Source organism: Arvicanthis niloticus, chromosome 10 (assembly GCF_011762505.2).
Source record: "Arvicanthis niloticus isolate mArvNil1 chromosome 10, mArvNil1.pat.X, whole genome shotgun sequence".
In the NCBI taxonomy this organism is placed as follows: domain Eukaryota; kingdom Metazoa; phylum Chordata; class Mammalia; order Rodentia; family Muridae; genus Arvicanthis; species Arvicanthis niloticus.
In genome coordinates this window covers 20,282,522-20,806,746 of record NC_047667.1, presented here as the reverse complement: position 1 = coordinate 20,806,746, position 524,225 = coordinate 20,282,522, and the positions used below count along the sequence as shown (strand labels likewise).

General features: G+C 44.0%; 7 protein-coding genes, 1 long non-coding RNA gene and 1 pseudogene across 28 annotated transcripts; 6 read left to right on the top strand and 3 right to left on the bottom strand.

Moving 5' to 3' along the window:
* Nucleotides 1–22,139: 22,139 nt before the first annotated feature.
* Avpr1b (arginine vasopressin receptor 1B) lies at nucleotides 22,140–32,538 on the bottom strand. Its single transcript, XM_034513627.2, has 2 exons — nucleotides 31,446–32,538; nucleotides 22,140–23,245 (listed from the first exon to the last, which is right to left on the bottom strand). Exons 1-2 carry the CDS (start codon nucleotides 32,383–32,385, stop codon nucleotides 22,911–22,913), a joined length of 1,275 nt encoding a protein of 424 aa, XP_034369518.1. The 5' UTR covers nucleotides 32,386–32,538; the 3' UTR covers nucleotides 22,140–22,910.
* Nucleotides 32,539–85,220: 52,682 nt separating this feature from the next.
* On the top strand, nucleotides 85,221–96,175 carry LOC143443652 (uncharacterized). Its single transcript, XR_013112804.1, has 4 exons — nucleotides 85,221–85,299; nucleotides 90,132–90,196; nucleotides 90,894–91,024; nucleotides 95,388–96,175. It is a non-coding gene; the product is annotated as an uncharacterized LOC143443652 (long non-coding RNA).
* On the bottom strand, nucleotides 91,466–104,760 carry Fam72a (family with sequence similarity 72 member A). 2 transcript variants are annotated; one of them, XM_034513587.3, is made up of 5 exons: nucleotides 104,240–104,760; nucleotides 101,685–101,962; nucleotides 99,785–99,862; nucleotides 96,551–96,675; nucleotides 91,466–91,664 (listed from the first exon to the last, which is right to left on the bottom strand). In XM_034513587.3, exons 2-5 carry the CDS (start codon nucleotides 101,834–101,836, stop codon nucleotides 91,570–91,572), a joined length of 450 nt encoding a protein of 149 aa, XP_034369478.1. In that variant the 5' UTR covers nucleotides 101,837–101,962; nucleotides 104,240–104,760; the 3' UTR covers nucleotides 91,466–91,569. The 2 variants fall into 2 exon arrangements, with proteins under 2 accessions (XP_034369478.1, XP_034369479.1); XM_034513588.2 differs by lacking the exons at nucleotides 96,551–96,675; nucleotides 104,240–104,760 and having other exon boundaries at nucleotides 101,685–103,007.
* On the top strand, nucleotides 103,142–324,246 carry Srgap2 (SLIT-ROBO Rho GTPase activating protein 2). 9 transcript variants are annotated; one of them, XM_076941132.1, is made up of 24 exons: nucleotides 103,142–103,284; nucleotides 104,900–105,555; nucleotides 192,446–192,638; nucleotides 216,859–217,021; nucleotides 251,942–252,004; nucleotides 258,686–258,901; nucleotides 259,687–259,815; nucleotides 267,995–268,219; nucleotides 270,959–271,060; nucleotides 272,319–272,516; nucleotides 280,205–280,289; nucleotides 283,189–283,216; nucleotides 284,981–285,005; nucleotides 291,747–291,807; nucleotides 296,903–296,980; nucleotides 297,754–297,888; nucleotides 300,137–300,242; nucleotides 307,042–307,266; nucleotides 310,305–310,384; nucleotides 312,255–312,435; nucleotides 314,239–314,385; nucleotides 317,871–318,195; nucleotides 319,024–319,115; nucleotides 320,950–321,081. In XM_076941132.1, exons 2-23 carry the CDS (start codon nucleotides 105,489–105,491, stop codon nucleotides 319,108–319,110), a joined length of 2,919 nt encoding a protein of 972 aa, XP_076797247.1. In that variant the 5' UTR covers nucleotides 103,142–103,284; nucleotides 104,900–105,488; the 3' UTR covers nucleotides 319,111–319,115; nucleotides 320,950–321,081. The 9 variants fall into 9 exon arrangements, with proteins under 9 accessions (XP_076797247.1, XP_034369475.1, XP_034369473.1 ...); XM_034513584.2 differs by lacking the exon at nucleotides 319,024–319,115 and having other exon boundaries at nucleotides 267,998–268,219; nucleotides 320,950–324,246; XM_034513582.2 differs by lacking the exon at nucleotides 319,024–319,115 and having other exon boundaries at nucleotides 320,950–324,246.
* On the top strand, nucleotides 182,645–182,885 carry LOC117716528 (NADH dehydrogenase [ubiquinone] 1 alpha subcomplex subunit 3 pseudogene; annotated as a pseudogene).
* A 7,209-nt stretch (nucleotides 324,247–331,455) lies between the features above and the next one.
* On the top strand, nucleotides 331,456–356,671 carry Ikbke (inhibitor of nuclear factor kappa B kinase subunit epsilon). 5 transcript variants are annotated; one of them, XM_034513339.2, is made up of 23 exons: nucleotides 331,458–332,048; nucleotides 332,564–332,652; nucleotides 332,855–333,052; nucleotides 334,223–334,330; nucleotides 334,945–335,085; nucleotides 335,449–335,578; nucleotides 337,132–337,313; nucleotides 337,437–337,597; nucleotides 338,793–338,903; nucleotides 339,088–339,267; nucleotides 339,984–340,180; nucleotides 340,882–340,946; nucleotides 341,021–341,112; nucleotides 341,247–341,333; nucleotides 345,179–345,254; nucleotides 345,348–345,463; nucleotides 347,766–347,842; nucleotides 350,882–350,921; nucleotides 351,668–351,769; nucleotides 352,896–352,992; nucleotides 353,666–353,772; nucleotides 353,931–354,002; nucleotides 355,923–356,671. In XM_034513339.2, exons 4-23 carry the CDS (start codon nucleotides 334,244–334,246, stop codon nucleotides 355,954–355,956), a joined length of 2,154 nt encoding a protein of 717 aa, XP_034369230.1. In that variant the 5' UTR covers nucleotides 331,458–332,048; nucleotides 332,564–332,652; nucleotides 332,855–333,052; nucleotides 334,223–334,243; the 3' UTR covers nucleotides 355,957–356,671. The 5 variants fall into 5 exon arrangements, with proteins under 5 accessions (XP_076797241.1, XP_076797240.1, XP_034369230.1 ...); XM_076941125.1 differs by lacking the exon at nucleotides 332,855–333,052 and having other exon boundaries at nucleotides 331,457–332,048; nucleotides 345,378–345,463; XM_034513338.2 differs by lacking the exon at nucleotides 332,855–333,052.
* Nucleotides 356,672–365,584: 8,913 nt separating this feature from the next.
* Rassf5 (Ras association domain family member 5) lies at nucleotides 365,585–426,011 on the top strand. Of its 2 annotated transcripts, XM_076941123.1 has the most exons (6): nucleotides 365,585–366,090; nucleotides 393,705–393,826; nucleotides 421,685–421,795; nucleotides 422,651–422,948; nucleotides 423,449–423,564; nucleotides 424,790–426,011. In XM_076941123.1, exons 1-6 carry the CDS (start codon nucleotides 365,649–365,651, stop codon nucleotides 424,940–424,942), a joined length of 1,242 nt encoding a protein of 413 aa, XP_076797238.1. In that variant the 5' UTR covers nucleotides 365,585–365,648; the 3' UTR covers nucleotides 424,943–426,011. The 2 variants fall into 2 exon arrangements, with proteins under 2 accessions (XP_076797238.1, XP_076797239.1); XM_076941124.1 differs by lacking the exons at nucleotides 365,585–366,090; nucleotides 393,705–393,826 and adding an exon at nucleotides 405,156–405,461.
* On the bottom strand, nucleotides 417,665–449,568 carry Eif2d (eukaryotic translation initiation factor 2D). 2 transcript variants are annotated; one of them, XR_013112803.1, is made up of 17 exons: nucleotides 449,308–449,568; nucleotides 448,307–448,497; nucleotides 446,992–447,075; nucleotides 446,472–446,562; nucleotides 445,475–445,582; nucleotides 442,654–442,868; nucleotides 441,953–442,070; nucleotides 439,843–439,888; nucleotides 439,146–439,249; nucleotides 438,882–439,031; nucleotides 438,446–438,535; nucleotides 437,474–437,569; nucleotides 435,764–435,884; nucleotides 432,918–433,092; nucleotides 428,100–428,195; nucleotides 419,373–425,253; nucleotides 417,665–419,272 (listed from the first exon to the last, which is right to left on the bottom strand). XR_013112803.1 is itself a non-coding variant. In XM_034513480.2 (15 exons), exons 1-15 carry the CDS (start codon nucleotides 449,361–449,363, stop codon nucleotides 430,640–430,642), a joined length of 1,713 nt encoding a protein of 570 aa, XP_034369371.1. In that variant the 5' UTR covers nucleotides 449,364–449,568; the 3' UTR covers nucleotides 430,533–430,639. The 2 variants fall into 2 exon arrangements, 1 of the variants encoding a protein (XP_034369371.1); XM_034513480.2 differs by lacking the exons at nucleotides 417,665–419,272; nucleotides 419,373–425,253; nucleotides 428,100–428,195 and adding an exon at nucleotides 430,533–430,707.
* Nucleotides 449,569–481,712: 32,144 nt separating this feature from the next.
* Nucleotides 481,713–489,715, top strand: Dyrk3 (dual specificity tyrosine phosphorylation regulated kinase 3). 6 transcript variants are annotated; one of them, XM_076941120.1, is made up of 4 exons: nucleotides 481,809–481,949; nucleotides 482,292–482,389; nucleotides 483,722–483,833; nucleotides 487,917–489,715. In XM_076941120.1, the coding sequence occupies exons 3-4, from the start codon at nucleotides 483,750–483,752 to the stop codon at nucleotides 489,486–489,488; spliced, it is 1,656 nt and encodes a 551-aa protein (XP_076797235.1). In that variant the 5' UTR covers nucleotides 481,809–481,949; nucleotides 482,292–482,389; nucleotides 483,722–483,749; the 3' UTR covers nucleotides 489,489–489,715. The 6 variants fall into 6 exon arrangements, with proteins under 6 accessions (XP_034369606.1, XP_034369610.1, XP_076797235.1 ...); XM_076941119.1 differs by lacking the exon at nucleotides 482,292–482,389 and adding an exon at nucleotides 483,404–483,452 and having other exon boundaries at nucleotides 481,812–481,949; XM_034513715.2 differs by lacking the exon at nucleotides 482,292–482,389 and having other exon boundaries at nucleotides 481,713–481,949.
* The last annotated feature ends 34,510 nt before the right edge of the window (nucleotides 489,716–524,225 follow it).

The following is a 524,225-nucleotide window of genomic DNA, read 5'->3' as shown; positions in this document are numbered from 1 at the left end:
CCACCGAAAAATTACAAGCTGCCCAGTTGCTAGTGCAGGAGCAATTACAGGCAGGGCATTTAGAAGAGAGTAACTCTCCCTGGAACACCCCAATATTTGTCATTAGGAAAAAGTCAGGAAAGTGGAGATTGTTGCAAGACTTGAGGGCTGTTAACGCAACCATGATTAAAATGGGAGCCTTACAACCTGGGCTGCCCACACCGGTGGCCATACCTTTAGGTTATTATAAAATAGTTATAGATTTAAAAGACTGTTTTTTTACTATCCCCTTGCACCCTAATGATAGAAAACGTTTTGCTTTCAGTGTTCCCTCTATAAACTTTAGGGAACCTATGAAAAGATATCAATGGAAGGTCTTGCCTCAGGGTATGGCTAACAGTCCTACCTTGTACCAAAAGTTTGTGGCTTCTGCCATAGAGGGTGTTAGAACTATGTGGAAGCAAATCTACATGATTCATTTCATGGATGATATTTTGATAGCTGGAAAAGATGGAAAACAGGTACTCCAGTGCTTTGATGATCTTAGAACAGCTTTACAGACTGCAGGGTTACAAATAGCACCAGAAAAGGTGCAATTACAAGACCCATATACCTATTTAGGATTTCAGATTAATGGTCCACGTATTATTAATAGTAAAGCCACACTGAGGACTGATTCCCTTAAGATACTTAATGATTTTCAAAAACTATTGGGAGATATTAATTGGCTACGACCATATTTGAAATTTACAACAGGAGAACTGAAGCCTCTGTTTGATATTCTCAAGGGAGATCCTGACCCTAAATCTGGCAGGGCTCTAACAGAGGAGGGTAGAAAAGCCTTACAGAAGGTAGAGAATGCTATTTCATCTCAATTTGTAACTCATATTAATTATTCTAAGCCTTTATATTTTCTTATTTTTAACACAAAATTAACTCCTACTGCAGTTTTTTGGCAAACTGCATCCATATTATGGGTTCATCTTCCCTCATCCCCCAAGAAAGTTCTTAATCCATACTATGCAGCTATAGCAGATATAATTATGTTAGGCAGAGATAACAGTCAAAAATATTTTGGAAAAGATCCTGATATCATAGTACAACCCTATACAAGGCATCAGGTTGATTGGCTTATGCAGAATTCTGAAGTCTGGCCTATTGCATGTGCTTCATTTGCTGGTCAGATAGATAATCATTATCCACCAGATAAATTGGTTCAGTTTTGTAATCATCATGAATTTCTTTTTCCATCTCGTACTGCACATGAACCTATCAAGGAAGCATTGCTAGTTTTCACTGATGATGCCTCATCAGGAACAGCTGCTTATGCCTTTAAGGATCAAGTAATCTCTTTTGCTACATCATCTGTATCAGCTCAATTGGTTCAATTACATGCTGTTGTTGCGGTGTTTCAAGCATTTCCAAATCAAACTATTAATATTTATACAGATAGCTCACATATAGCTCAGTCTATCCCTCTGCTAGAAACTGCTGCACAAATAAAGCATTCCTCAGAAGCAGCTGATTTGTTTTTACAGTGCCAACAATTAATTTTGAGGAGAAAGTATAAATTCTTTATAGGACACCTGAGAGCCCACACTGGGCTACCAGGTCCTCTCTCTGAAGGAAATACCAAGGCAGACCTAGCTACTCGAATAGCTGCAGTTACTTTATCAGATTCGCAATCTAACTTGGATAAGGCCATAAAAGGCTCATGAGTTACATCACCTTAATTCTAAAACTTTAAAAGGTATGTTTAAAATTACCAGAGAACAAGCTAGACAAATTGTCAAACAATGTCAATCATGTGTTAAACTTTTACTAGTTCCTCATTTGGGTGTAAATCCAAAGGGACTGATACCAAACAGTATCTGGCAAATGGATGTTACTCATTATAATGAATTTGGCAAGCAAAAATATATACATGTATGTGTAGACACATACAGTGGTTTCATTTATGCAACATTACAAACTGGAGAAGCAAGCAAGCATGTGATTGCTCATATGCTTGCTACAATCGCTGTATTGGGTGTGCCTAAACAGATAAAAACTGACAATGGCCTAGGTTATACAAGCTCCAGTTTCCACCAATTTTGTGAAAGATTGGGAATACTACATAAAACGGGTATTCCATATAATCCACAGGGCCAAGGTATAGTAGAAAGGGCACATCAAACCATTAAATGTCAATTTGAAAAAATTAAAAAGGGGGAATGGTACCCTACCAAGGGATCCCCCAGAAATATCCTTCATCATGCACTCTTCATTTTAAATTTTTTAAATTTGGATTCTGAAGGAAAATCTGCTGCAGATAGATTCTGGCATCCTGATACCAAAAAGAATTTTGCAACAGTCCTCTGGAAAGATCCATTAACTGGAACCTGGAATGGGCCAGATCCAGTGCTTATCTGGGGAAGAGGTTCTGTTTGCATATATTCCCAAACTGCAGATGCTGCATGTTGGCTGCCAGAGAGACTGATTAAACAAATAGACAACAATAACAAATCCAGGGAGGAGAAACCCCCTGAGAAGCGTATTTTTTCCTTCACAGGAAACATGAAGATGCTTCACAATTGCCTTCAAACTGGAACAGATCAACGAGTAAACCTGACCTGAGAAGTTATCAGTGCTGAAGAAGACATCACCACCCATATCTCCAGGGTGGCTCTATTGGACTCTTGATTCCCTGACTTATGATTTAGTGGGGAACTAGATTGTTTTAGATTTAGTGGGAATTTAGATTGTTTAGACCCAGGAGAAAACCCACTACCACAGTTACTATAGTTTTTTTTTTGGGGGGGGGGTTGAGATTGACTAGAGCAGGAACAGGGATTTCCTTAGTTTTCTTTAGATCAAAGCTATGATCAGTTTTGTATTTATATAGATTTAGATTCTGATATAAGACATTTATAAACAGAATAGAAGAGGCTTACACTTTTTACTCCTCTGATAGAGGGAGTTATATGTTGCCCTTTAAAAAGAGTGTTGCTGTCATACTAACTATTTAGGCGTTGTTAAGTCTCTTGTCTTTTGGGTCCATGCGGTTCAACAAACTGATGGCTTTTGTATGAGATGCTATTCAAATGAAACCCACACAGGCCCATTATTACAGGCTGGAAGTAAAGGATTGTAAAACCTCTGTCATCAAGACTAATGAGGTGTATCCCCTAACTTACGCGCTAAGCTGGATAGTTAGTGACGGGTAAGAGAGCATACCGAGACCCTTGCCCCTAAAAGAAGGGAGGCCTCACCATCCTAAGACAGGAGCTCAACCAATGGCTGTTGAGTATCCAAGGACGGGAAAGGGAGGCTTTTTTTTTTGCTCCAACCTAGGACAGGCACGGTTTCCGTAAGTTTTCCCAGCCTTCCCTTTTGAAAAAAAAAAATTTAAAAAGGGGGACCTGTTGGGGGCTGACTTTTAGCAGAAAGAGGCTATCAGCTTTGCAGCCATCTTGAGCCATATACCCTGACATGAGACTTGAATTACAATAGCCTACAACAGCTGAGAACACTCCGATAATCTTGGTTTAGATACCTTGAGATTAAAGGCGCGTGAGATTAAAGGTGTGTGAGATTAAAGGTGTGTAACTTAAGAGTATGACTTAGAAGTATAGAGATCAGAGTTAGAGACAAGACCTAAGGGCATGATTAAAGGTGTAACTTAGAGGCGTGGCTTAGAATCAGACTATAGAAGACAAAACCAGACATTAGACAGACTATAGAGGGAGAATCAGACAGGAGACAGAGGAAGAGAGACTGAAGAATAAACGGGATTGAATCACACCCTGTCTGGTCTCCATTCTTGAGTCTGCCCTCACCCTCGCTCTTGCTGAACCCCGACCCGCAGACCGGAGCAGCAGCTTGGGCCGGGATACAGTGGCTGCCCAAACATGGGTCGGTCTGGGCCTCAACATTTTGCCTGGGCTGCAACATTTATTTTGGCCGCCCCAACGTGGGGCTAGTGTGGACCCCAACATTATTTTGGCGCCCGAACATGGACTCCTCGAGCTTGGGCCTCAACATTATTTTGGCGCCTAATGTGGGGCTAGTGTGGACCCCAACATATAACTGGGCAGATTCTGAACTATTCTAACTGGACAGTGCTAGTCTGGCCTATTTCCCAGCCAAGTGGGCTATCACCTGCCATTTTAGTCTCACCTTGGTCTTCTTCATCTGTGGCCTGATGGCGACTCTCCTGTGCCTACCTGACACACCCCCACCCCTCACCCCTCCACCCCTCCACCCCTGTCCAAAAGTTCAACCTTTTCTTTTCCTGCTCAGCTATTGGCTGTTCAGCTCTTTATTGACCAATCAGAAGATTGATGGAGAACAATGTTTTACAAAATACTGAGTCAGGAAGTGCTTCCTAATAATGACAATACCAAAGTCTGACTGCATCCAGATCTCTGGGTACAGAAATCATCATTTGGATATACAGCGCACAAAAACAACCTCCAATAGTTCTGATGGGAAGTAGAATTAAACTTTTTTTGAGACATTGTCTTTTCCCTTTGTGTGTGTGATGTAGCTGAGCATGGTTGTGTGCACACCACAGCACATGCAGCTGCTGCTATGTACCAGGCTAGCTGACCTCTGTCTTTGATTCCCGTCTTCCATGGGAACTCTAGGAGTCTAGAAGATGGCTTTATGCTGGTTTGGGGACTTTAACTTCAGGCCTTTCATACTCGAATGACTAACAGTGTATGACTGAGTCATCTCCTCAGCCTGAAACAGGGTCTTTGTGTATAACCCATGCTGATCTTGAACTCACAGCAATTCTGCCTCACTCAGCCTCACAGATATTGAGATTGTAGGTGTGTATCACTAGGCCTGGCTGAAAATTGTGAAGATGTAAAAATATGTCCACCAGCGCAGACTGTGGGAAAGCCAGCAAACACAAACACCCTTTGGGCTGTTTTGGGGAAGGGAAATGATGAAAGGAGACTGACGTCCACAGCTTGCTCAACAGTGCACCGAGAACAAGGGGGCAGTCAGAAGTCGCCATGGAAACACGGCCCCTCTGGAAATTGGCAGAAGTCTTGGAGAGTGCACTGGGGCTTCCAAAGAACCTACAGTTCAGAGAACTGAACCAGTTGCTTTCCGATCTTTCTGAACACCTTGACCTCAGCAAAAATCTGTGATGTGGAATAAAAGCGAGTTTTCCTTATTGCAAGATGCCCCGTCGTATAACATAGCTTGTTAAGTTAGTTCTGATAAGTTAGTTCTTTGCTGGTGAAATGAATCAATTCAAGCAAGATTAGATTATATTAAATGTAGGTTTGGAAGTTGCTCTGGAGTGAGTTCACTGGCCCCAAGGATGGAGGCCAGGAAAGTCACCAGGGGAAAAGAGAAGAGAGGAAGGGGAAAGAGAAAGAGAGAAAGGGTGCATGCAGAGAGAGAGAGAAAGTGGGAGGGAGAGAGAGAGACAGAGAGACACACAGAGAGACACACAAAGAGACAGAGACAGACAGACAGACAGACAGACAGACAGACCCAAATGTCTGAATTATATAGGGAAGAGCTTCCAGGGGAAGGGCAGCCCAGTCCCTGGGCTGGAAAGTTCAAGGTTGCTGGTAGGGTATGTCAGGTAGGGACTGAGGGATCCTGGGAGAACCTGGAGACCAGATCTGCTGTGGTATAAAAAAATATGCACCCCAGGCCCTTGTCCCAGAGTCTGAAACCAAACAATATCTGTATAGTATTTCTCAGTTTCCTTCTTGTTTCTCTCACGCCATGCCCTATGAGCTTTTCTTAGGACCAGAAGTGGTTTTTGTACCCATAGGAAGAGGTAGCTCCAGGAGGTAACAACTCAGAAGGATTCCAAATATCAGAGCAACTCTAACTTAAAAAGGTACAGAGTGGTCATTGGTTTGCTTGTGAGTGGGCAAGATGGTTATACCCAATCTAAAACCAGTTGTCTTTTGTTTCTGCTTTATTTACTTATTTAATCACCTATCTCTCTATCTCTCTATCTCTATCTATCTATCTATCTATCTATCTACCTATCTACTACCTACCTACCTACCTACCTACCTACCTATCATCTGTATCTATCCATCTATCCATCTATTTATCTGTCTGTCTATCTATCTATCTATTGAGACAGGATCTCTCTATGTAGCCCTGGCTGTCCTGGAACTCAGAACTTGTTATGTAGGTCAGGCTGACCTCAAATCCCCAGAGATTCTCAGCTCTCTGCCTCCTTTAATCCCTCTCCTGGATTAAAGGGCTACCATACCTGCCTTCAGCATATCGTTTGACCTGTCTTGATTTGAGTACTGTTGCGCCAGAAAGAGCAGATCTCAACCAGGGTTGTTTTTCCCACCATCATCTCTTATCCCAGCTGACACTTGCACTGCCTGGAGATTCTTGGCTGTCATACCTGGGTGGGGCCTTGTCCCTGGTGAGTAGTAAGCAGAATGCCTCGAATGCATTGTTTATTAGAGCCAGTGGGCCATGGGGATGGGGAGCTGGGGGAGGTGGGTGTCTACAGTCCTGCTGCTGAGACGTGTTGTTCAAGACCCAGGCTCTTGAGAAAGCTTTCCTCTGTGTTGGCTCTGTAGACAGCTAGAGGTCCTCAGGCCCCAGGGTTCTAGGTCAGTGGTTCTCAACCTTCCTAATGCTGCGACCCTTGACCACAGTTTCTTACGTTGTGGTGACCCACAACCCATACAATTATTTCATTGCTACTTCATAACTATAATTTTGCTACTGTTATGAATCATAATGTAAATATCAGATATACGGGATATCTCTATACAACTCCAAGTGGGTTGAGAGTCACAGGTTGAGAACTTGCTAACAATAGGTAAGGCTTAATAACGATTGGAACTCTGAGCAAGTAGATGGTTGACCAGTTATCCCGATGTGCCTGGAATTGTCCTGGGTGACTAAATTCTGTCAGAGAGACTCTCCAATACAGAATTAATCTCTGACTTTAGGGTAAGCAACTACCCTTTTCAGGATGGGAGAATTCTGGATTTTTCTAACTAGATCCTAGAGGACAAGCTTCTTAATATTACAATAACTTCTGTTATCTGGTCTACAGGGTCTACTACCCCACCTGTCAAGGGAAGGTCCCGAGTCTCCTTGACTCCACTGGCAACCACCACTGTTCTTTCAGAGGAGAGAGTCAGTACATTTTTTGCTGAATAAATGACTGTGCTGTTTTTAAGTGCTGGAAGGTTCTTGGAAAATTCTGTTCTATAGGCCACAGGCATGTGGCAGGTGCTATTTCCCTTGGGAAATCATAATTCTGCAAGACTCTGGACACCCCCAGGGGTAAATTACAGATGTAATTTAGCAAGAACTTAGAATGTAAGATGATTTTCAAAGCCCTAAGAGAAGAGAAATCTCTGTGTGTCCAGAAATGAGACCACTTCTTTTATGACTAGAAGTCAGGGCTGAGCATCTATTGCTCTCCACCTTGTTTTGGGGACAGGCTCTCTCACTGAGCCCAGGCTAGCTAATGAATTTCAAGCATCTGACTGATTCTCCACCCTGCTCCAAGCCAGGGCTGGCAGTACAGATGCACTTTTTATATGGGCTGGTGGTGGAGCTTAGTAGTAAAGTGTTGCTTAATATTTGTGAGGTATGTGTGTGTGTTTTCTATGAGAGAGTAGAAAAGGCCAGCTGTTTGTGTTCAGTAGAGAGAAATATTTTATCACTTTCATTATCTATAATACCATATACAGATGATCATATTTGAAATGTCGAATGGGTCTCCCCCTTTTTAAAAAAATCCTTTAGTTTTGTCAAATATAAAATTGCCATTTAGGAAATAAAGAGGACCCTCCTGAAGAGAATAGCTTTGCTATCCCACAAACTTTGGGGACCCTGTGCCTGGGGCTGAGAAGAGGGGCTGCTATCTTTTGAGCCAAGTGCTGAGATGAGTGGGAAGAGGTCAGGAAACCCCTCCACAAGATGATAAACTGTCAAAACTAGCTTACCGTTGATGTCACAGAATTGATATCTCATTTCTGCCTCCTAGCCTGGAGCTGGAGTTTGTCAGTTTAAAGCATAACACACACAGGGTTAGACAGGGGGAATGCAGAAGGACCCCAGTGGCCTCCAAGCAGGAGCTGGCAAAAAACCTTTTTTGAGAGGTAATTGCCTTCTCTTCATCTCGGACCATTGCTTGCATTCAAGTAAGGGGTTAAGTAAGAGAGGTGTGCTTATGTCATGAATATGTAACTAGGCAGTTTAAATTGTGTGTGTGTGTGTGTGTGTGTGTGTGTGTGTGTGTGTGTGTGTGTACACACCACAACTTGATTGTGGAGGTCAAAGGGCATCTTGCAAGCAGGAGTCCATTTTTTCCTTTTATCATATAAATCCAAAGGACTGAGCTCAGACTGTCAGTCTTGGTCGAGGCTACCTCACCAACCTGGGTCCTTGAGTTTATTCACTTACTGATCCAGGCCACACATATGTCTGTCCTGAGCCTACTGAGAATAAACTGGACTATGGAGAAGGATGAGTCCCAGTGCCTCAGTGAATCTCATTTTGTATTTAGAGTGAGGTCATAGATGTTTCTACAAGATGTGACCTGAGTCTTGGGTCAAAGGCCCAGCTGGGGAGGTGGGTTTCAACTTGCAGGATTCAGTCACCGGACCCCAAAGAAAGCAAAGCAAAGCTATCAAACAGAAAGACGAAAGGCAGAAATGGGTTTTAATCAAAATGATCATTTTTGGGTAATTGCAAAGTAAACATTTCAGGTCACTTTCAGGGCCCAGACAGAGCAGGTTTAACTAGAGGAAGAACTGGGGCATGGGTGAGAGGTCTGTATGATTAGCAGTCAAAGGGTGGCTATTGACTGTTATCTCAGGCCTGGCTTTGGAAGGTAGCCTGCAAGAATCCTTTCCGCTTGAGGGACCAAGCTGGCCCGCACAAGATGACTGTTTCTTCTGTTTGGGGTGACCTGTCTCCCAGGTTTTTTTTTCCTGGAACCCAAGGTAATTGCATTTGGGTGATCTAAACAACACATGCAGCAGCCCTGGATAAGATGCCTCAGATTTCCTTATCTCTTGCCTTCAGCCCTGAAGGAGCACAAGATAGTTAATTATAACCAGTTTCTAGACACTTACGTGATTCCCAGGCCTACGTGCCCAGGTTAACAACACCTGACTCAAGGTTTAAACAGAGGACAGATTCAGAGTAAGGCCAGGGGCCAGGCTCTTGTCTTGCTTTCTTCAGGCTGCAGCTAAGAGTTGGGACATTTTAGAAAATGATTCCAGAAACCATAAACATTCCTTATAGGGGCTGAGGTTTACCTCAGTGGCAGAGCATGCACTGGGGTATAGCCCCAATTTAATCCCCAAAAGAAACCCCTTGTAATGTCATGTGAAGAAGACATGGTTCAGAAAGGACACAAAGTCTCGATTCTCCCACCACCGATGTTCAAGTCAAGGACAGTTTCTTCTAAGCTCTGGGCCTGCAGGCAGATGACTGTACTTCAACACTGGGTGAGCCAGTACCTAAAGGAGTGTCCATTATAAAAGAAGACATTCAATCATGCCCATCTCAGTCACCAATCAAATGAACAGCTCTAAAGTCCTGTGCAGAAGACATGACATGTGACCAAAGATCCTCAACATTCAGCATATGATACTGTGAGCCTGGCATTGCATCATGGAAGGTTCTGGTCCCAGAGTGATCATAGAAAACTAGGGCAGCAGAATGTTACCCTGTCCATGAACATAGATGACAGAAGCAGCAAACCAAGAATGATGGATGGAGAGATGACTCAGAGGTTAAGAGCACTGGTCGCTCTTCCTGAGAACCAGAGTTTTGTTCCCAGCATACACACACACATGGTCGCACACAACTGCCTGTGTGACTCCAGTTCCAGGGGACCCAGGGTCCTTTCCTGGCTTCTGCAGGTACCATGCACGCATGTTGGTGCACTGACATACTCAAAGGTGAAACCCACACACACGTAAAAATAAAATGAAGAGTAATGACAGTTCTTAAGAAAAAATGCCCTCCCTTCCTCTCTCTCTCCACGTGATCATGGCCGGCCTCTACTTTTCTACTCCTCTGCTTCTCTACTTCTCTCTCTCTCTCTCTCTCTCTCTCTCTCTCTCTCTCTCTCTCTCTCTCTCTCTCTCTGTGTGTGTGTGTGTCTCTCTCTCTCTCTCTTTCTTTCTCTCTCTCTCTTTCTCTCTGTGCCTCTACTACTCTCCTGGCTCCCCTCCCCATGCCCTCAATAAACTCTATTCTATACTTAAAAAAAAAAAAAAGAAAAGAAAAAAAAATGGTGGCTTATTCCCACCAGGTAATTGCAGCTCAGTGGATTGCTCACAGCCCATGTTTCCTTTTGAAAATTAGCGAGTCATTGCTAACTCTTATAGACAAAACCTCAAGATCAGAGATGCCAAGTGATTGTTCTCAGGTCACTTAGATACTAAGTGGTATGGTCTGGAGTCGGACATCTGATCTATCATTGTTCTTCGCTGACTAACTTGTCCTGGGTCAGGAATGAGACCACAGGGACCATATAATGATGCCTTTTCTGTTTTACAGCTGGGGCTATCTTGTGCTTATGTTTCTTCATTGCCAAGTGTAGGCCTTAGGGATTTAGCCTAAGATAAACCTTCCTTCCTTTCCTGTCTGTCAAACAAAGCCAAAAGTCACCTTATCTTGGTGACACTTGGTGCTTAATGGCCTTTCTTCCTGTCCACACACTCTTGCTCTTTAGTGGCATCATAGAGAGATCAGAGAAGAGCTATATAGACAAGGAGGCTTTGCTGGAAGTTTCTTCTTTCTTCTTTCTTTCTTTTGTAACTTTTATTTGATTCTTTTATCGATGTGAATTTCATATCAAGCTGCAGAATCTCCATGACACAGGGCAACAACAGGATATCTGAGAGGAGTCTCAGGGAGGATCCAGTAATGATGGCGTGGCAGAAGCCAGGGGCCTGGAACCAGAACAATGACTCATCGTGATGAACATTTGCAAGTAAAGCTGTTTGAGCAAAGAGGTATGCTGTATGACACACCGTGACACACTGCAGCTTCCACGGTTAGAAGATGTTTTTGTTGTTGTTGCTGTGTTGTTTATTTGATTTCTTTTTTGTTTGTTTGTTTGTTTGTTTGTCTTGGTGAGGGGGTTTTGAGGACAGAGGGCAGATGTGCAGGGATGGGAGACACCCAGAGTTCCTTCTTTATTCTAGAGGAAGAACCAGCGCTTGGGGAAGTGAGCTGTTGGATCCTGCTCAGCCATTAGCAGTGGTGTGCTTAGACCGCCCATGCCAACCTCCAGGCATATGCTGCTGCTGCGTCTCATACTGTGTGGCCCAGGTATTGGATGGTTCTGGAGGCTGGCCTGTTTCCTCCCTGCTACCCATGGAATCTTTCTTCATGGTCTGAGGTCTGCATAGGTGTGTGGGCACTTGGAAGGATGTGAATATCGGGAATGGTTCCATTTGCATTCTCTGCTACAAATGAGCTAACAGAAACAACATCCTCTAGTTTTTACACTCTGGGTTTGGTTTGGTTTTGTTCTTTCACCAGCCTTACCTTCCTTCACTCTCTCTTTCTCCCAGAGCTGGGGACAAAAGCCTGGGCTTGTGAGAACTGTGTAAGTGCTCTCTACAACTGAGTAACACCCTTATCCTGGACTTCTTGATTTTTAATCTCAAGGGTTGGAGACTCAATGGGTCACTCTCCACACAGTAGAAGCTGTTGCTTTGGTGGGGAGACAACCTTCAGGGCCATTACCCCTTACCTTCACCTGTCATTGCAGGTGGCATGGTTTATCTCTGGATTGCTTTTAAAGGCTACAATTTGCTTTTGTATTCTGATTTGCCTTGGGATGGGCCTGTGGAAACTGGGGTGCCTCTCACAGGTTCTTTGTGTGTCAGCAGGGTACAGGAAGTCTAGCCCCCTAACCTCTGGCCCAGAGCTCCCCAGAGCCTGACTAGAATCAGAGACTGGATAGCAGACAGCTCAGAAACCCCTGCTCAACCAGCCTGTTTAACTTACAACAGACAAAAACAAGGTTAAAATAAATAAATATATGTGGCCTGCCCAGAGACACATCCTTAGCCTGGAACCTGAGTGAGGTTTGCAAGCCTGCACTATTTGTTTTGGGGCTTGCTGTCTCCCATGTATCTGCTGGCTCTGATGACTCTCCTGTCCCCAACATCTATCCAACATAAACTCTGATGTGCCTCTGCTCCTTTTCCCTTCCCCCTCCTCTTCCTTCTCTCCCTCCCTCTCCTTCTCCTCCTTTAGACAAGGTCTCATTGTATAGGCCAAGTTGGTCTCCAACCTCAAATTCAGATCTTCCTGGCTCAGCCTCTTTAGTGCTGGGATACCAGGAATGTGCCACCATGCCTGGCTCCTGTGTGCTTTTTACTAGTTTGGGGTGTCTCCGAATGAAGATTGTGCCTGGACCCTTGGACGGGTTCCTCCCGTTGTTGGAAGCCCTGCAAACCACCACTTTCTCTCCACCTCTTTTGGGGGTTCTGGATCTATCTAAATAAGCTCTATTTTTGTCTCAGTTTCTGCTCTCTCTCAATACCTCTGCTTTCTTTGGAAGTGAAACTATTTCCAGCTCTCACTAGATGACAGCAACACATACTCAGTAGCTTGGACAGCTCCAGCGGCTTGGACAACTCATCCCCAACCTGCCAGGGAGCTCCATCTTACTGGTGATCTCACTCTCCATTTGACTATTAGGGTCCCTGATGTAAGACATGGAAGTCAAGCCACCGCGGTGATGGGAGAGAGGGGGGGAGGACACGTATTTTTTCTCTTGTCTCATGCAATCCATCCTGACTGCAGCTCCCCTCTCTCTACTGCTCTCAGTCTTCCCCCACCTCCCCTCTCCCCAAGATCCACTGTTCTTCCATCTCCCATAAGAAAATAGCACGGTTCCCAGGGATATCAACTGAACAAGACAAGAAAAGATGCAATAAGAATAGGCACAAACCCTCATATCAAGGCTGGAGGAGGCAACCCAGTAGAAAAAGGTCCCAAGAGCAGGCAAAAGAGGCAGAAACACTCCCCCTCTCACTGTTGGGAGTCTCACAAACACCCTAAGCCAAGCAACCACAGTGTGTATGCAAAGGACCTCGCACAGACCCATGCAGATTCTGTGATTGCTGCTTCAGTCTCTGTGAGTCCCTGTGGACCCAACACAGAGCATTTTAGTGCCACCCTTATGTAAGGCCACCTGCAGCCTCTACACATGTCATCGTGTATCATCCAAAGCATATGCATCTGAGCCACACACTTAAAACAGGAGGGAAACTCCCTTCTTCCCAAACTGCAGGCACTGAGCCAAAACCTGCTCTGGGAGCTGACCTCACTCAGTTGGAGTCTGATCTGTCCATCATCACCTCTCACCTGCTCACCCTTGAGCCAAGTCCCTGCTGATAAACAGAATAAAGCTCCCGGTTGGTTGCTGTCCTCACCGCCCTGTTCTCAGGCTTAATCACCTGGCCGTAAGCCTCTCAGAGCAACAATTCAGCCCTGGGTTCTTGTCTACCCCGAATAGGACAGAAATCCCCACACATCTGCTTTTTCCTTAGGCCACCAAGGATGTGAAATATACACAAGTGGTCTGTCCAATCACCAGACACCAGAACAATGATTTTGTCTTAAACTATGAAAATATGAGGAAAGTCACAATTAAGCCAATGTCAACCCAAAGGCCACAGTCCAATTTCTGGATTGTGGGGCCCCTATTGTCTCTGAGCCAACAGAAGACACTCAAGAGGCTGTACGATAAAGTGTAGATGTCTTATTTGTTGGGTGTGCATGTAGGGTGTATGTGTGTGTGTGTGTGTGTGTGTGAGAGAGAGAGAGAGAGAGAGAGAGAGAGAGAGAGAAAGAGTTTATGTGTGTATGTACACGTGTGCGCGCATGTGTGTATGTACACGTGTGCGCGCATGTGTGTGTGTGTGTGTGTGTGTGTGTGTGAGTGTGTGAACAACTTCAAGAGTCTATTCTCTCTTCTACTATGTGGGTCTCAGGATTGAACTCAGGTCATCAAGCTTGGTAGCAAACACCTTTATATGTTAAGCCATCTAACTAAATTTTAAATTCCAGATTTTTTTAAATGCATTTTTTAAAAATTTTATGTGAAGGTGTTTTGCCTGTGTATATGTGTCTGCACCATGTGGGTGTCTGGTGCCCGAGCAGGCCAGAAGGGGGCGCTGCATTCCCTGGGATTGGAGTTATAAATGGTTGTGAGCAGCAGCCATGTAGGTGTTGGTCTCCTGGAAAAGCAGTCAGTGCTCGCAACTGCTGTGCTTCTAGGTTGTTTTTAAATGGTGTAAAATCCCTTGTGGGTTCTTGTATTTGTTTTGTAGGGTAATTATTTAAAAAGAAAAAGGAAAAAGGAGGAGAGAGGAGGAGAAAAAGATAAACATGAAGCCGGCTCATACATCAGCAAGAAGCACCCAAATCGGATGTGAGGGAAAGCTTCTCCACAGTGTGAAAACACTGAGGTGCAGCAGTGAACAGAATGATGAGATTTTAAAAACCATTTTAAACACATTGTGCTTGACTTAATCTCAGCGTTCAAGAGCTGAGGCAGGAGGAGTGAGCTCAAGGCCACTCCTTGGGTTTCAGGCTTGGGGCAGGAGGTGGTAATTAAAAGCTTTATTTGCCAGGCATGGTGACACACACACACACACCTTTAGTCCCGGCACTCGGGAAGCAGAGGCAGGTGGATTTTTGTGAGTTTGAGGCCAGCCTGGTCTACAGAGTGAGTTCCAGGACAGCCAGGACTGTTATACAGAGAAATACTGCTTCAAAAGTCAAAACAAATAAAAAAAAAAAAAAAAGATTTAGTTTTTAAAATGTATGTATTTGTGCTCATGGGTGCCCTCAGAGGCTAAGGGGGACTGGGATTTCCTGGAGCTGGAATTACAGGCAATTGTGAGCAACCTGACATGGGTGCTGATGCCTAGGCCTTCTGGGAGAACAGCAAGTGTTCGTAACCTCTGAGCCATCTCTCCAATTCTCTCTCTCTCTCCAATTCTCTCTCTCTCTTTCTCTCTCTCTCTCTCTTTCTCTCTCTCTCTTTCTCTCTCTCTCACACACACACACAAACACACACACACACACACACACACACGGTGCAAAAAGTGTTAAAACGACAGTTTCATTTCCTCTTGTGTAACCCTGTGCGTTGAGAGTTGTGTCTTCATCAGTTGTGTATTTTATTGAGTAAGCTGGACCTGCACCTGGATTTTCAGATAATTCTTTTAGAAAGCCACCAGGCCCCACTTCAATAGTTCATAGGGGGGAAAAATCTTTACAAAATTTAATTCAATAAAATTTAATATTCATCTATTTTTTTATTTGAACCAATTACAAGGTAAAATATACTTTTCTTGACTTAAGTAAAAACAGCTAGTCTGAGATGGGTGCTTATATGATATTTAACTGAGGTCCTAGATGAGGTCCCACTTAACTAGGAACAAAGGGAGCAGACTCTTTACAGCCTCCTGGTTCCTTCATTGTCTATTAGTGGCTTAAGACAGTGGTTCTCAACCCATGGGTTGTGACCCTCTAGGAGTTGTCAAATGACCCTATTATAGGGGTCACATATCAGATGTCCTGCATATCAGATATTTCATTACGATTCATGATAGTAGCAAAATTACAGTTATGAAGTAGCAACAAAAAATAATTTTATGGTTGAGAGTCACCCCACCATGAGGAACTGTATTAGAGGGTGGCAGCATCAGGAAGGTTCAGAATCACTGTCTTAAAATTTTTTATCAGTGCAAGCCATGTGTTACTTCAGAGGCTGAGGTGAGATGAGTGGGAGTCTATCATAGGCAAACAGCAAGACCCTTGTGTTAACGTTAAAAAATGAATAATACATAAATAAATGTTATAACTACTGGGAAGGCCAACTGCCCTAAAACATCTAAGGACTTAAAATTTTTTAAGGTTGATAACCTGGGTCCATAGGGGCTCCCAGAGACTGAACGGCCAACCTGGGAGCCTGCATGGGACTGACCTAGGCCCTCTGCACATAGGTAACAGTTGTGCAACTGGGTCTTCATGTGGGACTCCTTACAGCGGGAGCAGGGGCTGTCTCTGACTCTGTTGTCTGCCTTTGGGATCCTTTTCCCTAACTGGTCTCCCTTGTCTGTTCCCAACAGGAGAAGACGTGCCTATCATTACTGCAAGTTGATGTGCCAAGGCTGGTTGGCACCCATGGGAGCCCTTCCTGTTTCTGAAGAGAAAGGGAGGAGGAGTGGATTGTGGGGGGATGGAGGACTGAAAGGAGAGGAGGGAGGGAAACTACATTAGGGAAATTAAGTAAGTTAATTAATTTTTAAAATTCTTTACACTTGAGTTGGAACTATAGCTCAGCAGCTGGGTGCTGGTCTAACAGGTGTGAAGTACTGGGCTAGACCCCACGTTTACCAGTATTTTGAAAAAATGGAAAATGGGGTTGGGGAGTTGGCTCAGTTGATAAGAACCTACAATGAAGGTGCAGCATGGGGGTGAACACTTGTGACCCCAGAACCCTGGGAAGGATCCTGGGACTTACTGGCCAAAGTCTAGCCAATCAATGAGCTCCAGGTTCAGAAAGAAGTCCCGTGTCAATAATAATAATAATAATAATAATAATAATAATAATAATAATAATAATAGATGAAGAAGTTGTTGGAAATGGCTCAATTAGTAACATGCCTGCTACACAAATATAAGGACCTGAGTAGAGATGCCCAGCTGAGGTCGGCATGTAAGAGCTGGCCAGGTAGGTGTCTGCAGCCCTCGGGTTTGGGCTGAGTGGGATGCTCAGGGAGATCCCTGACAGACACTGGCCAATCATCCTAGCCGACTCCAGGATCAATGAGAGACCCAGTCCCAAAGAGTAAGGCGGAGAGTGACTGAAAGACACCCAACTTCAACCTCTGGTGTACATATATGTGCACCTACGTTTGTGCACATGCCACATAGACATACACTCACATAGGCATGAACTCACATAGACATACACAAAAATCTAAGTGGAGGGCAATCAAGAAAAAACACCTGGTATTAGCCTCTAGCCTCCACATGCACATGTGCACACACATAACATACCCATAAGACCACACACATATGAACATGTATACACATACATATTGGGGTTCAGGAATCGCCACTCAAACCAAACAAACACTGATCTCAGTTAAGCAAGAATAGTTTATTGAACACACACCATAATACTGGACATCCAGGATTGCAAAAAGGACTGTGGTAGACTCATTGCAGTACTGGTCTCCTCCCAGTGTAGACTTTTTATAGGGGGAAAAAAAAACAGGTTGAAAAGCTTAAAGGGCAAGGAGGGGAGCAGTAGGCTTACTAGGCAGAGTATTATCAGCTCACCTTTAAGCTGACTGATCTTGGATAAGGTAAGAGGGGGTGGTACATGGGTGGTGAACAGGGGAATTTCAGGACACTGAGATAACAGATCTTGAGTATTATAATCATAATGTTTGACTTATTAGTAGCATTCTTCAATGTCAGCCGCAAAAACCATAGCGAGCTCATACGTTGGTGCAGAAAGGGCTACCCGGTGGTCAGCTCTGACTCAAGATATTTTAGACATAACAGTTCATATTGACCTTTGATTTGATGGGTCCTACGTAAAGCTTTGTGGAATTTCCTGGTTAGCAAACCTCAGACACAACGTTCAGAACACACAGAACAAAACGGGATGTGACCAGCGTGTCCTTGAGCCAAGCCACTTCTCTGTGTCAGTGACTGGCAGGCCTGTTACAGCTACAATATGAAGTAGCTGGCAGGCATGGGACAGCATGGCTGCAGCTATGCTGGTGGAGGTTAGACCATAACAATGTACTCACACCCCCACAAAAATAATAAAAAGACAAAATAGGACAGGCAAGACGGCTGCACAGGCTAAAGGTGCCAATGATAAATGATAGCAATGATAAAATAAAGCAAGACTAATAAAGTCGATATCTCTTCTTTGGTGCACATCGCCTGTCACAATCAGTCCTATCATCAGTGTAGCTAATTGACTGGTGGCTGGGTAGCACCTGTGCCAGGGCTTTGCTGGACAGTGAGATGATTCATGTCCGAGGCAGGAGGGAGTGGGATGGGACGAGATTTCATCACAACGTTGAGCATGGTGCACATATTTTTGTTAGTGTTCTCAGCTCTAGTTGACTGTAACTGAAACCAAGGAAAGTGAGTCTGTAGACCATAGAGAATGACTGTAACCTTCAGTGGCCAGACACCACTCCACCAGCAATCAAAGAGCTTTTGTTTGTGATAGTCCCATGAATTTAGAGGATTGGCTGCAGAAATAATCACCCTTGGAGGCTCTAGGTATGTCATTCCCTTGGGGAACGATCATGCTGTTCCCTTTGGGCTCCTCCATTGGGGGAAGCACTGGATAAAAAAATGTTCCCAGTCTGGTTATAATAACATGCAGAAAAATTGATATGCTTTAGCAGCCAGTAGATGAATGTGTGCCTGGAAAGACAGGCCACAGCAAACAAGGCCACCTCTGCATTCTTGTTCTGAAGGAGCAAGCATGCAGAAGCCACCTCAGAGCTACAGCAGAATCCCACAGCCATGCCATCAGTGAGCGGGACCCAGGGTGAGCGGTGTTTACTGGAGTTCTGCTCCTCCGATGAAGGTGGATTTCCAAGCTCAACAAGATCCCCCACCCTGCCCTCCCTCAAACAGTCCTGCATATGTCTCCAGTTTTTCCAGGGCATCCCCACGCTTAATCTTCCCACAGCGGCAGAAGCCTCTTAGACAGTTGTTCTTGTCAGATGCATCTCCGCGACCTAAGGTAGAAGTCAATGAGGAACCAGCACTCTTAACGCTGGCTTTCCCAGTTCCCCCACCCAGCTGGGATTTATAGTTGCCTCAGGATATCCAAGGCAGGGGTGGGGTAGTGGGTAGGTGTCAATATACTGGAGCTTTAATCTGATTTATTCATTATTATTTATTTGCTTTTTTATGGTGGTTTAGGACAGGGTTTCTCTGTGTAGCCCTGGCTGTAGACCAGACTGGTCTCAAACTCAGAGATCCGTCTGCCTCTGCATCCCGAGTACAGGATTAGGCGCTCATTTCACCATTGCCCGGTTTCAACCAGATTCTTTTAATTTTTTTTCATATATATACTCTTCTCTCGGGCATTACATCCGGACCGCAGTTTCCCCTCCCTCTACTCCTCCCAGTTCCCCAAACACACACACCCGTTCTCCCTCCGATCTACTTCTCCGGTTCCCTTCAGAAAAGAACAGACCTCCCAGGGATATCAATCGAACACAGTGTATATAGCAAGTTACAGTAAGACCAGGCACTCAGCCCAGCCCTGCCCAGTTTGGGTGTCGGGGTGGGGAGGGGACACACACAGGACCTGCTCCTCCAGCTCCACACTGCCATCTTGTGGTTGCAGACGAGATACCTTCACTACCTCTTTTTCTTTTTTCTTTTTCTTTTTTCTTTTTTTTTTTTTCTGAGACAGGGTTTCTCTATGTAGCCCGGGTGTTCTGGAACTTGCTCTGTAGACCAAGATGGCCTCGAACTCACAGAGATCTGCTTACTTCTGCCTCCCAAGTTTTGGGATTAAAGGGTTGGGCCACCACTGCAGGGCTACTTTCACTACTTTGCCAGTGAGCTGCTTGCTTAAAAAAATCATGCTTTAATTTCATATTGTGAAGCCGATTATCATTGCTCATAAGAAGTAAATATGGCCGGAATGACCCTAGATATTAAAGAGTCATTGGTTAATTTCAACCAGGACCTTGAAGTTCTGCATCTAGAAGGGAACTGTGGCAGCCTGGGCATCATTAATAGCCACCTGATAGACCAAAGACATATTTACATACAAAATACAAGACAGCCACCTGGAAAATTAGCTGGTTTTAATAACTTAAAAATCTATCCCAAGGAATCCCCACAATTCCCTGCTCAGTCTCCCACACACTGATATCCACACTGACCTGCCTGGACCTGGTGTTTTATTCCTTCCTGGGTGTTTCTGGTTTCATTTTTTATAAGCTAGGTTTTCACTATATAGGTAAGCTAGTTTGGCCTTGAACTCTCAATCCTGGCTCCTACTCTCTGTCTTCAGTAATCCCCGTCCGCCTTCTCCTGTACTTTCTCTTGTGACTTACACAAGGAGAATTTACTTGTGTACGGATCTGGGCCCCAACTGTTCCTTCCATGGAAAGAAAGCACTGAATGTTTTCCAGAAACATTTAGTTTCTACCACTACACCCATTTGGGTTTTGTTTACTTTTGCACTACTAGAGTCAGGGGCTTAAACCTAGGATTTGGTTCGCTTGATAAGGGATTGCTCTGACACTGAGCTGTGCCTCCAGCTCTTTTCTGTTTATTTTTTTTTTCTTTCTTTTTTTTTTTTTTTAAGACAGGGTCTTGCTAAAATATCCAATCTGGTCTTGAATTTGCCCTGTAGCACGGGAGGTAGTTCTTGCATTTACAAGCCTCTAACCTTTGTCTCCTGCGGACCTGAGCCTGTAGACTCAGGCTCAGACTTCCTGTGTAGATTTTAAGATGGTGGAGTAATGAACTTACAATACACTCCAACACAGAGCGGCATGATTCTGTTTATCCTGGGGTTGGGGCTCAGAAATGCTTTTGGTTCCCTTCCCACAGATCCCACCTGCTTGTACCCCATCCAAGGCAGAGGAGAGGTGGTTAGATGCATGGGATTGCCTTGGCAACAGAAGTCATAGGACAGAGAAAGAGGAGGTGACCAGCCGCCTCCTGCCTTGCACCTTTAGCACTGGCCGCCCCGCCCACCCGTGTCTGTTTGCTGCTCTCCAGTTCTCTAGTACTCAAGAGCTATGTTCTGCTCAGTCATAGCATATACAACTCGGGTTCTTTTCTTTTAAGGAACCCTAAGTAGGCTTCCTATGGCAGACTGGCTTTTAAAGAAGTGCCCTAGTTTGTTTTCTGTTGCTCTGATAAACACCATGACAACAACAACATCAACTTGAGGAGGAAAGTATTTATTTCATCTTATAATTCCCAGGTCACACTCCATCACTGAGGAAGTCGGAGCAGGAACTCAAGTCAGGAACCTGGAGGCAGGAACTGAAGCAGAGGCCATGAAGGAGCGCTGCTTACTGGCTTGCTCTCCATAGCTTGATCAACCTGCCTGCTTCCTCCCTCCCTCCCTCCCTCCCTCCCTCCCTCCCTCTCTCCCTCCCTCCCTTCCTTCCTTCTTTCCTTCCTTCCTTCCTTTCTTTCTCTCTCTCTTCCCTTCCTTCCTTTCTTCTTCCCTTCTTTGTAAATTTTTAAGTAATTTCTTTTATTTTTTGAAGTTATAGTGCCATTACACCATTTATTTCCCCTTTCCCTTTCCCCCCTGTAAGCTCTCCTCTATACCTTACCTTCTCCTCTTCAAAGCCATTGCCTTCTCTCATGAGCTGTTGTTCCATACATTTATGTACATGTGCATTCCTAAATACAAACCGCTCGGTCTGAATGGTGTCACTTGTATGTATGTTTTCATGTCAGCCTTCTTTTTTGTACAATCTATGGCCACTGCCCACAGTGGGCCGGGCCCTCCCACATCAATCACCAATTTAAAAACCGCCCACAGACCAGTCTGCTGGAAGTGATTCCTCTACCGATGTTCCCTCCAAAAGATGACTATACTCTGTGTCAAGGTGACAAAAATACTAGGCACATGGGAATTATTTCTGCAAAGCCACAGCCACTTTTTAAAGCGTCCCTAAGAATGGGCAGAGCGAGCCTGTTTCCGAGAATTTTGCTCAAAAGCTTGTAGATCTGCAGTGATTGCAAACCACGTGTATGCCCACTTTGACTCTACTACCTGAGACAGCCAGGCGCAGCATTTTACTGACTGTGGTCACAGCTGGGGCAGAGTCAGGACCCAGCCCTCCTAACCTGCTGCTAGCCGGTGCTTTTTGTATAGTTCTGGCTGTCCCTCAGAACCAGAACTGAGGTGGAGAAGTTCTCCTAAGATTTTAGTTCCCCTGGAGATATTAGGAAGAAGGGGTAAGGCCTAGCTTTCACCTTTCCTCAATATCTCTTCCTACCTTGGAAGAGGACTCAACAATACAGAACTGAGGTCAGCGTGATCCACATGACAGTGACCAGACCTACCAGAGCTGAGGCCAGGTGTATATGGAATTGTTATGGAAATGGAACAATTCTAAGAGCCTGTTGGTTAGAACACCTTTGTTGTTTGGGGACTAGTACCTGGTTCCAGTCTTGCAAAGCCATAGAAAGCTAGAGCCGAGAAAGACCTTCAAGAAACTATCTCACTGCAGGTGAGGCTGAGACCCCAAAAGTGGAGATGGCTTCCCAGGACAGAGCAAAGATTTAAAACCTTGATTCTAACTTTCCCTAGAACTTCAAGGACTTCTAGAACCATTACCATGTCATCTTTTTTTCAAAAAGGAAGTCTGTCCTACACTGCCCCAGAGGAAGGAAGTCTGGGTCCCCGGAGGAGATAGGGAGGAACATGCTAGCCCTATGGCCTTGGCTGAAAGTCCCACATACCCATCTTCTTTTCTAATAATCTATCCTCACCTCTCCTTGTTCCACTGTGATGCACCAGTCAGGTTAGAATTGTGACAGTAGCCAGGCAATAAGATGAGCCTCTGCGTTGACAGTGCTGTCAATACTGCTAGCAACGCTGTTAGCAACAGTGCTAGGCTGTTCCAGATCTAGGACACTATATCTACCAGTTGGGTATGTCTACAGGTGCTCTGTGAATGTGGTGGGAACAGGCGAGTTGAGTTTCCTGATTTCCAGCTATCTAAAATTAAGAGAGAATGCCCCATACCCACACTAAGCACTGCCTTCAGTAGTGGCAGCCATTCTGGCCTCTTCACCCTGCCTCAAACTAAACTCCACTTCCTACCATCCCTGAGCTATCTAGTCCATATTCCCAGTGCCTGAGATACACAGAGCCAGAGTCCGGGGAGCCTTCCCTAAAAGATGCTCGTCTCCATAGTGGCTTCTCCATCCGTCTGTTCTAAATCCTTCAGTGAGCCTGCAGGCCTGGGCTTTGCATGGAGACTGAGGTTAAGGCTGAGACGGAGAGTAGATGGACCACAGGTGTGGGTCAGCAGTGTTGTGCGGCGGCTAGCAAGGCTGCTGTTGGAGAGCTGCCTGTGTACTCGGGGCTTGGAACCCCTGCAGCAGGCACGGTGGCTCAGGGAACGTGGCAACAGGTGGCTGTTGAAGCCCATATAGATCCAGGGGTTACAGCAGCTGCTGAGGTTGCCCAAAAGCATCGAGATGGTGAAAGCCACATTGGTAGAATCTGCCAAGACAGAAGCACGAAAGGCATTAGAATCACAGCTCAAGAGGGGTCAGCAGGGGTGCGGGTGAGAGGCTAAATCACCGCTGAGCAGATGAAGACACTTCCCAGAAGGGGAAAGAGATTTACTTGGGGTTCTATAATCAGATAGGCATATCCCAGACTTTACCTGTAATTCCCAAGTCTAGGTCCACTACCCTAGTTCTGGTTGATTTTTAGCTTTAGGAATAGTTTGCTTCAAGTTCAGGTTCAAGTAAATGCTCCTGTGTAACACTGGTCCAAATAAAAGAAAAAAAAATCTGACCATGAATGTGAGGGTTCGCTCCCTCCTCTTCCTTTGATCTGGTCTCACTGTGTAACCCAGTCCAGCCTCAAGTTTAAAGCAGGCCTTCTAAACTTTCTCTCCACATGACCCATCTTCACCCAAGAAAATGAACGTTTCTTAGGGTGTCTATATAGGTGGACAAATGGAACATTTACTGGTAACAAATCATAAAGAAGTTAATTTCCTTCTTTCCCAGGGGGCCTCATGGATATGTGTGTTTTTCTCTTTGCTGTGAAGAATTTCTTCCAGTGTCTAATGTAGAGCCTGGTGGTCCTGGGTTCCTGTAGTCTGTTTTCATCCTGGAGAGTTTCCTTTCTGTTTCAGTTATGGTGGACTGAAGGCTGAGCAGATACATATCCCTCTAAGCCCCCTTGCTTTTAAAGCCTGCTGAGGAATCAGTTGTTCCTCTGATGGGCTTGTCTTTCTGTGTGACTTGGTGTTTCTCTCTTGTTGCTTCCAATGTTCCTTAACTATAATAGGATGAGAGCAAGTTCTTTTCTGGTGGTATCCATTTGGTATTTTAAATCCCTTACCTGGATGTATTTCCCTATGATAGATGATTTTTGCAGGTATGGTTTTATTGGAAATGTTTTCTATGCCTTTAGCATGAGATTTCTCTCTTTCTCCTATCTCCATGATTTGTGGGTCATGTCTTCTCAGGGTGACCCTTAGATCTCAAACGTTTTGTGTGTGCCTTCCTATTAATTTACATTTTTCATGGACTGACTCGGTTTCTCTATTCTGTCTTCAAGCACTGATCGATCCTTTTGGTGAAGTCTTCCGTGGATCTTTCTATTGACTTACTAATTTTAAATTTCCGATATTCAGTTTGCTTTCCCTCAACATTTTGGTCTCTCTCACATCTTGTTTTTATTTCAGCTCTTCATATCCTCTTGGAACTCATGAGGGTTTTATTTCTGTCCTCTATGATTTCATTGAACATACTTATAATCATTCCCTTAAATCCTTTGTATGGGATTTTTGTCTACTTCAGTCTCGTTGGAGGTCATTACTGTTGGACTAGAAACTTTTGAAGGAGTTGTTTTTCTTTGGCTTTTCATTTTCCTTATGGTTTTGGGTTAGGACTTGTGCATTTGGGGTTGTTAGGTCACTGGTTAGATTGTTTAAAAATCACTCTTATTATTTCAATAAAAATATTTACAGTGTTCAAGAGACACTACGCTACATTATGATAGGGTTGAGGTGTCATTCTTCTTTATTAGACTGGTGTTCAGGGCACCACGATTGATCTACCCTGAGAGCGGAATAGTAGCTGCAAAAACAGTCACCATGAAAGAGTAAGCCCACTATGGTAATATAATAGTAGTCAACTAAAACACAGTTACTTCCTAAGCACCAAGCATGTTAGACAACAAAGATGAGCTGATAGTACTATAAGCATGAATTTATTAGTCAGGTGAGTATAGGAAATAAAACATAGTAATCATATACTATATGTATAGTAATCACTTCATCAGACACAGCATTGGTTGGTGAAGAAAGAGTAGAGGAGGGAAATGTAAATTGGAGGAAGAGTAGAAGAGACACTCGTGAGTGCGTGGGTGGTGAGAGGTAGTTTTGATTAAAGGTAGAATAGGCAGAGAAAGGAGAGGAAATGTGGATAATTTAGAACCACCCCAGCTCAGAAGGCTGAGACGCAGAAGCCATACCCAGGCCAGTCAGTGAGCTTAAAGAAAGGGAAATAGGAAAAGAGGAGGGAGGGAGCAGAGAATAAGACAGAACTGGGTGCTGCTGGCCTAATAACCCAGCATTGGGTGTCAACTAAGGGAAAACAGAAGTGAAGGGGAGAAAGCTGGATCGGGGCACAGAGTACAAATACAGTCTGGTCCATTTGCTCGTTCCTGGCATTCTTTCCCTTGCCCATTCTTGCCCAGAAGCCTGTTTCTGCCTTACAGGTTGTGTCGGGTCATGGATGCTGCAGTATTCTTCAGGGATACTTCTGAGTCCAGTTTCCTGTTGTGCATGCTGTTCTCACCTTTGGAGATCATTGGATGATCAGGTTACAGACTCTTGTCCACTCCATATGTGGCCCTTCGCTGGTCGTATCTCAGATTCTGTCATTTCTAGGGAAGTCTTTCAGGAGTCCAGTTACAAACACTAGTCCTGAACCACGGTGCAGTTCAAGATGCTTGAAGCTCTGCTTGGAGCCCACATTTAAGTCCCCCACAGACTGTAGCTTTGGCTCAGTTTCCACATCACTGAACACTGTGTGGCTCTGATTCAGTTTCACCACTGTCTGGCGGTATTCTGCTGGTCAGGGCCAGCATAGAAACCCACAGTGCCCACTCTGATTTTCATTTATTTATTTATTTATTTAGTTAGTTAGTTAGTTAGTTAGTTTCCGCTCTGAGTTTCTTAAGAACAAAGTTCACAGAGGGTCTCAGGTCACCAAGCCACTGAAACAGCAGGGGTCTCTTTAAAATGTCAATTTATGGCTACCAAGAAGAGGGGATCTTCCAAGTATCTTTTTTCTCTCTGTTGCTGCTATGGAATTGGGGGGTGAGGGTGGGATGGAGGGCCTTATTCCCTCACATTTTTACTCTTTAAAATATCTGTCACTGAAATTACAGTCCAGATTTTCTGGGTTTCTCTGTCATAAGATTTAGCTACAGATCTCTGTAGTTCAAGACATTTATTTTGAAATGGTTTTTTTTTTTTGGTACATATTTATTAAAGACTAAAACAAGTTTTCATGATAATGATATGGATGTGCTTGTTTGTGGGCATATCTTAGCCAAATATTTGATATTATAAGACACAGAGCATTTTCAATGTTTCTTAGAGTTGACTAGTATTTTGAATGTATAATAGTCAATGCTGGGAATGTCACTTTCTATGACTATGTAATATAAAATGACAGAAGAGTCTATAAAGACATTTCAGATATTATTGGAAATTTGATCCCAATCCGAGATCAAACTTCATTCAATGACATTTTCTCCTAGTGTTTGTATGCATTTGTGTAGTGTATATGCATGTGCACATGTGTATACATACATGCTTGTATGTATGGAGGTCAGAGGTTCATGTCAAGCGTCTTCCTCTGTCACCCCCACATTACTACTTTTTTGACACAGGACATCTCACTGAACCTGGAGCCCACTAATTGGCTAGACTTGGCCAGACAGCAATCATCCATTATCTTCCTGTCCCAGCATGGATCCCACCACCCCACCCAGGCTTTTTCCATGGATGCTGGCAATTCAAGTTCAAGTCCTCATGTTTTTATGCAAATACTTTACCCACTGAACTTCCTCTCCTGGTTATTTTTTTTAATATGAAACTCAAGTCAGTAACTCAAACAAAAATTTTAAAGCTCAAAAATTCCAACCCATTCCAACCCAGTGCAATCCAGAGAGAAGCTAACTCCGTGTGTGCTGAGCATCGACGTTAGAAATGTAGTAAGAGTGATTTCGGATTTTTCTACTTTCTACAGAGCATTCTTGCCATATGCTCTGCTCGCCATATTCTCCTTTGCCTCAGGCCCAAAGCAATAGGTCAGTAGACCTTGGCATGAAACTTGTAAAATTCCTTCACTATGGGAGAAGCCAACTGTCATGCTGCAAGGAGGCCAGTGGAGAGGCCTTCATGGCAAGGAATCAGCGCATGTGCCCAGCCTATGCACAGAGGCCCGCCTGCCAACTCATACACAAGTGCACTTGAAAGCAGATTCCCCCCCCCCCCCAAGATGAGCCTCCAGATGATTGTAGTCCTGGCTGATAATAACATGACTGCTTACCTGTGAGACACTCTGAGCCATAGGACCCAACACAATGGCGTGTGAATTCCTGACCCTCAGAAATGGTGAGGTGAAACGTATCACTCCAAAGACAGTCAGCTCTCAGCTGGATAACTTCAGCCATCTTTATCTGCCTTCTCACGCACGCCTTCGCCTCATTCAGTTGTCTCAGCCTTCCTGATGCTGCGACCCTTTAATACAGTCCCTCATGTTGTGGTGACCCTCAACCATAAAATTATTTTTGTTGCCACTTCATAACTGTAATCTTGCTACTGTTATGAATCGTAATGTAAATACCTGTGTTCTCTGGTGGTCTTAGGCGACCCCTGTGAAAGGGTGGCTGGGCTTTGTTTTCACTTTAAAACGTTCTATTTCTAACAAGAGCTAACAGGTGTACATGCGGTAAAAACATTGCCGTTTGTAACACGTTTGGATCTGAGCTGAGGTGCTTCACACAGCATTCTTTGGCTTACCGGGCACAGCAGCACACACAGTACAAGAGTGTGCATGCTGTACATTCAGAACCAAGGCTGCAGTGGACCTGCAGGGCGCAACACAGGTGAGCATTGCCAGAAACACCTCAGACTCATTACGCATTCGCTTTTGAATAAATCATCCATCACTGCACATTCAAAAATGCTTTGCTCTCACCAAGAGTTTTTTTTCAATCCCCAAATCCACCTATGTGACTCTATATGGGGTCCCAACACACGGTTGAAGGACCTTGGCCCTAATAGATATAGACTTAAGATGGGACACGGTCTATACCTTACCCAGGGAAAATAACCAAGTTCAGGGCCCTCTACTTTCCCTCACTTGTGTTATAATGGCTTCTTGGGGCCCTATGGACTGCCTCCTCCTTCTTCTCTCTAGTCTCAGTCTCTCTGTCATTTGGTCACTGAACATGTGATCACAGACTTGTGCAGGTTCCTGTGCTAGGGACCTGGGAGGGTAATGAATGAAGCATGGCTGCTCAGCAAGTCTGCCACCATCCCCAAGTATGACAGGGGCAGGCAGGTTGTCTGCACAGGGCATCAGCTTGGGTTCCAATCTTGTTCTCAGATTGTAGCTAGGAATGTGTTCTCATGGGAGAAACACAAACAACCAAAAAAAAAAAAAAAAAAAAAAAAAAAAAAAAGATTCATCTTAGGCAGACAGAATGTCCAGGTGAAAAAGTCCAATAAGATCCCTTTCAGATACAGTTTTCTTCCTAGAGTTTAATGGAAACACTTCTCACAGCACAGGAAAGCTGCTAGTATGGCCCTGGCCTCCTGCTGCACACATCTGTGCAATGCTGCAGCTGGTATGCTAGCTTCTTCACAGAAGAAGGATTTTTTAAAACAATGGCAGACCTAGTAAGAAACTCACAAGCTGACCTTCCAGTTCTTTTAGCACAGTCAACAAGGATTGCCACTCCTTGCCTTCTGTCTCTAAAGGAGAGATGCTGGACCCCACCAGAGCTACCGCCACTAACATCAAAGGTCCAGCAGTAGTAGTAGTACATGCAAGAGCTTCAAGACAACCCTGAATGACTCCCTTGGGTATGCTCTGCATAAGGCCACCTCTGGGACAAAAAAAAAGGACACGGGGTGGGAACATTTAATAAAAGGTACAAGTCATAGGGGAAGAAGCCAAAGCTTCTTCAGTGGACAAATTCCATGCCTTAGGAAGCATGTTTTGGTTCAATCCCTGTGAGCCAGGCACAGTGTAAGGACTGAGGGTGTGCCATGAGGAAGCATCAGATTCCATGGAAGCTCTGCTTCTCAGCCCTTGTAGGAATATTTACCACACCCAGTCCAGGAACACTAATTCAGCTAACAAGGGCAAGGAGAAAGGTTTGACCAAAACCCATGGGAGAATGGGGTGTACAGAACAAATAATTCTAAAGCTTTTATTTTGTCAAGTTGCCTTTATTTTTCTGAGAGCACACTGTAGGACAGTGTTTTGTCTCTGCACTGCTAGGTCAGAGAGGCCCTCGGACACGGGAAATCAATGTCTACGTAGGCAATGTCTTGGGGACACTCTAATAATAAAGATGGATGCTTCAGGCAGGCAGGGCTAAACCACACCAATAACGGAGAAAATAGAATTCATTTTCCCACACATCCTTCAATAAAGGGCAAAAGCTACCTCATCCTTAGCATCATTGGCCAGGCTGCAATTGTTGGGAGAAAAGTACTGGCTCTATCACCGACTAGCAATGGCATCTTGGGCCAGCAGCTTTAAGGCCACTCTGAGCTCCAAGTTACTCAAAGGCACTGTAGAGAAAGCCACTCCATAACACCATGCAGATGCACATGCTTGGTGCCAAGAAGCCCTTCCTACTAGTCTAGCCTTGGCTCGTATGCTTAATAGTAAGTTGGATTTAATATGCTCGTTGCTTACAGAAAAACTTGCAAACGCCTTCATGTTCAGACTAATGTCAAAAAGACAGAGCCAAGTGGGGTGTTACATAACTGTATTCCCAACAGTTGGAAGGTAGAGGCAAGAGGATCAAAAGTTGGACATCAGTCTGGGCTTCACAGTAGTTACAAGGTCAGCTTGAGTCGCCTGCAGCATCTGAAGCTCAAGAGGCTGCTGACTACTCCATCCTCTGATACCATCTAGAGCTATTTTTTTGGGGGGGGAAGAATCTCATTTTGTTTTTCAGATAAGGGGAAAGCCTCTCTCCTTGTAGATCCACATTAAGAACCAGGGTTGTAGCAAGGCATGGGTTGAAAGAAAGAGCCTACTCTTGCAGAGGACCTGGGTTCTATTCCCACTACCCACACAGAGACTCATGACCATCTATAATCCCAGTTCCAGATGAGCCAATGCCCTTTTCTGTCTTTTTGTGAACCGAGTACACACATTGTCCACAGACATTCAGGCAAAATATCTGTACTCATAAAATAAAATAGCTAGAAAGAAAAGAAAGGGAAAGACTGGGAAAATCTGAAAGATTGGGCTCTCTGCTCCTTACTCTGTCACCCCATGGATGAGAGGCGTTGGGCTAGTCATAGATCCCTATGTGCCTCCCTGTCCTCAGTGACAGAATGATGGAGTTGAATTTGAGGTCTAAGGGCTGTCGTATGCCAGCCCTAACTAATTAGAAGTAGTTGTTGAGAAAGAGACATGGAGCTATGTCCAGACACAGAAGGGAAGGGCACTCAGAGAGAAGACAGTCCCCATACCCAATATTGCCACCCTGGACCAGATTATTTGAAACCCCTTTCAGATCTGTTAGTCTATGATCCTCAGGTTCACATAGCATGCTAGAAATTGTCTAAGCAAATGCACCAAGCCCTCTTTCCCACAGGAGCCGTTCTAATCTCTGCATTATTCCAGAACAAGCGTTGTCTTTCACTAGCAGCACATGGTTATTTTAAAATTGTTAGGTAAATAATCAAAATTTTAAAATCAAGAATTTTTTTTTTTTTTTTTTTTTTTTTTTTTTTGCTGGAGAGATGGCTCAGAGGTTAAGGCTGTCCTTCCAGTGATCATGAATTCAATTCCCAACCACCACATGGTGGCTCAGGAGATCTGGCGCCCCCTTCTGGCTGGGCAGACAGAAATATCATATAATATACCTAATAAATAAATTAATTCTAAATCAAGAAAATCCACATAACTGACAGTCACTCGACAGAGCCTCAGTTGGGCAAGACGGTGGTCTGAATGTCTGTTCCCAGAATTCTTGTATTAGAATTAGAATTAACCCTCAAAGTCCTATGCCAATGGTACTTTTAGGTAAGACCTTTGGAAACTGATTAGACTTTAGGAGCTTAAGAATTAATAAGTTTATGAGTTAGCAAGAAAAAGTATGCATACTATAAAAACCAATTTGGTCACTTTCAGGGGTGCCCTTCACCACCCTGGAAATCTTCAGAGAGTCCCCACTTTCAAAGAGAACCTTCCCAGACTTCCCATCTTCTAGGAAAGTGAGAGATAAACTTCTGTGCTTCAAGTGTTAAGTGGGTATTTGTTACAACAGCAGACGATGCTCTAAGACAAGCAAGCACCGACTCTCTTAGTTATTCTGTTCATTTGTGTCCTGCCTGGCTCTGGGAGGCACTGTGATCCTTATCCTGACCCTATTGTCTGTCCCCACCACCTCACCCCGCACCCCACATACTCACCTTCATTGGGGGCATTCTCGTCCCACACAGACCACATCTGGACACTGAAGAAGGGTGCCCAGCAAGCAATGTAGGCCAGCACAATGACAAAGGTCATCTTCACTGTTCGGATCTTTGCCCTGGAGATGGTACTGATGCTGCTGACCCGGGACGGCAGCCCCCTAGTGGCGGCTGCAGCGGCAGAAGATGAGGACTTGTCCCAAGTCCGCCAGCCCCTTCTTTTCTCCCTGCCAGCCTGGGTCTTGACTTTCAGATTCTTGCAGATCTCCTGGCAGATGAGGCTATAGCAAGCTGTGAGCACCACCACGGGCAGCACAAAGATGGCCATGGTGGTCCAGGTGATGTAGGCCCGCGGGCCCCAAGAAAAGTAGAAATCTGCCCAGCAGTCCAGCACCCCTGAGCCCTGGATCACCTCTCGCAATGAAAAAATGAAAACTTGAGGGAGGCTGAGGATGGCAGCCAGCAGCCAGGGAGCAGCAATGAGAGGGTAGGTGGAGAGACTGGGCTGCTGGAGGCTCCGAAGAGGATGACAGACAGCCAGATACCGGTCCAGCGTCATGGCCAGCAGCATGTAAGTGGAAGCAAACATGCTGAGCACCTGTAGATATTTGACAGCCCGGCAGAGGAGGTCAGAGCCCTGGAAGCGGTAGGTGATGTCCCAGAGCAGCTGAGGCAGTACCTGAAAAAGCGCCACGCCCAGGTCGGTCAGGGCCAAGTGCAGCACGAACAGATGCATGCGGGAGCGCTTGTGGCCCTGGCGGCCCAGGGTCAGTAGCACAGCCAGGTTGCCTCCTGTGGCCAGAACCAGGACAGTAGCTAGGATACCAATCTCCACTTTGGCTAGCTCTTCATCCCTACCCAGCCAGGGTGTGGTGGCATTGGGGACAAGCAGGGTGCCCCCAGGGTAGGGGGTGGCAGTCCAAGAAGGCTCAAAATCCATGGTTAAGATTTGAGGGAGAGAAGGAAGGGAAGGTGGATGGAGGGACGGTGTGGGTGAAAGTTAGGAGTTGGATAGATGAGTGAGTGAGTGAGAAAGGTTTAGAGGTGTCGGATGGAGAGGAGGGAGATGAGGGGTGACGATGGGCTGAAGGCTTAAAAAAAAGGTGTGGTAGCTCAGCAGACAGAGATAGAGAGAACGAAAGAAGAAGGGAACAGAACCAACATCCCTGACCACACAGAGGCTCGGGAATCAGAGAAAGAAAAGGAGGGTCTGGGAGCTTGGTGTCAGCATGGGAAGGTTGGAGGGGATTGGAGGTGGGGGCTTCTGAGAGGTGACACAGAGGAAGCAGAGGGAGCAGCTGCCATCCACCCCAAAATCACTTTGTCCAAACTTTCTTTTGAAAGTGGAGAGAGAAGACGTCCCTAAGTCGTCTTGAAGGTGCGGTCCAGGACCATGGGCGTTGCCAGCAGGAACTGGAAACCGCAGCTAAGCTGCGTGCTCTTGCTGCTCTCACCGGAGGGTGAGCACAACCAGGAGATGCGGCAGCTCAGAGCGTTTTATGCTCGTGAATTCCTAGTCCAGAGGCTGCCGCTTGTCGGTTGGCTCCTGCAAAGGAGGGTGGAGTGAGACTCAGTGGCACTCTTCAGACAGGGGGTTCTGAAGGGAGGCGCTGAGGAGCTGTGTTGGGACTGAGGAGAGCATCGGGAAACAGCGAGAAGCTAGCCCTTACCAGCTGCCAGGATCCGCTGAGCACCAAACTCCTCACTTACACTGCCATCCTGGTCCCTCGATTTTCTTCAGACAGGAGAGAGAGAGAGAGAGAGAGAGAGAGAGAGAGAGAGAGAGAGAGAGAGAGAGAGAGAGAGAGAGAGAGAGAGAGAGAGAGAGAGAGAATATTTCCCAAACACAGCGCTGCTGCCGGGAGTCCTAGGCATGTGTGAAAGATCTCAAATGGCTGAGAAGCACGCCCTAAAGAAACAGACTTCGGAGAACTAAATGTGACAGCCATTTTTTATTAGGATAGGCACTTGGAGCTTCGGAGGCAGAAGAAATGTGAGGACTTTGTTTGTGACTTGGAGGATGGGGGATGGGGATTCGGGAGATGATGGAAGGAGCTAGACTCGGGAGTCTGGTGTGATTAGAGCACATGGCAGGAGAAATTCCAAATAGAGTTTGCATCTCCAGGCTAAATCTGAACTTCTAGCCTCTCTGGGGATACATTTCATGAGCTAGGGGTGTCGTTAACCACTCTGTAGAAATTATGTCAATTACTTAGAAGGTTACAGAGCTAGTCAGTCACCAGCAGTACAGAACCAGAACAGACCAGTGTGCAGGCGTTCTGTGCCACAACAGAAGCTAAGATAAACTAAGATGATTACATTAGCTTCAACAACACTGATGTGATGGGAGCTATCTGAATGGGAGCTGTCTGAAAGGCGGCAGCCGATCACAAACAAGTAAATACCACCTGGCCCTGAGAAAGTCTACAGTTCGATGGAGCAGGCTCCACATGGTGTTGGTTGGGAAATTCACTTTATCTTCCGGGATTTCACATTGTTAAGACTCCCTAGGTAGGTTAGAATTCATCAGGAGCTGCAATAGTACGACCAAGCCTCTCAGGGAGGGCAGGGTCTGTGACACAGGTCCCTTTAGCTTGCTTTTTAAATCAAAGCTGATTCGAACCCCTTGACAAAGCACGCACATACATAACCGACTAGCATCTTTTCTAGACTGTTCTACCTGCTGTTACAAATTCTTCATCTTTTGTGCTTTGCTCCCTGGGCTTCCACTTTTTCCAGAATGCTGTTGTCTGTGAGCCAATTATTTTCATTCTCTGTGCTGGGTCACTCCTGTCTCTATGCAAATTCACTCTAGAGCTGTCCGATAGGGGAAAATATTAGACCCTTCCCCAGAGACCATAAATATTCAGATTTTCATATTGTAGTATCTTCTTGCACCCAGCATGCCTTCTTGCTTCCAGTCAATCACCTTTTGTTGTGTTTTGTTTTGTTTTGTTTTTCAAGACAGGTTTGTGTGTGTGTGTGTGTGTGTGTGTGTATGTGTGTGTGTGTGTGTGTAGTGCTGGTTATCTTAGAACTCACTCTGTAGACCAGACTGGGCTCAAAATCAGAGATCCATCTGCCTCTGACTCCAGAGTGCTGGGATTAAAGGTGTGTGCCACAGCAGCCAGCTATGGATGCGTTTTAAAAGAGATAGGCCATATCCCAATTTTTTAGCTCTAAACTAGTAGTCCCACTAGGTGCATTTTAGTTTTCCTGTCTCCTCGTGGCCAGACTTGATAGTTTTAGTCAACCTGATCTGTATGGATGGCATCTCGGTCCATCTTTGTAGCTCCTTGATTACGATTGGCTTGGAGAATCCCCACTCCTTTTCCTTGTTTTGATTTCTTCTTTATGAATAATTTGCATCCTCCATACAACTTCTGATTTGATTTTGTCACTTCAGGTCTTTTTTGCATGCTCTGATATGGGCCATTTATGCATTACCACATGTTGCAAATGTGAGCTATGGCCTTTGACTCAGCCAAATAGAAGGAATCATTGATGTTTCCAATGAATCTAAATTTATCTTGAAGCACTAGGTTCACTGTAGCTCTTCTTCAGTTAAAAATTTTAAAGATTTTTTTTACCTACATATACTAGTCAAATGATTCTATAGACATTGTTACTAATAAAAGTAAACTTCTCAGTTACCTCTACTTTTGTTATTCGCCAGAGACAATTCTTTTCTTCTATCTTATATTGTTTTATTAAAGAATATTGAATCATATTCAAAACTAGAGAGAACAGCATAAGGAAACCTTGTTTCCATCTCTCAGCAGTTGCAGTAATCCATAGATAAACAGTTTGATTTTATCTAAATCTCTTCCCATTCTTCACCCCAGTATTATTTGAAAGCAAGCGTCAGACATTGTTTTATTTGTTAATATCTCAAGGTTTTCATTAGGGTTTCTATTGCTGCAATGAAACACCATGTCCAGAAAGCAAGTTGGGGAGGAAAGGGTTTATTTGGCATGCACTTCCAGATCATAGTCTTTTGTTGGAAAAAGTCAGGACAGGAACTCAAGCAGGGCTGGAACCTGGAGGCAGGAGCTGATGCAGAAGCCATGGAAGGGTGCTGCTTCCAGGCCTGCTTCCTTTGGTTAACTTAGCCTGCTTTCGTATAGAACCCAGGACCACCAGCCCAGGGATGTCACCACCCACAATGGGCCGAGTACCACCATCCCTTCCATCAATAAGTAATTGAGAAAATGCTCTACAGCCTCATCTTATGAAGGCATTTTCTCAACGTTCTCTTCTTCTAGATACCTCTGGTTTGTGGGTCAAGTTGACACAAGACTAGCCAGCACACTGAGATATGTGTTTCTAAATATAATGGTGACTGACATATTACCACACCTGTATTAGTCAAGGCTCTTTGGAAAACATAAAGTGTGGTATAGGTGTGAGTACAGAGATGGGAAAAGAAGAGACAGGAAAGGGCTGGAAGGCAGATTGGAAAGGGTCCTGGGGGTTTATAACAAGGACTTAGCTGTATGATAATGGATACTGGGAATCAGACACTACAGATGTAGGTTAGTGTGTCTAAGAGTGTGCCTCAATGCAGGGGGTGGGGGAGGTGGAGGCACTTATTTAGCATGCATGAGGCACTAGGTAGGATTTCCAGAACTGAAAAACAAAAGCAAAACACAACATTGCAACCAAATGCATACCAAGCTAGAGATCCAGAACTGTTGTATGCTTCTAGTCCGAGTCTGAAAGTGGCAGAAGACATTCTAGTCTGAAAGCCTGGCTTGAACTACAAGAGCTATTTTTTTTTTCAGTGGGGGTCTAACAGTAGGAAAGGTCCTTTTATGACTCTGTGCCAGCACAATCCAAAATATCCTAACCCATGCTAAGCTGTTAAAGCTAAATAGTATCCCCAGGAGATTATTCTCATTTCTAAAACATCCCTCTAATAAAACAGTCTGTAACCAAAAGGACTGACTCTAATTCTAGATTCAGCACTAACAGGGGAAGCCATAAAATGGATTATTTTCTTGGTCAGATTCTGGTCCCCATGCCAGTCAGCAGCCAGGATCAACCACCATCCTGATGGAAGATTTCTGGATGCTCTCTGCAACAAACTCCAGCTGCAGAGTGACAGTGAGGTTTCCCCTGTTAGTGCTGAATCTAGAATTAGCTACTACAAATAAATGTGGCAAAGACCCCACACTGCATGACGTAGCTGCATAGCTGTTCCAGGGCAAATAAGGGTTGGTGTACTAGAAGTTGTGTTGGTCTCAAGCTTTTCCGAGTACTAATGACTAGATCCAATTACGGTTGTTTTCCCAGGCCCAGAACCCAAGATTCTGGGTATCAGTGGCCTCCTTTCAAATTCCCAGAATTTCAGAAGGAAAAGAAGCCCATCGAGGAAGGAAAGGTTGAGGTCACTGTGTGCATCTCAAAGTGGCATAGTTTGCTAATACCCAGATTCTCTTCCAGCACAGACCCAGGGCCAAGTGGGCCAGGTTCTTTAGGAGGGTAGCAACAGTAAGCTGGAATAAGCTGCCACCAGAAGTGTGGGAGGGCACAGATCAGATGCCACCGTGACGGGAGACCTCATAATGGATCCTATCATGAGTGTTAGTGAGCAGGGTAGATTTAAGAGCCCAACAGAGATATGAGCATCTTCTGGGGAGGCAGGGGCAGCTTCCCTGCTGCATAACAAGCAAAAAATTTCTCTGACAGGAGAAACTTCCAGGAGGAAGAACACCACACCAAATTTGGGAGCTACTTGGTGATCATGGGGAACCACAAAAAAAGTAATCTCAGAAGATGTCCAGAAGGACTCAATAACACGGGTCCACAAGTGTGTCACTCTGAATGAGAAGAGATATCAATTCCTGTTGGTAAATAGTCTGAGCTAGAGAGGGCCCAGTCCCCACTTCCTCTGTGAGTGTGTGTGTGTGTGTGTGTGTGTGTGTGCGCGCGCGCGCGCGTGTGCGTGCGTGTGCGTGTGTTTGGTTTTTAGAGACAAAGTTTCATATAGCTCAGACTGGCCTCAAACTCACTATGGGTCAAAATATGACCTTTAATGTCTGATCTTCCCATCTCTACTTCTGAAATGGCAGGTTTGCAGACAAGCATCATGATCTGTGGCTTGAGAGTGGGAGAGGATATATATGCAACTGGTTGATTCAATGCAATTAGTGTCCAAGAAAATGTCAGTTGCTTGTAGCACCTCATCTTAGGCAGAGATGTGCCAAACAGACTACAGAGCCTCTAGAGCACTATGGAAGGTATTGTTTTATATGTAACGTCTCCCACAAGCACTTGGCTATAGAAGAATAAGTCCTACTCACTCAGGGAGATCCTCCATTTATGTTTCCCTGTATCTCTTTAGGTATTTTCATCTGGAGTTGTCCAGACCCAAGTGCCCAGGTCTTGGCTTCTGGTTAACTTTTTAATGCCCTGCCTCATTCTCTTGCTTGAGTCATTGTGATGTAATGGAAAGCGTGTAGACAGTTTCCTTATCTATAAAATGGGGACATTTAATAGCTACTTTCAGGTCACTGAAGAGGTTATGTGTACATGGCACCTAACTGAACATAGCACATAGTAGGTGCTCAGTGAGATGCAGAACAGAACACGCTGCCACAGCTCGTCTCGGCTGTGCCTCCTGTCCCTGGCTCCCCCTTTCTGTTTAAAAAGTATCACATAGGAAATTAGTACCTAAAATTATTTTTGACTTTTGTACTATCTTCTGGGCGTTCTCTTCTGGACAGTAAATGAGAGAGGTGGAACAGACTTGTCTTCAGTGGTCTAAGCCGTTTGATTAGGCTCAAACTTCTCTGACCATAAATTCACCTTCAAATCTTCTCCTTGATACCCACCCCCCGTGATTAGTGATATCCATTTAGAAGAGCCCTCCTCGTATCGCCTTTGAATTCTGTGCTGATTAGTTTCTATGTTAACTTCACACAAGCTAGAGTCTTCTAAGAAGTGGGAACCTCAACTGACAAAATGCTCCACCAGATTGATCTGTAGACAAGACTGTGGAGGCATTTTTTTTTTTATTAATCATTTTATTTGTTTGCATTTTAAATGATATCCCCGTTCCCAGTTTTCCCTCCACAACCCCCTCATCCCATCCCTCCTCCCCTTTGCCTCTAAGAGGGTGCTCCTCCACCCACTCACCTACTCCCACTTCACCGGTCTAGCATTTCCCTACGCTGGAGCATCAAGCCTCCTCAGGACCAAGGGCCTCCCCTCCCAGTGATGCCAGATAAGGCCACCCTCTGCTACATATGCAGCTGGAGCCATGGATCCCTCCATGTGTACTCTTTGGTTGGTGGTTTAGTCCCTGGGAGCTATGGGTGGTCCAGTTAGTTGATATTATTGTCTTCCTATGGAGTTGCAATCCCCTTTAGCTCATTCAGTCCTTCCCCTATCTCTTCCATTGGGGTCCCCAGGCTCAGTCCAATGGTTGGCTGTATTAGTCAAGTGCCAGTAGAACTTCTCAGAAGACAACCATATCAGGCTTTTGTCAGCAAGCACTTCTTGTTGTCAGCAATAGTGTCAGGGTTTGGTGTCTTCATATGGGATGGATCTCTAGGTGGGGCAACCTCTGGATGGCCTTTCCTTCAGCCTCTGCTCCACTTTTTGTCCTTGCATTTTCTGTGATTCTGGGTGTGTCAAAACTCCTCGGGGTCAAACTGCCTCTGGGTGTAGGTTGGGTGAGGAGAGCTGGAGCACAGGATCCACTCCTGGGCACAGGTCTGTGGAGGTTTTTTTGGTTTTGTTTTTGTTTTGTTTTTTGATATTTTATTTATTTACATTTCAATTGTTTTCCCCTTTCCAGTTCTCCCCTTCCGAAACCCCCATCCCTTCTCCCTTCTCCTTGCCTCTATGATGGTGCTCCCCCACGTACCCACCCACTCCAGTCTTCCCGCTCTGGAATTCCCCTACACTAGAGCAGCGAACACACACAGGCCGCTCCTGTGGAGGCGTTTTTAATTAACTTTTTTTTTTTTTTTAACATAGGAGGGCCCAGCTCACTGTGGGTGGTGTCCACCAGGCAGGTGGTTCTGGGTGCTATAAGAAAGCAGGCTGAGCAAGCCATGGAGAGCAAGTCAGTAAGCAACATTCCTCCATGGTCTCTACTCCAGCACTTACCTTCAGGTTCCTGCTTTGAGTTCCTCCCTCCATGGTGTTCTATGATCAACTGGGATATGTAAGTCAAACAAACCCTTCCTGTTGAAATAATTATTTAAAACAGCCGCTAGTCAAGCCGACTACCTAAGCTGCAGCGGCTCTGCCTAGCTCAGCTGCCATGTTCTGTGGCCAGAGGCCACATGTGTGCTGCAGCTAGAAACGACCAGCCAGAAACACCAGCCCTGCCACCTATGAGACACCAGTGTGGGAGATGGCTCTTCCAATCTTCCACGCTGTCTCCGCAAGGCTGGGCATTGCCCAGACCATTTGGCCATCCACACGGGCCAGTAGAAAAATGAGACTCTAATGCTTAAATATTAATCAAAGGCTTTATATATTTAGTAATGCTCAATAACAAGATGCCTATACAATCAGAGGTGTAATCCAATACCCAACCTAGATGTACCAACTACCTTTGACTGCCAGAGACATGAACATCTGTCTCCATGTTCTCCACTCCCCCCACTCTCTCTCCCGTCTTACTAGCTCCTCCTCTTCCTTTCTTCCTCTCCTTACTCATCCTCTTTCTCTTCTTACTCCTCCCACCTTAGCTCCTCCTACACCTTCCCACTCCTAGTTGCTTTTGGTCATGGCCTTTATCATCACACTAGAAATGAAACCAAGACAAATGAATTCATTTCAGCACAAAATTCCCTACCAGATGCTTGTGAGAAGAAACGGGAGTAAAGACTCCTCAGAGAAGATGGATGACAGATGAACACAATGAGCACATGAACATGGTGTAAGAACAACTCAACTCTCATTTATCAAGTCCCGATCACATTAAAACAGTCATTTTTTTTTCATGCCAACAGTCCTGGCTCCTACCTGTGATCCCATCACCTAGGAGACAGAGGCAGGATGATCAAAAGTTCCATGTCAGCCATAGTCACACTAGACCCTGTAGCCTTTATCTTACTCCAGGCCTACAAGCTAGATAGAGCTGTCTCCTGTGTCTTTCACAAGTCTGTCTTCCTGCAGTGTGTCTCCAGAACCATCTCTACAGCCATCATAGTAGATTTGTCTTTTGTTTTGTTGGTTTTTGGGGTTTTTGTTGTTGTTGTTGTTGTTGTTGTTGTTGTTGTTGTTGTTTGACCAGATGCCACTATGAGACTAGGCTGGCCTTCCTCCTGGGTTGGTTCCTGAGTACTGCAATTAAAGGTGTGCACCCCCATGCTGGGACTTTCCTGTCTTTTTCTTTTTTTGATTGTCTCTACTGACATTTTCAGCTCCCCAGAGATATAAACTAGATGTTTTTATATTCCCTCAATCTCAATGATTCTCAAACTTTGGTAGAAATATTTGAAAAGTTAACTTCTAGGTTTTCACCTCAAAGACACCCCAGAGACTGTGGGACTGGATAGGCTCAGGAACTTGCCTTGTATGTCCAAACAGATACAGGAAAAGGTGGTGGTGGTGGTCTATAGACCACAGATTAAGACATTGTACACACACATTTTAGTTTATACCTGTGAGTAAACTAAAAAGACTCCAGGCCTGCCTGTAAGTCATGTAGTCCAGCTTGGCCTTACACTCATGGTAGGTCTCCTGCCTCAGCTTCCCAAACACTGGCATTACAGTTAGAAGGCAGGATTTCTGCTTTCCCAACATGTTTGTTTTGGTCTCATTTAAAGAGGCATTTTTAAAGTGTGTTTTTTTTTTTAAGTTAGTGATCAGCATTCAAACATCAGGTGATTTAACCTAAAAGGTTCTAAAAATTATTAACTTTTCTTGAATAATAACAATAAAACCCAAATCTAACAATTTCAGATTAGTAAATCCATCCCCCAAAGACACAATCTGAAGCTTCATGCTGAAGCTGACCAGTCATCACTTTGTAAAGGATGTGACCTACCAAGCACCTCAAAATTCCTGGAACTTGCTCTCATTTCCTTGCCCCAGTGAGCATTCATTATTATCCTCAGGTTGCTACGGGGATTATTCCTTTATCCAGCCCGCTTCACTCATTAATGCTATGTACATGGCCCCTGTTGTACTGGAGTTTGTAAGCCCTATGACAACACTTTTAGCATCACATAGAGCCAGGTAAGGAGCTGCCAAACAATGTTCCCCACTACCTCCACCCTTTACCTTGGCATATAAATATTTGAATACCCTGAGGCACTATAAGTCACCCAACTTCCCCAAGAACATGACAGTCACCTCTGGAGAGTGGAAAATGGCTAATACAAAGGAAATTATATTCTATTGAAATGATGATAAATGGCTGTCAGAAGAAGGCTTGTCAAGAAGAGTTCACTCAAGAGTCACCAGTGGACAGTGTCCTAGTGTCTGAACGTCTGCGTCTAGCCTTTCCTCTGCCTGTTCTGACCACACACACCCCTGCTTTTGGCTGATTACATACTCACCAAACAACCTCCTGGTTATACATGCCATTCTAGGAGGTGGGTGTCTTGGAAAGCAATAATGACTATTTTGGTTGCTGGACAGTTGTGACCATTTATTGCTCACTCTACAGTGGCTTCCTGCCATGCATGTTTCTTATGAGGTTACATTGGTGCAGGCCCCACAGAGACTGAACTAATAATGACATGGAGCTCCTGACCTTGCTGCACTGAAGACTTGAGGAGGAACATCCTCACCAAGAGACCATTTTCTGCTGGCCAGGGAGCTTTCAAGGAATTGGGCGTGTCCCAGTCCTGATGCTGTAGCCTCCAAATCCAGCCATGGTCTGCATACAGTCTTGGCTCTACTTCGAGTCTAGCTGTCCCTGAGAGATGTCACTGTACTTTGTGTTCTGCCTGACACATGGGCCGTCCGGAAACGTGAATCGGAAACACTGAAGCAGGAGCCAGGTGACCTCCCATCACCCCTACCCTGCTTGAGAGTCTTTTCACTTCAGCCATCCCTTCCCTTCCCATATGCCATGTGTCTAGGTTCCTGGGATCAGTGGGGAGAACTGGCATTAGCAAGAATAGAACAGAGCTGGCATTCAGCCCATGAACAATCGCTGAAGCGAGACCCAATCATTACCCATCATGCAACTGTCAGCTTCCTGGTGGCTCAGAGGCACTCTTCTCAGATCCCTGGATACCAGGAGAGAGGAAGCTCTGGGAGAAGAGAGAACAACAAGGTTATCTGCTCTGAGGCAGCAGGACCAGAGTAGCACTGGGCATAGAGAGGCTGGTGGCCACATAGGAAGAGGAGATTTTGTGGACTCAGAGACATGCAGGAAAGGTCAACCCTGTCCTTAATGTTAAAATGGGTTACACAGGGCTGGAGAGATGACTCAGGGGTTAAGAACACTGGCTGTTCTTTCAGAGGACCTGGATTCAATTCCCAGTATCCACATGAGATCTCACAATTATCTGTAACACCCATTCCAGGGGATCTAACATCCTCACACAGACATGTATGCAGGCAAAACACCAATGTATATAAAATACAAATGAATAAAGTATTTTTAAAAAAAAAAAAATGAGTTACACAACTGTTATCTAACTGGGTCAAGTAAATGAGTCCCACTATGGGGAAAGGTTTTTGGTTCTTGGCTAACAGCCATGGATGCCGAGGGAGCAGACCCCTCCCTGTTACTTCTGTGCTCCACTTTCATCAGAAACCAAGCTCCCAGATCTACCTAGTCCTCTTTTCCCTATACTAATTCTGCTTTATGCTAACTAATCTCAGCCACCATGAAATACAAAGTCTAAAACAACGAGGAAATTTTGTCATCTTACCTGATGCCATTTTTTCCTAAACAAACAAACCAACCCCAAACTATAATCACACCTGAGAAGATGGACAGCTGTTCCTTAATGTCATCTAAGACTCAATCTATGTTCTGTTTCCCCCAATGTTCTCAAAATGAGTTTGTAGGCTGGCCAGGGCACTGCAAAGCTTTTTATTTTTATATTTTCTCCCTTGAGATAGCAGCTCTTTGTGTAGTGCTGGCTGGCTCCAAACTCTTAATCCTCCTGCCTCTGCCTTTCACGGGCCAGGGTTGCAGGTGTTCAGTACCACACCTGACTTTCTGCAGAAGCCTGTGGCCGAGGGGAGGGTCAGGGCCTTAGGTCTCGCTGGATTTGTTCATTGGTTCATTCTCTTCCTTTTCTTTCTTTCTTTCTTTCTTTCTTTCTTTCTTTCTTTCTTTCTTTCTTTCTTTCTTTCTCTTTCTTCCTTCCTTCCTTCCTTCCTTCCTTCCTTCCTTCCCTTTCTTCCTTCCTTCCTTCCTTCCTTCCTTCCTTCCTTCCTTCCTTCCTTCTTTATTCCTTTCTTTCTTTCCCCCCAAGCATAATATTTTTATTAATTACTTGAGAATTTCATACAATGAACCCTGATCACACTCTCCATTCCTCCCGGGTCCACCCTCCCACCATTGTGCCCCCCCCCCAGGAAACCCAAAAATTAGCAAGTCTAATTTGTGTTACCCATATACTCACTGGAGCATGGTCAAACTCCCAGTGACCAGCCCCCTGAAGAAAACTGAGTCAAGTCCCACCCGGCCCCTGATCCACCTCCTCACCAGAAGCAGTTTACTCTGAAGAGCTACACTTCAGCATCTTGTCACAGTTTTTAATGAGTTTCTTCAATGGCTCCTGTCTGGACTCTTTCTCCCCCCCCCCTTTTTTGGGTGGTGGGGTGGGTGGATGGAGGGTGTTGTCTAAGAAGCCTTCAAGGTCTCTCATTCTCAGTTATGAGTCTGCAGTAAGCTGGAGAGATGGCTCAGCCATTAAAGGCTAGGTTCACAGCCAAAAAATATAAAGGCTTAGAACTGTTTTCATTCATAGATACAGAAAATTGTTTTCAATTTGTTTGAAACTTATTTACATGGCATACAATATCTCTTGTATTTTCAAAGGGAATATCTGCATAGGCCCCTAAATCTAAATGATAAATCTGTTAGTGATGAGGGGGGTGGGAGTCTCTCCATCGGTGTTAGTGGAGGACTTCAGAGAGAATGAGAGAGCAGTAACAGATGTTATTCTTGAATGGCATGAGCCTAGACTCACAAAGCAGACTCTCCCAAGCACTTTGCACCTGGCAATTTCTGCCCCCAATTCTGACACAGCCTTATGTGTTGCTTTTCCCCCTTGTGGACCCTTGGATCCCAGTCTGTAGAGCCCCTCATAGTTCTTGCTCAGTCATAGGACAATTGGCACACTGTGAGACCAATGATTTGAAACCCCTCCCCTGCTGGGTTTTTCAATCCTTTTTCTCAAAGTCTGCTCTCTGACAGGAGGGAGGTCTGAGATCCTATTCATTACAGGGTTGTTTTTTTTTTTTTTTTAATTAGATATTATATTTACATTTCAGATTTTATCCCCTTACCCCATTCTCACCACCACCCAGGAACTCCCATCCCATCCCCCCTTCTCCTGCTTCTATGAGAATGTGCCCCCACCTACCCCCCCACTCACACCTCCCTACCCTTGAATTCCTCCCCCCCACCCCCACTCAGTGTTCAGCCTTCATGGGACCAAGGATCTCCTCTTCCACCTATGCCCGACAAGGCCATCCTCCCCTAGATATACAGATAGAGTCATGGGTCCCTTCCTATGTGTTCCCAGGCTGGTGGTTTAGACCCTGGGGAGCTCTAGTTGGTTGGTATTGTTGCTCTCCTCAAAGGGCTCCTTCAGTCTTCTCTCTAATTCCTCCATTGGGAACTCCTTGATCAGATCAATGGTTAGCTGTGAGCATCTGCCTCTGAATATGTCAGACTCTGGTAGACCTCTAAGGAGACAGCTATGTCAGGCTCCTGTCAGCATGATCTTCCTGACATCCACATCTACCTTTGGTGACGGCACATGGGATGGATACCCAGGTGGAATGGTCTCCAGACGGCCCCTCCTTCAGTTTCTGTCCCACACTTTGTCTCCATATTTGCTCCCTTGAGTATTTTGTTACTCCTTCTAAGTAGGACCGAGGCATCCACACTTGGTCTTTCTTCTTCATGAGCTTCATGTGGTCTATGAGTTGAATCTTGGCTATTTCAAGCTTTTGGGCTAATATCCGCTTATCAGTGAGTAAATACCATGTGTGTTCTTTTGTGATTGGGTTACCTCACTCAGGATGGATGATATTTTCTAGTTCCATCCATTTACATAAGAATTTCTTGAATTCATTGTTTTTAATAGCTGAGTAATGCTCCATTATGTAAATGTACCACATTTTTTTTGCATCCATTCCTCTGTTGAAGGACATCTGGGTTTTTTCCAGATTCTAGCTATTATAAATAAGGCTGCTATGAACATAGTGGAGCATATGTCCTTGTTATATGTTGGGGCATCTTCTGGGTATATGCCCAGGAATAGTATAGCTGGGTCCTGAGGTAATGCTATGTCCAATTTTCTGAGGAACCATCAGACTGATTTCCAGAGTGGTTGTACCAGCTTACAATCCCACCAACCCTGGAAGTCCTAGCCAGAGCAATTAGACAACAAAAGGAAGTCAAAGGGATACAAATAGAAAAAGGAAGAAGTCAAAATTTCACTATTTGCAGATGATATGATTCTTTAAGGGATTTTTGTGTTTCCTCTTCAAGAGCTTCTACCTGTTGACCTGTGTTCTCCTCAAATTCTTTGAGAGTGTTATTTACGTCCTTCTTAAAGTCCTCTATCATCATCATTAGAAGTGATTTTAAATCTGAATCTTGCTTTCCTGATGATATGATAATATACTTAAGTGACCCTAAAACTTCCACCAGAGAACTCCTAAACCTGATAAACAGAAACACAAAAATCCCTTAAAGAATTAGAAGAGAACATAACCAAACAGGTGAAGAAATTGAACAAAACCATCCAAGACATAAAAATGAAAGTAAAAACAATAAAGAAATCTCAAAGGGAAACTACCCTGGATATAGAAAACCTAGGAAAAGATTAGGAGTCACAGATGCAAGCATCACCAACAGAATACAAGAGATAGAAGAGAGAATCTCGGGTGCAGAAGATACCATTGAAAATATTGACATAACTGTCAAAGAAAACACAAAATGCAAAAAGTTCTTAATACAAAACATCCAGGAAATCCAGGACACAATGAGAAGACCAAACCTAAGGATAATAGGTATAGATGAGAGTGAAGATTCCTAACTTAAAGGACCAATAAATATCTTTCTTTAATATGGACTTACATCTAAGAAATTATATAACCTAACAAAATACACGAGCACACACACAAACATGTGCATACTACACACAGAGAGACAAACTCATAAACATACACAAATGAGATTATTTCAGGAAGATTAAAAACTCTGGATCAGAGTTGATGATTCCATATCTAGTGGATTCCATATGCATTCCAATACTTTTTTTAAAAAAAAATTTAAAAAAAGATTTATTTATTTAAATTACTATACTGTAGCTATCTTCAGACACACCAGAAGAGGCCATCAGATGGTTGTGAGCCACTATGTGGTTGCTGGGAAATGAACTCAGGACCTCTGGAAGAGCAGTCAGTGCTATCAATTACCATAGATGGAGAAACCAAGATACTCCATGACAAAACCAAATTTACACAATATCTTCCCACAAACCCAACATTACAAAAAAATAATAGCGGGAAAGCTCCAATACAAGAAGGAAAGTTATACCCTAGAAAGAGCAAGAAAGTAATCCTCTTCCAAAAAAATCCAAAAGAAGATAGCCATACAGAGATAATTCCACCTCTAATAACAAAAATAACAGGAAGCAACAATCATTGTTCCTTAATATCTCTTAACATCAATGGACTCAATTCCCCAATAAAAAGACATAGGCTAGTGAACTGGATACTTTAGACAGGACCCAGCATTTTGCTGCATACAGGAAATCCACCTCAGTGACAAAGACAGACTCTACCTTAGAGTAAAAGGCTGGAAAACAATTTTTCAAGCAAATGGTCCTAAGACACAAGCTGGACTAGCCATTCTAAAACCTCCAGCCCAAGAACACAAAGGGAAGGACTCTTGGCTCCACCTGTATAGGTAGTTGATGGTGGCCTTGCCAGGTATCAGAGGAAGTGGAGGGCCTTAGTGCCTGAAAGTTTGGATTCCCTAGTGTTGGGGAATTTCGAGAGCAGGGAGGCAGGAATGAGAGGATGGTGGGAGCACACCCTCATAGAAACTCCCAGAATTATATGGATTAGACATGACAGAGGCAGGCCACCAGAAGACTAGATTCCAGAATTCAAACAAAAAATTATCTTGATACTAAAATCTGTTTTTGAGAATTGTATATTGCAGAATACACAGCCTTGATGTATCTACTAAACAAGCAAGCTGAGCAGACCTGCTCGAACCTCTGATGTCCTGGAATTCCAGTTGGATGCAGTGAAGACACAGCATCAGAGGCTTATCAATTTTCTCTTCCCCCTGCCCCTCTTCTAATATCTCAACATCCATAATCAGCTTGAAGAAGTTAATGAAGAGTCGGCGCCCCTATTCCCTGGGCTTTGGGACTGAGGTGGTTAATATTGGGCAGTCTTTCTAGGGAAAAATAGAGGTTTTGTTGAAACAGGAAGGAATAGCTAAGATTTATTGCATAGCCATAACCTATTGGTAGAAATATGTATAATTGTTATTAAGATAAAGTTATAATTTCTTAAATGGTACAAAATTTACTTTGATTTCAAATTTAAGGTTTTCATTGGTACGAGTTTCCTATTGATATAAAAGTGAGATGAATATTGTTACTCTCATAGGCATTGTGCCTGTATAACACATTTAGAAATACAAGGCTTAAACCCAGTCCTTCTTTAACTTTTTTGACTAATTTGAGATGGTTAGCCTGTGAGTTAAGGGCCTATAGCAAATTCATGGCTCTGAGTTTATTATTAGGGTGTTTTCTATATTTTATTTAGAAATAGCTGAGAGGAGTTAACAGACAACAGTCCAGATTGCCTTAAATGGATAGTTGGTTTTCAAAACGTCAGAAGTCCACAGAATTGACGTTACAAACATTTCTGTATTAATGTTCATTTTGATTAGAGACCTGTCTGCTCCTGACAGCTTTCTGTCTTGGATTCTAAGAAGAAATTAAGCATCTTTGGAGTTACTCCAGTTGTGGTGAGACAGCCACTAGGCAAGAATTGCCTCTTTTCATCTACAGACAACTTACTGTCCAGAAAAGGACACAATTGCAGAATAGTCGACTGATTATATCTGCCAAACAGAGTAATCAGCCCTTAGTAATTCTGCATCACTAGGTCTGTCAGATGATCATGGGCCAGAAGGCGGAAGAACAGATGCTCCAACGTTTTGTAGTAGAGGGTGTCCAGGTGTTCAGAGGTCTCTATAAATTGGCTAAGGTTTAGAAGCTATGCTTTGTGCTTCCCACAATTATAGTTAACTCAGGCATTCTGGATTTCTAACGGGGTTGAAGACTTATAGTCTCATAGCCAATCCTGGCTATTTACTTTGAGAGAAAAGATTTGAGAGGATGGCTTTCAGCTGACATTCATTCTAAAGCCAAGGAAAAAGCCGGGTTCAAAACTAAGTGTTTTAGTTAGGAGAGATGACAGAGGTTCTGGTTAGTCAACAAAATGATGGACTGAGTATTAGGACTATCTTGTACTTCACCAGTACAAATTGGCATAATTATGCTCTAATTGTATTTTGAGATAAAAGTTTTATTTTAACAGGAAGGGTGATATGTAGGAGGAGCTAAGGTGGGAGGAGTAAGGAGAGGAAGAGGAGGAAAGGAGAGGAGAAGCTAGGAGACGAGAGAGAGAGAGAGAGAGAGAGAGAGAGAGAGAGAGAGAGAGAGAGAGAGAGAGAGAGAGAAAACATAAAGGCAGATGTCACGTGTCTCCGCCAGTCAAAAATAGTTGGTATATCTAGGTTAGGTATTGGGTTACACTTCTGATTGTATGGACATCTTGTTATTGAGCATTACCAAACTTATAAAGCCTTTGATTAACATTTTTTTAAAAGTTACTAATACAACTGATTATATCTGCCTAGACAGAGTAATCAGCCCTTAATAATTCTGCAGCACTAAGGTCTGTCAGATGATCATGGGCCAGAAGGCGGAAGAACAGATGCTCCAACATCTTATAGTAGAGGGAGTGTCCAGGTGTTCAGAGGTCTCTATAAATTGGCTAAGGTTTAGAAGCTATGCTTTGTGCTTCCCACAATTATAGTTAACTCAGTCATTCTGGATTTCTGAAGGGGTTGAAGACTTATAGTCTCATAGCCAATCCTGGCTATTTACCTTGAGAGAAAAGATTTGAGTGGATGGTTTTCAGCTGACATTCATTCTAAAGCCAAGGAAAAAGCCAGGTTCAAAACTAAGTGTTTTAGTTAGGAGAGATGACAGAGGTTCTGGTTAGTCAACAAAATGATGGACTGGGTATTAGGACTATCTTGTACCTCACTGGTACAAATTGGCATAATTATGCTCTAATTGTATTTTGAGATAAAAGTTTTATTTTAACAGGAAGGGTGATATGTAGAAGGAGCTAAGGTGGGAGGAGTACTGAGAGGAAGAGGAGCAAGGAGAGGAGGAGAAGAAGGAGAGGAGAAGCTAGGTGATGAGAGAGAGAAAGAGGGGGGAGACAGGGAGGCAGATGTTCACCTATCTCCACCAGTCAAAGATAGTTGATCTATCTAGGTTGGGTAGTGGGTTACACCTCTGATTGAGCATTACCAAACTTATAAAGCCTTTGATTAACATTTTTTAAAAAATGTATAAATGCAAAAAGGAAAAAGGGGGCATGGGATAGGGGTTTCCTAATGGGGGTGGAATGGGGAAAGGGGATGGCATCTGAAGTGTAAATAAAATATCCAATAAAATTTTTTTTAAAGTTACTAATAAAAAGAAAGAAAGAAAGAAAGAAATTAACACCCCCCCCCAAAAAAAAAACCCCAAAAAACAAAAAAGAATATGAAGGCCTCACTTGTATGAAATTTTCAGTGAGTGTGAAAAGCTTTAAATCAATAATAAATTTTTTTGAAGCTGGGTTTCTTGCAGTCCAGGCTAGCCTTGAACTTGCATTGAGCTCTTGATCCTCATGTTTCCACCTCCTGGGTTCTGGGATTACAGGTGTGTACCCACTGTGATCAGTTTTGTGGGGTGCTTCAGATAGAACCCAATGGCTTCATGCATGCTGGCAAACACCCTTCCACCTGATCTGTATTTCTAATGAAATATCTCATCATCATGAAAATCTAACACAGAGAAATCTTAAAGCTTTAAGAACTTTCGCTCACTCTTCACAACGTTGCTCAAACGCCGTGATGTCGCTATCATTACTCAAACGGGTTTAGTCTCTTTCTTGTTGCCAAGTCTACATCACTGGTAAAGAAAGCACAGTTACCTTAATCACCAGTTTCATCTCAGACAAGCAGTTGGATGTTTGGAGAAGGGGAGAGAGACTCTCACGGCCTATCCAGAAAGAGAGCTTCTACCTGTTTGTTGGACATAGAGAGGATAGAAAAATGTGTATGGTCAGTGGGATTTATCCTGATAGGATTACAGATATACAAAGTTTTACAGATTACATACCCATGTAAATCTATGCCTATCCTCCCTACCCTCTTTTTCTGTAGAATGTAATGATAAAGCATTCTGAGACTTTGTGAGAGGGACATGGTCTAATTGGAGACCATTGACGACTCTAAGGTCAGGGGTACCACCATAGTGAGGTGTGGAGACTTACAGGAAGCTGTCCTCCATTGGCACTACCCAAGAGGAGGATACTGGTGGCAACTGACAGATCAGCCATCAGGTGCTGGGACAGCTACACCTCTAAGGAATCCAGTAGTAAGGATTAGAGGGGCCACTAAGAAGGATCTAGGTCCCTGGGAGAAAGGATGGTAATGGGGGAGGGGGGGTATGACTATGAGCTGAGAGTTACGGGGCCGTGATCCTCCAAGCCAGAGACAGTGCAGTGTCTAGAAGGAATAAAGAAAGAGGAGGAGGCCACTCCTAGGAATGGCATTGCCAGATAAAAATCTCAGGCAAGAACCCAGTGTTGGAGATAAGGAAAAGGCTCAGACATTGCAACTGCAGAGGAGGCCATAACAGAACAGTGATTTTAAAGCCCAGCCTCTGTAGGAAAAGGGAGCAAGGCTCAGACCTCAGATAACCAGGTACACACAGACTGTCTAAAGCCTTACCATACACTCTAGAAGACAAGACTTATGGATGTGGCTGCCTACAGAAACACATGAGATTATGCACAAAAGCATTTTGGACAGAACCCAATGCATAGCAGGCTTTAAAATAGTTGTTTCCATAGTAAAGACGACTGTGGAGGGTGAACAGAATAGGCTAACACAAGCTGAGGGGAGATGCTGATAATGAGGGGGGGGGGAAGGCCTAATACCTGGAATTAAAGTGTGAGCTGGCATTAAAACTGACATCAGCATACCAGATCTGAACCTCACTTCTGATAAATGCAAGGTATACGGTCTTCTTTAAATCATTCAGATGCTTGCCTCAGTTTCTTCATCTGCCACATGCTGGTGTTCATAGTCACTGTGAACTCCTCCCAGATGGCCTGTGATAGTTTCCCCAGACCCAGGGTCTGCAACCACCCACATATACCTACCTGGTCAATACTTGATGAATGTTGATCCAGTTTAAGGGTTGAGATTTACCAATAACACCGGCCTGAAGCTGAGTGGTTTGTTCTTGGGTTTCTTTGCAAAGGAGGGTAAAGCCCAGGCTTTGGGCCAGGTTGCCAGTCTCCACTGTTTTGGTCATAAATCCTCTCCAAATGGTCTGGCTGTGACCACCAGAGAGCTGAAATTTCCTCTTAAAACCAATCCTTAGATTAAAGGAAGCTAGGTCTGTCTCTGACTTCATTGGACATTTAGGTTTCAGATCTATTTGTACTGCAGGAAGTCTGGAACAGATGATGACACAGGTTTGGGATTTTAAGAGGTCAACTCTCTGGACCTTCTTCTAGCATCCATACTCAATGAACTGGAAAACTTGAAAGTAAATACATTTTGAAGGGGCAAGAGTGGGGCTCCTGCTGCTCTCACATGACCCTTCGCTATCAAAGAATGATGTCATTATTTTGTTGCCTTTAGAGCTGAATGGAAAATTCCATCTTCACTCTCTTCCGAGCCATCTGTGTGGCAAGGATGGTGGTAGTGAAAGTCTCCAAATTATTTACTTATTTTTGGTGTTTTGAGACAGGGTCTCTCTACATAGCACTGGCTGTCCTGGAACACAAGGCTGGCCTAGAAATCACAGAGACCCATCTGTCTCTCTGTCTCCAAAGTGTAGAAATTAAAGGCATGCACCACCTTGCCCAGAATTTAAAACATCTATCTATCTATCTATCTATCTATCTATCTATTATCTATTATCTATCTAATGTGTATGAATGTGTTGCCTGCACACATAACCTCTCTTCAAATGACCTGGCTGTGACCACCAGAAAGCATGTACCACACTCATGTCTGGTCCCTGCAGAGGCTAGGATCCCCTGGAACTGAAGTTACAGGTGTGGGTACTGGGAATTGAACTGGGAGTTTCTAAAAAAATCTAGAGCTGTTAAGACTGCTGAGCCATCTCTTCAGCCCCATCTAAAATTATCTTTAAGCTACTGAGTTTTAAATAGTCCTTTGCAAAACACATTCTGGCTACCCACTTACAAAGCATTAACGAGGTGGGCCTTAGCAGGGTAACACAGTGTTTGCTTTAGGCAGATAGCTGAAGTGGGAGCCATGGTGACCAGGTACATCTGCTGGCTGACATCTCTGCCTCAGGACTTAGGCTAGCCATCACAGAGACACTGGACCAAATTAACATTTTATAACCACCAAAACACTTTTCTCACTTTAATTCAACTTGTCCGATAAAGCCGGTATTTGAGCTGAAGGGCTTTAAAGAGCAGGCACCAACTGTCGTGATAGCTGGGGATTTCCAGAGATGTGGGAGTTGGAGTTAACCTAGAACCATCTGCACAAACTGAGACAGTGCTCATCTTATTGCAGTTTCCTATTATTGGTGTCAGCAAAATGTGACCAAGTGAAGCGACAGACAGCACGTGCTCTTCTACCAACCTCAGCCTGCATAGGGGTCTCTGGGGCAGGGAGGTTCACTAAGGTGCTTTGGGTCCACCTCTGAGCTTCTAACGCAGCAGATCTGGGTAGGAGCTGGTATGTAACAAATCCCTGCATCAGATAGATACCACTGGACCAAAGGCCATTTTTAAGAACCACTGCCTTAGATTAGGAGTTCAAGGTAATTCACAAATTTAAGGCCAGCCTGGGCTATACAAGACCCTGTTTCAACAAACAGATGTGCAATTCATCTATATGTGAATGTGTAGTTTTACAAAAGCAAAAGAAGAAAAAAAAAAAAAAAAAAACCAACCACTCCTCTAAATCACCTAAATTAGAATGACCTTAGAAAATTTTTTTCAGAAAATACATATATAAGGGTGTTCAGAGAGGCTGGAGAGATGGCTCTATAATGTCTAAAATTAACCTGTAAGCCCCATCTGCCCAAGAACCAGGTAACTTCTTGAAACACTGGGAAATGTAGTTTTTGAAAAATAACAAAGTCCCATTGGAAAGTATGGTGGCCTATAGGTTTGTCCTTATGAACCACTACAACGTGTGGCTCAGGGCCAATCCAAGTGGGAAATTCCAGGGAATGGTCTTGACCAAAGTCCATCTTTTGGCCAGTATTTAATATTTAATTAGCTTGCTTTAAACTTTTTAATTCAGAAATTGTTTTGTGGTTTTTGGTTGTTGTTGTTTTTTTTTTTTTTTTTTTTTTTTTTTTTTTTTTTTTTCCAGCGAATCTCAGGGTTAACAGCTCATTAGTTAAAAGCAGTGGCTGCTCTTGCTGAGGGCCCAGGTTCAATTCCAAGCATCCACATAATAGCTCATAAAGCAAACTAGAACAGGCTGAACAGCTAGCTGTCACATGTGTGCCCTTCCCAACCTCTGAATGCTAGTCAGACCTCCGAGTTCTGTTCCAGTTGGCTCGTGAGATTTTCAGCCTCTCCCAGGTGATTCTAATGGACAGCAAAGCCTGAAACCACTGCTCTAAGTTTCTGCTACCAATGTGCTGAGAAAGAGAGCAAATTTATTTCTTAACATTAATTCATGTGACACTCAGCATGAGTTTGTTAGACTACTATACGCCAGGGACTGTGCCAAAGGCTGTGCTAGTTAGAAGACCTGAGATTTCCCCCCGCCACACACCTCTCTGAGCTTATTGAGTAAGCAGAAACAACATAACCAGTAAAAACTAAAGCAATTTGCCATTAAAAACAGTGGTGTCTTGTATGGTGGCTTAAACCTGTAATTTCAGTACCGAGGAGATGGCAGAGGCAGTCTGAGATCAGCCTGAACCGTGCAGTGTGTTGGCTATATGTCAATTAAAAAAATAATAACAAAAGTGCTGGATAAAAAGATCAAGCAGCCAGAGATCAAAGAGAACATCAAGCAGGGAAGTGTTAGGGAGTGGGGGAAGTAAAGGGGTTGGGGATTGGGGGGCAGGCACTTTAGAAAGCTATTTTTGGCAGGGAAGTCATTGAAGGTGTCTGAAGGCTGACATATAATGACAGTTGAACGATTCACAGTCAGCTGCACTGAATGGAGGGAGAAAAACACACCAAGGAATAGAGACAGTTCTAAGAACCAGAGGAAAAAAAGATGTACCTAATGGACCAAAGAGAGAGCAGGTAGCCTGAGGGAAGTCAGTAGGGGAGGACTACCAGAGCCAGGGAACTAGCTGGGCTTGGAGTTGTGTCCTAAATGCAAAGGAAACCAGGGAGAGAGTGCATTTCTGTTTATGCTCCCAGTCTTTTTAATTGACACTCATGCCCATATCTGTAGATAACAGCGTGATATTTCGATACTTGCAAGTGTGTCATGATCTTGCCAGGATAATTAGCCTTCCCTCCATCTCCGACACCTCTCATTTCTTTGTGTTAGTTGCATTGGAAATCGTCTTTTCTGGCTGCCTTGAAGTACACTGTAACTTGGCTTTAGCTGAAGTCATCCTGCCGTGCTGTGGAGACCTGGAGTTGCTCCTATTTACACTCATTGTCCACCCTCCCTCTTCCCTCCCTGGCTTCTGCTTCTGGTGGTCTTTATTCTTCTTCTAGGAGCTCCTTTTTAAATACTGAAAATATAAATATTCACCCTGCTGCAGCTGCAGCTGGGGAAAGGAGCCTGCAAGCCGGCCCAGGTTCACCAAAGACTGCCAGTGTAGGGGTGTGCTGTATGCAGTCAGAGCTGTGGGGATGTTTGTGGGAGGGGGCTTGAGTAAGAGTCACGAGGGATAGATACAGTGTCTGGGTTTGCGTCTCTTTTGTGTAACCTCACCAGATTTCAGGTTGCATACAAGAGCTTTAACACCTGTACCTCTTTGGGGCATGGACATGGGCTGGATGCTGTTCTAATGAGGAACAGGCTTTGCAGTTCTCTGCTAGATGAACTGCAAGGGCCAAGGCTAGCAGCCAAGCAGGGAAGTCCAAAGCCAGGCTCTGGGGCCCGGGACTTGGGCTTCCCAGGTGCAGAGCCATCTGCAGTGAATCTATTGCCCATATTAAAGGAGTGAGTGACAGAACCTGAGATGGGAGGACAGGGACAGTCAGTGCGAGCCTGGCCTTAGCGAACAGGTGCGAACTCCGTTAAGGCAGAAGAACTTGAACTTCGTGTGACTGAAAACACTGCAGAATACATTTGTACAGAAACTAAACCGCGCCCTCCAAAGAGCACAACCCAGGACTCTCCCCTTGCCCTGAATTGCCTGCGGGGGTGGGGGGAAGAGGAGCGGGGTGGGGGCCGGGGGGCGAGGGGACTTTGACTTACAATTTCATAGTCAGGAGTACAAAGTAGGAAGCCCAAATAGGAACAGGACTGCCTCCAATGTAGAATGAAGCTATCAGATGGGACACCGGCTTATCCGAGACACTGCCCCTTAAAGACAGTAGCCCCCAAGAAAGCTGCTAGGCCGGAGGATATGTCTCAGAACACCTTGTCTGGTACTTGAGAGGGGTGAGAGTGGGGGATCGGAAATGGGTGTTAAGAACAACAACAAAAAAACAACAACAACAAAAAAAAAAAAAACAAAAAACCAAAGATCCTGTCCCATACAACGGAAGAGCATTGGCTCTCCTGGAGCTGGGTTGTGGGCAGCCTGCTGTGTGTGGGTCCCGGGACATAAACTCGGATCCTCTGAAGAGTATCTGAACAGTACTCTTTGCCACCGACACTCCAGCCCCAAGAAGCACAAAAGTTTCTTCCAAGACGACTATGAAGGAGATCCTAGTGAGATGAAGAAAGCTTGGGGAGGAAAAACTGAGGTGAGGATCTTGGCAAGTAATACAATGTGAAAACGCAGAGCGTGGGAAGCGCGGGAAGAAGTGTGATCGCTGTGCACTCAATGTTCTGTGTCCTAATACAAGGTCATAAACAAGCCACACTCCATCAGAAAAGAGGAAAAGAGGAGCTGGGTGTGAAAGAGGCCAGTTTTCTACCTCTGCAGGAGATAAACAATGACTGGAATGGAGAATTCAATAAAAAGGACGAAGCTGTCTTTTGGGGATACAAAATCAGATGTTAACAGTTGCCCTTGGGCAAAAGAACAGAAAATACCACCCTGAAGACTTACTTCTCTCTTAGACAAGTCTGATTCCTTCTGCTTGGACCCAGCACTAGCTAAGCCTGTGTGGCCATGTGAAGTGCAGCCAATGTGTCTCTGAACTGTGGCATGCTTTCCAAGGGGAACTTGCAAAACCAGGATCTTTTAAAATGGGGTTTGATTTTCAAACAAAAACTCTCTTTGTGGGGGAGGGGACAGCTGAAACAGTGAAGGAAAAACCATGGGCAGGAAGAAGGGTCAGGGTCAGGTAAAAGCCAATCAGTGGCTGCTCCGTGCTCAAAGGAATTTGTTTGCCTGTAATAACTCAGCCTCTCCCAGCTTGAAGACAAGGGGAAGAGGCCCTTACCAGGGAGAAGTATAAAGCAAAGGCAGAGGACAGAACATCGGGGCTGAAACTGGTCCCTGTAGCCATCATGCCTGAGTCCTTCTTTCCATGCTGTGGAGATGTGGAGTTCACATGGCTGAGCAACTTGACCATGGTGCACAGGGGCTGAGCTGGCAGCCTCCAGCACAAGCTGGCACCTCTTCCCTTGGGACATCACTCAGGTAGGCAAGATCAACAGAGCAAGGCGCTGGTGCTGTCTGTGATCACTATCTGGATCCCCAGATCTGGGTTCTGGCCCAGCTCCACTGAAAACCAACTCCTTAACCTTGGAAAGGCATTTAACCTGAACCTACTACATCTTCCCATTCATGAGCTGGTGACATGTCATGAGGTTCTGATCCCAGGTTCAATGGAAGCCAATTTCCAAAGAGAGATTTATGCTCATGTCTATCTGGAATCCATACCCAGAAGGCAGAGGCCTATGTGTTAAAGTTCAGCTTCTTTGACTTGTGAACTGAAGTTTCCAGAAAAGAAAAACCACAGATACATTAAAGGTTCTACAATACCTATGGTTGTTTGAATAGGTTCGGCCCCCATAGACTTATGTGCTTGAATGCTTGACCCATAAGGAATGGCACTATTAGTAGGTGAAGCCTTGTTGGAGTACATGTGACCTTGTTGAAGTGTGTCACTATGTAGATGGGCTTTGAGGTCTCCTATGCTCAAGCTCTGCCCAGTGTGGGACAGTCTTCTTCCGGGCTGCCTTTGGATCAAGATGTAGAACTCTCCATTCTTTCTCTAGCACCATGTCTGCCTGCATGCTGTCATGTTTCCTACCATAATGGTAAATGGATGAAACTCTGAACCTGGAAGCCAGCCCCAATTAAATGTCTGCCTTTGTGAGAGTTGCCTTAGTCATGGTGTTTCTTCACAACAACAAAACCCTAACTAAGACACTACCTTTGCTGTATATAACCAACTGAAATTGATTAGAACTTCATTGTCATTTAAGCTAGCTGTAGTTGCACATACATGTAATCCTAGCCCTTGGATGGTGAAAATAGAAAATCAGAAGTTCAGATCATCCCTGGCTATATATCTATAGAAAGTTTGAGGCCAGTTTGAGACCATAAAAATAAAAAAGAAAAGCTTCATGATTTTAGACAGCTGTATGTCATAGAGCCCCAGCCAGCTTTCCTTGAGTTATCTTTACTTCCCTTAATAACCATTTGTGAACTACCGCTGTATCCTACACACTATCCTTATGACTATTAGGTAAAATTTTGTGGAATGTATTAATTACAGACCACTAGCTTCTATCCACTCAAAAGCTAAGGCTGCCAAAAGATAACATCTGATACCTACAACAGAGACTTTCCTAAATTGCTCTAACCTGCAAAGATCTATCTGGTGTTCACACCAACATATTTGAGAAAATGCTTGGATTTATGAACTTCCTTTGTTCTGTGATTATGAAAACTTCATGAAACCACCTCCACACTGGAACAGGTCAACCTGAATCTGTGTTTCTTTTTTGTTTGTTTGTTCCTTTTTTGAGACAGTGTCTCTCTCTTTATAGCCCTGACTGTCCTGGAACTCAATATGTAGACTAGGCTGACCTCAAACTCACAGAGACTCTCCTGCCTCTGCATCCGAAGTGGTGGAATTATTGGCATGCTCCACCATACCTGGCTGAATCTGTGTTCTTAACCACCAAGTCACCTCTCCAGCACCTAGAAATAAATATATATTTTTTAAATCCTAAGATATATAACCACAGGCTGGAGAGATGCCTCAGCGGTTAAGAACACTGGCTGTTCTTCCAGAGGTCCTGAGTTCAATTCCCAGCAAACACATGGTGGCTCACAACTCTCTATAATGTGATCTGATGCCCTCTTCTGGCATGCAGGTGTGTATGCAGACAGAACACTCAAATACATAAAATAAATGAATAAATAAATCTTTTTTTAAAAAGATAGTAACCATGGCTACTCAAATTTGTCTCAAGAATAAACTATTTCTTATTCCCTTGACATTAGAACTGTGTAACACAAATCACTCCCTGACATCAGATTTGAGCAGAGAATATGTATAAATAGATAAAAGTCTCCACACACCAAACAAGCAAGCACACAATTCTTTAGCAAGTAACAGCCCAGTGTGTTCTAAGCTTGTTCTGAAGTGATTTGGAAAGAGCATCATATGCTTCAGATTGGGGGCTCGGCCTTGGAGAATGTTTTCCCACTTCCAATGCCAGTCAAAGCCCTGGGTTATTGTACCTGTGCTGCTGGTTGTCCAGATGATCTTGTGGTTGCTGTTCTACAGAACGGGCTCCCTGACCCATGAGCCTTGTCTTTATGCATAAAGGTGCATATTCCGTACTTGGAAGGCAAGATTCTAGGCCTAGATGGCAAGTTCAATGTTTGGTTGATCAGATAAAACTTGGGTTCTATCAGACTGCCATAAAAAAGCAGAATATTATGAACTGGGAAAGAGATTTCATATACTTTGTCATGCATGTCATGTCTGATCACTCAAAGTCCACATGGTCTAGATGAACACATAAAAACACTAGATCTACACATGGTATGCAGAAGAGGCCATTTCTATGCACAGAGAGCCAAATTATGGCTGAAACCCTAGCCTCCATATCTGGAGTTCTAGCTTCTGTATTTGTGTGGTCATGTTTTATTTACACATGGACTCTGAGATTACATGAACAGGTGCTGTACTCTTACGTGTGTCACCAGATGATGTAATTAGTGATTTAAGAGTGTTGGGTTCCCATTGACAAACACTTATTTGAGATCTATTTTATGCAGAAAGCACCTTTTCCCATTTTAGGCCAAATTCCTAATTTTATTAAGCTAATTCCAGTTCTACAGATTAGTTTTTATAAATTCAAGGCCTTAGGTCCTGTTAAGAGTACTAGGTTCTTTACTTGGAAGGTGAGGCTTCAGGGTAGGTCCATACCTGATCAGCCAAATGGCGTGACTTGTTGTCTCTGGTTTGACACAGGAGATTATGGCTCAGTCTTGCAGGTAACAACTCGTGGTATATGAAGAAGTCCTGACTTTATGATAGAGGTTCAGGATCCACAGAAACAGCCCTTGTTACACAACCAGATGCCATAGTTTATGCCAAGGGAGGTGGGATTTACATTTGAAAAGATAGTTCCTGTCTTTTGTAAAGTCAGATTTTGTACTTGAAGGACTCATCCTTCAAGTTTCATGTTCAGAAGACAAAGTCCCAAGGCCCCAGACCTATATAGATGGTTATATGGAAGACCATATTATATGCCTACAGAGCAAGAGCAGTACTTACAAAGTTCAAACTGACCATAGGAGTATTAGGTTTCATACTTAGAGGTTGAGCTTCTTTACATGGATTGCCAATTTCCAGCCTTGGAAAACAGGTTCCATATCTTGAGTTTTTTAAGAGTAACTATTTCCAGGCAATGGAGAGATGGTTCTCTGACTAAGAACACTGCCTGCTCTTGCGTAAGAAGGCCAAAGTGTGATTCCCAGCACCCGTATGGTATCTCACCATAGTCTAACTTCAGTTCTGAGGGATCTGACATTCTCTTCTGGTCTCCACTGGCACCAGGCATGTATATGGTGCACATGCATTCATGCAATAAAATACACATAATGCAATTTAGCACACAATAATACACATAAAATAAAAAGCAATTTAAAAAAAAAAGGACTCTTATTTCTAATTTCCTAAGCCACAAAAACACACTTTCTTAAAAACAAATGTCTCATTGCTTGTTTGTAGTTAAAGAGTGATACAGTCTCATCGTCACCATGTCCCCCCACACAACTGCAATTCCTTCGATTACTAAGCATAATAGATGAATGAATTAGGTGGTGGTTTGAATGTGCTTGGTCCATAGGGGGTGGTACTTTTAGGAGATGTGGCCTTATTGAAGGAAGTGTGCCACTGTCAGGGTAGGCTTTGAGACCCTTCTCCTAGCTGTCTGAGGGTCAGTCTTCTTCTAGTAGCCTTCAGGTCAAGATGTAGAACTCTCAGCTTCTCCTGTGTTATACCTGCTTGGATGCTGCCATGCTCCCACCTTAATGATAATGGACTGAACCTCTGAACCTATAAGCCAGCCCCAATTAACTGTGCCCTTATAAGAGTTGCCTTAGTCATGGTGTCTTTTCACAGCAGTAAAACCCAAACTAAGACAAATGGCACAGGGAGTACTGGGTGGATGTAATTGTGAAGCATCACACTAGAATATAATCAGCTCCAGAATAATAACGGGACAATTCAATATGAGGTAGTTACAGAAGCCTCCTTTAAGATACTGAATCCTGCACCTGGGCTAATCTCTCTTGTCTGTCTTTTCTATATTCCTTATAAGGTTAAAACATAGATGTCCTGGGTTCATCTCTCCTGAGGAGTAAAGTGACAGACAAGTTTGGCTTAATGATCTTCCCTTGCCTAATTATCATCGAAGAGCGTATCACCGCTATGGTGGGGGCAGGGGGTCTGGAAGAGAAAGAATCAGCACGTTTAGCAGAACTCATTTCATCCAGGTGACAAAATCAATCTTTCTCTTTCTCCTTCCCTTCCTCCCTCTCTTCTTTATCTATCTATACATCTTAGAATCAAGATATTAAAAATTTGCATGTTGAAAGAAAAGGTATATTAAAGACTAGCAGTGTGCTATAATCCTTCCTCTGTGCTTACTCATGTCCTAGTTGAGTAGTTCACATTAGCTCCCAGAGAAGATGAGAAGTCCTCCATTTATCTCCAATACACTAGTACTGTATCCTCATGTTAGGAAAAACGACTGAAGATAACTGGTACTTGACAGTCCCTGAAAGGCTCCTTCAGACTTGTCGAAGGAGCATTTTCATTAAATTTAGCCAAAAGAGTCTTTATTTTTATGGTACCAGGGATGGAACCCAGGACCTTCTGCCCGCTGGAAAAGCACTCTGCCGCTCAGCCACCACCCAAGTCCTCTTAAACAATCCTGATACCATGCAATCATTTTTGTTTTCTACATGGACATACCCTCCTGCTTTTCGTAACAACTTTTTTCTCATACCATGTACTCCTTAGAGTGAGACTAGCTTTATAAAGGCATATTGTGGCTCAACTGCAAGTCGTGTGCTTAATAATTACTGTATCTTCTGTAAGCACCACCCTCACCACTGCTCAACACTTCCTGCTTTCACTCTGTTTCCGTGAGGTAGATTAAATCCCCCTATTAACAGTGGGATATTTGCTTACACAGAACGAAGTGTCCCTAAAGCTAGTCTAGTATGTAATGACTTGGACGCTTTAGAAACTCGCCTTGTTCATTTTGTTTGGGGAGTACATATATAAAAACATTATAGGTGTAGAGAGTCACACCTATAATGGCAGCACTTGGGAGGCTGAGGTAGACATTGGAAAATAGAGTTCCAAGCGAGTCTGAGCTACACAGATGTATTTTTTTGTTGTTAAAAAAGAAAACATTTTTAAAAATACAATAAAAAAAGGATATGAGGTTATTTGCATAATTGCTAAGAGAGAGAGAGAACCAGAGCACCAAGTTTGGGGAGTGCAACGTTGTTCCTGTGACTGGATGGTGGCCATAGGCACACAGGACACCATGTCACCCACTGCCTGGGCTGTCTCTGGAAGCCAGATGCCCTCTTTTGTGTTCTGACCTGAATAGGTTCTACTCGTCACTCTGTCCTCCACTCTGAAACCACATCAGAAGCACAGCTTGGTGGTGTCAAGGGATGATACACAACATATAAACTATATAAAGCATGACTTTAAATACGAATGTTTTCCTTAACTCAACATGTGATAAAAATTATATTAAGATGTTAATTTTGTTATGCTTTATTATAACTTTGAACCATTTTTTTTTAAATCTTCCTTTTAACAAATAATTTATGGCCCTTAATTTATTTTAAACCACTTTCACAAAATAGATGATCGGTTAATAAATAAGTCTTAAATAAGTGTACTCTGTAGTGTTGGGGTTTGGCATAATAATGTGCATAGGGAAATTTATGTTGCAATATGAAAGAAGATATTTCTAAAGCTTGAGATTTGATTATTGCAATGTCTGTTTGTGACACAGATAGCTGGAATGGATATTTGACAAATCCAGATTTGCCTAGCTGCCTGAGATCCAGCTATCAATCATTCTTCATCTCTGCCTGCTCACTGTTTGAATGAAATGAGGACATGACCACTCCAAGGTAAGGTTGAGGGGAAGGTCTTTAGTGTAGCAATGAAGGAGAGTACAACCAGAGGCATCTGGGAGAGTCCAGAGCAAGGGAAGAAAGAAGTACATTGAACATGGCCAGTAGACTGAACCAGGCCATGATGGAGGTGGGGGTAGGGGAGAAGAGGAGAAGAGAGAGGAGAGAGAGAGAGAGAGAGAGAGAGAGAGAGAGAGAGAGAGAGAGAGAGAGAGAGAGAGAGAGCAGAAGACCAAGGGAACACATGGTCAAAATGGCAGGGTTATATAGGACTCAGAAGCTGGGGGAAGAGAAGCAGAGCCCATGAGCTGTTGATGTTTATGGGTACTGCTCTGGGGGAGAAAAGCTGAGAGGAACCACAGGTACTGAGTGATTGTAGAGGGTCCAGCATGCACTCTGATGTGCTAATAAGTACCTCAAGTAGACATTTGACTTGAGTTTCTTTGGGATTCTGACATTGTTGAAATTGTATAACATACTTGAACTGATCAATGAATGGGTGTAGCAGTCCTTGCTTAGTATGCATGTGTAAAAGCCTGGGTTTAAACTCTAAAACCACAGGAGGAAAATGTATGAAACTGAGATAGTGACGGAGGAGAAGTATGCTTTATAATCCCAGCTCTTGGGAGAAAGAGGCAGGTGAATGTCTGTGAGTTCGAGGCCAGCCTGGTCTACAGAATGAGTTCCAGGACAGTCAGGGCTTCATAGAGAAACCATGTCTCAAAAAAAGCAACAGCAGCAGCAACAACAACAACAACAAAGAAACAAAACAACAAAAAAAGCTGATCTAAACTAGGAAACAAGAGATTTCCCCTGATTAAGGCACTCCCATTGGCTCTAGAGTTTCCAACAGGTTGAAACTGGAACCTTGGACCTGGCCTGAAAGATCAAGTACAAGAGGGCTCAAATAGACCCAATACTACCCTCTCAGAAGACTGGCTTCTCATTTCATTTACTAGCGTGGAGACTCTACATATTCACAAATGTCATTTGCTGAAAAGTGCTTATAAATAGCAGCCTGAAACCTTTTATCTTATTTGTTCATTTAGAAACAAAACAGTTGAGGCCTTATCTTAATGCATGTGCTATTCCGGTTGTAACCAGCAGAGCTTTTAATTCCAAGAAGTGACAGCAGGCTGGAAGGGCTCACTTTGCTCTCAACCAACCCATAAAATGAAGATGAGGGACTAGATTAAATACTAAAGCCAGGAGCTAATCCCTTAGCAGCCTGGTGTGAATTAGAATTGGAAGCTTCTGTTATTGAATAAACACCCTTTTGAGGCAATGAAGGATCATGACTAGACTCTTTTTCAAAAGGTCCCCAACCTAGAACAGCTGGCACTATGGCTCTGCAGATGGGGCCAGAGAAGCCCAGAGAGCATCACTGAGTCCGTTCACCAGGTCATGGACTCAGTGTGGACCACATCTGCTCTGTGTGTAGAACACCTGTGGCCTGAGTCTCCATCATTCTCTAAGATGCCCATGCCAAGTGTTGCTCAAGGCTCTATAATAGGCCCTACTGCCTCTTCCAGCCCATGTTATTCTCTTCAGCTTTCAGTTCCCACTTCTCAGCTTTTTAAACATTTACTTACATGCTGCCCTGCCCTTATTAATCACTTCATGTACATGTGTATATCTTTCTTTCCTTTGAGTGAATTATTGTATTACAGCCAAATCATGCTATGGTTGTTCTGTTAAATTTTGGTACATTGTACACCAGTAACTATTATTTCTACAAGAACGTCATAAAATGACCCAGAATAGAATAACTGCCATCTCAGACCTGGAAAGATGCCGTGATGTCTTGAAACACTGTTGTCAAAACTATTTAATTCCAACCCAGGGTTTCTACCCTGCCTTAGATCATTTGAGTTACTGGATGAAAGACACACACAACCCTTATATTTATAATAAGCCTTAAACAGCACAATAGCTGGGCATATTCTACTCTCTATGCTATTACAATCTACTTTCTTATCAATAACACTTAGTTATTACTTACTGTTTCATCTGGGCTGCTTTTAACTCCAATTGGCCAGCCCTCAGGGCATCATTCTCTTGACTCTTAACCCATGGTAGCTTCTCTCTCTTCCTCCTGCACATTCTTCTTCTTGTGGTTCCTCCCTGACCCCTAAGCCTGGGAAATCTACACCCCACTTATGTCTCTTTTGCCCAGCTATTGGCTGTTGGCACCTTTATTTACCAATCAGAAATGACTTGGGGTCAAGTTATACATGCAACTCTCTCATCTCTGGGACAACCAGGTCTTGGGGGCCCACACTTAGCATTACAATAGATAACAAAAGACCAAACTTCAACAGACAGGAGTATTAGAATCCTGTCTATTTCTTGTGGCAGAGTGTAGGGTCTTGCTAATCCTGAGATTCCCAGGGGGAAAGTCAGTTTCACAATTTTGAGCCAAATTTGAAGCAAGCTTTAGTTAAATATTGACCAGGATGGACTTGGTCAAGACCATTCTCTGGAATTTCCAGCAAATGGCCCTGAGATACGTGTTAGAGCTGCTTTTAAGGACAAAACTATACAACCATCATACATTCACATATGGCTTTGTAATTTTCCAAGAACGACACCTTCCAGCATTTGAGGAAGTTACTTGGTCCTTGGGCAAGTGGAGTTTACAGGTTAACTTTAGGTCTTACAATCTAACCTTAGACACTCTTGTAAGGACTTCAAAGGAAGAAAGCTGTACCTTTTTAAATATGAAGTTGGGAAGAGTCCTTTATCTAGAAAAATGATAGGATATCAAACAAGCTAGAAAGTCTCATGAAGGCAAGATGGCTACTAACTGTCTTCTGGCTGAGAAGCTACTGGGCATAAACCTAAACACCCCCCACCCCCACCACAATATGGATCTATGCAGATACCTTTGGAACAGAAGCTTGTTCTTTGGAAACCTGACAGTGCTTAAACTTTGCACTTCCAGTTTTGATCTCTCTTGGTATCAAATGACAACATACTGGGAACATCTAAGAGGACCCAAGGTAAGGTGCTGTGCAGACTTGAAACTCCCCTTTCATGGAGGACTGAGCATTGACTTGTCAGCATTGAATTCTTTGCAAGCATGAACTCTTATTTGCATGAAGGACCTGGGATGTGTGCCTTTGGTGAGTACTCTCCCTTTGGTGAGTTCTCACCTCCTTTTCTTTTGTTAGGGGCTGCTTGTATGACTTGCTCTTGGTCAGAGTTGCATTTGGCTTCATACTCAAACAGATGTCCCAATAAAAACCTTGCCTGTATTCATCTGGGCCCAGTCTTGTTTCTAGCATTTATGGACCCAAGAGTCTGGATCCAGTAGCCAATAGTACCTATACTGTTTCCTCATAGCAGTCTTTAGGGGTCAATGAACAATTTGTGAAAGATCTTTGAACACTACAAGGTACATTAAAATTGGAAGTGCTTGTTAGTATGGATAAAATATTTATTTTCCTTAGTATGGTAGCATTTAAATTTCGTGGTAGTAGGGATTAAATCCAGGGCCCCACACATGCAAGGCAAATGCTAATTTTACTGTATTTTATTTTTATTGCATGAATTGTTAGTTCCTTCTCTCTAGCCTCTTAGGTTCCTATCCCTCCACTACTAGGCTACAAGTATAACTGAGCATCAGCATCTCAGCCACACCCATTCTTACTCAGAGGATTCAGATGGGTCCAGGCTCATCTGGGTGTGGGCAGACTCTGGGTATAGGGGAGACGTGGGCCTTCCAGGACACTATTCATGGCAAGCAGAGAGACCTGTGGAAGGGCATAGGATTGGTACAAGTGGTGCTGCTTTACACCCCCTTATCTCCCAGAACCAAGATTAAGGGAATCCAACCAGTTAAACAACTTTCAGCTATCCATCTATAAGAAGGGACACATCTATAACACAACCCTAGAAATATATCTTAGAAGAGGAATTTTATGAGAAATTCTCTCACAGACAAAATGGGATTGGAAGAAATACTTTGCAAAATACTGCAGTACTGGGCATGGGGAAGCAGGTACTTGGAAGGCTAAGGCAGAGGATTCTCATGTTTCAGGGCATCCTGAGCTACATAGAGAGACTTAACTGAAGAAGAGGGGGGCGGGAAAGAAGAAGAGAGAAGATGGAAGAGGAGAAGGAAGAAGAAAAAAGAGAACTCATGGAGGGGTAAGGCCCTATGGAACATTCTTGATTAACAATTAATGGTTCTTCTAAGAAGCACAGTCAATTGAATGACACAGTTGCTGTCTTGGAAAAGGGCCTGGAAATTTGAGACTAGAGCTGAGTCTCCCTGTGTTTTGGAAGCTTTACATCAACAGTTCTTACTGTCCTTTTTACTGGGCAGAAGAGTGATACCCCTAAGAAGGGAGAATTAACACGTACCAGTAGGCAGTGGGAGTCCAAAGGTATATGCCCTCTGTCAATCACATTTTAAAAAAACACTGCTAAGATGGCCCTGAGCTCTTCTCATTGGACAGGCACCTTTACCAACAGAAGAATATATAAACTAGTGGCAACATCCTCTGGCCATGCTTTGTCTCCCTGGTCATCTGGAAAACTCATAGTTGCCCTCTAAGGCTCAGAATAGATTTCATTACTCCCAGAAGACTTCTTTGACCTATTAAGTCTGAGTTGGATGTCATTTGTTGGTGCTCTGACAGGTCCTGTAATTCTCTGTTACAACACTTATATGGATGCTGTCATTGCCTGGTTATATGGCCAGGGTCTTGGCTGGGCCATGAACTCCAGGAGTTAGGGACTCTGTCAGTAGTCCACTACTGTGCTCTTGGTAATGAACACCTAAACTACCAAATACAGTCAACAGCCACTTGATATTTGTTATTTTATTAAGGGAAGAAGGACAGTGCTGTCGTGTATTTATAAAAGTCAGGGGTACTTTAATTGGAGTGGAGTGTCACCTACTGCAGCCAAGCACTAAAGACAAGATAGTGACTTGTGGATCTTGAGAGCAATCATGGCATGACACAACCTGATGGTTTAGAAGTAGACAGAAACACCCTCAGAGTCAAGAGCAATGTAGATGCATGGCTGTGGATAAAGATATCAGCTATGTAATACCCAGGGGATGTTACCGTCTCTCCTAGCAATCGTTCAAGGAGGAGGAATTTCTACTCTAACTGGATCCTCAGTCTCATATTCCTGGAGAGGTGCTAGTCACACCTGGCCATACTGTGCACAGCCTTTGGCTGTGTTTGTACTGTCGCCCACATACATGATTTCAGTAATTGTATTAATAGTTACTTCCAGCTTTTATACAGAGCTAATTGAGAATCCAGTGAAAACTCTAAACCTCCTCACAGAGGGATCACAGGTGTGTACTCTAAAAAAATATCTGTAGCGGGCAGGAGTGATGGTTCAAGAAGGTGCAGAGCACTTGCTGTACAATGTTGAGGGCTGGATGTTGGAGATTGGTGCTAATGCTTTGAATCTGTGTGTCCAGACGCTGAGGTCCTTGTCCCCAATTGGTTTTTGATCTATCAGTAAAGGTGTCAGTGGCCAGTGGCTGGGTACAGGGTAGGACACTGAGAGTTGCATGGGTAGGAATCAGGAGGACTGGGAAAGAAGCAATAGTGGCAGGAGATAAAGCAACCAGCCATGTGAGTTTTCGGGTAAGTGGCCAGTGGAGTAACAGGGGAAGATTTAGGAGTGCTCAGACTTTGAAGCAGCCAAGGCATTTTAAAATTAACGTGTGTGTGTGCGTGTGTGTGTGTGTGTGTGTGTGTGTGTGTGTGTGTGTGTGTTTTATATTCACGTATCAGAGATAGCTCCTGGGCTGGTAGCATAGCCTGACCAGGAGCATAAGGTGGGGTAGCAAAAACTACCCGTAACAGCTGGAACCTGGATGCCAGCATCCATGGGAAAGCCATAAGTAGTCCCACACATACATATATGCCCTGCTATGGGAGGGGGAGCCCTCAGAGCAGAGACAGAAGAGTTGCTAGTGCTTGCAATCATCCATGTTTCCATCCATGTCAGTGTACTGTGGTGTGTGTGTGTGTGTGTGTGTGTGTGTGTGTGTGTGCTCATGCACGCGCTTCTTTCTTTCTTTCTTTTTTTTAAAGCATTCCCTTAGGTATACGAGATCAATCAGCTCTTGCTGAGATCAGAAAGAAGTAGACCTTTAGAGATCTAGCAAACCTCTGTAAAAGGTTTCTTCATGTGATAGTAATCTGGAAAACAGTAAAGATAGCAGTTAGAATTTAAATGAAGGGAGAAGTCAGTAGTAAATGTCATTAGATTGTTGGGAAAACAACAACTCAGTAGCAGAGATAGGCTACTTCCCTGTGAGTTGCTGGCTAGAAAAACACTTTAAGCCCTCCAAACTATAAAGGCTATTGCCCCTGCTATTGGCTATATGCCAGAACTAGATGGTAAAACCTGATGCTCCAGACACTACATACCTTAGCTGCATGGCCTCTTCTGCTCTTTCAAGTTACAATTTAGAGCCCCTCTTCAAGGAAAATTCCCCTTCTCCAGTGTGTGTCACTCAGTTCTCCTTTGGAGGGCAGATGTCCCATAGTCTTTTGCTTCCCTCTTCATAACACGTATGCTGTGGTTCAAATGTTCCCCACCTGTAATTCCAGCACTTGATTGATGGAGGCAGGAAGATCAAGAAATTCAAGGCAGATGGATGGACATACAGTCCTTGGCTACATAGTGAGTTTAAGATCAAGCCTGGCTACATGAGATTGTAACTCAAGAAAAAAAAAGGAAGGAAGGAAGGAAAGAAAGAAAGAAAGAAAGAAAGAAAGAAAGAAAGAAAGGGAAAAACTGCTTATTCCCCAATTTTATATTGCAAATGGAGCTTTGAGAGGTAATTAGAACTGGATGAAGGCGCCCCTACCAATGACAATAGTTATCTCCCTTCCTTTTAAATGAACTTTTAACATTGGTATATGAGTTAGTATGAGTTTTTGGTAGGGTATTTTCATGCATGGGTCATTTCTTCTTTGTTCTCATTTATTCCCTTACTGGCCTTATAAGAAGAAGAAAAGAGTCAGAACTAGCATAGCTGCTGTGTATCATACTGTGATGTCATGTGATGCTGTCTACCATGTCATGATGCAGCAAGAGTGCCCTCACATGTGTGGAGAAGATGCCCATGCCATGCTCTTGGGCATCCTTCAGAAAGATCAGCCACATAAATCTCTCTCTCTCTCTCTCTCTCTCTCTCTCTCTCTCTCTCTCTCTCTCTTAAATAAATTACCCAGTCTTGGGTATTTTGTTATAGTAAAATACCTAATAGCCAGTGGACAAAGATACTAAAGCCTACCTTTTATAGTTGTCAGAACAAGAAATTGTGTAGAGAGTACCTATTTTGCAATATACACTGGAATGACTTATGATTCACAACATATAGTTTTAGAAGTCAATGGTGTGTGTGTGTGTGTGTGTGTGTGTGTGTGTGTATTAACAATCTGGTTGGACCTATGAAATATCTCAGTAGATAAAAGTGATTACTACCAAGACAGATTACTTGAGTTTGAGCCCCAAAACCCACATGATGGAGAAAGAACCAATTCTCACAAATTGCCCCCCAACAGCCAAAAGCATGTCGTGGTATGTTGGAGATTGGTTCTAATGCTTTGATTCAATCAGGAATCTGCATGTCTAAATGCTAAAGGTCCTTGTCCCCAACTGGTTTTTGATCGATCAATAAAGATGCCAGACAGAGACCAACGGTTGGGCAAGTGATACAGGGCAGGACCCTTAGAGTTGCACAGGTTAGAGTGCAGGGGGGAGGAGAAAGGAATCTCCATGAGTCAGGGGAGAGATACAGATGGACATAGGAGCTGCAGGAGATAAAGCCAACCAGCCATGTGAGATTTCAGGTAAGTGGTCACTGGGCATTTCCCCAATTGGGCCTAGGGTAGGAGGGGAAGGCTTAGGAGTGTCCAGCCTTTGAGCCAGTCGAGGCATTTAAAAATAAGCTAATGTATGTGTGTCTTTCATTCATAGATCCAAAGATTCCCTGGGGTGTGGGTGGTGGCTGGAAGTGCAACCCACAGGGAGCACAAGCTGTATAGCCCAAACTCACGACTAAAGTGGTACACATGCAAACACACATACACAAACATATATGCACTCATAAACAAATTAATTGTAAGTAACCAATAAACATAGAAAACAGCTTAAGCACAGAAATAGTAATGAAGACACAGCGGCAGTGATGGAACTGTTATCCCTATCTCTTCCCTCTTCCACCCTCTACAATACCAACTCAAACAGAAGCAAAGGCTGCAATGTAAAACCTTTGAAAACACTATAGGGAAAACATCAAGATAATGGCAAAGGCAACACTTCCCTGAATAGGAAGACTGCCACTGTTCAAGAAATAATAGGGGAAAAAAAAAAAAAAAAAAAAAGGTTAGTGGGATTACCCAAAAAGTTTCTGCACAACAAAGGAAACAGCAGGGAGCAGAATCCTACAGAGGTCAGAGGCAGCTTCACTAGTTATTCAAGCAATTCAGGATCAGTATCCAGAGTACATAAAGAACTCAAAGAAGTTCACAGCAAAACAGCAAGCAATCCAAAGGCAAAATAGGCAAATGATCTGAAAACACCTCATAAGAAGAAATGTCATACCCGCATATGGAAAAGGCTCCCAGTATCTTTAGCTACTGGGGAAATGCAAAACAAAATTTCACAGAAGATTGCTGGCCCCCAAACTTAGAACAGTTATCATCAAGAAAACCAAAACCAGCCAGGAATGGTGACTCATGTCTGTAAATCCAGAACTTGGATAATTGAGGGGACGAGGATTGCTATGAGTCTGAGGTTAGCCTTGCCTGCTTAGTGAGATCTTGTCTCATAAAAACAAAACCAAAAACAAACAGAAAACAACAAAAAAAGTTCTGAAAAGATGGCTCAGTGGCTAAGAGCACTTGGTGTTTCTGCAAAGGACCTGGATTAGGTTTCCAGCATCCACATAGTGACTCATGACTGCCTATAACACCAGCCCCAGGAGACCCAGTGCTCTTTTCTGGCTTCCACAGGCACTTGCATGTGTGTGATGCCCCTACATGTATTCAGGAACACACGCATACACATAAAATAAATCCTTTTAAGAATAAAAATAAATAATGAAACCTACTACTTCATGAACATGCTAACTTTTTAAAAAGTAATTAAAAGAATGAACAGAGAAAGGGGAGAGAAAGAAAGAAAAATACTGGAAAGGATTAGAGGGGGGAAAACCCTTATATATTGTTAGTAAGAATGAAAATGAGTGAAATCCCTATGGAAATCAGTGGGAAGGTCTTCAAAAAGCTAAAAATAACATAAAATCTAGATGTCCTGAGCACATATACGACAGAATTGAAATCGGCCTAAGAAAGAGATTCTTGAACACTTATGTTTACTGTATCACTACTCACAATAGCTACGTATGGATTCAGCCCATGTGCCCAAGCACAGATGAATAGGTACACACACACACACACACACACACACTCACTCACACTCACACATGATAATGGTGAAAAGCGTTAATTATCTGACTCATAAACACAGAGAACTGCTATGCAAAGTAAACAGATGTGGCATGGAAGAATCTCCAAGACATATTTTTAAATTGAGTAATAAATAGAACAAAATATTGCAAAATGTTACCCAATGTCTTAGGGTTTCATTGTTGTGAAGAGACACCATGACCATGGCAAATCCTATAAAAGAAAACATTTATGTGGGATTGCTTACAGTTTTAGAGGTTCAGTTTATTATCATCCTGGAGGGAAACATGTCAGTTTGCAGGCAGACTTCGTGCTGTAACAGCTGAGAGTTCTACATCTCGATCCATAGGCAGCAGTAGGAGACTGTGCACCACACTGGGTGTAAATTGAGCATAGGAGACCTCACAACCTGCCTTCACAGTGACACAGTTCCTCCAACAAGACCACACCTATTGTAACAAGGCCACATCTTCTAATAGTGCGTGCACTGGTTTGAATATGCTTGACCCAGGGAGTGGTACTATTAGGAAGTATTGCTTTGTTGGAGTAAGAGTGGCCTTGTTGGAGTAGGAGTGGCCTTGTTGGAGTAGGTGTGGCCTTGTTGGAGTAGGTGTGGCCTTGTTGGGAATGGGCTTTGAGATTCTCTTCCTAGCTGCCTGGAATGTCAGTCTGTTCCTGGTTTCCTTTAGATGAAGATGTAGAATTCTCAGCTCCTCCAGTGCCATGTCTGCCTGGATGCTGCCATGCTTCCTTCCATGATGATAATGGACTGAACCTCAGAACCTGTAAGCCAGCTCCAACTAACTGTTGTCCTTCATAAGAGTTGCTTTGGTCATGGTGTCTCTTCACAGCAATGGAAACCTTAACTAAGATAGGTCAAGCATTCAAACACATGAGTCTATGGGGTCATACCTATTCAAACCACCACAACTAGTTTTTTTTTTTTTTTTTTTATAGAAAGATATCAATGTATACAGCTACTGAAACATCTTATGATAGCCCACTGGAATACATAATTTTATGTGTGGGTAAAAAATTAAATAAGGATTGTAAGGAATGCCTAAGGATTCACTGCTCAAGAGACTCCCTAACTATCTAGACATTACTGCCCCCACAGTAATTTCTTTCAAAGTTAATGACCTAAAGTCTCGCATTAAATACCTTTACAGTCTCACACAAAGTCTAGTGTGTGATAAATACTAAACCAAAAAGATTCTAGGCTGAGTGCAATGGAGCACACCTTTAATCCCAGCACTCAGGAGGCCGAGACAGGTGTATCTCTGTGACCTCAAGGCCAGCCTGGTCTACATAATAAGATCCTGTTTCAAAACTTTTCTTTTTCTAAAAGGCTGGTAGAATGGGAGAAGGAAAAAATTGAAGAAGTGGACTTCGTAGATTCACTTAACACCTGTAGTCTCATTAAAGCAGAAGAGAGGTGTGTGGGGAACGTTGCTGCACTCTGCCTGTTAGCAATACTTCAGCGGGGACACTCTTAGGATGTAACTTCAAGGAATCAGATGTTTAAGATAGAAAACACACAAAGAGACAGAGACAGAGACAGACAGGCCACCTACACATACACATACACACACAGAGAGAGAGAGAGAGAGAGAGAGAGAGAGAGAGAGAGAGAGAGAGAGAGAGAGAGAAGAGAGAGAGAGAGGAGAGAGAGAGGAGAGAGAGAGAGAGAGAGAGAGAGAGAGAGAGAGAGAGAGAGAGAGAGAGAGAGAGAGAGAGAGAGACTAGAACTCAGTAGGTAATTGTATCTCCTGGAACAAAACTTTCCCTGGTCGTGTTTAATATCTGTTTAAAGGACAGCAGGTGGCAGCAGAGTCCAGCCTGGGGTTGTAGGAACAGCTAGAGAGTGAGAAGCTGTTTTGAGTAAAGCCTTTCCTCTGAAAAATCTTAACACAAGAATAAAAATAGAACAATGAGGAGCTGGTGCCACAAGCTCCAATCACTGCAGATCCTGATGTCATTCACTGTCTGCCATCTGCAGAGCCTTGTCCTTCCAGGAGAAAGAAATGGTCCCAGGCTCTGTGTGGGTCCAACCCAGCTTTGCTCAGGTCACAAAATGAAGCTGGTTCACCAGGAAAGGGGCTCTGGGCAAGGAGGGGCTGGAGGAATGGTTTTTAGGAAATTTTGCAGACACACAAAAAAGAAATGCAATGCCAATGCACAAACCTCAAAAACAGCATGCTAAGTCAAAGAAGGTAGTCACAGGGGGCTTCAAAATGCAAGGTGCCATTGGAAGAAATGTTCAGAATAGGCAACTCTAGAGACAGAAAGAGATTAGTGATCGTCTAGGGCTTGAGAAGGTGGTAACGGTGGCAGAGCTTCTCATGAATACCCACTTTCTGGAGAGAATGAAAAGACCCTGAAATTTGACTATGTTAGTGGTTGTAAAATTCTCTAAGTATGCTAAAAATCATTTGAAATGGGTGAAATTTATAGCATGTACATTTACATAAAGATAGATCATAGACCTGGCTTCTTTATCTTACTAGCTATGGCCCCTCGGTTTCTTTTCTATACCTATACTTTAAAATTAAGTCAGGATAATCTAACAAAGGCTATACAAATGTCATCCCCTAGTGAACATGGAATTTGTGTCATTTTGTTTTCCTAGTAATACACATATCTTAATAAGCAAGATGACATTTTATCTCAAAGCCTAGCTGTGTCATGTTTTGCTTTTGGTACAACTGCAAATGTCTCCACTGCCTTTCATTGCCACACCAAATATTTTCAATCAACAACTTTGCTTATTACACAACATTGGGAAGTCCCCGAGAACAGAAGTCAATAGCAGTGTTGTGCTGGGAAGAGTCTGAATAGGAGGGAATCCCTCTCTTTGAGGACAAGGAAAGCAAGACAGAGTCACTACAGCATCCCTGCAGTACAGCCTGTGCAACCATTGCACAATGGGATCCCAGTCCTCACCATTGCCAAAGGTCTCAGATCAGAGGATTAATGATGTTATGATAAAAAACATTTTCAGAAACTAGAATAGTAGAAGAAAAACCAACACAATGTACAACATTGTTCCTTTAAGTTCATGTGAATTTCTGTACCACACTTGTGAACCATTAAAAGGTTTCAAAATTGGACTGGAGAGATGGCTCAGCAGTTAAGAGGACTGGCTACTTATCCACAGGACCTGGGTTCAACACCTAGTCACCACATACTGGCTCACAACCACCTGTAATTCCAGTTCCAGGGGATTTTCTTCTATGTTCCAAAAGTACCAGGTATTCAAATGGGCCACAGACACATACAGGCAAAATACCATACGCATAAAATAAAGTAAAACAAAGATTTTTTTTTAAAAAAAAAAAGACTTCAAAGTTTTCTTCAAGCAAAAGAAAAACATCTTACTGTCTTAATCCATCACTAGCTGTAACCCTATTTTGTATAAATGTCATCTTAAAAAAACATGTTCGCATAATCATGTGTACTCAGTAACTCCAACCCTGTCTCCCCTTAACTGATTCCATCACTGGGTTCTTTCTTAGGAGTGTTCTGTTTTGCCACATTTGAAGTGTATGGCCATCAGTACCTTTTTTGTTTTAACAGCTGGTCTACAAAATTGGATGATCCTTGGTATTCTGCCTTTATCTACAGAGCCACCCCTCTGGTCTAGTGGTGGAAATATTACAGTCAGTAAAACAGATTAAGTCTGTTTCCATGTCCTTCATGGTAGAATAAGTCTAATGGCAACAACAAATGTATACATATTGCTGTGGAATGAATTGTGATGTCATATGTTGGAACTCTAACTGCCAGTGTGATTGTAATTGGAGGTAAACCTTTGGAAGGTAATTAAATTTAGTGACATCATGAAGATAAAGTCCTCTTGATGAGATGTGCCCTTTTATGATGAAGAGGAAATGGCAAAAAATTCTATGCACACCACACAAAGACAAGCAGGGAAACAGCTGTCTGCAAAATAGCAAGGACTGTACTGGGACCAAAGCTATCCTTACCTTACCCTTGGGCTTGCCAATCTCTGAAACTGTGGGAAGTGAGTATCATTTAAGTCATCCAGCCTCATGTATTTTGTTATAGCGGCCTGAATACAGATTAGTATAGTAATGTACATGTATGACAGTTTGGTTTCAATATGGTTTGTTCTTACCAAAACTTGAATGGAGATTTTTGTGTCCATGGAATATATTAGGAAGGGGATCCTGAATGAGATTAATGTGTTTCTCATGAAACTGAATTCGTCCTTGGAAGAGCAGGTATTACACACAACAAGCATTCTACTTCTCTACTCATGCACATGAGCCTGTGTGCCACTCCCAGAGACACTTCTGCCATACCGTGCCATCTGCCTTGCTGTAACATGGCAGCAGGCCCTTCTCAGATGCAGGCACTGGATCTGGAGCCTCCCTACACCCAGAATAAACCTCTTTCCTTTATAAATTACTTGGTCTTCAGTGTTCTGTTATAGCAGCTAAGAGTGACCTAAGATGGCTGATCTTTCTGCTGGAAAGAGTCCTGGACAACACTGTGGCCTTGGGAAAGCCTCTTGACTCTCTGATCAGACTCCAGCATCTGCAAAATACTCATCTGTGAAAAGGTACCTGGAAAATCCACGTTCTGCCCATTGTATGGCTGGGAGAACTAGTCACCTAAGCACACATTCAAGTGTGCTAGAACTTAAGGTGTTAAGTAGGGTATCCTAATCATCCTGGTTTAATTTTCAAATTGAAGAGTGTGCCCCTAAATTAGGATCTGGCTTTCTTGGTCAACAGTGTTTCCTTTCCAAAAGAGAAGCATCAGGCAGAGTGGCTCCTTCTCAACAATTCCGCTTCCTTATTGTTAGCTCTGCTGAGTCTTTCTTTAGGGCCACTCCCCTTAGAGGTAGCAGCCCAGAGAACCAAGCAGATGACTTCCCAGGGGTCAGTCCTTTACACAGGGATGCTAGCTGACCAATGCACTATGATTTTTACCTTTCTCAGAAAAACTGCAGTGAGCATCACAGCACAAAAACATCATTTAAAAATTATGCAGACATTTTGTAAAATTAGATTTCTGCTTCTCTCATCTCTGAAAGGTTTTGTTGAGTGTTTCCGATGGGAGGAGGGGTGGGCTTTTATCCGAGCCTTTTTTTTTTTTTAAATCTTGGATTCTCCAAAACAATGATGGCATCTAGCATCTAGTGATGTGTCCATGAAAGCATCTTATTTTCAGCCTTTGTTCCCTGGGGATCCTTCATTGCTGACTGTGGAAAAAAAAAAAATGCTCTTCTCCCGATGACTCCCTGGTGTAGGACTGAGAGATAACCTCAAGGAATTCATCGTACATCATGCCATGGATGTCCCCAGCAGCTTGTGTTGGCAGACATTTCTCCTGATGGTGAGACTAAAAGGATCCTCATATAACTGGCAGGTAGATTACTTTCACTTCTGAACAGTCCATTAATGGAAGTTATTTTAAAAAGGAGACATAAATAGGATTTTAAAATAGAAAAATGAGATAAATGCAAATAAAAAAATTTCAAGAGGATACTTAGCAGACTGACAATTTTCTTTCTTTCTTCTTCCTCCTCTTCCTCCTCCTTCTACTTCTCTTGGTTTTTTTGAGACAAGGTTTCTCTGTGTAGCCCTGGCTGTTTTGGAACTCACTGTGTAGACCAGGCTGGCCTCACTTGAAGATCTGCCAGCCTGTCTCCCTAGTGCTGGGATTAGAGGTGTGGGCCACCACTGCCAGGCTGACTGACAATTTTAAAAGTGAACCCTTTGTTGGTAGTTTTACATAAAGGTGGTGGAGTTTACTTTGCTGTAGGAGGGGCAATTTGATAACATCTATCAAATTATATAGTACAAAAAGGTTTTGAGCTGGATGGCGGTGGCACATATTTTTTTTTTTTTAAAAAAAAAAACTTTTTATTGATTCTTGGTAAATTTCACATCATGTACCACAATCCCACTCATCTCCCTGTCTCTTTGTATCCTCCCTCCACCCTTGCAACCTCCCCCCTAAAAAAAAAAAGAAAATATGATAGAATGTTAAAAAATAATAATCTTGTCACGGAAGCTGTAGTGTGTCATAGTGCATTACACAGTTTACCCTTTTGTCCACACATCTTTACTTGTAGATGTTCATTGAAATGAGTCATTGGTCTGTTCTGAGCCCCTAGATTCTGCTATACTATCTATACTGGATCCTCACTGAGATTCCTCTCAGATATCTTATTGTTGCCTGGTCTCATGAAGATCCTACAGCTTTGGATCTGCAGGACCACCCCTTTTATGGGCTCCAGCAGATCATAGATGGGGTAGATGTTGGGGTGGGCCAACTCAAAGCCTGGATCTGGGCCTGGGTGGTAGTTGAGTTGTTCAGCCCGTCAGCTCTCGTGCACTCACACCAACAGGGCAAGTCCTCCAGCACTGCCCTGGCTAGCTCACCTCATGCCACATCCTGAAAGGGATGGAGCCAGCTCTCCTGTCAGCAGTAGGACAGTAGGCAATGGGGGGTGGGGGGAGGAAGGGGAAGGCATGGTGGTGCACACCTTTAATCCGAACATTTGGGAAGCAGAGACTAGTGGATCTTTGAGTTCAAGATTACCCTGCTTTACACAGAGAGTTCCAAGATAGCCAGTACTACACAGAGAAACCCTGTCTTGAAAGAAAACAGACAAACCCAAACAAAAAACCCCACAAAATAAAGAAAAATTATTTCAGTAATTCCTTTTCTTGTATTCCAAACATATTTAAAGACATAGTAGAAAAATATCCACTCCTATATTATTCATAAGGGCAATAGAGTCAAGAGAATCAAGTTCTAGGCCACCCTTAGCTACTGTTTTGCCAGAAAATGTTCATGAACCCCAAAAGACCACCAAAGAACTAAATCCAATGCACTCGCATTCGGGTCTCTTTATTCAAGCTTGAGCTTGGGCTCCCCGCCAACCCTGACACAACAGGAAGGTGAAGTCCTGAGCCTAGTTTTAGGCAACCATTTATAGATGCAAGAAAGGGGTATCTAGCCTGGTACACATGGGATTGGAGGGGCCATTATGGCCTTTAACATAATTTGGTTGTGCTGGGAGCCAAACCATAAACTTAACTTCTGCTTTCTTCCTGATTGATAATTGTTAGGAAGTGAGGTGTTGGGAGTGGTCTTGTAACCTGGAGGTGCGGATTTGTTGGAGAATAACCTAGAAACTGGTGCTAGACACAGATCTTGTTGGGGAGTAACCGGGAAACTAGTGCTAGGTAAAGGCCTGTTAGTTTACTTGAGTTCAACCTTAGGTCAGGTTTCCTAAAATGGAGTCTGAACTCAAAAGATTTGGTCTCTCACTATAAAGCGAGTTTAAATTTTAGAATCTGGTCCTAGGGTTTCCATGACACCAAAGACAAGAAGAAGTGTTCCCCTAGATGAAAACCAACCTCCTTCTCTACTTCTTGAGACACCATGCCACTATGTACCTCCAATTGACCTAGGTCTCAGTATGTAGACCAGACTAGCCTAAAACTCACAGAGATCTTCCTGCCTCTGAGTGCTGAGATTAAATCATGTACCACCACACTCAGAAATGAAAAATATCATTACTTGTTTGGAAAATTTTCTCCTTCCTGTTTCTTCTGCTTTCAAAGTCATAGATAGCACCCCCACCCCCACCCCACCCCTTAACATCAGTGAATTCAGATTTTATCCAAAGATGCATGATCATTCTCCAAGAAACACTTTAAGGTGAGAAATTACTAAAGACTTACCTAACCGGCTTAGATTAAAGAGGAAGGTAAGTAATAGTTCAAGAAATATTTCCACAACAGAGCCAGAACAATGAAGAAGAATTTTTTTTGACTTGAGAACTCCCCCTTTCACCAAAATTCCCTCTGTAAGCATTTGAACTCCTGTGTTACGGAATGTTGGTAGCCGATTTGGACTGAGACATGAGACAGTTAATATCTGCAGTTTGAATGCAGCGACCACCAGAGGTCGCTGACAGGAGGGCGGTGGGGGACGGGGGTGGGGTGGGGGAGGGGAAACACGGGTAGTCTCCCTTGGCACAACCAAAGTTCCTGGCCTCTGTTCAGCTAACCAACCCCTAAGCACAGAAAAGAACGCAAGAGCGCAACCCAAGGAAGGAAGTGTTAGAATCCAAGGGCCTGAAATCAAAGAAAACATATTTAAATGGAAACCAGGCTGCTACTCGTGCTTGGTAATGGCTAGAGCAGGCAGAGAAAGAGAAAGGGGGTGGGTGATCTAAGCATAGGATCTCTTGGCTACAGGAGCTTGGTAAGAGCTCTGCCCCTAAATTCCTTCTGTCACCAATGGAAAACAAACAAACAAAAAAAATCTGTAATAAGAGCCAAGCCTGGGGGTGGGGGGGTAGTGGGTGAATAGTGCAGGGGAGGTGGGGTTGGGGAACTAGTCCCAGATGGGTGTGCCCTCTGTATACAGTACTGTGGCCTGCTCAGCATCTTTGTGCTTCTCTATTCCTTGGGCTACTGTCTACTTTAGTGACTAGGAAACATTTGCTCTCCAGCAGTTCAGAAATGCAGTTTCCTGCTTGCGTTGGTCTAGACCCAGAGGAAAGGGATAGCCGTTTGCTGGTGGATGCTCTTGGTCAGCAATTCCTGGTACTTTGCTCCACCTAGTGGATTTCCAGGCTAGAAGAGACTGGTGGTGAGAGAAGTGTACTTTTGCTGGAAACTCTAAACTGTCCGGATTCTTCAATACCGGATTCCATCTCCAGTGTGTTCTTGTTCACATTGATTGCATCTTCACTGAAGCTAAATGTGAGCTTGTGAGTCGGCAAAATCTAATGTGCTCTTTTTTTTAAACCATAGAAATAACATTATATAATTAGGAGCCCTATGCCAGCACAGAAAAGCATATTTCATTCATAATTATATCCTCTGATGTCTAAACCCAGTCAAAGCTCCATAGGGTCATTGAATTGAATAATGGCCTGTATAGTACTTCAGAGGTTCCTTTGAACAATTGGTCAAATAGTCATAGGACTATTGTTCAAGAAGTTTCACATTTAGTTATAAAAACCGACGAAAGAACATAGAGCTGTGTAGCAATGCTGAGAATCCGGCTCTGAGGGCTTCTGAACACCTGACTCACAAATCCAAATTTGGAGATCAAAATCACTAGTAGTGTAGGCTTAGGGCATTCGTGTCCACAACATAAATTCAGCAGTCTACACCTACTTACTAGTCTACCATGTCTCTGCCACCAGTGTCACAGCTAGTCAAGCCATCTCTGTTTATGTTCAGTATGTAAATTTTATTATGAGTTGAATTTTGTTGTTGTTGTTTAGAGACAAGGCCTCATGTAGCCCAGGTTAACCTCAAAGTCACTATGTAGCCAAGGATAACTTCGAAGTCCTGATCCTTCTGCCTTTACCTTTAGTGCTCAGGTCGCTGGTGTGCATCACCATGTCTGCTTCTGGGTTTAATTTGTCCCCACTAATATATATCTGTTAAAGTCTGAACTCTCAGTATTTTAGAACAAGGACTTTTTTTTTTTTTTTGGAGATAAATGCTAATGTCCTTATAAAAAATGGAAATTGGAGACAGACACGCACAAAGGAAGAACACCATGTGAAAACAGCCATCTACAAGCCAAGGAGAGAAGCCAGGAACAGACTCTTCTGGCAAAGCTCTCAGAAAGACCCAGCTTGCCAACACCTTGATCTGGTGCTTCCAGCCCCTAGAACTGTGAGACAATACACCTCTGCTATTTAAATCCCTTAGCTTGGAGTGCTTTGTCACAGCAGCCCTTGCAAAGGAATGTCATTAATTCTGACCGATGAATAAGAAGTTCTCTGCAAAAAAAAAAAAAAAAAAAAAAAAAAAAAAAAAAAAAAAAAAAAAAAAAAGTGAAATGAATTTGTGGAAAGCTAGAGTTGGACAGCACCTCAGGGAGCATCTTGCTTAACCCCTTTGTTTTGAAATAACATCAAGGCCACACAGTGATTAGGGTAACTTAGTCTTTCTCTCAGTTCAGCTTCCAGTCTATCAGTGTTCTATTACCTTTTGCCAACTAAGTTAATGATTGGCTAAATCTGCCAACGATGGTGATTCTGTCCAGAGTGTTGGCGTCTTCTGGGGGGGCGGATAATATATAAGTCTTTGACCCTCCTAAGCATTTGCAAATAGAAATGTATGCTATATAGGGGGGATTACTTGCTAGCTGGTTTGTTGGGAGCCGACTCCTAGCATAGCAGAAAGCGGCTATCATCTTTGCAGCCATCTAGAGCCATATACCCCGACTAGAGACTTGTTTTCAACAGCCTACAACAGGTGAGCACACTCTGATAAGCATCTTGTTTATCCCACATATCTTGTTTTGCTGTTTAGTGCCCCCAGCTGCAAGGCGCATGTGGTATCCATGCCTACAAGTCACGTGGCAAAGCGTATAAATTACCCAGGCTATCCTTTCAATACAAGAGACTAGAGACTTGACCACACACTCTGTCTTGTCTCCATCCCCACTCTCTCTTGCTAGACCCTGACCTTTGGACTGGAGCAGCAGCAGGGGCTGGGACACAGTGGCCCCCAAGCCGGGCAGTGTGGACCTCAACATAGTGGCTCGGAAGCGAGGGGCAGTGCGGTCCTCAACACTGGTTGATATACAGAAGGTCAATATGTAGTGTAACAGCAAAAACAGGTAACTTGACCTTTGGCTGGGCACACGGGCTCCAGCATACGGTCATCAGGTGAAGATCCGGCTCCATCCCACTGAGGATGACTCAGTAGATGACTTATCACTTACAAGTCAGAAGCTTAGGTTCTTATGATCAGAGAGGGGGCAAAAGGATGCAGAGTCTGAGTGATGTTTCATAACGGGCGTGGACGCCTACTAGACTAGTAAGCATGCTCCTGGTTAGAGCACAGGACACAGTAATTGCTAGGGCTTCCAAACCAGCCATCATCTGGGATTACAGAGTTCTAATATCAGACCAAGAATCTCGCTCCAACTCTGCAGCATAGACCTTAAAAAAGTCACAGGGACAATTGGCACTAAACTCATGAGCTGCCAAAAGGAAAAATGTCTCGGTATGATTCGATCATCAGTTACACTTGAGTCACACTCGCAGTCTGGGTAGGAATGGAAATATCTACACATTTATATATTTAAGATACAACTTTTATGTCACCAAGAATTCAGTTTTGTCTGAATTGTACAGCCAGTGATAGTTGTTTTCCCTTTACTGAGAACTAAGCAATATTATTTTGGACAGAGAGTAAATGTTACAGCGGGCTGCTAAGTGATTGTTTTTTCTTTAACCCTCTTGTCCCTCACTGAAACACTGGCTGTTTTCTTCCTGGCATATGGAAGGTGCACTCACAGTATATAACTAAGACAAAGAAGTGCTGACCACTGTTTTACTTCAGAAAGTGTTACTGATGGTATCTCTCTGGGTATTTAAGAAGGATATGCCTCTCTTTTAAGAGTATGAACTACTTGTAAGTGTATATGCTTTTCCCAGAAGGAATGGTCTCTTGTCCCATAAGGGCAAAGGACTAAATATAGTTGTGGTAGGCAGATGCTGCAAGAATCCATCCTATATCATGTGACTTTTGGCAACATGACTTAGCCACAAGTCCCAAAAAGAGATGGAGTCTATTTTTTTCTCCCCTGAATCAAGACCTTCTTTATGATTGACTTTGACCAACAGAATGAGGCAAAAGTGTGCCTTCCAGGTTTAGCTCACATTTTTAACCTCTTAGAGGGCAGCCACTACATAAAATCAAGCCAGAACCCTCAAGCTAGATTACCAAAATGGTGGGAAGACGAACCTCAGAAAAAGGGCTTAGCATTTGGAGAATCCCATATTGTGAGTGGAATCTTCCAGAGCCTGCTAGACCAGCACACTTGCTAGCTGAATACAACCACACACACAAGACCATGTGAGATCAACAGAACCACTCCTGATTAAGTTTGGGAGGTGTTTATTACATAGTAATTGATAACTGAAAAATCAGTGGGTTTCAGGCTTACAAATTCTAAAGGGGCAAGTAAGAGGCATAGTCTCTAGAAATAAGAAGCCGTCTACCTCTTAAAAAGATATCTTTATCATTTATTTTATCTACATTATGTGTGTTTGCTTACATGAATTTAGGTATACGTTGTACATGCAGGAGCCCCTACAGGCCAGATTCCCTGGAACTAGAGTTGATGGCCATTGTGAGCCTCTAGGTAGGTAGTGGGAACCAAACTTGGTTCCTCTGCAAGAGCAGTAAGTACTCTTACTTAACCATTGACCCGTCTCTCTAACCCTATTACTGCCAGTTTATTATTACTGCTTTTTTTTTTTTTTTTTTTTTTTTTGGAGGCTGGGCCTCCAACTTTCTGTGTATCTGAGCCTGTCTTTGAATTCCTGATTTCCTTGTTTTCCACCCATGTGGCAAGATTGTAGGTGTGTACTACTTTGCCTGGCAAATCTACCTTATCACTTTAGTCATGATCTGGGCATCTGGAAGTGACTATATTTCAAGCCATATCAAGGAGTTATGTTAGATTAGCAAATAAAATGGGTAATCAGTGTGTAGTCACCATCCTTTTATCCACTGAAGTTGGTTCTGAAATCAAGACTGTACAAACGTTTGTGTGTGTGCGCGTGCGCGCGTATAGCTAGCAAAAAGTAAATTATATCCAAACTGCTAGCTGCAAGGGAGTCTGGGAAATAAAGCAGTTTTTAAAATGTGTTATCGAAAGGTCCTTAAGGGTTTTTTTTTTTTTTAATCTATAATGAGTTGTAAAAAAAAAACTGCTGTAAATAAAATATGCTTATTAAATATGGGCTAAGTGGTTTAAATAAAAGGTGTGATTTAAAGATGATGGCTTTGAGTTAGGGCAGAGTGTGACATTCTGCATGCCTAGAATCCTGTGTTTCTATCATTTCCCTTTGTGAATATACACTAGAAATGTTCAGAATTTTTTCTGATTCAACATTATTCCAGACAAATAGTTTCTACCATTGCTACCGCTATATAGTCATCTTCAACATGCTTGATCTGTTTTTTTTTTTTTTTTTCAGTAAATTTTCATTACAAGTGAATTTGGGAGGGTGGACAGAAGCTCCCAAAGGCCAAACTCATCTGTGCCTCCTATGGCTTTTGACATTATCTCTTTGCAGGCTTGTTCTTGGGGATACTGACAGCTTGGCTTCTCTGGGTAATGTTGTACAAAGGAAATTAGCTCAGTATGTCTTCTTCTGAATTCCATCTGTAGCTCAGTATTCCAAGGTATTTGTGAATGTAGTTACAGAGCCATTTTGATAAGACAAGGCAATGTTCCAATAGCTGAGAATGTTTCTCCTTAAAAAAACCACTTTAAAAAAAAAAAATCCACTGAACACCCTGGGAATCCACCCACGCACGGGCAGTCTCCTGCAATACTCAGGCTGCTTTTCAGGTGTCATAGCCATAATAACAGGTGCTTCCTCTGGGGAGAAAAAAAAATATGGCAAGGAGAGAGAAGCAGAAAGCAAACTGTTGGGATATTCTGGGTATAGCTTCCCCTAAGTGAATCGCTCGCATATGCCTGCTTGTGCCGGGGGCCCCTTGGCAGAGGAAATGATTTGTGTGAACGGAGGTGGAGAGACACATTCTGGTGACAAACTTCAGTAGAGCCCATCCGTGGCAAATCCAATGGATTGTTAGCTATTTGTCAAGGCACTCTGCCATAAATACCAAAATGCAAAGTTGAACATAGATTTGATACCTGTTTTTGCTTTTTAATACATGCATAATCTTGCATGAAGACCAAGTATATTCATTTATTGCAAGATAGCTTCTAAGATTATACATAAATACACTTCAAATATAAGCTTATAAGAAAATGGAGACTAGGGACATTTGCAAAATGTGGTCATTGGATTCAGTTTTTGAGAACTACACATATCTTAAAGCATTTATTGTACTGTGAACTTTTGTTTCTTGAAACATTAAAGTCTAAACTCATGAAAATGACTTCATTTCCAGATAGACATATAGCAAAGCTGGGAACTGGAGAAACCCCCAACCCCAATAATGTATAAGACCACTTTCTTATTGGGTGTAGTTAAACAAGGCTCTCTTGCTAAAAAGTGAGATACTGTTCTCATTTCAGTTTACAGCAGACTCATTGAAGGATAACAGGGAGACAGGCCCAGGAAGACCGCTAATGGAAAACTTGACTTACTTGAGTGGAAGTCAATGATACTGAGAACATAAGGAAACATAGTTGGAAGCTGATTAACTAGAATAACCCTTCTGTATCGTTCAGTGCTGTTTTTTAGTTGCTCTGCCAGCTTAGGAAAGGTATTTTTTCAAAACCTCTCTCTGCCTTAGTTTGTTTATTTCATATTTTTTATGGCAAGGATAATAGGAAGTATCCACTAGGGATTATGTGCAAAGAAAGCATTTGAGTGACAGCTGGCACACAATAAACACCCAGTGAATGCTCTCTTGTTTTCTTCCTTCCCCTCAAATAACATGGCTGTATTTCTAGCATCTGTTTTGTGCACAAGAAGGTCCACAATAATTGTTGAATGGATGAACTAAAGTAACTGAATTTTGAAAGTCATAAAATTTGTCTTTGGAGGGGTTTGTAGCTCAGTGGGAGAGTGTCTGTCTAGTGTGCATGAGCCCCTGAATTTGATCCCCAGGGGATGGGAAATGGAGGGGGTGGGGAACACACCTAGAAAATTTGTCCTAGGTTCCAATGCTTGGAAGAAAAATAGCTTTCAGGCTCACTTTAGAAGGTAAGAGAAACCCCTAAACAAAAATGAGAAAGTTCAAATCTAGTTTAAGAGTCTTTTACTTCTTTAAGTATTTGAATTAAGATTTTTCTTTAGCTTAGCTGGGCTTAGTGGTTCACATTTTGTGATCTGAGCACTTGATCAACTAAGGCAGGAGGATTGCTGTAAGTTCAAGGCCAACCTGTGCTAACCAGTGAGGCTTTAGGAGGCAGGGAGGAGAGATTCTTAATTTGTGAAGTGGAAATGAAATGATGACTCCAAAGGGATTCCAAGAATTACAGGACATGTGACAGCCCTCAATAAAATATAAAAAGGTGACATGATCAGTTTTTACGCCCGTGAGTTTGTACATCGAATAACAATAAAATCATTCTTTAACATTGGAAGAAAGAACCTTTCGCTAAAAATTTAAGTACTAAAAATATTCAACCCCAGAGGTACCACAGACATAGACTAATTTTTTCCATCTGTGCAGTTTAGGGTAGATTTGGCATATACTCAATACCAGGAAAGAAAGAAACTATGGTTTAGTCTGCTTATAAAGGAGAGAAGGAGAGAGAGAGAGAGAGAGAGAGAGAGAGAGAGAGAGAGAGAGAGAGAGAGGAAAAATATTTCCTTTTATGAGCATGAATGTTAAAACTATAGAGCCATCATCATGCAATTCACTACTGAAGAGCATTCAATCTGTTTCCTCCCTACCTCTGCATCCACTGTTCAGATTCTCTATAGCTAGTTGTTTTCTATATTATGGTTTATATATTATGGTCACTGCCTTCTTACCGAAGGAAAGTAAATATAGATAATTCTTAATCAGTCGCATGTGACTCAGAGGTCAAAAGATCAGTTCCTAATAGGTAACTCCTTAAAATACTAATACCTAAGGACCTGTGTTTTAGAGCCAGGGGCTATTAAAAACATTATAGTTGTAGACTGGGTTCCACCCAAGATGCCTCCACAGAGCCTGGGGTTGAGAAACCAGCTTGAGGAAAAGATAAAGTGGCAGCAAAATCCACAGCAAAGGAGCAGATGACTCACTGTCCCTTCTTTGAACTTCAGGAATGGTGAGATGGAGAGGAGAAAAAGGCAGGGTCTCTCTGAAAAATGACAGTCAGGGAGCTTCAGGAACTACACATTTAAAGGGTGGGAAATATCATCCTCACAGTCAAGTGAAGCCCTTCAAGGAAAGAACATTAGAAAACTGTAACTTGATTATGTTTTAAGAGAACCATTGTCCTGAAAATGGTTAATTGTATTTTCTTCTTAGCAACTCCAACAACTACATTGCTGCTGGGTGAAGTCTAAGCTGACACTGACAAACTGTACTTTATCCTGAATTAATCCTTAAAATTTCCTTACAAAGGATGGGGGGCATTTAAAATTCCCCAAGTAAGCAAGATAATTTCACACCCCCTCCCCCCATCCATATCCTCACATGTTCTCTGCTCTAAGCTCTCATCTCAGCTGGCAAACTCCTGGGCACAAAGCCTGCCTCAAGTATTATTTTTTTCATTAAGAATTTCTCAACTCCCACTCTTTCTTTTTACTCAGATTGTGCTTTGTCTCTGGAGGCACGGCACTTTAAGCATGCCTTTGTTAACTTACTCACTGTGGTGAATTAGATCCTCTCTCCGACCCCTGCAGTCTCCCTCAAGTCACATGTAAGCAGATTATTGTGCAGTTCTTACCACATGATAGGAGCAGGATACAAATTGTTGAGTAGATTATTAAAAGACGACAAAGGCGTAGATGGTTTTAAAACAATCAATTCTGGCAGGACCAGAAATCATATGCTGCACACGTATATGATTCTGCTTTAGTCTTCCAAGACTATGTAATTTGCTTTTATTTTAAAAGGTAGCTTAGTGGTAGAGTCCTTGTCTAACATGCCTGAGGCCCCAGGTACAATTTCTAGTACAAAAAGGAAAAAATTTAAAAAATAAGAATCACGAATGTACTTCTCAGGGTAAAAATGTATGAATGAATTCATTTGCTATCTAAAATGGGCTTTCCTATATAAAAGAATCATTTAAAAGTAGCTGAGTAGTCTGAAATACTGTCCAGCTGTAATGGAGCATTTGGGTTTATTTCAGTCAGTGTGCCTCTGTCTGGTATCACCTCTTCAAGAGCACCCAAGTCAAACTTAGCATGTGCAGACCTGAGCTGAATGGAGACCAGAAGAATTTTAGTGAATTAAACTCTGTTTCTTTAACTGGAGAATATATGTGTTCTGATCTTCATTTTTGTTGTTTTAAAGCCTACCCAAATATCTACTTTTTTTTTTTTCCAGTACAAGATTTAAGAGGACACGAGAACGAGAGAGCTGACCCTGCCCCTAGCTGGCTTTGGCATTGGGTGAGCTAACAGGGCAGTGCTCGAGAGCTCATCCTGGTGCTGGGTACAGGAAGATTGGTGGGTTGACCAGCTCAGCTACCACCCAGGCCCAGATCCAGGGTTCTGAGTTGGCCCACCCAACATCTACCCTATATGAACTGCTCAAGCATGTGAAGGGTCCAGTCCCACGGATCCAAAGCTGCAGGAGTTCCATGACACAGGGTAACAACAGAAGATCTGAGAGGAGTGTCAGTTGAGCCAGTATTGATGGTGTAGTAGAAGCCAGAGGCCTTGAAACAGACCAATGACTCATTGCAACGAATATTTGCAAGTAAAGAAGTGGGGCACACTGTGACACACTACAGCTTCCACAATGAGACATTTTTTCCTTTCGGTGAGGTGCTTGCAAGGGTGAAGATGGGTATGAAGAGACACAGGGGATGAGGGAATTGAGGTACATGATATAAAATTCAAAAAGAAGAAAAAAAGAATATAAGAGCAAGCCAGGCCTGACTATAGGTCTGTAGTGTTAGCTACTGAGGAGGCTGAGGCAAAGGATTATAAATTCAAGTACAGCCTGATCTAGACAGTGAGCTCCAGTGAGACTGGACAGCACGCAGTGAGACTTAGTCTCAAAGGCAAAAACAATGTGAAAAGAGGGAAAACTCTTTGGTAATGTGTGTTGGCTTAAGTAATCACCTCTTTATTTCTATTGTAGGCGTTGTACCTAGACTACTCATCTGAAATTTGCTATTTACAGAAAAATCCCTAGGGAATGGATAACTTCAAGATGAAGGTTGACTTTACCTGGCTCACATGGTACAACATCTATAATGACTTTAGAAGAATGTAAGTAATTAGCACTCTAGACAGCATACATTGATAATTTTCTGTCAAACTCATGTCTAACGCCATTTTCCATACTAAAGCAATCATTACCAATAAAGCATATGATAACCAGTAGCCATGGAAACCTGACAGCCTAATCCTAATTTTTAAAAAATCCTTATTATATGTAGCTGACCCTCATATTTTGTGTGGCTGATATAGGAGTGGTTATTAATGTTCTTATTCAGGAAAATAGAACCATGCTATCTGGCATCAAGTTACAGAAAAACTCTCCATTTGGAAGGTAGCTGAGTGACACGGGAAATTTCCTATTTGAAGTCAAGAATATACCGGTTGGAACAGAGAGGAAGAGGAAGCAGTAGAAATAGAAGAAAGAACTGGCTTAAGTTGAATTGAAGTAATTAATTTGAAATCGCAACTAAAACAGTCAACATTCCACTGTTATTTTAAATCACTGGCAAAGCTTTACTAGCAATGTTAAAATTGACCAATTAAATACTTTAAATAGAAAAATCATAAACTGCTTCATATATATCATAATTCTTTCATCGAATATACTCTTCTGTCGAAATCTCTAGCATTTCTTCATCTGTGTATTCTTCTGTCTCTGGCAAGTTGCCCCAAAGTAGGAAGTTTACACCTGAAAATAGAAGGCCATAAAATTCTTTAGCGTTTATTACTATGGTTCAGAACATGACATATAAAACATTATATGCCAAGCTTATCATATAAACTCTGGCATCACTAGTGAAGACAGCTGCAGAGAAAGATGTCTTACAAATAAAATTATCTATTATTATCCATCTATGACATGAGCATTTTTTACCTAATCTTTTTTTTAAAGATTTACTTATTCATATATTTTGTGTATATAAGTACTCTGTCTTCACACACAGAAGTACTCAGATCCCACTGCAGATGGCTGTGAGCCACGCTGTGGGTGCTGGAATTGAACTCGGGACTTGTGGTGCTCTTAACCGCTGAGCATCTCCAACTCCCAGCATGAACATTTTTAAGACCTTTTAAGCAAAAGCTTGAATGTTAGACTCTTAGAACTCAAAAGGAACTCTGGAGTCCCCATCTGCTCCAACCCCGTCTCCAGCTACTCTACACTGATACTTTAAAAATGTTTAGAATAGAGATTGCACAGGATTCTTTTAGATTAAGTACCTTCTTGTAGGGCTCAAGGGAAATTTCTAAATGAGTCATTTCCTTAATATATGGAGCAGGAGCTAATATAATATTTCTGATCAAGACAAGATAGGCCTGCCGGTATGGGCTTTAGTCCCAGCTGTTGGGGTAATTGCAAGTTCTGGGCCAGCTTGGACAACTTACTGAGACACTGTCTCAAAAAGTAAGATGCTTCGGGGGCGGGGAGGAAGTCGAGTGGTGGAGCCCTTTCCCAGGAAGTGTGAGGTCTGAGGCTCAATCCCCAGTACATTGGTAAGCAGTCAGTTATAATATAGTTTCTTACAGTAAGTGGGCTTTAGATTACAGGCTGTCAAAGCAGAGTGTAGACTTTAGGACTCGGTTACAGGAGTCACTCTAACAAATGATGCTCTAAAGCAGCACTGACAGAGGATAATCAGTTTCATGTCAACTAGTCCAGCACAGGTACAGGCCAAACATACTGAGGAGAATGAAATGACTCAAAGTACTAAGATAGGAGAGAATAAAAACCATCCTGAGACAATCTCACGCTGTCTAGCTGGCAGTGTGAGCAAAAGGAAGACTGACCAATTCAGGGTGTCTACACTGAGATGGGGCCACGGGGTGGCATGGAATGAGTCAGGGCTTGCAGACTGGTTTGAACTTAGCTTCTGCCACGATTAGCATTTTTTCCCCCTGCCCAGATGTTGACTCAGTTATTCTCCATATTTACCATATTGGACACACAGTGACCACACTAATCACTTGCAAGGGATAGGTTAAAATCACACAATCTAACTAGACTGATGGGAACATTTCATCTGTACACCATCAACATTTTAATACAAGTGTATACAGCTGTAGATAATAGAAATTACTACTTTGTGTTATGTAAAATTTGTTGTTGTGTTTTGTTTTTTAAGATAGTCTCATGTAGCCTAGGCTAACCTTTAACTCATTATGTAGCTGAGGGTGACCTTAGACTCCTGATTTTCTACCTCTACGTTCCAAGTGTTGAGATTACAAGCATATGCCAGTATATATGGCTAAAATTTTTAGACTGGTATTAGACTGGTATTATACTGTAAGCATTTTTCTAATTTATCTCATTCATCTTATTTCTGAGTTTTATCTGTTTGACATGTGGTGTAGATTTAACTCATTTACTTTTTTATTCTGTGGAGTACTTCATTGAAAATATTTTTTTATTTAATTAACTGGTGTGTGGAGGCATATGTGTATACGCTACAGTACAAGTAGAACACTGGAGGACAGCATTGAGTCTCTCCTTCCACCTTGCTGAGGCAGGCTCTTTCTTGTTTCTACTGCACTGTTCCAGTTATGCTGGTATGTGAACTTCCAGGCAATTCTTCTGTCTCCAACTCTCACTGGGAATGAACTCAGATCAGGCATGTACAGCAAGGTGCTTTTACCTGCTGAGCCATTTCATCTGTCTAAATTTTTTAAAATTTGTTGAAAATTCAGCCTGTCATTGCTGGGCCCAATTTGCCTTAGTACCAAAAGACATGTGTAAGATGTGTTCTTGGTTGAAGCCCTGGGAATAAACAAGTTTATCTTGTTTGACAGAGATATTGCGATCTAATCAGGCAAGAAGTTAGTCCTTATTTGAAGTGACAGAATCTAGAGATATCTATTTTGTTCTTTTCCTTAATGGTTTTGTGTCTGAACTGCTTAGTAGAAAACATTTCCTAACACCCATTCCAAGAATAAATGCTGATCTCCTTCTGGTAACATGTGCTGAAGGGCTGACCAGATTGCAAAGAACTGTTAGGCCAAAAAATATAAGTAAAAATTAGAATCCATAAAGGTAAATTGAATGCCTTAGGAGATAATCTAGGGAATCTAAGCTGATTGCCCAAGTGTATTTGGGAAAGCTCTGGGTAATTAGATTGATACATGTAGGCTAACCTAAGACATAGATAGACCTTTTAGAGAACTTTCATGCTGAACTTTCTATAATTCTATGAACTTTTCTATAATATAACTTGTATATGCATTCCTTTGGTCTACTTATTCAGATGATTCAAGGATAGTTCCAAAGCCATTAGAAATCTCCTTTTGACAAGCATCTAGGAAATCTTACTTTAAATCACAGTATTAGAATTACAAAGGACAAGTTTGATATTCTTGGAGTCTGTACTCAGGAACCATGAAGCAGCTTAGCACAATTAGTTCAAAAGGGAAAAAAATAAATGAGGAGATTGGATCTGACAGAAGAACCACCTTCCTCTCTCTGTTAGGAGGAAGGAAATCCTGTGATACATCTGTTTCTCATGGATTAGAGTCAGTGCAAATGAAAGAATACTGGTCTTTTATGTTCGAAAAATTGACCAATATTCTAAAGAAATCAAAACTGAAAAATCTCCACCCTGTGTTTTGAATCCTGTGAAGCAGGAAAAAAATCGTATCAAAGCAGAAACTTTCTTTAAAGTGTCCCATGGGCAACACAAATATAAAGTGAAAAACCTAAATTAGGAGCCTATGTTTTACTTGGGGAAGTTAGAGGGGTCCTTGCTGAAAAAATGGCCATCTTAACATATATAGTTTTAAATTAAAAGGCCGAAGCAATGGGCTAAAAGCCACTGTTGAATCCCAGGCAATCAAAGGAAAAAAAAAATCAGTCTTGAAAACACAAGCATAATTGGAGGGTTTAAAATGATCTCTTGGTCTATCAAAGTAAATTACACACACAGACACAGACAGACAACCACATAGCCACATAACACCATACATACACACACACACACACACACACACAGACAGACAGGCACACAGACACACAGACACACACATACACACAGACAGACACACACACTTAACATACTTTGAAAGAAGCATGCTGGGCTAGAAATGTAATTCAGTCAGTAAGGTACTTGTCTGGCACACAAAGCCCTGGGTTTAAACTTTAGGATCTCATAAAACCAGGCTTGTCAAGTCATCCTTGGTTGCATAGTGAGTTTGAGGCCAGCTTGGGCTACCTGAAACCTTGCCTAAAAAGACCAAGTAATAACCTTAGTTTGATGACTACACAGAACAAGGAGAGAATTGACTCCTACAGGTTGTCCTCTGATCTCCATATGCATGCATCGTGTATGCACATATACACATACACACACACCACACTCTATAAATAAAATGTAATAAAGATGTCAAAAATAATCGATAATATACTTTTTTCTTCTTCCTTCTATAGGTGTATGCAGATTGTACATGTGCTGAGGTCAGAGGAGGACATTGGGTATCTAGCTGGACTACTCTCTACTTATATGTTTGAAACTGTGTCTTTCACTGAAGTTGAAGCTTGCTACTTCGGCTAGGTTTGGTTGTCAGGGAGATCTGCTCCTGTCTCCCAGTGAAGGGGCTCACAGGTATAGGTATACTTAGTAGTGTCTGGCTTTTACATGGGTGCTGGGGGCTCAAACTCAAGTCTTCATCTTTGTGCAGCTCTCTCTTATCCACTGAGGCACCTCCTTAGCCCCTAGCATATTTTATTACTAAGATAATTTGTGTAACACATTAGAATGAAATATTTCCCTTGACTAGAATTCTACTGTAACTTATTGATATACATGTTAATATATATGTATATATAGTTTAAAATTTATTAATTTTGTTCTATGTGTATGTGTGCTTGTCTACTTGTCTGTATGTGCACCACAAGCATGGAGGTGCCTGTGGAAGTAGGAAGAGGGCACTGCATCCCTGGGAACTGGGATTACAGATAGTTGTAAGCTGCCTAATGTGGATGCTGAGAACCAAACCCTGGTCCTCAGTAAGGCCCTTAACTGCTGAGCCATCCCTTCAGCACTGGAAGTGTATTTATCTCAAAGAATTGCTGAACAGAGGCTACTCAGTTTTCTTCCTACTCCTCACTGCCATGACCCCCCCTCCTCTTTTTACACACCTTTCCACGCACACACACCTCTATCCAAGTAGTGTCTTCAAAAGCTATCTGTAATCAGAATGTGTATCAAATGTACTGTCTCACAGAAATAAAATGTTGCTTTAAAAAGACAGCTTGTGATGGTTCATACCTATAATCACTTTGGAGGCTGAGGTAGAAGACCTGAGCATTAGAAGCCAGCCTGGGCTACTTAGTGTGACTGTCAAGAAAAAAAAAAAAAAAACCAAAAGGACAACAACAAAACCCAAGAAATTTAGATAGTCTGAAGCCTTCCCTCAATTCAATGATAAGTGATGACAAGTTCTGGCTGATAGTTTTCATAACTGAATGATGTGTGGAGGGAAGTGACTCACTCTTGCTAATCCAATCTAGCTGTGAAGGTTGCAGGGGGTTCCCCTCAGATACTGACAGAGAAACATTACAAGGAAATGTATGAATCAGTTGTTTCTTACCAGTGGAGTCTAGTCTGTTTATGCCATAAACAGCCTGGCTGTGGAACATCCAGAAGTGTCCATTGTTGCAGGAAAGAAGGCAGGAACTACATGGAACAATCACATGGTAGCCTACAATGTTCCCACTTTAAAAAAAAAAAAAAAAAAAGTAACTGTTAGCAGATGGTGGTGGTAGTAGGTAACACCTGGACCACAGAAGCAATTGTCTGCTAAGGTAACCAGACCATGTAAGTTTCATGCCTCTCCTCTAAGTGGACCACAGTACCCACAGGTCTGTGAGTGAAACGGTACTAACGCATTTCTGCATTTCTTCATTCACATTATTCTTGCTCTCACTGAAGGCTAGTTTGGGGATGTGATTTTTTTCTAGAAAGTACTTAACAATAATGTGCTATACAAAGAATATGTATCAAATGAACTCAGATCTATAGGTTAAAGGATTTTGCTAACCTTGGGACAATAACAAGGTGAGTTTTTTACATGTCCAAGCTTTTAAAAAATGTTTCAACAAAGCAGAGAGATAGGTGAGGGCACGGGTCTGCTAAACTAAACGTTAAGATGGGCAACTCTCATTTAATTGCAGTGATTTTGGAGGAATTGAGAAGAGAAGCAAATCTCCAGCCCCTGGAGAAAGCTGAAAATGGCTTTACTGTCTTTCTCATTCTCATAGCTGGTTTCCACAAGCCTCATGCTAACTATAGGGAACATACAGAGAATGGCTTGTTTCCCCATGAATTGCACCATGAATTGTCTATATCCTGATGGTGAAAATTCTTACTATAGCTCAGTACTCTGTGAGATTTGGGGAACACTTACTTTCACAAGACCTTACAAAGAACACTATAAACTAAAACCAGCCTGTCTTCCAATCACTACACACTGAGCAGGCAAGTAAGTGAAAACCAAAGTTATTCTTGGACCAGAACTAAGAGCTATTTGTAAGGCTATGCTGCAAGAACATATAGACTCAGTTACCATCTACATTTGTTCATTTGTCTATCCACTCACTCATGTAACTAATATTGTTGAACTATATGCTGTCTGCTGCTAAATCTATCAGTGAACAAAACCACGCCCTTGTTTTTATGGCACAAACATTTCAGCAGGGTTATATTGGATCATTCTGCTCCCTTGCCAACCCTTTCAAAGGCTTTCCACTGGCCAAACAGTTTAACATATTCAAAGAACACGTTCAATTTCTTCCTGCCATGGATCTTTGGGTATGTTATTCCCTCTGCCAAGTACATTCTTCTTATACTTAGGACTCAACTCCAGTGTTTGCATCTTTATGGACTATCTTTTGTCATAATGATGTCTAAAATAACTCTTACTTGCTTTCTCAATTTCTGGTATTTTCTATCATATATTGTTATTTTTTCTGTAATATTCTCATTACAGTAAATACCATATTTAAATTAGTATCAGATTAGAATGATCATGTTTCCACTAGACTATTATGTCCAGAGATCAATAACTTTATCTTATGGATATCCCGGGTTTCCAGTCATGACAGCTGTAACTGGCACATGGTAGGTCCTCAATTCAAGCATAGCTTGAATTGGTAAGGTCAAACAGTCACTAAAACGTTAACAGACTGCTGACTTGTAACTCTCAAAGTCTCTGTAGTGGAATGACACACCTTCATTCATCTTTCAGAGACACTAGTAACAGATCTCATCTCCCTTTCACTTACACTTCATGCAGCTTTTAACATCCAGCCGTTCATTTCCAGGTCACAACTTCAGAGGCTAAATGCAGACCACTTCTTAATTCCTATCGTTATAAAACTAAATATTCAGACAGAATTAAAGACCTGTCCATGGTGGCACACAACTAACCCTAGTAGTTGGAAGTGGAAGCAGGATGAGTGTGAATTGAAAGCCAATGTTAACTCTATAGAAAGTTCAGACCAGGTTTAGCTTCATAGGACAGCAATGTCTCAAAAAAACGTTAGGGAGGGAGGGAGGGAGGGAGGGAGGGAGGGGAGGCAGTGAAGTGGGGAGTGTGAGGGAGGGGGCAGAAGAGAGTTGGGGAGGATAGAAATTAAATAAGGAGCTGGGTCTGGTGGTTGGTGCACACACAATCCTAGCACTCAGGTGAGTGAGTGAGGCAAAAGAGTTGCCATAAATTAGAGGCTCTCTTGGGCTATATAGTGAGTTCAAGATCAGCCTGAGTTAGAGTCCCAAAAAGAAAAGAAATTTTAGCTGGGCATTGTGTCATATGCTTTAATCCCAGCACTCCAGAGGCAGAGATAGGTAGATCTCTATGAGTATGAGGCCAGCCTGGTCTACAAATTGAGTTCCAGGACAGCCAGGACTACATAGAGAAACCTTGTTTCAAAAAACAAAAACCAACCAAACAAAATTTCTAACTCTACATTTCCTAACTTTAGAAGTTTAAGATTGTACTCAAGATCATGCAGAAAACAAGGATAAGGCAGGGTGCAGACTGATTTATAGGAGGGGTCAGGTAGTACGATTATGTGTGTGCATGTAAAAACCACAAGTTAATCTGGGGTTTAGCTCTTCAGGGGCCTTCCACCTTTTTTCTGAGAAGGGTCTTTCACTGAAGTCTGAGGCTTGTCAGTCAGGCTAGGCTGGCTGTGGAGGGAATTCTCCTGTCTCCAGATCCCCAGAGCTGGGACTGCAAGTGTGTGCTACCAAATCCAGGTCAAATTCAGAGTCTCACATTGCCACAGCAAGCACATTACCAGCCCAGCCATCTCCCTTGCTCTCCGATTTTTATGAGTGTAAATCCCATTGATTTAATTTATTAATTGATTTATTCTCTTAGATTACATAGGTTTATTGGGGAGCAGATATTTGCAAATATACTTTGAAAAACTAAAAATCCTATTTGTAAAGTATCACAAAGACTCTTTTAAAACAATAGTTCTAGGACGGGCAAGATAGCCCAATGAGTAAAAGCTCTTCCTTCTAAGACAGAGGACCCAAGTTCAATCCTTGGGTCTCCTAGAGTAGAATGAAAGAACAAATTTTCACAGGTAGTTCTCTGACCTCCACATGTGTCACGGCACACATATGTTACACACACATTCCCATGCACATAAATAGATAAATGTAATTTAAAAAATAGTTCTATAAAACACATCTTCTTTTAATGGCTCAATGTCTGAGTTTTATCAATGCTGATGCCTACAGAATCTTTCTGTGGGTTTTTATGTCAATATCTACCTTTCAAGCACAGGCTATCTACAATAGTGCCACAAATTACCATTTTAAACATGCGATGTCCTTCAGTTTACATTTGCAGATTCCTGTGAAATAGCATCTTCCAATGAAATCCACTGTGCTGGAGGATAAAAAGAAGTTTACAGACAGTCAAATATACCAATGTTTTCAATTCTAAAATAAGATAAAAATTTGCCATATGTCCTCTCTAAAAAGTGTGTGTGTGTGTGTGTATGTATGGCAGTAGGGATAGAACTCAGGACCTTATAAATGCTAGGCAAGCATGCTACCTACCACTGAGCTATATTCCAAGAGTTCCATCTTTTTAAAAAATATGTACAGTTTAAAAGTATTAAATATGGTCACATTGTTGTGGGATGACTCTCCAGACCTTTTTCATATTGCAAAACTGAAACTCTATACTTAATGTATAACAACTTCCAATTTGCCCTCTCCTTACTTCCTAGCCATCCCTGTTGTCTTTCAGATACTTCATATAAGCAGAGTCATACAGTATTTATTGTTTGGCTACTGGTTTGTTCCATTTAAAGTAATGTACTCAAGGTTCATCCCATTACAGCGTGTGACAAGATTTCTTTCCTTCGAGGCAGCCTTCTGGGTACCCACTTACTAGATGAGCCAATGGAAAGTTAGATTATTTCTATCTCTTAGACTGTGGATGCTGCTGCTATAAATACAAGATGCTGATCTAAATTCTTTGGATGTATACCTACAAGTGGAATTATATGGCTCATGTGGTAATTCTGTATTTAATGAAGAACCACCACATTGTTTCTCTATAGCAGCTTTACCACTTCACATTTCTGCAGCATGCCATGGTCCTCATTTTTCCACAGTACCCCAATGACACTTTTAGTTGTGATTTGACAGAAATTTCATAAATTCAGAGCTGAACTAGACTCTCAAATATAACCATAGGCCATTTTTGTAAGAGTTGGGTAATATTTGTGCTTAGTATAAATATTTGGCAGATTTACTCCTCTTGCAGAGGATTGTAGGTCACTTCCCAGCACCCATATCGTGAAGCCCACAGCTGCCCAATCCAGAGGACCTTATACCTCCAGCCTTGAGGGCGCCCATGCGTATATCCACCCCTCCTCAAACATACACACACATACACATAGTGACAAAATAATAAGATAAATCTTAAAAACCAATGCATTCACTGATCCACACCCATCTTGGCACATGAATCCACTGTGATTATAACTCCAACAGAGAAAAACAAGCACTACAAAAACCCTGATTCTATGCTAGACTCCAACATGTAACAACCCAACCTGAGACTTCCTTTACGACCACAGCTGTTGTAAAGATAGAATACTTCAACTTTTTGTGTGAGCATATCTAACAAAAACAACACATTAGATCATAGAGCCTTTGGGACATTTGGTTCTACGATTTTATCATCTAGGGCTTTCTTTTTCACCATACAAGTGCACATATGCAAACAAAATAGCACCTCATTTATCTCTGTAATAAATGATGACTACACTTAAGCAAATTCACAAAGGATTTCAAGGGGGCAAAGAGGCTGTATATAGCTTTACTTTTCTATATTTTAAAAAGTACAAATTTGCTATCTTTACTTATCGTGAATTTCGCTTTAAATGAATCATTACACATTTCTTTCCAAGTGACTGTTAAAGACTTATTTCAGTGAGGAAGGGTGTTTGGATGAGGCATTGAGCCTAAGAGTAAACAAGGGATGCAGACACGTGACTCTTAAGTGCCTGGAAGCGTGACCTCAGTACTGACCACGTTGGGTAAACCACAGACTTTGTCCAGACAGTCTGCCCACTTAGATAAACTCCAAGGGAATCATCAGACTGATGGGAGTGGCTGGAACACCAAATGATAACCTTGATTCCCAGGGACCATGCCATCCACTGTCCAGTTAAAAGGCCACCCGAAAGACTTACTTGGTTGGAGGGATGTCTGTAGAGTAAAGGTCTATGTCAGTATCAGCCAGCAAAACAGCCTTCATTCCCCTAGAGCTGAGAACTTGTTTACAGAATTTGCAACACAGGATGGACACGCATCGGTCCTTGAAAGTACAGTTGTTGGTAGACATAGCGTCCCACGTAGAAAGAAGCGCAGAATTTTGCAAGGGGGAAACTTTGATTTCCTCAGCCTAACAGTGAAGACGGAAGGCCTTGAGTTCCCTAAGCTCTAAAACTGGGAAGAGAGTCCTATTTTCCTGGTGGAAAGGTAAAATTAGTATTTATTGAGTAGGAAGAGCAAATTTTACTGCCTTTGGACTTGGGGAGGGAAAGGAAATGGAGTTCAAGGTGGGGAGAGACAAGTGGAACTGAAGGGAAACTTCGCAACAGGTTTTACTTTCTCTGGTCTTCAAGAATCTTCTGCGTCTCGGCTCCAACCCCGGCCCCGGAATTGGGCGATTTCCCCGTTCCCAGCGGGCTCTTCCCTTTAAAGCCTCGCCTCCCTGACCACTCCCAGCGCGAGCCCCGCCTGCGGAGCGCTCCAATTCCTGCTCTGCTCCACGCGGCTTCTCCGTAGGATTCAACGCCCCTCGGCCTTTCCACGCCGGCTCTGGCCCCTTCCAGCGCCCTCTTCTCCCAGCTCGGCCGCGGGCCCCCTCCCTTGCACCGCGGCTCTCGGCGTCCTCTCCCCCACCTAGCTCTCGCACTTGCCGCCCGTAACCCTTAAGGTCTCTCCCACAGCGGTGGCTCCGAAGTGAGCAGCGATGTTGCGAGGTGGAGGGGAGAGGCGACGGAATAGGCTCAGTCCGCGTTGGAGTCAGTCACCGAACACGCCGGGTTTCGCTCTTTCTTCCGCTTTCTCTGCTTTTTCTAACCCGCTGTCAGTTTGAATTGCCTGCGCCGAGCAGGGATTGGGAGGACTAGAATTCGCCCCAGTCCCACATTGGAAGGCCAAGGGCCTTCTCCTGACGTGAGCTCAGAGGCCGCGCCCCAGTAACGGTGCCGATGTTAGATCGGCTCTCTGATTGGTTAAGCTTAGCTCGGCCTCTAAGATCATTGGCCAGCATCTGCTCGGATTAAATCCTCCTTCCCCCTGTGAACTTGGAAGACACACCCCGGGTTTCTTATTGGTAGATACTCTACTGTCCAGGCCGGTCTCTATTACTTATTGGCTGAACTTATTGGTCCCGTCTTCTCTTGCGAGTTTGTGTTTGGTTGTCGCTTCCATTTTATCCCGCCCATCAGTTCTACTTTAGGCTTCTACAGGCCGGGGAGGAGCTCACTCTGGGACTGAACCTAGGCAGCTTGTGTTCGCCACACCTCTAAGTTTTGTCAGCCCCGCCTCTATTCCTGGCGTCCATGGATCAGTTATTTCTATTGGTTAGAGGCCCCGTCAGTCGCTAGAAGGCGGGCGGTGATTGGCAAAGGGGTGGGTTCTGCTTCCCGGCGGGGTCTTGCGGAGTTGGCGGAGTCTCCTTAGGGAACTGGGGGGCCGAACTGCGTAGAAGAGGGTGGCGGGGAGGAGAGCGCTAAGTGGGAAGCGGAACCTTGGGCCTGGGACCCGTCGCGGCAGAGCCAGGTAAAGGCTCCTTCTCCCCTTTCTTCCCCGTATGCACGGCTGCTGCTCCGACCGAACAAACCAGGACTGGGCGGGTGGACGCGTTGCGGATGCTGCTGCTCTCGGCGCCGCCTTAGCGGTGCCGCCGCCCGCGGTCCTCACACCGCCCTCCTCGGCCCTCCAAATCCCCCAGTGCAGCCCATAATACTTCTCAGGACTGCTCGTCTCTCCGCCCATCCCTGCACTGCCGAGGACTGTCCTCACGCGGCGACACCGCCCTCCTGCAGCCCCTTTGCACACGGCTGGCCGGGTCCACCTAGGGGCCTCGCCGTAACGGTCCGCTGGCCTCGTCCCTGGTCTCCCAACCTTGGCTGCCAGCCCAGGACCCGGAAAGATGGGGTGTTCCTCACGGCTTGCAGGGCGCTTTCTCCGTCCAGCCCTCCATTCTGTCTCCCAGGGCTCTTCACCCACTCTGATACCCAAACCTCATGCGGGTCCCTAAAGTTGCCAACATCCTGCACTTCACGTTGCAGTCCACCGCGGTTTCTCTCACTGCCTCGCCCCCAAAGCGGTCCTCTCGGCGCCCTCTCTGGTCGTCCAAGCTTGGGCGGCTCGAGCTGGCCCGGGCTCTCTCCCGCCTCAGGACCCCACCTCACGCCCGCCTCTCGCTTCCTGTCCTCCCGCACCGAGCGGCCTCTGCTCGCTCTTCCTGCGCGCGGCCCTTCCTCCAGCCGCCGGGAGTAGGCGACACTGCCTGGAGCCGCCTGTGCGCCGGCGGGGACAGGGCGGCCTAGGAGGCAGGGGCCCGCCGCAGCATTGGAGCTCTTCCCTCAACCTCCCTGCCGCCGCCTCTCGCGCCTCCTGGAGCGACTATCACTGATGCCTCCCACCCGACTGGGATTGGGTGCGGTATTTGTGATCCCTGGGCTTGGGGGACAAAAAATACTGGGGGTGCCATTTAGAGTCACCCTCATACCTGGCTTGGGGGAGGCGACCGCCGCCTGCCGCCTCCCATCTTCGGGTTTTCCCGGTTTAGACCCTTGCCTCTAGTCCGTTTCCTGCTTCTGCCGACCACATTGTTTTCCTGGATGTCCCGTGCGGAGCGGGCCCTTCCTGCAGCGTCCCCCCCCTTACCCCCCCTCGTTTGCTGCCAGGAGAAGCTAGTTACCCAAAACAAAACAACTGGGAGGAGGGGTGGCAGGGGAAGAAAAGTTGTGCCCGTTTGGTTTGTCCCCTCTGGTATTGATCCTGTAGATGTCTGGGAGGTGCCCCAGCCGGAGGTCAGGGGCCGCGTCGCGGGCTAGGCTGGAGGACCCCTCTTGGAGTAGCTGGGCTGGGAAAGCACCGAGGTGCCGCAGTCCCCACCCGCAGCTCTGCTTTCCCGCCGCAGTCACCGCCCGGAGCACGCGCTGCCGGCTGCTCCAAAGTGTTCTCTTTCTGCCTTAAAACAAAATCTGGAGGGAGGCTTTTTCCTTCCTACAACGCCACGCCGGGTCTTTGGGCTGAGCGGTCGTTGTTAGGCCAAGATGAATGGGCCAAAGCTGGACTTGGAGTGTCATCCCCGACCCCACCCCTGTTGCGATTAGGATCTGCCCTCGGACTGATCGCCCCCTCCCCCCTTTTCTTGCATTTACAGGCTAGTGAACCGGAGCAAAGGACTTCCGATCCACTCTGCGCTGCAGCAGCACCCTTTTGGGATTTGATTTGCAGCATCTTTGACCACCAAAAAAAAAAAAAAAAAAAAAAAAAAAAAAAAACCCGGGAAGAACGCCTAGCCCACCCCTGGTACCCCGAGACAAACCCACACCCGCCTAGGGACACAGCTGGGCGCGTCCACACCCCCGCATCCCCTACACCATGTTGTGCGGAAGGACTTCCACTCCCCGCCTGTGTCGTTGATGTCAGACCCCAGGCCAGCCTCCGGGCGCTGCAGTTCTCCTGGTTAATGCTGCGGCTGTGGTTAGGGCTTTAGTACATAAGCCAGCCGCTGCCGCCGCCGCCGCCCCCCGCTTCCCCACCCTCGGCCTCAGCGCCCACAGTCTGCATGTGTGTGCGGTAGCCGGCTGCCCATTCCGCCGCTCGTGTTCTCTTGGAGCTCTGGATACCACCGCGGGGCATTTCTCTGCCCGTGGGAGAAGTGGCCTTGGAGGAATTGATATCAGTGGTTGGATTTTTCCCGTGGATCTATCAATTCACAATTCGGATTTGGAAGAAAGAAGGAAAACATGACGTCTCCAGCCAAATTCAAAAAGGATAAGGAGATCATCGCAGAGTACGATACTCAGGTCAAAGGTAAGGATTTTGAAAATTAGCACGAAGCATATGTTCTGTAGATTGGTGAAGCATGCGTTTCCACCCCAATTTTCAAGGCGTTTGTTTCTTGGGTGGAGCAGGTGGCAAGTTGACCCCAGAGGTGGTTTCATAGGTGGATCAGAGCCTTGGAATGATCAGCAGTGTCAGGAACCACAGTCACTAGTAGTGGGCTTTAGGAATATCTTTGTGGGGTTGGCCATTAATTTGGCAGTTCTTTCCCAAAGGCTGGGCAGGGTGGGGGAGGGGCAGGAGGTTGGGGGGGGGGGGGGAAGAGAAAAAAAAAAAGCTGCAATTTGCCTTTGGGTATCTTGAGTCAAGCTTCCTTGAAGGACAGCTGAAATCTGACAGGTGTTTGGACATTTATTTCAAAGGTTGTAGAGAAGTCCAGATGGAAAGGCAACCTTGAGAAGGGTATACCATTTAGAGAGACCTGGGAGAGGTGGGGTTTTTCTGGTGTACTGCATTAAAGCGTGAGATTTGCCAAGACATTGGATTCAGGAAGTCCTTAGCCATATTGGGTGTACCTAGTACTTTCCTGGCCCGTGGTCACCCTGCATACAATTGAAGATCACAGACCAGAAAGAATAAGGCCATCCAAACTGGTTTCCACCCTCATCTAAACCTTAACAGAGTTAGGCTGTTAGGGTTTCAGCTTGGTGCTGAAACTGGAAAATAGGAAGACATAATTGTTTAACCCTTCTCTGCTGTCACCCTCTGCTCCAGAATACATGCTTTTTAAAGGTCCATTTCCTTTCAGCAAAAATGTGAAGGGGTAAGGCGGAATATAGACCCGGGAAACCAAGTGTTGCCTCCTCCTCTAGTCCACTGCTTAAATTGGCTTAACAAATCAAAACCTATACCCACATGGCTTTTCCTTCTCGAGCTGTCATGTCTGTGAAGGAGTCCTAGCCTGTGTTTGTGCAAGGCACTACCCCTTTCTGACCAGTTAGTGGGAAGAGCCATGTGGCTCCAGTTCATTGAGACCTTAGCTGGGAAGTGGGAGAGGTGGGTGGCCTTGAATGTTCCACCACATGGTTGGAGCTCTGGGTTTTTCCTTTGTTTCAGAGTAGAGAGGGAGGGGCCCCTACTCCATTCCCTGCACCAGTGCAAGGAGACCTTTTCCTATCTTACAGGATTTGGGAAAGGCCATGTCTCCCCTCTGATGATTGCCTTGAATGAGGATTAGAGGTAGAGTGTGAAACCTCTTTAATCTCTTGGAAGGTTGAAAGGCAATTTGAAGTCATCATTGTGTCTTCAGGATTGTTTTTAAAAATATATATTATCAGTTTGGTCAATGCAGGAGGTGCCCTAAGGGACCTTCAATCCACTTGACTGCAAATATTGGTCAGTTTTATTACAAGGAGGGTAGTTGAATGAGCGCTTCAGTTGGATTGGAATTGAGAGAGGTGTGGTTTTGAGTTACAACTGAGATCTTGGCGTCTTGTCATTATTCATAATCTCAGGCTGTTTTTGTAAACAAAGGCCACTGACCTCTGTGTCCTGTCCAGATGCAGCACTTTCTGCTCTTGTAATACACTCCCTATGGTCTCAGCCAGATATATCATTAAAAAAAAATATATCCTAGTCTTAACTGTTGTCATAGGGAGTGTTAATAACAACTTTGACATTCCCAGGTGATTCTCCATAAGCACACATTTGACTAAGATGAAAAGTGATTTTTATATGTTGGTGGGTTTTTTTTTTTTTTTTTTTTTGAAGGTTCAGGACTAACAGATATCAGAAATTGCTGATTTTGTAAAAATTGGTAACAGGTCTCATGAATGTCTCAAAAATTAAATACTTTGTGTATTTATAAATATTGCTAGTTGAGATGATGTAATGCAGTTAGCTATTTGGAGTTTCTCTTCAACCCTGCCACAGGCTAGAGACCATCCGTTTTTTTGTTTTGTGTCATTATTTTTCTACTGACTTTATTCAGGAGTGTAGAGTTTGGTAGGTGGCTGACCCTGAGTTCTCGATCAAGGAGGTACCCATGAATGCTTTTGGAACTGATTTGGTTTAGTCCCTCAGTTTACAGCTTAGGAGCATGTAGAGAGCTGGAGAGGTTTGTTCAAGGTCACACAGCTAGGTGGTAGCAGATCTGAAGATAGGAGTAGTTTCTCGGACTTTTGTATTTACACAGTGAAAATATCATCTGATCATGGTGAAAACAGTTCTTAGGGCAAACCTTGTGTGATTTCTAACAGTGATATATAGCAGCAATGTGCTAACAGTTTACTTCGGGTTCATTGTGCTCCATTGCATCCCAGTGAGTGGCCTGTGTAACTGTCACATCTCTCCAGGATGTATTGTCATCTGAGGAAACTGAGGCTAGGAGAGGGTAAAAACCCTTTCAAGGTCACACTGTCAAAGGTGGCACCTTTACTTCCTTGTTTTATTTAACTGTTCGTTGAGTGCTTAGTATGTGTTCTAGGCCTTTCTATATCAGTCAAGAAGACAGAATGCCAGACCCTTATGGAGCTTAAATTTCTAGAACCATAGTCATGGTGAAAGACTATATAATTTGAATTCAAAGGACCTTGAGTTGAGATTGGCACTGTGGCTTACTACCTTACCTTCTATTAGAATTAAGAGTTCCAGCTTTTCAAAAAAATGTGTTTTGTTTGTTTTGCTTCTTAGAGACAGGGTCTCAATGTGTAGGCCATGGTAGCCCAGAATTCACTCTAACTCAAGTTGACCTTGAATTTATGACAGTCTTCCTGAGTCAGCCTTGTGACTCTGGGAATACAGGTGTGAGCTCCTACCCTCTACAAGGAGAGTTTCCAAGTTTCATGCATTCTGTGGAAGTAACTCATGGTGCTGCCAGAGTTACTTCTCTTATAGATGCTAAGATTTTTTATTTTTTTTAAATGTTATTACAGCCATCCATTTGGTGTGGCAGTTAAAAGTAAAGGTGTTGGAGCCAGTAAATCCAGGTTTAAACCTTTGTTCTACTATGTTACATGTCTTGTCTGAGTTTTTAGTTCCTTAATTGGAAAATTGGCAAAAATAGTGTGCATTTTCTATTCCTGTGGGGAATGAAGGAGCTATCTAGTCTGCAGATTTCTTGTAGCTCAGTATCTGGCACCTGTGAGGACTCAATGACTGTATAGTCTCCTTGCCAATTAGTCAGGCTGCCTTGAGGGCTCACCCTTTAATCACCAGCTGTTAAATGATAGGAAACCAGAGTAAGAACGAAACAGTTCTAGGGGAAGTTTGTTGAGGAATAACAAATATGTCATGTGCCTGTCATTTAAATCCTTTGGCTAGTCATGGTGGCTCATGCCTGTAATCCTGGTACTTGAGAGGCTGAGGCAAGAGAACTATTGAAAGTTTGAGGCCAGCCTGGAGTAAAATGAGGTCCTGTTACAGCAACAAAACAAAACAAAAACAAACCAAACCTATCACCACTAAAAATATTCTTTGAACATTAATTTCCTTTTATGCATGAATAGGTAAATTGTCTGAAAATATTGTATGTATCTCTGCTTTTTTAGTCAGAATTATTTGAATCAAGTAGACTTTCAGTAGACTTTGGACTTTCTTGTATTATTTTGTTCTCTCCTATTATTATTCCTTAAAAGCACCGACATGCATGTGCTCTGAGGAGTTTCTGAGGTTTCAGCAGCAGTCGTACCTCAGTGTGGTTTTAAAAGGCAGGAGCAATGCTCCCTTTAGTCAGCCTGATATGTGGCTTTGTAAAAACCACCACTGTTTCTGCTTTGTGGGTGTTTGGATTCCTTTGAAAAGTTCATGTCTTTCAGTGTCCAACCCAAAAGCACTAATATTCTTAGTCTTCTTGCATAGTTTTTTATTATTATTATTATTTTATAAAGTGCATGTATATACAGGAAATTCTGGAAATTCTTGAAAACCTTGATGAGATTCATGATTAGAAACTGGTACATTTGACCTCTAGCCTGTTAGCATTTTTGCTGGCACTTAAGTACTAGACAGTGAAGAGTTCGATATAGAATAGAGATGATTGTTTGGGTGGGAGAGGAGAATTCATATTACTGCGCACAATACCTCTAGGTTCTTTCTTAATTAGGTGTTAAGGGTTCTCTTCCTCTCCCCCCCATTATTATTGTGCACCACAGAGCTAAAAAGAAAGATTATTGTCGTTTTTATGGTTTGAGATGGGGTCTTTTGTTTTTATTCTTTTTTTTTTTTTTTGAGACAGGGTGTCTCTATGAATTTCTGGAACTCTATATCTCTATATAGACCAGGATGGATGGCGTCAAACTCAAAGATCTGCCTAGACTGGGTCTTACTATATATAACCCAGGTTGGACAAACTCAGAGATTCTTCTCCTTTAGCCTCCCAAATGTTGGGGTTACAGTGTATATACTATGATAGTCAGAGAGAAATGAACTTTTTATAATTTGTACCTGGAGCATTTTGATAGGAAAAGAACAAATCAATTTCCTGGAACAGTTTAACTCTTTTGGTACCCTTTGGGAGCTGGTGATGAGATTTCAACTCTAGCCATATTGTGTGTGCACTCATGCTTGGGAATGCCAATTGGGGGTATTAAACAGGCTTGTTCTCTGGGGAGGGCTGAGAAGTTCCTAGCTTATGCCAACAAAGGTCTTTTCCCTGAAGTGTCTTTCCTCCCAGCCTCCACCCCCTTACTCCCCAAGGGAACTTTAAATATAATCAGTTTGTGAAAGCTGCAGTAAAACATCTCTTTGGAATCCTCAAGCAGATGCTCTCATCTTCCTGGGAGATGACTGAATGCTCTTCCCTCATTTAGGGAACATAGAGACTCAGCAATAATGTGGACTCCTAAAAGAAAAAGAATCTCTTTGGGAAAATTCAGGCACCCAGAGTTGCAGGGCGCTGAAGGAATGCAAGGAGCTAGGCCATGCCATGTGACTATGCAAGGCAGCAGCGGATGGGAGCTGCTTAGGAATACTCCTTACCTTTGCCCTGTCAGGAAGGATAGGACAGAACTTTCCTTGGGAGAAGCCCTTTGGGATCTCATTGATTTTATACCACTCAGGCTGAAAGCCAAAGATAAGCCCTTGTGAAGTTTATAGAATATGACCTGGCTTGGTATATTTTCAGCATGCGCTAGCTCCCAGATGCTGACTTTTCAAATCCCACTGTCTGCCCAGTGTGGTCCCTGCAGAGCTCCCCTTTTGCAATACAGCCTTTCTTTAGGGGAGTCATGTCTACCCCACATCCTAGACTTCTGATGGCTACATTAGGAAAATACTGCGTCATGCTAAAAGGAAAAACAGTCGGTGTATGATTTCTAGTAATAGAATTCAAGAGAACTGTTAGCTTCGGTGGGGAATCTCAGAAAGTTACTTTTGAAGAAACTTAGTTTGAAAATAAATAAGGAGAGCTTTTAAAATGATAGACAAATACCTTTGATGATAATGTGTAGAAACTCTCATTTTTTTTAACTGTGGTTGAACATAAGTTTTTTATATTAACCATTCTTAAGTATACTGTTCAGTGTCATTAACTATATTGACATTATTTTACAACCATTATCAATCATCTGTCCATACAACTCTTTTCAGTTTTGTAGACTAGAAGCTCCGTACCCACCAAATAGTAACCCTTCACTCTCCATCTCTTGCTCCAGGCACCCACCCCTCTATTTTCTGTCTCCAACTCTAGGCACCTCATCTAAGTGGAATCATACTGCATCCATTTGTGACTGGCTTATTTTGCTTAGTGTATTGTCCTTAAGGCTCATCCTTGTTGTCATGTGTTTAAGGTGGAATGGTACTCCACTGTGTGACTTTATCTGTCACATTTTGTTTTTCAGTGATTTGTTGATGGGTACTTGGTTGCTTCTATCCTTTACCTATTGGAATAATGCTGCTATGAACATAGGTGTTTTCTTATTCTATTATTTAAATTTAATATTTTTATTTTTGTATGTATGAGTGTTTTGCACGAATGTGTGTCTTTGTGCCACATGTGTGCCTGGGACCTGCAGTGGCAGGAAGTGGGTGTTGGATCCCCTGGAACTGTAGTTATAGAAGGTTGTGAGCCATCATGTAGGTATTGGGTATTAAACCCAAGCTCTCTGGAAAAGCAGCTGAGCCATCGCTCCAGCCCTTAAGATTCCCTTTCTCCTTCTTTTCTTTTCTTGTCCTTTCTTTTCTTTTATTGTTTTTCAAGACTGTGTTTCTCTGTGTAGTCTTGGAACTCACTCTGTAGACCAGGCTGGCCTCGAACTCAGAAATCCGCTGCCTCTGCCTCCCAAGTGCTGAGATTAAAGGCACGCGCCACCACCGCCCGCCAAGATTCCCTTTCTTAAAACACATTCTATACCAATATTTTATAAGCCTGGACATCCATATTTTTATAATCACTATCTCAATAACTTTTAGAGTTAAAGTTTTAATATATGCATTTATATTTTATATTATAAATATGTGACTGTGTTCTTAATATGAGCATTGTATTTTATTAACAGTAAAAATTTTATTTGTTTTAGTAATTATATTAATTGATACATTTTCTATGTTTTAAACTATTTGCTGGATTGTTTTGTTTGTATAGATCTTTTTAGATAGCCCTGGCTGATCTTGAACTTCCAGAGTATACAAGGCTAGCCTCAGACTTGCAGCAATCTTCCTACCTCTTTCTCCTGAGTGCTGGGATTACAAGTGTGTGTCACCATTGCTAGCCTGTTTTTGTTTTTAAGTTTTAAAAGACATTTAATAAGCTGTACATATTTAAAGTATACAATTTAGGGCTGAGGATGTAGTTTAGTTACAGAATAGATATGTATTAAAACTGTGGGTTTGATCCTTAGCACCCCTGAGTTTGATCTCCAACACTACATTAAGCTGGTGTGCTAGTGTACAGGCCTGTAATCCTGGTACTCTGGGAGGTAGAGGCAGGAGGATCAGGAAGCTCAAGGTCATCCGTGGCTGCATAGCCAGTCTGAGGCCAGCTTAAGCAACAAGAAACTCTTGTCATTGAAAACATTTAAAAAGTATGTAATTTATATATCTATGAAACTATTAGTGCTAAGATAGTGAATATAACCAAATGTTAGTATAATATGCCCTTATGTTTTTTCATTATAATATAAAAAGTGAGAACCATAATAACCATATATGGGAAAACAGATTAAAAAATAAGATAAGACAAAAGGGAAAAGCTAGGAATTAAATTACCAAGTTTTAAAAGTAAGAAATAGCCGGGCAGTGGTGGTGCACGCCTTTAATCCCAGCACTTCTGAGGCAGAGGCAGGCAGATTTCTGAGTTCAGGGCCAGCCAAGGCTATACAGAGAAACCCTGTCTCGAAAAAAAATAAAATAAAAGTAATAAATAATGCTGCAAGTTACTGAAACTGGTTCCTAGAAAATTGGTTTAACCTTAATGATAAAGAGCAGAAAGTAAACTGTCTCTAGAGGGTTGGGTTAATTAATAATTTTATCCCAGCCATTAATTTATTTTTTAGGAGAGCGTGTACAGCAGAGAGAGAAAAGAAGAAAGGAAAGTCTTGGCCTTGTTAGGAGCTGACAAATGACAATATCTATTTTCCTATAAGACCTTACTAGAACCATCCCCTAGGGCATTACACCTCTATAGAAGGGGTCATAAGTGAGCCAGATGCCAAGGGGTGGGGACTCCCATGGGTGATTCTCTCTGAAGGCTATGGATATGACTTTTCCCCTAATGGCCGATTACCCATTGCCTGCCAAATAGAGACCAGCTCTCTTAGGTAGACATGAACTCTGTCTTTCATCTGGTTACAACCTACCATTCCAGCCATGCTGTTCTTTTGGGGTTTCAGAGAACTGAGACCTGTCTGGACTGCTTCTTGTTCCCTTAATGTATTCACTACAATATTGTTTGGGATTACTGTGCACTCAGCATTCTCCCAAATACTTTATATTTCATAATCGTTACACAAGGAATATATTACTGCCATCACATTCAGTTAATGAGGAAACAGGTGTAGTTCATTTGGTGCCTTACCCAGAGTCTGCCCTCTGTGAATGTTCAGTCCCCCACTGCAAACAGGCATTAGAACTTTGGTTGTCACCAGAGTCTGAGTTCTGAGTGCTCTCATGGAATGTTCCTCTCTTCCTGCCCAGCCCCACATGTTCGTCTGCTGAAATCCCACCCTTCTAGTCTCGTCTTTTCTGGGATGCCTTCTGTGATCGCTATACCAGAAAGACTTTACTGTCTCACCCACATAGTACTTCTCAATAGATCCCCAGGACATTGATCTTGTACTGCCTTATGGTTTGAATATTTGTATTTCAGTCTTCTACTAGAAGTTACTGTTTTTCCTTTGTGTGTGTGTGATAAGTTTATGTATGAGTTTGTGCATGAATGGGCACATGTGATAGTGTATTGATGACAAGAATCTTCCTGATTGCTCGTCTGCTTTATTCTCTTTAGGTAGAGTCTCTTAAACCCACAGCTTGCTGATATAACTAGTCTCACTAACCAGCTAGTTCCTTGGATAGGAAGTAGTTCCTGTCTTTCAAAGCATAGTTACACACACCCCGCATTTATATGTGTTCTGGGAACCTGAACTCTGGTCCTTTTGCTTGGAAGGCAAGCTGTAACTGCTGAGCCATCTCCCCTGCCCTCTTTGCCTTTTGAGATATAGGTTCTTCAGGTTGGCCTCAGACTTAAGATTCTCTCACCTGAGCTTCCCTTGTGTGGGCATTATAAGTGTTTGCCACCTAATGCCTTGGAGGAATGTCTCAATGTTATATAATGCAAAGAATATAGGTGTTGGAATTATATAGGTGATAGAGCCTTATATCACCTTTTTGCTCATTATTGAAGTTCTATTCCAAGCATCTTCTATTGTGATATGTAGTGAAGATTTACCATCTTGTTATTGCAAATGTACTATAAAAACACTACTAATTCAATATGTGACAATTACTAAATGGTAAATAAATAGCTCTTATTATGAGTCCTATCACATAGGAAAGATGTCTAGATTATGATTACAGCCTAAATGGTGAATTTTAGTGAATATTTATTGGCTATGATGATGAATGAGTAAAAGGATGTTAGTAGATAGTAGATAGTAGAAATATACTCTTTTACAAATAGTTTTTAAGCTTGACCTTGATAAATCACTGAAGTGATTAGAAACAAACAAACACTCATTATTCTGCCTAGGTCATGGCATGTAAGGTCGTTTACAGTCGTTATTTCCCATTTATCCTCTTTACATTGCATACTGCTGCAGAACTGGACTGTCTCTGGTTTCTGTACTATCATGCTAAGGCATGCTTTGTCCATGTTCTGTTCGCTCCTAGAATTGGGCTCTCTTCCTTGGTAAGTTCATCCATCCTTTAAAGCTCAGCTTAGATACAGCCACCTTCTGGAAGCCTCTCCTGCTTCTCTGCATATCTCTGCCCACTTTATTTGCTGTGTGCAGCTTCTAGCACATGCTAAGTACTTTAAGAATATTTACAAATTAGGGCTGGAGAAAAGGCTCACCCACTAAAGGCTAGACTCACAGCCAAAAACTATGTTGTCTGAGTCGAGGTTGGATGTGATAGAATGCCATGTCACCACACTTCTGTATTTTTCCTCTCTGTTTAAAAAAAAAACAAAAAACTCAATCCCTTCCCTAATGTTACTTAAAATTCAACATAGATTAAACATCGTGAATATTGTCATTTCATAAGGACAAGAACTGATGATCCAGCATGATGGAGCTTCCCTGCAAGTGAGAAGTGAGTCTTATTTGTTATACACACCCTTTTCCTCTTTTGAATCTAATGTCCTAGAACTATTTGAGCTGTTCAGATTTCTTCAATCATATATCCTACCTTGTAGGTGGTGGGAGAGAAAAAACAGAAAATATATACATTATTATCATTATCAACAGTGTCTAGCTTTGTAGTTCTGGAACTTACTATGTAGCTCAGCCTGACCCGGAACTTGTAGTAGTAATACTTATTCCTCAATTTCCTCAGTGCTGAGATTATGAATGCAAACCGCTGTACAGGAAAAATATTTAGTGTGATATTCTCAGGAGTTAAAAAAAGTTAAGCCTTTTTGTAGTTGAAGCAAAATACATCCTGTACTTATCCAGGACTTATCATTTTAAACAGATATTCAAAAGTCCCAATTTGAGAAAATTTTGGTCTGTCTTGCCCAGGAGTTAACTTATAGAAGGAATTGTCAGGATTCTGTTTCAAAGCATGGGTTTTGCAAGAGCTGTTACCTGGCTAGAAACAGCTGCGTGGTCTGTAGCACATGGGGAGGAAAGGTCTAAGGGACAAACAGGAAAGCTCTCTTCCTTAGTTTTTCAAGTCATTTGGTACTTAGTAGCCTTGACCTTATTTGTGCATTGTGAATGGATGGTCTTAAAATTGACATATATATTCCTGAGGAAGGAAACAGCTAGGATGTGTGCCGCTTTCTTTTTTTTTTTTTTTTTTTTTAAGGATACCATCTGTTGGTAGAATTCAGAACCTCTCCCCCACCAATCTGTTTTGCTTTAAATGCATTAATCAGTAGGTAGGTAACTCAAAAGGCATTGTAGAATTGGCATTATCCATGTTGCTGTAAGCCCAGCTTGTGTAGTTAGAATCATGACATAAAAGGCAGGGTCTGAATGTTCTCCCTGGGGAAGACTTCATCAGCTATGGGTAGCTGGGATGGCCAGGACTCCACAGGATGCCAGAGCACAGAAAACAAAGGGACCAACAAAGGTGGGGAGACTTGTCAAGACTTGTCAAGACTTGTCAAGCTAGGAGTTTCTGAAGAAATCCAACAATTCTCTCTCTCTCTCTCTCTCTCTCTCTCTCTCTCTCTCTCTCTCTCTCTCTCTGTGTGTGTGTGTGTGTGTGTACCTGTGTATATTTTGGAGCTGTGTTTCTATCTGCAAAATGGGAACAACAGTTCCCGGCTTTCATGAGTAATGAAGATGATGGTTAGCATTTATTAAGGGCCTCATAGTTCTATGTGGTGTTTTGAAAGCTTTACATATATTAGTCCAAGAATTTCCCAACTGCTCTATGAGGTAACTATTATCATCCCAGTTTCACAGGTGAAGCAAAATGAGGTTAAACAACTTGCTGTAAAGCACACTTACCAGGAAGTGATGAAAACGGCACTCGCCCAGGCTGACTTAATACTGCTGTGAGGCTCAAATTAAAGTATTCATTTGGATGCTGGAGACGTTAAAACGCGCCTATAAGCCTAGCATGTGAGAAGTAGAGGCAGGAAGATCAGAAGTTAGACATCATTGGCTACATAGTGAGTTTCTGAAGGCCGTACTGGACTACATGAGACTGTCTCAGAATACTACCACTGCCGACAACAAAAGAGTTCATTTGAAAACTCTTCGATATTCTGAGATGTTATACATGTTTAGTTGACTTGTCTTATTTCTCAGTGTCTTAGCTAAAAAACAAAAAGGAGTTAATACAATGTTCTAAATGTCTTCTTGGTACATATTTAATTTGTCATGCCTTGATTTTCTCATTTGTGAAATTACGAGTTAAATTAGAACATCTTTAAGTTTTTTGTTGGTTGTTTTTTTTTAAAAAAAGCTTTTAGAGCTTATTATTCTTGCTTATTTAAAATATTAAGATATTAAGATCATAATTTAAAATTTAAGATCTAAATTTAAAATATTAAGAGATCTCTTTGGGAGACATTTCTACTTATGATTACAAAAACTATTCTCAGACAACACTCTCCCTAGCTTTTGTACCTGTGCCTGGATGGCTCGTGCACACAGAGGCTGGACTCTAGCTAGTGGGAAAGTGGCACAGACCCAGAGAGCGCTTGCAGTGGTATTTGCTTAGGCATTACAGTCTGATAGGAAGATGTGCCTCATAGGTGGACAGATTGAAGAAGGAATAGTTGAAATGTTTTCACAGTTATGTTTTCTTTCGACCCCTTGAAGAGGCTAAGCAGCAGCCTGTTGTTTTAAAGTGAGCATCATTAATAATAACTATGGCTTATATTTTCATTGTTGTAGCATTTGAGAAATACATTCATGGGAAGAGTTGTTTTAGGGTATTGTAGGATGAGCTACCTGATCCTGAACAAGCCATTCCACCCTCAGAATTTCAGTTGGCAACATAGAAAGTGAAAAGATGAAATACCATTTCTTTTTAGGATGTATGATCAAAAGAAGTATGGTTTGCATTAAGTGAGTTGCCACAGAGTCCAGGTACTGATTATTGTCTCAGGAGAAAGATAGAAGACAGATTAGACCTGTCCTGGGCTTTTCTTAGAGCTCCTACTCCTGGTTTAAGTTTCGTCTTTAACTGACATAAATAGGCCATATGTTTTAGGCATCTTTAAAGTCAATTATGCAGTATCTCTTCATCTATATTCAGTGATTGTGGTGATGTAAGTTGTCTCAGCTCTTTGCTGTCAGCAAACATTGTAGCATTTGGGGTAGATGGCGTCTGTTACTTGGATTAATGAAATTTTTGATATGAGTGTGTTAAGGCTAATAACAACACAGTTTTGAAATACCTACTTCCCCCACAAACAGCAATCGTGTTCGTGTTCTGACCACCAAAAACTGGATCTAGTTAACTGATTAGTGCCAGTTATATCTTTTAAAGAGTGTGTGTGTGTGTGTGTGTATGTGTAAGAGAAAGAGAGAAATTTCTTCTCCCTCCCTCCCTCCCTCCCTCCCTCCCTCCCTCCCTCCCTCCCTCCCTTCCTTCCTTCCTTCCTTCCTTCCTTCCTTCCTTCCTTCGTTTTCAAGACAGAGTTTCTCTGTGTAGCTCTGGTTGTCCTGGAACACTCTCTATAGATCAGGTTGGTCTCTGGGGTTAAAGGCAGGGTCCAGAAATGCCAGCTTTTCTGGATTCAGCAGCAAAAGAGTTAATCATTTATCCTGACAGAAACAGAGACTGCCTAGGTTTTTACCTTTGTGTCCCATTTGGTCTCAGAAGAAAAAGAACATGAATATATACTTCAACACATCTTACTCTTTCATTCACGACGTGATTAAATGACCTAATGCTTACGAGAGCAGGAATTACTTGGGAGGGTTACTGTGTTCTGTGGGCTTAGTAGGCATGATGTGAGAGCAGGCCTGTTTGGCCTTCGAAGATCGCAGATAAGAGTGATATGTAATTGAGTAAGAATTTGAAAAATTATCCGATAACATTAGGAGCAGCAAAGCAACTGCTTGTGCCTTTTTATGCCCAAACTATTTGGAGTAGGAGTGAGGAGTTCTCATTGTTTTCAGGGCGTGGGAACCCTCTCTCTACTCCACCAGCCAAATATGTTTGCCCAGACACAGAGTGTGAGGTTTCTGAGTGATCTTAGTGTTTAGAATAGTCTTCTGTCCCTGGGCAATTCTTGAGTTTAATTATTTCTGGAAAAAGACTGTCAGCTAGCCTTTAAAATCCTTTCTAGGGGAGCCTAGCTCAGCCCACCTTTTCCTTGTGTTCGTCTAGTGATGCACACTAGAAGTGGTTAATTCTGTTATTTGCAGAGCTTGAAATCGGGGGGGGGGGGGGGATAGGGAAGAGGCGGGGGGGGGAGAGAGAGAGAGAGAGAGAGAGAGAGAGAGAGAGAGAGAGAGAGAGAGAGAGAGAGAGAGGCAGGCTTGCTGAATGAACTGGTGTCTAAACTGCTGCCACCCTGTGCTCTACACAGACTTTTATTCATGAAACTTGCAAGGCTCCTGGCTGTTGACTACTGGGTTTTGTTCTTCCCAGTCCCCTCCCATCTTTACTTCCTCTAGTATTGGGACACTTTGTATGAACAGGAAGAATGAACTAACTTCAACCCAACACCCATTTGTATAGATCTTATTATATTCCTAGTGCTGTTAGGTTGTGGATATACACATAAAGAAAAAAGCATTTCTGTCTTTAAAGTACTTCAGCCTATTGTAGGTATAGATAGATAATACAGACACAGGGGGAGAACCCCTGTGGATAGGGGATGGTAAGTCCTGTTGATGAAGTTGGTTGATGGGGAAGGTGATGATTGCCATCTAAGTGATAGAGATAGAGATATTGTTCACATGGCTTTCTGGTGATTTATTTTATTTGTTTTCAGTTAGTACTACAACTACAACAACAACAGGCTTCTTTGTTTTTGGTTTTTTTTTTTTTGTCATTTTTGAAATGGTGTATTGTGAAATTTGTATATATTTATTTGCAGTTATAAGAATATTAGATATTAGAGATTGTATACAACTTTAGTTTTCTTCAGTACTTAATAATTCATGAAATGATTGTACAGTGTCACAACTAGGACCTTGACATTGATCTAGGTAAAATACGGACCAGTTCAATCAGCACAAAGATCCTTCATGTTGCACCTATAATCTTGTCCTCTTCCACACTTCACACTGTGCCTTCCATGCTCCATCCCTAGTCCTGTAGTTATTGACACCGCAATCTCTTTTCCTTGTCTGTAATTTTGTCATCTCAAGAATATAATAAAAGTAGATCTGTGAGCATGTAGCATATATATAATTTTTTAAAAAGTTTTTTTTGGTTTTTTTCGAGACAGGGTTTCTCTGTGTAGCCCTGGCTGTCCTGGAACTCACTCTATAGACCAGGCTGGCCTCGAACTCAGAAATCCGCCTGCCTCTGCCTCCCAAGTGCTGGGATTAAAGGCGTGCGCCACCTCTGCCCGGAAGCATGTAGCCTTTTAAGATTGACTTTTTCAGGGCTCAGTGAGTAAAGGAGCTTGTTGGCAAGCCTGGTGACCTGAGTTTGATCCTAGGACCCACGTGGTGGGAAGAGAATCGACTCCCTCAAGTTTTCCTCTGATCTCCACATGTGTGCTATGGCAACGGCTGGTATGCACCCTCCCACACATACACAACAAATAACTGTAATTTTAAAAAGGAACAAGAGAGATTGACCTTTTTCAAGAGGGCATTCCTGTAGACTGGTGAGATAGCTCAATAGGTAATGGTGCTTGTCAGGCAAGACTGGAGAGTTGAGTTCAATCTCTGGAGTCCATGAAAATGCAGAATTGTTCTCGGATTCCTACATGTGTCCTATGGTTCGTGTGCCTCTTGCCTAGTCCCAAACATATATCACATGCATCCATGAACCCACACACACACACACACACACACACACACACACACTTGCACAAATGTACTCATGCACGCACAATGACAATAATAATAAAACAGGGCTATGAAATGGCTCAGTGTTAAGTTTTGTTAAAGTCTAAAGACTTGACTTCACTCTCTGGGACCACAGGAGAAAGGAAAAGAACTAACTCCTGAAAGTTGTCCCCTGTACGTGGGCGTGGCACCCTCCTTCCAAATAAATAAATGAAACTTTAAAAACAGAGTACATTTATATTTTTTATTGCTAAATACTGTTCCATGGTGTAGCTGTTTGACTTTTTAACCATTTACTCATTGAAGGAGCCCTGGATTTTTTCCTATTTTGGACTGTTATGAGTAAAGCTACTATGAACACTCAGGTATAGATATAATAAATTTTTGAAAAAAAATAGTATTGTGGATTATTAGTAGGAATTTCAGACTTTTTGCTCATCTATAGAAGAACATAATATAAGATATTATTATTCCTACATCTCAGAGTTTTGTATATAAACTGAGATAGTATGAAGCAATAAATGTTATAATATGTAATGAAATATTAACATGTATAAGTGAGACAAGATGCTAACTCACTGTGCTCTATCCTTTAATTTTAGATATCAGAGTAGTACTTTTAAAAATTGCTCACTATTTATTTATTTTGAGGTGTGTGTATGTTCATGCAATTACATGCATGTATACTGGCCACCGTGTGTGTGTGTGTGTGTGTGTGTAAGTCAGGACAACTCTGACTTATGGGAGGTGTTTCTCTGTCTTGTGGGCTCTGCAGACTGAATTTAGGTTACCAAGCTTTGTAGGAGGTGCCTGTACTGACTGAAACATCTTAGAGGCCCATTGTGGTTAAATTATGATTCAGAGAGCTTTTAGGCTGCCTTATTTTATTACTGATATGTGGGTAGTCCTTATATTCTCTGGCTATTGATGATTATTGGTTGAAATACCTTCTGTCAGAGTTTATTTTCTTTTTATTGAATTGATCAATATGTGAGTATAATTTTTTAATACAATTAAATTGTCTAACCTCTTCATGGCATGGATTTGTTCAAAACATATGTACATGCATACTTTTCCTATTCTGAAATTATAATGTACTTGCATTTTCTTTTAGGAGTTTCATATAGTATTACTTGTCATATATCTTTGTTGAATACAGCAGGAATTAATTTTTGTAAACACTGTGAGCTAGGGATCTAACTTTATTTTATATTCAATATGAATGTTTGTCCCACTTTCATAATCCTTTCTCTCAACTGATTTGTAATAGTCACCTTTTTACTTACTTCACATTTATACAGATTTGCGGGCAAGATCAGTTCTCTATTATGCTGAAGTAGTATTGCCCCCCCCTGGATGGATATAAGGTGTCGCTGTTTGTTAAGGGACTCAAATGTTTTCTCTCCTATAGTAGACAACACTGGGCTGACACCATTGTCCCACACAGAATAGCTCTGCAATTATGGTACTGTATGTGACATACTATTTTTGTTTTAAAACGTTTTTGTTTTATGTGTATGGGTATTTTGTTTTCATGTATGGCTATGCGTCATGTATGTGCCTGGTGCCCATGGATCCTCTGGAACTGGAGATACAGTTGACTGTTAGCTGCCATGTGGGTGCTGGTGCTTAAGCCAGATCTTCTGGAACAGCAACCAGTGCTTTTAACCTCTGATCCATCTCTTCAACCCTTGTTTAGTTTTTAAAGATAGAGTCTTTATTATTCAGCCAGTTTAACCTGAAACTCACTATGTAGACCAGGCCGGCCTTGATTCATAGAGATCCAATTGACTCTGGTGGGATTGAAGATTTCCACAACCATACCTAGCCCATGATATATATTTTTTGTTTGTGTGTATGTGTATAAATAGTTGTGTGTGGGGTGTGTGTGTGTGTTATGTACATGCCTTTGGAGGCCAAAGATTGACATTGCATGTTTTTCTTGATCATTCTCCATCTTATTTATTGAGGTAGGGACTCTCACTTGAACCCAGAGCTCACTGATTTGGCTTTTCTAGCTAGTTAGCTTGCTCTGTATGGAGATCCTGTTTCTGCCTCTCAAATACTAGGAATGTAGATGCTACATTTACATAGGCACTGGGGATCCGAATTCCACTTCGAATATGTGCTTTATCTATTGAGTCTTACTTCCAGTCTACTACTTAAGAAGCTTTGAAGAACTTACACTTTTTAAAAATTGAAAACTGCCATCATTCATTCATTCATTTGTATATGTCTATGTGTCTGTGTGTGCATACACACATACCATGTGGGTATGCATGTGCATGTGTACATATACATGTGGAGGCCAGAAGTCATGTCAGGTATTGTTCCTCAGGTGCCATCTACCTTGTCTTGTTGAGACAGGATCCCTCAATGTCTAGGGCCTGACGATTAGGCTAGGTTGCAAACCTGGGTAGTCTGTGGCCAGTGAGCCTCATGTATCTGCCTATCTCTGTCTTGCTAGCCTAGCGCTGAGATTATAAATGTCAGCCATGCTTCTTTACAGCGGTTTTGGGGATCATGCTTGCATGGCAAATGCTTTACTGACTGAACAATCTTTCCAGACTCCCCTGCCTTTTGGGAGGGGGGCAAGGTTTCATGTGGTCCAGGCTGGCCTCAGACTCACTATATAGCTGAGGCTGAGCGTAACCCCTAACCATCTTGCCTTCACCTTTGAGTGCTGGGAGTACAGATGTGCAGTACCACACTTTAACATTTTTTTTGTTGTTATTTTGAGAAAGAATCTCACTAAACAATAACTCAAGTTGGCTTTTTAACTCACTGTTTAGCTCAACTTGACCTCAAACTTGTAATTCTCTTGCTCCTGTTGCCCAAGGGCTGACATTACATCATGCCCAGCTTAGACTACTATTTTAGCAGATTTTATTTTGGAATGTTTTTAGTTATTTTTACTGCTAAGGGTTTTGTCTCTCATTTTGGGTTAAATACAAAGGCTAAGAGGTCAGGATCTAGCAGTGAGGGGACAGTTTACTTTTAAAAAGTGAAATAAAAGTATTATTTTGTGTCTATATGTGACTTTATGACTGTCAGTAGTTCCATGTATATAGCCTTTGCCATAATAATTATTATATAGTTTCCATAATATTGGGTTGTCTAGAATCTTTTCTTTTCCTCCGTATTGTGTAAGTCAGGGAAGGAAAACAACTTGCATATAAGAAAAGTAATTTAAAAAATTAGCCCACAGAAATATAAGAGATGGCGTCAGCTGGGATGACTAAAAATGAGTGATGTTGATAAGCACTTGAGGAATTCTGAGATGGGAGAGGTGTTGGCCAGAGTGAATAAGACCTTGGTTTATGGAGTGGGACTTGGTTGAGCTGAGAGTAGGAGGGAAGAACAGAGGCCGTGTGTCTTCCCTTAGTGGCATTCCCACAGCCCTCTCTGTGCTCACCACTCCTGCCTCACTTCCTACACTCTGATACAATGATGGTTTTATGTACTCTCACCCCCCTCTCATTTCTCTCTCTTAGACACACATTCTGTATTAGAAAGCTTATGAGTTATATTGGATGGCGGGCAGTGGGTGCCTTTCATTTCAGCATTCCCAGCAGTCAGCACCATGTTAGCATATGGTAGGCACCCAACAAGTGTGCCTGGCTGGAGTTGAGTCATAGACAGAGTAAGATCAGGCTGGGCTCTGTACTTGGGCAGTAGAGAACAATGGAGGCAGTCAAAGCTGAGGAGTAGTGTGATGATGATGTTGCATTTCAGGTCTCCTTGATTGCTCTTCGAAGCCTGGCTGGCCAGGGAAGGGAGGGGAAGGCCTGCTCCTGTCCACACAGGGCATACTAGTTAGTCTGTGTTGGGCCCGCCCTCTGTGCTACAAGTCTGTTGCTAACAATGAGTTCCTGGAGCCACTGATGAGCAAAGTGTGCTTTCTGATTGACAGTTGATTTGCAGTGAAGTGGGTTTTGCACCTCAGGTCAACTCTGAAGCCTTGTTTGTTTTTAACCCTTGGTACTACGTTTGACTACACTGTGTGGAAAGATGGGAAAGTGAGCTGTGGGGTGGGAACTAAGGGTGAGAAAACAGTCAAGGATGCCTGAAGTTTCTGCTTGAGAGAGCAGAGACCATGGCAGAAAGAGACAGAGGAAGAACTGCTGTAGTTGCTAAGAAAATGAACACTATTTTAGACATCCTGACTTTGAGGTGACACTGTGACAGTGCCACCTTCAGTCCCTTCATTAAATCTGTCATTTTCCTTTCTTCTAAATTGGAGATGTTGCAGAGAAACCTGCAAAAGAGATGACACCTCCTGTACTTGTCAAACACCTGACCTAATTTGCAGCTTCTTTACATTTCAGTCTGAGAGGTGCTCTCTCTTGAAGAGGATTTCAGTTTGTGTTTGTGTTTGGGATTAAGTAGCATTTTCTTTTCCCAGTGCTCTCTGTGGGGGAAGAGCACAACTAACCAAGGAAAGAAAACCTTGAGTTCTGAGCTGCCTTGCCTGGAGAGTTATTTAAAAGCTTCTTCAGAAAGTCAGCTGGGAGTTTAGGAGAAGTCAAGTCAAGCCCTGTTACTACCTAAGTGCCTGTGGTCCAACTACAGATCTGGAGAAGGACCAAGTTATTTTAAAGGCACTCCAGGGAGTGTTGGGAGAGGCTGAGTTCAGCAAAACATGCCTGGGTGGTGCTAGTCTTGTTTCTGGGTGTGGAGGCAGGAGTGGCTAATCACCTTAATTTTAATAAATCTGGGATGGTGAGATGATTCTCTGATAGAGGATTTGATTAGAGATTGTAAAGTAGGATTTTTTTTTTGAAAGAGGGGATCATGCTAAAGATATTAATAGAAAAATACATTTTAGGCATTAACAGTTGAACTTAATGTATTCTGTCATCATCCCCAAAGCTTTTGAATTATTAGTGTTATTTGTTGTTGTTGTTTTGAACGAAGTGGCTTGTAGTAACTCCCATCTAGTTGTTGAGTCTGAGGAGACTAGAGAAGTTTACCCCTCTCACTCCCTTTTTGTGAGTAGCAAAGTTGGTTGGGCTGGGAATGCCAAACCAGAGTCCATAAACACAATAAACAAACAGCTAGAGGCTGGAAGGTTTGGGTACCAGCGCTAGTGCCATCAGATGCACTTACGCCCCTGGGTAAATCCCAGGAAGTCCCAAACATTACCTGGCCTCAGCTTTGCCAGTCATAGGAAGAAACATAGTATCTACAGTTAGGGGTTGTTGTGTTGATTCAGTGAGATTATGCTTATATAGGTGTATGAATTTTTATAATTCAGGCTTTGTAAATGACAAGCTCCAACAAACATGAATTAAGATTTTATTTGCTATTACAGAAGAGTGTGGATAGTCTCTTGGTGTTTGTTTTACTGGGGCTTGACCTATATAACACTGTCTCAAGGATGTTTGTTAAAGTGAATCACCTATTGCTTTCTGGGCCATACCTGAAATGGCATGCTATGTATGGTTGAACTCCTTTTGTACTGCCTCAGTTTAAGGTTGCTTTTACAAAATTTGGGTGAAATTTCTGAATATACATATTCTCCTGTCTTGGAAACAAAACAGTGACTTGGGCAGGGTACACACTGGGAGCATGACTTAGCTGGTAAATATGTGATTAATAATGTACCTTTGGCCTAAGTGTTGGTTTGGGCCTCAGTATATGATGGGCAAATGATAACTAGCCAGTCAACCAAGTCGAGCATGTTGGGGAACCTATTGGGTTCTGTTCATGCTTGAAGAGTGACTATGCCAATGCTATGCTCGTTAATTAACAAAGTGAGCACATCCCGGTAACGCTGTTTGCATTTGTTTGTTTATACCTCTTTGTCAATTGCTAAGCCCTGAGCTCCTTGAGAACAGAGACTGTTCTTGCTTATCTTTGTTTTTCTAATATTCAGTGCAGCGTTTGGCATATGGTGTTTATTGGGTGAATGAATGAAGGAATAAATAAATGAATGAATGAAACTTGGTATTTGTATTCAATTGGTGGGATAGGTGTGGGGTTATATATATCATCACCTGGTGATTTCATAGACACCTTCTCAACTGTGAGGGAGAGACCCATGCTTATGCACAGGTAGCTTGTGGCTCCTGTCCTGGCCTAATATGATAGTAGTGAGGACTGACCCAGTGTCTATTCCTTTCTTGGAACACCTGACCCCTCTATCTCTCTTCCTTCTTTGCCTTCCTATCAAGACTTGAAACTCACTTAATTTTGCTCTAGATGACATCCACTTCTTTTGTGTATGTGACATGTGTTGTGAATGCACATGTATGTATACATGTGTAGTCATGAGGTCAACCTTGGGTATTAGTCTTCAGGCAGTTTCTTGTTGGCCTGGGCCTCACTTACCAGACTAGGCTATCTGGCTTGTAAGCGCCCAGGATCCATCCATATCTGTCTCCTTAGCACCAAGATTACAAGCCCAAGCCCAGGCCACTATGCCAGACCTTTTTACTTGAGCTTTGGGGGACCAGACTCTGGTCCTTATACTTGTGCATCAGGTGCTTTACTAGCTGTACTTATATCAACCAGTCTCCCACTTCTTTATTCCAAGTGCCTTCCCTTTTCCTTACCTCAAGGAAATCTTTCCAAACCCTGTTAACTAGGTACATTTCTGTTCATGAGTTAAAGCCAAGTCAAACATCTGCTCCAGGGTACCTTTGCTGTGGCAGATGAACTTGAAAAGCCCCAGTGAGGGGCCTACAAAGGGGAAAGGTCTGACCACAAGTTCTAGAATGCAATAAAAGTAACAAAGCAGGAGTACTGTCAACCTTGAAAACACCTAAAAGTGCTCCTGATCATGAAACCTCAGTTGGCTTCATCATCTCTCTTAAATGAAATTTCTTAGACTCCATTCTTAAGAAAACAAAGCAGGGGCTGGAGAGATAGATAGCTCAGTGGATAAAAGTACTTACTTACTGTTCTTCCAAGGGACCCAAATTTGATTCCCATGTCCAGTTCAGACCCAAGTCTGGCAGCACTCAGACAACTCACAGATGCCTGTAACTCCAGCTCTGGAGATCCAACACCTCTGGTCTGATAGTACTCACAGGCACTCGCTCATCCACAGACACATATATGGTCCAATTTAAAATAAAACTATTCTTAAAAAAATGCAGATAAAGGCCTTTATATCTATTTCCTTTTTTGGTCTTTAGTAATGCAGAGAGAATGGGATTTAAAGTTAAGAAGGCCAGTGTTCTAGGCCACTTAATAGCTTTGCTACTCTGAAACTTTCCCAGGTTTTCTGTGCTTCTAGCTCTGTTGAACATATGACCATGTAGGATGAGACAGCCACCTATTCATAGTGTCCTTGTTAAGTTTATATATGAAAAATTCTTTGTGGCTAACTAAGGACCATATGTGCCATATATTTTTCATATTACATCAGTTTTCTGTGTTGTGTTTGATTTGCATGCGCTTGATGCGGTTCAGTTGCATTATGGTCTTAGGAGTTTGCCATCTTAAGAACTGAAATAACACACATAGCATGCCTTTTATGGCAAAGTGTGTTTGAACTTTATCAAATTGACAAATAATGTTGCTATGCAGTGTACCCTATTGGTAAATTAATTGAGGGTGTCTTCAAATTCAGTGCAGATGGAAAGATTTATTTCATACTTCATTTGTTCCTGTTCCTGGTGTTTAGCAGTGCTGGGCACTTAAAGGGTGGTTATGGTATACTATTGGTAGTTTTAAGAGTTGATAGTTTTAATCAGGACCTATAATCATTTGTATTTAGTAGTAAATCAAAATACTTTAAGAATATTAAACTCATTTATTTTAGAAGCGAGAATGGGAACTTGGATGTCCTTCTTACAGGCCATCCTTTGGTGTTGTACTGTATTTTTTCCCCTAACTTGGATAAATTTTGGTTTGTAAAATCAAATTTGATTTCAAAATACTATATAAAAGAAAGGCACATGTCTTCTGGGTGGCTTCCTAGCAGGGTACATTTTTTTCAGAACCCCTTCCCTACCCCCCCCTTTTTTTTTTAAGATGATATTTCTTCTAACTAAGTAAGAAAATCATTTCCAAACTTTCTTGAGAGGAGAGACCTATTTCAGAAAAATATACAAAGAGGGAGAACCAGAAAGGATAGAATGTTTATAGTCACTTTTACTTCATGGAGATGCTCCTGGTTTTGAGACAGATTGTCACAGTGGATCCCAGGCATACCTTGATACTCACTGTATAGCTTAGGATAAAAGGTAGGCTCCTCCTGCCTATGCTTCCCACTGTTAAGATTCAAATAGGTATTTGTTAGTGTTGACTGTTAAACATTTTTCTACAGGGAGCATTCACATTCCCAGAATCAAGTGTTTGTAGAGCAACAGGATACAACTCCAGAGGCAGCTTGTCACATATTCTCTTCTCAGAGTTTAAAGAAAAATGTGAACTACTTTGTTAGCTAGCAGCCAGTGGGCTTGAGTACTTTAAGATAGATTTTTTTCATTTTTATTTCTCTCTGGGCAGCTTCTTTCATTTCTGCAGGGATTATGTAATGTTGTAGTCACCCCATATCAAATGTACTCTTGGCTTGATTTGGTTTCACTGTTCTTAGGTTCCCTTTGTCTTATCTTCCAGGCATGTCACTCTGAATGCTTAAATCATTAACAATTCATTTAAAGTCTAAGCTCTTTCCATTTTCTACCACCCTACAACCTGGGTGTGGTGGGAACCTGTACAGGCCTGCCTGGCTAGGCCACACCTGAGCACCTTAGTATTTTGGTTGTCATAAGGCCTTGGACTAAGCAGATTGATTGGTGTGGAGAACAAGCTACTGAAAGAAAGCCCTTGTGCGGTTTCTTTCAGGGTACCACAGGGTAGAGAAGCACAGCCGAGAGTCAGTCTCCTGGACCTGAAGACTTGGCCCTGACCACCTCAGCCGTTTTCATGTGGCAGCCTTTGTTCTCTCTTCCTTAGCAGCTGTTTTTGTACTTGTGTTTTTCTTCTTTCAGAAAATCAAAAGCGCTCTTACTTATGTCATTACATTTATTTGTTGTAGAGACAAGAATGTAAGTCCTTTGTTCCTGTGGTGCTAGGATTGAACCCCAGGGCCTTTACTTACTAGATAGATAGCTACACTGAGCTGCAGACCTGCAGGAAGTGAAGTCTTGATAGAAGTGACACAATGTATATCACTTGCTGGGCTGTGGATTCAGTGATCTAAGGCAATAAGTTCCAATAGATGTTCTGGTGGTGTCTCTGTGCAGCAACAGGAATGCATGTAATGAGAAATGCATTCATTGGCTGATTTCTGTCCTAGTGTGAACGTGGTGGAATGTATTTAGACAAACCTAGATGTAGGTGGAGGTTAATTATTCACCTCTTTGATGCAGAGTAAGAGGCGTGGTAAATGCACAGATGTATGAATCGGCTGCCACTTGTAATTCAGTCTACTGTTTTACAGGAAGTTATTTTTACATAAATAATATATTCTAACATAAAAGTATAGCTTAGAAAATGACAAGTAACATAATTGTTTGTTGTCATTATTAAGTATTATATATGTGCATAATTATACATGCTGTACTTTTATATGGATATGATTGGTGATGCAGTAGGTGTGTTGACACAGCAACACCACAAACATGTGAGTAAAGCCTTAAGCTCTGTGGTGGTACAAAGGCCATGATATCATTAGGAGACAGAAATAGTTGAGCTCCAGTATAATCAAAAGAGACATATATAGTCTATGTTGTCCTAACTGTGGTTATAAGGCACATAACTATTAAATGTGTGTGTACATACATGTATACAAGCACAAATCCATCTATCTTCTCTTATTCCAGAGATAGTTTTAATCTGCATCTAATCTTTCTCTGCTTCTTTTTTTTCTTTTTTCAGTTTTTTGAGATAAGGTTCCCCTGGTAGCCTTGGTTGTCCTGTTACTCACTCCATAGACCAGGTTGTCCTCAAACTCAGAGAGAATCCCCCTGCCCCTGCTGGCTTAAGTGCTGGGATTAAAGCCACCACCTCCTTCCTCTTCTTTTTTGACACAGGCGCTTTCCATATAGCCCACAATGGCCTTGAAGGTGTGATCTTTACAAATACAGAGATTATAATTGATATGTGATAGTTTAGTGCCTGGGTTGCTTTGTTTTTGAGACAGGGTTTCACTCTGTAGCCCTGGCTGGCCTGAAACTTCCCATGTAAACCAAATTGGCCTTGAGCTCAGAAAGATCTATTAAGCCCTGCACTGCTTCCCAAGTGTAAGGATTAAAGGCATGCACCACACCATCTATCACTATTTTTATATATTTTTAATATCTTATTTTTTATACATCAAGAGGGAATGTTTTGGGGGATAGATTTGATTTGAACCTTTGTGAGTTGATCACTTGCAACTTGTATTGAGAAAATGGAGTTCAATCAATCACAATGTTTCTGCTGCATAAGTATATTTTAAATGAAAATGAAGCAACAGCTTTGTTTTTTGGTCAGTTTAAATGAAAATGTTTCCTTTGGTCGTTGCAAAAGTTGATAGTTATCTTAGCCTATAAGTACTGATGATTAATTATGGCAATGCCTGATGATATTTGATCTTTACTTTTGCATCTCTTAGATGTTTTTCCTGTTGAAGCATATACCAGAATTGACATTTCTTGACAGTTTTGATATTTCTTGCAAGTGCAGATATGACCTTAGACATATTCTCTGTTTATCAACCTGAGAGTCTTGCCTTGTCTTTAAATACCTTCAATTTGTTTATTCAAAATCACATTTGTTTGCCAGGCATTGGTGATGCATGCTTTTAATCCCAGGTGGATCTCTGTGAGTTCCAGGCCAGCCTAGTCTACAGAGCAAGTTTCAGAACAGCCAGGGCCACACAGAGAAACCGTGTCTCGGAAACAAATAAACAAACAAACCACATTCATTCATTCATTCACACAGGTACTCAACCCGTGGAGATGCTTGTTCCTTATATACTAGGATCTTGTTTGGTATGAGTTATTGATAAGAATGAGCATGTCTCTGCTTTTGAGGAACATAATCTTAGAGAACTATTTAACAAATATATGGATAACTTAGTAAAGTGTTATATTCTACATAGTTTTATTATGTAATTTTACTGTATGTCTTTGCTAATGACTTATTGCTTGGTATTTATTTTATACTCTGGACATGATGTTAGATAAAAAGCAAATTCAAATGGTTTCTTATTCAAGTTCATAATGGGTCATAAGCAGTGGAGACCAACTCACAACATGGACAAGGCCCTGGAACTGCTAACAAAATCAGATTCAGTTGTGGATTCCCAGCACTTGGGAGGCAGAGGCAGGCAGATTTCTGAGTTGGAGGCCAGCCTGGTCTACAGAGTGAGTTCCAGGACAGCCAGGGCTACACAGAGAAACCCTGTCTCGAAAGACCAAAAAAGAAGAAGAAGAAGTAGAAGAAGTAGAAGAAGTAGAAGAAGGAGGAGGAGGAGGAGGAGGAGGAGGAGGAGGAGGAGGAGGAGGAGGAGGAGGAGGAAGAGGAAGAGGAAGAGGAAGAAGAAGAAGAAGAAGAAGAAGAAGAAGAAGAAGAAGAAGAAGAAGAAGAAGAAGAAGCAGCAGCAGCAGCAGCAGCTTTGCCTTGAAGCAGAGTGTAGTAGCTGCCATTGGAAGTTGCCAGTGACTAATTGAGAGCAATCATCCGAAGCTGATCTTTTACAATTATGTGAGAAGTTGTTGAATAGCCTAAAAAGTGTTTACCTCAATGAGCTGACAGAAAAAAAAGATCACTATTTTGAACTGTTATTGGCCTTTCTTATTCTATACACTTAGAAACCATTTCTTGACTAGTCTATGACATGAGATGAAAGCAGATAGTATGTAACTGGCCATGGCCCGCTCAGAGGCTGGACTGAAAGGAAGCTCCAAAGCACTTTGAAAGCCAGACTTGTAACCATGAGAGGGCATAGTCACTGCTGCCGCTGTGATCTACAGCCTCTTGCATCCTGGGAAAACACATCTGAGAAGTGTGCTCGGCAAACTGATAGGCTGAACTGAAAACTGCAACACCTGAGGCTGGCATTGGTCAATAGAAAGGTCCCAGCTCCCCTCCACAATGCCTGAACAACGTTGCATAATCAAGGCTTCAAAACTGAACGAAACTGGGAGTGGTGGTGAACACCCTTAATCCCAGCACCAAGGTGGGAGAGGCAGGCAAATAAATCTATTTGAGTTCCAGGCCAGCCAAGGCTATATTACATAGTAAGACCCTATCTGAAAACAAAACACATTTAAAAAGATGAATGAGTTAGGCCCTGAAGCTTTGCTTGTCTGTCATTATCTACCTTTATCATTGACAACTGCTTCATCTTCATAGGGTTTGTTTTTTTTCCTTTTTGAGACAAGAAGATCTCACTGCATATATAGATCAAACTGGCCTGGAACTCACAGAGATCCATCCACCTGCCTCTGGCTTCTGAGTGCTGGGACTAAATGGTGTGCACCACCACATTCAGGCATTTTTTTTGCAGGAAAAAAATGCTTTCTCAAACCAGGAGGATCCTGAAGCACAGACTTTTATACTATAGGAGAATTACAGTGGTCATTAGCAAAATGTATTATTAGTTGTAATGATGTCTGTTTTGGTTGATAAATATATATTTGAATCTAGTTATAATAATTTAAAATTTTCATGGTGTGAAACTGCAATTCCTTTTGCACCAACTTAGTGTTCTGAGGGAAATAAAATGAGGTGTGGAGTGTGGCTGGAAAGGAAGAGGGAACTTCTTTAATCACTTGTGGGCAGGGAAGGCCTCGTGGAGAAGGATGCCTGAGCTAACATTGTGATGAAGAAAAGGAGCTGTACAAGGGAAGATGGGGGTGGGGCAGCAGGTCCAAGGGGTTGAAGTGGATAGAGCTATGTATGTTTGAGGAAGAGAGAAAAGATTCGGAGAAAAGAGGGATGGTAGATGTGACGAGCAATAGGCAGGGATGGCTAGACTGTACAGAGACTGGAAAACATCCTGAGGATTCTGTATTTGCTTATGCAGTGGGAAATCTAGGAAGGCAGTAAGTAGAGGAGTGACACGTCTTATTGATTTACATTTTTAAAGTTATTCTACTGGTTGTGTAGAAAGTGGGTGTTAGTGGGCGAAAAGATGGAAGAAAGAGAACCAGTTGTAAGGTTCTTGCAGTACTTGAGAATATGATGGATTAGAAACTAGGTGAGCAAATGTGAGCCTTGTTTCCTCTTTCTAGTAAAACCAGAATTAGTGGTATTCTCAACGTATGGACATAAAAGGAATATTTGCAAGGAAGAGTAAATACACAGTATATATGGAGCTCCAATTCTATTTAGGCAAGATGTGTAACATCTTTCCCTGGGATAGTATTGCTATGTACAGAACAGGCTGTGTAAGATGACAAGTCAGGTTTGCAGGTAACACCCACAGCTCTGCAGATCCACTTGAAACTTGCAGATGACCCCTGAGCAGATACTGTGAGCCTGCTTGAGTTTCTCTGGAAGAACACCCTTGTAGTTTGACTACTGCTTCATCTTGACAACTTTTTGTTTTCTTTTTGAGACAAGGTCTCATTGTATAGATCAGGGGTATGATGGCACATGTCTTTAATCCCAGCATGTGGGAGGCAGGGCCATGAGTGCAAATCTCTTTACATAGTGAGTTCCAGGCCAGCCAGAGTTACATATTGAGGCTTTTTCTCAACAAACAAACAAACAAACAAACAAACCACACCATGACCAGAAACAACTTAGGGAAGAAAAAAATTTATATGTCTTAGGCTTCCAGGTCATAAAACATCATTGAACTGAAGTAGTAACTAAAGCACAGACCACGGAGGAACGCTGATTACTGGATCTCTTGGGGAAATACATTCCTATGACTGCCCAAGGAATGTACCATTCAGAGTGGACTGGGCTCCCCTACATCAATTAACAGTCAGATAATCCACCATAGACAAGCCCACACCAACTTGATAAAGGCAGTTCTTCAACTGAGGTTTGCGGTCCAGCGAGAGACTCTGCCTCAGTTAGTAAGATGAAGAGTAATAAAGGTAGAAGGTAGCAGACAGCCTCTTTGGTGCTCAGGGTCCCACACATGTGAGCAATGCCTACACACATACATCCCAAATCATCTTACTTTTATGTAAGTGGTGTGTTTGTATGTACATGTGTGACATTCCTGTTCACTTCCCTTGGAAGAGCAGAATCCACCGTTTCAGGAATGGTATCTGTCTGGTTTCTACATTCTGATCTGATGGTTGTCCTCGGTCTCTAGGCTCCAGTGTTTTGGTGTTTATATGTTGCAGCCAGAAGGCCTGTAAAGTCACAGTTAAATTTTCATAGTAGACCAAGGAGGTAAGCAAGGAGGGAGAATACTTTGACTAAAGTCTTCCAGAGGAAATAGTTTAAAACAACCAGAAAATGGACATGGTTAAACAGAACAGAATTGTCATTCTTTAAGATCACCAGGAAATATAAAGCAGAGGAGGTTACGACTGTTTAGTTATATAGTTACCTTATATTATACTTGCTTTGTATTTGTGCTTTTAAAAATGGGATCATATGGGCTGGAAGATAACTCAGTTGGTAGAATGCTTTCTGCAGCAATCTGAGGACTGACCTGAGGGACTGAGCAGCTTGTATTTACACACTTAAGACTATATATATATATATATATATATATATATATATATATATATATATATATATGTGTGTGTGTGTGTGTGTGTGTGTGTGTGTGTGTGTGTGTGTGTGTAACAACATATATATGTATATACTCTCATATATGTGTGTGTGTGTGTGTAACAACAATTAAAGACATTAGAGGCCATGAATTTAAGAGAGAGCAAGGGGATGATATATGGGAAGGGTTGGAAAGAGGGAAGGGAAGGGCAGAAATGATGTAATTACATTTTATTTTCAAACAAGATCCCCTGTATGGTGGATTTGCATCTATAATTTCAGTGCTGGGAGGCAGAGACAAGAGGATTGCTGAGCTTCAAGGCTACTTTATGATGAGATCCAGGCCAATCGGAGACTCTGTCTTCAAAGGAAGTGGTCAGTGTTCCTGAGAATGACCCTCAGCCTTGTCCTCTGTCCTCTCTATGTTTACACAGACACACATGCACATTCACATTCATCCACACGTTCATCAATCTTAAAAATAAAATTGGGTTTATATGTATTACTTCATTACAGAAATTATTAATCTCATTTTAAACAACAAGAAAACAGAAGAATTAGGCTAAGTGACACGCGCATGTTAAATAGTAAGGGTAGAAGTAGAATGTAGGACAACTAGTTCTTTTTAAAACAACTTAATTACCAAACACTATAGCACATACCTGTAATCCCAGCACTCAGGAGGCTAAAGAGGGAGGGTTGAGAGTCCCAGGCTAGCCCGGGATACATAGGAAGCCTGTTTCTCCAAACCAAACAACCAAGCAACCTTATTGAAATGTATGTGATTTACATACTGTAAAGCATAACCTTATTTTTAATTTTTTCTTGGATATTTTTTATTTACATTTTAAATGTTATTCCCTTTCCTGGTTTCCCTCCTGTAAGCCCCCTATCCCATTCCCCCCCCCCCCGCTTCTATGATGGTGTTCCCCCACCCACCCACCCACCCTCTCACCCTCTCCAAAGCATAACCTTTTAAACGTAAAGTTCAGCAAGTTTTCACAAGGATATGCTCTAACTACATATTGAACATTTCTGTCACACACCCTACACATCCCCTAGTGCTCCCTTTCCCTTTCCTCAGTGTTTTAATGCCTCAGCCAGAGGTCTTTTCACACTCCCATACTCTGATTTAACATATTTCATCTGTATCTTTCTGGAGAGTCCTGCCTGGCAGTTTTCCAGCTTCACCATGTTGAATTATAAGACTGAATAGGAAGCTAGCGGGTTGATTATTCTATTGAGTTCTTCCTTGGAGTTTTTGCAGCTTCGGGGCATTGAAAGATAATGTGGCTTCTTTCCAGGTGAGCTTGAGAAACTGGACACCCACTCATTGTCTCCACTTGCTCTCCTGTAGCCTGCCGAGAGGTGGAGGAGAGTGGTGGGCTGGTGGAAGAGATGACCTCTAGAGGATGTTCTACTTCCATATGTCTGTTCAGCCTCCTCCTTGGAAACCTGCTCTCTGCTGCTTAGTTGCAGCTCCCTGGGGCCTTAATTAGTCTGAGTTCTGTATCAGGTGACTGAATCCCAAGGGCCTTAAAGATCCCAGCTCTGACAAATGAGCAAACCTTGGGTTTCATAGCTATGTAAAGCAGGTCCTAGAAGAGCCCTTGCTCTGTGAGGACAGGCACTTTCTAATGTGCTGTTCTCATAGTGCTGGAGTTTGCTCATAGTATCTTGAACAGAGGATCAGAGGTTTTTCTTCCCAGAAGGTTGGCCCTGGACCATAACTGCCCCTAGAGCAGTTATGTGGCTGTTTGCTGGCCTTGTTCCTAGCAAAGCGAAGATATGAATATTTTAGCTGAACCTCTACAGTGCTCACAGGAAGAAACCCAGAATGCAGTTTTTACTTTTCTAGGTGTGGTGTGCTTCCATGTCGTCACCTAGTAGGGATTGTAGATCTCTGTGCTAAGATAGTTATCACCTTCATTAGTTTTGGGGCTGTTTGAGTTTTCCGGGCCCATCTTTTCAGCCATCATTTCCTATTTGGTACCTTTTGTTAAGGTGAAGCCCCATCTCTTATGATTTGGGACAGCTGTAAGGGCATAATAGACTCAGATTGCCCCTGTAAGGACTCACTCATCTTACTCTTGGTTCCCACAGAATGGATTGTCTTCTAGTTAGCTTATGCATTTCTCTGACTCTGGGAATGGTAAAACAGCAATAAACCAGACCAATGTTTCAGCTTCAGCTTTCTCCCTCGCTGGCAACCATCAGAAATAATATTTTGTAGAGAGCTTGAGACACTGATATCATTGTACTCGCTTGAGTCTGACTGTCAACAGTTGGCCATTTCTTGCTTTCCTCTTTAGTTTGCTGGCTACATTGGCTTGGTGAATCTCTGATATTGACTCTTTGACCTCACTACCTTCTTTCCCAATGTAGGGACCTTTTGCATTATGGAGACATGAAAAAGAGTGGGTTTCCTGTGTTTTTTCTTAGTAAGAAGCTTGGTATTCAGAGGCCTGTGTGCTGACTTTTGCTTCAGGAAGACACAGTAGTGGTAAGAACAAAGACTTAGTTTAAAGCAACACATGTATGTATCTGGGATAGCTGCACAGAGATGGTGTGTGTGTGTGTGTGTGTGTGTGTGTGTGTGTGTGTAAATGGTTCATTTCTGCAGGCAAAAAGACAGTTCTACTTTTGCAGAGGTCACAGGCTATTACAATGATTTCTTCTTCATTTCCCATTGGAATTATGTTTCCAAAAGCCCAGGAACATTTCATTCCTTTCCATACTCCAAGAGGGCTTTCCATAACAATGAAAGAAATATTAAATATTTTAAAAGAAATATTAACGATGACAGGGGGCTAGGAGCACAAATAGCCAATGCAGGTAGCAGGGAGAAGAAAAGAGACCCTGGATTTCGAAGGGAAACTTTCTGGAGACACTGTAGGTGCTGCTGGTCACCCAGGGAGATTGTGGATTTGACAGTTCCTGGTTTTCATTTAGGCTTCGTGCGTATCCTTCTTTGGGAACTAGGGAAGGGAACAAGAACTCCTCAAGGAGCTATGGCTGAGTTCCTCATCCACTGGACCAGACAGAGCTCCTGTAGGTAGAAAGCAGGTTGGTTCAAATAGCCACAAAGATCTCAGAGTTAAGTTAAAGATCTCAACTTATTTATTTTGTGTCTAGTGAGAAAGTTAAATGGTGCTTGTAGAATTACCTTGCCATAAAGGTAAAAATAAAACTAACAAAGATCTCAGAGTTAAGTGTTCATTTCATGTGTTTGTTTTGTTTTTGTTTTGTCTTGTTTGTTTGTTTCCTTCATACTGTCCACCATGCAATCTGTATCTTCTCTTTCCACAGGAAGTCTCTGTCCCTTCCTTCTCTGCAGCTGTCCCTCAGTCGCTCTGGGCTTCTGCTCCTTCCTCTGTGCTGCTTAGCCCTGCCCTTTTGTCACGGACACCCTGGGTGGACAGCGGGTTCTGTTCTGGTGCCCTCTTTCTGGAACGGCTGCACCCCACCAAGACAGATGGCTGTCTAGACTATTTTTAACTGTGTCTGGGGAAGAAGATTCTACAACTTATTTTGAAATCCCTTCCACTGATTGACAGTTCTCAAGTCAAGATTTCTTGATGGTACTTGGTTTAAAATCTGACGTGTATAATCGAAAATCCTTTCCTTTTGTTCTTTTAAAATCATGTGGTTGGAGGTGGCGAGGGAGTTTGAAAGTCATTTAGGCTCACCCCTAATGAGGAAAGTGAAACCCACCAATTCTTAACTCCAAATTGAAATGGAAAATGCCTTTACATCCTCCCACTGAGAATCCCATCTGTTTTGGGAGCTGCCTCTGAAAGCACACATTTGGGTATCATTTTGTGAGAATCAATTTAATTTTCTGGAGAAGAAACAAGTGATTGTGGAGTCGAAAGTGTTGAATGCAGGCATTAACCAACTTATTTATTTTGTGTCTAGTGAGAAAGTTAAATGGTGCTTGTAGAATTACCTTGCCATAAAGGTAAAAATAAAACTAACATAACATATATGGCTTTTTCCAGTTTATTCTTCTCTTTTCCATTTTCTCAAACCTTTTTGAAAGGTTTAAAGGGAAAAGGGGGTAACAGTAGTTGTTTCCTCTCCATCAACGTGAGCCTCTGCGTGTTAAATATTTGCTGTAATCGTTTTGTTGGGTGGCGGAAACTCCTTTGAAGCCCTGTTTACACACAGGGCTTTCTGCTGGTGTACACTTCCCTTGATACAAGTCTCTGTCCTGTCTCCCTTGACTGACAGCATCTTGATAGCAGAAAGCTCTGATGAGAAGTAAGGGCGCCTCAGTTTCAGTGCAGGATTCTTGTTACGTGGTGTGGAAATCCAGCATTCCTTGTAAACCAGCACAACTATCTTAAGTGACACTAAAGGGGTCTTGGGAAGGGCTCTCACCCCTTTTTGATAATGGGTACTCACAGATTTTCTGCCTCACCTGAGATGTTTTTAACAGCAGAGGTCATTTCACATGTCAAGTTAGGGAGTCATGTGCTGAGATCAGCTGATAGACTATTCAGACTTGTGGCCAAACCTTAAGTGACACTTGGTACAGGCTACCAGGAGTTAGTATACAGATTTTTTTTTTTTTTTTCAGATATTAGCATCTCAGTTTCTGGAAATAGGGTCAAAATTCAGTATTTTTCACCTGTACTATGACTATTTGAGGTATTTAGTATGTCTCAGGTCATTTTTCTCTGCTACATAGTTGTCTTTGTTTAAGGGACATAACCTCATTTTGCTATCAACCTAATAGAAGCATGCAGGTCTACTAGAGACATTTTATCTGGAATAGTTAGGCCAGTAGTGTGTATCTATCACTCTTTTTCTGGGTTTGAACCTGCATTCTCAAATACGCTGAAAAAGAACTGTACCACTGAGAATATCCCTAGCTCTTTTTCATTTTCCTATTTTGAGTCAAGGTCTCACTAAGTAACTCAGACTCACCTTGAGCCCCTGGTCCTTCTGCATCAGCCGCCTAAGGTGTTTTTTTCTTTTTTTAAATGAGGTAAGTTATTAAATATGTTTGAACAGTGAAATGAAGAACGTGTCCAGATTTCTAAGCTTCACCGCTATCCTCTTTTACTGCTGCCTTGCTTACCTCATTCAGCAGCAGTATTTAAAAATACCTGTCTTCATTGAATCTTTGCAGAGCATTCAACTTGTTTTTTAAAAATATGTATGGTGATTTGTCTGCATGTATGCCTGTGTCCCTTGTGTAACTGGTGCCTGCAGAGGCCAGAAAAGAGGTCAGATTTTCTGGAACTAGAGTTACACACAGTTGTGCACTGCCATGTGGGTGCTAGGAATCGAACCAAGATTCTCTGAAGAGCAGCCAGTGCTTGTAACTGCTGGGCCATCTCTCTAGTCCTTCACTTTTTTTTTTTTAAATACCTTTTTTTATTCATTGCTAATTGGTTAGTATGAGTTAATATGTTAATTAATGTGTATGCTTATGAACTACTGGCATTAGCAAAGCATGTAGCCTGGTTGTTTGGAGTATATGTGAGCACATACACACAATAAAGAGGCCTATTAGCAAACATCTCAGTGTATGTATGTCTGTATACACACACATGTGTGTATGAATATATCTCAACTATATGTATATGGTTGTATTTTTGAACGTGTATCACAAACGCAGCTATATACACATACACACTTAGTACAGCGTTATACACACAGTTGGTTTAACAGCTTTTTTTGCTATGTATGTAGCACAATATATATAAGATACTGAAAATCCACGAGAGTCTTTATGGTTTAGGAGTTTTGTTGAACCACTTTCTTCTGTTTACAAGAGAAACTGAGAATTAACTGTGGGTCTTTTGTACATGGGTTAGAACCACACATTATAGGAAGATCATCTCACAGTAATTACTGCACTTCATTCTTAGAATAAATGTAATAAAAATAATATCAGTAACTGCTAATATTTGTTGAGCAGTTATGATGTTCTAGGCATTGTGCTGTGTAATATAATATCTTTGTGAACCTCTATGACCATGAAAGAAAACACAGCAAACAAGGCATGTTGTGTTTTCATTCCTGTGCATAGATGAGGAATCTTAGGAGCCAGTGAGGATGTAATAATATAAGGTCTAACCCTTGAACATTCAAATAATTGGTATTGTTTGTTTTCATAGTGGTATTGCTTCATTTTTTAAGGGTATGAGGTTCTTCTGGGAAGAGTGAAAAAGGTCCTTATGTCCTCAGAGACTGTCTAAAGGGAGAAACTGCTCTTGCTTTGGGTTTGATTTCAGAATGTGAAAAGAATCCCCAGGGCCAGACATTATGTAGAGTATTTGGATTTAGCTTCTGGTTCAAGGTAAGTAAAGCCAAAGAGGCAGTGAAAGTAAGCTGGTGTGGCACATTCGACTTTGTCACTTAACTTTCAGGGTTATCCCCTGTGACAGGGCCCATGTAAAATTCCTGTTGCTTTGGCAGCCTGGATGTGTGTGATCTAGCTATTTGATGATGCCAAGACAAACAGTAGTGTGGGGCTTAGAGCGGGCACTTGGTTGGGAATTAGGCAGAAAGTGGAAAGGCTGCATTGAGAGCCAGAGTGATAGAAGTGATTTTTCCTAATTGCTATCACGAGGTTGGATCTGAGCTGAATTTAAGAGAGTTGAGGTTTTTGTCTGTCCACACTTTTTGAAGCCTGCAGATAAGGCAAATTATCGCCAGAAGGGAACATAAGAAAGTGCTAAACTTCAGGCCTCTTGGTCTCGACAGCAATTGCAACAATACCCGAAAAATAAAAGATGGAGACTTTCCCCACCTAAGTCCAACTTAGACTGTTCCTGAGTTTATTTGTTTGTTTTTCAAAACAGAGTTTCTCTGTGTAGCCTTAACTGTCCTGGAACTCTCTGTAAGTCACAGAGATCCGCCTGCCTCTGCCTCCTGAGTGCTGGCATCAAAGGCATGTGCCACCACTGCCTGGCTTTATTCCTGTTTTTATATGTAGAAAGAAAACAGCAGCGAGGTAGACATTAGTTGGAAGCCACCTTCTCTGGTTTCCCTTCCTATAAGAAATACTTTTTGTGGTTTAAATTGATAGAAATACAGTGTGGTTCACAAGTTAAATGAAAGGGTTCCTAATGCACTTCTCACCCTGAGGGAGTTTATGTGCTTTTGCTACTTATCTGCAGTAGTTTTTGACAGTTGTCTTAGAGTATAGATTTTGATTAAAGATGCAATTACTAGCAAGTCTGATTCATTTTAGGATAGAATCTTTCTATCTGAATCTTTTTTCTCTGAGTCTTTCTTGGGTTATTTTGTATCCTTTGAAGAAAAAGACATTGATCTGACCAGAGTTCAGGTTTCATTCTGTAGTAAATACAAGTGGCTAACTTAGAAAGCCTGTGCTAGAGCAAGAACAATGGGGTGTGTTGAGTATGTCTGTGGAGGTGCTTTGTACTCATCACGTTGACACCTGCCTCAATTTGCCCTTAAATTTATGGAGCTAGCACCTGAAAACATGGGGTCACAACTCTATAAATAAATAAACTCTATCAATAAATTCAAGCAGAATTTATTGCTATGTGTTGGGCACCTCCAGAAGGCTTCTAGATTCTTGTGTCCAGGAACAAAATTTTAGACAGATGTGGATGGTACCAAGTAGAATGCGAGAGTTTCCTAAGAAACTTTCAAGGGAGGAAGGGGGTCAGAGCAGGGAGAAAGTTGAGATGCTCAAAAGGCAACTGCTAAACAAAGAACAGGTGTTCTTATGTCACACCTGGTGGGCATTCTGGCTCATTTGTATAGAGCTGGCTTTTTGGATCATCTGTATAGTAAGTGTTTGCCTTGCATGCCTTACCCATTGTGTGTGTGTGTGTGTGTGTGTGTGTGTTAACATATAACCTCATGCACTGCAAGTCTTATTAGCATCTTAATATTAACATCATATTAACATCTCCCCCTAGAGGTGTGCATTCTAGAATTATGGAGAGTCAGTGATCACCTTCAGACCCTGTGCAGCACATCTGTCACCGTGTCAGTGGCCCATTCAGATCTAGTGCACCTCACTCTTGGAGTTCCAAGCTTGCGGGTTTTTTTTGTTTTGTTTTGTTTTTTGTTTTTTTGTTTTTTTGTTTTTTTGTTTTTTTGTTTTTTTGTTTTTTGTTTTTTCTCTGCTAATTTTGTAGGCCCGTGTAAGACCTTTGGTCTGTATTCTTTTCTACTACCTCAGAATTTGTTCATACCTAGACTATATCTGAACATTCTTCAGTTTCTTATCCAGGTTTCTACTTCTCAGAGTTAGAATAGAGTCATGTAGTCTTCCCCATATCGGTGGCCTTAGAAGGCCCAAAGGTAGTTCACAAAGCTTTGTGAGGTGGTTATTTTTATTCATAATGTGGACAGGAACATAAAGCTCAGAGAAACATGTTCAGGATCACACAGGTCCTGGGAAATGAGATTCTAGGGACTATTTATGTAGTCTGTGCTTTTCTCATAGGGCTTCTGAATTTGCTTTTGACTTTTGACCATTTATTTCATCTCTTGGAGTCCTTGGAATTAAGTTGATTAAGAATGGCTTAAGAGAGAGACTAGAGAAACTGTACTATGGATGTTTACTTGCTAGAGAAGGGTTATCCACTACCACTGAGGAGTAACCAGCCCTGTCTGTTTTCCTTTATGTACACAGACCTCCTCATCCACTTCTGCTGACTTCACTGGGTAGAAACAGAGATGCTGTAATAGTGAGGAGGGAGCTGAGTGTGGTTTACTATAATTTACATAATAAAATCAGACTCTCCCTAGCGGCCTTTCCTGCTTCCTGATGGCTGTGATGAAGTGGGCCACCCTGGGGACTGTTTAACTTCAGAGCCTCCCCAGGGTTATTAGCCCCACAAAGGGTCTCAGGATCAAATGTGCAGTTAAATTGAGGAGATCAATTCATTAGGATAAAGACTTCCTTTACTTCTGAAGCAGTGTTGTGTTCTATCCCATCTGTCTTTAGAAGTTAATTTGTAATTGGTATTTGAATAGTGGCAATTTCAGAACACCTCTAATTTATTTCTCTAAGGTTTAGATTAACATACATACATTACATATTAATATATGTATAATATATACACAGTTAGTATATGGAAGCTTGTAAAATAGACTTCCATGTGGCTTTTTCAAATGGTCTTAGTGTTAGTTATCCCTACCCCAACTCCTTCTCTGTCTGACCCTCCCACTTAAACACCTCTTCTGTTATTCCTTCTGCCCCTTCATACCATGCATGCTTCTTACTGTATCTACTTCCCTTTTCTAAGTTAATTAAATGTTCTAAGGGAGGGTTTTATGCAGCCCAGGTTGGTCTTGAATGAACTTGGTAGCTGAGGATGACTTGGGGCTTCTGATTGATTTATCTCTACTGCCCAAGTGCTGGGATTACAGACATTTGCTGCAGGACCCCAGGTTTATGCAGTCCTGGCACTAAGGCTTTGTATACTATAGGCAGGCACGTTCAAAATAAATCACATCCCTAGTCCTATATTCCTCTTACTGGTACATTTCATTTTTATAAAACTACAAAGAAGTACTTGGAGCATGGTCATCTCCATAGATCTTTACCAGAGTGCAAGGGTAAACTTCACTTGGTAGCTTTTAAAAATTACTCTAGCCTGATAGGGGAGATGACCTAGTGGGTAAAGCACTTGCCTCACAAGCATGAGGACAGGAATTTGAACCCTAGAGTCCACATAATGCCAGATGAACTGGAAGCCTGTTCCTAATCCTAGTGCTTCTGTGACAAGATGAGAGGCGGATATAGGAAAATCTCCTGAAGCTCACAAGCCAGCTATGGGCCAACTAGCCTGTTTTGCACAGCAATGAACAACAGAGAGACTTATTACAAACAAGGTGGAAGGTGGGGAGGGGGAGGCTTGACACTCAAGGTTGTTGTTTGATCTCTGCATGTGTACTATGGCACACATGCACCTGAACTCTCATGTACACACACACACACACACACACACACACCATATATGGACATAAATAAAGAGACTAAATAAATAAAATGTAAGTAAGCAGATCATATGCCACATTGTTCTTTTTGTGAAAATCATTTTGATGAATATTGCATCTTATTGTCAATAAGCAGTCTTTGAGATGGAATGAGATAATAATTTATTCTAAGGGTATGTGCCCCTAAGTTTATACCTGAGAAAACATTCTTCACTGTAGTAGAGCATATAGCTTGATACCTTGAACCAGGACTCTTTTCTCTAACACTGCTTTTCCCTAATGCTCTTCAATAAAACCTCCCTAATTTCTAGATAAATGCTAAAAAGGAAGCAATTTGATTAAATTAACTTAATCTCAGAATTTATATATTATTTCTTCTGTAATATGTATACTATTTAGTCAAAAGAGTATTTTTAAAAATGGAAATGCTAATTTTTAGTCATATATAGTGTATATGTGTTCATGTAGGTGTATGAGTGTGTGTGTGTTGGTGAGAAGTTGATGCTTGCTAGTGTCTTCCTCAGTTGCTCTAATTACCCATTCTTCAAAGCAAGTTTTCCTTTAGTTTAAAGAAAAAAAAAAAAAGCATTATTGAAACAGATAGCCAAGTGAAAAGTGAAGAGGCATATTTACTGCAAGTTGATAAAGCTTATGTAATGTTTTAAGAACCATAGAAGGCCTGGAGCAGTATAAAAACATGATTATATTTTTATAAAAATTAGAAAAACTAAATGATCAAACATGAAAACCTCTGTAGGTATAACAGTTATATATTTGTCGTTACAGAGCCCTTTGTGGGCTGGCAAGATGGGTAAAACATTTACCTGACAAGCCTGACAATCTAAGTTTGATCCCTGAAACCCAGGTAAAGGTGGAAGGAGAGAATCAACTTTAAGAAGTTGTCCTTTTACTTCTATATACAGGCTATACAAATGTATAAGTGATTTACTCAGCAATAATAATAATAACCTTATAAAATAAAAAAAATCCTTTATATCTTGAAGCAAAAACGAGAAGCTAGTATATAGATAAAAACATAGCAGGATGAGATGTAGGCTGATGTTTTCTAAAACCGTAATTATTTGAAGAGTGGGAAAGGCTACATCAAAACAACAGCTCTAGAAGATGAGCTATGTGGGGGAGAGGGGCCAGTCTCCTCTAACCAGTCTGCCTTCAAACTAAGTAATGAAGATGCTTGTGAACAGGTCTTCATGCTTCTACCTCTGATAGGCCTGTGCCTTCATTCCCAGTCTGATACAGCTCCAAAGATCAAACCGAGGGCCTCTGTCATGCTAGGCAAGCACTGAACCAGCTAAGCATGCCACTGCCAACCCAAGATAAGCTCCTTTGAGGTTGATTTTCAGCCCACTTTTTTCTGTTAGAAAGCAGCTCTAATAAAGGGTTATCTGGTGACTGCTTTCCTCGTATATGTCTCTGTGTGTTCTTTATCTCTGAAGGCCTAGCAGTCATCTTGATTCTTTAACATTTAATTACCCATTTTGTTGCCTATATGTGATAATTTTTTACACCGTTTTGAATTCATAAAAGATAATCCCATTCTCTGGAGGGGAATAGTGCCAATTCATTTGTCGTGTCAATGGATACTTTTCTAAATGACCAATGAGAAGAGTGGTGTGGTGGTTTGAGTTTGTCCTCTCTTCCTTTTAAATCCTAGAACCCTTGTACTCCCTTTACTACTATTGTTCTGTACTCGCCAAGTAAAGAAAGCCAGTTTAAGAGTTACAATATGGGGCTGGAGAGATGGCTCAGTGGTTAAGAGCACCGACTGCTCTTCCAGAGGTCCTGAGTTCCATTCCCAGCAACCACATGGTGGCTCACAACCATCTATAATGGGGTCTCCCTCTTCTGGCATGCAGGTGTACACGAAGATAGAGTACTCATATCCAGAATATAAATAAATAAAATCTTTAAAAAAAAAAAAAAAAGAGTTTCAATGCTAAACTGAGAAAGATGCTGCACTCCCAGTTTGAGCAGATTTTAACATGCAATTTCAGTCTTTTAAAAATTATTATTACAATGTGTAGTGTGTTGTGCCCCAGCCCTGCCCCTTTTCTTTGTAGTTCTATAAACCAGGAGCCTTCTATTTTCTAGTGTTGTGCTATAATTCGTAGTCTAGTCTGAAGTATAAAATGAAAGTTTTTCTGGTTCCCCCCCCCCCTAGCAGAAATGCTGCTTATTCACTTTATTTTACAGAGAGCCCACTCAGCCTCTACGGGTCATTCAATAATCCAAAAACATCACTTAGAATGGACCACCGTGTAAAACAAGTGCTGGGGACAGGATAACTGGTAAAGAAAGCTCCTGCTCTTTCAGAGGGCTGGAGTTTGCTTCCTAGCACTCATATCTGGTGGCTCATAACTGCCTGTAACTTCCACTTCAGGGAATCAGACTTTTTCTTCTGGTTTCTGCAGGTGCCAGAAGAGATACTTCTCTTCTATGTGCATATACTTAGACACAACACACATATATACGTAACAGAAACAGTGTTTAAATGCTGAATTTTGAGCATTCAAGGACAAATTCATGCCCCTAACTGCATCACCTGATGAGAGGCATATATGCAAATAACCAAGTGACCAGAAGCAGGTAGAAGGTTCTGACTTGGTACTTGTCTGTTAATAATAGTTTTCATATTGCTCTATTTGCCTGTTCACTTGCCAGTTCTGTAAGTGCTCAAGGGCCAGGAAGGAATATGAATATGGATATGGAGTAAATTAATGAATGAGTAGATATCTCTTATCACTGCCAGGCCTGGCTTACAGGGTCTTCTGCAAGTTGGATCCCTTGAGTTTGAGGGAAGTCTGGACGGTCTATATGGCAGATACCAGGCCAGCCAGAGCTACACAGTGAGATCCTGTCTCAAAACCAAAAACAAACAAGAATAACAATAACCCCCCCCCCCCAAAAAAAAAAACCTGACGACAACAACAACACTAACAACAAAAAACACAAGGTGTTCTGCAAAATGATTGATCACTAAAGAGTAATAGGAAATTGTTTGGAGTTGAGATGGTTGGGAAACCATGGGTTGTACATTCTTGCTCATCAGCACAAATCGTATTTTTAGGATTGTTTTGGTTAACAGTGAGATCAGCATTTTGTAGGTGATTTCACATTGCTTGACCTGGTAATTTTTAGGCTCAGAACATGCACAGAGTTAAAGTTCTGGGTAGATATGGGCATGCTATGTTTTGCTGTCCTGTTGATGTCTGTCTGTCTGGAGTTGTAGAAAGTATGCTTATGCCCCTTTAGTTCCTATGGGTCTTAGGTCTGGAGTGGAATTCCCCCAGGCAGTGCTTTTTGATTGATTGGGTAGGAAATAAATCTGTTGCTCTGTGCCTATTTAAAAAATATTTCCATTTACCTTGGATAATATACAAGAACAGGGTTTTACACATATTTAAGAGAAAACTGCAAATAAAAAGGATGTGTACACAGTAGCATGAATGGAGTGCTATTCTTAGCCTGGGCTGTAACCCAGAGGAGAACAGGAAACAAGATGCTTCAGAATGGCTCGAGCCAAGAGTCTTCAAGTCATAGGGAAACTCATGACAGCTGGTAGCATCCTCCAGACCTTCCTGTTTGGGTAGAAATTTATCCTCCTATATTGAGATGGAGGAAGAGATGCCTCTTTTCTAGGAGATCTTGGAGAAAGTAGATCAAATCTCAAAAAACGGATCTTCCAATTGGCTCATTTCTTCTGCAGAAATCCACTTGGTAGAGGGAACTGTTTTTCTCATGTTTGGAAGGTTTAGCTTCTGATAAGAGAGACCAAGTGATCTAAACCATCAGTGATTTAAATACCATTCTTTTGTTCAGACTTTGTCATTGGGCTTGAATTCCATTGAGCTTTGAAAGTTAAAAGGCTGGACTTGAAATGCATGATGCATAATTATAGCACACAGTAGTGAGCAGGTAGAAAGTGTAGACAACTTCTGGTCACTCAGTGGCTACAGATTCATTGACATGAAAAGACTAGTGTCTGTTAATTCGTCTAATCATCTGGCTTCTCTGTCTGATGTGTGATAGAGAGTAATCTGCTTAGTTAGCATCCTCCTAGAATCCTTCAGACCTGTCACTATCCTCAGATGATCATTGGTTTGAACTTAACTTGATATAAAGAAAGTTAAATATATATCACTACTTATTATTTAATATTAACAATTATGCACCAGCAGGGTTTTAGTAAAAGGATATATCTTTAATTTGAACCTGATATAAGATGGGTGTCTTCAGAGGGCCTGCTATGGCATTTCCTCCAAGCACATTCTCTGAAAAGGACCAGGCCTTGATATAAACTATTGCACTTCCTCATTCTTTACGTATAAAAAGACAGTCTCATTTTCCCCTTTTTTCTTATTCTAAATACCACTTTTATTTGGTTACTTCGAAATATATCAACAGGATAACCCTCTTGGAAGAACAGAATTTTTATCTTAACAGTGGTACATGGAAACTTGGCATCTCTTTCACCACTAATAAAATTTTGTGCGAAAGAGGTGTAGGGAAAATGCTGCCTATATACTTGGAAACCATTTACTTAGCTAACAGAATGCTCTTAATTATATTAACTGTGTGCTTTGATTATTCAAGGTCTCCATGCTCTTAATATTTCAGACAATGTTCTGTTGATACTGTGAGTTAGCCGGTAGCTGTCTTCATTTAATGAGAAAGAGGGGAAGGTAAAATGAAGACAATGAATTGCCATCAGATTCTCCTTGGATGTGCTGACTGTGTTAGAGCCAGACCCTGGAGACCTGGCTTAGAGAGAGGCATGGAGGCACCAGGTGCGTGTGATGTTGCATGCCTGTAATCCCTGTTACTTTTTAGGATACAGTAGGAAGATCACAAGTTGGAAGCATACCTGGGCAATTTAGTGAGATGTTGTCTCAAATAAAATATAAAAATAAATAAAATAACAAAATAGGCTGCAGAGATTGCTCAGTGATGGAGAACGTACATCGCATGTCTAAGACCCTGAATTAATCACCAGTACCACAAAACAGCAACAACAAACTGTAAGCCAGAAAAATCCATGAAAGTCACTGTGAGAATCTCCTGTAGATTCCCATACCTGAGTTAAATGAAGTATATAGACCTCAAGTGAGATAATTTCCAGATGGTTACAAGAAGATATTTTGGTTTTGAGTATGTCACACTTAGGTTTTCCGGTTTACTTTTGCTACTAATTTTTTTTTTTTTTTTTTTTTTTTTTTTTGTCCTTCCCCCATCCCCAAACTGCTAGCCTTGATTTTAGAGACAGCAAAGATTCCACTGTAGATAACTTTCTATAGGAAATTTGGAAGGAGGTAGGCTAGAGAATTGATCTTGCATTAATCTGCCAAATTATGACTAGTTCTTTTGAGTATGGTGAAGCTCAGAGTTGTTATTTTGGAAGTGTTCTTAGATTGAAATTCAGAGGAAGGTATGCTGCAGAGAATCTGGGCAAGGAAGTGTCTTAACAAAACAAGACCTTCCTATTCATCTAGTCTTAAGAACTTGCCTTTGAGTTAGTGACTGCAGGGTGCCAGGCCAGTCACTGGTGGAGATTCAGATGGTCTGCTTTTCATAACCATGGATGCATATTCAACCAACCACACAGCAAAGATAGGTGGGAAAATGGAGCCTGAGAAGGCTGAGGCAGAAGGGCCACAAGTGGGAAAGCATAGGCTGCCTAGCAAGACTTATCTTTCTCCCATAAAAGACAACTATTTCCAGAAAACTCCAAAAAGCAAAACTTAAGTTTGCTGTGCACTACGTTCATATGTGCCTAGCTAATGGATAAAGTTACAGCATACCCCGCCCCTGCTATTTCACATAACCTGTCTCTGTAGCATTTATTTTGAACATTGTTCACCTTGTATTCTAAATTGTTAGATTTATGATAATTGAGTCTGTCTTAAATATATACAGACTTTTTCTTGCCATCATTCCTAAACTATACAATGTAACAATGATTTATCTGTCACTTATATTGTACTAAGTATTATAAGTAATTCAGAGATGACTGAAAACATATGGGAGGAACAGGGAGATGGCTCAGTGCGTGAGGATGCTTGTCCTGCAAGCCTGACATCCTGAGCTTGCTCCCCAGAACCCATGTAAAGATGAAAGGTGAGAGCCAAGTTCACAGTTTTCCTCCAGTCTGCACACTGTGGGATGTGTGCCCCTATGCATTCAAGCATGTGCATGCCAGAGTGCACATATGCACACATACACATGCACACATGCACACACATGATAAATAAGAACTCAAATGCAAAAAAGTTATTTGTATTTTAAAAATGTATTGCAGAGTATGGCAGGTTATGTGTAAATATGCCATTTATGTGAGGCCTGAGTATTCTTAGATTTTGGTATCTATGTATGTTTTGCATATGAAATTGTATTAAGTGTAGGGGTTTTAGGGCAGGAGAAATGATGAGATAAAGGCTCAAGGTCTTCCATCTTTTTTAGAAAGAGTACTTTGAAGTGAAATCTATCTATTTTGTCTAGCTAATTGGAATTACAGTCTGGTTTCTGTCCATAAAGACTCTGCTGATGATATTGGACTACTTAATTCTCCTTACGTGACATCATGCAATTTAATGTTTAAATTGTGAGGTTGTTGTTGTTGTTTTTGTTTTTTGTTGATCCTTGCATTTCTAGACTAGGAAAGGAACCAAGAAAGATAACATTATCTCTGAGTATAGCCAAGCCTCACCTAAGCAAGCTCTAGCAACAGAGATTTAAGCCATTTTGGCCATGCCATGTAAATTTTATTGTGAGAGTAAACTGCTTAATCTTCTAGAACCTCCATGTTCTTATTATGGATTGTGAACAAAGAAGGTAAAAAGAGCTGAGCACACGAAAGCTCATAGTGAGCTTTAGGTGTTTCTGTTACTAGGTGGAAAGTATACAACCCCGCTCTGTTCTTCCACACTTCCTACTTTTTATTCATAAAGTGAGCTTGACATTCCTTGTGCAATGGTTGATTGGAAGCCAAATGAGAGATTTGAGCTAGTGAGGATGGATGGGTATCTCAAGATCCACATTTGGTCTATACAACTCGTAGTGTGTTTATACATTGTGTAAAGTACTATATTAAAAACATACCCTAACTGCTTCTTCTTACCAGTCCTCTACTTCTGAGGGGTGCTTTCTGACCTCATGCTTTAAATAACCTTCAGATGGTACTGTGGCTAGTGGATGAACACAGTCCTTGTGAGTCCATTTGCCCTGTGCTTGAGAGTTCTATTCTTAGATTACAATGGCCGGAATAGAAAGCCTTTGACCCCACATCCCACTGGAGTCATGTGTGCCTGGCTAATGGAATTCTTTGGGAGCTTAGGACAAAGGACAATCTGCTTGTGTCATTGACTAGACTGGCATGTAGTAGACCATTAAAAACCAGTCTCTTGTTTGGGGTTTATGAGCCTGGGTTACCTGGGACATCCCATGTTACAATCCTAATTAAAATTTTGTCTGTTTAGTCTGCTCTAGTTAAGGAGTTGTAAGAAAAATAAAGGGTAAACCTTTCCTGTTTTATGTTTCCTTGGATCTGTGATTAAAGTATTAACATCATTCACTATTTGCTGAGGAGAAGGGCTCTAAGCATGCATTTTGCTTCTTTACTGAGCCTAGGGCCAGGCCACCTGTTTTTCACATATTATCTTGTTTAATCCTCAGTATTGTAAAACCAATAATTGGGGTAGAAATTGAGGTCAGAATTTGCCCAGGAGGTCATGGTTATGGGTTTTCTACTATTACTGCATACTGCACAATGCCTTATCTCATGACAGGCCATGGTGTGTCATTTCAGCAAGGATACTCATGATTTAGTAGTATTACTAAATGTTTATGAAACACCTGAGTATAATTGCTATATTTATACCTAGAACTCCTGACAGTCTCTATAAAGATGTTTTGTGAGCATATTTGATGGTCTCATTCTAAAGCCAAATGATTCTGGGGAAAGACTCTATACCACAGAGAGTATGGTGGGTGTTTCCAGGAGCATCTTGATTTTTACTTAGTCTGCTAACAACCAAATCCTCTGTTTTTGGAGTGCCTTTCTCTAGGGAACCTTTGGAACTTCCAGAGACATGATCTCAGCTTCATAACATCCTTGTTCAGATAGGAGAGGGCTGAAATACCTAGTGAGTGGGAGAGTCAAGCACAGATGGGAGACAGAGACACTTAAGTTAGATAATTAGTCCAAAGTCACATCAAATGATTTGCAGCTCTGATGATTTTTGTGTCTAGGACCTGGTCTCCTAGATGTTGCAGTTTCCCTTAATAATTTGTGCTCAGTTACTTATCTGTCATAATCATTCTTCTTCCTTATTTTACTTTGGTGAATAAGATGTTTTTACACTTTATGCCTGATTAATGTTGAGTTTTAATTTAGCCCTTACAATGGTCAATGACCTAGCTGAGAAAACTGCTTTCAGAATGTGATTTCTAACTATATCTTTACTGTTATTTCTCTCATATGGTAACTTTTCTTATCCTATACTTTGTCTGTGTTTAGCCTCCACTAGTTGAGAGCCTTGGGACTACAAAGGTTTATCTTGACAGAAGAGCTTCTGAAGCTGAGAGTTGTTGCCTCTCTAAGCAATGCTTTAGGGCAAAAATGTAGAAATTCCTGTTTTCAACTTAATACAGAAGTAGAGCACATTCTAGAATAATCATTGTTCTTCCGTCTAGAAATAGTACAGATTTGGTGTTTGTTATCGGTTGTTTAATTGTGATATTATTTACAAATGTATCTTTTTAGCTGCTCCCATTACTCAGTATTTATTGAAACACAAACTTTCTCATGAAATATTTCTTTTTGTGTTTTAGGTGGAAGGTACTGAGGTGCTGTAAAATCCAGTGACTGCCTGTGGTCTCTTCAGGAAGTAGCTGAGTTGTTTAGATTCCCAGCTATTTATTATGACATTTTCTGGAAGTTTTAATATTTAATATGATGAAATAAGTTACAAAGGATAATTTTTTACAAAAAAGATCCATTCACCTACAAGAGAGGATCACTAGTCAGTGAAGTATGATTTGGTGCTTTATAGTTTTTAGTCTGCTGATGACTACAGATCTTTTGGATTTATGATATATTCCATTTCATCTTTCTTCATTTAACACTGCCTGGATACCGTTTTTTGTGCCAGGTACCATGTTGGACATTGGGTGACAGACCCAGATAATTCCCTCATCCTTGGATCTCATAGCAGATGTTTGAATCTGGTGTCCTTTAGATGCTTTGGATTCTGCTGTAGAATTTTCTTAGATTCTGTGTGGCACTCACTGTCTTGTACTTCAGCAGCTGCTGCAGATCCTGACTCACCATTCCTCACTGCTGCTGATGTGGTCCAGAACTATCTATCACTCTTCACCGCATTGTGTTAGAAGCCTCCTAACTGGTCTTACTTCTCTTCTTGTCACCCCCATCTACTTTCAATAGAACAGCTCAAACAGTCCTTAAAGAATGGAGTTCAGGGAGCCGGAGAGATGGTTTAGTGGTTAAGAACACTTGTTCTTGTGGAGGACTTGGGTTCAAGTGGTGCCTCTCAGCCATCTGTATGTAATTCCAGGTCCAGGAGATTTGACTCCTTCTGATCTATGAGGACACCAGACACACACATGCTGTACATATATGCATGAAGGCAAAAATACTCATACATGTAAAATTAAATAAAGCTAAAAATGGAATTCAGATCCTCATTCTCTGTTCGTGTCTACTTTTTACATAACAAGATTCTTCCTCTTCTCCCTATGCAACCATGCTTTCTATTACTCTTCACCTTGCACTCTAGTGTATAACACTGGCCTCATGCTGTTTTCCTTAATATGCCAAGCATGCTTAGCAGAGTCCTGTCTTCAGGCCCTGATGCTTCTTTTTCCTAGAACACTAGCATTTTCATAGCTCATTTCTCTGTTATCTTGAATCTCTACTTGAAAGTTACCTTATTAATAACCTTCATGATAGCTCTCTGGAAAGTGCACCCTGACCTGATATTTTCTGTTTGATTCATTTCAAATCACTTCCCCCCCCCCCCGCCCCCTACTGTACTCTAATGTTTCTATGGGAAAAGGATTTTGTCTGGTTTGTTCTGCTCTGTCTCTAATGCTTACAAAGTACTTGGTAGGTATTTGTTGATTGAATGCATCAGCTATTACTGATAGTATCCTCTGTAGAAGGAGTCTCTTGGACCAAGGTTGCAGTACACGGTTTGGAGGGAATGGACAGTACTTTCTTACAGGGTTTGGAGAGGGAATGGATGGTACAGCTCTATCTGTTTAGAATAGGAATTTTCTTACCGAGTTTGGAGAGGGAATGGACGGTACAGCTCTATTTATTTGGATTAGGAATTTTCTTAATGTAAAAGGTAGTTATGAATTTAAGTCCCAGTTTTAGCTTTAGGAGTATCATTTATTAATCAAAAAGTCATAGAATAGATTAGATGGGAACTGGGAGACCATTTGATCTTTTTCTCTCTTGCTGTATACGTGAGAATAATAGACTCCTGAGAAGATAAATGAATTGTCCAAAGTCATTAAGCTGGCTGAGGGTCAGTCTGAAAGTAGGCTTCTGACATCTGCGTCCATAGTCTTTCTTACATGTGTTTCCCTAGTGGAAGAAGTTTTTGAACTTTGAGATTGGACACCTTTCCCTCCAGACTCTAAAAAGGAGGCTTTCTCTGCCGATTATAGGTCAGTATAGACGGGTAATGACTCAGTAATATGTGGAAAATCCCAGAGACTGACTGATGAGAATAGAAACTAAGATGTGCCATGAACACCAAAGCATGCTTCCTCTTTTTATTGGCAGGAGATGTGTAGGGTGTAAAGGAAATGAGCCTTCAACACCCCAGTTGTTTTGTTACAGGCCACAGTGAATGTGTCTGCCATTTAAATTCAGATTTTTTTGATGACTGGCCAAACCAGCTGCAAGCCTAGCCCTTTGGGCTAGAAGCCTTGATTTTTCCAACTGTTCATTTTCTTGATAAACTTCATTATTTCAGGCATTTGTGTATAGCTAGCTTATTGTGGGGTTGTCAGAGAGGTATAGAGCCATTTCTTAGAGACAGTCATTTCTCTTCATGTAGCATGTGTCTTTAAGCTGGCTCATCTCCATTCTTTTTGTAAGCATGTAAGGTCTTTTGTTTTAAAAGATGATGTGAGCACAGACTGTTTAAAAAGGAAAAAAAAATGCAGACATTGGTGGGAGAGTGTTTTTAAATTAACCAAAGTGTAATTGGGGTGGCATTAATGAAAAGACAAGTTTATTTAACTTCTTGCTATCTGGTTTGTGATACAGGGTATCCTGATTTGATTTAGAAGACACTTTGATCATTCATATAGGAGATGCCATCTTTAATTCTCCCTATAGCTTCTTATTAGACTTCTAATCATCATTATACCCATGCTTCTACTACATGGGTTTTATCCAAGCAAAGGTTCTGAACTTGACTAGTTTATCCACACATTTCCAGTTCAGATTTGATGTCCTCTGGGGATGCTGACTTCCAGATACGTATTTTGGAATAAGTGAAGTTCCAGTGTAGTTATGCCACCTAGAGAGCTTCATTTTGCTTTGATTACAAAGCTCATTTTAACTTACTTTTTATATATTAAATATATAAATGACCGAAAATACAGAGCAGAAAGATTTAAGGCTGTGCCTTAAGATACCCTGTGAAACAAAACTCGTAAAATTTGGAACCAGGTATTACTTTGTCTGTAGATGATTTCTTGTTTAGGTTGGGTATCTACTGATTTCTCTATTTTATAGCTCCTGACTTTGTAAGGTTATCTTTTGGGTAATTTTCACATATGAGTCTCGGTCACTTGTGGAAGCATTTGATAGAGAAAAGACAATCCTTGAGTAGCTGAGTTTTGGTTCCAATAGATTTTCTTATAGAGAAACTAGAAGAACTGTCAAGATTAGAAGTTGCCTGGTGTTTTTGGTGGTTGGAACTATGCTAGATTCTGACTTAGATTCTTTTAATACATGGTAAATTCCCTGATCCTTTTGAGGCAGAGGCAGATTACACCATAAATAGTGAGGCAGTTAAATTTCATCAATTCTTTTTTGTTTGTTTGTTTTTTGTTTTTTCGAGACAGGGTTTCTCTGTGTACTCCTAGCTGTCCTGGAACTTACTTTGTAGACCAGGCTGGCCTCGAACTCAGAAATCTGCCTGCCTCTGCCTCCCAAGTGCTGGGATTAAAGGCGTGCACCACCACTGCCCGGCCAAATTTCACCAATTCTTATTTTCTGTGTTAAAACATCTTAGATTTTAGACCTGCTTTTCTTCTTCTTCTTCTTCTTCTTCTTCTTCTTCTTCTTCTTCTTCTTCTTCTTCTTCTTCTTCGTCTCTCTCTCTCTCTCTCTCTCTCTCTCTCTCTCTCTCTCTCTCATAGTGTTTTTAATTGGCAATTTCATTTACACACAAGCAAAAGGATATTAACCCAGTTCTGGAAATAAAACCAAGCCTATAACATATTAGTTCCCTAATTATTCTTCCTGTTCCACTTTCTGCTATTTTGGAAGTGGGCTGACCTCTCTCTCTCTCTCTCTCTCTCTCTCTCTCTCTCTCTCTCCCTCCCTCCCTCCTTCCTTCCCTCCCCCTCTCTCTCCCTCTCATCTTTTTCCTTCTCTTCTTTCCCCTTTCCTGCCTCCCTGTTCCTTTCTTCTTGCCTTTTTTTTTTTTTGAAAGAGCAGATGACAAGTTCTGTTTAAGACTCTATGAGAGGGTGCAGATGGATGACAGTCTTTGCTAATGGCAACCAGAATTAGGATGAATTAAATGATCTAAACATTGTCCCCAAGTGGTAGGAGCACAAGTGACCACAAGTGTTAAATAGATCTGGAAAGGGATTCTGACCTCATCCCCAGAATCTGTAGGGAATACACACTGTATAGAGACCCATTCCCCCCTGCCCCCCCCCCCCCCCATTTTAATTTTAAAAAAAAAAAAAAAAAAAAAAAAAAAGAGTAAAGCCCTAAGTGGTTTTCTGGCCAGCTTGCTTGCTCATTTATCTTTGAGAGAAAGGAAAAAGGCAACCTGTCTTTGGAGCCTCACAACCTCCCGAGGTGTGTGGATTCTGCATTTGAAAGTACTAAGCTCCCGGTGAATACTTTTCCTCTGTTCATTGTCCCTACACAACTAACTTCCTGGGAACTAGCACTGCTAGCTCTTTTGATGGATTATTCCTTCCTACTGAAGTTGTCTGGCAGTGGTGCAAGCTTTCTGGTTTGTTACTTGAGTGGTAGTTAGGGAGAGGCCAAAGTGAGCTTTTGAGACTAGTGTCTTGGATCCTTACAGATGATCTGTTCACTCAGTAGTCACTTTGTGGTACTGTGTGTGGTTCCTGAGATGAGAATGGAGATGAATTGGAGTCTTTCTTGGTGTTTCTGGTAAAGTAGTTGTCTTAGTTAGGGTTTCTATTACTGTGATAAAACACCATGGCCAAAGCAATATGGGGAGGAAATGGTATTACATTTTACAATTCTGAGATCACACCCTATCTATCACTGGGGGATGTCAGGGCAAGGACTCAGCGCAGGAACCCGGAGGTAGAAACAAGCAGAGGCCATGGAGGAGTGGTCCTTATCAACAACTTGTTCTTCATGTTTGCTCAGCTCTACTTTCTTAAACCATCCAGGACCACCTGCCTAGGGATGGTACCACCCCCTCCCACATCAATCTCTAATTAAGAAAATGCCCACAGACCAGTTTGATGGGGGCAATTTCTCAGTTGAAGCTTCCTCTTCTCAAGTAACCCTAGCTTGTGTTGAGTTGACAAAAAAACTAACCAGGACAATAGTCTAGACCATTCATAGATGGGGTTTGTTGTTGTGTGTTTGGTTTTTTTGACTCTTTCAGCATTGTTATTATCATTATTTTATTTTTATGGTGTTTTTGCTTGCATGTATGTTTGTGTGCCTGGTACCCAAGGAAGCCCAAAGAAAGAGTTGGATTCCCTGGAGGTAGAGTTACAGATGGTTGTAAGCTGCCATGTGGGTACTGGGAATGAAATCCAGGTCTTCTGGAAGAGCAAGTGCTTTTAACTGCTGAGCCATCTCTCTAGTCCCATTCAGACCTTTTCTTTTCTTTCTTTTTCTTTTCTTTTCTTTTCTTTTCTTTTCTTTTCTTTTCTTTTCTTTTCTCCTTTTCCTTCTCCTTCTCCTTCTCCTCCTTCTCTTCCTCCTCCTCCTCCTCCTCCTCCTCTTCTTCTTCTTCCTCCTTCTCTTCCTCCTCCTTCTCCTTCTTTTTTTTGAGACAGGGTTTCTCTGTGTAGCCCTGGCTGTCCTGGAACTCACTCTGTAGACCAGGCTGGCCTCTCAGACCTTTTCTTAACCTGTGATATTTCTCCATGAGCGCTCACTGCATTTTTCTTGTCTTTGGATCTTCTACCTTCTCTTGATTGAATTTACACAATTCATCCCCATTTTTAAGATCAGGCCCTTTTGCATTTCTGAAACTAATTATTAATGAATAGTAGTTTATAAGCACTCTCTAGGAAGTCACTTGTATAGGGAATTAAAATTCCCAATCAAGTGCTAGGCAACCTAATGACTCTATAAATTTGATACCTCTTAGTTGACAGCCCAAGAGGGTTTAAATTGCCCTTCGTGTCATAGTCTCTCTCCTACTGATAGAAGCCTTACTTAAATCTTAAATCCTAAGTTACTTGGCTTAGGTTCTGTCATGGTGTGATGGTAAACTTTGTCAACTTGACACAGTCTAGAAGCACCTGGGAAAGAGAGGGATTGTCTACCCTGGACTATGGGCATGTCTGTGGAAGATTGTTTTAATTATTGATGTGGGAAGACCCAACCCACCTGGCTTTGTGTCTTGCAGTGGAGAAGATGAGTAGTAGGCACGCATGCATTTGTTTTTCCTTGCTTTTGACTGTGGCTGTGATGGGATGTCGGTGGGAACTTCCTGTACTTGCCTGCAGTAGTGGACTGTAACCTGGAATTGTGAGCTAAATAAATCCCTTTTCTCCTAAGTGGCTTTTTGTCAGGATATCTTATCACAGCAACAGAAATGAAATTAGGACACTTAGGGGTTTTGTCTGAGCTCAAAGGAGGAAAGGTTCAAATCTACATACACAGAAGAAATAGAAACTGCTGTTCCATACACCCATAGTCAGATTAAGCAGTTACTCCTGAATTCATTTGATCTTGTTGCTGGGGTCTTCTGGACCAGGTGTTTCCAGGGTTTTGTTGTTTTATTTAATGGAGGAGAAGAAGAACAACAACGACAAAGCACACACAAATTGTAAAGTAGCAAGAAGTTTTATTAAAGAGACTATAGGGTGTAGTGCAAAGGAGCAGAGTGGGTTCTTGAGCTTGAGTGCTCAGGGGCGTCACTTACTGTTTTGAACTTTCTATTATACGGTCCACCAGAAGGAATTGGTTGCTAGGGACATAATGTGGGCAGTCCTCTTTTTTGATGGACAGGCTTGGGTTTTATATGTCTTTACTGTATATGTTTTTTCTTATGCACATTTAGTCATATGTACATGCCTAGGCAAAAGGTAAATAAAAAACTTTACTTAAAAATTCACCTGGAGGACATAGTTTTCCTTATTGTGCACCAGTCATCCTAAACTGGCTCATGCTACATCACCCTAGTTCTTGGATATGTTCTGGGACGTGTTTCAGTGGAAACTAGTCATAAAGGCGGAGTAATCAAGGAGTGCTAAGGGTAGGAATGACCTATTGAATTGTTTAAAGGAGGTTGTACATGCAGCACTGTTAGAAAAGGATGTGAGCATAGCTCAAGCTAAGTGGAATTCCAGGTTACTTACGCTATCTTTATGTTTGCCTACTTCAATCTATTTTAAACTACCTTGGTAACTAGATAAATATATAATTTCCCCCACCCTGTTCCCTTTCCCGATTTTTATTAGTTTTTGGAATGACGAGTTACTGACCAAGTAACTTTCACTTTTGACCTCTGAATATCAATGAACTTACGTATCTTTTTGTTTGTTGGGATTCTAGAGGTTAAACCCAGGAAGTCCTAGATTATTTCATGGGTATTAACCCATTGTAAGCAATACTTTGTTTTAGAGTCTCACACTGCCTGAGATTAGTAGGTAACCTTTCCAGTTAACTCTATCTTTAAAACTGTATTCTTTTGGATTTATTTTATATATGAGTGTTTTACCTCCATGCATGAATATCTAGTGTCCACCAAGGCCAGAAGGAGGAACGTGCACTTAAGAGCTGAGCTACCTTTCCAGCCCCTGATTCTGTATGTTTTGGAAGTAAGTCCTGCTGTGTAGCTCTGGATAGCCTCAAACCCCTAACTCTCCTGCCTTAGTCTCCTGAGCACTGACTCCCCCATGTTGTTGACATAGTTCCACTGGGCTTTACTTTCTGTTCCCCTCATGTAAAGATTCATTCTGAGAATCTTGTGCTTTAGCCCTAGCTCTGCTCTTCTTGATTCTTATTCTTGTGCCTCAGTTATGCGGGTTTTCTTTTGAGATGAGATTGTCTTTTTTTCTCCAGTCCTTTATTCAGTTTATAGCAGACAACTCAGAGTAGAATACAGAGTGATAATTCAGACTGAGTTACCTTACGCTATATTGTAATGAACAGAAGATACAATGATTTATTGTCATTTCTGGAGTCTAGAGACGGCTTAACATATGCTTTGTTGAAACAGACTGTGTGGCATTAGAAGAGAGCTCAGCTAGCTATACCCAGCCCCCAGCCTTCAGATGCTAAGCAAGAAAGTCTTGTCAAGATGACAGGACAGCTAGGACTCAGTTTTCCAGCTGAAGGAGAGAATGGTGACTTTCTAAGTTGGCCTTTTTAAATTTCCCTTTGGTTTTGAGAAATATATTCCTTCTTCCCTAACTGGCTGGACAATCTGATAGTCCATATTTCCAAGAGAGATTATTCTTATAACATTCAAACCCAATTTGGTGAAAATCCCTTGGTCTTACAAGGGGCTAATGTAAAATTTTCTAAAAGCGGTAACTTCCATTCTGCTGGTCAGGAAGTTTTGAAAAACCCAAATCTCTTGGGTTAACAACAAAACATCCAATTTATCGTTTTTGTTGTTGTTGTTGGTTTTGTTTTCTTGCTAATAGATAACAGAGAATATGAACATTTGGAATCCTTGAAGAATCTTTAAATTGCATTTGGGACCAAGTGGTAACTCTTTTTTATAAAGCTGCTTATACGATATAAAATAGATGAATCTGCATTACTTTTCTTCTAGCTTCCTTTCATTAAAACAAAGCATGGTGTACAAAAATCCTGCATCATTGCCTTTAAATTTAGTATATGTTAAGCTATTACATCCAAAATTACCATTAAGCTGTTTGTTGTACCCTTGTCAGTTGATTTCATTATACATTCATGGAACACCAGCAGTGTTCCTAGTACTGTGATGGGTACTTGAGATAACAAAGTAAACAAAGCATGTCCTTGCTTAGTGTAGCAAGAGAGCATCAGAAGGTATAACTTGAACTGTAACATCCTTGCCACATAATTTGTAGTTTTGTTCTGCAGCCATTGGGGAGTCTTGAGGTATTTTAAGCAGAAGATCCTCATGTGTTTTAGAAAGGTTACTGCTACATGAGATGATACCCAGAGGTAATCGGGTAAGACTAGAGTCAGTGACAGTTCTGACAACAGATACTGATTGAGCTCCTTGCTGGGTGTCAGACACAGGTCTAGATGCTGGGAAGTAGGGATGAATCTGCTCTTGGGGGAGAGGTGTTGACTTAGGGTTTTTATTGCTGTGAAGAGACACCATGACCAAGGCAACTTAAGGACAACAATTAATTGGTGCTAACTTACAGGTCCAGAGGTTCAGTCCATTATCACCAAGGAAGGAACATTGGCAGTATCCAGGCAGATGTGTCTCCATCTTCATCCAAAGGCAGGCAAGAGAAGACTGGCTCTCATGTGGTTAGGAGGAAGGTCTCATTGTCTACCCAAACAGTGACACACTTCCTCCAACAAGGCTATACCTCCTAATAGTACACTCCCTGGGCCAAGCATATTCAAACCAGGTGTGTTGATTGGGAATACAAATCAAAGTAAAATACATGATATTTTTTAGTTGATGATAAATAATTTGAAGCAATTAGAGCCATGGGAGTTAGAACATTTCGGTCTTGGGGTGATCAGAAAAGGCCTCTCTGAAGAGGTGAGTTTAGGTAGCTAAGGATTCCTGAGAAAGAGGGTGGTGATGGGAAAATAGCCAGTGAGGGACCCTAACTGAATGGATGTGTCACAGTGTGTAAGCTCTGTAAAGGTCAGGGTGGCTGGAATATAGGGGACACAAAGGAGCAACTGGTGGTCAGCTGAGGTTGGAGGGTTTCCTAGGCCATGGAAGGAGTTTGGATTCCTTCCAGTGGAGTATCCAGCACTGTAATTAATTAATTAACTTGGGATCAGCAGACTGTAGTTTATTTGACCCATCTGGCCTATGGTCTATATTTCTGAAAATTACCGTATTGGGATGTCCGCACTCATTGGCTTCTGTGTTATAAGTGGTTGTCTTTACACTACTAGAGTTGAATAGTAGTGACAGAGAAAATAGGACCCAGAAGTCTACACTGTTTACCATTTGACCTTCGTAGGATAACTTTGTTCACCCCCTGCTGTAGCAATTTAATTTAAATTTTGAGGAGATAGTCTGAGTGCAATGTAACCAATGAGTGGAAGAAGGCAAAGCATATGTGAGCAGTGTGGGTGAGAAATAATGAGATGTGACACCACCAGGAGCAGGGATTGTGCAGCTTTTATTCTGTTTCAAAACACCTGAACAGCTGGGTATGGTGGGGCACATCTGTATGGCCTGCTCTTGGGAGGCGGAGACAAGAAGATTGTCTTTATTTAGGGCCAGCCTGAGCCACATAACAAAATCATATCTCAAACCTTCCCCATCACCAAAGCAGTTCCTAGCTGTGATCTGTCCTTACTAAATGTGCTGAACAAAGCAGGAAGTAACAAAATAAGGAGGTGTCATTGGAAATGCTGGGAAGGTAAGGCTTTGAGAGGTATTTGAGTTGGTGAGAAATCAGAACAATTATTTTTAGCTAGTCGACTAGAAATAGGGATGAAGCTTCAAGGGGGTAGGCTGTGGAGGGCATCTCAAGGCCCTAGAGTTTCCTCAAACTTCTTCCACTTTCCTGGTGCCTCTCTTTCTTGGATTCTAGATTCTCAGAGCCGTAACCAACTTTCTCTTTTTGTCCTTTATAAATTCATAGTGAATTTGAAATTGATGGGAGAGATGGCAAAGGTAGAAAGTAGGACGCTCTTCGCCTTCTGGTTCATTGGTTAAGACATATGGAGGAACCATTTACTGAGGAGGGGAAAGGTCAGACAGAAACTGTATGTTGCCAGGGAAAAGAAGTTCATCTTTGGCCACGGGATATCCAAGTTGAATGAAGCATCCAAAATGGAATTGGGAGATTAGGCCTGGAGTATAGTGGCTTTAGTTCAGATGACAAGAATTCCAGTCATCAGCTAATATGGGCCATACTAAAAGAGTGTATGGGACATAGAAAGCAGGGACATATAACCCAGGCTATCTATGATTACTGAATATCTTTCTGCACTCTGGTGGGCCCTGATGAGGGCTTGCTTATGCTGACATGTGCTCTGTCTCTGTCTCTGTCTCTGTCTCTGTCTCTGTATCACTCTTGCTCTTTTTATCTCTCTCTCTCCTTCTCAGTTGCTCTCAATTTATATCTTTTATTTGTGCACGCATGCCTGTGTGTGTGTGTGTGTGTGTCTGTGTGTCTGTGTGTGTGTAGTTGTGTGCGTGCACACATACACATGCATATGCCTGTGTATGCCAGTGCCATGGAGTCCAGTAGAAGATTTTAGGTGCCCTGAAGCTGGAGTTATAGCCACTAGGCATGGGCGCTGGGGACCCAACTAGTGTCCTCTGAAAGTAGCAAGCTCTCTTAACTGCTGAGCCATTTCTTCAACCTCCAGTACTTTCACTTGGCTGGGACAGCTCTGGGACTTCCTTCATCTGAGTGACAGTGTAGCTTGTGACCTTGTAACTCTGCAATTATAGTTATGTTGGAGGGTCTAGTTGTCTTTGGTGCTGAAATTCTCTGAGACTAGTCTTAGACAGATAACTATTTTATTCATTTTGTTGGCATTTCTCTTAACCCACAAGGCTAGATAAAACTTTAAACTACAGCTGCCTTTTTCCTTTTTTTCTCCTGTTTTCCGATCTGGGGAAGAGGAACCATGGATATGACTCAAAATCACACTTGTATTGAAAGTAGTCTTAAGATAGATCTAATCATAGACTATACATCTCATGTACATACACATACACATACACATACACATACATACACACATACTCTCTTTGAAGGTCCATTATGAAAACCCAGGAATAAAATGAGAACTACAAAGGCAGTAGAGAAGGACCCCTCTCTGTGCTGTTCTCCCAACCCCCTTAGTTTCCTTTTGTATTGGATTGAATCAGGGCTTTATACTAGGCAATGTTTCCCCACTGAGCTGTACTTGCAGAACTGCTCTGCTCCTCTTCAGCTCTGTGGTAGAGGACCAGTGTGTTTTATTGTAAACAACCAAGTCATAGTCTGGCTAATCTGATAAAAATCATCCCTGTCCTAAAGTTGGTGGCTTCTGACAGGCATAGATGTGCTGCATCATCTGGTTTCAGGGTTGTAGAGACTATCTGCACCCTGATTCCACCCCCATCTTCCCAGGTAAATTAAGTAGTAAAGGCAAATTAAACTATAAAAAACATTTGGTTTTTGGGCTTCTGTTTTTTTTTTTTTCCCCAAGAAATTATTTTCTACCACATTCTAATCCACTGTGGTGATCACCCACCCCTGTTTCTTATTTATCTTATCTGGTATTAATTTATGTAAATATAAGCAAGGGTAAATATATTCTTCCCCTGTTGTTTTACACAAATGCTAGTATAGTATACAGTCTGTTTAATATAGTTCTAGGGTTCTGATGGGTGAAGTGTCCTATTTATTATAAACACACTGGGCTATTCATTTGAGTGGATGCCTTTGGTCTTTGCCATTATGTCCTGGGGAATTTTTCTCTATTGGTATAGATAAGGTGGTCATGTATCATTTTTCTATAGAGTTGCATGCTATTCCATTGTATGAACCTGTCTTTCTCAAATAGACACTTGAGTCATTTCTGGTGCTTGCTGTTACAACCAGTGGCTCAGTGAACAAAGGAAGCATCTTAAAGGTTTGCATAGGGCTGTACCTTTAAATGAAATTATTAAATCGTCATTCTTAGAGTGCTGGTTGGTTTTATTTATTGCTAAATTCCCAATTACTGATATTCACCAGTGAAACATTGAGAATGGGACAAACATCCCTTCAGAACTCAAGAATCATTAGAAGACTGCTCCATAGAGACATACTGGCCTATCTTGGCTTATTTTAATAATAAAACCTTTGGAAATTTTAATAATAGAACCTACTTAAAGCCCTTTGCTCAGTAAGTCTGAATCACTGATCACTGTGATTACTGCCATAGCAGCTGTAGAGCAATTTAACTGGGTGATAGTGAATAAGACAAATTACACTTCAGATTCTTAATGGATTGATATGCAGAAGTATGCAAGGGAAGATGGGGGTGGGAAAGGAGTGCCTTTGAATTTCAGCACAGAGCTATAAAATAGGGAACGAGGTCGCTGTAGCCATTACTACTCAGAATTAGTCATCCTGCACCAAAGTCTAGAGCTCTGATGAGTAAAGTGGCCTGTTCATTATAGACAACAAATTGGGCTAATTCTCTTGTTTGTGTGCCTGCGTGGAGTGGGTGGCAATGCTAGGTGACTTGCTAATTGTTTTCTTTAGAATACTCCCCTTTCTACTGCACAGTGAGTAAGTTTTTGATGGGAAAAGAGGGAAGCAGACTAGTTTCATAAATAGCTCCTGGCAAGGGAGTATCAGTTTATGCCCTGTGAATGTGAATGATTGACGAAGGCAGGCTGGAAATAGCTGGGATGCTAAATGTTTCAGTCTTGTTTACAAAGTAATATGAAGTATTCCTCTTTTGAGAGCTAGGGAGAGTGGCTCAGTGAAGAAGTAAGTATGGTACTTTGTGTTTAGGGGAGACTAGTGAGGATATGGGTCATATGGGGTTAGATAAGGGCAAGCTTTGAATGGGCTCAAGAAGATAATCCAAGGAAATTGGCTGCAGTTAACCCTTATGGACCTTCCTTTATACCCGGTTATATCGTGGATGCCTCAACACCTGTGAGGTGTTATTGCTCTTGTACCTTCATTCCCTGTAACAAACACTTAGCACACATTATCTTGTTCTCCATGGAAGCCCTTGGAGATGAACAGGAGAACAATCCTTTTATTGTTTATTGTTCAGGCTTCTATCTTGATTAACATGTCTTAACATGCCATCATATTAAAAGTAGTATGTGTCCGTATAAAAGCTCATGTCTTCAAGTGTAGTGTACAACAATCTTTTTGGAAAAAGAAGCAGAGGTAGACTAATAAGATCTCTTTAGTTCACTCCATTAATTGGGGCTAAGTCTAGTGCTGACAGAAGATACCTAAATCATCTTAGAGACAGTGTGGTCTGAGAATTCTGTGTTCAAAACCTGCTTCTATTCCTTGACCAAGTTGTATGACCTCTAATTTAGTTATTTTATCTGTTATTTAAAATAAGGTGAATGGCTACTATGCAGTGTTTTTTTTTTTTTTTAATTATTAAATGATGTAATAAGTACAAAGTTGTTTTTTGTTAGAGATAGTTGCTTTGGTTACTAACAGAGTCTTCTAAAATGCCTTGTTTATAGGTTTCAGGAGCAAGCAGGTGTTAGGCGATTGGTGCTTCTGGCAGTATATCAAGAAGTCTGCCTGTAAGGGAGAGAAAACATATTGACAGTATTGGAGGAAGGTGTTGGTTACCATAGCAACTTGGGAATTCATTTAGAGAAAGAGTTGTGTGACTAGAGGTTATCTCACTGTAAGAGACTGAATGATGGAGGAGAAAGAAAGATGAAAGAGAATCCTGTGGAACGAGAATTGAATCTCACTTGTTCTGTATCTGCAGGAAATACTATTAGATGTGCTGCAGAGAAAGTGTGAGAAATAATGCAGTAGGCTTTCTGTGGTAATAATAGGTGGTTGCATGGTAGTGGACAAACGTGCTGCAACCTATTTACTGCTTGTGTGTGTGTGAGTGTGTGTGTGTGTGTGTGTGTGTGTATTAATTAGGTTAAAATAAATAACTGTGTTGTGTTAGTTCAATGAACTGAACTACTCTGGTTATCTGAAAGCCTGGCATCATACGGTCACACATTTTCCCTTCAGTTGTTTCTGTTTTAGGGTTTTTAGTTGCCAGGAGCACTAGTATGGAGTACACTTTAATCATTTGCTTTGTTCCTAAATTAAGTGTCGTGATGAATGCAGATGTTTTCTCTTGATTGGGCAATTCAGATGTATTTTCTTTCTGAAAAAGCTTTTTCTGTTATTTATTTATTTTGTAATTGCAACTTCAACTTTGCCTAGAAACAGGAATGGACCAAATGAAACCTTTCAACAATATGCTTCTATTAATAGATGTTCTATTTAAGTCTCCTCAAGCTTCCAATACTCATTCACATCTACTTGAAGTAAGTAGTGGCCATGGATTATTCTGAACGGCAAAATATGGTTAAACCTTACACTGCTAAGCAGAAGCAATTCCCAGGATGCAACAGTTTAGTGTTCTGTTTTCTTGCCTTGGTATTGTGAATGTTTGTGATCAGATAAAGCTTCTGCTGGTCTGGGCCCTTAAACTACAGTGAGGAACAGATCCCTGCACTTTGCCTTTTTGGACATGTACAAGAAATGAGCTTTGGTTGTATTAAGACACTGAAATTTAGGGGTTGTTTGTTCCTGCCGAGAGCCCTACATACCCTGTTTTAGTAGACACTTCAAATTTACCCAGTTAGTGTCTTAGTTAGATTTCTCAGTTGTTGTGATAAATACTGTGATCAAAAGCAACTTGGGTAAGAAAGGGTTTATTTAGTGTATGCATCCAAATCACAGTTGATCACTAAGGGAATTCAGGGAGAAGCTCAGCCGAGAGTGGAACCATAGAGGAAAGCTACTTACTGGCTTGCTCTCCATGGCTTGCTCAGCTTGCTTTCTTATACTACCTGCCCAGGAATGGCACCATTCATAGCAGGCTGGGCCCTTCCATTTTAATTCATAAACAAACAAACAAACAAACAAACAAACCCCTACAGACTTGCCTACAGACAATCTGATAGAGGCAATCCCTCAATTAAGATTCCCTCTTCCCGGATGACTGGAGCCTGTGTGAAGTTGAAAATTCTAACCAGCACAGAACATCAAGTTGGAGAATGTTACCATGAATGAGACAAATGGAACCTCCAACTTTATGGACCTTACTTTTTAAAAAGGAAGATAGTTCACAGATAAGAATAAAGAGTAAGCTGGGGATGCTGGCTCACACCTTTAATCCCAGCACTGCTGGACAGACAGATCTGCATGAGGTCCAGGCTAGCCAGGTCTATAGAGAGGGTTCCAGGACATCCAGGGGTGTACAGAGAGAGTTCCAGGACATCCAGAGGCATGCAAAGAAACCCTGTCTTAAAAAAAAATTAACAAACAAACAAACAAAAGAACAAAAAATACAAATTGATAAAAGAGCTATGAAAGAAAATAATTTGAAAGGTTATTGTCATAGGTAAATCTCAGAAAAATCAAAGAGGAAGAAAATAGGATCCTTCAAGATTTTTGTTATGATTTTAATATTTCTCTACATGTGTTAATTCTTTCAAGTGTTTCTAGAGTAGTTTCTTATGCCACAGAAAGGAGATAAAATTGAACATTAGAGAGACTTATTGTGTTACTTGATACCCTTGTGCCAAAAGAAAGTAGCTAGTGCACTCCAAAATAAATGACATCCAGGACTATTAGTTTGCTTTGTGGTCTTAGAAAACTCATTAGTATCTCACTGGATTTAACTGGAGATGAAATCCTAGCTTTGTTTATTTGCTCTTAAGCTCCTCCCCAAGGATACCCATCTTCCTCAATGACACTGTTAAGATGTTCACAAGGCTTAGCAGAGATGATCCAGTTTAGTCATTCCTGTTAACCAGGCTCTTATACTGGGGATAATTGGAATGGAAATGGATACATAATCCATGTATTTTGTCTAATATAATTTTGGAAGTAGATTGATAAAAGCATTGATTGGTTTTCATTTTTCTGGAAAAGGCAGAGCCCTGGGGCTTAGGTTTGCTTGTTGAAGGACATCATAGTTCTGGTTGTTGATTAATTTTTCATGACTATGAGATGTCTCCTGTTATAAGAGCAGACAACACTTATTCTGTCTTGATGGAACCAGGTGAGAAAAGTGTGACTGCGAATTGTAATGAGGGAAGGAGAACTTTAGTGCTACAAGAATGAAGCCCCTTGTTCACAAACTTCAGGCAGTGGGAAAGCATGGACTGCATACCCAATTGTCTGTTCAGTTTCAGAATACTTCTGCAGCTTCAGTGAAAGGGAATCAGAGAGTTGTGTGTAGTAGTGTTTTTTTCTTATTGGTCCAGGTAGGCTTATGGTCATTCCTAGAGGAAGATGGAGAACTTATAAATTGTAAACAAGACATTTTTTTCTGTCCTGAATATTCTGATCATCCCATGGAGGCACATACTCTGAAATTTTGATGTGGATGAAACTCTAGGCCAGTAGGAGAAAATGTGTAAAATGAAGAACTCCTAGCACATGCATGCGTTCTTGCAAATATATGGCTGTCTTGATAGATTACAAATTTCCATGCTAGGACACATGCCAACAGTTTAAGGATATGTATAGCAAGTGTCTTGTTAGACCTATTCAGAATCCCTAAAGTAAGTTGTGAGAATGAAAGTTCTGAAGGTGCATGACTGTGTCACATAGGGTCTCAAGCATAATTCAGCTGAATTTAGTATTTTTTTTCCATTGTAGAAGTAAAAACTGAACTGTTCGACATAATGCAGACAAATTATACCCCCTTTGTGGGATGAAGGTTGGTCATGGGAATATGAGGAAGGGTAGAAAAACAGAAGGACACTTCATATTTCATTTTTGATTAATCAAATCAAAAGTTCAAATTGTAGATATAATGGTGTTTGTTTTGAATGCACGTTATTAATAGCTTTGGGCTTGAGAAGCAGCTCAAGCATTGAGAATGCTCCAGCATTCTGACCTCCACACACCTACCCACATTTCTTTATATGAACACTCATGCACACATGAAATGAACATGTACACCCATGTCATGTGCACATAGAAATAAATAAGTAAAATTCAAAATACATACACATATCTATGAACTCCCTTTCAGGTCTTTATTCTGCAAATGTATTTACATTTACATTCATTATTACAGCATTGAGAATAGACAATAACGATTGTAATAACCATCAAAATGGGAATAATTGCAAAAACCAAAAGCATAGCTATAAGCATTTGAATGCTTATGTAGCCAATAGAAAGAAGAAGCAGATTCATAATGTACTATTTGGAAAACTCACCAAGATATACTGTACAATTAGACACACACACACACACACACACACACACACACGGAGGGAAGAGATATAGATGTTTGTATATTTCTATTCTAGATACATATGGTATTTCTAAGACATAAGAAAATAGTAACGGTTGTCTTCAGGATGCAGAGCTTTGAGACGACCTTTTTATTGTTTATTCTTTTGCATTATTTTTAAAGTATTTCCCCTGGTGAATGAATGCTATACCTTTTTAAGGAAAACATAAGACAAAACTAAGAGAAGCATAATTTCTACTACAGTCCATAGTGATTGTTCTGTTGTTCCTGCTCTGTCTTTGAAATAGGATCTCTTTCTTTGCCCAAGTTGCTCGAGAACTCATTGTATAGCTCAGATTGTCCAGGGGCTTTTAGCAGTGCCCTTGCTGTACCTTCTAAGTGCTAGGATTATAGGTGTGAGCTATCATGTCTGGCCCCCGTAGTGATTCTTAGTATGGATGTTATGACATGTCAGATGTGTGGGAATGTCCACACACTATAGGAGGTTACATTTCTATCATTTTATACTAAATGCTGGTGCCACCTTTTCAGATATTGTGGCAAGCACAAAGTACCCTTGTAGATTTGTAAACATAGCAGGGTTTATGGTAATTCTATTTGAGTTTAAAGTAATCTAACTTCTTTTCAGGGGAACCCTTCTGTTGTCCTACTGGGTTCTTTACATGGGCATCTGTGGTCTTTATTTGCGTAGAAGAAAAATATCAGTGAACTACTTCTTCTATACCCTGATTTTCCATCAGTTATGTAGTAAGTACATGGGCCTGGACCAGTGACCCACTAAGGATGTGGATTACACGTTGATGGGAGGAGTATGGTGCTCAGGCAGTTGGTAACAGGGCATCAAATTTAGGATTTTGTTTCCCTTTCTTAAAGCCAGGGAAGATTGGTTGGTCAGTTTCTCTGTGGTATGTTGCAGCCCCGCCCCCCAACACTAACAAAAACCATCCTACTGCATTATTTTCTGCCAACAGATATTTTTCCAAGCTGGAAGGAACAGGGGCTTCTAGAAATTGGCATCTGTCTCTTGCCTCTCTGTGGTGTTGTTTCCTCCAAGTCCGGGCTGTGTAACACTGAATTCACATTAGAAAGCTATCTCCTGAGACTCATGGAAAGAATCATTAAGACTTCAGTCTTCCAGGAGCCGTAAAGTGATGAGCTGAGATCTCCTGTGAAAGAAGTGGTCTGTCCTGCCTGCTTGATGATGGCCAAGAGCCCTTAGTGAAACAGGAGACAAGCTACTGAGACACAGTAAGCTTTGGCTTTTAGCATTGTCTTCCTGGACTTTATAGATCTGACCCAGCCAAGGATAAAAATCACCCAGATAGAAATCTTTCTCCCGAGTAGACACTTAGAAATAAGGTATCTTTATTTATTTGGAGTACTTTGTTCTGCAGTGAGTGCATCTAACTGCCAGACACCTTATGTCATAATTTGTTTCTCTAGCGTCAATGTATACACTGAAGCATAGGAAAGTGCATATACCCTTTCCCAGTCTCTAAGATTTCTTCCCTTTTTCTTTTATTTCCTTTTTGTTTGTTTTCCTTTCTTAAAAATTTTTTAAAGATTATATTTTTATTTATTTTATGGATATGAGTACACACTGTCATGGTTTTCAGACACACCAGAAGAAGGCATTGGATCCCATTACAGATGGTTGTGAGCCACCATGTGGTTGCTGGGAATTGAACTCAGGACCTCTGGAAGAGCAGTCAGTGCTCTTAACTGCTGAGCCATCTCTCCAGCCCCTCTTAAAAGATTTTAAATGGGACTTTGCCTTTTCTTCCATCTTTCCATTCCCTTCCCTGAAACATTGTCTGAAAGCATTATGGGTAGCACTCCTGCTGATCTTACTTACATTTAGTGTATGTGTGTGTGTGTGTGTGTGTGTGTGTGTGTGTGTGTGTGTTGGGGAAGGGCAAGTGTATGTAGATCAAAGGACAACTTTTAAGGAATTGGTTCTTTGCTTCCTCCTCCTAACAGGGATTGAACTCGGGTTTTCAAGCGCCTTTACACACTTAACCATCTCACCGGCCCTATTCCTGCTGATTTTAAAGTAACACCAAAGACTATTTTTATTAATTACTTGAGCGTTCCATACAAGATATTTTGATGATATTTACTCTCAATTCCTCCCCTCATCTCCTCACAGATCCACCTCTACCTCCTTACCCCCTCCCAGCTTCATGCCATCCTTTAAAAAACAAAACAATCCATCAGGTGCAATTTGCACTGTGCATATATATATATACTTCAGGGTGTGAGGCTATACACCAGAGCTTGGTTGGCCGATCAGCCACACCCTAAAGAAACCTGACTCCTCCTCCCCCAGAAGCCAGCTACAATTCCAGATCTTCAGGCATGAAAGCTCACGAGCCCCTTCCCATTCCGTGCTAGAATGTTGACTGGCGTGGCTGTGTGGGCAACTACAGCTGCTGTGAGTTCATGTGTTAAAATAACATTTTATTGCTTTCTCTAGTTAAACAAGCAACATGATTGTCATAGACAATTTGAAAAATTGTTCATGCAAAATGAAGAAAATACTCATTAAGAAAAACAATGTCACCCTTTTTCCCAGCCATTTTTTTTTCTTTGTCTTGCTTCACTTTTCACATCTTATTTTAGCTATGGGTTAGCAGATGATAGAGGTTCCTGAACCTCACCATTGCAAAGACACTGGAACGAAGCAGGTTGGTGGCTTTGCCCTTAAGCTTTACAGACTGAGAAGTGTCCTGATATCTCCCTGTAGGAGAGTCATTGGGAGAAAGGAACAAGGTGAGGGATGTTTGCTGGTGATCTCTATAGGACTCTTCTCTGGCAGGCTTACTGGATATCTGGGCATTTTTATTTTCTACCCTCTGTCACCTTGGCTCGATTTTGTGTCCTGGTTTTTGTTGTTGTTATTGTTTCCTACTTAAAAACATCTTTGTTGTGAAATGTTTACTGAATTACTAGGTCTTTCAAATTAGTGTTGGAATCTAGAGAATATTTCTTCTTGAGGAGTTTAGACTTAGGCTGTTGGCCAATTCCTGGTAGATACTGACAATAGGACAGGTAGATACTGACTAGGGCAGAAAGGTCTGATGTCACTTCAGTTCCAGACTCTGAATCTCCTTTGCAGGACAGCAAAAGAAATTAACTTAAGGTTTCTGGGGGGATTTTCATTTTTCATAAAAACCTTTCTGTAGGTTTCACTGGGTTGAGAGTTGAGAATCTGTGAGCCTTTCTGGTTGGTATCTTCTCTGTCTCTTTCTGTCTCTGTCTGTCTGTCTCCCTCCCTCCCTCCCTCCCTCCCTCCCTCCCTCCCTCTTCACTAAATCTTACTCTGGTCTTCACTGGCTGAAACTTGATATGTTTGGACCAGGTTGGCTCCAAACTTCTCCCTCTTGAAGACTGTAATTACAATTGTATGTCACCTTGCCTGTCCAGGGTGTCTCGTGTCTCATGTCTTGTCTGTCTGTCTGTCTGTCTGTCTGTCTGTCTCTGTCTCTGTCTCTGTCTCTCTGTCTCTCTCTCTCTCTCTCTCTCTCTCTCTCTCTCTCTCTCTCTTTCTCTCTCTCTCTTTCTCTCTCTCTCTCATATGCTCTTGCTCTTTTTGTTTTTAATGTCTGCAATGTGTTTCTGTAAAGCAGTTGGGATTGTAGATGTCCTGGAGTTTCTAAGAGTCCCTGTCCAAGCTCTTTGGTTTCTTTTTCCTGCTAGGCCCCTTTACACAGTTGTTTGTTGCAACCTGATGTTTTTGTCCTAAGTCCTAGATCAAAAACTACTTTATCTTCCTTTTCTTCCTTCCTACCTCCTCTTCTTCCTCCTCCTCTTCCTTCTCTTCCTTTTCCTCCTCCTCTTCTTCCTCCTCCTCTTCTTCCTCCTCCTCTACTTCTTCCTTCTCCTCTTCCTCCTCCCCTTCTTTTTCTTCCTTTATTGAGACAGGGCTTTGCTATGTAGCCCTGGCTTGCTTGAAATTCATAGAGATCTGCCTGCTCCTGCTTCTGGGATGCTGGATTAAAGGCATGCACCAATACACCCTCTGTAAGAAGGGCTTTTATTCCTAATTCTTCCCCTGAAATGTCTATACTTTTCAGGAGATGATAAGAAAAAAAGAAGAGATTTTTATTAGCTATAGTGGTTTTTAAAAATCGTAGTGAATAACGTCCATTGTGAATTATAATTTCTCAAAGATTTTGATGTAAGGATTTTTATTTTTATTTTTTTACTCTTCCTGCCAGATGTCTCATTAAGAAGCATGTATTTCTTAGCTTTGTAGGCAGCCATCTGGTTCCTCTCTTTGTGGCTTCTTTTTGTCCATCCATGGCTGAGGGATGGTGAATGGGTCTGAAAAGTTGTTCAGAGTGATTGTGGGATAGGTATAGGTTCCCATTATATCTCTTTAACCTGGGACCAACACTGGGTTTTCCAAGAAGTCTCTTCCAGGTGTATGAACAGGAAGCCCACTTCAGTTTTAGAATGGATGGGTTTCTGGCCCATTGTGTTTGATCTTTACCTGTGAGCACAGTAGTGAGTACTTAATAAAGATTTATTTCATTGAAGTGACTTGAACAAAATATGATTTGTGTGTAATTTTATATTCATATAAAGTCTGTTCCCATCTGAGCTACTTTTCGAATGATATACTGCTATTCTGAAAATTGTCATTTCCTAAATTTTCTTTTTCCTTTTTTCCCCACTTGCTTCTGTTGTTCCAAATTTAGGCATACTTAAACCGGGACCAGGTGAGTGTAGAAATGACTGCTGAATTAATTGTTCCGTTAGAGGAAGGTGGGAAAATGGCTGAAGACAGCAGATTTGGGAGGGGTGGGGGAGGTGTCTAGGCTGTAGGTGCAGAAAATGGAAGTTTTGCTAATGGGACAAATACCAAAGTTACAGGCTGTCTCTTTGTTTTGGGGTGTTGGGGGGGGGGCTGGGGATTAAACCCAGGCCCTCATATATTAAGCAGGTACTATATCCTGATCAAATCTCCACCTAACCCCCACCTCTACATTGGCTTAAATTTCAGTTTGCCTTAGAAAAAAACTGTTTGTAGTAGCATAGTAAGTGCAGGCTTTGTAGCATCTTTAGAACTGTCCGTGAGTATGAAGTACTTTATTCTTTGGGATGGGTCCCTGTGTCTCCTAGGCGTATAATGATGTCCTGTTCTTCCCCTACCATCTGCCCTTCAACACTTGGCACTTGATTTCCCATGTCCATTCCTGACTCCCCTACCCCCATAAAAGTGCAGCAAAAAAGCCATTAGCTTCCTGTCTGCCCTGCTTTTAATCATCTTCCAAGGGCAGCAGCAAGTGCAATCCTAGCCCCTTCTATGTGGGTGTCAGACTGAGCATTTAACTTCTCCTTCTTTATGAAAGTGCACATTAGCCATTCAGAGACTTAATCTCCTAATGATTTGTGTGTGTTGGTAAAAAGGAAAAGCTATCATCCCTGACTGGTATACTCAGATGTTCCCTTTGGTACATTGATGGCAGGATTTCAAAAGAGAAGGGCCATTTAATTTAATTTTGCAGATGGCAGGAGGTGCTGCAGGAAAGCTTGGTCACAATATGCCCCCTCCTAGGAGAGTAGCTTCAGGAAATTCAGGTTGCTGGAGGGATTTAGAAGTGAGAAATTTAACCCTCCAGCGGCTTCTTTCCACTTCCTTTCATTATACAATGTGGGTTAGCATGGGGACAGGAGGAAGGTGGAGTGCAGAAACTGCTAGGTTGGATGACTGGAATCTGTAATGATTGCTATTTGTAATGATGCTGTTCTTGGACATATGGATTATAACCAGCTACAGATTAACTCATTTCTTCATTAATTATTTTATGGCTTTATCTTTCTTAAATTGTCCCCTAGAGGCCTGATTTTTTTTTCCTTAGGCTGGAGACTGCACTTGGTGGTTAAAAGATTAAGCTACCCTTTCTTCAGGGCACAAGCACCTTTTAGAGATTAAGAGGGGTTTTCTCTGAACTTTTTATTTTCTAGGGATTGCCTTCTCACAGAGAAGAGAGCCCATGATTCTGATTCGCTGGGTCTTTGCTGCTCAGTTCTGTGAAAGTTTTAGGATTGGCAATCCAAACTTCATTTGTGAACCAGTAGACAGACTTAGAATCTTGGTGCTTTTTATTCTGACTTTTGAATAAATTTCATGTTTCAAATCTTGGCAGAGTAAGGATTGGTTTTCTCTATGTTTTAAAGTCATGCTGTTCTATAAAGAAGTCTGTTTTAAATGTGTCTTTTCGTCATTCTACATGCTATAAGGCAAAATATCTTCATAAAATATCTGTTCCTCATGGAGAAATCAAACTAATAGTCACTGGAAAGTTTCATCCTTACTGTCTAGCTTTCATAGTGCTAGAAGGTACTGTGTCTGCTACTGGAGAACAAGGGATGGCCAGTCTTACCCAGCGGTGAGCACAGGGAACTACAACCAAGACTGGCTAGGCAAGACATGTCCACTGGTGCAGAAATGGCTTGAGTGTTATGGGAGTTACCCATACATGGTTGAATCTAAGGCCACCTGTTTCAAGTGACATACATATCTGCCACCATTATTGGGGCCATGGGTGGTAGATGACTACAAGACAATGTTTTCTGGATACAGCAGGACAGTTGCACATATGAATTCACATATGCAGTTGAGACAGTATGTAAAAGACCTCTGAAGGCTCCAGCTAGATGATATTCCAGCTTGGAGAGGGGAAGTGAGCATGAAGTTTCATCCCTAGTTAAGGAGCGGCTGGCAATTGATAGCTGCTGGAAGAGGAAGAATCATTTTTTTTTTAAGGATGCAACCTCTAGTAGGTAGATGACCCTCCAATAAAAGACAGACAGACAGACAGACAGACACACACACACACACACACACACACACACACACTTCAAAGGGTATGAATAGAATAAACTGTTTTTGACAAGTAATAAAAAGCAGGGAGACACTAAATTGATTGATAGGGAAGAAGAAGGATCTGAGAGGCGTGGGCTGAATATGGTCAAAATGCAGTATATAAAACTCCCAAAGAGTTGGACACAGCAGGCAAATAAGTGGTTTAGAGATGCACTGTGGACATTTAAGTCTTTGAGATCTTGTGCAGATCTCTGTTGTCTTTGCTCTTTCTGCCTCCTTTATGATGTATGCTAACTTCACCTTTAGTCACTCCTTCTCCTTAGAAATAGAGAAGAATCTGATACCATTCATTTATCTTGATAGGTTTGTCATTAGATTTTAGTGATGAACATGTGCACTTCAGTCATTGATCTGTTTCTTTTTCTAGCCATAAGCAAGCAGGAAAAGAGATAGTTACATCCTACACCATGTACTTATTTATTCTTCTGTCAACTAAGCTTCACCTATCAGATAACAGACACCACTCTAGGGTCTTTACTTTGATTATTAAGATGGATATTTCTTAGTTAGCATTCCAACAGAGTTTGAGGAAGGAGATAATCCCTATCTGATTAGAGTACCATTATATAATATCAAGGAGATAGTATGTATAGTAAGTCGGATATCAGTGTTGGAGAGCGAGGGAAGATTTTATTTCAAAATCAGGATAGAGAATGTTTAGGTGAGTTTTGTCGCACAGGTCGTATTTGTACAGAGATTTGAAAGAGGTGAGAACTTAACATTTATGGGAAGAACATTCCTGGCAGAGGACAAACATCTTGTAGCAGATCCCCGAGGCTCAAGTATACTTGATGTGTTTGAAGACTTAACAAGAAATCAACTGTAGCTGAAGCAGAGTGACCTAGAGGAGATGAGGGGTAGCACTATAAATTGTCACCAAGGGGTGAGGTGGGCATAAGACAGAGAAAGAGGACAGAGAAAGAAGCGACTGAACATGTTATGCCATATTAGGACACTGGCTTGATTTTGTAAGGCCCTCTGGTTTTATCCCTGGTTTTACAGCCTCCCATCTCTACCATCTTCTCAACTCAGTAAGGACTCTCCTAAGAAACTGGATGGGGCAGAATGGGTGACTCTAGGGAGAATACAGAGGAACCTACACCAGAGCCTTAACCACGACCCTGTGCTATAAATTGGTAGGATCCTTCCCTCCTGGCACACACAACAAGAAAACTACACAGCTTGCTTTAAACTCAACGTCTCCCTTTGTTCTACTTCAAGGCTCCAAATATTTATGATTTTGGCATATTTGGCATTACTTTAGTCAATTTTTAAAGGTGTTTACCACTGTTGACCCTCTTATCTCAAAGAACATCCTGAAGTGCTTTTTAAGATACTACCTGCTTGATACTTTTAATTCTGGAAATAAACTTCCTAACATCAACTCATCAAATCAGCCTAGGTGAAAAGCGTGGAGAAACTCACACATATGAAGAAATGGACAGGCTGTGTCCATCTTTTCTTTTACACTGTTAAACTTCATAATCAGGAATGGAGGATATGTTTGATTTTATTGGGAACAACCATTCTTTCTGGTATAGTTGGACATTGGTCGTATCTGATCTGTTAATCCTCACCTTTTTACCAAGTCTAGTAGTGTTTTAGTTTTCTGAGTAGAATTAGAGGATTTGTTGTTGTTGTTGTTGTTGTTTTCAGGTGGAAATTTTATCTTGGATCTAATTGTTTATTGGTTTATAGTTAGTGTTTTGTTTGTTTTGAGATAGGGTCTTGATAAGTAGACCTGGCCATCCTGGAACTCACTATGTAGACCAGGCTGGCCAAGAACTTGTAGCAAATCTCCTGCCTCTGCTTCTTTAGTGCTACAACTGCAGGTGTGATCCACATATGCAACTATTTGTTTTGATTTTAAGAGTTGGATGTTACCTTCCAAAGTGATTCTGAACCACTGTTCACAGCACTGTGTATTGCTTATTTGACTAGAGCTCTCCCGCTTATAGATTGTGATCCCTTTGCAGGGCAGGTTATAAAGTCAGTTTCTTTAAAAACTTAAATGAAAGATTTTTTTTTAAGCACAGAAAGAATAAAAGAAAATTGTATATAGAAAATAAATATAACTATAAAAAAATCTAAGAATGATTGTACACATCACATATGTATGTGCTCTGCCTTGTATATGTGCATACTTGATCAGGGTGTAGCATGTACCACTCATTGTGGGGGTTGACCAAAAAAGAGTTCAAAACATTGCCTTAGCCTGTCAGAAAGTTACACTTGCTTATTATAAGACTAAGGAAGATAGAAATGAATGCCTTCCAAGGACAATTAGTTATTTTTCTGTCAGCTATCAAAGCAGAAGAATTTACTTTGGCTTATGGTTTCAAGGGATACAGTTTATCATGGTGGCAGGAAGCTCCATGACAGTGGGAACATGAGACTAAGACCCTTCACCTCTTGCTGTGTCAGTGGCTGACATTCAGCTGACTTCCTCCTCATGCCCTTTGTTTTCAATCTGGGGTCTCAGCTCATGGGATGGGGCTACCCATACTCAGGCTACATCTGTCCCCCTCAATCCTCTCTGGAAGCACCCTCATAAAGATACACCTTAAAAGATATGGTGCACAGTCCCTAGTCGTTTCTAAGGAAGTTGAGGAAATAAAAATTAACTATCACAGAAGGTAGTATTTTGGTAAAATAAGAGTGAGTAGATCTTTAAGTAATATTTTTATTTAAAAAAAGTTGGATTGGGTTTGCTATTCTGTGAAAGTGAACATGATGGTTAATATTATCAACTTGACTGTCTTTAAAATCAAAAGGAGACAATCTTGTACAAATACTTATGAGGGTTCTCTAGATTGTTAGCCTCCAGGCATGCCTGTGAGGGATTATATCGAGATTGGGTTAACTGAGGTAGGAAGACCTGCCTACTATGACTAGCACAGTTCCATGGTCTGTGGTCCTGGACTAAAGAAAAAAGAAAAATTGTACTGAGAAATCCTTTTTCCTTGCTTCCTGACTGTAACATGACCAGCTGCCTCATGCTAAGCCCTTTCTCCATTAACTTTCTTCTTGTCAAATATTTGGTTTGAGCAACGAGAAAAGGAATTAAGATATTGGAAGATCTTGTGCCAGAACATCATGCTGTTCAGGTCATCAGGAACTAAACTTGTTGTTTCTCTTTACACAAAGAATTGTGCAATTTCCAGTGAGAACTCCCCGCTAGAGGTGGAGACACAAGGAAAAGAAGAGTGGAGAAAGAGCCGGGTACACAGAAATCTTTATTGTGCATCTTTGCTAACCCAGCACCTGCACATGGTTAACTCTGAGGCTTTGTTGGAATCTTCCAAAGAGTCATTGTTGAAGATAGGGAAGGCATAACTTATTTTCATTAATTTCAGTTCAACATTTATACCAGTTCTGTGGTATTTTCCTGGGGATGTGAAAATAAGACATGGTGTTAGACTTGAGGTGCTCCTAGCCTAGCTGGGAACAAATGTCAGTTGCCAGTTACCTTCCAATGTGTTGGGTGTCATAATAGAATTGTTTAAGATGCCTTGGAGTGAGATCATAACGTAGAGGAATTATGCTGTAACAGTTTTTTTTTTTTTTCCTGAAAAATGTGCCATTTAATAAAAAGAACTAGGGGCTGAGGGGATGCTGGCTCATTGGTGAAGAGAGCATGCTGCTTTTGAAAGCAAGGGACCTAGGTTCAGCTCTTACCACTTAGCATTGGGTGAGTCATAATTGCCTATAACTCCAGGTGTACATGTGGTACACATAAATCCATGTAGGCACTCACACACATACCTAGAGTAAAACAAATAAAGCTTAAGAGACTCAGAATAGAGATTTTCTTTATACAATTTGGGGAAGTCTATGCTGCTCAAAAAGAAAATGAAGTTTCTTAGGCACTCAGTCTCTTTAGCCCAGTCATGGTGCTGACTGGTTTGTGTGTTTTACTCAAATTTATTCTGTTGTCTTGTTAAATATTAAAATCAGCTTTGGGCCCTTGTCACCAAGACCAAGATGGCTGGGAAAATCTCCACCTTCCTTAAGAATGCCTGGGCGAAGAAGCCAGTGCTGGTAGTGTCCTTCTGTGTCTGGGGCCTTGCTATAATTATCCCCATGGTTAGCCCCAACACCAAGTATGCAGGCCACACCCTACAACTGCCCAGTGCCTGTGAGAGATAATGGGAACATGCCTGATGTGCCCAGTCACCCACAGGAGTCTCTGGGCCCAAGCCTGGAATGGCTGAAGGACCTGTGAATGCTCCTGCTGATGGAAGAGGCCCCTTCCTTGTTGCCCTCCAATAAAAATGTGAAACACCCCCCCCCCCCCCGAAATAAAATCAGTTTTGACATAATCCTTGCCCAGTCTGGAGACACATAAGATCATTTAAATTATTTTTCCTATAATGCCCTTTAAAAATACAAGCATATACAAGGAGCCCGAGCCCCTTCCCACCCACCCACCCCCCCCCGGTGGAACCCACAGTACTCTGCTTTTATTTTCTTGATCTTTAATATCAGCAGTAACTTTTTAAGACATGTGAAATCATGACTAATTCTGCAGTAGTAGTATCAACATAAGTCACATACTCTATTCACAGACTTTAATTCCAGGCCTTCTTGTGTAAGGTTGATTGGCTTCTGTCAGCTCCGTTAGCCTAAGCCTGACTTATGACTGTGTGAGTTGACTGAATCCAGACTTAAGCTTTAATGTTTTGTATTTGGTTTTAATTTTATTTAGTTCAGTGTTTTTTATTCTAAGCTGACTTAGCTCTGAATTATGTTCTGGCCTCAAGTACATTCTAAATATTCCCATCTATGGATTTGAACAGGAGGATGTCTCCTCCCTTCCCCTTGAGGTGTGAAACAACCAGGAAAAGCATTTTCTTGTTTTTTTTTCTGGTGGCAGAGTTAAAGTTCTTTCTACTTGTGTTGATGAGGCATGTGGTTGAGACATAGCTTTTGGTATATAGTGGGTAGACAGGGCAGAAACACTTAACCACAGACTCTCAGATGGGGAAAAAGAAACCTAGGCCTAACTGTCCTGACTCATGCAGTTCTCTTCTGTTGCTGTAGTATCTAACTCACTGGACTGATCTGTTTGCAAGATCATAGCTTGTGGTCACTTCTCACTAACCTTTGGTTCACTGTGCTCCTCGTGCTTTGGAGGGATTTTGGTTTATATGGATGATGCAGGTTGAAGGAGTCATTAGAAGACTGCACCCCTGACCTCTCCAAAACGAAAATGGTTCATGCTTTCTTGTGTTTGGGCTCCCCCGAGGGCATGCTTACTATCTTTGAAAGTATTTTGCTGTGTAATGTCTATGTGTGACCTATAATGGTTTGCTATTGCTCTTAGGAGCAGTTCTGTGCTTATTCAGGATCTAGTATTGTCCAGCCCCAGCCCCGTGACTGCTGCCTCTTCTATCAGTCTGTCTTCATCCATCCTCTTACTTAAAGTTGGATGTTCTAGTTAGTCTGAATTTCTTCTATTATTTCAGTTTCTCCAATGTGTCTTTCTGTCGTTTTTCCTTTGGACCATTGAAATGCTCTTCCCTTTGGCTCAGGGAGCCTTTCCTGTACTCGTTTTCTGGGTAACCCCAGTCCTTGAAGTCTGGCTTCTGGAAGCCACTTCCTGAGTCTTGGACCAAGTAGGCTTGCTTCTTTTCCTAATAATGAGCTTACTCTGTTGTAGTTCCTTCTAACAGTTTGCCTTCTCTAGAGGACAACATTCCTTTGGAAGGCAGGCCCAGGAAGCTGCTTAAAAATGAGAGACTTATACTGTGCCATTTCCCAATATTTAAAAATTTATAAACTCTTCTCAGAATAATATCATTCCATGGTATCCCTCAGGAATTTTAATAAGTATTATCATTTTTATAAACTACAACAAAGATATAATTTAGGCAAAATTTTCTTTTAAAGTATATTGCAATACATATTTTAATATACTTTAAAATTTAATAACTTTTGTTATGCAAACCTATCTAGCAAGTGATATACACTATTTAACTTTTGAAATAAAATATGTGAATAAAGATTTATTTGTAAAAAATACTTTAAAGATATGTTTGGTTTGGATCAAATACATATTAATGTACTTAGAACTTGTTTTAAAAATTGTGACTGACATTATATTGCTGTGGGCTAGTTGTAGGTATGAGGACAGGATGTTTTCTTGATGGTACTGTGTGTCTGATTGACAAGGTCACTTTGAAGATTCTCATTGGCCTCTGTAATCTTGTGGTTCTGGTTATTACATGCTTAGAAATATAAGCATAGTGAAAGTGATACCCTTTATTTTCTACTTAAAGACTATCACAGACCATCACACTTGTACATTTGCAGGATGGTCACATGCTGGATGCTGGTAACACTCACCAAAGAGATTGTTACGGGAGCCTGGAAGACTTAGGGAAAACCTTGCTAATTTTTGCTTTGACTGGGAGAGTGTTCATGGTGCTTGGCCAGCTCTGGGGCAACTGAAACTTTTGTTTCATAAAGTTTTCTCTTAAGAACATTTCATTAATTATAAAATGCCCTGAGGGTATATACATTGAGCCCTTTTGTATCTGTCATAAATAATGGAAAGAAAACATTTGTCAGAATAGAGCAGAGCTAACTAGATAATGCATCTCTCACCTCTGAGTTCTTGTGGGGTTTCTTTTCAAAATTTTTAAAAGATTAATTTTTATTTTTTCTGTGTACCTATGTGAATATATGCTTTGTATATGTGTGTTTCTTTTTTTGTTTTGTTTTTTCCGAGACAGGGTTTCTCTGTGTAGTCCTGGCTGTCCTGGAACTCACTTTGTAGACCAGGCTGGCCTCGACCTCAGAAATCCGCCTGCCTCTGCCTCCCAAGTGCTGGGATTAAAGGCATGCGCCACCACCGCCCGGCTCATATGTGTGTTTCTACAAAGGCCAGGAAAGAGTGTCAGACTTCCTGGAAATGGAATTACAGAATATTATAAGCCATCTTACTGTGGGTGCTAGGAATGGAACTCAAGTTCCCTGTGACCTGCTGGGTTGTCTCTCCAGCCCTTTTTCCTTTTTAAAAGGAATAGCTATTGACTTTTGGGGGGTGTTCGTGAATAATCATGACAAAAAAATGGTGGGGAAAAAAAAAGGAATAAATTGTCCCAAATCATAAAATCAAAACAATTCTTTGTTCACTAAATGCATTGATATGTTGGTCATTAAAGCATCAAGGTTTAACAGGGAACAAAACAAATTCTGTGTGTCATCATGGGGCTTATGTCTAGTGAGTGGAGAGCACATACATACGTACGGAAGTTAGAGTGGAAATTAAAATGAACGTTAAGGTTGGGATTAGGGACCTCTCAGGTGGAATGACTGTGAAGGCTGCTTTGAGAAGATGGCCTCTGAGCAGGTAACTGACTAAGGTGAAGGAGCAAGGCATGCAAAAGTTGGCAAGTGTGCTTCAAGCTAGAGGAAGCAAATGTAAAAGCTTCCCTTGCTGGGGTAGAGGTGGGCGTGCATGTCTTAGGACCTGAGAGAACCCTGTGCCTGGGATCTGTAAGGATGAGTTCCAGAGACTGGAGCAGTAGGGCCCCGTAAGGGTTTAGAAAGTTTTCACCTTTTCTTCTATGGGAAGCCATCAGAGGATGATGAGTGGACCTGCCAGGTGTAAAATAGACTGCAGAGTAACAGGAGTGGAGAATGAGGAGCAAGGTAGGAACAGTGATTCAAAACGAACTGTGTTACTTTTACATAGCATGTAAGTAGAGAATGACGGGTGGCTAGGCTAAGAAGACATTGGATTCAGGATGCAATTTGAAGGCAGTTTCAGTTGACAGAATATGAAAGAGATGTCTCAGCAGTAACTGAAGGTTTTTGGTTCGGCAGATAAAAGAATTGCCATTATTGGGATAGGAACCAGGAGGGACAGTGGCCAGGCCTTGTGTCAGGAGTTATAGTTTGGGCTTAAGTTGTGGATACCTTTTAAGAGAACTAAGGAGAGATATTAAGTCGCTTCTAGGAGGCTGGAGGGGTCCAGATATTGATAGGAATGTGAAGGTCACCAGGCACAAAAGTGAAAACAGGAATTCCAGAAGCAGTTTTCTGTGCTCTGTTCAGTAGAGGGAAGTAATGAGGGGAAAGCTATTAGTTACATTCTTTGAGGGAGAGTGTTTGTTGTTTTCTAGTTTACTAAAAGCATAAAATAATAATCATTTAATAAAAATAAAATGTTTGTAATGACCGTAAAGAACCTCGGCTTGAGAGCTTAGCTACTCAGGTTCCACTTCTGAATCTACAACTAAACAGTGTGATATTCCCAGTACTCTTCTCTGGACTTTGCTTCTCACTTCTGCCCAGCAAGAATTTTTAAGAGCCCTGGAATTACTAAGTTTGTAGAAAGGCAAGTGAGCAGAGTAAAGAGCATGACTTGGCAGGGCATCCTGGCTTTGTCTCCTGGGGATCAGTTTGGTGAGGAACTGATTACTGTTGGGATCAGAAGTCTCAGTAAGTAATGGGGGAGAGAGCCTGCTGAAAGCCTCAATTGTAATCTTATATAACACCTTCTGGAAGGTACTGTGAATCAATATTCTTGAGGTAGCTGAGGTGACATCATATGTTTGTTAAAGGACTAAAAGCAGGTGAGGTAGATTTTGTGGAAAAGACTGGCAGTCAGGCCAGGTTCCCAGTGGGAAACACGGGCTAATATTAAGTTTCATGTTGGCAACAGAGCCTGTGGGAGTCTCAGCACCTGTCTCTAAGATGCCAGGGCACCAAGAAGGGAAGGATACACCTGTGGGACTTTTCTAAAGAATGTGTCTATTTTTTTCTAACCTGCCTTTTCACTCCCATTTTTCCCTGAAATATGTGGTATTTATGACTGAATTTGAGAAGGTTCTGGAATATGGGGATGAATTTTGGAAGGCCAAAGAAATGAACTCTTATTTCAGGATTAAAGCATTAGGGAACACAATCCCCATCTGAACCTTGATGAATTCACCAGGTGTTCTGTGAGTCGAGGACAGTTTCCAGAGGACTGGTTCATCTGTATTGGAAGGGGCTATCATTGGAAGGCTGCCCGAGTGTCAGGGAAGCAGAGCCTTGACTATTGTGGCTAAATGATCAGCATTGTCCAAGGATACCCGAACTGAAACCCGTCAGCATCTTTTCTAAGGAAGATATACATCTCCTTCTAACTCCCAAGACATGTGTAGTTAGCTGTGTCTCAGCTGTAACCAGGCATGGACAAAGAAGCAAAAGTGCCCAGGGGGAACTCTGTTGGCCATGTCTGCTGATCCTGAGTTTGGGCCTAAAACATTACTTGCTGTGGTTCAATCGGACATCCATTGAAAGTAGTAGAAAAATGATGTTCAGTGGAGTGTAGTCATGGCCAAGCTTGATGCCCAGACATACTGCTTGCACAATCTGCTATAGTAATATTCAATGCAGAACTAATTTCACCCTAAAAGTGGAGAAATAGAAACCAAGAATTCTTTATGGTGTCTATTTTGGGGCCATTTTCCTGTTAGTAGAAAGGAACTCAACCTCAAAAGAATACACTGAACCAGCTGGTAGAGTTAAATTCAAGTGTGTGTGTGTGTGTGTGTGTGTGTGTGTGTGTGTGAGAGAGAGAGAGAGAGAGAGAGAGAGAGAGAGAGAATTCACTTCTTTAAAGTGATTCAGTGTGTTTTCACATACTCACAAAATTGTGTAAAAGCAAACCAGTGGAGTTAAATTTTGACTTGAATCAATGAATGAAATAGCAAAGGTTGCTCTTGAGTACATGAAACTCACTTAAAAACTTCTTGCCAGGGAAGCTAATTTTTTTTCTTGTATCATTTTTAAATACAGTAGAAAAACAGTCAGTTATTTTTCTTAGTACTTACAGTTTGATTTCTGTTGTTGGTTATATTTGACTCTTAGGTCTTCACATTGGAATTTACTTCTGTGAGTTTGTTAGATAGGAAAGAATAGTCAAAGCATAACCAAGACTTAGGTGCCCAGGGGAGAGTACTTCTGGCACTCCTCCCTTCATGTAGCTAGTTCATGGTGACCTTAGTACTTGGTACTTTATAGATATCCGGGGAACTTTCATAGCTCAGAGGCAGCACTTTTAGAAAGTATAGCTTGGCTTTTCCCATATAGTCTAGAGAAAGAAACTACAAGAGCCCCATCATCTCCCTAGACTTCTCTGTGAACTACAAAGGAGACTTGTAAAGTCTTGATTTGGTATGGTAGAACATGATGTGAATAGTGTGTCTTTGAGTGTGTTCACATGTGCACAGGAGCACTTGAGCACACAGGGAACTTTGAGAAAATCTTGTGCTTTTATAAATTGCCCCTTTTTCTTTCTGCCCTATGGTCATCCAGAGTATGGAGGGGTCTCTGGCCTGGGCACATGGCCCAAGTGTGCTGACAATCAGTGCCCTATTGTTTCTTTTCCCTTATGGGCATGGACAGAGGCTGGCACAGCTGCCTTATTGAGGACCACTGTTTGTTGTAACAACAGCAGCAGTACATTCTGCTCTCCACAGAGCAGCCATTCTGTCTTGAAAGAGTGGACCTGAGGGTAGGGGTGGCTGGAATCTTTCTTACTGCCTTCCTCAATGTTCTGAGGATGATAATAAGGGGGAGGCTTCCTTCTAGGCATGTTGTAGGGGAGGGGTACTATATCATAAACCAGTGACAGGTGGTGTCTATTAGTAGTCTCTGCTGGATTGGGGTAGGGATATCATTTCTCCCCTTCCCTTCAGGATGTGCTAACAAAGGAAGGGAAGGACTTTATTTGAAGCTGCCATGGAGAACAGATCTAGGATATAGGGAAGGGGTCCGTCCAGTCTGCTTGTGGATTAGTCAAAATATGCAATGGCTTGTAAATCAGTGGCCTGGCCTAAACTTGATCATGGGGCCCTGAATCTTCCTCAGCAGGAAGACGAAGTTGAAATTCCAGAGATTAAAAAACCATTCACCCAGAAATACTGTCAATGGAGTGTCTGCCTCACAAGTCAGGAAAATGTCAAATTAGCTTTAGGCCTGACTTAGTTACTTTTCCTGGTGCTGTGACCAAGTATTTTGACAAAAGCAATTTAAAGAAAGATGGGGTTCTTTTGGCTCACAGTTGGAGGGACAGTCCTGTGGAAAGAAGTCAAGGCAGCAGGAGCTGGAAGCGGCTACTCATGTGTTTGCAGGCAGAAAGAAGAGAGCAGTGAATGTTGGGTTGCTTCCCCATTTTATTCAACTCAAGACCTTAGCCTGTGGAATGGTGGCACCGTCAGTCAAGGACTCTCCCAACCTAAATTAACTTAATTTACACTATACTTAGAGGCTTGTCTCATAGGTGATAATGAATAGATTCCATCAAGCATTGACACTGCCATAAGCCCTGTTAGTGATGTTTTGTATGGTTCTTCATTTATTACTTAATAAACTTTGAGGTTTTTCTCATCTGAAATATCGTAGAAGCCAGTAATGGAAATTAAATAAGCTGTAGTGTGTGTGTGTGTGTGTGTGTGTGTGTGTGTGTGTGCGCTCTTCATCTACATAATGAGTTTAGTAAGCACACACCCTTTTTGTAAGGCTTAAGAAGGAGGTGCAAGGATGGTTCATGCTATACTGCTTACTTATTGACAATTCAACATGGCATCTCATTCTGGTGAACTTCTAAGACATGTTGATATAGCTGACACATAGCACTTATCTCATGGATAGTACAATTTCAGAGCAGCCTACTTCTTGAATTACATTAGTATCATGGTACTTTGTCTATAGTTCCCAGAACAGTCTAGAATGTTTCTTTCTGCATCCCTGGCTAAGAGGTTATTGAGGTATAGTCTTAAGTGAGTCATAGTTGACTCAGAGGGTCTTGATAGCCTAAGTATACCTCCATTTCCCTTTGTGTCTTTGTTCCTGAACAGCCATTTTACTGTAAGAGATAATTCTTATTTAGTGGACAAGTTTTAAGTAATATTGATGCCCCACACATGCTCTCTACCCCCAATCTTCCTACCTACTTACTGCTAACCTTTTATAAATATGTATAAAGGGGGAAAAATGCATCCAGGAGTGATCATAAAAGGGATTTTACCCTTAAGAAATCCAGAAATATGACAGAAACTGTATCCCTTACATGACCTCTGAAGATCTTTTGTGCATGTGTTTGTGCGCACGTGCACACACACACACACACACACACACACACTCCTACATCCCCTTGTAATCAGACTCCAGAATACACAGAACAAGAGAGCTTTGATGAGTGATGATGTAGGCAGCTTTTCTGAAGCATTCTGCTTGCTCTAGACAATCCTACAGTGCTCAGTTTCAGTTCAGGTTGGGTTACGGAGGGCTGGCCAGCATTCGTGGTTGGCAGGAGAAAGATGAGGAAGAAGATTGCTCTTGGAGATTACCTAGGGTCACTTGCAAAGAGCTAGCTATGTCTGTCATAAACTGATACCTACAGAAACAGAAACTTTATAATAAAGAAGATAAGAATAGATTTTGGACTTTAAATATTCTAAGGCAAAACCCAGTCAATCCTCCTTGTACCTTTGTCAATCCTCATTGCTTTAGAAAGGAGTAACTACAAAGATTTCAGCATCATGGCCCTTATATTAAAATTTCATCTAGGGCTGAGATTCACTCCTCTCTTTCCCCATCTGCCAGTGCTATGGGAAATGAATTTGAAGCATGTGTCAGGAAAGGCATAATATAGATCCTTCTTTTCAACCTCCAGTTGTAGGCGTGCTTGGAGGTGAGTGTGCTGCCAGGGAAAGGGAATGAAGACAGTTGCTCTATTTTGATGTCAATGGGGAGTAGATGTAAACTAAGCTGGACGTGCACTGTGTACCTTCTCTCTGAGCAAGAAAGCTGCCCAGTGTTGGCAGGCTGTTTGCCACGAATACCAAATCTCTTATCAGTAAAACATGTATATTGTATTCAAGGCAGATCCAGTTTCATCTGAAGCTGCAGTTGCTGTGGTTCCCCAGTAATAGCATTGCTAGCCCTGTGTAGGAACTGGGTAGGACTCTGCCAAGCAGGAGTGTAACTGGACGTAGTTCTACCTCTGACAGAGCAGACTATGAGGCAGGTGGAACAAATGAGAAATGAGTGAAAAAGATCTAAGGCAGCTTATCATCATCATCATCATTTTTGCTGCTCCTTCACCTCTAAAGATAGGTTCTTAAAAATTCACATTCTTGATATTATAAAATATGAAACCAAGTGACCTTGAATGTGATTTTCTAGAAGTCATGGTGAATATTTTGTTCCTGGTTGCTGCCATTTGACTTGGAAAGGCATCTTTCTACCTCCATGAAAATATAATGACCCTTACCGTGCTTCATAGTTGCTGGAAAACATTTTGAAATGATGAGGAAAAGCATGAAAAATAAAGTTAGTCATTTGCCTGGATTTGAATCCGAGCTTACTGAAATTTAATAGAGTCTTCTTTAAGACTCAGTATTCAGTCTTTAAAATGGGCTTAGCATGATTCACCTGATTCTTCATTTGGGTTCCTGGCCAGAAAAGAACCTAAATCCTGATAGTGTTAGTTACAGTAAATTGTGTTGTAAATTTTTAACACTGAATATTATTTTGTCTCTTAGCAACTTATTCTAACTAATTGAACAGATTCTTGGTCACAAATTGTCTTCGGTGGTCCAAAAAGAGTTGTTAGAGGCTTTTAGAGGTGCTTCATATCATAGGGCCAATTTCATAGGCTATTTATTAAGGGCTTTGATACCCCAGGGTACAAGAAACAAGTGATTGGAAGGCAGGTAAGTATCTGTGTGCGATGTATATTTAGAGCTATCTGTCTGACCATATTTTTTTGCTTTCTTGCAGAGATCCGGGCTCAGCTCACAGAGCAGATGAAATGCCTAGATCAGCAGTGTGAGCTCCGGGTGCAGCTGTTGCAGGACCTGCAGGACTTCTTCCGCAAAAAGGCTGAGATTGAAATGGACTACTCTCGAAACCTGGAGAAGCTAGCTGAGCGCTTTCTAGCCAAGACACGAAGCACCAAGGACCAGCAATTTAAGTAGGGACTTCATGAAAATTGCTTTTAGAAACTTGCAGGGGGTACCACTTAGATCTAGGTTGATAACAAAGTTGTTGAAAGCCCTCAAGATTTCTTCCTTTATTATATTAATCTTAAATGGGCAGTTGTTTGTCTGAAACAGATCAAAATAAATGGGGGAGCCAAGCTAATGAGTTTTATTTATACCTTTTCCTGTGTGTGAGCCTCTGGTCTAAGGTGTATATGAGAGTGTGTATTTGTGTGTGTGTGTGTGTGTGTGTGTGTGTGTGTGTGTTATTAACATATGTACATATATATGGCTAACAATAGGTTTCATTATGACATATGCATGTATGTACTGTATTTCAGTTATACTTACTCCTGCCACTACCATCCCAGCATACTGCCCTCTCCTGCTTTCTCCTACTCGTACTAATTCCCTTCCTTTTCCTAGCTAGCCCCAAAGGGAAGGTCTCTTACACATTCATGCAAATAATACCTTATTGCACATTTCTCCAACTCCTTCATAGTGCCTTGAGATATGGCAGAGAGCAAGCATTTCCTTTCCATGTGGCATTTTAATTAGAATGAGGAGGTGGGGAGTAAACAAATTACAATCAGGTAATTCGAAGTTGAGGTGAGTGCTTCGAATGTGTAATATAGGTGGTGCAAGGACTGAAAAGGGGGCCGTTTCTATTCCTTTGACCATTACTTTATGTTTGATGTATTCCAGTTTATTCCTGTCTTGTCTTATGCTGAGTAATAATCTAGTTGTTAGGCCCCCTTTTAATTCCTACTAGGTACTGTGCTCTGTGCTCGTTCCTCAGCGAATAATATAAGCTTTGGAATACTTGGTTAATAGAGAAAAGAACTATAAACTATATAGGAAAGGGGGCTTTAATCGAGATAGGAGAAAATAGATATTTTTCAAAAGCAGTGAAAAACAAGGGTAAGTAAGTAGAATGGGTCCCAAAGGATAATGCTTTGACAGCAAGCATAGAATTTCACATTTGACATGCCCTGTGGTAATGAGTCCTTGAGGATATTATGTTGAGACAGACCCAAGGAAAAGTATGGGCAAATTTGTGTGTGTGTGTGTGTGTATGTATGTGTGTGTATTTAAATCCAAGAGGATATTAAGTTTGGGGGTACTGCATGTAGAATTGGATAGCATATGAAACAGAACAGTAGGCAGGTATTTGTGTTAGTCAGCTTTTGGTTACTGTGACCAGATAAGTAAAATATATAAACTATGTGGAGAAAAGTTTTTTTGCCTCATGGTTCCAGAAGGTCTCAGTCCATAGTTGTTTGATCCTATTTTGGGGGGCTTGTGGTGACATGTGACAAGAGCATGTGGGAGAGGTCTGTTCCTTTATGATGGTCAAGAAAAGAGAGATGATGGGGCTAGCAGTCCATGAAGGACAATCTCCTAGTTTATCTCCTTTTCCTAGGCCCTACCTCCTAAAGAATCTGCTGCTGTCCAGTAGTACCACAGCAGTAAACAAGCCTTTAACTCACAAGCCTTTGGTGGGTATTTTAGTCTTATATGATAGCACTATTCAAGAGTTATTTGAGAAATTGAACAGGATTGATAACCGATTAGATAAAATTGTACTGGTCAGAAGTAACCTGATGTCTCTAATCTGGAAACCAGAATAATTGTGGTGTCTTATAAATATGTAGGCATCAAGGAAGTGGGTGTTTTAAATAGTGACTCTGCTTTGAGCATGTTGAGTTTGAGGTATTGTAAAGATTTTAGGTTCCCAAGTTGAGATGTGGTACTGCCGAGCCAAGTGATTTTGAGTGGGGATATCTATTGAAATCTTTAGTGTAAACAATATTGTAAATGTAGATGAGAGAATAAGAGCCAAGAGCTAAATAAAACCTAAGGATTAGGAGACTTCCCAATATTGGGAGGCAGTAAACATTTTTGTTAGGAGAAAGGAAAGTGCCTAAAAAGAATGAGTAAGAAAGTTGGTCCTCCTCCCAGGCAGGAGGGAGGGTCCTGTGTCTCAGGGAACTAGAAATGTTTGAAGGAGTAGTTGACCAAGTCAATTTCAGCAGTTTCTTACTAATAATCTTGGGCTATAGGCATTTTGAGAGAAGCAGAGTACGAAGAGCCTGAAGGCTGGAGGGATGGCTTAGTGGTTAGGAGTGCTTGCTGCTCTTGAGAGGATCCAAGTTGGGTTCTTAGACCTGTGTCAGGCAGTTCAAACCATCTATAGCTCCAGAAACCTGTTGCCTTCTTCTGGCCTCTTTGGGTGCTGTACTCATTCACCTCCCCCCCCCCCCCACACACAACTAAATAAATAACTAACTAAATAAATAAAATCTTTTTTTAAAAAACAGCTTGGAAACCAAAAGCTTTCTTCTCTCAGAATAGGACATCTAAATAGCTGGTTTTTATAGGTCAAAAATGTTCACACGTACATGGTCCCGCATACTGGAAGAGGAGTTGGATGAGTCATATGGACAAATGCACTTAGTAAGGATAAGGTGATAACCCCCGTGAACATCTGAAGAATCCACAGAAGTGGCTAACTTCTGTCTGGTCTCACTAATGTGACCTCTGCTTCTCAGTTTAACACTACGGATAGAACCTTCATCTTCCCGTTTCCCCCTCATTTCTGCTATATGAAAGATAACCAAGTGCTCAGATGTTTGTGCACTATAGGCACTGCTGCAGAGACACTGCTCCTGCAACTGCACTGCCGTTTTATATAGGTAGCAGGAAAAAACATTGAACTTTTCATTTTTGATCTGTTCTTGCTTGCTTGCTTGCTCTTTTCCCTTCCTTCCTTCCTTCCTTCCTTCCTTCCTTCCTTCCTTCCTTCCTTCCTTCCTTCCTTCCTTCTTTTGATATAGAAAAGACACTTTAGGTGTGACTAGTTTGGTTAAGATAGGTGTGGCTGCTATAGTAGACTTTAAGTAATATTAGCTTACACAAGACAGGTGCAGAGTTTTCTATACATAACAGCCTATTAACCAATAGGACTGTGTCAGGCTCCTTATCTCACTCCTTGAGTGTTGTCCATTGCTGTGTAGCCCAAAGTAGCTCATTTCATCCATTGGGAAAAGCAACAGGGAAGAGGGAAACATGTCTTTATTCTTTAAAGGTATAGTCTGGAAACAGCACATACATGCCTTTAACTCATCCAGCTAGACAGTATAGTCACATGGTTATCTACACTGTAAGGGGAGCTAGATAAAATATTTACTAACTTGGGTGACCTAGAAAGTAGAGATTCTATCACTATAGAAGGGGAAACACATTGAGGGACAGTGTTTGCAACATTGCCCAAGTTTCATGGTATGTGGAAGGACAGGTGTGTGAAAGAACAATGCCACTAGATCATATAGAGAGCACATGAAAGAATGGGTTGTTCTGGTTGGAGGCCGAGGAAGACAACCTTTTGGAGGTGAAGTTCAGTGGTTAGGAATGGAAAAGTAAGACTGCCAAGGCTGTGTATTTTTTCCTAAATATTTAATAATTGAGACAATGGAAGAAGTTGGAGAAGGAAGCATTTTAGATAGAAAATAGTGCTACCAACAGCTCTGGGGTGAGAAAACTGTGCCTGGTAGATAACTTACCTGCTTTTCTAAACAAATGAATTATAACTATAATGAGTAAACCTGGAAACGTTGGTAGGCCAGAAGATTATAGAGGTTTATAAATACTTGCCAATAGATTTAGGGCTTTGTTCTGTAAGTATAGAGGAACCACTAACAATTTTTGAGCAAGGAACTGAATTATGTCCATGTTTTGTAAAAGACCTAGATGATTGTGGCTGGGGAGATGTCTCAGTGGTTTTGAACACTAGCTGCTCTTTCAGAGGACCCGGGTTCAATTCCCATCACCCACATGGCAGCTTACAACTGTCTATAACTCCCCATCCAGTGGATTTGACACCCTCATATACACACCACACATATACATGCAGGCAAAACAGCAATGCAAAGAAAACAAAAATAAATAAATCACTTTAAAAGGAAAGAAAGAAGCAAACAAAGAACCAAGATGAAAGGACATAGTAGGGAGATAGGGTAGTCCAGTGGTGAGGGTAGTAATATGATCAAAATGAAAGTCATGCCCTTGGGAATAGAAAGCTGGAGCAGAATGTGAAGGCAAGAATCACCTAAGTCAAACAAGCTGGGACTGAGAAAGCACTTTTTGATTTTCTGAACTTTGGAGTAGGAAGTGTACTGTGTCTTCATTCAGCCAGCAAACTGTAGCCTCAATTTTGCTGACTCTGTGACTGGTCTCAGAATAGCTCATTCTCAGCAGGCACTTGTCACTTCCCCCAGAGCTGTAGCAGCTGTTGGCCCAGTAATGCCATGAATTTGTCTGCCTGTGCTGCCAGGAGAACAGCTGCCAGCAGCAGCTCAGGATAGATCCCGCTCTGGGATGTGGAGTTCATTCAACTTGGGATGGAGCAGGTTGGCCAGGACTGAAGACAGTACACATGGATACATCCCACCCTTTTCCAGGCCAGTCTCTTACTCTGGCTCCATTTCAGCCAGTCATCCTGGGTTAGGATGGTTATTTTGTTACAGTTTTAAGTAGCTGCATTTAGGGCAAATGTTGCTGAACTCCTTATTATCATCTTCTTTTGGAAAAAAATTTCCCCTGGAAAGTCATTACCCTGTCACCCTGTGACTGTGCTTTCTGTTCTTTGTTCCTGTTCACCTTTTGTCCTTCCCCACATGGCTCAGTAAAGATATCCTCATTAAAGCCCATACAGCATGACTCATGTAAAATCTGACCTGATGGTCCAGCCCTCTGTCCCAGACAGTGAGAGAAGCTGTAGACAACTAGACTGATTATTTTATTCTACCTTCTGCTAGGTAATGTGGCCTCCCGTCCCCTTCCCCTGATTGTTACAGCCTTGTTTGATTAAAAGTGGAGATAAAATGTTATGTGACAGTAGGAAGCCTTCCTATGGAAGATGTTTTGGCTTTTTCTTTGGCCCTTTGAAGAGCATAAATGTATTCCTATTTGTTGTTGAGCCTTTGACTGTCTCTTTAAGTGGAATTTGTGTTAATATTGCCCCACGGGATTCTGAAGGATTCTAATTAATAATGTTCTGGCTTTTCTTTTCTTCTTTTCTTCTTTTCTTTCACCAGGCTTGCCGTAAATTACTTTTCAGCTCATTTAGTTTTGATCTTCTGCTTTTAATAACTAATGTCTTTGTTTTAATTTGAGGTAGTTTCTCTCCCCCGCCCCACCCCATGTGGAGTTTTAGAGAAACACTATGCTTGGCTATCCTGCTGTGCTCCTTACACAGACCTTATGCTATTTTATAGCCTGTTGTCAATATTTTCCCATCTTTTCCTTCTCCTTAATAAATATTTGTTGGACATTTTAAAATTATGTTCTAGACTCTTAAAGAAGGGAGCCCAAAGAAATTGAAGGGTCCTTAACTTAGGATGCTCTGCCCAAAAAATAACCCAATATTTTATTTTTGCTAACATTAAGTTAGCAGTACATGAAGGTGGGTGCATGGAAAGTAACTCTGCCTACTTGATGTTTGTGAGTTGTTACTCTTGAGAAGGTCGCAAGAGAGCCTGGCCTTGAGATCTCATGAACTAGTAGAGGCTGGAGATTTGGCTGAGCAGTTAAGAGCACTGGTTGTTCTTCCAGAGGACCCAGCTTCAGTTCCTGCCACCCACACAACCTCTGCAATTCCTGTTCCATAGGATCTGATGCCCTCTTTTGACCTCTGGGGCATCAGGCACATACATTATATATAGACATGCATGCAGGCAAAGTACTCAAACACATAAAAAATAGAAAATAATAGAATTTGATATTTAACTTTCAGTACTCCCTTCAGTGAAAGAGTAAATGGACAATTAATTAAAATTCTTGTAGAGTTCTTGGTCTTGGTCTTAGGCCTAGTCTATGCATCTACAAGTTGCTGTAGGTGCGTTTCTTCTTTCTGCTAGTGGAGTCTTCCTTCAAAGTCAAGTTCACACTTATTTGCTACTCTCACAAGATGATGTTGAGTTGAAAAGCAGAGTCAGTTGGCCTTAGAGAACATTATAGTCTGGTTGCAAGTGAGAGAAAAGTGGAGAACCAGCGAAAACGAATTCTCCTTGAGAACCTAAGGAGGGCAGTAGTAGGAAAGATAAATTTTCTAGAAGGGAGAACTCCCTGACTCCTTGGGACTTGCACATCATTCATTCATTTTGGACATATTTGGCAATTGTTGTTTCCCCCAGGAAAGTTTTGCCCAGATGTAGCAGCATCTGGTGTTAAGCATGGGTTGGCTTCCCTTCCCTGTGGCTCAAGTTACTTTTCTTAAGAAATTAACAGGAAAGTTCTTGGTATGTTTTTCACTAGCCCATCCCATATAGAACTTTAGATGATGGTCCATCCTATTTAAAGATGGTGTTGACAACTGGCAAAAGAAGAAGAGACTTTAGAATGCTCAGTCCTAAGTGAGGCATATATTCTGCACTCCCTCCTTCTAAAGCTCAGGGATCACTGCAGAAGATGGGCTGGAAAGATTGTAAGAGCCAGAGGATGACTATAAGAAAACAGCAGCTGCACATCTGAACTCAATGCAGTTGTCACAATATATACACAATATATACAATATATACAAGACCTGTGCAGACCAGATCAGACCAAACCCCAGTGAGGAGATGGGAGTTGGACACAAAACCCCACTCTTTGCCATGAAACCACTGGCAATTGTTAACAGCTGGGAGCAGGAGAGACAGTTTTCTCTGAGTGTAGCTCCTAGTAAGTTACCATGCTCCAGTGAAGACCATACATCCAAGAATACTTGAGCAGCACAGCACAAATTGGTCTTGATTTTTTTTTTTAAAATGATGCCAAGTTGGGTGGATAAGGACAGGAATAGAATAGATCTGGGAAGAGTTGAAAGGGTGAATGAAACAGATATGGAATTCTTAAAGAACTAATAAAAAATGAAAGGTATTGAGAGGGCTCCTTACACAGGATAAAGGAGGATGGGAGTCATCAGAAGACAACTTGAGTGTGGACTCAAGAAAGGTTGGTTGACCAGTCTTTGGAATCGAAAAATAATTTTGGTATAAGCTTTTTGGAAAGGTTTGCAAAGTAGTAGAAAAACAAAACAGAAGCCCCAGAGCTTTGAACCAGGTAAACTTGATCTCTACTGCTTATAGCTATGTGACCTTGAACTAGTAATTAAACCCCTTTCAAGCCTCGGTTACCGCATCTCTGAAGTGTTGTTGTCATGACTGGATATAGTATGGGGAGTACTAGGCTAGCACCTGCACTTAGTAGGTACTCAGTAGAAATTAGCTGATAAAATTACCAACATCACAGAAGAGTGTAGCAAGAACCTGTTGGGTTTTCTGCAAAGAGCAGTGAGACCTGATTAGGTAGACAACCATTTCTGTTCAGCCTCCTGCAGTGCTTTCTATGGAGACCAGTAGGCCAGTGCAGCAACAAGTCAGCCATGGGGGAAACAGAATATGGTTACTGGGTTCCAGGTCTCAGGAAGCTTCCACACTTCTTTATTTCATCCTCCTGGGATAGAGAATGATAGAGGGCAGGTCAACAGCAAAGCATGCTTTTATGAGCATTTGGGAGGATGCTGGACTTCCAAGAGCTTCCTATGCTTCCTAGGATCTGACACTAAAGGGTCAGCAGACCACACTCAAGCTTTTAATTCCTCAGGCAGTAGCATGCCCTTTGACAGCAATACAGAGGGACAGGGAAATTATAGGAGTCTCTACTCCTATAAGTATTGCAATAAACCCAGGGAGCAGTATGAATCTCCATCTCTGGATCTTTAATTCTTAAGAACTCACAGCCAATTAGATGCTTTGTCTTTGACACAGTTCTCTTCTAAAAACAAAAGCCATGACTTGGTATTGGGAGTTGACTGTGTGAAGTGGGCGGGCTTCCAAGAGAAGAAGAAAAGACAGCTTCTGCTATACAGACTTTATTTTTTTATTGTTGATTGGGGAGAGCCAGGCAGGCAGTAAGAGAATAATAGCACACATATCCACACAGGCACATGAATCTAAAAATAGAATCCTATTTAAAGCAGGTACCAGTAGTTCCTGAGAAGGGAGGGAAGGTGGAATATTCAGGCAAGGACTCATGCTTGGTTCAGTTACTGAAAGGTGGAAGATAGCACAATTAGGTTCTCAATTAAATTTGGTCCCATGTTAATTGAAGTAAAGACTTGAATATCTAAATCCTGTGCTGTGCTGAAGTATCATACTGTGAGGAGATGCAGAATCACGAAGGAAGAGCTCAGTGTTAATGAAGGATTTAAGTAGGTTGAGAAAAAAAAAAGAGTTTGGATTTTTCATTGCAGCAAGATAATTTTATTCTGTTAGCTTCTGTTTCTTCTACTTACTGACCCACTGCCCCCTTGGGTTTGACATTCCAGAAGGATCAATGAAACAGGTTTGCATCTTAACATTTTTGCCATACTGGTTAAGGACTTGTGATTAAAATGAACCAAACAAACTAGGATTGTATTCAGTGGTAAGATGCTGAGCTGTATTAACCTATTTCTGCTTAAGTGATTGGAACAGGGCATCCTTGCATGAAATTCAGACATCCCTCCCTGGCAGCCTCTGGTGTTAAAGTAGAGGTTGTAGAACAAGTCTGGCAGCTCTCAGTCTGAACCTTTGTAAACAACAGATGTTCCTAACTAAGTTCTAGGGGTGGAGGTTGAGGTTTCTGTTGATGCTTGAAATTCTTTGAATTTATAGGCAGCATCTCCGGGATTCAGCGAAAGGAGGAAGTTGTAAGGGACTGATTTTGCAATGTACAGGTGGAAATGCCTCTGACAGATTTCCTTGGAACATAAAGCACTATTGAATGGACTCTGAATAGAGAGAGAGAGGTACCCAGGGAAGCAGCACAGTTAGGAAAGGCTGAGCTTCAAAGGTATATTGATTTCCTGCCTTCTTCCCCTTCAAGCTTGCTCATTTGTACACATGTGACTTTGTTAGCCCCTTCCTTGTATGGATAGAAATGTGTGCCCTTCCCACCTCAACATATTCTGACAGCTGCACGGCACAGACTTTCATTAGTACCTCCAAAGGAGTTTGGATCTTACAGTGTGCAGATTTCTGGGTTATGGGGTTTTCTAGGATTTTTTTTTTTTTTTTTTTTTTTAGGTCAGCATCTCACTCTTGAACCCAGGGTCCTTCGTAGGCTGAGTGCTGGGATTGCAGGCCTGCACCACCACGTGGCACTTTTCTTGGATTCTGAGCTTATTTTTTGTACTTTGTCAGTGCTGATTTTGTAAGATGCCCATTGCACCATTAATCACCATCAGTTGTAGATAGTGAGACTTACAGCAGCTTCAGTTCTGCCCCTCTCTCTTTATATGTGTAACCTAAGCCACACATATGCACATATGCTAAGCAGGTGTTCTGCCTCATTTCCAACGAGGGCTGCCTTTTCTTTATTCCTATCACCCAGACTCCAAGTACATGTACTAAGCAAGATGATTGCTTAGAAACCTTATACTTCACAATATAGTCAGGAAAATCAGAATGGAAAGTATATGTATGCAGTATATAATACAGAATTAAAATATTCGTAGAAAGGTTCTTACTTTTAATCAAATGAAGAAAAGACAATATATCAGGTTTGGGCAAATATTTGTGCCACTCTAGTTAGCCAGAAACAACTGTTTTCAAAATCTTTGGTTAAAGCCATTTGTTGTTGGGGGCTATTATATTAACAATTCTCTCATATTGTTAATGATTCTGGAAAGCAGGTCACTGGTTGTTTTGTCCAGAAGTATAGGAAATAAGTGGTATTTCCCAGTTGGCTTATTTTTTTAAGCAAACATTAACGGACACTTACTATTTGCTAGGGATCTGCCAGGAATGAAATAATAACTAAATTATGCTGACATTTTAATTAATGGAGGTTACTGATTAATGTGAAATAGTGTAAGTATGTGTGTGTACATTTTTGTGTTCTGATAAGGCGTGGAGTTCAAGATGAGGAGCCAAGAATGTTGAGGGATGCTTTTAGACACTTGAATAAACACTTGGCTTCATTTCATCATCAACAATGACTAATTCTGCACAGATTCTGCACAGGTTCTAGAGTCAGAAAGATGACTGGCCTCCTTTTTTTGCAGGAGGCTCATGGTGTCATGTGGGAGATAGGCTTATACAAAAAAAAAAAAAAAAGTGACATACACTTACTGCCAAAGTAGAGATACAGAAAATGGCTTCACTTTCTTCCAGAATGGAATCCTTGATAATTTTTTTTATTTTGACATATTTTATAATTATAGAAAAAATTGTAGGAATATCACAAAAATATCATATACCATTTTACACACATTGAAAGTAAGGTTAATATAGCACATATTTGCTTTACGTACTTCTCTTTCTTCTCACGTGCAATTTACAGTGTTTGTATTCCTGAGACACTTCAGAGTAAGTCTGCTGGCATGATGCCCTCTTATCCCTATGTGCTTTAGTGGGTGTCTGCTAAAACTGTAATTGTTTTCTAACATAATCACAGGATACTTGTCAAAATCAGACCATGAGGTTCACCGTGATAATACCTAATCCATAGCCATCGAGATTTTACCAGTTATTTGAAAAGGAAAGTTCAAATTGTGTAGGTCATAAGTTGTCTTGTCTCTAAATGTCATTTAATGCAGAATAAATCCCTGTATTTTATTACACTGACTTTGTTTTTTGAACATTTGACCCAAAAATTACTACTTAATTTGCTATTTCTAGAATGAATTCTTTTTGTTTGTTCTTCTTGTTGTTGCTATTGTTTTGAAACAGGGTTTCTCTGTGTGGTGATGGCCATCCTGGACCAGACTGTCCTCGAACTCAGAGGTTCGCCTGCCTCTGCCTGTGCCCCTGCCTCCTGAGTGCTTGGACTAAAGGCAAGCATCACCACTGCCCTTAATTTTTTATCTCTAGTCTTCTAGTAATACCATCTGTGATTTGATTCAGGTAACATGCGTAGGTAGGAGTGCCATAGAGGTTACTCTCACGGTTTTCTCAGTGTGCCATGTCACTTGCTGGTGATTTACTCTGTTACTTCTATGTTAAAGTGGTATCTTTCAGGTTTCTCTATCTTTGCTGTAATTCTTAAATCTACTCGGTCTGTGCTTTGAAATCAAAGGACATGTGGAGACATACTTTTCATCTGCGTATAAATACTAGTAGTTTTGGTACTCCAAACTAATAGTACCAATCTATCAGAGGAGGAGGATGGTTACCAAAAAGTCATTTTCCTAATTCCTCTAATTCTGTCTACGTTTTCCAGGTGAGATTTTGTAGAAGCAGTGATGTCCCACCACATCCATTTTTTTTTTTTGGTCTTTTTTATATCAATGTGAACTGGTAGATACCTATTTCCTTTAATAGTTTATGATCCCTGAATATTTTTATTTACCTTCATGTTCATGGTGTCCTATACTTGATTGCTGGAGTCAGTCAGATTGGAATCCGTGGCCTTATGACATGTCTCCTTATCATTTCTCTGAGTACTTTTATACAGTGTAGCGTAAGATGGTCCAGGCTCAGACTGAATGTTCCTTATTTCTGCTCTAGAAAGCCGTTTCTTTAGAGAGTGCCAGTTGCATTTAGTATGGAATTAAATCTAGAAACAACAGTTGCTTATGCATGCAACTGTTTTACTGGAGTTTAACTATTTAGAGTCTCTGTCAGCAAAGGTAGTAGACAGATGTAAGTCCAGAAACCAATACCCGAGTACTTCTACTTTTTTTTTCTCCATTTATATTTAGATGCTCTTCTACTTATGACCAGATAACATTCTGATAAATTCCTAGTAAGCTGGAAATGTAAGTTTAAAGTGCATTTAATATACTTACTAAACTCCATAACTTAGCAATGTAGCACACTTTGGAGTATTATTTACACTTGTGATCACATGTTGGCCACTGACCATAATCACCAAAGAGAGTCATACTGCACATAGCTATCCAGGAAGAGATTAAAATTCAAAATTTGAAGTATAGTTTCTACTGAATGCTTATTGCTTCGACACCATTATGAAGTAAAAAAAAAAAAAAAGCTTTGTCATCATTAATCCAAACTTATATTAGACCGTGTGAGTTCTCATTGATCATCAGTTCTGTTTTAGTGCCACATGTTTTATTTAAATGTCTCCACTGTCCATATTTGTAGTTTTCTTCTGAGCAGTGAGGAATCTGGTCCTACTATCCATAACATATTAATTAGTTATTTATTCCTGGACTGAACAGAATGTAGTTTCAGAATTGTTAATTCAAACCTCTGAAAAACACTGACCCAATTGCTAGTGGTTTAGAGGCTTCAAGGTTTTGTCTCCAGCTAAAACATTGTGTTCAAAAGGTTGTTTCTTAGTACTTTCTCCTTCAAAGCTCAGACTTTCACTGTGCTGTATTATTTATTTGAAATATAGTTTTGTTTATATTTAATTTTTCTTCTCCAGGAGGAGAGCTTAATAAACATTCTCACTTCCAAATCTTTCTCTTGATGAGAGATGAAAAAGCTTAAGGAAATGCTGACACGGTGGCACACGCATTTAATCCCAGCACTTGGAAGCAGAGGCAGGTAGACCTTTGATTTTGAAGCAAGCATGGTTTACAGAGTGACCTTGTTTTAAAAACAAAACAACAACAACAACATAAGAAACAAACCAAAAAAGAAAAAAGAAGCTTAAGGAAAAGCAAGGGTCATGATCATTCATCCATAGGTGATATCAGGATGTTAGCATAAGTCAGTAATGGTGTCATGAGGCAGATGACGAATGTGTCCAAGGGCTGTCCATGGGCTTGTCTTCCTACTTCTGAGCCAGCTGTGACTCTAGGACAAGCCATTCCATGGGTGTGGCCCCTTGCCAGGTCCTTTTAGGATGACCCTGCTTATATTCTCCCTCGCATTCTGGCCAGTCACTTCTTACACACTTAGGGAACCAGAGCTAGAATACAGCTTTAAATCTCAGGCTTGTGCTATGGTTGTGTAGACAGAGCATTTACCAGCAGCTCATGTCCCATGCTTGATGTAGGACCATTTGCAATCTTGATCTGGCCTAGGGCATGTTTCCATGGACTCCCTGCAACTCCCTGTTCTAACGCCCCTTACTCTTCCTTGTTAGCTTTCTTCACTGAGACACAGTGGCTTCTCTAACAACTCTTAGGCTAATTCTGACCTGGCTATCTGCCTTCTCTCTGAGGATGGTTTCTGGATTCTCCTTCCTATGCCTTACTTAACTCTCATCCCTCCACCTCCCACACACTCATTTTACTTCTTTTCCTTCCAGATAGCTGTAACCTGGTCAGTGCTGCTGTTTCCAGCTGTTCTGAATCTTCTGCAGCTCAAGTTCAAAAACAGATGGGCTCAAAGCTTCAGAGGCTGTGCTGGCTTCTATAGCCTGAAAACAAATTACTAAAAAGCATCAGGACATTGTAGAATAGGTTTGGGGGTTACTCTTCTCAGTGGCACTTCCTCTTCCATTCCTCCATCTCCCTGCCTCTTCCCTCATAATCCCTCACCACTTTGCATTTTTCTTTTGTATGCTTTCCTTAGCAAAGGCTAGTTCCCAGAACTTTCACAATCTATTCTCTCTACATGTTAATGGATTTAAACCATTATGTATGGCACTGTTGACAACCAGGCTGGAGATGCTATCATTTCTCTAATTTTGCTGTTTTTGAATCTTCAGTTTAGGGCTGTTTTTTAATGTCCTTTTGGTCATATAGAAGATGAGGCTCAGCTTCTCTCAGTGATCAAGAAGTCACCCACTTAAGAACAAAAGTGGTCTCCTATTGATTTTATCCATAGGGGTGCAGAACGTAGCCTCCCACTGCCTGCCTGCCTTGCCAAGTGTGTATAGAGACTTTCTATAGATAGCAAGTGTGTCACTTAGGAGACAAGTAACATTGTGCCCACATTATTATTTTCAAAATCTTTCTTCTCGGAAATTGCCAGCCACTTTCTTCCCATGTTCTTTAGAAGATTGTCTAACTCAGCATTTCTAGTCACTGTAAATATCAGAAGAAATCAACATAGTGGAGCTATTTATCATACAGATGCACAACAAAGACAGTGGTTGAAAGCCATAGAGCATCAGGAAGAAGACAGTGTAAAATATGGTAAACTTGGGATGTCTGCTGTGACCAGAACACTAAATGCCTGTAGGGATTGTCCTAAAAAGAGGTTCTTAGGTAAATGGGCTTCCAGAAGCTAAGGGAATTCTGTACTTATATGGGAGATTTGTCCTTGATTTCTCTCTCTCCTCCTGATTCGTTTGTGTGTGTGTGTGTGTGTGTGTGTGTGTGTGTGTGTGGTTGTGGTGTTGGGGTGCACCTCCATACATGGGGTATAAAACCTAGAAATCCATGTCAGGTGTTTTTCTCTATTACTTGCTATCTGGTTTGTTTGTTTGTTTGTTTGTTTGTTTGTTTAAGGCAAGGTCTCTCTGTGAACCTTGGGCTTGATCTTTTGCTACACTAGCTGGTTAAACAAGCTTCCAGGATCCACCTGTCTCTACCTCCCCCAGTATTGAGATTGCAGATTCAAATCAGAATGCCTAGTGTGTGTGCTGGGATCTGAACTTGGTTCCTGTGCTTGCACAGCAGGTACTTCCTATCCAGTGAGTCATCTTCCCAGAGCCCCTTCCCTCAGTTCCTTTTCTTTCATCCTCCTTTCTCTCTCACTTCCGTTTTTGGAAGAAAATACTTTGAGGAAAGTTTTTAGATTCTTAAAAGGACCTGGGATATCTGATCATCTTCTGGAATTTAGGACCATTGGCTAAACTTTTAAACTGTATTGTAAGCTGGAATACACAGGTCTACTCATAAGAATATACATATATGTGCCAGCCATAGTTGTGTACAACTGTGATCTGTATTGTATACTGGAGAAACTGAGGCAGGGGAACATGAATTCTAAGCTAGTCTGGACTACATAGTGAGACCCTGATTAAAATAAACAGCTAATAAAACAAAACAAACAAAAGTACAGAAGAATACAAGGCAATGCACATTTATATTTATTAACTGAGGACATTCCATTCAGAAACAAAGATAAATTTTGCTATATATAGTATAGACTGTGATATTTTCTTTTAAAAATATTTATTATTGAGTTAGTGTATATCTGTGTGGGTATGTGCACGTGAATATAGTACCCATGGTGGCCAAGAAAGGGCATTGGATGCCCTGGAGCTAGAGTTGTAGGTGGTTGTGAGCAGCTGCCTGACAAGGGTACTGTGATCGGAACTTGGGTCCTCTCCAAGAGCAGTACTGACTCTTAAACACTAGCCATCTCGCCAGCCCCAGGACATTTTCTACTATGTTCTGTTAGTGTGCTCTACTGTTTTCTGGGTTTTAAAGGTTGGAGAGCAGAATACTAGTTTTAAATCTATTATTATTTCGGCTACATTAGTGACTTGTTATCACATAGATTGAAAATATTCCTGTAAGAACATTAGTTCTAAAGTGATTCGCAGTGTACAGAATTACCTGGATTGCTTATTTAAAAAGGAAGATTCCTGGGCATTACTCCAATTCACAGTTTAAGCAAGCACTCCAGGTGATTCTGTTGCAAGGTGATTTGGGGTCACTTAGAGAAAAGGCTCTCTTAGGAATTTAGGAGTCTGGCTGTCTAAAGATTCAGTTCACATACTAGCTTGGAAATGTCAGATAACAGGATTCAAATCCCGACTGAGAGTCTTCCGTTTCGGAATGACCCTAATCATCTACAGTGCCTCCTAGATCTTACCTACTATGCCTTGACAGTTCTCGTTTTAAAATGTCTGTTATGTTTCTTATACAGCAGACAACATTTTAACTCAAGCCACAGAATAGAGAATGAAGGAACTGAAAGGTCCTTTTTACAGAGTGGCCGGGTATGGCACAGCCCTCCAGTAGGTGCCCAGAGCCAGTCCTAAATTAGAATGGGTGGATTCAAAACTGTTTTCTCTTCACTTGCCTTTCATGTGTAACCACATGCAGTGTGTCAACATGTTTCCTGGCGCCGCTAGTCACCAGCAGCTTTGCTCCCTCTGGGTTCATGGACCCTTGGTATTCCTGTTATGTGTTGTCTTAGAATAGCTCCATGCTCTGGGCAGCTAAGGATTGTCCATTAACTCTTTCAGCACTAGGTCTTTGTAGACACTAAGTTAGGCTTGCTGATTGAAACGTAGCAACCACCACAGTGAAATAAGAAAATGGCTGCCAGTCAAGAGACCTGGGCTCTTGTCTTATTCCACCACTATTTGTGTGACCTCAAGATCCATGAATATCACTTTCCTCCATGGAAAATGATGGGTTTGGTTTAGACTCTTCACCATCTTGAAAGTCCCTTCTATTTCTGAAATTGCATGATTTTTTTTTTTTTCTTTACACTTTAAACTTTTCCCCTTTCAAGTCTGGGCAAGATTGGGTGCAGCAGATTTACTAAGCTTGGAAATTCCCCAGAACTGGATGATAAGTTAATAGTAGCAAGACATATTCCTATTTAGTGCACTGACATAGTCTAAATGTGTCAAACACTCATTGTAGCACTTAGGAGAAGTTTAAAATGGGTTTGTCTTTAGGAAAATGACAACTTTACTGAAGCCATCTTGTGAGAGTGTAGATTCATGGAGTGGGCTGTCAAGTAGTAATAACAGTTGTTACAGTAATAAGTATTGATGATACTGATTCATGGCTGGAGAACACTTCCTGTGAGTAAAGCTTTTTAATGGACATCACCTTGTTTGATTTAATCTTAACAGGAGTCGGATGAGTTAGGCATTGGGTCTGTTGTTTTCATTTATATTTTTAAACAGGAAAAGAAAATATGAAGGCCACAGTACATTTACCACTTACTAAGATTACCTGGCTATCAAGTAGCAGAGCTGAATCTGGGTCTTAGGGTGCTTAATACAGAGTACTTTCTCACTGGGATAGAGTCATTATTCATCCAAATTCCATAAGGAACTGAACTCAAAATTTGACCTACTAACCTGGAAACTGACTAGGGCATCCTTACACTACCCAGCCCTTTAAAGTTTCACTAATAAAGTATTAACCTGCCTCATAATATGCCTGAGTTTGGAGTGCACAAGCCGATGAGGATGCAAATTCAGTCACTCAGCTGCTACACAGAGAATAAACATGAGATAACAGCACGTGAGAAGTAGTAATGCCATAGGAAGCTGCTCTGAGGACTGTATGGCTTTGTTCCGCTTAGCTTTGGTTTCAAACTGCTTTCCTCATTGTTCCAGTAAGCCACAGAATAAGGACTCCCCATCCCAAGAACATACATTGGAAAGGGAGGGACCCTGTGGATGCCCTTTCTTACCAACAGGCTGTTAGTACTCAGCATGTTTATCTCCTCCTGGCTGGCAATCAGTCACTTGCTGGCTATAGATCAAATTTCTGCACTTGTGCCTGGTGCCTGTGAGATGCTTGCTCCTAAAGGGAGCATTTGATGCTTTGAAATAATGTGTGGATTTCAGAAGGGTGCCGTTCTATTTCGGCACACATAGGTATTTAGTTCTCTAGCATAAATGACCAACACTGAGCCAGACAGTGTGCCTCAGTCATCTTTCAAGGTTTTATTTATTTTAAAAAATATGCTAACACATCTGTGGTTTTCTCTATATAGCTGTCATTACTTACAGGGCTTCTGGTGACATCTTAATTAAGTAGAGAAGGAAAACCTGAAGATTTAATTGTAGAATTGTTCACAGTTCTTTTCTATAGAACACATGGATCCAACTGAAAGTATAATAGTGGTGGTTATAAACTATTTTTTTTCAGCCAAGGAGCCATATGATTTTGTGTTATTTGGTTACTGCTTATATCTTTTCTGTGTATTTATTTCTCTTGCTATATTTTAGTTTTGTCGATTATTTGTACTTCAGGCCTTTCGATGTGACCATTGTCTTTTTTGAGACAGGGTATCATTGTATAGTTCTAGCTAGCCTGGAACCTGCAGTAATCCTCCTTCCTGCCTTCCCCTCCCAAATTCTGGGATTATAGGCATAAAGTATGCCTAGTATTGATGCCTGCTTATTTCAGTGTGCCGTGAGATGGGTCTGTCTAATGTTCAAATGACTTTCTAGGGATCACATAGAAGTTTATTTCATAGTTTATGTTCTCCAGTATTAAGATTATATGTATAGTATACAAGGAGAGTTGAGTAAAGAAGGGGAAGGCCCCAGGTCTACAGAAAGAAGGCTGTGATAAGCAGACCTTCTAATTCAGTCAAATGAGGCTTTCTCAATGGGCTTGTCTATATCTGTTTACACATACAGTGAGACGAGGGTAAACAAGGCGTGGGTTTTACCACCAAGAATAGCTAGAGAGAAAGAGAGAGAGAGAGAGAGAGAGAGAGAGAGAGAGAGAGAGAGAGAGAGAGAGATTTCTCAAGCTCTCAGTTCTTGGGCATGTCTCTATCTGAAGGTTATAGCTGAGTTCCATGGGACTGCTCCACTGCCACAAAAATCCCATTGGCAATAGCTCTTTCCCCAAACCTGATTAGAAGGGACAGTTAGACTGTTTTGAGTAAGGCACATACACAGCTTCTTGAATCCTTTCTAATCTTCTGTCTAGGCAAGCATATGGCCCTAACTTGACAATTTGAAAGCTTATTTCTTCACTCATAATGTATATTGGTTTTGCCTTGGGTACCTCTCTGCTCCTGTCTCTAAGCTCTCCTACTCTGATCTCATTGTTGGCAAAGCTGAAGCCACAGCTGTGATAAATCCAGAGAAGTGTGTCTACCCCCTGTCTGCCTGCCTATCTTTGAAAGGTACCTCCAGGCTGCCACTGTATTACTGTGTCACACAACCAGCAGCCACCATTACAGGCGAAGTCTTTTTAAGTCAGTTTCTGCCTTGGCGATTTAATTTTTAAATTCTTTCCTCCTTTTAACACCTTCCCTAGCAAATCCAATCCATCCTCTGGCTTATCTGGGTCAGCAAGGGTCTGATTTTATGCACGGCACTGTCAGACCACAAATCCACTGCAGCTTTTCCTCTTTGAGCTCGTCTGTTTCTGTCAGCATCAGCAAAATGCATAATAAAGAAAATAAGCCAGAAAGGCTAATAACACTCATCTGAATAAAATAATCTCTTTGGCTGCTTCAGTTCATTTCATTTTAATCAAGGTGCCAAGAGGGAATTTGGGTTTGCATTTTTTATTTATTTTATTTCTTTGAATTCAGCTTCTCTCTCGTCATTCATTTGCTGTCAAACCATCACAAACGAGCTCCTTTATCACACACATACCTGCTCTTTCTCTCATCAGAGACTTAATAACATATATTGAATGATGAATTTAAATCATTCAAAGTTTTGTCTATCGTCACAGAACTGTTATCTAAGAGTGAGAAATTGTATTCTTAGATGCATTGACAATTGCCAGCTTCTTAGAAATTGGCAGGTCTGATAGGGACTCTGCTCTGGGGTGGAGGCTTTGGAAGTTGCAAGTGCTACTGGGATTCTGGGCTCCCTTTGAATTCTTTCTTGTCAGCCTCTCGGCACACAGTTCCCACTGAGGAACACAGGACTATTGTTCTACCTTGTCTCTTTGGGAAAGGATAGTGGAATACTGAAGTCTGCTCTCCTTTCATATTTCTCTCATGTCTTCCCAGAGACATGCAGCTGCTTGGTTAATTGCCTGTCGCTGTCTTATCCAACTGTGATTTGCTAAGGGTTGTGCACTTTTAGCAGGCTGCACTCTTGGCTATGGCCCCGTGTCTGTTGAGGAACATGTTGGAAATGGATGAAAGCTAAGTCCTCGTTGTTTGGAACTGAAAACACTAATACTTCTCCCACTTGCATAGTGGTTTGTGTTGCTAAAGTTCTCTTGCATCCATCATTTCAGCTGATCTCTACAACAGCCCTTGGAAAGGGCAGATCATAGACTGTAGACCCCGAAGGGAACCTTGGGATAGCAGTGCAGAAGCTCCAGCCATCCAAACACCAAGCTTGAGCTCTGCAGGGCCATAGATGTGCCTGTTGTTAATTAATTGCCATCCCATACTGGAGGAGCTTCTGGGATCTTAGCAGTAATCTATTGAAGGTGTTTCAGGAGCTGCATGGGCACTGTCCGTTTTGTAGATGAGCTGGTAGGAAATTGATGGGACAAGTGTTTTTGTATGTGAGCTTATTGAAACAACCAGAGAAATATGAGGGTGGAGATCGTATATAATGTACAGATTTTATGATTGTGGGGCTGCTTTTTATCTTGGCTGTCTTAGAAATCCTTTTAGTCATCTGTTCAGAAGTGTTTGAGCATCCATAGGTGTAACCTCTACTGAGGGAGAAAAACTGGGCTCCTGTCTTCAGGTTAATGTTAGCCATTCAGTTGGGTAGGTTTATCTTGTGATATCTCTTTTGTAGTTGTACACTGGCTTGTGACTCTCTGGGCTTCCTTTCTCTCACTAAAGTCTTCTCTTCTGCCACACAGTGTGCTATTTTCTTGGTCTTCCTCCTGAATTTTTAAGTAAGGAAAACACTTCTGAATATTTTGTTTGCCTTTTAGGGATCAGTTTAAGGAGGTTCATGGCTGTGTTCCAGCACATTCCTAAGAGACACAGACCCTTTAAATGACCAGAGATTATACAGCCCGAGACTCAGAGTTGGGGCAGGGGGACAAGAGAAGCAAAGACATTATACTAACAAATGTTAGCTGGGAAATATATATAGACAGATTTTGATCTCCTAATCAAATGAAGTTCTCCCATTTTCATTGGCTCCAAATCAAATAAGTCTGCAAAACTACTAGAGCAGGGAGTCATCAGAGCCTTGTGACTCTCATAGGAAAGCATGTCTCACCTGAAGAGTAGTGCAGCTTTGTTCTCATTGGCCAGGAAAATTGCCTGTATCTTATACTTATTTTTCCTTCTTCCCACATTCTCTTCATCTTCCTTGTCCCACCATTGCCTTAAAAGAAATAAAGCATCTATTTGTAAGAGGATAGTGTCTGAGAAATAATAAGATTAGAGGATCCAAATACTATGTAAAAAAAGTATAGTAGTATTAAGAGACTAGCAACTTCTGAAAGAAACAAAGTAACTGTTGATATTGGCTTGGGTCTACTGTTGTCTTCTGAGACAGGGTCCTTCCGTGTGTCCCTCTGGTCAGCCCAGGCTAACTTCAGATTCTTGATTTTTTTTTTTTTCTTTTGCCCCTACTCTGCCAGATTCTTGATCCTTATACCTCTACTTCCTGAGTGTTGGGATTATAGCCACCATGCCTGGATCATAGACTATGCTTTTAAAATAAACACTTGCTCTTCATATGTGGAATACATAAAGGAGAGAGAGAGAGAGAGAGAGAGAGAGAGAGAGAGAGAGAGAGAGAGAGACAGACAGAGAGAGAGAGCAGTACTTTTAACCTACAGAGTTTTAGTTAGAATCAGTCATTATGAACAATGAGGCTTTGTTTATAAACTAAAAATATTGATACCAGAATTATGAATAAAAGTTGTAGTTTTCTGTGGTTTCATCATCACCATTATTTCTGTGTTTGGTTTGGATTTTTTACTATTAATAAAGTCCTGCAGGATAGAGATATAGCTCAGCAATAGAGTACTTGCCTAGAATGTGCAAGACGGTGCTTCAATCCACAGAAACTTGCCACGCCTGCAATTTTTTTTATGCATACATGAGTAATGGTACTCTTGGTATAATTTCAAATTGATTTGGGTTTTTGCAAAATAATAATATTTTGTTTTAAAATTAAGCCATTAATATTACCTAGAGATTGTTCCCGTTACAAATATTAATTATGCGTATCCTAATATTTATTATAAGCATTGCAGCAATTGGATAATGAAATGGCAAGATTCAAGTGTCAATTACCTAGCTACCCATGGTCTACTGTGAACCCAGCATAGACAACCAACCCATCTGTATACTCTCATAAGAAGCAGATAGAAACCAATTATAAATTGAGTCTCATAAGACCTCCCCCTTTAAAAACTATGTGTAATAGCCTGGTCTATTCTGTACTTACTGAGGACATGGATATTCTGCCAAGAAAAATAACCTGAAAAAATTATTTTAGAGTTTTAATACTGCATCTTTTAAAAATGTATCATTGTATATGAATATCGTAGCACACATTGAAAGTCAGAGGACAACTTTCAGGAGTCAGATCTTTCCTTACACTGTAGGATCCAGGGATTGAACTCAGGTCATTAAGTTTACATGGCAAGTGCTTTTACCTACTGAGCCATCTTGCCAGACTTCTTTAAATAGTACTTTTTAGGGGTGCTCTTCCAGGGAACCCAGGTTCAATTCCCAGCATTCACATGACAGCTCACAATCGTCTATAACTCCAGTTTCAGGAGTTCTGACACCCTCACATAAATATACATGCAGGCAAACACCAGTGCACATAAAATAAAAAATAAATTATTAAATAGTACTTTTTAAAAATTGTGTATGTTACTTGTTAGTAGCTATTATTGCAGAATTGAAAAACCTCTGAGTTGAGTTCTGAGCTTACAGGTTGCTTGGCAGCCTCCAGCTCTAAATGGAGACAGTGTCTTCTCAACTCACTGCTTTGTGCCAAGAGTCTTCGTGGAGGGAAGGAAGAGACAAGGGATGAGTGCACAGATTTGACTCCTTTCTGTGGCCATGCGCACCTTTGTGGTTGCAGGCTCGCCCAGCGCCACCGTTGCACTTTGCAGTCATCACCTAGAAGCTCTCACATTTCTTTCTTTCTTTGCCTCTCCGCAGCTTTCAGATCACCTCTGGACAAGTTGTGAGCTATAAATTAAACAGCAATGTAAACTACATTAAAAAGCAAGTCAAGCACATAGCATCCCTTAAGAAGTGGCACCATACTGAACCTGTTTTTTTTCTCTCCTTAAAGAAACCCAAGTTCAATATGGATAGCTGTCTGTTCAGATTAGTACTGCAAACTGAGCAGGTCACTGATATGCTTTGGGAATCACATTGTTTTCGTTGGAAATAAACATAAAGGTTTAGAATGTATGGCCCTACCAAAGCATGAATATTAGGAATGCATATATTCAAATAAGGTTGTTTTCTTAATAATATGGGGCATGAGATAATGGTTCAGCCGGTGGTGTCAAAAACCCCTTTATATGTGTTCCATGGAACTAGAGAGTTTTCTGTGAATTTTTCATGGCAGATATCTTCAAAGTTATCTTTATGGACTCCTACAGTGGGCAGACATGTAAAGGTTTTAGTTTGTAGTATTCCAGTGATTTTTATCTCTGATAAATTATTTTTTAAATTTATTTTTAGCTATGTATATGTGCATATATATGGGTTTGGGTACATGAGTGCAAATGCCCATGGATGTGAGAAGAGGGGTCAGATTCCCTGGAACCGGAATTATGAGTGGTTGTGAACTACCTCATGTGGGTACTGGGAACTGAACCCAGTTCCTCTGCAAGAGCAGCAAGTCTCTTAACCACTGAGCCATCTCTCCAGCCTCTCCTATAAATAAGATCTTTAACCTTGTCTCTAACCCTAATGATGAGCCAGGTGACCCAAGCATTAAACTGTAGTCTGATGTATCCTAGTCAGAGAATACAGAGCTGTGGTTCTCTGACTTCCTCTTGCTCTTTACTAGTGTGAGGGTTTCAGTTTTCTAATCATGAAAATGGTGGTAATTGTGGATCCTTTAAAAAAAGGGAAATGCTGGAGTTTAACTGAGATAGCATATTTGAAGCCTTCTACCAAGTGTTCAGAAAAGTTCCTGTCTTCCTCTCCCATGTTTCCTTCTCCTCTTCTTGTTCTTTTTTACCCCTTTTAGAGTTTTGCAAAAAGAAACAATGAGGTGGTGTAGGTGTGCTAGTCACTTTTCTTACTACATTGCTATGATCAAACAGTGACAAGGAACAACAGATGGAAATAATCATTTGGCCCGTGGTTATAGTAGGGCCCATCATGGCAGGGATGCATGCAGAGGCTCCTTGTTTGTGGGAGCATAAGGTTGCTGTTGGCTCTCATCTCAGAAAGAGGGTGTGAAGTATAATGGCCCTTAGACCTTAAGACTCATTCCCACAGTGACCCACTTCCTCCTGCTAAACCTAACCTCCCAAAATTGTAGCTGGGGTACAAAAAGTGCAGAAATCCAGGTGCCTGGGGTTGGGGTTATGTCACATTTAACCATAGCAGTTGGTTTTAGGGAAGATACCCTTGTTTCTGCTCCTGCTTTGATTACTGTGATTTTTGTGACATGAACTATAATTATAGCTACTAGCTCTGCCTGCTTGCTAACACTAATTTTTTTTCTTTGATTTCTCTGTAGGAAGGACCAGAATGTTCTCTCTCCAGTCAACTGCTGGAACCTCCTCTTAAACCAGGTGAAGCGGGAGAGCAGGGATCATACCACCCTGAGTGACATCTACCTGAATAATATAATTCCTCGATTTGTTCAAGTCAGCGAGGACTCAGGAAGACTCTTTAAAAAGGTATATGGATAGCTGTTCCTAATCACAAAGGCTCTTGGCTGGAACAATGACATGACTTTGTAAACAAAAGAAAGGACATTTTCTTGACTCACTTAACAGGTTTTTCACTGACCATTCTATCCCACATAGTCTTAAAAAAAATAATATTTGAAGTGGCAAATGTTTTAACCTTCCTAAGCTAAATTGATATTCCCTGGAGACAGAGCCACGTTTCCATGGACCAGCAGCATTATCTATCAGCTTTATACAGTGACTCTGTTCTGGCAGCTGCCTGGGTGGTTTGAAACCTCTTGGGACTCAGGGTTCTTTAGTGTTGTATCATGTTTTCCTCATCTAGTTCACTTAGTGATTCCTCTATGTTTATATTTTGAACTTAGTTTTCTTTCCAAGTTCTATCTTAGCCAATTTGGACTCGTGGATTTGGTTATTCTTAATGTGGATACCTTACTGCTTTCTGAAGTTTGTTATCTCAATTTGTTGCATGTAGATTGAGCAATTAGACCAAAGCATACTTGAAAATAGTTGTCCTAATCTTAAGACATTTCTGTCAAATACCCCTTTTCCTGTTAGTGCTGGAACTAGCCTCTCGGGAAGCTAGGAACCCCCTTTACTTGAGCTCTCTCTCTGTGGAATTGTCCTTTTATAAGGCTTAGTTACAAGTAGTAGCAGAGACCCTGACTGCTGTACAGAGGAGCTGTCTTAGTCAGTGTCCTGTTGCTGTGAGGAGACTCCATGACCACAGCAACTTTCATAAACAAAACATTTAATTGAGGCTGGCTTCCAGTTTCAGAGGCTTAGTCTGTTTTCATCATGAAGGCACACAGGCAGACATGATGCTGGAGAAATAGTTGAAAATTCTACATCTTAATTCATAGACCGCAGGAAGAGAGAGAGGGAGAGGGAGAGAGAAACTGGGGCTGGCTTGGGCTTTTAAAACCCCAGAGCCCATCCCAGCGGCATACTTCCTCCAACAAGGCCACTTCTACTTCTACAAGAACACACCTCCTAATCCCTTTCAAGTACTGCCACTTGCTATTGACCAGACATTCAAATCTGTGAGTTTGTGGAGGCCAGTCTTATTCAAACTACCATATATACCATGTCTGACTTTCAGTCTTTGACATTCCCCAGAGAAATTCTAGAAAGTGAATGTCACAGAAATTCACAGAAATGAATGTGTGTGGTGTGTGTGTATTCATTCACTGACTTATAGATAACATATCCAGAATTAAAATTAGAGATTAAGTGAGTAAAGAATCTAATAATTAGAATTATCACTGCTATAGCTATAGCCCTTAATCAGTATCCTAATTCTTACCATTGGAAAATGTTTCAGATTCGATTAGACTTGAAATTAGTTCAAAATTTCTTCCATTTTCACTGGCTGGCCTGAACAAAGGACTGGGTACTTTACTGTGTACTTAACTGCATCTATGAAGGAGCGTTCTCTGTGTTTAGAGGCAGGGTATTGAGTACAACATCTGAAAAAGAGGAAAGGGTAACTGCCCTTACTGCTCACTAAGTCTGTTGTGACCCTGCTGTTCTGTGACTGGAGCTTCCTTTGTTCTGATTGGGTTGGGGCCACTTGTATCATCTTCATGGTCTCCAGCATTTGCTCTGGCTTACTTACTGTTGATCTGAATCTCTATGTATCACACAGTGATGCATGTGTAGTAATGTCATATAGTAATACATGTTTCAAGCTGTGATCGCTTTTGCTTTTTGTGACCTTAACACCTACTGATCTTAGCCCTGCAAAAGTTAGACTGGTAGTTTCCTCTTTCATTTTCTCTGTCCATTTGAGAACAATACTTCCATGAGAGGTTTTTGCCTAACTCAGTTTCACACAGTCTCTCAGCTTCCTTTTCTTCTAGCTTTAGAGTGTATTTAGTGTTCCTTTTCTGCTGCTGTGATAAAATATACGGCCAAAGGCACCCTACAGAGCAAGGCTTATTAGATAGATGGTTCTAGAGCAGAAAGAGTCCATCGTGGTGGAGAAGCATTTAGCATCAGGCATGGTGGCGGCAGTAGGAAGCTGAGAGCTCACACCCCAGTGCAACTGTGAAGCACACAAAGTGAACTGGACCTGGAGTGAGGCTTTACTCTCAAAGCCTACCCCTCTGACTACTTCCTCCCACAAGGCCACAGCACCTAAACATCCCAAATAGTACCACCAGCTGGGGACCAAGTGCTCAAATGTCCAAGACTATGAAGACCATTTGTCATTACATCACCACAGAGAGGAGGAATAAACTGAGAGATTTGTAACCTCCACATCTCAGAGAAGTTTGTGGTAGCAATAACCAGATACCAAAGCCACTTGTCCTAGCTTCTCAAGTTCTCATCTCCATTTCACCAGAGACCTGGGGCATGTCACCTCTAGAAGAGAAAATTCTTCCACTAATGGTATGACTAACCAGGGCCTCTGGGCTGACCTCCATAAGCTGTGTTCCTATATTGACGATAGAAGAAGAAATTACTCTCAGGATTGTTTATGATGCTTTGTAGAAGAAAAACAAACATACGAGAAGTTTGTAGTTAAGTACGTTTTCACAAATGCAATACACCATTTCCCTGTAACCAGTTCCCTGATCAGAACATTTAAGTATTTAAAAAGCCCCATCTTCCTTTTCCAGATTCTGAACCCCTAAGGAGAGCCGCATCCCTGATTTCTAACAGAAAACATTGGTTATGCTTGGATTTATACTTTGTATGAGTAGAATCATACACTATTATGGACTTTTGGGTATGATTTCTCTCATTGTCTTCAAGTATATTATAGTATTGTGCAAATGCAGATTATAAGGCTGTTTCTTGATCATTGTTACTTGGTTTCAATATATTATTAGTTAGAGATATGAATGGGACTGTTGCTATTGCAACTGGCTCTGCTCTACCTGGCTTGAGACAAAAGACTTAAAAGGCCTGGTTAGTTACCATGTTGTGGCCTGCTCCCATCTGCCTGGCTTCAAACTGCCACCCTGGTCTTCGGGTCAGGGTCTAGAGGGAGAGAGAGTGAGGATGAGGAGAAAAGACGCAAGGAATGGAGACAAGACAGACGTTCTGATCAAGTCTCTAATCAAGTCTCTTTATTTGAAGGGAAATCTAGGGTATTTATACACTTTTGCCACGCCCCTTTGTGGATATGATGTAAGCCTTGGAGGCGTGGCTAGCATGTGAATAGCTGCTTTCTAGCCGCTTTCTGCTAAAGGTTGGCTCCCAACATGTTGCATTCAACAATTCAGTGTTTCTCTAAACCCCAGTTTTCTGTGTCTTGTTTAGAGTGTATTGCACCTGAAGAATTAGAATCCCACTGATAGATAGTAATTAGATAAGAGACCAAAGGGATAGCTCTGGACATCTTTTCTATAATATGAAGCTTTGTGCTACTTGAATAGGGGCCTTATTCAGGTGACATTTCTCATGCTGGATCTGCTGTTAACTTTGAGATACTGAGCTCAAGACCTGGACTTCTTTATGTGCTTCAGTTCTCTGAAGTTAGAGAACAAAGCAACAAATCCCCACAAAAGTCAGTTTAGGCTAGAGATCTCCATGGTATCTTCTGTCCTATACTAGAGGTTTCTTCTGGTTGTGGGGTAACCTCAGTTATATTTTGAAAGGTACATCTTAGCTCCAGAGATTGGCAGTGATACCTGGGATCTAGGACTAGATGACTAGCACAGTAGAAAGCCGAGTTTGTCGAGGAATGATGCATCATTTCAAAGACCTTACAGAGACCAGCAACCAAGAGATAACAAACTGGAATCCTAGCATAAATAGCATCTTTTGTTTTACCGCTAAATCTAGTAGCAAAGAGAAAGTTGTTTGTTTGTTTGTTTGTTTGTTTTCAAAGACATGTGCTTCAGAAAAGATACTTTTGTTTCTGAAGTTACTGTGGAGGCCTGTGTTTTATGTTAGTCTATGAAAGTTAACAACAAAGGTTATAAGAAAAGTCAGCTTTTTGAATCCATATGTCCTGAATATTGTGTTAATCATTTTCCACATACACTATCACCTTTGATCCTTACAATGTACCTGTGGTTACTATTATTATCTCTTTTATCAAACAGAAAACTAAAGCTCAAAGATATTAAGCAAAGCAAGCACTGAGGCTGGTATTCAGTCCTGCCATCTGGATCTAGAAGCTGGTGTTCTCATCCACAAGCTCTCTCAGGAGGCTGTAGGGCAACGTGCAAGGAAGAGGCCTTATTCTTTGCCATTGAATCTAGAAAGCCACCTAGAGAGTTGGACTAGTATTGTCTTTTGCACACAAACCTCCTGAAAACATTAACTCTATTATCTCTATCCTGATATGGGCAAGCAGCTCAGAGTTATAGTGGAAGAGCAAACATGTTTTTTTCTTCTGGGTACAGAATTGTTAGCAAGAAGGAAAACAAGACTCATTAAATATGAGATAGGGCCAAAAATCTGGCTCATAGCTAATTCAGCTAGTTTGGAGTTGTCAATTTGGTTACACAATTGGCCCCTCTATGCTACTGACCCTCTTAAGGGATACTCCTTGTACCCCTCTGGTTTGTGGTTATACCTACTGGGACATATTATATATTTTGCGTGAAGCTGTGTTGGAGACTCCTTTAAGCTAAATATAACATCTGGAAATTAGCCTCCTGTCTACTGCTAAGAAACAGACCCACTTTGTCCAGGATTCTAGGGAAACTTGAGTCCATTCAGTGTTCCTGACAGCTCCTTCGTTTAATGAAAGCTCAATTGGTCCAACCCCTATTGGAAGCAGTTTGTACAAATATTATTACTACCACCTTCGTTTGTTTAATGTGGTGGCTTCAAAAATGGTGACTCTCATTCCCACATGGAAGAGGAATAATTTTTCCCATTTTCTCAGTTAAAGCATAATACGTTTGGGTTTCTCACAAAGGGGTGGGCATTCCTATTGGCATCCTCCTCCCACCATGCGAATGGCACTTAAAGCACCCCTGGCTCTGTGTTGTTTGTTCAGTCATGTATTCTAGCCCATGGTGGATGCTCACACCTAAGCTTGAGAGCTGTTTGGTTCAGGCTGTCCTCCAACTCTTGATTGTATCCCTGCTTTTCCAGTTAGCCATACTTCTAATTTAGTTTCAGTGCTCTATTTCCCTCTGGCAGAAACTCAGTTTAAATTAAGAAAGCTAGGTCACAGTCCCCACAGACTAGTAGTTCTCAACTTTGCCTGTGCACAAAAGTAATTTGGGGAATTTTAAGAAAAGTCTTTGTGACCTTGAATCGACAAAGATATCTCAGAATATTAAAAAGTGTGCACTATAAGAGAGAAAAAGGATAAGTCAGATTTCATCAAGTCATGGAGTTTTTGAAAAGATATCTTAAAGAAATTGAAAAGCTGCAGACTGGAAGAAAATGTTGCAATGCTATAACACAATAGCTGAGACTAAATATTTTATTCAGAATAGAGGTTTATTTCTTGATAGTTGTGGAGACAGATTTCACATCGGGCTTGCCTGGCAAGGGCCTCCTTTTTAAAGCGTCATAACATGGCATAAGCATGGCATGAACGATGGGACAGAGAAAGAGGAAGGTGATTCATTTTCATCCTTTTATCAGAAACTCACTCCTGAAATAACTAATCCACTCCCATAATAAAGACATTGATCCACTGACCTAATCACCTCTCATCATTACTCCATTGAGGATTAAGCACATGAACATTGAGGGGCACGTCAAATCATAGCAGCATATATCTGACAAAGAATTGTATTACAATGGAGAGTTTAAAAACTTACAACTCAATAATTAAGAAAACACACTACCTAATTTTTTTAAATAGGAAAAACATCCTAATGAAGTTTTCTAATAAGAATATGTAAGTGACCATCAATCAGCACATGAAAAGATGTTGTGTCATCCATCACCAGGGATATGCTCACTAGAGTAATTAGGACATTTGCTATCAGGTCCCTCCAGTGCTTAAAATGAAAACAATAGACAGTACCCAGTGTCGTCGACGATGTGTAGACATCTCGTGGTGCTTGTAAGAGTGTGAAATGATAATAATCACTTTGGAAAATAGTTTGACAGCTCCTCGAATATTATATACCCACCATCTTGGTGCGGCAGTTCCAGATATTTCTAATCATCTACCGAAGAAGAGAAATAAAAGCATATGTGAAGGGACTCTGGCCAGCGCCAACATGGCTCTGGCAGTGCTTCCCTTCTCCCTGGTTCCTGCCCTTCCTAAAACCGCTAGATTAATGTTGCTAAGGCTAGCCACCAAGTTCTCTCTATTTGGCCACTTCCTCCTCCCTAGGATTACTACCAAATTGCAGCTATCAAAGTACTGAATGAAGTCCAGCATCAAAAGCCCCCTTTGGCTCACCCAGTTAACGTGTCCAATTAAAATTAAATACCTCAGCCTAACTAACACAGGGATTTCCCCTTACACCTTTATAAAGTAGCATTTTCCAGTGTACCACATCTGCCTCCTCTCTATCCAGAGGCAGTTCCTTATCCCCCAGGGAAAAATACCTCTCTTCCCTTGTTCTCACCACCCCACCTCCCTCATCCTCTATGTCCTGTCTGTTTCTTATTCCCTGCCCTCTGTTCCTATAGGGAAATAAATCTCTTTTGTGCTGAGAACTTGGTCTTGGTTCCTACTGGTACTTTTCCTTTCAATATGTTTGCCATCAGTCTGCACCTGGTTATTCATAGCAGCTTCTGATACGATTAAGTTAAGGATCTTAGGATGAGGATGTATGCTTACTAAATGTAGTCGGAAGTGTCCTGATGAGGAGACTACAGACTTCTTTCCAGAAGAAAGCTATGTGATAGTCACAAAGAGAAATGCTGTGCCACTGGTTTAGAACATGGGAAAAGGTCATGAGCTAGAGCTAGGTGCTAGAAAATTTAAAGATACAGATTCTTCTTGAGAGCCATAATGTAACCCTGCTGGCACAGAAATCTATTCACAAGAGAATGACTATGACTGGTTAGATTTTCCATTGACACTGAGTATCTTGGCTTAGTTTTCAATTGTTGTGATAAATAAAACACCGTGACCAAAATGTGGCGGCCTGGGAAGAGCTTCTTTCCCTTTACAGTTTGTAGTCCCCCCATGAGCCAGGGAAGTCAGAGCAGGAACCTGGAGACAGGAACATCCAGATCCATAATACAGAGGCCATGAAGGAGTGCTCCTTCCTTACTGGCTTTTATTCCTTGTAGCTTACTCAGCCTGGTATACAATCCAGGACCGCCTGCCTAAAGGAGGCACCACCTACAGTGAACTGCACCATTCCATATTAAAAAACAAATTAAGAAAATACCCCACAGGCTTGTCTATAGGCCACTCTGGTTGGACGCATTTTCTCTGACTAGTTTTCGTCAAGTTGACATACAAATTAACTAGGACATCAAAGAAATAGGGTTGGTAGTAAAAGAGAATAAGAGAGATTTAAAGTTAAAGAACAGTACATGTTACTCCTTGGATGGTGACATGATTTCCCATGTATGCTGAGAGAAGATGACTATACTATAAGAGGCATGTTCTGTAGTGTTTCTGTCATAAATAATACTAGAAGAACTGACACATACTATATGTGTGTATGTATGTTGATCAATGTCTCTAGCAGGTATAACCGGCCTTCTGTATCCATACTTTCAATTGCAGACTAAAAGTGTTTGGGGGAGATTGTATATGAATAAGATTTTTTTTTTTTTTGGTCATTTTCCTAAGTCATGTAACAACTATTTACCTAGTGTTTGCATTGTGTCAGGTGATATAAATCCTCTGGAAGTGATTTACAGTATAAAGGAGGTATAAATGCAGGTAGTTTGTATACAGATACTATGCTACTTCATAAGAGGCTTAAGCGTCATTGGATTTTGTTATCCTCAGGAGTTCTATAAACCATTACCTGAAGACACTAAGCTATGTCTGTGCTATTGATTGAATGGGAAAAGAATGGTTCCTAAAGGTTATTGCCCTGTATTCTGCCTCTTTGAGAAAAGATTTAACATGGAGATGTCTCTAGAGGAATAGATGAGTGATTTTATCCCCCTGTCCACCACTCTCTGTCACCTGTCCTCCACTGAACTCAGTATCTGTAAGTGACTGAATTTCTTCCTCATTATGACATGGTGACTGACAATGTTTTATGATGCTTTGTAGACAGCTGTTTCAATTGTAGTTTATCCTCTTGGGTAGGAAAAAAAAGAATTTGTTGTGATTACTTGAACTTCATTCTCTTGTTTCTGATGAAGAGATTGTCTTTGGAAAAACAAATAGGATGTGAAGCCGAGATCATCTGAGTAGGGAATGGAAGGCTGCCAGATACTTCAAAGGTTTGTCTGCTGATAAAGGAGTCAGGTTTGCCATCAAAGCCAACACACAGGGGAGACTGATGCTAGTGCTGTTCATGGTGTTTTAGCTTTGGTTTCTGTGACACTGGGCAGCATCTGTGCTGTCCTTAGAGATGTCTTCTGGGGTGGTCCAGGATTATTTTGGACTTAGGTAGTAGCTGCAGGCTTTTGCTTACATTAACTTGTATGTTGCCTTTTTGGTGTGTTAGTTCCTTGCTATCTAGCTGTTCTTCCTGAAGGAGCCCACAGTGCTAGATGTAAAATATTACAAGGTATAGTGGTGTATCAATTTTTAGAAACTAATAGAATAAGAGAATTTGAAGATGCACAATAAGGGGGTATGAGGTATAGATACAAGAAAAACAAGTGTCTAAGTACAACCTTGTAAGTTGCCCTAAATTAGAAAACCAAGCAGTCATTAAATATATTAGTTAATACCGTAAACAGTGTAATGCTAAGTACCAGAAACTAGCTCAAGAACCCAATTTAGTAGGGAGATTTGCCCCTGGGATCATTAAGGGCATTTTAGCTCACTTAGAAGTCCACAAACTTTGTGTGAGATGGTAAAGGTTAGTACTAAGTACTTTTCATTCAATGCCGCTCAGTATAGTAAGTGGATATTTGCTATAATCCTTTTGTCTTCTTATGGCAATATTAAGTACTTAAAGTCTACATATTTTAAAGCATATAGGTCAGCGAAGTTTTACAAACACGTCTTTCGCTCCTTTCTAGTCATTAACTCCTGAAGGGCTGGCTTCTGACAAAATAAAAGCATTTGCCTGTTCAACTTTTATGTAAATAAAATCTTCAACTATTCTTTCAGGAGTTTAAATGCTTTGTGTGTGTGTGGGTGGGGGACTCCTGGTCACTATCATTTATACAGTAGGTATCAGTAGAGGTGCTGATCTCTGAAGTGTTAAGCTTTGTTCTAAAAAGGTGGTTAAATTAACCAATTGATTACTTTGAACTTGTGGGGAGTTGGCTTTCTGTTTTCCTGTGGTAGATATATTTTACTTTTATTCTTAGTCCTGGGACAGTCTGTATATTTGATGCATGGCCTTTTTTGGGCTTCTATAGCAAGCACAAGATGTTTATACAGGCCTTTTAATATGACAGCTTCAAATTCTGTTTCCAATATCTCCCCTGGTGTGGCAGTCCCTTAGATGGACTGCTGACCCAGTTTGCTTGCCTGAGACTGGGCTTTACAAGGTTAACTATTCCGCTACTGATGGCATTTCAGTAGGTTCTACTTTGAAACTATTATTAGTAATATTACTAATAATAGTTTCTATGTAATTGCTATGAACATTGTATTAGATTTTTTTCTTCCTAATGTATATCTGACAAATTAAAATTCTCATTGATGAAATATTCTTGTAAAACTGGGAAGAAGTGACATTGAAATTCGAACTCCCATGCCATTTCCACTACAACATTCTGCCACCCTAAGTTTCAGGGTTTATAGTCAGTATCTTTACAATCAGATTGTTGCACCTGATCACAAGCCAGGCTTTCGGGCAATGAATTCAAACCAGAGCCTGCTGCTTGCTCTCTCCTCTCAGCCCATTATTTTCTCTACCACTTTTCCCCCCTTCCTTCCTTCCTTCCTTCCTTCCTTCCTTCCTTCCTTCCTTCCTTCCTTCCTTCCTTCGTACTCTTTTCTCTTTAGCCCTATGAATAATCTTTAAGTCTTACAGTATATGTACATTATAGGAAGTCAGGAAAAATCCCTAGTCTAATGCTGGTCTCTTTCAGTGACATTAATTTGTTGAAGAGTTAGCCTGTAAAATTTACTATTGTTTAGCTTTTGCCTATAGGTTGGTTGTTCTAAAAGTCTAAATGAAATTTTATATTTATCATTATTGTTGTTATTGTTATTATCAGTAGTAGTAATATAGTGGGAGGGAGGAGGAAGGGAAGGAGGGAAGGGGAGAGAGAGATACTCTGAAGCCCAGGCTGATCTGGAACTTGAGGTCTTCCTGCCTTGGCTTCACAACTGTTTGATTATAGGCTGTGCCATCATACCTAGCTTATTTAAAATGTGTGATGTATGTTATATTAATACTTCATGTTGAATTACAATAGGAAATATCTAGTTAACCCACTGGTATTGAAATAGCTTGACACTCCATAAGGTATTCACATTCTAAACCCTCAATTTTGCAGTAACTTTTTCTCACATGAAATAAAAGATATTTAAGAAATTATGTGATATGTATATATGTATATATATGATACTGTCACTGGAAGATCAGGTGATAGTTCATCCATTTATCAAGTAGTTTAAATATCAATTGATAATTACTCATATAATCATTTACCACCTTTGTGTCTCTTATATTCTGAGAAAAGGAGAGGGTTATCAATATAGCTCACCAAATGAGCAGACAGTGGTTTGTTAAAAAGTACTAATGGTATGCAAGCCAACTCAGTACTATTTTTTTTTTAATTATAAGGTTCACAACAGTAACAAAAATAATAATTATAACTAATACTAAATGAATGCTAGCCATGTCCAGGGACATTGCTCTGTATTTATGTTTAGCCCATTTAGTCAAGACAGCAGGCCTGTGTATTCCTTTTGTCATCTGTGCTTACAAATGAGCATAGGCAGTGTGGTTAGGCAACTGCTTCAAGGTTGTTCATCTGGCTGACAGGAGAATTGAGATTCAAGTCTAAGCAGTCAGCATCCCCAAGTCATTTCTTCACACCACTATGCTCTGCTGCCTTGTGTGCATGGGAGGTACCAGTCATGTGGGCAAGCTGCAGAACCAGTTCTTGTGTAAGGAATAATGGCTTATGGATCCCACCATCATACATTTGGATGCTATTGTCAGACCAGGCTTTCCACTGGGTTACACTTCCTGCTCGGCTTGTCCAGAAAGAGGCAGCACTCTTGATTTTAGCTCCCTTCCCATTTATCTTTGTTAGGAGTAATCTTTGGAAATTCTACCGGCATGTCTGAGCATGATTTTTATTTAAAATGAGAACAGAATGTAAAATTTTCCATCTTTTAAAACAGAATCTTCATGTTTCCGTTTTTATGTTTTTCTTTGGTAATGACATCTTTCTGATCCCTTGTTTTTCCAGTCAAATATATATATTAATATCCTCTACCTCCCGTCTTTCTATCAGACAGGGTCTCAATGTATCACCTTAGGTTTGCCTTGAACTTGCTGTGTAGTTCAAGCTGACCTGAAGGTTCCAGTGCCTTTGCCTCTTAGATGCTAGGATTTCAGGTGTGTGCCACTGTTTCATTTTTCTGGTTTTTTTCCCTCTGTGCTCTACAGATTATTTGTGCAACCAACTTTTCTCAGCAATTATCCAAAATTAAACATATAGCTACTGATTAATTTTAACTATCTGCACTGAGATTCCCACTTTGACAGATCACATCATAGGAACCTAGAAGAATTCTTAGTTTCTAATTTCATAGTTTCTGACCCCTTAGTTATCCAGTTACTGTTAAGTCTTGGGGACAAGACAGTGATGTTTTCTCTTTTTTTGTTTTTAATTTTTTTTGAAATAGATGAACCCCTGGACCTTAGTTGCATGTGACTTTATTTTTTGTTATATAAGTAGTACCTGCAGCTGGAGTCACATGTGTAATCTCAGTCCTCAGGAGGATGAGTACAGTAAGGTTGCCACAAGTTCAGGGGCAACTTAAGCTACATAGTGAGTTAGTCAGGCTGAGCTACATAGTAAAACACTGTGAGAGGAAGAACAAATAGGAAGTAATAATTATTTGGAATCATTATGAACAATTTAATATTTTTCTCAAAATTTCCTATGTATTTTGTTGAAAATGAGGATTATATGATGTCCATATTGTATAATTTTCATATGTTTTCATTTCTCTTTAGTAAACATATTTTTTACATGTCAATGCATTCTTTTATAAAAACATCACTTTCTATAACTGCAGAATTCTTTCTGTCTCCCTTAGTGTCCTCATGTTCTTTTGGTTCTTTGTCTCTGTAGACTTGACTCTCTGTTTGGATAGTCTTACATATGCAGAAGCAGTCTAAACTCTGACTTCTTCAGGGAGTGACTTGTTTTTGAGGTGATTGGGTAGCCTACACTTTCATGTAGTACTGCCCTACTTCCATTTTAATGTAAAGTAAGAAGAGTTTAGTTTTACCTTCCTTTGTCTTCCTTCATTGTTTTCTTTGATCTTAGCTGAGAATGGTCTCAAAGCTTTGCTTGAGCCTGGACACATTGCTGGCTATGAGTTTCTCATTTCACACTGAAGAAAGTCACTCACACACCTACTTGTTCTTCCTCAGATGTCACTAGAATCAGTAAGGAAAAAAAAAAACCTGAGAAGAAATTGCTGTACAGAACTTTGATGACCAAATGGTATCTGGGTGTGTTTGTGTAGAATGGTGTACATTGTGTATCTTCCTCTAGCTGATGTGGTCTTTGTATCTCTTAGCTAGTCTTTTTAAACAGTATTATTAGCACCTATGTTAGAAAGGAAATAAAGTAGACGGACTAAGAGATCCAGTGTCTAGCTTTAGTTTCTCTTCTCCAAAGTCAAGATAAGCCAGTGCTTGCACCCAATGCAAGCATCACATCCTTCCCTGCCTTGCCTTTTCCTATGACCTTGTTTTCCTTTTGATGTTCATGTTGAGAATGGAGAGTAGAAGAGGGAAAAAAACAGATTCTGTATTTTGTCATTCTCTGAGTTAGTGTAGCATTTCTGGGCCTTAGAGTTCTCAAGGCAAGAAAAAATTCAGGGGACGCCTTTAAATGAGTAAATTGGAAAGAAAAAAAAAAAAAACCATTGGCTCATTTAAATGCAAAAGCACAATTAACCACCACTAGTTTGTTCTGTCCAATTCCACAACATTATATGACTGTCTACAGTTGCTCAGTGTTCTGACTCGCAGTAGAGACCCAGGTCTTCACTTCTCAGCTACATAGATAAGTCACAGACTTCTGTTGGCTACTAAAGACAGCAGTTTAAGTAATGGTAGTTTATAATTTGTTATCTATAGGAACTAGGAAAATAAACAGATTCTTGAAAGTTGAGTCAGGTAAGATCCATTAGAGGGAAAATAATTGAGCTTTTAATTATTTTGATTATCCACTTCCAGGATTCCCAATTATCTATCTCCTTCTTATCTGATGGAAATATCTCTAGAATGTTACCATATTATCTGATACCAACTTCGTATCATGATGGTTTTTTGTCTGTATTAGAGATACCATGCATTAGAATGATCTGACGGCAACAAAGCTGTATTTTCTCAAGCAGTGGGAGAATATGTGGGGGAGTTTGGAGCCTGAGTGTGAAGAGCTTTGAGTGGAGTTCAGAGAGTCTGAAGTATAGTCAAAGAGAAACATGCACGTGTTAGGTAGAATAATGAAGTCTTGAAGCCGTATTTCCTAGTCATGTTGGTAGCAATGTCCCATTGGTTAGATGAAAGAAACGGCTGAGGATCCTGCTGTTGTAAGTCAAGGAGATGATGGAGCTCCACCAAGAGACAAAGGGAGAGATGGTAGATGTGCTGAGAGAGCAGACAGGAAAGGAATTAAAATTTAGTTCATTTAGCATCTCCTTGTAATTTATGTTCTATATTCTAAGCACTGAGCTGCCACAAGAAAGCAGCAAATAACAAAAAGTTTTTGTCTTCATGGAGCTTGTATCCTAGTAGGAGAAGTACCATCAGAAAGTTTGTGTGTGGGGTGTGTGTGTGTGTGTGTGTGTGTGTGTGTGTGTGTGTGTATAAGAGAAGGGGGAAGGAGGGAGGGAGGGAAGGAGAGAGAGAGAGAGAGAGAGAGAGAGAGAGAGAGAGAGAGAGAGAGAGAGAGAGAGAGAGGAAGAGAGGAGGTAAATAGCCCATAGGTCCTAGAAATGTAGGGTGGCCACAGAAGATCTCACTGCTAAGCTGCTGTTTGAACTGACTCTTGGAGAAAATGAAGAATTTTGCTGATAAACTGTTTGAGGAAGATATTTCAAGTAGACTAAAGAAGAAATAGAATCAGGGAGGAAAGATGAATAAAAGAGGTTTCTGAAAATAAATTCAAGTAAGAGAAAATAGATTAAAATAGCATGGTGACTCTGGCGACACTGAGAAGCTGTTAGCCTTAGGTTTGAGGATGTATTTTGAAGATGGAGCCAATAGAATCTGCTGCTAAATTGAACGTGGCACACAAGAAAAAGAAGTTAAAGATGGCTCCCAGTGTTTGGCTTGAGCAGTGGGAAGTTGGACTTCCTGTTTGTTTATATCCCACGTAGGAAAGTATGTGGGACAATCTTTGTGGACAGCCACTCCTTCTAATCCAGTCTTGTAATTAGTGAGGAATCTGAGAGAAGTGACCTGCCTTCCATCATTCAGGTAGTAGTAAAGATAGAGCCAAATATCCCAGATCTCCTAATTCTATTTAAAGCTCACTCTAGGACTTAATACCATACTTTCTGGGTTCTATTTCAGATGAGAAAGGGAAGCATTTGAAAGGCCAAAAGCTAAAAGGAATTTTGAACACAAACTATATAAAATGGACAGTTAAAACCAGAAAGTAAGTATTCAGAGTAAAGGCCATTTGAGAGACGACTAAAAGTCTAGCAAAGAGGAGAGAACGTGTTAAATGGACAAAAGGAAAATGGAAGTAAGGCACATAGACTTGAGTGTGAAGGTGACTCGATGCTGGGTACCAGGAAGGTCAGGAAGGACCGGATCTGGACAAGTACTTCAGACTGAGTTTGAAATCTTCTGAAACTGGTACTTAGCACCGCCTCCTTCTCCTTTTCTTTTTCATGTAGGACAGTAGGTAATGATGTAAGCCTGAGATAGTGTTTTGTTGTTAATCCCTTCCAATGGCAAGAATTCCACCTTCCTATACTTCAATGTATGAACTAAACAAAAGTCATCCTTCTTGCTCGTTTTGTCTCCTGGAGATTGTTTGAAGATAATAGGGACACAAGAGCAAAATGACTTTGGAAAATAAATATTATTTAATTGAAAATATCCTTTCTTAGATGATTTTTAATTTTTAATTTAAATACCCCTGACAGAATAATACAATCTTTACATTAGCTGTTCATTAAACACAGAACACATGACCAATAAACTGCATATTCTTTTTGGAAACAACATCAAGTATTCAGAATTACTTTGTTTAAATATTACTTTAGAGCTATGTCTGTTGGATTCATGTCAAATCTTACCTGGGCTTTGAAAGTTTTGTAGTCATTGTTACTCAACCAAAAGAAAAAAAGAAGAAAAAGTGACCCCGCTCCCTAGCCCTCAGAGGTCTTTCAAGCAGTGATAAACTCAGGCTTTCCGTAGTACATTCTGAGCATTAAGTTGCAGAGCTGCAGGCTGGAGCCCAGTGAAGGTTGGTACTGTTCGTCTAATCTTTTTCACAGAACACTATGTGAAGACTTGGAATGGAAATGAATTGCACACTGTTGACAATATTAAAACCATCAGTATATATCCCCTTTTGGTCAGGAAAGATGGAAAAGGGTGTTGTGATCAGAATAGATGATTTCTGACACAGTGGGTGGGCTTATATCCACAGGTTAGATTTCAGGATGTGATCTGAGTTTGTTGCCTCTGACCTGATAACTGTAGGCTCTGGAGTCTCTGCCTCATCCTCCCTCTAGTCCTATAGGAAAGCCAGACTCCCACTTTTTCTTAGGTAGAGAATCATGCCTTTTCCTTTAAGATAAGTATATTCTGGTGGCACATTCCTCACAAGATACATGCAGTGGTGTGTCTCAGTTAGGCCAGAGCTTAAAGTCTTCCCTTGTTCAATTCCATCCTGAATGAAATAAGTAATTGAAGGGCTTACCCCTGGTGGTTGATTGATTACATTCATTTTAGTGAATCTGAAGCACCACACTTGTTCCAAACAGTTGTGTCTATGTGCTTGATTGTCTGTGTCTACAGTGTTTGTTGGTTAGGTGGAAAGGTCCCTTCTGTGTCATTTATGACTGAAAAAGGTCTGATCTACCACAATGGCTCCTCTTCTGGTTTTCATACCATCTCTCAGTGGGACTAGGGGACTGGGGAAATGACTCAGCTGTTTTAAAAGTACTTGCTGCTCTTGCAGAGGACTCTGGTTTGGTTCCTAGCATCCACATGGAGGTTCACAACCGTCCGTAACTCCTGTTATGGGAAATCTAATGGCCTCTTCTGACTGCTAAGAGCACCAAGCTTACCTGTGGCATATATGCGTATGTGTAGGCAAAACACTCACACACGTAAAATAAAAGCTTTTTAACCTAAGACTTATTTTTTTAGCCTGTTTGCTCTGTGTGTGTGTGTGTGTGTGTGTGTGTGTGTGTGTGTGTGTGTGTTTCTGTCTTGTCCGTCTTGAGTTTGAACACATAGTTGACATGCATTCTCTCGCTGACCTGGCCTTTTTCAAAGGTTACGTTGAGAACTTGAGCATTAGACATTAGAAAAGTGAGAGCAATTAGAAAGCCATTGCAGGAGATGATAAAGTCTGATCTAAAGCTACAAAAAGAGTAGAAGAGATGGAGGAGACACCACATCTCTACTTGCATTGTTCATCTTTGTGCTATAGGTATAAATGTTGGGGAAATACTAAGACAGGACAACAAATCTTAGCCTCTCTAGATTATCAAGTTTCTAAATAATTTCTGACTTACTTTTCTAAGAACTAGAGCAGCTGTGTTTATTAATTATACTATAAATCTTAGTCTGCTCTCAAACCATGGTCCTGTTGTTGAACCCAGAGCTATCTGTAATCTTCACTGAAGATGTGCCTTTTGGTAATAGGGTGTGATCAAGTGAGTTGGCTTTCTTCATAGCCCAGAGGCTACTTCTGTTATCCTTCCCTAAACTTGTACTTCCTAGCTTAGTAGTATCCTTCTCTTTTAGATTCAAAATCAGTTTTGGCTTTCCTTACCTGAAACCTAGATCAGTAGGTGATGACCTTATAATGTCTCAGTGGCACAGCAACATTCCTTACTGGCTTTTCGAGAAAAAAATAAGCAAACCAGCAAAGAGAGAGATGAAAATGGAAGAAAGGCTTAGTTTTTACCTTGGGAAGGAACCTGGGAAAAACTATTGTTTACCTAAGGGAGTGAATATTTGCACAATTGCTTTCTTTGTAAGGGAGCTAAAAACAATATTTTTGGGTTTTCAGAGCTGGAGTTTAAGTTTATGGGACTACTTGAAGACAATGTTTGAATCGGTCTAAGCACTTAGGTTATTTCTGCCGAGGTCAGTGGTGAATCTAAGCTAAGCAGACAGGAAAGAGAGTTGAGAGAGCACTCAGTCCTGCTGGGCTACTGAAAGGCTCTTGTAGAGTATATGAAACAATATAGTCCCTTAGATATATTGCTTCCACTGATGATTTGAATATATCAAATTGCCAAAGGGATAATAAAGGAAATGGGCTACATGTCCCAGGAGAGAGGTTATAACAGTTGGATTTGTGGTCAACAAAGGAATTTCAACACACTTTCAGATCATCTCTTTAGCTCTTTTGAGTTCTCCAAGCCTGCCTTGTGCCTTCCTCAAATACTTTTGACCCCTTCTAACCCATTAGACTTGTGCTTCAGAAATTTGAATTGGCATTCACAAGCAACTGTGCAAAGTGATAAAGAATGGTGGATCTTTTTGAAAGATAATGCACAATAGAAAGAGAGTATCAGACCAGGAATCAGCCTGGATTGTGACCTGGGGCTCCAGACAGTTGCTTTATTTATCTTTTTATCGGTTTAATTTCCTACCACAACTTTGCCATTATCTTCTCGATATCACCTGTACACTAAAGAAATGTTTAAAGAACTTTGAATTAAAGTTTGGTTCTAGGGTAAAGCAACTGAAGTATTCATTATGTTTTGCAAAATTTAAATGAGTAGATTGAGGCCTAGGGTCAAAAATACCAGACATAGTTGTGACAAGCTGACTTCTTTTTTTCTTAGGCATTCTAGAAGTGTGGTTGTGATTTTTTAGAAATCTGTATTTATTAATTTTCTTTACTTTATTTTGATTTGCTTTGGGTTTTGTATAATAAAATAAATTTTCAACCTCTTTAGAATATTTGAGAGTAATTTAAAATTATGATACAACCACAGGTATAGTTTTCTCCTTCCAAGAGGTTTATACAGGTTTATACAGAAGATTGACATGCTCTGGGTTGGAGATCCTATCCTCAGCTTTTCAAATTGCTTATTTCAACCCTACATATTTGACTTATTCCATAAAGAATGTGGAGCTGACAGTCCTATCTACATGCTAAAAGGACATCTTAATTAAGTTGGAGAGAGAGGCATTTAAAAAGAGAGATGCAGTGGACATTTTTTAGAATCCTATAGTACCTGTAGAGAGTATTCTTGTTAAATGTCTGTGACCTACAGTTCCATACATGCTAGAGACATAGCTCAGGAGCTGTCCACAGGAATTGATAGATAGAGATGACTGATGAGAGGCCAGCTGAGGCCATGCTCTCCATTTCCAAGCTGAGAAAGCAGCCTGGCAGAAAACGCAGAAATACAGAGAGGCCTGTGGTTACTTTCTTTCTGTAATCACTATGACTAACAGTTGATACACAAACTATATTCTTTTTTAATTTTTTTCTAAATACTATTTTTATTACTTCTTTGAAAATTTCTCACAATTTATTTGGATCATATCCATACTTCTTGTACCCATCCAATATTCTCCCTCTCTTTCCTACTCTCCTAACTTTGCAGTTTTGTTTTTTGTTTTTTGTTTTTCCCTATCTAGCCCAATTTGTGTTTCTCAATGACTCTTGGGGCATACTCTGGAGCATGACCAGAGGTCACATTGTCATTCAGTAAGGCTTCTTTAAGATGAGAATACATGCATGACAAAAGAGTGTGGGTATGTGGAACAGTTTGTGAGTTCAAATCCCAGGCCTTCATTTAGTGGCTGGACAAATTGCTTGACCTTTCTAATACCTAGCCTCTATAACATGGAGATAGTGATAAAAACTCTTACAACAGTTAAATGAAGTCATGCCCGTAAATTAGCACATATTAAACACTGAGTAAAAGGTATAGCTATTATTTTTTTAATTTACTAATTGAACAATGAAGTTTAGATCATTCAGAAACCTACATTGATAAAAGGGAGGAAAACATTTGCATGAATAACTCTTATCTAGACAATGTAGGTATGAAAAGGGCTTTGTAGATGGTATAGGTAATATTTGCTGAAGAGTAAAGTCCAAGTAGTAAAGAAAAATTTCATATATAGCTTGCTTGCTTAAGGAAGACACTGAGCCAGTGTATACTAGCAGTTGAACTCAGGTTGGCAAGCTTGGCAGCAGGCTCCTTTTCCCACTGAGCCACCTTTACCTGCAACTCTACCTTGTTTTCTGAGGCAGTGTTTCTCACTCTTCTGAAGCTCATCAGTTCGGCAACACTAGCTAGCCAGCCGGCCCCAAGATTCCTGTGTCTTTACTTCCCTAGGGCTAGGATTATAGCTATGCTCCATGCCTGGCCCTGTTTAAGGCTTGTTCATATTTTATATGTAGAGCTTTATGTAGAATTCCTCCATTAGGTAAAATGTAAGTCATCAAATGATCACTAAGATTTGATTCTAGATTCTCAATCACTTAGCTAATTTCAGAAGATGCCCTTAATTTGAGTTTGATTCATCCTCCTCTTTATAGATTGGGGGTTTGAAAAGTCCCTGGGGAAATAAGAGGAACCATATTTAAATCCTGAGGTTTGTTTCTCTCTCACTTTCCCAGAATGTCCTGAGAAGGGAACAACTTGAGAATAATCTGAGTGTGGCAAGCCTTCTTTGTGGCCCCTGTCCATTCACTCTTCCATGTAAAGCACATTGCACAGCACTTATTGGGAAGCTAGAATTGCACCAGACCTGCTGAAGGCTACAGAGTACTGCGTGTGCTTAGTGTTTACACTGCCATTTTAGGTAATTCAGTCCAAATGTTATGCTTCATTAGAGCTACTGTCACGTAAGAAGCATCTGCCATTCTTGAAGACAGCTGAGGGGCGTGAAGCTGAGCAGAACTATGAGTAAACGTGAAGGGCTAGGCTAGACATGTAAAAACTGAAACTGAGACAAAGGAAGTGCCAGACCCAGTGGTGCAGGCCTAGTCTGGAGGTCTAAGGCAGCTGGAGTTCAAGGTCAAGACTTGCTTGTGTACATAATGAATTCAAGGTCATTCTAGACATACTAATGAGAGCTTGTCTCAAAATAAACATTAAAACAAAACAAACAAAAAAAGCAGGGCTGGGAGTGTAGCTCAGTGGTAGAGAACTTGCTAGCATCCGTGAAGACTTGAATTCTGTTCCCAGTGCCAGGGGTCTGGAGAGACGAAGGATACTGATTATGATTTCACAAGCTTTGGCAGAGCACAGGCATGAACTTAGAAGAAAGGGTAGGGCATAAGTGACTCTAGTGATCTCACAGGTTCTGACACCAAGATTCAAACTATCTTCATCTCCAGCTGGATTGAGGTGATCTGAAATAGGCAGTGACTAGAATCAGATTTCAATCCTCCCTCAAGGAAAATGCTGATTTATTTTTCATCATTTGTTATAACATAGTTTGACTTCCTATTATAAAGATAGATAGATAGATAGATAGATAGATAGATAGATAGATAGATAGATAGATATAGTCTCACTATACAGCCAAGGCAAGCCTAACTTTCCATCCTGCCTGAGATTCCTGAGATTATTATGATGTATACTACCATACCCAGCCTATAGCATGTATTCTTATTTCTTTATGTATTTATAAATTCTGGCTGCAGTTTCCCCTCTCAGTCCTTTTCCTCCCCACCCCCATTCCCCAGCTCCTCCTCCATATCTCTTCAGAAAAGGGCAGGCCCCCTATGGATATCAACCAGCTGTGGCATATCAAGTAGCAATAAGACTAGGTACCTCCTCTCCTATTAAGGCTAGAAGAGGCAACCCAGTAGGAGGAAAGGGTCTCACAGACAGGCAACAGAGTCAGAGAAAGCTCTTGCTCCCACTGTTAAGAGTTGCACAAGAACACCAAGCTATACAACTGTAACATATATACAGAGAGCCTAGGTCAGACCCATCCAGGCTCCTTGGTAGAAGTTCAGTCTCTGTGGGCCCCTATAGGCCCAGGTTAGTTGATTCTGTGACATTTCTTGCTATGTATGTCATGTATTCTTTTAAAAAGTGTTTTTTAGTTTAGTTTTGGTGTGTGTGTGTGTGTGTGTGCGCGCATGTGCGAATAAGGAGTTCAAGGGACAACTTGTGTGAATTAGTTCTCTCCTACTTCTTGAATCATAGGAATCAAATGCACGTTTTCAGGCTTGGTGGCAAATGCCTTTATCCACTAAGCCATCTTGCCAGCCTATGGTGTATATTCTTGACTTGCCAATGTTTACTGTAGATTAACTCTCTACTGCTTATTTAACAATTTCTTTTCCAGACTGACCCAGATTCTATTGCTGATTTACTGTCCATTTGTTTTATATATATTTAAAACCCCACAAGAGATTACTAATTTTGCCTTTTCTCTCTCTCTCTCTCTCTCTCTCTCTCTCTCTCTCTCTCTCTCTCTCTCTCAGAGCCCAAACTCTGGCCTTTTCCTTCTCACAGTAAATGATTTTCATGGAATGAGGTGCTAGTGAGAGAGAAAGTGCTATCCAGGAGGATACGGATTTTTAAAAAGTGTTCATGGGCCATGGCTGTTGGGAATAGCTACCCTTGTAATTTTTGTGCACAAAGACAAGAAGATATAAACTAGCACAGTAGCTGGAGAGATCTATTCAGTATTCTAAAGTTGGCATTATGTCCCTCTTAGAGCCAACCCTGGTACCTGAAGTGTCAAGAAAATATTATATTCATGATTAAACCCCTGGAGCCTCTTTCCTTCTCTCTACTGGGATTGTAAGGCTAGTCAAGACTTCTAAGGGTACACTGATTCCTGATGAACTGGCTTTCCTGCTAAGTTCCTCTTTCTCCTTTGATCAGCAGTTTTCTCATTTAGGCATTTCCTGTAGGGTGCTGCTGACTGTTTCATTTCCTACTAGGGTATTTTCCTCCTCTTGCTGTGCACATGCCAACTTTCAGATGAGCTCTGTTACCTCTTGTCCCAGCCCAGCCGTCTGAGAACCACAGGACATTCTTCCTACTTTGCAGCTCCTGGGATTCGATATTGTAGGAGGGCATATGCTTGCAAGCACTATGCTGGCTCTTTTTCTTCCTAAGCCATTGCTTGCTTTGCTTCCTGAGTTGATGTTATGTCGTGAGATCTGTATCTTCTTTGCCTTTGTGCTGTTTGTTCCTTGTATGTCCCAGTCTACTTGAGGGTATCCAAAGTCAGAGTCACTGTTTCTATGCCTCTAATGTCCAGCCTTGGAAATAGGTAGACATTCACCTTCAGGATAATGTCACTAAATGTTTTTGGAATGAGAGATCAGAACCCGAAAACATATATTCTCATTCAAGTCTGTATCCTGAACAGTAACCACAATGGAGATTTGCCAAGACAGTGATTACAGTGATGACTTAAGAGAGAAGGCTTAGATCTGATTTTTTAGATCTGATAGCACTTTCCCTCTTACTAGTACCTCATTTATAAAAATCATTTAACTGTGAGAAGGAGAAGACCAGAGTTTGGGCTCTGATTGTGTGTGTGTGTGTGTGTGTGTGTGAGAGAGAGAGAGAGAGAGAGAGAGAGAGAGAGAGAGAGAGAGAGAGAGAGAGAGACACGGAGAGACGGAGAGACGGAGACAGACAGACAGACAGACAGACAGACAGAGACAGAGAGAGACGGGGGGGGGCAAAATTAGTAATCTGTTGTGGGGTTTTAAGTATATATAAAATTAGTGGACAGTAAATCAGCAATAGATTCTGGGTTGGAGTCTGGAAAAGGAATTGGAATGTTGTTTTGAGCTTATTAGTATAGGATGTATCTTTGTAAGAGCCAGGAACATACAGGAAGAAATATTCAGTCTATGCTATTAAAGGTCTTGAGAGAACAGGTGGACTTCAGTGTCTCCCTGCCTCCCACTTCTATTGATCTGTCCCCATCCAGTGGGACTCAGTCTTTTCTGTATTATCTGTTTCACTTAGAAAAGGTAGTAGATTCCTGTGTGATGGAGAAGTTTGGAAAGCACTGGTGTTTGCTCTTTTTGAAAGGTTTGGTAAACTATGACAGTGAATCCTTTTGATCCTGGCATTTTCAGTGTTGGGAGACTTTTTGCTACTTTATTCACACTTATTGTTGTGGGTTTGTTTAACTTGTTTGCATCTTCTTTTTTTGATGTTGGCGGATGGACCTGTGTAAGAATTTACCCATTTCTTCTGAATTTTCAGGAATATAACTTTTCATAGTAAACACTAATGATTGCTTCTATGGGTATCACTAGAATCTGCAGTAGCCTTTTATCTCTCAGTTTTATTAGAGTCTTCTATCTCATAAGCTAATGCTTTGTCGGCTTTGTTTATTTTTTCATTAAAAAAACCCTCAACTATGATTGACTTTTATTTTGTTCTTTTAGTGTTTGTTTTATTAGTTTCTACTTTTATCTTCACTGTTTCTTTGGGGTTTGGCATGTTCTTGTTATTTCTAAGGTCCCAAAGTACATTGTTAGATTTGGGGGTTTGTTTGTTTATTTGTTGTTTCATATATTTTTAATGTAAGTACTCATAGCTATAAACTTCCTTCTTAAAACTAGCAAATTTTCTGGTATGTTGTGCTTTTATTTTCATTTGATTTTAAGAATTTTTAAATTTCTGATTTCTCATCAGTGTGTTTTTCCATATACATATTTTTAAATAATTTCTATAATTTTTCTTACTATTGTTTTCTTGTTTAATTCTATCCTGATAGGATAAGATATGATTAATTATTTTAGTTCTTTTGTATTTTGTGAGTCTTGCTTTGTGGCTGGAATGTGGCATACTTTGGAGAAGGGTCCATGGATACCGAGAACATATATTTTATAGCTTTTGGATGGAATATTCTCTTTCTCTGCTGAGTCCATTTGAACCCTGGTGCAGTTTAGTCCTGAGGCTTCTTTGCTGATTTTAAGTATGGATGACTTAGTTAAAGATGACAATGGTTATCAAAATCACTCTGTATTATTATTGATTTGGGACCTATCTGGATCTTTTATGTCCATCAGGGCTTACTTTATAAAACTGAGAGCTAGAATGTTTTTGTATATATCTTTACAGTTTTATCTTCTTAGAGATTTTTCCCTTTATTAGTATGTAATGGCTTTCTTTATCTCTTCTAATTTTGATTTGACCTCTATTTTGTTGGATATCAGAATAGATATGCCAGCTTGTTTTCCAGCTGCCATTTCTTTATAGATTCCCTTCTGTTCTTTGTCTTTTTACCAGTAAGGTGTATTTCTTAAAGACTACAGAGATTTGGATCTGATTTTTTTTTAATGTATTTGTCCAGTCTTTACCAGTTTATTGGTAAGCTTAAGCTTATTATTGAGAAATATTTATTCATTCTTATAATTTAAGCAGCAGTTTTTAAAATTAGGCATTCTAACACAATCCAATCCAAAAATATACTAGCTTGGTATCTGCTGAAGAGTGATGGTGGGAAATAGAGAAAGTCTTTATCTTTTATTACTGAACTCTGATGATTCTCTAAGAATAGTAAACTTGGTACAAGAAAAACACTGCAATTGCTAACATAACACTCTTGAATCTCTGCCAGGTGTAAGCTGCTCAAGAGACATTGTTCCTCCATTACTTCTCAGTGGTTTTATGTTTTAATGGCTTTGGATTGTTATTTTGTTTGTTTGGTTGTTGTTATGTTTTGTTTTAAACTTTTTGTTGATTCTTTGTGAATTTTACATCATGCACCCCAGTCCTGCTCATCTCCCCATCTCTTCATATCTTCCCTTTTCCTTGACAACCCTCCCCCCCCACCCCCATAAAAACTACATGAACAAAAAGCAAGCAAAGCATGGAACATATCTCACTGTGGAAGTTGTAGTGTGTCACAGTGTGACCCACAGTATATCCCTCTGGCCACACATCTGCACTGGCAAATGTTCATTGTTATTGACCAATGAGTTATTGGTCTGGTTCAAGATCTCTGGCTTCTATGATACCATCAATATTGGCTCCTTACCAGGACTCTTCCTGGTTATCCTGTTGTTGCCCTGTGTCATGGAGATCCTGCAGCTTTGGGTCAGCAGGCCTGGACTTTTCACACATCCCAAATATTCGTAGATTATACAAATGTTGTAGTGGGCCAACTCAGAGCCCACTCAGAGCCCTGGATCTGTGCCTGGATGGTAGCTGAGCTGGTCAGTATGTAGGCTCTCCCTTAACCATACCACCAGGATAAGCTCTCCACACTGCTCCAGCTATGTCACCTAAAACCTCCATCAACAGGAGACAGGGTCAGCTCTCCAGCTCTCACACCCTTGGGGCTGGCTCACCAGTGCCTTTGCCATCAGGGTCAGCTCCACTGTGTTGTTGTCGAGGTGAGATGCAGGGCCCACTTTCCCTGTGTTCTACATCCAGTTAGAGGGCAAGGCTAGCTCTCCAACTATTGCAGGTGGCAGCAAGGGAGGGGTATCATACCTGCACCCACACTACCTCATGGCAGATGAGTGGTAGGGCCAGCTCTTCGATGCTCTTGCCTTCAGGCCTGCTCAACTGTGCCTTCTCCACCAAGGCCAACTCTACTGTGCAGCCCAGGCAAGGTCAGGACCAGCTCTCCTGAGTGCTGCAGCCAGCTAGAGCCAGCTCATCTGCTCTCTCCAGACCCCGGGGCCAGCTCTCCCGACTGCCGCAGGTGGCAAGGGGCATGGAAGCTTTGGGGTATTTTAATACTATGGGTTTTTTAGATAATTCAACACGAGTCTAAAACAAGTAGTGGGATTTTTAGTGTGTCGGGTTTCTGACATTTTTTTTTCTGTAAGGTGACATTTCCCCCCTAGAAATATTCAGCTATATTCATTAACTTCTAAGTGAAACGGTTAATGGTGAAATTAGCTTTTATGGTGCTTACAAACTCAAAAGATTCCAAACATTTTTTAGCCAATATATAAGCTTTTGAGATTCACTTACTCTAAAGCAGTGTCATTATGACTGAAACAGCCATTTGTAATTAGAAAGGCAAATGCAAAGTAGAAGGATTTACTGTGTAATAGCTGGATTTTTAAAAAACTCAGATTTCTGTTTCTGGCAAGCTGGACTGAGATAAGGAAAAAGAAATCCTTACACTAAGATCATCCCATTTCTATTAATGTCTTTGAGATGGATAAAGACTTACATTCTGATAGGCTCAGACATCAGGTCAATGTCTATCTTTCTCAGCAGACTGTGAACTTTTAAACTCTGTTTTATATTCAAGCCACAAGTATATGACATATAATAGATGTTCTATAAATATTTGCTGATGGATTTTGTTTTGTACATTTCCTAAAATCCAGCTGTCTTTCCGCCTTGCCAGAATTCAGTAATTGAGCCTAAACCTACTTTAAACTGTAATCAGCTATCTCAAGAGGGGAAGTTATTTAGCTTCTGTCTTGGTTGGTGGGCTCTAATCCTATCACTGCTACTTTAAATTTAGTGAGTTATGACTAGTATTTAAAAAGTAGAACAGGATAGGAAATATAAGAAGGTGCTACACATAAGATTTTCATTGTAGACATACTGGATTATAATTTCACAACACCCTTGCCTCCTACCCATATTCAGAATGTCAGAGCATTCACAGTGTCTCTCACACGGCAACTCCAAGCCAGCCTTTCTTTAAGATATTTGTGCTTCAATGTAATTTCTATCGTTTATCATTTGTCATACTGGAGATTCACCACCACCGAGGTCTTGAGCTGCTGGGTAAGCCTCTACCACCAAACTATACTCCTAGCATTGTATCTGTATATTGTATGACCTTGATCTCCTCAGAGTATCAGTGGATGAATGGGGACTACAAGGTTCTTCCTACACACAGGCAAGGGAATATGGTTGAAGGGAAATTCAGAAGTCATTTCTCAGCTCTGACCTGCTAGGTCACCATTCTCTGCACCCCTGTGACAATAGCCCCCACTGAACCACTGTTTGTTTTGTTTTCTGTTTTGTTTTTGGTTTTTGAACTAAGTTGGATGGGAGAGGCCAGTCAGGTTCAGTTACCACCATCACCTACCATTGGCCTGATACCTAATAGCCCACTCCCTTAAGCCCTATCTCAACCATTCAAAGCATTCTGGGCAAAGTGCCAGCTCAGGAACTCGGCCTCTTTGAAATAGAGTGCTCCTGAAACCTCCACCCTGGATCTGGTGGCTTGTCTCCTGCTGAAGAGCTTAGTGGAACGTTTATATCCCCTTCCTCTGAGATCTGGAAATGTCCATTCAGTTTTAAATTAGATTTTTTTTTTTTTGAACAGTTGACCTCTGATATATCTTTGGGGGTAAAGAGACCTAGCACTGATGGAGATCTGTGCACTTGAAAATTTGATTCTTTTTGGAAAACTGCTGACACAGTCTCATTGTCACAGAATTAAATGACCCTGCTGTTTCTACCTGCTGACAGCTTCAGCCTTGGGACCCTGAAATTAGCTTCTACTACATGGCAGAAACATTCTCTCATAAGTATACACATCTACAAATAAGGAGAGATTTTGTGCCTAATAAAAGTTCTGTAGTGTAGACAGGCAAAATATGCTGATCTGAGTAAGTAGGAAAGTAAAGAGTCAGTGCTGCTCCTGGTGTGGACTAGTTTTAGAATCCTTTCATAATTGGTGGGTTGTTCGTTCATTTGTTTGTTCCTATCTATCAGAAAAACCCATTGACATTCAGGAAATATTAATTTAAGAAAGTACAAAGATGGGGCAAGGAGTGCACAAATGGCTCAATGGTTCAGAGCACTGATGCTCTTCCAATTTTGTTGGGTCCCAGTCATCTGTCAGCTAGTAATTTTAACAGCAAACACAGGGGATCTGAAGCCTCTGGCCTCCTCGGGCATCTTCACTCACTTCCACATACCCACATGCAGACACGCACACCTACACATAATTATAAATAATAAAATAAACCTTTTAAAGGGGCAAGTGACAATCCTATGGATCCAGACAGAACAGAACACACGTTCTGCTGTCTTATGCTTGGGCAGGGTGGCGGACATTGTGGAGATGAGGCTGTATGTTCCAGTTTTGTCTAGCCCTTATCTGTTAGAAAAGGAAGGTTTCTTGCTGGTTTTGTAAACACACAGCTGGAAGGAGCTGTTGCAATCTTATTTGTGACTACCCCTGCTTGCCTGCTTTTGTCGCAGGCAGAGTGTGGCTCCCACTCTAGCCAAAATGGTTGTGATAAGTTTCAAAATAAGATCCAGATCTGAGCACACCATCACACTTCCTAGTCCACTGTTAATTTGCCACATTTTTATTCTAAACTACCTTCATCTTCCTCCTCCTCTTCTTCCTCCTCCTCTTCCTCCTCCTCCTCCTCCTCTTCCTCCCCCTTCTTTGATAACTATGCAAACATTTAAAAGAAAAACTTTACCCAAAGTTAACCACCCCAACTTCTGTTTGGTTTCCTGCAATGTTTAGATGACTCATTCTCTTCCAGGAAATCTTAAAGAAAAGAGACCCAGGCCATGTGTTGGTGCACAAAGACTGCACTGTAAATTCCTTTTCTTCCCTGCCTAGAAACTCCTTTGCTTCTTTATAGAGAAGGGAAAGCTCTGCAGTCCTCATTATCTTCTACTTGGCTTTATCAGTTTTGTTGTTCCTGGGTAAATGTGCTCCTTGTCTTTGGGTGGGGCTCCCTGGTAGCTTCCCAGCTCCTTTAACCCCTCAGAGTAGATCTGCACGGAAGCACTTCCTGAGGCTTTACTTTTCCCTGAAGGCGTACTGTTAAGGCTTCTGAGCTGGAGAACAGGTGGCCTTTTATCATCTGTGAAAGGAGAGACACTGGCCAGTTCCTGCCTCTATTCTGGGTCAGAATAGATCATTAGGAGCTTTAATTGTATATTTTAACTGAGCTAACTAGAGCTAGCTACACGCGTGTTCAAAGCCCATCCAGAAGGAACAGTAAATCTGATTGCTTCAGCAGCTTGTTCAAATAAACAGGGATAATAGTTCATTGGTCCTCCCAACTAATCAGGACACAAAAGGAAACATCTGCCTGTCTTAATTGCTATTTTATTGGTTAGACTTTCCCTCCTCTTCTCCTCCCTTCCTCTTTCCACTCCTGGACTCCTACTAGTTTAAGTCCTGGCTAGGCATCATAGCACCTCAGGTACCATCTCATTTAACCTTTGCCATTTAAACATAAGGATGAGGTGAGAGAGGCCTGGCAAGGGGGGGCTTCTGGAGCTGGGAGGGTGGGCAGCTGATAGTGATATTCACACTCACCTCTGACCTGTTGACTCTAAGGCAGATGGTGAGTCATTTTCTCCTCTCTTTGCCTTCTTGCTCCTCTGTTGCTTCTGTGGAGCTCAGCCTTCCTCTCCATGGGAGGAAATTCCATGGGAAGTTATAGACCAACAGTCGAAAGCTACTGTTTTCCCTGGTGACTGAACCAGAAGACCTAGGAATGGGAAATCTAAAACAGGCAAGATATCCCTGAAGCTTTCATTTTGCTGGCATCTGGCACAGAGAACTTGTGCCTTGTCTTTTACTCTGCTCTGAAGCCAGTCTTCGTGGCTCTAATATGGACACACGATTAAAAATAAATTCGAGCCACAAAGAAAGTGACCACAATTCCAACTGAAGTGTCTCAATCAGGCAAAACTGTTGATCAAGAGTTAAACAAGAGAAATGTTATTCTTGATGAAGCACACAAGGCCAGGAAGTGTTCTTGGTTTTTATTGTAAAGCAGGATTCTACCTCAGTCCATCATGACTGACTAGTTTTTATAAGAATCTATACAAAGGAAATACAAAAGGGGTCAAGAATGCAGCAGGGCAGCCTGGCAGTGGTGGCGCACGCCTTTAATCCCAGCACTTGGGAGGCAGAGGCAGGCGGATTTCTGAGTTCGAGGCCGGCCTGGTCTGGTCTACAGAGTGAGTTCCAGGACAGCCAGGACTACACTGAGAAACCCTGTCTCGAAAAAACAAAAAACAAACAAACAAACAAAAAAATGCAGCAGGGCCTTTGTCTGAATAAAAGCTTTACTGAGTGGGGGATTAAAACATTTACATAAAGGTTTTATAAGGTGAAGAAGAAACAAAAGATTTGAATTCTTCATTATAAACAAAATGTGTTTGACAGAAAAGACTAATATTTAATGTTTTTCTTAACAATAAGGAGACAGGCAAAACATCACATAGAACCATAGAATGGTAGAGGTTAGTATCATAGTAAGCTTCAGCTGTCAACTTGACACAGACCTAAAGAGTCAACTGGGAAGAAGGAGCTCAGAGGTTGTCCTTGGCATGTCTGTGAGACATTGCTAATTGATGTAGGGAGGTTAGCCCACTGTGGGCGGTACCATTCCTAAGCAGGGAGGATGTAGGGAGGTTAGCCCACTATGGGCGGTACCATTCCTAAGCAGGGAGGCCTGGACAGTATAAGAAATATAGCTGAAATATAGTATAGTTGGGAAGCTACCAGTAAGCAGCACTCCCAGTGGTCTCTCCTCAATCTCTGACCTGGCTTTCCTCAGTGATGGACATTGCCTAGGCTATGTACAAACACTTTCTTCCGCCCAAGTTGCTTTTGTCACATCATTAGAGAAACCAAACAAAAACAGTAAGAAAAAGTCTTTTTTTTAAAAATTAGTATTTTAGGCTGGCATAAATAGAGTGATGAGTTCCATCCCGGCATCTTCATTCATGTGCGTCATTCTATTTTATTCTCTTGTTCCCTCCCTCAGAGCTCTTCCTCTGTTCCTCCCTCAGCTGTTTCCCTTTCTTCCCCCTGTTAACACCAACTTCTGCTTTCTTATGATATGTATCCCATTACTCTATTTCCCAGCTCTCTTAAAAGTCTCTTCCTCCCCTTTCCTAATGCCCTGCCCAGTTTCATAACCTACACATGCAGTTTTAAATCTGGGTTCTCCGAGAGAACAAACGTGCCGTTTGCTTTTCTGAGTCTGATTTACTTCACTTCACATAGTTTTCATTTACAGCCATTTTCTTATTTTCTTTCAAAAGTCATTTCTTTATTTATTTCCTTTTTTTGACTACGTAAACTTTCCTTGTATATATGTACAACATTTCATTTCTCGTTCCATTTTTGGCTATTATGAATAGTGCAACAATAATCATGTATGTACTGTATCCCTGGTATGTTTACCCACAGTCCTTTAGTGTACTCCCAAGATTGGTATAGCTGGGTTATATAGCTCAGTTGTAGCTTTTAGAACTCAGCTTTGTTGTTACTGTTTTCTTCTGACACCACTGACTGGAATGTGATGGATTCTAAAAACAATTTAATTTGCATTTTTCTGATGGCTAAGGATCTTGAACATTTTTCAAATATTTACTGGCTGTTGTGTTTTATATATATAAAAAAAGAGAAGAGGCAAGGATATGTTTGATAGAGTGAGATATGGTGAGGTGGAGGGGGCCTCCACGGGCCCATGCTGAGGCTTCCCTTCCCCTGAAGACCAGCCATAAGACTGATAGAGTATGGAATAGAGTTTATTTAGGGAATGGGGAGTTGAGGAGGGAGTAGAGACAAAGAAAAGCAGAGGAAAGGAGGGAGAGAGGAAGGGTGAGGGTGGGAGATTGGCAGGAACATGTGGGGAGAGGGGAAAGATACAGGGGGTAAGAGAGTAAGAGAATAAGCTCCAGTGAGGAGAAGCAAACAGGCCCCCCCCTTTTTTCTTTTTTTTTTATTGGATATTTTATTTACATTTCAGATGTTATCCCCTTTCCCCATTTCCCCTCCACCCAGAAACCCCCTATCCCATTCCCCCTCCTCCTGCTTCTATGAGGATGTGCTCCCACCCACCCACCCCCACTCCCACCTCCCTGCCCTCACACTGGGGCATCCAGCCTTCATGGGACCAAGGACATCCTCTCCTACATATACAGCTGGAGCCATGGGTCCCTCCCTATGTGCTCCCAGGCTGGCAGGCTGGTGGTTTAGACCCTGGGAGCTCTGGTTGGTTGGTATTGTTGCTCTCCCCATGGGGTTGCAAACCCCTTCAGCTCCTTCAGTCTTCTCTCTAACTTCTCCATTGGGAACCCCAAGATCAGTTCATTGGTTAGCTCTGGGCATCAGCCTCTGTACATGTCAGGCTCTGGCAGACCTCTAAGGAGACAGGTATATCAGGCTCCTGTCAGCCTGCACTTCCTGGCATCCATATCAGTGTCTGCCTTTGGTGACTGCACATGGGATGGATACCGTAGTGCAGTGGTCATCACATTCGCTTGACAAACAGTCCCTTTTATAGTGAGTCAGGCATACCTGGCTATTGCCAGGTAACTGTGGAGTGGAGCCTAGAAGGAACTCTAAGACTGGCCACTTGTATTACTTTCTGTAGGAACTATCTGTTCATTTCGATAGCCTATTTATTGACTAGATGATTTGGGCATTGGGCTGTTTAATTTTTGGAGGTATTTGTAGATTCTAGATAACCAGATGGTTACTTGGAAAAGATCTTTCTCCCATTCTGTGGCTCTCTTCATTCTGGTAGTTTTCTTTGTTATACAAAATGTCTTTTTAATTCAATGTTACCCACTTTCTCAGTTTTTAAGTTTATTTTCTGTGCTATTAGAGTTCTTTTCAGAAAGTCCTTGCCTTTCTTGGGATATATTGGGATCTATATCTATATCTATATCTATATCTATATTTCTTGCCTATCTTGGGATATATTCACTGGGTTTTCCTGTAGACATTTCAGAGTTCCAGGTCTTACAATATGACAGAAAGACTTTTTTACAGAAGAGAAATTAAGCCTGGAGAAATTGACCAGAGCAGTCAAAGTACAGCAAATGCTGTGGTTTGAATATGAAATGTCCTTCATGGGCCCGTGTGTTTGAGTACTTGGCCCCAGATGATGGCACTATTTGGGAAGGTTATGGAACCTTTAGGAGTATGGGGTTATGGGGGACAAGCCTTCAGCCTGCTCATTCTCTGCTCTGTGATCTGCCTACTTCCTCATTCCTGCCACTATCCCTTCCCCAACAAGATGGAAGATACCTTCTTGAACTGTAACCTCAGTAACCTCAATTGCTTCTTGAAAAGTCTTTTGTCAACACAACAATGAAAATAGCAAAGACACAGCAGGTGACAGAAAAGCTGAGACTAGCAGTAATGGTTGTAGTTGCTAATTTGTGGTCCTTCCACCCCATTTTTAAAATTATTAAATATAAAACACATAAGTATTCATGATAGAAGTCACACCTATGGTATATCCCATAATGAATACCCTGATAGAAAAAAAATTAACCAAAGAACTTAATTGTAAAGTGGTAAAACAATTTTTAAAATGCTCAGGCTCAGGCTGGCAAGATAGAACTCAGTGGATAAAGGCACTTGCTAACAGTCCCTGACACCGTGAGTCTTGATGCCCAGAACTATGATGGAGAGAGCTGACTCAGGCAAGTTTTCTCTGCCCTCAGTGTGCCCTCTGGGAGGCACACATGTTCTCTCCCCCGTCTTACACACACACACACACACACACACATCTTGAACTCTGAAGCAAGAACTCTTCCCTTGCTTCAGAAATGAGCTGTCATTTAGGGCTGGAGATGCAGCTCCGTGGTAGAGTGCTTGCCTGGTACCTACCAGATCCCAGGTTCCGTTCCCAGTCTGGAAAAGTAGAAAGTGTGCTCAGCTGGTGGAGATATATGAATTTTTGGTATTGAAAACAATAGCCAATTATTTTCATTCTCTGCGGTTTGGGTATTAACATTTGGCATAGAGGATGCCTTTCTTTCCTGCTTCCTCGTTCTTCTGTTTCTACTGTTCTTCACGGTTAGATCCAAACTAGGGTAAGCAGCAGTAAGGGATCAGAGGGCTACTGCTGCTCAGAATTAGTCTGTTGGAAACTCCTTAACATATAGTATCAGAATCAGGTAGTACTAACTGCTGTTGCAAGACATTATTATTGAAGAACCACTGCCTTAGAAGTTGGGAAAGAAATGAAACAAGTGAGAATCGGGTGACCTGTAGGTCTTAAGATCAGTGCCAGAAGAAACAAATGCACTCAATTTTAGGTGCTTTTCCCTTCTATGGAGAAGAAGTGTGCAGACCATTCCTGTGGATCCTAGCTTGCTGAGGTCAGTGTTCTGTCAGTTTACAAGTCCAGTACCTTCTGCTTGGAGTTTTCTGCTGAGTTTAGGGTCTTTGAAGTCCTTGAATGTTTATATCCTTTTCCTAGTCTAATCTTGTTGGACACCTTATTTTCCTTAGTAATCCAGTGGAGTGTTTGCCTTCAAATACCTGAGGAAGCACAGTGTGGCTGGCCATAGTTGTGGCTCTTAAGACTGCTTTTGAGATCAATTGAAAAACTCAAGAACTGTAACCCATTTTCCCTCTACATGATTGTCTCTACTGGGCTATAGAAAGGGCCCATTTCATTTCATTAAAACTCTGAGTAATCTGACATAATTGATTATCTGATTTGCTGGGTTAAATACTGGGCTGTAATCGAATCTGTGTCATTTGTAGAGCCTGTGCTGTTCGTGTCTTTGCTGCCACCTCCCATCTCCTTCTGGTTTTCAATTAACCTTCCTTCCTCTTTTCTTTACAGAGTAAAGAAGTTGGCCAGCAGCTCCAAGATGACTTGATGAAGGTCCTGAACGAGCTTTATTCGGTAAATCAGATGGGCTGCCTGGCCCTTTTATCATAGAGAGAAGCAGCATTTGGCAATTTGCAGCCATACTCACGTCAGCAACAGAACTCAACTGAGGTTGAGGACAGTGCCTATTCCCCATTGGGGGGACCCCACCCGTTTTTTTTTTTTTTTTTTCCACACTCAATTTTTTTCAAAACAAAATGAGCCAAAACATATTTTTCCAGTTGTGCAATTGTATTCTGGCTTCATCTGGGGCACCATAGAAAGAAACCAGCCAAGGTCTAGGTTACCAGCACAGCTGTCACCATTACCAGCAAGCTAGGGACCCTTGATGCCAAGGAATGTAGCCTACATCACACTTATGCATATTGGGAAGCATCTATAGTCTTAAATTCTGCATCAAAACTTAGATTAACTGTAGTTTGAGGCTAGAGCAGACGCTGTGAAGGGAAGCTCAGATTCCTAAAGTCTGCAGTGTGAAGCGACATTTCAGGCAAGGAGAATGCTACAAACACCACAGAGAGGTAAGCTGTGGGCTTGGAGGGAAGAAGGAAGTCTGCTTTGAACTCTTTAGACTGTGGCTTGTAGTGAAATATGCAGTGTGCTGGTGGTTGTTTTCTCTCAGCCATGTTTTGTTAATTATATTGAGAACACACACACCAAGGAAGTTCCTGCTGCCATAGGAGGAATGCCTCAGTTGTAGAACATGTAGCTTTACAGACCCTTTCCAAAGTTTGGTTGTGCCAGCACTATGTGTCATTTTCTAGAGTGCCCTAACCTATTTGAAGGTATAAATGATTTTCTGTATTTACTTCTTCCTCCCTCTCTCCTTCCCTCCCTCTTATCTCTTTCCATGCTTCACCCCCTTCTTTCATAGGATGGGAGGGCAGTGGTGACGTGTTTCACAAGCATCTGAGATCAGAATTCTAAATTCTTGATCCAGGAGTTTAGGTGTGGCCAGTATGTCATGGCAACTGTTGGTAAACAGACTTGAGTGGTCATCTGATTTGTCTCCAGTGATCCTCCAATTGTTTTGAAATTTCTACTCATTGACTCTTAATCTCTGAAGCCAAGTAATAGGTGGTACTCTTTGTCTCCTAAGTTTTTATTTCTCTCAAGTGAAATTAAGACTTTTAAACATTAGAAGCATGGTATTGTGAACCATTTTCAGAGTGGATGCATTTCCTGAACCTTATCTTTTCATTGCTTAACTTCTCTTTATTTTTAGAGCATCTTCTAGGTACCAAGAAGAGCAGAGGCTTGCCTCTGTAGAATTCTCTAGTATAACAAATGACACATGTTTTTCTAGGACTCCTTTTGTTTTCCCAATAAATAAGCATCTTGAGCCTTTGCTATTTGCTGTTGTTTCTCAGAAGTCAAGCAGCAAACCCCAAGTCAATTAAGACCAAGCGTACTGTTTTTGCAGTGAGGCAGCAGAGGAGAAACAGTGTCTGAAGAACTGTTAGCTTTACCTTACTTTATAAGCTTTAAGAGGCAAACGGTAGTGTGTAAGCTGTGGTGGAATGAGGAAGAAAACCATGGGGCTTTCTGGCTTTTCTGGCGAAGGACAAGATGGAAGATTCTCCCCCCACTCTCCATCCCCACCCCATGTCTACCAGCCCCCATTTATTATTTTTAGTATTTATTTTGAGTGCACATAAGGGACCATTCTTAGAAGTTTGTTCTCTCCTGCCACCTTGTGGGATCTGGGGATCAAACTCAGGTCATTAGGCCTCTGTGTACTCAGCCATCTCCCAGCCCTGAGACCTCTATGCTTAGTCTTCAGACCAGTATTGGCAATTGCTTCTGTGGCCACCATAGTTAATACAGAGCATAGAGCCTTCCCACTAGCATCCATATGCAGAATTAGTGAGTGTGCTGCTGTCTGCTTTGAGGTGAATTAATATTTGGCAAGTCCCAAATAAAGCTTAGCTATTTCCATCTAAGTGGAAAAGGAAATACAAAGAAGACACCAGGAACTTCCAGAGAGGGCAGAACAGACGTCGGTACACTGAGCCTTAAACAGGGTGATCACCCCCATTCCTGCAAAATGGAATGTGTGGCAATGTCTGCTAATGTTTTTAGTTGTCATGACTGGAGGATTTGGTGGCCTAGTGGCATCTAAAAAGTGGGGGCCAAGTATGCTGCTAACATTCTGCTACAATGTACAGAACAATTTACCATACTAGTTACCAAGCTCCAAATGTCAGCAGTACCACGATTGAGAAGCATGTGTGTGCTGACTCTGGATTGGTAAAAAAGTCACCGTGATGATGAGTTGCTGTGAAGTTTGTTGGTTTTCCACCCAGCAGTTTCCCCAGAAGCAGCAGCAAGTGCTGTGCTCTGATACCTGCATGCTGTGTGGCTGACAATGGTCAAGGAATTCTTCATTCACCAAAATATGAGACTAGAGTTAAGGTCTAAATGAGTTTGAAGATTCTGTATAGGTCATTAGAAAAGTTGCAGACTAGAACTAAGAGTCGTTGCTTATGTACGGTAAGATTAGCTTGGGACTGGTGTGAGATTGGGGTGACCATCCTTTTTGCTGGTTAGCCTGGTGCTCATGAAGAGAAAGCCACATTTAATTCAATACTTGAGAAGCAGAGGCAGGTGGATCTGTTGAGTTCAAGGCCAGCCTGTTCTACATAGTGAGTTCCAGGCCAGCCAAGGTAACACAGTGAAACCTTCTCTTAAACAGTTTCCTAGGACATATTTTTAGTGCTGAATTGGTAGTCTTGAGGAAAGCAGGATGTTAGTCACCCTACATGAGATAGTGGTTTCCTCAAGCAGGAACTTGATACTACCATGTGCTGGCTTTGGAAAGCTATTTGCCATATATATACTCTCTGGGCACTAGGAAGAAATAGAGGAGTTTCTTCTAAAGAGCATTTCCCTATTTGCTCTATTTAAGAAAACAGGAAAGGACCTCTGCTTTCACTGATCCTGTCAGCAATAGAAATCATGTGTGATTTGTGGGTCATTGAAAGAAGAGCTGAAGGTATTAAGAAACCCACTGTATTTTCCAGTGGTCCTCTTGCAGTTGCTCCTAACACCCATGAATACTTCTTTTGAGGGAACCAGTTACTCAAGGGTTGATCTTCTAAGTACTTTTAAACCTTGATGAGCCAAGGGACAGAGCCCAGGTAGTTCTAAATAAAGATACCTTTGAACAAGAGATCCAGAACCCCACCATAAGTAGCCAGCTGCTCCTCTGCACCTTCCTCTTCTGCCTGAAGGGGCTTTGATTTCCCTGAGTTAGCATTTTGTGCCAGGGGGAGTTTCCCACAGCTGTTCTTCCAGAGAGCAAGCCCAGTGATTCTTGCACATATGTATGCCGGTCCATTATCTCCCCCCCCCACCCCCCCTTCATCACAATGAGCTGGCTAGCTTGTAAGCCATGGTAAAGTGGTTTTCATTTTCTTCCTGATGTTGTAGGAATGCCTTTGAAGTCAGAGCACAGTGCTTCCCAATGAACTCTTGGATTGTCTGCCTCAACTGTACAGAAAGGCTGTGTCTAGAAAACCCAGGAAGCCCCACAGGAAAGGGTATATATCATGAAGGCAGGGAAACCGCATGAATTGACTATGAAGAGCCAAAGAGTTGCTAACTTGAGGGGGGAGGGAGGGAAGGAGGGAGGGAGAGGGAGAGAGAGAGAAGAGATAGTGAGACACTTACTCTGGGGCTCTCTTTACTCCCAAGGTTTTATGCTTCTGTATCATCCCTGAATATGTCTCCTTGACTTGGTACAGCAGCTGGTTGCAGGGCTGCTTCAAGTTAAAATTCACCTTGAAACAATGACAGCTAATAAAATAGCCCCCTGATACTGTTCATCTATTCGACCCTGGCATTAGGCACTAGTGATATAAAGACAAATAAGGGATAGTGCTAAACTCAAGGCATTTGGTTTTAATATAGGGGAAGTGCAGAAAAATGAGGCAGCAAATGAAAATAAGGTGCTAACTCTTTTACAAGTCTGTGGTCGGGAGGGTATGGCTCCTCCTTGAAGAGCTACAAGAATGGAATCTTAATTGCCAGTTGCCAGGAAGTCTTGGGTTTTTCACCTATCTTCTCCCCAACTCCTTTCATTGAGGTCTTACTTCATATTGCTGTATCTTTTCCATTCTCCTTCATTTCTCTTGGGCTCTTACTGATAAACTGTTTTCAGTTTTTTCTTCTCTCTATACTGTTTCCTCTGAGTTGCCTATTTGGGTCTTGCAAATTTTAGAAAACATTGGGAACTTCCTCAAATGTCTGGAAATCTTTCTCTCTCTCTCTCTCTCTCTGTGTGTGTGTGTGTGTGTGTGTGTGTGTGTGTGTGTGTGTGTGTGTTTGAGGCAGAATTTCTCTATGTAGCCCTGGCTGTCCTAGACTCTATAGACAGGCCTCAAACTCAGAGATCCACTTTTGCCTCTGTCTCCTAACTGCTAGGATTACAGGTGTGCATCACCACACCTGGCTGCCTGCTCATATTTTAAAGTAAGACATATATGATGTTTCCTAACTGTGGAAGAGAATGCAAAGAAAAAAGTCATGCTATCTTTGAGAATTTAATTTCTTTTCATGAGAGGCTTCTTTGCGTTCTTTAAGGCAAAGAACAATAGAAGTTGCTGGTTTTATTACATTTGAGTGCTTTGATTTCCCATGCTCATTTCCCATATTTCCTCTTTATCCTGTACTTCATAACATAAAAATTCACTGTTTTATAATGCTTTACCCTAATGCTTGAATTCCTTAGTCTCATTCAAGTTAAAAAAGAGAAAAAGACCCCCTTGTCTATCCTCCTTCAGCCAGCAGGGCAGGTGCCTTTCTAACTTCTTAACTGGATCACTACTGGAAAAGCAGTGGTCTGGTCAGGTTTCCTAGCAAAGCTTTGTTAAGACCATTGGCTGTTGGTACAGAGTGTGTGCAAGGTGAAGTTTTCAGGAAATGATGCCAGGTTCAGTGTGAGCTCAATATTTAAATTTCTCTCAGTCTAAAATGAGACATAATTGAGGCTGTTCTGTACCTCTGTATTCTCTAGTCCTTCTTCCAACTCCAGGTGAACCTACGCGTATCTACACGGTACCAGGTTTTCCCAGCCTCAGCACCACTGAAATTCTAAAACAGACACATTTTTGTTATTATGGACTCTCCATCTATCCCTGTCTCTACCTACTAGCAACCTCTTAGTTCCAGACATTGCCAGTTGCTCTCTGAGTCTAAAACAGCCCAACAGCCCCTAATTGAGACGAGACGCTGCTCTCAGTTGAGTAGTTTCATTTCTAAATACACTGTCCTTTATCTTTCCTCCCAGCTAGTCCAGCTTCAGTCCTGTGCAGAGGATAGTCACTGTCCGCTAGTGGATAAGACGTAGACTTTGGAGTTAGGTAGATGTACGATTGAATTCTGACTCTGCCATCTCCTAGCGGAAACACTTCCAGTGCTGTAGGTGCCGTCATTGAGATCTACTTCCTTATCTTTAAAAGTAGAAATGCTCAAATGTCTTCACAGAGTTGTTGTGAGGATTGAGCCTGCACACATAAAACTTCTGGCACACCGTGTGCACTGAGTACTGCAGAGTGTTAGTAATATTGAATTGCGCTTTCTCTGTTTTCAGCCTCTCAAAAGTACTCCCTACTCCTAGGTTTTCTGATCCTCCTCTTCAGAGAAACCTTACGACATCGAAATGTCAGCACTTGTGAATTTCCTGTTGCTTGATTTGTTATCAAGTATTTTAATCCCACATAGAATCTGAAAGCTGCCTATGTGGAAACAGAAACTTCCTGCAGAGTAGAGTTGGCCCTGTTTAGCTGGAAGTAATATATTTCAGAGGACTGGAAATGAGCTGAGATTCAGTCTAAGAAAAGTGTTCAATTCCTAGACAATAGCTCTTTTGGAAAATTATGTTCCTCCCCCAACCCCTGGTTTTTAAAGACCAAGTCTCTCTATATAGTCCTGGCTATCCTGGGATCACTTTGTAGACCAGGCTGGCCTTGAACTCACCGAGATCTTCTTGCACTCCGTCCAGACTGCAGGAATTAAAGGCATGCACCACTACCCCTGACCCTGTATCCTTCTTTGTATGTTACTTCCTGCTTGTGGCCAATTCCAGTTACATTTGATATGAATTGTCTTGGTTCCCAGCCTCTTACCTGAGTTGTGCAAGTCTGCAGTCTTCATAGGACATTGTCTAGGGTATAGAATTGTTACATCAATGAAATTAACAGGTGTGTGTGGGGGGTATTTGGCACAAAGTCAAAAATATATTAAGTACTCACTTCACTATATTAAGTAAATGGTAGGTGCTATTGATGTTTCTGTGAAGAAACATCAGGTATCTAATGGAGATAAAGCAGGTCTGAGAAAGTTGTTCTTATTTCTTGTCTACTTAGTACCATGAGGTAATCAAGCAATAGAAATCACTGAATCAATCTAAGAGTCATGCCTACAGATAATAATGAATAAAAGATTTTAAAAAGTGATGAAATGAATATGGACTCATTGCAATAAGCTTTTCTATATTTATATTTCCTATATTTATATTTAATATATTTCCTATATTTATGTTTAGGTGTAGACCTTAGTATGCACCAGACATCACTGGATTTTCCCCTAGAAAGATGTGAATATTACTTCATGCAAGAGAGGCCCTGCTGAGTTTGGTAACTGTAACATAAAGTTGACTTCATTTGCTTGACCTCTGGGGAAAATGTCTTCCAGGTCATGAAGACGTATCACATGTACAATGCCGACAGTATCAGTGCTCAGAGCAAACTAAAGGAAGCAGAGAAACAAGAAGAGAAGCAAATTGGCAAGTCAGTAAAGCAAGAGGACCGGCAGAGCCCTCGCTCCCCTGACTCCACCGCCAATGTCCGCATTGAAGAGAAACATGTCCGGAGGAGCTCAGTGAAGAAGATTGAGAAGATGAAGGAGAAGGTATATGTGTGTGCTCTGGCAACTGTCGAGACAGGAAGAGATGCTTGGAAGGCAAGATTGATAATAACAGATGCCAATGAAGAGATGAACAAAGCAGTTCCTTTTCATGCCTAATGACCAGAATCCTTCTTTGTCTTGCCAGGAATCCTGGCTATTGGAAAAAACTAAGATTTTAAAAACTCTCAGATTTTAATGTCAACAGGAATCAGTAGTCACTTTTCTCATCCCATTTTCCAAATCAAGTGAAATACCTTATTGCTTTGAGAAATAGGGGAGACTTTAGACCTTGTGTTTTGGCTTTCAATACCAGTGTTTGGGGTAGAGGTTAGAGGCACCTCTTCAAGGCCAGCAACAGGGTGGAGAATAGTGTGTGAAGACAGAATCGTTGTAGAGTGCACATCTGAACCTTTCCTCTCATTCATCAGAATTAGAATCCACTTGAAAGCAGGGATACACAGGGAATAGCAGCAAAGGGGGCTCTTGATGTGCTGGCCTTCATCTCTCATAGAACAGCCTTCTCTTTAAAACAACATCATAACAGTAACAGTGACAGGTCATCAAGATGGCTCATCAGGTAAGCATGCCACTTAGCCTGGCAACCTGAGTCCAATCCCAGCACCCACATGGTACAAGGAAGAAATACTCTTACAAGTTGCCTTCCAACATCCACAGAGATATAAAGGCATACATGCATACAAGCATACATACCGCTTCACGTGAAATAAGTAAATGTTTTTAATTTTTTAATTAAAAACACTAAAAGTGAACTTGTGCTTTCTTTTTAGCGACAAGCCAAGTACACAGAGAATAAGCTGAAGGCCATTAAAGCCCGGAACGAGTATTTATTGGCTTTGGAGGCAACCAATGCATCTGTCTTCAAATACTACATCCATGACCTGTCTGACATTATCGATGTAAGTACCTAAAGCTGGGGTGGGAGGCTGGGGCCACCTCTTGCCTAGTTCAGAAACCTGGTCACATGTTCCTCATTTCTGTGTTCAGGCATCTTGGCCATTTTGAGAACAATGTGAAGATAGCAGCCACGATCCATTGTGGTGCACCTTATGCTCCAAATCATTCATTTATCACAGCATTCCATGAGAACAAAGCAATACCATCTATTGCTGTTAACTAACATTCATAGAGTGTAGTGATTTACACAAAGTTAGTAAAAGGCTGAGACAAAATTTATACCAAATTCCAATTCCTAAACCCATGTTCATGACTGCTGTGTTCTGTTTGTCAAGAAATAGTCTCTTACATCAAAGCTTGAAGAAAGAAGCAATCAGAAGAGTTAAAACGCTTTCCTTATGTGTCTGTATCACTTCATGTTTCCTGGGCTCTTCTCTTTCATTGTCCCATCACCCCTGTAGATACACAATGCTGTCTTAACCTGTGACCCAGAGAGTTTGTTTGTTTGTTTGTTTGTTTCGAGATAGGGGTTCTCTGTGTAGCCCTGGCTGTCCTGGAACTCACTCTGTAGACCAGGCTGGCCTTGAACTCAGAAATCCACCTGCCTCTGCCTCCCAAGTGCTGGGATTAAAGGCTTGCGCCACCACCGCCCGGTGACCCAGAGAATTAAGAGACTTGCCTGAGGTTTGGGTTTGCAATGTGCTGCAAACTAGGATCTTGCTTAGAAGGTATCCAAATGCTACTGATATCTGCCCTGTTCTCTTTGGAGATGTGGCACAAAAATGAGAGGGAGAAGGAGATTAGTGTACGTGTGTGCTTTGCAGGCAGCAGGCACAGCCATACGTCTTTGACATTATGAGTTAGTCTTTGCTTTGATCTCTTACTGCTTCTCCTCAATCGCTATGTCCTAACATGTCTCTCACATACAGACTGCAGTCTGACCCAATTCCAGGCCAGCTTTATATGAACCAATACAACCTTCTCTCATGTCTTCTCCCAGTCACCAAAGTGGCTCTGGAGCCAGCTGATTGAGCATCAGCAGTCCAGTCTCTAGGGCATCAGCAGTATTCTTTCAGAGACCTGTTGTTTGCCTCAGGTTCTTGGCAATAGCCACTGAGTGACATTCTAGCCAAGCTGCATATGATTTTCTACCAGAGTTTCTTCTCAAGTACACCTGCTATGCTCTACATCATGTAAGGATCTAGGCTCAGATTCACTATTATGTTACCAGTTAGCACTTCTTGGGCATGCTACTGAACTATTCTGGAACTCTGCCTTATTTCCTGCCCCTCTGCTCCTAGTAAAATAAAGACCTGGACTGTTTAAATCTGGCCTACATCAGAGTTGCTGGGGGAACTTTTCTAAAATACAGACTGGTATCCTTTCAGCAGGGAGTTTTGATGAGTAGGTTTTGGCCTCCTAAGGCCTTCGATGTCATCGTCTCAGCTGGTAAGTGGAGCCCCGGTCTCTGTTCAGACTTCTCTTTGTTCTCTCTGCTTGTTGATGCCAATCTGAACACTGTCCTTCAGTGAGGTCAAAACCCTAAGCCCGTCCCTCATTCTTCTTCACTGTTATGGAGAGGCCCATTCTCAGCCTGAGGAAGACAGCCACTTTTTATGCTCACTTTCTGCTATTTAGCTCACATTTGGTAAAGTGAGTACGATAAAAAATTAGACCAGATAGGATGTTACAGCCCTTTTACTGGCCTGCCCTCTTCCTTTTGCCTCTAGAGAATATTTGTACCAATTTCAATAAATTGCATACTTCAGGAGAAAAGAGGCTTTTGCTGTATGAATTACAATATCGTAATCCAGAGGCCCTTTATCAGGAATGGGTAACTGTTTGAAAAAATCATGTAAGAAGCAAGATACTTTGTACCTTTTCCTTGCTGAGAGCCTATGTTTCACAGGATGTGGTTTGAAGAGCCACTGGAAAAGAGGACAGCCTCTGTGGTCCCCACTTAACAGTACATAGGTTTAGGGGATGATGAACAAGCCCAGGGCTGCAGCAGTCCAGTCAGGCAGCAGTCCAGGCCGTGAGCAAATGTGGTCTTTATTGTGGTTGTGTTTTGACTGTATCTTATTTTGTTTGTTGTTTGATTTTTATTTTTGTAGAATGAACATTGCTCCTTTTTAAAAAGCAGATGCTACTACTCTTCTCCATAATCAGCTAGTACATTTATGGGGTGAGATGTACGCTCAGCATCAGGGTTATAAATAGAATGCCACTGGTTTTGCCTAAGACATACTCATGCACTCTAGTGTTTTCAAACCATTAAGGGAACAATGAAATCATATTTATGCATTTAACTTATTTTAAATGATTAGACTAAAATAAGGGAGAAAATATCAGATCAGATCACACTATTATATGGCTAAGATCTTTTTATGAAATTTTTATGTTAGGCGTGTGTGTGTGCTTATATGTTTGTATGTGTGTGTAAGTATGTAAGATGTATTTCTTACTGTGAGCTGAGAATTAAAATGAAGGTCACTGTATGTCTCTTTTTAAGATCCAAGAAGTCAGGAACCAAGTAGTAATTTGTAGCTGAGTACATAGTTTATTGAATAGGGGGAAAAAAATCTCCTAACTCAAGATTTGCTTTTAATTTTGCATTTTTAACATTCTTTTCATGTATAATTTACATTTCATGATTAATTAACTTGATTGATTGATTTGATTGTTACAGTTTGAAGAGTTTTTGATAAATTTACATATTCCTTATAACCTATATTTTTAGCAAGATATAGAATAAGTATCTTTAACCACCCCTGACAACACACATCTGGAATCTCAGCACTTGGGATGTGGAAATCTAGGCTCTGAGACTGTTTCACAACAACAAGGAGACACAGGGAGAAAGACAATATGAAAATATATTCTCACTGTTTCAGAAAGTTCTTATTTTGTAACCCAGGCAATCAGTATTTCAGCTCTTCAAACTCTAAGTTAATGTTGCCTGTTGAGGAATGTCATGAAGCTAGGATAGTACAGAATATAATTTATTTTATTTTATCTTATTTATTATTTGGCTGTATGTAGACACGTACATACAATGTATGTATGGAACCCAGGAGATGACTTTGTAGACTCACTTTTCTTCTTCCACCTTTATGTGGTTTTTTCATTTTTGCTGCTGTGATAAAATAACAAAACGCAACTTCAGGAAGAAAGCTTTTATTTAGTTACAATCCAGAGTTATAGTCCATCATTCCAGGGAAGTCAAGGCAGGAACAGAAATAGTTAGTCCCATTACATCCTTAGTAAGAATAATCATTCTTGCTGGCTGCCTGGATGCTTGTTTGCTTCCTTGCTTTCAGCCAGCTTTCTCATTTACAGTTTAGGAGTCTCTGTAGGGAATGTGCCCTCTGCAATGGTCTTTTTACCTAAGTTAACACTCAAAATAGTCCTCCATAGATATTTCCACAGATTGTTTTCCGAGATTATTTAGGTTGTATCAAGTCAACAGTTGAAGCACATGGGAACTGATCTTAAGCTCCCAGGCTTACACAGCAAAGTGTCTTTACCCACTGAGCTGTCTTGCTAGCCCCAGAATATAGTTTTTGTATCTCGATTTTTTTTTCACTCAGGAAGTTTGTTTGTTTTTACATTATTCATAGTTTTGCATCTATCAATAGCTTCTTTTTTTAATGCTGTTCTATGCGATTTTAAATGCCCAAACTGTTGTGTGAAGCCAAGAGTGACTGGAGAGCCTGGGTATGTGGACATAATGATCTCAACAGGATTCAAGACATGGGATGAGTGTCATTCCAGGCCATTGCTGTCTATGTCATATGCCACCACTCTGCCTCCTTTCTAAGGGTCTGACTCAGTCAGTATTAAGACATTAAGGATAAATAAAAAGCTATTTTTAGTCAATGTCATTTAACTGACATAAGGACTAGCCTACAATTTCTTTGTACAGTGCAATAAAAGATGTAAGAATCCACATGAGACATCATACACATAGTGAAAAAAACTTGACTCTCAACCATAAAAGACCTTTCAATCTCACCTGGTAGTTTCTAAGGACTGTAGGCTTGTTGGAGTGTAATTCCTCACCTGTATACTTTCTCTCTTGGCCTAGGACCAGATGAGTAAGTGAAGTACAGGAATTACTATGATGGGTAGCTGGAGTGTCATGAGTGTATCTAGAAAGTCTGTGATGCCACATACACTAAAACTAGACATGAGAGAACTTGGTTTTCCCATTAGAAGTTTTATTGAAAACTTTATTGTTTTTCTCTCACCTGTAAGAAATTGAAGGGTCATATGAAACACTCATTTTTTGTTTCTAGGTCTTCTCTAGATTCTCTGAGGAAAAATATCAGCTGGTAAGGGGATAATGAACTGTGGACTTAAGGTCATACATTGAGATGCTCTGTTATTCAATTTTTTATAAAAAATTTATTTCTCCTGAGAGTTTTTATAGTATTTGTGCAGCATTTTATAGCATTTATTTCTAGTATAAACAAAATTGTGCGTTCCCTCTATCTGTTGGGATTCTCATGGGAAATATTCTCAGTTAACCCTGCCAGATACTACTTCTTTTCTGAAGGCTTAGTTTTGCCCCTACAAATATGTAGATGGCCAAGGCTCTGTCCACATCTTCTAGGTTAGCTGAAAGCATGGCAGAACCAGAGGGCACATCGTAAGTTTGATCCTGACTCATTGGCACAGAGAAACTATAGAATGGTTATACAGATAGAGACAGTGCTCCCTGTTAGGACAGCTCCCTGCTGTTCTTAGACTATATGCAGTAGAATACATGGGTTAGTACTCAGCCCACGAGATGATTACCTGAGAGGCTGGGGTCTCTGCCTGTGGCATCCATCAGTCGACTTTATTGAATCCCGTGAACGAGACTGAGATGCTGGAAAACTCTAAAATACCCGTGTTCTGGGTGGGGTGATAGGAAATTGCAGGCCTCAGAATGACTGTATGTATTGGGGGTCATATGAGGATGAATACTGAATGAGTTGAGTCCAAGTGGGACCAGGAATGCAGGGCTGGCTGGCTTCCCAGAGGCTGAGAATTTAATATGGATCTTAAAGATTGAGTCCAGTTCCAACAGGTGAAAGTGAAGGGTAGTATTTCAGGAAAAGAAAAGTGAGGAACTGAAGGGTAGAGGTCAGTAGATTGGAGGATGCTTGTGATTACTGTTAGCACAGGGTGTACACAATACCAGATATGTGTGAAGTGTATTGTCTGTTTGCCACATAACCAGCAACAAAGCTGGTATTCCCCCCTTTTTTCATCCCAGAGGGATAAACTAGCTTTCTAGGCTAGAGGCCTATGCTTTTTCAACACTCTGTCCTATGCAGAGTATGGCACTGGAATTCAGCAGAAGCTAACTAGGGGCATGAAGGGAGGTAATGCTGAGTAGGTAGACCACACACAAATGACAGTTTGGGTGTTTTATGTGTTTGTTTGTCTGCCCATTTAATTTTGGTCAAATTATGTAGCTTCATTGAGCTTTTGTCTTCCTTGTGTACAAAACTAAGATAATACAGACTTCAGTGGGAGTGATTGTGAGGATTAAGGTGTAGAATATACATGACTGTTCACTGTCTGGCATGTAGTGAACAAACTTAATGAACGTAGCATTCGTTACAAGTACAACCTGAAGGTGGATTTTAGCTTAGAGACAAGTATTTTGTACTTCAACAGGGGCATGCTAAAAGTCATATTTTATGGCAGACAACACTGTTATAAAATAAAATGTGGATTAGGGTAGAGATAGAAAGTAAAGTTTCAAAAAATATATGAAGATTTCTGAGGCGCACCCTGCCTCTCCCTAGTTCTTCTCAGTCTCCCACACACTCTGCTGGCAGTGTTACCTTTGTTTACTATTACTGCACCAATTAAGTATAGAGTTCATCTTAGGAACTGTAGGACATCTTAGAGATAGGCAAGAAGATTTACAGGTTCAAAGGCAGCCTGCTCAGTTAGTTTAACAGCATCTCCTGGAAGAGGCGGGGACCCTGCACGTGCAGCCTCCCAATCAGCCGCCTTTGTCTAGATTCCGTTTGCTCTTCCTCTGACTGAATTTAGTGTTTTCCTATCCTCTGGCTACAGTTATGCTGTCGCTGCTGTTACCCTGCTGAAGCCAGGCACCTGCCAGAGTCTGTTGGCACTGAATCCAGAGCTCAGCTCAATGTGCACTCCATTGCAAGCTTCGTGTCAGATGCCTGGAAGGAGGCGGCCTGTCACATGTTTTTTTTCTTCCCCAATAGTGGCTGTTCCTGAAGTGATCATGATGAGAGGGAAAGGCTGGGGAAATTAATTTGATGCTTATTTATGCAGTGAAATTACAATCAGGCAGATGGCCTTACTCTATCCAGAGATTTTTCTCTGACATTTCCTCTCAGGCTCTGGACATCAAAGCTGTGTAAATAATAGAGGTGATAATTGATGGCCATGGAATTTGGATCTCCGGGTCTTTATCGGAGGCGTAGGGAATATTGTCATAGTATTACAGAATGCCTTTGCTGAAAAAAGCATTGGGGATTACATTTAATCCAAAGAGGATTTTTCTAGACTTTTTCCTAAGAACTTATTCTTCAAACCAGACCACACATAGAATCCCAGTTTATTAAGGAGAAAAATGAGCAGAGTTGGTTTTGTTGAGGTAAAGATAAAAGTGCTCCAAGACCTCCTAGCTGGGTTACCACCTGTGCCTTTTCAGGGATAACCTGAGCGCTGACACTGAACTTCAGAGCTGTGATCTACAGCTTGAAAACCACTGGACTGGTCACTTTATTCATTGAACTGTCAAGGACACAGGTCTGGGGATGGGATGGGAATAGCTTTTCCAGGGCGGCTCGATTCTACCTCTATTGTTTTGTTTTGTGTGTGTGTGTGTGTGTGTGTGTGTGTGTGTGTGTGTGTAATGAGTATATGCACATGAGTACAGGTGCCCGTGCAAGTCCAGAAGAGGGTGTTTGTTAGATTTTCTGGATCTGGAGTAACAAGCAGTCACAAGCTTCAGACATGGGTGCTAGGAGCCAAACACAGGTCTTTTGCAAGGGGGGTAAGAACTCTTAACCACACAGCAGTCTCTCAAGCCCTGAACTTGTTTTTGTGACAGAATTCTCAAAAGTTCATCTTAGCCAGCTAACTATCAAACCTCTTTCCCCACTTTTTCAGTGCTAGGATTATAGACATCTCACTCATAGGCTTGTGATCAAACGTAATTCCTCATATATGCACTGCAAGGACTTTACTAATTGGGCTATTCCTCTTGCCCTGTTTTTGCTGTTGTTTGTTTAAAGACAGAGACTGGCTTTGAATTGATTATGTAGCTGAGGATGACCTTGAACTTCTGGTCCTTCCTGCTTTCCCCTCCTGCGTGCTTGAGATTACGGGCCTCCTTCACCACACTTAGTTTATTCAGTCCTGGGGAAAATCAAACCTAAGTCTCCATGCATGCTAGACAAACCCCTTTCCAGTTGACCTACATTCCCCAACCCCTACAATTGCTTCTTTCATAGCATTTTCTTCTTTTCATTTTTGTTGTTGAAAATCCAAAACATGATAAGAATCTTCCCAGTAACACTTCCATTTAGGACTTTTTGGGTTAGCTTTCTTCAACTCAGGCCTGTCCCAGCTCACTGAAAGTTGATGTCATGACTCAACCAACCTTCTGTTCTCTCCTTCTCCCACCTTACACTCACATACGTTCATACCTGGAGTTGAGTATATGTGAATTTACTGCTGATCCCACTCCAGATTTTTGACTCCTGACTGCTCCATTGGCCTGGAAAGCTTGCTATGTCATGACTTCTAACCACAGCAACCCTCAGGGAATCGTAGCAGGTGTATTATTATTGCTGAATTTTGTTGTTATGACATCCTCAGACAAACCAGGACACAGAACAGAATTCTCTAACTCTTGGCCATTCTCATTTTTATGAATTATCATTTGGTTAAATCTTGTCATTGTTTCTTAAAAGTCTTCTTCTGTCTAACTACCTCAGTGCCCTACATGGGGTGCTAACCACTGAACTAGGGGACAAGAACTAAGGAATCTTATCCAGGTCTTGACATTATAATCTCAGCTTCCTTCTGTTGCAGTCAGTCAGTCACATTGATATGGTCAGATCTACCCTGAGAGCACTTCCCTTCCTGTCAGGCCTTGGAATGTCTATGGTATGCTTATGTGCCTTCTCCTTCCCACAGCAGTGTTGTGACCTAGGCTACCATGCTAGCCTGAACCGGGCTCTACGCACTTTCCTGTCTGCTGAATTAAATCTGGAACAGTCAAAACATGAAGGTCTGGATGCTATTGAAAATGCAGTAGAAAACCTAGATGCCACCAGCGACAAGCAACGGCTCATGGAGATGTACAACAATGTTTTCTGTCCCCCTATGAAATTTGAATTCCAGCCCCACATGGGAGATATGGTAAGGCCCTTCCCTATATTGCACCTTTCCCCCAAAGGGACTTGAATATACTAGACTTAAGTATAGTTTTATTACATCTGAAGGAGAGGGGGCTTCCTGTCAGGTAAACTGTGTTCTATTCTTTCAGACCCTGCAGTATATCTCTTTGCTTTTGACTGATGTGTTTATCCTTGAGCCTAGGTTCATATTCCATTTAATCCAGCTGGCCTGAGCTGTAGAGTGAGTGGTTCTCTCAGAGAGTATCCCACCTTGTCCCAAGTAACTGTGTCCCAGAAACCTGACTGGGGTGACCAGAGAATGAAGAAAAGCAGACACATGTACAGAAAAGCTGGGGTCTGGTAGGTTGTGCTAGTTCTGATGGAGGATATGGCATTGATCCTTGATAGGACAATGCCCTTGTCAACAGTACACATTCATTCAGGACTTCATCCACTTTTTACAAACTCTCTCAAAAGCTTCCTCGGCTCCCCGCAGTAGTTAGTGAGACCAAAAAGAGTAGATGAGAAGAGACCACAAATCTGCAAGGTGCTCTTGCCAGGAGTAGTGTTTCACTGGATTAGAATCTGGACTGTTTAGAAACCTGGCTCTAGTCTGATGCTAATCAGACAGTTTACTGCCATAGACTGGCCACAGTGGAATGGTACAGTTCTGTCTTTTATACAAAATATGAAATGGTTTCTCTCCTTTTCTTCTTGGGGAAAACCTAACCCCTTACAGTTTGTTTCCATTGTTGTGGCTGAGAAGATGTCAGCATCTAGACAAATGGAAAACTTAGACAACATCATGTTAGTTAAAGTTAGAAGGGGGCATTGCCAGCCTCCAGGAAGCCCCATTCCTCACCTGCTTTGACTTCTGTTCAAATTTGTCTTCTAAGCCTGTTCTCTAGCTGCCATTTCGATTCCTTCCCCAAAATAAGTGGAACTTGGGACTATCTGAATGGACTGGTTGATTTTCTGGTGTTAGCTGAGTTCTCTTTCTGAGCCATACAGCATGTCTCCATAAAGGGGAATCCAGATGATGGGTACTCAGCCCCTCCTTGCTCAGTCAGAACCACATTTCCATACTCTAAAGCACAGATGGAGTGAGTGCATGACCTTGCATCCTGGCTAAAGATCACTGACAAAGCATGTATCAGCGGCTCTGCTGCTCCTTAAAGAAACAGGATTGGAGGTGATTTTTTTTCCTCTAATTCTTCCATTTAAAGTCCTAGGTGACTTTAAAAAATAATAATTCATTCTTTTACCCTGTGTTGTGATACAGCTGATTGGTGTCTTGGCCAGAAAAAGGACCAGAATTTCCCAGGATTTCCCATTCTGGCTTAGAGATGAGATATCAAGTCATTCTTGGGCCCTGCTAACTGGCTTTCTGCCTCGTTGTGGGATGTCTGTAGGCAGAAGGAAGTTCTTAAAATAGGACCAAAGTTCAGGTAGCATTTTAATGGAAGCTCTGAAATTGGCTACACTAGTGTTGGGCCACAGATAGGGCTGATGTCAGCCACTCTTGGATGCACTAAGGCTTGGTGCCTGTTTCTACTGCTGGTGCATCCAGAGGTTTGGGGGCACTGGATGCACGACTGATGACATCAGGGCCAGAAACAGAAATCTCATTCTTGGCAGTAACCCATCTGGCCAACAAGCTTTCTCCATTATGTCTACTTCTAAAAGCCAAATCTTGAGCAAGCCTCTCAGCTGAAGAAGTGATCAAATCAGTTGGAATCTTAAATACCAAAGGGGGAAAAGGTCAATTTCCAGTCCCTCCATTTGAAGAGAAGTGTTTTGTTTTGTTTTGAGTAAGAGAATGGTTTACAAGTATATGAATATACTCAAAGTCTTTGCCGAGGGTAAAGGAGCCCAGTTCTATCCAGATGTCTCTTCTGGTAAGAGCTAAAGGACACTTGGTAATAAAGTGACAGACACTGCCTCCACATGGGTTCTAGCCTTCACCTCCCATCCTTCTGCCTGTCATCAGTCCCACAAGATCCAGTTACCTCTTGCCTTACCTTTATCAAGAGACTCTAGGTCAGCTGTTCCTTCCCAGAGGATAAAGTTGGTTAATTGGGGATGGAGGGAGGGGGTGCAGAGGATCCCACACCTAGTAGGATAAAATGATGGCTATTTAAAACATATCCAGTTCCTTCTGTCAGATCTCATGTCCTCTGGGGCTCTCTAACTTGGGCTTATGAACCTGTTTCCATACTCACATGAACTCTTTCCCATTGAGTCAAAGTTCTCATGCATGGCCCAGATTTCTAAACATACATGCTGCCAGCAGCAGCAAGTTAGCTTCCTGGCCCACTTCTCTCCTACTTTTTAACTCTAGTGTAGGAAGTGTGAGGAGGGAAAGCCACAGAGGTGAGCACTTGGACTGTTGGCAGGAACTTCACTGTGCCTGTGTTGGGTTTCTGGACCAGGGACACCCAGAGACACTCTTGTGAATTCTCCCCAGAATTTACTAGATCTGCAGACACTGCTAGACCTACCCTGCCAACCACCTGCCTGCCTATGGGTTACAAAGAGATGGTCTTTCCAAACAGATTCTCCTCCCCTTTCATGTACTGTTTGGTCTACAAGTTCACACCCATCGAATCGTCTTTGGAGTTTGTTTGCACATAGAAACCGCAAGTCTTCCAATAGTTGGGATACAATACAATGTGAATCATTTTGTGGGCAGCAGTGAGAACTCTGGAATTCTCAAAAGATATATGTCCTCCTCCTGACCTTCTGTTGCTTTTTCTGACAGGCCTCTCAACTCTGTGCCCAGCAGCCTGTCCAGAGTGAGCTGGTGCAGAGATGCCAACAACTGCAGTCTCGCTTATCCACTTTGAAGATTGAGAATGAAGAGGTATGTTTCCTTCCTAGGAGGCTCGGAGCCACTGTTTCCTTGTTGAACTACTTGTGGCCGTCTATCAGGGGCAAGTGGAAGGAGCATGCAGAGAATGTCCAGGCTATTGCAAAGATTTCCTGGTCAAATGGAGGCTTGTGCTTTCCCTGCTGCTACATCCTGCCCTTGAAATTCAGGAAGTTGTTGCATTGCCAGAGGTTGTGCTCTATTTTGGGCTTTTACGAAATGCCCCTCCCCACTACATATTTAATCAAAGTGGCTCTTGGCCACTGTGTGAACAATATCAAGTCTTTGAAATGACCCACTCATGACTGGCTTTTTCCAGCATTTTCAAAAAGAAACCTTTTGACTTTGACACTTCAGACATCAGACATCTCTCGCCTCTTAGAGGAAGGTGTCTTTTTTTTTTTTTTTTTTTTTTCGAAACACATCATATTTTTTTTTTTAATATCCAGTTTTAAAAGGCAGTTTTTAAAAGTTTAAAAACAATCTAGTTTAAAAAGGTAATCCAGTTTCTGTTGAGCTCAGATGGCTTCTTGTCTTGTATTTTAGTAAGTCTTAATTTTACTAGGAAGTAGGGTTGGGTCACTTAGTTTGCAAATAGGAAAACAAACCCATTGATAGATTGAATGTCATGAAACAGCACCCAGGAACATTGAAGGACAAGATCTATCACATATTTTAATTAGCTCCGGTATGATGGAATATTGTTTTGCAATTATGTTATTCTGTTTTCCTTTGCACTTCCATTATAATAAGGAAATATTTCTAACTCTTAGACTAAATATTGGAGCTGGAGAGACAGTTAAGTGGTTAAAAGCACTGGTTGCTCTTGCAGAGGACACAGGCTTGGCTTCCAGCACCCGCATGGTGGCTCACAGCCCTCCCTAACTTAAAGTCCAGGAGCTCCAACACCCTCTTCTGGCCTCCAGGAACCAGGCACTGCATGAGACACACACATAAAATAGTCTCTTTGAAGAAATAATCATTACATAAAAGTGCCGCGTCAGGTACACGGCAGAAAAAGAGTGGTCTTTAGGTGTTTGCTGGAGAGAGCAGTGTGCTAAAGCTGGCTCCTGGGATGGTCACCACTCAGGACTGTTCAGGGGGCAGTGTGACTAATCTGTCTGCTGGTCCTTCCCTCCTACCACTCTCTTGAGAAGAGAGGCATGCTCCCTCGCCAGCTCCTCCTAGTTGCTCTATCACCTGCCACTTTATAGCCTGCATCTCATGATTATTTTGACCTTTATGGTTATAGGTGAAGAAGACAATGGAGGCTACCCTGCAGACCATCCAGGACATTGTGACTGTTGAGGATTTTGATGTATCTGACTGCTTCCAGTATAGCAATTCCATGGAGTCTGTCAAATCAACCGTCTCAGAAACATTCATGAGCAAGCCCAGCATTGCTAAGAGGAGAGCTAACCAGCAAGAGACAGAACAGTTTTATTTCACGGTAAGGGCACTCTTTGACCTTATAGGAACATCAGTAGACACTGACACCCAGAGGAGCTTTGGAACACAAGAGTTTTACCATCTGTCTGAAAAGCAAGCCTTAAATACACAAGATTTGAACCTGGCATACAAACACTCTTCACTTAAAGCAAAAGCATCTACAAGTTATATGTGTCTTCTGGTGACCTCAGAGAAAGGGATGCTCCTAAATAAATCAGTAAGAAGGAAGTTAGGGAGCTTTTTAACAGCCAGTATGCTCTCATTGGAAAGCAGCCCTCCCAGTCACAGGGGACCATGACAAGGGAATTAAGTTTATTGGTTTTTGAGACCTATATTCAAATATCTTTGTCAAGATGTATATTGTTTTAAGAAATTTAAAGTCTCTCCTAAGTGATTTGAATACATTATCATATAACTTCCTTTATTAGGAGGTTATTTTTTCTAATTATTGTTAAAAGTTAAAGAGACTTAAATGATCAACTTGGTAGGTTTGTAGAGAATTCTAAAGCAGTACATCAGATCTCCATTTAGATAGGTAGGTGTGTGTCTGTGTGTCTGTGCTTCTGTGTACAAATGCTCATGGTTTTTTTTTTTTGTTTTTTTTTTTTTTAAAGCTGTTAGCTGGTCTTTTGTGCTGCTTTTTAATAATTAAATTGTTTTGAACTTGCCAACTGTGACTTTTTGCCTGCACCAAAATTTATTTCCTTATCTTCTGATGACCAAGAAAAGAAAAACTGACTTTCCAATTGTCAGATAACACATGGCCATTGAAAATACACACTGACCAAATGAAAGGACTTCACTTGTCTTCCAGTCATGCAGCACACTCAGCATGGAGCAAATTGGATTTTTCTTCCAGCTGGGACAATTTGTTTAATTTTTTGAACATTCTTCTTTTTTCTTTAAGAGCCCTAACATGATTGATTGGTGTTTTGTAAATCTGTTTCAGTTAGTTAAGCTCCAAATCCTTGGTATTTTTGTTGTTTTAAATCCCAAAGAAGACTTTTGAAAGAATATGATTTAAGAATATTGTTCTAAAACAACTCAAAATTTTTTTGTTATATCAAGCAAAACATTTTAAAACAGGGTCATTATATAAAACTTAGAAGCAGAAAAAAGAAAATAAATAGGCATGAGCATGTATTTAAAATTATATTTACAAAAATGAGACATTGTTGTATATATTGCATTATAAATGTAAGTCATTTAATTATATTTTCTAATTGCTTGTTTGAAATGCAGTTGTTTGTTTCTGAGTGGATGCTGGGCAAGAGGTACACCACTAAGCTCTGTCTCCCATCTGTACTGCATCTTCTAAGCATATGCAGATCTATACAGAGAATGGAAGACACATTGCCTAGTTCACAGCACTCAGTAACTGCTACCCATTTTACCATCATCATTATTAATCCAAGCATCAATCATTGTTAAGTTATTCACTGATCATTTATCATGTATTTACTGTATGCCAGATTCTATGTTACAAGTTGGGAATGTTTACAGTTGAAGAGAAAGAAGAGAATAAGGATTTAGGCATATACAGGAAGAACTTTCGTTCTGACTTCATGTGTTTCTAAATAAGAAAGGTACAGTCTTTAAGTGCATGAATGTGTGTGAGCAACAACAAGGATGAATGGTGCTGGGAGAAGCATCACACAGACTGGCTTTTGTGTTTAATATGCGTAGGTCAAAGAGGATTGGCAAGAAGAATAAAGCTCTTTAAGGAGAGCAGACTATGTAAAAGTATAAAGGCCTTCAGAAATCTAAATTTCATGTTAATAGAACTTACTGACTCTAATGGGAGCTATCACTGTCCCCATTACCAAACTATATTATCTCTTAATAATAGAATTTTTGGCAACTCTTTCTGAGCTGATTAAATATCAATGACCCAATCTTATTATATTTCAGAAGATTCCATTTTAAAATATAGTTTTAAAATTTACACATATATATTTCATATTTATATTTTAAATTTAAACTTGAGACTTCCATACATGCATACCATGTATTTGACCATTTCACCCTCTCTAGCCCTCCAGTTAAGAATTTGAGGGCTTAGGGGTTGGGGAGATGGCTTAGTCAGTAAAGTACATGCCACACAAGCATGACGACCTAAGTGTGAACATGAATAACCCATGCAAAAGAAACCCAGACACCTGTAATTCCAGAGCTAGGGAGTAGAAACAGGGAGATCCCTGGGTCTTGCTAGCCAGCCAGTCTAGTGAAATTGGTAAGCTCTAGGTTCAGTGAGAATCCTTGCTTAAAACAATAAGCCAGAGAACAACTGAAGAAGACAGTGTAACACAGACCTCTGGCATATAGGGATGCACTTGCACACCCACAACAGCAACAGAGAAGAAGACAAGAAATTTTGGATATATAAAAAAAAAAAAATCTATACTTAACCCAGTCTTTTTCACAATTACTTTCTGCTTTGAATGAATCTCTAACATGCATCTTTAGAAGTTGATATCTGTCCCCAGACAAGAAGGTTAACGAGATGCTGCAGCACGTGTAGGAGCTCATTTAGTGCCCTTGCAGAGGACGTGGGTTTGTCTCCCAGCGCCCATGTTTGCAGACTTATAACTGCCTATGGTTCTAGCTCTAGGAGATTCAGTTCTCCTGGCCTCTGGGCAGCGCGTACATGCACATGCCCACACACAGGCACATCACTCAAAATAAATCATTTTTAAGAAAGAAATAACTTTATCCTAACCTGTGACTTCTAAAATCCTACCCAGCTGTCCCCTTTTATCTCAGTACACTGGAGTTCTGCAACCCATTTCCTGGCTTTGTGAGCCACGGTACTCCTTGTCAAATTTTGTGCACATTGCTTTAACTAACAGCAGTGAGCTCTGGTTTATCTAGATTTCCAAGAATTCATTACTTTTGTGAGTAGATATGAAATGTGAGGTAATTTATGTTCTGATAGTAGGCATTTTTGATAGTAATAGTGAAATGAACATTCAGGTCTCCATATTGAAACAGAGAGCCTACCTATGCTTGCTAAACAATGACGGGGAAAAAAAAAATTTAAAGCAGCATGTCCTGGAAGTTCCCTGCTCTCGGAAAGTGGTGAAGATAGACCTCAGCATGGCCTGAGTCATAGCTATTGTGTCTAGTCACCACGTGGGCTTTTGGGATAGTTTTATGACTGCTTGCTACTGTCATCAGATTAATCTGTCCATGTGACATCAATTAGAAATTTGAAGCATGTCTTACAAAGATCAGTTGCTTGCTGTAGTCTGTGGAAAATTGTGGAATTTTAAACTTGAAGCAATATTTAAATATCATCTAACCCAGCCTTCTCATTTGAAAGCTTTGGGGGAAAAAGAAAAAGGAAAAAACATGCAGCGGATGGTTAGCTTGAACAAGGCCTTCCTCAAGAGCTGAACCCAGAGCTCAGGTCACCTGCTGGCACGAGCTTTCCCTCTGTGCCCTGCTGAGGAGCTAAACGGGAAGGCTCAGCAACTCTGCCCCCTTATTATACGAAGGGAAGTGTTTTCTGACCTCCCTTGTCTTTTTGGTTGTCACTCATCTTCTCTAGTGTCTGTTTCTTTTGTTGTTGTGACATCCTTTCAAAAAAAACTAAAATATATCAAAAGGAAACTAGAGAGAAGGCACACACACCCCTGACACCTCCCTTCCACCATGGATTGAGACTAGTATACTCTGTCCTCCCAGTGGTTTTCTATGCATATGCAGTCAGTGATCTGTCAGTGAGTGCCCCTAAATACAATCAATGACACGGAATTGTAACAAACAGGGCTGGGGATGTAGCTCAGTAGTTAAGAGTGCCTGCCTATTTGTGTGACACTGCGAGTTCCATCTTCAGCCCTGCAAGCGAAATGTTTATTCATGTTAGTCTAAAAAGAGTTGTCCCATATCTCACAGAAGTCTTTTTCCAATGGCTGGACAGAATTCCATTGTATAATTACATCATCTCCATTTAACCAGTTCTATGCTCTGGTTAGCCAAGAATTATCAAAGCCTTAGGAAGTTGGAGTGTCTCCTAAACATTTTTATGGAAAAATTGGAGTATGGGGTTCTTTTTTTTAAAAAAAAAAAAAAAAAAAAAAAAAAAAGAAAGTATCTTTCAGATTAGTTTTGTTTATGTATGTGAGTTTTTGTCTGCATACAATTGCTTCAAAGTTCAGAAGAGGGCATTGCAACCCCAAAACTTTACCTCATTGGTTGTCAGCCACCATGTATATACTAGAATATACAGGTTTTCTGCAAGTGCAGTAAGTGCTCTTAACTGCTGAGCCACCTCTCTAGCCCCAAGTATGGAGTTTTCAAGTGGGAGGTAGGATGAGGAAGGTATTGAAAATTGTGGCTGATGAAATAAAGTCAAACTATCTGAATTCTTAGGGATAGATTTGGATAAGACAAAGGAGAGAAGGCAGTCTTTTATCCATCAGGCAAGCCGCTAGACTTAGAGCTATGATCTGGTATATTTGTGTGTGTCTGTGTGTGATCTGGTTATATATAATCTTGATATTATGCTAAATCATCAAACAGCCACTTATTCCTCCCCTGGCTTCAGCTGTCTCAGCTCTGTGTATTCAGCAGCAACTGATCCCTTCTACCTTAGCTCCACTGATAAAGACAGGATTATTTATCCCAAGCGTGCCCATCTTGGCTTCTGGATGAGATAAGGAAGTGATGGATGGATAGCATGTCTACAGACTCTGGGACCCCTTTGCCTTCCCACCTAGTTGCCAAACCCGAAGTTCTTCCTACTCTTGTATTAGGGATGCAGAGCATATCTTGATACAATTTGATCCTTTAGGTTAGTGGAACCTGAAAAGGTAACTTCATACTTCTTTATCAGATTGTTATTTGTTTTAATGGTTCACCAAGTGACAGCTGAAGTTACCCAGTGAGCTGTGAACATGAACTTGGGGTTGGGGGAAGGGTTGGGAATGGATAATAGAATGAGTGAGAGAAAGGAATTTTGATTCATTCCCTTTCAGACTTTTGGCTGTATTCTGAGCATTCTGGTCTGTGTTAGAGGTTATAGCCTCTTGAATTTTCTTCTTTAGGAAACCCTTGAGACTCCTGGGATAGCCTTCCAAAGATAGGCCTCTCAGGGTTGTACTATTAGCGATGGATATTTTCTAGAGGCTTTTCCACTCTGGGTCCTAACTATGATTCTAAATCTGCAATTAGACATTAGATGGGGATTAGGATATCATCCAGGGAAGGCTGACAGCAAGTGAGCTGACAGCTGGAACAGATGGAAAGAGGAAGGTGACAAGAGAGCCTATTTTCATGCAGATGTTCTCATGCAAAGGCATAAAGGATCAGAGAGAACAGGCCTTAAATAAGGCAGCAGAAATGATTTAGCATAGGGTTTGTTCCTGGTTTGTTTTATTTAGAATAGAGGCTGGGTTTATAATTTCAAGGAGCAGTCTATACAGAAGAGAATGAGATTGTTCACCATTTATTCATTCTTCATATTTATTTATTAAGTTTCTACTATCTGGCACTAAGTATCATCAATTGTCAGGATAGTCAATGACATGGTGGTCTCTGGATAGAAAGGCACCAGAGGGATAACCCTGGTGTGATAGGGCTGGATGAAAACGGTGCCATGGAGACTCACAAGTTACTCCTAGGGCCACGTGGGCAAGCACGGGAGGCCCTGGGGGCATCTCCCAGAAGAGCAGGTTTTCCTTTGTTTTAAATGGGAAGAAGAGAGCAAGCTCTTAGTTAAAACCTCATACTGCACAGAAAAATGTAGAGTAAGAGAACTCAGAACTTCTCACTTTTTATTTATTATTAATGAAGTTGTAATAGTATAAAATCAAAGGCTTGGTGTACAATTCTTTTTCTTTTTTTAGCTAGTGCACAGTAAAAGACAGAACTATTATTATTAAAATGTTTATTTATTGGAGCAAAGCCATGTCTTTCTATAACTTATAGATCATGCTCTGAGACACCTTCCCATTTGCTTTTAATTTAAACACCATCATATGAGCCAGTGTATCCGGAGATAGCCAACGCAGCCTCAGATCCTCAAGAATGGCTGTAGAGGAGAGTAGAAGAATCCTCACCTGGCATTACCACCTACTAGCCTGCAGGGATACCCTCCTTCTCTTAGGATTGTCTTATCATCTCCGATAAAGAACTACTACTATCTTCCTCAAATATGGGTAGAATTATTATGAGATAAGACGAAAGACTGTGTACTAAAGTAGTCTAAAGCCGCGTAGGTTGCTGTTAATGTACAAAGAATGACTACTATAAAGTCTGTTCTGCTTCTCTTTGGCTCTTTAATGTAGTAGGTGGAACATTTGATTATAATGCTTCAGAGCACACAGCATCCTGTCAAACTGCATGTTTGGATACTATTATATGACAAGAGTTTCCTGGGAAGACTCAGCACACATCTGCTTACCCCAGATAGGGAACCCAGGACAGACCAAAACAGGGACACCACCAAAGTCCTGCTTGTGAACTAATGAGGTTTTGGGGTTACCTATAGAAACAGGAATGACTCAAAGATATTTTCATCCCAAAAGCTCTCAAAAGCTGGGCACCCGGGGAACATTGCATAGTCTGCAGGCAGCTCAATGGGTTGTAGAGTTTCCTTTCTAGGTAGCTTAGTCTGAACCTCTTCCAGGCAGCTCAGCAGCTATCCCCTGCTTCTTTGTAGCAGCTGGACTTGTCTGAAGTGACTCAGTAGTCTTATCTATATTGTTTACTCTTGGGAGAGGGCTTACTGAATCTGGTTGGTTTTAGAAACTTCCTGGGCCTGTTTTTGAGTTTTACTTCCTCTCTTACGGAGCTTCCCTGGAAAATGGACTGTTTCGATGGGGTGGGGGTAAGGGGAACACCTGCTACACAACAGATATTGACTCCATCAGTCTTTTTTTGGCCTTTGAGCAGTTTCATTAATCTCTTCAAACTGTCTTCTCATTACTCAAGTAAAGTGGGAGTAATGATACTAGTAATTTATGTAGTTGTTTTGAAGATTTGGTGAATTATCCAGTCAATCATAGTCTCTCACAAGCCAGATGAGATGTCAAAATGGAAATACAGCAGCAGTCGTATTGCACCTGCTATTGCCAGGCTCCTGCTTGTGCTTGGCATCTGTAGGTACCTGTGATAGGTGGCAGCTGCTCCAAGTGAGCACTTGGGAACTCCCAACTCTGAAGAAGCCTGTATTAGAAAAAAAGATGAGACTTCCTAGGGTCTGGCTGATACAAGACAGCTCTGCAGGTTAGGTTTACCATTGACACGGGTGCACCCTGAGGTGTGATGAAATGCACGCTGGAGGGAGCTGGATATCAGCCTAAGTGTCAGACAGCAAATGCATGTCTTCACACCAACAGCACTGACACTCAGGAAGATTGTCCACCCTCTCTGCCACTCTCCTTCATTACTGGGACTGAAGGAGACAGATGAAGGACGTTCCTTAGAGAACAGTTTTCTTCTACAGGCTAGCATGAAACTTATAGGAAAATCCTATCTAGGATACGCACCTACCATGAAAATCAGCAAAAGAGAGAGATTTTAAAAAAAAAAAGAAGAAGAAGAAGAAGAAGAATTTAAATGGTCTTGCCTAGATTTGAGTCAGAAAGTCACAAATCAAATGACTTCTCAAAAGTAATTGTCCAGTTGAACATTTGTATCGTGTGTTTCTTCAAGAATCTAAATTCTCTTATTTCTCCCTTACAGAAAATGAAGGAGTACTTGGAGGGCAGGAACCTCATCACGAAGTTACAAGCCAAGCATGACCTCCTGCAGAAAACCCTGGGAGAAAGTGAGTGTGAGCATGCTCTGCTAGAGATTAGTAGAGCAGAGAGGCCCAGCAGCAGCGCTCTTTCCCAAGCATGAGCCTCCAGTCCTCAGTCAGCCAGCCCCAACTGGTTATATGAATGTATTTCTCTTCCTAGACTCTTCACAGTGAAAGCGCTCCCCTCAATGGCTGCTTGAGCAGTGGGAAAACGGCAGTGTATAAGAAACGCTCGTGTTCATCGTGTTTCTTTAAATGGAACATATATTCTTTCCACCCAAACCCTTCCGCTTTCTGCCACATCTGTAGTAACGGAGCACAGGGTCATGGCCTCTCTAGACACTTGTTAAGACTCCCCGTCCTGGGGAGAAAGGAGGTCCTCAAATGGAACGGGATGGACAGACTTATTGCTTCTTTAGCTTTCAGGGTGGACATTTTCATTTCCTTTCATTTAAGTGGCAGCCATCTCTCTACTGTGGCTGTACTAAGACCAAAGTGCTAAATGTATTGTCTCATGTCTGGCAATAATCTTACCCAGACACTGGGAAGGACTGAGGCAGAGAACTGGACAGACATTCTGGACGTTTTCTCCCCAGTCAGCAGTCAAACAGAAGGCGAAGGTTGAAAAAGAAGCTTGCCTGAGGCTGTTTGGCACCCTGCCCGGGTCTCCTGCCTAGCTCTCAGCATCCTATGATTAATGGGATTTCCAGGTTGGGGATGCCCCTGAATGTTCTGCTCCTCCCCCCATCCCACTAATCTGTCCTCCACAGGGAGCACATGCTCTCCTCACTGACAGTGTACTTGCACTCATACAGGACAATTAACACTTTAAAATAAATTCTCGAGCACTCAACAGACAAACTGTGAAGTAAAGCAGAATTTACCAGACATACTGGCTTTTTTTAGCTCAAGAATTGTAATATCTCATTTTTCAGACCAGACTAAACCTACCTACTCTTCTTGCCCTGTCCTTGTCCTGCCCTGGACAATTCCCCCAGATGATTTCTTTTCTCTCTGGCATCTTTGATCTTGTTATTTTTTTTTTTTTTTTTCAAAAAAGATGGTTGCTTTAAGCCGGGCAGTGGTGGTGCATGCCTTTAATTTCAGCATTTGGGAGGCAGAGGCAGAGGCAGAGGCAGAGGCAGGTGGATTTCTGAGTTCGAGGCCAGGCTGGTCTACAGAGTGAGTTCCAGAACAGCCAGGACCACACAGAGAAACCCTGTCTCAAAAAGCCCCCCCTCCCCCAAAAAAAAAGATGGTTGCTTTAATGTGAGGTGGGGAAAAAAAGTCTTTTAGTAACTTGTGATCTTTTCCTACCTAAACCATTTAGATCCAGACGTGAGAGCCAGGTTTGCTCACAAAGTCTTCCTCCTACCCACTCACCCCCGAGCTACCAGGCTGCTGTATGAAGAGTTAAAGGAAAGACAGCCCAGAAAAAATATTTGAAGAAACTTATTATGATTTCTTTCTCTCAAAACAATCTCAACACAGCCTGGAAGACAGGTGGAAAGGTTTTGGAGCCATGTGTGTGTGCGTAGTTTTGTACACATGTATGCACCAAATAATGCTACCCTAGAGGGGTGGAGGTTGACCACTGGAGCTCTAAATTGCCATAATTTAAAGATGACAAGTTCCAGAGATAAAGAAAAATAATAGCTAGAAATCACCCTGTGTGCAAATCAGCATGTCCCTGCCTTCTGTAAGTGTCACCGTAATGCGCGAGCCTCTTGTTCTTGCCACAGAGGGATAATTGATGTGCGTGAATATTCCAGAATGGAAGTAGGACAGATGCGGAAAATAATGGCTCAGAATAATATTTTTGCAAATGAAAGCTGAGCCTTTGTTAGCAGGCCTGTTAAAGCTTGGGGGATGGTATTGCTGAAAACTAGCTGAACTATCTTAACAATTAGCAACACTGAATGAAAGAAAAAACCCTGCCTTCCCCCCAACCCTCAGAGTTGCCTGTCCTGGATCGTGAATAAGGAGTATGAGTTGATCTCTTTCCTGACTCCGTGCCCACCAGAGTTTGCCATTGATTTAGCTAAGACAGCTCAAGCTTCATTAATTGTTGGTCCAAAGAAGGCAACATATTACATCATGGTTTATACATGCATATGTGCATATTTTTATTAAAAAATTTTTTCTTACCAACTTTAGGGTTTTCCATTTCATTTTTCAAAACCGTCTCTGGCCTATGAAAACCTTAACCACCTGTCCTTAGATTGAAAGTCATCATTTGCTATCCATGTGGGTATTGTTATCCCTGCCTTACTCTGCCTGTTAACAGGAGAATTTAGTATGCTTCCAAAACTAGAACCTGCATATCTTCTTCCTCCTCTCTCCACATCCCCTTTTCTTCTCTCCAAGGTCAACTGTGTGTGTAAGTGTGTTTGTTCATATAGTGACAAGCAAGCAAGTTTACCCCGTGTCCCATGTCTCCCACCTACCTCTCGCCACCACTATGCACAAACTCAGCACATACACAAGAAGCTGAATGTCATGTATGGGAAGGCTTATAAAACTTTTTTGTTGCCGGGCTGTGGTGGCGCACGCCTTTAATTCCAGCACTTGGGAGGCAGAGGCAGGCGGATTTCTGAGTTCGAGGCCAGCCTGGTCTACAGAGTGAGTTCCAGGACAGCCAGGGCTACACAGAGTAGCCTCGAAAAACCAAAAAAAACAAACAAACAAACAACTTTTTTGTTCTTCCCATGCATCCATGCCTGTTTTCTCGTTTAATAGGTAGAGCTGACAGGTTCAGAGAACCTAGAGCAGCAAAGTTCCTGTCCACAATGAGGTTGGGGCAATCCTTTTCTTTCCTGCCTCTGGCTCCCTGGGAAGATTTAAAGGGCATGGTAATTACTCGGTTATACAGCTCTCCCCACCCCTTCTGCTTCAACAAATGCATGTTGCCCTTCTCTTTCCACAGGTCAGCGGACAGATTGTAGTCTTGCCAGGTAAGTGACCCTGGGAAGGAATAAGGAGAGGGGCGGGGGAAGAGCCACCTGGGAAAGAGCAGTAGAGTTGTGTTGTAAAAGATACTGGATGACTTTGCAAACCAGTGGCCTGGGGCAGGAGTTGCTTCCTTCTCTTTGCATTACTAACCTCATCTCCTTTCAAGTAGCTGTGGAGTTGCTGCCTTATAGGGTAGTTTGAGCAAAATAATGTCATGGGAGTTGTCACTTGATTAAAATCTTCAAGAAACTCCCCAAAGCCACAATACTGTAAAGAAAATAAACACTGGACTCTGGATCTTGATAACCTCTTAGCTAGAAGACTTCAACATGTGAGCTTGAGGAAATCTCTCATACAGAAAGGACTAGCTGATAGTGTTTGATCTGAAATTTTTTTTTTAAGTGCACGGAAAAGATGATAGGCACTAATTAGTGACTGTTGTGGATAATGAAATATTACGTTGCTTTGGCTTCCCAAATAGCACTGGGAGAAGTCTTTGCTGATGTTCAAGTATGCAGTCCTCCCAGTCTTTCTCCACCTTCCCTCCCTCTCCACCTCAGCCAAATATTTTTCCTCACAGTCATAATGGTGCTGTGAGCTGGCAGAGAACAAGACATTCATTCAGCCAGCGCCCTGAGATGCCTGAAAACGTGCTGGTTTCAAAGGAGAGCACACTTTAATGTAGCAGGTATCAACCTGGGAACTCTATATGGTCCTGAGGCCATATTACTGATGACCTAATCTGATTTTCATCATTTTGTCATAGTAGATTAGAGCTAAGGTCCTGTTAATATGCCACTCTTGAGGACTGGCGGGAGCTAAGAAGATAAAATTCTGTAGAATCTGTCTCCTGGTGGTGTAGTCTTAGCTTCATCAGAGGTAGCACATCTCTGGAAAAACTAAAAAGAGCTGCACTGATTTCCCATGCTGGTTATCCCTTTCTCCACGTGTGACCTTGGACTATTCATCTCCTCTCAGAATATCACTCTCCTCTTGTTGAAGACAAGAGCATTTTGTTAGCTCAGAAAAGCTCTATGATTTCAGCAAGGTGCCTTCAGAGCAGGCTGGCAGCAGAGTCAGAACAAGGCCCAGCATCCCAACCCATTTCCTACCTTCCCAAAGCAGGGAGCTGCTGCCGCCCTCCTCGTTGAGCAGTGTGCTTCTGTGTCTGATACCCTTTGAGAAAAAGGCTCCTACAGCCAAGCATGGCTTGAAAAGCACTGACAGAGGCCCCGAGGTTCCTTTCAGTCTGAATGTCCTGCCATCCAAATAAAAAAACAAAAATTAATTAATTAGTTTAGGTGGTCCTTGTCTTTTCCCTTAGAGACTCAAGAGAAGATGTACACTCTTTGGTGTTTAGTTTTTGTTTCCTTTCATACAGAAAGATCTTTAAATTGTCTAAAATGACTCTGCTTTACTACAGAGTAAGCTATTTTGCCTCCTATTTAAATTTTGAACAGTGGCAGACATTAAACCAGGGACCGCTATGCTTTTATGAAAGAATAAAGTTTATTAGGCTTTTGTTGGGAAATAGCTTGGCAAGTCTCTTAGCTTTTTCTGGGACTGATCTCAATATTGTTATATGTTTCATTACCTGCTTCATTACATTACCTGTTTCATTACATTACCTGTAAAACAATTACAATTGTTTTACGTGATTTAAAGCTTTAGTTCTGGATTTAGGAGTGGTTGTCTCATTTTGTCCTTTTTCTCTCTTTCCTTCCTGTTGCTGCACTGGTCCTTTCTGATTGGTGGGGCAACCACAGGCGAAGCTCAACCGTAAGGAAACAGGTAAGAGCCCAACAGAGCCAGACTGTCCAGCCTGGCCCTTGAAAATCAAGTATCTCCCCAGCCATGACTGAATCTCAGACGTGCCTCTGACCTCATGCTTGTGTTTGGTTTTACCATCAGTTACAGCATGGTTAAGACTGTAGCAACCACGGATTCCAAGTTTTCTGTAACTATCATAGGCTTCGTGATCCATTCTTCTCTTTGTTGGACCTCCTGGTGATCCAGCCCTCATTTAACTTTCTTACAGGTTAGGTTTGACTTAAACTTGGACAAATAGTTCCATAACAGCCCATGATGCTCTTCTCTAGGAGGACATAAAGAGGCTTCACACTTCCTTACATATACACTAATACACCAGCAACTCAAAGCAGCTGACCCTCAAGCTAAGACATCTTGCTTAAGTTTGTAGGTTTGCTCGCTTCTGTTAGCATTATCATCTTAGACGTAGTCCTGACATACCCCAATAATGTAGATATGAACCTGTTTTGGGAGTGATACAAAAGAAGTGTTCAGCTTGACAAGATTGTACTGACTTTCACCAATGTATTAAAATCCACCGCTGAGCAGCCAGTTCTTACCCATGTTAGGAGGAATCTTAGCAGTGGCCTTGAGTAATCTACATCAGGAAATCTTAGTACAATTCCTACTTACTTTAAAAGGAAAAAAATTTAAATGAAGTGTATTTTTGCAGTAGCAAAATTCCATTCACTAATTATAGTCTATGGTAAGTAATGAAGTGACTTCATGTTCCCTAAGCTTCTCACACCAGCTTTGCAGGAGAGAAAGTTAGCAAGTACAGAGTGGAAGGCAGGGCTCAGAAATATCCTTCTGTCTACCCAGGAAAAAGCTGATCCAGGCCTTTTTTAAAAAGTCATTTGCAGGGCTGGAAAGATGGCTCAGCAGTTAAGAGCACTTGCTGCTCTTCTAGAGGACTTGAGCGTAATTCCAGCACCCATGTCATGGCACTTTTAGCTGCCTGTAACTCCAGCTCCAGGAGATCTAACACCATCTTCTAGCTTGTTGGGTACCTGCACATATGTGACATAAATACACAAGTAGCTGTAAATATAACTTTTTATGTCAATTGTGATAATGCACAGAGACCCTAGACTCGGGGCAGTCATCAGGTGCAGAGAGTGCAGGGTTTCTGGATAGTTCCCAGACTCAGCACTCTCTTTGTGGATCTGACTACTCTGGCATGGTGGGCAGTCCACTATGGTACTCACTTGACACAGGCTTGTTGTCTCCTCAATTTCTCAATACATTGAAATTTTATTTATATTTATTTCATGTGTATGAGTGTTTGGCCTGCATGTATGTGTGTACATTATATGCATGCCTGGTACCTGTGTGGAAGGGAAAGGAGGGTATCAGATCCCCTGGAACTAGAGTTACAGATGATATAAGTCACTGTGTGGGTTCTAATCCACTGAATGGATCCTGATCAAGACCTGGGTGTTCTGCTAGAGCAGCAGTTACTCTTAGTTGCTCAGCCATCTTTCTAGCCTTTGTCTTCCACTTGACTCTAGATATCATTTTAATGAGAAAAATCCATCTATTTCTCTTTTTTTTCTTTTATTTTTCCTTTATTATTATTATTTTAAGAACAGCATGTTACTGATTGTACAATCTAATCTGACTTTGAACTTATGATTCTGATACCTCTACCTCATAAATTCTGGAACTACAGGCATGTGCTAGCAGGCCTGGCTATACATTTTTTAAATGATAAAAAATTTACTACAACTTTCTACCATCTTATTCCTATAATTCTTTTTTTCTCCTTTCTCTTAAGGTTTCTCTTAAAACTCGAAAGGAATGGAATGCCTCTCAGAGATAATTTATTGCATTTAAAATTAATAGGCATATATCTTATAGAATAAGCAACCACTTTTTCTTTATTAAATAGGCTTGAACTTGCAATTTATTTCTGTTCATTTCTGATCTAACTCTAGACTTCCTGCTTAGACCTAGAGCTTGCATGTGGGAGCTTTGCAGCTTCTGCTGCAGGTGCAGGGCTGCTGGAGTTAGTTAGGCAGTGTCTGCCTTTGACTAGGCTCGCCATCAGCAGGAGTGGCACCTGCCTGCTTCATATGGCGTATTGCTGCACTAAAGCTTTTGCAGGAAAGGTGTGTTCCCCTGGTACTAGATTTGCACCAGAGTCCAGGATTTACCTCATCCAATAAGCCCCTTTAATTGGGTTTTTTTTTTTATAGTTTCTCTCTGCCAAGAAGTTTTTCTTAGATATTAAGAATAGTAAAATCATAATGTAGAAGATCTTGTTTGTATAAATAACCAGGAAATCAATGTTTGTTTCTTGTGTGTGTGTGTGTGTGTGTGTGTGTGTGTGTGTGTGTGTGTGAGAGAGAGAGAGAGAGAGAGAGAATGAGAATGAATCTGGAAATTTGTTTTCCTGTAGAGACTAAGTTCAATCCAACCCAGACCTTTCCTAAACAGGAGGAGATCCCTGAGCTGTTGTTACTTACAGGCCTCCGTGCTCCACCTCAAGCCCTTCGTCTTCTCTCTCCTACCCATTACATCCCTCACTTTTTTCCTGACCCTGCTTTCTCTGATCCTTGAAAATTAAGTGTTTTCCTTAAGTGTGGTCTACTCTGTGCTTGTCTCTTTTTAAAGATTATTTTATTTTATTTTATTTTATGTATATGGATGTCTTGCCAACATGTATGTCTGTATACCATGTGTATGCAGTACCCATGGAATCCAGAAGAGGGCATCAGATTCTGTGGGAATGGAGTTAGAATGGTTGTTAGTTGCTGTGTGAGAGCTGAAAACTGAATCTGGGCCCTCTGTAAGGACAAGGCTCCTAACCACTGAGCCATCTCTCCAGACTCAAGCATCATGTAATATCTACATGTATTAAAATACATAGTATCCCATTAATATGTGCAGATTTTATGTGCCAGTTAAAAAAACTAAGGTTTTTTTGGGGGGGCAGGGGTTGGGTTTTTGGGGGGGTGGGGGCAGGTTGAGACAGTGTTTCTCTGTGTAGCCCAGGCTGTCCTGGAACTCAATCTGTAGACCAGGCTCTCCTCAAACTCAGAAATCTGCCTGCCTCTGCTTCCCAAGTGCTGGGATTAAAGTCGTGCGCCACCACTGCCCAGCAAAAAAAAAAAAAAAAAAAAAAAAAAGTTTTAAGACAAAAAAATGTAAATTCAATTAATAGAAAAAGTAAGAAACTTTGCCAAACTATGGATATTGTATAGTTGTCTTCCTGATAGTTTTCTCTTGTAAGTCACTGACTGATACTCCACTTTTTGCAAATTATACCAACTGTCAGTTCCCTCAGCTTCCTCAATCTGATTGAATGGAAACTTGCCCTGATTGTCCCTGCTAGCCCTCTCCAACTAAGGTTATATGACTAAAACACTGTGAGCCAAATAATGAAACTGATGACTGACATTGATTTTAACATTGAGAAAAGGAGGGAAAGAGAAAAGCAGTGGATGAAAAATATATGGAAGTGCTGGGGAAGTTGTATGCAGTCTGGGTAGGTCTTTGTGGGTACCTTGGGAACACATAGGCACATCTGGAGAAGTGAATTCACTTGTGGCTTAGAAACATCACAGGTAGCAGCGAGGATAATGGGGGGCATCTGAAACCTCTGTGCTCTGTTCCTTACTACTGCCTTGACTCCATTCTAGCCCTCTGTGGTAGGAAAGAGCTCTGCCCTATCCTGTCTACCACTGAGTAGTCACCTGGGTTACTTCTGCTGGGCTCTTGGTGACAGTAGGCATACAGGATGGCTTCCATGCCTTGTTCCCTGAGGACTCTACAGAAGTCATCCTGCTGTTGATGTTACCTTCCTGCACATCCAGACAGAGCCCTGCATTCCATAGTTTACTAATGCCAGGAACCTGGAAGTTTACCGGTGTCCTCCTTACATGTTAGATAAAATCCGGGACCAGAAAAACTCTGCAAATCTGTTCTGCTACCTTCATTATCTCTCCTGCTACATGGTTTCCTAAGAATGGAGGCCTTTTTCCTTGTAATAGTTGAACCTGTGTTTACATTAGGATAAAGGACAGAGAATCTTCTAAAGTTACTTGTCCTGGCAAGGTTACTTGGATCTAACAGAATGTCAGATGCTGGCTGCTATCCTGTAAAGCTAGAGAAAGCAGTCAGGTTTGGGGGTACAGACATGAGCATTTAGAGCTAGGTGTGAGTATCACACCTATGCAATCCCAGGGAAGCAGAGACAGGCAGATTTTTGTGTGAGTTTGAGGCCAGTCTGATGTACATAGTGAGTTCCAGGCCAACCAGGGCTACTTACTGAGACGCTGTCTCAAAAGAAAACAACGATAAAATGAGCATTTTGTGACACTGAGATCTTCCTGGCTCCAGCTCCACTTCGGCAGCGTCTTGATCCCTAGCAAGCTTGGAGCCTACATCGGCTAAGCCGTCTCTTCTCTCAGCCTGGCTCCTTCATGAGACCCAGCTGCTTCCCTTAGAGTAGCCAGACCCATGGCTACAGTTGGAAACTCAAAGCCAGATGGGTATAATCCAACCTGTGAAATGGGCAGAAGATGCAAGGCTCTACCACACTGTAGTCTAGTCTTGCCTGAACATCTGAAACTGGGTTTTAGAGTATCTCTTACGTTCTTCCTTCATACAGATGAATCGTTACACATGTGGCTGCTTTACAAACCCTTACAGTCTGTAGTATGAGTGACAGCAAAGTATTCAGTAACAAAGAAAGTCCTGGCTTTTCCACTTGCTAGCTGTGTGATACGATTAGCCATTTAACCTCACTAAATATGATTTCTACATTATCTAAAGACTTTGTGTGTGGCCTAACACCTCTATAAGTGTAGACATTTTGTACATTAATGTACTTGGGGCTAGAGAGATGGCTAAGTGGTCACGAGCACTGGCTGCTCTTACAGAGGACCCTCATTCAGTTCGAGGTGGCTTACAACCACCTGTGACTCTAATCCCAGGAGATCCAATGTGCTCTTCTGGCCTCTTTGGGTATTAGACATACAAGTGGCACATAGACATGTATGTAGGCAAAACACTCATACACACGAAATAAAATAAAAACAGCTTAAAACTTAAAAAAAAAAAAAAAAGAAGAAGAAGACACGTATGTTCATGTACCAATAAGGGATGTAACCAACCTCTCCACTGGTCCCTTCCTCAGTTTGTAGACAGCAAGTTCAAACCCATATGAATTCAATGGCACAGTCAGGACTGTACTCCAAAAGACAAGACAAAGTGGACATTTGAGAATCTTGCTTTACGTATTTCCAAGTTATCCTTACTATCCAAGAGTTGCTTTTTCTTTTCTTTTTTACCTTTATTGTGCCAACTAACCATTTTTCTTTTAGATTTCTTTCTTTTAGATTTTTTAAGTTTTATTTTCTATGTGCATGGGTTGGACATTTTGCTTGTCTATTTCTGTCCATCTCTCTTCTCTGTTTATCACTGTTCTCTCTCTCTCTCTCTCTCTCTCTCTCTCTCTCTCTCTCTCTCTTTCTTTCTCATTCCCTTTTGTTCATCTTTAAAACCTTCTGCGACCATTTCTACAGCCATATCCATAGGCACTACCATAGGATCCGCCTGTACTTCCTCTACAGTACTGCCCCCTTCATGGGCCATAATTTGCTCACTCTTATCCACTGTAATTTCCAAAATCATTCTAGTTCCTTCCAACAAAATTCTATCCTTCATTGTAACACATATCTTCCTCCTCTACCACATCTACCACCTTGGTTTCCATATCCTGGTTCATCACCAGCATTGTGCCTTGACTTCTATAACCAGGACTACCACCATAGTTGCCACCGTCACCTCCAAATTCATTATATTGATCAGCACCACCTCCTCCACCACAGCCTCTCTACGACCATAACCAGGACCACCACCATGTCCTCCTCTACGACCATAACCAGGACCACCACCATGTACTCCTCTACGACCATAACCAGGACCACCTCTACAGCCTCCTCTTCCACTAAAATTTTCACCATAACCAAAATTACCTCTACTACCTCCAAAGTTTCCTTCTTGACCTGTAAAGTTGCCAGATTCACCTCTGCCACCTCTCTGTGATCCAGCAGATAGCATGTCTTGTTTAGAATTCCCTTCACATCTATGACCATTAACTGTAGTGTGTCTAAACAGTTGTACCAACTGCAGCATGACCATCACGTTACAAAGCAAATCCTCTTTTTTCTATTCTTGTTTATCCTCCACAACTTGTATGGTCTTAACATGCTTTTCAAAGTAGTCTCTAAAGTTACATTCTTCTGTATCTTCTTTAATACCACCAACAGAATTTTTATAAACTCTTAACGAACACCAGGCTTTAAAGAATCCTTTCTAGAAACAGTTATCTCTGGTTCTACTACACCCCATCAACCTTGTTGGTCAAGCACACATTGCTGCATCTCCTTCTTCAACACAAGAGTAAGTTCACAAAAACAAAGCCCCTGGAATATTTTGTTTGGGAGTATCTCTCACTACTCTACTGTCTGTCAGTGTTCCTCATTTTTTCAGAATATTCTCTTAAACTGTCATCTTATTTTCAAACATCTTCCTCAAGTGCTCTGGTTCCTTCAGATCATGGCTTCCTTCTCCTCCCCTCTTCTATCAGCACCAATGAACAGTCAGGCTTGGGGGGCAACCAGACAGCAACATTATCTCCATTTTGAAAACAGACTCACTTCTTCTACTTTTGGTTTTTGGTTTTTGATTTTTATATTTCTTTTTGTTTTTCAGGATTCCAGCCAGGCAATTCCTCTGGTGGTAGAAAGCTGCATCCGGTTTATTAGCAGACATGGTAAGCAGAAATACAGCTTTGCTCATATTTGTGCAAAAAGCAAGAACTTCAAAGAATCCTTTAGAGAACAGAAATAGAGAGGTAGTTGGAGCTGGAGAGATGGCTCAGTGGTTAAGATCACTTGCTGCACAGCCATGAGGACCTTAGTTCAAACTCCAAAACCTACATAACAAGGAGAACCAGATGTTATGTACAGCTGTAACTCTAGTTCTGTGAGAAACAAAGACAAGAGTATCTCTGGGGCTTGATGACTGCCACCCTAACCCTAAAAAGAAACCTCTAAGATCTAGGTTTGGGGGAAAGACACTGCTTCAAAGGAGTGTCTCAAAGGCAGAGAGTATTAGAGTAGAGAACACCAACACTGTCCTCTGGCCTCCATACTACACACGGGCACATGTACACATTTATGTGCATATACACCAGAGAGATGTTGAGGCCTAAGCTCGAGTCCCTGTTCGGGCGCCAAAATAATATTGGGGTCCACACTAGCCCCACGTTGGGGCGGCCAAAATAAATGTTGCAGCCCAGGCAAAATGTTGGCCCCGGCCAACCCACGTTTGGGCGGCCACTGTATCCCGGCCCAAGCTGCTGCTCCGGGCTGCGGGTCGGGGTTCAGCAAGAGCGAGGGTGAGGGCAGACTCAAAGAATGGAGACCAGACAGGGTGTGATTCAATCCCGTTTATTCTTCCTCTAAGTGTCTCCTGTCTGATTCTCCCTCTATAGTCTCATTCCTGATCTGTTCTGTCTCTGCCTTTTATATGTCTTACTTCTAAGCCACGCCTCTAAGTTACACCTTTAATCATGCCCTTAGGTCTTGTCTCTAACTCTGATCTCTATACTTCTAAGTCATACTCTTAAGTCACACACCTTTAATCTCACGCACCTTTAATCTCAAGGTATCTAAACCAAGATTATCGGAGTGTTCTCAGCTGTTGTAGGCTATTGTAATCCAAGTCTCATGTCAGGGTATATGGCTCAAGATGGCTGCAAAGCTGATAGCCGCTTTCTGCTAAAAGTCGGCCCCCAACAGAGAGAGAAGAGAGACTGCCTTCCCATCCTCACATTCTTAGAAAAGGAATAGTCTTAACTCATTCATGTGCTGTTGGCCTTTTCTACATCTCAGAAATAGACATGTTTTGACATAGCCACTTACTCTTTTGGGGCTCTAGAGCTACTTTGGATTTTTTAAATCCTAGCTACTTTCTACTTTGTGAAGAAGAGTAGTTTGACTGTGTGGTGGTGGTGGTGGTGGTGGTGGTGGTGGTGGTGGTAATAAAACCAGGAGTTGTAGTCTTGATGTATATAGATATCTTCTATGGGATAGCCTAACCATTACTGGAATGGTTTGAAACAATTTCATCTCTGATGTTGCACTGATTGTGTATATAATATTTGGATTTTGTTTTAATTTGGTTTCATTGGATATAATGTTCCCATGAGCTCAATAACTGTTGTAAAGTTGTACCACCTTTTGAGAGTCTTCAGGAACTGGCTCTTTCTCAACATTAGTCAAGTTGTACTTAATTACTAGCAAGTTTATTTTCCAAAGGTGAGAATATTTAGAATATCTATACTGGCCTTTAACTGTTTAAAAACAGCATTAGAAATAGTTTTTAAATACTATAATGTCCATCCTGGAGCTAAGGAAGCCAGGTAGTGCTTGTCTAAATTCCAAGGCACCTTTTTATTCTCCATCCCTTTGCTTGCCTTCCATTCTCCCTATACACTGAAATATTTCTTAGATCCATTATTGAGACAGTAATTATTTTAGCATTCTTGTATCGTATCCTAATCTCCATCAACTATAAATGTCTGTTACCTCAGTTCTCTTGAAGTATGAGCACTATTCATCACTTTGGAACAAGCAACAAGTATTTCATAAGCCTCTAGCCAATGCTAAGCATCATGTATTGCCAAAAGAGAAAACATAAAGAGAAGTAATATACTAATCTTGTCTTTAAGTGGTTTTATGATGCATTTGGAAGAAAATAAGTGAGCAGATAATAAGTTAATGAAACGAAATAAAGCAGTAGTAATTGATAGTAACAGAATAAGAAATTTTACAAGATAGCAGTAATTAATACCAAGGAGCTGGAAAAAATGAATTCAAGCTGAGTTCAGTAGAATGATTGTTGGTTCCTAAAGAACAATGGGAAGAAGTTGTGGATTCATTCAATCCCCCATGCATTCATTTGTCTTTTAACACAAAGTCTATATTGATTGCTTATTATAAACCAGTAAAAAGGCTCTTCCTGAAACTTCTGTTCCACTGAAGAACAAGCATTACCAGCCAGTAAACAAATTGACTAGCAATATTTCCAGTACTGGTGTATGTTATGAAGAAAAGAAAAGCAGGGTGCAGGATGGGAAATGGAGAGAGGCACTGTTGTAGTGGGCCATGAAAAACCCACACTTTGGCTGGAATTATGAGAAAGAGGTAAGCGATGTGTCCATCTGAGGAAAAGTATTTTGTGGTGAAACACACAAAGTGCAAGACCTATTGACATATGTAAGAAAGTACACAGGCTGAAGCAGAAGAGTGAAGGGAGATTGACCAGAGACGAAGCCTCAGGCTAGTGCTTTTATAGCTTTGTTGGCTACAGTAGGTATGTGTACATTTAGTGGATTCATAACCTTTGTTAGTCTCAAAGTAGTCTGTGGCAATGCAAATGCTAGGAGTTTTTATATCCTAAGTATCATTGTATCCTCTGGTAGATAAATATTATAGTGCCTATTATAAAGATGAGGAAATTAACGTTCTTCGTACTGCAGTGTTAGGGTGATCCATGAGGACTTAGAAGAGGAGGAATCTGTGGAACCACTAAAATTAACCATCAAGGGATTTTTTTTTTTAAATCTACTATTTTCAAGAAAGGAATGTGAGGTGGTTGTTTTAACAGTCAGATCAAGAATTTTCTAGGAGAACAGCTCTTGACAACAGCTAAGTCCAGCAGGTTTTATGTCATTTTCAAATAATTTACCCAAATCCAAGGGCATTTTATGCTTTCATGTTAGTTTGTGCTAAGAAAAACACAGACTAAAGATTGTAGATATGTTATTTTGGTTATGCATTATACCAAAATGCCAACTGGTTTTTCCTTTCTAGAAAACTTACTGTTTCTCCTCTCAAAATTATCACAACACATACTCAAATGATTCTGTCTGGTGTGCCAGTGAGATGGCTCAGTGGGTAAAAGTGCTTGCCTCACAAGCCTGATAATGTGAGCTCAATCCTCAGAACATGGGTCTCCACACATATGTCATAGCATACACGCATGTGTGTACACACACACAAATAATAATAATTAATAATAATAATTGGTCCTAATAGTAAGTGGTCCTAATCTAGAGAATCCATTCTCTAGGAGAACTGGGAACCAGACAGAAGTAGAGCTCAGTATTTTAGGCCAGTTGTCTGATTTCCAGCGAGGTCATCTGTCATGTGTTCCTTCCTTGGTCCCACAGACCAAGGCTACATTTCCTTAGCCATCAAACCTACCCAGAAGTACCGAGCTGAACCTCTCAAAAAGTTGTGTATACCTTCCCAGCTAAAACACACCAAGCAGCCTGGTTTGAGATGACATTTCCTTATACTCTGTGTTTCCAATAAGTCCTTGGGTATGTTTCTGCCAGAGTCTTGGTATTTATGATACATTCTGTGTTTAAACAACAATTTCTGGCTCTCATACCCTATTTGGTAACTTATATAGTACCACCACGCTAGCATTGATGGGACTTTAGTGTTGCTTGCCATTATCTGAGGAATTTTTTACCGATTACCTCAGAGAAACAAACAGCTTAAACCTTAGCCAGGTAATGACATTCCTTCACTTACTTTCAGTCAGATTCCACTATCTCAGTCTTGGTATACCTCCAGGATCTAACTAATTGAATACAGCTCCCCTCACCTCAAGGGCAATTATGAAATAGCTAACAAAATGTAGCCTTACACTGTTTTGTTTGTTTTTCTAGAATTAATCTGAGGTTTCTATCAGGGTTTTTGGATGATCACAGAGAAATGTTGACAAAGGAGATCTAGGCTTGGAGAAAGGCTGAGAGTCCTGATACAGCTGGAGATAGTAGTTAAGCCAATCAATAGTGATTGTTTCCTGATTTTTCTTACTGGTTTACAGTTGCATGTGTGGTGCTGTCTGTAAACTGTCTAAGAACAGTCAGGCCAAGGTGGCTTCCTCCCATCCTCTGTTCATGCAGAGCAACAGGCTCCATGTCTGATACTGAAAACTGAGTCTATGTTTGCAACAAGACTTCCTTTTAGCTTTGGTCCTGGTTCTTTGTGTCATCGTTCACCAGTCTTCTCATCTAGAAGATGGGATTACTGCTAACCTTGTCTTTGTACGGTTGTATGAGGACCAAATACTTTCTAAGGAAGCATTACTGACAGTCATTAGATAGCATTGTTTTTCATGACTATCTCTACTCCAGAAAAATCATGAAAGATAATTTTTTGTAGACCTCATAATGCACTATATACATGTTTTCTTTAAAACAAAAACAAAACAAAACAAAAAAAAAAGACAGCAGTTAGGGACCAGTGCCTAGGACAGAGACTGACAAAGCCATCTACTGATTGGTCATTTTTGTTTTTATGTCCTCTGTTTTTCATCAGTTCAGAAATTTTTCCTAGAATAATGGGGATAGTGTTAAAATGCTAACAAAGTCATAACAACCCATCTTTCTGTAACCTCTCTAATGGTACCTAATGTTTTACCTGCCAATACCCACCTCCATTCCTGACTGTGGGCAATAAGAAAGCACCAAGTGGCTTCCCCACTCTACAGGTGGGAACAAAAAATGAAAGGTGGGGAGGCTGCAGCCTCTAGTCTCCCTGGGAAGCAAAAGAGGCTGTGAACATCCCTTAAGTCTTTGGCCTGATGCTTCCCTTACAACTAATGCCTCATAATCCTCCCAGAGACTTGTCCAGCATCAATGCCCTACCTGTTTTTTCTCCTTTGTCCTAAAAAAAGACAAAGACATGGTACCAGTGGAAATGGGAATTCTAATCCCATGTTTATGGGATTTATGATTGTGAACTTGCTGTTTCTCACTTTGACCACTTCATTTTGTGTGTTTCTAGGCCTACAACATGAGGGAATTTTCCGGGTGTCTGGATCACAAGTAGAAGTGAACGACATAAAAAATGCCTTTGAGAGAGGTGAGATGGGAATAAAAGCCATAAGACTAAATGTTTGCTAGCCCGAGAGCTGGCTCCACCTTTTCCTGTAGAGTTCTCTGTGCTTATAAAGCCAAGAAATTGCCTGTTTTCTCTGTACTTTCAGTAGATACACAGAGAGATATTGGGGCATGTCCCAGCTTCCTTCTTTCTTAGCCCCACCCATCCTGCCTCATTCCTATGGTTTCTGCCAGGAACCCAGGTCCTCACTATACATCCAGGCAGTTATAGCCGTAGCCAGAACCCTGGCAGCAGTCGCTATCAAGGCTAATGTGCCTCTTCATTGTAGCCCATTTATCATCTTGTGTCCTTTTAAGGTAATGGGCAAGCTTTGGCAGTTTCTGTCATCGTAATTGATATATATAGTTTCAATTTAGGGTTGGTGTTATCATTAAATTTAATTACACTTGATATGAAATTTTCCATGGGGATTCTGGAATGACTGTTCTGTCAGTGGGCGTTCTCTGCTATGGTAGTAAGAGAAACTGGCCTCCTAGCCTTGTTTTCCCTCCACCAGGGGCTCAGTCTCCTTTAAGTTTCATGATTCTTGTGAAACAGTTTGTGGTTTCTGCCTCCCAGCCTACAGGGAATGTTCATTAGCTTCGACAGTGCCACATCGTGGCCATGTCTGCTGGGTAGAGAGGTAATGAGATGCAGATGTAAATAGGTTGCCCCTCCACCATCTCTGCCTCAAGCCTCTGTGATTTGCCTAACCCTCTTTCTTTCCTTTTGGGATGGGGGCTACCTGTCTTCAGGAGAGGACCCCCTGGCTGGGGACCAGAATGACCATGACATGGACTCCATAGCCGGCGTCCTCAAGCTTTACTTCCGGGGCCTGGAACACCCGCTCTTCCCCAAAGACATCTTCCATGACTTGATTGCCTGTGTCAGTAAGTATCATTATGCCCCATGAATGGCAGCAAGACACTTGGAAATTTTCATCAATTTATTTCCTTATAAGCTTTTCAGTAAAGGGTTTTTTTTGGGTTTTTTGTTTTTATGTATTTCTTCCAGTGAGTTTCTCCTCTTTATCTCCACTGTTTTATCCTTCATAAGTGGAAGAGAAAGAATGATTTAACAGTCATAGTATAGAATTCAAGTCAAGACTCCTGGCTTTTTTTTTTTCTAATTTATCTCAGTCATTAATTCCTCCCTATCTCTGTGTTTTATCATATTTAGTAAAATGCTTTTATATTTATCCATAAAATCCAGTCTTGTCAAATACTTGAAGCTTATACACAATGTCAGAGCTATTAATAGGACCAGAGAAAAGTGTAAACACTGGCCATGTTCCCTGCTTGTTGTTTTATATGTGCCATGGCTTACCTGCTTCATATTTTTTTTTTCATATGTGTCTGGAAACAAGAAAAGCCCTTCAATGCACTTAAAAGTACCATTTAATATTTTCTTAGAGAAAGATCACTGGTTTCACTAACGTTCTCTGTTAGAGATTAAAAAGCATTTAGCTTAGCTGGTGATACTGAAGCATCTACCACTTGATTCCATGGGAAATCCATGGAAATTTAAAATAATATCAAGTCATTCAGGTTTTATTGCTGTGATAAAACATAGTAACCAAAAGAAACTTGAAGAAGAAAGGGTTTATTTCATCTTACACTCCCATCACTAAAGGAAGTCAGAGCAGGAACTCAAATATAGTCAAACCTGGAGGTAGGAGCTGATGCAGAGGCCATGGAGGAGCACTGCTTACTGGTTTGCTCCCTGTGGTTTGCTCAGCCTGCTTTCTTACTGAGTCCACCCACGGTGAGCTGGGCCCTCCCACATCAATCAAGAAAACACAAATTTACCCACAGGCTAATCAGGTGGGGGCGTTTTCTCAATTGAGGTTCCTGCTTCCCAGATGACTCTAGCTGGTGTCAAATTGACATAAAGATAGCCAATACATAGACCTTACCTGAATGGTGGCCCCAGAAGGTGAAGGAAGTAAATGCCAGGAAGGTCTTTTCCCAGGTTGAACAAGACCTTCATGCCTCCTGAGTTTTCAGTTTGCTCACTGTGTGAATTGGATACTTACCTCTTTCAGTTCTCTTTCAGTTCTGAGAAAAGCCTGGACGTCTAGAATGCTAGTTCTCTTGGTTGTCTATGTGTTTGTGAGAGTCTAATGGGTAGGAGTTAGGTGACAGTTACAAACATGTATTACTTAGGTCACATCTCTTATCTTTCCCAAGACTGGACCCAAGTGAAGTCCCTTACATTGGCCTGGAGTTGCTAAGACACACCAGATTCCTCAGCTGCCCAGTTTTTATTTTTTCTTATTCTTGCTCCTAATCCAGTATTTGCTATTTCTTATTTACATATATGCTGCCAGATCATGTTTGGATTGTCATACTGTGGAAGTCGGAGGCTGTTCATGACAGAGGTCACAGTGTATGACCAAATCTGTAACTAACCTGACCATAGCACAAAAACCAGGAATCTTCTCTAGTGTTCTTCACAGATTTTATTACTTTCTCAGAGTCCTGCAGTCTTCTCCCTCTACTAAGGCTCTGTTTACATCTACTTTAGATAAGAGAGGGGGAAGCCAGACTTATCTAGAGGAGGGATAGATAACTGTGCAGAGGGGTCAACAAAGGACTTCCACAGCCTCTGTCCCTTCTCACATGTGTGGCCCTTCAAGACTGATTATTTAACAGTCATGACAGGTTTATCATGAAATACCTCTTAATACCTTAATCGGTGAGTGGCCTTCACAATGAAAGACTTGGCTTTGACTACACAGAACTTTCACAAACACACCTACGACAAGGAGAACTGGCATCCTAGATGCCCCAGGTCTTTCTCAGAACAACAAGAGGAACAAGTAAGTATTCAGTCCAAATACTGAGCCAAACTGAAAATCCAGGAGACATGAAGGCCTTGTCTATGTGTATCATTGTTTAAATTAGAGGGGGAACATATCCAGCTCCTTCTGTGCCCATGATAGACCTTGACTCCGTATTAGTCAGGGTGTGGGTCCCAGTGTGTGCTTTTTTGAAACAGTCTCATCCCACAGAACATCCAGGAAGAAGCTCCTGTCACTATCCCAGGGCTGTGTAGGGGCCAGTTTTGCTCACTCTGTGAGTTATGCTGCTGGTGACTGCAGTCATGCCAGAGGATAACATGCCTTTACTCTTTCAGCAATGGACAACCTGCAAGAGAGAGCTGTGCATATCCGGAAAGTTCTTCTGGTCCTGCCCAAGGCCACTCTGATTATCATGAGATACCTCTTTGCCTTCCTCAATCAGTGAGTAGCCTTCACAATGAAAGACTTGGCTTTGACTACACAGAACTTTCACATGAATCTATGTCTAATCGTCCATCCTAACAGACACTTACTGAGCATCTACCGTTCACCAACTACAGTGCTAGGCTATTAAAAATACACTGTCAAATGGAAAAAGAAAAGCCTTTTATCATTAGCTCATGGTCCAAAGAAGGAAACAGACAATAGTCGATACTTCAGGTAGAATAGCTGCTAAGGGAAAAAGAAGAGCGAAGATGGGGACAGAGTTCAGGGGTCATAATGGACAAAAGATAAAGGAAGAAGAGCCAATTTAGAGATGTGCTTGCCACAAAGGCCTCTCTGAGAAGACAGAGTACAAGCAGTAGTCTGAAGAGTGAGGAAGGAGCTCTAAGGACATTGAAGATTAGAGAGGTATAGTAATGGTACGTTTGAATTTGGGAAATGACTTAAACCCTTTAAAGAGAAAAAAAGGTATGATCTTGCTTTTGGGTATTTATTTTCAAACCTGCCAATTAATTTGTGCAGAAGTTACTGCAGAGGATCAAAAAGAAAAGAGAGACCTACTTCAAGGCTGTGACATGGTCTAGCTGAGGTGACAGTAGACCAGAAGGTAGCACAAAGGGTCAGGCTTTGGATAGACTTTGAACACAGCATTGACACACAGGACCTGCTTATAGGCTGGGTGAGGCAAGAGAAAGCCTAACCTCTTTGCAGAACATAAGGGCAGTTATGAAATTAGGGAAACAAGGAATAGAGAAAGATACTGAGACAGGTGCTGATGTGGGCCAGGTAGTTCCACACATTTGTTTTGAGTCCAAGAGGAGGTTTTTCAACAGCTAACCATAGGAACCTGATCTGAGAAAATCCTGAAGTGGAGATACCAGTGTGATAGTCACCTATAATAAATGTGGCTGGAGAAAAGTCTCTGGACCAGAGGGGCCATGGGCTAAGATGGGACATTTCTTATTCAAACAATGCATGCTTGGCTGGGACAGGCAGGTGTCCCCATGGTACAGTAAAGGCAGGAATCAGAAGCATGCACCTTTTAAGCACTTCTGTTCTCATTTTACTCAACAATCTAGAACAGAGATTATAACCTGAAGGCCCAAGAAACACTCCAGTATATTTATTTCCTTTGGATCTGTTGTGTCTTAAAAACATTAAAACAATATTTAACTGTTTAGAAATTCTACTTTTAAAACTACCTTTTGAAAAGCTGTCAGTCTGGGCAGTGGTGGCACATGCCTTTAATCCCAGCACTTGGAAGGCAAAAGCAGGCAGATTTCTGAGCTCGAGGCCAGCCTGGTCTACAGAGTGAGTTCCAGGACAGCCAGGGCTACACAGAGAAACCCTGTCTCGGGGAAAAAAAAAAGAAAAAGAAAAAGAAAAGAAAAGCTGTTAGATCTAATATTACTAGACCTATATTCTTATGTGGCAGCAATTTCCTATGACAACAGGCCTATCCACTGGGAATGGCATAGCTTACCTTGGTCCCCAGCCTTCTCCATGTTGTCATCTATCATCATGCTGGCTCTAGGTTTCCATATAGCCAAGAAATAGTTCTGTGGATTCTTAAATCCATCAAAACGGGGAAACAAAAGATAAACCAAAGGGCTTTGTTTTAGTTTTAGCACATACTTTGTGAATGTGAAGTCTTCATACATAGTCTTCATTTAAAATGACTACAACTTTAGAGTCCATTTCATGGACCCCATCCTGTTTACACCTTCATGATTGGCCTGGCCTTATAGGCATCTTGATTAGTGGCCCCTGCCTAAGACCTTATTAGAAAGCCCTCATTATCACCAATCCCACTGTAGTCACTACCCTGGCACATGAATCCTGGAATAATTCTGTGAGAGGAGGAACCCTTATAGCCAAATTGTTTCTCTCCAATGCTCAGAGCACGAAAATTTTCTGCTGTCTTTGGAACTTCGTCTGCAAACAGCTCGAAGCAGACATGGCCCAAGGGCTCGTCATCGATGTGATGTCGAAGTACATGGTGGGTTGACCAGGGCTGCAGAAAGCTGCGGAAAAAAACGATAGCAGCATCTGCAAAGCCCGATCCACTGTAGAACTACAGAAATCCTAGCTCTATAGTCTTCATCCTCCCCAAGCTGTGTCTGACTGAGACCTAACTCAGCATCCCATCTGCCCTTGAGATGAACTCCTCATAACTCATCGATGTGCTTATACGTAACCTGAAACACTGCTCACTACTCTCTGGCCAGTCAGTCCCCTCAGGGCCACAAGTCACTGCTTGTTCATGTCACCATACCCATGCTTAACCTGAGCCTAGTTTGTCCCCCATGAACTAGGAGCATGACAGAGGCAACCAACTGGAGCAGCTGGTACAGGCAGAGAAGACAGATTAGCTGTTGTCCTTCCCTGGATTTGCAGAGAAGAGAAACAGTAGAGTAAGCACAATACAGTGAAGAAGGGACTGGCCATGACTGAAAAACTGCACAGGAATGTCACTAATTCCAATTACTAATTTGTGTACATACAATTTTTAAACAATTATTTTACTGATCAACAAGTTGTTATATTGAAAAGGCAAAGCAAAGTCTCCATGGGAAGATGACAGCTGCTGAGTATATAGCTGTCAACAGTTGCAGCAGGAGCTGGCAGCTGCTTCCTCGTGGAGCCATTACCTGGACCCACGCTTTGGGAATGTACACTTTAATGCTGATGTTTTTAAGCTGCTGTTTATTCTTGGATTGTACACATACTGCATCTCAGAGAACCAAGCTAACAGTATCTATGGGTTGCCGCTTCAGCTGAAGCTTAGCTGTTGACTTTAGCCCTAGGTCTCATGTTATGAAGACAGTGTTGGGTTAGAACTATGGGTCTCATCTGAATGTTCACCTTGGGGAACTTGTCTCTAAGCTTACAAAATGCTCCTTATCTATATGGTAGGATATTGTTTAGCCATAAAAAAGAATGACGGATTGGTTCATGGTACCATACAGGTGAACCTTGAAAATACTGTATTGAGTCAATAAACTAGACACACACAAAACACTCAACATTTTAAGATTCTATTTCAATTAAATTTCCAGAATAGCCGAATTCATAGAAATAGAAAGTAGATTCCTGGGTGCTAGGAACTGAGAGGAGGGTTGGAAAGTAACCATTTAGTGAATACCAGATTACTTTCAGGGATAATGAAAATATTGTGCAAATTAGAGGTTATGGTTATATAACATTGTGAATATGCTAAATGCCACTACTTCTATTTATTATTATTTCTATTTAGAATATAAAGTGATGGGTTTCATTATGATCTTTTCATACATATGTATCATTTTGTTCTTATTTGCCACCATTGCCCCCCCTTCTTGCCAGTCATCTTCCTCTTCCAAAAGCCCCTACATCTGTCTTCATGTTACATATACTCCACTACCCTTCCTTTTGTCCCTTCTCTTCCCATTAGGACTTCTCTCCTCATCCCTTCTCTTTGTCATGGCCTATACACACACACACACACACACGTACACATGAGTAGAAAAGAAAGGTATATTGAGAACTTGTTGCATATCAGTCCAAAAAGCTATCATCAAGAAAACAACCAACTATGAAGCTTGATGTTCTTGTAGGAGCGGGGCTGTCTCTGATTTTTTTTTTGCCTGCTTTTGAGACCCTTTTCCTCCTACTGAGTTGTCTCGGCCAGCCTTAATGTGAGGATACATGCCTAATCTTATTGCAAATTGTTAATACTGTCTTTGGTTGATGTCCCTGGGAGACCTGCTCCTTTCTTGGGGGAAGTGGGGGGTTGGGGTGGCTTGTGAGGAGAAAGGAGGTTGGGGGTAGAGACTGGAAGGATGGGAAACTACAGTCAGGATATAGTATATGAGAGAAGAAAGAAAGGAAAGCAAAGGGAAAGAAGGAACAGAAAAGAAAGAAAACAACGGACAATAAATGTTGGCGAAGATGTCAGGAAAGAAGAACGCTTACATGAGATTGGAAGAAGTGTAAACTGGCACAGACACTATGGAAATCAGAATGCAGTGCCACAAAATACTAAAAATAGAACTACCACATAACTCAGCTAAAACATTACTGGGTATATTCCTGAAGGATTTTAAGTCAACATATACGTGTATATTATGTATATACACAGATATGCTTGCATTTTCATGTTTCCTGTTGCACTATTCAAAGTAGCCAAGATATGCAGCTAGCCTAGCAGTAAGTCTGTCAACAGATGAAGGATAAAACACGGTATTTTATTAAGGTATAAAGAAGAATGGAATTATAACATTGGGAGGGAAGTGGATAGGAACAAAGATCATTGTTTGAAGCAGAGACCACAGAGGAGTGTTGGGTACTAGCTTCCTCCCATCTACAGTTACTTTTTTTAAAACAGTTTAGGCTTATCTTTCTAAAGATAGCACTGCCCACAGTAGGCTAGCCCTCCGCATCGATTACCAATCAAGAAAATCCCCCAGATACATGCTCCTAGGCCAGTCTGATGAGACCATTTCTTCAGTTGACGTTCCTTCTCCCCAGATGTGTCAGGCTAACAACCAAGATCAGCTATCACAGGTTCTTAGTCTTTTTTTGGTTCTGGTTTGGTTTAGTTTGATATCTAATGGGAATCAAAAAATGGACATAGATTCACAGGGCTATGGTCCACAAAGATATATCCTCTTCTAGAGTCTTTTCACTGTAACCTCCTATAAATAGAACAGTCTTTCCAGGGGTGAGGACAGGACACTTCATGCGTCCCTCATTGTGTCATAGAATTCACTCAGGTTTTGTGAAAATAGAGTGCTTCTCTCTGACTATCACACATCCCAGAAACTATGTTTTTTTACTGTTACTAAAACATTCTCAAATCACATTAAAGAAACAAGGCTTTGCTAAGCTTTTGGTCTCTGTTAGATCTAGATCTGGCTAGCCAAATGTCTTAGCCTATGGCATCTCAAGTGTTGTGTAGGTCATTTCTGCTCGGGATATTAAGGTAATGTCTCTTGTCTCCAGGTTTAATCTGGTGATTATATATTTCCCCAGTCTTTTCTAAACCTGTTTCCTTTAAGTCAAGGCCCTGAGAAGGATTTTAAAATTAAATGTCTAATAATGAATGTCTAAATGTCTATGAGCTGGATGGAATGGTATAGGACTGTGAACAGCATTTGGAAGGCCAAGACAGGAAGACAGTGAGTTTGAGGCCAGATTGGGGAACGTATGGATCTCTGTCTTAAGCAAGACAAACCAACTCCTGTGTAGCCATCTAGCCTCTGAGATGTTACCCTTCCCTGCCGGCCTCCCTGTCTTTAGTTTGGGTATTGTAGAATAGCGCTTCTCAGCCACTACTGTCCGTGGCAATTGTTCATACCTCATGCCATCTCTAATGTCCTACAGTGATTGTAGAAGGATCACAAGGTGCATGTCATACTCTCCAGCAGAGAAGAAAGCCATTTGTTAGAGGAAAACCAGCTTTGTAACGTAAGTCTGGATGTGGGTCACACTAGAAATAAACTTTGCCCAATCCAGAAGAAAGGCAGTAAACTCCAAAGGTTCTAGTTCCTTTTCAGGGTCTGTCAGAATTGGACACTGAGAACCTACTGCCGATGACCTTAGGAAGGCCAAACTCCTCAGCAATGTCTATAGCCCTTCAAGCTTTGTAGCGGACGTACCCAAAGTCAGCCCAGGCTTCTGTGCTAAGATAGGCACTTAATTAGGACTTCCTTACAGTTTCAGAGGATTACTTCATTGTCATCCTGGTGACAGAGAAAATGGTGGCATGCAGGCATGCAGACATGGTACAGGTAGATGAGAGTTCTACATCTGGATCTGCAGGCAGCAGGAAGAGAAAGCCAGGGCCTGGCTTGGGTTTTTTGATACCGCAAAGCCCATCTCCACACACTTTCTTCAACAAGGCCACACCTACTAGTCCCTTTTAAGTAGAGCTATTCTCTGCTGATTAAATATTCAAATATATGAGCCTAAGGGGGCCATTCTTATTCAAATCACCACAGGTAAGGGCCCATGGAGACTCCTCTGGCATGATGATAGTTGAGTATTTGGGTCCTTGGCCAAGGTTGGGGTGTGACTAAAACAGCTGCTGGCTAAGAGTGGAGAAAAAAATAAATAAATAAGCAATAACAAAGTTAGCCCATGTCCAAGGGAACCCCAAACAGAATATAAACAATGTATGATTAATTCCTGGATGTAATAATAATACAAGGGGATATTATGAAAATGTTCAGCAATTGCATTAGCTATTCTAGAAAGAATTCACTGTCCTGGTGAAATGAAAAAATTAATCAGCTGACTATATTTGTAGTAAGTAGAGAATTTGGAATAGAAAATGCCCAGTAACTTGATTCTTTTGTATGCATGCATGAAAGCACATGATACACAGTTCCTGTGTCCTGTACTGATTTCCCAGCGCAAGCCAAGGGCCCCATCTGCTCTGAGAGTTTAGTGAATTGGTCTGTGGGAGCCGTATCCAGTTCTGCAGAGTGTTATATGATCTGTTTCTAAAGATGGGTAGCTCTGATGTGTAAGGTCAAAGGTAAGGGTGACAATGAGACTCCAGGATTCAAATGGGGAACTGGAGAAAGGGGTGAGACTTGCAAAGGAGGTCTTGCACCTTTCCTTTGCCTGGCTCTGAGTAACCATTAGCAGTGGCTCTTCTCCCCAGCTAATTTTCCAGAAGGCCTCCAATGCCCAGAAAGGCAGGTGGCAGTTTGTGGACTTACAACTTTCCTTCTGGCAATGCCTCTTGTGTTTGTGTTTTCTGGGCATTCATGTGAGAGCTTTCCAATTTCCCCTCTCTCTTCTCTTCCAGCTTATCACAGTTCAGTGAGGAGAACATGATGGACCCCTACAACCTTGCCATCTGCTTCGGGCCCTCACTGATGTCTGTGCCAGAGGGCCACGACCAGGTGTCCTGTCAAGCCCACGTGAATGAACTGATCAAAACCATCATCATCCAACATGAGAACATTTTCCCAAACTCCAGGGAGCTGGAGGGTCCCATCTACAGCAGAGGAGGGAGCATGGAGGATTACTGGTAAGGGCCCAAGGAAGGGAGGAGGGAAGAGAGTACCTGATAATCACTGCTGTAGGGGCCAGATGGTCAGGCAAAACCCAAAGGAAAACAGCCAGGTCCTCCCACCTCCACCTACAGATTCTGTAGGTTGCTAGGGTCTGGTCGTCCTCCCATCTTGGACTCACCCACAGAATAAGTGCCTCTTCACCCACCTCCCTCTTTGAAATGAGTATTGTGTGACGAGGGATCATCTTAAAAAATAATGACATTAATAGCAGTTTGCAAGGAAAGGAGAGTTTACAAAGTAGTGTTCAGACCAACTGTTCATCAGGCAGCGGTGTCCAAGCTGTGTATTGTGAGGAAAACAGAGCTGGGTCCCAGGGAATCCTGCTCTTAGGAGGAAGAATCTGTATATTAACCGCCTCTTTCAGACAAAGGAATCATTTCCAACCATTGGAATACTAGTTCCCTTTTTCAGATGAAAAAGGTCAGTGCAGTGTATCAGCCCACCCCAATGATTGGGGATCACATGCTTTCTAGGATCAGGCTCCATCCAGCACCCCACACAGATGCCCCGACACCACTTTACAGGGCCATTCTTCACTGACTACAAAGGCAGTTGCCTTTTGACCCCTGGTGTCTCCTTCCTCCTCCCTTCTTCTCTAAATGATTTTCAATAGAAGCTGAAGGCACAAGCTAACCCAAATCAGATTCCATCTAAACTGACATCTGGAACCAATCCTTCCAGCCCCTTCACTATCAACCACAGTAGGAAAGGGCAAGGCTTGTGTTTACTTAATTAGCAGTCGGTTGTTCCATGACTTTCCACTCTTCTCAGAACCCAAGGAGTAAAGAAAGTAACATTTGTGCCTCTGTAAACTTGTTATGGCATCCTTGGGTCTACTCTCTCCTGGACTTCAGATCCTTGGCCTGATCTGAGCTGGGGACACCTCAGGCTGGCTTAGAGACAAAGCCTTCTGTGGCTGACAAGTGGTTCATGGTGACTGGGCCTGTTGATCAGTTGATCACCTAGCCTGTGAGCACCAAGAATAGGTTTTCCTATACATTACTCCCCTTTGCATGAGTAGTTAGAAAGCTATGGAATGGTTCTCAGTTCTTACCTTAAATACCAAATCAACACAGGTTCTGGACCAATAAAAGTGGGGGAGGTGTAGTTGTCCCAGCTCCCTGATCCCCAGTCTCTACCCAGGGAGCAGAGACCAAGGAATGTGTTTCATTAGCGCACACACAGAAACTCTTTCTTCTGGTCTCAGCCCTTACCCCTTGTGTTATTTATGTAATATTTATAAGTAGCCTTTGAAAACATCACTCAGGTAATCGGGAACATTTGTGCCACTGTCCCTGGCCTTGGGCCAGTGGCATCAAGGAGCATTGTCATTGACCTAGCTCCTGACTTCCCTCTTTAGGAAGATACTATCACTGTGAGCTAAGGCAGTGAAAAGTAAGCCCCCAAATCTAGGAGAGTGGACAAGAAACCAGGATCATTAGGGTAGAGCACCAGCCTGCTTAGCCATTCCACAGATATGAAAAAATACATTTCAGACCACCTACCAGTCCCGACTGGATTTGGTTGCCTAGGACTGCTGCTGGGACCTTGGGCCTCAGGTGTTGATAGTGTTGGCCATGTTGTCAGGGCCAGGGGCACAAGAGGGGAGAAGCATGGCCTACAGAGAACCTCAGAAAGTATCATTCCTTTACCATGGTGCAGATTTGAAAGTGGGAAGTCCAGACCAACAGCACCAGATCCTGTAGGACCAGAATGAAATGCAGATTCTCTAGACAGATTTGTGACTCAGAAAAACTTAGAGTGGGATGGACAATGCATGCTTGTTAGCAAGCCCTCCAGGGCTCCCTGCAGTTTAAGAACTGATGCTTTGATGCCTTAATGGTTGCACAGGAATGAACTTCACCCTGGGATTGTCTTTAGGCCCAGAAAACAGTAAGGAATTATTTCCTCTTCTTTCTTTCTTCCTTCCTTCCTTCCTTCCTTCCTTCCTTCCTTCCTTCCTTCCTTCCTTCCTTCCTAAACAAAGAAGAATCCCTATTGATGTTCTACCAGAGTATTCTCTGGAAGTTAAGAGCCCTCCTTAGGACGGGTTTGTTGCCTAGTCTTTAAGGGGCTTCTTAGATGGGAGGGAGAGGCAGGCTCTATATGTGGTGCCTATAGGCCTGCCTGCCTGGAAGGGTGTGCCTGATGGTTCCTACTGACAGAAGAGAGAACTTAAGTCAGGGTCAAAAGGTTTTTTTCTGCTCTTTAAGAATGTCCATCTCCTCCCTGAGCCAGAAGATAAGAGAAGAAACATATCCATAGCAACTTTTAGCTGTTCTCAGTTCTCTGCCTTGGATGATTTAAGAGAAGATAACATTTTTTAAGGACTAGGCTGAGCTTTCATCCACTGGCCTCCAGTAAAATCCAGTCTCCAGCAGATCCTTTACCTTCGCTCTGGTTCCACTCATCCTCCACTCACTTCCTGCTCTCTCATCAGTGCCTAGGCCAGTGAATCATGAGGCGCCCTAGGGGCATCAAGTGAAAGGAAGAAGAAAAGGAGGTCACACTTACTGAGCACCCCTCTTGCCAAAGCCTTCACTGAATTATACCAGTGATGCCTTACACACCTCTGTACCTATTTTTAAAGTAACTACAACAAATATAGCTATCAAATATCAGAGCTGGTTTTCAGGTCCAGGTGTCCCTTGCTACACAAACCAGGACCATTCTTCCCTTCTGCCTTGCTTCCCTCCTTAAACACCAGGAATGAGTTCATGAAGAGAATTGACCTCTGAGTAGTTGAGTTGTGTTTTCTAAAGAGTTTGCTTGTAACTCCAACGCCGTCTTTTTCTCTCAAAGTAGTCCAAGTCCCAAGTAGTGACAAGTGGTTTGGGGAACAGCAGCTAAGCTAGTGAAGCAGAGGTCTTTCATTCTTAGCAGTTGATGGCAGTGTACTTAGAGTCTAGCAAGCAATTGGTTCGATGTAACAAAGGGGAAGAAAATTTTAGGAGCAAACAGTGATGTCCCAGTTACCACTCTTCTGTTTCAGTGACAGCACCCATGGAGAGACCACCTCTGCTGAAGACTCCATCCAGGATGTTACAGCGGAGCACCACACGAGTGATGACGGTATGCTGTGGACTGCTGGTCAGTAAGCAGGCATGATAGTGAATGTTGTGCATTAGACCAACTGTGCTATCCGATGGGCCCTAAGGGGAAGAAAGGAGTTTCTTGTCTCTCCCTTCCTTGGAGGGGCATTGTCAAGTAAGAGATTAAAGCAGAGGTGAATAATGCACCTTTTGTAGTCCCTCAGCTTCCTAGCTCCCTATCTAGCTGAATCCAGTAGATAGGAGCTCCTGATGCTGCCAGGTTACTGGAAACCAAAGCAAAGCTCATTTGAAAAACGTCAAGCCTGGGGAATAGAGACGCTGGGTGCCAAGAACTCAGCAGAAGCCAAGCGAGGGGGGTGGGAATGAGGACACAGAAACCACACGCTTGCATGCCTGCCAACTGGAAAATGTGACCCCTTCCAAAGTACAGATTTGTGTGCACTGAGCAGCCTGTGCGTGTGCATCCAGGGGTGGAATGCTCAGCTGTCATCCTCGAACCCCTCTAGAGTACTCATGATTTATTAGAGTCTGTCCAGCCAGCACATTTCCCCGGCTTCCAACAGCTCCACACCTCTGTTTCTGGATCACTTGGTCTCTGGAAGTCTCAGCAGTTGACAAGGGCCTTCAGAATTTTATAAGCAGAAACAGAAAATGGCACAGTCTACAGAGCTTTACCTGCACTCCTGCCTTGCTAGAAATCCTGCAATCTGGAGCTAGCTTGTGAAGGAGGGAGAGATAGGGCTTCTTGTTTAGATCCTGGTGTGAGAAGCATCAGGATGATCTTTATGAGAGAAGTAGGTGTAATGAAAGAGTTCAGTATTCGTTAGAGCTGCCTTGTTCTCACACTGTTAGAGGTTTATCTCTAGTAAGACTGGTGGGGCAGCTGAGAAAAAAAACGAGGTCACAGAGCCAATTGCTGTACTTGAGGCTGTAGAGGAGGAGACAGAGGTTCTGCAGTGGAATCTTCAGCCAGCCCACTTAGCAGCAGACTTGCCACCCAGGGTTTCATGGCCATGGGCTTGTTTTAATCAGCCTTCCTCCCTGCTGTGGTATTTACAACCTAATTATTCTATGTTTTGAAGAGCCTTCTACTTACCATCTAATCTCTACTGCAACTTACACTGGATAAATGATAACAGCAATGATCACATGTCATATGAAGGTACACATGTCAATGAATGTGCACGTACCACCATGCTGGGCACTGGTCTAAGGCTTTTCACAGTTGTAACTGACTCCTCATAACAACTTCATGAAGAGGAGGACTATTCCTGTCATCCTCATTTTATACATAAGAAAAGCCCACGCAGAATAAACATACATTGCACTTACAAGCCCTTTTTAACTTTGCAAGTTATTTTCATATGCATTTTCCATATACTGGTTTTAAACCACTTTATATATTTTACATTCTACTGGGAGGACTGAATAACACAAGAAATTACCTAAAATATGGTACAATTTGAATGTTACGTTGCTGTTGAATTTACTATATAATCAGAAAAATGCTTAAAAGTACAGTATGTTAGGCTGAGCATAGAGGTCAGTGGTGGAGTATCTTTGAATGCCCACAGATGCAGCCCTGAATTCAATTCTCAGTACTGCCCAAAAGAAATAAAACATAAAGAATGGACGCTAGACAGTCTGCATAAAAAGTTGTGGAATCACAAAGACGTTATCAGGGAAAGCAGCGTCCCTGTGTGTTACTGCAGGCAGAGGAGGGGAGTAGGACAGGGCAGACAGTGCCAGGCTGGTAGAGCTTTATGGATCCTATGTGGCTTCTTTTTCTTTACTGAGTTATCCTCCCACCACTGTTAGTAAGCTTGTCACCCAGTTCCAAGTCTGTAGATCCCAGAAACATGTACTTCATTCTTTCCCACCCTTCTCAGAATGTGAGCCCATTGAAGCCATCGCCAAGTTTGACTACGTAGGCCGGACAGCCCGAGAACTGTCTTTCAAGAAGGGAGCATCCCTGCTGCTTTACCAGCGAGCTTCTGATGACTGGTGGGAAGGCCGGCACAATGGTATAGACGGGCTCATCCCCCATCAGTACATCGTAGTCCAAGACACGTAAGTGGAGCCCCGGCACCTTTGAGGGAGGTCCCTGCTGCACTGTGGGAGGGAGACTAATTCCCAAAAAGGTCCTAAAGCCTAATGTTCCATGGAGAACACCCTGCCCCTGCAACTCAGTGAAGAATTGTTTTGATCTCCCACTTTCTCTTCTCCCTTTAAATTGCCACTTGATTCATTTGTTTTCGAAGCATGCCAGCCAATATTTATATGTATGCTCAGTGAGTGATAGCATGGACTTTATAATTTGACCATGCATTATTTCCTTTCGGGGAAGGTTAGGCTGAGAAGACATTTTGCTTCTCTGTCTTAGGGTTACTATTGCTGTAATGAAACACTATGACCAATGCAAATTGTGCAGGAAAGGATTAAGTTGGCTTTCTGCTTCCATCACCGAAGGAAGTCAGGACTGGAACTCAAACAGGGCAGAAGCCTGGAGGCAGGAGCTGATACAGAGGCCATGGATTACTGGTTACTAGATTGTTCATCAAGGCTTGCTCAGCCTGCTTTCTTGTAGAACCCAGGACCACCAGCCCAGGGATGGCATCACCCACCGTGGGTTGGGCTCTTCCCTGTCAATCACTAATTAAGAAAATGTTCTACAGGTGGATCTTATGGAAGCATTGTCTCAATTGTGGGGGGAGGGGTAGTAGCCTCCCCAGTGCTAAGATTATAGGCATGAGCCATCAGATTTAGCTTCTCTTTGTATGAAGTGCACCCCCACCTGCTGAGCCATTGATAGTGCTTTCTCACCTGCAAATGAAAATTGACAAGTTACTTTTTAGGAGAAATCCTTTTAGAAAGATTTTTAGACAGAAAAGGAAGTCTTGTAAAAAAAAAAAAAAGCAAGGAGGGAAAAGGATGTTGGAGAACAAGGAGCACCAGAGTAGGCTCTAGAGGTCTTACTGGTTAGCCTGTTGGTTCCCACCCTTCGAAGCAATGCCTCCTAGGCAGAAAGTAGTGAACCTTGTGGCATACACTCTCCTACCTCCTTTTGCCCTGCCTCAGCCCCACACCTCTCTAGGATACAACATCGTCACTGTTTCAGACCTCCCCTTACTATTATTTTTTTAAAGGTTGATATCCTGAGTCTGCACCCTCCCAGCCTCTCCCGGGCTTGTTCTGCGGGGAAATCCTCCCTGTGTTGATAACATCGCAAACCTGGTGGTGGTCTGTGCATGGACAGGACTCGCCCAAATTTAGCACTATGACTTCACTACGGGATCGAGAGAAGATGAACTGTGGGAAAAAAGGGGGGGCTCTCTTTTTCATCAGTAGCCAGAGAGGCCAGGAGAGCAATGGAGAGACCTGGGACCATCTTGAATGCTCAGAGCGAGGCTACATGTGCTACGACAGTGTGGCCATGTGTCCACATCATGCCTCATCGCTGGCACCTCCCTCCAGAGCCACTTCAGAGCTGCCTGTTCTTACCAGCAGTGCTCAGAACCTCAACAGATAACTGGACCTCACCTCCTTCTCCAGGAGGTGGTCCCATCGTGGCCACCCCACAAAAGCAGCATGGGCCCAAAGGCAGATGTTTTGGATCCAGGTGTCCCCTAGACAAGCTTTTCTGAGGCACTGAGAGTCAAATAGAACTCAGCAAACTATTTATTTATTTAAGTGACCCTTCAAAGGCCCTCAGGTTCCCATGCCTCTGCTCCCAAAGCTAACCCCAGAAGAGGATTGCTGCCGCCTCCATGCGGTGTGGGGTTATGTGTATGTCCAGGGGGCCATCTTGCTGATTTAACACTGCTTTTTGTGTTGTTTTCCCTTCTCCTTGCCTGCCTGTCCCTTCTGCCCCAGCGAGGACGGTGTCGTGGAGAGGTCCAGCCCCAAGTCTGAGATTGAGGTCATGTCTGAGCCACCTGAAGAAAAGGTGACAGCCAGAACGGGGGCCAGCTGTCCCAGTGGGGGTCATGTAGCTGATATTTATCTTGCAAACATCAACAAGTAAGCGCTGCTTTTCATTTTCTGCTCCCCTAAATGATTCACTCACTCAGCCTCACCCCTAGCCTAACCCCACTCCGCTCTGTGCTATACGCAGGGCTCCCAGCTCCCCCAGCCTAACAGTCTTCATGTGATGTTTGCTGCTGCAAGGTGTGTGGCCAGGCTGAGGAGAGGAGGCTTATGTGGGTCTGAGGACAGGCCCCAGCCTCCAACTGTCTGTTATCATCCTGTGGCACTCTGTGTGTTCCACAGTGTCTGTCTGCCCAAACTTCCTGGCAGTCTTAGCCAAACTTTCCGTCAAAGCTTTGGTCACCTTTGCAACTTGGTTTTGTGCTGTTTCTTCTATTTCTTATCAGTGCCTTCACTTTTCCAATTCTTATTCAAATAGTATTTGATATCTTCTTTGACCCTTGTCTGTCTGAAAATTCAGAGTCTCAATATGTCTTCCACCAAGCTAGTGTCCCACCATGTGGGCTTACTTAGATGACATGTGTCTGTTTCTCCCCATCCTGCATTTATGGCCATGGAAAAGAGAAGAGCACTGAGCCCAAGGGAAGCTTTGTCCTGAGCTCCTAAATCATCCTGTGATTCCCCTTCGCTCCCTTTCACACTAGCAGAGATCACTTTTCATCTTTTCCTATTGCTTTAGCACTGTGTATTATATTTCCCTAGCAGTCCCTCTGCAGACTCCGCCCACCCCCTGTCCAGCAGGCTTACTCTCACCCCAGCTTTCATTGTGGCCATTGGCATTATTCTGAGGTTCTAACTCCATCCACACCTGCTGGCTATCTAGAGGGATTCCTCGATCGCCCGCCCATGAGCTGCCGCCTCCCCAAGAGGCACTCAGGCTATTGGAGAACTAATCTCATCTCAAGGGGCCAGACACCAAGTCCTACAGACCTCTTTCCGCCAGACCCTGAACTGTGGCCCAGTGCCTGGAGGATGACAAGCCCCGGGGCATTCCTGGTGACCGTGGATTGGAGATAACGTACAGCTTGTATTCCTCCTGACTTTGGAGGGGTGAAATGATTTGCACTTTGATACCCTGTTAACCATAGCCTCTGGACACTGAGACTGGAAGGAGAATAAAAGATGCTTATTGTTTTTAAACTGCATGAGGTTGCCAGATCTCTTGGCTTTTTTCCAACCAGACAATAGAGGGGGCTGGGGGGATGGTCTTTTCCTATCTCTTTACCCTCAAATTCATCTAATTTACTCAGCTCACTTACTCAGAATAGTCATCATTTAATTCAGACCACTAAACAAGGTGAGGATTTTATACTTCCCTCCAGTCTGCTAAGAGGACAAGTTAATAAAAAATAGCTGGCAGCTAATCACATTTTTTTTTTCAATATTTACAAGTCTGTGTTAATTCTGAGCCTATAGTCACGAGGTCATAAGCCTATTAAGCCAGAAACCAAGACTGGATGTTCAAGGGGAAGTTAGGTGTTTATTTATGCACATTTATTTTTGTTTTTATGGTGTTGAGGACAGAACTGAACAAGTCACATATTAAGACAGAGCACTGTGCTGCCAAGCTACAGCTTCATCCCTGGGTATTAAACTTTAAGTCAGTGTATACTTGATGCCATCTATCACAAAGGAACTCTAGAGAACAAAGGCTGAAGATAGTCAAAAGATAAATACCTGGTAGAGCATTGAGGTGGTTCCCTTGAACTGCCTGCTTGGTGGTATCAAGATTCTTATGATGAGTTTCCTGGGGACAGACCATAACCGAACCATGTCAACCTTTCCTAGGCACCAGCCAATCCTGAGTGCATGAGTGACAGACAGCCCTGGTATGCCTGGCCCTTAGGAGCGAGGGTGCCATTCTGTCTTCACAACAGTCTTCCCATGCAACTTCAGTTTCCTGATTACCTTAGAGAACTCTCTCCTCCTGGACCCTCTCACCTGGTTAACTCCTCCTCACCCTCCAAGACTCAGTCTAAACATTACTTATTTGGGGAAGCCTTCCTGACACCCTAAGTTCCTTGAGTCAAAAAAAAAAAAAAAAAATGCTCTCATTCTGCATTCTGAAATGGCTTGAGTTGTTGGTGCTCGGGTCTATGCCTGGTTCCTCCTTCAGGCTAAGGTTGTAACCAGCATCTCTGTCTTCCTCATCTTCATGGCCCAAATAGAGCCTGGGATGACACACTACCACAGCCTCCTAAATCTGCCCTCTCAGCAGTTCTGACTTGTGAGTCAGCCATCCTTGAATGGAAAAAGGAGATCAGCAGAGTTCTTAGGGTGTGGAATTTCAGTTTAATTCCATATCCTATATTAACCATCTGTGCTGTGCCAAGCACCGATACTAGTTATTCAGAGCTTACAGTCTGGCAAGGCACGACCATATGGAAGGCAACTGAGATGCAGTCCCGTGCAAGCACTGAGGGACTATGGGAGGGAGAATCTCTCCAGTCTGTTGTTGGAGGCACTAGTGTCTGGAAAACTTGACAGAGGAGGGCTTATTTCAGCAGGGCCCTCCTAGACTAAAGAGCATCCTTTTTCTTGTTGAAATGGCTGCCTTCCAAGGCTAATCCTACCTAGCAGACACATTCTTAGAGTGGCTGCTGGACCCAGAAAGATAAAGCAGACTTCAGCTGTAAGCAGTACAAGAACTTACTTAAGGCTTCAGAGATGGCCCCCAATCTTCAGAGTCCTACCCTTTCCATCCAGAGTCCACAGTTCAGCCCTTTTTCCTCAGTAGATACAAGATCATAGCTACCCAGCTGCTATCTGAACTAGCAGCTTGATGGCATCTTAGATGGGGTCTTTTAAAATCCGTTTCAAAAAAATGCAGTTATCCAGCAGCGGTCCATACCCATATGATTAGGATCCTACTATACCATACCATTTGAGAGCCTTTTGTGGTATAAAATAAACTGGCCCATTGCTGGGTGACATAGGAGTTGCATAAACGCCCCTTTCACTGTAGGAGCAGGCACACAGTGAACCCTCTGTCTGTGCCAAAAAGCAGTTCCTTGAAAAAATCTTTTCCATGTCTATGAATAAGGAACAGCCTCTTGTTAGAGCCCAGATGATGACAGGCTCACTACAGATAGTTGAGCAAACCCATCTGGAAGTGTTAACTCCTGTTACCAACAGTTCTCCCCTCTTTGGTGATGGTGAGACTTTCATACCTGGGGCCTTGGGTTTCTGTTCAGGCAGGCAATGGAGTGGGTCTTTTCATGAATCTTTCTCCCACTAGAAACTTTCTCTTAAACAGGCATTTTTTTCTGACAGCTTCTTACATGTTTAGAACTCAAAGCTCACAACCACCAAGTAAGTATCGATTTCACTCTGCCCAGGTTGGGGGTTGGAAGGGAACAGATCCATAGAGAAAACAAGAGAAAGAAATACTGAAGAGTTAGGGGATTCTATTTGACTCTCTTTAGAAGTCCCAGGTGCCAGCCTCTGCCCCTCTGTCACAGTCCTAGCTCCCTTGGAGCCAGGACACCCTGATCAGATGCCATTTCTGTTTGTTGAAGGCAAAGGAAACGTCCAGAATCTGGGAGCATCAGAAAAGCATTTCGGAGTGACAGCCATGGGCTGGGCAGTTCTCTGACTGACTCCTCCTCCCCGGGGGTGGGGGCTAGCTGCCGTCCATCTTCCCAGCCCATCATGAGCCAGAATCTCCCCAAGGAAGGGCCAGATAAGTGTTCCATCAGCGGCCATGGCAGCCTCAACTCCATCAGCCGCCACTCATCCTTGAAGAACCGGATGGACAGTCCACAGATCCGGAAGACCGCCACAGCAGGAAGGTCAAAAAGCTTCAATAACCATCGGCCCATGGACCCTGAAGTCATTGCACAGGTAACAGGGCCCTGAACAATTAAGTGATAAGTTTACACTGGTCATTTCCCCTCAGCAACCCCGGCTAATCCACAGAATTTAAAACAGACTAATACTCTGTACATTGTAGAGAGAGTCCTGCAAGTATCATACAGTGAACCTGCCAGGAGAGCTTACTGAGCAATCTGCCGAGTCCTATCTCCCCAGTAAGAACCTGAAAGTAGAATTAGTCTTACTAAGGTAAGATCTGGGGTGATAGCTCAGTGGATAAGAATACTTGCTATGGAAGCAAGCTAAGCTGAATTCAAATCCACAGACTCATATAAAAGCCCAGCACAGCCATGGATGTCTGTGACTTCAGTGCTGGGGATTAGGAGCAGGCAGCCAGCTTAGCCAAAACAAGCTTCAGATGCAGTGAGAGATGCTATTTCAAGTAAGGTAAGGTAGAGAGCAGTTGAGGAGGGTACCTGACATCTTCCTCTGACCTCTGCATATAGGCCACATGGACAGGTAGGTGGGTAGGTAGATCATAGACAGATTATAAAAACCCAATCGTAGACTTTAGTGAAGCTGAGACTCAAATATAGTCCAAGCCACGTTTATATATTTCTCTGCCCAGCCCTACACCCCACTTCCTGAAGCTGATCTCAGTGTTTGTGGGTAGATAATTAGTCTGCCATCTGACTCTTTCATAAAGACCCCAAAGTATTCATGTTGCTTGAAGCCCAGGTACTAGAAAGGCCTCCAGTCCAGGGGTCCAGGTAGCAGTGCAGGTGAGCTCCCAGATTGCAGGACTTTCCTTCTCATCTGCACTACATTGATGGTTCTGTGTTTTCCATGAAATATTAGAAGCCCTACTCGACCTCTAAACATCCAACTGGGGCCACTCCAAGCAGTTCTCTCAGACGTCTCTCCCAGCTATATAATTTTCACTAGAACAGGTAGGAACTAAGGGCTTGGTTCTGTCCTTTTCCTCACCTCGTCTTCTGGGGTGAGAGGGAAGGGCAGTGGAGGCTCTGTGTGGTCTGTTGGCTGCATTGCTGCTCTGCTTAAGGGGGTGTACCTGGTGAGGACAGAGTTAAGCCCTGGGACTATAATGTCTTGCTTTGCCAGCCTTCTACTCTGTTTAAGCTCCTGACAGCAGTCTGCCTTGCACCATGGGAATCCTCCTTGATCCTCTCTTGGCCAGCCATTAATCAATGTGTTAGAAACTACAAACATACTAGCTGCATAACAGGACGGGGGCAGGAGATAAGAGTTCTTCCTGAGCGTTCTAAAAGATTCGGGAAGTCTAGTGTATAGCTCAGTGATGCAAGGTCAGAATGCTTGCCAGGGTCCCATCCCTGGGATTCCAGGAAGAAAAAGGGGGACTAATTAATGCCATAGTGAGTAGTGAAAATGAGGCTCTATCATCCGTAGCAAACATAGATCATGTCACAGGACCGAAAGCCCTGAGTGGGAAATCTGAGGCTGACTTGAGACTTAGAATGTTTGAAAGTATTCTTGATTCCAAAGAGGAGTCCTGTGGTGGCTTTGGAACACAATGTTAAACACAAGTTTGCAGCGGGGCTATGGAAGCTGGGTGCTTACATACAGTAGTTCTTTGGTTCTGCCTTGAGCCCCTGGGCTAGGACTGCTTTTTTCCTAAAATCTGCAGTGACCACTGATTTCTAGATGCTAACTTACCTATGTGGGCTTTGGCTCCCCCTTTTGGCCAGTCTTTGGGTTCTCTTTCATGGTGCTGGGTAGAAGGAACCCGTTTCAAGGTACACACTTGGAAGAGGTGGGAAATTGAAGCATTGTTCTGACCAATCTTCAAGGACTTGGCTCTGACCCCTCCTTAGCTCTTGTCGGGGAAGGAAGGAATAACCCCCTTAACCATTGGCCTGGAAGTCAAGAAAATGAAGATCATACTGATCTCTACCTCTCTGTAAAATGTGTTACTATGTACACTTTCAAACATACACAGAAATACAGAGAATTATATAAAGAATCCCCATGTACTCATGACCTCTCCTTTCTCCATTTAGCTGTAATTTCATCCAGAAATGTTTTAGCACCTGTCACAAAAACCAAGGACTTGAGTTGAAAAGACTCAACTACTCTCTCCTATTTAATATTTTCTCTTAGTTGTTAAACTTAACACATTTATGTAATGTATTTTAATCAGGTCCTCCACTACTCCCTACCTCCAGCTCCTCCTAGTGCCTCCCACTTGACTGCCTTCCCAACCTCATGTCTTCCTTTTGTTACTGTTGTTAATACCCTCCCCCAGTCCAGTAATTCTGGACTAATCCTTCCCATATGTATTGGAAGTCTAACCCTTCCCATATATGCATAGGTCTAGGGCCACCTTTGGGACATGGTCAACCTACCAGGAGCCCCATTCCCAACACTGGGTGACTTCCTCAGCAACCATCAACTGCCAATAGCTCCTCCGATGGGGGTGTAACCTGAGGGTGCCCCCGCCCCAGTCTCTGCTGGCATTTTGGCTGGCTTGATTGTGTACAGGTAACCATGACGGGTATGAGTTGATGTGTGCGACAGCCTTGTCATATCCAAAAGTCACCAGTTAGACTCCTTCTAAATTCCTGATGATGACAATCTCTCTGTCCCCTTTCTCCACATTCTCGACTCTCATGTGGCCCAGGACTTTGGCCAAGTGAAATAAGGCATTTTGTTGCTGGTTTCATGGCTTGGCCTATTTGGGTGAAATAGGATCCTTGGGACATCTGTCTTGGTTTGTCTTACGTCTTCCTTTTTCCTGTTTTGCAGGATATTGAAGCAACAATGAACTCTGCCCTGAATGAGCTTCAAGAGCTGGAGCGGCAGAGCAGTGCTAAGCACACACCCGACGTGGTTCTGGACACCTTGGAACCCCTCAAGACCTCCCCAGTGGTAGCTCCCACATCGGAGCCCTCCAGCCCCCTGCACACCCAGCTCCTCAAGGACCCTGAGCCTGCCTTCCAGCGTAGCGCCAGTACTGCTGGGGACATTGCCTGCGCCTTCCGGCCTGTCAAGTCTGTCAAGATGGCTGCTCCAGTCAAACCACCAGCCACTCGGCCCAAGCCAACTGTCTTCCCCAAAACAAATGCCACTAGCCCTGGTGTCAACTCATCCACTTCCACACAGTCCACTGACAAGTCTTGTACTGTCTGAGGGGATAACATAATTATTCTAGACAAGGAGACTGGCCGTTTTTAAAATCTTCCTATTTAACTAGCTTGGGGACTCAGTTGAAAATTAGGTTCTAAGTTGTTCTTACAGGAGTTAGCCTTCCCATTACCCAGACCTTGAGAATGAAGCCCTTGTTACTGCTTTTCCCTTTCTGGTCTTTCCCTCCACTCTTTGCTTCCCTCTGTTGTTGGAACCCAACCAACTCCAGTACATACTATTCTTAGGTTAGCCAGTGACAGGTTTTCCATTATTGGGTTGCTGAGATATCTGCCAAGGCAAGACATGGGGACACAGGCCTAAGTCTCTGTCCCTTCAGACCATAGAGGATACCTTGACCAGATGTTTGGCTGCAGCCAATCTTGTTTTTCAGTACTGATTTTAAAAAATCATATATAGCTCAGTTTTCATTTTATATAAATATATATATTTGTGTGTGTGTGTGCGTGTGCATGCACACCCATATACACACACACAGGTTTTTCTGGTCTCTGGTTTAGCCTCTCCTGGTCATAGACCACTCTTTGTTGTGGTGGCAGTTCACACAGAAGCCACCAGGAGTCTCTGTTCTCATCCCACACTTTGTTCTGTTTGGAACAGAGAAACCTGGCCTTTGAAATCTCTCTGTCATAAAAAATTGAGCAGAGTGGAACAGTCCTGTGATCTGACGTTCGGGTGGGGATTCTGTCTTCTTCCTCTTGCTGTGAGTTAGTCACTGGTTGTTTGCATTTGCTCTGCTCCGTTCTGTAGAAGTGCATCCCAGTCTTACCACGGAGCTTTTGAAGTTTTTCTGAACATACAGACTTTTCTTCGGTTCCTGTCTTTGTCTCTGAGACACCATTTTCCATGTAAGATGTTTTCCAATATAAGACAGTTCTATAGCTAGTTCCTTTTAGAGTAAAAAGTCTTAAAGTTTTATTGTGTTTATGGCAGGTTTGAAAAGGGTAGGAAATGGGTCCTTCTTCCTCCCACCATTTTGGCATTTAAAACTTTTAAAATTCACCATTCCATTAAAAAAAAAAAAAAAAACTAAGTTGCTCTCTGCTAATCCAAAACTGTGCCCAGATGAAAGCTGCTTCAGGTTCACCTCTTGGCTTAGAATTTGTATAAAGCTCTCTCGGGGTGAACAGGGGCTTGAAAAGCCCTCCATAAATTCTAGAAGCACTGCCTCTTGAAACTTTTGTTTTGGTTTGGTTTTTGTTTATCTAAACAAGGATGACTAAGGGAACTGTGACCCCCACAAACTCAAAACTGTTTTCCCAAAACCAGAATCTTAAAAAAGGGAAAAATTGAATGTTTCACATTGGGTCCTGCTTTTTGGCCTTTTTCAGATGTGCTACCGTTGAACGCTTGCCCAGCCTACAAGCCTGGTGCTTGGAACGCCCGCTGCCCTTACACCGGGCTTGCCCAGGAGCACCGGGGCTAGGAAATCATACCATGGGATCTTGTGTTTCAACAGTTCCTTGTAGCTCAGGCTCCTCCTCCTCTGTTTCCTGGGTTGAATGCTATGCTTTTATTTTAACTGTATTGTTTTCTGTAGTTCAAGAGGAATGGGTTTGCCATTCGGGCTGGAAAATCTGAGTGTTCTTAGCTTTGGGCTAGAAATGATCCTTTTAGACCAACTTGTGAAGTTGGCAGTTGGATCTGTAGAAAGTGGTAGATGTTTCTCTCTGAGAGAAGGGAATAGGGAACTTGAACGAGTCACTAGTGAGAAGAGTGACTTGCAGCACAGGAAGACTGCCCCCTGAGCTAGAGAAGAGACTCTAGCTCTCCCTGAGTAGCATGGGTCTGACTGCGTGGGGCACCCCTTGGTCCTTTGGATGTCTGATTCTTGGTGTTGTTTTTACTGACCTGGGCTTGCACTGCTCCTGAGCCAATGGGGCTTCCAGACCGGAGGGAGGATCCATTTCCTTGCTAAACATGAAGCCCTACTCTTCACTTTCTACATTCCTTTTCATCTAAGTGATCAGAGTTTCCAACCTACCCTTTATCCTCTCCAGGACACTACCCTCTAAGAAGGTAAAAGCAAAGGTTCTTAAAGACCATACCTTGGGTCTGGGCTTTTCTTCTTGCCTTCTCTCTTAATCCTGTACATTATCTGTGTGTTTTCATCCCTTTGGTCGATGTCCATCCGCCGATTTGCAAAATGAACTGGACAGTGTACAAGTGGCTCCCTACCAACCGCAGCCCCGGGAGCCAACTGTCTTCCTCATCTCTGGTGCTTCTGACGCCTGTGAGATGGCCCTGTTAAAAGGAGCAGGAACCAAAAGGGGAGTCCTCCTCAGCAGAGCTCACTTCAACTGGAATTGAGGTCGCACACTGTGATTTCACAACCAAAAGCCAAAAGGAGCCGGCCACCCCAAGCCTTGGGCGACCAGCCTTCCTCAGATAGGCTTGCCCGAAACCAGCATGATGCTTCCAAGAGCCCTGCTCTGCCCCTAGTGGCATGGATCCTTTCCCTGGTGTGGACTTAAGTCTCTGGGGAAGAAAAGTAGGTGGGGCTACCACATCCCCAGTTTGGAAAGTAGAGGAGTTTGCCACCAGCAGCTTATAAACTGGAAATACTGGTCTCTGCCAGCCTCCTCAGGCCACCCTCATTTATCCCCAAGGAGATGAGAAATCCTTCCAGTACCAGGATGAACAGACCACTGGAAGGGCTGGTGTGCATGGACTTTGGTTCAGAAGAGAACTTAGATCTTCCAGGGAACTGCAGTGTTGTGGCGTCTGATTTGTATGTCACATTTGTGTAAAATGGTATGTTCTTTAAAATGGTGTTGATAACTGGAATATTGTATGTATGCTTGAAGATGCTTTGTGTGAACCTAAGACTCACTCAGCCGATGTTGGATTGGGGAAAATCCAAAGCACAACTTCAAAATAAAATACATTTTTAGGTTTCGTTGCTGCAAGTCACCTCCCTTCCCCTCTCCCTGAAAGTACTGAAGTAACAGAGTCCGAGCCTAGCAGAGAAGGAAGGAGGTGACCTTGAGTGCCACCTTCTTTCTCCTCTACTGCACTGCTCCCACTTAGCCCGTGTGTGGAGCCTCGGAGGGTCTGGAGGAAGTCTCCAGAAGACTGTTCACCAGTTTGTGGTTGTAAGAACTTTCCTTAACAGAACCCACCCTTTGTTTTCAATGTGGACTGCTTTCATTTCTAGCTCTATGATTAGAGTTCCCTACTTGAAAGCCTAGCCAGGCCATGGTGGTGCACGCCTTTAATCCCAGTACAGAGGCGGGTAGATCTGTGCGAGATGGAGGCCAGCCTGGTCTACAGAGCGAGTTCCAGGTCATCTGGGGCTACACAAAGAAGCCAGCCCTGTCTATAAGGGGATGAGGGGAAGGAAAGACAAAAAGGCAGACCTATAAAGCTGGTTGAAAACTTACCAACTATGCCTAAGGGTTGCCAGACCGTTCTATATTTTAAGAATTCTCATTTTTACTTTGTATGGGTGGTGTTTTGCCTGCATGTCTGTACGGTACTTGTATGCAGTGACATGGAGGTTAGAAGTGGGTATCAAATCCTCTGGAACTGAACAGACACAACAGACAATTCACCATGTGGGGCTGGAAACTGAACTCTGGTCCTCTGCAAGAACAACCAGTGCCCTGAAATGCTGAGCCATCTCTCCAGTCTGCCAATGGCTCTTGTCTTTCACAGCTGGATCCCTCAGTCTGCCTTGGCCATCCCTGTATCTGGAAAAAGGTCTGACTGACATGTCTTGCTGCCAGTGAGAGTGGAGGATACAGGGATGTTTCTACTCCCTTAGAGATGCCTTATGTTTTAATAGAAAGTGACCTTGGTGGTAGAGTTCATAAAAAGTAACATCTGGTTACTCTACCACATGTTCCTGCCAAGATGTGTTACCAGAAGCCCAAAGCAACAAGGCCAGCCGGTCATGGACTGAAACCTCCAAACTTGTCCCCTGGAGGCTTCCAAATGAGGAAAAGCTGAGTCTGCAGAGTCGTGTGCATGTGTAAATGTACAGATACATATGCATTGTTGGTTTGAGACAGGGTCTCGCCTTCTAGCCCTGGCTATCCCGGAACTCACTATGATCTCAAACTCTTAGAGATTACTTGCCTCTGCCTCCTGAGCTGAAATTGAAAGCATGCACCACCATGCCCTTCAGAATTTTTTTTCTAAGATGTTGCTGAATTCTTAAAACAGCACAACTGTCCTTGTCCTATTTCATGAGTATATGGGCAGCCCAGCTTAGCACTCTCCTGTCCTGCACACAGCTTCTGCCTTGTGTGGGGCTGTTTGACTTCTTCCTCCATGCATTGCTTTCCTGTCCCAGGTAAGAGCAAGTGTGCACACGTGCCTGAATACACACATATTTAATGTTTGGGAATTTCATAAAGCATGTTTGGTCATATTCATCCTGCCCCCGTTCTTCCCAGGCTCATCCTCTCTTCCTGCTCTTCCCAACCTTGCCTCTCCTCTCGGCAAGGATGATTGGTGCTGCCCCATATTCTTGGCTGTATGACCTTCCACTGGAGCAGTGTCAGCTTATCAGGGAGTACACTCTTAGAGAAAACTGACCCTCTCTTTCCCAGCTGCTAACAATTGCCACTCGCTCCTCTGGTAGGGGTGGACTTCATGTCCAACTCCCCTCTCCATGCTGGGATTTGCTCTGGTGTGTGTTTGCACAGGTCTTGTGCAATGCATACACTTTTAATAAATAGATACCAGATTAACAAAAGCAGCAAAATACCAAGAGAGGTAACAAATTAGAATGAATTCCACAAAATCCAGGGTCAACATTCATTTTTAGACCACTTATTGTAATAGGAGACATTCCCAGGGTTAAGCCAAGCCTAGCATGTTTATTGGCATTATCTATGTTCCATAGTGATACAGGGGATCCTACTCCAGTGGGGCACGGACACCTTCCTCTTAGATTTGTCATTTTTATCTCTTATGTATCTGGTATTCAGCTTCTTGCCTTACCAGCCTGTCTCATCTCCCTCTGTTAGTGACACTTTTGCAGCATTGTTGCCCTGGGGTGAGTCAAAATTGAGGCTGCTCTGCCACTCTGATACATGTGGGCTCACACACCCACCCACCTCCCATTCCAGCATCAGTATATGAAGCGGGGATCCCTGAAGCCAATGAGTTACTGAGATGGAGCCAGCTCTTGGGTTGTGGGCAAAGCGCCAAAGAGACTTAATCCTACAGGCAAGAATCATGCCTTTGGGGTCCCTTTTCATATGTATTCTATTGGTACTTTAATGGAAGCAGGAGGCAGTAAACAGTCAATATGCAAACCCATTTCAACTGGATGGAAACCGGAGCAGGAAACCAGGTTAGCATGGGCTATCTCATTTAAATATTTATCCAGCCCATTGTTCTAGGACATTAGGTGAGACATTAGGACATACAGTGTACTCACCGTCCTCGCCTCAGCCTCTTGAGTGCTGGAATTTCTTAGCCTGAGCCACGACAGCTGGCAGGACGTTTCCCCTGACTCAGACGCCAACCCTGATATTACATACAGCAAAGAATCATTTAGTCAATCCACCGACTTTATCTATCAAGCATTGTATTGGGCAGGAAAGTCAGCCTGTCAAGCTTGTTTCCACACAGGCGAGCACACAGAGCGAACTAAGTGGATGAGAAAATGGAACAAGATGTTGGGTTGGACAAGAACCATCATGGAGCTGTGTGGTAGCATGTGCCAGTAGTCCCAGACATTCATTAGCTGACAGTCACAGCTTGAGGCCAGCTCTAGCAATTACTCCATTTTTTAAAAGAGGGAGGAGGCCATTGCGATGTGAAATCAAGCACGGAAATTTTTAATTTCTGCTTAGGGAAGCTGTGCTGAGATGACCAAAAGACACTCAAGTGGGAATAGCAGACAGAAGATGTGTGAGTCTGGAGTTTGGGGACATGAAATTGATTCCTGCAATAGTGTGTAGATGGAAAAGGAAAATCTCATAAAGGAGGGGCTGGCAGAAAAAGATGGAGTAAGCCCAGTACCCAGGTGGTAGAAGAGCACGTTGTTAGAATTTAGCAGCAGAGTGCCTGGTAGGTAGGGGGTAGAGTATGCCACAGAGATCACACCATGCAATACACCTTACACAAGGGATGTATTGGGGATGGGGGAGCAAAAGGCCATCTCAGCAAGGACAGAGAGCAAGAGGTCTGTGCTGACAGAGACCTATGGTGATGATGGAAGGTGCTGAGACTGAGTCCCTGAAAGCAGGCTGGGGGAGAGCCTGATTTCTAACACACATGCCACAGAATCCAGGAAAAGGGAGTATTTGACAAAAGTAGGGATCAACTGTTGGAAGTGCCAAGGAATAAGCTGGTGTCAAAAGTAAGCATTTTTGCTGGGCATGATGGGGCAGGCTTTTAATATAAACTTGGGAGGCAGGAGGATCTCTGAGTTCATGGCCATCCTGGTCTACATCGAAAGTTCCAGGACAGCCAAGACTATATAGAGATTCCTGTCTCAAAACACTAAAAAAGGAGAGGGGAATGGGACTTCTTGGTACTTCCTGTCTGGGGGAGAGAGAGAGAGAGAAAGAGAGAGAGAGAGAGAGAGAGAGAGAGAGAGAGAGAGAGAGAGAGAGTTATTTTTCAATAGATTATAAATTAATCTCACTGAAGTGGACTAAGCAGCAAAGAAAGACCCACCATCCATCCAGACTGGTCAAAGACCAGTGTTTGTTCTGTAGACAGACAGACTTACGACACATTTGCTCTGAGTAAACCCAGAATAAGGAGTATGGGGAACAGATGAGTTGCATAGCCCAAGTGGAGGTGGTGGTGCCAGCAGAAGGGACACATGCTACTATCTCTTGGGAGTAACAACAGATATTAGGTAGGTATAGACAGGCTATGGCTGTTGAGGAATGGGTTCACTTTCAATTGCTTCTTTTAGTTCTGCTACATTGAAGACAGGGTCTTAAGCTGAGTGTGGGAAGGAAGAAACATGTTTCCAGATTAGGAATGATGACAGATCATTGCACAGGGACCAGGTCCCTTGGAGCCTGGATAGTACACCCACAGTCCCCTTCCCACTGCTTGGGAAGAACTATAGTTGACTTATGAAGGTATCGGGGAACTTTAGGTTCTAAGGTTTTGTCATTTAGTCACTGTGACTAAGTACAGCCAGTATACACAGCCCTATAAACAAACAAGGCCCACACATACCACCCTGCCCCATTCTTTCTTTCATTTGTTTGTCTGAGGCCTTTCTTACTTTTAAGGCACTGGAAAACAGTATGTGGGAGTGGGGAGGGCGCTGTAGCTACCCACTATTGCGTATGGAATTCAGCTTCATGTGTGCTGAGCAGAACTACTGAGTTACACCCCCAGCTACCGGGTTTCACAGGCTCTAGCTCTGTTGCCCTGTTCAGTGTTACAAGATGTTTGATCACACTGTGAACCCCAAGTCTGTTATTTACTGAGAAAAACCTGTTTCTAGTTGTGGTGTGGTGCATCCCTTAGCACCTACTTTAAATCCCTCTAGCTGGAATATAGACGCGTCCTTAGTACACACCTTTTATCCCAAACAAATGAAGGTAAAATTAGTTTATAGAAGGAAGCATCCCTGTTTGAAAGTGATGTCTACTTGAGTGGCAGACAAAGTGATGAATCAGAGAAAGATTTGATAGAATAGGATATGCCCAACTCTCAGGAGAAGACAAAGGAAAGGTAATCTATTTGGAAGAGTAGTGCAGAGAGAAGGCAATTTTACTGGGACAGTTGTACAAAGACAGGTTGCAAAGAGAGAACAAGCTAGACAGGTAAAGACAGAACACACCAGAGAATAAGAAGGAGCCAGAAGATTAGAACAGATTGTCAGTTAGTTTGAGGCCAGGCAGAGCTATTCAGTCAGAAGCTGAGAAGACTGAATCAGTCAGCTTGTAAAGGAGTTTGAGCCAGAACAGCTGAGTTGAACCAGCCAGCCAAAGCTCAGACAGAACTAGAAAGCGTGAGCTTATTCAGCAGTAAGCCTCTGAGGCTGAAAACATCCTAGCCCTAAGATTGTATAGAGACTAGACACTTCCAGGACTCAGTCTGGGTTAGCAGAGGATGTAAGTCTTGGAGGTGACAACTTAGGCAAATAAAAGTTACTTTTACAGTTCAGGCTGACCCTCAATTCCTAGGCTCTAGTGAGCCTCCAACTACAGTCTTCCTAGAGGCTGGGACCACAGATACACACCAATGTGCCCAAAATTATATCTATTCAGGACCCACTGGATACCAGATGTGCCATCTCTTTGTTTTATGCCAATCCTATAAACAAGGTTAAATGACTTATGTACTGTTTAGGAGGTGACCTTAATGACATGTACCAGCCTTTCCCCACACTAGCCTCCATCAGTAGAAAGCAGGAGTGAGGTTATTTTCTCCAGAGTTGCCATCTCACTACACACATACACACACATGCATGCAGTGTCTCACATACACACACGCAACATACACATGGTCACATATACACTTAAACACACACATACACCCATAACACTCACATACACTTATACATTCACACACATATACCCATATACACTCACACACATACACTCATACACACACATACACTTAAAGAATATCACACACATACACACACCCCACAAACTTGCTTCTGGTCCCTGTGCTATCTTTGAATTCCCACTATTTCTGTGATTCCTTGCACCCTGGGAAGATGTGGCAAAGGCCTGTTACAAACACTCTCTTCCCTCCAGGCTTCTGAGCTCCACCCCCCAGCTGGGACACAGGCAGGCAGTCCTATATCTTGACCACACCAAGGATGTTTCCTCCCAGAGTCTACAGGTGAAGTACCATCTATTACCAGCACAGTGTCACTTTGCTGGCTCTCCCTATCGTCCCAGGTACAAAGCTCCGAACAATTCATGCTCTGTGCACCTCTGGCCCTGCTTCCTATGCCTGAACTAGACCCTTCTCTGCCTAACTCAGAACACCCAGCAAGACTGGCAAGCCCTTCCTGCTGCCCTCCAAGGTCCACAAAACCACTGTTTGCTCAGTACACATTGCCGTACGTTCATATCACGCTGCCCAGCATCCCACATCTCTGGGATAAGAAACCTATCTCTCTGTTTTTTCTGTCCTGAGCACACAGTGGGGCTTCACAGGAGATGCTAGGTTTGGCTCTTGTGTTAGAAGGTGTGAATATCCCTGGGGAAAAAAGAGAATAGGCTTGCCAGTGAAAGGAGAGTAAGAGTGAAGGTTCATGGGAGCGTGAGTACGGCCTGCGGGATAGTCAAAGTGATACCGCAGATACCTCAGTGGGCAAAAACAGTACCCCTCGTGGGCCCCAGGGGTACTCTGACCATAAAAGTGACCCAGATAGCTTTCTAGACTGATGGAGTAGCCACGGTGAACAGGTTCACCTTGTTAGAGGGTCAGAGACCCTAGAGAAGGGGGGGTCTTACAGCACCAGTTAAATACTGTGCTAAAGAAAATGCATGCTCTGTCCTCTCTAAGCCCTCGTTGATGGACAAGTGCAACCTCCCATGTTCTTGCCAGGTGGAAACCTGTCACACACAGGCTGGAGTGCAGAACCCTCGGGGATGCCCCTTCTGGCCTCACTGTGTGAGAAGCCACTGCAAGGGCTCTAGCTGTCATGTTATCATCGGGTGGATCTGTCAGCAGCAAGCTCCGGGCCTGTTCTTGCCTCTCCTCCCTGTGGTGGGGTGGAGCCAACAGAGGAAATCACCAGGTGTGGCCAGGGGAAAGTCCCACCAACATTCTAGTGAAACATGGAATTTCCTGGTTTTTAACCCCTTATCCAACTGCCCACTCAGAGCTGACCAGAGCAGCGCAGACCCCTTCCTGGTTTCCCGGGATATTTGGGATACTGGTTTATGGCTGGGAAGGTGGGCAAATTATTCAAGGTGTATAGAGCTTAATACCATCAAATGTGGTCTGAAAAAACACTTTCCAGATTCCCAAAGTTTGCCAGATACTCCATCCTCTGCCATCCAAACTACCTAAAGCACACAGTGCCTTCAGGCTCTAGTCAGAAAGCAGCCCCAGGTGGGGGCAGGTTTTGCTGTGCATAAGGTCAGAGTAGGGACTATGATCTGGGTGTGTACCTGTTCTTGCAAACTCTAAAGGAAGACAAGTCCTGTCCAGCTTCTAGGAGGGCCAACCAAGCACAGGTCCTGAGCCTTTCTAGGGAGTTTTCAACTTAGTTAACTTGCTGGACCTCTTTAGTTGACTTTAAGCAGAGCCTTGAATTTCCCTCCAGAGATGCCAGCATAGTACTCAGCGGTCTGTCATAGAGCACCCAGCCTCAGTTCTCGGCTTCTCTGTGGCTCAGGCAATGGCCCTATGGCTTCCACTTGACAACTTACAAGATCCTCTTTCCCTTTTCTGACGAGGGGGTGGAGGTGTGTGTGTGGCAGACGCTGAGATGCCTGCCCCTTTAAGAGAGAGAGGAAGGGAGGGAAAGAGGAGGGGAGAATGAGAGAAAGAGAGAGAGAGAAGTGAATCAGGAAGTATGATAGAGCTAAGAGTCTGGGGCCTGGTATCCCACTGCTACCAGAGAGGCAAGAAAGAAACCTTCAGGCTCAAGACCATCACCTGCTTTGCCTGTGGATCCTGGGGGCCCATAGCTACCAGGATCTTCTAGGCACTGCCCAGGATTGACTTCAAGGCCTGAATCCCTGGGGTTCCCACCCAGTCCCACAAGTCTGCATTCCCCTGCAGTGGAGATGGAAGATGGGGTGAGTGCATAGCATCTCTGGAGGAGGGTGGTGTGGGAAAGCCACCTGGGGCGGCTTCAAGTCAACACTCAGCTTGAATGCCCACTCCCTGCATCTTTCCTGTGGCTTCTGGGAGCCTGGTGGTGTTCTGCACTCCCTCTGTGGGCAAACACTCTCAGAAAGGACTGCTTGGAGGCCTGTGAGGGGCAAGGAAGATTATGGTCCTGAGGAGAGCCACAACTGGCTGAAAAGGCTCCTCTCCTGGGCTCTGCTGATGCAACGCTGGGGGTCAGCTCTGGGTGCCTCTACTGGCCTCTGCTTGGGATCTTTTCCCTGAGGCCCAAATAACCAGGAGAGGCTCCCAGAACATCTGGAAAGAGGCTGGAGCCCACCCCCACCCTCCCCAAGAACTGTGGGGAAGGTGACAAATGGAACAGGTTAAAGGGCTGGGACTAGTGGCTTTTGACGGGGCTGAGAATCAAATGGCACAGCACAAAGGGGCCTCTCACCCACCCACCCTTCTCTTTCCGGTGTAGCTCAGCTCCTGGACTTGCCCCAGACAGAAAGCATAACACACACTTACCAGGGAGAGTCTTTGCCTGATTCCGGGCTACTTGGAGTGCAGGTATGTACATCTGCCACAGAGAAGCCCCCAAGGAGGACAGGAGTCTGTAGGCAGGCTGGCGTTCACTCACTGAAGGCTGTTGTACGGCACCTTTTATGTACAGAAGGAGCTTGAGGGTAGAGGGGTAATACAGAGGTGATCCAGATGCTGCCCATCTGGGGCTCTGTTCTGGGCACCTCACTGCCCATTGTCCTGATTTCAGCTATGCTTTGCCCAAGCTCAGGGCTTGGATGAGGACCAGTCTGGGTAGAGTTACGAAGGTGACCCAATCTGCTGCCCCCAGCTCCCAAGGCTGCAGCCTTGGCCTCCACTTCAGTGTACCCTGTCTGAGCCTCACGTCAGGCTGACTCCTCAGCCATACAGAGAAGCGTGGACAGCTCGTTCGCATTGCCTTCAGAAGGTCTCATCGGCACCCTTACCTTTGCATAACGCAAACATGAGTTCGTTGTCTGAAACTAGGGTGTGACTACTGATCTCTTCACGTGGCTTCTGGCTCAAAACCTTACACCCTCCAAAGCTTGCGTTTTATTAATTGTTTGTTTGTTTGTTTATTTATTTATGTTCCAAATGCTGCCCCCCTTCCCGGTCCCCCCTCCAACAGGTCTTCATCCCATCCCCTCTTCCCTTTGCCTCTGAGGGGGTGCTCCCCACCCACTCCCTCACCCCTGCTTCACACCCCAGCCCCTGCATCTCCGTGCATTTTTAAATTAGACTAACAACCTGGGCTATCGCTCACTCGGTTTGTAAAGGGTATGCCTAGCATGCAATGAAGCCAAAGGCTCGGTCTCCAGCACCAAAGTGATAGGCAACAGTGGTGCAGAGTTGTGGAGGGTTTCAGATCTTCACTGGAACTCTTGAGCCCTTGGGTTTGATGGTCTTAGATCCTCCCACAGTCTCCTACATCATCTACCCCTCCCCCCCCATCCTTCCTCCTTGGCGGTCTCCCATGCAGCCCCGCTCCCTCTAGTAAAACACTGAACAAGACCTGCAGGCCTAGTGGCCTGGTGAGCGGTTAGCTCCCAGCAGTAGGAAGTCAGGGGCCACAAAAGCAGAGAAGGGGGCGGGGGCTCCAGGCTCATGTTGCAATCCTGGAGATTTGTGGTGGTGTGACTGTCTTTGCCTGACCCTTGTTGACCCAGGGCTGTTCCTCCGACACTGTGTCTGCTTCCTGGGACAATCCCAGGCCTGGACTCAGAAACTCTGAGTCCCCAGTGCCTGAAAGAGGAGACAGAGAAACGTCTGTATACTGGCCTACCCTCTGAAGGGTTCTGGGAGGGACCTGGGGCACAAGACAAAGAGAAGTCCCCAGGGGAAGAACAGATACAAGTTTGGGGCCCAGTAGACCCCCCTGCTGCTGTTTTGCTTCTTTGGGGGGGAAGGGGAGAAGTTACTTAATCATCCTGTGCCACCACTTCCCCAGCTCCCTTGCCTGTACCGAGGCTTCGTGGAGAAATTTATGGGACGGTCTTGGGAGCCATTGATGAGATGGTCTTGGCTGGCTACCAGTCTACTGCAGGTCAGGCATGGGACCTCAGGGCCCCCCACATGATTGATTGTTTTGTTTTTCCAGGTGGAAGGTAGCTGAGCCCAGATGCAGAGTACCACTAACTACCTGTGGCATACTGATGACCTGCTAGGGCAGGGGGCCACTGCCAGTGTGTACAAGGCCCGGAACAAGGTATCAGCAACTCTGGTCCCAGACCCTTCCATGCCCTGGAGCTAGGCATGAAGATTCCATGGAGCCGGACAGGGTCCCAGGATTCTTATTTCTGTCCATTCTGATGAGAAAGGACTTCATAGGTTTGGTCTGAGGTGTGGGATGCTGGGAAAATTCCTTGGAATGGTGCCTCTGTCAGAGACATGTTGGGACTAGAGAACAAGGCAGGAGAGGAGGTGACAGACAGCAAGTGCCATCTAGGAACAGCAGGGCTGTGAGTTTGGGCCTGTTTGGGTTTGTCCTATACTGGGTGCAGAGCTGTGTCAGACACACTCGGTGCTCAGGGACTGGAGGGCAGGGTGGACTGCCTGGGCAGTTCTTATCTGTGACAAAATGAGCAAGGAAGCAAGTCGACCCTTGTGAAACATCAGGTGTGTCACTTCCAAGTGGTGCTCGAGCTCTCAGAGTCCGGGAAGAGGCTGTGGATGTAGCCCCCTCCCCCAGCCCCTGGGTCTCTCCTCTGGGGCTGGGTTGGGGAGAGGCCAAAGGAGGGAAAGGTTGCAGCTCCCCACCAGGGGTAGGGCCCCAGCTGGGGTGGTCCACATGCTGACTTTCATCCTGTGACCACACACTAGAAATCCGGGGAGGTGGTTGCTGTAAAGGTCTTCAACTCAGCCAGCTACCGGCGGCCCCCTGAGGTACAAGTGAGGGAGTTTGAGGTCCTGCGGAGGCTGAATCACCAGAACATCGTGAAGCTATTCGCAGTGGAGGAAACGGTAGGTTGTCTGCTTGGTCAGAGAAGAATGACCTTGACCTTCGAAGTCCAGGGAGAGGCAAGCTACACTCATCAGCATTGGGAAGGGGCGAGGGGGCAGACAAGGGATGCAACACTCAAGGCTGTGGGACCACACAGGGAAATCACTGAAAAAGGAAAGGAGAATCAGTGCCCAGAGAGGGCTTCTTGGAAAAGGTAGCCTTGGATTGTTTTCTGTGTCTGAGGTGGGTAAGAGGTAGGACAAGAAGGCCAAGCAAAAAGCCGGACCTGGGAATGAGCACTGTGGTCTCTCACTAAGCAACCTCCTGACAGATGGAAGTGGGAAATACCTTCCTCCCCAAGCCTCCTCCTGTCCCCTGCACAGGGAGGCAGCCGGCAGAAGGTTCTAGTGATGGAATATTGCTCCAGTGGAAGCCTGCTGAGCGTGCTGGAAGACCCTGAGAACACATTCGGGCTTCCTGAGGAGGAGTTCCTGGTGGTGCTGCGCTGTGTGGGTGAGCCACGCCCTGTCCCCCAGGCCCAGGCCCTCTACATGGGCAAAGTCCAGGAGGACTGTGATCTTCTGAAACAGGCACCCCGGCGGGCCTGAGGCAGAGGGATGGGCCAGAAGGACCCACATGGTTAATTTGGCTCAAAGCTGTAGGAAGATAATTCTAAAACGATGTTTTTGCCACAGCTGAAGGCAGGCAGGTAGCATCCTTCACAGTAGCCCACAGGTGAAACAGCCCAACAGGATACATTATGGTGCCTGCAGGTGGCGGAGTGTAACTGCACAGAGGAGGAAAATTTAACACACATGGCAATGTAGGTGAAACTGAAGGACCCTATGCTGAGGGACAAGCTAGCTGCAGAAAAGCAAAGCCCACACTTCCACGGGGACACAGCCCCTAAGGGAGCCAGGTTTCTGGAGACAGAGAGAGAAGGCTGTGCAGGGCTGGAAACACAGGGTAGAGAGTGCCGGTTAATCTGGGGAGGAGAAGTTTCCTTGGTGAAGAGCATTGGAGATGTTTGCATGATAGTGTGTAAATGTGCTGAAAGCCACTGAGATGTGCGATTAAAAACCCACCAAAGTGAAGGGCCACGTTGCTCGCTCCCCACCCACACCGGGGAGGCTGAGGCAGGCCGATCAAGAATTCCAGGGCAAGCCAGGCAGTGGTGGCACACGCCTTTAATCCCAGCACTTGGGAGGCAGAGGCAGGTGGATTTCTGAGTTTGAGGCCAGCCTGGTCTACAGAGTGAGTTCCAGGACAGCCAGGACTACACAGAGAAACCCTGTCTCAAAAAAAAAAAAAAAAAAAAAAAAAAAAAAAGAATTTCAGGGCAGCCTGGGCTACTTAGTAAAAACACATTCAAAGACAATTTTTTAAGTGATAAATTTCGTTAGGTATATTTTACCTCCCCAGAGAATCCAAATAAGTCTTATATTCTGGTGTCCTTAGGATTCCTTCCTTGATAATCTGTTTTGTGTGTATGAGTGTGTGGTATGCCTGGTAACCTCAGAGGCCAGAAGGTTTCAGATCTCCTGGCCCTGGAGTTACAAATGGAGTTATGAGCCACCGCGTGGGTACTGGAAATTGAACTCGGGTCCTCAGGAAGAGTGGCAAGAGCTCTCAACAAAACCATCTCTCCACTACCACCACCACCCTAAAATTTTATTAAACTACTTTCGCTTTTTGTATGGGTGTTTTTGCCATGTATTTGTGTGCAGCGTGCGTGACTGGAGCCTGCAGAGGCCAGAAGAGGGTGTCAGATCACCTGGGTCAACGGGTTCCAGTTGAGAGATGACCTGGGGGTGGCGTGAGAATTGAACCAGGGTCATCTGGAAGAGTAGCCAGTGCAACGGTAACCAATGGTCCATCCCTCTGGCTTGGAATGTCCTTTCTTTACCCTGGGAGCATCTCTGTTCCCTAGTTTTTCCTGTGCCCCTGCGTGCCTTAAGGCAACTCTCTGTCTATGTGGATCCAAGGGGAAGACTCTACACCAGGACAAACTCTAGACTGACCCGTCCCTAGGTGAGCCAAGCCATTAGTGCTCTGTCTGTCCCCAGTGGCCGGCATGAACCACCTTCGGGAGAATGGCATCGTCCACCGTGACATCAAGCCTGGGAATATCATGCGCCTGGTGGGCGAGGAGGGGCAGAGCATCTATAAGCTGTCTGACTTCGGGGCTGCCCGGAAACTGGACGATGACGAGAAGTTTGTTTCTGTCTATGGTACTGAGGAGTACCTGGTAAGTGACATGTTGGCGACCCTCTGCCTCAAGCTAAAGCCCCCTCACTTTGTGACTCCCTTGGGATCCCCTCGGAGTGGCCAGACCCTCCCTCCACGGCTGCTCTCTGCCTCTCTCCCGCAGCACCCTGATATGTATGAGCGAGCCGTGCTTCGTAAACCTCAGCAAAAGGCGTTCGGGGTGACTGTGGATCTTTGGAGTATCGGGGTGACCCTGTACCATGCAGCCACTGGTAGTCTGCCCTTCATCCCCTTTGGTGGGCCCCGGCGCAACAAGGAGATAATGTACGGTGGGCTATGGGACAGGGAATGAAGGGGACAGGCCCTGAATTCTCCCACTTAGCCCTCCGTCCACTGGGCCCTGGGGCATCTCTTACCCCCAGTCCCTACCTTCAGTGTTCCCTCTAGCACTGCCCCCATTCTTAGCTCACCATGTATCCACTAAGGCCCAAGGAGGCTACAAGGTTACAGAGCCTGCAGGAGTAAAGATGGAGCTGGTACCCAGGTTCAGCATCTTCCTAGTGTCAGTTTCTCACTGACCGCTAGGAGGAACTTTAGACAGGAGGTGCCAGGAAGTACTACCCAGAACAAAAGAGATGAAATATCCAACCAGTGAAATGGAAGACCCTACAATACAAGGATCTACTGAGCCATTACTGGTGCTGTGTAGGAAAGAGGCAGCAAATCTTGGGACAGATTCCCAAGGTTCTAGCTGGAGGGCAGCCAGAAAGATCTACAGGACCTAGTGCTGAGTGGTCATTATAAATCGTAGGGAAGAAAAGCAGAAGCTTACATTGGCTGTAGGTAACACACAGTTGGGAGGAGAGGGCTTCGGGTGGCAGGGCAGTCCATAAGTACTTGTGTCCGAACTATTGGCAGGTCATGGTCTTCAGTGGTTATAGAGAGTCCGGTTATGGTGACCTTGGAGGTCAGCAAGCTTTCAGCATATGCTCAGGAATGTGAAATTGTTCTTGGTTGGGCTCCTCGAACCTGACCGATGGTTAGCTTCTCCTCCCTTCTCAGTCTTCTAATAAGTGGAAGACACCTCAGGGGCTTTCTCTTATCAGCGTGTCCTCAGGAAGGTTGGTGTATGCTCCCTCGGTCTTGGAGCAGGCTGTGTGGAGTCAATGTTATTAGGTTTAGGGATTGGGGGTGGGGGCGGTTTGGAACGGGATGAACTGCCAGGGAATGATAGACTGTAAGGGGAGTTAGAAAAGCAGAGAAAATGTATGGTTCTGAGCTCGGCATGGCATGGATGTGGAGGTGGCTGGACATGGTATAGCCATAGTGACAGCAGGAGGGCTCTGCCTAAAGCAAGGAGCTTGCCTTGACAGAGGTGATCTCACAGGTGAAGCAGTTTTATTTTCCAGCCTACAGTACAGTGCCTGAGTGACATGGACTGTGTTGTTTCGAGTTTATTGTTTAAGTGTGATGGACGGGTCAGGGAGAGGTCTAGAGCCCTGATTCTGCCCCACTACAGGTATAGAATCACCACAGAGAAGCCAGCTGGGGCCATTTCAGGGTCTCAGAGGCAGGAAAATGGTCCCCTGGAATGGAGCTACAGCCTCCCCATCACCTGCAGACTGTCCATGTAAGTGGGAGGGGCAGGCGCTCTGGAGAAGCTAGGCTAGGGATCACTTCTCTCTGCTGAGTCAAGACTGCCAGGCTATCCCAGCAGAGCTCCAGGGGCCCTCCATGTTTCTTCTGTAGCCTGGGGGGCTCCATCTGGATGCTTGGGCCCCAGCTCTGACAGTCCTCGTGTCTTGTGTGTGTAGGGGGCTGCAGAGCCAGCTGGTGCCCATCCTGGCCAACATCCTGGAAGTCGAACAGGCTAAGTGCTGGGGCTTTGATCAGTTCTTTGCGGAGACCAGTGACATCCTGCAGCGAACTGTCATCCACGTCTTCTCCCTGCCCCAGGCGGTTTTGCATCACGTTTACATCCACGCCCACAACACGTGAGTGGGAGCAACAGAGATCGGGAATAAGAGTCTTCCCTGTCTAAGCAGTGGTGTGGGTCCAAGGAATCATCTCCCAAAACACATTTGGGGAAAGTACTGTTTCCATCAAGTTCAAGTCAGACTTCCTTGTTTGTGTTCCAAATCCCACAGTCTTTCCAATGCACTGTCTGCCTCAGGGGTGGGGTGCTCGATTTCCCGGGTCTGTAATTTATTGTTCATAGAACCTCTTTGCTGTTTAAGACAGGATCTTGCTAGGTAGTCCCAGCTGATAAACTCTCCATCCTCCTGCCTCAGCATCCCGAGAGCTGGAGTTATCGGCATGTGCCCCAACACCTGGAACACTGTACAGGATGGGGAGAATTTTGATGCAGTACAGCAGGGTTAGACACAAAGGCAGAGGTTAGGCATTAAAACTCTGGTGTCCTCTTCCTGTTCTTCATGGGAAGCTCCTGGGCTCCACCTTTCTTCTGAAGCATGGGAAGTTCCCTTTAGATGCCTGGGCCCTGGCTCAGACAGTCTTCATGTCTCGTGTGTGTAGGGGGCTGCAGAGTCAGCTGGTGCCCATCCTGGCCAACATCCTGCCCTTTGCCTCTCCATCTTTGATTTAAAAAAAAAAAAAAAAAGAAAACTACACCCCCACCTAGACCCTACCCAAGAAAAGCTAGGTCTTCCCCATGATGCCTCGGGACACATTTCTCCTCTCACGTGTGCAGGATTGCCATCTTTTTGGAAACTGTGTATGAGCAGACCAACGTGGCCCCCAAACACCAGGAGTACCTCTTCGAGGGTCACCCTTGTGTCCTCGAGCCAAGCCTCTCGGCACAGCACATAGCCCACACAGCTGCCAGCAGCCCTCTGACTCTGTTCAGCATGGCCAGCGACACACCCAAGGGGCTGGCCTTCAGGGACCGTGAGTAGGGCCACTCAGGCTCAATCTTTTATACTCTGGACATCCTCCCAAGGCATGACTTGTTTTCTTAGTGTTTCTCCGACCCACAGAGTAGAGCAAATTGCATGCCTCTGTGTTGCCATGTGACTTGAGCTACTGACTAGACTTCCTTGAGTTTCCCCAGATCCACCAACAGAGACAGGGCATTTGGAGCCTTTATGCCATTGGCAGGGGTGTCTTAGATAGTTTGAGTTGGAAGAAGCATGAGTCCAGGCTGCTGGAGAGAAGGGCGGGTGTACAGAGACCTAGATTTTCTTTCCTTAATTTCTAGAATAAATATTTCTTCTCCTTTGGATCATGCTTAGTCCTTCTATGAGATGAAGGAAGGGAGGAGCTTTAACCTTGAGGAGAGAGAGAGAGAGAGAGAGAGAGAGAGAGAGAGAGAGAGAGAGAGAGAGAGAGAGAGAGAGAGAGAGAGAGAGAGAGAGAGAGAGACCTAAGGTACAGTTTTAAGATTTGGCCACAAGGTGGCAGTAAATAACGGAGACTTCGAGGATCCACAGGGTCATGGCTTGCAAGGCGCTGGGCACCGGGAGAGTTGGGAAGCTTTAAATGGGAGATCAGCGGCAACTGTGTACTGGGGACAAGGAAGGATGATCTATGACCTAAGAGTTGACCCAGTCAATAGAATCAGGCCCCTCAGACAGAGTCTTTGCCTGCAGCTGCTCTGGATGTCCCAAAGTTCGTCCCAAAGGTTGACCTACAGGCCGATTACAGCACAGCTAAGGTGAGGGGCGCCCCCAGGAGGCAGAAGGGGGTTTGACATGAGGAAGGACTGATCCTGCAATCTGTACATTTTAGGGGGTGCTGGGCGCTGGTTACCAGGCCCTGTGGCTGGCGCGGGTTCTGCTGGATGGGCAGGCATTAATGCTTCGAGGGTTACGCTGGGTCCTGTGAGTACTTTGAAGAGCTGGAGGAATGTATAGCATACCCATCCAGACCTCTCCTACCCCTTTTTGAGACCATGGCTACGTGCACAGTGCCGTTGGTTCTATTGGTGCCTCTGACTTGGGCTGCCTTCACACAGGGAGGTGCTTCAGAACACATGCCAGCAAACTTTGGAGGTCACACGGACAGCTCTCCTCTTCCTCAGCAGCAGCCTGGGCACTGAAAGGTGGGTGTTCTGTCTAGGCCAACTGGGGCCCTTCAGCCCTCCTCTCTGCCCCTTACCCCTGAGATGTATAGGACTTCCCCCAACCTGGGCTCTCACCCCCAACCCCTTGCAACATTAGCACCCTTACCGGGTTCTTCATACCTTATCTTCCCAAATGTATATCCATCCTATCCATCCTCAGCCTTGTCCTGCCGATCACAAGGAGAAATCCATCCAGGCCCTGCCTCTCTGGGATCTAGGGCAATCCCTTACCCCAGGCTCACAACCCTCAAAAGGGTAGTAACACTCTCATGTCCCAGGAAAAGCAGGCCCCCTACCTCAGGTAGGACCTTAATTCACCAGGACTCTGAATGGTTCGCGACACTCTTTCTGTGTCAAGGCCCACAGAGATTTCAGGGGAAGGACTCAATCTCACGTTCTGTTGGTGCGCAGCAACGATGGAAATCCAGACTGTTTCACCCTCTGTAGCTTTTGCTCATATTTCATCTGGGTCTTCCACTTGTCCTTGCCTTCTGAGGTGAAAAGACAGAGCCTGGGAAGGAGGAAGCTAAGCTAGTGAAGGGTGGAGAGAAAGAGCCTAGGAGGATTCGCGGGGAAGGGAACGTCGCCTGAATTCTGAAAGACATAATGGGCCCATGATGAGAGATGCGAGTTTTGCAGCCTGGGAAAGATTTCTCCTCTTCCAGTAACCTGGAGCCTTTCCCTCGGAAGTACAGAGCGTTTCCCTGGGTGGGTTGGATGTCTAAATGTGCCCAGGGCTTGTTGAAACTGATAGTGAAGTGATGGTGGAGGGAGGATAAAGGAGAAGAACTATTTCCGGTCACGTGACAGGACTGTAGCCTGGCGTGCTGGCAGAGGATGGTAGCCGTCGGGAGCACTTCCGTTAGACATCCTCTGGTCAGTCCTCTGACCAGGACACGGAAATGAGAGCTATGGGTATAATGTGGCTTCCGCCCCACGGAAGGGCCTGTGCTTGCCTGCTGCAGCCAGTCCTTCCTTGGTACATGATTGTGGGGAAGGACCCTCTAGGAACGGGAACCAAGTCACCAAGGTTCCGAACCTGAAAAGCCTAGGTTAATGGGGGATGGGAGGAATGTGGGAGAGAAGCTAAGGAGAGAGGTGGGTGGAGAAGGAATGGAATCTTGGAGGAGCCACTTAGAGAGAGATTGGTACCAAGAAAATAACCACCTGTGATCCTATGTGGGTTCTCGATCTGGGGAGAGGTGTGTGAGGTGTCTGTCTGTCTCTTGCCCTGAACTAACCGCTTGTAGCAGGAGGCAGTTGTCAGGGCTTTCCCCTCTGGCTCCTAGGCTCTGAGCCCAGTGGGTGTCAGACATATGGAAGACGATGGAGACCAGAGGAGCCTACAGGGACCAGATGTGGCTTTCGGGGGGCCATGGGCCGTCAGTACCTTTCCTTGCCTGGGCCTCTGGCTAATATCTAAAGCCTCCCGGTCCAGAGCTCTGCAATTCTGTTCTTTCCGAGACATCCTCAGACCTGTAGATTCCTCTAAGCTTTGGAGTCTAAAGGTTGCAAGTCATCTGCAGTGGAATGGGGGCATTTTCATGAGTGGAATGTCCCCTTCGTTTCTGAAGGCAGAGTGTTACCCCTTTCCCATCTGATCCTCCTTTCCTTCTCCAGTGTGTTTCCTTAGCAAGGCAGGCTTCCTGTCTTTTATCCCAAGGCTCTCCGGCTGGACAGATCTGGATATCAGGCCTACTCCCAATAGGTTTCCCTACTCCCCAACCCCCAATAATATAAATTCACTCCCATAACAAGTCAGTAGTCACACATTGGATAACTGCTATGTGCCAAACACTGTGAAGCCGCCACCGTCCCCACCCCAGCTCTCTAGCGGGTAAAGCAATACAGCATCCCTGCCTTCATGGAGGCTCCAGTAGACTCTGAGACTCTAAGCTCACCTCTTCTGTTCTTCTCTGACCCTGCATTTCCAAGCAAAAAGACACAAGATTCTCTCTTCAATTGTGATCATGTGAAGACTATGCTTTAATCCCATGCACGTGTCTTTAATCCCAGCACTCAGGAGGCAGAGGCATGAAGGCATGAGCATCTTTGTGAGTTTGGGGCAAGCCTGGTCTGCATAGTAAGTAAGCAAGTTCCAGGATATGAGGATTACATAGAGAGACCTATCAAGGAGAGAGAGAGAGGGACAGAGAGAGAGAGAGAGAGAGAGAGAGAGAGAGAGAGAGAGAGAGAGAGAGAGAGAGAGAGAGAGAATAAAGAATCATGCTTATGTCTGAGAAGGAAAGGGGGACACCAGATTCCAACCCTAAACAAAAAGCTATTTGTAGTTGATACCTGCTGGCACAGGGACACTCAGTTTTCAGTGTCACTGGGTATAATGACCGCTCCACAGAAGCCCCCACGGCCAGTAGTAGCTGGCCAACACAAAACGAAATCCATGGTTGATGGGTTCTGGGGAAAGGGAGGCATGGCTATGGTTTTTGTTTTGTTTTGATATTTGTCCTATTGAGGTTTGTTTGTTTTGATTTTTCTTTTGTGTTTTTTTAAGAAGGAAAAAAACCATAAAGTTGGGCAGGTAGGGATACAGGGAGGATCTAGGTTGGGAAGGGGGAAAAGCATGATCAAAACATATTGTATGAAAATTTTTAAATAAAAAGAGAGAGGGGCGTTTATTTAAAAAGACTACATGCTGGTGGGAGAAAGTCAGGAAGGTGGGGAAGCATCTCCCACCCAGACACGAGTTGTCACAGCATTGGTCTTCATCTTTGTCTGTCATTCTGTGTATGAGTGTGTGTGTGCGTGTGCGTGTGCGTGTGTGTGTATAAACTGTCACCCACATTCTGTCCCTTAGTGCTTTATAACTTGCTGTTCTCAGTGAGCGAGTGCTTCCCTCAATACGTGCCTGTGCCTGAGTGTGTGCATGCATGAGTCTGTTAAGTTCTTCCCTCCGACCTCACTCCACACACGCCTTCGTTCTACCAGCTTAGTCCACTGCCCCACCCTCAGGTTCATAGAACTTTCTGTTGTCTTTTGGCTGCTTTTCCTCTTCCTCCTCTTCTTCCTCCTCCTCCTCCTCTTCCTCCTCCTCCTCTTCCTCCTCCCCCTCTTCCTCCCCCTCCTTCACTTCTCCTTCCTCCTCCTTCTCCTCCTATTCTCTTATTCTTATTCTTTTATTCCCTGGCAGCATCTTTGGTAAGTTAGGGGTTCCTCAGACTGTTGGATTCCAGTTAAACACTTTGTGTTAGAATACACCATAAACCATGCTGGGTCTTTCCTGGGTACACACCACAGGTAATGGTCATGTGATTTCTTTACTGTGTAGGTGTATTTTCCCTGCAAAAGAACCAAGGTGGCATTACCGTGTCACCTTGCAGGGTGGCATTACCTTGTCACCTTGCAGATATGCACCTGTCAATCATTTTGGGTTGAGTTGTCAATCATTTCACAGGACAGTGGGATGCTCATGGTCCAAATCCTGGACTATTATGGGCTAGTACCCTCCCATCAATGTGCTACTGGTTACCAGGAAATATTGTTTTTACTGGGAAGAACTTCATTCTACTTAGTTATAGAACTTTCTAGCAAAGAGTTTACTAATAGCTACCTTGCGTGGTAGGCTTGTATATTTTCATAAATTCCTGTGTTTCAATGTACTCTGACTTATTCTTTACAATGCTCAACAATATCACAACCTTGGTGTGTAGGGCCCATGTCAAGTTGGTTGTTCTGTCTCAAACTCTCAGAAATCCAACAAGACTGTCACAAAGAAGTTGTGCCCAGTGTGTAGGTACAGAGTCCACTACCTCTTCATCTGCCTCCCAAGCCCCCCCCCCCCCCGCCTTATCCTTCCTTCCACCCAGGTTCAGCAGTGGAGCTGGGATTCCTGACATTCAGGAACTGAAGGAAGCCACAGAGCTGAGGTCCAGGCTGCAGACTGTGAGTGAACCAGAGGTGGGGAGAGCAGGCTGTGGACTACACAGCATAGCCTTGAGTCAAGGACCCAGAGGATTCTCTCCGTTGGCCCCACAGATCTCAGAGGTCCTGTCTAAATGTTCCCAGAATGTCACAGAAACCCAAAGGAACCTGAGCTGTCTGGGCGGAGAGCTTTTGAAGAGCCAGGATCAGATCCATGAGGATAACAGAAGGTCTGTGAGATTCTTGTCATCTGTGTGATGATGCTACTGGGGGAGGGGGTGGGGGCAGTGCACAGTGGCCCCAGAGGCTCACCAGCTTTCTCTGAGTCAATCTGATTGCTCTCTTCAGGGACAAGGGGCTAGAGTGTGGGAGGGGAGTCCAAGAAGAGCCAGGCCCTCTCCTGAGACCAGCCTCTGGAATGAGGACCTGGGCTCTGCCCTAACTGGAAGCTTGACTCACAGGAGGGAATCACAGCAGACACTGTAGCTCTGCAAGAGAGCTTGGCTCCTTTGCTCTGGGTGTGTCTGTAAAGAGGTTCTCTCACTTAGAGCATCTCACTGAGTCTGACAAACACCAATGCTGCCCGTTAGCAGATGAGAGAGAAGGCTCGTTCCAAGAGGTTCACTTTCTCTGAGTCACAATAAGTACACAATGGGTGAGCTTCAGGTCAGATCCACCCACCCCAGAGCTTACAGCAAACAGGGATTTTAAATTTATCTTGTTTTGCCTGGGCTTTATCACTAGCATGTGTTAGGCTCCAGGTTCAATCCCCAGGACCACATGATGGATGGATGGATGGATCGATCGATGGATGGATCGATGGATCGATGGATTGATGGATGTATATAAAGAGATAGATAAGAGATAGATTGATTGATAGATGATAGATATATATAGGTAGATAGATAGATAGATAGATAGATAGATAGATAGATAGATAGACAGGCCATATAGGCTTAAAATCTCTGGAAAAATAGGTGTGAAATTGCATGCTTTTAATTTCAGCACTTGGAGAGGCAGAGGTAGGTGTAACTCTGTGAGTTCAAGGCCAGCCTAGTCTACAAAGTGAGTTCTAGGACAACCAGGGCTACCAGGAGAAATGCTATCTCAAAACACAAAGAAACACATTTATTTTATTTTATTTTATTTTATTATTTTATGTGTATGGGTGTGTTTTTCATGCATTTACTTCTGTGAGCCACATACATGCACTGCCACCAGAGGACAGAAGAGGGCATTAGATCACATGGAATTGGACCTATAGATGCTTATAAACCACAATTTGGGTGCTGGGAATTGAACCCGGGTCTTCTTCAAGAAAGAAGTATCCAAACCACTGAGCCATCTCTCCAGCTCCTGACTTGTAGCCTTTAAAGAATCCTATTACTGTTTTTCACAGACCTAAAAATGTCTACCCACAATCTGTCAAGTGCAGAGCCACAGACTCGCTTGTCCCACTGAGACCACAGCAATTGAGGTCTCTACAGATCTAATGTCCCATGTCCTCAATTCTTAATGGAAACATCTTTGAAAATGACAGGGTTTGCTTAGCTCTTTCCTCACGGAAGCCGATCTGAAATGAATACAGTGTTGTGTACTCAGTCTCATCTATGGTAATTTATTTTATTTTATTTTTTCTGAGACAAGACCTCACTATGTAACAGTGGCTGGCCTAGAACTCATGTAGACTTCTAGAGGGCCACCTGCCTCTGCTTCACGAGTGCTTGAGATTAAAGGTGTGCACACCACACCCAGCTCTTCTGGTAGACAGTATGAGTGTGTTAGATTAGGTAACACACACACACACACACACACACCCGCACACACACACACACTCTGCTGGTGTGCTCCACAAACCCTCTGTGTGCACTGAGGTGCCTTTCTGGACATACAAGGCAATTCTGAGTTCACGGCAGCCTCTCAAAAGGACAGCAGAGGGGCTGTCTGAGGCCCTGGGAACAAGCCTGCACTTAGCCCAAACCCAGAAACACCTGAGGTGGTAATTACCTAGAAATCCCTGGGAGGTAGTGGAGCCAAATAGTCCTGAGGGTGGGGAAGAATAACCCAGTGCACTAAGGGAAGGAGGACACCCCAGTGCACTAAGCGAAGCAGTTGTACCAGTATGAAAAACAAAGTGGAGAAGCAGTAATGACTTTTAACCCTAGGCTGACAAGACCCTCAAGAGGCCATTTTCCACCCCACCCTGCCCCTGCTTTACTGTTTTCGGGAGGGTTGCTGGTTCCTACTATGGAACAGGGATTGGGTCTATTATGAATATGGGGCCCTTTTTACCCAGTCCAGACCCTCTGTCTCACCTGCTGGTGGGAGGACAGGAAGGGAATGTGAGATGTAGAATAGAGAAGGAAGGTTTGATCTACATTATCTAAATAAGTTTAGAGACAGGCCAGTTCCCCCCACTCCCAGATCACATGCCACTTTACTCTGTGGTCATGAGGCTTCTTCTGCAAGGAGCCAGCTCCCTCCTGTCTCCTACCACGGTGGTGTTTGAGTCCTCCTGCTTTCTGCCCACAGTATCCAGAAGATTCAGTGTTGTTTGGACAAGATGCACTTCATCTACAAACAGTTCAAGAAATCCAGGATGAGGCCAGGTGAGCTTTGTAGAGAGCCAACAACTAGGAACCTTCCCTCCCATCTACTTGGTTCTGGAGGGAGCCAGGGTTCTGCTGGTCTAAGGCAGGAGAGTCCCTGCCTACATGTTGTCTGTAGGCCATGGAAAGACATTGTACCCACATGTATTGTGATGACTGAAGCTCAGGAGACTTGGATACAGGATGCAGTAAGCTGAAGTTTGGGTAATGTGGAAAGGGGCCTGAAAGGAAACCCTTTAGTTTCATTTGGTTTGGTTTTGGTGCGTGCGTGCGTGCGTGCTTGCGTGTGTTTCTGTGTGTGAATGCATGTGTGTTTACATGTTGTCAAGGCCAGAGGTTGATGCTTGGCTTTTTCAATTGCTCTGCACTTTATATTTTGAGGCAGAGTCTCGTACTTGAAGACCGAGTTCACCAGTTTAGCTGATGTAGCGAGCCAGCTTGCTTTGGGGCTCGCCTGTCTTTACCTCCCTAGCACTGGGCTCCCGGGCGGCCACAACGCCTGCCCAGCATTTCCATGGGTGCTGCAGATCTGAGCTCCAGTCTCCACACTGTGCAGTCACACTGCATTCACGGAATCATCTCCACAGCCCCTCTACTGTGTCTGTGGATCACCAAAAGAGCCAGTTTATCTGGGGATGAGGATGGAAAGAAATTCCCATTAGAGTTCCTGGATAGGGAGATTTCTTATGTTATTGTTAATGCCTACAAAAACCTTTTGGGCAAGGGCAACCCTTCATGGGCTTAGGATTGGAAACCAGCTTGCCTGAGTTGGATAGGGGTAAAGTAGACAGGGTAAGGATTGAACCTGGGAAGGGGTGAGGACAGAGTTGGGTAAGCCTGAGAATGAAAGCCCTAGTTAGCTGGGAGTTAACCTATTAGAGCTCACTCTGCCCCGCCTTATGCTTCAAACATATCTGCCTCATTGCCTAATGATCTTCTCGCCCCAGGATAATCTATAAAGCACTGTCAGGAGAAACATAGTGTCTAGCCACATGTGCAATTTAAGTTTTCTCACAGCCAAATTAAAAAGAAAAAATATGCAAAAGTAATTTAATATAGTGTATTCAATTCAGTACATCCTAACGTCATTTCAGCATATACTTAATATAAACAAAACCACTAAAGAGATATCCTATGCTCCTTTTTGTGCTAAATCTTCAAAATCCCATGTGTAGTTTATATACTTTCTGTCTCTGTCTAGAAGATAAATGTTCAGTAAATGTAATGCATCTTAACACAGTTAAAAAGCTGTTTTTAGTGGGAAAACTATTCTGCTTCAGCTTTCAGTTTTACATTGATTGAGTATATTCAATTAAAAATCCAGGTCTTCAGTCACCATGGCCACCTGTCAGGTCTCCATGGCCACCAGTGTCCTGTGGTCATTAATGAGGACACGGAGATCTACAGAACATGGCCTCTCTTTCCTTTGGGGCTTTCATCTTCCCTTGGAGCCTGGCCTCAGGGGGCATGGGAAAGGCAAGCCCTCCTGTCCTTGGAAGCAGCAGGACCTGGGACTCGGCCAAGGTCTCGTGTCCCACTGGCTGCTGCTGAGGTTTCAGGAGTGCGAGGAAGTTAGGTTACCTCCACGTCTGGACCTAAGCTTTAAAGTGTCCCCTTGATGTTGGACACCAACCTAAATAGCACTCCATAAGTCTGAGTTATTTAGTGCTCATAAAAGCTTCATGCACTGGTGAGTGTGGTGGTGCACACCTTTGATCCCAGCACTCAGGACGCAGAGACAGGTGGATATCTGTGATTTTGAGGCCAGCCTGATCTACATAGTGAGTTCAAGGCCAGCCAGGGCTATGTAGAGAGAGACCTTGTCTTAAAAACGAACAACAGCAACAATCCTCTCATCTCATAGTTTAGGAAACTGAGGCACGGAATGGCTAGTCAGTGCAATTATTCTGGGTCCAGCTTCTTTTAATCATCCCATTTTATAGCCTCAAGAGTGTCTATGTGTACTGCTCTCTCAGAGTATTTTATTAAAATAAGAACAGACACAGGCACCTGTAGTGTTGCACGATGCCCTTCTGCTTTACCCACGTCAGGGCACTCTCCTGTGATCCGAACAGGCATCCATGTGTGCACACATGACTGTTACCCAAGCCAACTCATTTGTTCACAGCTGCCTGGCACTAAGAGGAAGAGCTGGAGAGTGTTCAGACCCCTTGGCCTTCACTAGTGCAGGCCCAGGAAGAGGTTCCTGCTCCTGGAATGATGGGATGGGAAAGTGAAAGGGCAAACCAGAATCCTCTTAACTGGTGGTTCTCAACCTTCCTAACGCTACAACCCTTTAATACAGTCCCTCATGTTGTGGTGATCCCCTGATCATAAAATTATTTTTTGTTACCACTTCATAGCTATGATTTTATGTGAATATCTGTGTTTTCCAATGGTCTTAGGCAACCCCCGGTGAAAGGGGTCAGGATCCACAGGTTGAGAAACTGCTGCTCTTAAGCGCGAAGCTACTGCTACTTGGGAGACCTATTCCTGCGAAGCCCAGCAGGGGGCAGTCTCTCCTCATTGCAAGAGCTTTAAGGTCTTAGCCTCGGTCTAGGCAAGGGCACTTCTACCCAAAGTTGTTCTTTCTGATAAAAGTTTCTGGGCCAAGAGGGAGAGTTGGAAGGTGGTGGCCTACCTGTGCGTGACTCCAGGGATGGAGCCAACCAGCTGCCAGCTGGAGAAGGTAGAGGACGCAGGACCGAAGCTGCTCGAACATCCTCGAGGATCAAGGATGTTTGAGCAGCTTCCACCTGCAACACTTCCCATACACACACCCGCCCACCCAGCAGGTTTGCCTCGCTCTGGACCCCCTTAGTATTTCTCCTCAGCATCTTTGTATCTAAATCATAATCAGTCTCTCGGCCACAACAGCAATGTTGTCATAGTTACGTGATGTTCCATCTCCTCATCCCCTCGGGGTTCCCCTACGCTTGAGATGCCATAAAATAGCCCCCACCCTAGGCTGTGTTCATCTTTTTAACTTGGTTTCCTGACTAGTTGAGTGGTGACGTCATCCCCATCTGTTTCCTTCAGGCCTCAGCTACAATGAGGAGCAGATCCACAAGCTGGATAAGTGAGTGGCCCCATTCCCCCGCAGGCAGGTGGGGAGGGCGGAGCTCAGTGGGATGGACTGAGTCTTTATTCTAGGCGGGAAAAGGCGGGAAAATAGTGAAGCACTTGGCTGGGCAAAGGGCGTTACTACCGAGCCAGGTTATATAGGGTCACAGCTGAGTCAGAGGTTTCTCACAATCAATCTTGAAGTAACTGGCCTTACTCCAGCATGAACAAGTTTGTAGGATTTTCTCTGTAATTATTCTCACTGATTGACTTCTTCCCCCTCCCTGCTTTGACCTTGGCACGGGCCTGCCTAACATTTCATAGATACTGTTTCTTGGACACCCACATCTTTCATGAGGCCTCCCTGGTCTGGTGGCTATTTGGAGATTTTTTTTTTTCCTCCCAGAGCTATACCACCTGTAACTCCTGCATGCATATACACAGACACACATGTGCACACACCTTATACACATGTGCTTTCCAGAGCTCTGCATCCTTGTTTTCTCCCAGGGATCAAGTTGAGAGTGTATGCGTTCATTGTCCATTGCATTGGTCTCCCCTGTCTCTTTATTGGTACATGTGGGGCTTTGCTGGCTTCTGGGTTTTAGAATCCAAGTGTGTGGTCATCCTCTCTTCCCTGAGAGCTGCCCCTGCTGCGGGCAGAGGGGCTGGCATTTGTGACGGGTAGCGGTGGAAGAGCTAAGTCTGCATGCAGGTGGTTCAGGCTGCTCACCTCGGTCCATGGGGTCTCTGTCCTTCCAGGGTAAATTTTAGTCATCTAGCCAAGAGGCTGCTGCAGGTGTTCCAGGAGGAGTGTGTGCAGACGTATCAGGTGTCGCTGGTCACACACGGCAAGCGGATGAGGTAAGCAGCCTGGCCCTTCCTCTGAACTCAAGGAGCTTGCACTGGCCCAGCCCTTCCAGACTGCAGAATATGGCCCTCAGTAAGAGAGGACTTAGTGAGAAGTAAAGAAATGGTGGCCAGCGGAATGCTGGGTAATTTCTACCAATGTTCTTATTTGGTTCCCAGTGTTCACACAGCGAATGTTACCACCTTCCTTTTCAGATGAGGGGATCCAGGCTCAAAGAACTGGTCTCTCCTTAATGTCACAGAACTAAAAAGTAGCAGACTGAGGGCTAGAACAGGGGCGAAAGTGCCCCTAAAAAATCTGGATTTCACCTGCCGCGCTTGTCGGTTGTGATGAGTCGCTTCTCTCTAGGGAGATCACCAGCTCCCCTGGGGAGGAGAAACAGGGAGCAGGGAAGCAGGCCAGGCAGTGCCCACATCCCCTAAACTGTTCCAAAATTTGGGACTCCTTTTTCTAACAGGCCCACAGTCCCCTAGTGTACTTTTCTGGGGCCCCTGAGAAGGAAGGTTAATTTCCTCGTATGCTATGGTGGTCTGTGGGTTTGTCGTGGGCTCAGTTCCTCTCACCCTCACACTAGAATACAATGCCTGGCCACCTCCAACACTCTGATTTGATGGGCCTAGGCAGATCTTAGACATCAGTAGTTTAAAAGCTATCCCCCATAATCCTAATGTGTATTCAGAGTTGAGAGTCTACTGTTGGTTTACTGGACCTGGGACTTGATTTCCTCTGTGTAATGGGGAAATGTTCCTGTGTGCCCTCTGATTAGAGATTAGAATTCTCAAGTTTTGCCCTTACTTTCTTATGGAAGTGGAGGCATGGACACTCCTCACATCAATGCTCTAGTGTGGGCTGTCCTTACTCACAGAAAAGCATTAGCCTGTCTCTCTCAAGCCTTACCTGGCTCTGTGTTTACCGGTAATCACGGTAACCATGCGAGTGACCCAGCTACATTCACAGGGGTGGTGTTATTGATCCCTGCCCGTGTCTGTTGGGATTTTCTCAGTTCCCTCATCATGTCAAGAAAGAGAGATGGGTGAGCTCAAGGCTTAGGACTCCCTGGTGAGCTGTGTCCCAACAGTGGAAAGCCATGTCCTGCTCTAATCTCATTCTCTACTTAAGGCAGGTGCAGAAGGCCCAGAACCACCTGCACCTCATTGGCCACTCTGTGGCTACCTGTAACTCAGAAGCCCGGGGAGCGCAGGAGAGCCTGAGCAAGGTGTGAGTGCTTTCGAAGTTCTAGGGGCTGCTGAGGGGAGGGGCATTTGGATCACTTCCTGCCAGTGGACAGAGCAGCCTTGACCAAATTCATGGATGCCCACGAGGGTTGGAGGTCTCTGACTCACAAATGTGCCCTGAGATAGGGCACATTCCTAGTGATTTCAGACTGAGAGTCATTGTAAGCCAGGGCTCTGGCTGCTGGGACCCCCTTTCTCAGGTTCTAAGCGGCCTTGGAGGTCCCAAGGCTGCTCCTGAGGCTGTGTGTGCTCTCCTTGGCTTTCTGATTCACTCCCTGCCAAGGCAGCTGTCTAGTGGGCCACAAGGAATACAGAGGGAAAGCTTCTAGAAACGAGCTGCCCCTGGCTTCCAGCATGTCATGTGGGCAGCTTCGGAGACTGGCCAGGAATGGCATCTGTCCCAAACTGTGGCTCATGAGAGGTTTAGGTTAGACCCAAAGGAGAACTTGGCAAACTGAATCACTCAGCTCAGTACAGATGAAGGAAAGCAGTTACAACAGTGGGGACTCCCAGGATGGGAAGGGATGAGATGCTGAAAGACCTAGGAGTTCTAGGAGTTCGAGGGAGATAATGTCACCCTCCTTCAGCATGTCCCCTAACCAGCCACATGTAAGCTGACAGGTCCTTCCTGAATAACCCATGGCATCCCTTCAGATCTTTGATCAGCTCCTTCTGGACAGAGCTTCTGAACACGGAGCTGAGGTGTCACCACAGCCTGTGACTCCTCATCCCAGCCCTGATCCAAAGGGCCTGGTCTTCCAGTAAGTCCTGGAGAGCTGGAGGGAAGGAGGGTGCTGAGGTTAAAAACCTCATTGCTTCATCCCATGCCAGGCCAAAGAGGCTGCTCCATGGCCTCTGCAAGTGGGCTCTGGACCAAGTAACCCGGGTCTCAGCCATCCCCTTTCTGTGCCTTGGACAGCATGCAGGAGCTTTGCAATGATATGAAGCTACTGGCCTTTGATCTCCAGGACAACAACCGACTCATCGAACGGTAAGTATCTGCCATGTCTGGGGAAGGTCCCGCTGCCATGCCGCAGGCTCAGGGCACAGAGTCCCTGGGTGCCCCGTGCAGGGTCCTCTGGTTCTCTAAGCAACCTCACTGGAGTGTAAGGCCTCATCCACAAGCAGGATACCATCTTGAGGAGCTGTAGGTTTTACTCATAGGCTTTGAGGCTAGCTTGTCTCAGTACATCAGAGTGGGGCTTGGAGGCAGGCGGGCTTGTGTCAGAGTGGAAATATGCACTGAATGTGAGCAGTATGCCCCAGGCTTTTTCATAGGACCCCTGGGATCCTCCCATGTGTCCTTGGAGTGGATGCCACTATGTCTCTTCCTGAAACCATGGCACAGACAAACTGACATTTTTGCCCAAAGTCTGTCTCCTGCCCCATGGGCTCCATCCTTCCCACACGCTTGAGTGCCCAGGCTGCTCCATCTCCAGATAGCACCCCCTCCTGTGGTTGGGGACCAGCAGCTGTGCTCAAGCTGTGGGATTCCAAAAGGTACAAAAGAAACTGTGGGCATGGACATACACACCAGGATTGTGAGCTGCCCACGTAACTCAGAAGCAGCCCCACTGTACAAAACAGTTTGTTTGTTTGAGACAGGGTTTCTCCGTGTAGACTTGGCTGTCCTGGAACTCACTATGTAGACGAGGTTGGCTTTGAACTCACAGAGATCTGCCTGCCTCTGCCTCCTGAGTGTTGGAATTAAAGACATGTGTGGGGAAGAAATCTCGCGGGCGGGGGGAGGGAGTCCAGCGGCAGGGTCCCAGGGCGGTCCGGCATCAGGGTCCTGGGCGGGCTTCCCAAGCTGCCAGCGGAGGATCCCACATTGATACAGCCGCCTCGGGCTGGCGGTGGGTGGCTCAACTTTCCAAAGGCTGGGAACCTGGCGGTGGCAGATCAGGAGACACTTGGAGTCCGGTTTTCCAAAGCTTTATTGTTCATGACATGGTAAATGGATACAGGTGGTACGCGCTTCCCCTGCCAAAAGCCAGGGGAGACCAATCTTATAGGGAAGGGAGAAAGGGGAGGGAATAACTTAATTAGCTACACCCCTGGCCTTTTGATAATTCATTAATATTTAAATCTCTGGAGGTGGAGACTTGTTAATCAAGCCTTCTACCTGTGTCCTACGTGACTAAAGGTGGCAGGTTAAATGAAGTTACCTCATCCAAGGCCCAACAGACATGCACCACTGTGTCCAGCTTGGCATGGGGTTTTGAAGCCTCAAAGCCCATCCCCACTGGCACACCTCCTCCAACAAAGCCACTGGTGCTATTCTCATTCAGACCACCACACCACGCTACTCTGAGACACTAGAACTGGAGTCAGGAGGAAGAACAAACAGGAGCAGAGCCTGCGGCATGACCTCAGAGTTTCGGCGGGTTCCCGAGTTGGGGAGGCATCCCCTCCCAGTTCCATTCCAGCTGAGGAGAATCTGTCTCCTCCGCAGCTTCCGTCCTCTGGAGCAGGGAGTTCTAATCATTAGTGCCAATGTAAATCTTTCTTGCTGTGATTTATAGTCTATTTACAAATATCTCAGAACTTTGTTTTAGTGAATTTGCACTTCCTCATTCAGACCTGCAACCAGTGAGCTCAGTGAACCAATCTGAACCCCTTTCTGGCCTCCCAGAGTGTCTTCACATTGGAACAATGTGCTTCTAAAAGTACATGGGTCTGGAGGACAGCTCCCGGGACCCTGAGGGCGGCCTGGGCGAGGGATCTTTTAAGATTCCCAGGGGATCTCAGCATGCAGAGATGAAGAGTAGAAGGTATTACCTGGGGACGAGGAAGCTACAGGAGAGCCGAGGACCTGATGGTTGGGTGCTCCTGAACATTTATGGCTTTAGGTACCATCTGCAGGCTTCTTCAACAGGTGTGCCAGGCTGACCTGTGCTTTCCCTTACAGGTTACATAAAGTTCCATCAGCACCCGATGTCTGAGCTCCCCGGGGGTACACAAGGCACTTGGAAGCAATAGAATCATTCATACTGTATCCCTGCACTGTGAGGCCAAATTCAGGGCAAGTTCTTGTCCCATCTCACGAGCCTACCTCCCTCTTGGCCACTGGCCAACAAACTCGCATTACTTTGACTGCCCATCCTCTTGGGAAGCAGCTAGGGCAGGGACGCCAGGCCATCTGGGGCAGTACCACCGCAGAGACCACGCGGCTACCACTGCCTTACTGAGATGCCAAGACTGTTCTTCCTCACCCTGGCCTAGAGGTCTGAACTCGAGTGGGTCTTGAGAAGAAAAGGCCTAGCCCTCTCACACTCTGCACTTCCCAGGACCAGCAGGCTTCTCCTGTGACTTCTCCTGCTTCTCCAGGATGCTGGATCAAAGGACTTATTCTTTGTTGTTTTCCACGCTGTTTCTTGAGTCCTATCTCTGGCCACAGGCAACCCACAAATGGCCCCTCTGTGCTTGGCCTAGATGCACCTGCATTTGAGAAAGTGGATAGTTGAAGCCAACTGCTGGTGCTTTGGGGAATCCCCCTTTGCCTTTTCTCTGAGGAACCCTTGGTTCTGAAAAACAACCGGTCAGTGTCAGCCATAGCTATGCTAACTGGACAGATGTTGGAACCCAGAGTCCTAAGGAGACAGCAGGTCTGCACCTTCAGACATGGAATAAACGCACCATCGCGTCTGTTTTCCTGCAGCTATGGAACTTAACTGGGAAGGGGTGGGAAGCCGGGAGGTCAGGGAGGTCTCCAGAGCTTTAGGAAATGGAACAGTGGGCTCACTTCCTGGTCCCTGCCTTTTCCCCAGTCGGTTCTGATTTTAGGGAAGATGGCCTCTCCCTAAAAGATCTCCATTTTCCTTCTCCACCTTTTGGGGGCCACATAAGGAGCCTGGGTCCTGGGGAGAAAGTTCGCCCTTTTTAAAAAACCTACCATCTAACCATCCTCTGCTCTCCCAGCCCTTATCTCTGTTCACAAGCTAGGCTCTGTCTAAGATGTTTGAGGACTACTGGAGAACTTTCTTTTATTGAGCCTGGAAGCTAGAGGGAGCACCTGGGTAGAACACTCCAACTTGTACAAACTGCTTGCAAATTCAGTCTTTCCTCTTCAGTCTTCCTTTAACTGATATTGTAAGGTGACTCCCATAGGAGAGGAAGCCGTGATTGGCCCCAGTCTTCCCTGTCTTCATGAAAGTCTCCCCATTCATGGAGGGTGTTCTCCCTAAATAAGCCAGCAGAACCAGGAGTGGAGAAGGCAGAACCCTAAAGGAGATGTCTATAGAAAAAGCAGCCAGAGGTGGGGGTGGGGGAGCTTAGCTGCTTAGATTAGGCTTGTTCCTTCGTGTGTGTCCTCTGAGCCTTAAGCCCATAGACTCAAGTTCTGTCCCCATGGCCCCAGCACCAAGCCACTTCTAGCTTGCTCTCTGGGACTGAATTCAGGCCAGCTTTTACTCATCAGTGGCCCAACAGGGAAGTCCCACAGCAGGTTTTCCCTGGAAACTCAGAACCCACATGTTTGGTGGAATGAAGTGGAAGAGCCAGGGGACTCCATGGTGCCAGCTGCAGATGTTCGGGAGAAAACACAGTCCAGACAGAGTCTTATCTCCTGAGCATGCCCACAAGTTGAGGACCCTTCTGAAAGTCTTCAGTTGGCCAAGGATGGCCGAGCTGCTGATGTGGTCTCTAGTTTCATTTCAGAAGAGTTTGAGTGGTAATGGCCCACAACCAGAGCCACCTATAAGAGCCCCGGGTGTTGGAAGATCCTTTAAATTCCCCCTCTGTTCCCTGCATCAGTTCCTTAAAATGAAAAGAATCCATTCTGTTCATCAGGTAGGGAACAAGAGTGCCAGGCTCCTGCCAGGTATTAAGGCTACCAGAGTGACGAGAACACTCTGACTGTCATGAGGAGCTAGGTCCAGGAGGAAAGCAGACATATGACAGAATTTCATTGTCTCACAGTAGACGTTGTGATTGGAATGTACAGCTCAGGTGTGACAGGGGTCACCCTCCTTTCAGGGCAGCATAGCTAGAGCAGGCTGGGAGCATGTCACTTGGGAGCAGGTGATCCCAAAGCAGAATCTTAGTGAGCACGTGAGAGGCTTGGAACGCACTGGGCAGAAGCACAGGCATGCATTTCTGCGTTCCTAAGCAGAAGTAGGAAGTTTGGAAAGGGAGGAGCCAGCCCCAAAGGTCATGGCTGGGATGTGGGCTTTGTTTCAAGGAACCAGACTGGTTTTAAGTCAAGTCCAACTGGTATTTAAAGATACCATTCTACAGTGCCAGTGTGGAGAGTGGAAAGTCACAGAAGAAATAGACCAGAGAATTCTAAAGTGCACAGTGGGCCCAGTACTCCTTCCTCAAGTTAGACCTCACTGGTGCTGAGGTCCTTGTACTGGGAAGCAGAGGTGCAGTCGCTACAGGTCTCTGGTTGAGTGAGGGGTTCAGATCCTTGCAGACATCTGAAAAGATGCCCCATTGCATTTAGACATATCTAGGCATCCTCTGAGAATAGACCCACTCAAGGTAGGGTCCTACCTGGGAGAGTGGAGGGCAGTCCAAGCTCTGGACCAGAGAACAGGCAGCTGGGGGCTGGGGATGAGACTGGAGCTCCCTTCCATGTCTTGGTGCCCTAGGACTGTGCAGGCTCCACAGCTTGCTCTTGGAAACTGGTATCTGGTTAGAAATAAAATTCCAGGGCCCCACCCAGCATCTGACTCTAAGTAGCAGGGGAAGGGTGTGGGCCAGGGATCTGTATTACTGGTGTGTGTCCTTGGTGAGGCAGAGTTTATGACGGCCGGTGAATGGCCCCTGGACTGGACAGCTCACCCTGTCCCTCCTGGACAGCTGAATCTAGGGAAGTCTGTATAAGGCAGTATGGGCCTCAATGGCCTGGCTGTCCTTCAGCGTCTGCCTTTGGCTTTCTCTACAGCACTGATCCTTGGAAAGCTCTTCTTAAATACTTCAACAATTTCCTGTCTGTTTCTAAGTTAAGGGTTTTGTTGTTTATTTTGAGATGGAATCTGTATAACCCAGATCAGACTGTAACTCACCATGTCACCAGGCAGGAAGGATCCTGAGCGAGTGTCTTAGTTGCTGTTCTATTTTGTTGTGAAGAGACACATGGTGACCAAGGCAACTCTTAAAAGAAAGCATTTAGTCGGGGACTTGTTTATGGTTTCAGAGAGTTAGTTCCTTATCATCATAGTGGGGAGCATGATGGCAAGCACAGGAGAGAGAGAGAAAGACAGAGAGAGAGAGAGAGAGAGAGAGAGAGAGAGAGAGAGAGAGAGAGAGAGAGACAGAGACACTGGGTCTGGTGTGGGCTTTCAAGACCTCCAAGCCCAGTGACACACCTCCTCCAACTAGGCCACACCTTCTCCAACTAGACCACACCTCCTCCAACTAGGCCACACCTCCTAATCCTTCCCAACAAACAGGAGCCTATGGGGGCCATTCTCACTCAAACCACCACACTGGGCAACCATCATGGGAAAGGTTACAGTTTGGGCCAGGGCCAGGGTGACCCAATGGTACTTGATGTTCCTAGGCTGACAAGTCAGAATAACTGCCTTTTAGAGCCATGATTTTCCATACCTCCCTCACCAGAGGGAGGGAGGGGGAAGGAAAGAGGAAGAAGGGAGGGAAGGAGGGCGCGGGAGATGTAGAGGGGGAGAGAGAGATGGAGAAACACTGAGGGGAGCAGAAATGAGTGCAGCAGAGACAGAAGGGGCAGTGGTGGGCGGAGCGGGGTTGAGGTGGGATAAGAACAGCCCATGATGTCATCCAAGCCCCTCTGTGCTTGTTAATCTAACAAGCTAACACCAGGCTGAGGCTAGCTGCCACCATACCAGGCCCAAGAGCTGGCTTAACTGTGGAATATAAGTGCTTGTGGCTTGCAGCCTCCCCTTTGGCTGAGGGATAAAAGCTGCTGACGAATATGTCTGGAATATCTGAGTTTTTCCAGTGCAGGGGAAAATAAAGTGTGTGCGTGCACACAAGCCAGCCCATCACAAGCTTGGCTGTAGCCCGGGGTGGAAAAATTGCACATTTGACAGTATGCAGATGGAAGAGTTGCCGTGAATCTGGTGCCCCAGCCTAACGACAAACCTTTTCGGGAGCACACCCACACCCACTTTTGTTCCTAAGTACTGTCAAGGGCAGAGAAAACTCCCTGGGGAGAACAAGCATTTGGTGACATGGTTGGTGGAAGGAGAGAACCCACCCTGCACCACTACACGATGTCCTATGACCTCTGCTCGCACACAAAGTAAACAAATAAATTTTTAAAGTCATGCCTGAGGATGGGGAACGGTGCTTGTCCGGCCCTCCTCTCTGGCCTGGCTGAAGTATTTGGATACAGCAAGTTCGCCACAGTGCTCAGAACCTTGAAGGATTCACTCTAGCCGCTGAGTCCCCTCTTATTTACCCCTAGCCCTGAAGGTCTCAGGGTGCCTTCCTTCCGTTATCCCTAGAGCATCAGTTCACAGCTTAGAAAACATGTCTTGGACCAGACATCGGTTATGAGCTCACAACTGAGCTCACTCCACTGGACACCAGCATCTCCTGTTTGCCCTACAGGAGAAGGGGGTCATAAAGAGTGACAAGACCCAAGGGAGGGGGGCAAACCAAAGGTCACCTGCAACTCTCATTAGGATGGTGGATATAGTAGAGATACAGATGGAGTGATGGGTGACCCTGGGATGACCCTGGGATGCAGGACCTGACAACTGGACCGGACCAAAGACGTAGAGTGATGTCAGATGGGAAGAACACGGGGTAAGGATTCTGGGTAAGGATTCTGACCCGTCACACTGCACCTATAATCTGATCAGTTTTATTCACCAGCCTTCCCATCCCAGCAGGCAGTACAAAGGCTGATATGTAGGTCTGAATGGTCTAGAATCCAGGCTGGGAGCTCTGTGCCACTCACATGTGCCCATGCTTCTGGTTTCTAAGCTGTAAAGTAGGAACACTGGCCATTTCGAATTTTACCAGAGACCCTCACAGATCCACTATTCTCTAGCAATGCAAGGTGTCACCACCACTCCCCCACACTGAAAGCTGCAAGCGAGACCCTCTTCTTGTGGAGACTGAGCCTTCTGTGTAAGTATAGCGTAAGCAGGAAGAGGGGGACTGTAGGCATCTCCTCAAATGTAGAAGGATCATACAGTTTTACCTTCCACTGCTTCAGATCCATTTTCTGTGGTCCATGTGTCATATTAATCAAAATCTCTTATAAAATATAAGCCAGTGGTCAGACATCATGCTGGTAGGGCCTGAGAATGAGCACATTTGTATTCATGGATTTGGGGAAATGCTTAGGGACCATTGCATCTGGTGCTCACAAGACATGGGTTTTTCTCCATTTAGTTCTGTTTAGATGAATCTAGGAAGGAGCCTGGCGGTCTAATCCAGTGGTTCTCAACCTGTGGGTCGCGACCCCCAAACCAACGGGGGGGGGGAAAGTAGACATTTGCGTTATGATTTATGACAGTAGTAAAATTACAGTTGTGATGTAGCAACAAGAAAAATTTTGTGTTTGGGGGTCACCACAGCATGAAGAACTAACTGTATTAAAGGGTTGCGGCATTAGGAGTTTTGAGACCCAGTGAGCTAGTCTAATACAAAACCCCCTCACCTTCTGTCTCCTAAAAATGCTGCATTTGTTTTCAAAACCACTCAAGCCCTCATGTACACACATCACACCTATGCCCTTATCGTGTGCCTCTCCCACTGGAGAGCAAGCTTGATGACTATGTGTCTCTGCCAGACCTCGAGCCTGGACAGACACCTAATACACAGTGGGTCTTAGAGGAGTTACATGGCTCAGAAATTAATAACTTCTCTGTCCTTGAGGACTGCAGTGGTTATCAGTGCTGATTGCCAGCTACCCCTCCACCTCACCCCCCTACCCCGGCTCTTCTCCAACTCTGAGCTCACAGTGAGTGTTTGCTACCGGCTCTCCTTGTGCAGGATGGTCTGTGACTTGTGAATGAAGTGACCAAGTTTTTTAAGCACCACTGAAGATCAGCAAGGATTTCTCCCTATCCCTCTGCCACAGTGACTGGCCATATTAGATACGGTGTCTGGGATCTGCAGGAGTCCCGAGTGACTCTTGCGAGTGCTTGTCATCCAGTACATGGGGAATGAGTGAGAAAGGGCATGTATTGTTTGATGCACTGAGATATGGGGCTATATTTGCAACATAACTTATCTTGACTGACATAGTAACCCTACGGATGACTACCAATATCCCCAGAGCTTCTGAAAAACTTCAGAGATTTTAAGCAGCTTCAGAGTCAGATAAAAGCAAAGCTTTCCCTTCGGAAAACCAGGCTGTGTCTGTCTTTCCCTTTTCTTTCTTGGTAGGGGGTGGGAGTTGTGGGGTGGAGGTTGGAGGATAGTCTAGAAATAACTCACCCAGCAGGGGAAATAACATGTTATGGGACCACCTCTGAAGCAGCCTTGACCACGTTCAGATTCACCGTACCCCTTCCCCTCGGTCACAAATAAAAGCAACATGTCCTTCCTCCTGGAATGAGTCACAGCTGGGAAAAGTGACCCACTCTGAGCCAAGAGGATCTGCTAAGGAGAAAAACAAAACAAACAAAGCGAAGCCTCCCAGTAGATATTTCAGCAGATGGGGTGAAACCCGGCACCCTGATGACCAAGGACACAGTCAAAATTGCTGCTGCCCAGGCACCCAACACCCAGGTGATGTCTCTCTACCGGACTAGAGGGGGTTTGGTGATCTGATGATTTGTTTTTTCCACTTCTTCCCTGGAGGAAGGAATGTGTGTGAGGGGTGTGTGTGTGTGTGTGTGTGTGTGTTGGAAGGAGATGCTCTCATGGGACATGGGAGGGAACTGGATTGGGAAAGATTGGAGAGGTGAGTCCCACACCTATTGAGGTTGGGGGGTAGTTACTCCCCTACCCTGACCTCATTTCTTTTTGTCTCAGAGAGATGAATCTTAAGACAAACTTAAGAAAGTTTGGGGTGAGTCACATGACATTATACTATGTCCACATCATCTGTCTCCATTCCATGAGCCCTGACTCCACGTCATTTCCCCATCAGCTCTGGAAGCAGCCCCCACTGCTCCACCAAATCAGAGCCACGGGAAAACAAAACCAGAGTATCTTCTCTGTGGCCTCATGGCTGGGAAGGCTACACACCTGACTGTCCCAGCCAGCCTCAGTCAATGACAGGTAACACCGGTGTCCTCACAGGAGCCTTTTCAGCCAGGGAATCGGAGTCAGCCACAAATGACACTTGGAAGGCCTGGGCGAGGGAGGGACAGACATGATGGTTGTTGGCAATTATTCACAAATAGTGTCTCAGAACTGGCCTCCCAATGCTGCATGTTACCAGAATTGTGTTATTTACACACCAAACCATCACCCTACAGTCAAGCTGGTCTCTGTCCTGGGTCACACCCGAAACACGTTTCAAACCTTGTGAGGATGGGTAGACACAGGGTGGAAACAAAACAAATATTTATATGCAATACAAGTTTCTGCAAGAACCCAAAGAGCTGCTTGCAGAAACCCTAGTGAGGAAGAAAAGATTATAGAGGCAGGCTGCACCTCCCCCTTCACACAGTGGGAGAAAGTGCCAAGGAACAGTTCCTGCTGGGTTCTCTCAGTTACAAAGAACCCAACCCCAAAGATCCTGGACTATGGAACAGAGAGGTCCATTCCCTCCACCCTGCTATGGCTCTAGAGCCATAGCTCTCACAGTGGACCACAGCACCAACACTACTAGGGGAACTTGCTAGAAATACAAGTCTAGCATCCTAGCCCAGACTTACTGACACAGGAACTTGCGAACAGCCAGCAATCTATGATTTAACAAGCCCTCTGGGGTTGGTTGGCCTCCAAAGTTTGGAACACGGATGTAAAGAGAGCAAGAGGAAGGGTAGAGGATCGGACTGGAGGCCTCTGTGCCCACTGCCCTATCATGGCTCTCCCCCACTTGGGAGTCCCAGAAACCAGTGAATAAAGTGAGGCCCAGAGGCCAGGAACTTGACCTCTGCCACCAACTTGGAAGAAGGAGGACTCTGATTGCCACCACCCAGGGGAAGAGACTGTGGAGCAAGGAAGGCTGGAAATTCCCTGGTCACTGGACTTTTAGCAACTGCCTAAATTTACCTTCCAGGGGAAAAGCGAAAGTGAGGATTCCCCAGCCAGACACTAGGGGGAGACCCATCACTGGCCTGGAAAGAACCCTGAAGATGAAGGTGTAGGCGAATTTATAGACAGATCCAGGTCTGGTTTCAGAATCCCCACACACTCTATAATACACTATTGCTCCCAATACTCTAACCTGAGGATTCTCATCCTTTGTATAGCTTTGTGTGCAGAGAAAACCTATGCATTTTAACCCCGTCTATATTAAACACCCAGTGTTTGTGTAACTGTATATGAATCACTGCTATCCAGTATTATTTAATAAATAATGAGGAAAAAATGTATACGTGTTCACTATAGACAATGTCCCCCCCCCCCCCATATTTCTATCAGTGGTTGGTTGAAACCCAGAATACAGATTTTTTTTTTTTTTAATGTGGTGCAGTGTCTCTGTTCCCAAAGTTGCTTGCTGGTGACTACCACTAAATCAATCAAACCTGTAATTTAAGGGGGGGAAAGTGTGAGCGAGGCCTAAGTCAGAACCGCAGAACTGGAAAGCGCAATGTCGCCTGCAGCTACAAAACCAGACTGTGAAGAGCCAAGGACCCTTGCTAGCTTAAGATGGGGGGGGAGGGGGGTGCGCACAGGTTCAAAATCCCACAGCCCCACCTGTTCTTTCTCCCTTGAGATGGAACTGTGGACAGGCTCACTAAGCCATTACCACTACATAATTTTCAAGACCCAGTACTAAAAGAATAGGCCAGGTAAAGAATTAAGATTTTCAAGATGGTGACGGCATAACCTTTAGCCACACAGGAGCCTATGGTGCACCCCTTGGTGCCGGTAGAATGCAGACTTCTCCACCCCGCACCCCTGCTCAGGTGAACCTTCCATACCGGGAATAAAGGAGGTGCTCAGGGATTGACATTTATTCCCGCAGTGATTACTCCAGCAACTAAGAGGAGTGGGGGTAATTCTGGAGGAGAGCTCCTGTCCACCCACGGGGCATAGAGGTCTCTCACGATCACTGGATCACCAAGGATCACCAGTCACTCTAACCCCAGTCTTCGGGGAGGGGCAGCTTATGTATGCAGCAGGGGTGAGAAGGGAGAGCTGATGTAGCCAGCTTCCCACGGGCACCTTACTGACAGCGGCGGGCTAGCTCCCGCCCCCGGGGCCCCACCAGGGTTCCAAAGCCCTCCCTTCCCACCTGCTCCCCGCCCCGCCGGTGTCCGGGCGTCCAGGGAGACGCCCAGAGGGGACAGGGCAGGGCTGGAGACAGAGGCGTAGGAGCCGGCGCCCACCGAGCCTCGTGAAGCATCTCGGATGCTCGGACCTTCGCCACCTCCTAGTCGCGGAGTCGCCCCTAAACCCACGAGGCTCGGGCCCGCAGTCACGCGTGTTGCCCTTCCGGCCTCTCCGTGGGCTCCGCCCCGCCCCGCCCCGCCCCGCCCGCGGGCTGCGGTCCCTTTAAAAGCGCGCTCGGCCGGAGCCGCCCCTTCTGTCGGCCAGGCTCCCGAGCTGCCGCCGCCTGCGGGCCTTGGCCATGGCGTCCCCGGCCATCGGACAGCGTCCCTACCCGCTGCTCCTAGACCCGGAGCCGCCGCGGTATCTGCAGAGCCTGGGTGGCACCGAGCCGCCGCCGCCCGCCCGGCCGCGCCGCTGCGTCCCCACGGCCCTGATCCCCGCGTCCGGGGTGTTAGAGGGTCGCGGCGGCAGGAGGAGTGCCCGGGGGGACCCCGAGCCCACGTCCCGGGACTGCCGACACGCTCGCCCTGTCCGGCCCGGTCTGCAGCAGAGACTGCGGCGGCGACCTGGGTCGCACCGACCCCGCGACGTGAGGAGCATCTTCGAGCAGCCGCAGGATCCCCGCGTCTTGGCCGAGAGAGGCGAGGGGCACCGTTTCGCGGAACTGGCGCTGCCGGGCGGCCCCGGCTGGTGTGACCTGTGCGGACGAGAGGTGCTGCGGCAGGCGCTGCGCTGCGCTAGTGAGTGAGGGCGGGGAAGGTGCGCGAGGTGAAGGACTGTGAGCCCGGGAGAGGAGGCCATTGCCTTTGTGACCATCCCGAACTTTAGGCAGGTTACCTTTGGAGACAGCTGCTGTCCACTGCCTGGCATTCTTTAATGGCTGCCCACTGACTAGAGGTGGTTATCTGTGTACAGTGACGTATCTTCAGACGGGTACGAGCCTTCTCCCCCGTGCATGCAGGCGAGCTTGTTTGCAGGTTGGGATTTGATGGCTCTCTTCAAGGTCATTCGGTTGTCTTACGCACACCCTCTTCTTCCTTTAGTTGTAAGTTTTTACAATTGGGCAGTGATAGTTGATAACGGAGTATTTGACCCTTGCTTATTAGAGTTAATGGGGAAATGACTTGTTGGTTACCTCAGGTTTTGCTCAGGCTCTTCCTCTTAGGGAGCTGTTGGCACAGGAAGCCTGGTTAGGCTTTGAGTGGAAACAGGCTATGAGGTTGAAAGATGCCAAGGTTACCTGCCCCTGAGCCCTCCTCAGCCCTCCGCACCTGACTTCTCAACCCAATTTACTCTGCTCCAGTGTTTGACTGTGCCTAGCCTCCTCCTCTTCCTTCTCCTGCACCCCTGCGCCCCAAATCCCTGCCAGTTCCTTCCTCAAGGCATCCCCACTGGCCTGCTGGCTTCTCCCAATCCTGAATGAAACACTGGGCACCAGTATAGAGAGTTTCTGAGCAAATCCGCGCTCTTTTTAGGGCTCATTACCACCTCTCGCCAGTGGTGAGTCTGTGTATCCATGTAAGACGTCTCCTCCCCACCAACCCAGATATCTGCTGTTGCCAGAGGACACTCATACCCATGTGTTTACGTGGCTAATTTGAACATATGAAGCAAACAGTGCAATGACAGTTTCCAGCAATCATCTGTGGACATGGGTTACAGCCACATCTTCTGGTGAAGGGCCCTCTCCTGTCTTATACCCTGTGCCTCCTTCAGACTGCAACACTGGACAGCAGCCCTCGGGAGAGTGCTGGGTGTGTAGAGTCCTGTGCCATGTGTGCGCGGGCTGCTGTCCCTTGTAAATGCTGCTGACCTGCAGAAGAACCCAGTGCCACTTACCTTTGGATGCGCTGCCAGCCTTTTCTCTCTCAGTGTTCCTAGCTTTGCACTACCCACTAAACCCTGTACACAGGGGAAGAGGCCGTGGCTTTGCTGTTATGGATTTACTTATACTCAAATTCCAGAGGCTGCACTGTCTGTGAAAATATACTCGTTGCAATTCTTGCTTGTATTTAGACTTTGAGAGACGGTCAGCTTTACACCAAGTTCCTGATATTCGCCTGGTTAGCTGCGGGGTTTCTGTGGGTATCTGTGCAGTACTCCATGACTAAACGAGCATCTTCACACCACATTAGAATTGTTTATTTCCCTTGCTTCGTCCCTAAATAGTTTCCAGCACTTGGGAAATAGTGTCCTCCCTGCCAGTTCCTTCCCAAGGCATCCCCACTGGCCCGAGACTGGCTGAGGTTCTCTCACCTTCTTGGGTTCCTGTGGCCCTGAGTAGTTTGTTTCATACCAGCCAGAGATGTTTGTACACTGAAGAGGCAGCAGAACTGGAATCAGGAAGGCCACAGAAAGGAATCTCTGTTTGTTGTTTTTAATATTTAACTAACCGTGAGTGTTCGGCTGACCAGGAGAAAGTTGAGACAGTTTTGGTGTGCAGGACAGATTGGCCAGGCATCTGGCGCTAAGCTGAGGTCTGGCTCTCTGAGAGGGTTTGTTTGTTTTATTTTCATTTTTGAAAAGCATGGGCCAGAAAGGGAACTTTTAAAAGGTAATCCTGGAGCTGGGAAGAGGGGGGACAACTCAGTTGGCAAAGCAAGCGTGAGGACCTGAACTTGATCCTTAAAACCCACGTTAAAAATATAAGTAAATAGAAGCAGGCACGGTGGCACGTGCTTGTAATCTCAGTGCTAGGCAGGGAGTGGAGACGGGCAGAGTCCTGGCCCTTGCTGGCCAACCCTAGCTACTTGTACACATACACAATTGTACACACACACACACACACACACACACACACACACCTCAAACTGGAACCAAAGTCCTGGCTTTGAATCCATGTCACTTAGTCTCTGTGTGACCCCATGAATCCCTGTGTCACCGTCATTTGTCTTTAAAAGGTGAGGATACTGATCTAATCCATGGCATCATGTTAATGTGAGAATTCAATGTACTAATCATATACGTGTATGCTGATAGAAAAGTGCTTGTCAGGGTGCACAATGGGCGTCCAATTAGATGTAAATGTTGCCCTTGTCCCCTCCCATTGAAGAGCATTAATGGCTAGCTGGGGCTCGCTATGCCGCAGAAGCATGGGGTACGGTTTTCAAGCTTTGTTCAGTGTGAAGTTGAAAGCGGGAAGTGGATAGTATATCTTGGAGGTTTAGGTATGAGGTGTCCTCTAGACATGACATTCCTGCCTAGCATCTCAGGTGGAAGTCAGCTGTGATGAAACCCACAGCCCAGTGACTGAGACACCTCTGCGCCTGGCTTGGAGATGGATGCCCTTCCCAGAGCACTTGGGACCAGCAGAGCGCCATGCTGGTTTCCGTAAATGGTGGTTGGAAGCAGATGCTTGTTTACACCATTGAGACTCGAAGGCCATTGGGGCTGCAAGTGACACCTGTCTGTTTAGGAGGCTGACACTGGGTGGGAGCCTGGTGGACAAATGGGCTTTCAATAAGGGACATTTTAGAGAACTGCCTGGCCTTGCTTCAGCTTTGTCCCGCTTGGAGGTCTGTAGCAGCACTGGTTAACACTGTTAAGGTCAAAGCCAATGCTAACTCTCAGGACTAAGTCTGAGGACGGGCAAGATGGCTCAGTTCATAAAGTGCTCGCCGAGCAAGTATAATATTCATGCAAAAACAATACCAGCAAACCAGAGCTCCCAGGGTCTAAACCACCAGCTTGGGAGCACATAGGGAGGGACCATAGCTCCAGCTGTATATGTAGGGGAGGATGACAGTGTCGGACATAGGTGGGAGAGGAAGTCCTTGGTCCAGTGAAGGCTGGATGCCCCAGTGTTGGGGAATTCGTGGGTGGAGAGGTGGGAGTGGGCGGGTGGGTGGGGGCACATCCTCATAGAAGCAGGAAGAAGGGGATGGGATAGGGGGCTCCTGGGTGGTGGTGGTGGGGAATGGGGAAAGGGGGTCACATCTGAAATGTAAATAAAATACACAATTAAAAAAAAAAAAGATTCATGCAAAAAGCCTAGCCCTGTAGTACTCACCTGTAAGCCAGTACCAGGGAGGCAGCTTGCTGGCCAGCCAGTCTAGCTATGTGGATCAAACTCCAGGATCAATGAAAGACCCTGTCTCAAAAATAAAATGGTGAACAATCTAGGAAGACAATCTATGTTGACCTCTGGCTTCCAAACACACAACACCCTTGTGACACATGCACACAAAGAATCACATGTGTTAGCTAGGGAAGGAAATCCAATGGACTGGATGCAAATATGCACAGATGGGACAGCAGCAGAGGTGAGAGCTTGCAGAACCCCCAGGCTTTGTTTTTGGGTGGGGTGGGGGTGGTAGACACTGACTCCAACCTTCCCAGAGACAGCAGTAAACAGCAAACAACCTGGGAATTCATCCAGCTGCCTCTTGCCTTTTCTTGTGTGGAAGGCACATAAAGATGGCCTTCTGCCATGGGTCTCCCTTGAGTGGGTGTGTGAACCATCCCGGGCCAGGAAATGGTCTGGCAGTTGGAGAAACCAAGTCTAGTTCGAGAGGGGAAGAGACTTCAGGTATCTGTTGAAAGCTGTTGATATGTGGGTGTCCCAGGTTGGCTCCAGGAAAGAGCCCCTCTGAAGGGTTGGTTGTTCGGAGCCATGACTATAAAGCGATTGGAATGATTGGCCTGAAAAGGGGGGCTCCCTGGGGCTCAGACCCCCTCACCTCCCTGCTCCAGTGATAGACTTTGATTACATTGTGAGAGTCATGTACTCGCTGCCGAATTCCTAGGGAGGGGCCGGTGACTTCTCTTCGTGAGAGCTACTGGTGTCTCAGGGGTGCTTGTCTGCCTCCTGTTACTGTATTGATGGCTGGGTTTAACTAGATCCTCTGTGGGATTTGAGTCATCCAGGTGGCAGCTCACCTATTCTATTAGGGGCTCTTTGCAAGTCTGCTAGGACCCCGTCTTTGGCTACCCGACCCCCCAAAACCGACAAAAGTCTTCATAGAAAGCACCATGTCCACTGCCCTTTGATGTGCTGCCTGCCCATCCAGTGTATACTCTGGGCACTTGGGAGCTGTTTGCCCAGGACCCCAGCACTGCTGGAATAAGCAGCTTGTGTTTTCCTTAGTTTGGAGCCATATTTTGTTTGGGGAACTGGGAGATTTAAGCACTGACATTGATGTTTTGTTGTTAAATCGGCAAACACCCAGTTTTCTCCCCTCCTGGCTCTAATTAAAGTCTGCTTAGGAAAGGCCTTTTCAGGGTATGTGTTAAAACACAGGGAAAGGGCAGCGGTGGTATCCTGAATCTTCAGTCTGCATCCCTAGTTTCTTTCTTTCTTTCTTTCTTTCTTTCTTTCTTTCTTTCTTTCCTTCTTTCATTTTCTCAAAAGATGAAATCGAGGGATTAAATGTGAGCCGACTCCCACCCCCATTCATCAGAGCATGAAACTATGATTGTAGAGTATGGGGGCTTGAATCCCAGGTATAGTCAAAAATGATTAATGCCACTTGTCTGCAGCCTAATTAGACTTGGTAATGAATGTGTGTGTGTTCGTCTGCCGGAGCTGAGAGTCATTAGGTGGCAGGGAATTGATGAGGTCTGGGGCTGGGATCTTTCCCTTTTTCCAACCTCACTCTTGAAGCAGCCGGTGGCAAGCTTGGCAGGTAAGCCCCGAGTGACAAGGAAATCGGCCTCCTCCAGCTTGGAGGATTCTGCCTGGATGACAGTGAATTCCAGCTGGGAGTGTACTCTGGCGAGGCTTGGGCCAGGCCAGCAGAGGTCTGAGAATGTACACAGGACATTACACGTGCCAGCGATGCCTCTGCTCTAAAGAACCCCATTTCTATGCTTGCCACTACACTCATCCTCAAAATAGCCTCATGAGGCTGGAATGTGGGATGCTTCTGCCAAGCACTCACCTGCCCGGGGCTTTCTTGGCCAGCTTGCTAGCAGGAACCTTTCAGATAGAGCTAATGTTGACAGGCCCGCCAGGCTTTGAGGCATCATGGGCCCTCGACATGTCTCCCCACTGTGCGCCCAGTACTCAGCACCTTTATCATAGGCAGCCACCAGACTCGGCAAGGTGGCGTGTGTCACATCCCTGCCCTCCCAGGGATCTTGCTGGCTCTCTACTCAGTCCTTACTGCTCAGTTACCCACAGAGGGCAGCTGCTTGACGCTCTTGCCCTGCCTGGGGTATTATTAAGACTGGTGATAGATAGACAGGTAAACATCCCAAACCCTTCCTGTTCGCATTCCAGAGATGGCAAGGTTCTCTGGAGGGTGAGTAGTTGTGGGTGAGCAGGGCAGGTAAACGCCCTGGCCCTGCCCACAATGTTCCTTGCCCTGGCTGTAGTCAGTGCCAGGTGCCTCTTCCCAGTTGATGGATCCTGGTCTGTGTTCCTGCTGCAGGCTACCTCTGCCCTCCCAGATGGATGGTCTTAACTCTTGGTCTCTGCTGTCTGCAGCCACCCAGCCCTCCTCCCGCAGGGCTCTGTTCCAACTCTCTTCTTCTGGGTCAGGAAGTGCTGGCGGCAGCTGACTCTGCAAAGGCCAGCCCTGACTAGGGAGATGGCTTTGTATTTAGTCATATTCGGGGTTTTTTTCCAGGCATTCTGGCAAGCTTCTCTCCCCCCCACGTTCTGAGCAGGAGCTAGGGGTTGAGAGGGGAGCAGAGCCAGACTTAGGACTTTGGGGAAAGAAGGAAGAGGCCAAGGAAATGATGTCAGGTTCAGCACAGGCTACTCTCCCTGGGGGCACTGGTTCAGTGAAATAAAGTATGTGCTGGGAATAGTCGCGTGTGCCTTGCCCCAGGGTCAAGGGTATCCTATCTGAGACCCTGCCAATAATATGTGGGTCTTCCCTGAAACACACACACACACTGTTGAGGAGACGTGGGCAGAGCATGGTGGACCTCAAGACCTCTCCAGTATGTGTTCAGTAGCAGAAGTAGCCATCATGTCTGTGCTGGGCCTGTTCTAGCCTGCTTGTGGTTCTTGGAGTAGGCGAAGTTCATAAGATGCATCCACTGGGAAATCTGAAGTTGTGTCTCTTTGCACTTTAGTTGAGGAAGAAGGAAGTGCATTGAGGTGCCTTTTGGAACCGTGGCACGTTTCTCATTGTAGAACAGGGAGGTTGTGGCTGAGGGTCTGGGTGGCCATGGAGGTCGAAATATCACATGTTTTCTTCAGGATGCTCCTACCTAGATCCACTGCCTTGACTGCTGCTGAGGACACCAGGAGGAAAACCACAAGGTGGCATTGCCAAGGGCTTCTCAGGGGTGGTGTTCAAGATTGAGGCCACTCATTTGCATGTGTCACTGGGCAGGTGGGTGGTGGCTAGGTGTGACACTCACCTGTGACCATGAGAGGCTAGGGCATATTTATTCTTTGGTAGATGACCTCTGAGCAACCTTCTGCCACCCTCATCTCCCTGCTTCTTGAAGAGACATGTTTTTAGGTCTAGAGTGGCTGTTGGCTGGAGAAAACTGAAAGCTTGGAGCTGGAAAGATAGCTCAGTATGTAAAGTACGTGCTCTTCAGGCATGGTGATCAGGGCTTGACCCCAAGGACCCACATAAAAAGCTGGGCATAGAGGTACATATTTGGTTTTTTGGTTTTGTTTTTAAATAATTATTTATGTATGCCTTTTATGTCTTTGAGTTCTCTGTCTTCATGCACACCAGAAGAGGGCATCAGATCCTATTACAGATGGTTGTGAGCTACCATATAGTTGCTGGGAATTGAACTCAGGACTCTGGAAGAGCAGCCAGTGCTCTAACCACTGAGCTATCTCTCCAGTGCCCAAGTGGCATGCATTTGTAATCCCAGCACTGTGGGGACATAGGCAGATTCCTGGAGATGCTGGCCATCCAGCAGAGCCTAAACAGTGAATCCTGGGTCCCAGTATGAGATCCTGTCTCAAAAAACAAGGTGGGTGACTCTAAAGGAATGATACCCAAGGTTGTTTTGGCTTCTACATGCACATGTGCTTGGATATGCAGAAACATGGACACATAAGTATGTGAATACACAAATGCACACATGAAGAAAAACAACTGAAAACTAATCTTAAATGGACCTTGATGAAACAGGTTCATAAAAGATGTGTCTAAAAGAAGTGCAGTGTTGTTTGTGGGTTTTTAAAAAAACTGCTTTGAAGGGTTGGGTGGGCCACTTGCCTGACATCTACAAGGCTTTGACTTAGATGGAGGGTCATCACAGCAGTGACAATACTGCAGTGACAATACTGCAATAACAATACTGCAGTACACGCCTGCAAACCAGGAGCCCTGTGAAAAAAAACGGGAGAGCTTAAGTCCCCTCAGGGCTGTCAGCGGCATGCTGGCTCTGGGAAAATGTCATTGCTGAGTTTGCTCAACCATGATGGAAGTTGTTCTGCTTGTGAACCTGTGAAAATGGAAGTCAATACTCATCTGTCTGAGAGAGTGGCTGTGAAGTGCAGGGACCAAGAGGACTGGAATCACACCCAGCTGGGTCTCAGACGTTCTCATGGTCAGCCTGTGTTGGGCCCTGTGAGGTAGGCAGGACTGACTTGACCGTGGCTGTCTTACAGAGGGGACCTCACTGTCAGGGAAGTCCAGTGGCTTCTGTAGGACCACCAGAATCTAACACAGTATTTTGCCTTCTGAACCTTGCATGATTGTCCACAGAGTTGATTACATTTTCTTATTCATGTTTCTCTCTCTGTCAATGAATGTGGAAATGTCCAAAACCTTGTTACTAGTAATAGCTACAAGGGGGAAAAATAACAACAACAACCAAAACAAAAAACAAAGAGGAGGGTGTGGAAGCTGCAGTTTCCGTCAGTGCCAGGTACTACAGAGCTGGGTGTACACAGCCTGCCTTCCCATTTAGTCTCTAAGCCTTTTTCATGTGCAAATCGTGAGATATTTAAATCTGGAGTGGAGAAATACTTCCACTCCCAGCAAGCACACTGGCATGTGCACGGGGTGGGTGTGGACACACACAAGCATGTGCACAGGGTGGGTGTGGACACACAAGGTACATCTTTTGTGTGTTGAAACTGTCAGAGTTCATGACACAGACCAGCCAATAACCAAAGTGAAATTAAGCAAACAGGGTCCTGGGGGAGAGAGCTGAGGAAGAGACGGCCTGAATAAGGACTGGAAAGTTCACCAGGGCTGCTCGAGGCCTCTGGCTTGAACCCCGACAGCGCGTCTGCTGCTTACTTTCCCCCACTCACTTGTATGTGTTTTCCATCCAAGCTCGGAAGAGGCTGGCGGCTTGGTGGTTTCTGTTGTAATAATCATGTCCATTCTGTGGCAGCGGAAAGTATTAAGAACTCAGAGAGCCTCTGTGCCGCCTTGTTTAACCACAGATTCCTGCTGCAACCTAAGTGCTCAGAGCGCTCTCCCTAAATGTCTGCTAGAGATGTGTGTTCTGAAAGCAATCTGTTTTTATATAAGTAGGTGTTTTAGGGGAGGCTCTGTCCTACCCACAACTGTAAGATGGTGAATCCTGTTGCTTCCAGTTCTGTTGAGCCTTGGCTAGATTATCCTTTCGGACATTAGGGGCAGCAAGAGGTCATCGTGGACTCTCCCCTGCTACAGATGGTAGACCTCCCAGGCCAGCTGTAGAACATCTGTCTCATTTCCAAAGGATCAGGGATGAAGATTCTAGAGTAGAGCACCTGTAGGCCCTGAATTTTATCCCAAACACTGGAAACAGCAAAAGAAAACCCCAAACCAAACCAAAACTCTGTTGAGAAAAGAGATGTGAGGCCCATCCTAAGCCAAATGAGAGGGGCTTCCCTTTTCTGTATATTCGAACTCTCCCAGCCTCAGATGCCCTTCTTTTCAGGGGCAGTAGTGGGGGTGCTGGCCTGGGCCAGAATTCCCAGACCCTCTGGGCAGAGGGCCTCAGTCCCACCTCTTGCTTGATGGTCCTAAGTGTCATCTCAGGACCTGGACTCAACCTCTTTCTGGTACAGAGACTGCTTGACAAGATGACAGGCCACAAAACCAGACTGGAGACAGCCCAGCCTTTCCAAGGAGTGTGTGGGAGAAAGATCAATGCCTGAGGAGGGATGGCCATGCAATGGTGAAGTGTCCACATCTTAGCACACACCATCCAAATGGCATGTACTGGCTAAACTCTCCAATGATTCCCAAGATCATTTTAAAAACACAGTTTCCCAAATATCGTGGAAGAGCCCCCTCTCTTTGCACCTGTATAGAGTTATTTTCTCCCAAACATAACAGATTTATTTTGCCCCTTCGATACACTACGTACCTATGTACAACAGCACTTGATAGAACCCCAGGGCAGCTCCAGAAGAGCAGCCACAAGTTGTCGCCTTGATCCGTGCTGGATTTAAGGACGCTTGACAGAACAGTCATCCTATGTTCTCTTTTTTAAGAAGAGAGAAAAATATATTGTCCTCAAAATACATAAAATTGTTGAATTTTATGCATTCTTCCTCAAGCCATACAACATAATAGACAGAAAGCAGCGGGCTTCAGAAGGGGAGGACACAGCTGTCCAGAGCATAATAGGCGGAAACACAAACTGAGCATTACCCATGAGAGACATACAAAACAAGATTGCTTTGTTTCTTTTAACCAACAAATGCAAAATCTGTGAAAAAAAAAATTCTTGGAGTTATTGAAGATTGACTTCAGAGCCCCTGAATGTTAGTCAAATATTCTACCACGGAGCTGGAGATCTTGCTTAATTACCTAGGCTGTCCTTGAACTTAGATCCTCCTGCCCCAGCCTCCTGACTAGGTGGGATTGCAGGCATGTGGCGCTGTGTTTCTATATTAAAGAAGGATTTGAACTATGTGCTGCCAGTCTATACTGAGTATCTTTCTGATCTCCACAGGACACATGTGGTCTGAACAGAACCTCCTAGCTGGATTTCTGTGAGGAAGGTGTGGAGGGGGATGGATGGCTTCACTGAGGTTCAGAGTCAAGGCTTTCTTCTGTGAGTACATCAGAGGATATATCCTTCAGCTCAGGGCATTGTTTGACTTTGGAGGAGATGGGAGAACAAACAGGTTGAGCCAGGGTTTGGTAGTTGCTTGGGACTCTGGGACTCCCCTAGAGGGTCTCTGGAGTCTAGTGCCTGCTACCTGGCCAAGCACAAGAAGACCAAGATGATTCCACCCATGCTCAGTCTTCTGAAGTTCACGTCCTCTGACTAAAGGACAAGTCCTCATCTTTCCCTGGCTCTAGCTGGTGAGGTTGGGTCTCTGGGGAGTCCGAGGGTGGATCTTGTAGCTTTTCCAGAAGGTTCCTGCCACTCTGGTACCAGCTCTCTGACTTGGCCTGGGCAGCAGGGTCTTCAGAAACTCTTTCATGGCACTGGTTGCTTTTGGATCAGAGAGAGGGATATTCTGTGAGCCTTCTTTTAGGCCAAGAAGATATTTCTGTCTGTAAGTGGGAGACCATTGTTTGCTCCTTTGCTCCCCTACTTCCTGCACCCCACAGGATCACATCTTTCTCCTTGTCTCTCCCCTCTTCCCAGGTATCTTGTCTAAGAGAAATGCCCTGACCTCTTCAAAACCACACAGCCTCCCTCCCCCTCTGCTGAGTGAATTGAATTCAGCAATATGAATTAGCTTTGGGTTGTCCCTCAGGAGCCTGATATTCGGCTGGTAAAGCATTACCAGCCCACGACCCCCAAAGCAATCCATTAATGAGCTCCTAGGCTGGGCACGTGGTCTGAGGTAACAGATGACTTTGGTCGGTGGTTGGAACTTTGAAGACATTGATTTCTCAGACTCACAGGCATGCGTGAGGAGTGAGGCCCCGGGCAGGCTCTCCTGCAGTCTGTTTGGTGGGGGCACTTTTATCTTATCAAGCTAAAAGCCCAGGAATAGAAAGTTTTCCATTGGAGGAGGTGGCAGAGACAGGATCTCAGCTGAGGAGGAGGTGACATCCATGAGGTCTCAGGTGTCTATTCTGGTCACAGGAAGCCTAGAGCCCTCCACTGGGCCAGTGACTCCCTCTCTTGGCGCCAGACCTAAAGAAGAACTATTGATCTGCAGACATCTTAGAATGAGGGAGGGCCCCGATGAGGAGGTGGTGGCCGCCTGCTTCAGCACAGTCACTGAGTGTCTCCAGCGATTCTTCCAAAGGCTCCCGAGGAGCCAGGAGCTGTCAGAAAAGCTCCAGACCCCACAGAGGCTCTGCAGCAAGACCCTGGCTCATGGTAGGTCTCAACCTCTCTGTCTGGAGATGCTCAGGACTAGAGTGGAATGGGTATTTGGGCTTCTAGGCCTCTGTCTAGTGGCTTTTCTCATGGAAAAGGAATGTGGGGCTCTTTTAGGCAGCCTGGCCTGTAATTCTGAGCTCAGCACCATTTCTTGGTATCTTCCCCCCACCCCCTGGACTCTGCAGAGAGCAAGGTATGGGTGCTGTCACCTTGCCTGATTGAAGCTGAGCAGGCATGGAGGATGGACATGCTCATCCTGGTTCAAAGGCCCTGTTTAGGCTGTGGGTTTTAGTAGGGCTATAGATTAGGACTGAGTAGCCACTGGGACGGGGCTTCCTGATCCAGTAGAACCTGGTGCCTTGGAGAGCTGCTGCCTTCCATTCTGCCTGTCTTGTAGCTTATAAGGCAAGCATTGTGAAGCAGAGTGAGCAAGGACCAGGGAGTAGCAATGGTTCCTGGGCAGAGCTTTCCTACCCGCTTCACTAGTGAAAGTGTGAATGGTGTGCAGGGCTCTAAGCTGCTGGGTGGAGCTGTCTAGAAGAGTCCTACCCTCAGGCATCGACTGGCCACTGCTTTCCTTTCCTGAACACTACTAATTAGGATGAGACTTGTCCTTAGCTGGGGTAGAGGGACAGAGGAGGAGTATATGAAAGATGATTGGGAGAGACAATAACAATCAATTACGTATTCTCACCGCTGTGTCATTCATCCTCCACTATTTCCTTAGACTCTGTTAGTGGCAGCATAGGAGCCGAGGATGGATCTGAGACACTGCTTTCCAGTCAGGGATCTTTCTGCTGGGTAGTGTTTTCTCTTACACTGTTTTGGTACTATCTGCAGAAAAGCAGAAACATGCATATTTATTTTTAGTATCTTTCACGTGCTCCAGATCCCTGTAAAGAGGGACTGACAGAGGAGTTAGTCTTTTGCAGTGAGGCCACACAGAGAAGTGAGGCCCTGGTCAAGGGTTGTTGCCTGGCAGCCAGGGCTGGAACCCTTTGCCACTGGATTCTGCTCATTGCACTGACCTATAACCATTTCCTTTGGATGGTTGGAAGACTTTGGGAGAGCATTGCCTTTCATTGGGCTGCCTGACCCACTTCTATTTCTCAGTACATACGGAGGTAAGTGGAGATTCCAGGTACTCAAAGCATATCTTGGAATTGGAACTAAGATTAAATGCTATATATCTGGACCAAAAAATTTGGAATCAAAATTTTAAAATTAATATGGTGTGGTGACAATTTTGGAATTTTGGTCTCTTAAAAAAAAAAAAAAACCACAGAAATGTTATAAGAGCGTGCTTTCATTTTTACCCCAGGTGTGGGGATGTGGGGCTGCTTCGGATTGTTGGCAGCAGCTGGTTATGATTTGCCTCGTGCTCTAGCAGAGGCGTGGTTTTGCCAGCTGTGGATAGTTTCTGTGATGTTTGGAATTCTAGGAACTTTTCAGAGTGCATATCAATGCTAGAGCCCCACAGGTGGGGTTGGCAGTTGGTGGCTGTTCAGGGGGTGTTGGTTGCTGTTCATTAGTAGTTGTTTTCAAAGACTAAGCCAGAGGAAATAAATGAGATTTAGGAGTCTCTCTCTCTTTCTCCCCCTCTACCCTCCTTTCTTTCCTATCTAGTGATGAGGGGAAACAGGCGAGATAAAGGGCGGGAAGAAGGAGAACCCACAAAGCAGCAAAGACCAGCTACAATATGGTCTTGACCATGATAAATAATTTTTCTGGTTAAGGTTTTACCTTTTAGAAAATGGAAAATTCATTCTCAATAACAGTCAAATACATAATCAGTGCTAAGAAGAAAAACAGTTACACATGTACACACACACACACTTCGTTGTTCCTTTGCTATTCAGCTCATGGAATTATCGACTGAACAAAAATCATGCAGGCCTATCATGGCAGCATGAAGTTAAAGAGGAATGCTACCTCTCCTCACAATGCTCTGGCTTCACTTTGTCAGCCTTTCAACTTGACTGTTGCCAGAGGAGGGAAGAAGGAAGGGTTGGCTGGAGAGCTGGGAGCCGTGGACTTCTGTCTCTACCTTCCTGGAAGGACTCCATGAGCAGCTGGGCTGTGGCATTAAGGAAAACAGATACAGACACATGTGGACCTGCACATAGTAGTAAAGCCACTCCCTGGCTGCCAGGTCTTTGGTGAGCAAAGTGACTTTCCTGAGCTTTGGCTTTCCCAAGGGAGGCTTCTCCTTGGGCACTTCTGTCATTAATGTTCTCAGGCAGACACTGTGGACAAGCTTCCAACATGGCTGCCTGCTTTTTCTTTGCACACAGGCCAGAGTGGATCTCCTCCTCTCATGAGAAGGCATAGTATTTGAAGGTTGCCTGGGCAGAAATGGAGGAGGCACACAAAAGTCTTAAAGCATCTTCTCTAGGAAAGACTCCTGTCAGTGAGTTAACCACATCAGACAATCAACAGGCAGAGCTGGACAGAACCAGGTGCAACCTCGGGAGCTAAACAAGTCTGTCTGCATGTAACAATTCTATCCTTTGAACGGACCGTGAGTGTGGGGAGGGGCTCAGGGATGAGAGAGGAGCTGACCCAGTCTCTACAGAAACCTCAGTGGTCCTGGCCACAAGGACCTAGCTGCAAGGGAGCTTTTGTCTCCTGCAGAGAGGCTGGCCACAGATGTCATCTGTTTTCTTTACACTGAAGAAGTGTGCCATACCCTCTGGCAAGCTGCACTTTGGGTGACCCTAAGTGACATAAAAGCAGGCATGGAAAAACCAGTTGGATATAGTGGCTTGGTTCGTCCCATGAAGGACTGGCTCTGTCTGCTTCTGTCCATGAGTGACTCTGGCTCTTGGGCCAGGCATACCTGTGCACATGTGTCTCTAGTACACTCAGACCTGCACATTTGAACCTGTTTCTTTTGGTGTCCTGCAGTCTGCATGTAGCAGACAAGATTCCTTTTAACTCAGACCTACTTGGCTGAGGTCAGTGGGTCACTGACACACTCCAGGTTTCCAGGGAGCTAGCCTACCCTCTGCTTCCTCTCAGAAATAGTGTCTGCTTTAGATACGAAGTAGAACAAAGTGGCCCTTGCCTTTATCTCGCACAATGCCCCTCACTCCTGAGCCCGTGTCCTCCTCTACCAGCTCCCCAGGGAACCCCTCATCTTCTTGGGGTCCCTAGGGATGATGGTGGGGATCCAGGGCTAGGGGCATCTCTGCTGTTTTGTCTTACTTATACCTGGAATGCAGTGACACTTGCTACATCTGGGGAGGCTCTGGGAGGGGTCGGGGCTGAGGAAGCATCTAGCACAGTGGTTCGCAACCTTCCTAATGCTGCGACCTTATGGCTGGTGACCCCAGCCATAAAATTATTTCATTGCTACTTCATAACTACAGTTTTGCTATTGCTATTAATTGTAATGTAAATATCTGATATGCCGGATATCTGATACGTGACCCCTGTGTAAGGCTTGTTTGACCCCCGAAGGGGTCACAACCCACAGGTTGAGAACCACTAAGGCTCCATCCTGGCTTTAGAGACCACACACTGGCTGCTTCTTGCTCAGTTCTTTAAACTTGTCTACTGTAGTTTGAGAATATTTTCTCTGGTAACTGGATCTCTCCTCTCCGTTTGACCATCCAGGCAGGGTGTGTTTGTATTGAACGTTTTCTTTTGTTCTCTCTCTATAAAACCTTTTCATACACTGCGTGTGACACAGAATCAGGGACATGCATCCCGACGGGTGCACTGCTCTGTGTCACTGCACTTTGCTCTGCATGACCACGCCGTAAGCACAACCTGGACCTTCAGGTGTGGCGTCCTGATGGCCACTTCCCACCTTCATAAGCTCATGAAAACTAAGATCCATCTGTCTTCCTCACTGTGACACCTCCCACCCCGTGACTCTTCCCTCCCAGAACCTACTGCATCTTACTTTACACTAGAGCCTGCACATCCCTTACCTGCCTACACTCACTCCATCACCACGACTAATCGACACTGTCAGCAACGTGTATTTCACAAGGCCATAGAGCCACAGCATAAAGAGACCATTGAATAGGGGCAAGTCTTTTTAAGGTACATGCTGTACCATTAGGAAACACTGCACGCCATTGGGAAACATCACATCGGAAAAATATAAATATACTCCCTACAGATAGTCAAGAGACTAAGTAAAACTGAGAATAGTTTAGTGACTGTAAGAGGACCGACTCCATTATGAACTGATTTACCTCTACTCTACTCTGTGAAATGAGCCCAGACACTCTGCCCCCAGCTAAAGCTGGAGCTAATTATGGACGGCCTATGAGCATTATGGTTAAATCTGTGTCAATGGTGTGAGTGCTGGAAGCATCCAAAGAATACCGAAAGAGAAGGATAGTCTTAGCATGTATGTATCAGTTAGTGATATCTGCAATAGAAGCAGGAGTCCCCACAGATTATTCTGCTAAACTTACTTATAATCGAGTACACACACACACATACACACACACACACACACACACACTCACCTCAGGGACATGCTTCGGTGTAGAATACTCTCAGATAGCAAAGGAGCATAGACCTGGAAGACATAGACAAGGTGACCTGTGCTCCCTCTGCCCTTGAGTCACTGACACATGGTGGATGTTGCAGAGCCCCTTCTGCTTTTTGCATCTCCTGTCTGAACTTGTTGTGGGCTGAGCTCTCTCCAGGTTTTTAGCCTATCCCAACAACCCCCATCTCCAGCCTGGTCTCATGCTATGCCTGCCCTCTGTTGGTGGTGGTGTCAGTCTGGGAACATGCATTTGCGTTGGTGATAGATGAATGTACAGACTGAGAGACACACCCACCCACACCCACACACCCACACACCCACACACCCACACACCCACACACCCACACACCCACACACCCACACCCACATGGGGCAAGACTGTGCCTCTGCAGGCCTGCCTGGAAGCCTGCTTCTGCCAGGTCAATTGTGTGTATCTGGGACAAAGTGGGACAAAGGTACAGGAGACTTACGCAGCATGCCTGGGAATTGACAAGAAGCCCATCATGAGGAGCTAGTAACAGGAGATGTCAAATGTCGAGGCCAGTGTCCTGAGGAATAGTGGTAGTCTGGTGGTTTTGTTGGTGGTGGGTTTTGTTTGTTTGTTTGTTTGTTTGTTTTTGAGACAGGATCTTACCATGTAGCCAAAGCTGGCTGGATCTGCCACGTAGCCCAGGGCTGGCCTCCGCTCATCACCCTCCTGCCAAGTGTTGGGATTATAGGCTTACACCACCACAGCTGGCACAGATAGCTGTTTTAATATCTGCCAAGCAACAGCCTGAGCAAAGAGGCTCCTTAAGAAAGAGTATATATGTCAACTTCACCCAGTCTTGCCCTAGCAAAAGGGGCTCGTTGGGAGTTAATGATGCCCATAGTCCTGGAGTAATAAGCCTTGGACCATGTCCTTATGCCTCAGTTCTCACAGGCTCCCCAGCACCACCCTACTTCCCCAGGACTTTCTCTTCTGAAGGCTGACCTGTAAGATCTGCTTTCATGAAATCCACCTTCGCTCTGTTTTACATAGCAACTGAACAGCAGAGTCAAACTCAGGCTTGTTCTGGTACAGCCTCTCTCTTTCAGAGAGAGTGCAGCTCTTCAGCGGCCACCTTGCCTGTCTGTGAGAGAGCCAGCAACTTCTTGACCTCAGTTCCAGGTCTCTGTTTTACTAATATATCCATCTTTACTGTTGGTTCCCTGATGTGCTTTCTGACCCCCTTATTGTGTGTGTGTGTGTGTGTGTGGTGTCTGTTTGTCTGTCTGTCCATGTTTGGGTATGTTGGGGGTGGTCTGCCTTTCTTCCAAAACAAGGAGGTACAGTTAATGGAAGACTGGAGCCTTAAGCTCCTTCCTGGAAAGGCTGAGATGTCAGTGTCCCAAACTGGCTGTCTGACCCTGGGAGTAGGAAGTTTCCATTCTCCTGTTGCTGGACTCGTTAGGAGCTTAACCAGGAGTGTGAAAACTGTGTAGGCTGTGTTGATTTGGGATCTGGTTGTAGACCTCCAGGACTGGTCGCTGGCAGCATGCTTACCGTCCTACAAATCTGAAACCTACTTGCCCAAAAGATCTAGGCTTCCATCCATCTGCCTCACTCCTTTGGACCAGCCACAGGCAGAAGTAGCTATCAGTGTACCCCTGATGGACGGCAGAGTTAGTGTATCACTGATAAATTAGGGAGTTATTGAACTGTTCTGACTGCCTTAATTCAGCAGAAGATAACCTGAAAATCAAGAAAATCTTGGCTAGACAAGATTTTGGTGACACATGTCTGTCATCTCAGCAGTGTGGAGGCTGAAGCAGGAAAGTTATAAGTGTGAGTTCAGGGCCAACACAGACTACCTACTGAGATATATGAAAGCTCTTGGCTAGTGTTCGTTACATGCTGAATCAACAAAAATCCAGGTATACGATCTCCCATGGAGCAAAAAAAAAAAAAAAAAAAAAAAAAAAAACTACCTGCTGCTGTTTATTGAGCAACTACAAAGTATCAGGTGCCCCTGGGTGCTTTATCTAAACGTTCTCTAATTTTTCAGAAAATCTCCCAACAAGAAAGCTATCATTCCAAATTTTCAGACAAATCAAGGCTGAATGAGTTCTAAATTTAACTAAGAGAAACTATTCAGACATCTCATACCCAGGTAGGGGCAGGCTTCAAGTTCAAATTCTGACCCACATGACTCCAAGGATGACTCGTTATATTTTCTCTCCAGCACCAGGCTGAGTGTTGTAAGGGCCTCCAGCTGATCCATGGCTGATGAACCATGCTGGGAGTGCTCTCTCCATCCTGAGGCCACCAGGAGCAGGGTGCAGAGGACTGTTAGAGCAGAAGAAAAAACACTAATTCCAACCCTTTAACCCCAGCCCCCCAACCCCACTCAGGATGGGCCCTGCCCCTGGGCTCCGGGAGGAGGGGAATCGGGATGAAGTGGGGGATGCTGCTGCTGAGGGGTACGTTAGTGCATGACCAAACAGGACCGCTGCACAGCAGCCACGCATGGTGGATCGACAAGCTCCAGCTCCAGCTGTTGCCTGCTGGGGGCGGGGTGGGGTGGGTGGGGGTGGGAGGCTGCCAGCTAGTAACCTTGCCTCTTCCATTCACTGTGGCTCCAGCTCTAAAGCAGAGGTTAATTAAAGGAACTGGAGACTAATGTCTGCACAAAAGCCTGCATATGGATGCTTCTCGCAGCTTTACTTAGAATTATTAAAACTCAGAAGCAGCCAAGACATTCTTCAAGCAGGTGAACAATGAGCATGGCACATCTAGACGGTGGAACATTATTAGAAAGTTTAAAGAGATGAAGCTATCAAGGCCATAAAACGGAGGAGACCTAAATGTATCTCACTTGGTGAGAAAGCCAATCTGAGAGGTTTACATATTGTATTATGCCAATTTTGTGATAGTCTGAAAAAGACAAGACTGTTAAAAATTAAGGGATTGGGCAAATAGAGCACAGAGGTTTGGGGCAGAAAAACCGCTTTGCCATAACCATGAGTATATGTGCAGATTCACAGATTCAACCATGAGTATATGTGCAGATTCATAGCACTGTATGAACCTGACGTAAACTGTGGCCTCTGGGCAGTTGTGAGTGTAGGTTCGTGAGCTGTAACAAATGCACCCAGTGGTGGGCTGTTTATAACAAGAAGTCGTGCACATGCAGGGAGAGTTATAAAGGAAAGGTACTTCCAGTTTAACTTGACCACAAACCTACAGCTGCTCCAAGATACCCTACTTAAAAAAATATAAGTAGAAGGATACATTGTACAGCTCAGTTTGGACTGTGTAAGGTCCTATAGGTGCACTCTCTGGATACATTGTATAGCCCAGCTTGGACTGTGTAATGTCCTATAGGTGCACTCTCTGCATACATTGTACAGCCCAGCATGGACTGTGTAGGTCCTATAGGTGCACTCTCTGGCAGTGATCAGTGGTACCCAGCCATCATCGCTGACTTTTTTTCTTTTTCACAATGTCCTAGTCAGGGTTACTTTTTGTGGGTGTCTTTGCAAACACTCCCACAAGATGATCTGCATGAGGCAAAAAGGAAATCTTCTCACGCAGTTCAACATGACTTAGTAGCTGCCATTTCCGACTTCTAGAGTCTGACCCTGGGAAGTTTATTTTAGGCATATTTAAGTACATAAAAGTTTGGGAAAAAATATAATCCCATATACACAAGGAGGCACAATTACATGGAAACTCTTCTCAAAGGACCCAGCACTTCTTCCATGAGGATAGGTTCTATGGACAGGCTGCATGGTTATCTTAAAGGCCTAGGGTGGATCTGCTGTGGTCTTGGTCATACAGATAGTGTGGACTATCTAGACTATCAGATATCTCCAGTCCTGGTTGTCTGAGCTTGGGATGGTCTGACCCTACAGATAGCACAAACTGCCAGGCCATTAGCCATCTCCATTCTCAACCTTCTGGTGGAAAAAAAATAGCTAATACATCTTTTCCCTTGAAAAGAGAACCTGTGTGTTCAACATTTCTGTTTCCCTAGTGCTATCTGTTGGTTCAAGGACCTTTGTGCTCCGAACAACTATTGCTGTGATGAAACACCATGAACAAAAGCAAGTTGTGAAGGAGACGATGTAGTCCATCATCGAAGGAAGTCAGGGCAGGAGCTCAAACTGTAGGAACCTGGAGGCAGGAGCTCAAACTGTAGGGACCTGGAGGCAGGAGCTCAAACTGTAGGGACCTGGAGGCAGGAGCTGACGCAGAGGCCATGGAGGGGCGCTGCTTACTGGCTTGCTCCCCATGGCTTACTCAACCTTCTTTCTTATTGAACCCAGGACCACCATCCCAGGGATGGCCCCACCCACAATGGGCTTGGCCCTCCTCTATCAATCACTAATTAAGAAAAATGCCCTGCAGGCTTACCTACCATCCGATCTTACAGATGCATTTTCTCAATTGAGGCTCCCTTCTCCATGATGACCCTAGCTCTTGTCAAATTGACAAAAAGCTAGCCAGCATACATGATATCTTTCCCATTCGTAAAAATTATATATCCATTGCAAAACCACACATAAAAAACCTTAGACACTATAGAGAGAGGATACACACCTGAAATCCCACCCCTTAGGCCTTCCTTGAAGACACTTCTCTGTATATGGCATGTATAGAAGTATGCATGTATTTTATATGATTAAGTTCATGAGACACAACCATTTCCTTGTTCATGTTGACCAGAGTTGAGCTGCACCACATATGATAGCCACGTTCCAGTTCATGGAGAAATAGGGTCATGACAGTTGTGCGTCAGCTGCAGATGGATGATAAAGAGCCATGGGCCGAACATCTTAGTAATATCTAGGTAGTAGACACACCCTTAGGAGAAAATCTCTGCAGGAGCCAGTGCTTCACATACCAATAGAATGTTTCCTCATGTCTCCACACCTGTTTATGACAGACTTTTCCTGGGGAGATGTGACAGGAACCCACCGAAGACAAGCTTGGTGAACCAGTGAGTTTTTATTGGGGTCACTAGTAAGAATATGGGTAGGGAATTACCTTAGCAGCAGGAGGACTCAAAGGCACTGAAAGGCAGCTGGCTCACTGAGTAGTCTACCTGACAGGTGACAAGCCTACCTGACACAGGTGATGAGTTACGTAAGCTGCGTCGTTAAGCTTTGTGCTCAGCTTACAGGCTGCCAGCAGGTCTGGGAATCTCCTCTCTGCCACAGAGGACATCCGTCTCCTGCCCTGGCTAGTTTTCTGCATCTGTTACCCTGGGGAGGAGCACTGCTAAGCCTGGTAAGTTTCAGCTTTCCCAGACAAGCGTCCCTGAGTCTCATGGCACCCCAACCTCCTCCCTCCTGGAGGGAGTGTTTCAGTTCAGAGGAAACTACACACGATCATGACTGTGATCAACAACTTTCTTTTCTAAAACTGGAAAGGAATCTTAGAAAATTGAGTGTTAGAAGGAGGGGGTGAGAGAGTAGAAGAGAAGGGAAATCCCAAGGCAGCAGAAGTCCCTTTTCAGGAAGTTTACCTTATCTGGCTTTAGGGGACACCCAATGTTTCCTTCTGAGTAGCTGAGGCCTCGGCATCTTGCCTAGACTGGGGCTGGGGGAACTGTGGGGGCCCTGAAGAGGCGTCAGGACCTGTTGCTTCAGGCCTCTGCTAGAGGTCTGGAGGTTGGCAACACTGAAGGGATGTGTACAGACAGGCTTTTGGATGCTTGATGCTGTGGCAGCTGGCCACTCTGGACTCTGTGCTTATTATTCTTATTAGACTGCTAATAAGAATAGCCAGCATTTACCGAGCTTCAGTGTGTGCTAGTGCTGCAGTAGTCATGTCCGGTCTCACATTCAACCACACCGTGACGTAGGGACTACCACTACCTCCACTTAAGAAGAGGATACCAAGGCATGCAGGCGTTAGCACAGCGATTTATGTCAGACTCTTTTGAAGCACCTTGGTGAATCTGCTTTACCAATGCCAGGCAGGGGATTTGGGGGTACAGGGTACCCCCGTATCTTGTGTCCAGCTCCTTTGTGGAAGGGATTCTTCCCAATGCAACACAGCTGGTTCAGAAAAATGAGACACTTGGGTTTTGCCATTACACAGCAGAGTGTGTATGTGTGTGTGTGTGTGTGTGTGTGTGTGTGTGTGTGAACACTTTGCATATTGTGCTTTTGAGAACTGGGGTGGAGCACAAACTAACTTCGGCTGCTCTGGGGATTAAGAGGACATTTACAGCATCTGCTTTTGGAGAGAATTGTCTCCAAGCATATGGTTCCTGCTGCTGGCTTTCCTTCCTCTAAGTTCAATTAGTCAATGGAATGTTGTGCTATACACAGTTTCTCATGGCATCTGAGCCTAACTCTGTTGTTTGAGTCAAACCTGTGGGTCAAAGCCAAGAGCCAGGCCACTGGATGTTCTTGGGGTAGGCAGGGGGCTTAAGTATTGTGTTTTCCCAGGATGGCCTGGGATTTCTCCGGGTTGATCTATACTTTCTGCCAAAAGGCCTAGCTCTCAGGACCTGGTGATGGGACCCTGTATGGAAACAGGGCCGTTGTGGCTATAATTCATCAAGGTGAGGTTCTCCTGGAGCCACTGATTCAGTGTGACCAGAGTTCTTTTGAAGAAGACAGACTTATGAGAAGAAAGTCCTGAGACGATGCTGACAGAGTCTGGAGGTATATAGCTACAAGCCACCAGATTTGCTGCTGTCTGTGAGAACTCAGAAGCCCAGAAAAGGCAAGAATAATCCCCATTCAGACTTCAGAGGGAGCAAGACCCCACGAACAGCTTGAGGAGCCAGTTAGTTCCTGCCGTAGACAATGGTGAGCGTATGGATACAAGAGGAAACCTGTAGGTCAGTGCTTTTCCTTCTACCCTGTGGGTTCTGGCGACTACTCTCAGGTCATCAAGCAGTTCCCTTTTCCCGTGAGCCATCTCTATGACTTTTTTACGGCTGACAGCACTCATGTCAGAGATGCCAGCACATCCATGTCTGTCTCTGCTCTCCTCAGAGTCTCCAGGTAATGGAATCAATGTAGATGTTCATCAGTGGGTGGGTGGGGTCTGCACACAGGGGGGTTTAATTACGCTTTGTCGGTGAACAGAACTATACCATTTATAAGAAAATGGATAGAACTGAAAATCATGCCGAGTGAAGTAAGCCAGACTCAGACAGATACTGTGTTTTCTCTCGTGGGTAGAGTCTAGATCACATAGACAGGGAGTGGAATGGAGTAGTGGGGGGGGGGGGAGGGAAGAAGTAGAATTCTCCCGAGGGGGCAGAAAGACAGACATGATGTTCAAGTATGCAAATGCTACAATAAAACCCATCGTTCACGGTACAACCAATATACACCAATTAAATGGCTAGACCTTGGGATGTTGATTCCTGATTTTGTATTGCCTCTCGGTAGCATGATGTTTGTGCTAGCTATTCAGTGATGGCAGGCCCGGGACTCCTCTGTTCCCTCTAATCAGGATACCTGAGCTAGCTGCCATCACTCCTTTCTTTCCATGCCTTGAAGGCCCCTCCATCCCAAGCCTGTTTTGGCTTTCTTAGCTCCCAGGTATCTGCCTGAAACAGCTTCCTACATCTGTGCCAAGTGGGGCCTGACTTTCAGCTATTTTTCTCAAATTAATTATATTTTCCTGTGTGTTCTGACTGTTCCCTGGTTCCTGAGAACCCTGTCTTTGTTTTGTGTTTGTTTGTTTGCTTGCTTGCTTGCTTGCTTGCTTGCTTGCTTGTTTTCAAAACAGGGTATCTCTGAGTAGTAGTCCTGGCTGTCTTGGAACTCTGTCTGTAGACCAAGCTAGCCTTGAACTCAGAGAGATCCACCTGCATCTGCCTCTAACTGCTGGGATTAAAAGCTCCAACCACCACTCCCCAGGGGAGAGTCCTTTGTTGGAGGGTATTTGACTACATTGTGAACCCAAGATTGTGAACTGAAAAAACCTTGTTGTGGTCCAGCTCAACCCTAGCACATGCCTTTAATCCAAGAGCTAAATAAAGTCAACCCTAGGTCAAGAGGCAGAGCAAGCAGCTAGCTGTCAAGGACTGAATATAAGTAATCAGAAAGGAGGGGCTTTGAGTTGAAGGGTATTTAAGACAGTGTGGAGAAGGAGAAGGAGCTTTTCCCTTCAGGGACATGGGTGGAGTAGTAGGAAGGTCAGCTGAGAACGTTCAAACTAGCAGTTTTCTCCCCAACATCTGGCTCCTGAGTCTTCCTTGCTAACATCAAACGACTGGGATTTTTGTTTTTAAAACAATAGTCCCCTCTTACTTGTACTTACATCTTAGGCTAGCACAGAGTATATGGCAGTCCAGGCCTTGTATATGGATCTTCAGCAGAGATGGTGACATCTGTATAGTCCAGTTTCACCCAGGATCTGTCTTCCTATGTCCAAACTGAACATCAAATAAAGGTTATAAAATATAATAGGACACCAGGGACAGAGGTTGGGTCACCTTGAGAGAAGGGAGGCTGTGGAGTTAGCTATAAGAGTCCCCTGGGACACAGCCAAAGCTTTGGAACATGGAACACTGTTCCACTCAATGCCCACCCCTGCCCTGTAGGACAGTTTTTGTGTGTGGTGATGGTACAGGGGCTCAGATGTCAACCGATGCTGGCCTGAAAGCACTGGGTTTGGCATTTCAGGGACTGGGAAATATGAAGATGTATTCTAAGAAGTTTCGCTGCAGCCAAGACTGCATGGTCTTAATTAGAGTTACTAATTATCAAAGTTACTAGTGTGTATGTACATTCCTTGTTTTTATTTCCTTGTTATTTAGTTTTGTTGAGATAGGGAACCCACTATGTAGACCAGGCTGGCCTTGAACTAGGCCTTCTAGACTAGGCTAAGATTAAAGGTATGTGCCGACACACACTTTTCGAAAGGGTGTGGTGGTATACACATTTTCTGAAAATCCAAACCTACTCTTGGAGTCTTCCGTTCCTAGCTCATCCAGTTCCGTTTCAGAACTATAAAAAAGATCTTCCTGGGGTGTTGGGGTGTGTATGTCAAAGAGAGTCGGTGAAAGAGAGCAGCCCAGGTACACAGAATGTGCCAATCATGGCAGACTTGCAAGAGGAAGAGAGGAAACCTTGCCATCTCTGGAGGCCTCCCCTCTATGAACATGGTGGCTCTCACCATGGAGCTGGCAGAGTGTCCAGCCCACCCTCTTCTTCATGTCTCTACTTTTTGTGGGGAGGCCTCTGGAGCATTCTTCAACACTCAGAGCATGACCAGAAGCCACACAGGTATGTCGCAGAGCTGAGCCCCAAACAGCCCCACACTTTATGGGCTCTGCCCTCAGTGCTATATTATCAGAAACTCCTGGCATTTCTGAATGCTATGGGTGAACTAAGCACACAGCCCTCTGTACCCTTTACCCACTGAGGGTGAGGTATCCCCACTGAGCTGTGTGTCAGCCATTGGAGCTCCAAGACACCTTTGGGACCCTGAAGGTGCATGATGTGGTCTCAGAGGCCTCTGACCTTATCTGTTATGACTTCTGTGGGTTGTCACCCCACCCCCAACCTCCAGCTTGACACAAGCCAGGGTCATCTGGGAAGAGGAAACTTCAACTGAGAAAAGTGCCTCCTCCATCAGATTGGCTGGTGGGCAAGTCAGTGGGAGTATATTCTGATTGGTGATTGATGTGGGAGGGTCTAGCCCATTATGTGTGGTGCCACCTCAGGGCAGGTGGTCTCAAGTTGAGTAAGCTGTGGAGAGAGTTTTAGTGTGTTATTGCTATGAAGAGACACTATGACCAAGACAAATCTTGTAAAGGAAAGCATTTAATTAGGGGGTTGCTTACACTTTCAGAGGGTCAGTCCATTATCATCATGGCAGGGAGTGTGGCCACAAGCAGGAAGACCTGGTGCTGGAGTGGTCTCTAAGAGCTTTACATCCTGAGCTACAGGTGGCAGGGGGCTGCAGGAGGCTAGGGGGAGACACTGGGCCTAGTGTGGGCTCTCTAAACCTCAAAGACCCAATGACACCTCCTCCAACAAGGCCACACCCCCTAATCCTTCCAAACAGTTCACCAACTGGGGACCCAGCACTGAGCATCTATGAGGACCATTCTTAGGCATTCTACTCTAAGGAGCAAGCCAGTAAGCAGTGTTCCTCCACGGCTTCTGCTTTATTTAGTCCCTGCTTCCAGGCTCCTGCCCTGACTTCCCTTCCTGATAGACTATAAACTATAAACTAAAATAAACTCTCTCCTCCTCAGGTTGCTTTGATATTAGTGTTTAATCTCAGCAGTGGAGAAAAAGCGAGGAGGATTCCAGGCAAGAGCTAAAGAATGGGATTCTGGCAGCTTTACCTCGGGACCTGAGGGAGAGGCACACTAAGCTTCTAGCTGTCACCCCAGGAAGGTGGACACAAAGTTAGATCATGGAGGAAGGAGGATGTGGGTTTCTGGAACCTGTGTCTCTGTATTTGGCAAGGTCTCTTTATAAGGACTATAGCCTGGGGCTCATTTAAGGAGGCAGCTGGGGACAGCAGGAATCACATCCTAGAATTCCTCAGCTGAGCGGGAAGAAAACCAGCTGCCTCAGGACCCCAAGACAGAACATGCTGGTTGGCAGCTTGGAGAAAAAGAAACCAAATGTGCCAACCAAGAGTGATCCTCTCACTTCCAGATCATCTGTGTGAGCCCAGGCTTCGAGGTCCCTGCCATAAAACCCACCTGCTCTGGTTTCAGGCACCTGGCTTCAGTCAGGGAAGCCAGTATGTGGAGAGCTTTGCTCTGACTGAGCTGTGGACAAGGCACCACAGCTGACCCAGCAGCCATCAGTGGGGATGTCCTACCTACTGACCACTCGCTTTCCTCTCCTGTTTCCACCCTGTCTCCTGCCAGCCCCGCACTCCAGTCCTTTTCTCCTCCTGCCCCTGGCTAAATCTCTCTGCCTCCTGGCCTCTTTGTCTGTCCTTCCCTTTTGCCAAGAAGGCTTCAGAGGAAGGCCCTGAGAATCAGGAAACAGCGATGTATGTTCTGCCACTTGTGTGTGTCATTGCGTGTCTCCTTTTCAATCTCTGGGAGTTTCCTATCTCTAAGGAAGTCCCTGGATGAAAGTCTAAAGGTTCTTTTCAATTCTGGACATTAAGTCTCTACTTCCGTGGATGAGAACACCGCCTCTGGAAATGTGTGCCTTTCCCCCATTTTGGGATATTGTCAGTGGATTATTCCAATGGAGTTATAAGAACTACCACAACATTTCTGGTCTAGACAGGGCCAGAGAGAGAATGCTTATTATAATGGCTCTGCCTTTGGGGTGATTTTAATGCTTGCAGACATGTCCTCTTATGCCTAGGGAAACATCTTTACATCACAGGCTGGATAATACCTATGTTTTATAGATTGACAAAGCAAGGCACTTTCAGGGATATATGGCCTCTGGTTATCAATATGAGTTAGTAGAATGGGCACTACATAGCCAGATGATCTGACTGTGGAGAAATCACTAAGGACTCCAGGTCTCAATAATGAATGCAGGGTCACAGCAGACAGTGCAGGCGGAAGCGGTCTGCACGGGTGTGAAGCATTTGCTGCCACCATTTGCTCCAGCACAGAGGTCAGGCACCACACACAGTCCCCCCACCCCTGCTATACTGCCCTTCCCATCAGCACTAAATGCAACCCCAGTTTCTCTGAGTGGAGGAAGCAGACGTCCACCTGACCCCCGGTCCCTTTGATTCTCTCCTTCTAGATTGTAAATTCACCTGCCACCCAGAGTGCCGCAACCTGATCCAGCTGGACTGCAGACAGAAGGAGGGCCCTGCCCTGGATAGACACTCTCCAGAAAGCACCCTCACCACGACCTTCAACCAGGTAAGCAGAGGATGCCACAGGCCAGGCTGGAAAGCAGCCCCTGTGGGTGGCACATATACAACTTGTTCTCTGGCCAGATGGAGCCTCAGACACACCCTTCCACAGGGGTCTGGGAAGTGACAGGCCTGCCCTGCAGATTTCTCCATGAAGTCTATTTGGCCCTGGGCTCTGATCCAGGTATAGGTACAAGTAGTGATTCCTAAAGAAGTTTCTAGAAGGCCTGAAGCTCCACACATCATCTTGCCTTTAGATCATAGATCCTTCCAGACTTCTCAGACCAACCTTCAAAGGGGTTGGGCATGTATTCGTTCTCTGCGGAAGCAACGGGAATATGGTATCCCCAGTGGCTCGTGATTCTGAAGTCTGCAAAGCACATGGATGGCCGCGCATCTGAACTGTAATGTTTAGGGTTTGGGATGTAGAGGACAGGGTGTATTGATTGTTGTGTTAAGTATTCGTCTAATATCTGTTATGTATCAAGTGCTGTTGAGGATAGGCGTAATAAATGACAACTTCAGGATGACCCACAGAGCGTTTACACGCGGGCTGGGGAATTGTAACACAGCTGACTGGTAGATACTGGGACATGTGTGCAAGAAGTATCAGCCAAGTGTTTTGGGTACACTGTGTAATTGTTTCTGCTAACAGAAAAAACATCAAGGAAGGCTTTCCAAAGGAGGTAACATTTGGTGTGAGCCTTGTCCTTTGGGGCGAGGGCTTGCTGGTCAGGGAAGATAAGTGTATCCTAGGATATTGCCCATTTCTTAATTTAGCAAGGTTTTAAGTGTCCACTGTATATATCCCAGACTCAGGAACACAAAGGACTTAGTGATACACGTAAGAAAAATGGCCCCTTCCTGTCTTGCACTTACAGCAAGGTGAGGAAGGAGCAGACTCTGACTCTGAAGAGGGAAATGCACAGGCATTATGGGGGACTCACAAGCAGTGTCAAGTCCCCACAGCCTCTAGGCACATGTTCCACGGTGTTCAAATGCCTGGCACACCTGTGGTCGTTCCCAGGTCCCCTGTTGTCTCTGTGCCTGCTCCCGTGGAAAAGCATTGTTACAAAACAAGTGTGATAAAAGCATAACATCAAACTGGTCCTAAGATGTACACTGAAAGCTTCAGTATCCCCTCTTCAGTCTTTGAGGTCATGGCTACTCTAACATAGTCTGCAGCCAGGCCTTTGGGAATGGGCTGGCCTATTACAGGAGACCTGAGGAACACTGGTGAGCAATGCAGATTTCTGTCTTGTGTTCTGCCTTGTTTTGCTGTTTTTCTGCTGCTGGCAATGGAACCTGAAGCTTGCTGGGCCATGCTTTGACCAAGCTCCCCAGGCAGCCTGTTAATGAGGATTCCCTTAAAAGACAGGGTGAAGAGTGCAACATCCCTAAAAGGGTCTTTTTGTTTGTTTGTTTGTTTGTTTGTTTCTGTTTTCTTTTTTGTTTTTGGAAACAGGGTTTCTTTGTATAGCCTTGGCTATCCTGGAACTCAATCTATAGACCATGCTGGCCTTGCTAGCCTCCAACCCAGAGACCCACCTGCCTCTGCCTCCCCAGTGCTGGCATTAATGGTGTGTGCTACTATTGCCTGGCCCCTAAACGTGTATTTAAACAACTGCTTTCCCCAGTTTCTCTTTCTCTTCGGATACTACCAAGTTTCTTCTTTCTGCTCCGAATCTTACTCATTCCCCCATCCTGGATCCTGGTTCCCCACTACCTGGATCTGCTTCTTGGGGTCTCTCATACTCTGTCTAGGACAGTCTGTAGAAGGAAGTGATTTCTGCCCCCCCCCCCCCTTCCCGAGACATCTGGGCGTATCTGGAGATGGTTTGGTTTGTCAGCTGGGACCTAGTACGTAGAGGCCAGGGGTTCTGCTAAGTGGTCTGCATGTTGCAATATAACCCACAGAAAGGCAGTATGGAAGCAGCTGGCCTCAAATGTCAGCCGTGCTGAGGTGGAAAAGCCTCTGTAGGCTGTGGGCCAACTCCCAGGGCTGTGGACAGAAGGCTGGGAAGGGCATGGTTTTATTGCACACACACACACACACACACACACACACATGGTCTTTTTCTTAGAATGATAGCTAGGAGGAATGTTTTCCAGTGGTGCATCAGACAACAGAGCTCTGTCCTTGGAAGAAAAGGCATCCTAGAGCCCTCTGGCTAACTGCGCCATGGCTGTCTGTCTATCACAGAGACAGCTCTGCAGCATCACAGAGCTGTAAGGAACTCCTGCACAGTGCCAGCAAGCAGCCCCCAGCAGCAGCAGCTTGTGTGGGTCCAGGTTGCTGGGTGCTGTGGCATGTGCCTTGGACAGGCTTGCCTTCAGTAGAGAACCCCGCCCATCTCTGTGGGGAAAGCCAGGCCCTGATCGGGTTCTTTGCCTCTTCTTAGAAACCTGTTCATTTCTGCCTTGGCTTGGATTCTGTTACATGAGAATCGCAGGTACTTTCTTCTACCTGGCTGTTGCTGCCTGGCTGAACTAGTTCACCTCTTGCCATCTTCCTGAGGATTTATCGAGGCAGAGGCCTGGGCCTGAGCTCAGCGAGGTGGGGGCCCAGTCAGGGATCTATTGTGAGGTCTTGATCTGGTAGCATTTCTCCTTTTTGCTACTTAAGGGAAAGAAGAACATAGATTTTCCAGCAGCTGGAAAGAAGCAGTCTTATATGAATTTTCATGTATCCTTCTGTACAAGCATTTACGTGTGTGTGTGTGTGTGTGTGTCTGTGTGTGTGTGTGTATGTGAAGCTGGAGCCTTGTGCACTCACAAGAGGCATTCACGATCCACTACTGAATTGCAACTCCCAGACCTTCATACATCTTTCAAAATATGACTGAGATCATCCTATGGATAGTATTTGGCCTTCACCTTTTAAAAGCAATAATGGCTGATTTCTGACTATCTCAGCAGAGGAAGGAAGAAGGGAAGGCAGATGTGGGAGAGGCAGCCTGGCTTAGAGCCTCAGCTGCAAACTCCTGAGGCCATGTGATCCCCATCCCTCCTCGGGAAGTCATGATAGTTGCCTGTTTTTGTGAACCAAAAGATCAGTGGTTTTACAAGTCTTTCCTCAAAGATCCCAAAGCCTCAGTGTTTTTCCCTTGGGCATCATCTGTGTGATCTGACACGTCTCCTGCAGGCCCACCAGGCCCTGGCTTCAGATTCAACCAGTTTGCCAGAGACTACCAAGAGATGACCACCGTTGCTAGTTGAGGAGCAGAACAAATAGCAAGAGCAGCTGTGGTCCTTTCATTTGGGGGGAGGGGGCACCCTGAAATGTTTTATATTTCCGGTGGCTTTAAAGGTGCTCTTAAATGTAACCCCAGTGATGGAAGCCTCCAGTAGCCCCCCAGTGCATCCACAATGAAGCAGCCTAGCCCCTCCTGTCAGCGGCACAAGAGAAGATGCTGCGTGTGGCTCTGCTTTGATTCTTATCCAAGCGTGCTCTCCCAAACCAGACAGCTCTGGCCCTCTGGCTGTTGACACACTTTTCTTGGACATGGAGTACACAGATTGTAAGAGACAAACTGAACCTTCTCCCCCGTTACTCAAATCCTATTCCCCATTTCTTCTGCCTGGTAGACTCCTTGAGCATCTGTCTGCAGAGACCAGCTCCTCCTAAGCAGGTCCCGGCCACAGGCACTCTCCTGTCATAATCCTGCTTGGGACCTTCAAGATCAAAGCCACAGCTCAGGTCCTTAGGATTGTGTGGCAAGCTCCATTGTTGGGTGCATAAAGAGCAACTGAGCTAGCTCTCTGCAAGCACATGCATTCATTGAATTAACCATAGCGGCCTAAGTCATCCTGCCACTGTGTAGGTGACCCTGTTCTATTTCACCCAACAGACAAATGACTTTCAAATCTCCAGAGTGGATCAACCTGGCTGATGGCCCTTCAACCCAGGAGGTCTCTCTTTCTTTTCTGCCTGCATTCCCACCCGAAACATTGACAGACATACCCCTCATCACTGTCATTCTTTCATAGAGCCCACAGCAGCTTGGCTCCTAACCTGGAACAACCAGCACACTTGTCTCCATTCCAGGCCTTGCCTTCCCAGGTCCTTCAGAAGAGGCGGGGCTACCGTCTTGTTGAGCCCAGGACCACCACACGGGGGAGCCAGAGAAGAGGAAGAAAGTCTGAAAGGACAAAAGCTTTTTTGTTTTTTAAAATTTTTTATGCAGTATATTTTGATTATATTCTTTTCTCTCCTCCAAGGTTAATGGGTGTGTGTCCTGTTAAGGCCCTGGCTCGCTGTCATGGAGATGCTGGATTCTTGGTGGATTTGTCCGGTGATTCAGTGCTGAATGACAAGCCTGGGGCCTTCAGCGTGCTAGGCAAAAGCTCTATCACCGAGCTACTTCTAACCCTTGTTGCTTTGTTTGTGAGACAGGGTCTTGATATGGAGTCCCCGCTGGCCTGGAACTTATAATCCTTGTGCCTCAGCCTCCCGAGTCCTGAAATTACTGGCTGTGGTACCTTACCTGGCTATATTCCTGTGTTTTGAAACTTCATCATTAGGTGCATAGTTTTAGGATTATTATGACTTTACACTTGGCCCCTTTATCCATGTGAAGTAGCTGTCTTTATCCTTGGTAGCATTCTGTGAATTGAAACACTTTCTTGTATTATATCATTACTGAACTTTTTTTTTTTTTTTTTTTTTTGAAATGCTGGGAATTGAACTTAGGGCCTCACACGGATCCGGCAAGTGCTTTACCACTGAGCTAACATTCCCAGCAGTGCTTTCTTTGAATTACTATAAGCTTAGCATTTCTTTTTTCTTTCTTTATGGTTTTTTTTTTTCCTATTCACTTGCTGCCCCTGCCTCCCGGTCTCCCCCTTTCATAATCCCTTTCCCCTTCCCCCCTCCCCTTATCCTCTGAGAGGGTGGAGCACCCCCTTCCCCCTCCCCCCCCCATATTGCTATTTGCTTTTTGTGCTTGCATGTGTGCAAGCATGTTTATGTGGTGTTTGTGGGGTGGGGGACATGAGTCTGAGTGTCTGGGTCCACACTCGTGTATACATATGGAGGCCAGAGCAGGGTGCTAGGTGGCTTTCTCTGTCACTCTCTACCTATTTAGTGAGAGACAGAGTCTCTCACTGAACCTGAAGCCAGCCATGTGTGCTGGGGTGGCTAGCCAGGGATTCTTGGCTTCTGCTGGTCTCCGCCCTTTAATTCTAGGGTTTCAGGCGTGCACAGTCATGTTTAAGTTCATGTTGGAGATTCAGACTTAGTCCCTCATGCTCGCAGGGGAGTGTTCTTACCCTCTGAGCCATCTCCTCAACACTACTGTGTCTTTCTACAGCCGTGTTTTGTTAAGAAATAGGCATGCATTCTGGGAAATGGGATTTGTCAGTCTGCAAAGGTCATGTGTTGACACAAACTTTGGCATACCGTGTTACACTCCTGGCTTGTGTCAAGTGTGTGCGGATGCGTGCCTTCAGCTTCCGTGTCTGAAAAGGTCCTTGTTTCATCTTTGGGTTTGAGTCGAAAGTTCTAAACCAAAAGGCTTTATCTCTTGTTACTTTAGTGTAAATTCATTTGTTACACCAAACCCACTATTATTTCTCTTGTGGTTTTCACCTGTAACTGTTCTGTGTCCAGGGCCATCTGTATGTGACATAGTCTCCTTCCCACGCTGTATACACCTTTCTCTTCCCCACTCCCCTCTGGTTTTTGAGACAGGTTTCTCTGTGTAACTCTGGCTGACTTGGAACTAGACCAGGCTGGCCTTGAACTCAGAGATCCTCCTGCCTCCCGAGTTCTGGAATTAAAGGCGTGCGACACCACTGCCTGGCCACTCTTTACTGTGACTTTTGAATAATTTGAGTATCATGTGCCCTTGGCTGCTGGACGTTTCTTTTGCTTGAGGTTCACTCCCTTTCTTGGCTGGGTGGCCTTATGTCATCCTCAAAATTGGGGAAATTATGGGTATTTCTTCAGGTTTTTACACCCTCTGACTGCTTTTCTCTGGAGGATTCTAGTTACATACATATCATTTGGCTTTTTGGATTTGTCCCATAGCTCACTGCTTCGGTCCTTTTGGAGGTGGTGGTGGTGGTGTTTTCTCTGTTTCCTTGGTGTGGTTACTACTGCCATCCTCTGTCCACCATAAAATGGAGGCGACTCAACACCTGTAATTTGTGGACATTAGCATGAATGTTGGAAAAGACAGATAGAGGGTCAGAGATCCAATCCCGACTCTTCTGGCAGACTTGGGAAGTGAGGGGACAGAATGTATTAGACTCCCACCCAGTCTCTTCAGGTTTGCTTTCTTGGTTCTCATGATTATAATTTAGCCTCAGTTTCTGTCCTGACTCATTTCCTAGAGAAGGACTGGATTGTCTCTCTCCCAAGGAATTCTAGAAGTAGCCAGATGAGTGTCAGCCCATCCACGTTTGCCAAAGGAAAGCCAACTCTCTCTGCCCAGCTCTGGCTACATTTGGCATACCCTGTGTCATGGCATCTTTGCCGATTCCCTACCATTTTAGAGCCAGAAGTGCTACGTAGCCTAACAATTCATCTGCACCCAGAACCTTTCCACACAGGAGCTTCCCAAGGCCATTTTGCCTGGCACAGGGAGAGCTCATGTCTGCTGTGTCAGAGCCAGATACCTTCTAAACAGGATAGTACCTGACAGCCTGCCTCTAAAGAGGGATAGAACTACAGTTCTGTTTCCCCCCAAAGCTTGGGTGCCTTGGAGACATTTCTCTGTGCTCCTCATAGCCTGTGAGCAGTAGACTTCCAAGATGGCAGGCCATTCCCGAAGTTCTGAGGTGAACAGCAGCAGGACCTTCCTTTCTAGGGGTAGTGCCATGAAGACTGAAATCTCACAGTAGAAGGCCGATCCACCCCAGATTCTAGAAGATGAGCTCTGCACCTGAGGGGGACCTGAGGGAGAAACTTGCTGAAAAGAAACACTACTGTTCTCTAGTTTCACAAAAGGACAGCAAAGGCACAGACCTGACCCCAACCTGATCATGAGCTCTTCGGGGTGTCAGTGTCTGGGTGTGGGTGGCTGAGTCCATTCAACTCCACTCAGTGTTTATAAGCATCCAGACTCTTGTCAGAGCTGACACTCAAGTGAGAGAAGCATGGCGTGAGCTAGTGTCTCCGAGAAAGTGAATCTCGAGTGAGTCTAACCTAAATGGTATACAGATGCTTATCTTCTAAAACAGGAAATCATCTGTGGAAAAATTTAGTTGTCTGCTTTACACGGCCATGTCATGCTCAGAAATGCCACCCCAGGGACGGTAGATAGTACTGTTAAGATTGAACCCAAATAAGACATCTGGAAAAGGATGCCTCTGAGGAAGGTGTGGGATATGTGGTCATCACTGAGGGACAGGAAGCAAAGGACGGAGGAAGGTGTGTGTGTGTGTGTGTGTGTGTGTGTGTGTGTGTGTGTGTGTTGAACACATACATCTATGTATGTATGCATGTGATGGCCAGAGAACAGCCTCGGCAGCCATTCCTCCTCAAGCATGCTATTCACCTTATTTCTGTGTGTTGGGGATGGTATGTGTAGGCGAGTATATGAAGAACTCCCATGCATATGTATGTAGGTGCATGGGAGGCCTGGAAGGGCATCAGATGCCTTCCTTGTTCATTCATGACCTTAACCCTGGAGCTCACTGATTCAGCTGGCCTGGCTGGCCAACAGGCCCCAGAGACCCTCCTGTTTCCTTCTCCCCAGCTCAGGAACATAGGTGCATGGCATCACACCTAGCTTGTTATATTGATGTTGGAGATTGAATATAGGTCCTTGTGCATATGTGACAAGCCCTGTATTGACTGAGCTGTCTTCCCAACCCCCAGAAGAAGATTTTGACAAACAGAGAGAATAACAAAAGAGAAAGCATGAGAAGCAAGGATGGCTTCTGGGAATGCAAGTCAAATTTTGCACAGTTTTAAGGAGGGAACTTGGTTGCGGCTGCAGCCTTGATGATAATGGACTGAACCTCTGAACCCGAAAGCCAGCCCCAGTTAAATATTGTCCTTATAAGAGTTGCCTTGGTCATGGTGTCTATTCACAGCAATGGAAACCTTAACTCAGACACTGGGGCTGGAGCAATGGCTCAGAGGTTAAGAGCACTGGCTCTTCCAGAAGAACAAGGTTAAGTTCCTGACACTCCAGTGGCAGTTAGCAACCGTCTGTAACTTCAGTTCCAAAGACTCCAACACCCTCCTCTGGGCTCCAGGGGCACCACACACGTAGGTAGGTGGTGTGCAGATACATGCAGGCAAACGCACTAGTCCCTGCCTCCCAGTGTCACTGCTTTTCTGGAACACGAAGAACACCAGGATGGATATGACAGAAGCTGTGGTCTCCGGCCAGGATGACATGTGAGAAAGAAGGAAAGCTTAGCGTCCTGTCTTTCATCACCTGACCCTGAGTCAGGGGAGTGGGCCACTCACCATTCACCAAGGGTTTCACAACCTGCGTGGTACAGGTAGGACTCTGTACAGCACGCTTCGGGTCCAGTCCTGTTCCTGGCCCCATGGGCAAGATCAGGCAGTTCCATGCTTTGTGGCTTACCCCTTAGAAGTTTAAATCCTACCACCCAAGCTCCTCCACGCCCCCTCTGTTCCCAGGGCCAATCGCTTTTGTTAATTAGTCAACATCAAGATTCCAACTACATGCTTATGACAGACAGACAGGCTTCCTCTGTTTCAGACTCTAAAGCCTCAGTCAGGATTTTCCCCCATAGTAGGTGCTCAACTCACTCTTATTGGGTATGATCTTTGCCGGTTTCTTTTTATCCCCTTGGACCTTGTCTGTATCCTCAACTTTGCTGACTTCTCACTCCTGGCCTCCTTCCAAAGGTATAATATGACCAGCAGTCTCAGCTAATCTGGACCTCTGAGATCGTTCAGACACTGAGCCACCAACCAGGCAAGATACACTAGCTGGACTGAGTCCCCTGGCATATAGGACTCAGTGGACTGCCTGGTCTGGCCTCAGTGAGAGAAGATGCACCTAACTCTCGAGAGACTTGAGGCCCCAGGGGGTGGAGAAGCCTAGTGGGGTTGGGGGAGGGTTGGGGGCGTGGGGACATCCTCTTGGAGATGGGGGAGGAGGAATGGGATAAGGAACTGTGGGAGGACAAACTAAGAGGGGGGTAACAACTGGGCTATAAAACAATAAAAGTAATATGAAAAAATTTTTAAATGAACATAATACTTACTCTCAAGGTTACAGAGTGGCCTAAGAGAAGTGTGGGTATCAAAGGCATCTGAAAGCCCTACTCAGTATCACCTCACAGTGTCTGGAATAGCATGGAGCAACGCTCTATAAGAAGACAGCATCCCTGAAGAGGGCTTTCCCCCTCCTCTCTAGCATCCTATGTGCTGTGCACAAGAAGTGACTTGCGCTGGTTCCTGGGAGGCTCGAGCTAGCGTTTGAAAAGGTTATTATTAGCCTTGTTTGAGATCGCACGTTTTGAATGTTGTACCACCAAAGTGGAGCTCTGTCGATGACCCCCAGGGCAGTGTGGTCACAGGGGACCCGAGGCCTGTGTTTCCTGTGTATTAGATTGCTCCATTGAACCTGGGGGTTGGCTTTATTAGAAACTGAGTTTGCTAGCTGGACCATGAAGGTAGGATGTTGGAGATGGCCTCCTCTGAGCATTCACCCTATCTATCGACATCAGAGATGTGGAAACCGATACCAGCTTCCTGGCTTGAACCACTGTCTCTGGGGAAAACCTCCCAGCCTCTAAAACACCCATTTGATGATTGCTGTGGGCAGAGCAAGCCCTTTCTCAGTCCATCTCAGGGAGATCTCTCCTGACTCCCAGCAAATCCTCCTTGCTCCCTTACTCTACCCCATCGCTAGCCTGCTGTCCGTCTTTCCTTATCGTCCTTCTAGGGAGAGGGAGCTAGTAGCATTAAAGGTTCTGGGTTGATGGCACCACCCCCAGGGTGCTGTTATCTGCTGGTTTCTTTATAGGATGATGGAACCATATTGTGTATAACTTTAAAGCCCCTGAGCACAGACAGATTTGGCTGAGGAGTGGGAAGAAGGTTCCTCACAAAGTAACGACTGCTTAAAGTGGAGGGTGCAGCTCCATGTCTGAGGCTAGGGAGTCTAACCCTCTGCCAGCCCCAGCTTCCCAAGCACTGGATTTGTTCAGAATTGTAAGAACAGCCACAGACTTGGGTCCTGAGAGCCTGCCTCCTCAACCCGTCTCCAGGCCATCCTGGGGTCTACAGGCCACCGGACTCTATAAGGGTAGCTGGTGCTCTTAGAAGCGCAAGCTTCCAAGGGTCATGCTTTCATTTCCAGGCGCTCTGGGTTCCTCTGCGTTTCATGCTGACAGAGTGCCCGCCAAACCATCCCAGCTGATGGATGGAACATCACAGTGACTCAGAGCAAATAGACCCTCGGGTCACAGATCTGGCCTGACTATCGTATATGGCCTGTTTGCGTGACTCTGAGTTTTGCCTTTCTTGTCCGTGAAATGGAACTAACGGTGCCTGTTTAATGTTTAAAATTAACGGCAGACGGCATGCCAGCACCCAACACGTACGGCTGTTGCCCAAACAATGGTAGCCCAAATTGCTGTCAGACCACTGTGGTCTGGAAGGATCCGTCCCAAATAAGAAAAGCATTCCTTCTAGCCCGCCTAGTCCCTGCAGAATTAAGTATAGGAATGACTTGATCTGGCAGAGGGCCTCCTTCACCAGACTGCCAGGAAAACGTGTAAATAACCTGGTGCTGTCTGCCGCCTCTTTGATGGTGAAGTTCTGTAGACGGAAGGGTGGCTCGGCCTCGCCCTGCATCACTTCTCCTGGGGCTTGCAAGTGCTCATTAGACCCGGCGGTTTTCTCTGGCCTTTCGAGTTAAAACATTGCTTCTTCTCCAGGCAGGCTGGAGAATGATTTCTCTCTCCAATTAGCACCACCTGACCTAGCACCTGGAAAGGGGGAAGGATATCGGGGTGGAGGGATGGAGTAGAGGACATGGGAGTAGTGGGGGGGATGTACCTTTACTCCAAAGCTATCACCATAGCACATGAGAAAGATTGCATCCAGAAGGAACAGGAAGAGGCCAAGGGAATTGTCCCCCTCAGGTCCATCCCTGGTTGGTCCCTATCCTGGCATCTCCACCAGGAGTCCTTGGCACTCAGCTGGGGGGGGGGGGGGTGAATGATACCCAGCAGGGTTTTGGGGAACCTTGCTAGAGGAAGTGGCTTCAGGGCTGCACAGAGCAGTACAGGAAAGGCACTGGGAGGGAGGTGTGGGGTGGCTTGTCAGCACATGGGGCGGGGAGCCAGCAGACAGGCACAATGCCTGTCTCAAGACCGCAGAGGTGGCGCTAGAGAGCAAGGTGCGTGGACCCAGGGGCCCCAAGCTGTGCAGGGGCTTGAAACCCCAGTGAAGGAAGCACAGGCTGCCTGCCTGAGAGCAGCCTGGTAACACACTAGAACCAGCACCTGATCGCAGAACCAGAAGGGCCTCTCGCACAGCCCCTGCCCTGCAGTCCGATGAGCTCAGACTCGGGCGGGGCCCAATGACCGTGGACAGCAGCATGAGCAGCGGGTACTGCAGCCTGGACGAGGAACTGGAAGATTGCTTCTTTACCGCTAAGACCACCTTTTTCAGGAATGTTCAGAGCAAACAGCTTTCAAAGGTAAACCTGGTGGTTACAAACACCCTCAGGGGAGGAAATAAACTCCTTGGTCACAAGGGAAACTGTGGGTGGCATCCTTCCTCCCCCAGGGAGAGCCATGTGCAGGTAGAGGGGCTTCAGGGGCCACACTACTCTGATCAACCCTCCTTTCAGTGTTGCCTGCCCTTTCAGAATGGTTCTCTCTAGGATTTGGAGACCTCACTGATTCATGGATGGCTGCATGCCCATTTGTGCTTGAATGGGTAACTGGGCGCCTTCTCTGTCTTGTTCCTCTCCGGGTTTGAGTTTACAGCTTGTAGATGGGCAAGAAATGGCACCCAGACCCTCAGGAGATAAATACGAGTGGAGACTTCCGTGTTGTATGGGGCTAGGAACCATTTTAAAAACCTAGTCTAGCAACTAGGTTTGCAGAAGTCCGGAGTGGTTTCAGAAACAAGCTTCTCGCCTAGGCTGCCGTCAGACTACCGTTTTAGCTCCCGAGTAGGCTTGGGCAATCTGAAGGGGCTATGTGTTTCTTATACATGCTGACCTTTGGGTACCCAGCCAGGCTGGTCCTCTAGCATTCTCTCCTGAGTACCCACAGAGCCTCACAGGCTGCCATGTGTGCTGGCAGGGGTGAAAGTGTGACGTTTATTAAGGTACTTAGACAGCCAGTTCCAAGCCAAGACTTAGAGAGGCTACCTCCAAGGGCCAGTTTGTAGACAGATGTGACTAACCCTTCAAAGGTGTGTGGCAAGGTCACCATTAGCACAGGTGGACCTGGACCAAATAGAATTACCTCAAAACTTCCCTAAGTCTATCTGGCAGCCTCCTTTGTGCATAATTCATCCTGCCTGCAGGACCTGTCTTTGCTGAGTTTTGACTTTAGGCTAAGGCTCCCAGCCTTCCCTTGATGAGATGGAGCTCCCAAACCCAAAGACGGCTTGTGATTTTACTAAAACAGACCCGTGGAGCCAAGTATGCGCTTTTGGAGTTGGGGGACAGGGAGGCAGTGGTTCCTTCTATGGCTAGGTAGGCCTCAGGCAGAAAAACATCAGTGCAGAGGGGAAGTGTCCCACCCTCTCTTGGGGTTCTTGCTTCACTGTGAACCCCTCCCCCAGTCTAGAGCAAGGGATGGCAATCATAACTCCAGGTTTGTGAGCAGAATTGTGAGCAGCTACAGAAAACACCCGCAGGGCATGGGGAATCTGAAAAGCTTTCTAGGTCATTCTGATACCCAGAGGTTGTTTTATTGCTTTAGCAGGCTTTGTTACGGGCTGGGAAGAAATGGTTCCTGTTTTAAAAACAATTAGCTCCTGACTTGCTTCTCACTACAGGGCTAGTCCCAGAGGGTGAAAGCTTTGCATAACCAGAGTGAGAAGGGGCCACTGTGAGTGTCTTTTACTTGGCCATTGGGAAGACAGTTGTTTCTGTTATTCCTGGAGAGAAATGGAAATAGCCTTACAAAGAAATGTGCGTGATGGGCCTAGGAAAGGGAATGGCTTTCTCTCTCCATTCTCTCTCTTTCCCTCTGGAGAGATGGCTTGCTCCAAGCCCAGGTACCCTCCTCTCTCCATTTCCCCTATCTTTCCCTGTGTAGAATTTTCCCAGAAGAGGCCCTCCTTAACTTTGTATCTTTTTTTTTTTTTTTTTAAGAATTATGTATTTAGTTTATACTAATACACTGTAACTGTCTTTAGTCAGGCCAGAAAAGGGCAATCCCATTGCAGATGGTTGTGAGCCACCATGTGGTTGCTGGGAATTGAACTTGGGACCTCTGGAAGAGTAGTCAGTGCTCTTAACCGCTGAGCCATCTCTCTAGCCCCAACTTTGTATCTTGAATCCATGACATGTCTTGGGTCCTTTGAACATTTCTTTACCACTTTGTTAGCATCTATACTCTTAATAAAGATAGGAACCCCCTCTAAGAAACTCAGTTTCTGGAAAACAAGATAGCAGACAGTACAGTGAGGGGTAGCTACTCCAGGGAAGGAAAGTGAGGCAGCAAGACCTAACTCACCCCTGGACATTCAGGACTGCTATCAGGGTCAGACAGCTTTTATTAGTATTAGGCTAGCCTTTGGCACCTGGCTCAGTGACTGGGCTCCAAAGTGGCCCCACTGGCTCTGAGGAGGTGTGTAGGACCAGCTGACAGCTGAGGAGGCTTTCTCCAAACTTTCTGGAGTTTCCTCTTGTCAGTGCTGTTTTGTTATTCTGTTTCTTCTTACTAAATTTCCCAGCTCTACCAGACGCTTGCAGTCTGGAAAGGATTTCAGAGTGAACTGCCATATCCTGACCCCATCGTGACCCCCGAAGCAACCTTTGACTCCTACTTAAAGTGAAATTTCATTTTAGCTCCTAAGAGATTTTTTTTTTTCTTGTCTCAAAGGGAGGGAGTGTGTGTGTTTCTTTGTCACTTGGAGACTTAGGTACCCTCGGGAAGGGCCAAGATTCTTCTATAATAGCCCTGTCAAAACAACCTGTGTCAGCTGTTCAGTCTGTGCCTGGTGGGACAGAACTGCAGGAAAGCCCCACTGCTGGTTGACACCATCCTCTGGGAGTTGTCCCTGACAGTCCTACATGCCTCTCTCCAGCCTTTTTGATGAGAGTGGAAAGTGTGAGGGACCTCCCCTCTTCATACATAGGAGGTACATAGGGACAGCAAGAAGGAAAGGGGCTAGCCCTGGGCCCACCTGCTCTTCCCTCTGCAGAAATGGCAGCTTCCTGGGACAGTGCATTACATTTGAATCAGACTGGGGACCTTTTGAGTCACACTGGCTAGTTTCAGAATACTGAAGTGGTACTCTCTGGATACCTTTCTTTTGACTGAGCAGGGTTTTTGTTTTCTGGGTCATATGTATCAAAATGGGACTTCTGATGGTCTGAAGGAGAACGAACCTAAGAGCTCAGGCAGTCTGTAGTGTTTGTACACTTACCCCCAGCTATGATGCTGGGATGTCTGCATGTTCAACAGATCTAGGACCTCAGGATTCTGGGAGCCCAGCAGGGCATCAAGGAGGGTGTTCTGAGGAGACACAGCCTCTTCTTGAATGATGCCAGAGTGCCACACTTAGCAGACAGAGACAATGAGACCATCAGGAGGACTTGACCAGCATGTATCCAGTGAGGTGGGGCTTGAACTAACCATCTCAGACTGCTTCTCAAGCATTCTTCATGCCTGGTGGGCGACCAGGACAGATGCAGGCTTTGTCTTCTCTGGAAACACCCAATCAGCCCTATATAGGCTAGATAAGGCACGGTCTCTTGCTACCCCTCCAAGGTCAGGGGACCTTGACTCTCTGTACGGTGGCAGAAGGTCACTGTAATCTATTAAATGTTGTTTAAAACTTATTTTCAGTGTTTATCCTAAAATGGAAAGACTACTTGCTGAAAAACTCTCCTGTTTTTTTCCCGTGTGGATGGAGAGAACAGAAGGGAGACTCTGTTCATGATAGCATGATAGCTGAGCTCACCCTGCTCCCGGCACCCCCACCACCCGGCTTTCTTTGGACTGTCTTGAAACGTTTGAATTCTTTTATGTTAAAAAACAAAGAAAGAAAGAAAGAAAGAAAGAAAGAAAGAAAGAAAGAAAGACCAGAAGGAAGCAGGCTACAGGGTTCAATACAACTCCTAGTTCTGCCCCTCATTCCTTCCATGGCTCCTTGCCTGCAACAGGGCCTCAGGGAACAGCAGGCAAGTCTGGCAGCCCAGTCAAGGAAATGGTCGTCTTCCTGCCAGCAGCACACCCAGGCCTCAGTCACAGCATCTGCCCCTGATCACCTTGGCAGTCGAGAAAACACTAAAAATAAGCTAGCTACAAACTTGGAGCAATGAAAATAAGGCAGGAATCCCAGATGGACCATTCGGTGGTTCCCATGCCTGTCCCAGAGGCTTACCCTGCCCAGGACTGCCACAGATGGATCTTGGCTCTGCTGTTGAGGAATGTGGTCTCTGTTCCCTCCTTCAATTTGTTGCCTCCTTGGGCCTGTGCAGCTGTGCTTTTCCCTGAGCAGATGCCAATCCTAAGAGAGCAAGTATTGTGCCCTTCAGGCCAAGGCAGCAGTGTGGACTTGGTGACAGAGGTAGATGTCAACCTGCTAGCTGACTTCAGTTGCCACAACTTTCATCTTGCAATCAGGATGGGTTACCTCCTGTGACAAACCACCCCTAGGTTTTAGTCACTGAGTATAAATAAGTTGATTTCCCTTTACAGAGAATTAAACTGGTAGCAGTCAGGGAACCGAGGGACTCAGAATAACACATGAGAGGTTCTTGTGAGCCAGGTCTCAGAGCGTTTTATTTTAAAATAATTTCATACATAAGTACTCATATATTTATATAATTTTCATCTTTCCTTGTCCTTCATCCTCCAAGTTCTCCTGTGATCTCCACCCATTCCCTCTCAAACTCATGACCTCCTTTGTTGTCATGTATGCATGCATGTATGTACATACACACATAAACATATATATATACACACATACATATATATCTATATCCTTATACCCACATATAAGTATAGCTTATATATATATATATGCCTATATATACACACATGAACATATATATTATATATGTATACATACATACATACATACATACATACATACATACATATATATCTATATCCTTATACCCACTATAGGTAAGTGTAGCTTTTACATACACACACAGCCTGCGGAGCCCATATGTGGCTCATATGTTGGTCATATGTGTATTTGTTTAGGGCTGACCACGTAGGATTGGCCTATGGGGGCTTGTGCCTGGAGAAGACAGTTTTCCTTCTCTCAATAGTTACCAACTGCCTTCATGTAGGAGAGGGGCCTTGTAAGATTTCCCCCATCCATGCTGGCGCATCAGTTGGTGTTATAATGGTATAGGTCTTGTTCAGGTAACAAATCTTGAGATTTCATGAGTGCAGCTTCCCTGTCATCTATACAAGGCACAGTCTCAAGCAGAGGTCTAGGTCATCTGGTTCTTACAGACTTTCCACCCATTCTTCCATGGTGTTCCTGAGCCTTAGATATAAGGGCTCTGGAGTAGATGTATCAATTGTGGTTGGGATCCCATGGTCTGTTGTTCTCTGCAGTTTGACTTTTTGTGGATCTCTGTAATAGTCTGTGTCTGCTGCAAAAAAAGAAATTGCCTTTGAAGAGAGGCAAAAGCCACACTTACCTGTGGGTATAAGGAACACACCTAGAATGTAGTTAGGAATGAGACTGGCTTAGGGAAGCAGCAGGAGTAGGTTCTGTGGCTCACCACCCATGGGTAGTTGTTTAGATTTACAGTTCCGGACATGAGTTCCCTCTTACTGAGTTGGCCTCAAGTTTAATTGGGCAGCTGTTGGTGCCCACAACATGTAAGAGCCTCACTACTGCACCCCTGGGGACATCTTGTTCTACTGGTCATTATTATGGTCCATAAGCTTTACAGCCTATTAGAACTGGCAATTGCTTTTCTCCTTGGGCAGCTTGCACAGAACCGATCTGAAGGGATGCTATGAGATCTAGTCTGCAGGGAGAAGACATCTCAATGAGCTAGAATCAGTTCTACTAAATTCCTTCTAGTCCTGCATCCAAAGTGTCTGGTGTCTTCGGCAATAGGGTCATACCTTCAAGGTCTGGTGGACAACCAAGGCAACAGCCATACCCTATATTATTTAGGGGTTTCAACTTCCTTGACTAACAACACAAAACTGTCCCATGATTGGCAGTGGGGTTTTGTTAGATAGTCTAGCTCTTACAGGGATCAAGTGAGATAACTTCACTGCATATGTTTGTGTGTATACTTATATACTTACATATATCTGACATTGGCTAGAGCTGTCACAGGCCTTACCTAACCACAAGAAGAACTGGGACACGGAGTGTGTGGAAAGCCTTGGCGGTTTCTGCATGCTTCTCCTGCCTCCCTCTCCGAATCTTGGGGGCTCTGTTCACACGTTCTCAGGATAGAGTGTGACCTCTGACCTCTGCCTCTCTGCCTTTGTGCCTCTGACCCCTATCTGGCTGGGAGCCTGACAGACGATTTTAACCACTCCCCTGAAGTGGTTCCAAGTGTGCCCTGCCACCTGCGTGGGGATTACTCTTTGAGTCACTCTTTGGAACTGGAGACTTACGAGACCTACTGGCTTCTGAATCTCTGCAGACAGTTACGTTAATACTCTCCTCAGACTTTCAGGCTCTCCAAAGTCCTGTTTAGGAAACGTTTGTTCAGGGATTTCTCCAATAGGGAGTTTGAGAGGGAGTTGAGCCCTTATCACAGATTCCTGAGAAGCCCCTAGGCTGGAAACTAAAGGCCAGCAAGGTAAAAGGACATGCAATAGACCAACCAACCAGCCCAGCAGATAGAAGCTGATTCAGGTACCCCGGCCCCGCCTACAGTGTGCCAGGCTTATGAGTGGCAGCCCTTTGAGATCTTTCCTAGCACAGGGTTATAGGATGGTACACAGAACTGTCAGCAGAGTCCCCCGGCCACTATCTGAGGCTGCAGTCAAGTCTCTTCACCCCTCAGGCTCAAGTCCTTCATGTAGCCCTCTCCAGCATGTGCCCCTGTGACGCCTTTATTTTGCTCCGAGAAAGGTTCACCTCCATTTGTATGGGAATGGACCCTTCTTACCATTTCCTCCTGGGCCTGAGAGGGAACTAGGTCTCAATTAGAGCCTGAGCTCCTAATTGTTTAAATTGTAAGGATTTCTGCTAAGGAGAGAGGGGTGGGGGGAGGACCTGGATGCTGCCATGGTCTTTCCTTCCAGGAACACCTGTACTTAGCCAAGGCTGCCTGTCCACTCTCAGAACTCGGGGCAGACCACCCTGTATTCTCTGTGCCAGGCCCCTCTCCTCTACCTCTTTCTTCATAACATCCCGACTGGCCGGAAGACGTGTCTATGGGGCATTTTCTTGCTAATGGATGTTGTCTATATGGGAAGGGCCATCTCTAGGCAGGTGGGTCCCGGCTATTGACAAAGGGCAGCTGAACCCAAGCAAGCAGTGTTCCTCTGTGGTTTCTGCTTCAGCTCCTGCTTGCTTGGGTGCCTGCTTTAGTTCCATGATTGATGGACTATAAGCCAAAATCAACCCTCTCCTCCCGGTTGTTTTGGTTAGTACTTTATCACAGTAACAGAAAGCAAACGAAGATGTCTATTTAATAGTGGGTGCACTCCGCATCCAACAGCGTGTGTCTATGGACAGTCAGACGGGAACTGAGTGGAGCGCTGCTGGGATTTCAGTGTTTCTCCCTAACTAAAGGACTCCCACAGTGATCCTGGACATCTTCACGTGCTTATTGAACATTGATATTTTCTTGAGGCAATGCTTAGCCAATCCTTTTCCATCCCTGACCAGGTTGTTCATGTTTCTGTTGAGCTGTCTGAGTTCTTTATGTATCTGTATATCTACCCTCATCAGTCACCTGCAGTGGACTCTTATTTTTTATTTATTTTGCAATGTGTGTGGAGGTCAGGTCAATGGCAGATGTCCTTTTTAGCTTCTGGCTGGCCACTGAGAACTCCAAGGGTCACCTGTCTCTGCAGGTGCTGCAGTCACACATGGGCCACTGAGCCTGTCCTTTACATGGGTGCTGGGGATTTGAACTCAGGTCTTCATGCTTGCACAGCAGATACTTGACTGATCAAGCCATCTCCCTAGCCCAGGCTGTTTTAACACAGGATATTAACATAGTTCTTATACCGATAAGATCATAAGTTATAGCTTTCAACAGATTTTTGTGGAAGAGAGGACCTGGGACATAAGTGCTTAGGACTTTTGAGAATCATAATGTAGCCGTTTCAGGGGCAAGTTAAAGCAAAGAGAACTCTTGTATTGGGCCAGTCCCCCTAACCCAGCCTTCTTTTGTCTTGGAATTATTTTTGTAACCATTTTGTCAGTAACTATTGCTGCAGCTGGTTCTGTGGTCACAAACTAGCTGAGGTCTGTCAAATTTTTACCATACTGACAACAAGCGAGGCGCTTAATGTATACCATCTCCGTTACTCTACACATCAGACATACAAACTATATGTCCTGGCCTCCATGAGATTGACTTTCTGGGGTCCGCAGAACAGAGAGCACGGCGTGGCATAACTGTGGCATAACATAACCAGTGTGACCCAGTGGCAAAGCTCAGGTGCTCTGAGTATCACACCATGGCCCAAGTCAAGCTATTTTGCGGGGGGGGGGGGTCAATTATACCATGAAGCCCTCAGAGCAGTGCCCGGGTCTAGCTAGGGCTCCCTGGGCCTCCTGTATAGAGCCACTGTCCTCTGGTCCTGAACAAGCAGATGAGCTCCTGCAGACTCAGAAAAAGGAGAAGGGGACACTGGACTCTGGGGCATGCCGGTTCTCTGGGGTCTTCACCAAGATGACCTTTATCACATGGTGCCACATATGGCTGTCTGAGAGCCAGTCACTAACGAGCAATTGTTCTGAGCCTATTTGTGTCACACTGCATGTATTTCTGCCTGCCTTCCTCAGGTGACATGTGGGCTCCCAGGGACATGGGGCTAACACTGGTCTGCTCCGTTCCACAGTACCTAGAGCCACCTCAGTCAGTTCCTGTTGCCTGGCTGCTCTGCATTTCTGTCTCTGGGGACTTCAGTCTCTCTCCAGTTTCTCAGCCCCCTTCTTTACACTGTCTCTCCACTAACCACTCTAGAGCTGCCTGGGTCACACATAGCTCTGCGATGGGAGTCCCTTCCCACTCTGCTGTAGGTGACTACTGGAGAACACAGCTGGGGAAGTTCTAGTCTTTTTATTCTGGGAACCATGGGCACGACACAAATAGAAGAGATGAACCCTCTTACTGCCATGGGTCAGACAGAGGATCCATCCCAGAATATACCACTTTTAAACTAGGAGGGGTCCCTACAGTGCACCTTACTGGAGATTCCTCTCTTGTATCTGGGTGAGGCTGTCACAAAAGGACCTATGACCTTTCCTGTGCTCAGACATTGAGCCGTGTATTTCAAACTCAGCCTAGACAGATGCATGTGTTCTCTCCCGAAGCCTGAAGTTTCCATTTAGGGCAAGCTCAACAGAATCCCTGAGAGTCGGAGGTAGGGGGGGGGGACAAGTTGCTGTGCATGGTCCTCTGTTCAGTACATGCCTGTAGCTCCCTCCATGGCTTGGGTTTAGAGAAGGTTTCCACTCAGGGGCACAAAAGTTGCTTCTGACAGCTGTGCTAAGAGCGAGAAAGGAAACCAAGACCTACTTGAGCTTGGCCGAGGCAAGGTCTTGCTGACACAAAGAGAGAGCACGTTGGCAAGCACCGAGAACAGAGCGGTAGAAGGGAGGGGTAGCTCTTGTTCCTCTGGACTACAGTTGCTGACACAATTCTGATGCCCTTGGCTGTCCTCCAGGTCCTTAGCCCCACACCCAGTTCTCTGAAAGACAGGAGGAAGCAGTGATGTAAGCCTATCTTCTGGCCCTAATCTTAGCCCTGCACTGGGCCTTGGAGTCTCTTTGGTGTCACTTCATGGTTTGGCAGATGAGGAAACTAAGGCTCTGAGAGGGGAAGTGTCTTGCCACAGGTCAGGTTACTTGATGTATGTATCCATCCTGACCAGCAAGTGACAAAGAAGTAGGCCAGCCCAAGTCTGACGCCCCAAGCAGCCCATGCGTTCTTGGCAGGGAACCCTCAGGATACAGGGCAGAGAGGCGCTCTTGGACCTGGCTATGTGGGATCCCAGGGACACTGGGAATCTACTCCAGTTGCTTGACCCTCCCTGACCCCTAATCCCAAGGTACTTCTCCGATGCCTCCTTGGAGGTCAACTACATGTTAGCTGAGCCCAGCAGTAGGTACCAAGAAGCTTAGATACCCAACACAAAGTCTGATCCATCCAGGGAATAGCTACCTGAAGGCACTGGCTAATTAATGGATGTGAGCTACTCTAAACAACACGAGGCAGCGTGTGCTTAATGAAAGGCTGGCTGAAGCCTCACAGGCTCTGAATATTCCTTCGTGGGTCCGTGTAGTGTAGATTTAACATCCGCAAGTAGCTGCAGAGATCTGAGATGTATGGTCCGCAGCTTTGCTGCAAGAGGACTCAGGCCGGAAGCCAGTGTGCCTAGCCAGCTACTCCATCCCTGCTTCAGCCAACTCTGTTGCCTCCTGTCAGGGAGGGAGGGAGAAGAACTCCGGGGAAATGACCAAGCCTTCGGCTATAGCATTCAGAAGAAGTGTAGTTACCACAGCCCGTTAGCTAGTGCTGTGAGGAAACGCACAGGGACTGTGAAATGGTGTTGACTTGACAGAGTTAGAATCACCTGGGAGATGATTCAGGCGCACCTCGGGGAGGGGGTCAGTATCTTGATCACCTTAACTGGGACCAGAAGACCCGTTACTGGGTGGTATCATTCCCCGATCAAAGGACTCTGAAGTCTCTGGAGGTGCACACCTTGAATCCTACACCCAGGAGGCAGAAGCAGGTGGACTTTTGTGAGTTTGAGGTCAGCCTGGTCTACATAGTGAGTTCTAGGCCAGCCAGGGCTACCATGTCTCAATAAATGATGAAGAAGAAAAGAAGGAAGAGGAGGAGGAAGAAGAAGAAGAGAGGAGGAGGAGGAAGAGGAGGAGGAGGAGGAAGAAGAGGAGGAGGAGGAGGAGGAGGAGGAGGAAGGAAGGAAGGAAGGAAGGAAGGAAGGAAGGAAGGAGAAACCAAGCTGAGCACCAGTAAGCGTGCATTCACTGCTCTGTTCTTGATTATGGATACAATATACTCACAGCCCCTCAAGCTCCTGCATGGTGACTTCTCCTCCACAACAGACTGTAACCTGGAACTGCCAACCAGAACAAACCCTTTATTATTTAAGTCGCTTCCATCAGGGTGTTTATCACAGGAGCAGGGGATAAATACTACAATGCATAGGAAGTGTGGCTTGGGAGAAAGAGACCCGATAGAAGGGTATATGCCTTCCTTCGTTTGAGAATTACAGTATCACACAATGGACACATTGAGGGCCCAGAGGATGAGAGGCTAAAACTTCCCTAGGCACCACCTAGAGGAGATGAGGGAAGAGAGGCGTGTGTATTCTAGGGAGGGAAGTTGCATAAACCCCACCATGGAGCAAGCTACTATCCATGGACACACTGCACAAAGCAAGTCTCACTGCCTGCGAGTGCATTGCACTAACAAGTTTTATTGGGCCACAGCTACCCCCGTTCTGTGCCTGCCTCTGTTACAAGGGTAGAGGTGAGGAGATGCAACAGATTGTGGCCTCGGAAGCCTAGCATTCACTATCTGAACCTCCACAGAAAGTCTGCCCACTGCCTGTGTTGAGAAAGGAATGAGTGAACCCTAAGGCTGCTTGGCTGATCTAGAATAAGAGAGCAAGGACAATGAGCAATGCACTTGGTTTAGAGGGACAGGGCTTGGTCTTCCTGGGAAGCCTCTGGTTAGGCTTCACTGGGCTCTCACACACCTTTGAACCTACTGTCTTACTTTCATAGCAGTCTTGAGTGACAAAAGATCTTTGATCCCAAATTTATAGAAGGAACCAAGATTTGGAGGGTCTCTTGATTCTCTCAAGGTCACAAAATTAGTATTGGGAGACTAAAGCCAAATACATACCCATCCCCTGGGTATTTGCAGGAAAGAGGCTCTGAGATACCATGATGGACAAGACAGACATGGCTACTTCACTCACGGAGCACACACTACATTTAAATCCAAGGCTCACCACGAGACCCCCCTCCCCTGAGTCAGCAAGGGATCCACAAAGGTTCCTGAGCAAGTGCTGTCTTCTTCATGCCCAATGCTGATGGGCACAGAAGAAATAGAAGTCATTCTGGGCTGGTCGTGAAGGAGCTTCCATCCAGGAGAGAGGGGAAGCTATCACTGATAGCTCCCTGGGAGGTGGATGGAAGCAGGATTGTAGATACACTCCAGATGGCGAGGGCTGACTTGCGATAAGCTCAGCTCCAGTCTGGCTGTGATTCACTTTCTCCCACTGTAAGTGGTGTGACGATGGGAACGTTCTTCACGTGTTTGCTGTGGAGGTGTGTGAACTGGAGGTGTGTGAACTGATACATGCTGAGGACAGTACATGGCAAGCAAGCGGGGTACTGAAGGCTCACTGTCGTCACTGCCGCTGTCGCCCAGGGCTGCCTGCGGTGGTTATGGAAGCCTTGCAGGAAAAGCAACTGCAGCTGGCGAGACAGGAGTAAGACCATCAGAGTCACCAGCAAGGAGAACACTCAGTCACATTTAGAAGTGAGAGAGTGACATATTTATTTATTTATTTATTTATTTATTTATTTATTAGCAGAACTGAGGTTTGTGTGATTTAGATCCAGACAAAGCAAGCACTGAAGGTGGACAAACTCTCCTCTGCCCCCACCCACTTGTCACTGTGCAAACTTTGCTGGAGATTGGAGATTTCTTGGTCTGTCCAGGACCCATTTGGGGATTAGAAGCTACAGGCCTCATTCCTGAATGTCCTCCTTAGAGCAGAATTACCAAAATGAAGACTCCTGTTTGTCACTGACTGCAGTGCAGAACTAGCCAGTGTCGCCTTGAAGATAAAATACAGCAGGAACAAATCTGTTCTGTGCTGAGGATCTTAAAGGTATTATTACTTTGTTTTTTTGAGCTAATAGTTTTGATAGCTCAATATATAGACTAAGCTAGCCTTGAATTTGTAGTGATTCTCCTGCCTCAGCCTTCTAAGTGGGGTTATAGGTGCTTACCACCACTCCCAGCCCATTAAGGCCATTTACTAGAATCATTCTGGGGAAGAGCATCTGTGCTCTGAGGACTAGCACACAGCCTGTCACGTGGGTGTCATGCCTCTACTCTGTGACTTCCTTACTGCCATATCTTCAAGAGCTTACAGTGGTCACAGCCTCTGTGGCTTAGGAGGAGACAGACCAGCTTTTCAGCAGTACTGTGGACAAGGCAGGCATGCTGAAAACAGCTCAGCCACTACCAGGGATTCAGTCAGAGAGACTCAATTCCATGTCGCAGGGACTGAGATGGGTTAACTCTCTGAGAGATACCTGACAGGTTAATACCTAGATTTACTAAATTATAAAAGTTTCTCATTCTGTCTGGACACTGGGTGCCCCAAGACACAAGTGCTATCTTCCTGGCTTCTGACTGTGCACATCATCAGAGACAAATCCTTCACTGTGAAGGCTTGAGAATGTGTCAGATGAACAGAAACCAGAGTCTGCCTTGTCCTTGGAAAGATTACTGAGTTGTTCACTGTCCACACAGTGAATACTGCCTTTTAGGTAAAATGTGGGGATAGCTTTTATCTATTGGCCCCCAAACAGTAGCTCTGTAGCTGGGTGGAATTGTTGTGAGGGTTTCTCACAGTTTCTAAACTCTGGAACATGTTGAAATCATCTGATAGATTTCAAAAAATTCTTGTTCCCAGGCTGTGTCCCAAAATCAATGAAGTTGGCACTCTCTAAAGGAGAGAGTTCAGGAAACCACATTTCTAGAAAATCCCCAGATGACACCAGTGTGCTTGGAAGTTTGAGTCCCTAATCTAGATGCTATGGTGTTTCCAGGTGGTGGATTTTGAGCTCTTGGATGGGGCTCACTGGTTGGCCTACTTTGGAAAGTGATTCATTCCATCTGTAGGTTAGACCTTGCCAGGCAGGTTCAGTGTGGGCAGTAGCCAGACTGAACTAGGTGCTGACATTTGGTGCTGACATTCTACGGGAGCAAGGTTCACAGTGTTGGCCACACACAGGCTGCTGACACTCATAGGTAGATGGAACTCAGATACCCACCTAAAAGACCAGGTCTTCCAATGCTGAGGTCAGGGATGCCATCTTCTGCCTCCATCTGGAAGGTACCCATGGCTACTTGCATCATTTCCCAGGCTTGTGGAAAGGGAACAGAATAGGTCAGTTGATGTAATGGATTAAAAAAAAAAAATGGAACAGGAAGAAGAAACCTAAAGCTAAGGCAGCTGTGACTCACTGTGGTCCAAAGTAGGCGTGGAAACAGGCCTTCAGCAACCACAGTGGAGCTGCTTTTTCAACGAGGAAATGGTTGGAACTGAAAACAGAGATCTTCCAGGGACTTCTAGAGTTTTCCATCACTTAGTTCTTTTTTTTTTTTTTTTTTTTTTTCTGTAGATAAATATGAGAATGTCCCAGGAATGACAGTCAGCCTGTCTTCGATGAGTAGAAAGGAGGATAAAACAGCAGCCACCCAGCTACTCATTTTGACTTGAAATGGCCAGAAAGCAAGGCAGGTCCATAGCCAGGCACATCTGGTCCATAGAGATGTGTCCAGCTTGTGTAAACTGGAAATGGAGAGTCCCAGAAGTGAGACAAATGAGAGGAATCCATTTGAACGTCCCCAGTTAATGAGTCAACAGTGAATGAAGACAGCCTGTGAGGCTCACGTGGCTTCAAGCAAACAGGAGATGTCCCAACAACTATTTTCTCTTGGGCATTCTTCAAGATCCACGTAAAGGGCATCCTGGTAGGCCCCTGCATCCTGCCAGCTGCCCTCACGCCAGATGTTAGGAGTCCCTCCTTGCCAGCTTCATAGACAATGCAAGGCCCACTGAGATCCCTAGAGTTAGCCACACTGATCAGGTCAGCTTAGATGAATGTTCCACAGGCCAGTCTTGTTTTATTAGCTGGTCATGCCAGGCTTGCAGTGTTAAAGTTCAGTGGTGGGGTACTGATCCCTACAGAAGGGGCTGCCCTAGGGTGACCACATGGTCAGTTGAGAACTGGGCTCCATGCTTAGACGGACATTCTTACTCCTACTTGGCTACTCACTAGCAGTGGGACACCGGCATATTTTATTTTCTGTGTTTGTTATCTTACAATAGAAATAACATAGGTAGTATGTCAGAGACGGCATATGGAACAGCAGCACAGTAGTTACCATCAGCAGCTGTGGGAGACAAGTTCAGAGGAGCAAGAGCCTCTAGTGAAAGGATGCTGGCTTGTCTCTGTGGAGGGCTGGGAAGGTGGAGCCATACAGACCCAGCAGTGCCCACTGACAGTCATGGAGTTTGCAGTTTCCTGTGCCCTGTAGGACTGGAGAGGAGGAGGAGGAAGCGCTGGCATGCTGTGCGCGTGATGAAGTCTTCCAAATGGGCATGCTGAAGGGAAAGGTCAGGGGCGAGCTCTGTTGGTGAGCACCCCACTGTGCTTCACTTGGTGGTGGTGACCGTGTGATGTGGGAACTGTTGTAAAACTCCCCAAACCAAACCCACAAGTAGGTGTCAGGTGATCTCAAGTCATCCCTCTGGGCATCTGCTGTCTGATGTACCAGAGATTCCTGACTGCTGGATTTCTAAGATCAGGATAATTCTGGGAGAATATTCACCAACCAGCTCCTATACTCTAAGCTACTCAGGGGAGCATAAAGACCAAATTGGGAAGTGACCCTGAACGTGAGAGAACTCCAGAGAACTGACTGTGAAGAAGACCTGTGCAGATCTCAGACTCCACGGGTACCTTGCTGCAAGGGGTACTGACATCCACCTTAAGTTCATTCTTCTATTTTCCTGGGGGTTACAGAGGAAATCAGGGAACTCTGTAAGAACAAATCACGGTAATGCAGAGAGAACATAGCAGGACAGATGTGGGATGTCTGGTTTGCTCTGCACATGCGGATGAGGGTACTGGGCAAGTTGGTAAATGCCTCCAAGTCCCAGTATTATCACCTGGAAAATGGGGGTAATGAGTCAGCAGGAATCAGGAAGTTTGGGTCTGTGAGATGTGGAGAGACAGCTGAGTCCTTAATGTACAGAGGAGGTACCCAGCAAACGCTGGTTGTCCCAAGTAGAAGGAACCACCAGGCCCTTGTCCCTAACAGTTCACTCATTTGACAAATCATCACTTGTTATGAGCAAAGCTTATTGCCAGTGACATGAGCTCTGACTGTTCCCTTGTTTCCTGGCTGTCAGCTTTTAGCATGTACTCACACCTTTGCAGTTTATCATCACTTCTTGGAGACCATGGCTTCATATTTTTCTATCTGTAAGCACCTTTTCCATCTCAAACCATGATCACACGAGTTCTACCTACTTGCTAAGCTCATGGCCAGTGCCCAAGTGTGGGGCACACGGACACTAGTCTCTTAGCCAGTCTGGGGTAGGTATTATTTCCATGTGAGGAAGCCTGAGGCTGAGACAGATGTGAGTGGCTGGCCTCTTACTGCTCATGCTGGTACTTATTTCTTAGAGAGAGCGGCATTCGGGAGGCATGCTTACTGCCCTTCATATCCTGAGAGCCACTGTACACACTGACATGTCTCTGTTCCAGAATGTCTGTAAGGCAGTGGAGGAGACACAGCACCCGCCCACGATACAGGAGATCAAGCAGAAGATTGACAGTTATAACAGCCGGGAGAAGCACTGCCTGGGCATGAAGTTGGTAAGCAGAGCCTGTCCATCCCTACTCAACATGTTTTCTGTCCCCTCTCCGCAGGAACAGCAACTCCCGAGCAGCTCACTCTCCTTTGTCCAGGCCCAGCTTTCTGTGGCCTCAGGGACCCAGAGAAATGGAATGGGCTTTAGAACAGACTCTATAGACACAAGCTCTGCTCCATTCAGTCTCTGGCTACTTTGGGAAAGTTTAACCTCTCCTTACTTCAGTATAAAATAGAGACCTTGGGAAATAAATGACAGTGATGGAGGGATGAGGGCTTGATCCTCAGGACGTCCTTGACCTGGGGAATCTGCAACTGCTGTTCCTGCCTGTCAAGCTCACAGTGCTCAGGCTGGTGAAAGCCCTGAACTTGACAGATTCAGAGTTGTTTTTAAGGAGTAACATCAGGAGAGCCCTGCCCCCTACTGGTGACTAGCAGCAACTGGCTCTCTGTGGCTTCCAAGTCACTCAGGAGCCTCAGAAAATACAGCTGTCCATCAGGCCAAAGTTGGGCTGGACCTCTGAGGACTTTGATGCTGCGCCTCCCAAGTTCAGAGGAAGAGAGGTGCCTGCAGGCTCTGCCTTTAGAATCAGACCCAACAAAGCTCACTCACTGGCACCTATCTGGTAGAGGGTTGGAGTGGCCGGCCTAAACTTCCTGTGGGGGAAACCCAACCCCACTAATCCTCTCTGGTAACTGGGCTCCAGACCTCCTGGCCCATGAGGGTCAGGAGTGAATTACCTCCAGCCCCTCTAGATAGGAGACTCAGGCAGGCTGGCTGAAGTGGTCTGTCAGGGCTTCTGTAGTTCACAAGCCAGAGTGGCAGACAGAATCAGGCAAGATGTACTTCCCACTTGCAGAGTGAAGATGGCACCTACACAGGTTTTATCAAAGTGCATTTGAAACTCCGACGGCCAGTGACGGTGCCTGCGGGGATCCGGCCCCAGTCCATCTATGACGCCATTAAGGAAGTGAACCCTGCAGCCACCACAGACAAGCGGACATCCTTCTACCTGCCACTTGATGCCATCAAGCAGCTACATATCAGCAGCACCACCACTGTCAGTGAGGTCATCCAGGGGCTGCTCAAGAAATTCATGGTTGTGGACAACCCACAGAAGTTTGCACTTTTTAAGCAGATACACAAAGATGGACAAGGTATGAGAGTTTCCAACCTTTCCCCAGTCTGCTAATGCCCAGTCACTAAACTTCAGTCAGTCCTGGATGGAAGTGTGGGCTTCCAGGCAGCAAGTCTATAGCCATCTATGTGGTGTTAGAATTCGTGGAAGAACCAAGCATGGACTCTGGGCAGGGCAGGCAGCTCACACCCACTGTGCCCAGCTCCATGCACATACAGGAAAGACTGCACCCTGGGCTCTGGGCTCCTGATCTCTGTGATAGGAAGGAGTCCACCCACTGCTCCTTTTCCTTTGGAAGATGCTGTAAATGGAAACACCACTAAACTTTGCCATGTGGGAAGGGAGGCAGTGGCAGGAAAGGATGGAAGGCTCTGAGCCACTACTGCTTTGTTAGATCCATGCCCATTAGAAGAACCATGACTATTTCTAGTTATCTGCCCAACCTGTACAGTTCCAAGCCCAGGCCCCATCCTATCCTCATTAGAGGTGAGCGCCCAGCCCTTCATTCTCTGTTTGCAGTGCTCTTCCAGAAACTCTCCATTGCTGACTGCCCTCTCTACCTTCGTCTGCTCGCTGGGCCTGACACTGATGTTCTCAGCTTTGTGCTGAAGGAGAATGAAACTGGAGAGGTGGAGGTATGTCTGGACCCTTTGCAAAAACCAGTCCCGAGTGCGCAGATAAAATCAGTGGGGCGAAGCCAGATGGGTGCTGCTGTCCTAACTGCAGAGGGTGGGTGGGGCTACAGGACTGCCAGAGGCTCAGTGCTTAACCCAGGATCATCAGTGGGGCGCATCACAGGGAAGCAAGTCACAACCTGCATACAGTGAGCCCGTGGAAAGGATGTCATTTGCTTTGTGAAAATAGGGCTGGTATGGGATGGGGTCACACACAAAGAAACTGTTCAGGCCCCACCTAGTTTTGCCCTAAGGCCCAGCAAGCTCCAACAACTCTTGGCTCTACTGGACATAAGACATTTTTGAACCATTTTTCTCTCCTAAAATGCTGACTTCTTTTCTCCAAGGAGGTCTAACCAAGTGTCAGACTCCTGGCAAAAATGGGGTCAAATCAGGTAGCAATCCTCCAAGCCCAGAATCCTTGGGATGTGATCTCACGGAGTGACGGGAAGAGGAGTGTCTGAGTGTTGCTCAGAGTTCAGAGCAGGGTTGCTGTTGTTGTTTGGAGTTGGGGGAGGCAATGCAGCTTTGGGAGGAACATGACAGACAGGGCTCAACACCCATTTCAACCAGGACAGCTCAGCATGATCTTGAGTCTACAGAACCGTCTGTTAGGGAAAGAGGTGCCACTGAAGGCCTGTGCACCCTGCGGGCTGAGGGCCTGGGGTTGCTGCTGCCGGCTCTCTGACTGTGCTATGCCCACCCTCTCTGTGGACCACAGGTTTCTTATCTAGTGTGGGGATTAAACCAGGCACACCTTGTGCTCAAGGAGCATTGAGTCTCAGACCTTCCTCCCATGTGGAGGAATAAGCCTGACCAGCTAGAGACAACTGAGATGTGTCCAGGGTATGCCGGGTATACTGGTTCACGAGGTGGGCAGCAGGGTGGAGTTTGAAACCTGCTATCACACAGCTGATGAGAGACATCCTCCAATGCCTTGGGGGAGCACATCCAGCACAAAAGTGAAGACTTCAGTGTATGGGAACTCCATGAGGTGCTGGGACTTGACTATTTGTGGCTAATGTGACCATCACGTACGGTACACAAATGTCATTCATGGTATCTGCCTCTTCAGTTGAAAAGTGTGTGTGTGGCTGGCTCACTGTGGAGCAGCAGCAGGACCCTTCTAACCATTTCCCTTTGTTTTCTCCTCCTCCGTCTCCTCCACCTTCATCATGCCTCACAGTGGGATGCCTTTTCCATTCCTGAACTCCAGAACTTCTTAACTATCCTGGAAAAAGAGGAGCAGGACAAGATCCATCAACTGCAGAAGAAGTACAACAAATTCCGGCAGAAACTGGAAGAGGCGTTACGAGAGTCCCAAGGGAAGCCTGGGTAACCAGCTTACCTCCTGTCCTCTCGGTGCCCTCTGATTTATTTTATTGTTAATTATTTCATAACAAACAGTTATTCTCAAGACACCTCTGGTAGGTCCACCTGTGCCTGCCCAGCAGTTAACAGATGTGGCACAAAGTCTCTTCCACAAAGTGTCTATGCAGGATTCCTGCTAACCCACAACATGGCTCTGGAGAGATTCCGCCTGGGATCAGAACTCGTGTGGAATGACCAGTGTTTCCCTTGCTCAATCTGCTGGCCTTTCAGAAACCAAATAGTTGCCTCTCTGGTCACCAAACTCCAATCAATCACCAGCTGGCAAAAGGAAAGAAAGATTTCAGAGCCTGAGTTCTTTCTCTGGATTTATTCTTCAGTTCCCCTTTGTTTTGTTTTTGCCACATATAGTATATTTAAGGGTCAAATGTGGCATATTCATTTTAGCTAAGTCCTTGAAAGCAGGAAAGTCCTCATGAAAGGACTGTCCTCCTTGCCCCAAGGTGCCTCTTCTTCACTAGTATTAGACACTCAGGGTCAGCCTGAGATTTCCAGAGGCTACAGCCTGACCAGGCTGTCTCTTATTACCCAGCAGGCTGTGTGCATGCAAACCCAAAGACATATATGCACAATTGTGTGCTATTTCAGCATATTTCTGTCCAATGTCTGCTATGTTAATTTTTTAATATTGTCATCCTTATGGGTTTCTACCAAAGAGAAACCAGCCACTTATCAATTTTAGTTTCCGGCTGAGTCGCCAGAAAGTATTAGAGAAGCACATCCAAGCTGTCTGTGGCCTGTGCCTACAGTGAGGGCCTGGATGGCCTGGGCTACTCTCCTTGACCTTAAGTGCCACTTCCACCTCTAACTCGGGTTTTAGGGTCTCCAGCTCTTGCCTGAGTTATAGCTTTGATTACAGTGGTAAGGGCCTCCAACTTGGAGTCCTTCCTGGTGGGAAGCATGGTCTGCTCGCAGCACAGCACTGAGCAAACCTGTGGCCCAGACTTCCCTGGTGACTTCAGTGCCTTTTGTTTTCAGAGAAAAGAGCGGGGCATGTTTGCCTGAAGCTCTCCTGCTGGCTTGACCCTGGCAGGAAGTGGACAATGGTGCTATAGAGACAAGGACAGGAGGCTCCTCAGAGCACAGGGTGACATCACACACCTCTTTCCCATCAAGCTTCCTGATCAGGCTTTGACTTTATGAGATTACTTAGACTGCATTGACAGTGTCAGACTATGACTCCAACTCGTGAGTAGTTCAAACTTAAATTAGCCTACACCAACCAGGAGCCAGGACTGCAAAAGACACTCAATATGGAGACAGAAAAACTTTTCCGTTTAGAAGAAGGCCAGTGTTCCAATGGAGCCTCCAGAGGAGACCACTTTCATGTTGTGCTTGCCTTTCAACACCCTTTCCTCGGGTGGTTTTAAGCCCAAGCTTCTCCATGTAGCCTAAAATGTTCCCTCCCAGCCTAGGCTGAGGCCACACTGCTCCTGTCCCAGAAGAATGCCAAATCCCATCACTCAAACTGCATTGTTTTCAAAGCTGCAGAAGCAACACTAGCTAGTGACTCTGAGGTTGTGCACGTCAACCCTCTGGCTACCTGCCCTTACCCCGCTGGCTACCTGCCACCCGCCCCCCCCACCTGCCCTCACCCCCCTGGCTACCTGCCACCCGCCCCCCCACCTGCCCTCACCCCCCTGGCTACCTGCCACCCCCCCACCTGCCCTCACCCCCTCTGGCTACCTGCCACCTGCCCCCCCACCTGCCCTCACCCCCCTGGCTACCTGCCACCCGCCCCCCCCCCACTACCTGCCACCCGGCCCCCCCCACCTGCCCTCACCCCCCTGGCTACCTGCCACACCCCCCCACCTGCCCTCACCTCCCCGGCTACCTGCCACCCACCCCCCCCTCCCCCGGCTACCTGCCACCCGCCCCCCCCACCTGCCCTCACCCCCCTGGCTACCTGCCTTTTCATGCTCAGCCTTATACTTCCCTTCCTGCTGTGTATCACAGGGACATATGGAAAGTCATTCCCTTCATCCTGCATGTCTGTTGCATTAGGAGAAGGCATGGCTCCTGCTGCAAACACTGTGAATGCTGCTGAGAACCTCCCTCCATGGATGGCTTTTATTTTTGACAAGGAAAAAAATTCATGTATATATATATGTATATACATATATATGTATATACACATAGAGGCATATAGCTATATATAAAGAAAAGGTGTTTATTCAGAAAACGATGGTAGGATTCAGACTTTAAAGCACAGTTAGACCCAGGACCTCTATTGAGGTTGAGCCTCTGGAAAGCATGGAGTCCCTTAAGTCTCAGAGGGGTCTAACTGCTGGTAGTGCCTTCTATGGTTGTATTGCTCTGTGGGTATTTGTTTTGAAGATATTTTCTTTCTAAATGTCTTTCTTATATATGTTTTTTAATGAGTAATAAAAGCTTACTGTAAAAACAATTCACAATGGAATCGTTCTTATTGAACGTCATTATCTTATGGAGAGTGGGCTGGAGAGAGGAAGAGTGCGGCAACCTCAGGTACCTTTCTTGGCAGAGCCAAGTTTTCTTCTACAGTAAGCTTGGGAATGAAGGCTATACCATTCAAATGCTTTTGAGAAAACTGTCCAAATAGTAGAGGGTACTGCCTCAGTGGCTGGCTCTTCTCCATCTCCTCAGTGCTGAAGAGGGGAGTAGACATACAGCAAACCACATGCCAGCATTAGAAAGAGCAGCAGCTGCCATGCAGTGGTGGCGCATGCCTTTAATCCCAGCACTTGGGAGGCAGAGGCAGGCGGATTTCTGAGTTCAAGGCCAGCCTGGTCTACAGAGTGAGTTCCAGGACAGCCAGGGCTACACAGAGAAACCCTGTCTCGAAACCCCCCCAAAAAACAAAAAACAAAAAAAACAACAACCCCCCCGAGAGAGAGAGAGAGAGAGAGAGAGAGAGAGAGAGAGAGAGAGAGAGAGAGAGAGAGAGAGAGAGAGAGAGCGCAGCGGTAAGCAGCACTTCTCTGGAATTTACAACGATGATTTCACCTGCAGAGAGCTGAACTAGTCCCAAAGAAGCCTGCATTTTGGCCCCTCTGATTTCCAGCAAAGAAATCTCTTTAAATTCTAGAAATAGCCACATAAAGTTAACTAGGGAAATCACTACCTACCTTCCAGTGTCGCTCATGTACCACGCAATGCATGAAGCTTCAGGCTGCAGGGGCTCTTCAAAGCTTATCCAGTCCTGCCCCTCTCCACCAGGCATCCTTAAAATTAGCCAATCACAGGGCGGATGAGGTAGCTCAGTGGGTAAAAAGGTGCTTACTGCCAAGCCTGTTGATCTGAGGACAGGGATAGGGAAAGGAGAGAACCCACTCCCACAAGTTTTTTGCTGACCTCTTCATGTATGCTATGGCAAATGTGCACCATGCGTGTACACACAATGTGTGTGCGTGCGTGCGTGTGTGTGCATGTGCGTGCGTGCGTGCGTGCGTGTGTGTGCGTGGTGTGGCCCTAGCTGTCCTGGAACTCACTATATAGACCAATCTGCCCTCAAATGGAGATTTACCTGCCTCTGCCTCCTATGTGCTGGGATTACATCTGGCTTATACCCAAAATTTTTGAAGAATTAGCCAACATCGAACCTCTGCCTAGCTTGGTCCTGCATATCTTGTACTAGGGTCCAGCCAGGTGGGTTTGCCTGGTCCCTACTACACACATCACACCCAGTCCTCAGATCCACCCTGGGTCCCACATCCAATGTACCAGCCTAGCTTTGTCATCCCTGCCACACAGCCTCCACCCACCAGGCTTTGGCCCGCCCGCCAAGATTTACTGCCAATCATCTGGCTCCATCCTGTTGCACAAAAATAAACTTCAAGTAGATCAAAGACCTAATTGTGAAACCTGAAACCCTGAAACTGCTGGAAGAAACATGGGCTGGCTCCTTCAGATACAGGGACAGAGGAAGGACTTCCTGAATAAGGACTCCATATACCCAGAAACTAAGGCTACTAGCTAAGGACACAAATCTCGTGAAGAGGAAGCCCATAGAGAGATTCTTGGCCAGCTACACATCTGACAGAGGATTAAAATCCAGAATACAGAACTAAAAATCCAGAAAGTCAAAAAGAAAACAACCCATTTTTAAAAATGGGCTAAGGAACTAACAAGAGTGGGTAAACAAGAGGTTTCTCAAAAAAGAAAACAAAAATGGCTAATAAATGCGTAGAGAATTCCTTCTAGTCTGACTCAGTCCACCCTCTTACACCATTCACAGTGGGGAGAGGAAGATGATTCAGGGGTAATGCATCACTATTCCTGGAAACAACAGCCCAGCACAGGCCTGGACAGACACGGGCACAGCAGAGTGTCGCTGAGCCACAGTGGAGAGCAGACGTCCTTCATGGTTTTGCATCTTCAGCAGGGAGTCCAACTTGCACAGCTCAGCCCCTCCAAGAGCGTGCAAAGCAGGAGAGGGCGGTGGGATGGCAGCACAGTGCTTGACAAGGATCCTTGTCAGGACCATTCACATGCCACTCCTCAGGCGCAGGCCCTGTGCAAAGGCCTGGCTGTAATAGGGTCCCGCTAGCGTGAACCTCTAGAAGGTACTTCCAAGGTGCCACATGTGCACGTCCATGTAGACACAGTTAGTGAGGTTAAGACCTTTACTTCCCAGTGAAGGACTGCTCTTGGCTTCACAGAAACACTTCCTTCCTCCCTTCCTTCCGTTCTTTCCAGGTCTAAAACGGGCTATTTGGTGGACAGTAGATGAGCAAGCCTCTTTTATCTCAGTGTTTAAAAAGACGAGGAAGACAAAAAGCAATTCTTTCTTAATGGTAAAATCCACAAACTCTGAAGGAATGTGTATTGTACATCTCTTACTACTGTCTCCACCGAGGGCCCTACACAGAGAAATGACCTGCACAGGTCAAGGCAGAATGAGGGGTGTCTTTACACACTTGTGGCATCCACTGACTTGTGTGTGATCAGATGAACACACAGGTCCTCCCTTGTGTGGTGATTTTAGGGAGTTCCTGAGTCCTCTGCAGACTTACTAAGAGGCTGTCCATGAACCCAAGCTTAAGAAGCTGGGGCTAAGGAAGGCATTTTTCATCTAAGACTTCATGACAGCAAAGCTACCATCTTAGAGTCATACCACAAACTCAGCCATTGGTGGCAGCATGCTGCATACAGATGGGGAGGAATAAAGGTCACATAGAAACCCATGTTCTGTGTTTTTATTATTCTTATGTCTCCTGGCTTAGAATCTGCTGCAGCTTAGATTCATTAATTCATTTTGTTGTTGTGACTAAGAGCAGAGAAATACCCAGGCTGTTTTCTATGAGACAAACCCTACAGAGGCAGGAAGGGACAACAGGGCAGGGCCTAGGAGGTTAATTAGGTTGTGGGGGCAGTAGGTGGGGTACTGGGGTCTATCTGGTAGACAGGCTTTAGAAGCAGGAGCGCTCTGCCTGCTGCACTTTGGATGGGCTGCCCTGCCCTGCCCTATCATGGAGCATGAACTAAATCACAGAAACCACATGAACATTTTCACTACGTAAAACATAAAAGTGATTCAGATTTAGATTCGAAATAAAAGCTTTCAGTAAAGAATTACAGTTTTTATTTGCAAAAGTTGAAAATGCTCATATCAGTTACCAGCTCAGAACCTGGGCTCCCATGGGATCCACTGCATAAAATGACTCTGTCACTTCTTGCCAGGTTTGGGGGCCTTTTCTAGGCCTTGGATGTATTTTCCAGGGAGCCGATACTCTTCTACAATCCAAAAAGAAAATCTTCAGCCGAGCCTGGTCTCAAGTCCCTACTGCCCGTCCCTGCTTCCCATGTCCCTTGGGCCCTGTAGCCTCCTGCCCCTCCCTACTCACTTAGCCCAGTGTGTTCCTCCCTGCTGTCAAGGATCTGTTATTCCAACACATGACCCACCTTCCACATCCTGTTCAAGCTCATCTCTGGTGACACCTCAGTTAGATCATTCACCACAAACCGAGGTTGAAGAGTGTATTTTGGTTATTTGTACCTGCTGGCTAATATCTAGATCAGTGGTTTTTCAACCTTCCTACTGCTGTAACCCTTTAATACAGTTCCTCATGTTGTAGTGACCCCAACCATTGTAACTTTGCTACAGTTATGAATCATAACGTAAATATCTTCATCATGTAAATTCCTTGGTAGTCTTGGGCAATTCCTGTGAATGGGCCATTCAACCTCCAGAGGGGTCACAACCTACAGGCTAAGAACCATTGATCTAGATGTACAGAGAGAGAAGGCATATGTCTGTTCAGGTCTCTTAGTCCCAAGCCACCACGCATGGGCTCTTCACATCAGCAGCTCAGTGTTGGAAGTATATTGCTGTGGACGGACTGTCACGGGCACGAGACAACTCCACTTATTAAGCCTGTGCTTGTGCCAGTCTCTCGAGTGTGAGACAGGCATGAAAATACAAGGTCTATCTCAAGTTCTATTATACAAAGGGCTCAGACATTACAGAAAAATTAGTGTCTGATTGATTAGACACTAATCAGAAACACCAACACAATTCAGAAGCACTAATGCTGGGAAGACCTACCACGGTCACAGGGAAATGGATATTACTCCTGAGCTGAGCCTGTGAGCCTGTGAGGACAGACAAAGCCAGGGCTATGAAGCACACAAGGTAAGGGGACAGCAGTCAAAAGCAGGGAGACGTCAAGTGCCTGGGGTGTTTGTGAACAGTAGGAAACTGGCTGGAGTACAGTTAGGGTGTGTAAGGAGCGAGGGCGAGAGCCCGCAGGAAAAACAGGCTGGGAGGGGCTTGTTCCTGAAGGCACAGATAAAAGGCCTTATTGGGAGAGTAAAGAGATTAGATTTACTTTAGAAAGCTGAGGCAGAACTTAAATAAAGAACTTAAAAGAAGAGGCTAAAGACCCAGAGGGAATCAAAAGAACTTTGGCTCTAAAGAATAAAGAGTTGGAGCCTAGCTACAGTACTCAAGAGTCAGGTGAGCTCCAGGCAAGGGACTGAGTTTCTGTGGACCTCAGTTCCCCATCTGCAATACAGGAAACCGTCCTGCAGCACAGTTATAGCCAGAGAGACCCCTGTACCAGCACAGCTGAGCTCCAGGCACTGCTGGGCTCACCACATGATTTCTAGAAAGAGAAGATGAGGAGGAAAGCTAAGAAGATATACGACGGAAAGCAGGGGTTCTGAAAGAGCCAAAGATCTGGTGCAGACACTGGTTTCATCTGCTCACTGCTATAAACTGCAGTGTGTCTGTGTACACATGAATGCATAGACTCTTGCTCCTTGATGAGGTCATGTCCCATTATTCGCCCATTGTAAGCTGAAAGTAGGGTAACTGAGGAGCTGGAAAGATGACTCAGCAGCTGAGAGCATTTACTGTCCTTCCAGAGGATCCACCTGGTAGCTCACAGCTGCGGCTCACATCTAAAACTCCAGTTTCAGGGGATCTGACGCCCTCTTCTGCCCTCTGAGGGCACCAGGCACACACATGGTGTACAGACATACATGCAAGCAAAACACCCATGTGCATATAAAATTACTTTAATTAAAAGAGAGAGATAGAGAGAGAGAGAGAGAGAGAGAGAGAGAGAGAGAGAGAAAGAGAGAGAATATGGCAAATGGAGAAGGCACATAATCCAGCCAAGCTGCAGTACACTTTAGCTAGGTGGCTCAGCATAACATGACGATCTGTTTGTTCCCACACCATGGTCACGTGGTGGGGTGGGGACACTCTTGCTGCTGCTGCCTAGCATTTCATCAGACTGTCTAGCCAGTGCTAGTTCTGTTAAGAGTCCAAACTTTAAAACCTGAAGTACAGTATCTATGGAATGCCTATCTCTTGCACCACTGTGACATAGACCCACTATAAAGACTACATAGATACAGGCTAAGATGGTTAGACTCAAGTGAGTCAGAGGCAAGATCGTTGCTAAGCTACCCAATGTCTTCTCAGAAGGGCTACTCACCAAGCAATAGCTGGCCCAGGTGGTGTATCTGGTTCCCTTGGACCTGCACCTGCAGACTGTCTTTGGCCCCGGGGGCAGGAGAGACGATGGTGCTGGCCTGACATCGCTGCTGGAGAATGGCGGCCACTGAGCATGGATCTAGACCATAGGTCTCCAAGTTCCGGACCACAGTCACCTGGGGACAGGAAGCTGACAGTGGGTGCTTGCAGTATGTTCTCTACTCCAAGGGTCCTTTTGGCAACCACTTCACACTTACTCCATGATGGTTCTCTATCCCTGGAACTCTGGTGCCTTTCTGTCCAAATCACTTATACTTTCATGTTTCTAAAGTGACCTTCTCTGCCTCATTCAATATATGTGTTAACAGATATTCTATCCTATCTATGACACATATTTAAGGGTTTTTAGCCATGAGAATTTAAAATGTAAGTAAAATAGTATGATGCCAAGCATCAATCTACACCTTTAATCCCAGCATAAATGATGGATCTCTGTGAGTTAAGAGTTTGAGGCCAGCCTAGTCTGCATAGCAAGTTCTAGACCAGCTAAGCACATTAGGAGACCTAGTCTCAAAGTCAGCTATGTGACTAAAACAAAACACAAAATGTGCAATAGTGTGATGGGATACATACCCATCACTAATCTCCACATTGACAACTGAGGGCAGTCTGGGTTTATTTCTGCCTCCTACATCACTTTACAGCGAATCCTCCTACACTTCCGATCACTTCATATATAGATATTTCAGTATGCGTCTCCAAAGGTTAAGGACCACTTTTGTTTTGTTTTAAAGACAGAGTCTCAACTATGTCTCTCTGACTGGCTTCAAACTCTCTGTATAGACCAGGCAGTGTCTAACTCAGAGGTTTCCCTGCCTTTGCTTCCTGAATGCTGGGATTAGAGGCAGGTACCACTGGCTGTGTGAGATAAGAACTGTTTTAAACATAAAAGCAAGACTTTTATCTCAACTGAAAAAGGAGCTGACGGCTGGGGAGATGGCTCTGTGGGTAAAGATGCTCACTGCACAAGCCTGGCAACCTGAATTCAGTGCCTAGGACCCACATAAAGGTTGATGGAGAGAACCACAAAGTTGACCTCTGACCTCCATACATGCACTGAAGCATGCATGCCACCCGTCCCTCCTCAACACCAATAATGATGATGAGTGTTGATGATAATGAAATGTTTTGTACCTGACAACAGTCCCGTAAGATCACATAGCTAGTCAACAACAACAATGGCGTTTTTCCATTATTAGCACAAATGAGAAGAGCGTGATGGCCAGATGCTCAGTGGTTCACGGCACTGGCTGCTCCTCCAGAGGACCTTAAGTTCATTCAGTTCCCAGCACCCACAGGGCAGCTCACAACCTTTTAACTCCTTCTGAGAAATCTGATGCCCTCTTCTGGCCTCCATGGGAACTGCATACATATGGTATCCAGACACACACACAGATAAAAACCCATAGACACAAAACAGAAATTAATAAATCCTTAAAAAAAAAAAAAAAAGTAATAAAAACCATAATCCAGGGCTGGAGAGATGGCTCAGTGGTAAATAACACTAACTGCTCTTCCAGATGACTCAGGTTCTAGTCCCAGCACCTTCATGGCAGCTCACAGCTATCTGTAACCTCAGTCTTAGGGGATCTGACACCTTCTTCCAGACTACACAGGCACCAGGCCACACATGGCACACAGACATTCATAAGGCAAAACACCCACAACATACAAAATTAAAAATAAATATGTAAAAATTACAATCCTCCTCTTGCTTTGAAAAAGCTAGAGATGATAAAGGATTAGTATCAGGGGAGGCTGGGGGGGCTGCTATACAGTGTTTTTTAAAAAGCTGTATGCTTGCAGGGGACTGCAGACACGCTCTCAGTGGCCATAAAACTAAACAAAACAAAACAAAACAAAACAAAACAAACAAACAAAAACCCTTTACTTGCAGACCTCCAGAAAGCAACTCATTTTATGAAGCGACAACTTCAGTTTTGGATAGTTCTATTATGAATAAAAGATTCATACTTTATAGACACAAAAGTGTTTGGTGTAATGTCTGGCACGTGATTGTTGGTAATCAAGATTAATATGAGTGGCTCCCCTCTAGGGGCCACTTCCTGCTAAGTGTTAGCCTATGCACAGCCTTCACTGAAGGAACTCACATGGCAGGTATTACCTCCAATCTTCACAGAAGGAAACTGAGGCATTAGGAAGTTCACTAAGGTGTTCAAGGTCAAGAAATGAGACAAGGACACCCTGGAACTCCAAAGCCCAGAACTATACCTTCTGCCAGGTTCTCTGTTTCAGAACCCAAGCCTGGTGCTCAGGGTTTCTACCTCCGTCTTTCTCCTTTAGATATGCAGACTAAGGCAGAGGACACTAACCAACACATTTTGAGGGCAGTTTTAACTTGTTCCCTACAACTTCGTGTTCACAGCTGAAATTTTTACAAGCTATTTTCACTGAGCAAGGCCAAGAGGTAGACTGTAAGAGACAGGGGCCTATAAAGTACCAATGAAAAACCCAAACTCACTTTTCAAACAGGCTCTAGCAAGTTTCTCAGTACAAATCCCCAAAGGGCAGGAGGGAGTGGTTTAATGACACCTCTCACCGAGGACCAGTGCAGACACACAGACACAGACAGCATGGGCTCTTCCAATCCAACGTCTCCAATCATATCAGAAAACCAGACCTTAGCAGGGAAATTAAGCTACCGTTCCCAAGCACTGGATCTTTCATTTCTGGCAGTGGTAGGGGTGGAACCCAAGGCTTTAGCATAGGCTAAGCAAATGCTCTGACTGAGCTGCACAGCCCCAGGCCCAGTACTTTTAAAATTACCTTTTTATTATAAGCCTTCTGTGCAAGGGTGATATCAATTGGACAGAGTTTCCCTTTCTTTAGAATGGGTTCCTGGCCAGGAAATGTCACTTGGTAGGCAGGCTGCAGATTTTTCAAACACCTAAAATGAGAATTTGAGATATAAATAGATCCAGGCAACAGACAGCATCTCTCTGCCTCCTACAACCATGAGCACGGGGTGCAAGTTTTGTAGCACACTGATTTGTAAACCTGGCTGCAGGTTAGAAGCACTGACACCACCTGGTGAACGGAACCACAGACCAATGAACTCAGTGCCTCAAAGCTCCCCAGGGTATAGCTAAAGCTGACATCACTGACTTCAAGATGGAACAACAGTGACTTGAACACCTCTACTTGTTTGGCCTCTTGGAAATCTATTGTCTGCTTTGAGGAGGTTACTACCTGTCTCAAAGAGTGCACCCTACCAGCTTACAGCCTCCACATGCTGTGTTACATGTGTCACATGTTCTTGCAATGCAGTTTTTACTTAATAGCCTGTGTGTGTATGAAGTGAATGCATGTATGTTTGTGTGTGCTTGTGTGGATGAGTGCAAGCAGCTGAATGGTATGGTGCATGTGTGGAGGTCAAAGAACCATCTCGGGAGTCAGTCCTCAGCTTTCACTATTTGGAACACAGTCCCTATGTTTTCACAGCTGCAGACTCTAGGTTATCTGACCCATGAGCTGCCTGCCAGGGACTTTTACGTCTGTCTCCATCAATCATAGGAGGACTCGGATTACAGAGGCACACCTGGCATTACCTGGGCTCTGGAATTCACTCATGCTTTACCCACTGAGCCATCCCCCAGCAACCTGTAATAATAATGTATCTTTATAGAACACTCAACTCTACAGTAGCTCATGCCTGCAGCCAGCCAGCACTTAGAGGCACAAATTCATGGCCAACCTAAGCTATGTGGTGAGCTTGTCTCAAAACGAACAAAGCAAACAACTCAACTCTCCGTCCTAACATAGAACACCCTAACCCTTTTAAGAGGCAAGGCCGTGCTCCAACAGACTCACAGAGACATGTGTGTGGCAGGAGAGTCGGCATGAGCTACATACTTTGCTGGATCCCAATATGAATTGTTTTCAGCTATGGTTCTAAAGAACAAAAAGTATCAAGAATCTTTGCTTTGAAGACAACTCCTCGGCTTAAATGGTTCTTTTATTGAAGTTATTAGTTCTAGCTAATGTTTCTTTTCTCTGTCATGTTCTTCTATGTCATAATGGCTCGAACTGTCACCAAAGCTCTCCTTATCAGAATAAATGAAGCCTATGTTTATGGGGAAAAAAGCCACTGACTTAAATCGTGACGATCTGTGTGGGTGAAGGGCACACATGCACTTGTTGGTGTGGATGTTTGTGGATGCATGCACATTGAGTCCAGAGGTCAATTCTGGGTTCCTCAACCACCCTCTACCTTGTCTTTGAGGCAGAATCTGTCACTGCACCTGAAGCTCATCAGCCTAGCTGAGATAGCAAGCCAATGAGCTCTGTCCCCAACACTATGGCCAAGAGTGCTCTGCCACAGCTGGCTTTTACAAGGGTACTGGAGATCTGAACTCAAGCACTCATGTTTCCACCACAGGTGCAGGCTAAAGACGGTGGTAACCATTCTGAAATTCTGCTGTAGGTGCTAAGGGCAGTGGTGCAGGCAAGTTGAAAGGGCTCCTTGGTCCCTGTTACCTGCTCAGGAGGGAGTCCCATGGAAGCTTCACGACCAAGTGCTGCTCATGGTTCTCTAAGATGCAGTCACATAAGATAGGATCCAGCTTCACCAGACTAAAGGAAAAGCAGAGGCAATAGGGCAATTTCAGATTCAACCAAAGTGAGAGTGCCCGTCACCTGTGCCCTCTGCACATCCAGCTCACTGAGCTGTGGGACCAGAGGCCAACGGACAGGAAAGCCCACCAATGGGAGGACAAAGAGAAGTAAATGGTGGAAGAAAATGTGGAAAGGAGTAACCAGGACTCTTGGCTCAGTTCTGCTATGTGACCATAGCTGTCAAGGCTCGATTCAGTCAACAGGCTAGCAAGGAAGAAAGGCTGTAAGTGCTACATGCTATGGTCATTACAACGTATACATGGACTGAGCTGCTACATACTATCCCAGAGACCCACATAGTTAATGGAATAACTCAGGGCTAGTAGCATGCCATCTGTAGCCATTTATAAGAAAAGTTATGCAAAAAGCCATAATGACTTGGATTAATATTTTTCAAGGTGGCGTTTTTCCTGACAACAGCCATATGCACTTGAACATCAGTGGCAGACATACACGAGATATGTGTACTCAGCTTACGGGCCATGCTGACACCATGGGATTGACCTGAACCCCAGGCAACAGCCCATGGTTTGCAAGCACTGGGCCTGCCTGCTTCTAAGCTGCTGTAATCATCTACTCTCCATTCCAGAAGCCTTCCCACCCTTTGGTTTTATAGTTCTTACATTCACATATGTGTCTCTGTATGTCTGCAAGTGCACAATACACACGTGGAACAATTTGCAGAAGTTGGTTCTCTCTACTCAGCCAGTCAGGCTTGGCAGAAAGTGCCTTTACTCACTGAGCTCTCTGGCCAGCCCATTCCCTGCATCCTTTACTGTCTATAAAAATGAGGACCCGACTCCATCCTGATGCTGCCGCCACTCACTCACTCACTTTCTGTTGTCAGCATCCACCAGGTTGTTTCTCTTGGCATAGTCAGTGATGATCCTTCGGACCTCACTGCCCTCAAGGGTGCTCCCTTTCCTAGAAGAGAGAAGTAACCAGAGGTTAGTTAGTTCAAGCTGGACCTGGGGTCCATCTGCAAACGTTCCGACTCCCTGCTTAGCAGGGCATTTTCCTTGGCTCTTGCCTTCCTTTTCTGCTTTTCCTAAGGGAGGCAAGCAGGGCGACATGAAATGCAACTGCAGACTAAGAGGCCGACTCTCTCATTCACCTAACCCAAAAAGCCACCCCCAGGAAGGGAGGTGTGATGCTGCATTTAGAAGGAAGACGGGCAGAGCAGGATTGCCAGTCACAGGAAAACACTCAAGATGAGGGGAAAGTGCAGGCAGACCATGTAGGGAGAAAAGAGATTCTCCCCAAAACTCACTTGTGGCCAGACTCCAGGAAAAGCTGGGTCATGTTGGCTGGGACACAGTAGAGGAACTTTATATCTGGAGGGAGATAGGACTGCTCCCTGCTACCTCCCTGGACAGTCTGGGAAGTCAGGGAAGGCTCGGGGATGACGAAAGATGTTATCCTAAACCCAGCAAAGAAAACAAATCACACGCATTACACCAGTGCCTTGGCAGTCCAGGTCTGTGGCCCAGTGCCCTTAAACCAACTGAGCTGCGGTGACAGGCCCTGCACTTACCTCGGGTGCCTCCAGTCCACAGCCACAATGCTCTCCACCCCTTTGCTCAGCTCCTTGACCTGGACAATCTGCTCCTGCTGCATGTGCTGCAGGAACTTAGAGAGCTGGGAAGAGAGGCCAGTATAGGGGACTTCACTGACTCTGTCCAGAGCACCTAGGAGGGCCAGGTCTGCGGCGAGGTGGGGACTGGAGCATTGTGACCCAGTTGTTGCTGTCATTAGACTAGGCACCGAAAGACTACACACGCTCCTGCAACTTGAGGAGCAAGAGGCTACTAAAGGGCTGGAGAGGCAGCTCAGCAGGCTTGACCTCACACTGCTCTTGCAGAGGACCCAAGTCTGACTCCCAGCACCCATGTTGAGTGGCTCACAACTGCCTGTAACCTCAGCTCTGGGAGTCTTCTCTGGCACCAGCACTCACACATCTACACATAATTAAAAATAAAATTAATTTAAAAAAAGAAGCTGCTAAACTAATTGGTGAAGCTGTCAGATTCTGATCAGACAGAAAGGAGTCAGAAGGGGGAGAGGAGTGGGTGCTTTGGCCCAAGAGAGTGTCATTATTTCCCATTATCCCTAAACTCAGGAGGCTGATGAGTTCTAGCTTGAGCCCCGTGTACAGGGCCTCCTACATCCATCTTAAATCACACATATTCCTTAAGACCGTGCAGACATTCAAAGAAGGTGCCGGCGCTTACCTTTTTGTAGCTTGACTTCTTTATATCCAGTTGCTGTCCTTCAGGACTAGGACAGATAAAAAGGCAAATTAAACCAAAACAAAAAATTGTGGTACCTGCCTGACACAAAGGACCTTCTCAGGCTATCCTTCCCTCCCCCATAGTCCAAAAGAGGCCACCATTCTAGAGCTCTCTGCCCAGTTGTGGTATCAGAGACGGCCAGGGATTACAGGCTGCTCTGAGTCAGAACTATCCAATGGCACGTGTGTGGTAGCCAACGTCTGTCCAATGTGGGCCACTGGTCATCCGTGTGACCGGGAAACACCTGAAACGCCTACTGTGACTGGGGACCTGAATTTTAAACTTTAATTTAAATTTAATTTGCTACATGTGATTAGTGACCACTGTAATCAGACACAGCTTTAGAGTCCTCTCACACCAGAGAATCTCCTGTGGCCGCACAAGTTCCACTTCAAAGTGAGCCTTACCAAAGGCAGCTCACCCAAGGGAAGGGAAGCCAGGGCTACACCAGAGTTCATCCAGCTGCACTCTGGAGCTAACCCAGCCACACCCCATCTGTTGTCTTCAGTCAGTACTGAAACCATGAGCACAACGGCCTGAAAACTAAATGATTTACTATCTGCCTCTTCACACAGTCTACTGATACCTGCCATAAAAGTAGTTTTAGGGTAGCTGGGGATAGAGGTTCTAATAAAAACTGTGATTTCTCTCTCTCCCCAGGACTTACATTTTCTCTCAAAACCCAACATTCAGTAGCAGTGGGACTGTCAGGAAGACCACCCTAGAACCCACTCAAGACCCGCCCAAGAAGAAGTTCCAGAAGCCCATTTCCGAGTCACTTGCAACCCATCATGAACAAGACAAAATACCAAGGATATCAACACCACTGCTGATGTAAGTGCCTTAAGGTCATGTGTAGATGGTAAGAGACTGGGTTAATTACCACTTTCAAAAACAGAAGAGTCTGGTAAAGCACACTATATGCTGTGAAGCAGAGCAGGCTGTGAGTGTACAGGGAGTGGGTTGGTTTGTTTGCTTGTGTATTTAAAAGGCAGCGCCACTGGGTGGTTTCATTCATTCACTCACTCATTATTCACTCATTTTAAAGGCAGAGTCTAGCTGTAAGCCAGGCTGATCTGACACTCACTCAACAGCTCATGCTAGCCTTTAGATTCACTCCTATCTTGTGGGGTATTCAGACCCCCGCTCTTACAGTATTGACAGGTGTTTGGTAAAGGTCAGGCTGTGACTGCTGAAATCTGCCTTAGTTAAATACGCTGAGGCGGAGGCTGAGGAGCTGAACCTGATTGGCTCCACCTTCAAAGTCAACCCTCCCTTTCCCGGAGGCTACACTCTCAGAAGAAGCTGCCTGCTGTGGATAGCCCCAGCCTCTTGTTTTGAGGGCAGTTCCACTCCTGGGAGGGGCTGCAGAGGAGGAGTGAATCTTGTGAACCTTCTGTCCAATTGAATTTGTAAAATAAAGGCTAGAGCCAGTGATTGGGCAGTAGAAGGGGAGGTGGAGAAAAAGGCTTAGGGGAGGAAGTTGACAGGAGAGAGGCTATGGAGGCAACAGAGGAGCCAGGGGTGGAAGGACAATGGAGGAGAAGAACCGAAAGTGGTAAGGGATCTCATAGCTGAGGAATAGAGTAGTACAGTGGTAAATCTGCCCAATCTAGGCTTGCAGTTTATAATCATAAATATTGAGTTATGTTTTCCTTGACCGGACTTATTTGGGTCGGAGATTTATCACAACAGCTGCGGACCTAGTCTCCTCACAGGAAGGATGGAGTGGCAGAGAAAGCTTCACAAAAGCTGTTAAAGGACTCTTGTGGTATATGCCAGGGTACCTAATTCATAAGAGACACCCCAGAAACACCTCAGCAGAAAGAACAGTCAGAGGATCTTGGAAACTGTAATCTTTGGATCCTTTCATGGGATAAAATTGAAGGTTTCAAAGCCAGGAAACTAATTTACCTGCTAGACCGACTTCCTGCTCTGCCCTTCCCACAGCATGTCACTCAACCAACCCCCACTATCCCCTCTTCCTTTACCAAGAACAACTGTGTGGCTGTGTCTGAGGCTCCTCCCCACCCAGCAGTACCCTCCTTACCAGCAGGAGAACATGTGACTGCCAAGGAGCGTGCTGGTGAGCAATGGGAGGTCAGCCTTTTTGACTCGGCTCTTCAAGGCATGCAGGAAGCACTGCTCTAACAGTTCATCCATTTGTTCTGCAAAGAAAGGAAAGAACCACATCCTTCCTGAGGCTCACACACTGTCTGGGGCACACAGTAGACTCTCTGGCCCTCACTCATCACCTTGGCTTAAATGGAGCCCTTCCCTAGGCACCAAAGCGCCCCCTTGCAGACTTTTGTGTGTGTGTGTGCTCACATACTACAGCATGTGGCAGTCTGAAGACGAGTAGGAGTCAGCTCTCTGCTCCTTCCACCGTGAGTTAGCTCTCAGGATTGAACTCAGGCAGCCAGGCTTGCACAGCAAGTGCTTTTACCTGCTGCCTGCTGAGCCATCTCACTGGGCCACTTCCAGACTCCTGAGCACTGATCCTATAAGGGTTAGCCCCACAGGAAGGACCAAATCCAGTGCCACACTCATTCAGAGAAGTTAGTACCTGAAGCCTGAGGCTTCATAGCTGGAAACTATCCAAATGGCAGACAGACAGGCACATAGGGGCATTTTTATGTAAAAAGTACAGAACTACTGCACAGCCCACAGAAGGGTTCTCCCCTTCTCTCCCGGAACAGCAATGCCATCTAATATGAAAGACAGGCATGGGCTCTCCCTCCAAAGCCATACCCTGAAGGGGCTTGCCGTCCAAGGAGTCCTGGCTCAGGGCACTGGAGCTGGTATCTTCAGAGGCTTTTGGGGGAGGAACCTGCCCATTTTCCTCCTCTCCCTCCAGGGTCAGGCTCCTCAGGTTTCCATGCAGACCAAGGTCCACCTTCTCTTCGCAGCTATCTGTGGGATCCAGTGGGGCAGTGGCAGGTGGAGAGGACTTGTCTCCAGATCTCCTGGAAAAATCTGATGTCAGAAACACCAAGCAGTAGCTACAACACTTGCCCACCCTGATACCGTGATCAAAGCAGAGTCAAGTCAGGTGTTTAAAGCCAGTAGAGCCAACATGCAGAGGAGCCCAGGGCTCATCTCAGCTCTACTCAATTATTCTGAGCCCAGAAACGTCCTCTGCTCTGCAGTGTGTCAGGACAGCCTATCCTCTGCAGAGAGTCCAGGCTAACAGGCCAGCTCGCGCTCTCTCTCTCTCTCCCTCTCCCTCCCTCCCTCCCTCCCTCTCTTTCTCTTTCTCCCTCTCTCCCTCCCTCCATCCCTCCCTCTCCCTCTCTCTCTTTCTCCCTCCCTCCCTCCCTCCCTTTCTCTCTACCTTTCTCTCTTTCTCCCTCCCTCCCTCCCTTTCTCTCTACCTTTCTCTCTTTCTCCCTCCCTCCCTCTCTTTCTCCCTTTCTCTCTCTCTCCCTCTCTCCCTCCCTCCCTCCCTCTCCCTCTCTCCCTCCCTCCCTCCCTCTCCCTCTCTCCCTCCCTTTCTCTCTCTCTCCCTCTCTCCCTCCCTCTCTCTCTCCCTCCCTCTCTTTCTCCCTTTCTCTCTCTCTCCCTCTCTCCCTCCCTCCCTCTCTCCCTCCCTCCCTCTCCCTCTCTCCCTCCCTTTCTCTCTCTCTCCCTCTCTCCCTCCCTCCCTCCCTTTCTCCCTCTCTCCCTCTCTCCCTCTCTCCCTCCCTCCCTCCCTTTCTCTCTCTCTCCCTCTCTCCCTCTCTCCCTCTCTCCCTCCCTCCCTCCCTCCCTTTCTCCCTCTCTCCCTCCCTCCCTCTCCCTCTCTCCCTCCCTCCCTCCCTCTCTCTCTCCCTCTCTCTCTCTCTCCCGCTCTCCCTCCCTCCCTCCCTCTCCCTCCCTCCCTCTCCCTCCCTCTTCCCCCCCACCAAGAGCTTAGCAGTAAAATGTTTGCTAACTGGCAAAGCCCTGAGTCAATTCTCAATATAACAGATAAAGGAAAAAGAAGGCAGTTAGAGATAAACCACTAAAAGTGTTCCCTTCATAAGAGCAAAAACTAGTAAACCACCTTGAGCTAAATATGAGCTAACTAGGTGGTAGTGGTGCATATCTTTAATCCCAGCACTTGAGAGGCAGAGGCAGGCAGATCTGTGAGTTCGAGGCCAGCCTGGACTACAGAGTGAGTTCCAGAACAACCAGAGCTACACAGAGAAATCCTGACTCAAAACAAAACAAAACAAAAGAACCAGGTATGGTGGTGCATGCCTGTAATCCCAGTTCTCAGCAGGTAGAGGCAAGAAGACCAGGAAATCAAACATCCTTGGCTACATAGTGAATTTGAGGCTAACCTGGGCTATAAGAAAGGAAAGGAAAGGAAAGGAAAGGAAAGGAAAGGAAAGGAGAAAAGGAAAAGGAAAAGGAAAAGGAAAGAGGGGGGAGGAAGGAGGGGAGGGAAAGGGGAGGAAGGGGAGGGGAGGGGATTAAGTATGATTAAGATTCTACCAGTTTGGTGAAACATAAGCCCAGTGTTTAGTCTATTTAACACAGTACAAATACCTGAACTATAAAACCCATGGACTCTGTGTTCAAACAAATGCAATCTAATGTGCAGAGTCAAGATTACCATGGCTTACTCTTCAACCTTAAGACTGTGATGCTACAGAACATAGCACACAGAAAAATTCATGTCCTTTGCCCAAGATCATGTCAGTCAAACATTGCTTGTCAGTTTTGACAAATAGTTGCAGTGAGTGAGGCTTATTAGTAGTTTTAATATGTGTGGGCTGTCCTGACCAGGTAAATGTTTTTAAGTGAGGAAGCTACTACAGGATTCCTTATTATGGAACGTACATTCTACTATAACAATACAATTCAGAGCCACCTACCTGTGCCTTTTCTAGTTAAGGTCACTTTTCTCAAACAATAAATGTTTTTCTCAAAAGCAGTAAAGCCATGTTTTTTGGGTTTTGGGGTTTGTTTTGGTTGGTTGGTTTTTTGTTTTTTGCAGGGGTGGGGAGGGGGCTAAGGGGAGAGGAAGGTTGAGATAGGGTCTCATTATGTAGTTCAGGCTGACTTGAAACTTGAGAACCACTGGTGTGAGCTTCCTGAGTGCTGGGATTGTAGGCATATGTACTGTTATAGGCAGAATGTGTGCTCCATAATGAGAATCCTGAGACTGGGTACTTGACCAGCATAAGTAATCAGTTATCATCTGCTGTCTTATAACTGATCTGGATTCAGAACTGATCACTTGCCTCAGGACCAAATGATGTCTACAATGTACACAATGGACAAAGCCAGAGTAGCTAGCAGTATACAGACATCACCACAGTGCAGGGCAGGGCAAACAATTCCTATGCCTAGGACAACTGTCTGGGACAATTTCAGACCTAGAAAATAACCGAAGTTGTCTCTAATTTCTTGTCTGGACAAAGAAAATGTATTTTCCCTCACATTTGTCAAGCAGATGGCAGTCTAGGTCCACAAGTTGCAGGAGGATGTGCCTGGACAAATCCTTGCACTTCTGAATCTAGATTCATTTTCTCGCCATCCATGCTCCCCACCCCCCGCCCCCCACCCCCTCATTCTCTATAAACAGAACAAACAATGCACTCACCACAAGTGGTCCTGATAAGTGTGGAGCACAGAGATGCCTTTTCCCTTCAGGCCTGAAGCCAGCATCTGAGCTGTGGACATGGCAGCCACTCCCATTGCAATGGGGGCTCTAGAGAGGAAGGCAGAAATGAGGGTCAGGCAGAACTATCTATACAATGATTCTTGGTTTCTCTTTTAAACGGAACAGTGGGAGCTGGGAGACAGTTCAGTTAGTGGGGCAACAGCTCCCCTCTGGCAGGCATGAGGCCATGGAATAAAAAAGCAGTAGTGTGGTGGTGGCTCAGTAACTCTATCAACATACTAAAAACCGTCCTGCTGTGGATTCAAGATAGGCAAATTCTATGTACGTAAACTACGTCTCCATAAAGCTACTAAAGACATGATTAGTGATGCAGTTGGGGGTGTGTGGGATGAACATAATGAAAGGCAAGAATGTTACCTATAGAGGAAGCTAAAAAGAGGCAAGTAAGCACACTGTGGCATTGTAACTGGACCCCTAAATGGGAAATATACTCTCAACAAAACAAAACAACTAAACCAGCACTTCGGAGATACAAAGAAAGGCTTGAGTATGTTCTAGCATCGTCCTGGTTTAGGACAACATTTCTTAGCGGTGATAACTGCAATGGGTCCCATAAGATGTGGTCACTACAGAATGCTGGAGGTCCTGCTGTGTACCAGAACTCTGCACCATCTCTTACATTCTTCTATAAAGCTAACGTTATCTCTAAAGTAAGTTTTAAACATTCAGCAGCAGCAAACATCTTATGCTTATCAGATTTGTAGGCTCTCCACAGGCTTGCTGCCATCCACCAAGGGCCCGCTAGCTGCTCTTTCCAGAGAAACGATTTTCTTTCAGTTCTTGGTCCATGTGCTTTGAAAGTGGTCATTTTCCTCCACCTCCCTTGTATCTCTCTTCAGCACACACACACACACACACACACACACACACACACACACACACATCCCACACAAAAGGCAACTGACTGACACAGTACCTGTTCCCCACCAAGGCAATGGCACAGAGGTCGCCTTGCTGTACCTGAGGCAGACCAGTAGGGGGCACCACTACCCCTGGCAGCATCAAATCTGTAACAAATAAAAATAGAACTTACTTAATGTCATTTTCATGCTTTACTTTATCATATAGCCATCCACTTGACAAAGAAACATGTATCAATTACACTATTCACAGTGAAAATGGCAACTTGAGAATCAGTCCTCCATTTCAGGTCTCACAGATAAGAGCACAATGTTCTACTTGCTACAATTCCCTATTGATTTAAACTACAGAACGTGGCAGATCACAAATTGCTTTCTTATTACTTATAAACAGCTTACAACAGGATCAAAGATGTCCAGACAACTCATGGATAAGTTGGAGAAACAACACACACACACAGAGAAAGTGGGTACAGTTTTTAACATAAGGACACAGAAATTAGTAACCTTATAAGGTGGCGGATAATTACTGAAGAGGTTTCACACAGTAACTAGAATATAGAAAAATTCTCTTACCTGCTCCCCCGACCAGTTTTTCGAGTACCAGAGGCCATGTTACAAAGGCTGGTAGAAGATCTGGATAGGACCACAGTGTGTACACTGTACCAAAGAGATCCAGAAAACACTTATTAACAAGCATTGCCTGCTGGAGAACTAAAAATGTCAAACACTGTGCTCACTTTACTTAGAATTCAGAAAGAAAGAAAGAAAAAAAAAAAAAAAAAAAAAAAAAAAAAACCTCAGCTCAAGGTTACAGAGGTTCAAAAACCTTGCCAGGGAGACTGCCTTCAGGAAGAAAGCAGAGACCTAGTGACACCTGGGAATTGGGAACTGGGAATTGCTGAGACTTGGCAGCACCTGTTGCTACTTCAGGACTGCAAGCAGAAAATGGCCACAGTGAACTAAAATCTGAGGCAGAAACTCTAAGAAACAGAAATCTGAGGCTCTAAACCCTTTGGATGATGGGGTTCTAAACCCCGTGGAAGAGAGGGTGCCTGTGTTCCCCTCATTTTCCTTCTTCCATACATGACTTCAAAACCAAATGACCCCAAAACAGATAGCCAGTCTGTAAGACAATTTGAAGCTTTCTCATATTTGTATTTTGAGTCCTTATTTTCACAGTAATTAAGAAATAAAACTCCCGGGGGGTGGGGTGAGGGAGTCAGTATTTGTCTTCAAATACAGCAGTGAACTGGAGGAAGAGTTGGGACGGCCTAAGTAGGCTGGATTGTACTGCTGCAGACATACAACCTTGGAGGAAAAGCCTCGAGGGAAAAAGGTGTCAGCTGCTATGGAAAGGAGAAAGGAAATCTGTGGAGATAAAACAAACAAACAAACAACAGAGAGTCTTACTAGAAAACCCACTGTGAAACAACACCCAGGAAGTGTGCAACTGATGCAGCTTAGTTCTGAGCCTATATTTTCTCCACTGTGTTAAGAAAAAGCCTTTACAGACGATTTACAGGATATTTTCTTTACATGCTCTAAAATTCCATCTTTTTCAACCCCTCTGCACTCTCCCAATACGCCAAGCTCCTTTATCTCAGAACTCTGCATTGCCATTTTTCCATTTTATTTTTATTTATATATATTTATTTATTTATTGGTCTGCTTGTTTTTTATCTCTCTTATGGCAATTTCTGGTCTTGAAAGGGTCAGTTCTAGAAACATTAGGTCTGAAAAGATCCTTAGGGAATGGGGAAATTTTCTATTACTTTATTTGAAAAGGCATGTTTATGAGGGAAAACAAAAACAAATACCAAACCAAATAAACAGAAAATAAAGTGTTACACAAGGACTGTAGTCTGGGCATTTGATCTTGTTACCATACCTGTTGGATACAAATTTTTCTCCAGTTCAAATAGGATGGGGTTACCACCACTCGTGTACACAGTCACTGCATCCCCTTTGTGAGCATACAACTTCACGACGTTTAGCTCTTCCTTTCCAGGTATCAGTTTGGAGATCTGATCCGTTCCAAGGGTGGGGAAGGCAGCTGTCACATCGGCCCGGAGTTTTCTCCTGCAGAAAGCACACCAGTGCCATGAATAGTATCTTCTTAATAGACATTAATAAATACAGACGTTCAGAATGACTATACAAATCATAATGGTTGAAGAAAGACTGCCTGGTTCGTCATGCTCCGTTCTCAGCCTTCTCAAATCCCATTATCTTTCTTATTCATTATCTATTTTCACAACTTCCTGGGCATATTGTCCCATCGGAACACCTAATTTCACTGAACAATCGTAGTTAAGTCTTTGGAAAGTCATTGGAAACACAGATGACCTCACATGCCTTCCACATTCCTGTCTTAGACTGGTTGACAACCTGTCAGCCTCTGATTAAAAGGCTACTGTGGCACCAAGAATGATACCTAGAGAAAGTTGGCTCCAAAATCCCTGCGGAGCTATCCGTATCTATGACACTGACTGAAAAAAAGGAGAGTTAACATCTCTCCTTACCATAGCTTCCTTATGCTCTGCCATCTCACGGCACCGGTCTCTCTGGCCAGGAATAATCATTTAAGGCGTTTTCTCCCTATCCTTTTAGTTTCGGTACACCATCTGAGTTCTCCCATGGGCTCTAAACTCCGTGGAGGACTTATATTCCCTCATTTTACATCTTCCACAAAACCTAGTTTGAGCCCAGTATACGCTAACTCAACTTTATTTATGGTCCAAAAGACCATCTGGAAGATAAAAGAGACTCCCCCATACTTTACCCTCAAAAATGTTTCTAACATTTCTGCTTGGCTCCCTGGGGTCTCCACGTGCAGCTCGACTTGTGTAGGCGCTTTGCTAGGCTAAGCAAAAGTATGCGCTCCCTCACCTGTCCGATCCCTTGATGGCTGTGCTGGACTTGACCCGAAAGGCCTTAGTGAACATGTCTGCTGGAGCCCAGGAAAGACAAGAAGAGCACAGACGCCAGCGGCGGTCAACAAAACGAGGGTGTGGCAGCTCCCGGGTCCTCAACCCTGGAGGCAGCCATGCTAAAGACTCGGCGCCAAAAAGCTGCCGGCTAGGAACCCATGCACGTAATTTTACAGCCCGTGCCCTGACGCAGGCCGGCCCTAGTCCCGGAAGTGACGCACGCCGGGCGGGGCGGGGCGGGGCGGGGCGGGGCGGGGCGGGGCGGGACGGACTCCGGAACTTCCGCTCCCGGTGTAGCTACCAGAATGCGTGTCTGTAGTAAGGGACGCCAGCTGTGCAAACAGCGTCCAAATTCTATTCTTTTTGCCCGGTCCGCTTTAGAAACGGCGTTGAGAAGAAACTACCAGCTTGCAGTCTATTCGACATGCTTCAAGTCCGCAAAATTCATTAAATCCATGTTTTATTAAACTTGCAGATTTTATTGAATGCGGTTTATTTCCCCTCTTTTTAAAAAATGCTTTGATATGCTTAAAGGCTTTTATTTATTCATATCTTTAAATGGTGTTGTAAACTAAAGGCTTCAGCTAGGATTTTTTTTTCCTCCTTGATGTTTAATTTGCTCGCGGTAATAATAGCGACAAGGAATACATTCCACGCTGGATCCCGGTTTGCCCAGGAAACTAGTAACAAAGTCCGGTAACAAAGATGGGACTTCCCTGAGAGAAACAACTGTGTAGTCTAACAAAGTCCGATAACAAAGATGGGACTTCCCTGAGAGAAACAACTGTGTAGTCTATGAGCAAAGATTTAAACTTAGGTTTAAATTAAACTTAAACCTAGGTTGCTTAGGTTCTAGTAAGCTAATGTTTGCATATCAGATCTATAGAGCAGAGTACCCTTTTACGGTCATCATCATCCCAATTGCTTAACTTCATACTGACTCCAATGTGCATGGCAATCCCTACCTGTCATATACTGGGGCCTAGTTGCTAGCCCCAACTTCTATGCCTCTGAGCCTCCAGGCTTGTATTAGAAGCACCTCACCCCAAACCAAAGGCAGAGGAGCCTAGAGGAGGGCATTACCTGGAGACTCCTGTTCCTTGAGCTTGTATGTGGCCACAGTTAGGATGTATACCACCGAGTGTTTGTGGTCTGGAGAACTGAAGAAAGTTTTAGGGTAATACTAGGAATTTCAACCTGGGGAAACGATTGTAGATCCGATGATGTCAATTGTCATCCTAGAAATTAATTAATAGCCAATAAATAGGAGCCAAGATTCAGGGAATTAGGCACTGCCACATCCAGCCTCTCTCCTAATATACCAAGAGCACAAATCCATACATGCTGGTTAGTTTTTTGGCAAACTGATAAAAGCTAGAGTCACCTGAGACGTGGGAGCCTCAATTGAGAAAATGCCTCCATGAGACTGAGCTGTAGGCGAGTGTAGGGCATTTTAGCCAGCGACTGGTGTGGAAAGGTCCAGCCTATTGTAGATGGTGTCATCACTGGGCAGGTGGTCCTAGACTGAGTTAGAAAGCAAGCTGATCAAGCCGGCATGCAGCAGTTCCCTATGGTTTCTGCTCCGTTCCCTACCCTAGCTTCCCTCAGTGTGGGACTGCGTCCAGGAACATATAAGCCAAATAAGCCCTTTCCTCCCCAAAGTTGCTTTTAGTCAGTGTTTTATCGCAGCAACACAAAGTAACTACTTCATCCTAGGTGGGTACCAACCCACATTCTCTGCCTGCATCATGAGTGGCCTTCTGCCTATGATGACTCTAATGCCGGAAAGCTGACTGAAAACAAGCCAGCAACCTACATCCCTTAACAACTCCAGTGTACCTCCAAAGCTGCAGAATTGCAGCAAAGTGAAGGGAAATTTACATGAAGGAAAGTTGCCTCTGTGCGCGTGCACACTTGCGTGTGTGTATGTGTGTGTGTGTGTGTGCCTGTGTTATTTAGAGACTCTCATATGGTAGGTGAGTACTTTACCATTGGGCTACCTTCAGCTGTTTATTGGAAGCACATAGGTATTTTCAGACAAGTTCTCTGTAAATTGTCCAGGTTGACCTTGCACTCATTCTTTTGGCATGCATCAAACTTGTGATCCTCCTACCTGAGCCTCCCACATAGCTGGGATTACAGCATTACAACTACTAAGAGTGAGATTTGCTGGAAGGGAGTTAATCTTCACAAATTATACTAGGCAGGAACATAGCTGAAACAAAGATTCCTTACAAGAACAAGGGATATTTTGAAGCAACCATAGACTAGTAAAAGAGATTCCCTTTTTCTTTAGCCTCCTTCTCCTCTCTCTTCCAAATGAATTCTAATGAGGAGAGTACAATTGGCTTAAATGAAACTTAACTGTTTGAGCTCTGTGCTTATCAAGAAAAGGGCAAGGTTTGTCATGAAAACCTAGAAACCTGAGGTTGATCCTGGATTCCATGTAAAGGTGGAAGGAGACAACTCAAAAAATTGTCCTTCGGCCTCTACATGTCCACCATGGTACCCATGTATGTAGACACACTAATCATAAATACCTACATGATAATAAACACAGAAAGGGGCATACGTGTACTTTTGTGCTCCCAAACTGTTCAGTCCTTTACAAAGTCTTCTCAATGCTTCTACCGAAACCCAAATCCCCTGGAAACACAGAATGCTGTAGTTTATATTTCATGTGGGATCTATGGCTTGAGAATTCTTTGGTAGATCCTGAAGTCTTTAGGATGAAAAGATGTTTTCACGGCTCCAGAGAGAGGCAGGAAGCAGAGCTCAGGCTAGAACACCTGTGTGGAGACATGACAGCCAGTCCTGACCTGGATGGCACTGTGTTTTTGCCTGCCCAGAAATGAACTGTGCTATCCCAGTCATTAGAGTGTTCAGAGGGGAGTGACATTACATAGGTCCCGTGATGGCTAAAGAAACTTAATATGGACCCAGGCGTACTGTAAGGGCTGTTGACCTTCAGCTCTGCAATGGGAGACCCTAGTGGCCTGCAGGTGAGGAGAGCCTAGGATGCCCATGAGCTGTGGGGTATAAACAGCTGCCCTTGCTTCTGTAAAACTCACTATGGCTATGGGAAAGGGATGGAATGGTCTTTTTGTTACTATGTAGTGGGAAAATAAAAAGAAACCGAGGAAAGTAAAGCCATTTTCCTGCCCAGCTGTGGATTCCAAGGATAGTTGTAGCACACACCTTCCTGATGTCTGACTTAACCCCTCCCCCACCCCTGCTTTGCCAGCTTCCAAGAACAGCTTGCTGTTTGGCTCTAAGGCTGCGGTTCTTAAGCTAGCAGTAAGAATAAATTTATATTGTTCAAAAATTGGAAAACAACCAATCGTATGCACCCGCGCGAAAGTTTCTCCTCTTCCCCATCCCAAGCTTATATAAACCCTAAACCCTGGAGCCACGAGGTCGATGCCCCTGTCTCCCACATTGAGACACGTGTCGGCCCGGAACGTTCCGCCATTAAACTACCTCGTGTTCTTGCATCAAGTTGGTCTTCCGTGTGTCCTTTGGGTGCGCGTCATCCCGTGACTCGAGTGGGGTCCCCTTTGGGGGCTTCCCGAGCCTTTCATCTTGGTGCATGGGCCGGGAAGCTCGTCCGGGGTTTGCGTGATCACCTAGGACCTCTGAAGACCTCTTGGAGGTGGGTTTAAGTCTGTGAGTCTGTGTGTCTGTGTGTCTGTGTGTCTGTGTGTCTGTGAGTGAGGTGTATTTGAGTGCGGTGTTTGGGTGTGGATTCTGGTTTCTGGCTCTGATTTAGGTTCTGACAGCTGCCGTTGTGAGACCGTGAGGTCCAATGGCCTGAGGCTGAAAAATCTGGGAGACGTCCCAAGTGGTAGGGAGTCAGGATAGCCTGACTGCCCATTTTTTGAATGAAGGAGACGAAGCACTCCTCCTATAGGGGAAGGTAAGAGGACCTGCCCCATCGGAACTTGCATTTGGCTGACTATATAAGACTAAACGTGGGCGAGTGTGTTTGGCGGTGATAGGGGTTTGTGTTCTTATCCTGTTTTTGTGATAGGGTTTTGCGTTCTTATTTGTTTTTGTGCTAGGGTCTTGTGTTCTTATCCAGTTTTTGTGATAGGGTTTTGCGTTCTTATTTGTTTTTGTGCTAGGGTCTTGTGTTCTTATCCTGTTTTTGTGATAGGGTTTTGTGTTCTTACCCTGTTTTTGTGCTAGGGTCTTGTGTTCCTATCCGGATTTTGCGTTTTCTGGTGGACGAGATGGGACAGGCTGTGACAACCCCCTTGTCTTTGTCTATGGACCATTGGTCGGATGTTAGGGACAGAGGACGTTTATTGTCAGTAGTTGTAAAAAAGGGGCCTTGGCGGACCCTTTGCACCTCTGAGTGGCCAACTTTCAATGTGGGATGGCCACCTCGAGGGACTTTTGATTTACCCACCATTAGAGCCGTTAGGGCAGTTGTTTTTCAGGAAGGATCAGGGTCGCATCCAGACCATCAACCATACATCACTGTGTGGGAAAACTTGGCTCGCTATCCACCCCCATGGGTCGAGCCTTTCCTCCCACCTCGCCAACCAAGCTCCCGGGTCTTGGCTGTGCGAGAGGGCTCCACAGAAGGAAGACCGAAACCACGTCAGAATGAAGGTGAGCCCAGCACCCCGCCGGTTCAAAGATATACCCTGATATAGAAGAACCCCCTGAATGGCCCACTCCCCTGCCCCCACCTTACCCCTCAGCTCCCCAACCTGCACCCCTGCCCTCAGCCCCCGAACTGGCCCCAGCCTCCGGGGCCACAGGGGGGCCCTCAGCAGGTACTAGGAGCCGACGTGGAGCCACTCCTGTAGGACCTGACTCCACCGTGGCGCTGCCCCTTAGGGCCGTTGGGCCGCCCCCAACTGGCGAGAACGAGCTGCAGCTCCTGCAGTATTGGCCTTTTTCCTCCTCTGATCTCTATAATTGGAAAGTTAACCATCCCCCTTTTTCAGAAAATCCTGCAGGACTCACAGGCCTGATAGAGTCCCTGATGTTTTCCCACCAACCCACGTGGGATGACTGTCAGCAGCTCCTACAGACACTGTTCACTACCGAAGAGAGGGAGAGGATTCTCCTTGAGGCTCGGAAAAATATCCGAGATAATCAAGGACGCCCTGCCACTCAGGCTGCTATAGACGAGGGGTTTCCCTTGACCCGTCCTCCGTGGGATTACCACACGGCAACAGGTAGGGAACGGCTGTCCATTTACCGCCGGGCTCTCGTGGCTGGTCTCAGGGGTGCAGCGAGAAAACCCACCAATTTGACAAAGGTAAGAGAGGTTATGCAAGGAGCGACTGAACCCCCCTCTGTGTTCCTAGAGAGGCTCATGGAGGCTTACCGTAGGTACACTCCTTTTGACCCTATGTCAGAGGGGCAGCGAGCTTCTGTAATCATGGCTTTCATTGGGCAGTCCGCCCCGGACATTAGAAGGAGGTTACAGCGTATTGAGGGATTGCAAGATTATACTATCAGAGATGTGGTGAAGGAAGCTGAGAAAGTGTATCATAAGAGAGAGACAGAGGAAGAGAAACAGGAGAGAGAAAAGAAAGAAAGGGCTGAGGATGAAGATAGAAGGGAAAAGAGACAAGAAGAGAACCTAACTAGGATACTGGCCGCAGTGGTAGGAGAAGGAAGGCGTCAGGGAACTGGTAGGGCTAGACAGACAGGGAACCTGGGTGACGGCAGAAGGCAGGGGCCAAGGAGACCCAAAAGAGACCAGCTGTTACTAGAGAGAGATCAGTGTGCATACTGCAAAGAGAAGGGCCATTGGGCCCGAGAGTGTCCTAAAAAGAAAGAGACCAAAGTGCTGTCCTTAGATAATGAAGATTAGGGAAGTCGGGGTTCGGTTCCCCTCTCCGAGCCTAGGGTAACTCTGAAAATAGAGGGGACCCCTATAGATTTCTTGGTGGACACGGGAGCAGAATATTCTGTGCTTAAAAAACCTCTGGGAAAGATACAAGATAAAAAGACGCTGGTGATTGGGGCTACAGGACAAAAACTGTATCCGTGGACTACTTCTCGTACAGTGGATCTTGGAAGAAACCAGGTATCCCACTCATTTTTAGTAATACCAGAGTGCCCTACGCCCTTACTGGGCAGAGACTTGTTAACCAAATTAAAGGCCCAGATAAAATTTGCCCCCTCTGGACCGGAACTGTCATGGGGAACTGAGACACCCCATACGTTAATATTGTCCCTTCAGCTAGAAGAAGAATACCGGCTATACCAAGAGAGAGAGAAGCCCCCCGAGGAGCTTCAGGAATGGTTACTTCGATTTCCTCAGGCGTGGGCTGAGACAGGGGGCACGGGAATGGCTAGACAGGCCCCCCCTGTGGTGATTGAGCTCAAGTCTGGAGCCACCCCCATTGGGGTCCGACAGTACCCCATGAGCAAGGAAGCCAGAGAGGGCATACGCCCCCACATTAAGAGACTGTTAGAACAGGGGATTTTAGTCCCTTGCAGGTCCCCTTGGAACACCCCCTTATTGCCAGTAAAAAAAACCGGGGACAAACGACTATCGTCCGGTACAGGATCTTAGAGAAGTCAACAAGAGGGTACAAGATGTCCACCCTACAGTGCCCAACCCCTACAACTTGCTCAGTACATTGCCACCCACTCGAACCTGGTATACCGTCTTAGATTTAAAAGATGCCTTCTTCTGTCTGAGGTTACATCCAAACAGCCAGCCCCTGTTTGCTTTCGAGTGGCGGGACCCTGAGAGTGGGAGAACCGGACAACTCACGTGGACAAGGTTACCCCAAGGATTCAAAAACTCCCCAACACTGTTCGATGAAGCTCTACACCGGGACCTTGCCCCCTTCCGCGCTAATAACCCGCAGGTGACTCTTATCATTTATATTGATGACATTTTGCTGGCCACAGAGACCCGAGAAGATTGCGAACTGGGGACTCAGAAGATCCTGGCTGAGTTAGGTGAGTTGGGGTATCGGGTCTCTGCTAAGAAAGCACAGCTATGTCGAACTGAGGTGACATACTTGGGATATACCCTAAAAAATGGACAGCGGTGGCTCACAGAAGCCAGAAAACGAACAGTCACACAAATCCCAACCCCAACCACCCCTCGCCAGGTAAGGGAATTCCTGGGGACCGCGGGATTTTGTAGGCTTTGGATTCCAGGATTCGCCACTTTGGCAGCCCCATTATATCCCTTGACAAAAGAAAAAGGGAAGTTCATCTGGACAAAAGAACACCAGGTGGCTTTCGAAACTCTTAAAAAGACACTGCTACAGGCCCCTGCCCTAGCACTGCCAGATTTAAGCAAGCCTTTTACCCTATATATTGATGAGAGAAAGGGGGTTGCCAGAGGGGTCCTCACCCAAGCTCTAGGACCTTGGAAGCGTCCGGTGGCTTATCTGTCAAAAAAACTAGATCCTGTGGCTAGCGGATGGCCCTCTTGCCTGCGAGCGATAGCGGCAACAGCCACACTGATAAAAGATGCTGATAAGCTAACTCTGGGCCAGAAAGTGACAGTAGTGGCCCCCCATGCTCTCGAAAACATCATCAGACAACCGCCAGACCGCTGGATAACCAACGCTAGAATCACCCATTACCAGAGCTTGTTACTAACAGAACGAGTGACTTTTGCTCCACCTGCCGTCCTCAACCCCGCTACCCTGCTACCTGAAGCCGATGAAACCCCAGTACATCAGTGTGAGGAGATACTGGCTGAAGAAGCAGGGACCTGGTCAGATTTGACCGACCAGCCGTGGCCTGGGGCGGAGACCTGGTTCACCAACGGAAGTAGCTTCGTGAAAAAAGGTAAGCGAAGGGCTGGGGCAGCGGTAGTAGATAGAAGGACTGTCATTTGGGCTAGCAGCCTGCCGGAAGGAACTTCGGCGCAAAAAGCAGAACTTATTGCTCTGATCCAAGCCCTAAAACTGGCAGAAGGAAAGTCTGTAAACATTTATACTGATAGCCGATACGCTTTTGCAACAGCCCATGTTCATGGGGCAATTTACAGACAGCGTGGGTTGCTGACGTCTGCTGGCAGAGACATTAAAAATAAAAAGGAGATTCTTGATTTACTAGTTGCTATCCACTTGCCACGAAAGGTGGCAATCATCCACTGCCCAGGACACCAGAAGGGGACTGGCCCTATTGAAAAGGGAAACCAGATGGCAGATCAGATGGCTAAAGAGGCGGCACACGGACCAATGACTCTTATAGCCAAAGTGGGGTCCCGCCAGGATGAGAGGGCCCTGGAAAAGAGAGCCCTCACAGAAGAAGAGGGGCTAGAATACCTGACCAATATGCACCGCCTCACCCACCTGGGGGCCAGAAAAATGATAGAACTATCCAACAAATCCCCTTACCACATTCCTAGGCTCCAAAAGACAGCCGAAGATCTGGTAAGAAACTGCAGGGCGTGTGCCCTCACTAATGCCGGATCCAGCAGGCATAGTGGGGGAAAGCGCCTACGGGGAGATCGACCTAAAACTTATTGAGAGGTCGATTTCACAGAAGTCAAACCTGCCCGATACGGCAACAAATATCTTCTAGTTTTCATAGATGTTTTCTCAGGGTGGGTTGAAGCATTTCCCACTAAGAAAGAAACAGCAAATGTAGTGGCCAAAAAGATACTGGAAGACATCCTTCCCCGATTTAGAGTACCTAAGGTAATTGGGTCAGACAATGGACCTGCCTTCGTCGCCCAGGTAAGTCAGGGACTGGCCAGACAACTGGGGATAAATTAGAAGTTACATTGTGCTTACCGACCCCAGAGCTCAGGACAGGTAAAAAAAATGAATAGAACTATTAAAGAGACCCTTACGAAATTATCAATTGAGGCCGGTGGGATTGACTGGACAGCCCTTCTCTCCCTAGCCCTGTTCCGGGTCCGGAACACACCCGGACCTTTGGGACTAACACCCTTTGAGATACTGTTTGGTGCACCTCCGCCTCTGTTTGAAACCCTAGATAGTGTGACACGCCCTGATGACAATAATTTTATACCTTCCACCCACCTTTTAGCCCGTTTAAAGGCCCTTGAGACGATCAGGAGAGATATTTGGGAACAGCTGAAAGACACTTACACCGCCGGAGATCCTGCAGTTCCCCATCAGTTTGAGATTGGAGACGCCGTGCTGGTGCGGAGACATCGGGCGGGAAATCTCGAGCCGCGCTGGAAAGGACCCTACCTGGTACTGTTGACAACTCCAACCGCCATTAAGGTGGAAGGGATCCCCACCTGGGTTCATGCTTCACATGTCAAAAGGGCCCCTCCTGAAACTAGTCCAGATGAGTGGATTTTGAAAAAGACTAATAATCCTCTTAAGTTGCGTTTACGACATAAACCCTGAGTCAGGACAACAACCCCCATACCCCGATGCGACAAACCTGAGAGGTGATTAATGAAGATAAAAACACTGTGTGGTCAATTTCTGCTATACATCCTCCATGGACTTGGTGGCCAGATCTTACGCCTGATATTTATAAGTTAGCAGCCGGATTGCTTACCTGAGATCTTCCAGACCACACAGACCTAACTAAACCACCCGCTGAAAGACAGTGTGTTCCTAACGGGATAGGAGGCACACTTGGGTGCTCAGGACAATTCTACCGGGCTAATCTCCGGTCCTCAGGATTTTATGTTTGCCCTGGTCAGGGCCACAATCGGAAGCTCCGACACAAGTGTGGGGGGACCTCTGATTTTTATTGCGCTACATGGAGATGTAAAACTACCGGTGAGGCCTACTGGAATCCTACTTCCACATGGGACTTGATTACGGTAAAGAAGAATAGCAGCTATGATAAGTCCAACCAAGGAGAGAGAGATAGTTCTAAATATCCTGAGAATGGGTGTGGATTTAAAAATAGTCCCAATGGAGCCTGTAAAAACAGCTACTGCAACCCCATAGTTATAAGATTCACTGATGCAGGGAAACGAGACCATCGGAGTTGGCTTAAGGGAAACAACTGGGGATTGCGTATAGATGCTGCTGGAAAAGACCCTGGGTTAATTTTTAAAATTAAATTGACCCTAGAAACCCCCTCTCCAACACCTATGAGACCTAACAAAGTCCTTCTTGCTCAGGGGCCCCCTCCAAAGTCCCTTACTCAAACACCAGTACAACCTGCTCCAGTGACTGCTGGTCCTTATTATTTTACCCCCTCACAAGGCCCCAAGATCTTGACCACACCACCCGATCCTTCGACAGGACAGAGACTATTTAATTTGGTCGTTGGAGCCTTCCACGCTCTAAATAATACAAGCCCAGACTCTACTGAATCTTGCTGGCTATGTTTAGCAATAACACCCCCATACTATGAGGGAATCGCCATGAACGGTGCCTTTAATAACACCACTTCCCATCACTCCTGCACTTGGGGAACTGAGAGAAAACTAACTCTAACTGAAATATCGGGGTCAGGTTCAGGACTCTGCCTAGGTACCCCACCTGCCTCCCACAGACATCTGTGTAATCAGACAGTCTCTCGTCCTAAAACATCTATCACCTATTATTTGGTACCAGGGCCCAACCGTTGGTGGGCTTGCAGTACAGGACTCACCCCTTGTGTGTCTACAAGTGTATTCGAACCAACTACAGACTTTTGTGTGCTTGTGCAGCTGGTACCCAGAATTTATTATCATGCTGTGGATAGTTTCGAAGATAAATTTGATATTAGGCCAAAGATATACAAGAGAGAGCCAGTTTCCCTCACTTTAGCCATCTTACTGGGTGCAGACATTACTGCTGGCATAGGAACAGGAGCTGCCGCACTGGCCACTGGCCAGCAAGGCCTTAATGCTCTCAGTACTGCTATTAATGAAGACCTAAAAATACTAGAAAAATCTGTTTCCAACTTAGAAAAATCTTTATCATCGCTATCAGAAATAGTGCTCCAAAACAGACGAGGGCTCGATTTGTTATTTTTAAAAGATAGTGGACTGTGTGCAGCCCTTAAAGAAGAGTGTTGCTTTTATGCTGACCATACTGGAGTAGTCAGAGACTCGATGCAGAGGCTTAGAAAAAGACTAGATAAGAGACAAAAAGATCGAGATGCCCAACAGGGCTGGTTCGAGTCCTGGTTCTCACGATCTCCCTGGATGACTACCTTATTTTCTGCCTTAGCTGGACCGGTGATGATAATTTACTTAATTTTGATTTTCGGCCCATGTGTGATAAATAGAGTTATGACCATCGTCAAAAATAGAGTTGATGCTGTCCAATTAATGGTGTTGAGACTACAGTGCCAACCACAGGAAGATCCTGATAAGGTAGAAAATGATTTTTAGAGCCTAGGCTAGATATTTTAAGGTTAAAATTATTCAGGAGAGGGAGAGGGAAAATAAAAGAAAATTTTATGGGTCCCATGAATTATAGATTCTTTTTCCCTAGCCTGAGTAGCTAAAGTTGCCCCTCTGGTTTGCCAACCAGAGGCCAGTTAATCCGTAAACAAAGAATGCAGAGTTACAGGACAATGGGCTACCGAAGCATCCCAGGAATGAAGATAAGAGATAAACATCTGCCTGCAGGAACTGCTCCCCGCCCCCATGGACCGGTTTGGCCAGATGTTCAAAAATTGGAAAACAACCAATCGTATGCACCCGCGCGAAAGTTTCTCCTCTTCCCCATCCCAAGCTTATATAAACCCTAAACCCTGGAGCCACGAGGTCGATGCCCCTGTCTCCCACATTGAGACACGTGTCGGCCCGGAACGTTCCGCCATTAAACTACCTCGTGTTCTTGCATCAAGTTGGTCTTCCGTGTGTCCTTTGGGTGCGCGCCATCCCGTGACTCGAGTGGGGTCCCCTTTGGGGGCTTCCCGAGCCTTTCAATATAATCTAAATTTGAATTAAGTCTGAGTCTCTGGATTCTGCCAGTGAATTTGAGTGCCACTACACTGCCTCCGTTCAAATGAAAACAAAACAAAAACAAGGAAGAATCATGTTCACAGGATTCAGGTCACAGACTGTTTCAATCTTTTTTTTTTTTTTTTTTTTCTTTTTTAAAAAAGGTTTATTAAATGTATATAAATACACACCAGAAGAGGGCATCAGATCCCATCACAGATGGTTGTGAGTCACCATGTAGTGGTTGGGAATTGAACTCATGACCTCTAGAAGAGCAATCCTTGCTCTTAAAGGATGAGCCATCTTTCTAGCCCTCATTCTTCTGGCTTTTCTAAACAGTTTACTCTCTTTCACTTTCTGTATTGTCTGGTTTTAATAGTCAACTCCATAAATTCTAATTCTAATCATCAGGGAGTCCCAAAGTGGGCCTATCTACATTGAATTGGCTTGTGGGCATGTCTCTCTCTCTGTGTGGGGGTGTCTTTTTAGTTAATTGTTATTGGAAAAAGTAGCCACCGTGGGTGGAAGTCCTGAATTGTGGGGGCTGGGGAGTGGGGGAGAATCAAGCCAAGCACTAGCCAGCAAGCGCTTTCAGCCAGGTGGAGGAAAAGACATGGAGGCAGGAGGGCAAGGCGAACTTGAGCCAACTTGTTTCTCCCTGTTCTTCACTGTGAATGGAATGCAAGTTCCTGCCATGTGACTTCTCTGCTGTGATGGAATGCAAATTGGACTGGGAGCTAAAATAAACCCTTTCTTCCATAAGTTGCTCTTTGTCTGGGAATTTTGTCATAGAACAGAAGTGAAACTAGAACACCTCCGTAGCAGTGCCATGGCCACACACTGTTATCCCCTTAATTAAGTGAGGTGTCTTGAAGCACAGGTAGGGGCATTAACTTTCCAGGCTCACCTTATTTAGTCTGTGTATGATGATTTCTAAGCACCAGGAAAAGGCAGATGTGATAAATGGCACTGTCAGCATAAATACCTATCCACGGGGGCAGAAGTGCATTTGGTGACATGTATAGTTCATAAAAAGCAATTCCACATAAATACAAGTCCTGAATGTAAAAACTGTATGCCACAGACCTATGTTCTTACCATGTGAGCCAGCACTCACACTTGGTGTTTTTTACCCATATGAATTTAAACTTGCGGAGAGAATGTTCAGTGGTTAAGAGCAATGGCTGCTCCTCCAGGGGACATGGGTTCAGTTCCCAGTACCCACATGGCAGCTCACAACTGTCTATAACTCCAGTCCCAAAAGAGCTGACACCTTCACAACATGCATAAAAAATAAAATATAAATAAATTTGGGGCTGGAGAGATGGCTCAGAGGTGGAGAGCACTTTACATCTGGAAGAGCACTCTTCCAGAGGTCATGAGTTCAATTCCCAACAGCCACATGGTGGCTCACAACCATCTGTAATGGGATCTGATGCCCTCTTCTGATACACAGGTATACATACAGATAGAGCACTCATACGTTAAAAATATATATATACAGAAAGAAAGAAATCTTTATAAATAAATAAACTTGCATCGGTACAAAAATCTTCTCACCCCTGTTTATTTATAGCAAGTATATGAAGAATTAGCCAAACTTGAACTTCACTTTCAAAGAAATATGGCCTTTCACCTATACTCATCATCACCACCACCATCATCCCAATTGTTTGACTAACTGACACAACTACACAGAGGAGAATTCCACAAGTGACTAAGATACCCTTTGGTTTGTGAAGGAATTTGTCAGCCTTACACTGCTGTGACAAAATACTTGAGAGAAAAAAACTTAAAGGAAAAAAAAATTTGGCTCATGGTTTCAGAGGTTCAAGTCTACAGTCACTTCAGTTTAGGCCTGTGAGGAGGGAAAACATAATTGTAGAAACCCATATTGGAGCAAAAGTGCTCGTGTCATGGCAACCAGGAAGCAAGGAGAAGAGCTGCATTCATAAGAAAGTTATGAAAGTTATTACCAACAGGTTCTAGCTTAAACTGTGACTCTGTGCACACTCATGAAATCAGAGCCCTCATGGTCAAATTATTCATAACAACACACTACTGTATGGATATTGATGATTTGGTGGCCAGGTCTTCCACACACAAGCTTCGGGTGACATTGAAGGTCCAAACATAACAACGGACACACTGTGCTACAACTATTACTGGAATATTTGTTGAGGCCTGCCACCCCTTAGCATTGCTGCAGCCATTTTGTTCTATGTCTGCCAGCTATTTCATATTGTTGCTATAATGTGTCTGCCAGTCATTGACACAGAAAAATAACTGGACTCAGAGCAAGATCATGCTGATCACACATCCTTTTATGTTCTGTATGAAGTTTGCTAATCTTAAAATATCCCACAAAGCTTTATGTAGGACCCATTAAATTAAAGGTCAATATGAACCGTTATGTCTAAAATGGCTTAAATCAGAGCCAACTACCAGGCAGTACTTCCTCCACCTGCGTATAAGATCATTGTGGGTTTTGAGATTTTAGACTTTATAAGCTGAGAGAAAAATGTTCATTACCATAGCTCAGCCCCCTGAAATACATAGGATCTGCATTCAAAAATCCATCCCTGTCTGACTGAGATTGGTTTGTGGGGCTATTCCTGGATCCCAACAATATTAACCAGCACTGTAAGAAATGAGCTATCAACTCACAGAAATATATGAAGGGTCCTATGTTTGTATTGTGAAGTAAGAGAAGGCAAGCTGGGACTGGTGAGATGGCTTAGCAGTTACAGAGGGCTTGCTGCCATTGCAGGGGAACTGGGTTTGGTTCTCAGCACCCACATGTTGGCTCACAACCACTCCATAATTCCTGTTCCAGAGAATCTGATGCCTTCTTCTGACCTTCACAGACACTGCTCGAATGTGGTGCAAATGCATACATGCTAGAAAAACATCCATACACATAAAATTAGGAAAGAAGACAATCTGAAAAGGCTCATACCTATAAAATGTAAGTAACAAATCTAACTATATGACATTTTCTTTTTCTTTCTTTCTTTTTTTTTTGTTTTTTTGTTTTTTTGTTTGTTTGTTTTTGTTTTTTGTTTTTTCAAGACAGGGTTTCTCTGTGTAGCCCTGGCTGTCCTGGAACTCACTCTGTAGACCAGGCTGGCCTCGAACGCAGAAATCCACCGGCCTCTGCCTCCAAGTGCTGGGATGAAAGGCGTGAGCCACCACTGCCCAGCTTTATTTTTTTTAATATTCATTTATTTATTATGTATATAGCATTCTTCCCACATGTATGCCTGCATGCCAGAAGAGGGTACCAAATCTCATTATAGATGGTTGTGAACCACTATGAGGTTGCTGGGAATTAAACTCAGGACCTCTGGAAGAGCAGACAGTGCTGTTAACCACTGAGCCATCTCTCCAGCCCTTACATTTTCTTTCTTTCTTTTTTTCTTAAGATTTATTTAGTTAGTTTATATATGTGAGTACACTGTAGCTGTCTTCAGACACACCAGAAGAAGTCATCAGAACCCATTACAGATGGTTGTGAATCACCATGTGGTTGTTGGGAATTGAACTCAGGACCTCTGGAAGAGCAGCCAGTGCTCTTAACTGCTGAACTGTCTCTCCAGCCCACCCTACAACATTTTAAAAGTGAAAGGGGCATAACTGGAAAAAGTGAAGAGGGAGGAGGAGGAAGAAGAAGAGGAAGAGGAAGAGGAAGAAGAGGAAGGGGAAGAGGAGCCAAAGTTAGAAGGCAGAATAACTTGAGGACAAAAAAAATATTCTGTATTATGCTATAGTATCAGTACATATACATTGCAATAAACAAAGAAATAAACTAATCCCTGCTTTAGACACTACTCAAATATAGCAGACATTGGGCCTAAGTAGAAAATATAAATTACAAGACAACTTTTAGGATGTCTTTTTTTTTAACGTGTATAAGTGTTTTGCCTATATGTGTGCATGTGCATCACATGCATGCCTGGTGCCTGCAGAAGACAGAAGAGGACACCAGATCCCTCTCACCCTGGAATTGGAGTTACCAAAGGGTGTAAGACACCATGTGGATGTTAGGAATGGAACCTGGGTTAAAGGTGTGTGCTAGGGTTGAGCCACACCACAGCTAGAAACAGGTTTTTCCAGCAAACAACACAACCTCGGGGTTTGCATTGTGATCAAATATCCTGCAACATTATAAAGACCATTTTGTGAAATATATACAGGCTTTTTTCTTTGCCCTTAGACCTGAGCAGAAAGAGTGTAGGTTCCAGAACTCGGAACTGGATATAAGATTTCAGGCCTTTACTGTCACTGCCCCGGGACACATTCCGGGTGGAGGGCATTATCCCTGAATCAGAGGACACTTGCTAGATTAACATTCCTCAAGCCTCAGGGTGGGAAAGGCCCAAAGCAAGAAGACACATTCCTGACCACAGAAAAATATACAAGTCATCTAGGTGGGGCTATGACAAGTGAGAAATATTTAACCTGAAATAGTTGGTAATGACAGGGTAGGTAGGGCACAATGACATGGTAAAACCACATTTTTGAGAAGAATGAGTGTGCAGAGTGATTTTCACATGGCTCTAAATAATTTGGGGTGGGTCCTATGAAATGTTCCACTATTTTTATGTTATGTATCCTTGACAACACCTCACCCCCTTCCCACTCCCCTGGTTTGTGGTTTACTCCTTTAAAAACTCTCCTCAGACTGACTGGCTTTGTCAAACTCTACTCCTGTGCGAGTGTTCAGTTTTACTGCTGGCTGCCAGCTCTCTTCCCTAATAAACCTCTGCTGATTGCATCCAGGTATGGTTTCTTGTGATTTTTGGGTGGTCATGATTTCCTGAGACTTGAGGAAGGGTCTCCTGAGTATGGAGGTATTCAGTAGCATGTTAGATTCTTGTCTAAATTCCTCTGCCCGTGTTTGAGTTTTTCTCTTATTTTCATCTATAAGCCTTCCTAAGGCTTATATTTTATTCATCTACTTTTCATAGTTTTCTTTTTCCTGTATCTCTAAAGCTTTTTTCTTTGAAACAATACAGAAAGTCACTATATTTTTAAGGATAAAAATATGAAATACCAAAATGATAATAATCATAATTTGTATTGATCTAATTTTAGTTACATCAGTTAGCTTTTCATTTTCTGCTTCTATTTTCAAGCCATCTAAAGTAGCACTACACAGGTTTCTACTAAAGTAGCACCTTGTATTGTTTTTTCCCATCCTAAAGTCTCTCCTTGAAGACTTCCCAGGTGACTTACCAAGCCAGCTCAGTCAGTCAACAAGTTCTCCAGGGCAAGAGTGAGGATTAAAAAGAAAAAGATAATTTAGACAACACTATAACTTGACCCCAGCCAGTTCTGAGACTGAGGCAGGTTTATTTTTTCCAAATCTGCTTTTATACCTTTTTAATTACATGCAAGTTATAAGGTCAGTTCTAGGTAAAGGAACAAGCAATACAATAGATGCAAATAGTTAAGGAACAAGCAAGACAATAAACACAATTATTCAAGCAAGGCAATAAACAAAGTACTGCAACAATATTTCTAAGGGCTTATCAGGATGGCCAAGATATCTGAGCCTACTTCTGGGACTAGCCCAAAGTCAGATTCTTGCCTGAAGCCAAGTTCTTTGTTCTAGCCCAAAATCAGATTCTGGCCTGAGCTTACTTCTCTGTCCTGGCCCAATGTCAAATTCCTGCCAAGCTGTCCCTAAAGCTCTCAACACACATCTCAGTTTGTCCTTAGCTGGGGTAATTTCTCTGTCTGTATGTTCATACTATACATTGAAGCACCAAATGTTGTTTTTAACAAAATCTCAAATCTTTGGTTTTTACCAATAAAGACTTTGGGAACCCAATGCTGAAATGAAAGCCACTAGCTCAGAGAGGCAGAGAAAGTACTCAGTTTATGTTCCTCCTTAGGTAATGTCTCAAAACGAAAGAGAAAGCTCTCCTTCTCCAAGCTGTCTGAAAAAAAACAAAAACAAAAACAAAAACCATCAAACTGAATGTCCCTCCCTTCTACTTCCTGTGCATCTCTATCCTCCTTCCTCCCAACTTCCTCTTACTCTCTATAGTTTGTTCCTATATTTACTCCATGTCAAATGGTTGTTTGCTTTGGCTCTTGATCAGTGGTTGACTTTATTTAATCTTGTTTACAATAAACAGTAAACACTTGGATTACAGTGCATGCTAGGACTGAGCCACACAACAACTAGAAACGGATTTTTCCAATAAACAGCACAATCTTCGGGTTCCCAGTGTGATCAAATATCTTGCACCAACAGTGCATGTAAGCAACACTGTGAGGACAGACACATCAATTGTCAGTGGTATGAGTAAGTTTAAGTGATTACTGCAATGGGGCACAGGAGATGTTTGGGGATAATGGAACTTTTTTATACCTGCAATGGCTGTTCTTGGTTGTCGGTCTGACTACAATTAAAACCCCCAAATGGAGGCACAAAGCTGCATTGGATTCTTTGCTTTATTTGAAGTGGGAAGATCTACTTCTAGTCTATATAAGAACATGAAAGAAGTGAGCTTTTGCTCTTTGCCTGCTCACCCTCCCGCCCACTGGCAAGTCCATGTCTTCACTGGCATTAGAGCCTACTTCTTCAGGATTCCTGCACATACTGAAGACCAGCTGAGACATTCAGCCTCCTGGAAGGAGCAACTACTGGAATCTTGGACCTTTTGTTTATAGGCAGACATTGTTGAAGTAGTCATCACACTACATCTCTTGTATAGGTAGAGATAGACATAGAGATAGAGATGAGATAGTGTCTTTGTTAGGGTTTCTATTGCTATGAAAAGACACCATGACCAAATTGTTCCGTGCCCTTCCGTGCCCCTCCATGTCCCCTTCGCCCGTGAAAAAGACACGTGAGGCAGTGTTCGGGTGGTTACCACAGCGAGGCTTTATTCTTGTATAAGCAGAAGCGGAAAAGACCCAAAGCCCAGAAAAGACACTGCTTATATACACCCTAGAGTGACGTGTTCACTTCTGATTGACTGTTCACTCATTACCCATAATACGCCCTGGGATGGGCAGTGACTTTGGTGTGCTTTTTGCCTTTTGCACCTGCGCAGTCAGTTGTTTACTAGTGGGAGGACAGGATGCCCGCGCCATCTTGTAATGGCGAATGTTGTCATGCTCACGGGGCTCCCAACATCTCCCCCTATCTATATATTTAAGATGGAACAGCCTATTGCCTATCAAGTGCGGCACCAACTCAGTGAGGGAAAGCAGAGGCCTGATCCCCTGTGCAAAATGAGATATTGTAATGGGTTTCTTCTCTTGTAGTCGTGCAATGAGGAATACTTCCCATACCCATCTCGATGCCTTTTGGCGGGGAAAGGGAGCCTCTACCCTGGGGCGCCACCAGGGGAGGTTTCTTGGCATCAAACCTTTGTGCAATCAAGCATACTTTCAGGAAATCTATCCACACTCGTGGAACATTCCCTGTCGAGTACCCACTCACAACACCTCTAAATATTCAGGTACCACAGTTATTCAGGCAAGGGCTGGCTGGACTTAGACCTCTCATCGACCCAGTGCAATGGGCTGATCCCTTGGGGTGCATCGACTGAGGGTCTCAGTCATCAGCTACTTTCTTAGCCTAGATAGCCAAATTTCAGGGGGAGATGCTTGCTCAAGGCTACGAGTGCTTGGGCAATAGCGACCTTGTCACGTTTTTGTTGGGCTCTGAGCTTACAGACCAACCATAACATGAACACTAATCCAAAACATAGGGCTGCACCAAACAGGCCTATCCCCACCCTTTAAGAAAGAAGGAAAAGGCAGAGGTAAGCCAAGAAGTAAAATCGCCAGGGGTAACAGGGTCCACTCGTGTTCCATTAAGGCTCGAAATCCGGATCTGCAATTGCTGCTGCATCTGGTCCAGCTCCCTAGTCCACTTCCCTTGTAAATAAGCAGAAAGATTATGGCTTTGAATAAATGTATCATTCATAAATCTCAGATGTGTAATACATAGATGTGGGGTTGCTGACACGCAGCTCATTTGAACCACATCCGTGAGCTGTGAGCTGCTCCACATGGGCTTGGAGCAAATCAACTCTCTGATTGACCAACAGAATGCCTGATGCCAGGTATGCATCCACTTTCTGTAGAATGGTCAAAGCCTCAGTGGTCTTTTCTGAAATTTGATTAACAACAGTAGCTGCTGTAACTTGATTAACCATGCCTGTGCTGGCTGTCACAGCTGCAGCTGCAGAGATGGTAATAGCAGTGGTAATGGCTGCAGTAATGCCAAAGTCTCTTTTATGTCTCAATAATGATGTAGTAGGGAAAGTTTCAGGATCAGCTTCTACTGGGATGGGCACAAAGGTAGGCACGTGCACAACCAAGGCTAGGTCTAGTGATCCATTTCAGCATTGTGCCAAAAGGCATGTAACATTCTTACAATCCAAGATATCAGAATTATTTTGAAAGTTGGATAACATAAAGAAAAATGGGGGGTCTACACACACTGACACTGGTTGTGCAGATGCATTCCTAAACACCTTATTAATTTTAATGTTATTCAAATGGCTAGAGATATTAGATCGTGTAGCTGAAACATTTTGTACTTCATGAAATATACCATTCAACAAGACAAAGTCAGATACACCTTTTTAAACATTCTAAACAGTGGCTACAACACATAATTTAATTATGTTGAAGCAGGGTAAATTCAAGAAAATACAGATATGATTTAATTACATATACTGTCTTCTCAATAGATGAGGCATCTGTAAATATAGTAAATATAGCAAACATCTTTTCTATGGTCTGCATGCATAGTAAATTTTAGGAAATATAAAAGCATGTATAGAGAAAAACTGTAACATATGATTATCAAATTTGTCTAAAATGTTTGTCATGTAATAGGCCAAATTTAATAATTCAATAACCAATTTAATTGTTGTGTGGAATAAAGAATAAACCTTTTATCTAAAATGTTTTTAGGATTTTGTCATATAAATTTTATTTGTAAATGAAGAAAGACAAATCCACATTAATGGTTTCTTTTGTCAAAGGGCTGTTGTGGACATATGAGTAGTAATAACACAAACAGCCAACAATTTATTATACTCTATATAATTTATCTGTTGATAACTAACAGCTTACTTTATTTTCAGCAAAGCTATCTATCTTTTATTAGTTAATTGTCAAGGGGAATTAGGACTTGCATCCCTTTGAAAATATCAAACAGAGGTTTAAATCCTCCTATGGTAAGCTTAAGATGAGGTTTTAGCCAATTAATATCTCTAAATAACTTTTAAAAATCACTAAGAGCAAATCAAGATTAAAAGTAAACCGTTTTCTTTTTGCATGTACACTCACAAGATAGAAGATGGCACTAGATCCCCATCACAAATGGTTGTGAGCCACCATGTGGTTGCTGGGAATTGAACTCTTATATTTTTGGTTGTGAGCCTAGCCTTTAACGGCTGAGCCATCTCTCCAGCCTCAACTATCTATTTTTATTAGAATTTTCTGTGTCACAATCTGATTAGGATATAACTGAGGTCTCAAATATTGAAAGACACTGTCTTTGAATCCTTTCTGGAACAAGTACTCTAAAAAAAATTTTTTTTAAAGCTCGTTATATTGGAGCAAAGGCTTGCGGAAAAAACTTCTTTAGAGAAATACACACTAATAAAGTATCACACAATGAATAATATACACTAAAAGATTTAACCTCTTAATTTTTTGTATTAAAGCAACAACAATATTTATATATATATATAATGTAAAACAATTAACCATTTTCTGAAGCAATTATTTCTAACAAATATCGCTTCATGGGTTCTTAAAAATTATGAATAAATTTACTGACTGTAAACCTCTCACCTTTACCACAAATGTAAAGGGATGGTATAAAAACATCTTTTATAACTATAATAATTCTATAAGCATTTACTGAAATGGCAGCTGGAGTAGGCAAGTTAGGCTGTACAAATCTTAAATTTGAACTTTATTTTGGATCAATTTAATAACCAATCTTTTTTAGTCCAATGAATATATCAGATAAAAGCCAACCTTATTCTCTAATAATTGTTACATATATTAGAGGAATCCAAAGCATCTCATTTTTAACAACTGTGAATATAAAGGAATTAAAAAATTTGAACAATATTTTATCAGCAGGTACAGTTATACTCATGGAGGGAAGTAGGCATAATTTTAATGTCTCCAGCATAATCATAACTTTTAGCCCACAGACTGTTGTAAAGTCTTTGGGTCTTAGATTTATCCCTCTTCTCACAAGAAACAATGAAAACAAAAGACGAATTCCTGTAAACACATTTCTAGGACCTGGTAGTGAAGACCCAGAACAAAAGGGATGCTTAGAACCTGGGCTTCTGCAGCTCAGTCTGCATTGTCTTAATTCAAATGTAAATGCACCTAACCTCCCTCTGGCCTCTTCTCTGAGGCTTGGCTAGGCCTGAATTGTGCAATTTTGAGTTTAACTTTAACTTTAAACCTTAAATTTAAACTGTAAACTTTAAAAGACATGTGTTGTATCTTTTCTCTATAAACATAGGCAAATCAAAAATTTTCAAACTCTCGGTTGAACTACCAACTGTAGCCAATGGAATATTGACAGTTTAACTATGTTTTTAAGCCTCTTTTGTAATATTAGAGTATAATCATATTTTTGAGAAACAAAACCAATCTTTAACGATGTAAGCAATCTATTTTCTCTAAAATCAACACCAAGTAGATTACCTTTATGCTATAAAGTTTTGCTGCCACAAAACAAAGTGTAAAAATTTAATGGAAAACTTGTAGCATTATATAACTCAGGCTGTTGGCGGGTGCGCCGTGAAGACGGGCAACCAAGTAACACTCAATAGCTGTAAACAACAGCAGCACTGCAGAATTTGAATGTACTGGCATGGGAACAGGCCAAGATCTAACTATGACCCATAGTGGTATACTTATCCCCAAATCGAACATCAGTATCAGGAGAATCAGAGCCGTCATCTTGCAATCTAGCTTCATTCTTCACAATCTGCACCAGCCGTGTAGGGACCCAAATTGGATTGTCTTCACCTGTGGAATAAACACAAACAGATCCCCTCCCCGGCCATGGCGGGGGCCTATCGCATCCCTGACCTTGGAGTAGGGCCACAGCCATTTCTAAGTTTGCAAGTCCTGCCTTAGTGAGGAGGCCTCCCAGGCCGCAACAGGCTCTCAGCCAGTCTTGTAGCCCCTTGTTCCTACGAGGGACAATGGCTGCACAGCATTCAGCTGTGGCATTTTCAAAGATCATCTGTTCTATCACTGGCATTGCTTGCTCTGGTTCCCCAAAGATTCTGCCATAAAGGGGGGTCCTTTTGTCCTCCACTGTCTCTCCAGCCGGTGGAGGGTCCTTAACCTTAACATGCTCTGCAGTAGCCCTTGTTTCTTTTGTGTACTCTTTTCTTTCTCCAGGCTCTTTGGCCTTATCTGTTTCTCCAGGCTCTTTGGCCTGATCTCCAGGCTCCTTGTTCTGATGCCGGCTAACACGCTCTGTTTCTGGTATGCTAGGGTGGCCCTCTCCTGAAACCTCTTGACTTGCACTAATAGCTGAAAGCAAAAGCAACACAAGCAAGAGGCTAGCTAGTGGAGCTGCGGCAGTGAGTGAGTGTCTGCTCGCAACGAAGGCTTCCACCCCAGGCATATCTCTCAGAGGCGTACCTCATTCCTGTAGTCTTTTAACCCGCCCCAAAACTTGGGGGGTCTCCGCTGCGCCTTGAAATTCCCGGGTTTTCGGCGCCAGATGTTCCTTGCCCTTCCGTGTCCCCTTCGCTTGCGAAAAAGACATGAGAGGCAGTGTTCGGGTGGTTACCACAGCGAGGCTTTAATCTTGTATAAGCAGAATCGGAAAAGACCCAAAGCCTGGAAAAGGCACTGCTTATATACACCCTAGAGTGACGTGTTCACTTCTGATTGACTGTTCACTCATTACCCATAATACGCCCTGGGATGGGCAGTGACTTTGGTGTGCTTTTTGCCTTTTGCACCTGCGCAGTCAGTTGTTTACTAGTGGGAGGACAGGATGCCCGCACCATCTTGTAATGGCGAATGTTGTCATGCTCACGCGGCTCCCAACACCAAATCAATTCTAATAAAGTAAAACACTTAATTAGGGCTTGCTCACAGATCTGAGTTTTAGTCCATTATCATCATGGTGGGAAGCAGGGTGGAAAGCAGGCAGACACAGTTCTGGAGAGGTAGTTGAGAGTTCTACATCTGGAGCCACCAGCAGCAGGAAAAGACAGTGAGCCACTAGGCCTGGCTTGAGCTTGTGAAACCTTGAAACTGAAAGAATTAAAAATTTTTAAACCTTCCACAGATGGAGTCAAGAGTGCAGATCAGCTTGTTTTGTGCTCTGGGTCCTAGGAAACTAGCTACCCACAAGACAAAATAGATAAGGTAGGAGTTCAGAGCTGGGAGTTCAGGACAGCGTGACCAAGTGCTATGGGTACCAGGAACTAAAAACTAACCATAAGATAGATTGAATAGGGTTTGAGCTGACAGTTCAAGTTAGCATGCCTGTGCACCCTGGATACCAGGAACTTGGCTGACCATAAGATAGATGGCTGATTACGTATAAGCTCTTAGAGAATAGCCTGTTCCTTGTACCCTGTCACAAACTGAATAATGGGCTGGGAGTTTCCACAGGTGCTCTCCAATAGCCCTCCCTTACTCCCCCTGGGTTGTGGTTCCCCCCCCCCCCAGTTGTGGTTTTGGGCTTTAAATTCTCTCTGTCTCCAAAGCCCCGGGGTCAGACCCCATTGCCCCTGTGTGGGCTACATGTCTTGACCTCAGTATACTGATTAAAATATGTCTCTTGCTGATTACATCAAGTTTGGTGTCTTGCAGTTAATGGGTGGCCGCGAATTCCCAAGGCTTGGGTGAGGTCCTCCATTCCTGGGGGCCTTACAAAACCCACTACCACCCTACACCCTAGTGACACACTTCCTCCAACAAGGTCACACATACTCCAATAAGACCATTTCTCCAATAATGCCACTCTCTATGAGTCTATGGGAGCCATTCAAACCACCATCGATAGAGAACCGTAATATGCTACCTATGATAGCATTGGTAGTTATACAACTCTATGAATTTGATACAACTCACAAAACTATGAACTGTAGTGATTTGAGGGGCTGGGGATATACTTCAGTGGCAGTGAGCTTGCTCAGTATTTATGAGGCTTTGAATTGAATTCCCAGAACTACAAAAAGAAGAAGAAAGAGAATAATTTTACTGTATATAAATCAAATCTTTAAAAGAAAAAAATTACAGGGCATAGTGACTCATTCCTATAATCTCCAAAGAATGATTGCTATAAATTAGGTCAGCCTTGGCTACATATAGAGTATTGGACCAGCCTTGTCTACAAAATGAGACCCTGTCTCAATAAATATTAAATTAAAAATGAATGACAGTAGGCTGGAGAGATGACAAGGGTGTTAAGAGCACTGGCTGCTCTTGGAGAGAACCCACATTTAACTCACCAACCATCTGTAACTCCAGTTTTAGGGAATCCAATGCCTTTTTCTGGCTTCTGTGGGCATCAGGCAGGTAGTGTGCACACATACATGTAGACAAAACACCCACACACATAAAAACCTAAACTTCTTTTTTTATTGGACATTTTATTTATTTACAGTACAGATGTCATCTCCTTTCCCTATTTCCCCCGCTGTAGAACCCCCTATCCTATACCCCCTCTTCCTTTGTGATTTTATACCATTTTGATTACATGCATGTAATAAGGTCAGTTCTAGGTTGAGGGTCTAGCAATACAATAGATGCAAATAGTCGAGGAACAAGCAAACCAATAAACACAAAAAGTCAAAGAAAAAGCAAAGCATTAAACCCAGAACACTCCCATGACCACTGTTTCTAAAGGCTTATCAGGATGACCAAAGTATCTGAGCCTACTTCCCTATTCTAGTCCAAGGTAAACCCAAACTTCTTAAAGGATGAATTCAAAGACTGTTGAAACATAACAAAAAGCTCTGAAGTGACATCTCAGTGAGTTGAAAACCCTGCAGACAAAGGTAAGTCTCAGCAATGTTCTCCATTGTGTCACAGGATCTCTAAGAATCACAAGGGCATTGCCTCACAGGACGTCCAAGAATCGCAAGGGCATTGCCCTTAGAGGTTGCCCTCAGAAGACTTAGAAGCACCAAGTAGAGATTGAAGAGATTTGCATGCATGGCTTTGTCTACTATAAAAGCAAACAAGACTCACAGAAGAACTGCAACGTTTTTTAACTATATTGTTAAAATATAACCAATTTGCCAGGCAGTGTTGTGAACACCTTTAATCCCAGCACTTGGGAAGCAGAGGCAGGCAGATTTCTGAGTTTGAGGCCAGTCTGGTCTACAGAGTGAGTTGCAGGACAGCCAGAGAAACACAGGAAAAAAACCCCAAAACCAAATATATATGTATATGTATGTGTGCATGTGTATACGAAGTATATGTGTGCATGTATATATATGTATATATATATGTACATATGTATATATGTACACACACACCTATATATATAAAACCAATTTGTACCAAAAGTACAAAGACAGTAGAAAAATTTGAAAACAAACAAATAAATTTTAGATTTCCAAGCCTTTATAAAAAGAAACATTAAAAAAATGAACCATTCACCTGCTAACAAAAGCTATCTTCCATTTGAGAAGGAAGTGTGATTCAGAGGACAGAAACCTCAGAACCCAGAGAAAAGAGCCAAAAAGAATCATTCACAACCTTTAGCAGTAATCAAGGGGCTGTCCCTGATGGGTTTTATGTAGACTCTGATCAGTGGTAAATGTGTGCGTGCATTTGTTTCAACTTAGGGAGTGAGCATCTTTAGGAGATACACTCAGCCTATTCTAATTATATCTGTTGGGCCGCTGGTCCCTGTGGCTAAGACGCAGAGAAGGCCCCCAAAAGACATGTGGAGTTCATGAGTTTAAGAGATTTATTTTCACAATGGATAGTAGTTGAGTCTGGATGCGCACCCCTGTGAAACTCAGGGCAGACCTGCATTAAATAGGAAGGGAAAGTGGGGGGGGGGGGGGGGCGTCTGGGGAAGAATGCTTAATTGTCTATGCTCTCTGGCCTTCAGGTATCTCATTACTATGTAAATCTCTCTAGGGCTGAGGCCTGTAGTCATGCCCTCTACCTGTGCTGGTGACACCTCTTTGGGAGGGGATGTATAGCCTATGTGACTGAATGGCTCAGATCAAATGGAGGTCTTAGACTGCATGTCAGGACCCTGGGTTCTGGGAGTGTGGCAGAATAGATACCCTTCCATCACAGGCAATGGACACCTGTTGGGTCTCTGGGCTATTTCCAGCCAGCGCTTCTACCAAAACCCAAAGCCATCCTATCACAGTCCCACATTAGGCTTTGCAAGTCAAGAACTGTCCTCATAGGCTAGCAGGATGTCTCAGCTGCTAAAAGCCCTTTCCACACAAGCAAGCCTTACAATCTGAGTTCAGTGCTCAGAACCTAAGGTGGAAAGGTGGAAAGGTGGAAAGAAGAAACTCAATTCTAATAGTTATCCTCTGGTCTCCACACTGATGCTCAGATATGCCCACGTTCATAGACACAGACACGCAGAAACATACATACACACACAGAGACACACACATACACACACAAACATACATACCACACACACCACATACACACATACACACACATACACACCACTCACACTGCACACACATACTATACACATCACATACACTACATATACAGCACACACCACATTTACCACACACAAATATACACACCACACACATCACACACATCATATACCACACACACACAAACACACATGCCACACATACAATGCCCACACCACACAGACATACATACATACCACACACATCACACACAGAAACATATACCACACACTGTTGAACTCTAAGATCCAAAACTGGGGGATGTGCTCCTGCAGAAACACTCACAGACTGGGGATTTGTTGGGAGCCGCAGTGAGCGTGTCAGCATTCGCCATTCCAAGATGGCGCCGACATCCTGTCCTCCCACTAGTAAACAACTGACTGCGCAGGTGCAAAAGGCAAAAAGCGCGCCAAAGTCACTGCCCATCTTGGGGCGTAATATGGGGTGATGAGTGAACAGCCAATCAGAAGTGAACACGCCACTCTAGGGTACATATAGCAGTGCCTTTCCCGGGCTTTGGGTCTTTTCAGCTTCTGCTTATACGAATAAAGCCTCGCTGTGGTAACCACCCAAACACTGCCTCTCGTGTCTCTCTTCCACGGGCGAAGGGGACACGGGAGGCGCACGGAACAGGGATTCACTGCAAAAACATGAGGTTTAATGATAATAACCAGTGCACTGGGGCTCCCTTGCACGCAGGCAAGATGAACCCCAAGCTAAAGCTATGAGCAGTTTTTAAACAGTTTAAGGTATGGACTAGAGAAACAGTGACTAGGCATAATATGATTGGCAGAGCAGTGTGACTTGTAAACTGATTGGTCTTTGGGGAATGAGGTAGCAAGGATCTCCCTTGTCTGTAAGTGTCAAGGGTTGATCTGTCCTGCAGAATGTGTCTAAGTGCTATGGGCCTTCCCCACCTGCAGGTGGATTCCCTTCCCTGTGGTCTGAGGAATGTTAATCAGCCTCTCCCTTCTTCCTCTGAATGTTAATCCAGCAGGGTAATCCAGTAGGTGTCCTTGGACTAAGGAGTGTGCTCCTCCTGGGATGTGTCCTGGGGCAGTTAATTTTTAAGTTTAACCGAATTCCTACAACACCACACACACATACCGCACACATCACAAACACACATACATACACACACACACACACACCACATTTTAGGCCCTTTAGGGCTGTAGATAGCACACAAAAAAAGTGAAAAGTGGTAGCAGAAACTTTTGGGAAAGGGGTTTGTTACTAATAAGGACAACCTTATGGGCTCAGCAGACACAAGACCAAGCTCTCAACACTGGAAACATCAAAACTCGCTCAAGAGTGAGTTTCTCGGGTTTTGAATGATGGGTTTATTTTAAATGTGCATTTCAGTTTTTCGGTGCATGCATCATTATACGAATCATGGTATATTTTACTACCAAGAAATTCGCAGCAACAACAAATTGATTTCATACTCCAATAGCCAATCCTCCAATAGCTGCTTTATCAAAAATGTACAGCTGAGGGATTGCAGGGGAATTTTCTGGTCCCTCTGAAGTGCTGTGGTCATATCTGAATGCCCACTTGTTTCCTTTGTTTTCTGGTACTGGAAATCGAAACCAGAGTTTCCTGTGTGTCACACAGACATTGTACTACTCAGCAATATTCCAGGTCCCTGTACTTCCACACCCCCCCCCCCCAATATTTTCAGATAATTGCATTTAAAACATTTATTGCAGGGTCTTTAGTATTCCTGTATACTAGAACTGGCTTCCAAAGACAGGCAGCTATCTCAGACAACTTGGTTAGTATGTGGTAGGATTAAGATTTATTTATTTTATTTATGTCAGTGCATTGTCGCTGTCTTCAGACACACCAGTAGAGGGCATCGGATCCCATTACAGATGGTTGTGAGCCACCATGTGGTTGCTGGGGATTGAACTCATGACTCATGACCTCTGGAAGAGCAGTCAGTGCTTTTAACCACTGAGCCATCTCTCCAGCCCCTATCCAATATATCTGATCATATCCAACCAAAGTCCCTCCTCCTACTCCTCACTCCCTCAAAACTTTGTCCTCCCACTGATATACCCCCCCACTTACTTTAATATAACATTTATCAATATATTTTGCATACATTTCAATAGATTTTGTAGAAATCCAATGTGAGACATTCAAGTCTCCATTTGAACTTAGAATTCAGGTCCCAGTTTGAATTCAGAATTTACTGCCTCATTCTGCATTTCTGGAGGAGTATATTATTCCAGAGTCAGAGGACACTTGCTGGATTAACCTTCAGAAGAGGAAGGGAGAGGCTGATTAACATTCCTCAGACCACAGGGAAGGGGACCAACCGGCTGGTGGGGAAGGCCCAGAGCACAGAGACACATTCCAGGATGGGCAGTGGTCAGGAAGCCAGACCCTTAATGTAATAAACCGGGGCAAATGGTCGAATCTGGAATCTGAGTCACCCAGGGACCGGACCTGAGGTCAGCCTTTGTGATTGATTGCCCTCATGTGCTCTGTATAAGAATTACTCCCAGTCTTTCTTCGGGGCTCTCTTAGTGGCATGTGAGAGTGTCATGGTGCACCAGTGTTAGATGTCTGTGTTAGAAGTCCGACCGCAGCCCAAAACAGATCACTCCAGACCACATGGTTACAAGGGGGTTTATTCAGGAGATAGGGCAAAGGTGGGGGGAAGAAGATGAAAGAAGAGAAAGAAAGAAGAGTAGAGGTGGGCCATGACCACGTGGAGAGAGGACAAAGAAGTTAGAGGCTGAGAGAGCAAGCGATTAAGAGGATAAGAGATTAAGAGAGAGAGGCGGGGGCAAGCAGCCCCTTTTATAGTGGGCCAGGCCTACCTGGCTGTTGCCAGATAACTGTGGGGAGGAGCATACCTGGCTGTTGCCAGGTAACTGTGGAGGTGGAGTTTAGACAGAATACTAACAAGTATCATTAAACCTCAGGTTGTTGCAGCAAATCCTCTGTCCGTGTGTCATTCTCGGGGAGCGCATCCCCTGGTTTGGATCTTAGAATCCAACATTCCAACAATTTCACATATGTAACCATGAGGCTTCTCAGGAGCTGGAGAGCACAGGGTAATTGCTTAATGAGGGTGTGGTCGTTGTTATAAAATAGGGGTTCTTTGAAGAAATACTGAAAGGTACTTAGGTCACCAAGATCAGAAACTAGTGAGGTCCAGCACCTTCAAGAAGTTTTCCCTCCTTTGACCATGGAAATGAAAAGACAAAGGCAGCCTCTGTATCTACTCCCCAACCCCCTTAGAGGCAAGAAGCAGAGCAGGAAAGCTTTAGCTTGGCTCTGGAAGATGTGTCTTAAAGACAGAAGGGAAGACTTGCAGTGATTCATAACGAGCTAATTAAACATGTCCAGACAAGTCTCAACCAACCCTTTCCTGTAGTAAAGTAATCTGAAGTGTTCACCTCTTAGAAGTCCTAAGAGCAGAATCGTTTAGTAGAATGTTGTAATCTTGAAGCTGGGAGTTGCCTTTTGTTGCCATGGAACTCAAACAAAAAGAGTCTTCAAACAAAAAAGTCAAAGAGCCCAATTTAAAAACAAAAACAAACAAACAAACAAACAAAAAACACATACTGTCCCCCTCCCCCCCCCCACACACACCCCGGTTGTGGATGAAGGAGGGGCAGACAGAAAAAGCTATTTAGAAACTTCTAAAAGGTCATCATTGAAGAAAACATTTTTTGATGTATTTATTTTATATATGTGAGTACACTGTCACTGTCTTCAGACACACCTGAAGAGGGCATCGGATCCCATTGCAGATGGTTGTGAGCCACCATGTGGTTGCTGTTATTGAATTTAGGATCTCTGGAAGAGCAGCCAGTGCTCTTAACTGCTGAGCCATCTCTCCAGCCCTGGAGAAAACATTTTTGCTTATATCACAGGGTAAGGCAACACTGAACAGAAGAAATTAAAGTGTCCCAAATGGAAGGAGTCTTAGCTGTAAAGAGAGTGTGGAACTTCTGAGACAAGATCGGGAACGTGACTTTTAGGAACCCAGAAAGGGGCCTCGGTTGGACATTTGAAGATTCATGGAATTATGCTCTTTGAAATAATTTCCAGCCTGGCAGTGGTGGCGCACGCCTTTAACCCCAGCACTTGGGAGGCAGAGGCAGGCGGATTTCTGAGTTCGAGGCCAGCCTGGTCTACAGAGTGAGCTCCAGGACAGCCAGGGCTAACAGAGAAACCCTGTCTCGAAAAACCAAAAAAAAAAAAAAAAAAAAAAAAAAAGAAAAGAAAGAAAGAAAAAAAAATTCCAGTGTGCAGCAGGTGGCGTGTGCATCCGATGCATGGAAGAACCTTTGGTTTTTCTGATGGGTCCAGTGGGCTCAATCCAATGAGTTTATGTCTGTGCACACGTGCGCTTGCTACTCTCAGATATCAGAAGAGGGCACTGAATGCCCTGGAACTAGAGGATGGTTGTGACCTGCCATGAACGTGTTGGAAATCAAACTCGCTCTTGCAGAGGAGTTTTGCAGCCTTAGGAAATCTGATAAATACCAAGTTCAACACCACAACCACCAGCTCTTCTGTGGCTTTAACAGCCTTTCTTTCCACGTTCTAACTGTCGAAATAGATTAATCACACTGTACTTTTCAGAAAGAGTGAGGTACGCTTTCACACATTAAAGATACGCAGAGCTCTCCAAGCGATCTGATGAGCAGGACGGCTGTGCTGCTGAAACTCACATGTTTGGGTTCACTGCTAGGTGAGTATGAAGAAGCACAGGTTCTGGAGCCTGTTTCCTCATCTACAAAAAGACCTACGATCATACTACCCGGAACAGCACACCCCTCGCTCCGCCTCCCTCCCCACCCCCTCCGCGGCGGTGTTGCGCAGGCGCGGCAGGGCGTGCGCGGTTGCTAGGCGACGCGGCCGCTCCCGCGTGGTCTCCCTGCAGACCGCGCGAGCCCAGAGCGGAGCCGCGGCTCGAAGCGAAGCAAGCAGGTGCGGTCCTGGAGGCGACCCACCCGGCCAACCGCCGCCTGTGTGCCCGCAGGGTGAGCTCGCGATGGGAGGCGCAGCCCGCGAGCGCGGGAGGAAGGACGCGGCGCTGCCGGGGGCTGGGCTCCCGCAGCAGCAGCGGAGGTAACGGCGCTGGGATAGGAGCGGGAGGACTCCTTGCGGGTCTGGGCTGCCTGTCCATCAGCGCGGTGAGCGGGGAGGGCGGGGGAGGGTGAGTGGGACAGCGCGGCCTCCGGAGAACCGGGGCTGGGACCCGTGTGCAAGACCTGTGAACCGCGCCCTGTTGCTCCGAGAGTCTGCCGAGCCCGCCCTGCCCCTGGGGTGGAGGAGCAGAGACCCGGGATCTTGTTCCCCAGATGCCGCCTGGCTTAGTGGGGGTCTCTTCCCCACCCCCCTCCTGCATCGGGTCCTGGCTTAGGGAACCCAATCGGGTCGTTCGCGTCTGGCTGTTGCTCTGCTCTGCAGATGCGGTGCTGGTCCCTGTGTGTTTCATCGTGCTGTTTGCCAGAGGCCGGTCCGGTCCAGAAAATTGCCCTTTGATATCGAAACACTCTTGTCTGGACGTCAGTATATATATTTAAAAGAAGATATTTTAATTCCTTGTGGGTTCTTTAATGCTCTCTTTTATTCCTCCAACACTTCTGTTAAACTCCAGAAGTAATTTTATAAGACAGATCTCAAAAGTGACTGAAATAATCCAAGATATTTTTTTTTTTTAAGACAAATGAAAAATGTTACCTAGTCATGGTTGTGTCCGTAGTATATCATCTGAGATGACAACGTGAACCGGTGACGTTGTTGACCGGGAAATCTGTAATCTTGGGAGCAGATAAAATGCATTATTCAAGACCATCTTGTAGCTTTAGTAAATCCTGCTCATTGTTTGTGTGCCTTCACTGCGGGGGACCCACAGTGTCAAAACAGACTTGTTCTGAACTCCGTTAGCTTCTGAAATGTCCCCATATAGCAGGAAATGAAGTGGGAACTGGAGAGAGATTCAGTACATTTTGTAACTTAAAGCATCGAGTGGCTTCCTGTTGGCTGCCTTTTTTCATAAGTTAGCTGTAAGTAGGTGCATAAAGTAATGAAGAGAAGGCCTTCTGTTGCTTGCTAGTCTGAGTGTAAACAGCCCTTTTCTTCCCATTTACCTGTGAGCCTGTTCAGAGGGGGAAGGCAGAACAGCCAGGTGCTGAGACAAGAATCCAGGTCTCAGACTTGAATTCTAAAACAGACTCCTTTGTTATGTTTACTTATTTCTGCTTTTAGGTTTCTTATTCAATTAGCCTTCATTTCCAAGTAATATTAATTGGTGGTCCGCCATTTTTTGAACAACATTCAGAAAGTAAGATTTGTTGTAACTACTTTGATTACGTATTTGTTTGCTGGTTAGAGACAGGGTCTCTTTATCATGTAGCTCTGGCTGTCCTGGAACTCTGTACACCAAGCTGGCCTCAGACTCTCAGAGATCCACCTGCCTCTGCCTCCTGAGGAAAGGGATAGAGGAGTGTGCCACCACACCATCCCGTTGTAACTATTTTAAAATGTGAATCTAGAAATATTTTTCCTTTCTTTAAAAGGAAAAAGGAAACTGATGTACTGGTGTGGAGATGGAGGCAGATGATCAAGGTGAGTTTGAGGCCAGTCTGTTCCACATACAGTTCCCGGACAGCCAGGGGACAAGGTTGTAACAACCTTGTCTATTCAACCTTGTCTATAAAGAAAGAAATAATAACGTTTAAGAAAGATTGGGATCTTCTCTTTCATTGCCCAATGCCGGGCTTGTTTTTGTGCAGTGTCAGAAAGGGTAAGAAATAGTTAAGGCCTGGGGTGTTTGGAAAATGCAAGCTCATTTTGTTTACTTACTGACCGGTTTTATCTGTAACCATTTCTCCTAGATTGGGGGATGGTGTCTATGATACCTTCATGATGATAGATGAGACCAAGTGCCCACCCTATTCAAACACACTTTGCAATCCCTCTGAAGTACCTGTCTCCAGAAGGCTAAATGTAAGTAAGGAAAGGAAATCATTCTTTCTTAAGATTGTCTTGAGGAACAGGAAGTGCTACTTAGGGCTCAGGCCTGTGTCGCTGGCAACCCAGACTTTCCTTTGTTATTGTGCGTTTGTTTCTCTTGTTTTGGGGTTTTTGATTGGGGGGGGGGGGGTTCTTTTGTCTTTTAAAAAAAATCTATTGTCTTGACACAGAGTTGTTCAGTATGTAATTCTGAGGCTGGCCTGGAATTCTGTGTAGACCAGGCTGGATTCAAAGTCAGGGATGTGCCTGCCTCTGTCTCCAGAGTGCTGGGATTAAATGCGTATGTTACTATGCCCTGCTCAGTTTGCTTTTGATTTCTCCTGACTTAGGGGAAAAGTTCCTGTGGTCTGAGTTCATCTTCAGCTTTTTGGAACAGTTTAGGTTTGGAGTCCACCCTTTCCTTATTCTTTCTGCTGGGTTAGGTATGGCACTTGGGGTGGGGGGGGGGGGTACTCTTGTTTAGGCGGTATTTCTTTTTTTTTGTTTGTTTTGTTTTGTTTTGTTTTGTTTTTCGAGACAGGGTTTCTCTGTGTAGTCCTGGCTGTCCTGGAACTCACTCTGTAGACCAGGCTGGCCTTGAACTCAGAAATCCGCCTGCCTCTGCCCCTGTGCCACCACCACCAGGCGATGTTTCTTTTTTGTAGTAGATGACAGAGTATTACAAAGGCCTCTTTTAACGGAAGTAACAAGGAAAATAGCGTCAGAATTCACAATCAGCTCAGTCTCCCCCCTGCAATCCTGGCAGATCACTATATGAATGACAGCTTTAAAAAAACCTCATAAATTAAGTTTAAACAATAAACCTGGGTTTCTCTGTGTAGCCCTTGGCTGTCCTGGAACTCACTCTGTAGACCAGGCTGCTGGAGAGCTCAAGGTGCTGGGGTCACAGGCCTGCACCACCACCACCCATCCAGCTTGGGTTTTGATGCATTCAGATCCTTTATGAACTCCAGACCCTTAGCTTTTGGCACTGTTTTGTTTAAGGTAATAATGAAATGAATTCACAGTCCACTGGCATGTAGCATAGTAGAGAAGGGTTTGGACAAGTTTGCGATCTAGGACTTGAAAATGTGCTACAATGTGTCATCTGATGAAGCATGTGACTTCTGAGCTGACTGCTTTGTACTTTTCCGTTTAGTGGTTCCTCTTAAACCCACATTTGTTGCTTTGTTCCTTTCTTATTTGACTCTGTAATTTTGCTTTAAAAATAGTACATTTATTTGTATATGTTTTGTGTGGGGTGTGTGTGTGTCTGTCCAGACTTAGTGGCAAACGCCTTTATCTTGTTAGCTTGTAATTGTGTCTAGTTCTTCCCTAGGTTTTACCACTCTCAAGGCTAATAATATTACAAGTGTGGTCTAAATATGTTTGGAAGTCTGGTCACCCTATTTGTAATCTCTTCTGGAGTGCAGTGGGGATTCTTTCCATCCCTGTGAGTTTATTTCTGTGGTCTCTGAACACCTCTGAGAAATCCAGAGCCCTCTCTGTGGTGACTATCACATTTCCTGGATCCCTGCTGTCTGTTTTGTTTGTTTGTTTGAGATAGGGTTTCTCTGTGTAGCCCTGGCTGTCCAGGAACTCACTCTGTAGACCAGGCTGGCCTCAGAAATCCACCTGCCTCTGCCTCCCAAGTGCTGGGATTAAAGGGGTGAGCCACCACCGCCTGGTGGCTCCCTGCTGTCAATCAGTGCAGCACTGCATTGAAAATCCCCCTTAGTTGGGCATAGGGCACAAACCCCATTTAACTTTAGGTCAGAGTTGATCCATGTTGATCTGTATCCTATATGTCTCTCAAATTATATTTCAGAATCAAGTGAATTTCTTACTGCATGTCGTTTAGTGTGGGAGTTATGGAGAAGCCCTAAGATTTTTAGATTCTAGTCCAGCATGTCATTGCAAGGTTTTTTTTTTTTTTTTTTTTTTTTTTTTCCCCCTTAGCCATTTTTATTGTGTGTGTGATACTGATGTATCCTCTTCTGTCTTATTCTTTGGTCTGTTGATCAAGAGCTCTCACACATGACCAGCCTTGCTAGCCAGCTTGCTCTGTTTTTGTCTTCTGAAGCTAGAATTAGGCAGGCTCTCTGCCCACCCAGTGCTGACACGGGTCCTCATGCAAGCACTTTAACCTCTACCCTGTCTCCCCAGCCTCTGTTATTTACAAACTGGCTGGAAAAGCGCTTTTTGATCCCGTGGGAACACTTACAATCCCTAATGCTATGATTCCAATTGGAGTGTCCATTAGTCCTGGCACAGCCTCAGAGTCAGCCTCGGAGCTTTGCAGAGACCTTTCACTTGCTCCTCTAATCTGTCAGTCATCTGCCTAAAGGCTTTGTTGCAGAGATTTAAGGTCAGGACCTGGTAGAAGGTAGGAGTTTTTTGTTTTGGTGGTGTTGGGTGGGGATTGAACCCAGGACCTCATGCATGGTAGGCAGATACTCTCCCAATTGAGGCACATCCTCTGCTCCCAAGGGTAGGTTTTTATATCTGGATTAGGAGATTATTCATTCTGAATTTTCCCGCAGGATTTTTTGAGGACTCAACTAATAAAGCACATTTTATTTAAAACCCAATATGCTTTCCACATTAATGGTACACATGAAGCATTTTTAAGAAATAGAACATGATAGCCTGAGAGTGGTGGCGCATGCCTTTAATCCCAGCACTTGGGAGGCAGAGGCAGACGGATTTCTGAGTTTGAGGCCAGCCTGGTCTACAGAGTGAGTTCCAGGACAGCCAGGGCTACACAGAGAAACCCTGTCTCGAAAAACGAGGGAAAAAAAAGAGAGTATTTGATTTTTAGTGCCAGGGCTATATAGTGAACAGTAGGTATTCTGGTGGGTATTGGCTGGACAGATGGAAGAAAGGAGGGAATTTATTTCTGGCCTGCCTGCCTGCCTTCCACCTACCCACTCTCCCTTCTTCCCTTCCTCCCTCCCTCCCTCCCTCCCTCCCTCCCTTCCTTCCTTCATTCCTTCCTTTCCTTCTATTTGAAACAGTTTCTTTGTGTGGCCCTGGCTGTCCTGGAGGTAACTCTGTAGACCAGGCTGACCTTAGTCTTGAATAAATCTGCCTGCCTCTGCCTCCTGAGTGCTGGAGATAAAGGCGTTCACCACCAATGCCCAGCTACATTTCTGGTTTTTCATTTCTAAAGGTGAGCTGGCTCTGTGGGTGAACGCTCTTCTCACTAAGCCTGAGTTCAGTTCCTGGGAACCATATGGTTGAAGGAGAAAACTGGAAAGCTCTTCTCTGTCCTTGACATGTCAGGGCACATGGCCTTCTCCTTTCAAGAAAGACTACATATAAAAGTATGAGACTAATTCATATGTCACTACAGAGAGAAGACTGAAATGGGGTCTTGAAGGCATACAGGATGTGAATGGGTCGGGGAGAGACTAAAGGAGTCTGTCTTAGATAGGGTTTCCATTCATGTGAAGACACCATGACCAAGGCAACTCATAAAGGACAACATTTAATTGGGGTTCAGAGGTTCAGTTCATTATCATCATGTCAGGAGCATGGCAGCATCCAGGCAGACGTGATGCTGGAGGAGCTGAGAGTTCGACATCTTGATCCAAAGGGAGCAGAAGGGGACTGTGTACCACACTGGTATACCTTGAGTATAGGAGGCCTCAAAGCCTGCCCCCCACTGTGACACACTTCCTACAACAAGGCCACACCTCCTAATAGTGCCCCTCCCTATGGGCCAAGCATTCAAACACATGAGTCTGTAGGGAACATTCCTATTAAACCACCACACGCCTTTGTCTTTGTGCGTTTCAGAAGAGGAGAATGGTACATGTCCTGCTGTGGTGTTTTCTCCGTGTTCCTTTGACTGTCACTAAATCTAGGGCTTGTCTGTCTCTGTCCCGCATAGCCCTGGGGCTACAGGTACATGGGCAGCTTCTCACATAGGCACTAGGATCTGAACTCAAGTCCTCGTTCTTACCACTGAGCCATCTCTCCAGTCCCCTGCTTAGGTAGTTTAACTCAGTCAGAGAGAAGGCCGTTCCTCCTGTTTCTAGGGCCATTAACTGTGCGCACTCTGTTCTCTCATAGATTACCACTGAGTCATTCACGAGAGGCCACACCCAGCACTTTGTGAATGGGAGTGAGATGAAGGTGGAACAGCTGTTTCAAGAGTTTGGCAACAGAAGATCCAATACTCTCCAGTCAGATGGTATCAGCAACTCTGAAAAGTCCTCTCCTGCTTCTCAGGGGAAAAGCTCAGAAAGCCTGAGTACGGTGAAGTGCAGCCTTTCCTCCAGACCATCGAAGGTGCTGCCGCTGACGCCCGAGCAAGCTCTGAAGCAGTATAAGCACCACCTCACTGCCTACGAGAAGCTGGAGATCATCAGCTACCCAGAAATCTACTTTGTGGGTCCAAATGCCAAAAAGCGACAAGGAGTTATTGGTGGTCCCAATAATGGTGGATACGACGATGCCGATGGGGCCTACATTCATGTGCCTCGCGACCATCTGGCTTACCGCTATGAGGTGCTGAAGATTATTGGCAAGGGGAGTTTTGGACAGGTAGCCCGGGTCTATGATCACAAACTTCGACAGTACGTGGCCCTAAAAATGGTGCGTAACGAGAAGCGCTTTCATCGCCAGGCAGCCGAGGAGATCCGGATTTTGGAGCATCTTAAAAAGCAAGATAAAACTGGTAGCATGAATGTTATCCATATGCTAGAAAGTTTCACCTTCCGGAACCACGTGTGCATGGCCTTTGAACTGCTGAGCATAGACCTGTACGAGCTCATTAAAAAAAACAAGTTTCAGGGGTTCAGTGTCCAGTTGGTTCGAAAGTTCGCCCAGTCCATCCTGCAGTCCTTGGACGCTCTCCACAAAAACAAGATCATTCACTGTGACCTGAAGCCAGAAAACATTCTCCTGAAACATCATGGACGGAGTGCAACCAAGGTCATCGACTTTGGGTCCAGCTGCTTTGAGTATCAGAAGCTTTACACGTATATCCAGTCTCGTTTCTACAGAGCCCCAGAAATCATCCTGGGGTGCCGCTACAGCACGCCCATCGACATATGGAGCTTTGGTTGCATCCTTGCAGAACTTTTGACAGGACAGCCTCTGTTCCCTGGAGAGGACGAAGGAGACCAGTTGGCCTGTATGATGGAGTTGCTAGGAATGCCACCACAGAAACTTCTGGAGCAATCCAAACGTGCCAAGTACTTTATTAACTCCAAAGGCTTGCCTCGATACTGTTCCGTAACTACCCAGACGGATGGGAGGGTTGTGCTTCTCGGGGGTCGCTCACGCAGGGGTAAGAAGCGAGGCCCACCAGGCAGCAAAGACTGGGCAACTGCACTGAAGGGGTGTGATGACTACTTGTTCATAGAGTTTCTGAAAAGATGCCTTCAGTGGGACCCCTCTGCCCGCCTCACCCCAGCTCAAGCATTAAGACACCCTTGGATTAGCAAGTCTACACCCAGACCTCTCACCATGGACAAGGTGTCAGGGAAACGGGTAGTTAATCCTACAAATGCTTTCCAGGGACTGGGTTCCAAGCTTCCTCCAGTTGTTGGAATAGCCAGTAAGCTTAAAGCCAACCTAATGTCCGAAACCAGTGGTAGTATACCTCTGTGCAGTGTATTGCCAAAGCTGATTAGCTAATGGACCACTCAGAGACTCATACATACATATTTATAATTACCTTGTAAACTTGCAAATGGAAAAAAGAATAACTGAAGCCCATTCACTGATGGATATGTTTTTGTTAGACTTTTTTTCACAAGGCAGAACATTTTTATATGACTATAAAAGAAAGCTTCAAGGGCTAATGTCTAACCAGCTTGTATTGGCCATCTGGAGTATACATTAAATGACTTTTTAATAGGTCAGTGCATCGTAGTCATTCTCGTCAGAGGTACTCCAACCCACGTATTACTCTCTTGGTTTAAATGTCTCTCAAGATAGAAGATACACTTTTTTGTGTGTTTTTAGTTTTTTTTATTTTATGTACATTGGTGGTTTGCATGCATGCCTAGGTTAGGATGTCAGATCTCCGAGTTACTATAGACAGTTGTGAGCCACCCTGTTAGTGCTGAGAATTGAACCTGTGTCCTCTGGAAGGGCCCTCAGAGCCCTTAACCACTGAGCCATCTCTCCAGCTGCTAGATAGAAGATATTCTGAAAATATAAACTATTTCTCTCCTCGTCTCCCTTAGCATCTATTCTGGAGGGTATTGGAGTGTGGGAGGCCTAGATGTAAGACAGAGCTAGAAGTCTTAACCCCAGCAAGCAAATCTGCAGGTTCATACTAGGTGGGAAGACTCACAGGTAGCTGTTTGTCACCTGGGCAACTGTCACTATGGTTCAGTTTTTGGCTCTCTGGTTTCTGTGTTTAGTTCAGTGTTTCATGGTTTTGTCTTTTATTATTTTGCTTCTGATTTATAGCCTGGCAACACAGTGTTTTATAAATCTTACATTTACCAAATAACCCTGTAGTTAACACTCTGCTTTCCTAATTTCCCCCAAAGGCCAGTGTGTTAAGGGCTCGCTCCCCAGCACTGTGGGGAAGTGCTGGGGTCTCCTAAGCTGTGGGTCTCAGTGTTGGGCTGATCACTGTGAATGTGCTTTTAACAAAGTTGTGGGGCCCTGGTCTCATTCTCTTCTTTTAACTGCTGGTCATCAAGTGAATGGCTTTGCTCCACTGAACACTCCAGAGTGATAGGATACCACAGACGAAGGGCAGCAGTGCTGCTCAGCCGACAGACCGAACCCTCTGAACACAATAAAGCTTTCCCTATATAAATTCATTACCTTGGGTATTTGTTAACAGTAATAGAGAGCTAACCCATGCAGATTTTAAAGCCAACTCATCCATCCTCCTCTGCCAACCCAAAAAAAGCTACCTGTATGTCACAAATGACCCAGGGCATCAAAGGTACAGTCAGCATGAAAACCACAGTCCCTTCCTTTGTCATCAGTGGCCAGACTACTAAGAAGAAAACCATCTGAAAGTTCAGAAATACGATCATTGGCTTTTCTAGTCAAGTTCTCTTCAGCAGCCTTCCTTTCTAAGCCTGAAAGTTAAGTAACAAAAGCTGGTAGTGCCTGTGGCTGCTAGCCACGTGTCTCACTGGATGGGCGTTGAGGGGACAGGAGCTAAGTAACCCACAGCACCTGTTTTCCGTTTTCATTTCTTCATCCCATCTGTGTCCATGGCCCTTGGGAACAGACGTGTCTGACTGTTGTGGGCACTATGAGGCGTCATTCTCAGAGATCCTGCACATCAGATAGTTAACATTACGATCCATAACAGGAGCAAAATTACAGTTATGAGGTAGCAACATGATTTTGTGGTTGGGGGGGCTCACATCAATATGAGGAACTGTACTCAAGGGTGGCAGCATTAGGGAAGTTGAGAGCCGCTTCCTCAGAGCAAAGAAAGTATCCTTTCTTTTTTCTTCTCTAAGATGTATTTGTTTTATGTATGTGAGTTCAGTGTCGTTCTCCTCGGGTTGCTGGGAACTGAACTCAGGACCTCTTGCAGGACAGCCCGTGCTCTTGACCTCTGAGCCATCGCTCAAGCCCATGGACAGTACCATTGTCTGCCGTGTGACCCAGTTCAGTGTTTTCTTCTCCCAGCACCCAGGCCAGAGGTGGAACGCTCAGACAGGCCAAGGCCACCTAAAAGGATGAGGAAGTCTTTATACTTTGGGTACTAGATGACTCAAACTTTACTCCTGGTTTACAGAATGCAGTCCACGGCTCCTGGTAACTCCAGCTAGATTCTCTGACTTGCTGGAGAAATTCCATCTCCCACGTTATCTACACGGAGCACACGTTGAGGTGGTTTTGCCTGTCCTTATCAGTGTGGAAAGACCTGCTATCCCGAGCAGGCATTTGAAAGGGTCAATACCCTAAGTGACTTTTTTTTTTTTTTTTTTTTTTTTTTTTTTTTTTTTTTGATGTTTGTTTGCATGAGTAATCAATCCTTGCCAGCCAGCACAGAGTCTGCACTTTAGAAAGGAAACTGGTGAAGGCTGTCTCAAGCTTTTCCGGCAGGACAAATGGAGCGTGAGATTGAAACTGGGCTAAGTGGAAGGTTGTAAACCGCCCATCCATTCCGAAAGCTATACAAAGCTTGGAAAAGGTGAATGGGTACATTTCTGTCTAAACTTGGCAGTGGGAGCATGACGCACAGCGCAGTCACTGGCATTGGCCAGCCCTACCTCCTGCAGTGACTCAGGTTTGGGGAAAGAAGGCTGTTTTTGAAAACACAGAGCTGGCTGTACCAATCAAGCTGAGGAGGCTCGCAGGTGTTTTTAGAAGCTGTTACTCTGCCCTCAGAGCAGGGAGGGGCTCATATTGCCCCATAGCTCTCTGGCAATTTTTGTTAAGCCGTTTCAGTGGAACAGATCAAGTTGGTTGCCTTGAGGATTTGTAAACTGGCCAAAACCAATTCGATCCAAAAATTGTTATCAACATAGTAAAAGAGTTTAGTCAGGATTTTTGTTTTATTGTTCCTGACATACTTCTTTTTCCCTCTTTTCACACCGAGAATTAGCTAATTCACCCAGTGCTTGATGATCAGCTTAGACTGCACTCTCTTATATGCTGTCATGATTTCTCTGTGGCATGCATTTGAGCTTCAGGTGGCAGGGGAGCCACGACCGTGTACCCATTCCTCTTCTTCCTCCAGAACTGGGCGCACTTCTTAGTTCAGATACACACCGTGCTGTCTTCTTCGAGGGATAGGGTACTCACATAAGAGTTAGGTGAAATCACTTTATTTTGGTAGGCATAGTTAGCTTGGTAATAATAAGGAAAACAGAGTCATCTGGAGCAGGTCTTTAATCCCAGCACTAGGAAGTTAGAGGCAGGCGGATCTTTGAGTATGAGGCCAGCCTGGTCTGCAGAGTGAGTTCCAGGGCTACACAGTGAAAGCCTGTCTACAAACAAAACTAACAACAACAACAACAAAAAAAAAAACCAAGGGTAGCGTTTGCAGGATGATGGTGGCACATGCCTTTAATTCCAGCACTCAGGAGGCAGGGGTGGGTGGATCTCTGAATTGGAATTTAACCACTGTGCCATCAGGCCCTTAATTTGTTCTGCAACAGTCATCCAATGCCATTAACACAAAAGGTAGGAAGGTGACAGTTGTTCCAGAGTGGCCCCATAGGCTCTTTTCCCTGTGGGAACTAAGGTAAGTATACAGTGCTTTCAAGCGGGTAGAATGGCCAGGTCATGTCTTCTTTTTCTCAGCCTCCCCAGAAAACTTTGTAGATGGCTCTATCTCATCTTGTACACAGAGCAAGCACAGACAGACAAGGCAGAGAAACCTGGGCCTGTCCAAGCACAGATGGAGAAAGAGTCACAGACAGCAAGCTAAGAAGAGCTATGTCTTACCAGGGATCTGCCTCTGACTTTTCAAAAATACCTTCTACATCTTCATTTCAACCCATCTCTCTTGAGAACCTTACACTTCCTGCAGCCCAGGAAATTTAATGGTCTTCTTCCCCCGCTCCCCCACCCGATTAGAGGCAACCCTTTCTCGGTGTGTATTAAATTACATCTACTAATATCAATGATAACAGTTTTGCGTCACAGTGAACTCATCCATCCAAGGCTTAAAAGCTCTGTGGTCCTTGGGATCCAACCACCCATCCACCTCTGAGAGAAGTCAGAGCAAAAATAGATCATCCAGAGCATCGGTTTTCAACCTGTGGTTCGTGTCCTCTTGGGGTAGAAGACCCTTTCACAGGGGACTCCTAAGAGACTCTGCATATCATATACCTAACCACTGAGGCTCTCAGTCTTCCTAACGGTTCGACCCTTTAATACAGCTCCTCATGTTGTGTTGACCCCTAACCTTAAAATTGTTTTCATTGTAATTGTTTCAACTACAGTTTTGTTATTGTTCTGAATCACGATGTAAAATGCAAGATACGGGATATGCACCCCCCGCCCCCAAAAGGGATTGTGGGCCACAGGTTGAGGACCACTGTTCTAGAGTAACGTGCTGAGCTTCTTACAGCTCCCTCACTTCCAAGCCCAGCCTTCCTGCGTACAGGAGACTTAGGAATACGTTCAAGCAGAGCCATAAATGAGGCTAGATAGTCGTCTGTGAGGGCTTCACCTCTGAAGTGTTCAATCACTTTGTTGTAGAATTCTTCCGTTGTTCATTTGACCCTGCTGAGTGCGTCTGGGAAACGCAGCCCAGAGCTAGTGACTCGTCCTTGCCTCTATCCAGGTGTTCTTGTTTGTTTGTTTGTTTATTTATTTATTTATTTATTTTTGTGGTGGTGGTGGTTGTTTTATATAAAAATGACTTGCTTTGAGAATTTTCTAGCACCTCATAATTGTTTCAAAGCCCACACAGCACAGACATACTTTTAAGTCTCCTATGAGGCTGGGGGTTGGGAGGATGTGGAGAACCAGCCATGCTGGATTACTGGGGCTGTGTCAGGTACAGCCTCTGTAGCGTGGAAACAGGAACCGTGTTAGTGGGCAACCAGCTCTTGGGGGTCCTTGTCAGTTGTTTTGGAACCATCACATAGTCCAAGCTTAGTTTGCAGACGAAGGGCTGACAACGCTTCCAGAAAGCCGTTTGTTTGAGGCCCTGGCACGGTTTTTTGGAGCCTTGAATAAATGACGGGAGAGGGGAAATCTGTATCAGGGATCTGCAGGCAGCTCAGCCCAGCCTGCTTTTTCTGACCTGGTCCTGAATCACACTATCGCCCTGGCAGCAGGAGCTGATTGGGGGATGAACTGAGAGATTGCTATCCCCTGCCTTTGAATTGACCCTCCGGCTTTCTTCCTGGCTCAGCTGGATGTGGGACTGCGGCTGACCTCCAGAGAAACAAACTGGCACATGCCTTTAATCGCAGCATTCATTCGGTTTGAGTTCGAGGCCCGGCTGGTCTACAGGGCGAGTTCCAGGACAGCTAGAGCTATACAGAGAAACCCTGACTCAAAAACAAAACAACATCAAAACAAAACAAAAACCCCATGGCTCCCATGACTACTTTCTAAAAGTGGTGTGTGTGTGTGTGTGTGTGTGTGTGTGTGTGTGTGTGTGTGTGTGTGTGTGTCTGTATGTCTGTCTGCGCTTGTGCGCATGCGCACTTCTGTGCTCGCACACAGGGCAAGTAACCACGTGGCACGATGTGCAAGACAGTCTGTCCTGTTCTGCAGTGCAGCTATTCCAAGCCTGCTCACCCAGGACCATCCCGTTTCTGCCCTGTCTCACTGTAAGGGTGTTGGGATCGCAGATGTCCTATCACATCCATTGTTTACGTGGACTCAAGAGATCAAGCGAGGGTTGCCAAGATTGCATAGCAAGGACTTCCACCTGCCGAGCCATCCCCCTACCCCCATTCTTATGCCATCAAAAGCCCATGAGGCCAGAAACACAACAAAAATGATAAAGAGGGCCACAGGCATTTTTACTTATCTAGAAAGGGTTGTATTAGTTCAGAAGCAAAAACCCATCATGACTGCAGTTGAGACCACACTGAGGACTGCCCTTGACCTCTCTGTGGCGCGAGCCTAGGTGTCACTTGCCCTTGGATGGCAAGGGCCACTCAGCTCTGTTCTTATATGTTGGCTGCTGCTAAGCTGAGAAAGGACACCCAGGCAGGACACTGCAGAGAATTCTCATCCATCTCTAGGTCAGAACACTGGCACCAAGTCAAATCGTGTCTCTCCTTCTGAAGCAGGTCCATTCTGGCCTCTACTGATGGAGCTCTCTTTCAACAGTAACCTGGGACGCTGCCAGTGAAGTTTACTTATGTTCCACCCTGCCAGACGGGAATATATGGGGCTGGTTCAGAACCGGAAGCCCTGAGGTCTTTCCCTGTAGGTATGAGCAGGCTCTGGCTCCGGGGTCTGGTTCTAATCTCTTCTCATCAAACTCTCTCCTCACATAAGAGATCATTTCTTCTCATTAGAAGCCAAGGAAATCATCCTCTGTAAATGTCAGAGCGATGCCTAGGCAATATTACTCTTAGGGGAAGAAGGAGGCATCAGCGTTGTTTGGGGACCAAGAAGAACAGACCGGCCCCAGGTGCTTCCGGGACAAGCCCCCCCTCCTGAAGGGAGAATTGTATCACTCACTCCACCCCTCCAGTCCTTTCCAAGCCTTACCTGGTCTGAGGTATCTATATTTCCAAGATGGTAATTCCTCTGTTATTACGTTATTCCTGTCCTTAAATTCCACCTTGAAGAGGATGAAGGGGGCGGTAAAGGCTGGTAAAAAGCCGGTTAGAGCCAGATGAGGGTTGGGGCACCCAAAGAAGAGATTCCTCAGACCTAGTGAGGTGTTGCAAGAGTGCTTGGGCTCTGGGAGTGCTCGCCCACCCGGATGTCTCTTCCTGTACTTTTCCAGGGCTCGCTCTCTAGGGGACGCTAAGCCCCACTCCTGTCTCATCTCCCTTCTTTTTACTAGTATTTCTGGTGTGCTGGATACAGTACTGGATCTATTAAAGCGTGATGTCACACAGCCAAACGGGTAAATAATGAGACACAAGGCCGTATATGGTGATAGACATAGGCTAGGTGCCCTCCCCAACCTCAGATAAAGGTCAAGGGAGTTGGTGGGAATGGGGGTTGCGGTAACCATCCATAGCCATTTATTTTGTAATTTGTTTCCCTTATTCCTATCCCCCCCCCCCAAGTCCTACGAGTCATCTGACATCTGCAATGCTTTATGCTTTGGAGATGAAAAAAAATGATGCGCTGGGCTACGGAGATGGCTCAGCCTGCAAAGGCACCTGCTCCCAAGCCCAGTGACCAGAATTAGATCACCGGAGTCCATACAGGGGAAGGAGAGAAGTGACTCAAGTCCTCTCACCTCCATATGTATGCAGTAGGACGTGTACCATGGCGCGCCGGCAAAGAAATCACAAGATATGAATATATGTAAATGTACGTACGTATGTATGTATGTATGTATGTATGTATGTATTGATTCTGCCTGGGCATGGTGGCACACCTGTAATCCCAGAGGCAGGCAGATCTCTGTAAGTTCAAGGCCAGCTTGGACTACATAGCAAATTCCAGGACAGCCAGGGCTACATAAAGCCTTTCTCAAAAATAGATAGATAAATAAATAAATAAAACAAAAGGATACTTTTTTCAACTAAAAAAAAAAAAAATGATAGCGAGCCAGACTCCCTGAGGCTTGCTCCCCTCCCTGAAGGGTTTTGTCCCTCTCCCCCTTCTTAGCAGCCCTCCTTCCATATTCAGCTGCCAGAATAGTTTTATTTTTACACACTGGGTTAGGAAAGGGGCAAAGGCTGAGGCTAGGAAGTTGAGCAGTGCCAGCTGGGCTAAGAGGAGAGGAAGCCCCGCCCTGCCTGTTGGTTTGAGGAGAAGCCAGCAGGACATGGTGGCACTGTGTGTCCTGTCTGGAGGCCAGCTCTGTGGGAGGAGGCTGGTTAAAGAAAGCTCTGGGAAGCTCCCTGCTCAGAGGCCTTTTCTAGCAAGAAAAGCATCACAGTGAGGGTGCTGGCCCTTCTGTATGGGTGGAGGAAACAAGAAGTATAGTGAGAAGGAGCAATTGAGGCCCGGCAGGGAGCTTGCTAGTAGTGGCACTTTGACCCACGCAAGCTAGCCCAGGCTGGCCCGGAGAGACAGTGCTAACATGAGTGAGGGCAATGCGGACCAAGTGTGGCAATTTAGGCAACTTAAAAGTTCCATGACCTGGAGGTGGGTGTTCATGGGTCTCCGCCAGTCAAAGATAGTTGGTATATCTAGGTTGGGTATTGGGTTACACTTCTGATTGATATTGAGCATTACCAAACTTATAAAGCCTTTGGTTAACATTTTAAAAAATTGTATAAAAGCAAAAAGGAAAAGGGGGCATGACATAGGGGTTTTCTAGGGAGGGGAAATGGGGAAAGGGAATAGCATCTGAAATGTAAATAAAATATCCAATAAAAAATAAATTTAAAAAATGCCGGGTGGTGGTGGCTCACGCCTTTAATCCCAGCACTCGGGAGGCAGAGGCAGGCAGATTTCTGAGTTCGAGGCCAACCTGGTCTACAGAGTGAGTTCCAGGACAGCCAGGGCTACACAGAGAAACCCTGTCTCGAAAAACCAAAAAAAAAAAAAAAAAAAAAAAGAAAAGAAAAGAAAAAAAAAGGTTCTATGACAAAATCTTAAGTTGGCCAAGGCAGTTGTTTTTGTAATACCAACAAAGGCACAGATGCATACACACACACACACACACACACACACACACACACACACACGCACTACTCTGTCCTAGCTTCAACCTCCAATACATTCCTGCCTGTCCTCCCAACATCCAGCTCAGAATATAAGAACCTATCTTCAGCATCCTGGACACCCCCGATTTCCCTGGCCCCTCCTGGGCCTCAGGATGGTGGACACTTATCCTTTCTGGGCCTCTGTTTTCAGCCTACCTCTGTAGGGAATCTGGGACAGCACACCGTGAGAGGCTCCCAGGAGGTGTTATCTCCGGAGTCAGTCTTTGTACTCAAGTCCCAGAACTAGGTTAAATGATTTCAAAAGCTGAAGCCCTTGCCTGGGTTCACTGAGCTGCTGAGGAAGCAGCCCAGGGAACAGAGGCCCACTGCTGGCTTCCTCCTGACAGGAATACCACACCTCAGCAATGCCAGCGTGCAGTGGGTTGGCTGCATAGTGGCTGTAGGTCTTGGAGAGACAGAGAAATTGCTCTCTACAGGGTGATGGGCTTTATGGACTGGGAGGCAGAGAGAACAGGAGGCAGTGATGCAGTAGACTGAAGGGTAGCACAGAGGCCACACATGAAAAGGCAGGACCCATTGTCCAGTTCCTTACCAGAAGGTTGAATTTGTCAAGATAGACTGGGCCGTCCCACCGCTTTCTCACCAAAAATCCAAACAAAACAAATGTAACGGTCAAATCCTTGACGTTTTCATATGCGACTGGCAAGGAAAGTATTGAAGGAGAGAAAAAGAATCAATTTGATATTTTAAGAACTATTCTAACATTCCATGGAGATTATTTCTAAGGCTAGGGATAAATGCCTGTTCTCTTAGGTTGGAGGTTTAAGAGATAAACGGAGACATAGTCAGGTTGAGGGATCCGAGGTCCTGGGGTATAATCAACAAACTTGTCAGAGGCAAGGAAAGACCCATGGCCAATACAGAGCAGGTTATCTGGAGAGCCTGTGGAGTGGGGCTGGGGTGCAGTGTGGAAGATGTCCTGTAGATACTGGGCCTAATCTCTAAGATGGAGCAGCTCAACGGCTACGAAATGTGCACTGGGTCTCAGGAAACCCTTAAGGGATAGCGAAGGGGCTGGAGGGATGACCGCTGTTCAGAGCACTTGCTCTTGCAGAGGAACAGAGTTCTCATCCGGACACCCATGCCGGCATCCACATGGGTGGCTCAGGGCGGCTTATAGTGCCAGGATCTGACTTCTTCTTCTGTTCCCCTCTGGCCCTGACACATAAATGCATGTTCCCGTGTGTGCATTGTGTGTGTGTGTCCATAGATACACACACACACACACACACACACACACACACACACACACACACACACACACATAGATAGATAGAAAGAAAATAAATCTTAAAAAAAAAATAGGCACCCTGACGTGCCCAGGGGCCAAGCACATAAGGAAGGGAGAGAGTTTGCTGGAATCCTGAAGAGTTCTGGCTGTGGGTGAGGGTGTAAGAGAGGGCTGCCCACCTGCCAAAGCCTCACTCTGGTGGAGGATGGAGGCCCTGTTGCCTTTGGTGTGACGAACCAGGAGAATAAAGAGCCTGACTTCACCCTTGAGCAAATAATCTTATTCTCATGCTTCCTATTGGCCAAACCCAACTGGAATCCAGAGGTCCAGTGTGTGTGAGTGGCGAGATCTCAAAAGGCCGAACTCAAATGTGGAGCACGGTGGTCATGGCTGTCATACGGTGAGATGGAAGACTTGACTTTGGAGCAGATTGGAGAAGGGTGGTAGGAAGATCCAGAGAGGCAAACAACACACACAGCACACGCTTCATGGCCTTCAGGAGATGTTTTGTCAGCATCAATAAATACCTTTTTAAAAAGATGTATGTATCTGAGTGTTTTGTTTTGTCTGCATGTATGTGTACTGCATGCATACCGGGTGCCCACGGTTCTAGACCTGGTCACCAGATCACCTTGAGTTGTGAGCTACCATGTGGGTACTGGGGTCTCAACTCAGATCTTCTGCAAGAGCATCAGGTATTCTTGACTGCTGAGACATCTCTCTCTAATCCTTATAATACACAGTTTTAATCCATTAAAATGCCCAGTACTGTGCTGTCCACTGAGAATAAAACATGGGAATGGAGACCGGAGACCCTGGTGGTGGGGGCTGTTGAGGTGGCAGGATACCTCAATGGGCAAAGCTGAGCTTGCCACCAAGCTGAAGACCTGACTTCTATCCTCTGACCTCCACAGGCATGCTCCCCTCCCCCACTAAATAAATAAATAAATAAATAAATAAATAACTTGGTGGCTCGGATGTGAGTCAGGGGAGGAGTGTTGAGGGAAACCTTGGAGGGATGGGCTGTGAGGTGCCTCTGAGGATTGATGGGTGAGGGCTGGGAGCACTTCCCTTGCCCACAGGAAGACAACAGAGCAGCCATAGACACTCTGAGTCCCACCTTCGTTTTCTTCTTGGCAGTTTGCCCGTTTTTCCTGCTGCTTTGTCAGAGGGACAGCTTTATCTCTTAGATTCCGAGACTGCTGTCCTCAGCCAACCGTGAGAAGTCACGGGATTTGTAAGCCTGGGAAGTTCAGCTCTATGGGCACACTGAACAGACCTCCCGCTCTCCACAAGCCCTCGTCCTACGCAGGCGCAGGCGTAGAAGTCGGATGTGTTTGATAAAAGGTCTAATGTTAATCAGAGCAAACTTTTAGAAAAACACAGCAGCAGGGAGTGACTACTTGCCTCAGGCAGGTGATTGCTGGGTAGTGCCCTTAATGAGATGGATTCGTCATGCAAGGAAGGGAATTCCTGGCACAGGACTTGAAACGTGTGGGAACAGCAAAATTCGAAAAGCTCCGGCGATGCAGAGAAGGCTCGGAGTTAAGAGGGTATACTGTTCTTGCCAAGGACTTGACTTAAATTCCTCCTCGTGTCAGACAGCTCACAACCACCTAAAACTCGAGATCCGCTGTTTCTGGCCTCACGGTCACCATCTCTCACGTGACTGTACACCCCCCCACCCCCACCCCCCAGTGTGTATATGTAATTAAACCAAATAACAAATCTTTTTAAAAATGTGACCAACACAGGGTGGCCAGAGCACAGGAGAGCAGGAAGAGAAGCAGGAGAGAAGCTGGAAACGGGCTTAGTTTGTATCAAACAACATACCTCCAAGTAAGGAGCCTGTCAGTTCAGCAGACAAGGAACCCGAGGGGGTTCTAACGTGGTGGTAGGGTGATGACTTTTCCTTTCAGAGGGCCAATTCACCAGCAGGAAACCATGTTTGCTCAAGTACCATCCAGGACCTGAGATGGGATCACTGCCTTTGCTCTAGCTTTCCTCTCCCACACGCCCACCTCTCACCTCCTCACCCTTATCTCCTCTCTGCACAAAACCTTTGCTATCTGAAGTGCATCACTGCTCTGACTTGGCATCATGCCATCAAGGCTAACCGAGCTGAACGTGTTTCTTGTTCTAGGATGATGTGGATCAAGAACACCCGGGAAGCCTGGGTGTATTCATCAACTTTCAGGTACTATAAGAAAATGGGGGAGGCTGGGAACTTTATAAAGAACTGTTGGAGCTGTAAGTCAGGGATCGGGCAGCATCTTATGTTCAGTGTCTGGCTGACACTCCTGGGTGTTCACGTCATGGTGAGTTGGTTCCATTCCAGTTGTGATGTTTTGAGACAGAGAGATGTATTGATTAGACAGCAGCTGGGGGCAGAGGCTAGTCTTGCCTATTCGTAACAACCTCACACAAGGTCTAATAGGAGTCTTGTAAAAACAGCTTTAACGCCCTCTGAAGACAACATCGTCAGTAATCCATGTGCCCTTTCTCAAGGTCTCAGGCCCCCCCCCCCCCCCCCCCCCCGTTACCCTCACTAGACTCCCAACATAGGCGGTGCCGCACCTAAGCTGTATCGATATTGTCCTTCCTCCAGCTTTGGCCCCAGCCTCAAATGGGACAACAGGAGAACAGGATGGACCCTTATGAGGCAGGTGGGACTTGGGACCTGCTAATCCTAGAATAATCATGCAGCTCCAAAGATTTTCGATCTTCCTGGTGTTCTTTTCCAAACTTCGTGGCTATTCCCCCCAGGCCTTATAGATCTGAAGAGCACTAAAAATAGGCCAGCTCATTTCAATCTAATTAGCCATTCCTCCGAGAACGCCAGATGGAATGAAGCAAAGACAGACGCGCCGGGGGCATCAGAAGTGGGAGTTGGTTCTAAATGTGGTTTTGTGAGCCCAGACAAAGGCACGCTGCAGCCTGCAGGCTTGCAGACCACAGTCTGGCTGTTGCTCCCAGGTGCCGGGCACAGGGGAGAGCTGGTGGGCGAGGGGGTGAAGGGGTAGCTAGGGGGGCTGGGGCTGGGGCAGGAAAGAGGCTCCAGGGCTTGAGAAAGTAGGCTACTTCCTCCTCAAATGTAGGCTCAAATGTGTGGTCCCCGCGGAGGCACCTGCTTGTCTAGCTCCTGTCTTAGGGGTCTGTGGACAGGTAACGCACAAGAAAGGGTTGGGACTGCAGCCAAGTGAGGTGAGGAATCTATTTCTGGACCCCTTTAAGAGCAGCAGAAACTGCCAGTTGCCCGGGGTCAGATATCTTCCTTATCTGAAAACAGGGTGATGTGTACAAAGTAAAATCAGGCTGCACTTGGACAAAAGGGATGGTGGTGGTGGGGTGTTAAAAGGCCCTTAGGGCCCAGGATCAACACCCTTAACCATGCTTCATAGTGCATGGAAAGACAAGCAGTGTGGAACAACTGCTCCCCCTGGTGGTGTACACAGGGATAAACTTACCAGACACACTTCCTTAGTTTGTTCAGCTGTTCTCTATGGGGTAGTTTGTTCCCAAAATTCCAGACAAACGAATATGAGCCTGATGCGTGAATTAAGGGTCGATTTCAACTCTTTTTAACGTTCATTCCCCCTTTCCCTCCATTTCCCCCCTCTCCACCCTTCATTGCGAGTTAGTCCCAGACGAGGGCATCTTTCTCATTTTGCAGGCTCATGTGAGCTATGACTTTAGTGGCTCCAGGGAGAAGGCTGTGTGTGTCACTTTTCCTTTTGGCTCTTTTTCCAAGGAGAAGAAATGGCTTTTTGTAACACCTTCGTGCAGCTTAGCTGTAACCTGAAGAATTGCTAGACTCCATGCCCATGCCCCAGGGAGGCTGGGAGGAAGAATATTAACCACTGACAGCGGGGAACTGGAATTACGGCACGTCGTAAGCTGTGAAGACACTCTGAGGTGCCTGTGCCCATTTTTCATGGTTTTTAGCATTGCAGAGCCATCCTTATCTTGGAAGTTTGTCCTTAGACTTCTCACTGCACATAATTCTGTATCTGTCAGATACTGGGTGCTATGGATGAGAACCAATTCTGAAGAACCAGGCCAAGGTCTATTGCTTTCAGGCCCCAGGAAAGGCAGAGAGCCATCCCCTCTGTTTGTCTTCTTCCCCGGTTCCTTCCTCACTCCTCTCCTTCTCTCATCCCCCTCCCTCTGTTGTTTCCCCTACCCCTTCCTTTTTCTTCCCTCCTCTCCTTCTCCCTCTGCTCCTTCCCACCCTTCTTTTCCTTCCCTACCCTCCCATAGCTTCCCTCCCTCCTCCCCCTTTCCTCCTTCCCCTTCCTTCCTCCCTCTTCCCGTCCTCTTCATCTCCCCTTCTCTCCTCTCCCCATTTCTTAGTGTCCCCTCCCCCACCTTCTGTTCCATGCTCTCCCACCCCTACCACACCCCCGACTCAGTAGGTATATGTTTGGAAATGGTGCTGCATGGCATATTACAGAAGCTTTGAAGCATTGACTTCGAGTTGTTGAGATGGCTTGTAGGTAAAGGTGCCGAGCCCGACAGCCTGACTTTGATCCCACTGACCATAGGATGGAAGGAGAACATAGACCCCAGAAAGCTGTTTTCTAACTCCACATATGGGCTGTGGCTCATGTATGTGCACATGTGGCTTATGCGTGTGCATATTTGTGTGAATGCACACACAACAAATAGATACAAATGCAGTTAAAATTTTAAGGTTAATTTTGAGATTACGTCCAACATTTTTTTTTTTTTTGCTATATCAAAAAATATAGCATGCACTTTATCGTTTTACTGTTTCTGCACAGTTCTGCACCACTAAGTATATTTAAAGAGTTGTTCAGCTAGCAGCATGCTCTGTCTCTAGAAGTTTCATTTATTCTCTACAGAAACCGTACAAGGCCTGTTTTCAGCTTAAGGCTATATGAGAAACTGCTGGAGTCACTCTGTAATTTCTTGATGGCTTGGGCAGACAATCAGTGGCCACCACACCATAACTCTAGGCTTCTCTAAATCCTAACAACAGACAGGGCTGTGGCCTCTTCACTGTCCTGCAGTCATTAAGTCTGTAGGAGTCTATACCATTCCTTTCCAAAACAGAACCACAGTTAATCTGGATACTCCAGCTCTGTGCCTGACAGAAATTGGCTATTCCATATGAAGGAGTGCATTTGTCTGTACAAATAGAGAGCTGTCCCCGGGAAAAGAGACTCTGGCTGTTCTTGGTCATAAAGAGATGCCAGGGGCATGCACCTGGGGTCAGAAAGATTTGGGTTCAAATGCTGGTGTTGGTCCTTGTTGATCACATGCCTTGTTTTGTTGTTTGGGTTAAGTCACAGATGAGGACGCTTTATGGCACAGAGATCCTTTACCTTAGAGCAGGAGACTCAGCAGTACCAGCTCTCCCTCCCTTCCTCTCTCCTTCCCTCCTCCCTCCTTCCATTCTTCCCTCCGAGGATGCTAGAGACAACTTGGTTCCCTTTTCTATTGGCTCCTTTTCTGGGACATCGGTTCCTAAGAACAAGAATGCTTCCAATTTTCTGAGTCCTGACCTCATTTTGTGTTGATTAAATATGAAAAAAAGGTTTCTTTTCCACTGGATGGAGAATGGAGGTGTGATTTGTTCATTAGTGTATTATTATTATTATTGGTTTTTTTGAGACAGGGTTTCTCTGTGTAGTCCTGGCTATCCTGGAACTCACTTTGTAGACGAGGCTGGCCTTGAACTCAGAAATCCACCTGCCTCTGCCTCCCAAGTGCTGGGATTAAAGGCCTGCACCACCACTGCCCGGCTCATTAGTGTATTCTAAGTCCCCTGCATCCTACCCAGTCACTGGCATGACTACTACTCCTCTTACATTCTAAACCAAACCTACCATATCTAACTGTTTCCAGACCCAAGAAAGGAACAGAAGATGTGATACTTATATGTGTACCTAATACTTTTTTAAAAAGAGATTTATTTAGTCATGTATTTTATGTACATGAGTGCTCTGTTTTCATGCACATCAGAAGAGGGCATCAGATCCCATTACAGATGGTTGTGAGCCACCATGTAGTTGCTGGGAATTGAACTCAGGACCTCTGGAAGAGCACTCAAGTGCTCTTAACCGCTGAGCCACCTCTCCAGCCCCCTAACTTTCTTTTTAAACGTGTTATGTATATTTAGTTTGCTGAGGGAGGAGATGAACATGTGTGCATGGGAGTCAGTTCTCTCCATGTGGATCTTAGGGACTGAACTCAGCTGGTCAGGCTCGACGTGTCTTCCTTTACCTGCTAAGCCAGAGCCCCAGCCGGGACACCGAAGCTTTAAAGTAGCCAGGACCTATCAGCCTTTCCTGCATGGTGCCACTTTCACTTAACTATCCATCCCAATTACTTGACCATTTATTCTCACCTCCAAATTTTCAGATAAGGTGTGTCCCATAACTGTATAACCCTAAAGTGTGAGATCCTTGAAAGAGCTAAAGTCCAGTGGAAGATGACACATTTGCATTTTAAATAGTTATATCTCCAGGAGTACTGCCCTCAAGGAGCCCCGGGGCAGTGTGGGTTTAGGAATATGATCTTATTATCCAACATGTTGCTTAAGAATTGTTAGTGTTTTATAATGGTCCCAGCTATCGCCCAGTTCCCATTACATCCTTTCAGTGGTCTGTCCTACACATGACTGACAGATTCCACAACCAGTGCTCCTGGTTTAGGAGCCCAGACTGTAGATCTCAGGAGATATGAGACACTAGGGAGCTTGGCTCATTTCTCTTTTAACCTTTAGCAGTATGTGATCAGATCACCAATCAAATTATTGTGAGAAAGGATTGGGAAGAGGGAAGCCAGAAGGATATCGGGAGGGCCAACAATTCACGTGGAAGCTGGTAGGTGTCTGAAGCAGAGCAATGGCCTGTGAGGGATGCAGGGGGAGGTAGGATGAGCTGGAATTGGCCAGTGCCTGACTGTTAAGGAAGAGTACAGGTTAGACTGCTTGGCTGCTTCAGCCTGAGGTGGTCAGATAGGAAGTCATACATTCTCCTAAAGGCAGAATGAAGATTGTGTGTATGTGTGCATCACACACACACACACACACACACACACAGAGAGAGAGAGAGAGAGAGAGAGAGAGAGAGAGAGAGAGAGAGAGAGAGTCCTTCCGGTCTGGGCCAGAGCACTGAGCAGATCTTGGGTGGCAGCTCTGCCCCCAATCTCTAAGAACCCAGAGGAAATGGGGCTCCCAGAGCTCTAACCTGGGCAGCATCCTGTCTGCGCCTGAGCACTGAGCAGATTTGGGCCCCAGTGCTTACCCCAGTAGTTACACCCACCCCACAAAGTTCTGATATAATCAAGATAATAGGAAAGACAGGCTCCAGTCAGGGACAGAGCAGGTAGCATTAAGGAGATACAGATGGCAAAAGGCAAGTGCAAGAACATAAGCATCAGTAACCCAGGGTACTTGGCATCATTAGAACCTAGTTCTCCCACACTAGAAAGTCCTGAATTCCCCATATCACCAGGAAAGCAAGATTCATATTTAAAATCACTTCTAATGATGATGATAGAGGACTTTAAGAAGGACATAAATAACACTCTCAAAGAATTTGAGGAGAACACAGGTAAACAGGTAGAAGCCCTTAAAGAGGAAACACAAAATCCCTTAAAGAATTACAAGAGAACACAACCAAACAGGTGAAGGAATTGAACAAAACCATCCAGGACATAAAAATGGAAGTAGAAACAATCAATCAAGAAATCACAAAGAGAGACTACCCTGGAGATAGAAAACCTAGGAAAGAAATCAGGAGTCATAGACACAAGCATCACCAACAGAATACAAGAGATAGAAGAGAGAATCTCAGGTGCAGAAGATACCATAGAAAATATCAACACAACTGTCAAAGAAAATGCAAAATGCAAAAAGTTCTTAACACAAAACATCCAGGAAATCCAGGACACAATGAGGAGACCAAACCTAAGGATAATAGGTATAGATGAGAGTGAAGATTCCCAACTTAAAGGGCCAATTAAATATCTTCAACAAAATTATAGAAGAAAACTTTTCTAATCTAAAGAAAGAGATGCCCATAAACATGCAAGAAGCCTATAGAACACCAAATAGAATAGACCAGAAAAGAAATACCTCCCATCACATAATAATCAAAACACCAAGTGCACAAAACAAAGAAAGAATATTAAATGCAGTAAGGGAGAAAGGCCAAGTAACATATAAAGGCAGACCTATCAGAATTACACCAGACTTCTCACCAGATACTATAAAAGCTAGAAGATGCTGGACAGATGTCATACAGACCCTAAGAGAACACAAATGCCAGCCCAGGCTACTATACCCAGCAAAACTCTCAATTACCATAGATGGAGAAATCAAGATATCCCTAGACAAAATGAAATTTACATAATATCTTTCCACAAACCCAGTATTACAAAGGATAATAGCACCTGGCAGTAGTGGCACACGTCTTTAATCCCAGCACTTGGGAGGCAGAGGCAGGCAGATTTCTGAGTTCGAGGCCAGCCTGGTCTACAGAGTGAGTTCCAGGACAGCCAGGGCTACACAGAGAAACCCTGTCTCGAAAAACCAAAAAAACAAAAACAAAAACAAAAACATCTTTGGGCAGTGGTGGCACATGCCTTTAATCCCAGCACTTGGGAGGCAGAGGCAGGCAGATTTCTGAGTTCGAGGCCAGCCTGGTCTACAGAGTGAGTTCCAGGACAGCCAGGGCTACACAGAGAAACCCTGTCTCGAAAAACCAAAAAAAACAAAAACAAAAACAAAAACATCTTTGGGCAGTGGTGGCACATGCCTTTAATCCCAGCACTCAAAGGATAATAGCAGGAAAGCTCCACTACAAGGAGGGAAATTATAACCTAGAAAGAGCAAAAAAGTAACCCTCTTCCAACAAATCCAAAAGAAGATAGCCACACAAAGATAACTTCACCTCCTATAACAAAAATAACAGGAGACAACAATCACTCTTCCTTAATATCTCTTAACATCAATTTTCCCCAATTAAAAGACATAGGCTAATGGACTGGATACATAAACGGGACCCAGCATTTTGCTGCATATAGGAAACCCACCTCAGTGCAAAGACAGACTCTACCTTAGAGTAAAAGGCTGGAAAACAATTTTTCAAGCAAATGGTCCTAAGAAACAAGCTGGAGTAGCCATTCTAAAATCTCCATCCAGAGAACATAAAGGGGGGGACTCATGGCTCCACCTATATAGGTAGTTGAGGGTGGCCTTGCCAGGCATCAATGGAAGTGGACAGCCTTGGTACCTGAAAGTTTGGATTTCCTAGTGTTGGGGAATTGCAAGAGCAGGGAGGCAGGAATGAGAGGATGGTGGGAGTACACCCTCATAGTAATTGGAGGGGGGGGGATGGAGTAAGGGGTTAGGTATCAGTGGAAGTGGAGGGCCTAGGTGCCTGAAAGTTTGGATTCTCTGATGTTGGGAAATTTGAGAGCAGGAAGGCAAAAATGGGAGGATGGTGGGAGCACATCCTCATAGAAACTCCCAGAATTATATGGATTAGACATGACAGAGGCAGGCCACCAGAAGACTAGATTTCAGAATTCAAACAAACAATTATCTTGATACTAAAATTTGTTTTGAGAATTGTATATTGCAGAATACATAGCCTTGGTGTATCTACTCATTAGGCAAGCTGAGCAGACCTGCTCGAACCTCTGATGTCCTGGAATTCCAGCTGGATGCAGTGAAGACACAGTGTCAGAGGCTTATCAATTTACTCTTCCCCCAACCCCTCTTCTAATATCTCAACACCCATAATCAGCTTGAAGAAGTTAATGTAGAGTCGGCGCCCTTATTCCCTGGGCTTGGGGACTGAGGTGGTTAATATTGGGCTGTCTTTTTTAGGGAAAAGTAGTGAGTTTGGTGGAACAGGGAGGATTAGCTAGGATTTATTGCATAGCCATAACCTACTGGTAGAAATATGTATAATTGTTATTAAGATGAAGTTATAATTTCTTAAATGGTACAAAATTTACTTTGATTTCAAATTTAAGGTTTTCATTGGTACAAGCTTCTTATTAATATAAAAGTGAGACGAATATTGTTACCCTCATAGGCATTGTGCCTGTATAACACATTTAGGAATACAAGGCTTAGACCCAGTCCTTCTTTAACTTTCTTAACTTATTTGAGATGGTTAGCCTGTGAGTTAAGGGCTTATAGCAAATTCATGGCTCTGAGTTTATTGTTAGGGTTTTTTTTTCTATATTTTCTTTAGAAATAGCTGAGAGGAGTTAACAGACAACAGTCCAGATTGCCTTACATAAATAGTTGGTTTTCAAAACATCAGAAATCCACAGAATTGACGTTACAAACATTTCTGTATTAATGTTCATTTTGATTAGAGACATGTCTGCTCCTGACAGCTTCCTGTCTTGGATTCTAAGAAGAAATTGAGCATCTTTGGAGTTATTCCAATTGTGGTGAGTCAGCCACTAGGCAAGAATTGCCTCTTTCCATCTACAGACAAATCACTGTCCAGAAAAGGACACACTTGCAGAATAGTTGACTGATCATATCTGCCAAGACAGAGTAATCAGCCCTTAATAATTCTGCATCACTAAGGTCTGTCAGATGATCTTGGGCCAGAAGGCTGAAAATCGGATGCTGCAACGTTCTGTAGTATAGGGACTTTCCAAGTGTTCAGCGGTCTCTATAAATTGGCTATGTTTTAGAAGCTATGCTTTGTGCTTCCCATAATTTCGATTAACTCAGTCATTCTGGATTTCTGGTGGGGTTGAAAACTTATAGTCTCATAGCCAATCCTTGCTATTTGCTTTGAGAGAAAAGATTTGAGAGGATGGTTTTCAGCTGACATTAATTCTAAAGCCAAGAAAAAAAAAAAAAAGCCAGGTTCAGAACTAAGTCTTTTATTTAGGAGAGATGACAGAGGTTCTGCTTAGTCAACAAAATGATGAAATGGGTATTAGGTCTATCTTGCACCTTACTGACATAAATTGGTATAGTTATGCTCTAATTGTATTTTGAGAGAAAAGTTTTATTTTAACAGGAAGGGTGATATGTAGGAGGAGCTAAGGTGGGAGGAGTAAGGAGAGGAGGAAGAGAAGGAGAGGAGGAGCTAGGTGATAAGAGAAGAAGAGAGAGGGGGGCCAGACATGGAGGCAGATGTTCACATGTCTCCACCAGTCAAAGATAGTTGATATATCTAGGTTGGGTATTAGGTTACACTTCTGATTAATATTGAGCATTACCAAATTGATAAAGCCATTGGTTAACATTAAAAAAAATTGTATAAAAGTAAAAAGGAGAAGGGGGTATGGGATTGGGGTTTTCTAGGGAGGGGAAATGGGGAAAGGGTATGGCATCTGAAATGTAAATAAAACATTCAATAAAAGAAAGAGAGAGAGAGAAAGAGAGAGAGAGAGAGAGAGAGAGAGAGAGAGAGAGAGAGAGAGAAGAATTCTGAGAAAGAAGGGCTGCTATCAAGTGTGAAACCAGGCAGCTGCAAACCCACAAGCTGAACTGAGCTGAGGAGATCAAGATGGACAGAAGCTCGGACCCACATGGGCCAGTGAGGCGTAGGGGGAACATGAATGAATAATAGTTTGGAAAGAATGTCCGCTTCACAAATAGCCTGGGGGTGGGAATCCAAAAGAAAGCTTTGCTGTCGGTTTTTAATATTAATGGGATGTGGTGTCACATGCCTTTAATCCCAGGCCTGGGAGGAAAGAGACTCAGAGATTTGTGGATGAACTTGGGCTATATGAGAACCTGTTTAACTTCTGCCCCTAACCAGATTTTTTTTTTTTTTCTATTTCACTTCAGCCCCTTTTCTCTCTCAACCAATCTAGGTCTCGAAAATATGAAGTTTGGAGCTGCTATAGTCACCTAAGAAGATGAGACAGTGGCTGAGTGGACACCGAGGTCAAGTCCATTGTGAAATTTAAGCTCTAGATTCTAGAAGGTTCTTGAGGACTTGGCTGTGTTACTACTAACCTGAGATCACTCGCTTTCAGTCTTATGTTTGCAGTTTCGATTTTGGTTTGTTTGTTTGTTTGAAGACAGTTTCTCTGTGTAGTTCTGGTGTAAGTAGGCCAGGCTGCCTTCAAACTCACAGAGATCCACTTGCCCTCTGTCTCCCTAGTGCTGGGGTTAAAGGCTGCCCATCACTGCCAGGCTCCACTCAGGCTTGTTTGTTTGTTTTTGTTTTTCAAGACAGGGTTCCTCTGTGTAGTCCTGGCTGTCCTGGAACTCACTCTGTAGACTAGGCTGTCCTGGAACTCAGAAATCCACCTGCCTCTGCCTCCCAAGTGCTGGGATTAAAGGTGTGCGCCACCACTGCCTGGCTACTCAGGCTATTTTAAAAAAAAAAAAAAAAACAAGATACCCATAACCTTTTCAGAACATCGAAGCAAGTGCTACTGGGAAATTGTTTCTTCTCACATCCCTAATCAGCTGGCAATTCTCGCTGCCACTTCTACCTCAGCAGGGCTCTGGCATCCCGCCCTCTTTTCTACCTGCTTGCTGATTTCTCCCTTTTCTCTCCTATAAATTATTACATTAACTTGGTAATTAGACTTCTTGCTTCCAGGCACACCCCTCCCCCACAACACACACCCTATTTTCCAGTCTGTTCCTGGCATTTTGTATTTGCGCTTTGCTTGGTTATGTTATAGAACTCTTCCCACCTAGGTAACCATGTCTGCAGACCAGGCACTTTCTTAGCAGTCACCTTCAGAAGCTCTGTGTGCCCCTGCTGGGTTCCCTTGCAGATCCCTTTCCCATTAGTCCTTCCGGAACTACAGCTTGCCAAATTCCAGAGGAAAGTATGTGTAAGTTCCAGGGGAAAGAATGTCATCTGGAGTCCCGTTCATGCTAATATCAAAATGGGCAAACTGGAAATTCCAGGGAGATTTGCTCCCTAGTAGATCAGTAGGTGTGGTACCATTGCCAAAAAACTGTGGAGAGAGCTGATGGGTGGTTCTTGGTTTGGAGGTTTGCTTGCCTGAACATTACTGAGAGAGAGAGGGAGAGAGAGAGAGAGAGAGAGAGTTTTCTCTAGTCTTTACCACCATAGAAAGTAACTAGTTTGTTTAAATAGTCAAGATTAGTCTTTTGTTTGTTTTTGCTAAAGCTTCACTGCTGGGCCAGTTCTGTGCTGCTGGGACACATCCCCAGCCCCTTCTACTTTTTAGTTTAGGAAACAACATCACTAAGTTGTCTAGACTGGCCTTGAACAGCCCAGGCAGATCTTGAACTTCCAATACCCCCGTTTTAGTCAGAATAACTGGAATTAAAGGCCCTTACTACCAGGGCCAGCTTTAAGATTATTTGAATGAGTGATGGCCATAGGGTTCAAGGTTAGTCTGGGAACCTGGACTAAACAGCAACATACAAACACACAGATGCACACTCAGACACACACACACACACACACACACACACACACACACACACAGAGACACACACTCACACACACACTCATAGACACACACAGACACACAGACAAACACACATAGACACAGACTCAGACACAGATACACACAGACAAACACACATAGACACAGACACAGACATACATACAGACATACATACACAGACTCAGACAGAGACACACACAGATACACACAGACATACATACACAGACACACACATAGACACATACTCAGACACACAGAAACAAACACCCACATACACTTAGAAGCACACACACACACACACACAGACATATAGACACACACAGAGATACACACACACACACATACACACACACACACGGTGGCCCTGACTACTTTTTCAGAAAACAACCACAATCAGGGTGCATGTTCATTCTGCATAGGTAACTGCTCCTAAGCAGAAGGGAGGGACTAAAGAACACAATCTTTGCACACTAAGACAATAAGGCAACCAATGTACGAAGGCCCATGAGTTAGAAACAGATAGGAACAACACCACCACTTTAGAAGTAGTCTATTTCAGTGCTGCCCGATGAATTAATGCCTAAAAAGTACTTAAAACCATATCTGGTGCAAAGTGAATGCAACAGGAGAATTCACTGTCACAGCAATGATTCCCTCCCTGCACTGATCCAACCCTGATTGTATGAGGCCGATTATTCATGGGGTTATAGCAAGCTTTTTTACTTTCAGATTTTCCACCAGCCACCCACCAGCCAGCCCCGGGCTTATGACCATCCTTTGAAGCAAACAGAATCCAACAATAATAATTACACAATAAATAAATGTGTAATTATAACATCCTCCCTGCTTCCTTTGTGCAACCGGAGAATGCTTCAAAGTATCTGTGTGGTTGCGTCTTTCAGTGTGAGGAATCTTTGTTTGGCTTTTGTGTCTCAACTCAATTAGAAGCTCTCTCTGTTGGTTCTACTTTTATTTATTTATTTTTAAAAAAAATCTATACATGCTTATTTTTATTCATTTCAAAAGACCCTTAAGCCACTTGCTTCTGTCCCTCCACATCTCCTCGGAGCCCTCAAGCGGAGGGCACAAGCTAAGGACCGTTGCCATCATGGCTGCCAAGATAGTCAAGATAACGGCTCCCTTCCAGCCTTTCAGCTTCTCTCTTCCCTAGAACCCAGAAAGCTCTCAACCTTTGGCCTTAGCCTTTACACCTTGGCTAACCTGTTGCCTTGGCCAGAATCTGGTAGCAGTTTTCTAATCTTAGTAGCTCACAGCATATTCCCACTGAGAAGGCAACCATCTTTTGAAGGATGGCTCGTCACTAACGATCACTTTTTTTTTTTTTTTTACTTGACAGAAATAGATGTGGTTTTCCCTTACAACACTGTAAGTTCCCCCACGGAACTGGAAACTCCCTTCTTGGCTGCAGCTCTCCCTTCTGACCCAATATGCAACTTTGGGAAGTTAGTTTGAGCTTCTGCACCGCCAGTCACAAAAATCACCTTGGCTAGCAGCCAACTGGAGGATGAAAAGGTTTAGGGAAGGATTTATTTTCCGAGGTGCTTAGGAGGGATTTACAGATGCCTCTGGTGAGAATAGTCATCTAAGGAACTACCGTCTCCTTTAGATGATTGCTTTTGAAGATGTGAGTTTAAGCATTCCCACTGCTGACCTCTGCCTTCAGCTTGGGTCAACAAGGCAGCACCTGCTGTGTTACCTCCCCTTCTTCATAGAATATACTTCTGGAGTATACTTCGTGGAATATACTTCTGAAAGGCGTCAGGTAAACAAAAGGCAGGGGTTATGATGACTATGCTTTCCGTCTGAGAAAACAGGAAGTGAAACTGCCCACTGATAAATGTCTGCTCCTATCTCCTCAGTTGAATCTAAAGGCAAAGAAACCAGACAAAGAAAATTGTCGCCCAACCATAGGCTGTGGCAACTTCCAGTGTTGGGGTGTGGAGATGTGGGTGTCATGGGATTGTCTTTAATCATACAGTTTCCAGAACCTTCTGTGCTTGTCCATTATTAACCTAACACCCTTCCTTCCTCCTTCATGTGATAGCTTTGGGGCACTTCCTACATCCTGCCCCATTTCCTAGAGAGCTTCTTGTGGCTGTCTAGAAGTCCATGATTAATTGCACGATTGACTGGTACCCAGGCCCATACCTTACCTACCTAGGTCAGGACTGAACCACCACTATTCTCGTATTCCCACAGCAGACCTAGTCCTTAGGCCTGCCTGGACTTTTTTTCCCCTCTCCCTTCAGGGGGCTGTGCTTTCTCCTGGCCTGGCTGCCTGACACTCTATCTGCTTGGATGACTGTTCATATCTTTTATCTTTTTCAGGAATAGATTGTGGATAAATAATAGTCAGAAAATAGAACATCTGGGCCAGTGTGATTGCCCAGCATCCGTGGTTCATAATCATAGCCTTTTGCTTATGACAGCAGTATTCAGAATAGCCAAGATGTAGCAACAACCAAAACGTACAATACATGATCTAATAAGCAACATTTAAAGAAAGTGGAATATACATAGAATATTGTCTTGGTTAGTATTTCTATTGCTTTGATAAAATACCATGACCAAAAACAATTTGGGGAAGTTTATTTGGCTTTAAACATTGATATCACAAACCGTCATTGAGGGGAGCTGGGGAAGGAGCCTGGAGGCAGGAACTGAAGCAGAGGCCATGGAGGGATGCTGCTTACTGGCTTGCTCTCCATGGCTTGCTCAGCCTGCTTTCTTATACTATTCAGGACCCAGGGACCAGGAATAATGTTACCCACACTGGGCTAGGCCATCTCACATCAATTATTTATCAAGAAAAGGCTCCACAAGCTTGGCTGCAGGCTGATCTCACGGAGACATTTTCTCACTTGAGATTTCTTCCTTTCTGATGACCGTAGCTTGTGTCCAGTTGGCGAAAATAAACACACACGATGAACAAACTAGCCAGTACAGCTATGGACTCCAAGTCAGCCTTTCTCTTAAAAGGGGGAATTTGCTATACATACCAGCATGGATGAACCTTGAGGGCATCATGTATAATGAAAGAAACAAGGGAGGGGGAGTAGAAATTCTGCAGCTTTCACTTATGGGAGGTGTCTGAAAGAGCCAAATTCCTAAGACAAAAAATTTTGATGGTGATTTCCAGGGGTTGGTGGTGGGGAGAAAAAAAAAGTTAGCACAGAGTGGGCATAAAGTCTCATGAAACCAGTATATACACACTGTAGAGATCTTCTGTACAGTGGAATCTGTAGCCAACAATAAGGCACTGTAGTGAACTGCCAAATGTGTTAAGAGAGTAGATCTCATGTTAAATGTTCTTATCACAATGACATGATATAGCATGGCATGGCGGAACAGTCCCAGAATGGAGCATGACAGTCTGCATGGGGTAGGTGACTTAACTGACACTGTGGAACACCTGAGGGAAATGGCTGTCTTAGTCTTTCTACTTTTTTTTTTTTTTTTTTTTTTTTTTTTTTTTTTTTTTTAGCCTAGACTAGGAGTCCAGAGAAGCCACCTCTAGGGTTGAGGTGGGGCCAAGGCTCCCAGAGGAGAATCTGCAGAGACTCATGGGGCCCACGTTTCTTCATCTGGGCCACTGGAAAGCTATCGGTGACACCTCCTTTATGACTTTTTCTGGGGCATTGACTGAGTCAGCACTGGGAAACACAGTCATGTCAGATCACGGTAATTACTCACTAAATGGGATCTATTATCACGACCTTTTAAAATTTTTTTTCTGCCTGCCATCAATCATCCTCCAAACCCATCCAAACCCATCCATCCAGTAAAAATACAAGAGCCTCCTTTTGTGAAGGGTGTTTGGCCAGTCATCAGGATGATACAAAGGTGCCATAGCTCAAACCTCACGTTGATTCTACTTCTCCAGGCTTCTGCTATTTTACATTTTTATTATCTTGCCCTTCCCTCAACTCCATGTTGGGAATAGGATCTAGGGTCTTGTTCTTTCTACCTGACTATTCCACCATTGGCCCCTGTTTTGCTACACCCAGTCATGTCTTCACAGAAAACAGAGAGTGCAATAGGTGGTATGTCATCCAATTTCTCCCCCAAATTCTGTGAGGATTTGGGTTTCACATATCTGGGTCTCATGGAAGGCCAGGGAAACCCAAGATCCCTCCAGACTCTCCATCTTGGTGAGGGAGGCCTTGACTGGGCTGGAGCCCAGGAGTTCACTGCTTCTATTCTGCAATCTCCTGTGCAGGTTCCCCTTCCCAGGCCCCAGGCTCCTCCACAAACTCTCTGGGAAGCTGGAGGAGCGCTGTTGTGTTAAGTAAACAAGAACCAGATTCCTGAGCAGTGATGTGAGTGGGCACACTGGTCCAGGCGGCTGCGATCACATGGGGGAAATGAAGAAACACCTCTGTGTACTCCTGACTTACTTACCTCTAGAGGGCCCAAGGGAGAGGCTGCCCATGGACCTGATCCCCCTCCCCACGCTCTACCTCCCACCCCCAGTTTTTCTTTGCCTGAATTAGAGGACCTTTCTAGCAATAGGATATTCAGAGGCAAATGAACAGCCAACCTGATGTCTGTACTTCTCTTTCAGAGTCTGCTTTCTTACCTCCCCCACCCCACATTCACCTCCCACCGCTGGTTGCTGCTCTCCATTCTTGCTCCCGCATGAATGGAGGGAACACTTTTCTTACTGAGACTGGGAGGGCCTCATGGTCTCAGGAGCTCACCCTGATTCATGGTCCTGGGAGGACAATCTGCTCTTAGGCGCTTAGGTAGCCAATGCTGGCTGATTCAGGAGGCTGGATTTTCTTCTGAAATAGGTGACATATGGGTATAGTTTCAGCTCCCCTGAGATTAAGGTAGATCCTTTTTGGAAAGAGAGAGAGAGAGAGAGAGAGAGAGAGAGAGAGAGAGAGAGAGAGAGGAAGAAGGAGGAGGAGGAAGAGGAGGAGGAAGGAGGAGGAGGAGAAGGAGGAGGAGGAGGAGGAGAAGGAGGAGGAGGAGGAGGAGGAGGAGGGAGAAGAAGAAGAAGAAGAAGAAGAAGAAGAAGAAGAAGAAGGAGGAGGAGGAGGAGGAGGAAGAAAAAGAGGAAGAAGGAGGAGGAAGAGGAAGGAGGAGGAGGAGGGAGAAGAAGAAGAAGGAGGAGGAGGAGGAGGAGGAGGAGGAAGAAAAAGAGAAAGAAGGAGGAGGAGGAAGGAGGAAGGAGGAAGGAGGAAAAAGGAGGAAGAAGGGGGAGGAGGGGGAGGAGGGGGAGGAGGGGGAGGAGGGGGAGGAGGGGGAGGAGGGGGAGGGGGGGGAGGAGGAGAAGAAGGAGAAGAAGGAGAAGAAGGAGGAGGAGGAGGAGGAGGGGAGGAGTAGAAGGAGAAGGAGAAGGAGAAGGAGAAGGAGAAGGAGAAGAAGAAAGAAGTTTTTTCTGTGGTTTCCTATACATCTAGTATGGCAGTCTACAGAACAGTCTTTGCTTTGGTCCTCATGCCAAAAAGCTGTGAGACACCACACTGGGGAGATGACCAGTGTTCAGCCTTGGTAAGGACTGCTGAAGGCTGATTTGGTTTGAGAATTTCCCAGTGTCTGTACCCAGTACTGTAAAGGGGGGCACTGCTGTGTGCAATGGTCCAGGAAGGAGGAAGATGAATCCGTGGTCTTTGCAGCCTGGGAAGGCCATGACTTTGTCATGTAATGGCTGGAAGGGACCCCTGTAGACTTTAGGGGTCACAGGAGCAGCCCATGTGTGCCCTCTGTTACCTTTGTACATGGAGTGGATAAGCCAGTGTCAGCATCCTGGAGATTCAGTATCCTCTTAGTTGCCATTGTTTTCCGTGCATGTGGAGGGGTGAGAGGAAGCTACTGGTTAACAGGTGTAAAATTTCAGTTCTGAGACAAAAACCAAACCAAACACACATTCTGCCGACAGATGGCAACAGTAATTAGACAGCAGTGTGGATGCACTCAATGCCACAGTACTGTGCACTGTGAAACAGCTAAAACAGCGACTCTTAAAGGCTAGGGAGATAGCTCAGCTGGTAACGAACTTGCCACAAAACCATGAACACCTGAGTTCAGATCGCCACGCACCTGCACAAGAAAAACCTGAGCCTAGTGATGTGTGCCTGTACTCTCCGGAGCTCACTGGCCTTCCAGTCTAACCAAATTGGTAAGCTCCGGGTTCACTGAGAGGCCTTGTGTCCTGGTTGTTGTTGTTGGGTTTGTTGTTGTTGTTGTTGTTTTTAACTTGACACAACCTGGGAAGAGGGAACTTCAGTCGATAGATTGCCTATATCAGATTGGCTTGCCGGCCATGTTTTTGGCAATGTCTTGATTATCGAGATGGGAGGGCGCAGCACACTTTTCCCAGCCACCTCTGAGAAAGGGGTCCTAGGTTTATGGGAAAGAGACTGAGCACAGCCAGAGACAGCAAGCCAGTCGGCAGCATTCTTCTATGACTCCTGCCTCTGGGTTCCTGCCTTGAGTTCCTGCCCTGACTTTCCTTGATGATGGACTGCAATCTGAAACATGCTTTTTATCAAAGCAACAGAAACTTGACTAGAATACCTTGTCTCAAAAGGTAAGGTGGAGAACACCTGAGGAAGACATTTGATGACCTCTGACCTCCACACATATGTACACATGTGCATGAACACACACTCACACATGAACATCTACATACATATTACACACACATTAAATTTTACATTGTTTTATTCTCTCTCTCTCTCTCTCTCCCCTCATGTGTGTGTGTGCACACATGTAAAGGATATTGAGCATCTTCTGGCTTCTCTATTTTATGACAAGTGCACAGGTCTTGGGCACTCTGGTGATCAGCACAACACTTGGTGCTAAATGGTGCTCAGTCAACATTGGTTGCTTTGAAAGAGATCATAGAATCCATACGGGACAAAGATACAAATACCAGGCTAAAACCATGTGTCCTTTCAGGACATTCTGCTGTTCCTTGAACCTGTGCTGCTCCCAATGGCGGGAGGCCACCAGAATCACTGAATGCCCTTATAGGAACAAAGAACTTGTCTGCAGCAAGAACCGCCACAAGAAGAGTCCCTTTATGAAGCAATAAAGCACCAGGGGTTTTGAGAACCTGGTTTGTAAAGTCATTCACTTGTGTGTATGTGTAGATGTGGTCTTAGGTTGGGGGGATGGATCAGGCCCTCAGATGTCTTTCTCACTGGGGAATGTTTGGGGGAGGGAACCCTGGCTCTGTTTCTCACTGGACAACACAAACAAAATAACATACAGTACAGGTCCAATATTTCTAATGTGGAAACCCAAGGGTTTTTTTTTTTTTTTTTTTGAATATTCTGAGATTTTAGAGTTTGGAACATTTGGATCTTTGAATTAGGCATACTCAATTAGGTTGAGTCCCAACCATTTCAGATAAAGATATGTGATCTGTCTGTCTGTCTGTCTGTCTGTTTCATATGTGCCTCATAGTAGCTCCTTCCTAACAAGCTCAAACATGCTCTAAGTTCATATTCATTATTGTTTCCCAATTCTCTTCTTTACCCTTAAAACTGTCATAGACAGAAAGTCTCTGGGAACTGAGTAGTTTCCAGCTTCACACTGTGTTTCCCTCCCTTGAGTCACCAAGAGGTCAGCCAGTGTTAGGAGGCTGGACCACCTTTATTAGCATTTAGGATCACGGGCTCTGACATGGGCAGACACAGAGAGGGCTGGGATTCTGGTTCTTAGTTGGTTGGTGATTTTATGATGGCATATTAGTTACTGTTCCTTTACCGTAACAAAATATCCAAGATGGCATAAAAAGAAGGAAGACACTTTGGCTTACCGTTTTAGGGTTTTAAGCCTTTGTGGTTGAGTCTGTTGCTTTGAGGTCTCTGATAACCAAGGAGTGCACACACAGTGAAGGCCCACTCACTTCACTTCCAGAAGGAAAGAGGAAGGGAGACTAGCAGCTCACAATCCCCTCTGAAAGCAACACCCACAATGGCCCAACTCCTCCCACAGTCCTATAACACATGAGGGACATTCAAGATCCAAGCTGGTTGCTAGTTTTTGAGTGACAGTGTTTTTAGCGTAACATAAATAGGTATTTTAGAGTGTAGCTGAGAAGGTAGAAGGAGCTGGTTTTTTTTTTTTTTTTTTTTTTTTTTTCTCATTGTTGTTTCTGTAGCCCATGCTGTCCTGGAACTCATATAGCCAAGGTTAGCCTCAAAATTGTAGCAATCTTGCTGCCTTGTCCTCCGTGTGTATGTGTTGTGTGTGTTGTGTTGTATGTGTTGTGTGTGTGTTGTGTGTGTTGTAGTATGTATGTGTGTGTGGTATGTGTGGTGTATGTGTGGTGTGGTGTATGTGTGTGTGGTGTGTATGTGTATGTGGTGTGTGTGTGTATGTGGTGTGTGTTGTATGTTGTGTGTGTGTGGTGTGGTGTGTTGTGTATATTGTGTGGTGTGTGTACATGCACTGCCACTGAGCTATATCCCCACCAGAATGAGATGATTCTTATGGAAGTATCTGTTATATAACAACAATTCAGATAGAAGCCAACTACTATGTGCCAGAACAGCTCAAGACATCGCTCTTGTATTGACGCAAGGATATAGAATCCCTTCTCCATACAAGGCAACATTGGGGTGTGATTGGAATTTGAACCCTGGGATTTGATTCCTCCATATTTGGCTGCTTCGGACTTATGTTCTTTAGTGAAGCTGCTCCTCATTCTGTCCTTTAAGGAAGCCTATGCCTGTCCACTCTCACAGGCGTCTTCACCACCTTTCCTACACTCCAGGCACCACCTGCTCACCAGGCAAAGGCCCACAGATCCTTTTCATTGGCCTACCCTAGCTCTATTCCTGGATGATGAGTTCCTTTTTCTTTGATCCCTCCCCCAGTGCATCATCCAGGCTGTATAGTCACTGGGCAGTAAGTGGTATGCAGGATACATGACAAATAGAGGGCAGAACCCCTGGTACAGGAACCTGGGCTGGGTCTTCTGGAATGCCAGTAGATTTTTCCCTCTCTTCCTGACACTTGGCAGCCCCGTGGTGGGATTTAGACTTGAGAGCCCTTAGGCCTTGCTGTGTCTGTTGACTTGCAGAGGTGAAGTTTCTATTCCTCTTGGGCAGCTTCCTCTTTCTCTTTCTATTCCCATTCTTCACAGCTGCTCCAGCTGTTCCTCACTGTGGCTTCAAGAATGGGGTGCAGACAAGGGTTCCTGTGGGGGAGCGCACTTCCTTCCCTAGGAGGGTCTCCGGAAAGTCGCTGCCAACGACACTTGTTTTAGGGAGAGTTTCTTTTTGTGAGATGGAAGGGAGGATGGGAACCACGGAGACTACTATTTTGAAGTCATTTTCTGGCTCAGAAATTTCTGTTACTAACGATTCTTATATAGGTCATTGTTCTGCTTGGAAAATTTCTCATTTTATTTATGAAATTTAGTCCTATGGCGTGAAGACAGCTTGGCTCTTTTGGGCATCGAGTCACGGGTGAATCTTCAGAGCACTGATCTGTCAGCCATGCCAGCCACAGACACAGTGCCCCTTCCTCATCTGTGAGCACCTGTCTTTCAGTCAGTCAGTGGGTGGTTCTGTCTTGCCCAGAGAAACTCTCTGAACATTCTGAGGAACTGACCTCTATAAGTCTCCACTCTGCATCATCCAGTGTTCATACCACAGCAGAATAAAATAGGAAACTTTTACTCCTTGGTGGTTTGAATTGAGGATTAGGGAAGTTTGGAGAAAAGATACTGTCATTGGTTCCAGCCATTGACCTTGGTCTGTCTGTCTGTCTTTCTTTCTTTCTTTCTTTCTTCCTTCCTTTTTCCTTTCTTCCTTCCTTCCTTCCTTCCTTCTTTTTTTTTTTTTTTTTTTTTTTTTTAGACAGGGTATCTCTGTGTAGCTCTGGCTATCCTGGAACTCACTCTGTAGACCAGGCTGGCCTTGAACCCAGATATCTGCCTGCTTCTGTCCCCCGAATGTTGGGATTAAAGGTGTTTGCCATTGCCCCCTGACTACACTAACCCATGTTATAAAAATGTAATAGGTCAAGATGGAAAGAAGTCCGTGAGATTTGAAGTTGATAAAAAATGGGGCTCTAGCCAATGCTTCTTTAGAATATTATTTGTTTTTGTTTTCGAGACAAGGTTTCTCTGTGTAGCCCTGGCTGTCCTGGAGCTCACTCTGTAGACCAGGCTGGCCTCAAACTCAGAAATCTGCCTGCCTCTGCCTCCCAAATTTTGGGATTAAAGGCGTGCGCCACCACTGCCCAGCTAGAATATTCTTGCTTAGGGACAGGAGAACGATGTCTTAGACAATTCGTGGATGGATGTAGGGCCATTTGGCTATGACATCTTGGTATTTATCACCAGAGTTGAGTCTGTCAATCTGGATGCTGAAAGGGAATCATCCCCCTTCCTCCTTCACCATGCCATGTATGCCCCTCTAGGGCTGTATGCTCCATCAAAAAGAGTGGTGTGTCTCTATGAGGGAGGCACTCTTTAGTTAGCGACACACAAACAGTTGTGCTTTCTTGCTGGGAGCTCCTAAAAGCTCTCAAGAGGGATGTGTGGGAATATGTCTACTTGGGATTTACAGAGGAGCCATAAGCTCAGACTGTGGGTCAGAAAGACTTGGTTCTGACCTCTGCTGGAAGAACAACCTTAATAATGTCATTTCTCTAGAGCTCACCGTTCTCATTTATATAATAGATATTTGTGAATGACAATACGTATTATATAAGGTTGGGTTATAGGGTAGCTCTTGTTGTGAAACCTAGAACCTTAGGTGCTTCAACAAAAAGAACATTCGTTTGTTGTCTATAAAGATCTATGTAAGTATTTTAAAACTGAAATTATTGATCTCCGTTCATTAGGACACAGGGTTTCTTGTCATTTTTATCTGTCAGCCTCAAAGTACAGGCTTCTTTTCCATGATCTAAGAGGGCTGCCCAACCTCCAGGGAGTTTCATTCTAGTTAACAGGAAAGAGAAAACAGGAGGGGGTGTTTTGTGATACTATTTCTGGGGTGACACAACAAACCTCTATTCACCCCAAATAGGCAACCAATGACAGACCAAACAAAGTAAGAATGTCACCAAAGTACAACCTGGCTAATGGATGAGCTTCATTGGTGTTACTTACAGAACTATGGGGTTACTACAGGGGCAGGAATGACTCAGAGAAAGCTGCATCACCAAAGATCACTCCAGTATGGGTAGCCGCTCGTGAAAACTGGAAATACAGAGTTCAGTTAACAACTCGCAAGTAGTGTAGTCGGCTGGAGAGCACCCTTTCAGGCAATTCAGCTGGTCTTGGGCTGGTCTCTGTTTCTTCCAAGTAGCTTAGCTGGTCTGAGGCTGTTTTAGGCAACTTAGATTCTATGATAGTGTCTACCTGCAGTCTTTACACCTATGCATGCTGGGAGAAGGAGGGATCTAGTGTACCAGGGAGTTTCAGGGAATTCCTGAAGCCTTTGAATTGTTTACTTCTGGTGTTAAGGAGCTTCTCTGTGT

Excerpts from the sequence above, each read along its gene's own strand:
- Avpr1b (XM_034513627.2), bottom strand. The coding sequence starts at position 32,385 with ATGGATTTTGAGCCTTCTTGGACTGCCACCCCCTACCCTGGGGGCACC. Across the intron at positions 23,246-31,445 it reads CGAGAATGCCCCCAATGAAG|ATTCTACCAATGTGGCTTTC; the intron begins GTGAGTATGTGG and ends CTGTCTTGGCAG.
- Fam72a (XM_034513587.3), bottom strand. The coding sequence starts at position 101,836 with ATGTCTACCAACAACTGTACTTTCAAGGACCGATGCGTGTCCATCCTG. Across the intron at positions 99,863-101,684 it reads ACAGACATCCCTCCAACCAA|CACAGTGGATTTCATTGGAA; the intron begins GTAAGTCTTTCG and ends TTTATCCTCCAG. Across the intron at positions 96,676-99,784 it reads GACATCGCATGTTTAAAATG|TGGGAACATTGTAGGCTACC; the intron begins GTAATTTGTGGC and ends TTTTTTTTAAAG.
- Srgap2 (XM_034513582.2), top strand. The coding sequence starts at position 105,489 with ATGACGTCTCCAGCCAAATTCAAAAAGGATAAGGAGATCATCGCAGAG. Across the intron at positions 285,006-291,746 it reads GCTCAACCGTAAGGAAACAG|GATTCCAGCCAGGCAATTCC; the intron begins GTAAGAGCCCAA and ends TTTGTTTTTCAG. Across the intron at positions 297,889-300,136 it reads TGACTTGATTGCCTGTGTCA|CAATGGACAACCTGCAAGAG; the intron begins GTAAGTATCATT and ends TTACTCTTTCAG.
- Ikbke (XM_034513338.2), top strand. The coding sequence starts at position 334,244 with ATGCAGAGTACCACTAACTACCTGTGGCATACTGATGACCTGCTAGGG. Across the intron at positions 337,314-337,436 it reads ATGGTACTGAGGAGTACCTG|CACCCTGATATGTATGAGCG; the intron begins GTAAGTGACATG and ends TCTCTCCCGCAG. Across the intron at positions 337,598-338,792 it reads CGGCGCAACAAGGAGATAAT|GTATAGAATCACCACAGAGA; the intron begins GTACGGTGGGCT and ends GCCCCACTACAG.
- Rassf5 (XM_076941123.1), top strand. The coding sequence starts at position 365,649 with ATGGCGTCCCCGGCCATCGGACAGCGTCCCTACCCGCTGCTCCTAGAC. Across the intron at positions 393,827-421,684 it reads TCACCACGACCTTCAACCAG|AATGTCTGTAAGGCAGTGGA; the intron begins GTAAGCAGAGGA and ends TCTCTGTTCCAG. Across the intron at positions 422,949-423,448 it reads GATACACAAAGATGGACAAG|TGCTCTTCCAGAAACTCTCC; the intron begins GTATGAGAGTTT and ends CTCTGTTTGCAG.
- Eif2d (XM_034513480.2), bottom strand. The coding sequence starts at position 449,363 with ATGTTCACTAAGGCCTTTCGGGTCAAGTCCAGCACAGCCATCAAGGGA. Across the intron at positions 439,889-441,952 it reads AGTCACATGTTCTCCTGCTG|TCCTGAAGGACAGCAACTGG; the intron begins GTAAGGAGGGTA and ends TATCTGTCCTAG. Across the intron at positions 430,708-432,917 it reads CCTGGGCCAGCTATTGCTTG|AAGAGTATCGGCTCCCTGGA; the intron begins GTGAGTAGCCCT and ends TTTGGATTGTAG.
- Dyrk3 (XM_034513715.2), top strand. The coding sequence starts at position 481,873 with ATGGGAGGCGCAGCCCGCGAGCGCGGGAGGAAGGACGCGGCGCTGCCG. Across the intron at positions 481,950-483,721 it reads CTCCCGCAGCAGCAGCGGAG|ATTGGGGGATGGTGTCTATG; the intron begins GTAACGGCGCTG and ends CATTTCTCCTAG. Across the intron at positions 483,834-487,916 it reads CTGTCTCCAGAAGGCTAAAT|ATTACCACTGAGTCATTCAC; the intron begins GTAAGTAAGGAA and ends GTTCTCTCATAG.